At 35.7% G+C, this 543595-nt stretch overlaps 9 protein-coding genes and 1 long non-coding RNA gene across 13 annotated transcripts in view; 5 read left to right on the top strand and 5 right to left on the bottom strand.

Moving 5' to 3' along the window:
• The window catches only part of elmo1 (engulfment and cell motility 1 (ced-12 homolog, C. elegans)), a 125894-nt gene extending 98898 nt beyond the window's left edge, over positions 1-26996 (bottom strand). Inside the window, exon 1 of one of the 2 annotated variants that reach the window (XM_051136373.1) lies at positions 26878-26996. The gene's annotated coding sequence lies outside the window, so the exon portion shown is untranslated. The remainder of the gene's footprint in view (positions 1-26877) is intronic. The other variant, XM_051136374.1, reaches the window with a different exon arrangement.
• Positions 26997-29983: 2987 nt separating this feature from the next.
• Positions 29984-37933, bottom strand: rp9 (RP9 pre-mRNA splicing factor). Its single transcript, XM_051137631.1, has 6 exons — positions 37641-37933; positions 37479-37509; positions 37221-37350; positions 37023-37114; positions 33938-33999; positions 29984-31124 (listed from the first exon to the last, which is right to left on the bottom strand). Exons 1-6 carry the CDS (start codon positions 37787-37789, stop codon positions 30923-30925), a joined length of 666 nt encoding a protein of 221 aa, XP_050993588.1. The 5' UTR covers positions 37790-37933; the 3' UTR covers positions 29984-30922.
• Positions 37934-40079: 2146 nt separating this feature from the next.
• Positions 40080-61771, bottom strand: c19h18orf21 (chromosome 19 C18orf21 homolog). The gene is made up of 5 exons (XM_051137594.1): positions 61508-61771; positions 54360-54379; positions 53829-54028; positions 40970-41151; positions 40080-40871 (listed from the first exon to the last, which is right to left on the bottom strand). The coding sequence occupies exons 1-5, from the start codon at positions 61600-61602 to the stop codon at positions 40724-40726; spliced, it is 645 nt and encodes a 214-aa protein (XP_050993551.1). The 5' UTR covers positions 61603-61771; the 3' UTR covers positions 40080-40723.
• Positions 61772-64364: 2593 nt separating this feature from the next.
• LOC127182331 (uncharacterized) lies at positions 64365-74264 on the top strand. Of its 2 annotated transcripts, none has more exons than XR_007829873.1 (3): positions 64365-64750; positions 65260-65419; positions 71409-74264. It is a non-coding gene; the product is annotated as an uncharacterized LOC127182331 (long non-coding RNA). The 2 variants fall into 2 exon arrangements; XR_007829874.1 differs by having other exon boundaries at positions 65260-65339.
• Positions 74265-90074: 15810 nt separating this feature from the next.
• On the top strand, positions 90075-123786 carry poc1bl (POC1 centriolar protein homolog B (Chlamydomonas), like). The gene is made up of 11 exons (XM_051137184.1): positions 90075-90362; positions 98892-99277; positions 104205-104374; positions 108735-108924; positions 109036-109221; positions 112671-112788; positions 115353-115529; positions 116384-116515; positions 116621-116731; positions 122158-122310; positions 122466-123786. The coding sequence occupies exons 2-11, from the start codon at positions 98895-98897 to the stop codon at positions 122592-122594; spliced, it is 1749 nt and encodes a 582-aa protein (XP_050993141.1). The 5' UTR covers positions 90075-90362; positions 98892-98894; the 3' UTR covers positions 122595-123786.
• A 6091-nt stretch (positions 123787-129877) lies between these two features.
• galnt12 (UDP-N-acetyl-alpha-D-galactosamine:polypeptide N-acetylgalactosaminyltransferase 12) lies at positions 129878-154427 on the top strand. Its single transcript, XM_051136922.1, has 10 exons — positions 129878-130616; positions 131983-132152; positions 135016-135205; positions 135397-135582; positions 137869-137986; positions 140358-140534; positions 143403-143534; positions 145505-145618; positions 147400-147555; positions 149930-154427. The coding sequence occupies exons 1-10, from the start codon at positions 130258-130260 to the stop codon at positions 150065-150067; spliced, it is 1740 nt and encodes a 579-aa protein (XP_050992879.1). The 5' UTR covers positions 129878-130257; the 3' UTR covers positions 150068-154427.
• A 28290-nt stretch (positions 154428-182717) lies between these two features.
• Positions 182718-425211, top strand: gabbr2 (gamma-aminobutyric acid (GABA) B receptor, 2). Its single transcript, XM_051136519.1, has 19 exons — positions 182718-183842; positions 248246-248383; positions 324631-324801; positions 335529-335630; positions 340263-340328; positions 340534-340722; positions 342252-342494; positions 350110-350170; positions 356937-357017; positions 357856-358006; positions 360096-360228; positions 363376-363483; positions 371808-371930; positions 408205-408315; positions 412405-412629; positions 412912-413094; positions 413859-413988; positions 414264-414378; positions 418685-425211. Exons 1-19 carry the CDS (start codon positions 183531-183533, stop codon positions 418848-418850), a joined length of 2808 nt encoding a protein of 935 aa, XP_050992476.1. The 5' UTR covers positions 182718-183530; the 3' UTR covers positions 418851-425211.
• A 4123-nt stretch (positions 425212-429334) lies between these two features.
• elp2 (elongator acetyltransferase complex subunit 2) lies at positions 429335-463296 on the bottom strand. Its single transcript, XM_051136550.1, has 22 exons — positions 463136-463296; positions 462786-462864; positions 462529-462599; positions 461735-461876; positions 458547-458624; positions 458253-458317; positions 458096-458162; positions 455481-455624; positions 455147-455230; positions 454856-454956; positions 443036-443164; positions 442776-442925; positions 442499-442690; positions 441958-442027; positions 441752-441850; positions 440792-440849; positions 437381-437453; positions 436517-436706; positions 432388-432509; positions 431860-432002; positions 431646-431759; positions 429335-429744 (listed from the first exon to the last, which is right to left on the bottom strand). The coding sequence occupies exons 1-22, from the start codon at positions 463265-463267 to the stop codon at positions 429588-429590; spliced, it is 2460 nt and encodes an 819-aa protein (XP_050992507.1). The 5' UTR covers positions 463268-463296; the 3' UTR covers positions 429335-429587.
• Positions 463297-463513: 217 nt separating this feature from the next.
• On the top strand, positions 463514-466088 carry abitram (actin binding transcription modulator). Its single transcript, XM_051136553.1, has 6 exons — positions 463514-463686; positions 463836-463887; positions 464972-465101; positions 465179-465255; positions 465342-465411; positions 465519-466088. The coding sequence occupies exons 1-6, from the start codon at positions 463608-463610 to the stop codon at positions 465651-465653; spliced, it is 543 nt and encodes a 180-aa protein (XP_050992510.1). The 5' UTR covers positions 463514-463607; the 3' UTR covers positions 465654-466088.
• A 339-nt stretch (positions 466089-466427) lies between these two features.
• On the bottom strand, positions 466428-543164 carry ctnnal1 (catenin (cadherin-associated protein), alpha-like 1). 2 transcript variants are annotated; one of them, XM_051136552.1, is made up of 19 exons: positions 542827-543164; positions 502644-502833; positions 492513-492700; positions 490672-490791; positions 487527-487616; positions 485952-486122; positions 484553-484753; positions 480495-480581; positions 478934-479092; positions 478300-478392; positions 477124-477274; positions 476222-476259; positions 476079-476129; positions 474558-474712; positions 474254-474302; positions 472511-472567; positions 471751-471870; positions 470984-471067; positions 466428-469282 (listed from the first exon to the last, which is right to left on the bottom strand). In XM_051136552.1, exons 1-19 carry the CDS (start codon positions 542920-542922, stop codon positions 469118-469120), a joined length of 2265 nt encoding a protein of 754 aa, XP_050992509.1. In that variant the 5' UTR covers positions 542923-543164; the 3' UTR covers positions 466428-469117. The 2 variants fall into 2 exon arrangements, with proteins under 2 accessions (XP_050992509.1, XP_050992508.1); XM_051136551.1 differs by having other exon boundaries at positions 480495-480584.
• Between the last annotated feature and the right edge of the window lie 431 nt (positions 543165-543595).

The raw sequence follows: 543595 nt of genomic DNA on the forward strand, positions 1-543595 counted from the left end.
ACACAATGGTAGCCTCTGACCGTTTGACACCAGCCCTGACGGACAGACCCTGTTTGAGAAACCATGGGAACCATGGTGTTGATTTGTATAGTCTCTCACATGAAGATGGCCTCAGGCCGAGGAGATGGAAGAGGTGTGGGTCTCTCCAGGGATAAGCACAAAACCTTTATTTAGCAGCGGCACAGGCGAACTGTTACAACCGCTGATGAATGTTAAACGCAGGCGATGCGCAGCGCTGCCCTCAGGAGCACTTACCACAGAGTGGGATGGAGTGGGCAGCATTGTTCATAAACTGTTCTTTCAGAAATAGTCAGGGCTATATAAAGTACTGAATTACACAAACACGTGGGTTACGAAACACGCTCTTCAATGAAAAACAAGCATTAGATAATCAAAGGAAAGGAGAGCTCGTTGAACAATGCATCTCACCTTTCACTAACAATAAACTAAATACCAACATGTGCCACAGTACAACCATATTATATTAGATTATATTAGATCTGGTAAATAAATGTATTTGATTAAAATTAAAATTATGTTTTAATAAAAAATGCATTACTAATAGTAGTACTATCATTACATTAAGTAATGTATATCTGTCACAATTTCTTCAAGTTAAGCTGAAATTTTATTCGTGCTGTCAAACAATTAATCACGATTAATCGCATCCAAAATAGAAATGTTTGTTGGCATAGTATATGTGCATGTCCTGTGTCTATTTATTATGTATACATAAACAATCATGTATTTACATGTATATATTTATATTAATATAATTTATATTATATACAGGGCTCAATGCTAAGGATTTTTTCTACTGGCCCAGTGGTTAAAATTTTTACTTGGCCAGTCAAAATTTTCACTGGCCCTACCACAAAAAATAAAATAGTTGCTGTTATAATTTTTTTTGACTCATGTTATTTTTTATTTTACTAAATAAGCTTACATGACACCAAAATTTTACATACCAATTCAATTGTACAATTCTCGATCCCAATTTCGATACCACAGCAAAACCTATACTAACCTAACAAATATAAAGATCAAACATTATTTGTTTGTTCAAAAATCCTTTTATTATCATTAATATTTTATTATAAATTAAAAAATGCTTTAGGGGAAAACAGCAGACAGACTGAAAGAACGCAAAATTAGTCTCTGGCAGCAGGGGGCGCTTATGGAACGGTGATATTATGTTCCTTTGGTTACCGCTGTAAACAAAGCAATACTTAGGAAAATACTTCCAATATTTAGGATAACATTTCCAATATTTTGCGCATTGTGAACCGTATTACAGTATGCTACAGTATTTGTTTCCTATTTGCGTTCGTTTTCAGCGTCTTTGGCCTCTGTTAATGGATGTTTAAAGAGTTTGTAATATTTCCACACACATGACATTTTGAAAAACGATTCATGCAATGCAAGCCCAGAACAGTGAACGGTTGAAATATGTCCGGTCAATCATTGCATCTGTACTCCACTGTATAAATTAAATATAAATAAATCAATGTTAAACCTACAAAGTTAATAGTCAAGACAAATATTTTGACATACTTTTGTAGGCTATTTGTCCGTCAGAGACACATTTCTCTGTGATCATTTGAAATTTTTAATTAACAAAGCTTAAAAACACGTGCAAATGATAAACTTTCGTGACAATACAACCGTGGCCCGATCGGGCCAGTGATAAATTCGTCAACTGTCCCAAGCATCTTTCAAGCTGGCGCCGGGCCATCGGGCACTCCTTATTGTTGAGCCCTGTACATATAAATAAATGTAATATATAAACAATATATTATGCATTTATATATACATATAGGCTGCTGTGAAGATCTTTAAGTTTCTGTTCGTATATGATATTAGGATAGATTTTCCTCACAAGAAATAGTAAAATGCTCATGAATTGACTCTCAAAGTAGTTCTAGAGATTATGTTTATGTGTTCATGTACTCGTATATTGAGGCGGCAGAGGCTAAAAACACCACGAGTGTCACACACGCTTCAGTATGTGTGAAAACAAATGTTTGCATCCTTCATTTCACACAGAGACATGCAGAACATGCAAAATTCAAATTTAAATAGTATTTTTGTGGCTTATATAAAAATAGGAAAATGTTATTTTAAATTTTAATAATATATTTTACAATATTACTGTAATAAAATGTAGCATAAAAGACATCTTTAAAAACATTTTTAAAAAAATGTACTGACCCTAAACTTTTAAACAATACTGTATATTATTTTATATTATACTTATGGTATAAAATCATATTACTTTTATAAATATATTATTACTAATATAAAAACACCATTACCAAAGGTGTCATGGTTAAATTTTTAAGGTTTTTCTTTTACTGGGCTTATTTAAATGAGCCCACCCACAAATGTCTAGGAGGATGCAAGTGAGGAATCATTAATGTCTACAGTAAAAACAGTGTGGGATAATTACACAACAAAGTTTACTCCTCAGGGTTCAGAGTTAGAATTAATAACAGTAATAGTAATGCTTGATGTAGAAAATATACATATTAATATTTCCGCAAGAATTAACAGTCATTAGGAATCACATGAGAGGCATATCTCTCTATAATCTGCAACACATCTGGACAGTTCCCAAAACAGACAATATCTGAGATTAAACTATTGTGGAAGTAAAACAAAAGCCTTCTTTCCAAGTCGGTTTTATGTTAACTTACAAAAGAAAAGGGAAGTGGAAGAACTTGTTTCCCCTGGCATATAAATAAATGGGAGGATGGATCCACCATAAGTCAAGGCTCTATTCGTGTCTTTCGAGGTGGGTCATGACAACCCTCTCTATTCTTGTCTGTTTTAGATCATATATTCCCTTTTCCGAATTCACACTCATAAAATTGTCAGAAAATGATGCATCACGCCAGCAGTAAATAAACACAGCCGTTCTGCTCTCTTGGAAAGAATGAAACATTACAAAGAGTTTGGTCACGTGATTCTTTGATCATCTTGAGTTCACATGCACACAATGAGAGTGAGAGTTGAGGACAAACCTAGTCCATAGACTGGAGACAAGATAATATTAGGACAGGTTTCAACATGAATTTCATTCATTCACAACACATCTGATTGTAAAGTCCCTGTGTGTGGCTGGGTCTCGGAAAAGGACTGAGCTAACACAATGCTAGAGCTATACACCCTGCCTCACTTTTACAAGAAAAATATACTACCACAAACCAGACTAATCCAGTCTTCTCCAAAGAGAACTTGAAAGAAAAAAAAAAAAAAAAAAAAAAAAACACAAATGAGTTACTATGACTTTTCCAGACTTGAAATTTGCCAATGAATAATCAAAAGCATTTGTGAACTGGTTTCTTTGATTCTTTTGATTTTTATTTACTGATTCTTTGAAAAGAATCAAGAACCAATTATGATTTGCTCATAAATCAGCTATTATCACTTTGTATTGCAAGTTGTTCTCTACTTAAATGCAATATTTAGCTTAGGACCCTATGATTTCTGAAATGTGCAAAACGCAGACGGAATCCAGTCACAAAAATGGAATTTACTGTATAACGCGGAATGTTAATTTAAAGTAGGTCAGTACATTTAAATCAAAACATGATATGGACTAGTGTCTGTGAATATTAAGCTGCAAAATACTATTTAAATATGAATCCTGCATGAGTGTCTCTGTGTGAATGAATGGCGCAGACGCACAGTTTCATTTACGACACACATTTTGAAGCATGCATGAATTTTTTAAAAACCAGAAAACCAGTATTTTTAAAAAATAAAATAAATAAATAAAATAAAATAAAATACAATAAAAATAATAAAAAAATAACATATTTAAAAAAAAATCAATTGAAACTATTAAAATGGAATCTAGATCTAATGGAAAAACAGAATTTGGTAAAAATAAATAAATAAATAAATACATTTAATAAACTGAATTTGAGGGGGAAAAACATTTCATAGAGCCTTAAATGTAATTTTTGTTAAAGCTTTAATAAAATGCAGTTAAATTGTTTAAGTTTCGAGACTGTAATAAATTAGTCATGCTTTTTAATTAATAAAATGCAATTTAACCATTAAAACAGTCCCTTTTTTTTTTTTTTTTTTTAAAAAGTGGGATTTGGGAAAAAATAAAGCAGAATTTGGAATTAAAAAATGTTTTATAGGGCCTTATTAGCTGATATTTAGACTAGAAAAAGTTTATACTTTTTTAGTTATATACTAAAATCCAATGACTTTTCCATGACTTACAGTTAGCAGCAAATAGAAATTCACTTAATCTATTTTCTAAATGCATGCATTTTTTAAAACTATTCTTTTCATTTATCGGTTTCAATCAGGTTTACATTACAATACATAAGAAAAAATCTGTTGCAACTTTTCATTGTCACTTTGAAAAGTAAATTAGGTAGCACTTTATTTTAAGGAATCCTTGTTACACATGTTACATGTACTTACTACTGTATAACATTAATAATAATTAATTACGCATTAATTAACTCTAAACCAATCCCTAATCCTAACCATATAGTAAGTACATGCAGTTAATTAATATTACTCAGTACTTAACTGTATAACTACACTGTAACAAGGACACCTTAAAATAAAGTGTGACCATACGTTTCAATCCAATTACAATAATTCACTGATATTTACAGGTTTTTTATGAACATGGGAACCTTAAAAACACTGAAAAATAATACTCTTTCCAAACACTCTTAAACATTGTGTCTTCATTGGTTGAGTCAATGCAGTTCAATCAAAAAGAACAATGACATAAAATGATAACGACGGACCAATGATTACAAGAAATAATTTGTACAAAAATTGAAAAAATATGGAATTTATTGAAAGGGTTTATCTTCCATCACCCCGTTTTGTCAAAGCACTCTTCCTTTTCCACGAGTTTGAGGTTTTATTGAGCTCAGATGGGTCTACCAGAGCAGGGACGTAGTGATTCACACCTGAGTAGCATCTCTAAACGCCTCTAGATTGCTCTGCTCAAAAGATGATGAGAATTCTGCTTCAAGCAGTCAGCATATTGTACAGCCAGACTAGAGGTGATTTCAGGACACTGATAACAGCAGGAGTCACAGACAACATGAAAATAAACAGCAGTCAGACCAGCTCAATTTCACACGGGATCATACCATGAATAATCAGTCATGCGACGTAAAGATTAATGACACCCGTCTGTTAGCTAATGGTGATGTGGGGGTTCCCAGGCTCTTGGCTGGAGGGGTCTGTAAGTATGCATACTTGACATCTGCAGGCTGAACATACCGTCATGCGGTATGAACGGGTCCACTTACTTTGTTATTGTGATTCTACAGTCTGCTGACAACTAAAAACCTGAAGATCCGGATTAGTTTTAAGTCTTTGTGAGGCTGATACGGTTTTGTCTACAGATTCAAGCCTAATTACATTCAGGTGTCAGAGTTTTGTTTTCTATTCACGCAACACTAGTCATCTTCAGCTTAGGTAATGGAAACATGTTCCTGCAGCTACTGAATCAATTAAAAGATAAATAACATCTGAGGAATCATGCAGGGAGAGCTCCTCCAATCAAACAGGGACTTTATGACAGCAAATCTGAGAGAGCTTTGGTGAAAACTAAGCGAATATGACACCAAAAGTTGAAAAAGTTGAACAAAAAGCTACATTTACATACAAGCTGACCACCAAACGCAACTTCAAGATTCTATTTTTATCTTTACCTCAACTGTCACCGAAGTGAATGATGCTCAGATTCAGAGTGCGGGAGTATTAAAGGTTTTTTTTGCCGCTTTATAGGCCTTGAACCGTTAAATACACACACTTGTATTTGAGTCATTCTGTCTCAACCCAACCGGAGGTCCTCGGCTCAAATTTTTGGTTTTGCTCATATTTTTTCTTAAGAAAGACAGACACGTATAGTGATGAATGCCAAAATATTAATGTCATGGATGAATATTTACTGAGTAATCCACTATTTTGTAGAGGGGGAGTCAAACTTGCCATTTTTACCTGAGATTCTGAGTCAAGTTACAGGGGGTAAAACGACCTCAGAAAGATGGCAGCAAGATTATCTTATTTTTACACAGAGATTGATAGGTCTGTTAGTAAAATCTGTTGACTTTACCCATCTTTGTTGCATTACGTGCCAATGGTGACCACTCAAAAATGGGGAAACGGCATTTTTCAAGTTTTTCTCCAAAGTTTGTATGCCTGTAATATCATAATGTGTCGGCACCGATAGCCTTGTGGTTAGTGCACCAACATATACAGCGCAACTGTGCTCACGGCGACCCGAGTTCGATTCCCGTCTCGAGGTCCTTTGCCGATCCCGCTCCCCTCTCTCCACCTAATATTTTCCTGTCATCTCTCCACTGTCCTATCTGAATATTGGATCTTAAACTTTCACTTTGGCATCTTCATTTTAACGTCCCTGTATGGTTCCGTTCCAGAGATATTTAATTTTCAATATGGCTCCAGGATTAAATCATTAAGATGCACACATTTTCAGTGATCAAAAACCAAATGTGGGTCAGTTTGAAAAAATATGATACTTCTTTTCTTTTAAAGAGGAATTTCTGAAGAACAAATACCATTGGAACTAGAGGGTATCTAGTTTTTTTTCTGTCAAGACAACTGAATGAAACATACCAGAGCCATAAATATACCTGTAACTCAAGAAGTATTCTAGATGTTGCAATATGATTTTAGATTCTAGTGTTAATAAACTTTTCTTTTGGAATCTTACATTTCAAGGCCCTACATCATTCAGTTTCCAGGGATATGGGGATCTCAGTGAGGCTACATGTCCAGATTGTTGAATGTTACCCATTTTCAGTGGTCAGAAACCAAATGTTGGTCACTTTGCATACAGCTGATACTTACTTAATTTAAAGAACAATGTCCAAAGAAGAAATAATGTTAAAATTAGAACTGTATTTTGTTTCCCTTTATCAAAACAACTGTATAGAACATACTGAGAGTGTTATAATTATTAATCGTTACTGTATTGTTATTAATCATTTTTAATTAATTGAAATACAATTAAATTACTTAAAATTACTGCCTGAGAAATTAAAATTAAAGTACTAAATGACTGAAATAATAATAAAAGTTAATAAAAATGGCAAAATTAAAATAAAACGAAATATTAAAAAAACAAAAAAAAAACAGTAATAAATGTAATAGTGTATAAATTATACAAAATTAACAGTGGCTGCTGTGCAATGAAACCTACGGCATTTTGAGCAAGTTTTCAGCACATTGCTGTTAGTTTGTTTTTGAAAGTTTTTTTTTGCATGTTACTGGTCTGTTGCTGAATTTGCCGTTGTTTTTAGCGCATTCAAGTGTACTTACTAAGGTTTTTACAGTAGTATGTTGCTGTACTGTCACTAAGGTGTTGAGGGTGGTTCCTAGGTGGTTACTTGTTGGCCCGAATCTAAACAACCCCTATATACTGGGTCTCTTTTTTGCCTTTTCTCCAAAAGCCACACATTTTATATAATGTTCACATTTGCGGCACAAACACTGCATGACAAGTAATACCTAGAAATTCAATAGCAAGTCATAGGTTTGTTCAAAACACCAAACCTTCAAGAAAGCTCTAACAGTCATTTTTGCCTTAGCAAGCACCGCTAATAACACCCATGCAGATCTAACAGGGATAAGTCTGCAAACCCAACAGGGCCACTATGACAAAGCAAATTACATACTATAAACTCACAGTAAGGGGTTACGTTTCTACCCATTTAAGCTGGCAATTCTAGATCGTCAGTGCTGAAAATATAGAGCAACATGTCACCGCAATCCCTGATGGGTTAATTTATCCTGAATCGAGACCTGCACGAGTCTGGAACATTCTGTGATTGATTTGATGCTATTTTTACGCGTCCCACTTCAAGGAACTGGTTCAACTACACGGTCCAAGTACAGAAAAAGTCTTCTGGAGAAACGAGACTCGCTGTGTAAAACTACAAGGCTTACCTCGACAATTTGACAAATTTTCCGGTGGGATAGTGGAAAATATTCTCGAGAGCAATGAAAATAAACTCCCCGAGTTAAACAAACAAAGTGTTTCAGGGTCAAAAGCGATGCTTTAACCTGCACTGAGCCTTGACTGACTGGATCTCAGGCCTGAAGAACTATCATTCAGCGGCAGTAAAGTTTAAGCTTCCATACCACGCATTATAATATATATATACATAATTATCCCAAGCACTGTAATTTAGGCAATAATAGCGTGCTATGGAAAAACTGCGCGCTGTGGGAGTGCTGGCATAGACGATTGTCTGCTGGGCCTTCTAACCTTCAAAGCATCTTCCCTGTAGAGTGCAGCCGTTCTGTAGAGTCGCCAGGCTGTTCCTGAACCTGAGGTGCCAATGAACGGCTGTAGTCTTAAATGATCCGCTCTGTGCCAGGCGGAGGGGAGGGGAACAAAGAGACACTGTGCTTAACACACACACACAAAGCCAGCTGTCCCTTGCTCCTCCCAAATCCCCAGCTGTATCTGGTCTTTCACCAACCATCCCCCCCTGTCATCATGGGCTGAGACCAAACACAGCCCTTTCCACTGTCCATTTTCAGGATCTTCTCCACGGTCAAACCGCCTTCACTGGAAACGCCCATTGCAATGCCAGGCTTCATTATGTGTGTGTGCCCACACAAGCTTTCATCTCTGGGCCTCAGCCCTACTCTACCCATTCATTGGGGTTTACTTGGGCTGTTATACTTCATGGTGGTACTGTTTACATCTTTCAGGACGTCCTTTAATTGATGTAGGTCTATTACAGAAATTGGCATGGCTACCTTTTTTCCTCGTTTGATTTTAGGACCACAACAAATAAGAAAGCCCATGATAAAAAAAAAAAAGGAAAATATAGATTAAAACATGTCAAACTTCGGTGCCAATAGCTTCATGGGCATATATCGACATATATACTGCCGTTGCACTTCGGGCATCCCGAGTTCGAGTCCCGGCTCGAGAACCTTTCCCCATCTCATCCACTCTCTCTGTTTCCTGCCTAAAAACGGTTAACATTTTAATGTCTTCTTTTTTTACAAATATGAATTATAACAACAGTTTTTGGTCAGTTGCACCACATGACATTTTACTGCAACTCAAAAATGGTCTAATATCTGAAGAGACTTCACAAACAAGGTCTCTCTATTATATTATTTACTGATCTGTTTTTTTTTCAGCCTCGTTCTGTATGTTAGTTGCACCACATGACGCAAGTTTTTCAAATATTAAGTAATGAAGCAAAAAAAATTTTTTTTTTTTTTTTTTTTATTCTTTTAGTCTTTTAATGAGACTTTTTTATGATATGAGGACAGTTGTGTCCAGTGTTGTATATAAATTAATATTAATAGATGTAACTTAAAACACTATATATATATGTATATATATATATATATATTATATTATATTATATTATATTTATATAATATATACAATTTTTACATTAATTTTTGTTTTTATATTTTCCTTTAGGTTTTAATCAAGCGTTAGTTTTTAGTTTTAGTTTTTACTTTAAGCTTTCCATTGATATATGGTTTGTTATGATAAGACAATATTTGGCTAAGATACAACTATTTTGTTTCAACTATTTTTTCTATATTGAAAATCTGGAACCAAAATATTAAGAATATTAAGTTGTCTAACTGAAGTTCTTAGCAATGTATATTACTAATCAAAAATTAACTTTTGATACATTTACGGTTGGAAATTTACAAAATATCTTCATGGAACATGATCTTTACTTAATATCATAATCTTTTTTTGCATAAAAAAAAAAAGGTATAATTTTCACCCATACAATGTATTTTTGGCTATTTCTACCAATATACCCGTGCTACCTAAGACTGGTTTTGTGGTCCAGGGTCACATCAAAATGAATTTTAATCTAGAACTTAAAAACATGCTTCTCATAAAAGAGGTGTATCACAATCAAAGCACTGTAAGCATGTATTACATTTTTAATGTATTAACAAATTTACCTATCCAGCATCATGTTTTTAACACTGTACCAGAACGATTCAAATATGCATCAGGAAATGACTTTCCTCTGTCTGTCACTGTTCTCAAAATGCTGAAGATTCTCTTATTACACAATCGTTCACATTAAATCTATTACATCAGCGATAAAAGGCGAGTCTCAGAGTCCTGTTCTGGCCACGGAGAGAGTAATAACCCTCTTGAATGTCATTATGATGCGATCAAACATCAAACAGGAAAGAACATAATACTCATCTCTGGAAAAACATTCTACACGTCCGTTAGAGCAGGAAATAGATGAGCGCGCTGTAGGCGGCACAGGAAACAGCTCACCTGACTCTCTACTCAGATTTCCTCTCCGCTGAGGACGGATGTGCAGTTGCTTTTGTTTTAGGTTTTTCTTTTTGTTTTTTTTATTTCTTCAGAAACAGTGGCTCTAACATGACTCTAGCTCAATCATCAAACAAAAAACTGCAACAATAAAAAGCCAGAGGTGGCTGTTGAAATAAAATTTGGGCTGTATTGATAGATTTTATTTTATTTTATTTTATTTTATTTCGATTGCTGCAACAGTGTTCTCACAAACACACACACACACACCTTGCACAAACAAGCCTGTCAGGGGTCAGACACTGTGACAATGTCTACAGCAGGTGGTCAGCAGACAGATGCACCGTCTGCCAGAGTTCATAGCAGCCTGACAGACACTCAAACAAATGGATAGACAGAGACAAGTGAGAGGAAAAAAAGAGACAGCAGAACAGTAGTGAAGAAAACCACCTGCAGAACATTCCTAGCAGAACAGTAGCACAGGTCAACCATGTTTTCAGAGGAGACATTCCAGCACCTCAAAAAAAACAAGTCGATCTTCACAGGGTGCTTCTCTGAGCAGCCATTTGTGTCTGGAGCTTTGGGCCCTGCAGGGGGTTATATATGGCCAACATCCGCAAATGTGCATATCTTCCTCACAAGCTCAAGATTTTGATCAGTATGGCTGTGAATTCAGAGACACAACCTCACAAGCTACAGCGAATTTAGACAACAGTTGTTATCGCAAAACTGAAACTCTAGACATAATATGAAGAATTAAAGGGATAGTTCACCAGTAAGACCTTTGTTCATCTTTAGAACACAAATATTTTTGATGAAATCCGAGAGCTTTCTGTTCCTGCATAGACAGCAACACTACTACCACGTTAAAGGCCCTCAAAGGTAGTAAGGACATCGTTAAAATAGTCCATGTGACATCAGTGCTTCAACCGTAATGTTTTGAAGCTACAAGAATATGTTTTGCGTGCAAAGAAAACAAAAACAACAACTTTATTTAACCATTTCACCTCTTCACGAGAGTACCATAACACATACCTTTCTGGGCCTTAAATGTAGTAGTTGCATTGCTGTCAATACAAGGGCAGAATCTCTTGGATTTAATCAAAAATATCTTCATTTCTGTTTCAAAGATGAATGAAGGTCTAACAGGTTTGGAACGACATGAGGGTGAGTAATTAATGACAGAATTTTCATGTTTTGCGTGAACTATCCCTTTAAAAGGAGTGGTCTAGTACAGCTACCAGCTTTATACCCACATTCGGGCAGCACTAGACAGCAGGTTCACAGATGTATGCAGGTTAACCAAACAATCCTGGAAGTTTGGTAGCAGTCAAGATATAAGAGGCTTCTGCACCATGTAGAGCCAGGAACTAGCCAGCATGGTGGTTCCTAGAGAACTAATATTCCTGGTTACATTTGCACCGGAAGCAGGAACTCTGAAGCGGCCAACAGCGATGTCTTTATTCACAGCATTTTTTACAAACATCAACAAGCGGTGAATGGAGGATGCGTGATCAGTGTCATTTTTGTTATATGTTGTGGGTTTAATGATAACGGAGGTGGAATGTAAACATACAATTCATGTCATTGAAAGAGCATGAAAAAACTGACTAAATCTCCTATGACAGCTTGCAGTGTTATATATCATCGAAGCGGAGTAAAGAACACAACAGGTAGCTAACTGCCGTTATCTCTGTTTTCCATGTTCATGGAGTAAATATTTTTACGTTGCTTTTTAAAAATGATACACTTACTATATTGGTAGTTCCATGGAACTGTTTTAGACCCTACTCTGAAGTTGAAGCTAATTTAGTTCCCACAAACGGAGTGCCTAGAATTAAATATATTCCTAGTTCCTGTGGTGCGACGAGCCAAAAAGTGGGAACTTCTGTCAATAGTTCTAGGAATTATGAAAAGGTTCTTCTGGTGCGAAAGCCCCTGTAATGGGCTATGGTTGTTAGTTCCATTGAACTCTACTGGTAACTGCAGAACTTGTGACCTTAGTTATTTTTGGAAATCGCACCCCAGCATGGTGGTTCCCCTTCAGGCCATTTTCCTGGTTGCATTCGCACCGGCAGCAGAAACTCTGAAGCGGCCGACAGCGAGGTCTTTATTCACAGCGTTTATTTACAAACGTCAACAACCGGTGAATGAAGGACGCCGTAATCTGAGCTGTTTTTGTTGTGTGACGTGGGTTTTGTGATAACACAAGTGGAATGTAAACGCACAATTTATGCGTTTGAAAGAGCAGGAAAATCATCAAGGATGAGAAAAGATCACAAGTTTGCAGAAAACAGACAGCTAAACTCCATTAATCACGGTTTTCCATGTTTGTGGAGTAAATATTTTTTACACGCCTTTTTAAACAGGGTTCAACTTCAAATTCAAGGAACTTTCAAAGACTTTCCAGGTCCAAAACCCTCAAATTCAAGGGTAGGGCTTAATGTGGGGACACATTTCAAGTGAAAGCAAGGTTACGTTGACCTTGTAAGATACAGTGATACAATTTTTGGCCATATGACAGAGAGCTGATATTCTATTTGTCGTATTTCGGTTTAGCATAAAACTGAAGAATATTCTGTACATCCTATACTGTATTCTAAAATGATCTAATATTAACTTTTGCATGGATATTATCGAAAAGAGCTTAGGCTCATTTAGCGTCAAGTTAACGTGTAAATGCTTGTAACTAATGTTAATCAAGCAAGCTAGTACGCATAGGCCACAAAATGTTGTTGAAATGACACATTAGCGGACCGGAGGGAATAATATGGATTTTTTTCCAGACTTTTTTTGCACAAAATAAATTCAAGCACTTTCAATGACCAGTATCTATGCATTTTATTTTCAAAAACTTTCCAGGGCCTTGAAAATGTTCTTTTCAGATTCAGAATTTCAAAGGTTTCAAGGACCCATGGGAACCTTGTTTAAAAATGCCAGGTTGCATTTTCATAGGCGTTTGGCCAATCAGCATACACTTACATCAATGGTAGTTCCTATGGAACTGTTTTAGACCCTACTCTGAAGTAGAAGCTAATTTAGTTCCCACAAATGGAGCGTCTAGAACTAAATATGTTCCTAGTTCCTGCGGTGCGAACACGCCAAAAAGCTGGAACTTCTGCCAATAGTTCTAGGAACTATGAAAAGGTTCCTCTGGTGCAAAAGCCGCTATAGATGCCCAGCTGTATGCGGTTATTTTTGGCCTTCTTGTATGTTTTTTTTAACGGACAGGACAGTAGAGGATGACAGGAAAGCATGGGGGGGAGAGTTGGAAATGGGACCACGAGTCAGGACTCAAATGCGGGACTCTAACTATATGTCAGTGCTCTCAACGCTACGTTATCATCACCAACGCTGTCATTCTTTTCAAGGTCAAACCCTGTCAACCAATCAGATGTAAGACTTCAACAGTTTACTATTTTTATAGTATACTACTAAGTATACTACTTTTATAGTAGTATAAAAGTACTCTTAAATGTTTGAAACATTCTTAGATATTTTTAAATATTCTTAAATATTTTAAGTAAACTAAACGGGTCATTCCAGCTGGAATCATCAAATGGTCCCCACCTGACCCCCTCAGATTTGTCTGAAAAAAATCTATGTGATGGGTAATATGCCCAATAGATCATATACAAAATTTCAGATCTCTACTGTGCATACTTTTTTCACAAAAAATCTGTAAAAAAGTTTGTTTTTTACCCCGTTTTGGCATCACTGTCTGAGTGACCATGTTCAGACTGAAATATCTCCAGAACTATTTGTGCCAGGTCCATGAAATTTTCTGGGCTAAGAGTCTTAGTCCAGAACTGCATGAAATACAACTCACAGCATTGTTACTGAATTTACACCTGAATGCTGGACCTCTACTTTTCTTTGAAACTATTACTTTAAGGGTTTTCAGATGTCCATAGAAACCTCAATCTTCAATGTATAAGCATCAAACTTGGTAAATGGTCTGATATGTACCATGTCTTTCACATCCTTTGACATCAGACAATAGAGTCTGATGGATGTTGAGATATTAAGGTCCAAAAATGGAAAAAAAACTATTTACACCAATGTTCAGAGCAATATTTCCCATGAATGACACCAGGTGTGAACATGAAACTTTTTTTTTTGAAAGAGCATGTTCTTATTGATAAAATATAAAAAAAAAAATGGGATGGGGTTTTGCCTTATTTTTCTGTAATAATTTTTTAAAAAATCATTGTTGTGTGACATTCACAACTACTGTAGTACCAGCTATTTTGAACTCATATGCCTAAATTAATGCTATAATGCAGCATTCCATTGTGCTCGGGACTCGGGGAAATCCGACCTCCACCTCGGGAAAGTGCAAAGGAACGGCCACTTAAGTTGGGGTTCCGAAACACACACTCGGGCCAGTTCAGTGCAGACTGAGTCGGTTGGAATTATCCATAGGCATCCATATTTTTGCCAACTGTTACAATGGAATGCATTTACGACGGACATCGGGAGAACTAACATGGATTCACCGACTACCGACATTCAATGGAATGCAACATAAGTACCTAATCTTGATGTTCCACCCAATCCAGTGAATAATACATTCATTTTCATTGAGAAAGGAGGGCAATATTGATTAGAAAAAATAATATTCAGGTGGTATGAGATCTAGCATCAATCAATCAATCAGTCAATCAGTCAACAATGATCAATTCTGAGGTCAGTCGAGTATCAGGAACACCAGGATTCCATGTCAACTTTGAGGTTGACCCAGTTGAAAAAGGCCTTCACATCACAGATATGGCCCCAGGACAATATGTTACTTGTGCGTATGACCGACAATGGTGGGTTGGTATCATCAGAGACGTCTCTGACACAGAGCAAGACATTCAAGTGCTTTTTTTGCATCCCCATGGCCCAGCTAGAGGCTACTTTTGGCCAAAAAGGGAAGATGTCTGTTGGGTGCCTCTCCAGCACATAATGAAAATTGATGTGCCAGTTACTTCCACTGGACGATGCTATGTCATAAAAGAAAATGAAACTGTGGATTCAGACACTTTCATGAACAACTTTCAGTAACTGTTATGTCACACATTTATTTGTGTTGGTGGTATACATTATTAAAGTGACTCATGTCTGGAAGTACGTTTTTTGTATTTTGTATTTTTTGTATAAGTGGAACATTAATAAATTCTGTTGAAATGCCCATACCAAGTTGAATAGCAAAAGTGAACAATAGGATCAGTGACGAAACTCTGAGTTTTAAAAAAATCATTACAGAAAAATGAGGCAAAACCCCATCCCAATTTTTTTTATATTTTATCAATAACAATATGCTCTTTCAAAAAAACAAGTTTCATGTTCACACCTGGTGTCATTCATGGGAAATATTGCTCGGAACATTGGTGTAAATCAGTTTTTTTCCATATTTGGACCTTAATATCTCAACATCCATCAGACTCTATTGTCTGATGTCAAAGGATGTGAAAAACATGGTACATATCAGACCATTTACCAAGTTTGATGCTTATACATTGAAGATTGAGGTTTCTATGGACATCTGAAAACCCTTAAAGTAATAGTTTCAAAGAAAAGTAGAGGGCCAGCATTCAGGTGTAAATTCAGTAACAATGCTGTGAGTTGTAATTCATGCAGTTCTGGACTAAGACTCTTAGCCCAGAAAATTTCATGGACCTGGCACAAATAGTTCTGGAGATATTTCAGTCTGAACATGGTCACTCAGACTGTGATGCCAAAACGGGGTAAAAAACAAACTTTTTTACAGATTTTTTGTGAAAAAAGTATGCACAGTAGAGATCTGAAATTTTGTATATGATCTATTGGGCATATTACCCATCACATAGATTTTTTTCAGACAAATCTGAGGAGATCAGGTGGGGAACTTTTCCAAAATTTGATGATTCCAGCTGGAATGACCCAAACATTAAATGAAACTAAACATTTTTATTAAGTTTTTTTTTTTTTCCATATTTTAAATTAAATTAAATAATTCTTAAATTTGATTAAATGGGCAACGGGTCATCAAAGAGCCTGTGATCAACAGACAATAATAATATATACACTTATACTACCAGTGAAAAATTTTTGAACAGTAAGATTTTTAATGTTTTTTTTTTGTTGTTTTTTTTTTTTGTTAAGAAGTCTCTTTTGCTCAACAAGCCTGCATTTATTTGATCCAAAGTACAGCAGAAACAGTAAAATTGTGAAATAATTTTACTATTTAAAATAATGGTCTTCTATTTTCACATATTTTAAAATGTAATTTATTCCTCTGATTTCTATGCTGAATTTTTAGCATTATTATTCATCACATGACCCTTCAGAAATTATTCTAATATTCTGATTTGTACTCAACCATTTTAAATATTGATAATAATACAATAGTTATTATTATTATAATTATCATCATTATTATTATTATTATTATTATTATTATTACAACATTTTAAAAAATATTCTGATTAACTGACATGTTCTTGTTCAACAGATGCATAGACTTCATAATTCTTTAGATAAATAGCAGAACAAAGTCTTTTGTTTCATTGTATTACAAACCACACTGGAATAAACAGTGATTTAAAATATTACCACAGAAACCATCCCCAATGGCAACTGAAAACTGAACATTTATAAACAAAAGTTCTTCTATCTGTAAAACACTCTGCAAATTTGACTGTATTTATACTGTAGCCTGCACTCATCACTTTGTTCAGTGAGACTGCTTCATTTGTTTACACAGAGACACCCGCTGTTTACTGCTGCACATTCACAACTACACTGTAAAAGGGTCTCATCATCTCTGAAATGCACTCTAACGGTGAATAAAAGTCTTTGCTAGCTACATTACAATCTTCTGGATCTTTATCCACAAAAGCTTTTAAAGTCAAACCCAGACAGCGATGACAAATTCAGTCCCACTGTATGTGTCCACCCTCCTCAAATTGCAACCAAAGAGAGCCCAATGCTGTCACAAAAGGCACAGCCTGTGTGTCTTGTGACAGTATCAGGCTGCATTTGGTTTTGGTGAAACACAAACCTTTTTGATGAATCAGCCAGCTTTAAATGAAACCTTGTGAAGGATAAAAGAGCAACGTACAGTCTATCCGCTAGAGTCATATAACGCATGTCTGACACACCCAGCATAAACATCTCTACTGAGGCTTGATGTAATTAGTCGTAATGATGCTCATCAACAGGAAGTAAGCCAAAACCGGGGTGCAGTGTTTTCATCTTTATGCAAACAAACACTCCTGGAAAGGCATGCAACGCTGTTAGACCTCACTGAACCTGAGAGAGAAGCACGAGACAGACACAAAGACAAAGAAACAGAGCTTTCATGACAATAGCACTCCTAGCATCCTGTCCAGACTTTCACTTCCTCGTCCTTTTATCCCTTTGTCCCATCTTTTAAAAATCTAGCATTAAAAACACAGGTTCATATAAAATCAAAAAAAAAAAAAAAAAAACTTTTATAGCATTTTGAAGAAATGACCCTCAAGCCATCCAAGGTGACCATCCAAGACTTTCTTCTTTCAAAACAATACAATCAGAGTTATATATAAAAAATATAAAAAAAAAAATGTACTGGCTCTTGCAAGCTCTATAATGGCAGTGAATAGCTGTTGAGTTTTGTCCTATAAAGTGCATCCATCCATCATAAAAAGTACTCCACATGGCTCTGGGGGTTTAATAAAGGCCTTCTGAAGCAAATTGATGCTTTGGTGTATGAAAAATACACATATACCCATACTTTAAATGCTCGTCTTGTCTAGCTCTGCATTTGTCCTGGTTCATGACAGTTAGGGTATATCAAAAAACTCCCATCTCATTTTCTCCTCTCCTAACTTCAAAATTGTCCTACATCACTGCAGAAGTACCGACCCAGTGTTTACAAAGTGAATGTGCATGGAGGGTCAAGCACCCTTTTTTTACAAAAAAAAAAAAAATGTAAAAGAGTGACGTAGGACGTCGATTTTTGATATACCCTAACTGTCATGAACCGGAATGCACAGAGTTCACACAGAGCTAGACAAGCTGAGCATCTGAGGTTAAAAAGTATATAAATTGTACATTTTCTTTTTCGTTTCGCTAGATAAGACACTTTTTCCTCAGCTGGGATCATTTAGAGCCCTTTGAAGCTGCATTTAAACTGCATTTTGGATGTTCAAACTCGTGGGCACCATAGAAATCCATTATATGGAGAAAAATCCTGTAATGTTTTCCTCCAAAAACATAATTCTTTACGACTGAAGAAAGAAAGACATGACCATTTTGGTGGTGACTAAACTATCTGTACATTTTTGTTCTGGAAGTTGTACATGCTTTTACGAGAGAGTGGCATTCCAGCGGATGACGTAGGACGTAGGTGAACGCTGTGACGAACGCATAAGTGCTGAGGACAAAGCAAAACAAAACACCGGTCACGAATTAGAAGCACAAAACGAGGATTTGTAAAGAAAAATGTCGGAGGGCTTCAATATAAGCCAAGAGGAGACTGCTTTTCCTTTGCTGTAAACAAAACATATTCTCACCAGAGCTTACGCTACACCTACATCCTACATCATCCACTGGAACGCCACTCTCTCGTGAACACGTGTAGGACATTTATCAGAGGCAAGAGATTTGAGTTTATTAGGTTAACACATCGATTCACTTCAGAAGGTCTTTATTAAGACATCATAGTCGGGTGTAGTACTTTAAAAAATGTATGAATGTAGTTTTTCAGGCTTTAAAATCTCAACCCCCATTCACTGCCATTATAAAGCTTAAAAGAACCAGAGCATTTTTTTAATATAACTCCAACTGTATTCATCTGAAGAAGAAAGTCATATACACCTATGGATTGAGGGCACGTAAATCATGGGTAATTTTCATTTTAAATATTTAATTAAATATTTACTTTAAATTAAATTACCATTTTTATCTTATTTTTTAAAATCAATTAAAAACAAAAAACATTCTTGTATACACATCTTAATCATTATTTGCAAATAGATTTAAATATATTAATATTTATTAAAAAAAATTATTTATTTTATATCATGAATGTCATTAAGTTTCGGGGGTGTCACAGCACATAATATTTTACATCCTTAATTAATTCTGCATAGGAAAGGTTCAAGTCACCGTATTTTTGAACGGCATTTAAAGTGTTACTCCACCCCAAAATGAAAATTGTGTCATTAATCACTTACCTCCATGTCAAAACCCGAACACAAATTAAGATATTAATTTCGTCCAGAAACGTAGCATGGAGATTGGTAAAATAATCCTTGTGACATTAGGGGTTTAACAGTCATTTACAAAGCTACGAGAATACTTTTTGTGCACAAAGAAAACAGAAATAATTACTTCATTCAACAATTCGTCTTCTCCGCATCATTGTAGCGCCATTTTGGAGAGTAATCCCTGAACACGGATGTGTTGTTTTCATTTAATTCAAAGTGTAAATAAACGTAGAAAACGTATCCACGTGGTGCAGCTGACACAAAACAGCATACGCAGTTTGAACAGATGAACTTATATTTTATGTGATGTTGGTTTTTTACATGTCATTACAGTTCTGACTAATATGCGTTGCGTGGCGCTATAACTCTAATGCTCTGTGACGTTTTAAAAAAAAATGTACCATCTGCACTACACCTAAACCTACTCGATAGTATGAACTTGTTCTGTCCAGAAAGCGAAACATATGGAGCTATGTACGACAATGATTACAAGTGCTCGCTGTTTTACCGCCTCTAGTGTTCATTTTTGTTGGAAAAACTGCGGTGATAGGCACTTATTCATACTTACTTCACGTCTTGCGAAAAAGCTCCCACAGTCATGAGATCAGGAAGTTAAATACATTTAATTTCCATTTATCTCAACAACAGTTACTCAGCTAACTAATCCATTTTAAAAACATGTAGTTTGTCACATGACCTGCATCTCGCTTCTTCTACTCTCTCTGACTCATATTGAGCTCAAGGTCTGAAGCAAAACACCACAGATGATGGTGCAGGTCTGTATGTGTTTACACAGAGCCAGTGAATCAGCACGCTGGCATACACCACGAATCCAACGGCTCACAACAGGAAAAAGACAAATCTTAACCCAAGATGAAGTCCTAGAAAAGTGGATCAAGATGTGGGCCATTAGTGCCCAACTTTAAAACTGTAGCATCCACGTGGAGCGGATCAGAGCTGGATTTGTGTTGATCCCTACACATGCTCCAACACTGTTAATGTGGCCATCCCAGACCTCTTGCTCTTTTAACAGCCTAAGTCTTGGCTAAGTGACGAGATGGTGCGATAACAGCTTTAGGATGCAGTCTGACATGCTCGCCAGAGGGATAGAGAGTGAGCCACCACATGTGACGGCCTTCCAAGAGAGAAAGTTTTTACTGCGAGCGCACAGCTGGAGCGCACAGCTGGGACGATCGTAAGCGTGCAGCTGCGGTGACCTGAGGCTCACAAAGACTATCTGTGCCCGCTCGGAGACGACGGACTGTGCCAAATCAGTACCAGCAGGACCAGTTCAACCAAATGTTAGTACATACAAGCAACGCCGCAGGATCACTGGCTTCCCGAAAGCACAGGTGCGAGGAAAAGCTTCAGATCCCACCTAGTGTCGCTGGCACAGTCTAGAAATGATGCCCAACCCAGTCACAGAGGACGTTTGGACAAAAAAACTGTAAAACCATACTTGGAGCAAACACAAGAGACTGGACCCATTTTAAGATGGAATAATGCGGTCTAAACAAAGGTTTTGAATGACCTGGTTTTAGTCTCACATTGATATTCATCATCCAAAAGAAGGGAAATAACAGAACAGTTTCAACCCAATAAAACTATGACAGCATCACAGATTCTCTTTACGCTTCCACTGACACTTATTAAGCGACTTTAACACCTTCATTTAAACCTGTCTGCATCTGTAATTAATGTATTGCCAGAAGCAGTAATTACATGCGCTGCAACATTATCCACTAAACCAGGAAATTGATCTTGCCAGGCTTTGCTCATCAGATGATATCTGGAGCCATAAGAAACAATAGTAAAAGAGATCTGCTTTTATGCAGTGGGAGAGACATTCTAGTGCTGGAAATTATTTTCTTGAATTTTTTCAAGAATGCTGTACATATCTAAGTGAAAGGTCAACTTTTTCCAGAAAGAGAAATGCTCAATTATAAGCAAATTTTAAATGTTTACACAACTTTGGGGTTGGTTATTTTTTTTTAATGTTACAAATAAATACATTTTTTTTGTAACATTTAAATAAATACATTTTTTAAACTTTCTATTCATTAAAAGAATATTCCAACAGTGACACACTGATAATAAGAAGAAATATTTCTTGAGCATCAAATGAGAACGACTTCTGAAGAATCATATGACACTGAAGACTGGATTAATTGCATCTGATAATTCAGCTTTGCATCACAAGAATAAATTACATTTTATAATATGTTAAAATACAAAATTGTTATCCAAATTGTAATAATAGTTTACAACATTACAGTTTTTACTGTATTTTTATCAAATAAACGCAGCCTTTATAAGATACACTCTTAAAAATAAAGGTGCGTCACGATGCCATAGAAGAACACTTTTTGTTTAAATGGTTCCATAAAGAACCTTTAACTTCTGAAGAACATTTCTGTTTCACAAAGGTTCTTTGTGGTGAAAGAAAGTTCTTCAGATTATAAAAAGGTGAGAAAGAAGGTTCTTTAAAGAACCTTTGACTGAATGGTTCTTTGTGGAACCAAAAATGGTTCCTCTGTGGCATTGCTCTGAAGAACCTTTTACAGCACCTTTATTTTGAAACTGTAAAAATTCACCTAACGTTTGAACATAGCATATCTGCTAAAAATTAACTGACTTTTACACTAGCAAATAAACAGAAATGGACTAAAAGCCAATTAAAATTCCAATTAAAGCTGAAGTGTGTCATTTTTACACCACTTAGAAATGAATTGCAATGAATGTTTGTCATGGTAAAACAAGTTTCAAACGTTTGTTTGTTGCACAATTCTGGATAAATTGAGAATCAGAATTATATTTCAAATAAAGATCATGATTCTGAACTATGCAGAATAATTTGTAATTTTAGACACTGTGACAAAATATTAAATGCTGCAGTCTATTCAAAAAAAGTTTAAAATGGTTTGAATTAATGCTGTCATTAATTGCGATGAATCGCATCTAAAATAAAAGTTGTTTTTTTTTTTTTTTTACATAATTTGTGTGTGTACTGCATAGCAGTATTTATTATGTGTATATAAATACACACACGCATACGTTTATATATATGTATATATTTATATATATATATATATATATATATATATATATATATATTATATATATATATATATATATATTTATATATATATATATATATATATATATATATATATATTTAAGGAAAATGTTATGTTTATATATTAAATATATTCATATATACTATAAATTACATGAATATTAATATATACACATGTAAATATTTTCTAAATATATACTGTATGTATGTGTATTTATATATACATAATAAATATACAGTCCACACACATATATTATGCATACCAAAACTTTAATTTTGGATGCGATTAATCACGATTAATTGTTCAACAGCGCTAGTTGAATGAATGATTCAATGACTCACTCACAAATACTTCACTTGCTCCAATACTGAATGAATCAGTGTTTTTAAACTAATCTCTTGAATGATTCAATGACAAATACATATTTTAAAAGTCACTTGTTGCCACCTCGTGGCGAAACAATGTAATCAACAAGCATTATTTGAAGCACCAATATGAAGCAAAAATTACTTTCAAAAGGTGATTTTCATTGCTACGTTAGATATCAGTGTTTATATCCAAACTATAAACGTCTATCCCAGTGCTTCTGTGATAATATAAACGATTGTAAGACAGAAACAATACTGTGTGGTTGAAAAGACTGTTTGTGAAGCGGTTTCATATGTCTCAACAGCAGTGCGAACACAGATTTGAATGTTCCGATATGACTCTGTCAAAGGTTTAATAGACATAGAAAAATCGTTGTCATTTAGAAATAAGATCACAAATCTAGATCGCAATCTTTTAACAATTAATCATGCAACTCTAAGCATCAACTTCACCTAAAAATGCCCACAAATAGCTCTTAATGGTTTAGAAGTAGTATGGCGCTCATCAATGGGCAAAGAAATCCATGCAGGTTCTCTGAAAACGTGTGGCAGCACTTGTCCAGGTTAAACGTGTATGCAGGCATATTTTCAGTTACATTATTATCACAAAGCAGTTAAAATAATGCCCATTTGCACATATAATATATTAATTCATATTGTGACTTCTTAGTTATTTCTACATATTCATAAATGAGGTTGAATTATTTGAATTACTGGTATATGAGCATCAAAATGGTTGCAAGTACTCTTTAGATGGCGTATGCATAAACTCACTTTCTGCTTTTCTAAATACTGATTTGTTCCTCACTTTTGACACAGGCTAAAATCCACTGAATTTAGGACCAATCAAACCATATGTATGGTTTAATGTTCTTTAAATTACAGATCATTTTCATGTAGCAACGTCTGATACAAGTTTGTGACTACACTGGCGATGCACTGGAAAAAGACAAAACCAAAGATCCTCACTCTCATTCTGGTTGCAAGAAAGATAAGAGAAGACAACGACGAACACATCAGACAAGGAACAATTGAGAAACCCCCATTGAGTATGTGAGTTTAGATGTGAGATAAGGGGGCTGGGTGGTGAGAAAGATATAAAGCGAGGGAGAAGGGAGGAACGTGAAACCACAGAGAGAGAGAATCACTTGCAGTCAAGAACTCATCATAAATTGGCAAGGTTGCACTCAGAGGTGAGAGACTGAGAAACTGCTGAAAGTAATTTATATATACATGCCGCACATGTGCAGAATTTCAATGAGCCGACTCCTTAAACTTCTGACTCTTTTAGAAAACTCATCTGATCTCAGTTACTGCCTCCACCGCACACAGAGACAATGATAAACCCCCTGACTCCAACTCAAAACGGAAGACAATGAAAAGCAGAAGCATTTCTTACTTGACAAAAGATGCCTTCCCTTGTGAGTTTAGCATGATGCAAAAACGTTAAGGAGGGGAAAAGCTACTGAAAGTAGTGCAAGCTCTGATACACTGCGGTGCTCATTTGGGTTTTGTGGGTTCGAGTCCGGCTTCTGTCAATTCTGTCCTATCTTGTGCTTTCTTATACAACACAGTAGCACTCAACAGACAGCAAAACATGCATTTGACATTAATGTTGTGATGCGACTCAATTATTTCTGACCCAGAAAACATTCTACATTCGCTAACATGCACTGGACATGCTAACATCTCAAGACTAATAGCGCATGCATGTGATCTTAAGGACCAATAGGCTGAGACGTTGAGATCTTGCATCCCTCCAGACACAAAAGTGACTCAACAACATGAGGATAAGAGAAACAGACTGTCACTGCAACAAAACACATTCCCATCTGGAGTCCACGAGACCAGCATGCATCTGAACTACAAAGTCAAGGAAATATAAAAAAAAGATAAAGAGTTTGAGCTTCTGATAGTTTTTCAAATGAAAAGGAACTATTTCCTTCCCAGAGGGCATGGAAGTTTCTACTACTTACAGATGGCATTTCTTCCTCAATTTGAACACTTTTAAAGCTATTTTAAATATACCACAATATATAAATACAATATATTGGTGTAATAAGAATTCTGATAGTATTTTAACTAGTGTTTCAACTAAGGGTGCAACAAATTAGGAGTTAGCAACAAATGTCAGAAATTGTTTGGGCATGTCAGTGACATCAATAATTAAAATTAAACTGAAAAAAAAATGTAAATGATCAACAGTACATGAGCACCATCCTGAAATGACATCAGAATTACTTTAATTTAAAGATGATGCACATTATATGAAAATTTGACACAAATAATCCACTAAAGTTTGATATTACGGCATGATTTTACCTCAGCAATGTTAACTACACTGTAAAAAAAAAAAGACTTTTTCAAGTTGTTAATACAACAGAAATACTGAAGTATGTTTTACAGGAAAATATTAACCTATCTACTTCACAAATGTCACATTTAATTTAACATGTTACTCAGCGTTGCCAAGTCCGCAGTTTTCCTGCAGAGTTGGGCTACTTTAATATAGCTGCTGTGAGTTGTTTTTCATGTCTGTGGGTTAAAGCTACCCCAATAATGTGATATTTAGCCCATGAAATGCAAATTTTCCAGGGGAACCCCACCAAAAAACATGTATTTTACCCCACGGAACACGTTTTTTTTTACCAGGGACCCCCTTCGAAACACGACAGGGCTAGTTTTGAGTAGCAAGTGTGCGGGTTTTGTTGTGAAAACCTGGCAACCCTGATGTTACTTGACATTTCTTTGTAGATATTTGTGGTTTACTGAGTAAAATTATAGTAAATCCGCTAGTGAATGCTAAACACTGTCATTCAGTGTTTCTGAGTTCTTTATAACAGTCAATTTTTGTATGAATCATGTTAATACCAAGGCCATACATAACTTTCTTTCAAATGTCTACATTTTACAGTCCTAAGTGAGATAACGGTTATTTCATTTAAATGAAAAACACGCTATAGCTACATTTATTATATTAATTAAATCGAGTGTCAGTTATCAGCATTTAAAGGGACTGTTCATTAAAAATATATGTATATAACCTGCCATGGATTATTTAAAATTTACCCAATAATGTAAAATCGGTCATCGTTTACTCACGTTTGTTCGTCCGTTGAACACAAAAGAAGATGTTAGGCAAAAGACTGACAGCTTCAGTCACCGTTCACTTTAACGTCAAAATGAAAGTAAATAGTGACTGAGAGTGAGACTATTATTTTGTCTCACATCTCTTTTTTGTGTCGAACTAAAGAAAGTAACCCATTCGGGTTTGTAACAGCACGAGAGCGAGCGATATACATAATATTAAGGCTAAAGGAGTAAACGATGACAGAATTAGGGTGACTGCTCCTTTAACTGGACCTTTATTTCACGCAGTCACTTTTAATAAAAACCCAAGCGAAAGTCGTATTCTAAAATTCACGAGGGTCTTCCATTAAACAAAAATCGTATAATAAACACAATAAATGTTAAAGTACATAACAGATGTTCCTTTTCTATTTTTGTGTTCTTTCCTACAAAGACAATAGAGAAGTCATTGTCATTGTGCAGAACTCACACCATTCTCAGCTGAACACTGTTGAACACGATCAGTCGTAAAATGAAACTACTGATGTCTGTGACACTCTTTTGACCTCTCAGTCTTTATTGCAAGTTCGAGTGCGTGTGTGGAATAAAACACGCGTGAAGTAAAGCACAGTCAGTCATGCACCGAGCTCTGTCAAACTCTCCACCCGCTGCAATCTGTCCGCGCTCAATAGAGGGGCTATTCATGACTGTCTTTACTACTGCACACTAAACGTTTAAACTTCAACCAGCAAGAACGAAACAGCACGAACCGGCCTGTGGTCGCACCGACAACAGATCAACATCAGACGTGTCGGATACGCGAAATAAAACGTACGAACCTGAAGCGGCGAGACGACTTTTCCTCCTTCCAGGGACTGATGTTTGGGAGTTTGTTGCAGTCGCACGCTCCCTCCCTTTCTCTAGCGCACTAGATAGATAGTGCTGATGTTGTTTTCACTTCCTCTTTCCTCCTCCTCCCGGCTCATGATTGGCCCCGCTGCTTCAGACATCCACCAATCACAGCACCGTAAATCCTGGTCATTCAATAGACAGATAAAAGCGCATCAGGGTGTTTTCTCCGTCTAGTCTAGTTTATGTCTTGATTGTGAGGTTTTTGCTTCTTGATATAAAATATTTTTCAGCTATTATTTTAAATACATAGTGTATAAGACGTATAACGTCCATAAAATGTTAAAAAAATTCTCTGCAACACTTTGGTGTATTTTATTAAGAATATTAACTATCATTATTATATGTTAGGTTGGAGCAGATAATCAGAAAGACAGAAAATAAGTAATTGTTTGAATTAATACAATTGAATTTAAATAAATTTAAATAGAATAAATTTAAAAAATCTAATATTTACGTTTTAAATATCCCCGAATCAATGGCTTTTGATCATTTTTATTAAATAAAATTTTTTAAAAATTGCTTTTTGTAAAAAAAAAAAAAAAAAAAAAAAAAATGTCTGCTTAATTCCTGTAAATACTGCAAATAGTTCATTATTTTCTGTCACTGTGAATCTAATATCTAAACATGACTGGCATGTTTAAAATCATTTCTTAAATTCTTCTTGCTTTCTGTTTCCTTTAATTTTCATAAATAAATTAAGCTTCATGATTTATGCAGAATTTATCATCTGAGGATGAATGATTATAAATATTTAAAATATCTAATTAAATATTTTTCGAAGACTTTAATTAACACCAGCAAGTCTTTGTCTACAGAAAAGGAAGAAAATGGGATTAAACCGGAACATCACTGCCCGGCCATTAGTCTTCAGGGCATATTTGGCATTTTGTAAATATCTGTCCATCAGACTTTAACATCCTCACAATGTCCACCCACACAGGCAATAGATTATCTGTCCCACACAAGGTGATGTATTAACCATCCCATGCTGACATCATTTGCTTACTCCATTTTGATGATTAGAGAGGATGCAATTCTATAAAAGCCTTCAAAGAATGTCTAGAATTTAGCTAAGCGAAGCACATGGTGTGAAAGATTATGTAAACCAAAATCCAGTCTCAATGCAATGTCACAGCACTGAAGTCCATGACTGCAGAGGTGATGTTACCTTTAGTTTGTCTCTATATAAAAACCATTATGCAAATACACATCATGGGTCAGTCTCTGCCTCAGCTCCTCTCTGAATGCTGTGACATGCTTCGGATTTTTCTACAGACTGTGCGAAATGATGAACAACTCTAGTTCTGCAGGAAATGAAACTGCTGAAAAACAACTCCATGCCCTGCATTATAAAAACTGCGCTGATGATTAAATCAAATATGATTTCTGTGCACGATCCTTGTGCTTGATGCTTATTGAAAGTATATTTTTCTGAAATTTCACCTTAGAAGATGATGAACAAACCTATTTATGTGTAACCAAAAAGTTATTAGAAAAAAGGCAAAATGATATTATATTATTATATATGACAATGCTTTATAATAAACAAACTTGAAGTACTTAAAGTAAGCTTAAATTGACAATAAAAATGTTTTTAATATATATATATAGATATATATATATATATACACACATACATATATGCACACACACACAAAATAAAAAAGTTAACAATTAAACATAAATATATGACTGTTTTGTCATTTATTTTATAACATGTTTTATACTAACTAAAAAAATGTAAATTATATATATATATATATATGTGTGTGTGTGTGTGTGTATGTAACGTTTTTATACATATTTAAATAAATTTAAAAGGTAAAAATATATATTTAAAAATAAAAAGCTAAATTATTTATGTATAGCCTATACATAAATAATTTAGCTTTTTATTTTTAAATATATATTTTTTCTTTTTTAATACATATATATATATATATATATAAATTAAAAAAATTTATTTGAGAAAATTGTAATTTTGTTAATTACTAAGCATTGTCATATATATATATATATATATATATATATATATATATATATGTATATAAACACAAAATAAAAAGTCAAAAATTATATATAAATATATGACATTTTTGTCACTTGTTATAACGTTTTATAACAAGTGTACTAATAATATATATATAACCAGTCTAAAGTTTTTGAACAGTACGATTTCTCATGCTTTTTTTTAAAGAAATCTTTTCTGCTTACCAAGCCTGCATTTATTTGTACAGAAAAAACAGTACAATTCTGAAATATTTGTACTATTTAAATAAGAATTCTTTTTACTATTATAACTGTTTTCTATTTGAATATATTTTAAAAAGTAATTTATTTCTGTGATTGATGCTGAATTGTTTAGCATTTAACTCCAATCACTACCTTCAGAAATCATTCTAATATTCTGATTTTTACTCAGATTTAATTATTATTATTATTATTATTAAAAATTCCTTCTTGAACAGCAATTCAGCATATTATAATGATTTCTGAAGGATGATGTGACACTGAAGACTGGAGTAATGATGCTGAAAATGTAGATTTTATCACAGGAATAAATTCGATTTTAAAATATATTCAAACAGAAAATAGTTCATTTAAAAAGTAAAAATATTTAAAAAAACTGTTTTTGCTGCACTTTGGATCAAACGCAGGCTTGGTGAGCAAAAGAGACTTCTTTAAAAAACATAAAAAATCTTACAGTTCAAAAACTTTTGACTGGTAGTGTGTAAATAAATATACTTTATACATATTTAAACAAAAATAGTAGGCAGAACATCTATATGCTGGAATTTTCTCACAATTACGCTTTAAATTACACTCGTCTTGTTTGATTAAACATCTATAGCTAATCAAATTTTAAAACAGCGATTCAACAAAGCATAGAGCTGAACAATGGGGAACTCGTTTGTGAGATTCACAGTTTGTCAGATAAAAAGGGAACATGTCACATACACACACGTTTCTAATGGCCCTGGCCAGATCAGAACAAAGAGAGATACAATGAAAAGAGAAGAACTAAAAAGGAAATATGAGAATCCAGCTTTTATTACCAGTACAAACACATTCTAAAGATCAGAGCAAGCTAATGACTTCATCTGAGAGAAGAAAAAAAACAGCCCTGACAGTCAGTCATAGACTGCATTAAGCTGATTTAATATTTATATTATTAAAATGAATATTTACGAACAATTCATCGTTTTCTTGTCACACATTTAAATAGTCGCTAATTGAAGCAGCACTATACAGAGCTCCTTTGATGATGTGATGCACTATTTATCTTGGTACAAAATGGTACATGTACTCCAACGACAACCGCGGGACTCCGGATTTCAGCGACGAGTGACAAGATCAAAGCAAATGCATCTTCCCCCCTCTCGATCCGCCTCTCTCGTGATGTAAATGTGCAAACCATTGTCAGCCCTTCAAAAGGTGCTAATTGGCTGCGCTTACGTATCACGACCAGATGCAGATGTCCCAAACACGACGGAAATAGAGGACGTGAATTCACACATGTAATTTGAGATTTATAGGAAGAACCTATAAATGCCTAGACCTCTTTAGAAACATCAGATTACCATAAAAAAGAAGTTGTAAAGGCCAAAAAGCCATAGTCGTTGATTTATTCACATGACACTTATGGACGTCACTGTTCACGACAGCAGATGGCATGTATCATAAGCTCTCACAATGACACATTCTCAAAATGTTAATCAACATACATTCAGAAAGTCAAAGTGTTAACAGTCTGATAAGGACCAGCTATAGGAAATCTGATCGAGATGCACGTATCCTAAGCATTCCATGCGGCAGAGGGGATTAAATGCATCCATGCATTATTAAGCAGATCTGAAGATGGCCTGGGGAACTGATGGGAAGCTTCCTGTGTATACTGGATAGGGCTGACACACCACTGCAGACCTTATGAGATTCTATGAGCACTGAGACGCCCAGACCAATGGGCTTGTTTCAATCGGTGTCTGAGTCATCGCTAGCCTTGGCCTTGTGCTTCTTCTTTTTCTTCTTGTGTTTCTTCTTTTCTTTCTTCCTCTTCTCCTTTTTCTTCTTCTTCTTCTTCCGGGTGTGATCGGAGGAGGCAGAGGAAGATGAGGTGGAGTCAGAGTCAGAGTCAGAGGTGGTGTCTTGAAGCAGCTGTTTCAACTGCTGGATCCTACAGTGAAAACAAAAGACACATTAAAATAAACTTTGCATGCACAATACTGTAATACATTGACAATAAAGACACAATAAAACTATCAATCTAACAATCTCTTTATAGAAAACAACACTGAACATTAAAACTAAACACATCTCCTTTAAAATAGTACTATTCCAGATTAATAAGTAAAGACTGTAAATTTAAATTTTGGTAAAAGGAAAATGTTGTCAAAAAATATCTATCTATCTGTCTATCGATCTACACTAAATATCAACCAATTATATATGGTTTATACCAAATCATAAAAGCTTGCTAAATAAATATATTTATTTATTTATTTATTTAATATCTATTTTTATTTATTTATTTTATTAATACCAAATATAAACCAATTATATATGGTTTATACAAAATCATAAAAGACAATGCAAAAGAAAATTATATATTTTGTATTTACTTTTATTTATTTATTATATAATAAAAAAATATAATAAAATTTGTTTATTCATTCATTTATTTATTTATTTATTCATTCATTCATTCATTCATTTACCTATACTAAATTACATATGGTTTATACCAAATCATAAAAGGCAATGCAAAAAACAATTATATATTTGTTATTTAATATATAATATTAATATTATTTAATATAGAATTTTATTTATAAATAAATTATTTATTTATACCAAATATAAACCAATTATATATGGTTTATACCAAAACATAAAAAAGCAATGCTAAAATAATATACATTTTATTTTTTGTTTGTTTAAAATGTAATTTTATTTTTATATTTATTTATTTATTTTATTTACTTACACCAAATATAAACCAATTATATATGGTTTACACCAAATCATTAAAGGCAATGCTAAAAAATTACTTATTTATTTATATTTATTTATTCATTTCATTTGCTTATATCAAATATAAACCAATTATATATGGTTTATACAAAATCATAAAAGGTAATGCAAAAAAATATATATATATTGTATTTATTTGTATTTAATATATAATATTAATATTATTTAATATATAATTGTATTTTTATTTAATATATAACAAATATAACATATTACTTATTTATTTATACCAAATATAAACCAATTATATGTGGTTTATACCAAATCATAAAATCATCAATGCTAAACAATTATATTTATTTAATAATATTAATATTATTTAATATGTCTTTTTTAATATGTTTTTTTTTTTTATTTTGTTTATTTTATACCAAATATATGTGTGTGTGTGTGTGTGTGTGTGTGTGTGTGTATATATATAGAATTTTATTTCCTTTTACCAACTATAAACCACATGGTTTATACCAAATCATAAAAGGTAATGCTAAAAAATACATATATAATTTATATAATATAATATAATATAATATAATATAATATTAATAAATAAATATTAATATAATATAATCAGCTATAATATTATATAATATTATAGCTGATTATAATATTATAATATTAATACATTAATACATTAATAATATTTGTAATAATAATAATTTTTCTGTCTCATAAATGTGCTTACCACAAATTAAATACATTTTGGTCATAATCTGTGCAAATCCTTTTGGTGGCGCTAGTGTCACAGAAATTAGACACTCCACCTTTGAGCAACTGGATTCATTCAGCTTATTTCAAATAAGAGCTTTATTATCTTCAACTCAATTCAACTGCTATCAGTTTGAATAGAAAGCAGAAAACATAAGCACCTTCTGACAGCTTTTGCCACACTGACCTGAAACTATTAACAATTCATCAGATCACTGCTGTTCAGAGGGTTCACATCCTCTAACAGAGCTGTGTATCCTTGGGAACCGCACAGCCCCGCTTCAGATTTGCTTTCATTCACTACATGCTGTGAAGACTGCATCAGTGTTACAGCGACTGACTTCTGACTTTCAAGTGTTTTTTAACAAGCTACTCCTTGTTTTCCAGCATCCTGCTGAAAAATTCAAATCGCCAAACCCTGGGGAAATGTTTATTAACAGTGCTGTGGCATAAATGTGGAGCTCAGCAATGTATGAAAAAAAAATCACCCGTCAAAACGGCCCACAATGGGTTTACATCCCACATAACGGTTTCTAATTACTCCCATGTAGCAAGAGCTCTTGTCACCACACAGCAGAGGATAATCACAGTGGAGTTAAGAGTTACATAATCATTTGCAACAGCCTTCTTTTGTTGAAATGACACAATTCATCAACACTGGCCTCTGAGAGACCTCAACACGCCAAATATTTTATTAATAAGCAGATCTAGCAGAGGCTGAGCTTTATTAAAAGCTCTTCATCTCATATACAGACACAACCGTTCAAAAGTTTGGGGTCAGAACATTTTTTAAAAAGTAATGAATGTATTTATTTAACAAAGGCACATTAAATTGTTCAAAAATAAGTTATATTTCAAATGAATTCTGTTTTGCTAAACTATCAAAGCGTCCTGAAATAAATGTTTCAGGGTTTTCACAAAAATATATAGCAGCAATGTTTTCTACATTGATAATAATAAGAGATAATAATAAGAAAGAGTAATGATGCTGAAAAATTGAGCTTTGCATCACAGAAATAAACGACATTTCAAAATATATTAAAAAAGAAAACAGTTATTTCAAATTGCAATAATATTTCAGTTTTACCGTATTTTTGAGAAAATAAATGCAGTCTTGGTGAGCATAAACTTCTCTCAAATATACAAAAAAATTGTATTGCTTTCAAACTTTTGAACGATAGTGTAAATCAGGTCTGCCCTTATTGATTCTGAGTGTAATTTAAACGCAACATGGCAGAGAGCTTGACGTACCTTGTCTCTTTTTCATTGCGTTTGTTTTCACGGATGATATCGTACATTGGATCCTCGTGCGCCTATTAAAGAATCACAGAAATTGTATAAACCTTCACAAACAACTCAGGTTCAACATATTACTATTCTAACAAACTGGCAATGGAAGTCAAATATTTTATAGTTTTAAAGCTACAGTTAATTGTTTATGTTAACCTGTCTATATGGCAGTCATCTTGGAATTACACTGCCACCTAATGGCTTGGATACAATACCACACAAAAGTAAAAGTTTTTAGTTGTGTGCGAATGAAAGAGTCTGATAATAGGAGGGATACCAGTGCTCTATGGAAATAAATCAGCTTCTTTTTTTAGGCCACTGATATGATTGGAGTCATATTTTCCCAAAAGTACTGAACTTTCTTTGCAAAAAGGCTTAAAACTACCCTGGACAAAACATGTATGTACATACTTAAGTGTTGTGTTTTAAAAGTGCAGAAAGCAAAAAAATATACATGTTTTCATTTTAATGGTCAGATAAAGGAGAAAAAAAAATGTATGGAAACTGAATAACAAACAAAAAAGGTTGACTTCTAACATAATTCGGACTCTTTTTTTTCAGAACTGTGCAACAACCTCACAGTCGCAAGAAATCAAGTCAGAATTGCGAGATAAAAACTCACCATTCTGACTTTTTTTGCATCTGACAATTCTGACTTTTTCTCGCAATTTTGACTTTTTTCTCAGAATTGACAGATATAAACATTCAATTGCGAGTTGCAAAGCCAGAATTATGAGATATAAACTCTCAATTCTGACTTTTGTCTAAGAATTGCGTGATATAAACAATTCTAGTTATAAAGTCAGAACTGTGTGATATAAACTCACAATTGTGAGAAATATAAAAACTTCACAATTCTGACTTTTTCTCAGGATTGAGGGATATAAACTAGCACTTGCAAGTTATAAAGTCAGAACTGAGAGATATAAACTTGCAATTCTGAGAGATTAAGTCAGAATTGCGTGATACAAACTCACAATTCTGACTTTTTTTTCTCAGAAATGAGTGATATAAATTCACAGTTCTAGTTATAAAGTCAGAACTGCGTGAAAAAAACTTGTAAGTAATAAGGAATTGTGGAAATAAAACTCACAATCTGGACTTTTCTTCTTGCAAATGTGAGTTTATATCTTGGAATTCTGACTTTTTTTCTCTGAATTGAGAAATATAAACATTCAATTGCGATTTCCAAATCAGAATTATGAGATATAAACTCGCAATTCTGAGAAATTAAGCCAGAATTGCGAGATAACTCACAATTGACTTTTTTTCTAAGAATTGGGTGATATAAACAATTCTAGTTATAAAGTCAGAATTGAGAGATATAAACTTGCAATTCTGAGAGATGAAGTCAGAACTGCGTGATATAAACTTGCGAGAAATAAAGAATTGCAGTTAACTGCATGATATAAACTCACAATTGTGACTGTTCTTGCAAATGCGAATTTGATCTCGCAATTCTGACTTTTTTTTTAATCAGAATTGAGTTACACAGTCAGAATTGCTAGATATAAACTCGCAATTCTGAGAAATTAAGTCAGAATTGTAAGATGACACACAATTCTGATAAGAGCTGCGTGATAAAAACAATTCTAGTTATAAAGTCAGAATTGTGTAATATAAACTCACGATTTCGAGAAATATAAAAACGTACAATTGACTTTTTTTCCCTCTACTGCAATTGCAAGTTATACAGTCAGAATTGTGAGATATAAACTCGCAGCTGCAAGAAAAAAGCCAGAATTTTGAGATACAATCTCACATTTGTGAGAAAAAGTCACAATTGTGAGTTTATATCATGCAGTTAACTTTCAGAACTGTGTAATAAACTCACAATTGTGATTTTATATTTGTAATTTGACTTTTTACTTAGAATTGTGAGATATAAATTCACAATTCTGTCTTTTTTCAGAATTGCATGATATAAACTCTCAATTGCGAATTATAAAGTCTAAAATGCATGATATAAACGTACAATTTTGACTTTTTTTTCTGCAGAACTGCGTGATATAAACTCAGTTGTGAGAAAGTCAGAATTGTGACTTTTTCCTCTCACAATTCTTACTTTTTCTCGCAAATGTGAGTTTTTATCTTGAAATTCTGACTTTTCTTGCAATTGCGAGTTAATATCTTGCAGTTCTGAGTTTTTTCTCAGAGTTGAGGAATATAAACTCGCAATTGTGAGTTAAAAAGTCAGATTTGTAAGATAAAACAATTCTGACTATTTTAAAGTCAGAACTGCATGATATAAACTTAATTCTGGCAAGATAAAAACAGCAATTCTGACATTTTTCTTGCAATTGCAAGTTAATATCTCACAATTCTGACTTTTTTTCAGAATTGTGTTATATACACTCGCAAATGCAAGTTATAAAGTTCAATTTTGAGGGGGAAAAAAGACCTCACAATTCCAACTTAACTCGCAATCTGAGAAAGAAAAGTCAATTGTGAGTTCATATCTCACAATTCTGATGTTACTTCTCAGAACTGCGACTTTATTTATCAGAATTGAAAGTTTGTCTTGCAATTCTGACTTTATTACTTGCAATTGTGAGTTCATATCTCACAATTCTGAGAAAAAAAAATTAACTTGACACTGCAAGAAAAAAAATTCTGAATTGTGAGATAAACAGCTGCAATTACCTTTTTTATTTTTTATTCAGTGGCAGAAAATAACATATGTAAACCAGAAATAAAAAATAAAAAAATGCAAGAGTTCGGTTATGTATTAGAAATCTGAATATCAGCCACCTGCTACTTCACATCTCAATCTCAAATTCACAGTCCAAATCTTGTATATCCCTGGTCAAAAAAACAGCATATGCTGGTTAGGTATGTTTTGATGCTGGTTTAAGCTGGTCCTTTGCTGGTTATGTTGCTGGTCAAGGACCAGCATAAACCAGCACCAAAACATACCTAACCAGCATATGCTGTTTTTTTGACCAGGGATGTAAGGCCATTTGATAAAATCAGGGTACTGTGCATGCTTTTAAATAAATGACTTTTGACTGCAGCACTATAAAAGTAGGGCATCTGTGTTACTCACCACTCTGAACTGCTCCAGTTTCTGGTTGCCTTTGATAAAGAAAGGACACTCTTTGTCTCCTGTTCTGTGGCCGTACCTCTTACATCTCCAGCCTACACACAATGTTTGTGCACTTAAGATTTCTCAATGACCTTCATGGACACTGTAAATGCTAAAACATGACTAGAGTGAAGTGAAGGCATCTGAACGCTTGCTTACACTGCATGACCTTCACCTCTTTCCCCAGAGGCATCCACAGTCCTTTGGTAGGAGCATGAGCCAAAAAGTTCCTGGCGTCCTCATTACCAGGGGCATCAGGAATACAGTCTTCTGGTTTGTCATCCTCTTCCTGCAAAAGCAGTCCTGCATGTATTGCAAAATGCTCACCTGAAAGCTTATTTCTAAAGCATTTACACACTCTCGGATCACATATTGTAAAAGAGAATTTAATGACAACACTTCAAGCCACGTGCAAACCTTTATGAACCCAGGGGGAGGATTTTCATAGCTGAAAGGGAAAATGAAAAGAAAGTCATAAAATACACACAGGACAAACGAGCACCTTTTGTGATAGCATAAAACTCCAGATGTTCAGATTATGAAAACTCTCTTCAAAAGCATTATACAGAAAATACTCACAATGTCTCCACATGCTTGAGCTTCTGCACCTCGTGAATCAGTTTTTTGGTTTGGTGTTTGTATTTGTCTTCATCTTGTTTTGACTCCTTGTGTTTCTTTCGTTCATGTCTGTCCTCGTGGTGCTCTCGGCTTCGTTTGCGGTCTGACATTGTACATTCGTCAGGGATACTTTCTTCTAAATATTTAACCACACATTATGTCCAAAAAGTTAAGCTTTTAGGGTAATAACGACTGTAAAGGCACATATTAGCGTTTGACCACTTCCGGGTGAAAGAGCGCGATCAGTGGATTAGTACGAGATGTCAAAATAAAAGTCGCATTGACGTCAAAACTATTCAGTTCCTTTTGTTTGATGCTGATGAAACTGTGGAACACTTGTTTTGGTCATGTCACTATACTCAGGAGTTTTGGTGTGATGATATTGGTGCTTTTGTTAAGTTGAAGATTTTGCCAGAATTTTCTTTACAAATGAGAAATATTATATTTGGGTACTCTGACTCAGACCCCACTAAAGAAAGTATTTATTTTATTATTAAAGTATATTCTTAAGCAAATTTTACATTCACAAGTGCAAATTATCAAACTGTAAACCTGTCTTTGTGGTCTTTCTAAGAGATATGGACAATTATATTCATTTGATTTCATTATCTACTAATAAGAAAGCAATGGAGACTGTTAGAATTTGTTCTGCACTTAAAGTTTTTGTGTAGAGAACCTTATGTAAAACAATGGCCCTTACTTCATTTGTATTTCTTTTATTATTTATTGTATTTTTGGACTGTTTTATTATTGTTGTTGTTATTGTCTTTTACAAGTTTCATTTTTGTTGATGTTTTGTATTTTTGTATTGATTTGTATGTTCTTGTTTTCAGCAATAAAAAAAGTTTTATTGAGATTTATCTATCAGTGAAAATATTCATTTTAAAACCTCTCTCACTTTTATGGAAAAAAATGTACACATTCATAAATGCAAGTTTACTAATAAAAAACAACTTAATGTTTTTGTTGACTGAAGTTAGGCTACACACTGACTGCATAAGAGTTTTTGGAATTTTCCTCACATTTTTACCGCATTCTTTGACTAAGAAATTATTTATTTAATATATATATATATACATATATATAAATTAAGCATATATAAAAATACTATTACCTCCTGGCACTTTTGATTTGATTTATTTGTTTTTTCTCTATATATATCGGTGTTTCCCTTTTTTCTGTTTTAGTTTTTGTAAGCATAATTGTAAAATGTTCAACATTTGCAGTTAAAGGAAAACGTGTATATTGCATGTTAATGTTACTCAATAATAATAATAATAATAACAATAATAATAATAATAGATAAGCTAGAAAAGATTTTTAATGATTTTTAAAAAAGTCTCTTCTGCTCACCAAGCCTGCATTTATTATATTTATACAAGGTACAAAAAAAAAAAAAAAAAAAAAAAAAAAAAACGGTAAAATATTTTTACTATGTAAAACAACCATTTTCTATTTGAATATATTTTAAAATGTAATTTATTCCTGTGATTTCAAAGCTGAATTACCATCATTACTCCAGTCACATGATCCTTCAGAAATCATTCTAATATTCTGATTTGCTGCTCAAAAACATTTATTATTATTATAATGTTGAAAACAGCTGAGTAAAATTTTTTCAGGTTTCTTTGATGAATAGAAAGTTTAGCAGAACAGCATTTGAAATAGAAATCTTTTGTAGTATTACAAATGTCTTAAACATCCCTTTCGATCAATTTAAAGCGTCCTTGCTAAATAAAAGTATTAATTTCTATAATTTCTTTCCCAAAAAGAAAAAAAAAACAAAAAAACTGATACTGACTCCAAGCTTTTGAATGGTATAATGTTACAAAAGCTTATTTCAGATAAATGTTGATCTTTGTATCTTTCTATTCATCAAAAAATCCTGAAAGAAATTACTCAACTGTTTTAAATATTGATACTAATAATAATGATAATAATAATACATGTTTCTTGAACAGCAAATCAGCATGTTAGAATGATTTCTGAAGGATCACATGACACTGAAGACTGGAGTAATGATTCTGAAAATTTTGCTTTGATAAAAAGGAATAAATTATATTTTAAAATATATATAAATAGAAAACAGCTATTTTAAATAGTACAAATATTTTTCCTATTTTTTTAATAAATGCAGGCCTTGTGAGCAGAAGAGACTTCTTTAAAAAAACATTAAAAATCTTACTGTTCAAAAACTTTTGACTGGTAGTGTCTCTTCCGATGCTTATGCTATACATTTATAAATCAAGTTTTATTTTCTGATTCCAGCTTTATCATGTACTTTAACACACAACGTGTTTCTACATCAATATTTATTTTAAAAATCTATTATAATACAGTTTAAAGTCAGAAATTTTTTTTAATGTCTATTTGGACTAAATAAACAGACAAACTTTTTAATTTTACTTTTATTGAAAAGGAACTGTCAAAGATCAAACAAGACAAAAACATCACCTTTCTTTTGTAATTGTACTGAGAATAGTCAGTATGAAATATTTTTGGTCTTTGCTACATAGTTTGAAGGCAAATACGCCATCAAATGTAAACAACCAGCACAAATTTTGGATGAGTATTAAAAAAAAAAAAATCAGTGTAAAATGTAAAGACAATTCTTTTTATATCAGTGAACCAAATCCAAGTGTACAAAATGAACATTAAACACACAAACATATAAAAGTTATCTTTCTCGTACAAAAACGAACAATATATGTGATCATAAAATGAGAAATTAAAAAAAAAAAACAAATACAAAAGTCACAGCATGGTTCTGTAGCACAAGTTAACACTCCTCAACAAAAGGACATTTTTGATGCCACTCATCCACAAGGATTCAGAAACACATACTTGATAGAAGCAAAGGAGACGTTCTGTTTAAAACAACCCTGCCCTTCAACGTAACCAAGGTTATAATGACTCCTCCACTAGGTGGCACTGTATTAACACAAGGAGAAGCGATGGTCATCCTCATCAAGCTTCATGCTCTGAATTCCAGCAGCTCCACTTAAAGTGGGCTAGAGTCTTTCATTATAACGGCCCTGAGGTCTTCAGAGAGATGAGAGGAAGTCCTTCAGACCAACTTTCTTGCTCTGCTGTTTGTCTTCCAGCATAAGGATCTTCTTGAGGCGGGCGAAAGGTGAAGACTTTGCACTACCTGACTTTGATGACGACGAGCTAGGGTTTGACGATACTGACCTGAGGAAAGAAAGGATTGCATAAATAGTTTTAAAAGCTGAGCTAAAGGCTCATGCTATGCCGATATGTTATATATACGCGAACCAAGAGTAACTTACCTCGGTGTGCTACTTGGCGTTCTGTTTACCACAGATTTTGGAGTAGACCTTTTAACTGACTGTGGAGTTTTTTGTTTGCCGACACTTCCTGGGGTACTTCGGCTCTTCGACAAGGTGACCAAAAGCTCCCGATTCATTCCAGGTTGTCTGGACATCTTATTACAGGTGTGACACGTTGCCATCTAAGAGAAGAAAGCATCATGGTTAAATGGTGGTAAAATAATAAAATACGTCTTGACAGCATTCCTATGACTTTTCTGAGATTTAAAAATAATATTAAAATGATTTCTGAAGGATCATGTGACTGAAATTCAGCTTGAAATCACAGGAATAAATTACACTTTAAAATATATTCAAATAGAAAACAGTCATTTTGAATAGTAAAAATATTTTTTAAAATTTAACTGCTTTTGCAGTACTTTGGACCAAATATATACAGGCTTTGTGAGCAGAAGAGACTTCTTTAAAAACATTAAAAATCTTGCTGTTCAAAAACTTTTGACTGGTAGTGTACATGCTTAATTTTATAATGGAGATATGATATTTGCAGTTTTTCCCCTGATGACAAAGTTTGTACATAAAATTATAGATAGATTTTAAAAATTTATGTTAAAATAACAATACAAAAATAGAATAACTACTCTGGATCTTGAAAGTGAAATCATTATACTGGTATGAACAATATTTGGAATTTAATAGTGTGGACAGCCAAGTATTTCAGTCTCTCAGTTTACAAAAACAAAGTTGATTGCCCAATCCTTTCACGCTGACTAGAATCCCAGACAAAATTGCACAAATCAAACACAACAGCAATGAAATTCATTGATTAACACAAATAAAATGGTAAAACAAACACATTAAATATCTTGCTTTTTATGTTATACTGTTTTGCCAAGTTTATACCATGATGGCTGGCACTTAGGAACACTTATCTCTAGTATTTCACACATTGTGTATGAACGTGAGCTCTATATACAGCAAGGTACAGGCCACAAGTACACTGAACACATGCCAGCCATACAGCTAGAAGCTGCCAGAGACTAGCACTAAATTAAGCTGACCAACCACTGACACTTCCAAACTTCCCCTCTGACACATGACTATATACACGCACTATAATATTCTTTATACTCCTCTGACATACAATTTTAGCTTAAAGACATGAATACTTTCATTCTGCAAGAACGAAAAATTTATCAAAAGTGACACTAAAGACATTTATAATGTCTTTATAATTTCTATTTCAAATAAATGCAGTACTTTTAAAATGCATATTTAAAGAATCCTGAGAAACAAAAAAAATATATTTTAGAATACAAAAGTTACATTATAATTAGATTTCATAACATTACTGTTTTACTGAATTTCTTTTCAAACAAACACAGCTTTGGTAAGCAATAGAGACTTTTTAAAAACATTAAAATCTTATTGACCCCAATTTTAATAGTAGTTGTGCACAACAGTATAAACCTTTAAGTAGCTGATTTTAAAATGCTATACATATGGTTACTGTTGCATTACTTACTATGAGTTAGTTTTTCAGAGGGAACTGCACAAAGTTAAAACTACCTAATCTAGTATCATTCTGTGGAACTGAACTCACCGACACGAAGGCAGCCATTGCTTGTTGAGGTAACAGGTGGCTAAGTTGAAATGTAGATGATTTAAGATGATACAGGCATGTATGTGAGAGCAGCTATGTTTACTACAGCACCCTTCATGTCTGGAGATATAAAGAGGAGGAACAGCCAATCAGCTGCGGTGGGGGGCGGAGTCTGTCTGACTGGGAGTTGACTGAAAAAATGCTCTGTAACATCTGGGAAATTCTTTATGGAATTCCTCAGAAACTTGAACTGAGTCTTTAAAAAGTTACACAAATATTACCAAATATAAAGCAAACACGATTCTTTTTTTAAGTACAATTAGTTTACACTACCAATCAAAAGTTTTTGAACAGCAAGACTTCTAATGCTTTTTTTAAGGAAGTCTCTTCTGCTCACCAAGCCTTGATTCCAAGTACAGCAAAAACAGTACAATTTTGAAATAATTTTACTATTTAAAATAACAGTTTTCTATTTCAATATATTTAAAAATGTAATTTATTCCTGTCATGCAAAGCTACATTTTCAGCATCATTACTTCAGCCTTTAGTGTCACATGATCCTTCAGAAATCATTCTAATATGCAGATTTTATTATTATTACTATTATTTTTATTACTGTTTAAAACAGATAAATATGTTTTGTTTAGGATTTTTGGTGAATAGAAAGATGATCCAAAGATGAGCATTTTTCTGAAATAAAAAGCTTTGTAACATTACATTTGTAAAATTACCACCATTTATACCATTCAAAAGCTTGAAGTCAGTTTTTTTTTTTTTTTGGAAAGAAATAATAGAAATTAATACTTTTATTTAGCAAGCATGCTTTAAATCGATTAAAAGTGATGATAAAGTTATAATGTTACAAAAGATTTCTATTTCAGGTAAATGCTGTTCTGCTGAACTTTCTATACATCAAAGAAACCTGAAAAAAATTCTGATCAGCTGTTTTCAACATAATAATAAATGTTTTATGAGCAGTAAATCTTAATATTAGAATGATTTCTGAAGGATCGTGTCACTGGAGTAATGATGCTAACAATTCAGCTTTGAAATCACAGGAATAAATTGTATTTTAAAATATAGTCAAATAGAAAGTAGCTATTTTAAATAGTAAAAAATTAATTTTGGATCAAACAAATGCAAGCTTGGTGAGCAGAAGAGACTTCTTTAAAAAAAACTTACTGTTCAAAAACTTTTGACTGGTAGTGTATAACAGATCAAAACAAAGCTAAAAATCTGACATTTTAGGCAATTCTCAACTTTTAGGCCAGAACATGTCCAGAAAATTTAAGACATAAATCAAAAAAACTTAAACTGTAAAATGATCCACTCTGCTGGGTGCTTTTTACTGTTTTTGCTGTATACTCTGGATCAAACAGATGCAGGATTGGTGAGCAAAAGAGACTTCTTTAAAAAGCATTAAAAATCAAAAACGTTTGACTGGTAGTGTATACACACGGTGAAACATTGCTGCTCTGTTGTGAATATTTAACATGACTACAAATCAAACGTACCCCCTTAAAGTTTTCTATTTTCATCTTGTGAGGCTAAAAAAATATATCAAAGCTTTGGCATCTGACTAAAACGCTGACCACACTAACCGAAGAGCTTAAGAGAGAACATAATAGAGATTAAGCTAAAATAGCAAACAGCACATACTAGTTAACCACTGCTTTAAAAAGTTGAAAGGTTGTCCATATAAAGACTCTGACTCTGTCATATCCTTTAATCTCCATCACACAACTCAATCCCAAAATAGATCATTCCTCATGATCAAAATCTGCCCATTAAACAGGGTCATAAACACAATTCTCAAAGCAGAGATGTCCAACACATCCAACACATCCAACACATCCTTGGGATAAACATTGTGAAAGATAAGGAAGGATTTAGCTGGAGATGAGTGAGATAATAGAGATGTCATTCCTGACCAGTTTCTATCCCTTTGTTCCTATAAGGAAAGTTCTTAGTTGAATGACTTGCTGAAAAGGTCAGCGTAGGCCAGCTAAACTGAAATTCCATGCTGGTTCATATGGGTTTATGTTGGTGGATCAGCACAGTGGTGTTGTTCCCCAGCAAAACAAGCTGGTCCACCCAGTGGTCTTTCTTGTGAAGCCTGTTCATTAAAGAAGTAGTTCACCTCCAGAATAAAAGCATCTTGATAATTTACTCACCCCCATGTCATCCAAGATATTCATGTCTATCTTTCTTGTCGCATAGAAAATTCAGTTTTGTAGAGGAAAACATTCCAGGATTTTTCCATGTAGTGGATTTCAGTGGTGGCCAATGGGTTGAAGTTCCAAACTGCAGTTTCAGTGCAGCTTCAAAGGACTTAACATGATCCCAGCCGAGAAATAAGGGTCTTATCTAGTGAAACGATTGGTCATAAAAAAAAAAAAAGTACATTTATATACTTTTTAACCACAAATGCTCCTCTTGCACTAGCTCTGCAGTGCACATGCGTGTCTTCGCGCATTACGCAATCATGTTTGAAAGTTTACGCACAGTTAGTTCTTCGTCTTTGTACTTCAAAAAGGTAGGGTAGAGCAAAAAACTCCATCTCGTTTTCTCCTTCAACTATAAAATTGTACAACATCGTTGTTTTACCTTTTTTTGTAAAGCATCCCTCTACGGACACCTTGGCAACTGAATCGCCATTGGCTAGTAATTTTTTTTTGTTTACTCGCCAGACTGATACTATATTATACATATACATATATACATACACTGCCCTCCAAAAGTTTGGAAACGCCCTAGAAAAGTGTGGTTTTGGACAATAATAGCATGAATCCTTTTTGTGTGCTGACCAAAAATCTTTTAAAAACCTGGGCCAAGTTTAAACCAGTAACCAGGCATCACAGCTGGCAAGGGGGCATGTCTGACTTTGACATGTATATATTTCCATTATTATGTAATCAAAATGAAAATTATTATTGCTGGTCTTCAGTGATAATGTCAAGTTACTTTAATGTATTTGCACCAAAAAATGATAAGGATTTATGCTGATATTGTCCAAAACCACACTTTGCCAGGTGTGTTTCCAAACTTTTGGAGGGCAGTGTACGTACATACATATATAATGTTTGTTAAATTGCACAGCTTTTTAAATATCTGAAAGTACACTCTTAACATCTGTAATTAGAATTAAAACTTGGTATGAATGCATATTATTCATTTTAACTGAACTTACGAATGGTGGTGGTGCTGTTTTGGAAAAAAAAAAAAAGTGAAAAAACTAACAATAAAACTGATAATAATAATATTAATAATAATTATTATTTTTATTATTATCATACTACTATTCTACTATTAAGAACAAAATAAAACGCACTAAGGATTAATGAGCTGCTGGGTTCATAAATATTTACCAGATCAGGTTGTGTGTGTTCACTTGAACTGATTTGCTGAAATAAAAACAGGGACGATAATAGGTGAGCACCAACCAATTACATTGTCGTTTGCGCATTAGTCCCGCCCACTACCGAAGAAACCGGCAGTTCCTAAAAGCTGAATTTTGGCAGAAAAATACGTCAAAGAATAACGTTTACATGTAGCGTGTCAATTCAGCATGGTCGCCTCTCGCTCTCTCTTTGTGTGTGAGACAAAGCGACAGCGAGTCGTGCACCTTCACACTAGAGTTTACGGTACGTCAAATACAGGTGCGCTGCGCATCCATTGAAATGAACTGAAAAATAACAGATCGCTTGACAGAACGAAACTCTAAAGTGCTCAGTCAGTGTTCGGTGAGTGAAAATATATCTGTGCTAAACTTATACTTAGCGTCCAACTCACACACTGGCGAGTAAAATCTGAGAATTTATCTATCATTTATCGTTTAGTCACCCAGAGTAAAGAATTAGTCGCATATGCGAGTGATTTACTCGCAATGTAGAGGGTTGCAAAGGGCGTTTTTTTGCACGTTCGCTTTGTAAACACCTTGCCAATATTATCATGTAATGCACGAGGTCAGGCTAGTGCAAGATGAGAATTTGTGGTTTAAAAGTTTACTTTTTTTTGTTTTAAGAAAATGGGCAAACGTTACGCTAGATAAGACCCTTATTCCTCGACTGGGATCGTGTAAAGCCCTTTGAAGCTGCATTGAAACTGCAATTTGGACCTTCAACCCGTCGAGCACTACTGAAGTCCACTACATGGAGAAAAAACCTGGAATGTTTTCCTCAAAAACCTTAATTTCTTTGCAGCTGAAGAAAGAGACAAACATCTTGGATGGCATGAGGGTGAGTAAATTATCAGGAAATCTTTATTCTGGAATTGAACTAATCCTTTAAGGAATTCATGCTAGTTACGCCAGTTAAGAAGTCTGATGGGAACAACAACAAAACAACGTGTGATCACCAAAACTGAGATTTCCAACAGAAGTAACTTAAATTACCATGGAAATCATTTTGATTTATACCTCAGCTAATAAAAATGACCCAAAAATAGGACTCTTGGTTACCAGTGTTCTTGAAAATATCTTTTTTAGTGTTCCACAGAAGTCATCAACTTGTTTGTGAAAATGCTATTTATGCTGGCAAGACATCTTATAATGCCTCATATACTATAAATAAAGCTTCAATGACTTCCTTTCTTCTGTAAAACACTAAAAAAGAAATTTTTAAGAATGTTGGTAAACAAGAGTTCTATTGATATATGCAAGGCAGTGAGAATTCACAAGCCTTTATCAAGCATGTTTATGCTGGCGAAAACCCCATGGCTCCCTTGTGAGAGATTCATGCAGTCAGTTCACAGCAGCTGTCAAGAGAGCGGAAGCAAATAGAGAGTGCAAAACAAAGCTGGAATGACTGTATATAGATTAATCCAATGCAGGGTGAAAGGTCATGAATGGATACTTCTGATGAAATCCGAAAGCTTTCTGACCCCGCATAGACAGCAACATAACTGACACGGACCACAGCAGTGGTCCAACCTTAATTTTATGAAGAATCCTTTTTGTGCTTAAAGAAAACAAAAACAACTTTTTTTCAGCTATTTCTTCTCTTCCACGCATGGCAAAGACCGACACGGAAGGGAAGAAACTGTTGAATAAAGTCGTTATTTTTGTTTATCTATAACAGATACTTCGAAGGATGTGAGATACATAAGCTCTCAATTTCTAAACATTTTCTGACACGTTGCCTCTCTCTCTTACACACTCACACACACACACACACACATATATCAGTCCAGCAGATGGGCTTGTTGTGTTCTATTAATAGTCCAGGATCCTGAAATACCCTCAACCCAGCAGCCACAAGCCGTGCTAGACTGTCGTCTCTGACCTTGCTGCTGAGATTCTAGATGCCACAGCTGCCCTTGATATGCAAGCCTGATGCTCAGCTATTGATATGTGGAGACCCATCTGCTTTCCAGGACGATCGATCTGCGGAACGCCCATCCCCCTTGACCAAAGATGGAAAAGCTGCATCACTGATTCACTCCCTGAGGGAAAACAGGATGTCACACACATCAAGCATAACCTGCATCAAACGCATGCTGGAAAAAGCCAAGGCTGCCGGCGCATATGCTTCTCAAAATGTTGAAAGATGCACATGCAACATCTGAGCTTCCTGTTGGAGGTATGGAAGCTTTCCAATCCAAAGGTGACGATAACAAAGGAACTGGAAATGCACGTACAGCAGCAGAGGCTGCGCTGCATAAAATGTGCATAGTGTTTATCTTAAATAGGACATGAAATGTGATTAGTGCAACACAAATCATGTTTAATTTACTATGCCAAAGAATCTTTTGGCAACGATGCTCAGATGGTGCACCATTTTCATTAGATTTTTACAGTGGGTATCCATGCATCCGTGACCCACAAGCCCTTTTGCAACAGAAAAGGAGTTGAATAAAGTTGTTATTTTTGACGTCACATGGACTATTTTAATCAATGTCCATAATACCTTTTTGGGCTTTGAACGTGGTAGTTGCATTGCTGTCTATGCAGGGTCAGAAAGCCTATTCTATTTATTCCTCAGATACACAGTTATATTTAGTATCCATGAAGCATTACAAAAGAGCAAAATCACCTCGCCGTTCATGCTAAAAATGATACACTGGTGAACTCAGGTTTTACTCAAATCCATATACTACATGTGTTTGGGAAGATGAAACAGGCATTAATCCAACTCAGGCCAACAAGCATATAAAAGGATACTTCAAATAACCTGCTAAAGACCTGGCAGAGCTGTCACAAGCCACAGCATGTCAAGCATTTCACTGCTACAGACTGCGTGGCTCTGACTGATTTCAAAGTTCACGGCCAAGAGCTTCCACTCAACGACAAATACCACAATTTAACAGGCGCCATCACCTGGAATCAACTCATTTACACCCACCACAATGATTCACCCAATTAGCATTTTTTCAACAATAAACCTATTAACCTTGATGCTTCAAGTTTTACTTTGCAGAATTTTCTATGAGGTTTAATGATAAAATAAAAATCCATCAGTGTGATGCTGTGATGTAAGCATTTAGATTTGTACAGCAAACCATTTTAATGAAAAATAGAACAGGACATTTCAAAGGCCAGATTTAAAATGTTTAGGAACACTTCTAAATTTGTTTGCCAGCTACTAGACTTGATGGACAATAATCATTTAGAGATGATGGATGAGAACTTACATACAGGTTAAAACAAACAATGTACTGCAAATTAACTAAAAAAAAAATAGTAGTGTTATTATAAACTAAATATTTTGTCTATTGCTTGCACACTACTGTTCAACTGGGGTCAGTAAGATTTTACATTTTTGAAATAAGTCTTTAATGCTTATTAAGTGTATATTTATTTGATTAAAAATACAAAATAGTAATATTTTGATATACTATTACAGTTGTAATTTAACTTTATTGCAACTCTTTTCCATTTGAATATATTTTAAATGTAATTTATTCCTGTAAAGACAAAGCAGAATTTTCAGCAACATTATCCCAGTCTTAGTGTCACATGACCTGTCAGAAATCATTCTGATGTGCTGATTTGGTGCTCAAGAAACATTTACAGTTATTATTAATGTTGAAAAAAGTTGTACTTCATATTTTTCATGTGAGAATCTGCCAAAATCAAGTCTCAAGTTCACTAGAATGACAAATTGTTCTTCATCTCAAAATACAGTGGAGGTCAAAAGTTTACATACACCTTGCAGAATCTGCAAAATGTTAATTATTTTACCAAAATCTAGGCTCCAGAGGGAAACCCAATGCATTAAAAGCTTCTGTAGCTTCTGAAGGGCAGTACTAAATTAAGAAAAAAAAAAAAAAAAACTTTGGCAAAATAAGAAAAATGTACACGTCTTCCTTCTGTTCAAAAGTTTTCACCCCCAGCTCTTAATGCATCGTTTTTCCTTCTGTAATAGTTGTAATAGTTCCTTCTGTAATCAGTCCCTCAGTTGTCCGCAGTGTGAAAAGATGGATCTCAAAATCATACCTTTACATACCATTGTTAGAATAGGGTTCAAATACACAAAAATGCTGAAAAACCAAAGAATTTGTGGGACCTGAAGGATTTTTCTGAAGAACAGCAGGTAGTTTAACTGTTCAGGACAAACAAGGATGAACAACTATCACTAAACAAACAAACTAAAAAACACAACTGTGGAATATTCAGGTAACAACACAGTATTAAAAATCAAGCGTATGTAAAATTTTAAACAAGGTCATTTTTATAAATTCAACTATTTTCTCTTGTGGACTTTATGTAAGTGTCTAAATCCTTCATTCACATCAGTACTAGATAAATAATATGCATTTTGTATGATACCTCTTATTTGGGTAAAATAATAACCATTTTGCAGATTCTGCAAGGCGTATGTAAACTTTTAACCTCAACTGTAGATATGAGGCTATTTATGTTCAATTCAATTTGACAAATCATCTATTCAAAGCTGACAAACAGAGAAAGATGATCTTCCATGACCTCCATAAAAGAAATTATTCCCTTGAAAGTGGCCTTAAAGCTCTTTCCCTTACAGCTAACATTGTCTTGTTTACCATATTATGGAAAAAGAAGACACAGTTAATGAATATGAACTCTGCTGACATTGGCTGCTAATCAAGTGCATTATTGGTCTTGGCAAAATCTTCCTCTCCCGCAGACAAACACACGCCAACAATGCGTACAGAATCTAGCAGTCTAACGCCTACCACTACACCCCCAGAACCACGAGTCTCATACAGCGTGCAGCTATGCATCTGTGTGCATCAGCACGTACACCTCCGTAACGCTGCTTTTGAGGGTTAAATACTTCTACAAATAACAACATTTCAGTAAATTGATCCAGTCACACTTCAAAAGAGCCTCTGAAAATGGGAACTTTCCCACTCTAAATCATCTTAAGCGGATCTTCCTGGCTCTCAGATCAAAGTCATCTGAGGCTAAACGAATCACTATAAAAGGAGCGTTTCTGTGTCTGATTAATGTCTTTCTGTCAGATGAATGATAATGTGATAGTCTAAAACCATCTCTCTAAAAATGGAAATCATACTCCTAGATAAACGTCCAAACATTTTAAGTGTTTAATTGTGCTCTACCGTCTTCTAAGAGTGCATCGGTACTAAAGCGCATTCATATAGGCCATATAAGTGCAGTCAGTGAGAACTGCTTTTAGGGTCACATCAATGATTCTGTCTGTGTCTACTGAAAGCGCAGCAAACAAAGAGAAATATAGGTTTGTTTTCAAAGGAACATTTGATTACCACAGACTAAAGTTTCACCTTGTCCCTCAGTTTGTTAAAAGAAATACTTGAAATGTATTTATGGTGCTGCATTTTGCAATGCAAAAAACGGATGGAATTGTGGAATCCAGTCATAAAAATGGAATTTATTGTATAACGCATCATGGAATGTCACAGAATTTGCTAAATGTTGGATGAATTAATTAAAAGTAGGTTAGTATACTAAAATCAAAATGCGATATGGACTAGTGTCTGTCAATATTAACCCTTGTATGGTGTTCTCAGACTCTCTCTCTCACACATATTCACACATACACACACATAAACACACATACACACACTAATAGCAGGCCCAGACAATAGGGGGACAGAATAAAGTTACACAGGACCTAACATTTCCACTCTTTTATTGGCCCCGGGTCCAGTGGACCCGAACATCCTGTGTGTGTAATATAAGTGAGCGGTCATTGAAACTTTGTTCTGATATATGTTCTTCACAGAAAATGAGCCAAGGCCAATGAGTATGAGCTTTGGTGTATCTTTGGAAAACTGGTCCCACAGACCCGAACACCATACAAGTAGGGCTGTGAACGATTAATCGCGATTAATTGCATAAAATAAAAGTTTAAGTTTGCCTAATATATGTGTGTGTACTGTGTGCAATTATTATGTATATATAAATACACACAAATTAATGTGTATATATATGAGAAATATGTTATTAATATACAAAATGATTTTATTTATATATAATATAAATTATATAAAAATTATAATACATATGCTTGTAAATATTTCTTAAATGTATACATGAATGTGTTTGTATTTATATATACGTAATAATTATACACAGTACACACACATATATTAGGCAAACTCAAACTTTTATTTTGTATGCAATTAATCGCGATTAATCGTTCACAACCCTACATACAAGGGTTAAGCTGCAGAAATGCTATTTAAATATGAATCTTTCATGTTCTACATGTCTCTGCACTGTAAAAGAAGGGTGCATAAGCGCAGTTTTGTTTAGTACACACATACTGAAGCACATGTGATGCTTGTGGTGTTTTCAGCCTTTGCTGCCTCAATATATGAGTACATGAACACAAACATAATCTCTAGAACTGCTCTGAGAGTCACTTTATGAGCATTTTACCATTTCGTTTGAGAAATACTATCAACAAATCATACACAAACAGCAACCTGTCAAAATAAAAGTTTGGTTTAACTTGAAGAAACTGTGACAGAAACATATTACTTGACGTAATAACACTGCTTTTTTTTAAGGATTATTTACTAGAAAAATTATTTACCAGAATTTATTTACCAGAAAAATGTAAATACACAACACAGTATTTCTGAAGGAAATTACTAAATTTTATTATATATATATATATATATATATATATATATTTTTTTTTTTTTTTTTTTTTTTTTTAATCAAATAATAATTAAAATAATAAATCAATTAATTAGAGATGCTTGAGGGACTTTTTAATTTTGATTATTAAAAAGTAATGAAACTATTAAAATATTAAAATGGAATCCAGAAAATTAATGGAAAACACAGAATATGGAAAAAATAAATACGAAATTAAAAAAAGTAATTTTAAAAAGTATTTCCGGGCTTTACTAAATTGCTGTTAAACGGTGTAAGTTTCATGATTCCAATTAATTAGACATGCTTTTTGATTCATATTTTTTTTAAATGTAACAATTATAACATAGTCTAGAAAAATTAAAATGGAAAAAATGGAATCCAGAAAAAATGAAATGGGAAAAAAAAACAGAAATTGGGAAAAATCTTAATTCTTAATAGTCTTAATTTATGCCCACTTTTGAAAATGTATTACTATATACACACACTACTGTTCATATAATGAACTGTTTTAAAATATTTTAAACAAAATAATTTATGCTCAAATGATAATAAACAATGTATTACAAATGTGCAAAACAGTGTGGTGTTATTATAAATGGAATAGAATATTTTACATTTAAATAGAATATTTTTCAATATTTATTTTTACACTACTATTCAAGTTTGGGGTCAGTAAAATGTATCTGAAAGAAAGCTCTAATTATTTATTCAAAAATACAGTAAAAATAATGTATTATGAAAATTATTACAATTTTAAAAAGCTATTTCATATTTGAATATATTTTAAAATGCAATTCATTTCTGTGATGTCAAAGCTGAATATTCAGCATCATTACTCCAATCTTCAGTGTCACATGATACTTCAGGAATCATTCTAATATGCTGAAGATTTGAAGAAACATTTCTTCTTATTTTTGAATACTGAAAGCAGTACTGCTTCTTAATGTTTTTGTGGGAACCACAAAAGCTTTCACTATGAAAAAAAATGTTTACTGTCTCTTCTGACTATTTTAAATGGTAGAGACTAACATTTTGAACTTTTGAGCCGTAGTGTACATATATGGCAACACAGTGTTTGTTCCTCCTGGTTTAAATTCATCCACCTAATCTAATCTCAAGTCACTCAGGAATGGGCAGAATAGTTATTATGGCAGCATTAGAGGACATAAAACAGGTGGACGTGACCTCACCAGAGCATTGGAGGCCCTTTTAAACTTCTGAAGTTTTACAGTCTGTTCTGCGCTTAGTCTCCTTCCTGCCGCCTCCTTCCTCAGAAGTTTTCCAATCTTCGCCGTGGGCTTCCGCTTGGGCCGCAGACGCGTGTGATGATTGCCCAGTTGTCGCCACTGAAAGCAGAAGGGGCAGATCATAGACACCGGCAGGGCAGCGTCTGGAATGGAGAGAGAAATACAGTACAGGTTTTTGGCATGGCAACTGGTTAAAATAAAACAGGTGATGCTATGCTCTATTCTGAGGACGCTTTGGCATTTTGGACTTTGGAAAATAGCTTTTCCGATATGTGGTCATCCTACTCCGCTGTCGGGCTGACTTTGAGGTTTGTGAAGGCTGTAGAGATTATTCTAGTTTTACATTATGAAATGTGGTCAGACTTTCAAAACCAACTTTCTATTCTATTGCCTACAAGAACTTGGGAGTATATTAAAATAAGCAGTTTAAAATGCCATAGAGTCTATTAATATAATAACAAAGCTGAAACTTACCAGTGCTCTGATGCCTTTGCCTGTAATAAAAAAAAAGCAGTAAAAGAGTTAGTCTTTAAATCTCAGACTCAAATATCGCAGCTTATGAATCATTTATGGGCTTGCAAAAGGTCTTGCGCCCAACCTGATGAAGTAACACTGCGGTTTGTTTATATCTTATAGATTCCTACATGCAGGGTGAAAACTCTGCGAAAGACTATGAATAAAAAAAGATATTCTTCTCCAGTGTTGCTGTATGATACACTCAGTATTCTGTCAAATACTAAAACAAAAAATTCCCAGGAAGCCTCAGTAAGAAATTCAAAGACACTGAGGTCAAAGTGCTGTACACACAGCCTGTCTGTGGTCTGAACTCATGACCATGACTTCTCAGGGTCTTCGATTTCCCCGCGAGACTTTGTGTGTGTGCATCTTATTTTGGGACATGATGCCGTTCTGCCTATCTCCTTTATCTAAGCTTCATAATCCCGTCTAAAATTAGTTCACATTGCTAAAAGCTATGTGTTATTATTGTGTGGCACGTGCATGTTAAGGGGGGCAGGGGTTTTAATTCTAATCATCCACTGCCTCATCATCTGCAACTGTTTGTGATGCCACAGCGGATGTTTCACAGCATGCCACAGAGCCGGGACAGACCCTTTGTTTTCAATAAGAAGACATGGAGCTATTATCTGGGTAGTGATGAAGTGCAAATGAAATCATTCCTGCTCGCTATAAAGTCTAAAATAAATGTCAGGCAAACACATTACAAACAAAAACAAATTCATCTGTGCCACAAACATTCTCTTTATTGTGCCTAGGGCTGCACTCGACTCAATTCTTCTGGTTGACTAGTAGTCGTTCATTTTAAGCATTAGTCAACTAATTGCATGTTTATTAATAAACCATTTAAATCATAATAATGAGATTTGAATTGCCTACGTAGTCTAATAAACGCTCAAGCGTGCACTGGCAGAAGTAATGATTATGAATGTGTCAGAGAGAAACAGTAAGGAGGCTGCATTAACTTAAGTTATTGATAAACTAGTGTTTTTGGCTTAAGAGATGAAGTCAGTGACACTGACTCTTCATCTTTGCAGTAGTGATGCATCTGTATGCATGTTTCATGCAGATTACATGATCTGAGAATATTTTTCTATTTGAATTGGTTCATTTAAAAGTAGACATTTTGCTCTCTATAGATGTATTTTTTTCATGTCTGTAAGGCAAGTATACATGGAGTTTTGCCAGGGCGGCAGAAAGCACATTTTGTTTGCTTTCATTATTTTACAAAAGCGCAATGCTTTGTTGTTATTGTGAGCACACACAAATAGACATAAGTGAGTCTTAACAGATTTGAAATATGCATTACTCTTATCTGTATGACCAAAAATGGAGTATTTTAAATGAGAAGGCCACTTCCAGAGCAACAATTCACAAATAATTTACTCACCCCCTTGTCATCCAAGATGTTCATGTCTTTCTGGTTAAAATTATGGTTTTTGAGGAAACATTTTAGGATTTTTCTCCATTTAATAAACTTCATTGGTGCCCTGATTTTGAACTTCCAAAATGTAGTTTAAATGCAGCTTCAAAGGGCTCTAAACGATCCCAGCCCAGGAAGAAGGGTCTTATCTAGCAAAACAATTGGTCTTTTTTTTGTTTTTTCAGAAATCTTTTTTTTTACTTTTTAAGCACAAAAGCTAATGTAGCACAGGCTCTGGGATGCGCGTCCACGACGCTACGTACTATTGAATCACGTCGAAAGGTCACGTGGAACGTAGGCGGAACTACAGACCCAGTGTTTACAAAGCAAACGCACAAAGACTAAGAAAGTGCAAGTATGTTTGTAAACACTGTTTACAAACAAAAAGGTACAATGATGGCTTCCTCTCAAGTTGTAGGAGAAAATAAGATGGAGTTTTTCGGCATACTCAGTACATAGACGATGAACTTACAAGTGATTCGTAGTAGTGATGGAAAGTTCGGATCATTTTACCAACTCGGACCTTTGAGTCTCGTTCAGCAAAATGAACAAGTCTTTTTTCGAGTCATATCGTTCATTTTAGCAAAATATAATTAAAATGTTACGTGTTACTTCCCTAAAACATCTACTGCTTACACAAACGTTGATCACACTACAAACAAGACAAAACTATAATGCTACAAATACAGAAAAGATGAATTCATTGTTTACCTGGATCTTTAGTCTATGATTAGCTCTCACCTCTTATCTGACAAGTTTTCGGGTTTGAGTCGTTCATTCATCACGTGAACTAATTCCAGTACAAAACCTAATAGGATGTTGCGCATGCGTGACTGAACGAATCACTCCCCGAGACACTCGTTCTTCCCAAGTCACATTAAAGGTTTGTTCAAAATAAACGAATAGTTTGAGAACGACCCATTACTAATTCGTAGCACTGTGGACGCGCATCCCAGAGTCTGTGCTACACAAGTTTTTGTGCTTTAAAAGTATATACATTTTTATTTTTCTAAAAAAATTACCGATCGTTTCACTAGATAAGACCCTTCTTCCTCGACTGGGATCATTTAGAGCCCTTTGAAGCTGCATTTAAACTGCATTTGGAAGTTCAAAATCGGGGCACCAGTGAAGTCCATTATCTGGAGAAAAATCCTGAAATGTTTTCCTCAAAAACCATAATTTCTTTATGACTGAAGAAAGAAAGACATGAACATCTTGGATGACAAGGAGATGAGTAAATTATTTGTAAATTGTTGTTCTGGAAGTGAACTTCTCCTTTAAGAGCAAGTGAGTGCACCAGCACCTCCATCTGTCATGCAGGAAGAGCGCTACTATTCAGCTTCCACACTCCACTTCCACTAATAATTACACACAATACACACACATATATTAGGCAAAACTTTTATTTTGTATGCAAATAATCATGATTAAGCGTTTGACAGCCCTACCCAAAAATTTGTGATCATTTACTGACCCTCGTTCATCGAGTCGCTCCGAATCTGTATGAGTTTCTTTCTTATGTTGAACATAAAAGAAGATGCTTTTTTAACTGAAAGTTGTACATGTGCAGAATGGGAAATAAAGCTCTACTTTTATTTATTTGTTTATTTCATTCATCTGTTTTTATTATTTTGATTAATTTTAAAGCTTTTCTTAAACTTTCTGATAAGTATTTATTTGTTTATTTCATTAAGGTTTAATTGTATTAAAGATTTGTTTTCATTGTTTCATTCATTTTGTTTCACTGTTATTAGTTATTTGGCTTTGAAAGAAAAACACACAGAACCTCTTTTATTTTGTTTGTTTTGAAGAAAATGTATTTCTAATTTATTTTTATGGAACTGATTTGTTTAATTGCACTAAAGCTTGTTTAATTCTAAATGGGTGTTTTGTTTAATTTGATTTTTTCCCTTTTTAACTAAGAGAAAAATATACAAAAGGCACTTTTATTTATTTATTTATTTACTTATTGTTGTGGTAACACTTTACAATAAGGTGTCATTTGTTAACATTAGTTAATGTATTAACTAACAATGAACAATACATTTATTACTCTATTAATTAATCTTTGCTAATGTAAGTTAACAAAAATAAAGTCATTCATTGTTTGTTCATGTTAGTTCACAGTGCATTAATGTTAAACAATTTTAATAATGCATTAGAAAATGCTGAAATTAACTAAGATTAATAAATGCTGTAGAAGTAGTTCATTCTTAGTTCATGTTAACTAATGTAGTTAATAAATGTTAACTAATGAACCTTATTTTAAAGTGTTACCATTACTGTTATAATTTCAGGATTTTGTCTGCTTTTACTCTTTCGTTTTATTTATATATTTGCTTTTCTGGAAGAAGGAAAAAAAAGAAAGGAAACAACCACCCAGCACTGCCACTGCCTACTAAAGGCATGCAAAACCACCGCATGACTTCTTCCCTGTGGTAATCTAATTAAAATAATTGACCTAGTAATAATCCAGCTCCTTTTAAGTGCTCTCAGAACAAAGATAAAGAACATTTTAATTCAGTTTACAATGTGCTGCCGCAGCACGATAAAATCAACAAAGACTAAACTCTTTCTAAATCACCTGAGATAAAAATCAAGAAAAAGAATAATGCCCCTATTACAGTCCGCCAAATACTCCAGCGGACACAACAGCCTATCCCTATCGATGTGCCTGGTGGCAAAAGACAAAAGTCTTACACTGACAGCTGTGGAAGATATTAAGAGTGAGCTTATCACAAGTGGTTTATAAATCTTTGCACACTTCATCAAGAAGGGATCTCATGGCACGCATACTTTAGACAAAAGATTCCAGTAATTTATGTACATGTACGTCGTGAGTCACTGCATATGTACCATGTACTCGTCTCGCAGTGCACAACAAGCCAACTAACGCTCAAAGCATGCAGTGCACTGACCTAGAACATGTGGTTGGGAAATATCTAATCCAAGAAAAACATGCCAAGGCTAAGTGTCATTTATCTTCACTCACTCTGCTGCTAGCACTACCCAAAACACCATGCGATTCAGAACAGCCTGCATTTACTTGATCCAAAAATAAACAGAAAAAGCAGTAATAGTCTGAAATATTTGTACTATTTAAATTAACTTCTTTCTATTTGAATATATTTTAAATGATCATTTATTCCTGTGATCAAAGCTACATTTTCAGTATCATTACTCCAGTCTTCAGTGTCACACGATCCTTCAGAAATCATTATAATATGCTGATTTGCTGATTTTATTATTATAAATATTTAAAACAGTTAAGTACATTTTTTCAGAATTCTTTGATTAATAGAAAGATTCGAAGATCAGCATTTATCTGAAATAAAAAGCTTTAAATTGATCAAAAGTGAGGATAAAGACATTTAAAATGTTACAAATGATTTCCATTTCAGATAAATGCTGTTCTTCTGAACTTTTTATTCATCAAAGAAACTTAAAAAAAAAAAAAAAAAAAAAAAACATACTCAGCTGTTTTCAACATAGTAATAATAATAAATGTTTTTGAGCAGCAAATCAGAATATTAGAATGATTTCTGAAGAATCATGTGACTGGAGTAAAGATGCTAAAAATTCTTTGAAATCATAGGAATAAATTACATTTTAAAATATACTCACACAGAAAATTGTTATTTTAAACAGAAAAAATATTTCATAATTTTACCGTTTTTGCTGTACTTTGGATCAAATAAATGCAGGCTTGGTGGGCAGAAGAGACTTCTTTAAAAACATTATAAATCTTACTGACCAAAAACTTTTGACTGGTAGTAGTTGATTTAGTTGCTCTGGAAATGAACAGATGACACTTCTGATAAGTGTCTTATGATCTAGATACGAATAATTATTAAAAAATATCTTAAATGAAGCTGTAATGCTGTTAATTTGGATTCGTTGGAATTTATTGTTACACTAAAACACTGGTTTAAGCATTTCAAAACAGCATTTCCATTCAAATATGTTCTGGTTGATTAATATGGGATTTCAGCAGACATCAGACATTCTCCATCCACTTTCATTATTAAAAAAAAAAGTGTTTAATGATGATTAACAACAGTAAACAAAACCTGATAAAAATAAACAACACACTGTTTAGCTGATGAGATTTGGGCACACGTGTTTTTAATTTCATCATCTTGATGGTGCATTTCTGAAATTGATGCTATTATATCCACACATGCGTAAATATGATGACTGGAACTGCATCTGAAAATATCACTAAAACACTTTACACTATCTGGGATAACCACAAAGTTTACAGAAGATTTACTGAAGAAATGACATAGAAAGAAAGTATAATTCTCAGTATGGAGCCAGTATTTATTCTCTAAAGAACAGCAGCTAACAATGCCATTAATGCAGCTATTCAACAGGAAATAATAGATCACAGGTACTGCCATTTTTTTCCAAGCACTGTTTTGGAAAATTGCTCTTGAGTAGCCGCAATTTATTCTCAAGTGAGAAAAGTGCATAATTTTAGGTTTAAAAAAATATGACATAGCCCAAAACACAGATAGAAATAAATTTCAATGACCTGATTGCAAAACAATGTTGCACAAATATTAATATTATTAACAATAACAATAATCATTATTTTTTATTAACAATTATTATTGCTGATGATGTTGTTGTTGTTGTTGTTACTATAAAAAATAAGACTGGTTTTTATTGAACACTGGTTTTATTTTATTTTCATCAAGATGCTGACCAGGCATATAACATTTTCATTGTTGTAGCTTAGTAGCCTATATACACTACCAGTCAAAAGTTTTTGAACTGTAAGATTTTTTAATGTTTTGTAAAGAATTCTCTTTATTATTAAAAACAGTTGAGCACATTTTTTCAGGATTCTCTGATGAACAGAAAGATCAAAAGATTAGCATTTATCTGAAATAAAAAGCTTTTGTAAGATTACACTATACCATTCAAAAGCTTGGAGTCAGTACAACTGTTTTTTTTTATTATTATTATTATTATTTATTTTATTGTTTTTGAGGGGGGGAATTACAGGAATTAATACCTTTTTTAGCAAGGATGTTTTAAATTGATCAAAAGTGATGATAAAGACATTTATAATGATACAAAAGATTTATATTTCAGCAAGTCAGAACATTAGAATGATTTCTGAAGGAACATGTGTCTGGAGTAACGATGCTAAAAATTCAGCTTCGAAATCATAGAAAAATATTACATTTTAAAATATATTAAAATAGAAAATAGTTATTTTAAACAGTAAAAATATTTCAAAATTTTACTGTTTTTGCTGTACTTTGGATCAAATAAATATAGCAGAAGAGACTTTTCAAAAACTTCTGACTGGTAGTGTATTTATATCTAAAAGCAGAAAAAATAAAAAAACAAATAAAAAAATAATAATATTATATATATATATATATATATATATATATTTATTTATTTATTTATTTCAATTTTTTTTTTTTTTTTGCATACAATTTATCTGATCTAAATATACAAGGTATTGATCATATAAATAATATCTCTAAATGTAACACAACGTGCATTATAAAGTGTTACAGAAGAGTAGCCTGTCATCTACTGGTAACTTTATCGCATTACAGCAGAAACAGGCGTGGAGCATGAGGCGTACAGCAGCTTCAAAATCCACACTAATTATGATACGTATAATATGTACAGTTGATGAATACTGAAAAGTACTTACATGAGAAAGCGCGACTGTTCCGGGCAAATGTCTCTGTAAAGCAGAGAAGCGTTAAATAAGAATCTCTGAGTCATCGACTGTGCTTGAACAGCCATACTGCCAACAGCCTTTGGGCAAAAACCCCAGCGTTCAAACTTATAACAAATGCGGCCTTAGCAGATTATAGTGGTCAATAATAAAAGGTACTGGAAAAATAACGTGCGTTTTCTTGATCCGGCGTGACTATAGGAAATACCGGAGTCTTGACTTCAAAGTTACCCACAATACCTCAAATCGCGCGAGGAATTATGGGAGTGTGAGTTTTTTAACGACTCGTATTGTACGCGGGTCCTCAGAGATTGATTGCTCCAATAACGACATACAATATCCTTTATTTACACTGTAGCTATTGCTGAGGGAGTTTATCTCATCCAGCGCTATACACTGCATTTACATCCACAACAGCACTATCATTTTAGTCACATTTCGGGATGTTTCATTTTTTCCTACTGCACACCGTCATTTAATATACGTAGGCTACTACTAAATAGAACTGTAATATTACTGCATAATATTTTAATTCGCCTGATTTTTGCTAATGTACAGTGTTACAATAACCTTTAGTCTAAGGGCTTGATCAAATACTTGCGGCAAAACAATTAAGAATATAGTTTAAAGGGGGAAAAAAAAGAGTTATCTTAATCCACAGAGTTTACAGTTAAGGTCAAGATCTTTAATAATAATCATAATCACAAACATAACCATAATTATACATAAATAAATGAACAATAGCTACATAATATAATATACTATAATATATTGATAATATATCTAAATATTAGCTCGAATTATTTATTATTTGGTATTGTTATTATTATAATAATTCATTTTAACATTATTATTATTAAAACTTTCATTTATTTTGCCAAACAATAATATAATAATGGCAATAATAATCATTGTGTAATAATAATAATAGGCCTAATAAGAATAATCATCATCATCATCATCATAATCCTAGTCATTATCATAATTACAAACATAAGCATAACCATAATTAGAACCATAATTATAAGAACCATAATATTATACAATATTATAATATAATATATTGATAATTGTTTATTATTTTTATTGTTATTATAATAATAAATAATTTTATCATTATTATTATTAAAGATCTTCATTTATTTTGACAAATAATAATAATAATAATAAATAACAAAAAGTATTATTTTTTTCCAAATTTAACAAATAATTATTACCATATAATATATTAAATAATAATATTTAATTTTAACATTATTATTATTATTATTATTATTATTATTAAAGTTCTTTTTTTGACAAATAATAATAATAATGGCAATAATAATAATTGTGAAATAATAATATTAATAATAATAAAAATAATTATTATTATAAATTATCATAATGTAACAAATAATAATTAACATATAATATATAAAATAATAATAATTGTTTTTAACATTATTATTATTAAAGATCTTTATTTATTTGGACTAATAATAATAATATTAATAATGTCAATAATAATTGTGAAATAATAATTATTATAATTATTATACATTATCATAATTTAACGAATTATTATTCAAATACATAAAATACATTATAAAATATATTATATCATTAATAACAAGACAAATATATAAAAATAAATAACAATACTGTTAATAAAATAAATTAATTAGCTTATTATAATATTAGCATAATATGATGCAAAAGTAATAATTATTATTGTCATTATTGTATGTCATTATAATATGATTATTATTTGTCAAAAAAAATAAAGATAGGAATTTTTAAAAAATATGCAATATGTAGTGAAGTACATAATATATATTAGAATATATTGATAATATATCTAGATATTTGATTTGATTGTTTATTATTTAAACATTAATAATGGCAATAATAATCATTGTGTAATAATAATTATAACCAGTCATGATCACAAACATAATCATAACCATAATCATAATACATTATTTTAACCCCTGGTTTCACAGACAAGACTTAAGCCTAGTCCCAGACTAAAATGTAAGTCTGAGCTGTTTCAACTGAAAGAAATTTGCACTGACTGATCTTAAAATATATCAGCGCCTTTGTTTTGTCTCAAGATCAGTAATGCTTTTTTTCTAAGGCACATTTATAAAAATTACTTAAATGTCCTAATTGAACTATGGCCTAATCCTGCTTTAGTCTAAGCCCTGTCTGTGAAACCAGGCCTAATAGTATAGCTATATAATATATTGATAATATATGACAATATATCTAGATTTTAGATTGAATTGTTTATTATTTTTTATTGTTATAATAATAACAATAATAATTAATTTTAACATTATTAAAGCTCTTCATTTGGACAAATAATTATATTAATAATGGAAATAATAATAATTGTGAAATAATAATAATATTTATTATTATAATTATAATTACAATTGATTAATTTAACGAATTATTAACATATAATATATAAAATACATTATATAATTAATTACAAGACAAATAAATATATAAAATTAAATATTATAACAATACTGTTAATAATGTAAATTAATTAGCCTATTATAATATTAACATAATATGATGCAAAAGTATTAATTATCATTGTCATTATTGTATGTCATTATTACTATGATTATTATTTGTCAAAAAATAAGTATAGATTTTTTTTTTTTTTTTTTTTTTTTTTTTTTTAATCCGCGAAAGATTCAGTTATCTGGGTAGTGAAACAAGATTGATTGTTTCAGGGGATTGTTTTTCCCGCAATTACTGTCAGGGGACTTAATAACCCATTTAACATTACACGAGAACGGACTCCTCCTGGACCGTTTGCGGCGTCGCTTCTCTCAGATCACAGAGAGGAAATCATCATCATCATCATCACACGGACTCAGATGGCCCGAGGCGCTGCGTCGTTGAAATTGGATATTTAAGGCAGCGGAGAAAGCAGTTCACGTTCACTCTCAGCGGGCGAGCGGCCAGAGAGGCAGAGAGGGAGTAGACGCGCCGCGCGCTCTGGAACTGACTGACAAATAATATGAGACTACAGTGCTGTGAACGGCTCTTCTCATAACGTGACCGGGAAGAGAACAAGGTACAGACTGAAAGAGCACCCGTTCAACGCGGAGGCTTTCTGAGGAGGACGGTAGATGACCGCGAGCGTTCACTTCAGCGTGCGTTACCGGTGCGTCACCTTTCAGAAGAACGCGTGTCACTGAACTCCAGCCGCAGGTCGGTGCAAACAGCACTCGCACTACTTATCATTACTAAACGTTTATTTGTTTTACAAACTGATTGTTTTTAGCCCTTTATAGCCGTTTGTTATTATTATCACCAGCACCATTTCTTTCATTATTCTTTCTGCATGTTAAAATTAGACGATGGCTGTTATTTATGTACTGTAGATTGTAACGTTTTTCATTCACATGAAGCAAAATGGTTCTTTTTTTAGCTTAATTTCTTAAATTAGTTAGTGTATTCAGCAGATATCACTACAATCCATAATATATTTATTTTAGAATTATTTCATAATTACCCTGCTGTCCTTGAACATGTGGTATTTGCATATGATGCAGACATTTGGCAGGGACTTGCTTGACTTTGCTCATATGTCACTGACTGCGAAACTATATGCAGGAGGGTTTGCGCCCGCCTAAATGTTGTTCCGACTCGATCAACCGTGGCTTTTTAAGTGAAGGAACCCGCTTGTAGTGGCGAATAAAGCCTTTCCCCTTTCACAGGTCCGAAATCTTGAGCGGGATGAAGTGTGCTGTCAGCATACTGGAAACGCTAAACCGGCTTGTAGGAGGCAGAGAGCTGAGTGTCTCTCAACGAATATGTAATGCAACACCAACTCTGATTCTGCTGAGACCTGCGAACGAAGGCTTAGGAGGTGCAGAGGTCTGTGTGAGCCACTCTGTTAAAACTTGCAGTCCCTCTTGTAGTTCTGTCACTGTCTGCACCCAATGTAGATGTAAAGTGCACACATTTTTGGCAAAATGACAGGTGGATATGAGAGCAGGGAGTGAATTGGCAGCGTAATACGTCTCTGTTTTACTTGTCATATCATGCAGAAATAATTTTAAAAGCCTCTGGATAGCTGAATCTTTTTCGTAGTGATTTTGCTTTTTCGTTTACTTTTGACAATGAAGATATATAGTGGCTTTTCATCTGTACTGAAATCGAAAACATGTTCCCTCACTCTATTCAATCCTGCGATCTGTCAACAGGACAAGAATAGAAGTCAGCATTAAAGCTAAGTGTGGAAAGAACATTGCTTTCACTGAATAGTTGCTTTCCAAGATGAATTTCTGAAGAAAAAGATTACAGTAAAAAAAAAAAAAGAAGTAGAAGAAAAAAAAAGACAGACCAAGACAAACAGTTCATCAGATTAAGACACAAAAATGATTCAATAAACAGTAGCGAAATATTAAACAAAAATAGAAGATTTAATATTTAATTTACACTACCAGTCAAAAGTTTTTGAACAGTAAGATTTGTCATTTTTTAAACTCTCTTCTGCTCACCAAGCCTTCATTTATATGAAAGTGCAGCGAAAACAGTAGAATTTTGAAATATTTTTACTATTTAAAATAACTGTTTTCTATTTGAATATATTTTAAAATGTAATTTATTCCTGTGGTCAAATCTACATTTTCTTCAGTGTCGCATTATCCTTCGGAAATCATTCTAATATGCTGATTTGCTGTTCAAGGAACATTTGTTATTAATATTATCAATATTTAAAACAGTTAAGTTCATTTTTTCAGGATTCGATGAATAGAAAGATCCAAAGATCATTGTTTATCTGAAATAAAAAGCTTTTGCAACATTATACACTCTACCATTTAAAAGCTGTTTTTGTTTTAAATAAATTATAGAAATTAAAGTTTAGTTTAGCAAGGATGCTTTAAATTGTGACCCTGGACCACAAAACCAGTCATAAGTGTCAATTTTTCGAAATTGAGCTTTATATATCATCTGAAAGTTGAATAAATAAGCTTTCCATCAATGTATGGTTTCTTAGGATAGGACAATATTTGGCCGAGATACAGCTATTTCAGTATATGGAATCTGATGGTCCAAAAAAATCAAAATATTGAGAAAATAGCCTTTAAATTTTTCCAAATTAAGTTCTTTGCAATGCATATTACAAATCAAAAATTAAGTTTTGATATATTTACAGTAGGAAATTTACAAAATATCTTCATGGAACATGATCTTTACTTAATTTCCTAGTGATTTTTGGCATAAAAGAAAAATCTATAATTTTGACCCATACAATGTATTTTTGGCTATTGCTACAAATATACACCAACGACTTAAGACTGGTTTTGTGGTCCAGGGTCACAATTGATCAAAAGTGGTGATAAAGACATTTATAATGTTACAGTTTCTATTTCAGATTAATGGTGTTCTTCTGAACAATAAAAATATATATATATATATATATATATATATTTTTAGCAGTAAATCAGAATATTAGAATGATTTCTGAAGGATCATGTGACTGGAGTAAAAATTCAGCTTTGAAATCACAGAAATAAATTACATTTTTAAATATATTCAATCAGAAAACAGATATTTTAAACAGTAAAAATTGTACTGTTTTGCTGTACTTTGAATCAAATAAATGCAGGCTTGGTGAGCAGAAGAGACTTCTTTAAAAACATAAAAATCTTACTGTTCAAAAACTTTTGACTGGTAGTGTAATTAGCATTGCATTTTTACTGCAAACATTTAAGTATTATGTAAAGTATTTACAAAAATTCTTTTGAATAATATTTTAAATTTGAATAGTAAATTAAATTCTTAAGGGTTTTTTTTTTTTTTGCTTTATATGGCAAATTTATACTTATTAAATTAACACATTTTTACTATAACATAATATTTTTTTCTGTTAAAATAATGAAGATTTTTCACATAGGAAGCAAAGTGGGCGAGAAAGGTAAGGCAAGATCAAAAAGCATCGTCCCAAGTCTGAGCTCTACCTACAAAGCTTTTATTTCCACCATAACGAACATGTTTACAGTGATTTTCTAACATCCTGTCTTTAGAATTACCTTGATCTATGAGATGATTCATCCTTTAATCATGTTTTTTTTTAAACATCATCAATCTTTATTAGAGGTTTTTACTTTAAAAGAATTGTGCATGCTTAACTATTCACCAAACGGTTTGTAAAGAGGAAAAGAAGTTCTTGAAATGTCTAGTGTGCATCTCGAGGAACAACAGTACTGTGACAGTGAAGAGAAAACTGCAGTGAGTAACAGTCTAGAAGCTTTATAGATGTTATGAAGGATAGAATGGGCTTCTGAAAAAACAACAGCACTCGTGATACTGATGCTATTTTCCTCTTACTCAAGTAGACTTTTCAAAACCACTAGAACGTGCTGAGGAAGATAATTAATTGTACGGTGTAAGCCGCAGCTAGCGAACCTATTGAGCCTCATCGAGATCGATTTCAACCATTCTCGAACCGAGATGCCATGTCGCAGATTGGCCAGCATAATCAGTTTCTTTTTCAAAGAGATATTGAGGGTTGGCTCTACAGAGATAGTCAAGTGTAACACGATCTTCAAATACACTTCTACTCAAAGTTAAACTTTGATCATAATTCATAACAGCTGAACAAGCAAAGCAAGTTCTGACAAATCGCGGAGTTTCCGTGATCAAATTGATTTAATAAGGCCCTGTTTACTATGATTAAAACAGAATGTGTCCAGTTTGACCGCCCTGCAAATTAGTTCTCACCAGGCGGCCCTGCATTTCCCCTGGCGGATTGTTCATGGATCTGATTGAAGTACAGTTCCTGTCACTTGACGTTGCAGGATGGCTGAGCCTGGTACAGAAGAAGGATGTTTGTTGGCCTGCGGATTGCAGTGGGCTTGTCGAAGACTGGACGTCCATTGTTTTGCACACAGGAAGAACTGTAGGACCATTTGTTGTGGGAGCGAGAACAATGGACCCTCATACTGACCCCAAGGTCACTGCCCACAGCTCCACGTTGGCTTTATAATACAGGAAAGGGTTTTTAAAGTGCATCTCTGCACATTGATATCGTCCTAAACCCTTCTCTGTGGGATCTGGCTATTGTTTTGGCATGTACAGTACACCATTGTGGTCTTCGAAGGCACTTGTGAGGCCGAACACGTATGTGTTTCATTCTGTGCTGTCATTGTGTAAGTGGTTCTCATTAGCTTACGTCAATTCTTTAATTACAATTTTCATTAATCGCCAACAGCTCCCTCAGCAAGACTCGTTTAAATCCATTTCATTAAGACAGTGATAAGAAGCAATTCAGGTATAAATGCCTAAATAGATGCCCTACTTTTTTCTTAAAAATAACTCTGCTTTATTGTGTTGACAAAAGTATGATTTCCGTTCAGCTCCATTTTTTTGACATTTTCTTTTCCCCCGGGTGCCATAAGCTCGTATCAGCTGAAGATCCATCTCTGTTTTTTTGCATTAGATAGGGTAGTTTTTCATTTTAGAGTTCTTTTTCCTACAATGCCAGACCGTGTTCCATAGAACACATCCGGACTCTCTCAGGTCCGTATTATCTGATCGGGTCCAGACTGAATTTCACCATTTTGTCAGCACGTACGTTTTTCCTGCCAGCTCTTCTTTCAGTTCACCTTGCTGGGTCGTCCTTGGACTGACTGCTAAAGCGTCATGTAGTGCGTCTCCCGGCAGTTTCAGAAGTAGGTTGGACCCATTTTCACACTAGGAGCTGCGAGATTTCACTGATTGCCGTCTTTCACCTTAATGGGAGGGAGATGTAAGGATGTTGTAATAGGCAATGTAAAAGCGAGAGAGTTATAAAAGGATAGTTCAGCCAAAAATGAATGGTCTGTTGTTACTTACTCATTCTGATGGCATTAAATCCATCAAAGCTTTGTAGTCATTTTTTTTTTTTTTCACTAGAACACACACACACACAAATAAATTTCAAATAATGTTCAAGCATCTGTTTTCCATATAAAATCATATGACAGAATAGCAATTTTTGGGCGTGATGTTAATTAAGATTTTTTAAATTAATTTGAAAAATAAAAAGGCTGTAATATGTTAAATATTCTATCATTTTTATATAGTTTTACTTATAATTTGTATATCTAATAATAATACATTTTATAATATAATTTTTGGTAACACTTTACAATAGGGTTCATTAGTTAACATTAGTTAACCACATTAGTTAAAATGAACTAGGAATGAAAAATACTTCTACAGCATTTATTAATCTTAGTTCGTTTCAGCATTTACTAATGCATTATTAAAATCACAAGTTGTGTTTGTTAACATTAGTTAATGCACTGTGAACTAACATGAACAAGCAATAAATGACTCTATTTTTATTAACTAACATTAACAATTATTAATAAATAGTGTTATGTATTGTTCATTATTCGTTTGTGTTAGTTAATACATTAACTAATGACATCTTATTGTAAGGTGTTACCATTTTTTTTTATATTTTATTATATTATTTTATGTATTATGTATTATATGATTTGGGGGTTTGTAAGACATCTACACTATCAGTCAAAAGTTTTTGAACAGTAAGAATTTTAACATTTTTTGAAGAAGTATCTTCTGCTCACCAAGCCTGCAATTATTTGATCCAAAGTACTGCAAAAACAGTAACATTTTGAAGTATTTTTACTATTTAAAATAACTGTTTTCTATTTGAATGTTTTAAAATTTAATTTATTCCTGTGATTTCAAAGCTGAATTTTAGCATCATTAGAGTATACATTTTTCTGGTTTCTTTAAATAGAAAGTTTAGAAGAACAGCATTTTTCTGAAGTCTGAATTTGATCAATTTAAAGCATCCTTGCTAAATAAACGTATATATATAAGTATATAATTTCTATAGTGGGTAATTTTACAAAAGCTTTTTATTTTAGATAAATGCTGATCTTTGGATCTTTCTATTCATCAAAGAATCCTAAAAAAAAAAACCTGTTTTAAATTTTGATAATATGATTAATAATAATAAATGTTTCTCGAACAGCAAATCAGCATATTAGAATGATTTCTGAAGGATCATGTGACACTGAAGACTGGAGTAATGATGCTGAAAATGTAGCTTTGATCACAGGAATAAATTACATTTTAAAATATATTCAAATAGAAATCAGAAGTTTTTTTAAATAGTAAAATATTTCACAATATTACAGCTTTTGCTGTATTTAGGATCAAATAAATGCAGGCTTGGTGAGCAGAAGACAGTTCTTTAAAAAACAAAAAATCTTTTTGACTGGTAGTGTATGATGTTTCAAAATGTTTCAGTTTCAAACAAATGCTATGCATCTGAACATTTTCTTTCTCATTAAAGAATGTTTTCTTTATAACAGATATAAATGGCACTTTTTTATAAACCTAAAGACATGATACTTGGTACATCTAAAACGGGGCATTAACGTGGTACTTTGTATTTTTAACACTTTTTAAAAGCATTCTGATTATCTGTATGTTCTGAATTACAAATTTGTCACCAACCCGTTGGTTTCATACCTGTGGGATTTACATACCTGTGATAAAAATGGAAATGCTTTGCTCTGACTTTGTTCAATATCTGAGGAAGACTCTCGAGAGATTCTCTGTCTTTGCTGGAAGGTGCCTTACGATGTCATTAACCTCACTTTAAGCAATTTGGGCCAGAGTGGCTGCGTTCCCCTGGCGTGGTCATGCGTGAGGGGTAGGGCTACTCCGATACCAGATGAAACAGGAAGGCTATTTTCAGTGTTTGTGATGGATGTGGTGTTCAAGGCATGGAAGCATTCTTTCTCTCTTTCTCTCCTTCTCACATACACACCATTCCTAACCTATCCCCCTCATTTTCTCTTAACACTCAGTGTGTGCCTTTCTGTCTCTTTTGCAGCAAGGCAGCTGAAGTGGGAGAGCTGAAGGTGACCTGTGGCTGGGCCGGGGGCTGCAACACAGGACATGGGAGCTGCCTCTCACTCCCGCTCGTGTCTTGTGTTGCAGCCAGTGGAACTGCTGCACTGTCCACATCAGAGACGGAAGGAAGGATCACGCTCGGGGAACGTTACACCATCTTACAGCGGCTGCCTGTGAAATCATAACTCTTCTCATCTTCTTTTGAAAGGAAAACACAAAGCTGATAATGATGTGTAAGTTTCTGAATAAAATACATAATAGCTTTTCAAATGAATGTGATAAGTGCAAATGAATAGCAGTAAGTACTTCTTTGTAATAGGGTAAGTGATATAACACTCATTTTGTGATTGGATATATATTCTTTTATTCAAAGAAAGATTAAAAATGCAATGTGAAAAATAAAAAGGTTGTATTAATAGGCCAACATTCATTTAGTGAAAAATACTTTGGCGTGATGTTTTTTCTTGAATTAAAAAAAATACAGCTTTGTAAAATATTAGTAGTAATATGGTCATATTTTACATAATACTATAATATTTTAGATATTATACAGTACTCTTTAAAAGTTTGGGGACAGTAAGATTTTTTCCCTTTGAGAAAAATGTATACTTTTTTATTTATCAAGAATACATCAAATTGATCAAAAGTAAGTTTAAAAAAAGATCTGTTTGAAATATATTCTTTTCTATTAATGAAAGAATCCTGAAACAAGTACCAAGGTTTTCAAATAAATAAATAAAAAAAATGTTTATACAACAGTTCTTTCTGGTCCTTAAATCTGATTGGCTAAGAGGAGTGTGATATTCTAGTGAATTCAGAACGCCAACCGTTTCACCGTTTGTATCATTCCACTTGCAGTATTTTTAATGGCGGATGCCCAAAACCACTATAATTGTATAAATAATACAGCCCTACCTCAGCCAGATCTTTTGGAATTTGCTGCTGGCTCTGATGTCTCTGTAGTGGTCAAACATTAAAAATAATTAGTTGTGGGTGAATCTAACAGGTCTTTGGTCTCATTAATCTTCTCGTTAATTTAATTTATAATCACGTATTTTATGTAAATTTAATGCTGTATATCAGAGCACTACCTTTGTACTTTTGACTGTATTGCCTAGCAACTTTTATTTTTATTATACAAATAATAGTAGCCTTTATTAACAGTATTTAGTATTGAGAAACGGTGTGTTTTCATGATTTTAGTTACATTATTCCACCATTAGATGGTGACGAGAGGCTGTTTTAATGAGCCAGTCAGCAATAAAGACTTTTATATTGAAAGAGACTGAAACAGTGTTGTAAACAAGCAAGTTATTTTTACTTTCAACAAAAGCTTATAAGACGCAGCCAACAAATGCACTCAGCAGCAGGGTTGCCAGATTTTCACAACAAAATCCACCCAATTGCTACTCAAAACTAGCCCAATCGCGTTTCGAGGAAGTTCCCCTAGTAAAAATCGTATTGCGGGGGGTAAAATACACATCTTTTGGTGGGGTTCCCCTGGTACATTTCGCATACCTGGAGCTAAATATAACATTATTGGGGTTGCTTCAACCCGCGGACATGAATAACAAACTGTGAACTTGGCAACACTGCTGTGCAGTGCTGTCATTGGAAATTACCCTTAATAGATGAAAGAATAGCACAACAAAGATATCACACCTCAGTGGACATTCAAAACTAATGTTTTATTATGAATATGAGATTGAGCTGAAGAATGAATGCAGGTAATCACACTCATTCAGTCCGTCTCTTTCTCATAATACGCTACAGTGAGCTTTTAATGCAGTAATACAATAAGCTTTCAATGAAGCAACTTAATGTTTCTTTGTTACCATTTCTAAAATGACATTTTCAAATTAGTAACGGAGGCTTGGTCTCAGCTGTAAAACTGTCAAACTGAGATTTGAATTTGTGGCAGAAGAAAGTAGTTTGCACAAAAGAGTGTTTTTAAAGACACTCCATTATTGTTTCTTATGTATTTACACACTCCTGTCATCGAACTGTTGTATAAATCCAATATATCGCCTTCGTAGCCGTGCGACATTAACATTGCTATTAACATTGATAATAGTAAGAAATATTCCTTGAGCAGCAAATCAGCATATTGAACGATCATGTGACACTGAAGACTATTTACACCCCCAAGAAAACCATGTAAAATACTAATCCTTTAAAAAAAAGAGTTTATGAAACAACAACCCAAACCAAACAACCGTTTTAACTTTTTCAACTAACTCCTAACTAATTCCTTTTCATCATCTTAGACACTTTTATTTATCCCAAGTTAAACTAGCAATTTTGTCCCCTGTAGTAAGTGCAAACATTTCAGTGTGACAGAGCGAGAACATGTCAACACTGTCGCACCTGTGTTTAGTTTAGAAAAGCGTAAAATGCACACTCTGGCTGTCTGGTGTTTTATAATGGTCTTTTACCTCCCTCAAGGCTATGCATGAATAACACAGATGAAGAAGCTTGGCTTTACCTCACACACTTATATACAGATAGAAATACACAGAGAAAAAGAAAAAAGATGCCTCAGATGCAGCATGTGTAAATATTCGGATCATGTTGCCACTTTGCCAACTGAGACCCGCCAGAGCTGAAGAAAGGCAAGTGGCGCTGCCCATTTAAACTTGTGAAATGAAGTAGTTTTCTGTCAAGGATGTCACTTGATTGGAATTTAAATCCAACAGTAGCTCAAAGAGAATTGTTTGTGCCAAACACATTGTGATGGGCTGAATTCTGAATGCAACATGACAGGACTGACTGAGCTTTTATGTGGAAAAGGACAAAACTGCATTACTCAGTTACCTATACACTCTCTAACATGACATAAGAGCAAAAACCGAGAGAAAAATACATCTTTTCCTAATATATTGAATTATATTTCTATGTAAGGTTTACAGCATAGGTTAATACACAGTCAAATGATCATTATCGAAAAAATAAACACCAAGGTTAGTGCATTAGCTTATTACTTATTAATAAATAAGTAAAGGGATATGAAATTTGCTTTAAATTGACTTGATATGAAACTAGCAGCTGTTTAAGAAATCTATACAGTATTAATCAGATATATAGTCATTTTGACTGCATTTATTTATCTGTCTGTCTGTATCAGGCATTGCTTGGAGAATGTCAGATGTTTAGCACAAGACAAGCTGTCAGCCACAGCCGAGACAAAAGCCACATGTGACAAGCAAGTGATCTGCATATCAAAGACTTTTCTGCGGTGTGAATCGTGAATGTGCGGCTTTGCACCTGGCGGTTGACAGTACATCGAGTCAGAATGCTTTACTGTGACAGACCGTGTAAGTAATGGGTACATCGGTTGGTTCTGTCATGCCCGTTCTCTTGATTACCCTTGCAGCATGGACTAGAAAATGCAGCGCTCTCATTGGTAGAGTCAGGTAGCTGGATTGCCGCCATGCCCTTTAGATTCGTACTTAACCTGAGTCTGTAGCTGCATTTCATCAAACCGCGTCCAGGTGCTGGTGTGAATGCACAAAACGAAGTCTCTGCTCAGCAGATCTATAAATCAAGCTCTTTATCAGCGATATTCCTTCGTATCTATTTACACATTCAAGGTCAGCATTGCATATTAAGTTGGGAACCTTCAGAAGAAACTGCTTTCTCAGTATAACTTGACTTTGTAAGGTAACAGGTAATCTTAAAATGTGCTTTAGGTGTTAACATCTAAGCTGGTGAAAAATATTCACGACGACTGATTTAACCTGGCTATATTACTCTAATGAAAGTCATTTTGAAGGGATAGATTATGCAATAATTAAAATTCCTTCATCATTTGATTTTATGTCAAATACAACTTCAATACAACCAAGCACTGGGTGAAATATGAACAAACCCAGAGACTAAGTTGTTTTAACACAGCAGTTGGGTTAAATGTTTAATTTTATTTAACTCAACTATTGTTTAAAAATGACTATATGGCTGGCTTAAAAGGAAACCAAAACTGATTGAAAATAAAAAGACTAGAGGCATCAGCAATAATCAAAAGGTGAACATTTATTAATAAGGAATTCATTTATTATGTGTTTAACTTAAAATGTTCATTTATTGAGCATTTTAATAAATGTTAATTTCCAACCTATTTTGGGTTCATATTAAGTAAGAAATATAGATTTATTTTTAACAATAGCTGAGTTAAAATTAACCAGAAGGTTGGCTTAACATTTGTCTGTATTTCACCCAGCGCTGGGTTGTTTAAAGCCAGTATTTTTTTAGAGTGATGATTTACACAAAAGAATTTTAAAAATGTTAAAAAACAAACAAAAAAATTAAATATTAAAAAAAAAAAAAACGTCTGTGTGTTTTTTGTAATGGAAGTCAATAATAACCAAAATTGTTTGGTTACCAGCATAAATAGTAATAAACTAAAATAAAATAAAATAAAATACACATACAGGTTTGGAACAACATGAGGGTGTGAAGCTATAGCTATAACTATAGTTCCCGCCATGGAATAAAAGTGGAAAAAAATCTAATCGTGACTTTTATTCGCACAATTCTGACTTTATTTCTCACAATTCCAAGTGTATATCTCACAAATTTTAGGTAAAATCTCACAATTCTGACATTTTTTTTAGAATTGCGAGTTTCTATCTCTCAGTTCTATTTTTTTAATAAATTGTGTGTTTATATATAAGAGAATTAAAAATATAATAATATATAAAATTATATAATAATAATATAAAAATATATTATTTGATTTTTAATTCAGATTTTTTATCTCATTTAATTGTTATAAATTTACAACTTTTAGAAAAAAGTTGCAATTCCATTTTTGCTGTATGGCTGAAACAGGCTTTTAAATCAGGGTGATTAAACAATGACTGAATTTTCATTTTTGTATGATATATTTTTTTGAGGGTAGAAAACGCTTCTTAAAGGGACAGTTCACCAAAAAATGAAAATTCCCCTTTTTGCTCCATGGTTGAAACAAACTTTCATATCAGGGTGATTAAACAGTTACTGAATTTAACATTTTTGGATGATCTGTTGTTTTAAAGGCAGAAAATGCTTCTTAAAGGCACGGTTCACCAAAAAAAAATGAAAATTCTGTCATCATTTACTCACCCAAACTGAAAGACGACATTTTGTCGTACAGTCGAAATGAATGCAAGTGAAAAGTGAGCAGTCGGTGACAGAATTTTGAGTTGTGGTTGAACTGTTTCTTTAAGGCAATAACTGCGTGTTTATAGTAGTTTAACAGCCTGAAAAAATAATAGTTTCAAATAACAGCGAGGAGAGAGTGATGTAGGATATTAAAAAGAGATCTCTACTCCATTTGTTTCTATGATAGCTGTCTCTTGTCAGAGTGTTAAGACCTTCTGGTGCAGTAAAAAGACTAAAGCATGAGAGAAAATGGGAAGAATGACTGGATGTCCTTGACAAAGCGCTGAGCATTTCAGATGTGTGGGTGAGTCTCTGTTAAAGCATTGAGCTGTGACACAGCGCACAGACTGAGAGAGTTTTATTGCTACCTCTGCACGCCGAAGCAGAGCGCTTGAGTCAGCCTTTGATAACACAAACATTGCCCTGCGGTCGCCTCTGTAGGGCTTACGCCTATGATGGGAGACATAATGGCCATTGATTTAGCCAAACAACCCCCTATTGTACGGTATCACTTTGGCACACAAATTCTGTTATAAAACCCAGATGTGAGCTTATAAAGGACAGACGAGGACTGTCTCGCTCATAACAGCAAGGCCATTAACCTGGTCACCAACACAAAGAAATATACACAGTGTCTCTGTGAGAAAATTGCAATAAAGTATGTGCTGTTTATGTGAGGTGTAATGAAGTGACTGTTGTCCTAAATGTAGCAAACAGGCTTTATATCGACTGATCGTCCCAGTTGTCGTCGTAAAATATTAAACACGCTCGAAGTGGAAAGACGGTGGCGGGAGGTGCAGCGGAAACACGGGGAGGTGAAATGGAGGACAGGGAAACCAGACAAGGTGACTATCTGTGCCAGTCTCTTTCAGACTGCTGACTAGATCTCTCTCTCTCTTCTCCATCATGGTTTATTCATTTGTCACCCCAGGGCAGGGGAAGCTAACAGCCGTGTCAAGAAGTAAATATGCTTAGTGGCAAAAGTTATTTATTTTAATTGAGCCAAAGAACTCAGAGGTCAGTGGATTGTTGAATTTGTGGAATATTCTGCTTTTCTATAACTCATTCATATGCTACAGAAAGGATGAATACATCTGAATAAAAAATAAATAAAAAATGATGTTGATTTATGTCAGTGACTTTATTCATTTAACAAAAATGTTCCCCCAGATCTGATTGTGTAGAAATATCCATGCAAGTCCATGTAAAGCAGTATTAAATGTGTTCTGAGTTTGTCACATCTCAGAAAAATGTGTTATTAACCACACAGACATTTTTGAATGATAAAAAACGCTGAGTAAATAAAATAAGGTATGAAGTCTTGGTAAAATAAGCAGTATTCTCTGCTCTCAAACGCTGGGGCGTGTCTGCTGTCGGCACTGAAACCACGCCCACTCGCGGGAAAGCTACCGCCACTGTCAACTGACAAACACCGCTACAACCTGAATGGCTGATCAGAGCTGTTTTGTAAGTTATTGCAACTAGGTAATATGCATTTATGTGACAAATGCATAGCTAGCAAACTGCACGCTGTAGTAACTAACGCTAGTGACAGTAACTCGCGACTGAGTGGATGTACCACTGGGTTTGGGGTTAATGTTTTGACATAGAACTAATTTTTAACGTGATAGTTTTATTCTTGTATGTACTATAGCATTATTAGCCCCGAGATAATTCAATTCATGTGAGTGAATAAATACACAGATACGCATAAATTCCCAAACATGTTCCCAAACAGTCTAGTGGTCGAATTTTCGTAAGGCGGATCAGAGCTTTTGAGTTATAATCCGCCTTCGCATAAGTTTCCCCCGCTTATTAAAATCAAATATGTTCATCAGTGATCCCATATCAAGAGGAGGGACACGTTTGTGTCTATTTTGTTTTGCTTTTTAACCGGAATGAATAGATAGTCTCCGCAACATGATTAAGCGATAGATTGAACAGCTCGCGTGTAAACACTGAGAACGAGCCGCATTGAGAACGTTCCGTCACTAATAACATCGCAACGAACGTTCAGCATGATTTCAGAAGCAACATATTTGTGCCAAATCGCATCTTATTCAACAGAAACTAATGTTTTATCAGCATTAGTATGTCTGTGCCGTAAGATGTTCAAAAAGTGGTGGGGACAATATCGACCCTGGCAAAAAGTGGTGGGGACATGTCCAACCCGTCCCACCTGTAAATTACGCCTATAGTCATTTTACACATTTAGATTTAGGGTCTTCTTCAGGGTCTCGTTTAGACCAACCGGATCTCATGGAAAAATGTAACTGTTTCAAGAGGTAACATGTTTTTGTATGAATTCATATCCACCTTATTCTTCAACGCGAAAGGAAGACTATGGGCAAGACTTTCGGATGATTAGCCGCTATATGGAAATAATGAGAAGAATAACAACTTATATGCAATATCAAGCAGCAAATCGAGCTATTTTGAACAGCTAACAATAGCGGGACGCGGATGAGACCGGAAGCCAGGGACATAAAATTTACAAATGGCCATGCCGCCCATTCTTATGGTAAAAATAAGGTGGATGGTTAAAGATTAAGGATGGGCATTCATGGTTGCTTTTTTGAAGGTGGAAAATTTTTATGAATTTGTACAATGTGAAATTGCCACATCAAAAAATAGTTACACTTTTCTGTGAGATTGAGTTGTCTACACATAAGTGTGAATGGGACGCAAGCAAAAATGAAGGTGTACGAATGACATTGTATGATTTCATAGAAGGGTCATTCCATGAAATTGGTGCCTTTTCCACTTGGAAAATTTGAAAAATAATTTTAATTTCCTTTTTTTTATATATCCATTAAATGAAGACACCTTAAAATGCCAAGAAATTGTATTGTGCCATTTCAGGCTGTGTAATTTATTGTCTTATGACTATTTTTCTACCTCATGTTTTGGTATTTTTGTCAACCCTGTTACCAACACAAGCGTAACTAGTGACGCTCAACGGGTCCTGACCAAGTGTCAATATGTGACGAATTGGGAGTGAGAACCTGTTGTTAGGGTATGTCGAAAAACTCCAATCGTATTTTCTCCCTTAACTTCAAAAATCATTTAAAAATCATCCTACATCACAGCAGAAGTACCGACCCAGTCTTTGCAAAGTGAACATGCAAAGAAGATCAAACACCCTCAACAAAAAAAGTAGAACAGCGATATAAGACGATTTTGAAGTTGAGGGAGAACATGAGATGGGAGTTTTTCGACATACCCTAACTGTCATGAACCGGAACAAAAACTGTAGTGTTGGAATCCTGGTTGAGAGATGATGTAACCTCCTAGAAGTGATGTCACTTGAATGTACATTAATTTACAAGGGTTTTTTGATGAGGGTAACAGGGCTGACATGAAATTCTTAATTTTGCAAATTAAAAGTGAAAAAGAAAAATCATAGTGAGGGACAGGCCAAAAACATTAACCTTATCAGCATAAATGCCATTTAAATTATTTAAAATAATATTTAATTGACTTTATTATGTAATATTGATGAAAGAATACAACATATAGTTATGGTTTTAAATCACAAATTTATTTTTTGTTATATTAATTCTATGTCTGATTATTTCTTAGGGATGCAAAAGGAACCGATTTTGTGGAATGACTCAGAAATTAGTTCATTCACTAACAAAAAAAAAAAAAAAAAAAAAAAACACTTGTAGAGACCAGAATTTCTTCTCTGGATGTAGCAGCACGCTAATAAGCACTCAGAACACCTTAGCAACAGCACAGCAAAGCCATGATGACAAACGCTAAGATGAAAATGTGTTACAGTCATTTTGCTGGTGAAACAAGCGTTTAAGTCCAAATGTTGTTGTCTCATATAAACTCATAACATTTTCCAGACTGATATTTGCGCGAGCGCCGAGGATGTTCGTTTGATGGCCAACAGCCATGAAAGCACCTCAGCGTGCAGCAGCACTGAAGGATGTCATTGTGCTCGCTTTTGATAAATGTGAGGGGGAGTGAAGCAAGGAACAATTCCAGCAGTGTTATCAGGAGCAAACAGGCAGAGTCATGGGGCCCCATCTGCAGGAACGAGATCACAGCCGTGTTGCTTGCCTTCCTTCGCGAGCGTGGACAGGCCGTGACTCATTCAGCTGGCAGAGGGATGGCGATTCTCCAGAGCGTCTTCTAGACTGCCATCATATTTATTAATAAAGACAAGTGACACTATGTAATCAGTCAACATGCTCTTTCCTTATTATCACCCCATAAATCTAACAGATGTTTATGGCCATTTATACATTTTTTTTCATAAACAAATGTAAATATATATCTATAAATATTTTATAATATGGATTTATATTTTAATGTAATTGTAAACATATACAGGGGCAAATTCATGATCATGTCACGTGATCCTTAGGAAATAATTTTAATATGTTGATTTGCTGTTTAAGAACCATATTATTATTATTAATATTTAAAACAGTTGAGTACATTTTTTTTCAGGATTCTTTGATGAATAGAAAGATCCAAAGATCAGCATTTATCTAAAAATAAAAAGCTTTTGTAACATTATGCAAGATACCATTCAAAAGCTTGGAGTCAAAATTATAGAAATGATAGAAATTAATACTTTCATTTAGCATGGATGCTTTAAATTGATTAAAGTTATGATAAAGACATTTATATGCTGTTCTTCTGAACTTTCTATTCATCAAAGAAACCAGAAAAAAATCTGGTTAATTCTATTCTGTTTTCAACATAATAATAAATAAATGTTTTTTTTAAAGGCAAATCAGCATATTAGAATGATTTCTGAAGGACCATGTGACTTATTCAGCTTTGAAATCACAGTAATAAATTACATTTTAAAATATATTATTATAAATAACAGTTATTTTAAAGAGTAAAAATATTTCACAATTTTAAAGTTTTTGCTGTACTTTGAGTAAAAAAAAATGCAGGCTTAGAGAGCAGAAGAGTCTTTAAAAACATTAAAAATCATCTTACTGTTCAAAAACTTTTGACTTGCAGTGTATATATTTATATTAGTTTATGATGGTTTATTTTACAATGCTGTCACTGCTTCTGAACTACCTATTTCATCTCACATTGCTAGCACTTTTTTCACCTCACAGCCTTTTTTTGGATGAAAAAGGCTCATGATTGTTATTAATGAAATGAATGTGACAGCTCAGCTGAGCAACTCTTGAGCCTTTTATAGACTCTCAGCAGAACAAGATGGCCTCCTTCATTCACACAGGACACTAGCAAGGCTTCCTCTTAGCGTCATGCTTCACTCCATCTACATTTTCACCCTTTGTCTATAATTCAGCACAAACAAACAGTTCTGCCTGTTGCCAGGATGCCGAGTTCAAGTTTCTGGGGTATTTGATAGGGGTTTAGGGGGTCAGTGGTTGAGGCCAACACCCTGAGAAGACTGATTTTGTGCAGGCCTCTCTATTTGTTCCCATTTACGACCCATTGTGTGGTTTCAAGAATAAAGTAATAAATGAGGTAAACTTTGCTGGTCCTACATACAATTTCTACTCTGTTGAAACACAATAATCAGTGCAGACAGCTCTACACAAGCTGCTGCAGATGATGTTGTGCATTACTGCTTTCCTGGCCAAAAAATGACTGCATGGCATGCTGTTTTCTGTAACCCTGGAGCTGCTGTGCCTGCTTGAGATTAAGAACGCCACAGCGACCTCAACGACCCTTTCCTTCAGAAGCAGAACACAGAGCGCTCACTGCGATTAGCAAACGTTCTGTTTTCCTTAAAAAATACAAGTATTGTACAATGTGTGTTGACTATTAATATGCAAATACCTTACTATGTGAATATGTGCTCCCCTGGGAAATTCATATCGGAGACGTTCACCCTGACAGTGTCTTTCCCCAAATACCCGTGACGAGTCAAGTCGCCGGGACTTTCTTGAGTATGAATCTTTTCAGACACTGCAAAGTCACAACTTGTATTGTTATTCTTCGGAAGAACTCTGAGACAGTTCAAAAGAACAGAGTAAATCTTTAGCCGAAGACATTTTTGTGAAGTCTGGCTATGATTTATTACGCTTTTAAATGTTTGCGGCCTTACATTTCCCATCTGATGGTATGTCAGTGCCTGGCGGGAAAAGTGGAATATGCTCACAACAAACTTGATGCCTTTTTGCAGATCTATATGTAGCCCAAATGCACCACGGTGGGGTTTTTGAAGTAAAATTTTCCTTTTACCCTGTTTTGTTACAGAGGCGTCACATTCTCACAGTTCACCAAGAGATCAAATATGCTAATTACATGTTTAGTAAAATGCGAACGGCAATCTGTTAAACGTCATGAGTTTCGTACAATAACCACTAGGTGACAGCCTTCACTTCATCAAGATATTATGGGAGAGAGATGCTTTCTGTAGACAATATGTGACCCTGGACCACAAAACCAGTCATAAGGTTCAATTTTTTGAAATAGACATCTGGAAGTTGAACAAATGAGCTTTCCACTGATGTATGGTTTGTTAGGAGAGGACAATATCTGGCTGAGATACAGTTATTTGAAAATCTGGAATCTGAGGTGCAAAAAGATTCTAAATATTGATAAAAATCACCTTTAAAGTTGTTCTTAGCAATGCATATTACTAATCAGAAATTAAGTTTTTATATATTTACGGTAGGAGATTTACAAAATATCTTTGTGGAACATGATCTTTACTTAACATCCTAATGATTTTTGGTATAAAAGAAAAATTCATAATTTTGACTCATTCTGTATTGTTGGCTATTGCTACAAATATACCCGTGCTACTTATGACTGGTTTTTTGTGGTCCAGGCCAATATACAAATTGAAAAAATCGCTGATGCTTTATTGTAGTAAAGTTAGCTCTTTTTTTTTTTAGCCTACACTGCAAACATTATTTCTTATTTAGTATTTTTTCTTGTTTTCCTGAACATTCTTAAATTAAGATACTGAGAGAAGATACATTTAAGATACATTTACTTGTGAATTACTTTAAATCGATCAGAATAAGTGATTTAATGCTTAAAACAAGAAAAATATCCACCAACAGGCTAAGAAAAATACACAAAGTTAATGTTTTGTTTTTTTTGTTTTTTTTAATTCTAATGGCATATGTTTTTCTTGTTTTAAGCCAGAAATCTTTTTTTTTTAAAATACATATTTGGGATTGTTTAGATTTGTAATGGAAAACAAAACAAAATATTAAGAAAATGATTTTTTGCAGACTGCAGGTGTTTATTGTTAAAGATGCAATTAAGGTGGCGTGTAGCCCCACAGGGTTCGTACAGCCCTGGTGAAAAAAACAGCATATGCTGGTTAGGTAGGTTTTGATGCTGGTTGACCAGCAACATGACCAGCTAAGGACCAGCATAAACCAGCCGAAGACCAGCTTAGACCAGCATCAAAACCTACCTACCAGCATATGCTGTTTTTTCACCAGGAAGATGCTGTAAGAGTTACAGAAATAGTGAGTGTTTTTTTTTTTTTTTTTACTTCAGTGTGTGACGGTCTGTGAAGTTTGCCAGAGCAAGGAAATGCACACACAACATTAGATTACAGGTTTTAGTACAATGCTGTTGCCCTTTATATTCAGAAAACAGCACACCTCAAGGTCTAGCACAACTTCGCAAAGGCTTATTAAGTTTGTGCACTGAAGAAAAGCGGTAATGTAAGACACATACTGTACAATGTGTGCACCTATCTAGTAAAGGTTGCTGGAGATCTTATCATGGAAATAGAACTCCTTCTCTAGAAACAAGTTCCCCCGAGAGCAAAACAGAAAATCAATTGGTTTTGGCATGGAAAAGACAGCAACACAACTGGCAAAATATCAAGCTCTACAGGTTCTTGGCGAACATTAAAACTCAAGGTGCAATCCTAAAGTGAAAACTGAAAAGGGCTGGTACTGAACATGCAGACATATAGTATAGCTTTAACACCACAATAATTGTTATATATGCAGATATGGATTGGAATGGGTTAAATCAGATACTTTATGATTGTAAGAATGTTTAGAATGTGATATTTGACACTCACTTGACTGTTCAGCTGTGAATATGATTTTGGTACTTTTAAGCAAAAACCCACATGGCTCTATGACACAGCAGTTCTGAAATGAAGGGTTTTTGTTTTTAAAAGCTGTCATGCTTCACTAGCACCAGATGGAGTCCGGCACTAGCAGGACATGATGGGAAGGACACGCCAATCCTTTCCAAAGTAAACAAACTGGGTGTGGAACGTGTAGAGAAATGTCATGGCTCATTAAAGACAAGGATCTTACAACTGTATTTTTGTCACTGTGAGGGCATCGCCGTACAAGAGAGGCACCAAACTTCTCTTTACATACATCTTTTGATCTCGTACTGCAGCAAAAAATAAATAAAAAATAAATAAATAAATAAAAATAAAATAGTTATTTTTTATTGTTAAAATAAAAAATTAAAAATAAAATTAAAAATTAATTAAATTAAATTATTAAATTGTTCTAGTTGTCCATTAAAAATATAGCAATGGTAAAAAATATATTCTCATTACACACAGCTGTCAATCAATCAGTCAATCAATTAATAAATGTATAAATACATTTTCTACTAGTTACATTACATTTTCTACTAGTTTTCCAGTAAAATATTTTAAGATCCTCAAAAGAAAAAAATGCTCTTTGTACATTCTGTGAGAAAATAAAATAAAATAAAATAAAATAAAACAATAAAATAAAATAAAAATTGTTCTACTAGTTTTTCAGTAAAAATATAGTAATAGTAAAAATATACTCTCTTTACGCACAGCTCTCAATTCTTGCACTGCAAAGTAAAATAAAATAAAATAAAATAAAATAAAATAAAATAAAAATTGTTCTAGTTTCCCAGTAAAATTATAGTAATATTAAAAATATATTCTCTTTACAGACAGATCTCAGTTCTTACACTGCAAATAAAATAAAATAAAATAAAATAAATAAAAATTGCTCTACTAGTTTTCCAGTAAAAATATAGTAATAGTAAAAATGTATTCTCTTTATACACAGCGGTCAATAAATAAATAAATAAATAAATGCATATAAATAAATGAATAAATAATTAAAATTTTCTACAAGTTTTTCAGTAAAAATATCTTAAGATCCTCAAAAGAAAAAAAATGCTCTTTGTACATTCTGTGAGAAAATAAAATAAAATAAAATAAAACAATAAAATAAAATAAAAATTGTTCTACTAGTTTTTCAGTAAAAATATAGTAATAGTAAAAATATACTCTCTTTACACACAGCTCTCAATTCTTGCACTGCAAAATAAAATAAAAAAATAAAATAAAATAAAATAAAAATTGTTCTAGTTTTCCAGTAAAATTATAGTAATATTAAAAATATATTCTCTTTACACACAGATCTCAGTTCTTACACTGCAAAATAAAATAAAATAAATAAAAATTGTTCTACTAGTTTTCCAGTAAAAATATAGTAATAGTAAAAATGTATTTTTTCTTATTATACACAGCAATAAATAAATAAATAAATAAATGCATATAAATAAATGAATATAAATAAATAAATAAATAAAATTTTCTACAAGTTTTTCAGTAAAAATATTTTAAGATCCTCAAAAGAAAAACAATGCTCTTTGTACATTCTGTGAGAAAATAAAATAAAATAAAACAATAAAATAAAATAAAAATTGTTCTACTAGTTTTTCAGTAAAAATATAGTAATAGTAAAAATATACTCTCTTTACACACAGCTCTCAATTCTTGCACTGCAAAAAAAAAAAATAAAATAAAATAAAATAAAATAAAATAAAAATTGTTCTAGTTTTCCAGTAAAATTACAGTAATATTAAAAATATATTCTCTTTACACACAGATCTCAGTTCTTACACTGCAAAATAATATAAATAAAAATTGTTCTAGTAGTTTTCCAGTAAAAATATAGTATTCTCTTTATACACAGCGGTTAATAAATAAATAAATAAATCCATATAAATAAATGAATATAAATAAATAAATAAAATTTTCTACAAGTTTTTCAGTAAAAATATCTTAAGATCCTCAAAAGAAAAAAATGCTCTTTGTACACTTTGTGGGAACTTTTAAAATAAAAATAAAATAAAAATTGTTCTGATAGTTTTCCAGTAAAAAATATATTCTCTTCACACACAGTTGTCAATAAATAAATAAAAAAAGAAAGAAAGAAAGAAAGAAACAAATAAATAAATTAAATTTCTACTAGTTTTCCACTAAAAATATCTTAAAAATGATCTTCGTACATTTTGTGAGAAATTTAAAATAAAATAAAAATTGTTCTAGTTTTCCAGTAAAATATAGTAACAGTAAAAATATATTCTCTTTATAAACTTTAAAAACTTTATATTTTGTATTTTGATTGAAAACAAGACAACATACTAATTAAAAAATGATTTACAGTCTAATATTATGAAAACATTGTATATGGTTGCTTAAATTAATTCTATATTTTCTATGAAAACCTTATTTTCAAATTTTCATTAGAAACTTTTACTGGAAAACGAGACAAAATTCTAATTAAGAAGATGATTTTTACAGTGTCATATTATGAAAAACAGTGTACGTGGTTTTTTAACCCTCTGGGGTCTGAAGGTGTTTTGGGGCCCTGAAGAAGTTTTGACATGCCCTGACATTTGTGCTTTTTTCAGTATCTTCAAAACATATCAATAAAACACAATGGTAAGATCTTGGCTATAAATTTAGTGTCTCATTGTCCATTTGAATTATGTAGCATATAAAACTATCCGAGACATAGTTCTTAGTTTGATAGCTGCCTTGGGACAGATGAGAATGAGCATAAATGTTTTAGACAAGAGTCATGCAGTGCATAGGCAGGGCAGCACAGCTCAGCTTTCTGTTCAACATGCAGCTCTACCGGCCAGCATGCAGTTCATGTTCCATCCTTGTCAATAATTACTTTTGATCTAGATATTGCAGTAACAGTAGCGATCAAGTGCAAAGAAAGACTGCCATGCAGACTGAGGTTATTTCAAGATGCTGTGTCATAGAAATGAATGACTAAATGAAATAACTGCCTACATGAGTCTGCGTTGGGCTTAAGCTAATCAATATATTGTATTTTCTATATTTACATTCATTGGTAATAACAATAGTAATAGGATTGGCGGCTTGTGTGCAGAGCTAGGAATGATTTACACCAGGGCCCAGATATACCTGTTTCACCTGTACAACAGAAAGGTAATAGAGAAGCACACTTAACCCTATTGTATCCAGACACAGGGGGTCGTTTACAGTCTAACCTTGGATATAAAAGTCTTGCCACGTTGCAGAATGGGAGGTTCTCTGAAAGTTGAGGGCGTTGTTGAGTCAACATCTGAAGGATTACAACACACTTACGCATATTCTGAGCATCTTGCAATAACAAAACCTTCAATGCCAAGATTACAATAGATTATAGTTATTTAGACTTTTTCAATAATAAAAACCTGCAGTATTCCTTTGGAAATCGCTGGTTTTATTTGTAAATTCTCTTCCTAAAATGGTCTTTTTTTGTATTCTTTACAGAGATTGACATTTAATTAGAGCATTTTTATCTCTGGTTTTGATGATGTCAAATAAATAAAAATATTACCTGGTATTTAGAGGACAATCAATCAAATGATCCAGTGTGATTTTTGCTGAATCCACATGATTTCTTTAACAGGACTAAAATGAGTTTTCGTGCCATTTTTAATTAGTTCTCTAACTAATGATCTCCTGTATGTTTTATAATAAAAATGTTTGTAATTTAGAAAAAATTCTAGTAATTTAGTTGATACTCAAAAAAAAACCTACAGTTAGACAAACAAAAAAAACTAACACAAACAAACAAATAAAAAATGGTTGCTTTTCAAAAAATAATAATAATAAAATAAAATAAAATAAAATAAAATAAAATAAAATAAAATAAAATAAAATAATAAAATTGCACAATTAGACAAACATTCAAAGAAACACTTAAGGGTTGATTTCCAAAAAAAAAGGTTGATTCTTAAAAATTATAATATATAATGGATATAAAGGATTCTCAAAAAATATAATGTTGTAAAATATAAGTTACATAATTTGACCAAACAAAAACAAAGAAGTAATTAATGTGTGATTCTCAAAAAAAGTAAATAAATAAATAATGATTGGTCAAACAAACAAACAAACAAACAATCAAATAATGTTTGATTTCCCTCAAAACTATCAAAAACAAACAAACAAACAAGTTATTGCATAAATAAACAAACAAACAAAATTAAATAAGTTAACAATGGGTGATTCTCAAAAAATCAATAAATAATTTAATTTACAAACAAATAATGTTTGATATCCCCCAAAATTGCATGACTGGGCAAACAAAAACAAACAAGCAAACAAACAAACAAACAAACAATGTTTGATTTCACTAGAATTGCATGATTGGACAAACAAACAAATAATAGTTTATTCTTTTAAAATCATGTGATTGGACTAGCAAAAACAAACAAACAAACAAACAAACAAATAACTGGTTGTACAAAGAAACAAAAAATAACAAACAAATAATGGTTGATTTCCCTCAAAATTGCATAGGACAAATAAAGTAATAAATAAATAAATAAATAATTGTTTATTCTTTTTTTTGCATGAGTGGACTAGCAAAAACAAACAAACGAACAAGTAATTGCATGACTGGACAAACAAACAAACAATTGACTTCCCCAGAATTGTATGACTGGATAAATTTGTGCGAATGGACAAACAAACAAACAAACCAATAATGGTTGATTCTAAAAAAAATAAAAATAAAATAAAAATAAAAAATAAAAAATTAATTGACAAAAACAAACAAACAAACAAACAAAATGTTTGATTTCTCCCAAAACTGCATGATTGGACAAACAAACAAATAATTAATGGTTTATTCTAAAAACTAAAAAAAAAAGCATGATTGGACAGGCAAAATAAACAAACAAACAAAAAAACAAGTAATTGCATGATTGGACAAACAAACAAACAAGCAAACAAACAAATAACTAACTAAATAAATAAATTGCATGATCGGTCAAGAAAACAACCAAACAATGTTTGATTTCCCCAGTATTGCATGACTGGACAAACAAACACATGAATAATAGTTTATTCTTTAAAAAAAAATCATGCGATTGGACAAGCACACACAAACAAACAAACAAACAAACAAATAATTGCATGATTGGACAAACAAACAAATAAATAATGGTTGATTCTTTAAGAATTAAATAAATAATTTAATTTACAAACAAACAAATAATGTTTGATTTCTCAGAAAACTGCATGATTGGACAAACGAACAAATAAACAATGGTTTATTCTAAAAAAACAAGCAAAAATAAACAAGTAATTGCATGATTGGACAAACAAACAAAAACAAACAAACAAATAAATGAATAGTTTTACTAGCCAAATCTTTTAAATCCATTGGAATCACAGTGTGAATATTAAATGACACAGAGGCTCTAGAGTGTGCAGCTGTAATGCACGCACATTGAACTCCCAGACTTCCCATAATGCTCCAGTCACGTGGCTCACTTTATGAAGCCAGACTGTCAAATCTGAAACTTCCTGGGGTTGCGATGCAGTACATGCAAGTCCATGACATTTTCTCCAGCCATGTAACTCGTCAAAGGATCGCGTGTTTGTAAAGAGTCAAGCTACTTAAAGCGATTAGCGTGGGCAGTTGTGCGGAGCAGAGCGGGGTTTGTTTTTTGAGGAGGATGTGTGTGTGCTGACAGCGGCACAAGAGCGGCAAACAGCAGCTCCTTATATCTCTGGAAGAGCACGGCATGAAGAGATCAGGTAAGATCAGCAGGTATTTAGTTACACGACTGTCGTGTGTGTGCGTGCGCGCGCGAGATATAAAGTTGTTTTGCATGTTAACGAGCCGTCAGTTAAACCACTGATACATTCGGTGACTGTTGCTTTGTTGGCTCGTTATCCATTCACTCTCGTCTTGTTTTTACTCAGAAAGTCACTGTTGAGCTTTGTATTTGGATTATACGTGTTTATATGTTATGTACAGTTCGTATGTTTTGAGTTAGCCTACTTGTATTAATAGTTTGATGATGTCATTTGCTTCTGCTGCATCTTTACGAAAAGATCAAGATCTCAGATTACAGTGACTGTATGTCTTCTTAAAAAAAAGTAGTGTGGTGGTACCATGTTATAGTGATAGTAATGCCGTCTTGAGTTGTCATGCTTTTGAATGATTACCATACCTATACACAGTAATTCAAGCTTCAAAAGAGTGACATTTCACTATCGTGGTACTATCATAATACCATCATGTTTTCATTTCTACCACTGTACTTCTTGGTACTTCGCTATGTTTTTGCACGTGTCTGATTATGTCCCAATGATGTTTAGAGAGAGTCAAAATCCAGCACTTACTTGGCACATCTGCATATTATTTTGGGATTTTCCACTATTAATCTTCTGCTTTAACATTTTCTCACAAAATGCACTTTCTTGTAATCCAGCTAAACCAGTTGAGCACCAGTTCAGCCAGGTTGGGTAGACAGCTGCTAAGACTAGAGAACTATCCTTGACTGATTTAAGTAGGCTTTTAAAAATCCTACATAATAGATTGTACATTTTTAAATATTATTTAAACATATGGATGACGTATGGATGTGAAACATGCATAGAAAATATTTACAGAATTTCTTAAAATAGAAGAAACTAAATAGAACTATGAATATAGATACATATTTGTATTTTCTGTTTTTCTCAAGTTTAATATATTTGAATCTATATGTTAAGTCGATATGTACGTATGTTATGGTTTGAGGACAAGTGGTTTTACTGAGAATGAGCGAACACGTCGAACAAAACAGAAAATGAAAGGAATTACGACGTGTTAAGAACAAGCTAGTGATTATCACACATTTATTTCAAAGTGGAAGGAGGCAAGTAAAGTTGCGGGGCATGTTTTGAAAAAAATCAGACAAATTAAAGGAAACAAGCTGCAAATGGAAAGCACTTGTCAGACAAGTAAATCTGGATGTTTCAGACATTCTGGGCTGGTACTAACTCACCTAAATTAAGTCATTAAACTCCTTTGGAAATGTTCAGTATGAGCAATTATTGCTTTCAGCAGGAACCGTAACACAGCTGTAGTCTAATACACAGATGTTCTGACTGCTGATCCACATGTAGCAGCAACATCCATCTTACTGTAAACAGCATTATGACACTGTTCTGACTAGACTCTCCCTGGATGACTGTACACACTGTTCTCATTTTCTCCTGCTTATTAACACAGCACAAAAATTACTATTCTGTCATCATTTACTCAGCTTCATGTTGTGACTTCCCTGTTTAGCAGTCTCTTTTTCACACAATGAAAGTTTTTAAATTCACTTTTACATGGTGTTTACATATAAATGTGTCCACCCTACAGTAATAATTATCCATTCGCTCTTTTTAATCCCAAAAAACCTAAACAGTCTCAATTATCAAGGCGTTTTGATTTTCGGAGCAATATGACATCATACTGCTCAGGCCCCGCCCACAACCGCTGAAGGACTGTCTTGTATTAACATATTTCCACCTCAGCCAGTTGTACGCTGTCCGCCATTTTCTCCACACTTGAGAAGCTGTAGCGACAATGTCTCGTGAGCAGTGCAGGTGTTTTGTAGTTGGATATAAAAGTGAACTTATGAGTCTTCGTTTTCTCCCGACATCAGAGCCACTGAGGACGCAGTGGAATTGATTTGTTTTTGATGGTAATGTGACAAAAAAAACATTAATGCTTAAATACACAAAAAAAAACGGAAGAGAGGGGTGGAGTCAGCAGTAGCTCATTATCATTTAAAGACACGCGTACCGAAACTGGTCGCTGTGAGCAGAGCTGTTTTTGATAAGATAAAAAGGGTGTTGTTTTACATGGCCACTGAGGAATTTTAACCAAAGTATGTTGGAGACATTTCATTAAGACCCTAAAGAATCATGCCAATGTGGAATGTGGAAGATAGGCATCTGATATCCCCTTTATGTACAAAGTATGAAATTCAAATCATTATTCACTGAAAATCTTGTTTTGATAGCTGTGGCCACCATTTACTTTCATTAGCTATGTTTCCATCACCCTGTTTTTATGCGCATTTTGAAGTATCGCATCAGAAATGAGTGATGGAAACGCCACATTTCGCCTAAAAATCCCTTAAAGTGGTCATCGGATGCTAAGTTCACTTTTTCATGTTGTTTGAACATTAATGTGTGTTGGGAGTGTATGTACAAATCTACCCTATAATGATAAAAATCCATGCGGTGTTTTTTAATTAATCTGTAAAAATAATATTCCCTTTTTCAAATCGAGCCGTTCTCAGAAGACTGTCATTGTGGCGTCACACCGACAGAGGCCGCTCCCACGATAGTTGATTGACATGAGCTCTTACCTTAGACCAGCAAAAGTGAACTTAGCATCCGATGACCCCTTTAAGTATACTATAGACTTTTCATTAAGACCCTTCACAAAAACGTTTTTACGCTGGCTTGAGGTGGTTTTTGCCTTTTTTGACCCTTTGGCGAAAAAGGGTTAATGCGAATATTGGGAGATGAAATCGCATTTGCTGAATAAATTCCTCAATACGCATCAAAAAAAGTCATGTGACTTTGCGCTATGGGACCGCAAAACCCGTCTAACCAGTGGTCCGATCTCATTGCACAGCATCTGAAATGTTGATATGGTCATTCTGAAATGCCTGAGCAAAGTCTGTCGTCAAAGTATTTCTGTATAATTGCCTGCTAGAACTGTCTTACACGACTGCGTTCTAAAACAGCAGGCATCCACCTCCGAAAGAAATGATTACATTTATTGTGTTTCGTCTGCCTGCTCTAAGGTGCAAGTAATTTATTATACATATAAAAAAGTTATTATATTCAGTGGCTTCTCTCCTTTTCTTAGTAATATACAGTGTCAGTTTATCAGGAAGTGATGATTTAGTTCTCTTTGACTTGCTGGATGGAAACAGTGCTTATTCGCAAATGTTTTATGCAATATTCCAATTTTTGCACATAAGCTAAATTCTCAACTTTGGATGGAAACCAGGCTATTAAAAGAATTTCTCTTTTTATATATCGTAGGAGAGTTAAAATGAGTTTTAAAAGACACACCACTGTCGTTTTCAAAGGCTTTGTGCACAAAGCCAGTTTTTGAACCTTATAATTTACAGGTGATAATGCCACAAAAGTAATACTCAAGCTTCTCAACCCTGAAGTTCCTCAGCTTTCCCACATCCATCCAACCTATCAGGTTTAATACGGAAGTTTTTATGGGTGCCCAGTCAAAGGTTGCTTTCAAAGAGCTCGCCAATTTGTAAGCCCAGAAAGCTTTTGTCCCTTGGCTTGTGACCAGTCTTTTGGAAAGGGGCAGCTACATCTTCCAAAGATTTAAACAGCAGGAGAAAACATTCTAAATTTAATTTAAATTTAATTTAATTTAAATTTTATTTTAAAATTAAAGCTCTTTTCATAGTTTTGAAATGATGAAAAAATAAATTGAGGAAGCAGTCTTTAATATATAAACATTAATACACTACCAGTCAAAAGTTTTGAACAATAAGATTTTTTTATGTTTTTTTAAAGAAGTCTCTTCTGGTCACCAAGCCTGTATTTATTTAAACCAAAGTACAGCAAAAACAGTAAAATGTAGACGTATTTTTTATATTTAAATTAACTTTTCTATTTGAATATTTTTTAAAATGTAATTTATTCCTGTGATTTCAAAGCTGAACTTTTAGCGTCATTACTCCAGTCACGTGAATACATAATAGAAATCATTCTAATATTCTGATTTGCTGCAAAAACATTTAATAATAATAATAATAATAATAATAATATGCATCAAAAAGCTTTTTTAATATAATAGTAATAATAATAATAATAATAATTATTATTATTATTATTATTATTATTATTATTATTTTAAAAAAGCTGAGTATATATTTTTTTCAGGTTTTTGATGAATAGAAAGTTCAAAAGAACAGCATTTGTTCTAACATTATACATGTCTTTATCATAACTTCTGATCAATTTAAAGCATCTTTGCAAAATAAATGTATTACTTTCTATTCCCTCTTAATCTTTGGATCTTTCTATTCATCAAAGAATCCTAAAAAATGATGATGTTAATAATAATAATAATAATAATAATAGTAATAATAGTAATAATAGTAATAATAACAATAATAAAAATAATAAAAATAATAAAAATAATAATAAATGTTTCTTGAACAGCAAATCAACAAATTAGAATATTTTCTGAAGGATCATGTGACACTGAAGACTGGAGTAATGATGCTGAAAATGTAGTTTGATCACAGGAATAAACTGCATTTTAAAATATATTCAAATAGAAATCAGTTATTTCAAATAGTAAAAATACTGTACAATTTTTCTGTTGTGTAATGCAGGCTTGGTAAGCAGAGGAGACTTCTTTAAAACATTAAAAATCTTACTATTCAAAAACTTTTGACTGGTAGTGTAATTCTAAATAAAAAATTAATCTTATTTAAAATAAGTACACTTCTGTGTGCGTTGAAATACTTTTTGAGGCCACTTTAGTGTTTGTAAGAGTCAAAAATACAGAAAAATAGTTTTATATATAATTTCACTTATAATGATGCATAGAATTAATAGACTGAATAATCAACAGTTAAATTGTTATATTTCTGACAAAGGTTTGGAACTTTTTTTCTGAGTAGGTATTTCATACAAGGCATATGGTTTCAACATAAGGTGAACTGTTAAACCTATACGTGCGTTACTATTTTTAAAGAGCAGTGAAAGCATTTTAAAACAAGCCAGTAGATATATTAATAGCATCTGTTTGGATCTCAGAATGTTCTGAGTTTGTTTTCATAGATCTCTTCTCCTCTTTTTGCTTGCTCTCAATGTTCTTGCCCGTGTTCTGTACAGTTCAGTCATCCACTGTCATACTGCCAGACATATTAACCACAGACTTGCAAATATTTGAAGTGCATTGATGGTCCAATTAGATTATTTAGTGTACGGTTTTGTTGCATGTATATGTGTGCGTAAGCGACATTCATCATTCAATGGGGTTAAAAGGTTGAGGTGTTGTGATTGAGGAATGGGATTACTGTCTCAGACTGTCTGTCTGTCACGACCACTGTTCAGCTAAATCCCTGCCTGCTGAAATATTAATGCAGCTCAATTATGTGATTACTCCGTTACCCTCAGCTGATGATGGATTGTCTGTATTCAACCCCTCAAATGCAGCTTCAGTGATTGGAGGTGGCCGTAAGCATGAGACTTCAGCAAATAAAAAATAGAAAGGGCGCATCTGAATAATTCTGCCAATATTTTTGTTGTTGCTGTTCGTTTTAATGAGTATGAAATCATTGCTGCTTCACTCATCACTTTTCTCATTTTGGAGTTGTGTTTGTGATTGTTATTAGGCGTTTACTGAATAATATCCAGTACTGCATTATATACTGTATTAAGTGAACTGAACTGAGCTGGGTGTTGACACCACTGAATCAACAAACGGACTGTTTACAGTGGTCCTCCTGCATTTATCAACACTATTTTCCTGTTTAACACTGTAAAGCTGCTTTGACACATCTATATTGTATAAAGCGCTATATAAATAAAGGTGTCTTGACTTGATATACTGTATCCATTTCGACTGCTTTGTAGATCATTTCAGTCTTGGGTGTGCTAGGAAGATTAATGTTTGAAAATCTTAGAAATAAAGCCTAACCTAACTGTAAAGACAAATTCATTTGTTCACTATAAGTTGCATTAAATAAAGCAACTTACATTTTCAGCATCATTACTCCAGTCTTCAGTGTCACATGATGATTTGTTGGTCAAGAAATATTTCCTATTATGATCAATGTTGAAAACGCTGCTTAATGCTTTTCTGGAAATTGTTATACATTTTAATCTCACTTGATAAATTTAATGCAGGAGCCACAAGACTCCTGCAGAGTTTAGATCCAACCCTAATTAAACACACCTGAACCAGCTAATCAAGGTCTTACTGGGCATACTAGAAATTTCCAGGCAGGTGTGTTGAGGCAAGTTGGAGCTAAACTTTGCAGGACGCCGGCCCTCCAGGATCAAGTTTGGTGACCTCTGATTTAATGCGTCCTTGCTGAATAAAAGTCATTTCTTTAAAAGAAAAAAGGAAATCTGCGCCTGAGATACAGAAAGGTAAACTACATAATTAATTTGGCAGAAGAGCGAGAGCGAAATCATTTCCAAATACTATTTGGAACAGAAACACTTTTTTTTCCTTGTGAAATACTAATAACGGATTATGCTGTCTTTCAAGAATTTACTTCTTTAAAAGGAGAAGTCCACTTTCATGCCATTGTCATCCAAGATGTTAATGTCTTTCTTTCTTCAATCGTAAAGAAAATATGTTTTTTGAGGAAAGCATTTCAGCATTTTTCTTCATATAATGGACTGGTATGGTGCCCCGAGTTTGAACTTCCAAAAAACAGTTTAATTGCAGCTTCAAACGATCGCAAATGTGGTTGTAAATGATCCCAGCCGAGAAAGAAGGGTCTTATCTAGTGTAACGATTAGTTATTTTCGTAAAAATAATACAATTTGAATACTTTTTAATGTCAAACACTCGTCTTGTCTCACTCTGCCTAAACTGTTTTTGTTCCGGTTCATTACAGTTAGAGTATGCTGAAAAACTAGCATCTCATGTTCTCCCTCAATTTCAAAATCATCCTGTTTCGCCTTTTTACCTTTTTTGTTAAGGGTGTTTGATCTTCTTTGCATGTTTACTTTGCAAAGACTGGGTCAGTACTTCTGCAGCGATGTAGGATGATTTTGAAATGATTTTTGAAGTTGAGGGAGAAAATACGATTGGAGTTTTTCCACATACCCTAACTGTCTTGAGCCAAAATACACAGAGTTCAATGAGAGCAAGGCAAGATGAAAATAACCAATCGTTTCGCTAGATAAGACCCTTCTTCCTTGGCTGGGATCTACAACTGCATTTGGGATCATTTGAAGCCACATTTTGGAAGTTCAAAATCGGGGCACCATATCAGTCCATTATATGAAGAAAAATGCTGAAATGTTTTCCTCAAAAAACAATTTCTTTACAACTGAAAAAGAAAGACATGAACATCTTGGATGACAAGGGGGGTGAGTACATTATATGTTTTGGAAGTGGACTTCTCCTTTAAAGTGATAGTTTACACAGAAACATTTGTTGACATTTGTTCACCTTAGCATATTACAGGTTAGAGATCCAGTGAGTCAATGAATTGAAAAACTATGTAAATATAATGTGTGAACTACGTTTTCTGGAGTGATTTTTGTGAGAAAAACTGCAAAACTGCCTTTCTGGACCTTGAATGTGGTAGTTGTGTTGCTGTCTATGCAGGGGCAGAAAGCTCTTGGGTTTCATAAAAATATCTTAATTTTTGTTCTGAAGATGAACGAAGGTCTTACAGGTTTGGAACCACATAACGATGAGTAATTAATGACAGAATTTTCATTTTTGGTTGAACTATCACTTTAATAAAGCCAATAAATAAGCTTTAGTGACCCAGGAAGTTCTGCAAGGAATTGGCCCATTGCATAATCTGAACTGGTGGTATTATTTAGTTAAAGGAGAGGTTCACTTCCAGAACAAAAATGTACTGATAATTTACTCAACCCCTTGTCATCTAAGATGTTAATGTCTTTATTTCTTCAGTCGTAAAGACATGTTTTTTGAGTAAAACTTTTCAAGATTTCTCTCCATATAGTGGACTTCTGTGGTGACCAATTTAAATGCAGCTTCAAATGGCTCTAAACGATCCCAGCCGAAGAAGAAGGGTCTTATCTAGTGAAACGATCTGCCATTTTCTAAAAGAAATTACAATTTATATACTTTTTAACCTCAAATGCTTTGTTGGAGGAGAAAATGAGATGGGAGTTTTTCAACATACCTTAACTGTATTGACCCGGAATGCACAGAGTTCACGCAGAGCTAGACAAGACAAGCATTTGAGTTTAAAAAGTATATAAATTGTCAATTTTAAAAAAAAAAATAACCGATCATTTAGCTAGTTAAGACCCTTCTTTCTCTGTGTTTAGAGCCCTTTGAAGTTCAAACTCACGGCCACCATAGAAGTCCGCTATATGGAGAGATATCCAGTAATGTTTTCCTCAAATTCTTTACAATTCTTTACGACTGAAGAAAGAAAGACAAGAACATATTGGATGACAAGGGATTTTTTTTTTTTTTATTGACAATGCTGTCTGTAGATCAGTCTGGCCTGTGTGTCAGTTTGTCACTAATCTGCACTTCTCTTTCTTCTCTCATCTGTTATTGGTGCTGGCTGCCAGGTCATGAAGATCCGCTGGTCGAAGAAGGTGGCTCTCCTTGCCAAGGTCTGCTTCCTCTTTTCTCTGCTGTGGCTCTTCTACCTTCTTATAGTGCGTTCGTCCCCCTCGTCTCTTCCTGATAAAGATGGTCGACAGGACATCCTGATCCATGACCTTCCGTTCATTAAGGAGGTGGAGGAGGACTCCGAAAGCCTCCTGCGGCCCGTTTACGAGAAGCAACCGCCAGACTCCAGCGCTCCTGGAGAATATGGCCGAGCCACTCGATTGACCCTCAGCCCTGAGGAGAAGAAAGAGGAGGAGGCCAGCATTGAGCGCTATGCCATCAACATCTTCATCAGTGACAAGATATCCCTCCATCGGCATATTCAAGACAACAGGATGCATGAGTATGTCACACCTTACCTCACACTGATGAGCTCATTACACACCCTGCCATCTAGCAACGCCTTAACCACATAGTAACATACTAAAAACATTGTAGTAACTATATTTTAAAGCCCTGGCAATCACCTAGCAGGGATGGTCCAGAACATGAACCACCTAGCAGTGATTTAGTACAATCCAGAACATCCTAACAACCACACAGCAACATGCTTCATTGTAACTGTATATTAAAACCATGGTAACCACCTAGCAATGCCATAGGGACCACCTAGAAGACCTTAGACACTGTAACTGTACTGCATTCCTGGAAACCACTTTGCCTTAGCAACCATCCAGAACATCCCAGAAACTGCATAGCAATATGCTAAAAACATTCTGAATGACATAGTAACTGTAAAGAAAAGTACAACCATCCTGAACACCCTAGCAAGCGCACAACAACATGCATTTTAGTGACTGTATAGAAAAGCCCTGGGAACCACCTAACAAAGCCGTAGCAACTATCCTGAACACCCTAGCAACCACACAGCAACTTGCATCTTATTGACTGTATAGAAAAGCCCTGGCAACCACCTAACAAAACCGTTGCAACTATCCTGAACGCCCTAGCAACCACACAGCAACATGCACCTTAGTAACGCTATAAAAAAAAACCTGACAACCAAATAACAACACCTTAGCAACCATTCTGAACACCCTAGCAACTGCACAACAACCTGCATCCTAGTGACTGTATAGAAAAGCCCTGACAACCAGCTAACAAAGCCATAGCAACAATCCTGAATGCTCTAGCAACCACACAGCAACATGGTAACGCTATAGAAAAGCCCTGACAACCACCTAGCAACACCTTAGCAACCATCCTGAACACCCTAGCAACCGCATAGCAACATGCACCTTAATAACGCTATAGAAAAGCCCTGACAACCAAATAGCAACACCTTAGCAACCATCTTGAACACCCTAGCAACCGCATAGCAAAATGCACCTCAGTAACGCTATAGAAAAGCCCTGACAACCACCTAGCAACACCTTAGCAGCCTTCCTAAACACCCTAGCAACCGCATAGCAACATGCACCTTAGTAACATTATAGAAAAGCCCTGACAACCAAACTAGCAACACCTTAGCAACCATCCTGAACACCCTAGCAACTGCACACCATCATGCACCCTCGTGACTGGATAGAAAAGCTCTGACAACCACCAAACAAAGTCGTAGCAACTATCCTGAAAACCCTAGCAATCACACAGCAACATACACATTAGTAATGATATAGAAAGGCCCTGACAACCACCAAACAAAGCCATAGCAACTATCCTGAACACCCTAGCAACCGCATGGCAACATACACCTTAGTAACGCTATAGAAAAACCCTGACGACCACCTACTGTAGCATTGCTTTAGCAACCATCCAGAGCCCCCTAGCAAAAATAGCTGTATAACAACATTCAGAACACCTTAATAACTGTATAGCAACCATCTTGCAATGCCATAGCAACCACCCAGAATACCCTAGCAACCGCACAGCAACATGTGTCTGTATAGCAAAGCCTTAGGAACCAAGAACAATAACTCACATTTACTTGAGCAAATCCTCTGTTCTTATTATTGCAATGATGTTTATAGAAGCAAATAAATGTAAATGATTACAAATAAGCATGAAAAATAAATAGGAAAGGTTTCACTTTGTGAAGAATTGAAACGATGCTCTGAATAGTGTTTCCCTCAGGTGCTTTCTACATTTCAGTCCACCTCACCTGTTTACGAATGTTGTCTGAAATGAACTCATTGCCTGCAGCCAGACAACATGATTAAAAAAGCAACAACAATAGAAAACAGAGCTGGGAGAGTTTCTCCGAACAGCGGCGCTTTTGTATGAGAATAATTGTTTCATGGCTCTTGTCACACAATAACGAGTAGGGTTCAAGCTGCTGCTCTGAAAAGAGAAAGTGTCCCCTTGGAAGACAAGAAGTGAGACAAATTGGATGCGTTTTTTCCCCCCGCAGTTTTTCAACTGCGCTCCGGTTGCCACATCACAGGCTCTTCTGGAGATCACACATGGCAGTAGCACATTTCTTGGCATCAGCAGGGATTTTTATCTGTTGATGTGAAGTTCTTTTGCTTGCTTTCTGAAATAACTTTCAGGCAAGTTAGTTCTTGTCAAAGACTTAAGCATTACTGCCAGAAATGTTATGCTGAGGATTTTTTTGTAGGGATAATTATTGAACATTTGCTCATATGTAGTTGTTGTCAGTGAATGTAGAGTCTCTAAATATTTGTGGTGAGTTTAAAGAGAGTTCAAGAACCTTCTCAAGAACATAATGACTCACTTTATTCAGGATTCCTGTTAAATCTGTTTTTCAACACTGCATCTTTGTCCTGTCTCCCGTAAATGAAAAGTAACAACGCTACCAACATAACTGTATTTTTCAGTAAAATCAGTGTAGTTCAGCGGTTTTTAAACAAGTGTAGCTTTTCTAGTAAATCAAGCTGCTTTGTCCAAAATTTAGCGGTGTAGCGAGACTAAATGGTACGTTGTTGTTGTTTTGTCAAAATGCATTGCAGAGACAGCCTTAAAACTGAGCGAATCAATAATAGAACATGCTGAGTGGTCCGATTCATTTTAGTGAATATATTTGTTTAAATATTTTATTAATGATTTAATGATTTATGTGAGTCACTGGGTCTTCTTTTTGGTAGCAGAATATTTTGTTAAATTTTCATTAAAATTATTTTTTTAAATAATTTCTGTACCTTTTTTTTTTTTTATAATTGGTTGTATGTTGGTAAAATAGCTTTATTATAGTATAAATCATAAGTTTGTTTTGCTCTTAAGTACGGAAGCCTGTTTCTGCCACTGAATAAAAAATAAAAAATGGTAATTGTTACTTTTTTAATTTACAATTCTGACTTTTTTACATCTTGCAATTCTGACTTTTTTCTCTGAATTGTAATATAAACTTGCAGTTGCAAGATATATATAGTCAGAATTGCGAGATATAAACTCCCAATTGTGACTCTTTTTTTCTCAGAATTAAGTTTATATCTCACAGTTGTGACTCTTTTTTTTTTTTTTTTTTTTTTTCTCAAATTTTTTTCCTCTGAATTGTGAGTTTATATCGCACAATTTTGACTTTTGTCTCAGAATTGCAAGTTTATATCTCGCAATTGTGACTTTTTTTTTCTGAATTGAGTTTATATTACACAATTTTGACTTTTTTTTTTCTCAGAATTGCAAGTTAATATCGCTATTGTGACTTTTTTCCTCAGAATTGCAGTTGCAACCTTTTCTCAGAATTTTCTCAGAGTTTATATCGTGCAATTTTGACTTTTTTCTTAGAATAAAGTTTATGTCGCAGTTGTGACTTTTTTCTTAAATTGGACTTTTTTCTCAGAATTGCGAGTTTATGTCTTGCAGTTGTGAATTTTCTCAATATTGTGAGTTTATATCTCACAATTAAGACTTTTTCTCATAATTGCGAGCTATATCTTGCAATTGACTTTTTTTTTCTCAGAATTGCGAGTTAAGCTAGAATTGTGAGATATAAACTTGCAATTCTGAGGACATATCAGTCTTTTTTTCCTTCAAAGTTGGACTACATAACTTGCAGTTGCAAGTTTATGTCTCACAATTCAGATTTTTTTCCTCAGAATTGCAACTTTATTTCTCAATTACAGCTATATTCTGAAGTGTGAGTTTAAAAAAAAAAGTCACAATTTCCTTTTTTCATTTTATATTCAGTGGCAGAAACAGGCTTCCATATTTAATTTATTTGCATTTATTTGATTAAAAAAAAGGGGTAAAACCAGTAATTTTGTGAAATATTGTCATTTAAAGTAACTTTCTGTCTTAAAATATTTTATAGTATATTTTAACGTTTATTTGAAGAATAATTTGTTATTGTAAACTGAATTTTAGCAGCAATCACTCCAGTCTTCAGTGTCATGTGATCCTTCAGAAAAGATTCTAATATGTTGACTTGGTGCTAAAGAAGTTTTTCCAACATTTTCGTGGAAAATGCGAAACCTTTTTTCAAAATTTGTTGTTTAATATGAAGATCAAAAGAACAGTGTTTAGTTGAAATAGTAATATTAAGTAACATCATAAGCAATTTTATTGTCATATTTGATCAATTATATGCGTCCTTGCTGAATAAAAGTATCAGTGTCTTTCAATTTTGAATGGTAGTGTACATTAAATGATAATTACCTGCAATTTCAAATCCTTAGAGGGTCTAAAGCTGTTTCTCAGAATGCTGTAAAGACGTCACTGACATGTCTGTTCATCTCCCACCTCTTTTACAACTCAAACAATTTTTGTTTACAGAGAATCTGTCTATGAACCAGAAATGGTCCCTTACAAGTTTTGGATTTGAGGAATAAAGGCCAAAGAAAAGAGGACACAGCTGTTTTGTTTTATAAATTGAATGTGACTTTTATCAATAGGCTCCATTGCATGTGTATTTTTGAGTCAGATTCTTTCTTCACACCATAATGATTAAGAATTGTCATGTGAAACATTATAAGCAGTCATTTAGAATACTGTAGGTTGAGCATATGGTGTCAGGTTCACATTTTCGGGTTTCTCTATGTTTTAGATGTTCACATTTGCACATTGTCATGTAAAACCTAATTCACACCACACAGACAAAACATCAACAAACAAGTTGGCCATTGGATTTGGATTTTTATTAAAATAACTGCCATGTTCAGACTATTCCAACAAACATTAACAAATACTAATTGTACACGATGAGTCAAATGAAAACAAATCCCAACCAACATGTTTGTTGGTGTTTGCCTGTGTGGTGTGAATTGGCCTTGTAGTGTGCAACTGTCAAGAAACTCTTGTTTAAACCACATGTTTTGAATACATGCCATTTGCTTAACCATCTGCTTAGGTCTTTCCCTTGTTTTCAATGCCAGATGCAAAGCTAAGAAGTACAACATCCGTCATCTGCCTACAACATCGGTGGTAATAGCATTTTACAATGAGGCGTGGTCCACTTTACTCAGAACCATCCATAGTGTGCTGGAGACGACACCAGCCGTCCTACTGAAGGAAGTCATACTTGTGGATGACTTCAGCGACAGAGGTGAGAGGACACTTTCTAGCAGTTTTCGTGTTCGTAAATGTATAAAACCACACTGTAAAACCCAATAGTTTACCTTACTTAGTTACAATTAGTTATCTTTACTTAGTTACTATACTTACTAGGTTTTATTAAGTTACAGCTACTTTCAAGGCAAATAAAACAATTTACTTACTTGCTTTGAGTGATGTTTACTTAAAATATCCAAGTATCCACAAAGAAACCAATGACATTAATAAACCAGTGAGAGGCAGCAGTGCACTAATATGTTGCTAATGTGCAACATAACAACAGAAGAAGAAGAAAAAGTTTTTGAGATGGGGCAATTTTTAGTAGACTTTTCACTCACATCTTTCTTTCACTACTTGAATTCACTCATTTCCCAAAGTCATCTTGAATGTTGAATTTTCAATACAACTGAAATATTAGAGAGAACATCACATTTTTTTTTTTTTTTTAATACTCACCATTATAGTGAATAGTGTTACTTTTGGTTGGGCACTTGGAACTTTGTTTATGTTACTATAGTGTTCTTTCTATTGTTGCATCAATGCAACATAAAATCAGAGTTCTTTGATTTCAAAGAAAGTAAAGTAATAAATAGGTTGCTTTTTGAAGATGACCTATATTCTAATTAAATCATTAGGTTGCATACTTTTCATGTTGATTAATGATCTTTTACGATTTTACTGTTTTTCTATTTTTTATGAACACTACAAGAAGCTTGTATCTGTGTTGATACAATCTTTTAATATTTGGGGTAAAGTGCGTGAGTCACACACAGACTTCAACATTCAGCGTGTGAATCACAACAATGGTAACAACTCAATTTTATTTATTTTTATTAACTGTATCAATAACCATTTTATGAGCTTTTTGTTTGTTTGTTTTTTGTTGTGGTACTACTGACACAAGACAGCAAATGAAATTGACAAATACAAACAACAACAGTAAAGCAAAGCAATTGCATAATTTATTCATGTCGCAATGCACTCTGGGAGTCAGTGAGTACCTATTAGAGGAATGGAGTAATTACATAAATTAAAAGCATTAAGTAAATTCAACTTAAAATGGTTGTTAAAATGACTCTTATATTTAAGTAATGATTACTTCAAGTTTTCCAGTAAACGTTACTTAAATATTTTAGGGCAACCAGTTTCCTTAAGTTTTTTAAGTAAATTCAACTTAACCGGGTTTAGAGTGCACCAGACTCATTTAAAGAGGATCCTGATTGGTCAGCATTGACACAACTCCTATTATGCCATTTGAAAGGTTTCTAGTATTGTTTTAGGAGTCTGCTAAAACAGGTTTACGTGTATGCAAGGTCAAAAAACATTTTAGTTTTCTCCAAAAATAGATTTAATTTTACCTCATTTCTAAATGATTCCTAAACGACTCGTGCGAAGCAGTTTTAAGAATCAGTTTCTCTAAACTCCTCCTTTCCATGAGTCCTCACTGCTGTGATTGGTTGGATGGCACAGTCCTTTATGATTGGTTTACTGCGCACAGCGCGTGTCGGAAAACGAAACGCCCATTGCCGTAACTGCCTGAAAGCCCTGGAGACTTGTCAATACACAGAAAAGATGGCATCGATTTTACCTTACCAATTCGAGCCGGAGTTTGACGATGAAACGGCTGAAGTGGCTGATTGACAAGTTAGCACAGACTACCGTGGAAAGTGCTCGTAATTTGCTTAGGTAAACGAACCAGGCATACCACTGCGCTGTAAACTTTGTATAGTGTATTTTCCAAACGCGGAAAACCAAAAGTTCAACTCATTTGAACTTTGAGCGTGGTGTATACGCCTTGCATGCCAGTGGTGTGCTCCGCTGTGCGTACGCTTTGGTCGAGGCAGAAACAAGCTGTCCTGCATGGCGCAAGCAATTGAAATGAATGGGTTTCATAGCGCAGCGCTTTCTGCATTCGGTGTGAAAGCCACTTTGTGCCCATCCTTTATCATTACTCCAACTAATGAGACAGACATTCAAGCTGTATCAATCACAAATTTTTAGACTACAGTGGGCCCACAGCTGAACAACAGAAGTGTGATTTAGCCGGTTAGCAAGACATGTGCAGGGTTGTTACACAACATAACATACGCAACTACATATTTTGAATGATTGCTAGAAAATACAATCTTTGTAGATTCATCTTTTGGTAGTGAATATAAAACAAATTTACTCTTACAGCGTAGGATACAGCGTCTTCTCGACATGACGTAAGCCACATGAAAATTTTACTGTTTGTGGTTGGGCAGGTTGTTCACAACATAGAACGTGGACGGACATTGTGCAAATATGTTACTTCGTGACGTATAGCTGTAACAGAAAAAGATTTGAATTTCTGACAACTCGTTCAGGCGATTGTGAGCCGACTGTTAATAGAGCCGACTGTTGATAGACAGTAACTTTATTTATCATGTTGGCTTCACAACTTTGTGGACAGTTTATGTTCAGATACAGCTACAATACACACTGCATGAAAGGTCATATTTGAAAAGGCATAACAGGAGCACTTTCACATCCAAATATTTTTTTGGAAGCAAGATATTGAGTCTATTAGGTGCTACACTGATGATTTAATATTAATAAATAACAAAACTATATTACTTTTATATAATGTTGATTTAAATTTGAAAAGATTAACAATTTTAACAATTCGTCTGGCTTAGAATTACAAGGTTTTATCTGTATTCTGAACACTTTTGAGATATTGAGTTTTTGCGTTTCATAGACTTCTGTAGATGGAACCATTTTTGTTTTCTAATAAAAGGCCAAAAGTGTACACAGCTTACAAAAGAAACATCACATAATATAAATAAGTTGTTACCAAATAAGAATGTAAATAACTCAATTTCGACAAAAATGTCAGATAGAACCTTATAATTCTAAGACGATGAATAAAAAATTTAAATGACTAATTTTGTAAGATGGACCCAGAAAAATGTAGTACGTTTAAAGAATTTTTTTTTTAGAGTTTTACATGTAGACATGTTTGTAAGTGTTTGTAAGTGTTTGTTTTTTTTATGTAAATATTTATTTTATTTAAATATAACCAAATACAAACTTGTCAGTATTTGCATTGCAAAATGCTCACACGTTTGCCCGTGTTTGCATATTTTATGCTTTCTCCACAAAGCTCTGAATAGTAAGTTAGATATACACTGCCCTCCAAAAGTTTGGAAATGCCCTAGAAAAGTGGGGTTTTGGACAATATTGCCATGAATCCTTTTTAATTTGTGATAATTTTGCACTGATAAGGGACAACCCAAACTACGAAAACATTTTTTTATTACATAAACAGTTTATACATAGAAAAAACGTAAATTTTCGATTCATCAAAATTCCACCATTAGCAGCTGTTACAGCTCTGCATAATCTGGGCCTAAATTCATTGTATTCTTAACTTCTTAACTTAATTGGCAATCAATTGTTGAAGCTATTAAGGTGTGCTGACCCAAAAACCTTTTAAAAACCTGGGCCAAGTTTAAACCAGTAAGCAGGCATCTCAGCTGGGGGGCATGTCTGACTTTGACATGTATATATTGGCATTACTATGTAATCAAAATGAAAATTATTATTGCTGGTCATCAATGATAATGTCAAGGAACCAAAAAATGATAAGGATTTATGCTGATATCGTCCAATACCACACTTTGCCAGGGGTGTTTCCAAACTTTTAGAGGGCAGTGTAGATATTATTCCATATCGGATTTTGTTGAAATAATAAAACGCATTCTAGATGTCTCTAATAAACAGTGTTTGCTGGTTACATGTAATGGTGCTATGTAATTGAATTAAAAAAATTAATGCAATTAAATTAGTTACTTATATAAATGTTAACAATTACAAAGTGGGTTACATGAGAACATCCGAGTACTTCTTGTATTAATATTTACTATTTCTTGTTAAAATTTTAAATCCGTATTTAACCTCAGAACACTCTCAAAGTAATAAGAGGGGCTAAATTCTGATTTTGTGGTGGCTGTGGTTTAAAATAAATTTTTATAATTTTAATTCAAGTGATGAAGGATTGTGAAAGTCTGACAGTAATCAGTGTTGAGTATTACTGTAAGGTGCCTGCTTTAAATGTTTGAAAATAATGAAATGTTGAAAACATTTAGAGAAGTAATCACAAAGTAATCAGATGTAATCAGTTACATTGCTTTAGTAAAGTAATTGATATAGTTACACTACTTATTACATAGGGTAAAACAGGGTAACTTGTAATTTGTAACCTGTTATATTTCCATAGTTACCTTCTCCAATAACACTGCTAGTGAATCAGTTGTTTTCCTGTGATCTTGCCATTATCTGTTGGATTCTGATAAAAAGGTTTTGATTTTCTTTTGCATGAATTACAGCCTATCTGAAGTCACAGCTGGCTCAGTACATCAGTAACCTGGACCGCGTTCGTCTCATTCGCACCAAAAAAAGAGAAGGTCTGGTGCGGGCTCGGCTCATTGGCGCCACCTATGCTACAGGACACGTGCTCACCTTCCTTGACTGCCACTGTGAGTGTGTGCCTGGCTGGATCGAGCCACTGCTGGAAAGGTGTGACACTTTTTTTCAATTAAATTCAATTGTAACACAGAAACACTCCTATAATCCACAGCAATAAAATTGTAAAGTGTGATGTTTAATTTAACTGTCTTTTTCCCTTAGAATTGCTGAGAATGAGAGCACCATCATATGTCCAGTGATTGATACTATTGACTGGAACACATTTGAGTTCTACATGCAGACGGATGAGCCGATGGTGGGCGGCTTTGACTGGAGACTGACATTCCAGTGGCATGCCGTTCCTGAAATCGATCGCAAGATACGCAAATCCAGAATTGACCCTATTAGGTTCGTTTCTCTTTAACTTCTCTTTAACCAGGCTCAAAAATTAAAGTTCAAGAGAGAGCATTTTTCTTATTTTGCACGGCCCCAGCCTAAGGTTTTAAACATTTATTTAAATATGATGGCCATACAAAAAATAGGGTTGTCCATGGTTTCAGAATTTGTTGTGGGTGTATAGGATTGCCTGGATGAGTGAGATTTCCCGGGCTGAAATTTTGTCCCAGTCTGGTCCTGTTCTACATGGTGGTTGTTTAGCCTTGATACATTCATTAGCTAACTAACTTTAAAAGGAAGTTAATTTATATTAATGTGTCAGTATGATGTGAGGTTACCAGGTAGTTACCAGTGTGACACCAAAACGGGTAGTAGTAATGGGTACTTTTTACTTAAGTACATGTTTGAGCCCATACTTCTTTAATTTAACTTAAGTAAAAAAAAGTGTAGTCAGTACTTCTGCTTTTACCAGAGTTTTTTTAAACATGACTGTCTGCACTTCTACTTGAGTGAAGAGGGTGTTCACTTTTGCCATCTCTGATGTTGTTTAAATCCTGTTGTTTATTTAGTGGAACACAAAAGGAGAAATCAGACTGTTAAGATTTCTCTGAAATGACCAAACTCATTGTATAGGTTTGAAATTAAAATTTTATCATGATAGACACAGATTTAACTGCTGTGACATGCAACTTTTGACGTTATATTAAAAATCAAATGAAACCACTTCTCAAAAAGAAACAAGAACATGCTCTTTTCAATTAAATACCAATAGTTATATAGGCTAATTATGCCTGCTTTATATCAACTTGTTTCCCACATTCTTCTTTCTTTCAAGCAGACATATTTATTTATATAAATACATTTAGATTAATCTTTATTAAGGCTACTGAAGTGATTCAGTGAAGAGCAGTGAGTGACTTAATCACAAACTGCTGTCCCTTAAAAGGAGAACTCCACTTCCAGAACAAAAATTTACAGATTATGTACTCACCCCCTTGTCATCCAAGTTGTTCATGTCTTTCTTCAGTTGTAAAGAAATTATGTTTTTTGAGAAAAGCATTTCAGGATTTTTCTCCATATAGTGGACTGATATGGTGCCCCAATTTTGATCTTACAAAATGCAGTGTAAATGCGGCTTCAAATGATCCCAAATGTTGTAAACAATCCCAGTAAATCTTATTATTTTTATTAAAATAATAAGATTTATATACTTTTTAATGTATAACGCTCGCCTTCTCTTGCTCTGCCTGAACTTTTTTTCCGGTTCATGACGGTTAGGGTTGTCAAAAAACTCCCATCTTGTGTTCTCCCTCAACTATACTGTTTTACCTTTTTTTGTTAAGGGTGTTTGATCTTCTTTGCATGTTCACTTTGCAAAGACTGTCGGTACTGTCTGTCTGATTTTATAATGATTTTTGAAGTTGAGGGAGAAAATACGTTTGGAAAATACGTCTTGAGCCAGAATACACAGAGTTCAGGGAGAGCAAGGCAAGACAAGAGTTTGAGATTAAAAAGTATTTAAGTTGTAATTTTCTTTAAAGAAAATAAATGATAATTTTACTAGATAATTGTTTACAACCACATTTGGGATCGTTTGAAGCCGCATTTAAACTGCATTTTGGAAGTTCAAACTTGGGGCACCATACCAGTCTATAATATGGAGAAAAATCCTGAAATGTTTTTCTAAAAACATAATTTCTTTACGACTGAAGAAAGAAAGACATGAACATCTTGGATGACAAGGGGGAGAGTACATTATATGTAAACTTTTTTTGTTTAAAACCGGATACATGGATGCAATGTACTGACACATGTCTGATGTTCTCCCAACTGTTTACGTCCACATAAGACAAAACAGACAATTCAACGTAACTTTGTGTGTATTTCTCCGTACATGTGACGTTAAAGAGTACTCATGCGCTGTGAGAGAGGCGCTGCTGTGGTGTCTGTGCTCAGGAAACCGTACCAAATTGAGTTCTATTTTGCGTCGTCAAATGTATCCATATGTCTGCTCTTCTCTTACTCTGAGATATTGACGTTTTTGAACGTTTTATGAGAGCAGCAAATGTATGCCAGCTTATGTCCCGCAAAATAGATCAGCAGGCTATGATACAGTTCAAATGTATCATAGCATATCATTTTCTTCTCGTTTTTGTTCGTTGGCATAAGCGTCAATAGATTTTCGTCATAGTTTTTGTCATTCAAAATGAGTTTTTGTTTTCGTCAATGAAAAAATGTCGTTGATGAAAATTATGACACAAATTATTTGTCAATGAAATGAACACTGCAGCTAATGTTCACCTAAAAGTTCATATTTAATATACTATTTATTTAATAACACTGTTAAATGTAATATTTAGCAAATCTTGAAATTAATTGTTCTTACTGTACTACTGTGTGTACTGTTCTAATGTTGTAATGTCTAAATTTTATATTATTTTTTTTAAAGACAAAATCATAATTTAATACTGGTCATTTATCAGTTGTCATCCATAACTTAAAGGGATAGTTCACCCAAAAATTTAAATTCTGTCATTAATAACTCAAATTAAGATTTTTTTGATGAAATCCAAGAACTTTCTGACCCTGCATAGACAGTGACGTAACTGACACGTTCAAGGCCCAGAAAGGTAGCAAGGACAGCATTAAAATAGTCCATGTGACATCAGTGATTCAGCCTTATGAAAACAAAGATAAAGACTTTAGCACACACACGTGCTTAGTTATACTCTCTTAAACGTGCAGCGAAGACTGACATGGAAGAGAAGAAATTGTTGAGTCGTTATTTTTGTTTTCTTTGCACACAAAAAGATTTTCTCGTAGCTTCACAAAATTACAGTTGAACCACTGATGTCACATGGACTATTTTAACAATGTCCTTACTACCTTTCTGGGCCTTTAACGTGTCATTTTTTTTTTAGCTATGCGGGGTCAGAAAGCTCTTGGATTTCATCAGAAATATCTTAATTTGTGTTCCAAACAGATTTGGAACGACATGAGGGTGAGTAATTAATGACAGAATTTTCATTTTTGGGTGAACTTTCCCTTTAATCATAAAATTGTCAACTTAAATTTTAAATTTTGGAGCATTCCTAAATTAAATTCATAAGGGTTTGGAATGACATGAGTTAACTACCCCTTTTATGCATTTGGGTCTCTCTTTGTTCTAGTAAAAACTTTCAGAAAGTTCTTTTCATAAGGAAATGGACTGCAATACGATTGCAGTGATATTGTGTTGATTAAATTCAGATGCAGTGCAGTGAATAGATTATATTTCAATGCTCAGACCCAGGGGTACTTTCAAATACTGTCCAGTTCTGCGCTAGATTTCTCTCCAGGCTCGTCCGAGGGCAGACCCAGAGGCGCTTGGTGGAAACTAAGAAGCACTTTCCTGCTAGAAAATTGGTGTTAGGGAATATCTCTGATGAATTGCCAATGCTCTGCTGCTTTTCATTTCACAGGTCTCCCACAATGGCAGGGGGCCTATTTGCCGTCAGCAAGGCCTACTTTGAGTATCTGGGCACTTATGACATGGGCATGGAGGTCTGGGGAGGAGAGAATCTGGAACTTTCTTTCCGGGTAAGAGGCCTGTGTTCTGTATTCACATTACCTTTTGTACTGGTAATTTGCATAGGCTTCCCATCGGAGCGTGTCGACGGGCTCTTGGAGACTGAGAGCCACTGTTTATAATTAGACACATCTCTCATATTGGATTTCCTTTTTTTTAGCCTATACCTAGAAATGAAGATTGATAGTGTATACCATGGAGTAATATTTTATGCATATGGAAACGGAATACAATGCTGTATCTTCCAGGGCTGCGTGACGTTCATGTATAATTGATGTGCTGTGAATTGGTATACAAAAGCATGCGGGAAATAAAGCTGGGAAACGGATAAAAAAGGAATTTAGTTAGCGTCTCAATGGATCCAAAGCACCGTTGTCATGCCACGTTTAATTTCAGACTGACAGTACATTTCAATAAAATCAGACAATCTTACTCTGTACACTGAAAATGTTGGGTTTGTGTGCAAAAAAATTATGCAAGATGAGTCACATCTCATTAAATAAACGATGATGCTCTAGAACAATGCTGTGGGGTTATTAGCTGCAATTTTAAAGTAACTTTTTCAAAGTTAAAACACTTTTGTATTCTGTTTTAATATGGGGAAATATAAGTCAGCCATGCTGTAGGTTGATTTTCCCAAAAAAGCATTTGCATCCTGAATGGCCAGAAAATAATATTTATTGTTGTATTTTTTATTTAAAGTCATTATAATAATTAATTTAATTAATAAATGTGCATTAGGCCTATTTTTATTTATTAATAATTTATTTTTTAAATATTTATTTATTGTTGTGACAGTAGTGGTACAGAAGTGTATGGGTTGTTGACATGACATGACATTTTCACTGTCCCACAAGATAAAAATGAATATAATTAATATTGTCATTATTTAAAACGCAGTAAATGGTTAAACATTTTTTTTGTCTTGCATGGACCTGTTGCAGTGTTATTCACTTATTTAAAAAAAAAAAATTTAAGCCATGTCCCAAAATTGTCCTATGGTGTGACTGTCTCAAGCATGGTTCAATAAATTACAACTTTTATAAATTAAAAAGAAAATCATAAAAATGTTAATAAATACCTCTGGCATAATTGTGCAAGTGTCTATTTTAGTAAATGCCAATTATTTTTTCATCCATGTATTTCTGAAAGCGTAGGAACTTCATGAAAACCATGTCCTATGGTGTGACACCATATTCTGATTTTAGGTCAGCCAATTCCAGAGAAAATTAGTTGAAGGACCCCGTTAATGATCATGTTACTGAAGCCCCCTGTCAAGCCCATGACATGCAAACATGATAACATTTTTGTCTCAGAATAGTTCAAATATTTAACTTTTTTGGAACCGCTACAAAAGTGTTGTTTTGTTGTCCTTTGGTGTGACACCTCAAAATGATATTTTTAATTAAAAACTATGTTATACTACATAATCATGGAAAATTATGCAAATATGTCTTGTTAACTGCTAATGTCAGGTTTGCTCAGAATAGCAAGGTCATTAATGGACACACAAGGCTGAAATGTCCTTTGGTGTGACAGAAAATGTCATCTGGTGTGACACCTGTACTGTCACATCATAGGAGAAAGATGTCACACCAGAGGACAACTTAAAAAAAAAATTAAAAAAAAAGATGAATTCACGTCTTAATGAATATAGTTTCTATCATGTATCAATAATATTTAGCTGCATCATAAATATCAATCATATTTAGCTGTGCTGCACATTCAGCAGGGGGGGCTAGAAGAGCTTCAGAAATGTACGAATTGACTAAGAGATTGAATTTGATGAAAATGATTTTGATGTTGATATTGTTTGTATCAAAATTAAACATTTTTTCTCATTTGGTATGTTCAAAATTAAATAGAAATACTTTAATAACTACCATTTCTGTCCATTAGTGTGAGACAATGTCCTGTGGTGTGACACACATAAAAGAACCACAGATTTGTTTTTATCTCAGAGTTGAGTATTGCAATAGAGGAGATATAAATATCACTCATTTTAAAATGGTATAATCTTCAGTAGTTTTCAGCAACGGATGACAAAGTTTGTCTTAAAATTATCCAACAAGTGATGGGGAAAAATAATGTTAATTCTAATTTCATAATAAATAAATAACACTATATGAAAATAAGTGTCTAACAATGAAGATAAATCTCTCTCATCTATTTATATATTATTAAGAGTTTTTTTTCTGTCACACCATAGGACAAATTTATGGTACAGTTCAGTTAAAATTTAAAAAAAAAAAAGAAAGACAAAAACGGATGAAGTTAGGGACCCTTTATATTTTCTCAAAGATCAGACTTCACACTACATATATATATGCATTTCTTCTTTAAAAATGTTATTTTACAAAATAAGCCTATTTGTCAACTACCCGTTTGTATTCCACTTTTTATAATAATTATTAATAATGTATTATGTAATAAATGTAATATGAAACACCCATAATTTCTTATTTTTTACTTTGATCTCTTTTAGAATTTGATCAGCGATTTGAAAATAGAGTTTTATTGTGTGAGTCTTGCTTCATTTTAAACATTTTGGTCAATAAATATTTTTTTTGTGCAGGTGTGGCAGTGCGGAGGGTCTTTAGAAATTCACCCGTGCTCCCACGTGGGTCACGTGTTCCCCAAAAAAGCGCCGTACTCCCGATCCAACTTCCTTCAGAACACTGTCCGTGCTGCGGAGGTTTGGATGGACTCTTACAAGCAGCACTTCTACAACCGAAACCCTCCAGCACGCAAGGTACACCTTCATTAACCACAAACTGTCACTGGGTGGCACCTCTTTAATATCCTGTGCTGTTGCGTAATCTGAGGTGTACAGCCGTTGTATAATTTCCTAATTTAACCGCTTCAGCGTTTATCTAGAAAAACACTGTTCTTAAAATTGCTTACGCACACGTGAAGTGTGAAAACCTGTGAAAGAGATAAATGACGCTCTGGTTTTGCTTGAACGCTTTCCGTTCTATCGGTTTACAGTGTTTGTTCTTCCTTTGGCTGTCTTTGAAAAGCTTATTAGCTGGCAAAGATAATAAAACTAGGCCAAACATATATTATATCACCCTGGCTGACATGAATCTGGCATGTAACTTCATATTACTTTGCAGAGAATTTAAATTATTAATGATGCGGAGCTGTGATCAAATAATAAATCACTCACTAGTAGCCACGGCACAAGATGCCACGAGTAAGAATATTTGACCTCTTTGGCTGCAGTGAATTGTTCATGTACATAAGGTTTGTATGCAAACCCGCCCTCGAAAAGGCCAAGTTAATATTGTTTTGTTTACCTGGTGGAGTTTCTTTGACACTTGGAAGTGTGTCGTGGCAGTTCTTGTGTCAACATTACAGGATGCCTAACAGGACGTGTGTACGTGCCATTCTGTTTGATAGAAATGTAGTTTAGAGGACAGTGTGACAGACTTAATGTCAATAAAGTTGTCCAGAACAAACAGACACACATTAGCACTGATGGCATTCACAGACAGGACAATTAGAGAGCTAATTAATGCAGGAAAAATTTTGTCAGTGGCACCCTAAATATGTTCCAGTAAATAATCTTTGCCTTGAGGCCTGATTTTTGATTTGCTCCTGTAGGAGACTTATGGGGATATATCTGAAAGGATTGTGCTGCGACAGCGGCTTCAGTGTCAGAGTTTTGAATGGTACCTGAAGAACGTCTACCCCGGCCTGCATGTGCCAGAGGACAGGCCTGGCTGGCACGGAGCGGTAAGTGACTAATGTAATCTAATCTAATCTAATCTGATTTCCTCTGGAGTACTTTTTAATGTCATTCCTGCCAGGTTTTTACATATGTTCTGGTTCCTGGTGTAGGTGCGTAGTGCCGGAGTCCACTCTGAATGTCTGGACTATAATGCTCCAGACCACAACCCCACAGGAGCTCATCTGTCCCTGTTCGGTTGCCATGGTCAAGGTGGTAATCAGGTAACTAACATCAGTATTAAAGAGATAGTTCAATTAGATTAACTCACCCCCATGTCATTTCTTTCTTCAGTTGAAAAGAAAGAAAACATTCCAGGTTTTTTCTCCATATAGTGGACTTTAATGGGGATCAACGGGTTAAAGGTCCAAATTGCAGTTTTATTGCAGCTTCAAAGGGCTCCACGCTATCCCAGCCAAGGAATAAGGGTCTAAAAGTTGTCTAAAGTCTAAATTATTTACTTTTTAACCACAAATGCTTGTTTTGCACTGGCTCTGTGATATGCGTCTGTGACTTCACGCATTACGTAATCATGTTGGAAAGGTCACGTGTATATAAATTGTACTTTTTTTTTTTTTGTTTTTTTAAATTACTGATCATTACACTAGATGAGACCCTTATACCTCGGCTGGGATCGTGTAGAGCCCTTTTAAAGCTGCATTGAAACTGCAGTTTGGACCTTCAACCTGTTGATCCCCATTGACGTCCACTATATGGAGAAAAATCCTTTTCCTCAGAAACCTTAATTTCTTCTTGACTGAAGAAAAAAAGACATGAACTTCTTGGATGACATATGCTCTGAGTATGATGTGCATAATACAATTGAGGTCAAAAGTTTGCATCCCCCTTTTAAGAATCATTAAAAATGTTAATCATTTTACCAAAATAAGAGGGATTATACAAAATGCATGTTATTGTTTATTTATTACTGGCCTGAATAAGATATTTTACATAAAAGACATTTACATATAGTCCACAAGTGAAAATAATAGTTGAATGTATTAAATTGACCCAGTTCAAAAGTTTACATCCCCTTGATTCTTAATACTGTGTTGTTACCTGAATGATCCACAGCTGTGTTTTTTTTGTTTTTTTTTTTGTTTAGTGAAAAACAAATCCTTCAGGTCCCACAAATCCTTTAGTTTTCCAGCATTTTTATGTATTTGAACCCTTTCAGATAATGACAGAATGATTTTGAGATCTGCCTTTACACACTGAGGACAACTGAGGGACTATTACAGAAGGTTCAAACCCTCACTAATGTGCCAGAAGGAAAAGCGATGCATTAAGAGCTGGGGGGTGAAAACTTTTAAACAGAATGAAGATTTTTCTTATTTTCCTAAATATCATATTTTTTCATTTAGTACTGCCATTCAGAAGCTACAGAAGATAGTTACATGTTTCCCAGAAGACAAAATAAGTTTAATTTACCCTAATCTTCAATTCAAAAAGTTTTCACACCCCAGCTCCTAATGCATTGTGTTTCCTTCTGGAGCATCAGTGAGTGTTTGAATCTTCTATAATAGTTGCATATGAGTCTCTGAGTTGTCCTCAGTGTGAAAAGATGGATCTAAAAATTATACATTAGTTGGAAAGGGTTTAAACACACAAAAATGCTGAAACACCAAAGAATTTGTGGGACCTGAAGGATTTTTCTGAAGAACAGCAGAAAGTTTAACTGTTCAGGACAAACAAGGGACTCATGAACAACCGTCACTAAACAAAAAAACACAGCTGTGGATCATTCAGGTAACAACAGTATTAAGAATCAAGGGGATGTAAACTTTTGAACCGGGTCATTTTATAATTTTAACTATTATTTTCTCTTGTGAACTATATGTAAACATCCTTTATGTGAAATCTCTTATTCAGGTCAGTACTAAATAAAAAAAATAGCATGCATTTTGTATGATCCTCTCTTATTTTAGTAAAATAATTAACATTTTTAATGACTCTGAAAGGATGCAAAATTTTGACCTCAACTGTATGTGCATAATATTTTTTAAATGCATCATTCCACCTTGGTTTATTTTTTCATCTGAACGCTAAAGCAGATGGGTGAAAGATGAAAGGACTGTGAATGTGAATGTGACTGTGACTGTCAAGCTTTAAGAAGTATATAACAGCACCATCAAAGTGTTTCTCATGGCTTGTGTGCTATATTTCTAGTCTTCTGAAGGCATATAAATAGCTTTGTGTGACAAACAGACTGAAAATTAAATCAAATCTGACACTGTGGTACGTGCTTCTATCAGTGCAATGCATATGAGCAGAATATAGTGGAGGAGAATGAGTTAATTGGTTCTCATGCGTATCATTAATATAGCAAATTTGATTTGAGAAAGTGAATGAGATTTGAGAATAGCCTCCCACAGGGACTTCACTTCACACTTTAGAAGCTGCTGTGTTATCCCACAGCCTGACATCTCTAAAATGGATTAAAGGGGCCTTTCTATTAATGCCAGAGCTATCGGGTAACTTTAAAAAATGAGCATGAGGTGCATTTCACTTCTAGTTATATAACACCTACGACAGCAGATGCAGGAGATCCTTCAGACCCTGTTTGTTGCGTTTGCAGTGAAACAAAGCGAGCTTTATTTGTGCTGAAATATGATCCATCCTGAGATGTGCTGCCTTTCTGAGGGTTGTTATTAATCTAGTATCACAGTTGGAGAAATGAATGAGTTGCAGGGGATGTATATTTAATGGAAAGGAAAGCCTGCACATGTGTCTGGTGGCTTATGTCACCGCTGTGCATCAAGGGACTCTGAAGTAGCACTATCTGTGAGTGAAAATCAATGTTTCCACAGCCAAGGCTGAAAAGGAAACCTTAGCCACTTCAACTCAAAGATAGATGTGTGTATGAAATATACATGTGGCCACTGAGACTAATGATGACTGCAGTTTGAACCGGACAGGAGCTTTCTCTTCACCGAGGTCACATCTGTCCATCAGATAAACACTGGAGATGAGTTATTTAAATAGCTCTGAATAGCTACACTTTTTAGTTTCTTTCAGTCTGGTGTTTATTCTAGCTTTTGAACCTTTACCCTCGAAGGATCTCCTTCTGATCTTCTTCCTGGAGAAATTATTTGCTAATGAATTATTAACCCAGCTTTGATTATAACAACATCTGTGCAAACATCCGTATCTGTTGCTTATATGATGTTTGCTACAGAGCATGTGTTTTTTCTAGAGGTGTGTTAATTAATTCCACATGCAACACATACATTTCACTTCCAGAATAAAAATTTACAGATAGTTTACTCACCCCCTTCTCATCCAAGATATTTGTGTCTTTCTTTCTTCAGTCGATAAGAAATTATGTTTCTTGAATGGAATGTTCAGGAATGTTCTCCATATAGTGGACTTCTGAGTTTGAACTTCCAAACTTCCAAAATGGAGTTTAAATGAAGCTTCAAATGGCTCTAAACCATCCCAGCCGAGGAAGAAGGGTCTTATCTAGTGAAACGATCAGTCATTTTCGAAACAAACTGACAAATTATGTGCTTTTTAACATCAAATGCTTGTTTTGTCTCGTCTCTGCAATGCGCATGCGTATTCTGTGTGATCCGGGTCAATACAGTTAGGGTATATTAAAAAACTCCGATCTCGTTTTCTTCTTCAACGTCAAAATCGTCCTACATCGCTGTTTTACCTTTTTTTTTGTAAAGGGCGTTTGATCTTCTTTGCATGTTCACTTTATAAACATTGGGTCGGTACTTCTGCAGCAATGTAGAATGATTTTGAGGTTGGGGAAGAAAACGAAATGGGAGTTTTTCGTCATACGCTAACTGTCTTGACCGTATTGAACCAGAAAAAAACAGTTCATGCACACTTAGACAAGACGAGCGTTTGAGGTTAAAAAGTATATAAACTGTTAATTTGTTTCAAAAATGACAAATCATTTTGCTAGATAAGATCCTTCCTCGGCTGGGATCGTTTAGAGCCATTTGAAGCTGCATTTAAACTGCATTTTGGAAGTTCAAACTTGGGGGACACCATTGAAGTCCATTATATGGAGATAATTTCTGATTTTTTTTTTTCTTCAAGAAACATAATTTCTCAACGACTGAAGAAAGAAAGACACAAACATTTAGGATGACAAGGGGGTGAGGAAATTATCTGTACATTTTTGCTCTGGAAGTAAACTTCTTTATTATTTTTCAACCTTTTGTAGTTCAATATTTAGGCAATTGGAATGGCTTAATAAGATAATTTATTTTTAGTAATGTTGATTGAAAAATGTGTAGCCAAGTAGATTCAAATAATAAAATGGATGTATAAATATAAAAAAAAATTAAATCATAGATCCACTACTATTCAAACGTTTAAAGTCAGTATATATGGGTCATTCTACAGAATTTTTCCAAGTCAAACGTCTTGAAAAAACAATTTGTAGGTATGCAAATTGTATAATATTCAAGGTACACATTTCTAGTAATTGTGCAGTTTATTCTCATATTGTATTTTTAAAAAGTTTTGGAATATTTGTCCTCTCCCCAAATTTGTTACTACTGAAACACAGTAATGTATAATTCAGTAAGAAGGGTTATATTGACTTATTAAGATTTTGCTTACATCTTTGATGTAAATATATATATTTTTCTATTTCATTAAAAAGTTTTCAGAGGATAAATCAATAACAATTGTAATTTTAACAATATTTCAAGTGTGATTTATGAGATCTGTTATATTTTGAATCCAATTTTTCGTTGTAAAAGCCAAAAAGTTGATCATAATGATTTCAAACTTCGGGATTCATTAGTTTGAATATACATTGAACCAAACACTATCATAACATCTTAGTTGATAATTCAGTATTTTTTTTTTTATAAAACATCTGATAAAACAGTAATGTTTTGGTAGGGACCACATCACATTACTGAATTTTAACTTGAACTTATTAAAACACTACTAAAACATACTAAGATACAAAAAATTGGCATAACCATACTAAAATTGTTTATTTCCCCCTAAATAAAGGATTATGTGTTCGCTTTTGGTACCAAAACAGTGTTTCGGTTTTGAATGTTTCGTCAGTAACAATTTTAGATACTTTTGAAGCTAGCTCAAAGATGCTAATCAGCACATGGTTAGCTAGCACAGTTCTAAACAGTTGTATACATGAAAACTAAATGTTTTGGAATAACTCCCAAAAGAGTGTTTAATTACAGAAAAATGAGAGAGAGTGAAACAAATTTTTCCTGATCTTAAATGTAGGGGTGTAGTTAAAATCAGTCTCAGCCAGTGGACTAAAACATGCACTTTTGGTTTCGGCAGTGACATGAAAAATTTTTTTAAATCCCATTTTTTAAAACAGTTTTAAAACAACAATGGAATAAAAAGCAGAGATTATTTCAATATCATTTTTATAAGTTGGAATTTAGAGGCTAGGGTTCGGGACAGCCACCTCCCAATTGCAAGCCTACTGATATTTTAAACATTATTGTGGGTTTCAATAGATAATAGAAGGATCTTAGTAAACATCTAATATTTGAATACTTTAATGCTTTTTAAATGTGCTTTTGGTTGTGGGACAATTCTGTAAAATGGCCCATATATCCATCATCAAAATGCATGAAGCAACAGAAAAACAAATGTGCCAAATTTCATTTCAAACTAAATGTTATCTCTCCCCCTCTCTCAGTACTTCGAGTACACAACTCAAAAGGAGATTCGGTTTAACTCCGTCACCGAGCTGTGTGCTGAGGTTCAGGATGGAATGACATACATCGGGATGAAGCATTGTCCGCAAGACGGTGCTCCCAGACCCCCCGCCATCATCTGGGAGTTCAGAGACGTGAGTCTGCTCGCCTAGAGCACACACTATCACTGAAGTGCTATCAGCAACCAGGATGAGATAAGAAACTAACAAAGCTGTTGTATATCAGATCTGCTCTGTTGTTGCATCCCCATGCCAAAAAAATCCCTTATCCGGCATTTGTGTCTTTTCAGGATGGCAGCATATATCACCCTCACTCAAACATGTGTATCACCACCTACCGTACAGAAGACGGCCGTGCGGATATCCAGATGAGAAGCTGCTCTCCAGGAGACAAACAACAGCGCTGGAGCTTCGAGTGACTTTAAACCCCATGTGAACCTGGATGTAAGTGCAATTATGAAAAAGAACGACACTTCCGGCTTGGCATTAAAAAAAGAAAGGAGCGAAGAACAGGCATAAAAATGGGACCCATCCCTCCACATAGTGCCTTTGCAAACCAAAGTGGTTACATATAGTGCCAATTCTTAAGTCCGAAGTGCATGTTAGAGTTATTAATAACACATTGTAGCAAATACATCCATCCGGCGTGTTGGAGCAGCATTTTTGTTTACATTGATACACTATATGCTTTTAGTGAATCATTTTTAGACTCAGCAGTGACTAATCTTTAGATCTACTGCACTGCGATTTTATTTAATTGTACCAGAAGTGACTGATTTGAGGATGTTGTGAGTGGGTTTGTCTTGATTGTCGACTGTCGTTCTTCTTATGTTGTTTTGAGGCTGTTTTATGTATTACTAGGGTATTTAGGGACTTTCACCTTGTTTTGTGTAAGCTGCATGGACTGTTTTGGCACACTGGTGTTGATGGAACTGTACCAGCATTTTAAGTCTCACTCACACTAACATCAGTGTTCAAATAGTTTGTTAATAATGTATGTACAATTCAGTTTGAAGTAGATTGCAGAAATTGTATTTGTAAAGCAACTGTGGACCAAAATTTTCAAATCCTAATTCTGGTTTCTCTCTACTACACATTTGAGAATTATCCACTTTACCTGTGAATTGTTTTTCTAGTTCCTTGCAGGAACAGTATTGACTCACCAGAAAGTGCCTGACTTTTTAAAAAGGTGCATTTTCCTTCACAAATCAGAGTATTACAGTACTTTATCATGATATCGGCCAAAGTACAATTCAGAAAAGTGCTTTTATCGCAGGTCTTCCAGCTTTCACACATTCAAAACTGAATCATGTATCTACATTTTGGTAAATATCTTGAAAATACTATATCGTAAAATAACTATACACAGATAACACCTATTTTTGCACTAAATGCATTTTTTGTTAGATCTCATCCTTTGTAATTGTCGATGAATAAATGGTTTAAAGGGATTGTGGGAAAGTGAACATGAAATCTGAATTACTACTGATAAAGCACAGTTTGTGGTGATCATGTGTTTTGCTGATCGACTGTAATGAAGTATTTTTGGAACGTGGAAAAGAGTACAAAGTATTTTTGTCTCAATAAATTAAATTAAAGTTCTAAATGTTACATTTGCTGTGGTGGTTTGTTTATCTTGACAATGCAACCTTTCCTTGATTCTTTGTTGCTGTGCCATCTAGTGGTGGGAAAATAAGATGTGGGAGACTCAAAAATGTTATTTCCATGTTAAGCCCCAGGAATTTTTCCCCAGGAAATATGGACATTGGGCCGGTACTCGGTGTGTTTCCACCGCAGGAACCAGGATCTAAAAAAGGTTCCGGGTAGAAATTGGCTGTGATGTCTCTGTAGTGATTAAACGTGAGATAAATCACATCGTATCGTTTTGGCTGGCTTTCATAACTTATAACCTATATTTATGATGTATTCATAATTTTATTAAAATGAGAACAGGTAATGCTGTTTCATATATTGTTTTGTTTCATTGTTAATACGTTCCCTGAACTACATTTCTGCGGCTATTATATTTAAAGGAGAAGTCCACTTTCAGAACAACAATTTACAAATAATTTACTCACCACTTTCTCATGCAAGATGTTCATGTCTTTCTGTCTTCAGTCGTAAAGAAATTATGGTTTTTGAGGAAAATTTTTCAGAATTTTTCTTCATACATGGACTTCAGTTGTATCCCCGATTTTGATCTTCCAAAATGTAGTTTAAATGCAGCTTCAAAGGGCTCTAAACGATCCCAGCCGAGGAAGAAGGGTCTTATCTAGTGAAACGATCGTCATTTTTTTCGAGAAATAAACATTTGTATACTTTAAGTACAAAAGCTCGTGTAGCACAGGCTCTGGGATGCGCGTCCACTGGTCGTTCTTGAACGATTCGTTCATTTTGAACAAATCTTTAATGTGACTCGCCAAGAACGAGTCGTCTTGAGGAGTGATTCGTTCAGTCGCGCATGCTCAACATCCTATTAGGTTCTGTACTGGAATTAGTTCACCTGTTTCGAGTCTTCAGGTTTTTCAAGTCGTTCGTTCATCTTATGGGGCTGTCCCGTGATGCTGATTTTGCTAAAATTAACGAAATGACTCAAAAAGATTCGTTAACTTTGCTGAACGAGACTCGAAGGTCCGAGTCGGTAAAATGATCCGAACTTCCCATCACTACTACGAATCACGTCTAAGTTCATCGTCTGTGTACTCCGGCTAAAAAAGGTAGAGTATGGCGAAAAATTCAGAATCGTCCGACACGTTGTACCTTTTTGTTTGTAAAGAGCGTTTGACTGACTTGCACTTTCTTAGTCTTTGCACGTTCACTTTTTAAACACTTGGGTCTGTAGATCCGCCTACGTTCCGCGTGACCTTTCGACATGATTCAGTAGTATGTCGTGAACGCGCATGCCAGAACCTGTGCTACACGAGCTTTTGTGCTTAAAAAGTATACCCATTTTTATTTTCCGAAAAAAGTGACCGATCGTTTCGCTAGATAAGACCCTTCTTCCTCGGCTGGGATCGTTTAGAGCCCTTTGAAGTTGCATTTAAACTGCATTTTGGATGTTCAAAATCCTCAAAAACCATGATTTCTTTACGACTGAAGACAGAAAGACATGAACATCTTGGATGACAAGGGGGTGAGTAAATTATTTGTGAATTGTTGTTCTGGAAGTGGACTTCTCCTTTAAGTGAAAACGACAAGAGGCAGTGGTGTCCGTTACTGGGAGTTCACACTCCCAAGTTGAACGCAAAGTCCGAACTACCAAGGACGAGGAAAGTTGCTGGGACAAATTGTTCCTGGTAATTTAGGTGGAAAAACGGCTTTATTGTAGCACTGATTGGATTCAGTCGAGATTTGATCAGGTAAAGTTCCCTTTAAAATAAGGTGTTCCCTGCACAGTTTTACATTTGTGACCTGAGCCTCTTATATAAACCAGATCACGAGGAACCACATGAGGTTCTGCCAAGTCAGGCTCAAAAGTTTAATGGCACACTTTCCAGGTGTGCCACACAACTACATAAAGGTCACTGAACAAGCTGTATTTTCCCCTAAGACTTATGATTGGATTGTGGACAATAGGTGCGTGATGAATTCTCTTAAACTGATGCCAATTATGTTAGCTTTTTGTTGTTCCTCTGGGAATATCGCAGCAGTGAGAAAGATGGCAATTAGACATGAAGGACTCATCACATTTCCCTTGAGGTCATGCAGTTGTAGTCCAAACTATTTGATTTCCCGTGCTAAAAGCTGTTCTGTTCATTAGAAAGATGGTGGTTTGCTATTAAAGGGGCTGCCTGTTATACAACCCTCATTATGTGTGCAAAACCAGTAATCTCATAAAAACACAATGGAAATTATATAGTGGTGTTATTAAGTCTATTTTTTACACTGGTGTTTGATTGGACATGTTATAAAAGCAATTTCACACAGTTGTGTGTTCATACTGTATGTGGTAAATGACTGTGCAACATTGTGTTCAGTGTACCATAGATTATTACAACACACTTTGGATCTTTTACAATAAGAGTGTTCAATCAAAAAACTGCGGCACTCAAATTACCATCTCACCTCTCTGACAGCCTAATCAATAATTAAATACATTAATTTGGATAAACATACATTTTGCTTGCTGCTTGGATCATCTTACATATTTATTATAAAATATGGCTTGTCTGAAGTGAATGGGTGTTCACCATATTCATGGTCTGGGGAGGAAAATACAACATTTCTGTTGGTGTAGATTTGGGTATGGGTGTTAGGAAAGTTAAAGAAGCTACTGAATCATTCCTGCTAAGATTTATAGCAACTGCAGTGACTAAATATAAGTATAGTATCATATTTTAATTCATACATTATGTAAATCAAAAAAATGCATTTAGGTTCATACTGCATAAAATGAAGCTGTATAGGAACATGGATTTTAAAGAATAAAATGATTCATTTCGTAAGTCATGTTTTTTTTAACCTTTATCATCTTATGACATCAAGGGGAGCAGGCCAATCAAAATACCTTTCTTAAACAGGTTTTGAAATAGAAACTTTGGCATAATTTGCATACTTTCACTTTAGTACGTCTGATTTTAATTAACCCTCAAGAATGTTGAAAACAGTCTTACTTGGAACCAGTTTCTCTGCTTCAGCAGAACGCATCCAAATGTGCTGAGTAAATATGGCTAATATTTATCTTAATGCAACCCTACACTTTTTATTTAACATAGAGATCCTGTATATTCTAAGTTCTTTTAAAATATCATTTGTTTTTAATTTTGTTATTTAATTTTTATAGTATTTATTTCTTTATTCATTTATTTTGTGGTAAGCACAATGAACACTGGTTCTAAAACTAGTGACATTCAAGTAATTATATGAATTTAACATTATTTCAATAAAACTTTCAATAATTTAATGAAAATGTGCTCAAATCAATTCAAAAGAGTGAGAAAAGTGATGTCTACAGTAATTAACAAATATACAGTACACAGTATGACTGAATCATGTGATAGTACATCTACACAACTAAAGTACACAACAAATATTGGCTTTACAGAACTATATTTATACAACAGTTCTTTCTGGTCCTCAAATCTGATTGGCTGAGAGGAGTGTGATATTCTAGTGATAGCACAACTCCAACTGCTTCACCATTTGTATCACTTGTGGTATTTCTCACACCGAGTGCTATGGTGGATACCTAAATCCACAATAATTTAAAAAATAATACTGTTTTTTCACAGAATGTAGTTTTAAGATTTTTTTTGGCTGAGAATGTACTTGTTTAGATTTCAAATATGCAGTTTGTTAAAGGATTAGTCCACTTTCAGAACAAAAAATTACAGATAATGTACTCATCCCCTTGTCATCCAAGATGTTCATGTCTTTCTTTCTCCAGTTGTAAAAAAAAATTATGTTTTCTGAGGAAAACATTTCAGGAATTTTCTCCATATAGTGGACTTCTGTGGTGCCCGCGGGTTTGAACTTCCAAAATGTAGTTTAAACACAGCTTCAAAGGGCTCTAATCGATCCCTGCCAAGAAAGAAGGGTCTTATCTAGCGAAACGATAATTTTTTTTTAAGAAAGTTTACATTTTATATACTTTTTAACCTCAAATGCTTGTCTTGTCTAGCTCTGCGATGCGGGGTGGGAAAATTTGCTGCTGGCTCTGATGCCTCTATAGTGGTTAAACATGTAGAATTTGTTTGGGATAAATCTAACGGGCAGTCTTTGGTCTCATTAATCTGTTATTTGTTGCAGAGCAAATATTTTGGCAGAGGGCAAAATCTCATCACGTTATGTAAATTTATTGCTGTATATCAGAACGCTGTCCTTTGTAGTTGACATGATTTGAGCTTGTTGCGGAAAAGTAATTTACACAAAAGAGGGTTTTTAAAGACACTCTGTTGTTGTTGTTTCTTACGTTTTCACACACTCGTGCTGTTGTATAAACACAATATCACACTCGTAGCTGTGTGATATGGCTGTATATTGGCACACTGTGAGTGTGTCAGTATTACATAAATTATACATGGTTTCACATATTAGGTAAAAATGTATGTGAACTTTCACAGGCTTTTATATCTTGGCATAATGGTGTTTATAAAGCGGACATGCACTAAATGGAATTGGATTAGTGCTCTGTCACAGTGTGTAACCCCTAAGACTCTCTGTGATTTGACCTGGATTTCTTTCTTTATGCCTCTTCCAGTTCTGCTGGCCTTATCTGACAAACAAGCCTGCTAATCTGATCACGCAAATCCCTCTCTACATCAATCCACAGCCCTGCTCAGTGCTTAGACCTGTAGGACGTGCCATTGTATGGCTGTGGCTCAAAACCAGTAAATGTTGGGATAAATGTATTTTAAAAAGAATCACGTGTTCACTGAAACCAATACTACTTATTAAAAATGAAAATATGTATGAACCTGTAAAAAAAAACTGTAAATCCCTGACATCAGGGATAACACATTTCATAACATATGTGACCCTGGACCACAAAACCAAAGGTATATTTGTAGCAATAGCCAAAAATACATCGTATGGGTCAAAACTATCAATTTTTCTTTTATGCCAAAAATCATTAGGATATTAAGTAAAGATCATGTTCCATGGAGATATTTTGTATATTTCCTATTATAAATATATCAAAACTTAATTTTTGATTAGTAATATGCATGGCTAAGAACTTAATTTGGACAACTTTAAAGGCGATTTTCTCAATATTTTTTTGCACCCTCAAAGAGTTGCATCTCTATCCTAACCATACATCAGTGGAAAGCTTATTTATTCAGATTTCAGATGATGTATAAAAAGATGTTGTAAAAAATTGACCCTTATGACTGGTTTTGTGGTCAAAGTTCACAAATATTACGATTGTAACCAAGGAAAAATGTGTTTTTCCAATGTTTCTTTTTCTTTTTAAAGTGAAAGCATTAAAACCCATCTAATTGAGGTTAGATATTACTATACATAATATCAAATAGAGTCAAAGAAACACATTGCTTCACTTTATTAGCTAGTTCAGGGCAGACTTTTCCATTGTATTGTCAAAAATGAGTCAAGCACAATTTCATCATTTTGATCTCAAATATTATCCACTTCTTCTCAAGTTTTTCACGGGATTATTCAAATAACTAATGCAATGGTCTTGTTTATGGATTGTGATACCAGTTTATTGGAGGTTGATGTAAAATGCATATCCTAGATTATACATAGGCCTATATGGATGTAGGCTATATGTTTTGTAACTCCTAAAAACAGAATTTTGACCATAATAGATGCATATTTTTACGCACTGTTGTGGTTCTGAGTCACAGTGCCTTAGAGGTGCAAACCTCTAAGGCACTGTGACTCAGGACTACAACAATTGTGCAAAAATATCCGCTGTTGTGTTCCTCTTTATTATGATTACAGTTAAATATTGCATCAGATCACAATTAATACTAAGTGATTGATCATCTTCAGCCTTTAAATGACAAATTTTGACAGACACGTAATTTCTTACACAATCTGAATTGCAGTAAATCCCATTTAAATGAACATTTATGACCAAATGTATTATAATACCGTTTATTATAATATACATAGTTTACCTCGTTTTGCACAAACCTGCTTACTTTGGGCGTCTGTAAATATGAATTTTGTTCACTTCCACGTAGTTTCATGTAGTTTCTGTAAATATACGGAAGCAGAAAGTGTTCGGCTTTGACTGAACTCCTCCCCTGATTGCAACCGACTATTGTAACCGATCAGCAAAGTGACGCGTTTTTTATGTGGAACGCGCCGTAAACGCGTTCGCATTAACGGATGTGCTTTCAACTCCTCCCCCGACTGCAACCGGCTCTGCTTGCCGTTTATGTCGATCACACCTCAACAGTTGGTTTCAGCCACAGATTAAATGGCCAACTTTCGGTTTGCTTGGATAGTTTCCCCTTCACTCTAGGCGACTTTAAAATGAAATCTGGCACTCTGAAAAAGAGATCTCTTACCTCTTACCTTGGCGAACTTTTTTTGAACTTCAACTTTTCTTGAGATTGAACTTTGGATGACAAAACAGTTTGAGAGAACCAGAGCGGACGAGAAGGACACATTATGGCAATATGTGGCAGAAGGAGTCGGCCCAAGTTCATCCTCTACATTCTCGGGGCTTTTGTGCTGGGATATTTATTATTTCACAGGAACACGAGGAGTGATGTCGGACTGGCGAGTCGAAGAGAACTTCCAGTCGACCAGCACAAAAATGTGGACGAGGAATTTCTGAAGAAACCTGTTTACGAGAAGCCTCCTCTGGACGTACATGCTCTGGGAGAGATGGGGAGAGCTGTTAAACTGGACCTGACTGAAGAAGAGAAGCGAGAGGAGGAGGAGAGCATAAAAAAACATCAGATAAACACTTATGTGAGCGATAGGATATCACTTCACCGCAGGCTTCCTGAAAGATGGAACCCACTGTAAGTGCTGTACATGAAGGTTTGTGAGATAACCAGCCTTAAAACATCATTCACTATTTGGTATAAGAGTAATATATGGGTTTATTTCAATAGCATCCGAATGTAGAACAGGATTCACATAGTAGTTTATTACTTTTATTTCCTCCCAATTTATTGCAAGCCATTGAAGTTGTAAATGCTTTTGTAAACAGTCCCTATCTTGGCTCAGTGTCTTATATGCGATTAGATACAGGGACCGTCTACAAAGTTACAAAGCAAAAGAAAAACGTTTAATGTAGTGCTGTCACATTACTCAGTTTACTCATATAATTTGTGTACATAAACAAGGATGTATTATTTTTAGTGCTGGTGTCAAATCACGATTAATCGCATTCAAAACAAACGTTTTTGTTTACATAATGTGCGTGCTGTGTATATTCATTATGTATTTATAAATACATGCACGTACATATTTAAGAAAAATGTTATGTTTATATATTAAATATATGTGTGTATATATATATATATGTGTGTGTGTGTATATAATATATATATTATATATAACATAATTTTCAAAACATGTACTGTACGTGTGTGTATTTATATACAGAATAAATATACACAGTACACATGTATATTATGTAAACAAAAACTTTTATTTTGGATGCGATTAATCATGATTAATCGTTTGACAGCGATAGTTTTAACTGGTTATCTTACAAAATGCTGAAATTTTAAAATATTATTAAAATTAAAATTATTAAATTTTATATCAGTCATCTAGTCAGACCTCTTTGTCGACACACTGATAAAAAAAAATAATTTAAAGTCAAACAGTAGACCGATGGCCCATCCCAAATTCGAATGGTGTGCTTAGTTATAGTTAAATGAACATTTGCAATTGGTTTTACTGTGATAGGTTGATGGTAAAATAACAAGTCAAATATTACTGAACTGTTACTGGTAATAAGTATAAGTTGATTTTGTTTACTATTTATAAAATTTTACTGGTTTTTAATGTGTTGTATTTATTGTTTGTTTATTTTATAACCATTAGGGTTGAACAGATGCATTTGTGATGTTTATTTTATTTAGGCCTATGTATTTTTAAGTTGCAATCAATATTTATTTTACGTGATATTTATTTTATTTTTTACTGTGCAGCACTTTGGTGCAGTTTTGCTTTATAAACATTTGAATTTGAATTTTGATGTATGTTTTGTAATGTGCTGTTGCTGTTTGTGTTCCTTATTGCAAAATTGCCCTTTGGCTGTTAAGATCAAAGACACTGTGCATCTTTACTTAGTATAATGACACTGTAATGCACATGAATGCAGTCTGACAATGTAGCAAGCAAGGCATTCTCTAACAAGATCTGTCTATTCAGATGTAGAAACCTGAAATATGACTACCTGAACCTGCCCACGACATCAGTAGTGATTGCCTTCTACAATGAAGCCTGGTCCACACTACTGCGGACAGTGCACAGCGTCCTGGAGACCTCGCCGGACGTGCTACTGACTGAAGTCATACTAGTGGATGACTACAGTGACCGAGGTATCAGTCTGAATGAAAACTTCTCATGCTATCTTTGAGCACACGCTCATCATATGTATTATCGTATTAAAGTATAGCTGATAGTAGAAGTAAATGGTATCTGTAATTGTATGACATCTGTTTATGTGGAGAAAATCAAAATAAAGTAAGAGGGAAAGATTGTATGTATTAAAACTAAATCAAATTAAGTTAAGCTTAGGGCATTTTTTATTTGGGACACCTAGGAGCCACCCACAACACTAACAACCACAATAGCACCTAGCTATATGACTACTGCAACCATAGCTACATTTGTTACCATAAAGTTTTGCATGTGCAAACACCAATCCCTTTGTACTGCAAATACTGTACTGCTGTATGTTTTCTTAGTGAAATGTTTGCTAATTACTAACCAAACAATAACAAACAGATGCAAAGAGTTTTTTTTTTACCATAACATAACTGTTAACATCAGGGAAAAACATTAGTAACAACGGACAAAATGTGCTTCTTATACTTGTGTGTGTAAATCAGACAGACACTGATTTAAAGGAATATACAGCTATAGGAAATAAATTAAGAGACCGCTTGAAAATTCAAAGTTTCTCTGGATTTACGATTTGTAGTTTTGTGTTTGTATAAAACACAGTTTTAGTTTTATTCTGTAAACTGCTGATGACATTTTTTCCAAATGTTAAATAAAAATGTTATTTAGAACATTTTTTGCAGGAAATGACAATTGGTCTAAACAACAAAAAAGATGGCATGTTTTCAGACATGTTTGTATTCATTTTTTGACAATACAATACCAATGTTTTAACATCAGAAGAGTTAAGAAATGAATATTTGGCGGAAAACCCTCGTTTTTCAATCACAACAAGTGAAAACAGAAGATATATATATAAGATATATATATATATATATATATATACCACTTAAAAATTGTCAGTTTCACTGGAATTGCAAAAAATAATGTTGTTTAGGGCTTTATTTTATTTTTTGCAGAAAAAGACAATTGATCAAAAAAACAGTGTTTTCATTTGTTGTGATTTAAATATATTGATTTCTTAACTCTTCTGAAGTTTGATTGTGATGTTGAAAAATTAATAAAACATGTCTAAAATCGTGGCATCTTTTTTGTAATTTTTCCCAGTTGTCTTTTTCTGAAAAAGAAGAAGATGAAGAAGAAAAAAAAATTCCCTACATGACAATATTTTATTTCAAATTTGGAAGAAATGTTATCAGTTAAAAAAACAAAACAAACAAATTTTTTTTTTTTTTTTTATATATATATATATATATATACACACACACACACACACAGGTTTGTTTTTGTGAATTGTGGGGACTTTCCATATACTTCTATAGATTTTATACTGACCAAACGATATTGTCTATCCCCTAACCCAACCCTAACCCTAAACCTAGCCCTCACAGAAAACATGTTTGCACTGTTACACTTTCAGATAAACATCATTTACTATTTTTATTTGGTCCCCACAGTGTAGCAAAAACAAGTACACACACACACACACACTGCCGCTCAAAAGTTTGGGATCAGACTTTTTTTAAAAATGTTTTTAATGTTTTTTTTTTAAGAAGTCTCTTATGCTCATCAAGGCTGCATTTATTTGATCAAAGATACAGAAAAAACAGTAATATTGCAAAATGGTATTACAATATAAAATAATGTTTTTTATTTTAATATGCTTTAAAATATAATTTATTCCTGAATTTTCATCAGCTGTTACTCCAGTCTTCAGTGTCACATGGTCCTTTAGAAATCATTCTAATGTGCTGATTTATTATCAATGTTGAAAACAGTTGTGCTGCTTAATATTTTTTTGAAACCTGTAATACTTTTTTCAGGATTCTTTAAACAAAAAAAGTTTAAAAAGAACAGCATTTATTTAAAATAGACAGGTTTTATAACTATATACACTACTGTTCAAAAGTTTGGGGTCAGTACATTTTTATTCTTACTTTTTTTTTGAAAGTAATTAATACTTTTATCCACCAAGCATGTGTTAAATTAACAAAAACTCATTTACATTGTTAGAAAAGATTTATATGAGGAATAAATGCTTTTCTTTTTAACTTGTTATTCATCAAAAAACCCTTGAGAAAAAGCATCTCAGGTTCCAAAAACATATTTGGCAACACAACTGTTTCCAACATTGACAATTCTAATAATAAATCAGCATATTAGAATGATTTCTGAAGGATCATGTGACACTTACGACTGGGGTAACAGCTGATGAAAATTCAGATTTGCACCACAGGAATAAATTCTATTTTAAAGTATATTAAAATAATAAACATTATTTTATGTTGTAATAACATTTTACAACATTACTGTTTTTTTCTGCATTTTTGATCAAATGTATGCAGCCTTGATGAGCCTAAGAGACTTTATAAAAAAACATTACAAGTCTTACTAATCCTAAACTTTTGAGCAGCAGTGTATATATAAAAATATATTTAAAATTTGTACTTTCTTTCAGGGTAATATTTATTTTTCCTCTATAACTTTAAACATTAACAAAGAAGAAATGCAGAAAAGATCTTGAGTAAAATGACATATGGATGTTGACAGAATAGTGTACATTTTTACTTATTTAACAATCATTAGCTAAGTTAGGTCCAGTCAAAGCACAAAAACACACACATGCCTGATCACAAAAATCATTTATACAGCCATTAAGGTTTGCAAACGGATTGTCATCAATGAAATACCACAGCATTAACATCATCTCAGCTCCACCCTGTGGTGAAACAGGAAGTTGTCTCTTAATACAAAAGCCAATTAGCATACTTTATTTCTGACTTAAGTTCTAGTTCCTTCTAGCTGTTACTGAGCACTTCTCATGAATTTGACCCACAGATCATTTAAAGGAGCCTCTAGAGAACTACATCGCTGATCTTAAAAAGGTGCGTCTCATCCGTGCAAGGAAGAGAGAGGGTTTGGTGCGAGCACGACTCCTGGGAGCTTCCATTGCCACAGGAGAAGTGCTGACCTACCTTGATTGCCACTGTGAGTGCCATGAAGGCTGGTTGGAGCCTTTACTCCAGAGGTGAGACTGATAAACCCCTCTCTACAAACCCTCAAACATGCTTTATTTTCATAAGTTTGTATATCACTTTTTTTGCATTACAAAATGTGCATGCTTTTTTCAGGTCAAGCTTAAACTACATGCCACATCACTGTTTGTTTTATGAGAATTAATATTTATCTCTACTTTTTTAAATTCTCTAAATCGTGCAGAATAAAGGATGAGCCTTCGGCTGTGGTGTGTCCGGTGATAGATGTTATTGACTGGAACACCTTCCAGTACCTCGGCAACCCTGGAGAACCTCAGATCGGAGGATTTGATTGGCGATTGGTGTTCACGTGGCACACTGTCCCAGAGCATGAACAGAAACGCAGAAGTTCTGCCACTGATGTCATCAGGTCTGTGCTTTCTGGTTGCACCAAATAGAAGACAATTTGTAATACTAAGGGAAGTGTTTAATTTTTGGTCCTGTTCCGGTTTAAAAACAACGCAGCATGACATAGACATGTTCCCTTTAAGATGCTGTTGACATGTCAATAGGTTTTGAGCATTGACTAAATCAGGAGAGCACATTCTACGCTAAAAGACTTTAAAAGCACCCAGCAGAGTGGATAATTTTACAGTTGAAGTTTTTTATGATTTATGTCCTCAATTTTCTGGACATGTTCTGGCTGAGAATTGCTTAAAATGTCAGATTTTTGGCTTTGTTTTGATCTATTGTTTTCATACACTACCAGTCAAAAGTTTTTGAACAGTAAGATTTTTAATGCTTTTTAAAGAAGTTTCTTCTGCTCACCAAGCTTGCATTTATTTGATCCAAAATTAAATTTTTACAATTTAACTCTTTCCTATTTGATTATATTTTAAAATGTAATTTATTCCTGTTATTTCAAACCTGAATTTTTAGCGTCATTACTTCAGTCTAATGATCCTTCAGAAATCATTCTAATATTCTGATCTGCTGCTCAAAAAATGTATTATTATTAATTATTGTTATTATTATTATTATTATTATTATTATTATGTTGAAAACAGCTGAGTAGAATTTTTCATTTTTTTTTATGAATAGAAAGTTCAGAAGAACAGCATAATTCTAAAATAGAAATATTTTGTGACATTATAAATGTCTTCATTATCACTTTTGATCGATTTAAAGCATCCTTGCTAAATAAAAGTATTAATTTCTTTAATTTCTTTTCCAAAAAGAAAAATTATACTGACTCCAAGCTTTTGAAAGGTATAGTTTGTAATGTTAAAAAAGCTTTTTATTTCAGATAAATGCTGATCTTTGGATCTTTCTATTCATCAAAGAAACCTGAAAAAAAAATATTTAGCTGTTTTAGGTATTGATAATGATAATAATAAAAAATGTTTCTTGAACAGCAAATCAGCATATTAGAATGATTTCTGAAGGATCGTGTGACACTGGAGACTGTAGTAATGATGGTGAAAATGTAGCTTTGACCACAGGAATAAATTACATTTCAAAATATATTCAAACAGAAAGCAGTTATTTTAATTTGTAAAATATTTCGACTTTTTACTGCTTTTGCTGTATTTTAGATCAAATAAATCCAGGATTGGTGAGCAGAAGAGAAGTAAAAAAAAAAAAAAACATTGAAAACCTTGTTCAGAAATGTTTGACTGGTAGTGTGTTTGGTAAAGGTAATGACTGACAAGTAAGTTGGCCAATAGCATGCAGGCAGTGTACATAATTGTCCAGTCATGGCGTGCAAGAAGATGGGATCTACAGAGAATGATAAAAGCAAAAATACACATACATATAATGTATAATGCCAAAACAAAGCCAAAAGCTGGACATTTTACGTCTAGAAATTCTGGCCAGGACGTGTCTGGGAAAAACAGACATTTTCCAACTCCCCTAGAGTTAAACAGTTGAGTTTTACCATTTTCGAATCCATTTAGCCGATCTCCGGGTCTGGAGATCTTTTAACATAGCTTAGCATAGATCATTGAATACGATTAGAGACCGTTAGCATCTCGCTCAAAAATGACCAAAGACGGATGAAAAATGAAAAGTTGCGATTTTCTAGGCCAGGAGTGTCAAACTCAGTTCCTGGAGGGCTGCAGCCCTGCGGAGTTTTGTTCCAACCTTGCGCCAACACACATACTATGCAGTTTTCAATTAAGCCTGAAGGAGTTGATTAGTTGGATCAGTGTGTTTAATTAGGGTTGCATCTAAACTCTGCAGGGCCCTCCATGACCGGAGTTTGACACCCCTGTTCTAGGTCGATATGGCTAGGAACTATACTCATTCTGGCGTAATAATCAAGAAACTTTGCTGCAGTACCATGGATGTAGCAGGCGGATTGATATTACACAGGCGTCAACTCTGCCAGCTGCAACTCTGCATCTACACAAACTTAGTGCCAGTCACTTTCAAGTGATGCATAATATCATTGCACCTGCTGCACCCATGGTACGGCAGCAAAGTTCCTTGGTTATTACGCCGGAATGAGAGTATAGTTCCTAGCCATATCAGCCTAGAAAATCACAACTTTTCATTTTCCGTCAGTCTTAGTACACAATGTAACTGCAGAAGAGTTAAGTTTTAAATAGGAAAAACAAACTCGAGGGCAGTTGGACAATAAGCCTATTTTCAAAAAAAGTGGGTTGTTTCTTTAATTTATACAGAAATATCTTCTTCTGTTGCTTTGATCCAGGTCTCCTACAATGGCTGGGGGCTTGTTTGCAGTCAATAAGAAGTACTTCCATTACCTGGGCACATATGACACAGGAATGGAGGTGTGGGGTGGAGAGAACCTAGAGTTCTCATTCAGAGTAAGTGCTGTTGAACTTTTCTGTAAAAATGTTCCTTTCATTTCTCTCCAAGTTTCCTGAGGGGAGAAAGCCTCTGGCAGATGGTTACAATCCTAGTTTGAAAACTGTGCGATGAGTCACACAAGGTTAGGAGGTCAGTCAGCGCCTGTATTTAAGTGTCTGCCAGCTAGAATGATGACTAATGCGAGCTCCGCCGTTTATGCAGTATTTACTTGCTCATAATTTCTCTGATTACTTGGCTTATCCCCTGAAGGTTTCTAGCACTGTTACATAGACAGCAATGGTTCACTTGTTTTTAAGTGGCCTGAGTGCCAGGAACTGCGTTTTAACCAGATTTCAGCAAGGAACGTCACCAAGACCAGACAGCTGCTCGGTCAATGCAATATGACAGACCTGCCTATTTATTCTCTGTATCCTTCTATGAACTCTGTGATTTTACGGCTGTGAAACTTAGCATTGGATAGTTCACCCAACAAATGAAATGTAATTATTCTCCTTCTTGCCATTCCACACCCGAAAGACCTTTGTTCATCTTTGGAACACAAATCCCTGTATAGACAGCAACATAACTACCACGTTCAAGGTCCAGAAAAGTAGTAAGAACATCATTAAAGTAGTCCATGTGACATCAGTGGTTCAACCGTAATTTTTTTGAAGATATGAGATTACTTTTTGTGCACAAAAAAAAAAATTAAATTAGTGACTTTATTCAACAATTTCTTCTGTTCCACGTTAGACTCTGACGCATTCAAGGTATCAATTAAATAAGTTACTATTTAATATGTAAATTGAAATAATAAGCACAATAACCAAATTTTATATTTTTCTGTTTCAAATGTTAAAAACTGGTTGAATTAATCAAGATGTTTCATTGAAACCTGAAAACAAGAAATTGAAACTGCATATAGTGAAAAATCTTTTTATCTAGAGAGTTTTTTTTTTCTTAGCACTGACCATTAGCTTGCTTACTGAGGATATTATGGTAATTTTGTCTATAAAGCTGCTTTGGAGCAATATTTACTCTCATTATTTCAGTGCTATACAAATACATATTAAGCTTCTCTTCAGCTTTATGTCTAATTGTAATAATTAGAACTGACCTGAATAAGATATTTCACATAAAGACGTTTACATATAGTCCAAAAGAGAAAATAATAGTTGAATTTATAAAAATTACCCTGTTCAAAAGTTTACATCCCCTTGATTCTTAATACTGTGTTGTTACCTGAATGATCCACAGCTGTGTTTTTTTTTTTTTTGTTTGTTTAGTGATAGTTATTCATGAGACCTGTGTTTGTCCTGAACAGTTAAACTGCCTGATGTTCTTCAGATAAATCCTTCAGGTTCCACAAATTCAGCATTTTTATGTATGCTCTAGAAGGAAAAATTATGCATCAAGAGGTTGCAAACTTTTGAACAGAACGAAGATGGTTTCATTTTTCTTATTTTGCTTAAATATCATATTTCTTTTATTTAGTACTGCCCTTCAGCAGCTACAGAAGATACTTATGTGTTTCCCAGACAAAATAAGTCAAATTTACCCTGATCTTCAAATTCAAAACTTTTTACCCACTAGCTCTTAATGCACTGTGTTTTCTTCTGAAGCATCAGTGAGCGTTTGAACCTTCTGTAATAGTTGCATATGAATCTCTCAGTTGTTCTCAGTGTGAAAAGATGGATCACAAAATCATACAGTCATTGCTGGAATAGGTTCAAACACACAAACATGCTGAAAACCCAAATAATTTGTGGGACCTGAAGGATTTTCCTGAAGAACAGCAGGCAGTTTAACTGTTCAGGACAAACAAGGGACTAATGAACAACTATCGCTAAACACAAAAAAAAAAGCACAGCTGTGGATCATTCAGATAACAACACAGTATTAAGAATCAAGCGTATGTAAACTTTTGAAATGGGTAATTTTTATAAATTCAACTATTGTTTTCTCTTTATGTAAAATATCTTATTCAGGTCAGTACTACATAAAAATTATCATGCATTTTGTATGATCCCTCTTATTTTGGTAAAATAATTAACATTTTGCAGATTCTGCAAGGTGTATGTAAACTTTTGACTTCAACTGTATTTTACGAATAATTGGCTTTAGCTTTAGTTTAGAGACAATACAAAAGCTATTTATGTAACGGTTTAATTTCAATTATAATATCACAGAATATTTTTTTTCACACAGTAATAGGTCTGTGCAAGACAATATACACCTAGGAAACTTTAATATTCGGGGGGTCCGAATTAAAATGTTCAAAAACCTTAGAAGGCGCCATTTGAATTCCAGATGTGCCCATGATGCCTAAAATGCTGCCTATGTATTATTGCGGATTACTAATCTATTTCCTGTCTTGGTGCTTTTCAGATCTGGCAGTGTGGAGGGAGTCTGGAAATCCATCCTTGCTCTCACGTGGGTCACATCTTTCCGAAGAAAGCACCATACTCGAGAAACAAGGCATTGGCCAACAGCGTGCGGGCGGCAGAAGTCTGGATGGACGAATACAAAGAAGTGTATTACCATCGCAGCCCTCATGCTCGTCTGGTACGCCTACTTGTGCGGTCTGTTGCATAACTCTTGCTTTGCTTGCATGTCTGCTTGTTTTCAGAGAATACGTTTATCATGCTGTCTATCTTTGAGAGAAGTCTAGATCGACTCACATAGCTCTTGTGAAAGATGCAAATTTTCTTTGCACAAATCTAGATATTTCCTCACCCACTTTGACAGAATCTGTTGATAAGATCTAAAACTCGTTAGGTGACATTGGTGTGAAATTACTACAGTGAGAAGTGGAACCTCTTGCAGCCATGTTTGTCATTTAGTCGCCCTTGTGGCGGCTCCCCACCAAGCCCTGTAGTTAAAGAGAGAGGTGCTCTTGATGACAGATCGGGTAACCCTTTTCTCTCTGAACCTTGGAGATGTTGCCAGGTTGGCACCGCCAACTCGAAATCTATCTGATGTGATGCCAGCAGATAAGGCTCTCTCTCTCTTTGGGTATAAACCACAGGCAAACATTGGCCTTGCCAATGTGGATCAGGTTTGACAACCTTCATACTCTGCTTCCACGCAAATTCGTAAGAGGATCGCTCTCTCTTTCACCCTCTGAGTCTCACGGCATATTTTATTCATGGTCAAAATCTCTGTCGATTGTGCCACAGAGTCCTAAAGATCAACAAAACGGGGCTCTGTGATGGATCTCGATGATCAGAAAGCTTAATTTGACAGCCGCTTGATTGAGCGTGTAGCTGGACGGTATGTGCCGCCACAGGACTTTGTCGAGACTGAAGCCTGATCACAGACGGATCATCAACGGGTGTGATGTTGTGCCACCCGGCTGGCACTCACAGCGGGGCCGTACGTTATTGATGATTCGCTATCAAGTTGGTTAATTAGAAGTGCACTTCTTGTGATTTCATCAGCTTTACCTCCAACAGATGTTTCTCATAAGAGAGAATATCTCTGGTACTGTGTAAACCATCACTCGCCAGTCATTCTCGTCTGATGGGCGAGATACGACAGCCACATACACAGGAACTCGGCCTTTATCAGTCTTGTTTGTTAAGATGGGTTTGCAACATTATTTTGCGACAGGATGTTGCAGTTGTGGTGCACCACTGCAGGGTAATTGCAAGAGAGCTTAAAAAAACAAGATGACAAAATCAGATGTCTGGTTTTATGCGATCATTTTGTGAAAACAGTTGATGTAGTATAAAGAGAGAGTATTGTAAACGATCTGTTCATGTGGTATTTACTAAGACAAGAATTACCATTGCTTATTCCTGATGGATTTCCACAGGAAATTCACATTCTTTCCTGTTCACATTGGGAGTGACTATATGTCTGTCATATCAGACACAAAAATAAATGAATGCAGATGACTGAAGCAGCCAACTGTGTCTATGTAAAGTTAAATTTTAACTGTTAAAGGAAACAGTGGCCAAAGTTTCTCAGAAATTAATTTCTGCGCAGACCACACCTATATCATAGACCAGTGTGAAAATCAAACACTGTATGTGCTGCTGTCGCTGCACAATTCACATGTTTGTGATGCAGAAGCTGCTGTTAGTGTCTGTGGAAGTGTTGTTGTCTTTACAAACCTCTTAACCTCTTAGATAATTAAAAAAATTGCAGTTTATGAAAACAGATATTCTCTTTAAGAAATGTGCAAATAAGCTATTTGTGCATACGTGATAAATGTCGCAAAAAGTCAGTGACTTCGCTTATAAAACAGCATTTTTTTTTCGTGGTAACTCTAAAAATAGTTCAATCCAGTAGTATTGTTTAAAGTAAAACGTTGAAGGTTAGCAGCTGTTGATTCATTAAATGATAAGCCGTTTCCTCTAAAAAGCTGTTTATTCAGCATAGTAAAGCCTTTCCTCCATTGACATCCTTTAAAAAAAAAAAAGGCCTCTGGTTTCCTTTTTCAAGTACTGCCAGTCCGGAAGCATTAGCTTTAGCCGCTATGCTTTTTCAGTTAATAGTTGCAGGCTTGCCATCTAGTGACTTTGGCCTTTACAGCTCATACCTCAGATGCTCTGGTTTTGATTATGTCTATCATGCTGAAATCATGCGGTTTAAACCACATTAGCTTAAACTTCTGATAAAGACTGACTCTCTTTCATGTCTTATTGCGCTTAAACTGTCAAATACACACAAGTTTGTGTTAAAAGTCACCTGAGTTACAAAAACAGTTGGTAATGTCTGTGACGGTAAGCATCTGGAAAGAAATCGCATGTTTATATTAGATCTATGTGGCAGTAGAGTAATATATAGTAAAAATATCTTGTCTTCTCTGAGGCTGGGACTCTAAATAGTGTTCTGTGCTCGTCTGTGCAGACAAAGTCAGAACAGTTAACATGCTTAGCTCAAACTTTTGCCATGACGTTTGAACTGGTACACTGTTGTCGCTTGTGAAAACACAATGGCGGTGAAAACGTGCAGATTAAGGGGCGTTAATATTATAATAAGATCCATTTTCTACATTACAGGGGGAGTGAAATCTGAGAAGCTCATTTTTTCACATGCTTGCAGAGAAAGGTTTACCAAAGCAAAGTTACTGGGTTGTTCTTTTTCACGTTTTTTGGGTTGGTAGATGCACCAGGGACCCATTTACACCACTTAAACATGGAAAAAGTCATATTTTCATTATATGTCACCTTTATGGTTGGTTTATTTAGTTATACCTGGTGTTTTATCTTAATTTAGAGTTTTTTTTAATAATATGATGTATACTGTATGTATAATATTAATGGATATTGTCGTATCTCTGTACCTTATTCTGTTTTCTAACAATTATTAGCTTATTATATCTTATTTTATCAGTGCACATGAAGTATTTGTGAGGTTACATTAAAAAAATGAATGTAGTGAAATATCTCTAAAAGTACCCATAATTTTTAACTCTTGTTTCAGGAGGCATATGGTGATGTGACAGATAGACGGAAACTCCGAATGCGTCTTGACTGTAAAGATTTTAAATGGTTTTTGGAGAACATCTACCCTGACATTCAAGTCCCAGAGGACAGGCCTGGAATGTTTGGCATGGTAAGAAGAGACAAGCTTCTTATGTTTACACACACAGCTTTGTAGCAGCAGAAATCAAGAAGTAAATATGCTACTTTCACAGCAGCTGGCAGGTTGGTTTGGTTCAGAATTTACACGGCAAGCCTAGTGTGGCATGATAAAATGAGGTCAGTTGCTCTGTAATCAACAAACCACAAATGAGTGGCACAGTGTAGACAAACTCTGTGGCTGTTTTATTTAAAAGTTGAAATACACTCAACATTTTAAGGTCTTTAGAAATTCAGAACAAATATTATGGAAAGGAAATACTTACAAAAAAGAAATATTAAAGAAGTCCACTTCCAGAACAACAATTTACAAATAATATACTCACCCCCTTGTCATCCAAGATGTTCATGTCTTTCTGTCTTCAGTCGTAAAGAAATCATGGTTTTTGAGGAAAACATTTCAGGATTTTTCTTTATATATATGTCCATATACTTCATTGGTGCCCTGATTTTGAACTTCCAAAATGCAGTTTAAATGCAGCTTCAAAGGGCTCTAAACGATCCCAGCCGAGGAAGAAGGGTCTTATCTAGCGAAACGGTCATTTTCTTCAAAAAATAAAAATCCTATTAGGTTCTGTGCTGGAATTAGTTCACCTGTTTCGAGTCTTGGGGTTTTTCGAGTCGTTCGTTCATCTTATGGGGCTGTCACATGATGAACGAACGACTCGAACCTGAAAACTTGTCAGATAAGAGGTGAGGTGAGCTAATCATAGACTAAAGACCCAGGTAAACAATTAATTAATCTTTTCTGTTTCTTATAGCATTATAGTTTTGTCTTGTTTGTAGTGTGATCAACGTTTGTGTAAGCAGTAGATGTGTTAGGGAAGTAACGTAATATTTTAATTATATTTTGCTAAAAAATGAACGAATGAATGACTCGAAAAAAGATCTGTTCATTTTGCTGAACGAGACTCAAAGGTCTGAGTCGGTAAAATGATCTGAACTTCCCATCACTACTACGAATCACGTGTAAGTTTATTGTCTGCGTACTGAGTATGGCAAAAGTTTCTCCTACAACTTGAGAGGAGGACATCGTTGTACCTTTTTGTACGTTCCGCGTGACCTTTCGACGTGATTCAATAGTACGTAGCATCATGAACGCGCATCACAGAGCCTGTTCTACATGAGCTTTTGTGCTTAAAAAGTATACAATTTTTATTTTCTGAAAAAAATGACATTGTTTTGAGCCCTTTGAATCTGCATTTAAACTACATTTTGGAAGTTCAAAATCAGGGCACCAATGAAGTCCATTATATGGAGAAAAATCCTGAAATGTTTTCCTCAAAAACCATAATTTCTTCACAACTGAAGACAGAAAGACATGAACATCTTGGATGACAAGTGGAGTTCTCTTTAATTTCTATATAATTTTCTTATAAAAGTTTCATTCATATTATTCCGATAATGTTACTTCTGATTAAAAATGTTTTATTAAAGGGTTAGTTCATTCCAAAATGAAAATTCTGCCATTATTACCTCAACCTCATGTCGTTTTAAAACCACAGGAAATGTATTCATCTTCATAACATAAATTAAGATATTTTTAATGAAATCTGAGAGATTTCTGTCCCTCTATTGAAAGTGTGTTCACCCAAAACTCTGACATTTGAATCGGTTTAATCAAAGTCTTCTATAAAGGCACAAATTCTTCATATGATGAACATATGTAATATAACAGATTTAATAGATTGCATTTATTCACATATGAACATCAAAGAGAGTTTTGGGTGAACAGGCTTTAAGTGGAAGGACAGAAATTTCTCATATTTGAAAATGTCTTTAGAGCACAAATGAAGATGAACAAATTTCTTATGAGTTTGGAACAACATGAGGGTGAGTAATGATGACAGTTTTCATTTTGATCTGAACTATCTCTTAAAATAAGAAAAATAAGACATTTGGACCCCATTGTTCAAATATTCTTTTCTCTCTTCTCAATTGTAGCTGAAGAGTAAAGGAATGGCCAACTACTGCTTCGACTACAACCCACCTGATGATCATAATCTGGTTGGTCACCGGGTCATTCTTTACCCTTGTCATGGCATGGGACAAAACCAGGTAACTTTTATTTTCTCTCAACTGTAATGACAGACAGCCACACTGCTCCAGTTAGTGTTCACTGCCGCACAATACACAGAGACTTTAACATGTCCTCGGGAATATACATCAAAGTGTGTCTCACACTTCTGATGTATTATTAAGACAGCATCCTAATACGGCGCAGTAAATAGTGTGTTGTGTACTCCACAGCACGGTTGTTTTTAAAGCAACTCTGGTCGCTTGGCACAGCAGCGTGACTTTATTTGTCTCCTCCCTCTCTGTGGGGAAGCAGATGAGCCCTGGAGACTCATCAGTGCACAATATCAGCCATATGTACAGCACAACAACACTCTTCTAATGGATTCTCTCTGTGAATACAAGAGAAATGTTCTTGTGTTTCTTTCTGGTTTGGTACATTTTTGTCAATCCTGTTTGAGACTTTCAAAAAACGATCCCTATGATACCATAGAAATCACAAGTGTCAGTATAACAGAAAACCAAGAAAGAAATGATCATTTTTGAGGAAAACATTTCAGGAATTATCTCCATATAGTGGACTTCAATGGTGCCCGCGAGTATGAATGTTCAAAATGCAGTTTCAATGCAGCTTCAAAGGGCTCTAAATGAGGAATAAGGGTCTTATCTAGTGAAACGATCAGTCACTTTATATACTTTTTAACCTCATATTGTCTAGCCCTGTGATGTGCATGCGTACTCTGTGTAATCCGGGTCAATACAGTTAGGGTAGGTCAGAAAACTCCCATCTCATTTTCTCTTCCAACTTAAAAATTGTCCTACATCGGTGTTTTACTTTATTTTTATAAGGGTCTTTTGACCTTCTTTGCATTATTACTTTGTAAGCACTGGGTCGGAACTTCTGCAGCAATGTAGGACAATTTTAAAGTTGAAGGAGAAAATGAGATGTTGTTGCTTTAAGAGCTGCCTGGATCCAGTGTACTGTTACACATGTTTTCTTTCTTTCTTTAATTTTTTTGTTTTTTTGGTCTAAAATCTCTACCAGTCATGTCTACTGGTATATTGACCACCCCATATATGATTTATGACATACAATTTTCTGTAATTTTACAGAATTAAATGCCAACAACTAATATCACAGAATTCATCAAATCCATTATTAATATGCTTTGTGTTGTTGTTCTTTTGCCAAAAATCATGTTACTTGTTGAAGGATAATGTGTTTGAGACCCTAGATTTTACAAAAGACTAACAGAATGTTGGCAGAAAAAGGAAAAACAATGAATTTATTAGCAGTTATAGCCATATTGCGTATTAAATGTGTTGTCTTTTGACTGTAGTGACATTATTTGCAGTTCACTTTTTTTGTGATTAATAAAAAGAACAAAAATCTCAAATTGTGTAAATTCATATTTTAAACATTATATGAAGAGCAAGTAAATTTCCCTATAGTAAGACTACTGTAATATTTAAAGGGATAGTTCACCCAGAAATGAAAATTCTGTCATTAGGTACTCACCCTAATGGCGTTCCAAACCTTCGTTCATCTTTAGATCACAAATTAAGATATTTTTGATGAAATCTGAGAGCTTTCTGACCCTGCATAGACAGCAACGCAATTATGCCAGAAAGCTCTTATTTAATCAGGATTTAATAAAAAATACCTTAATTTGTGTTCAGAAGATGAACGAAGGTCTTACATGTTTGGAACGACATGAAGGTGAAAAATTAATGACAGAATTTTCATTTTTGGATGAACTGTCCCTTAAATATGATGTGTTGAGCTTCTTGTTTATATATCTTCCTTTCTCTTTTTGCGATAGTTTTTTGAGTACTCTACACTCCAAGAGATACGTTACAACACCAGGGAGCCTGCAGGCTGCATTGTGGCTGATCCTGTCTCCACATTCCTTACCATGCAACACTGCAGTAAACCCAGGCAACCTGTGCCTGACGAACAGAAGTTTCTACTCAGAGAGGTGAGATCATTGAGTATGTCAGTACAAACTGATTGTATGCAAATAGAATTTTATTCAAATTAATTGCATTAATTAATCTTGAACATATACACTACTGTTCAAACATTTGGGGTTCATAAGATTTTTCTTGAAAGAAATTAATGGTTATATTCAGCAATGACACATTAAATTGATCAAAAGTAACAGTAAAAGCAATTTATGTTACCAAAATGATTTCTGTTTGAAATAAATGCAGTTCTTTTTGAACTTCCTATTCATTACAGAATCCTAAAATATGCACAAAAATATTTCAAAAACACAAATGTTTTCAATATTGATAATGATAAGAAATGTTTCTAGAGCAGCAAAAAAAAAGCATATTAGAATGATTTCCGAAGACACTGAAGACTGGAGTAATGATGCTAAAAATTCAGCTTGCTATCACAGGAATAAATTACATTTTAAATTATATTAAAATATAAAATGGTTATTTTAAATTGTAATAATGTTTCACAATATTACAGTTTTTGCTGTATTATTAATCTAATAAATGCAGCTATATCTGCAGCATAAGAGACAAAAACTTTTTTTTTTTTTTTAATTACTGACCCCAGACCTTTGAACAGTATGTGCTAAGAAATGCCTGAACATTAAGATCATTTTGAATATATTTTTGTGGCATTTGATTAACTCATTATTTATATTCATATAATTAAACAAATGGCTATCACTGGCCTATAATCATCAAAAATTCACATATAGTCCCCTTTTATATTAAGTGGCCTTAACTACTGTGTTCTTACATTTAAATTAATCATTTGATACAGTGCACTTATTGTGTACATGTTTTTACGTTGTACTTATTTTAAAAACACCTGCATGTAATTACAAAATAAATTAATTTATGTAATTACATTAATAATTACACTGTTGACCCATCCCTTACACCTTAAAGGCACAATACGTAAGTTTCCGTCACTAGAGGGCGCATATTCAAAACAAACAAAAAACAAAGGCGTAGTTTGATGACGCCATTATTGAGTGAGGAATCATGGGAGTTGTTGTCTTCACCCTCATAGTCAATGCAATCCGACGGGACTTGAGCAGAAATCATGTTCCTTGATGAGCTGATGTATTAAAGCCTTATTAAGGTCACTGTAGTATGACGGGGCGCGGCAAGCGGTGAAATCGTTGCGCGGCTGCCGCCTTCTCTTGTAGTGGAAGCGTTTTGTGCCAAGAGGCGGTGTTCATGACGTGGTCTCAGGGTGGATGTTGTCATAGTTACAATTGTCAAAGTCACATTTGTATTTACTAAAAACTAAATAAAACGTAACGTAAATTTTTGTATCATCCTGTCATTAATTATTGTCATTATTATATTTTTCTTTTGGAACAAGTGGAGTTGTTTTTGAAGAATTGCTTTTGAAGAGCATAAAAAAGCATTCTTCTTCTTCTCCATTTCAGCTGTCCGTTATAAGTTTAGTTAGATGTTCTATGATTGGTTGTTAATAATCTGTCAATATAAATACATATTTCAGTCAACAAAACCATAAAATTAGTTTTTTTATTAGTAAATTTACACTTATGAATGTGAAACTTGGTCAATAGAATAGTAAGATCAAAAGTTTTCTATAAAATAAAACCTGAAAAATCTACAGTGTATGACGTCATTGGCAGGCGACGCAATGACACGCTCCTTTACACTAGTTAAAATTGCTTGCTTCTCTGGATGTAAACATTCTTCGAAACATTTGGGATAATGTAAGGACACAAGTCAGCAAAATATATAACACTGTTCTAGTGGTTTTCAGATATTTTAATAAAAAAATCTTACTTATTGTGCCTTTAACCCACCCTTAAACCTACCCATGCCGCCAAACCTGTCCCTAACCTTCCCTGTATCTCACCTCAATTGCAGCAAAAGTGTTTTGCAATACAGTATGAACATAATAAGTACATGCTTATTTTACTTAGTACATAGTAGTTAAGGCCACCTAATATAAAGTGGGACCATTTGTTAGGTCAAGAATTGTACACACTAACATGCACGCTTTGAAGCACACCAAGTGTTCTTGGAAGCAAACGACATTCCAAGAAAATGTCACATTAAAGCGTTACTTGAGAAAGTCACGCAGAACGGTAAGAGGTTTCAGTGTGGCTTGCAGTGAAATTTCAGAAGCGAGCCTTAGTGTGAACTCTTTGCCAGTACAGCGAGCACCTGAAGAGCAGCGTGACGTCAGTGAGATTCTGTGGGGTATTCGAGTAGGGAGGAGATTCTGGGAGCAAATGAAACGCTAGGGTTGATTGAGCTGCCTGTTCTAGTATTTGAACAAACCCTTGACCTTAAGTATTAAACTTGGATGTGTAACATTTCTCATAATCATTGCATTGGCAGGACGGCTCGCTTTACCATGTTCAGACACAGAAGTGTGTTGAGGCAATAGCCCGGACCGACACTGGGAACCCTGGCCCCGCTCTCCGGCCCTGCTCCGACTCAGCCTCCCAGAAGTGGTTCTTTGAAGAGAGAACATAGCAAAGGTTCTCTCTACACTCCTCACCTGCACTACAGTTCAAAGGGCATTTCATATCAGCTGCTCTGACTTGACACCAGCTTATTGCGCATTCCAGATCCTCCGCTTAGGATTGATAGTGCCTTCCTGTTACACGACGTGCACAGTACAGACTCTGTCTGTTTAATGACTTAACATGGTAGATTTGAACATTTTTGGATAGTGTATTAAAATTCATCACTCGTAATAGAGTTGTTCAGTTTGTAATCCTAAAACCCTAAAAAAATTGCCATTTTTGTGCCATTAGTGTTCTCTACGATTTTGAACGAGTTTTGGATTTTTGAGTAAAAAAAGCTATGTGTGCTACAACATACACTACTGTTAAAGAAATTATTAGTTTGATATAGCAAGGATGCTTTAAATTGTCCTTTAGTGATGGTTAAGATATTTATGATGTTTTAAAAAAATCTTGAAGAAAATGTTTCAAACATGTTTAGAATATTAGAATGATTTCTGAAGCATCATGTGACTGGAGTAATGATGCTGAAAATTCATCTTTGCTTCACAAGAATAAATTACATTTTAAAATATATTCAAATAGAAAACAGTTATTTTAAATTGTAGTATTATTTCACAATTTTACTGTTTTTATGCTGCGCATAAGTTCTTACTAGGTACAGATGTTTTAACAGTAGTGTATGTTGTATAATAAAAATGTGAACGTCTTGAAAATCATAAATCCAAAACTGCCATTCCAAAAGCCCGCAGGAAGTGGACCAGTGGTGAATTAGTCTTCCAGTAAGACGTCTTTACTAAACACCTCCATTCCTCTGCAAGATATAAACACTGTATTTAAGCGCTCATCATAACCTCTGGGTCTCTCTGTGGCAATTGACAATCATTACCATTTCACAAGATGGTAATTTGAGTTATTTTAATCAGTCAGTGCTACCAGCTCCATCTGCTGGTGTCTCATCCGCCCCTGCTATTCTACAAAGTACCTTCTATTTATTCAAATTCTTGATATATTTAACAATTTTTTTTTTCTAGTGACTAGCAATTCCTCCTCTGTATTCTGGTACCTGATGTAAGTCAGGTCTCGCTTGCACTTGGAGCCTCTTGGCAGTCTGGTTGTGTGTGTATTTTTGGCTGAGTATTGAGGTTAGGCTCAGATAAGCAGCAGTGCTGGCAATGGCGCTGCTGCCCTTCTTTTTCCAACCACTAGATGGTGCCAAATTCTCCGTTTTACTCCATGTCATACTGTATCCTCCATGTTGTAACATCAGCTCGTATTCACATGTGTGTAATTTCAGTAGCCCACGATGCAGTGATTGAGATGAAGGGTTACACTTTTAATACACAATTACAGTTATAAATGTACAGTGATTATTACTTGTGTCTGAAAGGGTATGGCAGCCTACCTCTAGTCATTTACCTGCTGTAGAGAACAGATGTCGGTCATTTGAAGGGGATGAAATGGAGATTGATGTCACAGCAAGTACTAGATTGTAGTGGCCAAATTGCTGTGATTTTTGCTTCAAAGTTGAAGAGAAACAGTGCTGGTTAGTTACTTTAGAGTATGTGGATAAAACCTTGTTGAATTCTGACCAACTGTGGGTCCGTTTTCTATGCTGAATGATGAATTTATTTGATTAACCTAGCTTTCTCGGTTATTTATTACTTCAGTAATGGCTGGTGTCCTTAAAAATGCTGGAATGTCGAAAATAGGAAGTCGATTTTTAGTCATAAATGAACTTTCTGACAACATTTACTCACTCTCATGTTGTTTCAAAACTGTATGATTTTTTCAGTGAAACACAAAAGATATTTGAAGAATGTTTATGCTGCTATTTTCCAAAAAGACACATTCAAAATATAAAGGTAGTCCATAAAAGTCATGAGCTATATTCTATATGGGCCATTCTACATAATTAGTGCAAACTGCTGTCCCACAGCCAACAATAAAACAATTAAAAAGCATTTAAATATTCAAATCTTAAATGTTTACTAAGATCCTTCTATTATCTATTGAAACCCACAATAATATTTAAATTATTAGTAAGCTTAATATATATAAAATCATCATTTGTAGGGTACTTTCAATTGGGAGGTGGCTGTCCCGAACCCTAACCCCTGCCATTCAACTTATGAAAATATTGAAATAAATCCAAAAATGTATGATCAGGAAATATTCCTGTGTTCCCATCTCTCATAGCTACAAGGTGTGACTAGATCCCATCATTTTGAGGTAAATGTGTTCAAAAGTCTGAAAAATCTGTGATTAAATTTAAGGAACGTCACTACCGAACACCTTTTTTGGGAGTTATTCCATAACATTTAGTTTTTATATGTGTACCACAGTTCAGAACTGTGCTAGTTAACCATGTGCTGATTAGCATCTTTGAGCTAGAAGCAAAATTATCTAAGATTGTCACAACCGAAACATTTGGTGGAGTTTCAGTATTGACATCTTTGCTTTTATGTGGTGTTATTCCATAAAATTGTCACTACCGAAACAGTCACAAGCGAAACTATGTCATAATTGTTTCGGTAGTCACAAAAGGGAACACATAATCCTCATATTTAGGGGAAAAAATTCAATTGTTGTACAGTTATGCTAATTTTTTTTTTCTTTTTTGTATTTTAGTATGTTTTAGTATGAGAATTTATTTGATATGGTCGCTACTAAAGCATTACTGTCACTATCAAAAACGTGCAGTCACTATTGAAACATGGGATGTTTTGTCAAAAATAAAGTATACTGAATTATCAACTAAGATGTTATGATAGTTTATGGTTCAATGTATATCCAAAGTAATAAATCCTTAACTTTGAAATCCATATGATCAACTTTTTGCCTTTTACAAAAGAAAATTGAATTCAAAATACAACAAATCTCTTAAATTACACTTGAAATATTATTAAAAATGTAGTTGTTATTGATTTACCTCTGGGCAATAAAACCCTTCTAATTAAATTCATATATTACTATGTTTCAGTACTGACAAATCTAGGAAGAGGGCAAATATTCCAAAACGTTCTGAAAATACAATATGAGAATTAACTGCACAATTACTAGAAATGTGTACCTTGGAAATTATACAGTATTATACGTTTCCAACTCTGACTTTGGACCAGTTCTGTCGAATGACTCATATAGCCATATAGAAATATAGTTCTAAAACTGTCTTTTACTTTCAATCTATAAAAAAAGCAGCTATGACATACTTCTGTAAATATCTCTTAATGTTAAATATCTCTAAAAATGTTTTTGAAAGACTTTAAGGTGAGTAAATAAAGACATTTTTTATTTTAAGACATTTAAAATGTTTTAAGTGCCTTACACAGTGTTCATAGGACATTTTTTTCCTAAAACATAGGTGAGAGGGAAATTTAATAAACATATGTATATTTTTTTGTATTAATCTATAAGGTGGCGGGCCAGCTAAACATTGTCATGGGGAGAATTGGTTTACTGATGTGATTCTCTGAGAGCATGTGACGTGAGCTCAATACTGGACAGATGTTTTCAGGGCCTCCATAGATAAGAAAGTGATTGAAATATTGATAATATTATGAGAACCCATTATGTTTGCACCGGTAGGGCTTTTCCTGTCTGTCAAAGCCACAGAAATGACAATGGGTTTCTTGAAGAAGTCAAAAAAAGGATATTTTGTATGGATGGCCTTAAGTCCTATTTAGACCACTATGTCTATATGATAATTTTATCCTAAGGACGATAGAAGCATAAAACACAAAGACCAATAAATGCGGTTTAAACATGCCCAGTACTGATGCGTAAGACCAACCTAGAAAAAAATGAATGGCCAAACGAGTTGTGTGGTTGGTTACAGCAGCAGCGAGTATGCACTTTTCTTGGAATAATGAATGATTTTTAATTTAATTTTATTTTGTGTTTAATTTTGCTAATGGTAGAATGTTGAAAACATGCATGTTTTGAAACGGTGTCAATGCTGGAAGAAAATTCAGGTAACTTAATATTATGTAAGTGACCTTAACATCAGAAATGAAGTTTTTTTTTTTTGAATAATAATGTCTTTTTATCTAACTTAAAGGTGCACTTAGTATTTTTATTCTTTGTTATGCTATATCATATGTTATTTGCAATCATCAGCTATTAATTTATTAAAACGCAAGGTTTTGAAAGAAGGTTAGTGGTATTTAACATGAGCCAACCCACTCCATGTAAAATAAAACTGCTTTTATTATTATTCTCTTTAACTTCTGTGCGAAACTTTTTAATTGGGAGAAAATGTATTGAGTGCACCTTTTAATTGTGATTCTACATCTAAAGAATGGAAGTTGCTTTAACTTAATTGATTTTATGTTTGACTTTTTACACATTAAAGCCATTGAATAACATCCCGATGTGTGTCTATCTTTCTTTACCAACAGCTGGCAATCTTATTACACACTCCCATCTTTCCAGCAAGCGCTCAAATTCGCATTCTGCCACTCGACTAGGGTGTCAGTGTGGAAGATAATAAATGGCAAACTTTTCCCATTTCCAAAGCACCTATCTCGTTCACCCTCTGAATGCGTGTTTGTTCCTTCCATCCATGTCGGAGTCGCAGTCGCAGCGAAACGATGGAGGTGTCGTTGGCAGCCTATCTGATTGGCTTGAAGATGTGCAGCTGAGCATGAGGAAGCGCTCATGCCAAGATGCTCCTCACTATGCGCTCTGCCCCGCAGTCATTCTCAATTACTCATTCATGATGTGCGTCTGTTTGATATTTCATACTGTTTGTGGGCTTCTTTTGTATGGTGTCATCTGCCTCGCTCTCCGGGTGCAGGATGGGATTAGTTTGGAACACTCCGGCAGGCTTTAGGAAAACAGGGTCATGGAATGAAGCTCTGGAAGCCGTCAGATCACACCGGCTCTGCTGCCAGAGAGGCGTTAGATGTGCCTTCTGCATGAATCACTGTGGAGAACCTTATTTTCGTCTCGCTGCATCCGCGCAACTTCTTTCTCTTCGGCAGCGGCGTCAGTGTCGGTGCGCCGTAGTCATCGGCAAATGGGATTACGACCACGTCACTTTTTAGCTTTAGAAAAGGGCATTAAATATTGAAATGATCTCTGTGGTGAAAACGGCTCTCACCTCCTTGCGATGCGTTTGGGATCTTGGATATGAAGGCAGCTTGCTCGCCTACATCCCATGTGTTGCTTGACAAGGTCTTTCTGTGTGCCGAGCTTCTCTTTTCAGAGATGAAAATAAGCTTGATTTGGCAAAGCGAGATGAGAGAGACACTGACAGATACACGCTATCGTTCTCGACACTGTCTGTTCAACTGGCTCGTGTTGTCGAAAAAATGGCTGCACTGCCTTCGACTGATTTCACCCCATTCTCATTACTCCAGGTTTCCAGGTCATTCCAAGAGATCCTGATACATTTTGCATTGTAAAGTCACTTGTTTAGCATTCGTCTTTCAAAATTTCTGGTGTGAAGTATCAACTATTCAGGGACATGCTCTTTTGTTTTGAAATAGCCAATAGCGTGTTGTTTATATCACAGCTTGGGCCGGAGCTGTTGAGCTCGGTAAAGCCGAATTTGACATTGTATGACAGCCACAATCTCATCCATGTCGCTATAAACTATAGCATTCTGTGTAGAATTCAAATGAGTCCGATACGTTTTGTGGTTTGCGCCGACTCGGACATATGATCCGCTCCGTGCTATGATGTCTCTGGGCCGAGCAGACGGTTTGTATGACAGAGCATGAAACCAGACTTCATTCGCCCCAATGGAAAGCATATTTACACTGTCTAAATCGTTCCCTATCCCCTATATAGTGCACTACATGCTATTCACTGTACAGATATACTAATTCTGTGAACAAGTGACTGATTTCAGTCGCAGCCTTAGTGTATGTTTATAGTGCAGGTGGTGGGACGCTTCATATTCTAGAGAGCATTTGATTGGTCAGAAAGTTTGACAAGAAGCTGAAGTGCTGGGTGATTGTCATCAAAACTGTTCAAAAGTTCACTTCCAGAACAAAAACTCACAGATAATTTACTCACCCTCTTGTCATCCAAGATGTTCATGTCTTCCTTTCTTCAGTCGTAAAGAAATTATGTTTCTTGAGGAAAACTTTTCAGGAATTATCTCCATAAAGTGGACTTCTATGGTGCTCCCGAGTTCGAACTTCCAAAATGCCGTTTAAATGCAGCTTTAAAGGGCTCTAAATGACCCCAGCTGAGGAAGAAGGGTCTTATCTAGCGAAACAATTGGTTATTTTCAAGAAAAAATTACAATTTATATACTTTTTAACCTCAAATGCTCGTCTTGTCTAGCTCTGCGATGCGCATGTGTACTCTGTGTAATCCGGGTCAATACAGTTAGGGTATGTTGAAAAACTGCTGTCTCTTTTTCTTCTTCAACGTCAAAATCGTACTACATCGCTGCAGAAGTACAAACCCAGTGTTTAGAAAGTAAAAGTACAAAGAATGTCAAACATCCTTTACAAAAAAGGTAAAACAGCGATGTAGGACAATTTTGAAGTTGGACGAGAAAATGAGATGGGAGTTTTTCAACACCCTAACTGTATTGACCCGGATTACACGGAGTACACATGCGCATCGCAGAGCTAGACAAGATGAGAATTTGAGGTTAAATTGTGCTTTGTTTCGCTAGATAAGACCCCTCTTCCTCGGCTGGGATTGTTTAGAGCCCTTTGAAGCTGAATTTAAACTGCATTTTGGAAGTTCAAACTCAGGGGCACCATTGACGTTCACTATATGGAGAGAAATACTGAAATGTTTTCTGAATTCTGAATTCTGAATTTCTTTACGACTGAAGAAAGACAGACATGAACATCTTGGATGACTAGAGGGTGAGTAAATTATCTGTAAATTTTTGTACTGGAAATGAATATATCCTTTAAGGCTAACATATTCATGCTAAAAGCCAAAAAACATCAATTTTGAAATCCTGGGGACTTTGATTTCACAATAAACGTAAGTATTGACAAATATATTCTATTGCAACATATATTCAAGTGTAACAGATTATCGAAGAAGAAAAAATATTGGTCAGGGAATTGGTTTTAATGTCGTTTGTTGATTGGATTTTTAAATGTGGGTGTCATTAAAATAGATAAGTCTGATGTTTTTCCCCACTTTCCTTACTTCAATGAATGGTTTACTTCCATATACACAACAACTGTGCCAGCCCACTTTTTCAGCACCCTTGCTTCTGAAACTATTCCCAAAGGGATTTTAAAAAAGCCTTTGTTAAATAGATAAAGCCATGAACCAAACCAACCATTAATTTAATGATGGAAAGATCTACAATCCCATGAAGCACTGTGAATGTCCTAATCACAAGAAGAATGGATAAATAAACTATTGATAGGGCAATTTTTTAAAAATTGAGATTTATACATCATCTGAAAGCTGAATAAATAAGCTTTGATGTATGGTTTGTTAGGATAGGACAATATTTGGTCAAGATACAACTATTTAAATATCAAAATTAAAAATCAAAATATTAAGAAAATCAGAGAAAAAGTTCAAATGAATTTCTTAGCAATGCATATTGCTACTCAAAAATTAAGTTTTGATATATTTATGGTAGGAAGTTAACAAAATGTCTTTGTGGAACATGATCTTTACTTAATATCCTAGTGATATTTGGCATAAAAAAAAAAAATTTTGAATTGATCATTTTGACCCATACAGTGTATTTTTGGCTATTGCTACAAATATACCCGTGCTGCTTATGACAGGTCCAGAGTCACATATACACTATTGAAGTAGTTTGAGAGTTTAGGGAGATTGACTATTATGCCATTTGCAGTGCTTCTTAGGAGTGAGTGGGTGGTTCATTTGGCATGATTTTTGTTTTGATTCTCTGGTTGGTGGACTTTTTTTTTTTGCTAAATCATGGGTAATGTATTTTTTTTTTTTTTTTTTTTTTTTTTAAAAAAAAGCTGATGGCTTCAAAAGCATATACCATCGCTTAACATCATAGCTCACAGCAAGTCTTTCTTTAAATGTGTATAATTTATTGCTAAAGGGGATATTGGATGCAAAATTTGCTTTTTAAAGGAAAGGATGTGACGTGAGGCCAAGTATGGTGACCCATACTCGGAATTTGTGATCTGCATTTAACCCATCCAAGTGCACACACACAGTAGTGAGTAGTGAACATACACGTACACACACACACACCCAGAGCAGTGGGCAGCCATATTGCTATCACTGCGGCACCCGGGGAGCAGTTGGGGGATCGGTGCCTTGCTCAAGGGACTCACCTCAGTCGTGGTAGTTGTGGTGGAGAGAGCGCTGGTTATTCACTCCCTCCACCTTCAATCCTTGCCAGACCTGGGACTCGAACCCGCAACTTTTTTGATTACAAGCCCGACTCCCTAACCATTAGGCCACGGCTGCCCCCGTTTTGTGGTTTTACATAGCAAACACTATGGTTTTACATAGTGTTTGCATATAAATGTGTTTTAAAAGTATGTGGATGCAACCACCCTACAATGATAAAAATCTATTTATCCTTTTTATTAATCCCCAAAAAACCTTATCAAGCTGTTTTGATTTTCTGAGCAGTATGATGTCAAAAAGTGAACATAGAGCCACTGAGGATGCAGTGGATTAATTTTGTTTTTGATTGTAACACCACCGAATAGTCAAAAAATGAAAGAGAGGGGCAGGATGAGCAGTAGCTCATTATCATTTAAAAAGACATGCACCGAAACAGGTGGCTGTGAACATAGCTGTTTTTGACATGGTACAGCTAGCAAGGAATTTTAACCAAAACACAGAATTACAGAATTGTAACAACTTGTGGAAAATAGGGCATCTAATGTCTGCTTTAAAGGTTTAGTTCACCCAAAAATAGTTCACCCATCGTTAAAATAGTACATGTGACATCAGTGGTTTAATCGTAATTCTATGACGCAAAGAAAACATAAATAACAACTTTATTTAACTGCGTCAGCTTAGCACCAGTATTGGAGAGTATCACGACGCAAGTCATTATTTTTGTTTTCTTTGCGCACAAAAAGTATTCTCGTAGCTTCATAAAATTATGATTGAACCACTGATGTCACATGAACTGTTTTAACGATGTCCTTACGACCTTTCTAGACCTTGACCGTGGTAGTACCCTTGCTATCTATGGAGGATCAGAAAGCTCTTGGATTTCATCAGAAATATCTTAATATGTGTTCTGAAGATGAACGAAGGTCTTATGGGTTTGAAATACATTAGGGTGAATAATTAATGACTGAATATGCATTTTTGGGTGAAATAACCCTTTAAAAACCAACTCCCCCTATGTAGAATATGAATGTGAATTTTACTATTATAATAAGTTATATAATATATATTTTTACTCCAATAGTAAGTTCATTCCTTTCAGATTTTTTATGTAATGTTACCCTCATAGAATATTTGTTTATAGTCACTTTATTACACAGATTGCTGTGTAGATCCATTCATGCACATTTGAGCAACTGGCTGTAAAAAAGACACTTAAATGCCACTTCAGAAGTGCTTTTGTGGTGTAAATTTGGCATTTGTGGTTATAAATGTTGTTATTTGTTACAAAACAGCACAAGAGCATTATCCAGTGACAAACTGTTCATTTATCCAAATTCTCAGTATCCTGCTACGTGAGGTGTCCTGGGAACATACAAAAATGATTGACAGACAAGTGCAACTCAATTTTTCATTTTCATTGACTCTACCAATTCTGACTGCAGCCTGCTGTTCAGTTTTGTTTTTGTTGTAGAGGAGACAGTTGTTACATTTTATGATGTATAATTCCTCAATCTTTGTCAAACACTGGGGATATTTCTGAGTGCTGTTTCATCACAAATCGCTTATATAGACCCTTTAAACCTCTAGTTAGAACCTTATACTGGTTTCCTTGGTAACACTAAACAGACATTTAAAAAGTAACAAATGAATACTGGTTGCTGTTGTGTAAAGAAGACGCTGTGACAGATTAACATGAAAAATATGATGCAGATGTTGTGAAGAACATTAAAGGTAAGAGTGTAGTTGTACTGCGGCTATTATGTGTTTAGATCCAGGTTTGCTTTGTTGTGGCCTGCAGTAAGAGGTTATGCCTCCAAGCTTTTTGAAAATGACTATTGGGCCTATTATGTATAATTTAACTCCCGGTGGAGTTGCATCCTGTACATTCGTGGCCCATTTTTCTTTTCTTTCTGCCTTTCCTGCCACTTTATTAAATAGATAACTTATTCTTTTCATTTGTTACACACTGTGTCCATTTAAAATCTTTTTGTACCTCATCTTTCTTTTCAAAATTTCCTAGAATTAGAATAATTTGTGTATAACACAATTTGTGTGTAAGCCGATGTTTTTATGTATTACGGTTGCAGTGGCATTTGTTTCTTAAACACCTGGGTAACACAAACAATTACCTCAATGGCATCATCATTTTGATTTATTCATGGACGGTTGCTTTTATCGTTCTCAGCTGTTTGTTTCTCCTCTCAAACTAGAGCTTGGCATCTTTGAAACACTGCCATTACGGACACTGACGCCAGACGATCTACAAGTGAAGGTAACTTTGAGGTGACAGAGAATGTTGCCCATTCTAGACACACAGACTCTTGGAGTGAATTGATTAGATTATTTGCACTAAAGCCTTGGGTGCATCTGTATGGAAGCTGCCTGCTGTTCCTCACAAAGTCACAGAAGCACAACGGAGAATCAAGCAGATTGAAAAAGTACTGTTTGTTTTGTCCTTTATTTATTGTTTGTCATTGAGGTATTCACTGAAGTCTTAAGGTTGAATAAGGGAACATATCAAGCGTGACCATTTTACACCCTATTTTTGATACTTGGAATTAAATGAATAAACTATATCTGTAAGACTTCAATCTAAACATCCTTGAGAACATAAGAACTTGGGTTCAGAAGTTTGGGGACAGTATATTTTAATTATACTACAGGGTCTATTTTTTAGGAAAACGCACAGCAAAAGTAGTTCAAAAGTAGTGTCCTAACTACATGCGACGCAATGCCATGACACCCAATAAAAGGTACCTTTTTCATGTGTTTAAATCAAGTTTTTGTCCTAACCAACTGCAACGGCAACATGCAAAGTTTCTATTTTAAAAACGTGTCTGTTATGTTGGCGCCGGTAGCCTCGTGGTTAGTGTTCATGCATATAGGGTAGAGTGGGGGAAGACACCCCCCCTTAAAGGAGAAGTCCACTTTCAGAACAACAATTTACAAAATAATTTACTCACCCCCTTGTCATCCAAGATGTTCATGTCTTTCTGTCTTCAGTCGTAAGGACGTTTTTTGAGGAAAGCATTTTTAGGATTTTTCTCCGTATAATGGACTTCATTGGTGCCCCGATTTTGAACTCAAGTCATTTTTTGCGAAAAATAAAAATTTGTATACTTCATAAGGACAAAAGCTCGTGAAGCACAGGCTCTGGGATGTGCTTCCACGATGCTACGCATTAGTAATGGGTCATTTTTGAACGATTCTTTCATTTTGAATGAGTCTTCAGAGTGACTCGGGAAGAACAAGTACGTTTGTGTAAGCAGTAGATGTGTTAGCGAAAGTAAGACTTAACATTTTAATTATATTTTGCTAAAATGAACGAAATGACTCGAAAAAACATTTGTTCATTTTGCTGAACGAAACTCAGAGGTCCGAGTTGGTAAAATGATCCGAACTTCCCATCACGACTATGAATCACGTGTAAGTTCATCGTCTGCGTACTGAGTATGCCGAAAAATTCCATCTTATTTTCTCCTACAACTTGAGAGGAGGACATCGTTTTACCTTTTTACGTGCACTTTCTTAGTCTTTGTGTGTTCGCTTTGTAAACACTGGGTCTGTAGTTCTGCCTACGTTTCGCATGACCTTTCGACTTGATTCAATAGTACGTAGCATCTTGAACGCACATCCCAGTATGCATTATTTTCTATTAATTCAACGGTCTGTTGTCAGTTATTACATAAATGCAGTTTTTAAACTTTCTTTCATCAAAGAATCTTGACTAGAGTACCACCTGATGTAAATTCAGCTTTGACATCACAAGAAATTATATTTTAACATGTATCAAAGTAGAAAACCATTGCACCCTTGGGTCCAATATAGTATCTGCTGCTCTATGCTTCAATAACAGCCTCTGTGCAGTTAATGTGGTGTTTAGGACTATTACTATTATGCTTCATCCTTATTACTTCACCTTAGCTCAGCAATTCAGAAAGAGCTGTTTTAGTATAGTTTTCAGTGTTAGTAAATGCTCTTTTTGGAGTGAGGAGAAAGTAAGTTCCTGAAGTTACAGTTTATTTCGAAAGTTGAGGAAAAATTGAATTTCTCAGTTTGACCTCTTTAATCAGGAGAAAAAAAGTTTGTTGGGGTGAAGCTTTATGGGATTTCCAGTTGATAGTTATGTTGTTGTTGGAGTCTTTCTTTGTATTTCATCAGATTTATTGATTTACAGTGCAACTCATATCCTTTCGTAGCATTTCAACATGTAGGAAGGAAATTGTGTATGGCATGTAATCACAGTGACTGAGGGGCAATCAGTCTTGGGAAAAGCATATATCTTAGATGTATCTACAGACTTGTTAAAGGTCAAAGAGAATTAAACCCATTTTTCACCATTTTTGTGTTCTTTCAAAAATGTTTGACCTTTCGGTTTAAATGCTGATCTTTTTTCTTTTGTCACAGATTATTTGTCAACGTCTGTTAGTGTTCAAGGACAACAATAAACCATAAAGTTTATTTGAAAACGGTTGAAGTCCGAAGAGCTGTGAAAACTCTGTGAGGTCACCGTCCAAAACCATGGAGAGACTTGGTGTGAAGCCCAGCTGCTCTAAGATCCTCCCAAGGCTTTGCAGTGTCAATCTCAGGTTCTGCACTGGAATCAACCACCTTTCCAGAGACCTTCAGAGTTTGGGACTAAACGCTTGTTTTATCCAAACTGTAACGGAGACGAAAGTGGTCTGTGGGATTAAAAGGTACAAGTGCTCAGGCTGTCTGTGCTACTACGATGAACTTGAGCAGCTGATGGCACACATAGAGCAGGGCTGGAGAGAGGGCTACAGCTGTAGAGCGTTCTACCGGAAGCTGAAGGACATGAAGGACTGCAGGGAGTTGCTGTCCGTATATGAAGAAGAAGAAGCCGCAGCTTCTGAAAGCAACCCTCAGCTCTGTACCTCCTCGACTAGGAAACACAGCAGTAGAGATGAGAAGCTGGACATGGTCCTCAGGTGGTTGCAGGAATGCATGTCAAGTAGCTGGCAATGATTTCATTAAAACATTTATGGCTGCATTTGTTGCACTTCAAATTCTCAGAAGAAATTTTGCGGAATGTCATGCTTTTTCAAGACAATGACAGTAAATAGGCTATGAAGCTGCAATCTTCAGTGTCACGTGATTCTTCATAAATCATTGTTATATGCATATTTGCTGCTCAAGAAACATTTCTTATTATCAGTGTTAAAAACAGTTGTGCTTCTGCAGGTCAGCAGCTGTAATTCTTATTTACTTTTATTGAAGGAAAAAAACTGACTGGATATTCCGCAAACCGTTTTATGTGGTTTACAGAAAAAAGAAAGTTGTGTAAGTTGAGTAAATTATGACAGATTTGACTTTTTTTTGGGTGAATTGTCCCTTTAATTGAACTATTCCCTTTATGGACTGTATAATAACATACTAAAAGGACTTTTCAGAAGAGCCATTTTAGACTTCTGATTGTCAATGACAATCAAGTTGCATGGTTGCATCAAAACCCCCAAATTTCCACCATCGCTTTATGTATTGTGATGCTGCATCAAAATGTAAAATTATTCAGAGACAATTACTTGCAGTGTAAACAATATTACAGTTTCCTATTTAGGATGAGTCTGAGAAGTGGAGAAAATCTGTCCATAATGACAGGGTGATGAGCAGAGTCAGAACACATATCACACTTGCATGGCAAAGTATGGAATCTGCTCGTCTTGCCATTCCAAAACGAATGTTCATGGCATTTCCTGTCAAGAATGTTTCATTCTGGGAGGGGGAAAAATCCAGTCGACACATTTGAAACCGCTGATGTCTGTTCATTACAGTCATCCAGACATCTATCTGTCTGTCTGTCTGTCTATCTATCTATCTATCTATCTACCTATCTACCTGTCTATCTATCCTAATTATCCCATTCATCCATCATTATATCCTATTTTTCATCCATCCATTTATCCATCATTTTATCTAAGTTCTTTTTTCATCCATCCATCATTTTATCTAACTTTCCTAACCATCCATCCATCCGTCCGTCCGTCCATCCATCCATCCCTCATTTTATATAATTTATATAATTTATTTTTCCATCTATCCTTATATCTGATTGTTCTATATATCCATCTGTCATTATATGTAATTTTTCCATCCATCCATCCAGCCAGCCAGCAATCGTTTTATATCATTTTCTCAACCAACCATCCATCATTATATCTGATTTTCTCATCCACCCACCCATTATTTTATCTAAATAACATCCATCCATCATTTAATCTAAATTTCCCATCCATCCATCCATCCATCCATCCATCCATCCATTTTATCTAATTTTCCCATCCATCAGTCCATTCTTATATCAATTGTTTCCATCCATCCGTCATTATATGTAATTTTCCATCAATCCATCCATCATTTTATCTAATTTTCTTAACATCCACCGATCCGTCATTATATGTAATTTTTACATCCACCCACCCATCCAGTCATCCATCCATCCAACTATCCATCCATCATTTTAGCTAATTTTCCCATCCATCCATCATTTTATTTAATTTTCCCATCTATCCATCATTAAATCTAATTTTCTCCATCCATCCATCCATCCATCATTATATCAATTTTTTTCCATCCATCCATCATTAAATCTAATTTTCTCCATCCACCCATTTATATCTGATTATCCAATTGTTCCAACCTTCCATCTACCATTTTATCTAATAATCTCATCCATCCACCCATCTATGCATCATTTTATCTAATTTTCCCATCTGTCCATCATTATATCAAATTTTCATCTATCCATCCATTATTTTATCTAATTTTCCCAACCATCCAACCATCATTATATCTAATTTTTTCAGCCATCCATCCATATTTTATCTAATTCTTCCATCCATCCATTATTATATCTATTTTTTTCCATCCATCGTCTATCCATTCATCCATCCATCCATCAGTAAATCTAAGTTTTCCATCCATTCATCCATTATACCTAATTTTTTTTATCTATCCATCATTTTATCTAATTTTCTCATCCATCCATCCAGCCATCCAGCCATCATTTTATCTAATCCTTCCATCCATTATTATTATATCTAATTTTCTCACTCATCCATCATTTTATCTAATTTTCCCATCCATCTATCCATCCATCCATTATTTTGTCTAATTTTCCCTTCTCTTCCATCCATCCATCCATCCATCCATCATATTTAATTTTTTCATCCATCCATCATTTTATCTAATTTTTCCATCAGTCCAACCATCATATCTAATTTTCTCATCCATCCATCCATTATTTTATCTAATTTTCCTGTCCATCCATCTATCCACTCATCCATCCATTATTTTCTCATCCATCCATCCATCCATCCTTTTTTATATCTAATTTTTCCATCCATCCATCCATCCATTCAACAAGCTTTATCTCCATTGATATAGTTAATGTCTTTAGACGTGTTTTGTAAGGGAGACATTTGCTTGCAGCAAGCAAGACACGCGAGATAAAAGATATTTGTGATGTGTCAGGCAAAGAAAGAGGAGTGTCCTTTGACAGTTTTTATTTTGTGGTGGGAGACTGAAGCGCAAGTGCTTTGAAAGCTGTTTTACAAAGAATTCATGTGTCACTCATAGCTCACACATGACAGCCACCTAAAAGATTTGAAGAGATCCACTGCTGACAGGCATGGTGGCATCACTGTAAAGCCCTCATCTATTTTTCCGTCAGGAGTACAATCTCTTTGTTGTCGGATAGCATAGATTACATATTCTCTCTTTTGAGAATGTCAAGGATTCCTCAAATTCCAGGGAAGATCCTGCTGAGACATTTGCATGTGCGCTAAAGCCAATGTTTAGGTATAGCTGCTGCAGGGCGTCCTGTCTTTCTCTGACAGGACGGCTGGTGTTTCCTGCCACAATAGATTGGTCGGCTGTCTGTGCAGCAGGCGAGTGGGCTGTGAAGAGATTGTGTGCGGGGGGTGCCGGTGTCTTGCCAAGACACCGACCTTTTCAAAGAGGCAATCGATGAGGCCCAGCACCGGGGCTCCGGAACATTCACGCCTGTCAGGTGGGTGGGAGGAAGTTCATACAGACAGCGGTGGCGTGCTAATTGCTCGGGGTTGCTGGCGCCCCCACTGTTTTGGTGCAGGTGGTGAGGGTCTGTGTCCCTGTGGTGTCCACACCAGCCTTAGGGGGCCTACGATTTCACACTGAAGTCCTGCCAAAGCATGCTTATCTCCATATGAGACCACACCTACAACCAACACTCTACTAGCAAAGTAGCAATATGCCACCACAAGAATAGACACTTAAACTGTAGATTGAATAAGAATTCTGAAGAAAATGTGTGGAACCGTTGCTGTTCTTGAGTGTTCTGGGTGGTTGCCAGGGTGTGCTGATGTGGTTGCTAGATTGGCTGCTAATCAGAAAAAAGCCACATCATAAAGTCTATAGCTGCATCCAAAATCACATACTGTCCTGTAGGTGCTACATTTGGTTTGATAGTTATTCGAAACTATTTAAAAAGTATGAATATGAAAATTCGGACATACTCACATGATATATGATTCACCGGCATCAGTAGCATCACTTCACTGCCAGTCACAAATCCTCTCCTGTGGTCTCATGGGATAGTAGAGTGTTCATCAGATGCACACTTCAGAATCTTGCTGGAAGTTGCTTGCATTTTCGGGCATATCTCACGTACTGTTTTTCACTTACTATATAGAAAGGAAGTAAGCATATTTGGGCAGGGTCTATGATATTTTGGTCTCTAGATATGGCTTGGGTCTCTCCTTCAGTGAAAGGCCTGTTCATACCAAGACAAATTTTGCTGTGAAATACATTTTTATTTTAATGAATACACAAACATTTGCATTCTATAAATGCAATAGATTTTTTTTTTCCCATACCACACTACAAAAACAACTATCCAGCCAAAAATTTGCACTGTTACTTACATAAAACTATGACTTGGTGGCTCTCACAGAGTATTTTGCTACACATATGTTTTCAGAAAAATCTAATTTTCGTTTTGACAGAAACATTTGTGGTGGTTTGAACAGGCTTCAGGTTCATGGAGTTTAATCATCCAGTTTATGATCTGCAATGAAAAAAGCATTAGTTACTATTCTAGCACATTTTTCCTCAACAATCATGATTTGAGGTATTATTTATGTCCTTAGCAAAAAAAATAATAAAATAATAATAATTAATACTTAGAGTTAAGGGCTTTTCAATGGAAGCTCGTTTTTGCCCCTGAATTAAAAAAACAACAAAACTTTTATTCTCACAATTCTGTATTTTTTTTTCTTGCAATTGCAATTTTACATCTCGCAATTCTGACATTTTTTGTCAGAGCTGTGAGATATATAGATATACTTGCATTTATGAGTTACAAAGTCAGAATTGTGACATACAAACTCACACTTCTGAGAAACAAAGTCACAATTGCGTGATAGACTCTCAGTTGCGAGTTGTAAAGTCCAATTTCTTTTTTTTGCAAATGCGAGTTTGTCTCACAATTCTGACTTTTTTCTCCAAGCTGTGAGATATAAACTTGCAATTGTGAGTTATAAAGGCAGAATATCAAGATACAAACTCACAATTCTTAGAAAGCAAGTCAGAATTCTGAGATATAAACTCGCAGTTGCTAGTTTTAAAGTCAGATTCTTGCAAATGTGAGTTTGTATCTCCCAATTCAGATTTTTTGTCAGAATTGCATGATATAAACTCTCAATTACGAGTTATAAAATCCAGCTTTTTCACAAATGCGAGTTTGTATCTTGCAATTCTGACTTTTTTCTCAGAGCTTTGATATAAACTTGTAATTGAGAGTTATAAAGGCAGAATTGGGAGATACAAACTCACAATTCTGAGAAATGAAGTCACAATTGTGTGATATAAACCGTCAGTTGTTTTTTTTATTTTTTTTGCAAAATGCAAGTGTGTATCTCACAATGCTGACTTTTTTGAGTTGTGAGATAAAAACCTGCACAACCTTGTGATTATAAAGGCAGAATTGTGAGAAACAAACTCAAAGAGAAACAATTGCAAGTTACAAAGACACAACTGTGAGACATAAACTCGCAATTCTGAGAAATTAAGTTTTTTTTTGTATCTCACAATTCTGACTTTTTTCTCAGAATTGTGGGATATAGACTCATTATAAAGTCCAATTTTCAGGGGGTAAAAAATTTATATGTTCTTAGAATTGTGAGATTATATCTCAGAATTCTGACTTAGTAACCCGCAGTTGCGAGCGAGAACTGCAACATATAAACTCACAATTCTAAGAAAAAAAATTCAGAATTGTGAGTTTACCTCACAATTCAGACTTTATATTGTGAGTTTATATGCAATCCTGACTCAGTTTCTCAGAATTGTGAGTTTTCATATTGCACTTTGGAAGAAATAGTCAGAATTCTGAGAAAAAAATAGTTTTTTATTCAGTGGTTGAAACAGACTTCCATACTTTTCCCTTCTTCTTAGAATGAGAATAGTGAAGTTTAGCAAGCACCACTAACTAGATTAAACTGTACTGTAGTTATTATTCATGACATCTTTTCATTCCTTCCAGGAAAATGTATAGATTTTACTTTGCAAAAATAAATAAATAAGTAATGTATGTCTGCAAATATATTGTAAAAAAGTTTCTTTAGATGAAAATTGACTTTTTTCTGTGCCAGTGGTCGATGCTCTCAGATCAAACACTGTACTGTTGCTCTTGTGCCGGGTCCTCTTTGGTATGTAAATGAATCTTCTGCGGCTTTCTTCATTCAAGCTGTAAGTGGTAAAGTGGGGTCTCCATTTGAGGGAGTCTCTGGAATCAATGCAGCCATTTTCTAAAGTCTGTAATATGCTTCCAATGAGAATTCATTGAAAATGTATTATATTGCATATGCATTCTAAGCTATACCGCTAGCTTCCCTTGGGCCAAAACATTCTTTATTAATTTTTTTTTTCTTTTTTAATATGCATTCAATATCCTTGCTTTGAAATAGCTACATAATTTATTCTTCCCGAATAACTCGGAGTGCCAACCACCACACACTTCTGTGATTCACAGATCTAAGCCATGTGAATACTAGACTCCATCTGTCAAGTTTTTCCATTTCACCATAGGCTTCTGGGCTTGTGCATGGTGCAGTCTGTATTACTGTATCTGTGATGAGGTGAGAAGGATAGTGGCAGGTTGCCTGGCAGTTGGGCTCCTTCTCCTAATGAGAGAAGTCTGCATCATTATCGATTGACCTGGTCACTGGATGCGTGTCTCAGACTCTTAATGGGATGATGGGGCGGCGTGCTGAGAGAAGGAAGAATGCGCCAGCAGCGGGCAAACGCTGAATTGTGTGTGGGCAACAAGAGAGTGGAAGTGAGTAAAATTATGTGGATGGGTCAGTGTTTTTAGGAGATTTTCTCTACAAATCTTGTTCTATTTCAGGGCAAGTAATCCTTTTGCAATTATGGATGTTCATTTGATTATTTTGCATATATATTTTATATACTGTATATAAATACACCACTTCTGATTACTCCATCTATAATGCATGCCATTAGGGGTATTCCAGTATTTCTATTAATGTACAACAGAAAAGGAGATCCTAATGCACTTTCTGTCTGGGTCTGCTTCACTCTCCTCAGAGCAAACACATCAGCACTCCATCACCAATCCATACTGCTAAGTGTTTCAAATTGTCATTAGCCTTGTCTGTCTATGAAATTTCATTCCAGCCATTTAAGTCAGACGCCCTTTCTGGAACAAACATGCCTTCTCCTTGGACTCAACTCATTCCATTATTAATGCTTCTGGTCGTGGAGCAAACTGTAAAAGGAAAGGACATCCATGGTGCATGTGTGGAAGACTTCATTAATGTGCAGGAAACGCATGTTCCTTGGAGAGGGAACTGCGTATAAGTGCCACACAGCTGGCCATAGAGCAGCAAATTAAGGAAACTAATTTCAGGAGCTAGAATAATGTGCTAATGCACAGAACTAAATATAAGCTGTAACGTAAATGTTTGGATATATGAGCCTTTCTACAAAATTGGTCCAAAGTCAGACTTGGAAACGTCTTGAAAAAATGTCTTTTTCCAAAAAAAATTGTATGTATGCAAATTGTATAATATCCATGGTACAGATTTCTAGTAATAGTGCAGTTAATTCTCATATTGTATTTTCAGAAAGTTTCGGAATATTTTGTCCTCTCCCCAAATTTGTCACTACCGAAACACAGTAATAATAATTTAATTAGAAGGGTTATATTGACCTCTATATTGAACTCAAAGAGGTAAATCCATAACAATTACATTTTTAACAACATGTCAAATACCATTTATGAGATTTGTTGTATTTTAATCCAATTTTTCTTTGCGAGGCAAAAAGTTGATCATACTAATTTCAAAGGTAAGGATTCATTAGTTTGAATATACTTTGAACCAAAAACTATCATAACTATCAAAACATCCCATGTTTCGGTAGTTACTGTAATGCTTTGGTGGCAACCACATCACATTACAGAATTTTAACTCACATACTAAAACACTAATAAAACATACTAAAATACAAAATATTGCATAATTGTACTAAAATTTAGTTTATTTCCCTCAAATATGAGGATTATGTGTTTTGTCACTACCGAAACAATGATGACATGTTTTGGTAGTGACTGTTCTACAGAACAACACCCAAAAAACAAAGATGTCACTATACCGAACTTCACCAAATGTTTTGGTAGTGACAATTTTAGATACTTTTGAAGCTAGCTTAAAGATGCTAATCAGCACATGGTAAGCTAGCACAGTTCTGAACAGCTATACACATATAAAAACTAAATGATATGGAACAGCTCCCAAAAAGGTGTGCTTAATTGCAGAAAAAAGGTACCAAGATAGCACACATACGTCTGCAAGATGTCTGTTAAAGATCTCTTGATCTGGAAAGCATCTGCTGTGTAGAAACGTCTGGCAGACGTCTGTAAGATGTCAGTTTTGCATACATTCTAAATCATAAACATCTTAAAGACATCTAATAGACATCTATTTGACATCTGATAGGAAACGTTCAATAGACGTATTGCAGATGAGCAAACTACGTCTTGCAGATGTCTTGCTGATACAAATGCAGACATCAAATAGATGTCTCCGAGATGTACGTGTGCTATCATGGTATTTGGTAGTGACGTTCTTTAAAGTTACACAGATTTTTCAGACTTCTGAACACATTTACCTCAAAATGATGAGATCTACTCACACCTTTTAGCTATGAGAAAGGGGGAAACAGGAATATTTCCTGATCAAAAACGTATGGGTTTAGTTAAAATCAGTTTCGGTAGTGACATGAAAAATGCGGCACACATTTAATTTTTTGTTTTTTACATAAAGTTTCATAATTTACAAAGAAAAAATAAAATAAATATATTTTTGAACTTCACTTTTTAAAAGAAACAAAAAGGTACTACAAAGGAAAAAAAAAAATACAAACAATATTTCAAAATCATTTTGAAATTTAGGGTTCATGACAGCCACCTCCTAATTGAAAGCACCCAACAAATTACGATGTTATATATATTAAACTTACCAATATTTAAATATTGTGGGTTTCAATAGATAATAGAAGAACCTTAATAAACATCTAAGATTTTAATACTTTTAATGCTTTTTAAAATGTGTTTTTGGTTGTGGGACAGCAGTTTGCACCAATTTTGTAGAATGGCCCATATACTGATATACTGACACCACCTAAAATGTAAAATCCACCTTTTTCCCGAACGAGGAAGTCCATCTGGAACTTTGCTGTACATTTCCGGTCTCTGGTGTTTCTAGTCAAATTAACGTATTTTCCCAGCTGATAATATACCGTTAAACCTATGAAAATGGTTTTAAAAAGCACATGACGCCATATTTTCATCACGTTACAATGTCTCCATGACAGCCTTTTTGCAGAAACTCACCTGTCATTAATGAGTAGGAAGATGACATAAGCGTCTCGTGATTAGCTGCACTGAAAACGGAGGGTTTTTCCACAAAATGATAAGAGCACTCATTATTTTAACACTTCATTTTATTATTTCACACAGTTTTTGCTCGTTTGACTGTATAATAGTACCTTACAGGAATTTCTTAAGCTTATTGCCGTTACTGTGACAGCCAACAACACCACAGTGTAACCCCTTATCACATTTTTAAATATTTATTTGTATTGAAAAAGTTTAATTAATTCAGACGATCTTTTCACCCCGTCTTACCACGGATTTCTATGGTGACCAGGAGACATCATGGCGGCGCTCATCACAGCTGTAAAGTAAACAAACAATTTGGTTGAAGGTCAAAAAAAAATCTTTTCTTAAAAAAATTTTTTTTTCTTAAAAAAAATTCTTTATTGAACATTTTATTCATGTGCTGTAAAAGTAACAGATATGATATTTGAATATGATCCAAGTCACAGTGGGTAGTACAGTATTCCAGACTATTATAATTTCATGCTCATACAATATGAATCTGGTGTCTATGCTGGTGTGGCCATGGCCCTGAAGGGATTTCAGCTCCTTTGTTTCAAGCCATCGTAGTTTTTTTTTTTCTCAGCACCAGCCTGACACCAGCCTGAATACAAAGAGCAAACAGCAGATCTGGAGACAGAGCCCATGATTTGCAGTGGGTTTTTGGAGTTTGTAGTTGGAGCAGGGAGATTTAAGGAGGATGACCTGAATGCCTGGAGGGCTGACAGAGATATGTGGCGTGGGTTGGATGGATACAGGGTTAATTGTCCAGAACCGACAGCCACCGTGAGTGACTGAAGACCACACGACTCACTCCGACATGCCATGTGAAGCTTTTGAGGCCTGTGACATCCATGGGGTATTTCAGGAGCCTTCGAGCCAGTCACGTCATGGCTGGATCTGAATCCCAACCAACCAGCTCAGACCTGTCATCATTCAGCTGGCTGGAAAAGTCTTGAAATCGAAGGGTGAGAAATATTCTGATTTCTTTTACTGGAATGGTTCATTATTTACTATTTATTTAAAGACATAAACATTTTGTGTAAGAGAAAGGTCAAGTTTGGTAATTGCTTAAAATCTCCCCAAAGTTCTCAATTCTCTTTTACACTCATATCGAAGGTGTCTTACGGTCACATCACAGAGTCTTTTATCACTGAGATGAACACTTATTTTAAACTAAAATTTAATACTTTAAAGCTCTCAAGATAATAATTTCCCAAGTGCTCCAATCAGTTTTGGTGAAAAGCAACCATATTTTAACAACTGCACAACACAGTTTTGCTGGCCCCCATAGAGTGCTAAAGGCATGATGTAGTTTGGTAGGCCAAAACCTGCAAAAAAGCATTTTAGCACTTCTAGATTCATCGTCCTAAAGTCAATGGGATTTTGGCTAAATGCCTGAAGGTCTGTGGTTAACACAATCTCAAGATAATTTCACACTTTATTCTACAACATAAAATAGATCAGTAATACTCCTTGTGAATTTTTTTTTTTTTTTTTTTAAAGCTTTTACTTGTCTTTAAAACAAGGCGGTTGCTAACAAGTGGCTAAATGGGACTACAGAGGTTGTCTGGGACATTAAACATAATCATGCTGAACAAGTAAACTCATCTACTCACTAATCTGCTTTCACAGCCTCATTGTGTTTATAATCATGCTCCTGCAAGCTATTTTAACTCAAACTTTGGTTTTTAAATAGAGACAGAAAGAGTTGTCGGAACTCACTTACATTTAGGCTTCAAAAGTAGTAAAATTATTGTTCATTTGTGAAGATCATGATAAACAAAACATGTTAGAATTAGCGATGTAACCAAATTATCAGCAAAACTATCGCAATATTATTAAGATATTATATTGTTATTCTAACATAAAAGGTCTTTAAAATGGTGTTTTGTTGAGGCTATCAGCTCGTGATCCGTTTTTTGCAAGCCTCAGAACGTCTCTGTTCACACTGAATGAATGCAGTGAACTTGTTTGTTGCATAGACTGTGAGTTTAGCGCGTTTGGAAACGCGACGGACACCAGTTATGCTTTATTTTATTAATTTTGCAGTGCAGCTGTTTTAAAATATATGGTTATTACTGTTGTTGTTGTTATTATTATATTCTAATTTATTTGGCATCCTAAAACACCAGTGTTAATGTAATTTAGACTAATTTAGACCCTATAAAGTTCAGGTACAAGTGACTTAAGTTTTCTTAGTTAAGAACATGGGTTGGAGCTCTTAATTTTGAACACTCTAAGTGCATTAGATAGAATAATTTAACTTCAAATATATAAGCTTTTCTTTTTTTTTTAAATATAAAATATCAATATTTTTTTAAATATCATATTGCGACATTATCGTATCGTGAGATTTTGATATCATTACATCCCTAGTAAGAATCATAAACTTTTGGTCACAGAGCTTATTTTTTGCAACAATCCAAAAGGCAGTGGAAAAATCCTGCTGGGGTTTTGTTGAGAGAACCAGGGTTACACAAACTTCTGGGTTGGCCTAAAAAAACACATCCTCACTCTATAGAGTGGGGAAACTATGACGTCACTTTGTAGGCCGCAGAGTGAGCGAGTTTTTGGATGTGGTAAAATGAAACTTATTTTAGTGTATATCCTTGCTTCTAAAAAATCCTCAATCTATATGCTTTCTAACAGTTTCACATGGCCGTAAACATTAAATTTTAACGTGGCTTTAAGCACCATGCATCATTAAAGTTTCACTTTCACCGTGACTAATCCGGTGGTGTTTGCATGGTACAAACCCAGAGTCTCTGTATCAGAAGGGAAGCGATTAAACGAGCATCTTGTAACTGGTGCGTTTTATGTTGTAGAATAAATCGTTAAAGTATCTTGAGCTTGTGTGACCCACGGACCTTATTTTAGGGGATTTAGTTAAGTTCCCATTCAAAAAACCCATTGACCTTGGGACCGGAACCGGAAGTGCTAAAATGCTAACTCGCCTCTGGGTTTTTACCTACAAAGTGACGTCATAGTTCCACCACTCTACTGCTGTCCTGCTCACTAGCTAGCGCTTCACACTCCAAACCAGTAGGTGGCAAAAGAGCACCTTTTATTTTGGTTTGCCAACCACCATTAAAGTGATAGTTCTCCCAAAAATGAAACTTCTGTCATTAATTACTCACCCTCATGCCATTCCAAACCCATAAGACCTTTGTTAGTCTTCGAAATAGAAATTAGGATATTTTTGCTAAAAGCTTTCTGACCCTGCACAGACAGCAATGCCCAGAGGTAGTAAGGACATTGTTAAAATAGTCCAGGTGACATCAGGGGTTCAACCTTATTTTGCAGCTACGAGAATACTTTTTGTGTGCAAAGAAAACAAAAATAACTTTATTCAACAATTCCTTATGTGTCAGCTGTAACGCATGCGTCGTTATACTGTCGAAAGAAGAAACCGTTTAATAAAGTCCTTATTTTGTTTCCTTTGTGCACAAAAAGAATTTTCATAGCCTCATAAAATTAAGGTTGAACCACTTTTGTCACATGGACTATTTTATTGATGTGCATACTACCTTTCTGGGCCTTGAACGTGTCAGTTGCATTGCTGTCTATGCAGGCTCAGAAAGCTCTCAGATTTCCTTGAAAATGCCTTTGTGTTCTGAAGATAAACACAGGTCTTATAGGTTTGGAACGACATGAGCGTGAGCAATTTTTGTTCTGTTTATTTATGTTTTTCTATAAATGTTATGCCTCTGGTCAGAACGTGCCTCTGGTGAGAACAAGTAAGATAGTATATCTATAAACAGAATATATCTATAAACAGCAGAATGGTAGTGTTGGCAGAGAAATGAGTGTTGTTCTCTTCTATTTTAGGCAGCACGAAACAGGGCGAGCCTTCAGCACATTCACTAATGAACAGAGCATCTGTTTGCCCAAACACATACAGGTCGAAGGCTCAGTATGCTGAAACAGCACTGAGACGCATTTACAACCTTCTCTGGCTCCCTCTGTGCATGAGTTGCTGGGAAAATGAGTTGTCTGCAAATTCATCAGCCTCAACCTGAAGTCTCATGTTTGGACAGGATATTGCTCACATTAAGGACAGCCAAGCATCTGTCTGAGCGCAGTGGAAGAGTGGAAGTTTCTTACTGATGTTGAACCTTGCAGGTGATGGATGTGACAGTGAGCTGGACTCTACTGGAACTCTCCACAGACACTTAACCATATTGATCACGGTGTTTGTTGGGGGTTGTTGCTGTACAGTCAGTGGGGAAGCAGGCCTCAGGAGGTAGTCAATCTCCTGCCGACAAGACGAAGGTGGGGCCAGAAATTTGAGAGCTTTTATTTTGCTTGACAGAAGAGCCAAAGAGGATGATATACAGACCGTGCTGACACTCACATCGCCATGTGTTTTAAAATATGATTTACAACTGTGTTGTAAATTGTGTTCTACTACAATTTATAAATTACAAAATAGATATATTTCTAAGTAAAGTAAAATGTATAACATCTGTTCAACAAAGAATCCTGAAAAAAAAAAAACTCTTCAGAGTTCATCTACATCTATCTGTCAATCCATCAGCAATAACTCAGCATATTAAAATGATTTATTAAAGCATTAGTTCACTTCCAGAATAAAAAAAATCCTGATAATTTACTCACCCACATGTCATCCAAGATGTTCATGTTTTTCTTTCTTCAGACAAAAAGAAATTAAGGTTTTTGAGGGAAACATTCCAAGAGTTTTTCTCCATTTAGTGGACTTCAATGGCGATCAACGGGGTGAAGGTCCAAATTGCAGTTTCAATGCAGCTTCAAAGATCCTAGACGAAATTGTCTAGCGAAACCATAGGTCATTTTCTAAAAAAATGTAAAATGTATAGATTGTTTAACCAGAAATGCTCATCTTGCGCTAGCTCGACCCTTAGCTCGACACATTACATAATCACGTTGGAAAGGTCACGTGTGGTTAGTTCTTTGTCTGTGTACTTTGGTTCAAAAATGTAGGGTAAGGCAAAAAACTCATCTCATTTTCTCTTCCAACTTCAACTTCAAAATCGTCCAACATCGTTGTTTCACCTTTTTTTGTAAAAGGCATTTAACTTTCTTTGCACGTTCGCTTTGTAAACACTGGTACTTCTGCCTATGTAGTGCGTGATCTTCCAACGTGATTACGTAATGCATGAATTCGAGCTAGTGCAAGATGAGCATTTGTGGTTAAAAAGTATGTAATTTTTAAAAAATTTTTTAGAAAATGACCGATCGTTTCGCTAGATAAGACCCTTATTTCTCGTCTGGGACCGTGTAGAGCCCTTTAAAGCTGCATTGAAACTGCAGTTTGGACCTTCAACCCATTGGCTCCCACACTATCCTGGAATGTTGTCCTCAAAAACTTTAATTTCTTTTCAGATGATGAAAGAAAGACATGAACATGTTGGATGACATAGGGATGACATTTTTCAGCAGTGAATCTTGGATTATTAACATGCTAGGAAATTGTTGCCTTTAAATTGTGGCTACAAATGCAGAGTGGTCTAAAAGAATTTGTCTAAATCTCAATGCTGAGATGTAGGCACCTCTCTCGTCTTTCTAACAATTTAATCCTTAATCTGTATATAATCTGGAGAACAGTAGGAAAAGAGTCTCGGAGTAGGATAAATGAAACCGCAAAGAAGGTCAGGAAGTGTCATTTTTCTAGGGTTAGTCCATCACAGTTTAGACACATGATTTCTGATTGAAAAATAGTCAATAGTCAAGTCCGTGCACCACATGTAATTTCCAAAATGTTTGCCTGAGACAACCAGAGTAAAGGTCTGTGCTTGGTCTATGCAATGGATCTATAATACACATAGTATATCCTAAATCTATTGACAAAATCTATTCAGCCTACCTCCACACGGAGTATGTGTTTTACACAGCCTGCTGTAAACGGGTTGAGAATCAATCACACCGAATCTAGTTGTTATGCATGGGATTCGCAAAACTGGGACTTCTGACTCACAAAGCAGAAGCAATTCTTCAACAGCCCTGAAACCTTCCCTACTACATATGCGTGCCAGAAACAAATAAGAACAATTGCACCTTTTCGCCGGCGGAAATACATCACAGCGCACGGCTCCTTTTTCAATAGAGCACTCTTAAGACTCAAGAAGCTGTTTATACTGTGATTAGACTTGTGCTGGTATTCTTCAAGGTCAACATTCTTCATATTCTGCTCTCTAATAAAGTGTTCCTAAAAGTGTATGTTATTTGTTCTCCTGAAAACACCTTCTCCTTTGGGCACAGGTCTGCTCTGGAAGCGCAAAAGCTGCAGTCTCAGAGCTCAAAAAGGGCTGAAAGCTCTGAGACCGGAGAAGTTAATCACTGCAATTTCATTTTCAATTTTGGTGAGAGACTTGAGGGACCTTCCCCAGAGACGGAAGCTGTCTTACCGGTGGAATCAGAGAGAAAAGGTATGAGGCCTTCAGAATAACTTCAGCAACTCATAGAGTATTCACCAGAGCACGACCATTGAAATTTGAGCTTGTGCTCAGCTGCCCTGACTTTGCCAGTTCTCCTCTTACAAGCAAAATTTCTGTTTTTCACCCAGAATGACAATGCTCAGGTGACACTTGAGAAGAATTACAGTGCTATAAAGGGGCATATTGTTGGTTTGTTCCTATACACAAACTTCAAGAAGTCAGTGTGTAACAAGAATACGTATCGTTCATAAGATCTAGGTTGTTTTTGACAGAAGCCTCTTCTGTTAACCAGTGCTGATTTTTTAAATTCAAAAATGTAAAATAGTAATACTGTGAAATATTATTACAAAAGCTGTTTGTATTTAAATATATTTTAAACATAATTTATTTCTGTGATGGCAAAGCTAAATTTTGAGCATCATCACTCCAGTCTTCAGTGTCACATGATCCTTCAGAAATTATTGTAATATGCTGATTTGCTGCTTAAGAAACATTTCTTATTATTATCAATGCTGCAAACAGTTGTGATGTTTTACAATGTGTGGAAAAAAATATATTTTTTGCAGGACCCATTAATGAGTGGAAAGTTCAAAAAATCTTTTGTAACATTATAAATGCCTTTACTGTTTTGATCAATTAAATGCATCGTAGAATAAAAGTATTAAAGAGATAGTTCACCAAAAAATGTAAATTCTGTCATTAATTACTCACCCTTATGTTGTTCCAAACCTGTAAGACTTTTGGAACGCAAATGAAGATATTTTTTTTTGAAATCCGAGAGCTTTCTGACCCTGCATAGACAGTAATGCAACTGAAATGTTCAAGGCCCAGAAAAGTAGTAAGGACATTGTTAAAATAGTCCATGTGACATCAGTGATTCAACTGTGCACAAAGAAAACAAAAATAACGACTTTATTTAACTATTTTATCTCTTCCATTTCAGTCTTCGACATGCATTCACAAGAGTACTATGATGCAGGTCAGAAAGCTCTCAGATTTCATCAAAAATATCTTAATTTGTGTTGCAAAGATGAACAAAGGTCTTACAGGTTTTGAACGACATGAGATTGAGTAATTAATGACAGAATTGTCATTTTGGGGTGAACGATCCTCTTAATTAAACACTGACCCCAAACTTTTATTATATATATAATTATTATATAATTTCTATAACAAACTTTACCTTTTTTATAATTCTGTAGGGGTGACATGCTCTAAATCACGTTTTAATTAATATTTGTTGAAATGACTTACATTTGATAACATTTTATAATACCATTTCCTTAATAAATAACTAGATCTTTGCATGGCTACTTCATGAGGCTTCATTTTTCATTCCCACTGTTTTGAATATATGACATTCAAAATTCAGGATGCATCCAGCAGGAATGCATTGTCAGTGCTGCACTGAAGAATGTCCTCAGGCTGTCCCATTAATCTCTATTAAGTGGAGACATGTCAGACAGGGCTGTGAGTGTGTGTGGCAAGTCGGCAGATAGCTGTGTGTTCACCTGCATCAAGTGTGGACTTCACAGGATCTTCAGGGCATTAATTCACCCAGGTTCTTTGAGATATTTCACCATAAATATACATATTCTGATGTACTAATTTAGTGTATAAGTTGATATAACAAAGGAATAATTGTGGGTCTGTATTGTTTTCCATCTATACAATATATGCTGACTACTGGCAAAAATATACATTCATTTTATCATATTTTATCATACCAACATATTTTTGACAGTATACTGTAGTTATCTCACAATATTTGTGAAAAGTTTGGGGTCGGTACAATTTCATTTTTTATTTTTTAAAGAAATTCATACTTTTTTCAAGTAAAAAATGTTAAACTAATTTCAATTTTAAATACTGTAAATGGTGTTCTTTCTATTCAACAAAGAATTATGAAAAATTGTAGCATTGTTTCCACAAAAATATTAAGCATCACAACTGTTTTCAACATTGATAATAATAAATGTTAATAGAAAAAAAAAAAAATCAGCATATTAGAATGATTTCTTAAAAATCATGTGATACTGAAGACTGGAGTTATGGCTGCTGCAAATTTAGCTTTGCCATCGCTGAAATAAATTAGCACATATAATATTCAAATAGAAAACAAATATGTGCAGTTGTAATAATATTTCACAATGTTATACTTTTACTGTATTTTCTTGCATATTTATTTTACATAAAATATATGTATTTTATGTGTATTTTGCAATCTTATGTGTATTTAAATAGAAACGAATATATGCAGTTGCAATAATATTACACAGTATTAGTCTGTATTTTTTTTTATATTTTATTTAGCAATCTTACCGACTTGCATAACTTTATTTTGGAGATTAAATATTATATTGCAATCTAAATTATTTGTAAAATGCACAGATGTGTAAGTGAATGTCTTGAGTTCATATATATCAGCTCACAGCTAATGAATGAAACGTAAAATTGTAAATTAATCAAATTCAATTTTGAATGATTTGATTTTAAAGACCAATACTGACTAAATTTCTATAATCGTTTGACTTCATCTTTCCGCTTTCTATTCTGAGCGTCCCTGTATTTTAATCCACCACATTCGTGCCTGATTCTTATCATATTCTCTAGCAGAAAGGAGGGAGGTGTCTTGCATAAAGCAAGCAGATGGGACAACAACTTGACCTATTTCTTCATCTGGAAATCACACAACAGAAAGCAATTCACAGACAGTGGTAAGAGACGTCAGCAAGGCTATGTATAGAGTCTCCGTATAGTGATCGAACCAGTAAGATAAGAGCCCTCAGTTTACCAATACGCTGATAGAGCACTTCTCTGCTGCACTGTTTTTATGATTTACTGTATTAGTATGGTACTCTTATTTATAAGTGCTCTTATTATTGGTATTATACTTGGTTAATGGTGTCAGGCCTCTACCATGACGCAGTGAATCTATCGGTCTATCAATGCTTAACAACATATGTTCATTCTATCTCACAAAATATATTTGACAATATACTATATATATGCCACAATAGTTGCCGTCAAAAGTTTGGGGTCAGTAAGTCAGTAAGTTTCAAATACTGTAAATGTTGTTCTTTCTATTCACCAAAGAATCCTGAAAAATTTTAGCATGGTTTCCACAAAAATATTAAGCAGCACAACTGTTTTCAACATTGATAATAAATGTTAATGGGGGGGTAGCATATTACCAGCATATTAGAATGATTTAAGATCATATGACAGTGAAGACTGGAGTTATGGCTACTGCAAATTTAGCTTTGCCACTGCTGTGTAAAACATATTTGTGACCCTGGACCACAAAATCAGTTGCAAGTAGCACCAGTATATTTGCAGCAATAGCCAAAAATACACTAAACTTTCTAAAAAAATCATTAGGATATTAAGTAAAGATCTTGTTCCATGAAGATATTTTGTAAATTTCCTACTGTAAATATATCAAAACTTCATTTAGACACTTTAAGGCCAATTTTCTCAACATTTAGATTTTTTTGCACCTTCAGATTTCAAATTTTCAAACAGTTGTATTTCAGCCAAATATTGTCCTGTCCTAACAAACCATACATCAATGGAAAGCTTATTATCAGCTTTCAGATACAATTAAAAAATACCCTTATGACTGGTTTTGTGGCCCAGGGTCACATTTAGATATTGTTGAAAATTATAATATTAATATATGTTAATACAAGCACCATTTCGAGTGTCTTCAGTCAGAGGTGACTTCCGGTGAGAAGCATATTATTACTGCTAAACTGTTGTGAAATTTGTTGCCTGTTATTATTTTCATATCAAAACAGATCTAGTTAAATCTCTATACGTCTGAATGGCGCATTAATTAGAAATGATGCGCAATAACTTGAGAGAAAAGTGAACTTTATCCACATACAGGGCTGTTATAGCTAGATGGCAGTGTTTATTTTGCTGTAATGTTGTATGTCGATGGCAAAAAAACCCCCCAAAAAACAATGTGCAGTATGATTTGACTTAATCGTAGAATGGAAAGTCCTTACTCACGACTGAATCTAGCTTTTAAAAAAGCTAACTAGCTTTTATAACACTCGACGCCGCTCGTTATATTTACGTTCTGAATACATATTTTAAAACGTAGTCTATTGGGCTCAGGTGGGCAATTTACCTCATGGATTTCCTCAGAGGAGACAGTATGTAGGTTATTGAACGCGTTACGAGTGAACAGCTCCCTTGTCGGTCTGTCGGTCGGTTGTTTTTTCGAAGCACATCTCTCGCTGTGAAGAATGTTTTCTGCCTGTGTCGCGCGCGCTCACACACGCGCGCACGCATACATGCACAGCGCGGCCAGCGCGCGAAAGAAGTGAAGCGCATCCGCCGAAGCAGCAGCATCGGAGTCGCACGGATATCCTCACTCGGATTGCTTTTACATACCACCGCCTCACCTATGCGCTTTTCACACGGGGATGCAACTCCTCAACTGCTTGGAATATATTCGGCTGTTACATTTGCATTCGCAGTAGCGGCTGACTCAAATCAGAGAGCGCGCACCTCTGCGTAACGCACAGGCGGTGGATTGTGATGTGCGCATTCGGTGGTGGATTGGAGGTGAAAGGAGGAATTGGATCGGACAAGATTTGATAAGGACCCGTAAGAGGAGAAGCAGCTTAGTTTATAACCTCTGTGACTGGACACCCTCTGGTTTTACGCATCGTTTCTACTCTCGAGATCGAGTGCGCAAGATTGCATGTCATGTCATTTCTCTTTGACTGATCGCAGCATCCAAGAGGAACCTGAAGACTGCGATGCCAGGACAGTGAGAAGGTGGATCTCAGTTGTTCGGTAGCATGGCTCCGTCCCGGAGGGACTGCAGATGTGACATGATCTTTCTGTCGGGATGCCTACTCCTGTCCGTCTTGGGATTTCAACCTGCACTGGCGAAGGTTTGCAACGATTACACAAGGCACGGCCTGGACAACAACTGGTACACGAGGGATGGTGAGAAGTTGCCCATCATGGTCCTGATGCCGATGAATGAATCAGCGCTGATGAGCAGCATCAGTCAAGGCATCGAGCCGGCCGTTCAGCTGGCCATCCAGCACATCCGCGAGTCCAGGCAGTACTCCTTCTCGCTCATCACCAAAATCTACGACACGGAGGTAAATGCGTGCGTTAACGTCTCCGTGCATGTTGCGGGGCTAAACTGCGGGCAGTGTGTGCGTTCGGCGTGCGCTCATGTGGAAAACGCGATTTTTCTGGGGTTTGTGCAGTGTCGAGCGATTGTGTCCTATCAGATGTTTGGAGGAGGCAAACCCAGCAAGTTTGTGCTAGTCAAGTGTACACAGGTGTTGCACAATCTTGATGAACATGCAGCACAGTCGTAAGTGCTGCATGTTTTGTCACATCAGTCACCTACAGAAAATCACTTGTCTTGCTTATTTGCATGAAAGGGTCAGCATTAATCCTTATTTTGTCAGTGGTTTGTGCAAGTATGAGTTCTGCATCTTTTCGCAATTCAGCTGTAAGCTGATACACAAGCCTGTTAGTTCATATAAACCGGTCTGTGAAACAGCTGTAATCATTTCCTTGCTATAATATTAGGGGTCAGTTGCTGAAAAACAGCTTAAACCAGCCTGAAATTTAGGTCTTACGTTTACAGGTCTTAGCCGGTTTCAGCTGGTCTCCCAGCCTGACCAATTGAAAAGTGCCCAGCAGCAAGAACACAGTCCTGGAGAGACCAACTAAAACCAGCAGTGTAAATAAGACTGGTTTAAGATGTTTTTTTTTTCTTCCAGCAGGGTAGTGTTGGTTTTCTTTACACCTGAAGATGGCAGTAATTATTTTACGTGTCTTTTTTTCTCTATATGACCCAAAGTCTTTGAGGATAAATACACATTTTGAGTACTTCATACTAATTTTAGGTCTCAGTAATTCCAGATGGAATGAATTTGTTGAATTTGATGAAGTTAACCCTTTGTTATTCATTGTCTTTGACAAACTCATATCAATGTCCAACCTACAGCACAGATAATTTAATATGGCACGATAGTTCATAGTTTGCAGCATTGATAACATATGTAACCCTGAATCACAAAACCAGTCATAAGTGTAAATTTTTTGAAATTTAGAAATCTGAAAGCTGAATAAATAAGCTTTCCATTGACGTAGGGTTTGTGGGGATAGGACGATATTTGGCCAAGATACAACTATTTGAAAATCTGAAATCTGAGGGTGCAAAAAAAATCAAAATATTGAGAAAATCACCTTTAAAGTTGTTCAAATGAAGTTCTTAGAAATGTATATTACTAATCAAAAATTACGTTTTGATATATTTATGGTAGAAAATGTACAAAATATCTTGATGTTCACTTCATATCCTAATGATTTTTGGCATAAAAGAAAAATCAATCATTTTGACTCATACAGTGAATTGTTGGCTATTGCTACAAATATACCTGTGCTACTTACGACTGGTTTTGTGGTCCAGGGTCACATATATTGAAATTTGGGCTTAGTTAATGAAAAGCTTAATAAATCTAAGCGACTGACTTGTTAATTGACTTACAAAGGTGCGACCCAATAAATAACACTGTAGGAAAAGTGTAGCCCCACAGGTGATTTTTTTTTTTAACAAAGTGTATATTCAATTTCAGGCTCTTATGGCTTATTTTTTAAACAGTAACGACTGAGAAAATGTGAAAATTACTCCTTCATGCACAAGGCACTTTTTGGCCTCTCACCATGTACTATTTGCGGTAGTGTGATAACCTGGGGAGACGAGAAGCTAATCAATCGGTATTTATCACCATACTTTCATATGTGTGACAACAGGGAAATGAGAAAGCGCGGGAAAATGGGTAGCTAGATGTTTGCGTAATTACCAAAGTGTAAATTACCAAGGCGTTAAAATATCTGTGGAAGCTAGATCTTGCTAGATTAAAACAGACTGCCGCTACGTGTGCTATACATGCTTTAAGTTGAAGTGTTTGAGATGAGCATGAAGATCCATGACCCCTGATGTCCGGTGGTGCCTTGGCAATCCATTGTGCATTGATTGTCGTATTGATTTACCGGCGTTTTGTTAAACAAAACTGTTTCTTCTTACAAACACACACTGTTGCTGCCTTTGCTTCTGTTTGGGCAGGGATGCACTCATGCATCTGAAATGCTTTTGAGTAATATTCCTCTACACTTTTTGTCACAGTCATAAGCTGAATATGTCAGTAGTTGGCACTTGGCAGCTATTTTTTTTTTTTACAGCAGCAATATGAACAGATTTTACATCAGGCATCTGTAGATATAACATATAAAGCGATAACCAATGATGCATGACATCATACATAAACATCATGCTAAATTTTGTAAAACCAGGTGCTTGGTATAAAGTTGAATGTTTATGTTTAAATGTTTAAATTAAATGTTTAATTGCAAATACACGTATATATACATACATACATACAGTGCCTAGTGAAAGTATTCAAACCCCATTTCAGTTTTTTAATTTTAATAAATTTGCAGTTGTCACAAATAACAGAAAAGTTACAGTGTATATATGGAGTGTAGATTGATGTGGGAAAAAATTATTTAAAGCAGTTTAACGTGAGATTGCAACATAAAACGTGAAAAAAAATGATGGGGTTTGAATGCTTTCGCAAGGCAGTGCCTCCTCAAAATGTTGGATGAGAAAAAAATAGTACAAAAATAAGTAATGCACATATTATAAAATCTAACATTAAGAAGTGTATAAATCACTTGTTTTTCTAAAGAAATATTGTCCAACTGCAACACCAGCAGGTAAAGTTACTGAGCCTATTGAGTCACATGAGAGGAGCACTGTAAAAAATAAAAAACACAATTTGTTGAGTCAGCTTAAAATAATTTGTTACCCTGCTGCCTTAAAATTTTAAGTTCAGTCAACTAAAATAAGATTATTCAACTTAAAATGTTAAGTTGTACTAAGTGATGGGTAAGTAACCCAGCTGCCTTAAAATTTTAAGTTCATTCAACTCAAATATCTAAGTTGTCACTTAGTATAATTTATCATTTCAAGTTGAATAAACTTGTTTTGAGTTGACTGAACTTAAAATTTTAAGGCAGCCAGGTTACAAATTATTTTAAGTTGACTCAACAAATTGTTGCAATATGATTGGATATGACTGGTTATGATCGGCTGTGATCGGTTAATGCGATAAATCCCACCACTTGTCAGTCTGAATTAACAATATAATCTTGTTAATAGGAAGACTAATTTAAAAAAGTAAGTAAACAACTCTACATTTACACTATAAAAAAACACAATTTGTTGAGTCAACTTAAAATAATTTGTTACCCCGCAGACTTACCCTGCAAATTTTAAGTTCAGTCAACTCAAATAAGTTTAGTCAGCTTGAAATGTTAAGTTGTACTAAGTGAAAACTTAGATATTTGAATTGACTAAACAAACAATTTGGTTTGTTAAACTTAAAAGCTGGGCTTGTTACCCAGCCAGCTTCAAATTTTAAGTTGAATGAACTCAAATATCTAAGTTGTCACTTAGTACAACTTAACATTTCAAGTTGACTAAACTTTTTTTTGAGTTGGCTGAACTTCAAATTTTAAGGCAGCCGGGTAACAAATTATTTTAAGTTGAATCAACAAATAGTTTTTTTTACAGTGTAGACAAAACCACTTTATGTCAAAATAAGATCTAAAATGTGAACCTGGACCACAAAACCAGTCTTGTTATTTCTAGCAATAGCCAAAAACACACTGGATGGGTCACATTTTTCTTTTATGCCAAAAATCATTAGGATACTAAGTAAAGATCATGTTCCATAAAGATATTTTGTACATTTCCTAATGTAAATTTATCAAAATGTAATTTTTGATTAATAATATGCATTGCTATGAACTTCATTTGGACAAGTTTAAAGGTGATTTTCTCAATATTTTGATTTTTTTTTTTGCACCCTCAGATTCCAGATTTTCAAATAGTTGTGTCTCGGCCAAATATTTTCCTTTCCTAACAAACCATACATCAACAGAAAGCAAATTTATTCAGGTTTCATATGATGTATAGATCATAATTTACACTTATGACTGGTTTTGTGGTCCAGGGTCACCAATGAGATAGAAACATGATCTGTGAGAGTTTTTATTATATTTGTTGTTACTAACGCTAACATAAAACTGTTGGTATCGAGAATTAAAGAGAAAAATTATATGACTAATTTACGAACATCTCAAATACCGATGACCTCTTGAGATGTCCTCATAAGATGTGTATGTCATGTTTCATTGTATTTCCAGCATTGTCTTTAAACATTTGGTCCTCGCAAGTAACGCCAAACCTGTTTGTACACACACGCACTGACACGACACTCGCAAACAGTAAACAAAGCAAACAGTAGTAGCTGTGCGTATGCATGCAAGGATTTAACAGGGCAGATGTAAGTAATCAGTCCCAGAGCAGAGGCTCTTTATCCCTTTATCCCCTCTCAACGCATCCCCAGGCAGGCAAAACCCATCCGTTCGCCTGCGCCTGGGTGCTGCCGGCCGTGCCCACAGCGCTTAGCCTTTCACAGATCCACTTGAAAGATCTGGAGAGAAATTAAAGAGAGAAGCCCACGTAACATTTGCACTGCGAAGGACCCCCTCAGTATCTTCAGTGGACTGGAGATCATTAGCTGTGCTAAAGGTCACGGTTTGGTCTTAGATCATTCCGACAGCAGGGATGCCCATCGTTTTTGTAGGGGTCCACTTTCATCTGCGGTAAATGATATTGTTTGCCTCGAGTAGTTTTCTTCCGCTAAAATAGTGAGTGAGGCACAAATAGAAATGGAAAAAGCATTGATGTACTTTCATTGTGCAATTATTTTGAAAAGGCCTCAACTCTTGTCATTGTAGTGCTTATTTACCTGCATACTGATATATCTTTCAGGTCTGCAGACGCAGTTTTTCATTTATGGAAATGTTTTTTCTTCTCTTTTGTGGTATGTAATTGATAATGTGGTTCAATACTTTACATTTAGAGAATTTAATTTGCTCCAAACTCAATCGCCATGTTCCCTATCGCTCTGGTGCCTCTCATAGAGTTTTAGCAAAGGGAAACAGCAAAAAAGACCCCAGACAAAGCATTTAGTGCTTATTTTAAAGCTTTGCGACTAGATCTCATGTTATGTTTTTTTATTTAATGCCCATGCCATCTACAAAGGATTTTATCTGTTATCTTTCTAACAGGCAAGATTGAGAGGCCTTATTTTTTTGTATGTAGAAAGCTCTTTCTCTTCATGAGGGGGTTTGACTCCACTGAAGTGATACTCTTGACCTCTTTGAGCCCAGCTCATGCTACCACCCTGGTGTCATGCGTACAGATATCACTGGAGCTTACGCCTCACGGAGGAGCAAATGCATCTTGTCAGATTTGCACACAGAGTGCAGGGACCCTTGCAGAGCTCTGAGCCCTTGCCATACATTTCTGTTATTCTCAAAAGACCGAAAGCCCCAAGCTTATGTAAAGCATCCTGTCGTGTTGTCGCAATGAGTTACGATTTCTCTAAAAAGCATTGCCATAATAGCTCACATTAAATTAAACTGTGATGTGTCTTAAGATGACAGGATATATGTGTGTTTGAACATATACATCTCAATTTTCTAGTAAAACAACATTGGCCAAAAGAAGGAATTGATTGAAATTTGTTGAAATTATGTATTTAGTAATAAAATTGATGTTTCAAGCTGCTGCTATTTTACCTCATGATACTGTAACAGTATTTGCATGGAAGAATCAATATTTTGCTGCAATTTCCCATGTTTCTAATTGATAGAAAAAATGATCCATTGCAACTGTAATAGTATTTCCCTGTGATTTAGTGATATTTTATTCTGTTCTATTATATTAATAGTATTAATAGTAATCGTAATAATTATACTAGTTTAACACAGTGCATATACGTAATATACATTACCAGTCAAAAGTTTTTGAACAGTAAAATTTTTAATTATTTTAAAGAAGTCTTTTCTGCTCACCAAGCCTGCATTTATAGCCTGCATTCAGTAATATTGTGAAATACTTTTACTATTAAAAATAACTGCTTTGTATTTGAATATATTTTAAAATGTAATTTATTCCTGTGATCAAAGCTAAATTTTCAGCAGTCATTACTCCAGTTTTCCTGTCTCATGATCCTTCAGAAATCAAGAATCATTTATTATTATTATTATGAATATTTAAAACAGTTAAGTACATTTTTTTTGTCAGGATTCTGATGAATAGAAAGATCCAAAAATCATTTATGCCATATCATAAGATCTATACCATTAAAAAGCTTGATGTCAGTATAATTTAAGAAATTATAGAAATTAATACTTTTATTTAGCAAGGATCCCTTAAATTAATCAAAAGTGTTGATAAAGACATTTATAATGTTACAAAACATTTCTATTTCGAATAAATACAGTTATTCTGAACTTTCTCTTCATCAAAGAAACCTGAAAAAATCTACTCAACATAATAATAATAACAGATGTTTTTGAGCAGCAAATCAGAATATTAGAAAGATTTCTGAAGGATCATATGAGACTGAAGACTGGAGTAATTATACTAAAAATTCAGCTTTGAAATCACAGGAATAAATTACATTTTAAAATATATTCAAATAAAAGACAGTTATTTTAAACAGTAAATTTTTTTCAAAATGTAATTGTTTTTGCAGTACTTTGGATCAAATAAATGCAGGCCTAGTGAGCAGAAGAGTCTTACTGTTCAAAAACTTTTGACTGATAGTGTATAATTATATTGCATCATATATTAAATTATTATTATTATTTTACTTTCTGTAAATATGGTATTGTTCAATTTCAAATATTGTTCAAATATTTTTGTTTTATTTTGATATTTTTTTCTTTTTTGTAGATTTTATTTTTTAACACCTAACAGACTTCAGTTGGATCTTCCTGTGATTTTACTCTGTCCGGGGACACACAGCTTTTATGCCCTATGTGGACATCGACTAGGTTCCTGCAACTGCTTTTCTTTCTTTTCTGAAATACAGTGGAGAAAATGAGCGCTAACAGCTGTAAAGTGTAAACTAATATCTCTACAGAGGTCTTCATTTATCACATAGTGAAGAAGAATAACAGTGTTTTGTTTTTTTTTAAGCTAATGTTGTGATTCAATGGGTTCAAACTTCTGCCACCCGTGTTTTTCGGTTCTGCATGCTGATAAACAAATACCCTGTCCTTCACAGAGGTCAGGAGGTCATGTGTCTAAATGATGAGTCTTGTAGGTTGAAGTGCTGTGTAATTTAATGTATTTCGGCTGATGTATTACTTTACTAAAACGTCGCTTTTTGTTATTTAACTAATAGTTGATGTTTGTTGTTGGACTGTGAAACAGGGCTCTAATTGCTGACCTTTTAGTGAGTCACACTCATAGCCAGCAGTTATTCTAGTCTTATTGTCTTCTGCTGCACGTTGACCTAGACGGTCACATCTCAAGGACTCAGGTCACCATGCAGTATGATGCCGAACAGGTTTTTAAGCACAATAACATGCTATTTGCTGTCAAAGTAGGCAGGTCAGGCAACCAGGTTCGCTTCAAGCTCAGAAACCACTCTTTTATTTGAAATGTACAAAAGAAACGTTACTATTAAGATGCATTAAGAATGCTTGTGTGAGTGAACTTGTCCTTCAGCCTCCACGTCCCAGTCAAAAAGCCTCCTCAAAAGTGATCCAGTCAATATCTGATGGATAAAATGAAGGCACAACCTACTTTTTTCTCAATGAATATCCTGTTTCACTCAGATGTGTCATATTACAAAAGTAAATGGCTTGTGAATGCAATTTCATGTTGCCTTCACACATATTAGCCGACTTTCTTTAAAGTAAATCTCTGCTTTTAACAGTGTTCTTTAAAAGCTCTAGTACGTTTAAATATGAATGGGTTTCCAAGCATAATTTATGTATTATGGATTATTTTAAAGGTGTAATCCTAGAATCATGGCAGTGTTTTTGCTAAGTGACATATTTTATTGATGGAGATTACTTAAGTTGTGTTGTGTTTGACAGGTGCTTTATTTTCGGGTAGAAAAGTACAAAATGCACCAGTGCCTTAATTTTAGTAACGGTACACATGGACTTGCTCATCCGACACATTCCGCAGCTGTTTTTAGAGGTGGCATTCGTTTCTTTGATTATCCGGCAGACTAAATTTGCAAATGTCCCAAAAAGTGTTGAATTGGTGTTTCGGGTTGTACCATAACTGCAAAACGAACGTCCAGCGATTGTTTCTGCTGCTGAGGGCAATGAGAAAAGGGACTGATTGGACGCCAGAAGAGGAGAAATGGGTGTGGGGACGTTTCCAAGCTGATTTCTCTCACTGCCCTCCAAAACGCTGTGGGAAAAATGGACACAGCTTGAGTCTGGCTTCTGGTTGAAACTAAACTGATGAACGTCAGACCTCGACCCTCCCACACAGTTATTTTGAGTGTGGCTTGTCTATGAGCGTGTCTGAATGCATGATATTCGTCTGAGGAAATCTGATAAGTGTGCTTTCTGTATTTTAGTCTTTGTAGACTATAAACTGTATACTAGTGTAAAATGCACTGTGTGCATTTTCATAATGAAATTGTATGCAAGTAAATGGACAATATAACACACGTATTTTAATTCGACACTCAATGTATGTTTTCTAACTGTAACCATACTGAAAGTTAAATGAAATGAGAGGATTTGGGTTTTGTCTTTAGAGATTGGCCGAATGCCATGTGAATGCTGTCTTTCTCCAGGGGCGAGCGCTGAGTAATAAGCGTAAAGTTTGCCCTTGTCAGTCCTCTAATTACATTAAATCCTGTGTAATTCCTGGACAGCAAAGAAGGAGCCACTGATGCACAGACAAAATGTGTGTGTGTGTCTGTGTATGTGCATAAATGGTGTAAGCAAGCCCATGGGATGTGTCTCTCTGGGGACGGACGGATGGTCTGGTCACAGCTGTGCAGTGTGGTGGTCCACAGGCAGATGCTTGCAAGTACCACTGCAAATCCACCATTCACACATGCATCCAGTCGCTCTCACACACTCAGTACATACTTAGTACTCTGAGAACTGGTTTTCACTGATTTTTAAAAAACAAAAAACAAAATCAGTCCTGAAACTATACAGCTTAATTTGATTTTTACCATGAAAACAACCCCTGCATCCTACAGTTAAAGGGATAATTCACCCTAAAATGAAAATTACCATTTGATTTACTTACCCTCACGCCATCCTAGGTTCATATGACTTTCTTCTTTCATGTTTAAAAATGTCCTGGCTATTCCAAGCTTTATAATGGCAGTGAATGGATGTTGATTGTGCATTCATCCATCATAAAAAGTGCTCCACGCAGCTCCGGGTGGTTGATAAAGGTCTTCTGAAGTGAACTGATGTGTTTGTGTTTGTGTCTGTGTCCTAATAATGTGTTGGAGTCCCCTACAATAATAACCTGGGCAATTAATAATATTAAATGCATCTAAGGTCAGAAAACATTGTAATTTTCTCAGAGTATTCATTTATACAGAGTCAATGATTTCGAAACGATTTATTCGATCAGTTCTGATAATGTCTGTAAACCTCTCCCTTCCCTAAGCCTACTCTGCTCTGATTGGTCAGCTGGCCAAGCCTGTTGTGATTAGCACAGAGAGGAGTACTCACAGGGGTCATCGGATGCTACGCACATTTTTTCATGTTATTTGAACATTAATGTGTGTTGGCAGTGTATGTACAAATCTACCCTATAATGATAAAAGTCCATGCAGTGGTTTTTAACTAATGTGTAAAAATAATATCCCCTTTTTCAAATTGAGCCGTTCTCAGATGCCTGTCAGTGTGGCGTCACACCGACAGAGGCCGCTCCCACGATAGTTGATTGACATGAGCTCTTACCTTAGATCAGCTGTCACAGTCCAACCTCCATTGCTTCGATGCCGGAGCAGGGATGTTAAGTTAGACAAGAATATCTCAGATTGAGCGATTGAGGTGTTGTGTTGCTGGATGTAATAATGAACATAGTGGTCGTCATTTACTCCCGACATCTGATCCACTGAAGATGCAGTGAATTAAGTCTGTTTGTGAAGGGAATGCGCCTCCCGATCTACATAAATGCGTCTTATGTTTGCGCAAATCATTCGTATTGCAGCTTCACCTACAGCAGAAGTGAGTATAAGGTTTTTTTATGAATCTCTGTAATCACCTTTCCTAATAACGAGCTAGTTAGCAAGTTTAGCGGCTAAATGTGGCTAAAGTAAACAGGCTCGTCACTCCACAGAGAGAAGAGAGGGGCGGAGTGAGCAGAGCTCATTAACATTTAAAGCAGCCTCGACCAGAACGGGATGATTTTCGCAGAGCTGATTTTGGCAAGGTAAAAAGGGTGTTGTTTTACACAACCATTGAGAATTTTTAACCAAAGTACATTATAGAACTTTCATTAAGACCCTAAAAAAATCCGATGGCATCCGATGACCCTTTTAGGCAAGTTAGAGAGTGCTACCATCTATGTTGTGTAAGTCTGTGGGTTGATGTCATATTTAGCTTCTGGAATGCAAATTTACCAGGGGAACGCCGGCAAAAAGCGTGTATTTTACACCCTGGAATGAAATTTTTACAGGGGACCCCCCTCGAAATGCATTTGGGCTAATTTTGAGTAGCAGTTGGGCAGGATTTGTTGTGAAAACCTGGCAACCCTCATTGACAAAGCATGCACTTTCATATAAAACAATAATATAGTGCTCCAATCCGTTCTTAAAATAATGACATAAAAACATTTTGTTTACACTTATGCAATGTATGCATGCCCACAGCTAAAGTTTAGCTGCTAAACTGTAAACGCTTAACAAAACAATAATGGTGGATACGTTAGCCGAGTGCTAACGTGATAACTGATGAAACAACACATCAGTCTAGACAAACCAAAATATGTCTTCTAATATTGTTTTGGACAATATTGGCATGAATCCTTTTTAATTTGTGATAATTTTGCACTGATAAGGCACAACACAAACTACCAAAACATATTTTATTACATAAACAGTTTATACATAGAAAAAACTTATCAAAATATCCACCATTAGCAGCTATTACAGCTCTGCATAATCTGGGCCTAAATTCATTGTATTCTAAACTTAATTGGCAATCAATTGTTGAAGCTATTAAGGTGTGCTGACCCGAAAATCTTTAAAAACCTGGGCAAAGTTTAAACCAGTAACCATTCATCACAGCTGGCAAAGGGGAATGTCTGACTTTGACATGTGTATATTGCCCTTAATATGTAATCAAAATGAAAATTATTATTGCTTCAACTTACTAATGTACTTAATTATTATTGCTTCAACTTACTAATGTATTTGCACCAAAAAATGATAAGGATTTATGCTGATATCATCCAAAACCACACTTTGCCAGTGGTGTTTCCAAACTTTTGGAGGGCAGTGTATGTACAACAGTAAGTGGAAGCTAGACATAATGTTTTATAAAGTTTTAAATATAGGTATTTTTTTTACATAAATGCATCGTTTTGCTTCAGAAACATCGTTTACTTACAGTGTCCAAACAAGTGCAGGGCTACTGGTTACTGACTTTTATAGATTAACCTGTGTTTTACGCATTTACCGTCATGACATCAACCTGTTAGATGCATTTGAATATATATTAAAGTCAAGTGCACAAATGAAATCTCTTTAACTGACACACTTTCATTATCACGTCCATTCACATTCTATTATTGCAAAGAAATGCAAAGCCTAAATGTTAGTCATCCCAGTCCCATTTCCAGCCATAGTATGTCTTTAGTGGGTTCATCCTTAAATGAACAATCTCATAGGCCATTGAGCACAGGGCGATATGTGGTGGCTGATGGATGGGGGTGGCTTGTAGAGAGAAAGAAGGCCAGTCTCTATCTAATGAAGTATTACCAGAAAGCTGCTATCCACAGGCCTCAGACTGCCTAGTGGTAGTGGTGTAGTTTGCTCATTTATTAAATCCAAAACTCTCTTTCCCAAAATGACACAAGGGCTTTACACTTCAACCCTTTGTACCCAGGTATGGCTGCATAGGATGGCTGAGCTGATTTAGTAACTTGCACTGTTCAGTTATAGGGCAAACTCAACTGGTAGAGTGACAAACGATTTTTATTTGCGCCTCTAAAATTTTGAGATTGAATCGTGTGGTGATGGTTCACGTACACTCTAAGGGCAACTTGAATCCCAAATTAGGTCCTCTACACTTTAGGTCTTCAGTGTTTCTTGCACTTCAGTTAGTGGTGCTCCACTGCTGCTGAATCTATAGCAGCACAGCAAGAAAAAAAAAAAAATTTTCTGAATTGTCTGAATTGAATGTAATGGGATAAAGAAATAATGATCAGAAAACACTTTTTTATTCAGTTGTCCTCATGAGCTGCATGTATATCCAAACATGTGAACAATATAACCTGAATTCCTAATGAATGACTCTTATGAGCGGTACTACGTTTTTAGTGAGTAGTGAGTTTGAGATCTATTTAGTCAGTCAAAAACCTATAGTGTGACTAATTTAGTTTGATTCATAAACAAGTAACTCTTTTGAGCTGAATCATTTTTGTGAATCAGAAACATACAGTGGAATCAGCATAGTGTAATTCATGAACAAATGACTCTTTTGAGCCAGATCGTTTTGTGAATCGGAAACATAAAGCTTAGGCAGTGTAGTCCGATTCATAAAGAAATGACTCTTTATGATAGATCTTTTCAGTCAGTCAGAAACCTACAGCATGACTAATTTAGTCCAATTCATGAACAAATGACTCTTTTGAGCCGGATCATTTTTGTGAATCAAAAACACAGAATGTGATCAGTGTAGTATAATTCATGAAAAAATGACTCTTTTGAGTTGGATAATTTTTGTGAATTGGAAACGCACAATGTCATCAGTGTAGTATAATTCATGAACAAATGACTCTTTTGAGCCGGATCATTTTTGTGAATCAAAAACACACAATGTGATCAGTTTAGTATAATTCATGAACAAATGACTCTTTTGAGTTGGATCATTTTTGTGAATTGGAAACGCACAATGTGATCAGTGTAGTATAATTCATGAAAAAATGACTCTTCTGAGTTGGATCATTTTTGTGAATTGGAAACGCACAATGTCATCAGTGTAGTATAATTCATGAACAAATGACTCTTTTGAGCCGGATCATTTTTGTGAATCAAAAACACACAATGTGATCAGTGTAGTATAATTCATGAACAAATGACTCTTTTGAGTTGGATCATTTTTGTGAATTGGAAACATACAGTGTGATCTGATTCATAAAGAAATGACTCTTTTGTGATGGATCTTTTTAGTCAGGCAAAAAAAACTTACAGCATGACTAATTTAGTCCAATTCATGAACAAGTGACTCTTTTGAGCCAAATTGTTTTCGTGTATCAAAAGCATTCAGTATGATCAGTGTAGTATAATTCATGAACAAATGACTCTTTTGAGCTGGATTTTTTTTTATGTGAATCGAAAACATACAGTTTAGCCAGTGTAGTCCAATTTATAAAGAAATTATTTTTTTGTGATATATCTTTTTATTCAGGCAAAAAAACCTACAACATGACTAATTTAGTCCAATTCATGAACAAATGACTCTTCTGAGTCAGATTGTTTTCATGAATCATAAGCATTCAGTATGAACAGTGTAGTATAATTCATTAACAAATGACTCTTTTAAGTTGGATCATTTTTGTGAAACAAAACAATACAGTGTGATCATTCTTGAACAAATGACACTTTAAATCTGATATTTTTTTTGTGAAACAAACAAACAAACAAACAAAACAACAACAAAATCCATACAGTTTAGCCAGTGAAGTCCAATTCATAAAGAAATGACTTTTTGAGCCAGATTTTTTTGTGAATGAAAATCATTCAGTGTGATCAGTGTAGTATAATTCATGAACAAACTACTTTTATATCTGATCTTTTTTTGTGATTAAAAATATATAGTTTAGCCAGAGTAGTCTGATTCATGAACAAATGACTCTTTTGAGCCAGATTGTTTTCGTGAATCATAAGCATTCAGTATGATCAGTGTAGTATAATTCATGAACAAGTGACTCTTTTCAGTTGGATCATTTTTGTGAAACAAAACCATACAGTGTGATCATTCTTGAACAAATGAAACAAAACAACAACAACAACAAAAAAAAAACATACAGTTTAGCTAGTGAAGCCCGATTCATAAAGAAATTACTTTTTAAGCCAGATTTTTTCGTGAATCAAAAGCATTCAGTGTGATCAGTGTAGTATAATTCATGAATAAATTATCTTGAGCTGGATCGTTTTTGTGAATCGAAAACATACAGTTTAGCCATTGTAGTCTGATTCATAAAGAAATGACTCTTTATGATAGATCTAATCTAATTTGACTAATTAAGTCCAATTCATGAACAAATGACTCTTTTGAGCCGGATCTGTTTTGTACAGCTTGACCAGCGTAGTCTGATTCACAAACAAATGAATCCTTTGAATCAGTTTTTTTTTAGTGAGAAATTATGTCAACTTATTCCGCTAACCTACACCTAACCCTAACCTAATGGACTAATAATACTCAAGTTAGTTGACATGTATTTGCAAAGTTTATTATAGTTAGAGGGGTGTCTAAAGTGGACTGTCAAAATAAAATGTAACCCAAATGACTTCTAAGAAGTGGATCTTTTGATGAATCATTCAAAAGTAATGACAAACTTGTGTAATTATTGACTTAATGAACTAACTGGATCAACATCTGTCTCACTTAATGAACTGCAAGTTATTTTCAGGTACATTTAGTACGTTTTGTGTATCGCAACAGAATTCTATAGGAAACACCCTCACATTACAAGTGGATTGGAGACCACTGGTATTGGAGTCAGATGAATTCTGATGTTAGCCTTAATGTCTGCCTTGAGGAATGGTCTGCCATTCAAATGCCCCCTCTGCTCATATTGATTTGATGACTACAGATAAAGTAATGGCAGGGTGCCTGCAGTTTCTTGGGCTTTGGCCAAGGACACAGAACACCAGCAGTTTTGGCAAGTTCATCATCACAAAGCTCTCGGCATACTGCGTCGCACAACTGGGAGGGAGAAGTTCTGAGCGCAAGCACTGAACCATAAGCTAAACATATCGCCTGTCTCGCAGTCTATAATTACACAAAATGGTGGGATGAATAATTGCAGAGACGCCGTATAGATGGGCTTCTGACAACGTTTAACAAAGTCCTGAAAAGGCGGACAGCCTGGTTCAGTGTAGTCCTTATGTTGAGCAGGGTGTATTAAACGGAGGAGTAAAGTCCTGAGGGTGTGTTTGAGGCTGAGAACCGCTTACCCTTTATTATTACTGACACAGATCAAGTTTTTGGCCATATTGTGGCCCAAACTAACAGATTTTCTTCAGTTTAGCATGATATCTGAAATGAAACAGGCTGTGGTTCTGCTGGTGGATTGAGCGAGAAGGTCGTCTGTTTTTGTAATCTAATAGAAGTGATTGTTATTTCATTACTGTATGTGTTCTGGATCATTCCAGACCATAAGATGCTTCACAAAGAAATTGGGTTCATTGTTCATATTAATTTTTTTTTATATTCCAGATGCCTGCATGACAATTATATGGTGTCATGGCTCACGTTGTTTTCTTCATCACAACACTTTAGATAAGATTAACTGTAATGGCTATTTCCTGGAGCCATCAGTGACCCATTAGACCTATTGTAGAGTATTTAAGGTTATAGCAGCAGCTAAAGAGGTTATAATATGATGTTGTAATCTTCATCAGACTAAAGAAGCAAAGTTTTACTTGGGCTGCGTCTGAAAGACTAGACAGCTGATTTGCTGCCTTGCTGACTTAGCAGGCAACGACTATGCAGGCAGCGTTTTTGCCTGATTTTGGACAGGCTCCTTAGGCCCTGTTTACACTAGTGCGTTTTGTTTTAAAACGGCGTTTTAAAATGAAAACGATCCTTGTCTACACTGGCGTTTTCACTGCGTTTCAGAAACGATCTCCGTCTGGACTACACAACTGAAAACGCATGTCACATGACCATTCATGCAGGTACAACCATAGATATGTATGGGTAGATGCCCTATTGTTTAGGTGCCGGATGTGCCTACGTACTTGAAGCGGTCAAATGAGCGTGATGTTATTGTTTGCACAGTCATCAAGGATACACAGAGCAAATGTAGGAAGCCACGGCATCGTCTCCATTTTGGTCCCTTTACCCTGAAACGCAACCCCGGAGTTTTCAAACTAAAAAAAGGGTCTGTAGCGTTTTTGTAGCGAGGGACGAAAATGCCGGAGTAGTCTAAACAATAGGCGTAACCGTAGCAAAAGTTATGCTAGTGTAAGAGTAGCCTGAGGCAGCGTAATGGTTTAATGATCTACAACAAAATAGAACGAGTTTTGATGATAACTAAACGAATATTTAATTCCTATAATATTGATTTCTCGCTAGAAATAACATCAAAAGTTAGTCCAAAATATACATTTACACACAAACGGACCACCAAACGCATCTTTCAGATGCCATCTTTATTTTTTTTTAGCTCAACCGTCATGGAATGGGACGCACAGGATTGTTGGAATTCCAAAAGCAGGTACCCCCGGAAATAGAAAGTGAAACAGAATTTATATTTAGACGTGCCTTGATGCCTTCCTGCCTTGGAATGCTGCCTCCGAAGGACGTATCCTTGGATAGTTATAGAGCTGTACAATCCCTTGTTAAAAAATGGCTATTTTTGATTTAAAAATCCACGCAATCATATTTTTAAACAACAACGAATCGTCTGTGCCTATTAAACCTTTGATAAATTCATGCCAGGACATTCAAATCTTTGTTCACGCTGCCACTGAGACAGAGAGAACAGTTAGCATGTTTACGTATGAAACAGCTTCACAAACAGTCTTTTCGACCAAACAGTGTTATTTCTACGTACATGGAATAACCGTTTTATAAAAGCAGTAAGCCATGTTAAGCCGTGGTTTACACTTAATTTATAATGGCTTAGCTGTTATAAATTCACTGTAAACCACGGCTTCTTGGGGCTCATCTTATAAAAGTCATTTTCGCTTCAAATTGGTGCTTCAAATAATATTTGTTGATTACATTGTTTAGACGGTGACTGTTTAAAAATGTATTTGTCATTGAATCATTCATTCAAGAGATTTGTTCAAAAAACGCTGATTCATTCTGTGAAGTATTGAGTGAGTCATTGAATCATTCATTCAAAAAAATTTTTTTTTAAATAATTAATTCAAATGACTTAAACATTTTAAATGGAAAAAGATGAAGCAAAGAGGAAACTGACAACACACCGACAGAAACAAAGTTTCAGCTTTAAAATGTCATTTTTTTAAGAAATTCAAACAATAAACATCGTCTTTTTATTTTCTTAAAGCACAAAACGAACATGAATGAACATGAGAATGTATTTTATTTAAACCGCGGAAAGACGTCAACACACACCACGTTTCAAGTTTAAGTCCACCGTCTGTTTTGTTTGTCGGACAGTATGGCGGATTTGGTGTTATGATTGGTCAGATCGTCTGTCAGTCAAGCTCTTTGCGAATGGTCAATTAAGATTTTGTCACAGCCTCTAGTAAATTACATGTTATTTTGCTTAATTCCGAGTCAAGGGAGAATCGTGATCTCCCAGATCAGTTTATCCAGAATCGTGCAGCTCTACTCTGTAGTTTCTCTCTCAGTTTCCAAAACGTATTCTGTGTCCTGTCAGGTAGACTGAAGACAATAGGTGCGAGAGCAGCAATTAGTCAGCTAGCATAATGCTGAACCTCTAACAAATGAGCTCAGTTTCTCCTCAGCATTATTACGCATTCTTGCCTTGTCCCACAGACACAAACAAACTGCTTTCAGAGCCCCAAACCTTTTTTCCCGCAAACGTCACAACAGTGCTTTTACGTTTAACCACGGTTATCACACAGATAAGGCTTAACAATAGCCAATGACGACCTGTTGCCCCTGAGCCTCTTCGTGTAAAATGAGCGAGTCTCACATTTACCAGATCATTGCTTCTCAGATGTATGAATCAGAATTATACATGCTCCCCTGTGGTTGTTTGGATCTGCCGTCTACATAAATATTATTTATGTGCTCGGGCACTGGACTCTTCTGCTCTGTTGACTCTCCCTCACGCAGGGGAGCTCTATTGATTTCTGCCTGTCCTTTCTGCTTGCATTTTGAACTGTATGAATTAGCATTTCTCCTCCACTCTCTGTTTTATCTGCACACACCGCTTTGAAGTGGAAATACCCCAAGGACGAGAAGTACCAATAAACGCGACATCAATAAACGGTCACGTTTTGTGTTGCTCCGTTAAGGTGCGCACAAAGAAAACAATTACGCAACGACAAAGAACGAAGGGAAGATGTGACGAGTGAAATGTAGAGTTCATTCAAACCGGTGCCGTGTCATTTCTTCCGCTGAGAATGGACAGTTTGGCCCATTGTGATGCTGACAACCTGGAAAATGGATTCTCTCGCTCTTACCACCGTGATTAAATAGCGCTTGATAAGATTGCTGTGAGGATGGTCATTTTTCTGCTGCCCTTTCGAGGGAGATTGTTATGGGAGTGGAGAGATCTAAACCCTTGTTTCTCTTTCTTTGATAGAGGGCAAATGTAAATGTCAGTTATGTCAGGCAGCGGAAAGGTCTAGAAGCCTGGGAGAAACTGCTAAATGAGTTCTGACAGCAGAGGAGGGCCTGAAAACTCAGCCGAGGAACGCAAATACACAAAAACAATATGTGCACCCCAAAAGTGTTTGCTGGGTCAGCGCTTATGCTCAGATGTTAGCTCTGCTCCAAAATCTACTGAGCTGTTGACATTTAAGACAATATAGACTAGTGTTCAAAAGTTTGGGGTCAGCAAGATTTTTTTGCTTGATAGAAATTAATACCTTTATTTAGCCAGGATGCATTGTAATGATCAAAAGTGACGGTAAGCAGGGTTCCCACGGGTCCTTGAAATCCTTGAAAGTTTGTGAATCTGAAAAAAAAAAATTCAAGGCCCTGGAAACTTTTTGAAAACAAACATACATAGATACAGGTCCTTGAAAGTGCTTAAATTTATTTTGTGCAAGAACTTTTCTGGAAAAATCCCATATTATTCCCTCTGGTCTGGTCTGTAAGACCTCTGTTATATGTGACCCTAGACCACAAAACAGTCGTAAGGGTTAATTTTTTAAAATTGAGATCTGAAAGTTGAATAAATAAGCTTTCTATTGATGTATGGTTTGTTAGGATAGGATAATATTTGGCCGAGATGCAACTATTTGAAAATCTGGATTCTGACAGTGCCAAAAAAATAAAAAAATTGAGAAAACCACTTTTAAAGTTGTCCAGATGAACTTCTTAGCAATGCATATTGCTAATCAAAAATTAAGTTTTGATATATTTACGGTAGGAAATTTACCAAATATCTTTATGGAACATGATCTTTACTATCCTAATGATTTTTGACACAAAAATAGATAATTTTGACCCATACAATGTATTTTTGTCTTTTGCTACTAATATACCCGTGCTACTTAAGACTGGTTTTGTGGTCCAGGGTCACATATGGCCAAAAATAAATGCAAAAAAAAAGCTTTTTTGCATAGTTGTATTTGACACATGAAAACTGAAACAACGTATCTTACAAGGTAACACGATGTAACCTTGCTCTTACTTAAAATGTGTCCCCACATTAAGTCCTTGAATTTGAGGGTATTGGACCTGGAAAGTCCTTGAAAGGTCCTTGAATTTGAAGTTAACCAAAGTGTGGAAACCCTGAGTAAGGATCTTTATAATGTTATAATTTCTACAAAAATAATAAGCAGCACAACTGTTTTCAACACTGAAATCAGCATATTAGAATGATTTCATGGCTTAATATAATGTAAATGATATCTAGCAGTAGAAAACCCATGAAAGATTTACATTATTTGTGACCCTTGACCACAAAACCAGTAATAAAGGGCAATTTATTGAAATTGAGATTTATACATATTCTAAAAGCAGAATAAATAAGCTTTCCATTTGTTAGAATAGGACAATATTTGGCAGAGATACAACTATTTGAAAATCTGGAATCTGAGGGTGCAAAAAAATGAAAATATTGAGAAAATCATCTTTAAAGTTGTCCAAATGAAGCTCTAATATAAGTTTTGATATATTTACGGTAGAATATGTACAAAATATCTTTGTGGAACATGCTTTTAACTTAATATCCTAATGATTTTTGGCATAAAAGAAGTATCAATAATTTCGACCCATACAGTGTATTGTTGGCTATTGCTACAAATATACCCGTACTACTTAAGACTGGTTTTGCAGTCCAAGGTCACATTTTAAATATCCAAGTTGTTGTATACACATTTTGGACTATGGGGGGGTGCCATTATTTCGATGACGTAAAATGGTTGCACCTGGTGAGCTTCTGGCGCTACCTGTTGCTATTTTTACCACAACGCAACTTGGAATAAGCAACTCTGAAAATAAAATATTGATACAATGCCACATTATTTGGCTTTTGGTTGTAATTTGAAGGGCAAAAGATAAGCTATGTAAGTATTCACTGATTTCCTAGTGATAAGAGGATGAGAAAATAATGGAAGGATGCCTGTGGACTAATAAAACTTCCTAAAGACCCGCGTCTTCGTTCTCTCCACTTTAGGACTGATGGCTTTGAGGCTTTAGCAGACCACGAAAAGCTTACAAACTTACAAACGACAGAGACAAGAAACGCTAGATGCCATCCTGGGAGGATGCAAACATGCCAACGCATGTCATGACACAGCAGCCAGTGAAGGAGTTTCTCAGCACAGATTTCACTCAATATCCGGGGGTGTTCAGACTCCTTGTAAGGAAGATCGAGGGTACGGCATCTGGTTTAAGCCTATGCTTATATCCATCGCCACCTGTAAGCTCTTTCAGTAGCTGTGGTCATCGTATCAGTATTTTATTTTCCGAGTTGTGTTGTGGTAAAGATAGCAACAGGTAATGCCAGGAGCACATCGAGTGCAACCATTTGACATCATCGAAATAATGGCATCCCCCATAGTTCAAAATATGTATAAAACAATATGGATTTTTTTTAAATAACGTAAACATTTTATGGGTTTTCTACTACATATTTTAGTAAGAGAGAGAGTTTATGCTGAAATTGATATAGATGGTGATTAGTTGTTGATTGGCTCTTTTAACTCAAAAGCAAGACTTGCCTACAGCTGCCATATTGAGTGGCGAAGATGTGATTTATAGCATACTCCATGTGTCAGTCAATGTGAAGAGCACCACTTGTTTCTAGATTTGCTATTGCAGAGTTCTATAATACACAACAATTATCATTAAAATAAGCAAAGGGATAACAGATTTGACAAATAAATAAATAAACATTCCTTTATTTTAGTCATTAGGCTTATTATGAACAAATACCAAGCTCATAGAGACAGTCAACAGTTTTGATGAAAACTAATTAGACTAGGTTGGACTAATTACTCAATTAAATTAACTGAATGGCTGAAGTGCTCTTGGAGGGATTCTGAGGATCACACACCTACTGTAAATAACGTTGCCGTATTTATCTTATTTAGCAATCGGCTGTTATATTTAATGAGAATATGTAAAGCTCAGCATAACGAATCATATGGTCATCGGACGTGTCATTAAACACCTCGACTGCTGCACCTGAGGTGCCATATGTGCGCTATTTTTCCGCCAGCGTGGCGGAAGATGTGCCTGAGAGAAAGATGTTTAACATGCTGCCTCTCTAACAGACCTTTGAGGCCAATCCAAAAAAAAAAAAAAACTACGCTATCACCACCGCCAGACTTATCTGCTACAATGCGGTAATTCCTGCAGAAAAGGAACAGGGACAATGTTAGGACCTATTTAATTCATTTATTCATGAGCGTAATTGAAATATTAACACCGGCGGCAGACGGCGAAGGCTTGGCGCTGGGACCCGAGTCTGTTCGCACGGCACTCCGCTCTGAATATTTTATTTAGATGCTCCGCTCGTGGCTTCACAGCACAGGTTAATCTATTCGCTGTTCCGACACGCATGGGACCCTTGTACCGCCGTCATTAAAGTCCCACACAAGATGTCTAATAATGACACTTATTAGCGCAATACAAGAAACGACTTCTCCGGAATTTACATTTTCTTCCTTGTTTTGCGTCTAATTGCAGAGAGGACTCATTTCCCTCCCTAATAACGATGGGAAAAAACTCTAAACGATTAATCTTCTGAATACAGAGTAGGAGGGCTTTTGGTTGGGAGGGATTTTTTTGGGTGCTGTATTATGAGCAAGCTCGTTGCAGTATGCGTGCCCACACATTCGGCTAATTTTACCCAAGTGTGCGTGAGGCTTAAAACACACGCGGCAGCCAAGTTTTTTTTTTTTCCATACGTAAATGACTGTCTTGGATCTTTGGTGAACGTCGATGTGTAGATGTCGGGAATAAGGGTAGGATCAAATGGAGATGCACAGGGGGAGTTTACCAAGACGCGCTCTCTTGCCATGTGCTCCTGCTGTCACATGTCGTTGCCACGGCAGCAGCGAGGAAAACACCACCCACTGGGACGCGAGGCCTGCGCCGAGGCGTCGGGCTGGCACTCTTTCTCTCTCCTCGGGCTTTATCAAAGGGAAATGCTGAAACACAGGGAGATGGAGCTGCCACTAAACATCAGAGTCGCAGCCGTGCCACATTAAAAAAGGGAGACTGCATAAATGTCTGCAGGAAAACTGGGGTTTGTGTAAGGGAGGAGGAGACGGGACGCCTTGTGTGTGTACACTAGGTTTGGTGTGTAATGCATCACCGTGGCCCATGTGACTCCTCAGGTCTGGTAGAATCCGTAGGGCCTTTGGACATGTTCCTGCAGGAGTCACGGTTCACACTTCTCACTGTTTTCCTGCCTCCCTCCCCCACTGAGCGTCACGGCTCTGCGTGCGTGTCCGTAACCATGTGTTTTACGCTGCGTGTGCTCTTTGACTTAGGTTGACATGGGCAGCTTCTGCCCGCAGCCTGATTTTTGCTATGTTTGTGTTGATTTAAAGTGGAATTCATTTGTTGTAAACTTGGGTTTATCATGTAAAGAAGATTTATAGACAATTCTGTCTATGTAAATCTTAGGCCTGCCGTTTGAAAGTATGTAAAAACAAATTATTCTATCTGTGCAAGCTTGATTTCATGCATTGTTGCATTTCAAAATGTCACAACCCAATTTATACTGTAGTACGATGCAAGTGTTTTATTGGTATCGCTGATCCAAGGGGCTTTATAGCGGGTATTAAGGTATTGTATTTTTTTGGGTGACTTTACTTTACTTTCAAAAAATGAACAATATGGCTTAAAAAGTTGAATTATGGAAAAAATCCCACATTTTTCACATCTGCTAATTACAAATTTGGAAAAGAAACACAAGCCTATTCAGTCTTTTATTGTTTTTAATAATATGATTTTTTTTTTTTAGGCTGCTGTAAATTTTTCTTTTTTTTTTTTTTGCATTTTCATTTAGCTATTTTCTTATTGTTTTAGATGATAATTACAAATTGAGAAAAAAACAGTCTACAATAATAAAGATTATGATTATTGTTGTTTCTAGTGTTATGTTTTTATATTTTTAAAATAATAAATTAAAATAATTTTTGACAAGTTTGTTTTTGGATTTTTGTTCAGATTAGTCTTTTTCTTATTCATTTAGCTGACAATTACAAATTGAGAAAGGAAACACAAGCCTATTTAATATATTTTTTTATTTTTATATGTTTTTATATAATTTTTTTGGCATTTTCATTCAGATTTTTCTTATTAATTTAGATTATTACGATTATTGTTGTTGTATTTGGTGTTATTTTTTATTTTAATAATATTAATTTTTCAAAAACAATTTTTTTTGTATTTTCATTCTTTTTTTTCTTATTAATTTAGATGATAATTACAAAATTGAGTGAAAAAAGTTTTCAGTAATAGAGATTATGAATGTTGTTGTTCTATTTGTTCTGTTGTTCTATTATGTAATATTTTTATTAATATGATTTTAAAAAAGGCTGCTGTAAAAAACATGGCAGTTTTTGTCATTTTCATTTAGGTTTTCTTTTTCGTAATAATTTTGGCTGATAATTACAATATATATATTGTACAGTAACAACAGCAGTAATATGCTTATGATTAGTAATGGTGTTTTTCTTTTAATATTTTTTTAATAATAAAAAATAAATTTTGACTGGTTTATTTTTGCATTTTTATTTGTGACCCTGGACCCTAAGTCTACGATAAAATAGCTTATGATTATTATTGTTGTTGTCTCTGGTGTTATTTTTAATAATACATTAAAATCATTTTTGACTGGTTTATTTTTGCATTTTTGTTCATATTAGTTTTTTTTCCTATTCATTTAGCGTTTCATTCTCAATTGAGAAAAGAAACAATTTTAAAATAAAAGAGATTATGATGTTGTTGTTTTTATTGTTTTTTTATTGTTATTTTTTAACCATTTTTAATAATAATAATAATAATAATAATTATTATTATTATTAATATTATTAATATTAATTATTAATCATTTTGGCTTGGCATTTTTCATTAAGTTTTTTTCTGTATGACTACAGAGAATCATTCTAAGAAAATTAGTTGTAAGTATGTTACTGACTCTACTCGAAAAATATTACACAAACTTGCTCCCCTTTATGAACGTTGAAGTAAAGGCTAAGTATAAAGAGTCTTAATGGCATATACAGACTGGGATCTTCATGGTCGGTGAGTGTATCTCTGGTAAAGGTTAGAGAGAATTAAGGACGCCACAGGAGCCTGCAAAGACCAGGCAATTATTCAGCATGCCCTTTTCACATCGGCAAAACAAGGTGAATTTACACCCAATGCAGCCGGTTTGTGTTATTGGGTGATGCTTAAGGCAGGGAATCTCTTAATGTTTCAAGTTGGGAGTTGACAGAAATTGTCAAACTGCATAACAAACAACAACACGACGATCAAAGACAACTCTGAACAGCATATATACAGTAGTATTAAATGATTTAATTTTCAAGATGGTGAGCCTTAGATGATTTTATTTATTATTTGTCACTGCAGAAGCTTTCTTACTGATGTAAAAGTGAGGAATAATGGAGAACATGAAACAGGCAGCAAGTTGTTGTTTATAGACATTTCATCATGAACTTGCATCATGAAGGTCAAATGCCCTCTGTACAGTACAGCATGTTTGAACTCTGCCAGTGACCTTTTAATACTAATATGGTGCTTCGATCTCAAGTGGTAAAACCTAGAAGAATTTTCGATTTGCTGCTATCTGAAGGACAAGAATTTATGCAACGGTAGTTTAAAGTACAGCTTGGTTTTAGTGCATAATGCTGTCTTTAATGTAGATTGGGATGCGTCAGCCTAGCAACTGCCTTTGAATGGGAATGCAAATGGAAAGCATCCAAAACACAACATATGCTGGCTTTCAGCAGGAGATATCTGGTCGTCACCCAAACTGGAACTGCAATGAAGTTGTGACCTTGAAGCATTCATTTAGACTCTCTTATAAAGCTTTATGGAATGACCATTGATCCCTGGTTCCTCTGCAGATGGTGACCCCCTCACAGATAGCAGCCACTGCAAGCCCCAAAAAGCCAGAAAACAACAACCCATGAAAGTCTGAAGATATGAAGCATTGTATCTGCTCAGATCAGATTCACTGTGATGTGGTTAAGTCTGTTTGTTCTGTTGAGCTAAATATCGTGCTCCTGGGTCTCCCCCAAAGGGCGAGTGATTAATGGCGCAGGAGAATGGGGAATGGGAGATGGGGGAGCAGTACCAGGCTGTTATCGTGCGGTCTTGATCGGATAGCTCCATTCATTTGGAGTCCTATTCTCTCTTGGTACTGTATGTTTATTTTTGGTCCAATTCGCAAATCTTCTGCCTTAGTTCTGCTGCTCGTGTGTGTTTTATACTACAGATACAGCATCCTTGTCCTGCCTGCAGCACTTTTCTTTCACAGGAAAGCCCTCTCTTTTGTAAATAACCCTGCTCTATGACAGTACCTCCAGTTCCGGTTTCATATTAGCTAATATGATCTTTCAGTCCTTTTGTCAGTATATTATTCTCGGTGGACTTTATTTTAAGAATGTGTACTCAGCACAAGCATAATACAATTAGTAAACTACCCTGTAAAAAGTGAATATGTGTAGGCCTAGTTGTTACATAAAGTCATTTTTAACCTTCGCTTTTTAATAATAATAATACAGCTATTAATATTATTGATATTGGTATTAATTTTAAAAAATAATAAATTATTTTATACAATCTATATACCTGAATAAGATATTTCACATAAAAGACGTTTACATATAGTCCACAAGAGAAAATAATAGTTGAATTTATTAAAATGACCCCGTTCAAAAGTTTACATACGTTTGATTCTTAATACTGTGTTGTTACTTGAATAATCCACAACTGTGTTTTTTTGTTTAGTGATAGTTGTTCATGAGTCCCTTGTTTGTCCTGAACAGTTAAACTGCCTGCTGTTCTTCAGGTCCCACAAATTATTCGGTTTTTCAGCATTTTTGTGTATTTGAACCCTTCTCAACAATGACTGTATGATTTTGAGATCCATCTTTTGACACTGAGGACAAATGAGGAACTCATATGCAACTATTACAGAAGGTTCAAATGCTCACTGGCGCTCCAGAAAGAAAAACGATGCATTAAGAGCCGAGGGTGAAAACTTTTGAGCAGAATGAAGATGTGTACATTTTTCTTATTTTGCCTAAATATCATCATTTTTTCATTTAGTACTGCCCTTCAGACGCTACAGAAGATACTTACATGTTTCCCAGAAGACAAAATAAGTAAAATTTATTTAAAATTTAAAATTCCAAAAGTTTTCACCCCTGGCTCTTAATGCATCCTGTTTCCTTCTGGTGCATCAATGAGCATTTGAACCTTCTGTAATAGTTGCATGAGTCCCTCAGTTGTCCCTCAGTTGTTTTAAGATGCATCTTAAAATCATACAGTCAATGACGGAAAGGGTTCAAATTCATGGAAATGCTGAAAAACCAAAGAATTTGTGGGATTTTTCTGAACAACAGTAAAAAAGAATCAAAACTGAAAACAAAATATATTGATTCGTTTTTAAAGTTGTATTTATTTTAAGTGATTTCTTGGATTTTTTAATCTTCATTGTACAATATATACAATAAAAACGTATTTGCATTGCATATATTTAATACATTTCTACACTTTGTGTCTTTCTGTGTAGCGTCTAGTCACTTTAATCACTGTGTCGTGTTGGATTTGCTGTGAATAACTTTGAGGTTAATTATTATCACAGCAAGCCGAGTCCAGTCAGACAGGACAGAGTCAGAATGATGTTAACCTACGTTAGCAATTCCCCAGCCCAGGACCCCTGACCCCTGCAGCGAAAAGTAGGACACAAACCCACCTGATCATATGCCAGCGTGTAGGGCAGAGCGGTTCCACACGAGTGCGTCATGAGACAGGAAGCTCTGATGACATTTGCGCAGAAAAGAGAGGGGCTCTGCGGCTGGAGCAGCTTTTAGATCCAAAGCTTGCTGCAGGACTTTAAGATTTCATAGTAAGCTGTTAATGCTGAAGGCCCGAGTGTCTTTCTCACTGACTTATTCATTACGGATAACCAACACGAGCACTAGGGAGTTCTCTTTTTGGAAACTAGTGACTTCTTCAAAGCTCAAGTGGAAAACTTTTCTTTCACCTATTGGGTTTTGCACACAAAGGAGTTGTGTGGCTCTGCTGACCTAGTAGTATTTGTCCAATATGAGTTGAGGCTAATATAAAGCTAGACAGCAAGTATTTCACAAAATCTTAAGGGAGTATTGAAAGTAGCAACTCTTTGCACCCTATTTCTGTTTTGAAATCTCTTTTGATTTCATCCCTCCCTCTCTCGCTCTAGCTCTCTCTGTTGTATCTGCAGATTTCTTGGCATTTTGTGCTGATTTTAGAGGAAAATGTGGGGAAGAAAGTGAAATTCTGCAGACTGGATTTAGTAAATTTGTGTTAGAGGAGACCTATTATGCCACTTTTTACAAGATTTAAATGTGTCTGTAAAGTTTCAGCTCAAAATACCCCACAGATCATTTATTTCATAATTTAGAAAATGCCTGTTTTGAATGAAAGCAGAAACACGCTTTTCTTTGTGTATGTCTCTTTAAATGCAAATGAGCTGCTGCTCCCCGCCCCCTTTTTCAGAATAAGGCTGTGCCTTTACAGCTCGTACCTCAGATTCTCTGCCAAATAACATCTGTTTGGTTTTGATTATCATGTCAATCGTGCTAAAATCATGCATTTTAAACTATATTAGTTTAAACTGTCACACGTCATGTGAGTACTAAACTAAGTTCTCTTTCATGTCCTATTGCGCTTAAACTGTAAAATACACACAAGTTTGTGATGATAACACAAGTTACAAAAACAGACAGTTATGTCTGTGAAGGTAAACAGCTGGGAAAGAAATCACGTTTGTATTAGATCTGTGTGGCAGCAGCGTAATATACAGTAAATAAATAAAAAAATCCACTATGGTGGGGTGATATGGGCAAAAAATTATCACTATAATTTTTTTTTACATATTAGTCGATATTGTTAATTATCATGATAAATGTCAAATTTTGATTTCTTTCGAGTTTAAAGGCAGATTTTTGCTACAGTGTGAAAATTGTAAAAACCAGACGGTTAAAAGTGGCTTTAAATTATTCTTTATGGTCAGAACATGACAAACACTTCATGTTTTTTGAAATCTTCACACTGTTTCCAGTCATTTTTCCTTAACAAAATAAATAACTTCAAAAAAAATCTTAGTTTTGCATGCTTTAATGAGTAATATTATCAAATCAAAAAACAGGTTTGTGTTTCATGATAAAATTAATAATAATAATAACATTTTTTTTTTGTCTCTTAGAAATACACATTTCATAGTAGCTTGAGTTAGGATGCAGATGTAGATTTATGTTCATTATCAAAATCAGTAACATCTGTAAAAATTGTAGCAACCTCATATTTATATGGTGAAATTTAATTATTCTGACTGTGAGTTTTTTTAATTAACCATTGCTCTTGTCATCCATAGATCATAATAACAGTTAAAACCACAAATACAGCCCTTCAATAGCATGGTAAAAATGTAATATGGTTCCTAGATATTTGTATGAAAAACAGTAGTCTGAATACATTTAGTATAAATGCTGTAGCTTAAACACAAAAAATACAGTACAGTAATTATATTCCATTACTCCTCCTTCAATACATTTAATACATGTCTACATTAATAATATAATAAAATTCAACACAAATATACCCACATTTCTGACCACTGTGCAGTTAGTAATACTACAGTAAATCTATGGTAAATGATGGCCATTTGTAGAGTAAAAAGCCTTCTGACTGTCTCATTGGGCACAGTGTTTCTCCTGTTTGTCAGTGCTGTTTCATCTGGTTTTAAACTGAGTCATCTGTGTTCTTCACTAAATTCAAGGGCTTCACACTGGCGTTGTTCAGTGACCGAGACTCTTGAGCGAATGAACGCATCTGTTCTAGTAAGTTCACCCTGTGCCACCATTTGAACTTTGGTCCGAGCGTATAAACGGTCCGAACTCTTGTTATCGTTTATCGAAGAAATTCATATCACGCGATAATTATCGTTATCGATTTATCGCCCAGCCCTGAAATCCACTGCTTGCTTGTCTCCTCTGAGATTGGGACTCTAAATAGTGTTCTGTCTGTGCAGCCAACGACAGAACAGTTAGCATGCTTCGCTCGAACTTTTGCCATGGGGTTAGAACTGGTACACCATTGCTGCTTGCGAAAACAAAATGATGGTGACGTGGGTGGAAATGTGCAGGTTAAGTCGCGGTAATATTATAATAAGATCCCCTTACCACGTCACGGGGGGAGCGAAATCTGACACGCTCATTTTTCACATGCTTGCAAAATAGTCTTAGCAAAACAGAGTTACTGGGTTTTCCTTTTTCACATTTTCTGGGTTGGTAGATGCACTGGGGACTCAATTATAGCCCGATTATAACACGGAAGAAGTCAGATTTTCATGATACGTCACCTTTAAATAAAACTAAGAGTGCTAGATATGTACATGTGTATGTATTAGATGAAAATGTATTCAGTAAACCACAATATTTAATAAAAGGACATGCAAGTGATGTGGGATATATACAATTTGTGTGGGACGGTTGTTCAAATTCGGTGAGTTTCTTTTAGAATTCCGCAGGCACAGATTCCATGAGGTCTGGTGATTAGTGATACTGCAGCTCTGTGTGGCGCAGCTCATCTGGGGAATTGTTTTTATTATGCAGAGAGAGTTTTGAGGACGGTATGACGCTCAAACAAATGTCCGTTAGAGCAGCAGCAGGCCTGTGAAGAAATCAATTATCAATTCCAAAAATTTGATTCAAATTAACAAGTAAACTGACATATTAAAAAATTAGTCATTGACTATTTAATTTTAGTTTATTAAATCTTTGTTCTGAATTCTTCTTTTTTAATTTTTGATTTTTTGGAAAGAGTACTGGTCCTTTTCTGCCAGGACATTTTCCATTAAAGAGATAAAAAGAAAAAAAATAGAAAATTCTATTATTAATTACTCACCCTCATGTCATTCCAAACCTGTAAGAGCTGTGTGCATCTTCAGAACACAAATTAAGATATTTTTGATAAAATCCAAAAGCTTTCTGATCCTGCATAGACAGTAATGCAACTGACACGTTCAAGGCCCAGAAAGGTAGTAAGGACATCATTAAAATAGCGCATGTGACATCATTGGTTCAATCGTAATGATATGAATCTATGAGAATACTTTTTGTATGCAAAGAAAACAAATATAATGACTTTATTCAACAATTCCTTCTCTTCCGTGTCAGTCTTTATTTCCGGGATGGTTCTTTGACCTCCGTTTTGTAAAACAAATGAGTTCCTGTCTAAGTAAGGTCAAATTAAGGATATGATTTAAACAGAATCTTGCACCTGATAAATATCAGTCAGTGTGATTCGTTTCTTGAGTAAAAGAGTGACTCCTGGATAAAAGACAGAGATTTTTTTGTCCTCTGTTCGACCTTTGTATACTGGAGCTCCAGATGAATGGAGCTTGTGGGGTTGTGCATTTGATGTTTTGTGCGTCTGGAGTCTTGCCTGCAACCATTTCCATTATGACGGTCACAAATGCAGGCAATTGTGGTTGCTGTGCTTGTGAAAAGCCTCTCATTGAAATGCAGAACTCTGTTGTGCTTAGGACTTTTAACAACATGGAACAAAAGACCATGCACACTTTACGACCACATAGAGATGGGTACTAAAGAAAACAAATTTTTACATTTCCTCAGTAGAATGTGAGTGATGTTTCCTCATGCAACAGTCTGTGTCTTAAAATATCACACCTCTCCTCAACAAGAGGTATTATTTGAAGCATCACTGATGACGTAGCATATTAGTGTGGATTGGAGATACGTGCCGTCGTTTAGGATGCGCTTACATTAGTAGGGCCCTATGATTTCCACAATGCAGAAAAAGCAGACGGAATCATGGAATCCAGTCATAAAAATGGAGTTTACTGTATAATGCAGAATGTCACGGAATTTGACAAATTTTGGATGAATAAATCAAATCAAAACATGAAATGGACTAGTGTCTGAATGTTAAAGGAGTCCACTTCCAGAACAAAAATTTACAGATAATGTGCTCACCCCCTTGTCATCCAAGATGTTCATGTCTTTCTTTCTTCAGTCGTAAAGAAATTATGTTTTTTTGAGGAAAACATTTTAGCATTTTTCTCCATATAGTGGACTGATATGATGCCCCGAGTTTGACTTTCCAAATGCAGTTTAAATGCGGTCGGTACTGGGTCGGTACTTCTGCAGTGATGTAGGATGATGATTTTTGAAGTTGAGGGAGAAAATACGATTGGAGTTTTGCGACATACCCTAACTGTCTTGAGCCAGAATACACAGAGTTCAGGGAGAGCAAGACAACACCAGCATTTGAGATTAAAAAGTATTTAAATTATATTTTTTAATGAAAATAACTGATCGTTTCGCTAGATAAGACCCTTCTTCCTCGGCTGGGATCATTTACAGCTGCATTTGGGATCATTTGAAGCCGCATTTAAACTGCATTTTGGAAGTTTAAACTTGGGGCACCATATCAGTCCATTATATGGAGAAAAATCCTGAAATGTTTTCCTCAAAAAAACATAATTTCTTTACCTTTTCTTTAACCTCAAACCTTGACTTAACATTGACGTCCACTATAAGGAGAACGTTTCCTGAAATGTTTTCCTGAGGAAACATAACTTCTTTAGAACTGAAGAAAGAAAGACATGAAGTGACATCAAGTGAACTTCTCTTTTAAATGTCTTCATACCAACATGTCAAAAAAAAAAATTGTTTTAACTTGAAGAAACTGTGACAGAAATACATAACTTAATGTAGGCCTAATAACAGTTATTCAATTATTATTAAAACATTATTTCTTAAAGGAATATTTACCAGAAAAAATTATTTACCAGAATTTATTTACCAAAAATACACAAAATAAAATCAAAATACACAACAGTATTTGTGGGAGAAAAAAAGAAATAAAATAAAAATAAAAATTATTTTTATAAAATCAGTTAATCAGAGAAAATTTAATGAAACCATTAAAATGGAATCCAGAAAATGAATAGAATACACAGAATTTGGTAAAAATAAACCTGAATTTGGGGGTGGGGGATTTTTCTTTGCAATTTTCCTTAAACTTTCAATAAATTGCAGTTAAATTGTGCAAGTTTCATGATGTCAATTAATTAGACATTTTTGATTCATATTTTTTAAATGTAACCATTAAAACAGAGTCTAGAATAATTTAAATGGAAAAAAAAAACAGATTTCATAAGGCCCCTACATTAGTGACATTTAAGAAAATAGCTAAAAACAGACAAAAACAAAAGTCATTTCTCAAGATCCCAACTCGAGGAAAACATGTTTTATCTCAAATCACAAAAAGTTCTGTCCTCATTTACTCCCTTCATGTTGTCTCAAACTTGTATGATTTACTTTCTTATGTGGGACACAAATAAAGATATTTTGAAGAATGCTGTTTTGAAGAATTTACTTACATTACATTTTTTCATCCATTCAGTGGAAGTCAATGGAAACCAGAACATTAAGCTCATTACACTCATCTGATTCTAGTCTTTTCAGTATCCCTTGGTATCGCCTTGCTTCAAGGGGCGTTAGATCATTCAGCGTTGCTGCACACAAACTTTGGAACTCTCTCCTACCATCTCTTCACTGTGTCAATAATACTCTTGAATTTAAATCACTTCTTAAAACACTTGTTCTCTGACAGGGCTTGACAATATCCTTATTGTCGAGCCCTGTCAGAGAACTAGTGTTTTAAGAAGTGATGGCCCGGGGTCAGCGTGAAAGACGCTCGGGACAGTTGATGAATCTGTCAGTGGCCCGATTGGGCCGCTGCTGCGTCGTCACGAAAGTTTATCATTTGCATGTGTTTTTAAGTCTTGTTCATTTTAAATTTCAAGCGATCACAGAGGGACGTGTCTCTGACGGACAGATAGCCTACAAAGTATGTCAAAACACCCCTCCTGACGAGTAATATTACGAACTCTTTAAACATCCGTTAACGGAGGCCAGAGACGCTGAAGACGAACGCAAAGAGGAAAAAATACTGTAGCAGACAGACCAAGATCCCGGTTCACAATGCGCAACATTTTGGACATTTTATCCTAACTATTGAAACGGGCTTTGTATTATTGTATCTCTGGGTTTTTTTTTCCATAAAGCATCTTTTCATTTGTAATAAAATATTAATAATATAATAATTTTTGAACAAACAAATAATGTTTGAACTTTATATTTGTTAGGCTAGTAGGTTTTGCTGTGATATTGAAATTGGAATCGAGAATTGTACAATTTAATTGGTATGTAAAATTTTGATGTCATATCAGCTTATTTGTTATGAAAGATAACATGGGTCAAAACAAGCCCTGTCTGAATTATATAATTTGATGTTATAGTTCTCTGAATAAGTTATGTCCTCCATCTGTTTGTTTTCTGAATATAACCATTCTTATATTGTGTTGTTTCCACATTGTGTAATATTTTGTTGGTCACTTGTGTTTATGTTTGTCATGTTTGTGTATGATACTGATGTTTTTCTTTTTTTAATTGTATTTTCACTGTAAAGCGACCTTGAGCACTGGAAAGGTAAAGATTTTAAGAAAACAACTACTGTTTTGTCAATCACAAGACCCTGAGAAAACAAGAAAATGACTTGCATTATGTTGAGAGCTAAAGAAAATTTGAGATGGCATCTCGAGAAAACAACTTTCGCTATGTAAAGAACACAACAAAACAATAACGCATAACCTCTTAGGGCTTCCGTGCCTTAACAAACACGATTTCAGGATGCGTCTCGCATCTCATGCAATTTGAAAGCACCACAGCTGTGTACAAGAGTGTTTGGTATACGCTTCTCCTGTTTAGTCTTTCCCGTCTGCTCTCGTCTGTCAGCGTTCGGAGGGTTTCATTGAGGCACCTGATTGTGAAAAACAGCATCGTAACAGTATGTCGAATGTGAGAATTGGCCGCTTACGGCGGCGTGTGTTTTGGCTTCCCGAGGTTTCCCACTGTCTGACACCGAGAGGCCAGAGGGAGAATCTCCCGTGGGAGAAGCACAACTACTGCAAGCACTTGCCTTCAATTTAAAACATTGTCATTTAAGAAAGCGCACCGTTTATGACTTTCAGCTGCGGCGTAACCATGGAAACAACTCAGACTTGAGCAGAAAAACCAGGGTTGTGTTTAAAACCACCGACACACACGCAAACATACAGGCATGTTTACATTCCCACATACAACCGTCGAGCTTTCTTTTGTCGTCTTATTTGTTTTGGCAACAAAATTGTGTGTTGCCGATGCGTGGCGCTTCTCTATTTTAACGCAGTTGGATCGTTTAACCCCACAACAGGTATACTGTTGCTATGGCAACAGCTCGAACGGGGATGCTGGCTAATTCCAACTCTCTCAAATTCCACAAATATGCCAAACATCAAGTAGTGCACGCTACATTCGTGACCCTTTCCTCCCCTACCGATGATGAAACGAGCTGTAAGTTGGCAGGGGTTGTTCCGATTTTTTGCGCACTTTGTTCTTCTGCAAGATAGGCAGATAGCGACCCTTCCTCTCTCTTTCCACATCAATCTGTGGCTCACGCCGGAGTGCTTTAATGATTACCGTCCTTATTAAAATGAGGTGGATGATGGATAGAGTGAGAGAGAGAGAGAGACAGAAGACGGATGAAAGACTGACAGCCCAAATCCCTGAGACGAGGCAGTGTGGAACTGGAAGAGAAGGAGGAAGTCATTCAAAAGGAGAGAAAGAAAGACAGAGAAACACAGAGATGCTTCGCTTCTCCGGGCGCCCGCTTTCTCCTGTGCCCACGCTCTTCCTCCCACATCATGCGCATGCAGTTCTAACCTCTCCCTGCGATTTCTCTCACTCTCTCAATCACCATCTCGCTCTCTCTCCTTATCTCGCGCTCCTCTCCTCCTCGCAGATCCTTCACTACAGCATGCTGGGTGCCCGCCATTACTGAAATGTACAAATGCGCTTATATTCCTTCACAGGAACCATTAAGGGTTCACGATTATGATGTTTTGTTGCTGCTGCACAGGAAAATCTCATAGAAGCTGTCAGGAACATGTCTGGCTCATATTTTAAGCCTAAAGCAAAAGAAAAACGACACAAAATTGTTTTGTTTTAAGAAAACAACAATTTTTGTTAGAACCATTTACCTTGACTGTTTTTTTCACAATAAATTAAAGGAGAAGTCCACTTCCAGAACAACAATTCACAAATAATTTACTCACCCCCTTGTCATCCAAGATGTTCATGTCTTCAGTTGTAAAGAAATTCTGTTTTTGGGGAAAATATTTCAGGATTTTTCTCCATATAATAGACTTCATTGGTTCCCCCAATTTTGAACTTCCAAAATGTAGTTTAAATGAAGCTTCAAAGGGCTCTAAACGATCCCAGCAGATGAAGAAGGGTCTTATCTAGTGAAATGATTGGTCATTTTTTCGGAAAATAATTTTTAAAATATTTTTTAAGCACAAAAGCTCATGTAGCACAGGCTCTGGGATGCACGTTCATGACGCTACGTACTATTGAATCACGTCAAAAGGTCACGCAGAACGTAGGCGGAACTACAGACCCAGTGTTTACAAAGCGAATATCCAAAGACTAAGAAAGTGCAAGTCCTCTCAAGTTGTAGGAGAAAATAAGATGTTTTTCGCCATTCTCAGTAGAAAGACGATAAACTTACACTACTTTCGTAGTCGTGATGGGAAGTTCGGATCATTTTACCCAGACTTTGAGTCTTGTTCAGCAAAATGAACGAATCTTTTTTAGAGTCATTTTGTTCATTTTAGCAAAATATAATTAAAATGTTACATGTTACTTCCCAAACACATCTACTGCTTACACAGACATTGATCACCCTACAAACCAGACAAAACTATAATGCTATAAGAAACAGAAAAGATTAATTCATTGTTTACCTGGGTCTTTAGTCCATGATTAGCTTACCTCACCTCTTATCCGACAAGTTTTCGGGTTTGAGTCGTTCGTTCATCACGTGACAGAACCATAAGATGAACGAATGACTTGAAAAACCTGAAGACTCGAAAGAGGTGAACTAATTCCAGTCCAGAACCTAATAGGATGTTGCGCATGTGCGACTGAATGAATCACTCCCCGAGACGACTCGGTCTTCGTGAGTCATATTGAAGATTCGTTCAAAACGACCCATTACTAATTTGTAGCATCATGGATGCGCATCCCAGAGCCTGTGTTACACAAGCTTTTGTGCTTAAAAAGTATATACATTTTTATTTTTAGAAAAAAATGACTGATCGTTTCGCTAGATAAGACCCTTCTTCCTCGGCTGGGATCGTTTAGAGCCCTTTAAAGCTGCATTTAAACTGCATTTTGGAAGTTCAAAATCGGGGCACCAGTGAAGTCCATTATATGGAGAAAAATTCTCAAATGCTTTCCTCAGAAAACATAATTTCTTTACGACTAAAGATAGAAAGACATGAACATCTTGGATGACAAGGGGGTGAGTACATTATTTGTAAATTGTTGTTCTGGAAGTGGACTTAAACATTAATTATAGAAATTTACTTAGAATGATTATTGATTTTGAAACATTTAGAAATTAGTTTGATTATTTAGACATTTATAATGAGAATAATAGAAATGTATTTTTAAAAAAAGCACCTCAGGTGTAAACATCTTGTGCATTATGATAATAAACAAAAATAAATAAATTAAATAAGTTCAACAATCTTTTAATAAAAAAATCATTTTAATAAAATAATTAATCATTTAAAAAATTTAATAAAAACTTTTAATAAAATACCATATGTTCATAAAATTGTTATTTATGCATCATGGAAGTGTTCGTTGAACTTTAATGCTTTAATGTTATAATAGTAGAAATGTAAGAAAAAGAACCTCACATATAAACATCTCGTGCATTATGATAAAAAGCAAAAATAAATTAGCATTCAGTAAAGTTCTGCGAACACCACCATGATCCATAAAAACAATTTTTATTACTTAATCACTTAATATTTTAACATAATATTTTAAACATTGTACAGTACTGAAAATGTAGAAATTTATTTATAATGATTGTTGATTATTTAGAAATTTGTTTGATTATTTAGACATTTATAATGAGAATAGAAGAAATTGAACAAAGAAAAAAACTCACGAATAAACATCTCGGTGCATTATGATAATACACGTTTTTGCTAAAATGTGCTGTCATCAAAATATAGCAATACCAATACCAATTTCTTAACAGTTCTAAAATGTATTTCATTACAAAATCCAATTAAGAAATTTACTTTTGTTTTGGTCTTTATACACTTCAGCTTAGCTGTTAACATACTGTTAGCTGAGTTTAGTTGTGTTGGTTTGTCAGGAATTTGCATAAATCTGTTATGCATTTTGTTGTTCTGTATCTGTATTATTAAAATAATAGGGCTGAATACATGTACTTGTGTTTTGCAGTGTAGGTATACTGCAGAGCTGTGTAAAAAGAGAAATCAAATATAAGGAATATCCTCTTCAGATCCCCAGGGGGAGACAGAAGGGCAGAAGAGCGAGTGAATGGAGGGAAAAAAAGGTGATGTAGAGAGTGAAAAAGAAATTGTGAGACTCCGTACAGAATGATGGAAGAGACACAAGATCCTGTTCCCATACTGTCACTGCAAATCTTCATCTAAAGGCCAGATACTTTCTGCACCCCCCTTTCTCTCTCTGTCACGCTCTCTTTCTCTCTCTTTTCTTTGTTTTAAAAACTAATTTCTTTGCCTCTCACTTATTAATTTTTTTCTAGCTACACAGACAGCTGGATGTTTCGGGTTGTATTCGCGCTCCTCTCGCCCCCTTATCCCGTGTTGCTCAGGGGAAGCCGCTGCGGTTTGCGATGCGTGCCGATGTGAGGTTAAACGAGGAGAGTGGTTGACATGTCCCAGAGTTCTTTGCTTCATTTCCAAATGTTCTCAGACTCCGCTGGTCTGTTCTGTGCACAGCAGGCTTCACCTGTCTAACCCAACCTAACTCTCTAACACTCTAACTGTCAAAACTAGGGAACTCTGTAGCAAATAGCAAGCTGGGATAAGTTTGCATGCCAAAAATATCAAAATAAAAATATGTTATCTTTCACATGTGATTAAAAGCATAAATTACAAATGTTTTACATGTTGCTCAGTACTTTATTAAAGGATTATATCAGTTCTAGAATGAAGATTCCTTGATAATTTACTTACCCCATGTCATCCAAGATGTTCATGTCTTTTTTTCTTCAGTCGAAAAGAAATTAAGGTTTCTGAGGGAAACATTTCAGGATTTTTCTCCATGTAGTATACTTCATTAGGGATCAACAAGTTGAAGGTCCAAATTGCAGTTTCAATGCATCTTCAAAGCCCTCTACACATCCCAATTGAGCAATAAGGGTCTTATCTAGCAAAATGATCGGTCATTTTCTAAAAAAATAACCACAACTTTTTAAGCGTCTGAACAGAAGGTAAAAAGAGCCAGGGGGTGAAAACTTTTGAACTGAATGAAGATGTATACATTTTTATTTTGCCTAAAAATCATATATTTTTTAAATGTAGTACTGCACTTTAGAAGCTACAAAAGATACTTACATGTTTCCCAGAAGACAAAATACTTTAAATTTACCCTGTTCTTCAAATTCCAAAAGTTTTCACCCCCTGGCTCTTAATGTATCGTTTCTACTTCTGGAGCATCAGTGAGCGTTTGAACCTTCTGTAATAGTTGCATATGAGTCTCTCAGTTGTCCTCAGTGTGAGAAGATGGATCTCAAAATCATAGAGTCATTGTTGGAAAGGGTTCAAATACACAAAAATGCTGAAAAATCAAAGAATTTGTGGAACCTGAACGATTTTCCTGAAGAACAGCAGGCAGTTTAACTGTTCAGGACAAACAAGGGACTCATGAACAACTATCAGTATACAGCTGTGGATCATTCAGGTAACAACGCAGTATTAAGAATCAAGTGTGTGTAAACGTTTTTATAAATTCGCTACTATTTTCTCTTGTGGACTATATGTAGACATCTTTTATGTGAAATATCTTATTCAGGTCTAAATAAAAAATAACATGCATTTTGTATGATCCCTCTTATTTTGGTAAAATAATTAACATTTTGTACATTCTGCAAGGTGTATGTAAACTTTTGACTTTAACTATATTTCTATTCGTCTTGAGTACTGTATACTTCTTGCAGCAAAGAGGACATTTCAGATGTCGACTTGTGCATTTTATATCTCGTCTACTTAATCCAACTGCAAACTGTGTGAATTATACATCTGCACATCTTCCCCCTGGGCTGCGGAGCCGCGCAAAACCTGGGCTTGTTTGGACTCAAAATGCGGAGGCTCATACGGACAGCCGTGCTATTTTAGTACTCATGAAGTGTGTAGGTTGTGTGTACGCTATCAGAAGAGAGAGATAGAGAAAGAGCAGGAGTATAAGACAACGTCACTATTTTTGTGTATATGTGATGTGTGTGTTTGGCTATGCTTGGCTGAATGACCAGTGGGTTCAGTCAGAGGAGATGCAGCATCTCTGTCCTGATATGTGCTGGCTGCTCACTAATGACACTCAAGAGCCCTCAAGTACATACTTCCTGCTCCAAAGTCATGTATTAGACTTTATTTTAGCTGTGGCTGTATATATACTTTTTTAAGTATGTCATCTTAGTACTCTAGTTAGATCACCTTCATATACAGCATAAAAGAGTGATTATGTAATCCAGTGAGGGACTGAGCTCAGAGAAGGGAGCGTTTCCCTTGTCAGATGCTCCTGTGAGAGACTGGCCTTTTTTTTCCCCTCCCTCAGCCTGTCAGTCTTAACAGGTGTGGGATCACTTGTGCTCTTTTGCGGGTGGTGGTCTGGCACTCAACATGGGGTCGGCCATCACTCCACTTCCACTTGAGGGTTCACTTCCTGTTTGGGTTAAAAGGTGCTGTTTTCATTAAATGGGAAAGACTGGCTTGCCTGTGGTTTTGCTGAAGCTCGGAGTAATGGAAGTTGAGTCTAGACAACCTGGAAGGCCATATGTGACCCTGGATCACAAAACCAGTCATAAGGGTACATTTTTTTTAAATTAACATTTATACATCATCTGAAAAGCTGAATAAATAAGCTTTTCATTGATGTATGGTTTGTTTGTTAGGATAGGACAATATATGGATGAGATACATCTATTTGAAAATCTAGAATCTAGAATCTCATATTGAGAAAATCGCCTTTAAAGTTGTCCAAATGAAGTTCTTAGCAGTGCATATTACTAATCAAAAATTAAGTTTTGAATTTACATAATATCTTCATGGAACATGATCTTTACTTAAGGTAAGACACTGCAGGTTAATAGGGTAAAAAAATTAACTAATAGTATTCACCTTACTTCAGTTGATAACTCAGTTGATTGATCACACTGATAAATGCAATCATTTTTTGTATTACAAGTTTTCTAAAATGTTAGATTTAAATATGCAATTTGCATAAATGTCTAGTACAAAAATCTAAACACTGGATGAAATCAGTTTCAAAATTCTTGTTCATGTTTTTGACATATTAGAGTCAAATGTTTTTACAGAGGGAATTTTGGGTATCTCATTTTGTCACTCCATAATTTAGAAAAAAAAAAACTGACAGAAAACAATATACTTTTTTTTTTTACAATTTTGGGGGGAATAAAATGTTATATATGAACAAATCTCTCTGTAATAGGACATAGACAGAAATAAAAATGTAAAATCTGGTGTGTGCAAGTGCTACTGAAGTGGATATTTATGTCTCAGTGTAGGGGAAAAAACTCATTTTGAAAAAACATCCTTTAAAAATATGTATTGTAATTTAAAGGGGTCATCAGATGCCCATTTTTCACAAGTTGATATTATTCTTTAGGGTCTTAATGAAAAGTCTATAATATACTTTGGTTAAAAATTCTCAATGGTAGTGTAAAACAACACCCTTTTGACCTTGTCAAAATTAGCTCTGCAAAAAGCATCCCATTCTGATGGATTGTTCCTTTAAATGCAAATGAGCTCTGCTCGCCCCGCCCCTCTCTACTCTCTGTGGAGTGATGAGCTGCTCTGAGAGATTGTTTACTTTAGCCGCATTTAGCGTGTTTAGCCACAAAACTTGCTACCTAGCACGTTGTTAGGAAAGGTGATTGCAGACATTCATAAAAAACTTATACTCACTTCTGCTGTACACTGTAAAAAATAAAAAACACAATTTGTTGAGTCAGCTTAAAATAATTTGTTACCCTGCTGCCTTAAAATTTTAAGTTCAGTCAACAAAAATAAGTTTAGCCAACTTGAAATGTTAAGTTGTACTAAGTAACAACTTATATATTTGTGTTTACTAAACTTATGTAAACACAATTAATTATGTAAACCACTTAACAGATGGGTAAGTAACCCAGCTGCCTTAAAATTGTAAGTTGATTCAACTCAAATATCTAAGTTGTCACTTAGTATAATTTAACATTTCGAGTTGAATACACTTTTTTTGAGTTGACTGAACTTAAAATTTTAAGGCAGCCAGGTTACAAATTATTTTAAGTTGACTCAACAAATTGTTTTTTACAGTGTAGGCAAAGCTGGATCTTGAATGATTTGCGCGAACATAGACGCATTTATGTAGATCGGGAGGTGCCTTCCCTTCACAAACAAACATAATCCACTGCATCTAAAGCGGCTCACATGTTGGGAGTAAATGACGACCACTATGTTCATTATTACATCCAGCAACACAACACCTCAATTGCTCAATGAGAGATATTTCTACCTTACATCCTTTGCACATTAATGTTCAAACAACATGTAAAAGTGAATGTTGCATTTGATGACCCCTTTAAATCTATTCACACAAGTAGATAAAGTGCTATAAAACAAACATTTAACAGTGTCTTTTGGATGTTTTCTTTCCACTAGTCTTAAAAATATAACTTTATGATAAAACCAAAAAGCCCAAAATCTCAAACTTGACAGGTGCATGAAAAAGCAGCGTTTTTGCCTGCAGTGTCTCCCCTTAATATCCTAATGATTTTTGGCATAAAAGAACAATTGATCATTTTGACTACTACGATGTATTGTTGGCTATTGCTACAAATATACCTGTGCTACTTACGACTGGTTTTGTGGTCCAGGGTCACATATTTGCTGGTAGATTTTATAACTACACCATCTGGACCTAAAGTTATCCATCTTTCCTTCACTGATAGCCATTCAGAAGTAACTGGCATGAATGGGAATGCTTGTATATTTTAGCTTCCTCCCAGTATTGTAGTCCAAAACTACTGATAAGTGACAGAATAAATGTAAACCTGTAAACTGAGTTGACATGAACTGACAGCATTGTAATCCGACAGTAACGTGTTGTGTTGTGTTGTGTGGCATCATATCACAACACCATATGTCGTCAGAACCCACCGATTAAATCCCTGATCCCTCACTGGGCAGCAGGACTACAACACTGAGAGGTCAGTTTCCAAGCTTTCCAAGGCCTGCTGTCAGAATATTTCCAGAAACCAGGGCCGTTGTCTCCATTTGCCATGCACGTAACCTCTGTGGTTCCCACAAGCTGAGTCTCGGACAACGGCATACGATAGTGGGCATTCAGTTTTGCGGTACTCAGGAAGAGATCGGTATAGCAGGAAATGAGGAAGTGGTTCTATGAAATTTCTCCAGTGAGATGAGAGGATTCTGGGTTGAATAACATGATGAAATCTGACCTGCTCCGGTATATACAAGGCCCCGTTCTCTCCAGGTTTGGCTCCTGCTGTAATCAAGACTCAAGCGGTTCACTTCGTCAAATATTAATCTGAAAGAGGAGAGTCGGTGGTTGCAGCTGTTATATACAGTACGCTTGAGAGCTGTTTGGAGTGTATGGAACTGAGATATTATTCTAATTTGGAAGGTGACCCTGAGACGGTGGCGGAAACACTTCAAAATGACTGAAGCAATTAGATACCAATGTTAATTCTGCATTTGAGTTAAAGCCATATCTGTTTTCCTGTGTGTTAATTCAGTAGAGCCTATGTGAGAAAAACAGCACATGAACAATTAAGCCATCAAGAAGTCAGTAGCCAAGCATACGTGTACTGTAGACTGATGCATGTTTGATGAAATATGTAAGAGATTCAATGAAAGCCTCCGTGACCTACTTAGGTTGTTGATTTCCACACATGCTTCTTGACATACTTCAGAAACACAAAGAATGAGTTAGGGATTCGAGCAGCAGTCAGCCATTTTGGCTCAGAAGCATGGTCCTGTGAAGATTTCTTACTAATCATCTCTCTTTCGTCTCACTGTCTTAACAGCTGACCTAGACTGCACAGAAGGTCTCGTATAATGAGGTGTTTCTATTTTCAAGCTGATTTCTTTTTTTAACTCGCAAAGTTTGTTCATTCCAGAAGGTAGGGAACAGACCACATGGTCTTGCTGCACACCACTGTACTCGCACTTTCCTTATTCTGTCTCACGTATTGTTCTTGAGGCGTAACCTGAATTTATTGGAATAGTTAACTTACTGTTGTCACTCCAAATTACAAACACAATCACAAAACACAAAAGATCATATAACATTTAATAACAGACCTAGATTTAATTTATTTTCTAAAAAATACTCTTTACTTCTCAGATCCCATTCATGTTTACACATTTACAGTACAACAAACTCAGTACATGTTATGTGAGACATATGATAACTTATTATATGTTCCCTGTTAGACTTTTACATCATAGTCTTTGTTTAGTAGTTTCCTGTGTTGGTTTTGTAGCTCTTTTGTAGTTTTTTTGATTGGTTCCCCATGATTGTATTGGCTCTGTTTTTAATTGGTCTGGTCTTCTGTAATGCTAAGAAGCTCTGAAATCCAAGGAACTGAGAGAGGATCTAAGTGCAGATGAATTTTGATAACAATAATGAAGATAAACAAGACACAAGAACCACAAAACATGGGAACCGAACCAAGTAACCTCAACAAAAACTACTGAAGGATAAGACCGGGAAACGAAAAGTCAAGAGCTTTAAACTGAGATATTATTCTAATTTGGAAGGTGACCCTGAGAAGGTGGCGGAAACACTTTAAAATGACTGAAGCAATTAGATACCCACGTTAATTTTGCATTTGAGTTAAAGCCATATCTGTTTTCCTTTGTGTTAATTCAGCAGAGATGAATTTTGATAACAATAATGAAGATAAACAAGACACAAGAACCACAAAACATGGGAACCGAACCAACCTCAAAAAAAAAAATATTGAAGGATAAGATCGGGAAACAAAAAGTCCAGAGCTTTGAAGGAGAAATCCACTTCCAGAACAAAAATGTACATATAATGTACTCACCCCCCTTTTCATCCAAGATGTTCATGTCTTTCTTTCTTCAGTCGTAAAGAAATTGTTTTTTGAGGGAAACATTTCAGCATTTTTCTCCATATAATGGACTGGTATGGTGCCCCGATTTTGAACTTCCAAAATGCAGTTTAAAGGCGGCTTCAAACAATCCCAAATGCGGTTGTAAACGATCCCAGCCGAGAAAGAAGGGTCTTATCTAGCGAAACGATCAGTTATTTTCATAAAAATAATGCAATTTATATACTTTTTAATGTCAAACGCTCGTCTTGTCTGACTTTGCCTGAACTGTTCATGACAGTTAGGGTATGTCAAAAAACTCTCATCTCATTTTCTCCCTCAACTTCAAAATCACCTGTTCGCTGTTTTACCTTTTTTGTTGAGAGTGTTTGATCTTCTTTGCATGTTCACTTTGCAAAGACTGAGTCAGAACTTCTGCAGTGATGTAGGATGATTTTGAAATGATTTTTGAAGTTGAGGGAGAAAATACGATTGGAGTTTTTCGACATACCCTAACTGTCTTGAGCCAGAATACACAGAGTTCAGGGAGAGCAAGACAAGACGAGCGTTTGAGATTAAAAAGTATTTACATTGTATTTTTTAATGAAAATTGTTTCACTAGATAAGACCCTTCTTCCTCGGCTGGGATCATTTACAACCGCATTTGGGATCGTTTGAAGCCGCATTTAAACTACATTTTGGAAGTTCAAACTTGGGGGCACCATATCAGTCCATTATATGGAGAAAAATCCTGAAATGTTTAACTCAAAAAACATAATTTCTTTACGGCTGAAGAAAAAAAGACATGAATATCTTGGATGACAAGGGGGTGAGTACATTATCTGTACATTTTTGTTCTGGAAGTGGACTTCTCCTTTAACATATTAGTTTAACACAAGACACAGAACGGTGAACATGTGGCATAACCAGTGACGTCTGATGTCTTTGGTGTCAAACTTGAAATTTGAATGAGTATTGGCCGATACCGATGCGATACTAGCACTGTTTTTTTTCTTTTTAAATCAATGTAGCATTTCTCTACTTCTGTGTGTTGAACTGATCACGCTCTTTTGTGTTAAAAACAATCTACTAAATCTAGACAACTTCATTATAAAGAAAAATAACAAATGATAAAAAATACTATCATAAACTAGGTTAGTGGATAATTCAGCAGCGAAAATCACTCTTTAAAATAAAAAAAAAAAATCTAAACATTCAGTGAAAAAAATCATTATTTAGTGGGGAACAACCAAAAGTAAATACTTGTAGGACTAAATCTGGTAAAATGGTACACATAGTCTTTGTATTGTAAAATACATTCATGAAAGACAAGTAAAAAAAATTCATTTATGTATAAATTCATGTACATATTTATATATAAATTAATTTATATGTGAATATATACTATCAAATGAGAAGACATATCTTTTAAAGGTATAGCACTGTTATGAGGCAGCAACATATGATAGAGCAAGAAAGACTATTAATGACCTTTCATCGTGCAAAAATATTATAATATGAAAGGCTACAATGGAGAGGGACACAAAGTGGTTATGCGCATCCTGTGTGCAGAATGATGTGCTTGAAGTAATATGGAGTCACATAGAATAGTTCAGATCACAAAGGGAAGAGATATTGATGCGTACTGTATTATATCTGAGCAATAGTTTACTGAGCCTTTTCTGTTAACAGTTTTAAATTTCAGTTACTGTGAAGAACAATTCATAGTACTCTTTACTTCAGTGTTGTGATCTAACAGACATCCGGAAGAAAGTAACATGATTTAGAAACAGCACTAAACACCAGCAAGATAAAGTCCTTTTATGCAAAACCATTGATCTTTATCTACAGATCAAGTATAATAGGAATATCTTGAAGAGAGAATTTCATCGTCTTGACTGACGTAACCAAGCATGGAGGATGACAGACAGCCGCTGTAGAGGAGATAAAAGTTTACGTTAACTTAAATTTAACGACTTAAGTATTCATCTGTACCTTACTATGGAACGGCTTCAGATCACTTGGAATGTAGTGCATGAAAACTTTATGGTGTTTAATAATATTTTTGTGTTTTTCGTGGGGCTTAAAGGATTAGTTTGCTTCCAGAATGAAAATTTCCTGATAAGTTACTCTGCCTTATGTCATCCAAGATGTTCATGTCTTTCTTTCTTCAGCTGAAAAGAAATAGAGGTTTTTAGGAAAACATTATAGGATTTTTCTCCTTATAGTAGACTTCTATCAGCGGGTTTAAAGTCCAAATTCAATGCAGCTTCAAAGGGCTCTACACGACTATCTTATCTAGTAAAACGATTGGTCATTTTCTAAAAAAAAATAAAGGTTTATATGGTTTTTAACCATAAATGCTCATTACGCACTAGCTCTGCAATGTGCATGTGCGTCTTTATGCATTACGTAATCATGTTGGAAAGGTCACGTGTGGTTAGTTCTTCATCTGCGTACTCCATACGAAAAACTCCATCTAATTCTCTTCTCCAACTTTAAAATCTTTTTAGTAAAGGCATTTGACTTTCTTTGGGTCGGTACTTTCTCCGGTACATCATGCATGACCTTTCCAATGTGAGTAGATGAGCATTTGTGGCTAAAAAGTATATGAATGTTTCTTTTTTTCAGAAAGACCCATCGTTTTGCTATATAAGACCCTTATTTCTCGGTTGGGATCGTGTAGAGCCCTTTGAAGCCACGCTGAAACTGCAATTTGGACCTTCAACCTGTTGATCCCCACTGAAGTCCACTATATGGAGAAAAATCCTGGAATGTTTTCCTCAAAAACCTTAATTTCTATTCGACTTGAGAAATAAAGACCACTTTTATAGCACGTTTTGGTCACAAAGAGCAGCATGAACATTTAGCAAAACGACAGAATGTTCATTTGTAAGTGAACTGACTGCTAAAAAAGAGATCGGACACATTTTTAAAATCATCTTTTCTACAAAACTTTTGAAACAAGACTGTGACCTAAATGAGCAACTGACTGGCAGCGTAAGAGAAGTAAAATGTTAAAACCGACTAACCTTCCCTTTAATTTCTCTAAAGATTCAGGCTCCCTGCTCATTCCCTGTAGTCATGGCAACGCTGTGTCTGACATCAGCTCTTCAAATGAGTATTTTCCGCCTGCTCCTGCCGCAGCATTTGTATGGTCACTTGTTTGGTGTACAATGGCTTCAATTGTACAGTCACCTTGATTAAATGCACCACCAAAAAGGGAGTAAGCCCTACTGTTTGAATGAATGTTTGAAACACAAGAGGGTTTAATGTTTTCCTGTTTATCCATTTTGTTTTGCAGTTCAACTTACGGTGCTTATGAGGTCAAAGGCTTTTGCTTATTATTTCCTTTGGAGAAACACATCAGTCTTTTCCTGCAGGTTTGTCAGCTACAGGCTACAGTAAAGAGCAATTAACTTTCTTTGACCTACGGAGGAAAAAATGCCACAGTGATTATTCTGCTTAAATTCATTTAAATGATTAGATATTTATTTTGTTAACTTCAAATTAGACTCCACACAAGTGACATGCAAGCATGCTCTATGTATATCTCCTCCGACAACCCCGAGGACACTAATTATTAAATGTGCTGAGATGTTTTCTTTGTGATAACATCAGTTCCTTGGTCTTCTGCAGTTCACACATGATCTGGCTTGGTGTTTCATTTACGGTTAACATCTCATATTAGCCGGCCACCTGGTCTGTGGATAAAGCTGTGCTCCTTTGTTAACCGATTGGTGATTGCCGAGGGTCATTGTCAGCTGTCTGTAAACACGCAGGTTAATGCATCTGTGTTCGTGGTGTCGGCTTTGTGCCACACAATCAGAGCTGGGCTGCAGCACTCAAAAGCTCTCCATTTGAACAGGCACTCCAGCACTGTGCATCACAATGCCGCTGCATAATTCTCCTTCAGAGCATCAGCAGGCTGCGCTTCATTTCCCTGCCCTCTGACTGAAGGCACGCCACCAGAAACACTTCTTACCACGAACACAGTGTGGAGGAGAAGCCATTTCCTCTCTCGTCTGTCGTGGGCACACGCAGTTTGGCTGCTGTCATGAAACACGGATCTTATTCGCCAAAAATAGCACGCGACATTGCATTCCTGATGCAGGTTTACCGCGACAGGATTGATGCCAGTGTCAGTCAGTGTTTATTTAGTTTTTTCTTTTTTAAATATTTGTTGTCAGTAACTAAGATGAAATAAATAATTATCTTATGATGATAATTCAACTATTTACAGCAGTAAACTGAACCACATTGCTAGTGGGTTTCATATCCAATCAACTGAAATTTTTGTTGTTTTTGTTAACATTTTATGCCATTTCAGGTTATATAAATATATTGTGATGAAACCGTAATTAAACTGACTTTAGTTTGCTCAACTATGCATTCGAGTTTTGTCAGCTTGTTATGTTGTTAAATTTGGTAAAGTTGGTAGCATCTGTACTTTTTAGTAGCCACACACGCTGGATTTCATTTTACAAAAAAAGTGTAGAAACCATTATATTACTAGGGGTGTGCGATATATGTGTCTATGAAAATATTGTAATTGATGTTTACACACCATGTGATTTGACAATATCGAATATATTGCAGAAATCAAACAAAAACACACCCATGCATGCATACACTACGGGATGTAGCTTAGACTACTACGTGAGCACTGCGTGATTTGGTCTATTAAAATTAGTGCTGGGCAGTGATTAATCATGATTAATCACATCCACAATACAAGTTTTTGTGTACATAATATATGTGTGTACTGTGTATATTTATAATGTATATATATATATATATATATATATATACACATGCATGTGTATATTTAAGAAAAATGTTTTTATAAATTAAATGTATTTTTATCTAAATAAATTATGTTACTATAAATATATACATGTAAATCTAAATATTTTTAAAATATATACTGTTTGTGTGTCTTTATATGTACATAATAAATATACACAGTACACACACATATATTATATACACAAAAACTTATTTTGGATGCGATTGGTTGTGATTCGTTGCCCGGCACTAATTAAAATACTTTCAGAATTCCCCCAAAATTCAAGAAAAGGGGGCAAAAATGTCCCAGTATGACTTTTATTTGTCTTTTATATTTATGTAATTTGATATAGTTAATATCACACGAAGAGTGATGTGATTCTCCAAATATCAGCACAATCGCAAATGTGATACAGATTTGATGAACAGCTCAATAAACAAGAAGTTTTAGACACATTTACTGTTTTTGCTGTATTTCAACTGTGAAAATATAAGTGTTTTGTGTCTCTGAGAAAAACACGACAGTTTCTTTACTGAATCAGCAGTTTAAATGAATCAGTTGAATTAATGACTCAATTATGCACTCATGCCGTGATTTGCCGCTACCTACTGTCAATTTTAGGTTTATATTTAAAGTATGTTTCCTTTTTCCCCCAAAATCATTTCAAATAACAGTATTCAATTTATTAAAAAAACATTTATGCATTGTAACTGCAGGTTAATTGCATTCATGTCCTGCATTAAACAGTCTGTGTGAATGCGTCTAAATGCCACTTCAGATGTAGATTCTGCACCACTTCTGCATTGCAAACTAATTTTATTGATACTGATTTTTTATTTAGTTGGTGGCAGCCCTACAGTGTCTTAGTATTTGAATTTATTGATTAAATTTAAGAATTTAACACACAAGATGATTCATACATTTATTTAGGTTGGGAACAAATGGTCTTAAGAAAGGTAAACAAGACCATAAAAGGTAAAAATCAGTTTAAACTTATTGGGAAAGTTAATTTTTGTTACTCCTGCAAACTAATCGCTACACAGAATATGAAGAATAACAGAAGCTTTGGGAGTTGCTGTCCACAGGAGTCCTAAACCTGTAAAAGTACCTGCACAATAACATGCTCAGCAAAATATTGTCTAATTATCGTTATCAGCAAAATTCCAGAAAATATCGGACATCATTTTTTGTCATTATCGCACACCCTATTTGTGAAACAGTATTTCAGTGAGTTAGTTCAGTGATGGATTCATCTTACCCAAACCAGTATCTTGTCTTTTTGAATGATTCATTAAAATATCTGTCTATAAGAATCATATGTTTGTGAATGAGACTACACTGGTTGCATCTTGTGAGAATCCCTGAATAGAAGCATGTCTTCCTGCTAGTATTTTGCCATACTTGTTTCTTAATATCATCTCATTAAATTCAAACTCATTAACAGTTCAGTTAAATGCGATGTCCTTTGCTGTGTTGTAGGAAGCACTGATCCTTGCCTTTGTGTGTGCCCTCTTTCTGTACATATATCTGTGCCTTTACAGTGTTTTAGTGTTTTCTAAGGATTGCCATGAGGATATTAACCGTACGAGTACAACAAGTGTCTAGACGTGGAGCGATCGTGCAGCTGATTAAATGGAGTTATGTTGGACATTGTTGTCACAAGACTCCAAATAGTGTAAATCTCAGAGCAGACTTTAATATGACCATGTCAGTCAGCTGTCCACCCTTTGCTCTGCTCCGTGTCCAAGAGCAGTCAGGTTGATGAATGGCACCCATTACTCTGAGCATTATGGGCTGGAGCAGATGGGTGGGTATTTAGGCCTTGAGCGAGAGAAGTATTTTACCCCGACCGTGACGGTGAGATCTCTTGTCTCACAGAATGACCAGCACACGCTCCACAGTCGCCATTTCCCCCATCGGAAGCCGCAGCATCATTAAGTCCCGCCGGAGAAACAAGGCTCCATCAGACATCTCGCTGATTTCATGCATGAGGATCTGCTGTATGTATATCGTCGCTCGCAAAACATTTTTCTCTTCTCGTTCGGGATGCTTAATGGCCTCAGCCATGGCACCAGGCGTAATGACAAATAAATGGAAGCGGTATGAGCGTTTAGGGTGAGGCTTAGGCTTGAAAATGGGATTTCTGTGCAGACAGGGAGTGGTAGTCTAAGTAATAACATGTCGCCAGCAGAGCCATGGATCAACGGCACGTTAGCTGTCAGCAAGCAGGGGGAACTTACAAGTTCTGGGTTACTCAGGGTCTCTGCAATGCATCTCTTTGTGGCAGCTGGGAAGATAATTCAGTTGTGTTCACAACTCTTGGCACCTTTAGCCCTAAAAGTGCTCTGGAAATCGTCTTCCTTGCAAAGAATTAATATATGAACGTACTGTATTAATCATGGAGTTCTCCACTGACTGGATTTAGTTTTATCCCATTTGTTTAAATTACTGCTTGGGAGGAAGAGATTTCTGTTTGAAGGGCAGTTTTTCAGGCCAGGGCACTGCTTTAGGGAAGCAGTGCGAAGAAAGGGCTTTTGGGAATGGGAACTAGATGGCGTTCCACTTAGAGGGCCGAACACAGCCTCGGAGCTGGCCCGTGTTCATCCCTGCCTTTTATCCCGGCCTGATGCTGCACCGAGCGCCACATCACCACAATTATCCAAAATGGCAGTAATTACCCCCGCCTCCCCTCCCTGGCTCTCCAGAGGAGACATCCTGGGGAGAATGGAGGACCTCAGGCCAAGAAATAATTAACTTGATAATGGCCTTCCTTTCCACAGCCATCCTTCTCGCTCTGTCTCTTTGCACATTTCCACCAATTACAAAGATATATTGTTTTAAAGCATCTTTGGAGCAGTATACTAATAGCTCTCTTTACTGTTTGTTTGTATACAGTGTCGTTCATCTTCGGGTGGGAACCTTTGATAATGTCAGAGTCTGGAAATACCTTGATGTCACAGTGATGCAACTTGCTTAACAGAGCCTCGAGCACAGCTTCCTCTGGAGGTGATGGATTGGGGAATTTTTTTAATGCATTTTGTCATTTTTCATCCCTCAACCACTAATAATGGTTCAGTGGACTCGAAACAATATGGCTTTTACAGTTCACGAGCAAAATGGGCTCATCCGGAGATGTTTAGTTTCCAGTCTTCTGGAAAAAAGGCAGTAATTCAACACTAGTCTTGGCATAGCCCCCTCAAGCACTACCATCACAGTTCACGGGTTTGTCATGTTCATGCTTAAGCTGCTACATTACACGTGCGGTGGTTGATTCACTCTGTAGTGCCAGGTTTTTGCCAACATGCAAAGAAAAAAACTAAAGTTAATATGTTTTTTTTAAATATCAGAATAAGCAAGATTAGTTCAAGGTTTGAAATGTCAGTTGGTGCAACTCCCCAGAAATGTATTGCATTAGGGGCTGGGTAAAAAATATATATATATTTTTTTAGATTTTAATCGATTCTCAATATTGTAGCTCACCTCCCATCCAATAAATCGCAAAAAGCTTTGTGCTTTGTTACTTTTAATATGAAACATAAAGTCTTAGAGTGACAGATCGCTGTAGCACCTCAGTTCAATGTCATGTAACATCACATACACCTCAGAAAAAACATATTCAGCGACCAAAAACTCATTAGTCAGAAAAATTACCTCTAGAGAGGAGCATTTCGCAAGACATATGCACCATATAACGTATTCATTATAACTTTTTACTGTTCTTCAATGTATCATTTATGTTTAAATAAACATCCACCATTTTTATTCATTTTATATTTCAAAAAATGAATTGGAGTAGAAATATAATGTAATTGTGACTTTATTATTATATTTTAATCGGTTCTCATTTTTCTGAAACAATATAAATTCTTAAAGCTCAGGAATCGATTAGTTTATCCTATTTTCAGTTGATGAACGCAACATTGTAGCGCACCTCCCACTGAATAAATCGCAATATTCTTTGTACTTTTTTACTTTTGATATGAAACAAAGTTTGAGATTTCAAATTCTGTCCGTTTCAAACAATAAGTACTGTTTTGATGCTGTTTAATGTGGAGTGACAGATTGCTGTAGGGTGTCAGTTCAATATAAGCAGCACATGAAATTATCATCTCTGCCGCTTTAATATCAGTTTCAGCATGAAATAGACATAAATAAACATCCAAAGATATATAACAGCTTGTTAAACAATGTCACGTAACGTCACATTTACCTCCGAAAAAAACGTATTCAGTGACCATAAATGAACCATAAAAAGGAGCATTTCGCTAAATATATGCACCATATAACATATTCAATAGAATTTTTACTGTTCTTCAATATTTAATTAAAGTTTGAATAAACAGCCACCATTTGAATGTTTGTACATTCAAAAAACTGAAAGGGAAATATAATTATGTCATTGTAACTTTATTATTATAAAAACTTCATTGAGTGTAACTTAGGCGTTTGTATACAAATCAGTTCATTTTAACCTTTTAACCTTTAGTATTATGGTAATGTAGTACCAGCTGACTTTCATGTATATTTTACAACATTAGTTGTAAAGATTTTTTTTTTTCATTGAGAAAATTTGGCATGTACTGTACCTCATATATATCCAAAATAATCAATATTGAATTGAATTGGAAATAGAAATGAATTGCAAGCTTGTGAATCAGAATCGAATTGTGAAATTTGTGTCAAACCCCAGCCCTAGTATTTATTAATTAGTAATTCATTCTATGGGTAAAAAAAAAAAAAAAAACCTTGAAAAGTGTATTTTAAAACATTTTTGAAAAAAAGGAGTGTGCAATCACATGTATTCAAGATATAAACAAATGTGTTATTCATTTTTAACTGATGGTTACATTACATTACATTTTAAATAATTATTGTATTAATAATTAAATTTAAACTTTAAAGTTCTTGAAAATTGCATGAATTGTTCTGTACAATCAAAACCATATGAAACCACCATGAATTCATGAGTACATCTGGCACGTGTTTTAAATGTTCCTTTTCTTAATCTTAGACACTCTTACTTGTCATTGCTCCGTTAACCAATTTCTGGATCATAGTTTTAGTCAGGCTGAAGGATGTGTGTTTGCACACCAACAAGACACAAAAAACATTCAGTGTTTGCAGAGTGACTAGCTTTGCTCTTGTGGTGTGCTTGGCAATCAATCAATGCACCCTCTCAGCTACTCCACCATGTTGCAAAACCAGGGTGCTTGGTTCAGTTTCATGCGACACAAAGGTGTTAACATCTCAAGCAAAAATTCCCACAGCAAGTACGCTGCTAGTTTGCAGTCACAAATGTCCAAAAGCCCAAGCCACTTGTCTTGGGGTCTTAAAAATCGAGGTGGATTTATGCGCGTGAGTGGAGCTCGATGGATCCCTGAGCCCAGTGAAGAGGAACAAATGCACAGGGCTGCTTTTGCCCTCATGCCTGTGTGCACTAGATGCAATGGGAAATTCAGCCCTTGGCTTTTGGACAGGAACACCGTACGTGACCCTGATTGTCAGCGCTTTGATCTCCCTACTGTACTTGCTGCAGCCAGAGATAAAGTAGTTTAGGACTCTTAAGGAATTATTGCTAGAATGGCCTTAACCACACTGCCTTATTTTACAATAAACATCAAAGATAAATTGCACAATATCTATGAACAAAGAATCCGTAATAGCAGTGCTATGAATAATAGCCTTATTTTGAAATTGCATCCATTTGAACCATGTTTCCTGTTTTAGAAGTCTTTCTACGAAAGGCATCTTGGCAGTAGTTTGATTTGGGTGATGATGCGGGTGGCGGGTGGGATTAGGCCGGTTCCTGCTTTGGAGGGAGCATAACAATCAACATCCGCACAAGTACCATACTGATCTCTTCCTGCTGTAGGCTTTTAAACAATGAAATTGGACGTAATGGCAGCATTGATTTGATTTCTCATGCTGAACTCTTGATGTGCAGTGCTGAGAGTTTAAAAAGGGCATCATTTTTCTTAAGGACAAACAGGAGGTACAAACATTTAGCGTTCTTGGGTAATCACTTTTAGCTCTGAGCATAACCTTATATTAAGTTGTATAAAGTAAACATATTAATTTATAATTCTCTTTTTTATAAGGCTGCCCCGTATAGTCGACTTAACCGTTAGTCAACAAAAATTTTAATAGATCGTTTCAGATCGCAAATGGCTGTTCTATGTTGAAATATAGTACATTGGCAGGACATCGACCTCAAATATGGTTTATCATCTAAAATATGCTCAGTCTAATGTTAACCTAGTAAAATGTGCGCTATTGAAGTGTCTTTGCGAATTGTGGAAGCTGAATAGTAGCGCGCCTAATGCCTGATGGATGGAGGTGCCGGTGTGGTCACTTGCTCTTAAAATACTCCGTCATTTTTGCTCATACAGATAATAGTAATGCATCCTTCAAATCTGTAAAGACTCTATGTTTATTTGTGTGCACTCACGATAACAACAAAACGTTGTGCTTTTGTACAATAATTAAAGCAAACACAATGCACTTTCTGCCGTCTTGAGCACGAAACTTTGAAACTCCATGTACACTTGCCTTACAGACATGATAAATATATCTATAGAAAGTGAAATGTCTACTTTCAAATGAACCAAATCAAAAGGAAAACAAATATTCCCAGATTATGTAATCAGTGTGAATGCATACAGGCGCACTACTGCGGCTCTTAAGCCAAACACGAAGAAAGCACTAGTTTATCAATAAATTATTAAAATGTTAATGCATTCGCCTTGCTGTTTTTCTCCTGACACATTCATAATTATTATATCTGGCGGTGCGCTGTGGCAAGCTTTTTTTTTGCATGCGCTTAAGCGCTTCTTAGTCTATGCAGGCAATTAAAGACTCATTATTATGATTTATATGGTTTATTAATAAATCTGTGACTAATAGTCGACTAATGCTTAAAATGAATGACTACTAGTCAACCAGAAAAATCTTTAGTTGAGGGCAGCCCTACTTTTTTATATATATTTATATCAGTGGCGTGAGTTTTTTACTTTTTTATTGGTCTTCCCATTAAAGGCATTATATTGTTCATTCAGACTAATGCACGAACACAAAAGGTGGGATTTATCGCATGAACCAATCACAGCTGAACATAACCAGTCATATCCAGTCATATCGCATTGCCTCCTCTCATGTGACTTTTGTTGTTTTATTCTTGTACTATGAATTTTTTTCTTCTCCAATTTTTTGAGGAGATGCTGCCTACCTTGCCTTATATATATTTATAATATATTTTATATATATATGTATGTATGTATACTGTATGGAGAGAGAGAGTGTGAAAGGGAATAGTTAACAAGTGAGTGGTTTTATAAACAGCAAATGTCCGCCCACCAGTCACATCTATTTATGTGTTTTAAGGAGAAATAAAACATTTAATGGAGCAATAAATGCCATTTATTGTTTATTCTGTTTTATTAGCTACCATTTACATACCTATGTAAATCACTCACCTACCACAAAATACAATATTTACGATCATCGCCTGAAAGATGCTGGCAACCCACATCACCTTTGTGTGTATAAAAAACCAACTATACATAAAGATAACTATTTATTATGTATTGTGTAACATTGATAAAATGCAGACTTTTATCTTTGTCTATTTTATTTTTCCAGGAAGTGGTTTTATTAACATTAGAAAATCTAAGACAGAAATCATGTTCAAATTGCACTCTGTAACTTGAGGTTTCAGATAAGTATTCAGTCACAAATGATTAGATAACAGGCCAATGAAAGCCCGTTACAGGGTAGAATCAGCAGAGGGACAAGGGGTTAGTGATTGATGAAGGAAAATTGAAAATTGGGGGTGTCATCGATATGCAGGCTGGTGAAAAAACTATTTTCAAATGAATTTTTTTATTTTTTCATGCACTTTTGGTCATGTTGTGCGTGTCATTAAGCCTCTTTATGAGGAGCAGACTCTAGGAGACATTCTGCTCCTCATTTGCTCTCTCTCTCTTTCTCTCTCCTAGTACTGAAGTCTTCAGGTTGCATACTTGGGTGCAGTAATTTGCCATTGACTGGCGACAGGTGCAGCTGCTGCCGTTGCCACTGTTAACAAGCCGTTTCATCATGGTTAGCTTGCCGTGATTATCCCTTGTTGTTGCCACAATACCACGGGTGGCCATTTTATGATGCTGAAGATGTCAGAGGAAATAGTTTCATTAATAATCCTTAGCCTACTGTCCTTTCCGAGTCATTTGCTTCTGCAATTGCAAATTTATGTGTCCTCTTCTATTTTATTTTCCATCAGACACATGCAGATTAATGAGCAAATCAAGCTAGCGAATGATCTGACTAAAACATGTTTGTTTACAGTTTTGTTCATAGAGATGCGGTTAAAGACGTAATATTCTACCAGTTGCCCTAATTACTAATGCTTCCATAAATAACAAGTTTGTTATAGTTGAGTATTTCCTCAGAGAGCTGGTTCCTTTTAACATGTTTTTCTAGAGGGATATATTTGGTGTATTCAGCAAACATCCTCTGAATCTGCATATAATCGGTGCTTCAGAGCTTGAGATTTGGCTTTATAGGTTTTCCTCCTCGATCGTCTACTGGAGGTCTAGAGTCCGGTCACAGGAGGGATGGTGTGTCAACAGCAGTAAGTCTTGTGGTCACTGTGCTGGGCTGACTTACCATGCTAATGGCTCGACTGACAGGACTTTGGGGCTCAGTCCTATAAACACAGACTTGCCCTCTGCCATACTCTCGTTGAGCAGCCGGCCCAAGAGGTTCGTTTGATTCAGGCTCCAAAATTGACCCAGACAGTTAAAGGAATGTTCTAGGCTCAGTCGTCAGCATTTGTGGTGTGCGTAGTAAACCCCCCCAAAATATTGTTACCCAGGCACTTATAATGAAAGTAAATTGGACGATGCAAGTAACAGATAATGTACAGTTACCACAGGCAAAATAAGCCTGTTTTGAGTGTTTGAGTGGGACTGTATAAATATTAATTGGTTTATTTTATGATAATTACTGACTGTAAATTTTGCCAACATAACACTTTTTTAACACTGCAAGAAATGCATAAATACATGAACATGAAATTTAGATCATAAGATGCACAAGTATATTTTGATGAGTTTACTTTTGATGAGTCAGAAACACAATCTTCCTAAATGAGTGCTAGTGTTGTTATTGTTAACTACAATGATTAAAAATCATTTACAGTAATTGAAATAAAACTAAAATAAAATGTAACTATTAGATGAAAAACTTGAAATGTTTAAGTTGAAGTATTAAAATGATTAAAACTGAAATAAATGAATGTTAAATATATAATATAATGTAATGTAATATGATATAATATAATTAGGGTTGTCAGTTTAATGTGTTAATTAATTAGTTATCAAAATTAAAATATTTTAACGCCATTAGTTGACTGTTGACAAATATGATGCAGGGCAACAACTTCATAAATGCAGTCATGCCCTAAAATTCAAGATATTGGTGCAAAAAATGCCTCGTATGTGTTTTGTCTCATATTTACGTATATTACTTATCACATGGGCAGCAAGAGCAATACGACACGAGTGCTGATTTTGTCTCGATCTATCATAAGCTTAAATGTGATTTCATACAATAGTTCAGTAAATAAAAAGTTGATATTGTGTTATATTTTAAAGATTATATTATGCATTTTTGCTCAATTTTGCAGAGAACATATTACCTTTGAAGCCATAGCAGAATTGTTGCGTGTCTCTGACCGACACAGCAGTGTTTAAACAATCGGTTATTTTCATAAAAATAATACAATTTATATACTTTTTAATGTCAAATGCTTGTCTTGTCTTACTCGGCCTGGACTGTTTTTGTTCCAGTTCATGACAGTTAGGGTATGTCGAAAAACTCTCATCTCATGTCCTCCCTCAACTTCAAAATCGTCCTATATCGCTGTTTTTGTTAAGGGTGTTTGATCTTCTTTGCATGTTCATTTTGCAAAGACTGGGTCGGTACTTCTGAAGTGATGTAGGATGATTTTGAAATGATTTTTGAAGTTGAGGGAGAAAATACGATTGGAGTTTTTCGACATACCCTAACTGTCTTGAGCCAGAATACACAGAGTTCAGGGAGACAAAGGGCAAGATGAGCATTTGCGATTAAAAAGTATTTTTAACTGTGTTTTTTTTAAATGAAAATAACCAATCGTTTCGCTAGATAAGACCCTTCTTCTTCGGCTGGGATTGTTTACAACCGCATTTGGGATCGCATTTAAACTGAGTTTTGAAAATTCAAAATCAGGCACCATAGCAGTCCATTATATGAAAAAAAATGTTGAAATGTTTTCCTCAAAAAACTTTCTTTATGACATGGACATTTTAAGAAAGACATGGACATCTTGGATGACAAGGGGGTGAGTACATTATATGTAAAAAAAAAGTGGACTTCTCCTTTAATACTGAGAATTGGTCCCTATACTGTTATTTTATCCAGTGTTTTTGCTGAAATCTGCTACATTATTTTATTTTTGTGATGATCAACATTATTCCATTATATGCTGTTGAAACCCAGAATATTCCTTACATATGTCAGTGACTATAAATCCAGTTTAATTTTTTAAGTTAAATGTGTTTTTAAACAAGTTTTGTTATAAGATAGATTCATTAAAAATTGTTTGCGATGATGTTGTGGTGGCCTATTGTTGTCAAGCCTCTCCGTCTGGCACCAGCTCAAGTGAAATCCAAAATTAAGTCCTCAAACGTCACCTCTGAATACTGATTAATAGCATCATGATTGTAGCAGCCAATCGGTGCTATATCTATCAATGCCGGCCTTGCTTTCTCCTTCACTTAGCGTATAAAGTGAGGAGTGCGTTCCCATGACAACATAGCCAAAGCCTGCTCTGCAGATCGTGGATGTGCGCCTTATAAGGCAAACGACCGACCACGTTGTGATTGTTGGTATTCAAAGGTGCCTTGATTTCAGCGCAGAATGTGTTTCAGTCACACGAGCAGCACAATTTCGTGGTCAATTACCTCACATTTCGTTCAGCGTGAATGTTCAGGAATGGTATTTGTAGCTGGAGCTTCATTACTGACTGAATGATCATGGGTATGGTTGAAGACAACAGCCTTGGTCAGTAGGTTGAAATGACGCTGAAATTGACTGTTGATGATGATGTGTCTAGTTAAATGTCGTCACCGTGTTTCATTTTCACAGTAGTCCTTAATTGGTCGAGGCGCTTATCCGTCCGTCACTTATTACAGCGTATTTCACTCCTGACAACTGTCATTTCTACACCTGCTGTAATCTAGCGTCTTGTTGGAGAACAGACGATTTTTTCATTAAACAAGAAGAAAGGGCTGTTTTGCACTCAGTGTTTTTGTGGTTACTGATGACCAGAATTAAGTGAATATGGAGGGAATATGCAAATGAGCTCTTTTAAAAGCCTGCTGTTTTATTCAGCATTATGAACAGCATCACTTCAATCGACTCGCCCTGCAGTGCCTCATCTCATATTCCTGCTCTTCATACGCCACAGTCTATTTTCAACGTTTCTATTTCTGACGCTGAAGCTCACTGGCTAGTGAGCACTAGCAAGTGTGATGGAGTGTCAGAAATAGAGATGTACTGCTTGTGTAAGAACGTCTGTTGTATCATTGGTCGTAGGCCAAAAATAGCTTTCACATAAATGCTCAAAGGCATACTCGAGAACAGAAACGTCTTGCTCGTTCAGCCTGAGCGGTCACATGACACCTTTGATTTTTGAACAGCAGATTTTGAGCACAACTTTTTGGGCTTTGATGATTAAGTTACATGATTATTTTAGGTAAAAACGTGTTTGTCTTAAGTTTCTAACTTTGGCAAGTCTAATTTTTTGTTTTTAGCTAAAAATTCAGTCATCAGTTATCTTATGCCACTTCAAATCTATTTTTTTTTTCTCTTGTGGAAACAAAAAGTAGTTCTCATCATATCAAAGCTGCTCATTTCCAGCTGTCAGATGATATTTAGCTTATTTTATTAAAAATAAATGTACAGTGTGCCATTGTGTATCTATCTATTTATTCATATAAGCACATACATAGACATTTCATTCACTGATGCACTTCACTTACATTCCTCAGGCAAGGCTTAAACCAGCAATGCTTATGCTGCATTCACGCAATGCCGTAAATCTGAGATGAAAACGTGTGACATTCAACTCTGAATTATGTGTTTCTATGGCAACATTATCAACGCCAAAGCCCTCACGTGTTCCTGAACTCGTAATTAGAACTTGTAAACTCTGAATGTTTTTAGAATTACGATTTAAAGCAGTTACAGATGTACCACTTGACTGCCATCAGGTTCGTTTTGGCCAAGCGGCAACCTCCAGGTCTCCCTCTTGAAGCCAACAGAAGTGACTAAAACTGCAATTCATCGACTGGCCGCTAGAGACTGACTGCACAAGGGAGTCAATCCCATAGACTCCCCATGTAAAAATTAAATGCTATGAGTAAAATATCACGTGTTGTCATCTCGGAATTACGGTAATTACGACATGGCTTGAAGGCAGCATAATACTGTACCTACTTGCAGGCCACCCACCAAAATAAAAGTGTGCTGATTTTAAGTCTAAAAATTATGAAAATTCATATATGTAATATTTGTAAATATTACCATTGTATTTTTAAGTGTGCTATAAAATAATTGTATTTTTTATTTTATACTCACTTTTTATTTTTAATACTTTATTTATTATATTTAATACTTTTATTTAATTCTAAGTGTGCTATATTATCATGATAAAAACTTGCTGATTTTAGGTTTTAAATGAAAATTCATATATAAAAAAAATTAAAATGTAAATATTACCAATGTATCTTTCAAAGTGTACTGTTAAATAATTGTATTATTATTTATTTAATACTCAATTTTTATTTTTATTTAATGCTCACTTTTTATTTTAAAACAATAGTATAATAAAAGCTTGCTGATTTGGTTTGAAATAATAATAAAAATAATAATAATAAAAGGAAAAAAGAATGAAAATGTAAATATTAGCACTGTATTTTTAAGTGTACTATTAAATAATTGTATTTTTTATTTAATACTCACTTTTTATATTTATTTAATACTTTATGTATTTTTAAATAAAATACAGATATTAGCATTGTTTTTAAGTGTGCTATAAAATAATTGTATTTTTTGTTTAATACTCACATTTTGTTTTAAAATATAATAGCCTAATAAAAGCTTTCTGACTTTAGGTTTGAAATGAAAAGTCATATAAAAAAGAAAAAAACGAAAATGTAAATATTAGAATTGTATTTTTAAGTGTATTATTAAATAATTGTATTTTTTATTTAATATTCAATTTTTATTTAATTCTTACTTTTTGTATTTCTATATAAAACAAATATTAGCATTGTATTTTTTAAGTGTACTATTAAATAATTGTATTTTTTATTTAATACTCACTTTTTATATTTATTTAATACTTTATGTATTTTTAAATAAAATACAGATATTAGCATTGTTTTTAAGTGTGCTATAAAATAATTGTATTTTTTGTTTAATACTCACGTTTTGTTTTAAATTATAATAGCCTAATAAAAGCTTGCTGACTTTAGGTTTGAAATGAAAAGTCATATAAAAAAGAAAAAAAACGAAAATGTAAATATTAGAATTGTATTTTTTAAGTGTGCTATAAAATAATTGTATTTTTTATTTAATACTTTTTTATTTTAAAACATAATAGTATAATAAAAGTTTGCTAATTTTAGGTTTGAAATTAAAATTCATATGAAAATTTAAAAAAATGTAATATTCACTAATATATACTCATTTATACTTATTTACTTACTTTTTCTTTTAAAATATAATGGTATTATCACACTCTATTTATTATTTGTTATTATTGTATTTAAAAATACAAAATATATAAAGTGCAATAATACTAGTATCACTATTATTGATTATTTTATTTTTTAAAGTTACATTTAACTGAGAATCAGATTTAATTTATTATTATTATTTTTGTTTATTTATTTATTTATATTTGGTAATAAATCCCCACACTTGCTAAAAAATGTCCCAAACCAAAATGCTTTGGGATTTTTCATTTATTTATTTATATAATAATAGCCATAAACTTCTACTGCCATTTTAAATCTCAAAACTGAATGTGTTCTTTGGTTTAAACAAGACAAGCAGGCACTTTAGCAAGCGAGGTCAAAAGCCAAGAGGAAATTCTTGACCGGGTCACCGTGTGCAGTGTTGAGACATTTCTGGTCACGACTAGGATTGAGTCGGGTCAAGCTGACTGCTGTTAATTGACCTTCGGAAGTGTTTACCAGGGACTGAAATATCATTACCAACATCAGAAAATCAAAGATAAAACAGTTAGAGGCTCACATCACAATCAATAGCCCAGCTACATCTTTTCTTTCCTTCAGCACTTCTACAGAGCCAAGAGCGTTGCCATAGTGATATGAAATGGGCGCATAGTGCCGCAGCAGTCGGCCCTTCCTGTACATCACACATGTTTTCACATTCAGAAATCCAAAGACCATGTATTTTTTTTCCCCATTTACACTCTTCCTTTACACCATATTATGAAAGAAAGTTGCATTGGATGTTTGGTAGTGCAATATGGTTGTACATGAGGAGTACAAATCAAGAAAAAGCTCTCAAGGTTGAAACCTGCTTTTTAAGAGCAAGTACACCTGCTGATGTCATTATGATTGACATGACCATTCTATGTATTCATAGACTTAATTTTCTTCCTTTTTGTCTCTTCAGTGTGACAACGCGAAGGGATTGCGGGCCTTCTTTGATGCGATCTGCTACGGTCCGAAACATTTGATGATCTTTGGAGGAGTGTGTCCGTCAGTGACTTCAATCATCGCTGAATCGTTGGAGGGGTGGAACCTCGTGCAGGTTTGTGCCATAGTCGATATCTGCTTCATGAAACCCGCAATGTGATTATTCATTTGCATAATCTTTAACAATTCTCTTTTCCCTGCCATGAGAGGGTTCCTATACTTGAAGAATTCATGCCACAGATTTGCGCTAATGACTTCCAGTGTGACGCAAATAAATACTAGTATCTTAAATCAAAAGGCTGGCAAAGCCAGGCTAGAAATGTAATCCCAATGCTGATAAAAACTGGAAAAACTGTAAAATTCCCAAAGACCTCTGTCTTAAGCAGACCCGAGGGGGTGTTTAGTGTGTTAACATTGTGATTTTAAGAGGAAGTCAGCGTTTGGTTATTCTAAGCCTATTTCTCCCCTCTTGTTTGCAAAATCCATTGATATCTCTAATCTGCGTATTAGCGCATCACCGACAAAAGTAGTACACTCAGGTTGCCATCGGCACACATGGCTCGAGGAAGTAATGTAGTTAAAATCTCTCTGATCTGAGGCATGGCGGACTATAAAGGAATTCCACTGAGGAATCTCCTCCGGGCTCCTACGCTTTCACTTTTGTGTTGGCAGATGTGTGGTCAGTCTCAAAGCCAGCTGACATTTCACCAAGAGAATCTGGCCATTTTCCAAAACTGTTCCGCTAAAGTGGCCGATTTCCATGAGAGGAATAGAAATTTGTGTATGTCGCTCCAATCGAAAATATGGGGAAAAAAAGCTGATACAAGGTTTAATGTGTGATTTTAATGTGAGGATATCCATTATTTTTTCCAATATTATTGTTTTCCCCTGAGGTCCACATAATTATAAGCTCTAAACGATAAAAATATGTCTCTTTATGACCATTTTTAACCTTCTCTTAGTATTAAACATGCAGTTTTTTTAGCTTTTGCTGACCCATGCTAACCAGCCAACAACCCTTGGTGTATTTGAATTTTTTTTTTTTTTTAAATACAGCTTAAATTTTAATTAATATCTCCAGGGTGAATTTTTGGGGTTTTACATTCTTATTTTTCATAGTATCATGAACTCATTTACAGTGGCATGAGAAATTATACAAACAATTTTAACAAAATAAGAGAGATCATACAAAATGCATGTTATTTTTTGTTCAGTACTGTCCTGAGTAAGATATTTTACATAAAAGATGTTTACATATAGTCCACATAACAAGAAATAGCTGAAATTATTAAAAGAACCTCCTTCAAAAGTTTGGGAACCCTTGGTTCTTAGTACTGTGTGTGGTTACCTGTATGATCTACGACTGTTGTTGCTGTTTTGTGATGGTTGTTCATGAGTCTCTTGTTTGTTCTGAACAGTTAAACTATGCACTGTTCTACAGAAAAATCCTCCAGGTCCTGCAGATTCTTCAGTTTTCCAGCATCTTTTGCATATTTGAACCCTTTCCAGCGGTGACTGTGATTTTGAGATCCATCTCTTCATACTGAGCACAACTGAGGGACTCAAACACAACTATTAAAAAAGGTTCAAACATTCACTGATGCATTAAGAGCCGGGGGGTGAAAACTTTTGAACAAGATGAGGATGTCTAAATTTTTCTTATTTTGTTGAAATATAATTTTTTTTTCCATTTAGTACTGCCCTTCGGAAGCAACAGAGGATACTTGCATGTTTCCTGGAAGACAAGTGCAATTTACCATAATCTACAAATTCAAAAAGTTTTCACCCCCCGGCTCTTAATGCATTGTGTTTCCTTCTGAAGCATCAGTAATGTTTTAACCTTTTTTAATAGTTACAAACACAAGCTCAAACACGAGTCCCTCAGCTGTCCTCAGTGTGAAAATATGGATCTCAAAATCATGCAGTCACTGCTGGAAAGGGTTCAAATATGCAAAAGATCCTGGAAAACTGAAGAATCTGCAGGACCTGGAGGATTTTTCTGAAGAACAGTGCTCAGTTTAACTGTTCAGAACAAACAAGGGACTCATGAACAACCATCACAAAACAAAAAATAGTCTCAGATCATCCAGGTAACCACACACAGTATTAAGAACCAAGGGTTCCCAAACTTTGAAGGGGGTTATTTTAATAATTTCAGATATTTTTTGTTTTGTCTTGTGGACTTGTAATGTAAACATCTTTTATGTAAAATATCTTACTCCGGACAGTAATAAATAAAAAATATATGCATTTTCTATGATCTCTCTTATTTTGTTAAATTACTCACATTTTCACAGATTCTGCAAGGGGTTCCCAAACTTTCGCATGCCACTGTCTTAAAAGATAAGAGAAAGTTTGATTACTCATGATATGACTCCTTAAATTCTCCTTAAAAAGTAACACATCAAAATAACACATTGAACAAAATTGAAAGACATCAATACACTTATGTTTTGATTTTCTGAGTATGATGTCATACTACTCAGGCCTAGCCCACGACTGTGGACTGTCTCATATTAGCAATTTTCGTCTATCAGCCAGTTTTCTCTCGCGCTCAAGCAGCTGTAGTGACAACAATGTCTCGTAAGCAATGCAGGTGTTTTGTAGTTGGATGTAAAAGTTACCATAAGAGTCTTTTAAGATACTTAGTACCTTTAGAAAGGGTATACCGCCTCTCTGCACTCTCAGAAAAAGTCCAAAATTTAAAGATACAACAGCTTGTTACTGGTTAAAGTTTCATAGTTATGCCTTACATGGGTACATAAGGTACTAACATACACATTTTAGGTGTAGATAAGGTACCTTTGAGGTACAAGGTGTATTACCCCTGAAGGTGCACTTTTTCCACATTGTTTATGACAGGGAATGAGTCAAGGAAATATCATAAATGGGAAAAAAATCTTGCCATTTCTCTAATATATTTGTGAACTTGGACTGGTCTTGGCTTCCTGAGGATAAGCTTACAGAATGCCTAATTTGTGGACTAATCTCCCATTAACCCCAGATGAGTAGATCTCTAATTAGCCAGGGTGATGGGAAGCGAACACATCCCACAATGGGATTAGCAGTGACATGCCTCAGAAAGGCTTTTAAACCTGTGACAAAATAATAAAACAAACAAAGGGAGGGGGGCCGGGCCCATCTAAGGGGTAATGAAAAAAAGGCTAAAAGATGAAACCGTGATGTAGGTTCCTCATTGTGTAGGAAATAGGGATCAGTACAGCAGGTCCAAGGCTGCTTGTACTGGTTATGTGTAAGTTACAGGTTAGCCTATTTTTAGTGCCCATAAAGGGGTGCTAAGTTACAACTTCCACACTATTAAATACTCTACTCTACATGTAAACAAAATATTTATGGAAGCCTCCGAGCAGGTTGACTGAATTCCATCAATAAGCTCAGACATATATGATAATTTTGACATTTACATTTTAACAGAAAAAACAAACATAATAAATACCCTGCTGAAAAAAAACAGCTTAAACTAGCCTAGGCTGGTTGGCTGGTCTTTAAGATGGAAGCAGCTGGCTTTAGCTGATCTCCCAGCCTGGCTAGGCTGGTTTAGCTGGTCGTTCCAGCTGGTCTCCCAGCCTGACCATCTAAGACTAGACTGGCCAGCCAAGGAAGTGGCCAAAACCCCTACAAAACCAGACATCATGTAATGCAACTTTGCGTTACAAAGAGCTTACAACCTACTAGCTATGTTTTGCTGGTGCAACTGCGACCAGATAAATTACAGAAAGTTAGTTACAAACTAGCTAGTAGTTGCTAAGCCTCTAGTGTGGACTTTTTCACATTTAAATGGATAGTTCAACCAAAAATGAAAATACTGTTATCATTTACTTATCCTCATCTTGTTCCAGACCTGTATGAGTTTCTTTTTTCTCTTGAACACGGAAGAAGGTATTTTGAAGAATGCTGGTAACCAAACAGTTTCTGGTAGCCATTGACTTCCATAGTATTTTTTCCTGCAACTGTTTATTGCTGATGACTGAATGTTCATTTTTGGGTCCACTGGTTTTTCAGTTCATCACATTAAAGGGATAGTTCATCCAAAAATGAAAATTTTGTCATTAATTACTTATCCTTATGTCGTTCCAAACTCGTAAGACCTTCGTTCATCTTTGAAATACAAATTAAGATATTTTTGATGAAATCTGAGAGCTTTCTGACCCTACATAGACAGCAACACAACTGACACGTTAAAGGCCCAGAAAGGTAGTAAGGACATCGATAAAGTAATCCACGTGATGAAGGTCTTACGGGTTTGGAACAACAATAGAGTGAGTAATGACAGGATTATCATTTTTGGATGAACTAACTCTTTGAGCATGAACTTACGAATGGCTGCTGCAACCCTGCCTAGGGGTCTAGGGTCACTTCATGCATTCACTACTAGAATCTCTTTCACATTGAAAAAAACAGTTTTATGGCAGCAGTGATGAGGCAGTAAGCACCAGGTGCACCTCATTACACTCGTCTAGCAGTGTTTCCATTTCCGCGCTCCTCCTCTTGGCCGCTCGGCGGTATTATGAGGCTGGATGGAGAACAGCAGAGGAGGGCCAGAGCACCGACGTCTGGAGATTCCCCAATCACACCTGCGGACGAAATGAACGTTGAGGCAACACATTCTCAAGCTTCATCAAAACCACACGTCAGCACTGAGATTCTGTATCCTTATTTTTAATTTAAGGCATGTGCTTAATGAGAATGGGAGATGGTTTTGAAATGGCGGCTGGTTGATGGATTGTGTAATTATATTTAATGAAAGCATCAGACGGTTCTGAGAGCCAAAAACGAGAGCGGTTGTGTTTTCACCGATGAAATTATATACACGTGTTGGAACCTCCAGAGATGTGCCAACATGCAAACAGCCCTAGAGCAAACTTTTGACCTCAAGAGCCATTGAAATCTGTTAGGATGTCAGTTTTCACAGGCATTCTGCTCCTGCGTACTGTGTAATTAAATAGTGCTGAGCTTCCTTTGTGCTTCTCAAATCATCACTTGGCATTCAGTGGCTCTGAATGGCTCCTCTGTTATGAAGTGGCTTACATCAGTGCTTGCAATGTGCAGAGATATTAACATGACTCGAGTGCTTTGAATCAAATTGAATGTCACCCAGACTGTGAGAGAATGATTATTTTGAGCTGAGACATTCCTTTCTCCCTAAGCGCTCGGGTGATATCGTGCCCTCGTGCGATAGGCATCTTCCGTATAGCGGGGAAAACGATAAACACGGGAGGAAGCCTTTTTTGTTACGCGACTAATAGGGAGACCTTATTGCGGGCCGGACTCGCAGGTGCTGTTTGTGAAGATATTATAATGTTGAAGTGGCCCCTGTTCTAGCTCTGATGAAGGTAACAATGCTCACAACATCGTAATAGAAGTGATTAGATGAGATTAAGCATAATGCATGTATTGATATGCAATGCCAAGATGCAATTAGACATTTTGATGCGCCAGTAACTACAAACCTCCCTTGACAGAGAAATGAGCATACCTGTAGGAAAGAACAATCACAAATGAGATCTTGTTAATTTCTCAGATGCTTCATCTCAAATGGAGAGCAAATGAATGCTTTAGCTGGAGTTTCAAAAGAGATAGCAACACTAAATGAGTTTCCATCCACGTATTTTTATGCAAATTTGGGAATATGTACTCTAAAAAATCTGTAAAAGTAGGGCACAGTGTTGTGTTTTACAATGCGTCATGTTTTAAAGTTAATGAAAATGTTAATGATAATGCCCCGGTAATGACCGGAAAAATTCCTCAAGAATGCTGGGTGCACTTCTTCTTTTAATTCCCAAAAAACCTAAACAGTCTCAATTATCAAGCTGTTTTGATTTTCTGAGCAGTATGATGTCATACTGCTCAGGCCCTGCCCACGATCGCTGACGTAATGTCTTGTATTAGCATATTTCTACCCTCAGCCATCGTTTTTTAATCGGATCATGACTCCCAGAATCGAAATCGGATCGTGAAGTGCCTGAAGGTTCCCACCTCTAACAATTTCTCCTAAGCAGTGCAGATGTTTTGTAGTTGGATGTGAAAGTAAACATAAGAGTCTTCATTTTCTTCCAACATCAGAGTCACTGAGGTTGCAGTGAAGTTTTGTTTTTGATGGTAACGCACCACCGAATACACAAAAAAGGAAGAGGGGGCGGAGTGAGCAGCAGCTTATTATCATTTAAAGAGACATACGCTGAAACGGTTCGCTGTGAACAGAGCTGTTTTTGACAAGGTAAAAAGGATGTTGTTTTACATGACCGTTGAGAAATTTGATGTTTGTTACAGACATTTCATGAATATCCTAAATAATCATACCAACTTGTGGAAACTGGGCATCCGATGTCCCCCTTAAGTCCTACTTAAATGGGTTAAAATCACTCTTTAAGTTCATCCAATTGCATTTAATACAAATGTAAAATATAGTTCAATTTACGTGTGTATAACGCGCAATTAAGAGTCTGAAAACATTACATTTAGTTTTCACTTAAAAGTCCACTTTGAAACACGCAGTCTTATTCTATGTGTTAATATAATTTCAACTGAAACAGGAAGAACAGGCGGGGCATATCCAGCAGCCCCACCCCTTTTTTAAATAGCTAATAGCATTTCGTTTATATCACAGTTTGGGCCAGAGCCTTCGAGCTCTGTAAAACTGCATTTGTCAGCGTATGACAGCTACAATCTCATCCACATCGCATTACCTATAAAATATATTCTGTGTGGAATTCAGATGTTTCAGATACGTTTTGTGGTCTGTGCCAACTCGCTGCAGCAGTTCGTGTGACGACGTGAAACCAGACTTCATTTGCCCCAATGGAAAGCTTATTTATACTGTCTGAATCGTTCCTTAGGCCCTTTGTAGTGTACCATTTAGCGTACAGAAAATACAATTTCGGCCACAGCTTTAACATCTATTTATAGTGTAGGGGGTGGGACTTGTCAGATTCTAGAGAGCTTTTGATTTGACAGAAAGTTTGATGAGAGGCTGAATTGCAGGGTGAAAAATCGTTCTTAAAAATTGTTGTTCAATATTGGCGGAAGTTTGAGACTAAGTTTTGAATGCTTAAATCTTCTAAATGTGAATTTTGACATTTTTTGGAAGCACACTAGGTTACAGATAACATTAAGGCTAATATATTCATACTAAAAGCCAAAAAAAACTTTTATGGGAACTTTAAGTGTGTTCATTTAAAGTATATTACTTCTGTAATCAGTGGTCAAAATAATGCTAAACCATACTTCTTTTTCACAAGGGAATTTTAGCGTTTTTCATTAAACTTAATAGATCTATATTCTTACTATATGTAAACGATTACCTTTTTTGTGACTATTTTTTATTTATTCCAAGGTATGAACATCTAAGACATTTGAGTTGACACATAATGGAAAACTCTTACAATAAATAAAAGTTTCTTTGGAGAGTAGTGCCATCTTTAATTAGTATCTGAGAAGTTGAGAAAAATAGAAAGCATCTGCAAGGATTATAGTAAAACCACACAACTCTGTTTGCTGCATTCTACTTTTCAACAGTGTCAAAATAGCTTGAGGTGCTTCTCATTTTTCACTGTAGTTTGAATTGGGGCAGCCATTTTGTCATAGCATGTTTCTCAGAAGATGTTTTGGTAAACAACATGGAGTAAGGTACTGCTTTCAAATGTCATTATGTAGAGTTGACGGAGCTGTGGTTAACATATGTTCTTTTACTTATTTATATATTGTATGGCACTAATTTGTAAGTTTGAATCTTTCTTGTGATTGCTGTCTCTTCTCCTCAAAATTTACTGTCCGCTGCTCTCTCTCTTATGAAATAATAATAAAGCTAAAAGTGAAGTATACTAATGGAGCTAATGTCTGTCAGTAGCACTTGATTTACTAGGCTGATATTCATCTTGATAGTCTGTGCCATCACAGTGAGCGTCACAGCCTCAAAATTAGGCCACGAGAAGTATAAATAGATAGCGTTTCTATGATTTAGAGATGTTTACAGGGGCGTTTCCTCTCGCGCTTGCATTATTCTTGGTATTGTTGAGATCCAAGCAGTAGGTCTTTGAGCCTGTCAGCCTCTCATCTGCTCCCAGCCGAGCATGTGCCAGAACCAGACTGCTGTCGACGTGCTTCAGCAGACGCCGTCTTCCTCTTTGACGTCAGCTACAGGAGTGAAAAGAACAGCCAACTCCCAAAGCTGTTTACATATGGCCGCTTCACAGACTGACAGAGAGAGGTTAGCACAAGCAGTTAATGTAAGGGTCTACAACTAGGGATGAGTGGATTGAAAATCGATCATTTGAAGTAGTGGTTTTTAATTTATGTAGCATGACAATAAATGCGTATCATAAACTTTCAGGTAAAATGAGATGAAATGTGTTAGCACGTGTATATGCATATTTATATTTATACAACAGTTCTTTCTGGTCCTTAAATCTGATTGGTTGAGAGGAGTGCGATATTCTAGTGATATCAGCACTCCAACCATTTGCATCACTCCGCTTGCAGCTCACAGCGAGTGTCATGGTGGACACCCAAATCCACTATAATTTTAGAAATAATATTGCTTTTGTGTCACAGAATGTAGTTTTAAAACTTTTTAGGTGAGAATGTACTTGTTAAGACGTCAAATATGCTGTTTGTTAATAAAAAATAACGTCTATTTGAAATTTTTTTAAAGAAATTAATACTTTTGTTCAGCAAAGATAGATTAAATTGATCAAAAGTGTAAAGACTTTTATGATGTTACAAAATATCTCTATTTCAGATAAATGCTCCTCTTTTAAACTTTCTATTAATCAAAGAATGCTGGAAAAAATGTATCACGGTTTCCATAAAAACATTAAGCAGCAGCATTAAGTTTGCAACGTTATTAAAAACGGCGCCAGTAGCTTTGCGGTTAGTGCGCTGACATACAGTGCATTTTCACTCATGGCGACTCGAGTTCGAATCCCAGCTCGTGGTCCTTTGCTGATCCCACTCCCCTCTCTCTCTTCACCCAATGCTTTCCTGTCTTATCTACACTGTCCTGTCCAAATAAAGGTATAAAAAGCCCAAAAATAAATCTTTAAAAAAAAAAAGAACATTAATAAAAAAAAAAGTCTTGAGCAGCAAATCAGCATATTAGAGTGATTTCTGAAGGATCACTGGACAGTTTTGTTGCTACAGGAATTAAATTTTCAAATATCAAAGCATCATTCTAATTAATTCTAATAATATTTCACAATAGTTCTATTTTTACTCTATTTTTGATTAAATATATGCAGCATAGGTAAGCTTAAGAGATTTCTTTCAAGAACATAAAAAAATGTCGCCATCCACAAACGTTTGAAAGGTAGCTTAAACACTCTTATCATCTGCGTTTATGCTTATTAAATGTTAAAAATAGCCTTAATTACCTGTTTTTATTTTCAGAAACTGAAGAAATATTGGATCCTACGTATTGGCCTTGATAGTACTTGGTATTGGATCATTTTTACAGTGAGTCAGGGAATATGCACAAATGACAGCTTTTTTGAGTATTAAAACTGGCAGGCCAGACAGACGTTGTGTCATTAAGCATTTAGATTCTCTCTCTGAGGAATATTTACAAAAATGTCACCTGCCTTTTCACATTTGCTGGGAGCGGGAAATAAAAGAAGCTGGCTGTTTTGTTGAATAACCTGACTCCAACCATAATTAATTTAACTTGAAACAATGCAGGCAATAATCATTAGTCCATGTCAAACATGATGCCGGCTCAGTCCCGAACCAGTGAGATTCTGCTCTGAGCACTGAGGAATTCAAATTGTGCATACGCACATATACCTCTCACATTTCGCTGTGGGTGTTGCCGTGATCGGTTTGTGGGTACCATCTGCCCTCAGATTTATGTAACAACTGATCCACAAGCAACTCTCACACATCCTGATTGTGACTCATGTCCCATGATGCCCCAGAATGGTATTAGTGAGAGGTTCACACTCTCCCTGCCCGCTCTCTTCTTAGAGGCCTAACCAAAATGTGAAGGAGGGAAACGGAAACTACCTGAAGGAAGATACAGGTGGGGAAAAAGTGCCAAAAAGGAGCTGAAATGAGTCTGTCATTCAGGAATTTCAGCTGTGGTTTCATACGTTGCTATTTAATCTTTACTTTGTACTTTTAGGTTTATTTCCTTAAAAAGTTCTGTTTAATTTGTCTATTAACATTATCCAACAGTGCATACTGAGTGGAGATTTCTGTCATTTTGTTACTCTTTCCAAATCATTTTCATTGTCAATTCCATCACTGATATTATGTATCAAAAAGAATTTAATTTTGGCCGATTCCCATAAAGGCTAGCATAGGTAAATTAGGTATTGTTTGATTCAGTATGGCTTTCCAGCATAACAAGACCTAATCTTAATTTTTGGCCAAACCGATCAGAAGATATGATCTTTTGACCTGTAGGTGGTACTGTGTTGAAATTTCTCATGTGCCCTCAGGTCACACATACCAAGTTTGGTCAGAATCTTCCCGATAAGAGGAAAAACTTGCATATACTAGCAATTAGATGGCATCAGCAGTGTGGCTCATTCTTAAAGCAAAGTTTTGCTTGAATAATGATTAAAGTCACTGTTTTGGATCGCTGCATTTAATCTGAGAATGCACCTACAGAATGATGAGTTCAGTGTTTGATAGAGTAAACAGTAAAAGCACTTGCAGTGGCAGCAGTGGCAGCGTCCACTGGTTCATAATACTCATTCGGTAAAGAGTTTTAATTCCGTAGGGGGTGCTGTTGGCCTACTTCTAATAAAATGAAAGTAAAATACACAACATTTAGACTGTGTTTCTGATTAAATAAAGCAGTAATTGATGATTTATTGTCATAAAATCATGAGTATGTTTTGATTTAAAGCTCAGAAGCTTACATGAATAAAAAAATCACAAACATGTAGAGTGATTAGTTTATTTATAGTTATTTTTAAAGCTTTAATGTTCTGTCATTATAAAAAAGAACTTAATTTTTGTTTATTTAATTCTAACAAATAAGTTCTTGTTAAAAATGTACCAAACTTAAAAATAATTTGCTTATTATTTCTGCACAGGAGAGGCTTGGTGTTGTTTCCAAACAAAAGGAAATCTATCGGCATCGGCATTGGCATCGGCTATCAGCCAAAATGAGTTGAAAAATATCGGCATAATCCAGTATTGTGCGTCCCTACTCATTTTCAATTTTTACTAATTTCCGCTTTGTCAAATTCATTAACAAGCTTTAAGAAAATGGTTTGGTATATCAAAAAACTGTTGATAACTTTTTACCAGAATGCTTTGTGAATGATCTGAGCTCATTTCTGTGAAAATTGGACAAAACTGTCTAGGACAAGTTTGAAAAAAGTCTTAACCTGTAGAAATGTAAATTTTGGTATGCGTTCGACTTGGTATGAGCCAAAGAAATCAGTTGAAAATAGAATTTAGAAAAATTTGCCCTGTTGTTGGTGCTAGAGAGTTTGAGTTAGAGACTCCAAATTTGCTGTGGTTAATAATGAGACTGTCCTCAATATATGTGCCAAATTTCATAACTTTCCCGCAATCGGTTCTATGGGTTGCCTTAGACTTCCCGAGCAGAAGAAGAAGAAGAAGAAGAAAAAGAAGAAAACTAATGGATACAATAAATGGATATAATAAAATACTTTCTAGATTGATAACTAATCATTTTTAATTGAAAGTCTGGAAAACAAAAAAAAAATCTTTTTTAGATTGATAATTCATAGCTTACAATTAAAAGTGTGCATCTGGGACAAGGGTAAAAAAAAAACCCCTATAAAAACTATACATAAAATAAATGCCTAGGGAAAAATAGCAAGATAAAATACTGATGGCATGGGAAAAGTGCCCGAGGTTGAAGAAACCTACATGTTGTACGGGTTGCTCTTCATTATTTAATGAATGGAGGATTTGGCATGGATTTCAAGATCATTGCCAACAAGTCTTGGAAGTGGTCTGCTCCAAAAGTGGACCGCCTTTGTCGATCAATTAGCTGTTAGTAGTGAATATTTCATTATCTGCAAGTTATATGCCCATTATAGATCGCGTGTGCCAGAAAGGTTTTTATAGCACCATAAACCTTTCAAAGCATAATGTGTTGGATCCCGCTTCCCTGTTTTTGAGAAGTAATGGCTTCTCTTATAATTTAGAGCAACTACCATCACAGATGTCGATTTCTCTGTTGAACTAAAACTAAATGCAGTTCTGAAAAACGGCTTCTGCTGGGTGAGAGAAAAAAAACTTTGACATATCTGAAAGCAAAACAACAGCCACTGTTGGAGGTCCCTCTCCCATCATTCCATTTGACATCTCTGTTACTTTAGTGTGGACATGATATACGACAACTGCTTTGTAATGCTTTAATCACAAGCCGCCTTGATGCAACTCCAAATGTGACCAAATGTAGCGCAGTTAGAATTATAAACAGCCCGGCAATTCATATTCATTTATGAACACTGTAAAGCATCAGTTGTTCTGTTCTGACTCGCATGATAAGCTCAGAACAAGAGATGGTTCCTGTCCTCTCTTTCTTCCTTTCTTTTGCAGCATCACTGTTTCATTCTTTTGGAAAAGTAAAGCTAGTTTTGCTGCAATTCCTCGGAGTGCCATAGTAAACTCCTAAATAAAACATGTGCTGCTGCTGTGTGCTGCTCAGCTAACGTCAAACCCTTTCTTGTTCACTATCCATATTTCATGCGCTCCAAGTTGAAGTTAAAAAAATAAAAAATCACAGGTTGGGCTGTTTGCAGGGCTGCTGGGGGCATTTGATGAGCATGACCTAAATGAGGAACTGCATCTGTTTGTGCGGCAGTAGAAATTACACCTAAAACAGACAGGCTAATCAACATTGAGTTGAGTCAAATCCACTTTATAGTTATTGTGCTTGTGAGACTTTCTATGAAGCCTGTATTTATAATGCATTAAAAGGGCATTTCCTAATGCATTATAATGTATGCATAATGCTTAATAAACATCCTTCTAATATGTTTTGTTAGCTGATAAAAAGTCATAACAACAGTTACATTATAGTACCTATTTGTGGTTTTAACTTTTAAGAGTATGACGCATTATAACTCTAGATGATGCTTGCATTTATAATGCATCAAAAATGATTTTTAATGCATTGTAGTGCATGCGTAATGCCTTAAAAAAAACTCATAATGTATTTTATCATCTCATGAATAATCATAACAACAGTAATAATACCTATTTGTGGATGAAACTATTAAGAGTATGATGATTTATAACACACAATGAACATAACTGTATCCACTTAAGTTATGATAGATTATATTACTTTCCCGAATCTCATCTTGATATTGTTTAAGATCACAGTATCATAAATCTTAAAGTGAAGTGACAACAACAAAGTCTTCTTTTAAAAAGCCATATGATATCATGAATGGGTTATGACACATTTGCTTTGTTGTATTGTTACCGTTGTTGCGATTATTCATGAAATAATACAACAGTTGGCCAAGAACAGCTTATGAGACTGTAATTTTATTTTTTTTTTTTTGTAAATGGGACAGTTTACCCAAAAATAAAAATGACCCTATGGTTTACTCACCCTCAAGCCATCCTAGGTGTGTATGACTTTTTTCTTTTAAACGAAGACAATCAAAGTTGTATTTAAAAATGTCCTGGCTTTTCCAAGCTCTGTAATGAGATTTTGAAGCACAAAAAACGGTGTCCATACATCATAAAAAGTGTTCCACACAGCTCCGGGGGGTAAATAAAGGCCTTCTGAAGTGAATCAATGAGTTTGTGTAAGAAAAATATCCATATTTAAAACTTTCTAATCATTTTATTTTTTTCTTTTCTGTCTTTTTTGTGTGAGTTTTGTGTGAGTTGTGCTTTTTACATTGCCAAAATATTCACAATGAACAGTAGTCCTCTTTTTGCCTGGGAACTTTTATTAAAATGCAACTACACCTTTAGTCTAAGGATGTTTTTACCAGGATGGTGCTTCTCTTAGGCTGTTAGAATCAGACCACAGGGACAGAAGAGATGTGCTGAAGAGAGCCAATTAGTGTGCGCTTTTACACTATGCACATCTCCTGTTCACAAACACAACAAGTTTTTCCTCAGAGCCACTGTACTGCTTTCATGAGCGGCTTCGCTTATTTTCTACTTCATGTTTTGTTATTTCTGCATGTTAAATGAAACGGCCTAACTGCTTAAACACTGTTGTTAAACTAACTTGCTGTTGTCTAACTAGCAATTTGTTGCTCACTAGTAAAAAGAGGACAGAGTGCATGTTTTTGTCAAACAGGTTAATCGAAAATACAGCATATATTTAGTCATAGTCATATGTTTTTTGTCGCAAACCTGAGTAAGAAGCATTGTAGACTACCAAATGTAGTGTGGAGCTGAAATTTGAGACTGGTTTGAATTTGAATTTGTTCTAGTCCCGGTGGTGTTTTGGACCCCATTGAGTTTCACTGAAGTCTTGCCCTGGATTTGTTTTTCGTTAAACATCTAATTTTCAGTTTTGTTGTCAAGACCAGCTCATTTGAGTCCAAGTCAAGACCAAGACTAAGTCCACATGTTCTCAAGTTTATGAGAAGAAAAAATAGTCACAGACTCAGACTCAGATGTGTTAACTAAAACTAGAATATAAAACGTAAATATAGTTTCTGTAAATTAAAAGAAAAGTTTAAAGCTAAAATAAAATATAAATATTCAATGAAAACTTTAAAAACCCAAACAAAAGAAAAATTTAATGTTGCCTTGCCTAACTGACATGAAATAAGCTGAAGTACTAAAATTGCTAGCATTAGAAAGAAAAAAAAAACAATTATAGCTAAATAAAAATGACGAAAGCACATAACAAAATTACTCAAATTAAAGTAAAAACCTGACATCTTAAAATAGAAGCTACTTCCAAATACTAATAAAAAAAATATTATACTCAAGAACCAGAACCAACACTAAGGCCATGAATCAAGCCTCAAGTCCATATTTTGGTTTTGTCAGGAACTCAGTCTGGACTAGGGTTGGGTTTTATTCAAATTAGGGTTCGATTCAGATTCTTAACAATTCCTAAGTTCTAATAAAGTTTTAAAATTCCAATTCACGTTCTACTTATTGATTCCAATACTTAATGATTCCTAGGCTCCAATAAGGTTTAAAATTTCGATTCTGATTCTGCTTATTGATTGAGATTTTTCACAATTCCTAATTTCCAATAAGGTTTAAAATTCTGATTCCAATTCTGCTTATCGATTCCGATTCTTAATGATTCCTAGTTTTCAATAACATTTAAAATTCCGATTCTGATTCTGCTTATCGATTCCGATTCTTAACAATTCCTAGTTTCCAATAAGATTTAAAATTCAGATTCTGATTCTGCTTATCGATTCAGATTCTTAATGATTCCTAAGTTCTAATAAAGTTTTAAAATTCCAATTCAGATTCTGCTTATTGATTCCGATCCTTGACGATTACTAGGCTCTAATAAGGTTTAAAATTTCGATTCTGATTCTGCTTATCGATTATGATTCTTAACGTTTCCTAGATTCCAATAAGGCTAAAAATTCAGATTCTGCTTATCAATTCCGATTCGCAACGTTTCCTAGTTTCCAGTAAGTTTTAAAATTCAGATTCTGCTTACTGATTCCAATTCTTAACGGTTCCTAGTTTTCAATAAGGTTTAAAATTCTGATTCTGCTTATTGATTCCGATTCTTAATGATTCCTAGTTTTCAATAAGGTTTAAAATTCAGATTCTGATTCTGCTTATCGATTCAGATTCTTAACGTTTCCTAGTTCCCAGTAAGGTTTAAAATTCTGATTCTGCTTATCGATTCTGATTCTTGATGATTCCTAGTTTCTACTAAGGTTTAAAATTCGATTCTGATTCTGCTTATTAATTCTGATTCTTAATAAATCCTAGATTCCACTTAGGTTTAAAATTCCAATTCTGCTTATTGATTCCGATTCTTAACGATTCCTAGTTTCCAATAAGGTTTAAAATTCAGATTCTGCTTATCAATTCCGATTCGCAACGTTTCCTAGTTTCCAGTAAGTTTTAAAATTCAGATTCTGCTTACTGATTCTAATTCTTAACGGTTCCTAGTTTTCAATAAGGTTTAAAATTCTGATTCTGCTTATTGATTCCGATTCTTAATGATTCCTAGTTTTCAATACGGTTTAAAATTCAGATTCAGATTCTGCTTATCGATTCAGATTCTTAACGTTTCCTAGTTCCCAGTAAGGTTTAAAATTCTGATTCTGCTTATCGATTCTGATTCTTGATGATTCCTAGTTTCTACTAAGGTTTAAAATTCGATTCTGATTCTGCTTATTAATTCTGATTCTTAATAAATCCTAGATTCCACTTAGGTTTAAAATTCCAATTCTGCTTATTGATTCCGATTCTTAACGATTCCTAGTTTCCAATAAGGTTTAAAATTCAGATTCTGCTTACCGATACCGATTCTTAACGGTTCCTAGTTTCCACTAAGATTCAAAATTCCGATTCCAATTCCGATTCTGCTTATCGATTCCGATTCTTAATAATTCCTAGTTCCCAATAAGGTTTAAAATTCTGATTCTGCTTATCGATTCTGATTCTTGATGATTCCTAGTTTCCACTAAGGATCAAAATTCCGATTCTGCTTATCGATTACGATTCTTAACAATTCCTAATTCCCAATAAGGTTTAAAATTCTGATTCTGATTCTGCTTATCGATTCCGTTTCTTAACAATTCCTACTTTCTAATAAGGTTTGAAAAAAAGTCTGACATTTAGGTGTCAAACATATTTATTCTATGTCTGTGCTTAAATGGTTTAAAATCAAATTAAAATGTGAGCACCTTATCGAATGCCCAGTTCTTGAAAATTTGGAAGTAGTTCCGAAATAGAACCCAACCATAGTCTGGACACAGTCTTGATCCTCTTCTGGTTTCGACCTTGACTTGGATTCAAATGAACTGGTGTTGTTAACTACAACACTCGAAAATGCATCACATTAAAGTAGTAACCTTGGTTGCTAATGCCATTCATTTGAACTGTACAGAACTAGGTTCCACTGCGGCAGTAGTAGCAGCAAAGAATCAGAATAGACAGGAATGAGAAAGTGCTTGTGGACTGTACATATGTGAGCTGCACTATTTCTGCAGGCGCTCCCAGCAGTGAGATCTCGCTGTGAGTTTGCACTCAGTCTGAGAGCAGTGTGTCCAGTTTACACTCATTAGCCACATTAGCAGCCTCCCTGCTGTGCCGCCCTGCGCTCTGTTCTCAATACGACAGCATTTACCCTAAACTACGGACATCGCTATCACACAAATGAGTATTATATACATGACTGGTTATTGTGATGATTACGTGCTCTGTGAAACAGAAGAAGTATGTACCACATGCATGAGACCTCATGACATCTAGTATCAAATCAAAAGCTATTCCATGTGAAAGCAATGGTTTTCACAGGCTTGAAAGCAGAAAACAGAAAAAAGAACTGATCATGTCTGACTGTATTTAGATAATGTATTATTAAAATGTAAGTGCAGTAGACATGGATGAAAGATCTGGTCTCATATTTTTTCAGCCTTGTTCTGGTATTTGATTTATTTATTTTTTTTATGGCTTTGGGATTTTTTATTTAGGTCACATTTTCTGCACCACTTTGAAGAGCTGGAGTATGAATTATTTAATGGTGGAAAAAGGGCTTTGAACAAGGAAATACCACGATGAATGGATCCTGTGATTATTGCCTTTCCAAAATAAATGTGCTTTAATTACACAAAATGTATCGTGTTTACTGTCATGTGATCTGTCAACACTTTCTGGGCACGGTGCTTGCAGGCACGTCAGTTGCAGTATGTGAATAGTTTATTTATCTGCGAGCATTTATTGCATGGTTTTTTTATTCAATTCAGTGGGAATTTAATTGAAAGAATAGTATAGGATGAAAAAAGCTGGGAGGATTTAGTAATCTATAGTTTAAAAATTCATTTTCTTTCCATTTTTCATCTGCACAAACATTAAAATAAAGTAAAAATATAAGTCTCTTTTTCTGAATCATGCAGAATACATATTCAAATGACCAAGCTGGTGATGTAAGACTAGACAGGAAGATGTACGAGTCACAGCTCACTGTCTCCATGCTGTGAATCAGAGAGAGAAAGAACTCTAGAGATAGAAAGCATTCTGTTTTAAAGCAACAGCATTAAGACTCCAGCGCACCAGCGAGACGTCAGAGATATAATTAATTTCACACTGCTGTGCAAATTAGGGGCTCGGTAAGCATCCACTGAGCAGACTTTCAGTGCTTTATTAGTGCTTTTTTTGGAAAAGAAACAGAAATATTTTCATTACAAATCAATCACTTTAGCTGTGTTCCAGTAGTGAGCTTCCTACAGCCCTGCATCCAAACAGAGCCTCATATATGAACGATTTGGAGCACTCTACATTGGTGTTAGCATGTTGCTAAGCTAACAGCACAACACTCTAAGGCCTGGTTTCACAGAAAAAAACCTTACTGGTGTGCATCTTGAGACAAAACAAAGAGTGAAGAGAGAAGAGATTTGTGCTTGCGCATTTTGCTGCATTACAATAATGCACTGCAGACGTTTGTCATTAAAGTAACGCCATAGAAATTTTCTTAATATGATCATTAAAAACCAACAGACTGTTGAAAATGCGGGACATTTTCTCAATATGCGACGTGCGGGACAAGGGGTGAAAATACTGTGCGGTAGAACGTAAAGGGACAGGTGGTCACCCTAACTAGCCTTAAGCCATGTCTGAAACCAGGGGTATGAAACTTAAACACACATACATATTTTTATTGCACTGAACTACTTTTATAAGTACTTTTTAGTACTGAATGAGATATATGGTTGTTTAAAATCAACATTTCTCTCACCTCATTCGCCATCTTTTATGTATTTTCAGTGAGCTTGTCGCAGTGCTTTCTGGAAGCGTCTTCTCTGCTAATGATACTTGTATTGCTACCTTAGAATGACTCTTCATAAGTTTTGGAGGGTGACTATAATGGCATAAGGATTAGTTCACTTCCGGAATAAAAATTTCCTGATAATTTACTCACCCCTACGTCATCCAAGATGTTCATGACTTTCTCTCCTCAGTTGAAAAGAAATTAAGGTTTTTAAGAAAAAGATTCAAGGATTGAGCTTTAAATGTCTCTACACAATCCCAACTGAGGAATAAGGGTCTTATCTAGCAAAACGATTGGTCATTTTCCAAAAAAAAAAAAAATATATATATTTATATAACATTTGTGGTTAAAAAAAAATATATATATATATATATATTTTTTTTAACCACAAATGCTCGTCTTGCACTAGCTCGACTTCACATATTATGTAATCACGTTGGCAAAGTCACGTGTGACATAGGTGAAAGTACCGCAAAGCAAATGTGCAAAGAAAGTCAAACGCCCTTTACAAAAATTGGAGGAGAAAATAAGGGTTTTCGCCACAGTACACAGATGAAGAACTAACCGCGTATGACCTTTCCAGCGTGATTATGTAATGTATGAAGCAAAGCTAGTGCATGATGAGCATTTGTGGTTAAAAAGTATATAAATTTGTATTTTTTTTAGAAAATGACCAATCGTTTCTCTAGATAAGACCCTGATTCCTCACCTTGGATTGTGTAGAGCCCCTTAAAGCTGCATTAAAACTGCAATTTCGACCTTCAACTTATCGACTCCCATTGAAGTCCACTATACGGAGAAAAATCCTGGAATATTTTCGTCAAAAACCTTAATTTCCTTTTTCTGAAGAAAGCAAGACATGAACATCTTGGATGACATACAGATGAGTAAATTACCAGGACATTTTTATTCTGAAAGTGAATGAATCCTTTAAAATGTCTGTTAGAAGTATTGGACCAGAACAAATTTTAGCTTGCCATCATGCACACTTTTTCATTTGTTTCTTTCAGTCTTTCTTACATATGTGTGTGCTGTTTCAGATAGTGGAGGTGCTGTTGCAACAGTTACACACTACGTTGTCTTGCAGCAAACAGATCCATTTTCACTCCCTGTGGCTACTGGGCTACTGTGTCAGTAGATCTTTGAGCCTGAGCCTGTTACAGTGCTGGACGTGCTTGTGAAAAGGGCCCCAGATGGGTTCGGGCATATGACAATGTGTTGACTCATGTCTGCTGGGGAAACAGCGACCTGTGGTCATTGGAATGCACTGGCCTCATTCATGCTGCGGGTACTGGTGTCATCATTCACCTCTGAATGCCAGAGCCACACAGTGCCAGGGCCGCCATCTGATGCAAGATTGGACTTTGAAGGTCAAAAGCTTCCCCAAATTTGTTCTCAACATGTCACATCCTCCAGTGAGTTTGAAGATGTCTACAAAACTGAGCTTTTTAAAGGGATAGTTCACCTAAAAATTCTGCCATAAATTACTTACCCTCATGTCGTTCTAAACCTATAAGACCTTCATTCATCTTTGGAACACAAATTAAGATATTTTTGATGAAATCCAAGAGCTTTCTGACCCTGCACACACAGCAACACGACCAACATTTTTAAAGCTCAGAAAGGTATTAAGGATATTGTTAAAAAAGTCCATGTGACATAAGTGGTGCAACCTTAATTTTATAAAGCTACTTTTTGTGTAGCTTTATAAAAGAACAAAAACGACCACTGTAAAGTTTTTTTTTACGCCAGGCGTTCACGAGAGTACCTCGACTGTGGTACGCTGTGACGCATGACATTAAGGTTGAACCACTGAAGTCACATGGACTGTATTATTGATGTCCTACACTGTCAAAACAAACAAAAAAAAAACACAAATTGTTGAGTCAACTTAAATAAGTTTAGTAAACTTTAAATGTTAAGTGACAACTTAGATATTCGAGTTGACTAAACTAAAAAATTGGTTTGTTAAACTTAAAAGCTGTGGCTGCCTTAAAATTGTAAGTTGAATCAACTCAAATATCTAAGTTGTCACTTAGTAAAACTTAACATTTTAAGTTGACAAAACTTTTTTTGAGTTGACTGAACAAATGTTTTTTTTTTTTTTACAGTGTAAATAACTTGAACGGTTCTGTATGTATATATTCTGTTGTCATTCTGAAGTCAAAATCCAATCCCCCTTGGGCCCATTTCATTGGCTAAGGCAGCTTTTTATTGGTAATCTATTCAGTGCCTGATTACAAATGATAGAAAATCATTGTGCCGTGCATTTAGCTCTAATTGTGAAAATATGTTAATTAATGTCTTTTAAATTACATATCATATTATAACAGTAGCTAAATAGGAAAATTAAACACTTGCCCTTTTCAGTTTCAGTCTTCGGTTGGCAAGCCAACACTGCTAACTGCTTAAAAATAGCTCGCTTGATTAGCTAAAAGGAGTGATTCATTCAGACATTGAAGAAGAGGACATGAACTTAGGCGTTCCAGCCAGTTTTTATAAGGAGAACAACTGATTCGTAAACATTTGTATGCTTAAGAAACTGAACAGTGATACCAAATGCCATAAGAATAATTACAATAGTAATAAGTTTGAGAGTTCAAATCTAAAGACCTGCCAAAGCAGATTGTGTCTGCTAAATATACATAAGTCTATACTCTGATGCAGAGCGACACAGCAGTGATGACCACAAGATACTTGCAATTACTAATGACTTTCAGCCCACACACTCAACAGACTAATTCTAGATCATTCTTTCTACCCATTAGACTCACAGTGGAGGAGATTAAAAGAATGGACTCTTGGGAAAACAGGCAAGGCAAACGCCTTGATTGCAATCAAAAAGACTCTTTAAACTCTCATGCAAAAAACATCTCCAAGAACGAGAGGAAAACAAGCTGAGATTTAGTGAAGGGATGGACTTCAAAGTGCAGATCCATTACAATCCATTAAAAAAGTGCTTTTGCTGGATCGAAACCGAGGATCAATAAAAGCCAGTTAAATGTCTGACACAGCTCACTAATATCTGTAACATAAACTCTTATTCGGAGGAGGCGTGCGAGTAAGAAAATACAAAATTGTATTATAATGGAAGAGTCCACTCCACACCCTGAGCACACACACACCGCCCACCTCTCAGCTGTATCTGAATGTAAAACACACACACGCGCGCACGCGTTCATAATTATCATGCTGGATTTTCATGCCGTAGCATCCGAGGCTAATTCCTGCATGCTTTCCTCCTTTTCCCCCTGAGGGAATCGGGGTAGGAAATGCCGTGATGGGTTATTACCAGACGAGATTTGCACTGTAAGACCTTGAATGGCACTATTTTCTCTTAATTTCATTGCTGTTCTTTTCTTTTGCTAGTTATTTGAGTCTGAGCAGATTTATTCTGCTTATCAGTGTGGTTCAAAGCCATAAATGGTGAATGAAGTTCTTAGCTATGCAAACTACTGCGTTTCTACTTTAATATTCTGTGCATATATTGCGTTGATGCTTTATGGCCCAAGAAAGTTCAAATAAACAGTGTTCAGTGAGCAGTACATGGAGAAATGGAAACATTACATGATATCTCATTTTGGAGAAAAACATGCAAGGTTGTGATATATTGACTTGTGTAGTTTATGTCTGTCTTAATGGTCCATTTAGACTATGTTTGGAGACTATTTACTGGACAATTTAGCTCACCTCTCTGCTGTGTCGCCTGGGCTAATGATATACGTTTAGATCTTTATATGCTGCACATTTGCACTTCAGTCGATAGCATGTGGAAATGTTATCATCCTTAACTGTCACAGGCAAATGTTTGGCCTGGAATGACATATTTGACACAGTGCATATGAAATCTTATTTGCAAGGGCAGAACGGGCCTGTCTCGACTCGGTGAAGTGCATTGGGTAACAGTGGGAAAAACAATGTTTTGTTGAATTGTCATGCAATTGCGTGAACAGTTTTTACTTGGTTTCTGGACGTTTTCAGGACGTTATACACCATTGTACAAACAGAAACTTACAGGCCTTCACAGCAACCCATCAAAATAAAAGTTAACTTGAAGAAACTGTGACAGAAATATATTACTGTAATTTAATGATAGTACTGCTATTAGTAATAAAATTTTTATCAACATTTACCAAAAAAATGTAAATACAAAACAGTATTTCTGAAAAATAAATAAATAATAAATTAGTTTATTTTATAAAAATCAATTATTTAGAGATGCCTTTAATTATTACAATTTTATGAAACCATTAAAATAAGAACAGAATTTCGTAAAAAACAAAACTAAATTTGAGAAAAAAATAAAACATATTTCGGAGGGATTTGTAATGCAATTTCTGTTAAACTTTTAATAAATTGCTGCTAAATTGTGTAAGTTGCATGATTTCATTTAATTAGACATGCTTTTTGATTAATACAGTTTAATTTAACCATTTAAACAGGGTGTAGAACAATTACAGATAAAACAGAAAAAGAATTTGAAAATAAAATAAAATAATGTAATTTGGGAAAAATAAATCAAATTTCATATGGCCCTAGTTGTTTTTCTTAGAGTGCAAAAAGAGTTTTTTTTTCTTTTTCTTTTATTCATGCCATACAGATTTATTATAGTTAACTTAAAACCAAAACCTAAAAAAAAAAAAATCTGGAAAAACTTAGGGAAAAAAGACATATATATTTATATATAACCTTTTACTTATTTTATTTTTTGCCCTAAAATAACAATAAAGCTAATGAAGGATCTGTTGCTGTAATAATGAAGCTAATGCTGAAATATAATAAAACTATATTGACATATTTAAAAATAAAAATCACAACTAAATATTACAATTTTAACTAAAATTAAAATAGTAACAAAATATAAAAGAAAAAGTATAATAGTAAATAACAGTGATTCTTGTGAAGACGTCCAGAGTTTCAGAAGGAAAGTCTCAAACTATGTTGGATTTGCTAAAATCTCACAATCTTAAATCAAAATTCAGAGACTGGCGTATACGCTCAAACATTTAATCAGATATTTCTAAACACAATCTATTCAGTGACGCTATTTTTGTAGCATTTTAGAATCAACAGTTGTCTCATTTGTTTGTTTTTATCTTTTTTTTTTTTAGGGTGATACTCCAAATAAAAATAACTGAGATGTATTTATTTATTTCTGTTTAAAACTAAATTACCTCAGTTTTTTCCTAGGGTTTATTTAATAGATCCATTTTAATATTAATAGCTCGCTGTCTTAATGAGAAAATGTGACTGTACCAGAAGGCATGTGACTCTCTCAGTCATCTGCCGCATATTTACACCTAAGTTTCAAGAAAACACAAAAGCGCTATGCCAAGAAAACACCAACTGTCAGAAAGAATTTGGATGAATTGCAGGAGCGAAGCTTAATGCTGTTGGAGGTATCACTATTCCACTGCCGTCCCACAGGAAAAGTGCTCAGGAAAGCAGTGTGACTGGAGAGAACACACAAGTGTCTCATATTACACTGCCTAAAATTAGGTTTCGACCGTTTTAGATCAAATGTGCCAGTTCTAGTACACCAGCAGCATGATTACACAGCTGTGTCGGTCCATGCGGTTTGAGCAGCCGTGATTGTGTTCACAGCAGCTGTCAGTCTAGTAGTGTTGACATAGTTGATGAAGATGAGATCTGATGGGAAGAGGCAATGAAGGCAACCCTCTTGTGGTCAACATGAAATCAAAATGGACTTTGTTTACCTCATTATATTGTAAACATCTTTATAATTATGCTTTAAAAACTCGCTCCAAAACAATGTTCCTGTCCTGTGTTTCCTAGCTGTATCCTGTTTCACTCTGAAATCACATTACGGAAGTGAAATGGATTGCAAACAACATAATGGCACTAGTAACACCGAGGTCATAGGTTTGATTCCCAGGGAAAGCAAAAAACGATCAAATGTGTACCTTGAATGCACTGGAAGTTGTCAAAATAAAAGTGGCAGCCAAGTGTTTTGTTTTATACATTGCACTATAACATTTTTAGACACTTTTTTTTTCTTAATTTGTATATTTTCAGTTTTTATTTTAGTAATAATAGTAATAATACTAACACTAATTTTATGTACTTTTGTCATTTTTATTGCTTTCATCAGTTTTTTAAACAAATTTTCATTTAGCCTTAATGTACACTACCAGTCAAAAGTTTTTAAACAGTATGATTTTTAATGTTTTTTAAAGAAGTCTCCTTTGCTCACCAACCATGCATTTATTTGATCCAAAATACAGCAAAAACTGTACAATTTTAAAATATTTTTACTATTTGAACAATTTTTTATTTGAATATGTTTTAAAATGCTAAATTTACAGCATCATTACTCCAGTCTTCAGTGTCACATGATCCTTTAGAAATCGTTCTAATATGCTGATTCATTGTTCAAGAAACATTTATTATTATTATTATCAATATTTAAAACAACTGAGTACATTTTTCTCAGGATTCTTTGATGAAAATGATCAAAAAATCAGCATTTATTTGAAATAAAGCTTTTGTAACATTATACACTATACCATTCAAAACCTTGGAGTCAGTATAATTTATAAAAATTATAGCAATTAATACTTTTATTTAGCAAGGATGCTTTAAATTGATCAAAAGTAATAATAAAAACATTTATAATGTTACAAAAGATTCTATTTCAGATAAATGCTGTTCTTCTGAACTTTCTATTTATCAAAGAAATTTGAAAAATTCTTACTCAGCTGTTTTCAATATAATAATAATAATAATAATGTTTTTTGAGCAGCAAATCAGAATATTAGAATAATTTCTGAAGGATCATGTGACTGGAGTAATGATGCTAAAAAATTCAGCTTTGAATTCACAGGAATAAATTACATTTTTAAATATAGTCAAATAGAAAACAGTTATTTTAAATAGTAAAAATATTTCTACATTGTACAGTTTTTGCTGTGCTTCAGATCGAATGAATGCAGGCTTGGTGAGCAGAAGAGACTTCTTCAAAAAACATTAAAAATCAAAAACTATTGACTGGTAGTGTATATCGGTTTTAGTTTTGGTAATTTTAGTACTTAAGCTTCTTTTATTTCAGTTATAGTAGTTGGCAAAGCAAAATTTCAAGTTTTTCATCAAATGTTCATAATTCAGCTTTATTTTAGTAAGCAAAAATAGCAGCTTTCATAATAATGGCTTTCAACACTGGATTGCAGAGGTTTTGAAGAATCAACAGAAATGTTAAAGCTCTTATTTGTTTTCTTTTTCATTTCATTTCTTATTTCTTTTCATTTGTTCTTTCTAAATCAAGACGTTCAAAACAATGAACACAACATCCAAACAAGACATGATTGGCAAAGAACAACAATAGACAGTAGATCTGTCGTAAGCTACAGTTTCGTAACATGTATTTGTCTGTGCACTTTGTGTTTTCAGCAGCAACTACTCTCTTATCTGTTGCCTTATTAGTGCTAATATGTTGCTACACTTTGTTAAACAGAAAATTACAGCAAATGTACCGTGATGGTTCAGGAAGATAATATAGTGTGTGCCGAGACACTAGATAAGATAAGTATTCCCATAGATATTGCGCACTTGTTAGCATATTAAAAAGTATTTTTTTCTCTATGTGTATTTTTTTGATTGAATTCTAATGTAGCGCAAGCAAGTCCAGTCATGCCACGGCTCTATGGGAAGTGCATGTGGTGTGGGCGATGTCATGGATGCATTTATTTTTCATGTTTGAAAAACTCCCCCGAGTCACATGAGGACAATCTGCTGCCAAATGTAAAATCAGAAGTTCCCAGGTTTTATCTGCATGATAGATATGTGGATTGAGAGTTCCAGAGAACTACACAAGTGGCCTCTTAAATGCAGTTTAAATATAAACAGGGAGATGCAGGGATGGTGCAGTCCCGTTTTAAATTTTAATCAAAACCTTTTAGCAGGATGAGGCAAGTGAAGCTAGTTCCAGAAAATGGCCTTGGAGACAAAAGAAAAGAGGCTCATTACAGAACTGGCTGCCGCACCATCCCAAACCGCACACGTAGACGTAAGGATGCACATGCATGCACAAATGCGCATCCCTGACCCCGACGGCTGGTGGAAAGTGGGACGGGATGTTTCAGGGATGACGTTTCTCTCAGTTAACTGTGGAAGTTGTGCTTCCTCTCTGGTCTTAAATCTAAGCACTCAAACCATTATGTACTTAAAATAGTCACATTAGGGAGACCATATGACGAGAAATATACATTTTAGGGCAGTAAATGGAAAAGCTTTTCCATGCCATACCTTGCTGGATGACTGAGTCTATTTTTGTGCACACTAAAGTGCTCTAGCCAGGTAGGTGCTGCACTCTTTGCATTCGGCTCCGGATGAGAGTTTTTAACATGTCCTGGCAGGATGTAGGAGTATAAATTTAATATGTTTTGGATTTCAGTAATATACAATATACAAATATTATTGTAAAAAGTATTGTTCGTTAATGCATTTGGTGAATCTGATGTGATGCTTGTATTACTCTCTTTTCACTTAGTCTCTGTTAATTAAAAGTGGCAAAAACAACAATGCATGTGTATTATACAGTCATGGCCAAAAATATCGGCACCCTTGCAATTCTGTCAGAAAATGCAACACTTCTCTCAGAAAATTGTTCCAACTGCAAATGTTTTGGTATTCACATGCTGGTTTTTGTTTACACTGCAACAATACCAAAAAACAGAGAAGAAAAGTCAAACTTGATAAAATTTCACACAGAACTCAAAACTGGACTGGACAAAATTATTGGCACCTGGTCAAAATTGTAAGAAATAATTGCTTTTCAAGCATGTGATGCTCCTGTAATTTGTATTTAGACACACCTGTGACAAGTAACAGGTGTTGGCAATATAGTAATCACACCTGTAAACGGTTAAAAAGGAGCAAAGTTGTCTGTGGATTTGAGAGAAAAAAATAGTGGAAAAACATGGACAGTCTCAAGGCTACAAGTCCATCTCCAGAAATCCTAATGTTCATGTGTCCACTGTGTGCAATATCATCAAGAGGTTTACAGCCCATGCCACTGTAGCTAACCTCCCTGGACGTGGATGGAAGAGCAAAATTAATGAAAAATTACAACGAAGGATTGTTTGAATGGTGGATAAAGCCTGATTAGCTTCCGAACAGATTCAAGCTGATCTGCAGACACAGGGTACAACAGTGTCAGCTCACTATGGTAGGAGACCCAGGAGGACACCACTACTGACACAAAGGCATAAAAAAGAAAGACAAAACTTATGTGACAAAACCACAATCCTTCTGGGAGAACGTACTGTGAACAGATGAGACAAAAGTAGAGCTTTTTGGTAAAGGACATCATGGCACTGTTTACAGAAAAAGAAATGAGGCCTTTAAAGAAAAGAACACAGTCCTTACAGTCAAATATGGTGAAGGTTCAAAGATGTTTTGGGGTTGCTTTGCTGCTTCTGGCACTGGATGCCTTGACTGTGTGAACGGTATCATGAAATCTGATTATTACCAAAGAATTTTGGGGCACAACGTAGTGGCCAGTGTCAGAAAGCTGCGTCTCCACCAGAGGTCATGGGTCTTCAAGCAGGACAATGACCCAAAACACACTTCAAAAAGCACTCAGAAATGGTTACAAAGAAAGCGCTGGAGAGTTCTGAAATGGCCAGCAATGAGTCCAGATCTGAATCCCATAGAACACCTGTGGAGAGATCTTAAAACAGCAGTTGGGAGGAGGCATCCTTCAAATCTGAATGACCTGGAGCAGTAGAGATGTATAAGAAACTCGTTCATGGTTACAGGAAGCGACTGATTTCAGTTATTTTTTCCAAAGGGGATGCTACCAAATATTAAGTTAAGGGTTCCAATAATTTTGGTCCAGTGCATTTTTTTGGGTTCTGTGTGGAATTGTATCAGATTTCACTTTTCTTCTCGTTTTTTTTTGCATTGTTCCAATGCAAACAAAAAAATAAAACATGCGAGTACCAAAGCATTTGCAACTGCAACAATTTTTTGAGAGAAGGGTTGCATTTTCTGACAGAATTGCAAGCATACCAATATTTTTGGCCATGACGGTATGTAGGTAAAATCAACCTTGCTATATTGGATGAGTAGTTGACCAGTGTGACCTTTTTTATCATGATCATCATTAAATTGACATTCATGTAAAGAGTGGACAGGGAATGCTTGAGGATAAGCCTGGACTTAAAGATTTATTGATTTGGTGATTGTTTTGGAATAATTAAAAGATTTAATATCTCCATTCAGTGTTTTTTCATGGATTTCTGCTGGCATTATCTGCTATTGCTTTGGCCAGGTCTTTGAGAGAAATCATTACACATGTTATTGATCCCGGATCAGTCCTTTGTAATAGTCCCATGGGTTTGTCTAGAGAAAATAAACATGAAAATGTTAGGAAGAAATGTATGATTTTGTTTTTTTTTGCTCTCAGTCATTGAAAGCGGTTCTTGCCGAAAGTCTCTTTAGATTAAATAAATCATAAGATCACATGTCTGATATCCACTGAGCTGCTCCAGAAACTGTTATTCATGCAGTTGTCAGGGCAGTCCGTTGCATTTATATCTCTTAAATGGTAGGAAAAATCAAGACGAGATAGACCCTTCAACATCAAGTCAGCATGCTGTGTTTTTGTAAAGATGTGTTTTCCTGATAATCTTTGGAAAACAAGCGCCTTGAAATTGCATGCTGTAAACAATTTGTACTTTTTGGGTTGAGGAAAACAGGATTTTTCTTCATATAGTGGACTTCTATGGGTATCAACAGGTTGAGGGTCCATTTGTGGTTAAAAAGTATATACTTTTTATATTTTTTTTAGAAAAATGACAGCTTGTTTCGCTAGATAAGACCCTTATTCCTCGGCTGGGATCGCGAAGAGCCCTTTGAAGCTGCTTTGAAACAGCAGTTTGGACCTTCAACCTATTCACTCTAAAAACTGCTGGGTTAAATACAACCCAGTGCTGGGTAAAATATGGATATACTCAGTGACTGGGTTGTTTTGACCCAGCTGTTGGGTTACTACCCAGAAGGTTGGGTTAAACATTTAACCCAACCACTGGGTCAAAATAACCCAGTCGCTGGGTATGCCCATATTTTACCCAGCGCTAGGTTGTTTTTAACCCAGCAGTTTTTAGAGTGTTGGGTCCAATTGAAGTCTTCTATATGGAGAAAAATCCTGTAATGTTTTCCTCAAAAACCTTAATTTCTTTTCAACTGAAGAAAGAAAGACATGAACTTGGGGGTGAGTAAATTATCAGGAAATTTTAATTCTGGAAGTGAACTAATTCTTTAAAGTTTCATTTAATCTTTCATTTCATATTTTCTTTTTTTAACTTTATGCAACTAAAACTGGACTGCTAATGTATTTATGCCACCTCTGAGCTGCATTAAGGAGTCTGTGAATATATCTAAATGCCATTTCAGATGCACTTCTGCAGTGCAAACATAGTTTTGTTGGTATTGATTTGTTCTATTTGGTAACACCAATATAATGTCATTATTCTAATTGATTTTATACCTTAAATGTAAGAATTTGACATAAAAGATGATGCACTTATTCAATAAAATTAAAAGCTTAAAAAAGTTGCAATTAATGTGGAATCAATTTAAGGAAAACTGTAGCATTTAAAGCTATTAAAACTTTTTGGTGTTTCTTTAAAGTAAATGCCACCGATTTGATATTTATTGCACTATATTTTATTGTATTTTATCACAAACTGTAAAAATAATTGTGATTTTAATGGTAAAAGACTGTAAAAATGCTACAGTAAAAATCTTGGTTAATGGTAAGTTCCCTTACAGTGAAAAACTGTAATGGACGTTTCATGTAATTTTACACTAAAATACCGTTTTTTTGGAAGTAAAAAAGAATGTATAATTTACAGTGAAAACCCGTAAATTGACATTCCCAGAATTCCCTGTGTTCCATTTTCCCTGTTTTTTCATTTAAATGTTTCTGCTTAGATTTTTTTTTTAATCAGTTAATGATGAACATTTATTGCATTATTTCAATATACCATCTGCTTTTGGTGGTTATCAGTGTATTACAAAGGTACTAAACAGATTTCAGTACTTCAATAGGTTGGTATGTTTACATTATATTAGTTAATGAAATACAGTTTTTAAATGTAAATTTAAGTTAAATCCGCAAAAACCTAAACCTGTTACTACCATGATTTTTATGGTAAAATTCTAGTAACCACAGCTACCAGTATTTTACTGTTAGTTTTATGGATTTAAATTTTTTTTTACAGTGATATATTAGCATATTTTTTAGCTTTAGTAAAATCCATGTATCGCAGCCTGTTAATATGCATTCATGTGAACGTCTGCTCGCATTTTCTTTTTGCCGTACCACTGAAGACGTGGAAATGCTTCAGGTCCATTATATCCTGAGACACATCCGCCCAGCGTGCCAGTGGGAGAGCAGCAATTTGATTGGCTGCGTTACCTGATATTTGTTGTTTGATAGGTTAGCAGTGGCAGGTCATGGCTTCCTGCGGTGGATCCTGTGCATTTTTAAAGAGACCCACTGATTTACCAGCAAGACTTCCTTTTCCTTGTGTTGGGAAATGCACACAAACAGCCAGGCTGACCTTTAGCAGCAATAAACACAATTAAAAATGAATAAGAAAATAATTGAAAGTAACCCACACTTTACTTGAAAGATTAAAACCCCGAGCCAACAAACCCAAGTTGAAAACTTGCAAGAAAGCTGTTGACATTTCCTTTAGCTTCTCGTTTAAAGATCACAATACAAATGTCCCCGATATGATGATGTCAGGAGCTCTACCCTTTAAGCCGTATTTAATTAGCATTCCCGTATAGCGCCTTCATCTCCCGCTACAGCCGATAAAACTAGTTGAAAAGAACTTCCTGAGACTCTCCATCCTTGCATAGTAATCTGCACCTTCTCATTACTCTGTTGGAGTGAAGTATTTATTTTTGCGATTGACTGCTCTGTATGAATTTCCTTCCATACAAACGCACCCCTCCCTCCACGTCCCATTAATCAAAGCGACTGAGCGCCAGTGTGATTTGAGGGTAATGCAGTGCAGACGCTCAGGCCCGTTTCTCAGCTCCTTTGGGCTCTCCACCAGCCCCGCTCTCTCCTTCATTCGGTCGGACTTCAGGGACGAGTAGCCAGCAGGCCGAGGTGAATAATGCAGTCGGTGGCAGTTGCTGCATAAGCAGAAGCCATTAGCTGGCCTTCTGCATTCCCTCACGTTGCTGATTCAAAAACAATTAGCTCCGTGATTCCAGTTTCTCAGTGTGTATCAGCAGAGCCCGCGGCCATCGATTGCGTCATTCGTTATGGGCACTCGGGGAGACGCTTCCTGGTTTTTGCTTAATTAATTACCTCGTCTGCGCGACTGCTCTTTCTCTACACTGGCGGTGAGGAAAAATTAGAGAAAACAGATTAAAAGTAAACAGGACACAATGTAGTTTTTCTGTAAAACATTTATCTCGTCTGTACACACCGCACTTGGCAGCTCTCTTTGGCCTCAACGGTCAGTGGTTTGATATAGTGCATGTCAGAATAAAGCCTGACCTCTTCAGCTCTCTTGGGCTTTGCCAAAGCTTCTCATCTTATCACACACCCTTTGCAGAGACTGCACTTTATCCGCTAACACCTCAGACGGCACGCTCAATGGGAAAGTGTTGGTGCTGCTAAGGGTCAAGTTCAAGGGCCCCTGCATGGCCGTTTCATTTTAATGACAAGATGTTTGGCTATGTTCAGGGCCAACACACCCCGCCAATGTTCACAATGAGTTTTTCAGTGGTTGATGGGTCAATAACAAAATAATATGAAAAGTCTTTCAAATAAATAAATAAACACCCATACCAAATTCCTTCTGTACATATGATCAAACCATCAAGTGATACATTTAAAAATAATAATATATATTTTTGAGATATACAAAGTATTTTTCATCATTTGATGTATGTCTGCATGTTATTTGACTGAGTTACTGGACAAAAGTTGTTCAAGCATGAATAATATTTTAACAAAACTGCTTAAATGCCTATTCTAAAATTACAAAATAGTAATAATATAAGATTGTACCTAAACACTTCACTATATCTGACACTTTTATCATTCTGTTTTTCAACTTAATGCCCCTAAAAATATTAAAAGGAATTATAAAATAAAACAAGTCATTGTATATGAGTCATTGAGGTATAAAGGTTTTCGACAGGCCAATTTTGAAATACAAAAAAAAAAAAAAAAAAAAAAAACTGTTGTAATTGTTCAAACATTAAAAATGTTGTGTACGCAAAATCATATTAAATTTTAAAATGATGAGATTTTAGTGTTTTTTCATCTTAATGAACTGGCCATACCCTTAAAAAATGTCATGTGGTGTGACTATGGTTTGTATTCAAATTATTAATTTCCTTAACATGCTTAACAGTTAAGTGTTTAGAAACAAAGTATTTACATTTAGCTTTTGTAAATAATCTCATATTTTTGTTTTATATTTTCAGAGTTGCCTTCTTAAATGTAGTTAGTAGGCTTATTTTTTCTGTAAATTTCATAAAACTGATAAAAATATTTTAAAAACATCATTCACTTAAGCATGCTGTAGCAGTGATTCATATTTCAACCACAGTAATTAGATATTTTATTTTTGTTTTAATACAGTTATTCCTATTATTGGTCGCACCACATGATGGGTGGTCGCTCCAAATGATGCAAAGGCCTTATCATTAAAAATCTATTTAAAGAGACATGTGTGAAAAGTGCAGCACGTGGCATTAACTAAAATAAAGTATTTTATGTATATAAACCATCAGTTGAATATAAAAGTACAAAAACTGCCAATCTGGGACATATATTTATAATGGAAAATACTCTGCAGTGGTCGCACCACATGATATTTCAAATTCAGTCAAAATGTACAAGCACAAAATTGGCCGCCTAAACAAAACAAGCTAGCTTCCCACAAAAGGTCACTATAAAATTTATAATAATAAATAAATACTTAAAGAAATAATTGAGGTCATACCACATGATATCCAAATGTGGTAACTACATACTAGCCGTTAAAAAGGTTATGTTTTTGTTCTATGGGTCAAAGGCAAATTGGCATTAAAGTCTCAAAATGGTAGTTTCTTGATGTTCGCAATACATAATATTTCATAAAATGGAAACCATCGGACAAAGTTTTTTTGTATATTATGATGAAAATATAAATACAAATGCTTTGCAATTTTATACAGGATTACAAAAAACTTTGGAAATCATGCCAAAAAGTGCAGAAAATTAACCAGAATAAATTAATGGTAATTTCAAAGACATTTTCAAAGCTACAGTTATGGCCGGATGGTCGCACCAAATTTCAAATTCAGTCAAAATGTACAAGCACAAAATTGGCCGCCTAAACATGTATTTTGACACAGAAAAATTACAAATAGCTAATCTTTTTTGAAAAATTAAAGTAGGTCTATACATAGGAGAGGTACTTCATATGTATATTTTTAATGCATTTAAATACATTTTTAACTGAAAAAATGCAATCAGATAGAAAATGTAGGCGGCACGTCATTGACCCATATATGCGTTTGTAATGTATTTTTGAATAAATTAATAGATCGAGTCAAAAGAGGAGACATTGTCTTTGACCCTTAAATTTGGTTCCTGCCAATTCTGTAATGGCTGTATTTATTGTTGGGCGACAATATGGGTCATTAACGCTCACTGTTTAGCGCTTTGGACTTTTATTGCTAAATAAATGATTACATTACAGCATAATAAATATACATGTGTTTGATGCTGGCAGACCCAAATGCCAATTTCACACAGTGTAGACACGAAGGCTGAAATACATTAAGCTCTCTTAATTTGATGTACAGGGTTGATTCTTGTGCAGTTAATCTAATAATCTTTTAATCACTTCCCCTTTATGTACAAGCATCTCTGGAGGGGTAAAGCGAAACATAACCCATTCAGACCTCATGGCGCTCACATGACCGGAATGGACAGACCTCTGACCCAGGCCATGTCCTGCTCCAGAGGAAGGGTGATGGGATTTTAAATATTTACGTCTTCTCTGTGAACTTGTGAGTGCCTGCCCCCTAAGGTCTGGGCAAATTAAAAAAGCAGCTCCAAGTCCACTGCTGCTTTGAAGCTTGAGTACCGTAGTAAAGGGTCCTTTGTTCAGATAGACTGCCTTCTGATACTATCAAAGACCCTTTTGTGAAAAGTTAAACTCGTAAGATCATTAGAGGGAAGGTAACATGATTGGTTCATCTGTTCAAGCAAATTCAGAAATGCCTTTGCTCACTTTCAATTAGGTGTGAATTTAAATTTATTTTTTGAATGTCTATCTATCTATCTATTAGGGGTGTGCAAAGCAGCCGGTATTTGTATCTGTATTTGTATTTGTTGAGGGGGGAAAAGTATTTGTATTTGTATTTGCATTCGAGTAAAATTCAAAATAGGCGTAAAAATCCATTTTTTTTTTTTTTTGCGTTACACTTCTACACACTTTTTTTGGCTGGTGGAGGACCAAGAGATCTCAGCAGCAGCCACACTCTTTTCTATTTGGTTGCCCAAATCCATGTGAGGAGTTTCAACTAAGTTAATGGGTGACGGGAAGCTATGCTAAGGTGAACTGGGGAGTCGCTCTCTAAACGAGGGCTATTAAAATTGCTTTTGAATGCGCGCGCGCGTTTTACTTTCGGTTTCGTTTTAACGATGGCGCGAAACTCTCTGCGGTGCTAAGCGTGCATTCCACAATACAAGACATTAATTTAACAAAACTATTCAAAAGTGGTGGGACACAAACGGGATTTTGAAAAGTGTGTCCCCAGTGGAAATTACGCCCCTGCGTGAGTGGAGTTATCATTTGATGTGAGTGTATGCCAGAATGTGCGCTGTAGCACAAAATATAGTATATTTCTTCAAAAGCAGATTGTGGAGACATTTTAATTGTCCACAATCAAAAATCGTCATATCACACACCCCTAATTGCAATGTAGTTTGTGCAAATCCGGAACAGAGGTTGGTTAAGAGAGAGAGAAAAAAACGGCCGGTTCCGAGTTTCAGCGGAGCAGTGTCAGTGACAGGGAGTGATTGACGACTAATATCTAAAATCTGTTAAGAATGTAAAGATCAAGTTTAGTTAGTTATGTAATGTTGGAGAAAACGGCGAAACTGTCACTGTATCAGCTCACAGCGGTCTGGGCAGTAGTTCGGCTAGCGGAAGTTTTGTAAAGAAATAAAAACAAGTCACACCGCAACGATTTCTCGCACTCGCACAAATGCTTCCAAATATATTTTGAGGTCGCGCAGATTAAATTTTGGGAGCATATGCCCTGCCCCCAACCCCTCCGACTCCTGAATGTCACTCACTCACTCGCTCATGCGGGCGTGCACTGCGGTCTCATGAGGAAACGCAGCTTTTTGATATAAAGTTTTTCTTGTTCCCGAATACAAATATTTTTTTAAGTATTTGTTCGAAATAAGTATTTGTAAAAACACGCTATTTGTGCCTTTCCGAATACCGTATTCGGGTTCGGCTCCACCCCTACTATCTATCTATCTATCTATCTATCTATCTATCTATCTATCTATCTATCTGTCTGTCTGTCTGTCTGTCTGTCATTTTATCTAACCACTGCCTATCCATCTGTCTGTCCATCCATCCGTCTGTTTGTCTGTCCATCCGTCCGTCTGTTTGTCTGTCTGTCTATCAGTGTGCCTGTCGTTCTGTCCTTTTATCTAACCACTATCTATCCGTCCTTCCATCCGTTCCATCCATCTGTCTTTCTGTTTTTCTATCATCTATCTATCTATCTATCTATCTATCTATCTATCTATCTGTCTCTCTGTCGTTCTGTCCTTTTATCTAACCGCTATCTATCTATCTGCCTATCCGTCCATCCGTCTATCTATCTATCTATCTATCTATCTATCTATCTATCTATCTATCTATCTATCTGTCTGTCTGTCTGTCTGTCATTTTATCTAACCACTGCCTATCCATCTGTCTGTCCATCCGTCTGTTTGTCTGTCCATCCGTCCTTCTGTTTGTCTGTCTCTGTCTGTCATTTTATCTAACCACTGCCTATCCATCTGTCTGTCCATCCGTCTGTTTGTCTGTCCATCCGTCCGTCTGTTTGTCTGTCTGTCTGTCTGTCTGTCTATCAGTGTGCCTGTCGTTCTGTCCTTTTATCTATCTAACCACTATCTATCTGTCCTTCCATCCATTCCATCCGTCTTTCTGTTTTTCTATCTATCTATCTATCTGTCTATCTATCTATCTATCTATCTATCTATCTATCTATCTATCTATCTGTCTGTCTGCCTGTCTCTCTGTCGTTCTGTCCTTTTATCTATCTAGCCGCTATCTATCTATCTACCTATCCGTCCATCCGTCTATCTATCTGTCTATCTATATATCTGTCTGTCTGTCATTTTATCTAACCACTGCCTATCCATCTGTCTGTCCATCCGTCTGTCCGTCTGTCTGTCTATCTATCTGTCTGCCTATCTGTCTATCTATCTGTCATGTATCTATCTATCTATCTATCTATCTATCTATCTATCTGTCTGTCTGTCTGTCTGTCTGTCTGTCTGTCTGTCTGTCTATCTATCTATCTGTCTGTCTGTCTGTCTATCTATCAGTGTGCCTGTCGTTCGGTCCTTTTATCTATCTAACCACTATCTATCCATCCTTCCATCCATCCGTCTTTCTGTTGTTCTATCTATCTATCTATCTATCTATCTATCTATCTATCGTTCTGTCCTTTTATCTATCTAACCGCTATCTATCTGCCTATCTGTCCATCCATCTATCTGTCTATCTATCTATCTATCTCTCTGTCTGTCTGTCTGTCTGTCCGTCCGTCCGTCCGTCCGTCTGTCTGTCTGTCCGTCTGTCTGTCTGTCCGTCTGTCTGTCCGTCTGTCCTTCCGTTCTTTTATCTATCTAACCACTATCTGTCCATCTGTCTATACGTCTGTTTGTCATTCTTTCCGTCTGTCCGTTTGGCCGTTGTTTTTGTTCACTTAAACATTATAGTAATATGAATTTGAATTTCAGTTAATTCTGTTTGTTGCATTTCTCAATCCTGTTTGCTACCTTAATTCAAATTCAGATCAAATTCAGGAATTCAAAAGGCATTCTTAATTCAATTCCGAATGGCACACAACCCCATGCCGCATGTCGCCGGCCTTTGATATGTACCGTTGGAAGGGAAATTGAGAAGTCATTATTGACTGAGCAGACTCGGGTTAATTAATTTCTATTCTGTGTTCTTCTCTCATCTATGCTCCCCATGCTGAGCCAATCAATCTCTTCATATCGCTCTATTATGAGCGTCCCATACACATGAGAGAGGAAGTGATGTTTATAGGTGACTGCTCATGGCCTCTGTGCACTGCGAGCAAATAACAGGAGAGGTGAGGAACGGACAATTGATGAGGAGGGAAAAGAAGATTATCTGTGGCGTGATTAGGGTTTGAATGATGGTTACTGTGCAGAACCTATATCACAGCTAGAGGACACTCTCACAGGCTCTGAATCCACAGGGCAAAAATCATTGTATTCAATGTCCTTTAATTCCAGACTGTCTAAAACAAACAGGCTGTTACAGACAGATGTGCGCTGGAGTGGGAGCCTGATGGCGCGTCTCACATTGAGAGTCCTTGGCGCCAGTGTGCCACAGATGAGCTCCGATACCCTGATAGGACAACAGGCTCCATTGGCAGCCCGGTCACGTCAGCGGCAAAGCAGGCTAACGCGACATAATCACGGACCACCGATGAGCCCCACGGATGAGAAAGTGCAGGTGTCTGCCTCAGCTGGGCTGGGTGTCAGCCTGTAAGATGTGTCATCTCTCTAAGCACACTTCACCCCCCACCATTTCCCCTTGAAAAACACACACAAGAGTGCTTGTGTCCACTCTTAGCCCATCATCTTAACCACATCATCCGCTTCAATCCGATGTCTAGAGAACGCCGGGAATTGGCCTAATTTTTGGAGGGCAGAAAGTGGAAAAGTGCTGAATCCGGATATAAAATCCACCAGTTTATGAAGTAAAAACACAGAGATACAAATGGTTTAGGATCGAGACGTCCCAGACTTCAGAGTCTTTTCAAAATGATCGTCTTTTTTCACCACACACCGTTCGTTGCTCGTGCCCATTGTGTCTGCCACGGGGCGAAACTTTCATGCCAGGCAGAATCACAGAAAACGCTCTTTTTCTTCTGAAGAAGAAAGCGAAACTATTTCGAGAATGTGTCTGGGCTTGGGGGGAACATTGGTTTCTCAGGTTGACAGGCAGAGTCATTTCCCTGGTGAGGAGATATTTCGAGAAGCTTGGCACACTGCGGTGTCTTCAGATGGCAGGCTGAGGCTCTGTTGAATAGGGAGCTGCTGAAGCAACTGGGCCATAAGCTCTGGAGACAGAATGGGGGTTGTAGTCCTAATGAAGTCTGTCTTTTACTGACATGCTCTTTGCACAGTGGTATTTCCTCTGTCAATTGCGGTTTTCCCCTCATCGTGACCTTAAAAGAGGACAGTCCATTGTTATGTAGCAAAGGTACTCGATTCTGACATCAACAGACTCTCACAGTACAAGAGCAAACAGTCTGGGGTGTGCGATTGTAGCAAATATTGAAATTATAAATGTGATTATTAGTTTAGGGGAAAAAAAAACAGTTTATCCACAAAATGTTAATGCATTCAAACACTGCAACAAAAATAAATTAAAATATATATAAAAGAAAAAATAATTAAATTAAAAATAAATGTCAATAGTTATTATATTATGTAATTATATATTTAATATAATATAATGATGAATGCTTTTCAGTGTTTGCGCATTCCAAACTGTGTTAGTGTTGGGTATTTTTCACTGAATGTTTCTGTAAGATACATAGATATAACAGTAGGTGGCGACAAGTGACTGGCTGTGTGAGTCACTAAATCATTCATTCCGAATCATTTGTGAGGGAGTCACAAGTGAGTCACTGAATCATTCATTCCGATTTGTTAAAAAATACTGTTTTATCCACAAAGCGACTGATTTGACAAGTGAGTCACTGAATCATTAATTTATCCAATTCACTCAAAACCACTCATTAATTCAGAAATGAAACACCACTTAGTTTTATTCATGTTTCATTCCTACCTTTATTGTCTGAAAAGTTCATTCAGGAAAAACGTGTTAGTATTGTCGATAGAATAGCGTCACAACAGAGTCACTGAATCATTAATTTATCCAGTTCACTCAAAAACACTGATTCATTCAGGAATGAAACACCACTTTGTTTTATCCCTGTTTTATTCCTACCTTTATTGTCTGAAAAGTCCATTCGGGAAAAACTTGTTTGTACCGTCGGTAGTATAGCGTTTGACTAGCTTCGTGAGGGAGTCACAGTGAGTCACTAAATTATTCATTCCGAATCATTTGAGAGTCATCACTGTTTTTGACTGATTTTACAAATGAGCCAAACATTCCAGGAACGAAACACCACTTTGTTTTATCCCTATTTTATTCCTAACTTTATTGTCTGAAAAGTTCATTCAGGAAAAACTTGTTAGTATCATTCACAGAATAGCGTTTGATTGACTTGAGTGAGTTACTGAATCATTAATTCCAAATCATTTGAGAGGGAGTCACAATTAAGTCACTGAATCATTCATTCCAAATCATTTGTGAGGGAGTCACAGCTGAGTCACTGAATCATTTATTACGATTTGTTCAAATATACTGTTTCATCCACAAAGTGATTGATTTGACAAGTGAGTCACTGAAACATTAATTTATCCAATTCACTCAAAAACACTGATTCATTTAGGAACGAAACACCACTTTGTTTTATTGACATTGTGAAGAATTTACAAGTGAGTTACTGAATCATTAATTCTGAATCATTTGAGAGGGAGTCACAATTGAGTCACTGAATAATTCATTCTGAATCATTTGTGAGGGAGTCATTCATTCCGATTCATTCAAAATGCTGTTTCATTCACAAAGTGATTGATGTCGCAAGTGATTCACGGAATCATTCATTTGTCCGATTCACTCAAAAACGCAGATTTATTAAGGATGGAAGCACCTTCGAAGCACTCTGCTTGTTTTGAACTATTTTGCTTTGCCAGAGCCTGTCAAAATATAAAATGTAGATTACTTAATATTAACTGTTTCTAACAACTGTATATAAGCAAAATTACACTCTTAATCAATGTTTTATTTTTTAATTATTATTATTCTTCATATTATTTAGTTGTTTCTGTGCAGGACAATACTCCACAATTGAAAATAAGCACTTCTGCTCATGTAATTATATTACGTATTTAAAATTAGGAATATATAATGTGTATTTATCAAACATAGTATAACAAAAGTGAATTCTCACAACATTGTATTTTCATTTATTGGATTATTTGTGCAACTCTGCTAAGCCTCTTAATGCGTGCTAGATTTTTTTCACCTTCTTCCTACTGTACAAATTCCCCAGTTTCTTCTCCATGTTAAACAAGCTATTTTACCTCATTCCATTCAAACAGCTCCCATCAGGCGATCTTTCTGCGAAATGGTCATCAGCAGGATTCCCACTGGTTTGACACGTGATGTGGAGTTTGATGCAAACGTAAAGTGAACGAACGAGTGTGGCTCTTAATGTTTCTCATTGCAGTGCCCAAGGGAATGAAGTTTAGACGTCAGCCACCATCACCTGCTCTATTTCAGTGATTCATCACCCAGTGTGGCGTACAGGAAGAACAAGCCTCCTACTGAGGGACAGAATGAGAGAAAGTGAACATGCCCCTAGCTTGGAAAGACAGATACGGTAGAGAAGAAGGAGAAGTAGATTGACTATTGCCTGAATACAATAGCTAGTCCTACTTGAATACTCCATTGAATCCTCTTAGCCATGCAAGCCTGTACTGCTGCTCTCAAGATGGGTCCCAGTGCCTTAGGGGATGCTGTGGCACATATGGGTACTTGAAGCCTGAAGTATCAAGAGGAAGTAAGGTTTGGGGTAATGTAGCCATCTGGTAGTGTAGGAATATGAGAACATCTCTCATCCAGCTGTAGACTGTGGTTTTTGTCTTTGAGCACTTTCGTAAGAGGTGCGAACGCTTAGGGAAGACATCACAGAGCTGTTGAAAGAACCAGGACACTTATGAAACCGTGACAGACAGATACAGTGACAAAAACTAAGACAGCTTTCACATCATGACTCTGAAATACGGGAGATTTCAGTGGTTAAATATAACTATTTTTTCATTTGTCATGCATCTCCTAACAGTAAGGTGCATGCTCGGTGAGATTAGGGATTTTATACTGTGCTTAACCCTGGGTTATTATCATCCTAAACTCCACTTTTAACCCTGGGTTACTTAGCCACTTGTACAGAAGTGAGGTTCCACCGCTTTTTAAGCGGTGCTATGAAAACCTGCTGTGGTTAACATCGCTTTTCCACTGTTAACCCCACATTGCAGTGCTAAATTTGTACAGTGTTAAATTATGCGATGTTATGGCTAAATAATTAGCGGACATCCAATCACATCCAATAATCAGTCATTCCAGCATTTAAGGGGAAAATGACAAATGATGGCAAATGTGAATTTAAGTGAAGAAGATACTGTTTTATTCCTACCTTTATTGTCTGAAAAGTCAATTCAGGAAAAACTTGTTAGTATCGTTGGCAATATAGTGTTTGTCATGGCACTGACTCCACTGTTATACCAATAAGAATGATTATAACAATTTTCTGATGTAGTAAACTTGCTTGGTAGCTCACCTGGTACAGGTATGATGATTCACAACAAATATACCAGTTCAGTTTACCCAGGCTTTAGAATGATCCAGGGTTAACTAGGTTAATTGTAAAAAGCCCTTTTGTGTTTTTATTCCAACTTTTAGTTTTTAGTATTTTGTCACCCAGTATTTATTCATTCAAAAACCCTCGATGTTTGGGTCAAGAAATACTGTTCTGGTTATAAATTATATAATATGACACATTTTGGAAAGCATAAATATGTTTATTGCTACTTTTTAGCATCATGTAGTCTAGAGTATCTATTTTAAGAGTATCTTGACTGGTTGAACTACTTTAAATCATAGACATCCCAACACTGATGACCTGTACTATAGATATATTTCTTTCTCCTTTTTTTTTTTTTTTTTTTTTAAAAAAAGATTTTTATTATTATAGGATAGTTAAGTATTGACAGGCGGTGAAGTGTGAGGGAGAGAAAGGGGCCGGGATGCACATTGTGTTGGCAGAAAAACACTGGTAACAAGCAGAGTGAAACGGCAAAAATCCACGGAATAAGAATAAAAGAGATAAAATGTGTTGTTTATATTATTATTATATTAGCCCTAAAGTTACAGCATGAAATACTATTTAAACTTAACATTTACATTTACCTATTTTATCTCACAATTCTGACTTTTTTCCTGAAAATGCAAGTTTATATCTCTTATTTTGGACTTTATAACTCAATTTAACTCAACAATAGTGAGTTTGTCTATTCTGAGGGGGGAAAAAGAAAAAAAGTGTGGAATATAAACTCAAAAGAGAGAATGATGAGTTGTTTTTTCTTATCAGAATTGTGAGATATAATCTCGGAATTGTGAGAATAAAGTCAGAATTTTAAAATATATAAACCCAAATTTACCTTCTTTAATACTTTTATTCAATGACTTCCATAGACTGCCAATTGAAAACCAGCCACCAGATCTACCCACAAAAAAATGTCATCACTGTGTGCAAACACTGAATTGGTCTATATGTCAGCACATTGCCCACTAGGCTATTGGCGCTGACATACTATAAATATATTCTAAAATCAATGGAAATGCATTAAGTTCTTGTTTTATTACTCGTTATTTGATCAAAAGATATATCTATTTGGGTAGCTGCTTAATCATTGATTTTTTTCTGTGTCTGAAGGGAAGGATGGTCAGATTAAGGGTGAAGATGGCAGAGAAATGACTACAACAAGTGATACTGAAAAGAGTAAGAAAAGAAATGGTGAAGTAGTGAGAGAGGGAGACGCATGCTAGGAGTTTGTGTGATGGCCCAGAGTTTAACACAAAGTCGATAACCCTGCAAAACCTAATCACAATGTGTCTGCAGATTCAGATCAGTGTGATCAATGCTGTAGGGGCCGCAGTCACAGCGGCCAGAGGAAAATCAAATGTTTTATGTGCGGAGAATCCTTGACGACCATAAGGTTGTTGTTTATTTTTTATCTCCTGTGCTGAACTCCCCTCACTCCTTTCTTTCTTTATCATTTTATTTTCTCTTTCTTGTCATATCTCTCTCACATCTTAGGGGTTGCACTGACTAGTTGATTAGTTCTGCCGCTAGTCACTGTGTTGGGTCTGTGTTCACAAAGTCATTGATCACATGACCCCAAACTTTTGAGTCCTAGTCCAAAATCTTCAATGCACAGTATTTTCATGCAATAGAAATGTTGAGAAGGATTTAGAATGTTGCCTGGAGAAGAATGTTTTGGTATTTCACTTCGTTTTAATGTCATCCATGTCCTCTGTCTTTCTAATGAACTGCGGTTTCCGGAACATCACACATGAGGTCTCGGGTCTGTTGGCTGACACTGTGTGAACGTCTGCAGCTTTGATATCAGTCGCCCTTCCACCCAGATTCAAGACGTCAGCATTGATTAGGCTAGATGGTAATTTTGAGGTTATAGCATAGTATTGTGTAAGGACGTGCATGAAAGTAAAGGTTTATTAATAGATAACCTGGCCTAGTAAGCATAATGGGCAATGGTACTCTGTTTTACCGAGTCATTTTAACTTGCTTCTGCACATCTGTAAGCACTTTTGTCATGTACCAGGTGAGCTACCAAGCAAGTTTACTTCATCAGAAAAGCCATTAAATACAGAGCTGGCTATGATAGTGTTAACAGAAGCAAAACTGAGATAAAAACACATTTTCTGAAGTTAATAAGTCCTTTTAACTTGCTTCTGCAGGTCTTTAAAGGGGTCATTGGATGCAAAGTTTACTTTTACATGTTGTTTGAACATTAATGTGTGTTGGCAGTGTATGTACAAATCTCAGATCAGCTGTAGCAGTCTGACCTCCATTGTTTCGATGCCGGAGCAGGGATGCAAGTTAGACAAGAATATCTCAGATTGATTGATTGAGGTGTTGTGTTGCTGGATGTAATAATAAACATAGTGGTCATCATTTACTCCTGACATTTGAGCCGCTGAAGATGCAGTGGATTATGTTTGTTTTTGAAGGGAACGTGCCTCCCGATCTACATATATCCGTCTATGTTCACGCAAATCATTTGTGATCCAGCTTCACACAGAAGTGAGTATAAGGTTTTTATATGAATCTTCGCGATCGCCTTTCCTAATAACGTGCTAGTTAGCAAGTTTAGCGGCTAAATGCGGCTAAAATAAACAGGCTCGTCACTTCACAGAGAGAAGAGGGGTGGGGTGAGCAGAGCTCATTAACATTTAAAGCAACCTTGACCAGAACAGCATGAAATTTGCAGAGCTGATTTTGGCAAGGTAAAAAGGGTATTGTTTTACACTACCATTGAGAATTTTTAACCAAAGTATATTATAGACTTTTCATGAAGACTCTAAAGAATCATATCAACTTGTGGAAAATGGGCATGTTTTTGGGCATGTTTTTGTACAAAATAGGTATGTTTTTGGGCTTTTGAGAGGCATGTATTGCTACAAATGGATAATCGAAAATGCTTTTGAGAAAAGAACCTAGAATGAAATTTCTCTACTGTGCTGTACAGTATGTTTTTGAACAGGCATTACAAGCGGTTGCATACATTTTGGGGTCCAAAATGTCTGGCAGACACCTGGGAGGTATTGATACTGCATATCTGTGTACCTACAGAGTGTACTTCATCAATATTTGAGAAGTAAGCTCTTTACTGAATTCATGAAGTTGGACACAACCACCTTCTTCTCGAAAACAGGAGGCGCCATTGATCAATACACAAAATCCACCTCTGTTTCGAAGCACATTGATGGAAATGTAGAGCAATGATGTGCAGAATGCTTCAGGTGCATCCAATCAAGTGCAGCCAGCCGTGCACTGCTTTGCTCACACACTCTTTTAGTGCTCCGTTTTAGCTGACTGGGAGGGACGATGGAGAAGTGGGTGGAGGTTTCACCATCACTCATGATTCATTGTTGAATATTTCATAAAAACGCTCTTGCGATCCCTGCGGTGAACCTCATCAGCTTCTCTCCGCCCTTTTCAGCTTGCGCTCACTGCCTCAGCAGCCATGCAAATTCCCGTCATCATCTCCTAAAATAAAGCTCTCCAGAGCCCCTCACTCAACCACGCAGCAGGTCTTACATAATTACTCAGGCTGTCAGTAGCACCGCACTGCCGGGCACTGTGTAAGGTTACATCACTAATGCAAGATATGAAGATCATTTGGGTGGCCCACCTCACATTTCCTAACAGAGTGTGCTTGGTCTTCAAACACTGATTCATCGGATGTGTTACTGAAAATGTTCTCGAAATCTGATTGGCTGAGAGTAGTGCGATATTCTAGTGTTATCGGAATTCCAACCATTTCACCGTTTGTATTACTCTGCTTGCAGTATTTCTCAGACGAGTGTCATGGCGGACGCCCAAATCCAATATAATTTTATAAATAATACTGTTTTGTGTCACAGAATGTAGTTTTAAGCATTTTTAGGCGAGAATGTACGTGTTAAGACTTCAAATATGCTGTTTGTTAATAAAGATAACTCAACGCTCCTTCGGTAGTAGCTCTAAAGTGATGTTTTAAATTTAGTAACAGAGGCACAGGCTCAGCTGTTAAACTGTCAACTCCATGAATCCATGGCGGAACGAAGTAGTTCACACAAAAGAGGGTTTTAAAAGACACTCTCATCAGCATATATATAATATACACTACCAGTCAAAAGTTTTTGAACAGTAAGATTTTTAATGTTTTTTTTTAAAGAAGTCTCTTTTGCTCACCAAGCCTGAATTTATTTGATCCAAAGGACAAAACAGTACAATTTTGAAATATTTGTACTGTTTAAAATAACAGTTTTCTATTTGAATATGTTTTAAAATGTATATTATTCCTGTGAGCAAAGCAAACTTTTCAGCATCATTACTACAGTCTTCAGTGTCACATGATCATTCAGAAATCATTCTAATATGCTGATTTGCTGTTCAAGAACCATTTTTTCTTCTTCTCCTTATTATTATCAATATTTAAGACAGTTGAGTAAATTTTCAATTTTCAGGTTTCTTTGATAAATAGAAAGATCTAAAGATCAGCATTTATCTGAAATAAAAAAGCTTTTGTAACATTCTACACTATACAATTCAAAAAAAATATATATATATATATATATATATATTTATATTATATTTGTTTTTTGTTTTTTTGAGGGGAAAGAAATTATAGAAATTAATACTTTCATTTAGCAACGATGCTTTAAATTGATCAAAAATAAAAAGACATTTATAATGTTACAGAATTTCTATTTCAGATAAATGCTGTTCTTCTGAACATTTTATTTATCAAAGAAACCTGAAAAAAAAAAATCTACTCATCTGTTTTCAGCCTAATAGTAATAATAAATGTTTTTTGAGCAGCAAATATTGAATGAATAAATGAATCAGAATGATTTCTGAAGGATTATGTGACTGGAGTAATGATGCTAAAAATTCAGCTTTAAAATATATTACACTTTAGTATATTAATATATTCAAATAGAAAGCAGTTATTCTAAATAGTAAACATTTTTCAAAATTATACTGTTTTTGCTGTCCTTTAGATCAAGTAAATACAGGCTTGGTGAGCAGAAGAGACTTCTTTAAAAATATTAAAAATCTTACTGCTCAAAAACTTTTGACTGGTAGTGTGTATGAATAAAAAATGTGCATGTGATGTCTGAAAAGTGATGTTTTTGGAGATACAATGGAAGCATTATGACTTTTAGTGTTTCCGTCAAAGCATATGTATGATGTGTACACTCTCAGAGGTGGAAAGTGTAAAGATCATGTGTCAGAAACAGTTAGTGATATCACTTCCTCCCCACAGCTCCTCACATTCTCCCCTCTGTATGCAAAACAAAAATCCAACTCTTGCTGCTGTCGTTAATGGCACAAATGTATTAAAATAAATTAATTATAAATGCAAGCACATGGGAAAAAGGTACATTTATTGAATTAATTCCTAACCATTCTTTGACTCTAATCATCACCTTCGTATGAGCACTCAAGCATATGTGCGTTTCACATCAGGGCTCAGGTTAAGCATCTGTCTGCATGCTGAGTGACACGTAACCAAAACGCAGACCTCCGTCGTGCTGTAATAATCCAACCGGCATAATCCACGGCGCCGAGGCCCAAGCACGTGGCTGGGAAGTGAAGGCAGCATAAGTGCCTGGGTTAGATATTAAATTCATACATTATTCATGTGGAAGCTGCTGCTCACAAGGATTTTGGCATGGCATTTCCTTTGAAGCCGTCTCCAACAAAGCTGATTAGTAATGTGTTGGGTTTTTTTAAATCATTTTTTTCCCGGGCAGTGTTCAAATGCCCACTGACGGTGTAATATCTGACTACAGGTTTGTGTGCTAGAGTACTATCGGAGTGGGTGGTATGACCGAAATCTCGCACCACTGTGTGAGTCATTTTTCACAGTAACAGTTTAGTTCACATTGTAGGTTTATTTATTTATTATGGCAATTTAATCCCAAAATGTTTTTTATATTTCATAAGCATGTAGTAATGTCTATTTTTGCAGCAAATCTCACTGTCATAGATGTGTATGTGTGTGAGCATGCCTAGTTAGTATTGCAGAATGCATCAGCACAACCCAGCTGTCCCATCAAGATAAGGACTTCCTCATTTGCTCACTTGTTTATTGATTTCCTCATATTCTTCCGTATGAATCGTGACCCAGCAGTGAGGCGCGAGTGTGTAAAACACAGCTGTTGATTGACGGAGTGTTTGTTGTCGGGATGTTTGTTTTCTTGACAGGACTGCTTAAAAACGTATTTGCTTTATCGACAGAATATATTTGCGGTTGTTGAAGTGAGAATACTGGCCTACTGCCCTCTATATTACGGCTAAATGACAATAAATTCTTATTCTCTGACTATGAGGAATAGTATAATGCAGAAAAAAGGAGTCATCTGATGCCTTCTACTAAGTGAAAATGACCCCTGACTTATTTAAGAAATTTGTATAAATATTTCAATATTTAAAGTCACCATAAAATCAAAAATGTAATTTTTTTACACTGTTAAATCATTTATTATGAATTTTTTTTTCCCGTGCACATCTTTTTTTTTTTTTTTTATTCATTTGCACTTGTAATTTTTAATCAAAAACATTAACCTACCCCTTTTAATGACTCTTCTCTTCATGATGTAAAACTCAAAAAAGGAGTTAGACTGTGCTGACTGTCCAATGACCGGGCTTTTAGCACCAGTCGTTGGGAGTTTGATTGACAGGTGACCTGAACAATCATAACACTGAAATATTTGTTTGACAAACAAACCAGACAGGAAAGTTAATAGATTAACGTCAATAGAGTCGAACTTGAAAATGATGTATTGACGTCTTTCTGCATCAATACCATCTGGTGTTCATTCATGCTATACCTAGCAGGAAGAGCTCGATTCACATTTGAACAAGTGATCTGTCACATTAAACAGCCCCAAAAATGATATTTATTAAAAACTACAAAGTTTGATTAGCACCCATAGCCTTGTAGTTAGTACTTCGTCATATAGAGCAACTGCACTCACGGCGACCCGAGTTCGAATGCCGCCTCAAGGTCTTTTGCCGGTCCTGCTCCCCTCTCTTCTCCCAATACTTTCCTCTCAGCTCTCCATTGCCCTCTCACAATAAAGATGTAAAAAGGCAATAAATGAGTGATGATGCGTGGTGTGCGAACACAATTCCCTCAGTTCAAGCAGCTTGTGAATCAATCATCTCTTTCTCTTTACTACTAGTTATAACACGAAAAACATGAATGAACATTAGAGTTACGTTGTCTCAACCACGGAAAGACAACAATACACCATAGTTCACTGAAGTGAATCTAACTCTTCTGTTTGGGGTGTTTGTCGGACAAAATGGCGGATTTGGCTTTATGATTAGTCAGATCACCTGTCAATCAAACACCTGGCAAAGGGTGTAATCCCACCCTACATTCAAGAAGCTGTTTCGCTCGGATATACGTCATAATAGGGAAGAAAAGATTTTTTGTCAACACAATAAAAGTCAGTGGGTACTAAAGTGTGTGAGTGTGTGAGTAATTGACCCCCAAAAAATAATTTTTCGGTGAACTATTTATTCATGCCTTGTTTCTCTGGTTCTCATTAGAAAAACACATCTCAACAGTGTCTCAAATTGTGTTCAGACTTGCAAATACATGAAGCAACCAATCAAAAATATCAGAATCAGAAATATTCTGATAAAATTCTTATCAAAAACACAATTTATTGCTGTGCAAAATGAATTTAAGCACAACATTTGATCAGCAATTGTATTTTACATTTTTCCTAAGGAACTTTAAGGGCAACATATGAGATAAACTTGATGCTTGAATGAAAACTACTATAAGTGACACTCTGAGGTATGAAAAAGAAACCTTTGAGTAATCAGATTTTCCTTAACGGAGTCTTAATGAGATTTTTGAGGTTTTCAGTACACCAAACATGAAAAAGCAAATACTTATGTCCAGAGCTTGTCAGATTGTAATGAATCTGAGACCTGGTTTGGTTAAGTGCCTCTTGTGACACGTCCAGATGAACTCAAGACTGATCGTTCCATCTTTCTGTGAGAATGCAACTGATGGACTGTAAATTTAATTACTACAGCTAAGAGGAAAGTGTAATGTGTCGTAAGGGCTGTCCCGATCTCCATGACATTAGAAATGAAAATGGAGGATTAGGTTTTTTTGTGAATGGAGGGAGGAAATGAGCCTGCCAGTTATATTGATTTCAAGGGAGCACTTCTACGGATGTATAACCAATTACTGTCTGAGCCTCCAAGACTTTGACAAGTCATTGTAACTTCTCAAGCACGCATTATATTCAATTGCCCACTAATGCAAAATCTTAGCACACTTCAGAGCTACCTAAGAAGAAAAGAGTGCTCAAGAGTCCACTGTACTTCCTGCATGATCAAATTGAGCCAGGAAATATCAGCCTTCGACCAGCGTGATTTCACATTACCTTCCTATCTTGAAAGTTACCTTGGTTACACTGAATCATAGTCTTGTCGATGCCTCTCCGATTAGATCAGACTTCTGTACTCAGGCTTTTTTTGGATTTCTATTTGGTTGTATTTACTCATTCCTTCTTTATTCTGCCTTCATCACCTATTTAAATGGAAGAGGGAAGAGCAGGCGTTCAAACAAACTGAGCCAAATAGCCTCAAGTGAAGATTCCCCTGTTTCTACCCCCTAATGTTTCTCTGGCAAATGAATTAAGAAAGAATGAGAGAAAGAAAAAGAGAAATCCATTTACAGCATAGTCCAAATGAACAACACATAGGCTACCTTCAAAACCTACTGCCTACACAAGCAGCTGCCTTCTTAGACAGCATCCATACTGAAAAAGAGCTTCAGAAGTGACTGGTTCTGAATATCCTACATAGGCAGAATCTCAATGTATCATACATATAGTTCTTGAATATACAAACAGACCTGACTTCACAGCAATACCATTCAGTCAAAGGTTCTTTGAAGAACCTTCTCTTTCTTACCTTTTTATAATCTGAGGAACCTTCTTTCGAAACAAAGAACCATTTGTGAAAGTTCTTCAGATGTTAAAGGTTCTTCATGGAACCATCTAGACAAAAAAGGTTTTTCTATGGCATCGTGAAGCACCTTTATTTTTAAGAGTGTACACACAAATTTTGTTTTCTGTCATCTATAATTTTGCATTTGTTTTCAAGATGCATCCCATTTTGCAGACTTCTGTACTGTTCTACACTATTCTGTAGCATAAGTAGCGCAATAAACCCTTGTGAAAAAAGTGTGCTTATTACATAAATAATATACTTTTAAAGAGTATATTTAATTGTCAACTGAGTGTAATGTTTTAAATACTTGATTGCATGTTATTTACAATTAAATGAGACTATATTAGCAATAGTTTACGTTTATATTAAAATCAGTACTTAAAAGTGAGCTTAAAAAGCTTTTTGACCAACATAGTACTTAAAGGGCACCTATTATGTCTCTTTTTACAAGATGTAATATGTCTCAGGATCCCCTGAATGTGTCTGTAAAGTTTCCGCTCAAAATTCGTCACTGATCGTTTATTGTATTATTCTGAAAATGCCTATTTTGCAGAAGCATAAACGCTCTGTTTTCGTGCATGTCTCTTTAAATGCAAATGAGCTGCTGCTCCCCGCCCCCTTTTCCAGAATAGGACTGTGCCTTTACAGCTCCTACCTCAGATACTCTGCCGAAAAACACCTGTTTGGTTTTGATTACCATGCTGAAATAATGTGTTTTAAAGTCATATCAGTTTAAACGTCTGATATACAGTTTTCTGAACAGAAACAATAGAAGCATGGACACAGTGAGTGAGTACTAAACTAAGTTCTCTTTCATGTCTTATTGCACTTAAATTGTCAAACACACATAAGTTATAAAACACAGTCCATTTTGTCTGTGAAAGTAATGGTGTTAGAACTGGCACACTGTTGACGCTTGCAAAATCTGAGTGGCTCATTTTACAACAAAGTTACTAGGTTGTCTTTTTTCACATTTTTTCACATAACTTAGGTTATTTGGCAACCCAGCGCTGGGTAAATATTGGACAGAACATATGCTGGGTTATTTTGACCCAGCTGGTTGGTTTAAATGATTTTACCAAACATGCTGGGTTATTTTATTTAAGTCAGCTATTGTTTAAAAATTATTATATTGCTGGCTTAAAATGGGCTGGAACTTATAAAAAACACACACAGAATTACTAGAAGCAACAGCAACAATCAAAAGATGAACATTTGAAGAGTTCAGATGCATTTAGAGGCTTTTGCATCTGAGCTCTTCATTTATTATAAAGCAAGAACATATGGACAAAATACAATACAAACTAAATTTTTTTGGGTGAATACAGCATAGTTTACAATATTACATATATTTAAACTCATTTAACAAGCATTTTAGATATAAAACATGACTCCAAAACCTGCCAAGTACTGACATTAGAGAACATATTTTTCGCTAGATCAGACCCTTCTTTCTCAGCTGGACTCGTTTACAACCGCATTTGGGATAGTTTGAAGCCGCATTTAAACTGCATTTCGGAAGTTCAAAATCGGGACACCATATCAGTCCATTATATGGAGAAAAAACCTGAAATGTTTTCCTCAAAAAACATAATTTCTTTACGACTGAAGAAAGGAAGGCACAAACATCTTAGATGACAAGGGGGTGAGTACATTATATGTGCATCTTTGTTTTGGAAGTGGACTTCTCCTTTAACGTCAAATTAAATTAAACTCAGTACTATGATGAATAAAATTAGTTTATTTTATGCAAGGCAAAAGGCGTTTCCATCATGTGTGACTGCTGCTGACGCAGCTGACTCACATCTCATCCTTATGTTGCATTGCTTAAAATGCAATTTTCAGCACAGTAAAGACACCCTAAATTACATAAAATGTATACAAACCTTTATTTAGCTGAAGAAGTGCATCAAATCGGCGGCGCTGAAAACTGGACTCAAAAAGCCTGTGCTCTGACTGTAACTCTGTAAGTTCCTTTGTTTTTTCATCAGAGACAGGCTTAACCCAGCGGTTGGGTAGAAAAAAATAACCCAGCAACTTAGTTACAGAAAAAACTACCCATCAACTGGGTAAAAACTATTAAAAATAACACAATAAAATGACCTAAAAGGCTGAACCCAGCATTTGGGCAAAAAAAAAAAAAAAAAAATAACCCAGCATTTTTTAGAGTGTAGATCCACCGGGGACCCAAATATAGCACTTCAGCATGGAAAAAGTCAGATTTTTATGAGATGTTTTCTAGTTTTCTTTTGAATATGGTTAAAAGGCACTACTAAATGTTCAGCTAAATGTGCTAATGCTAGAGGGCAAACCAGCACATGCTTTTGAAAGATCATTTCCTTTAAATCGTTTGCAAAAAAGAAAAAAAGTAGTTTATTTGAGATGACACTACCTTTCTAAAATTCATGCACAATGCATTCACAGTGCATTCTGGGATTTCCATCATCTATGTTTTGCTGTCTTCTGGAACATTATGGAGGGAAAACCATAAATTATAAATGATAAGAATGAACCTGTTGAAAATAAACATTGATGAATAGATTTTTACTCTCGTATGCCAGATCCATAAGACATGGAGATGAAAACATTACCCTCTCCTTTTTCTTCTTCTCTCTCGATAGGTGGGTGGGGGGCTGCAAGAGGGTTTTGCTCTGAAATATCCTGCTCAGCACAGAGAGATAGCAGCGCATGCATTGTAATCCTTTCCCTCCCTGTTGGAAGGAGTGACGAGGAGAAGAAAAAGAATAATAATGGTTTCTACAGTTCAGCATCTGCTCATTAATCTTTCATACAGACCGATCTGCCAGCAGCGGCAACGCAGTGAGATTTCGGGTTACGCTATCAAATCTCAATTTATAAATAGAGAGAGTTATAGAGAGTGTGATGGAACACAATCATTCATCTCTCTTTGAGTGCGCTGCTTTCATTTTTTACATCTGTTCAAGGGTCAGTGTTTCTGTTGCACTGATAACAGGTAATTTGATAAACTGCTGAAAACCACTGGCATGATCAATAGAGAAAACATGAATACACTTTGTGCTAATCCGGAGAGTTAGTCTTTGAAGAACAATTACAATTGAGCTCATTTTTTAAAACTTTGTGCCTAATTACAGCAAATTATTCAAACTCATGAAACATTTCCTTTTGCTTTCTAGCCCTTAGGGCGAATTCAGAGGGCTGTTGAATGGCTTCTTTATTGTATGCAGTGTCATTTCAACCAATATATTGTTTGTTGTAGTGACGTTTTGTAATATATAAAGTTAATATGTGTGAGAGTTTGAAGGGATAGTTCAAGCGAAAATGAAAATTACCAAATGGGAAAGCCATCCTAGGTGTATATGACTTTCTTCTTTCAGACGAATACAATCGGATTTAGTAAAAAATATCCTGGCTCTTCCGAACTTTATTAATGGCAGTGAATGGGTGTTGAGATTTTGAAGTCCGATAAAGTGCATCCATCCATCATAAAAGTACTCCACACAGCTCCGGTAGGTTAATAAAGGCCTTCTGAAGTGATTCGATACATTTGTGTAAGAAAAATATCCATATTTAAAACTTTATAAACTTTAATCTCTAGTTTTGTGAGGGAGGTATGAGGGAGTTATGAGATATCCTCTAGTTTAACCGAGTATAAAGATACTCTTAATAACTTCTGGTGAGAAATTGTGCAAACACTGGACGAAAAGTGCTATTAAAGGATAAGTTCACTTCCAGAACAACAATTTACAAATAATGTACTCAACCCCTTGTCATCCAAGATGTTCATGTCTTTCTTTCTTCAGTCGTAAAGAAATTATGTTTTTTGAGGAAAACAGTTTAAATGCGGCTTCAAACGATCCCAAATGCAGTTCAGACAGAGCACCAGTAGCACTTTAACAGATAAAAACACACAAAGTCCTAAATGACCGTAAAGAGTTTGGAGAAAATCGAATATGTGTCCGATCCATGTCATGTGCATCAGGCTTTAAAGAGACAGTTGTGATTTTAAAGTGAAACCTGCTGAAGTCTGTTATTGATGGAAAGAAAAAGAGAAATCATCACTCGACTGCTCTAGTCGCTGATTAACTTTTGTAGCTTGAATAAATCTATATACTTTATGCATATACAATTTATGGTTTATGTAAAGATTATTTTAAAATCACTTAAATTAAAAGTTGTTATATATTTCAGAGCATATTAAATGTTACAAATAATGACACTTATACTGTGATGTTGAAAGGCTATAATTAATAGGTAAAATGCATTTAACAGAGACACCAAGAGCAGTATTGGTATCAATACTTTATTAATAATAGGCTACTTGGTAAAAAGATGTCATTAAACACATATTTAAAATATACTATCTTTATGTTGTTTTTACATTCATGTGGAGGTTCCATGTGAAATTATGACAAAATAAATATATATAAATATGCGATTTATCATGATTAATTACAGAAAGTGATCATTTTTTAATGGATTGACAGCACTAATGTTAACCTTTCACAGATGTTGGTGTTGGTAGTTCATTTGACTGCTAAATCTGAATGTAGGCCCCCCCCCAAGAAAGAGATCGGGATGACCCCAGCTCCTTGGCCCCCTTCAGATTTTCAGTTCGATAATCCGGCCCTCAAATGAATCTAACTGAATAGCCCTGTCCTATGTCATCTGCTGGAACGCCACTCTCTCGTGAACACACGTACAACGGTTAGCGGAAGCTAGAGATTACAATTATATTTTTCTAAAACAAATGCATCAGTTTACTTTTTATTAACCCCTGGAGCCATGTAGAGCCCTTTTTATGATGTGTGAATGCACTTTTTTGAGCTTCAAAATCTCAGCACCCATTCACTGGCATTATAAGCTTGGAAGAGCCAGGACATTTTTTGATATAACTCGGTTTATATTCGTCTGATATAAGAAAGTCATATACACCAAGGATGGCTTAAACTCATCGCACACCATCTCAAATATTGTTTTAGTCATTCTGATATGCCTGAGCCAAAAGTCCATCATCAAAACGATTTTGTATAATTACCTCCCAGAACTGTCTCACAAGATTGGTTTCCCAAATATCACACGCCTTCGAATATAAGATGACATGACACAGTTTGTTATTGCATTTCGTCTGCGTGCTCTGAGGCGCAAGTAATTTATTATTTAGGAAAAAAGAACCGCATGCTACCCTGGTTACAAAAACTTTTACTTTTTGCGTTAGTTTCCCAGGAAGTAACAATTTTGTTCTCTTGAACACATGAGATGTAAACTTTATTCGTGAATGTTTTATGCAGTGTTCAAATTTTCACAACTTTGGATGGAAACATATCTACTGAGACTTCCTCCAAAATATCTTCTTTTATGTTTTGAAGAAAAAAGAAGGTCAAATGATGACACAGTTTTAATTTTAATTGATCTGTCCTTTTAAGTTCCTAATGGAAGTACTTGACAATGAATTATATAATCACACTAGGTGTTGAAGCCATGTGTTTATCAGACCTCTGAATTTCAAGCGTTCCTTCCTTTTCAATGGCAGCCAGATTCCCAGCATTCATGATCATTTAAAGGTGATTATAATGGGATTCAAGAGCATACGACCTGCAGGTCATGCAGCAGCTCTGCCGCACAGATCAATAAGCTGATGAAACGAGGGCTCCTTAGCCCCTCTCTCTGTGCGCAGGAGGAATACTATCCTCATCTTCCAGGAAACTTGGGAGGCTGAAGGACACCTGAGTCACATGATCAATAACCCGGGCTGTTTAACCAGGTCATACGCTTCTACACCCTCCCCTTCCTTTTCATCCAGAGGAGCGCTGGTGACAGCTAACTCTCCCTATTGATTAATGTTGCAGCTCGTCAAATCACCCATTCCAGACACGCACGGGAAAACACAATGCCACAGATGAATTACCCTGCTGAGAGAGGAGGCTAGGCTGGCCCGGCATATTTATGCCTCACTCTGAGCGCTGTGGATCATTGTGCAACATTTTGTCTCTCTCTCCAACTGTTGTATTGCAGATGCAGATTTTCTTTTTTGCTCCATTACAGTTGGCACTGAGTCTGTTGACTTTAACAGTATGGAATGGTTTCTGGGCCACAATTTAGCTGACTAAAAATGTAATTTACACAAACCTTAGGCATGAAGAGATGGATTTTTGCTGTAACGCTCTCAAAATTTGCGTAGTGTTTTAGAAAGACTCCCAATCTGATGTAGAAACCTTGAAAAAATTGTGGAATGGACACTGGAACTGGAACTATCAGGACTGGAGAGCTTTATGGACTGGACTGGGCTTGGGCCCTATGGCAGGACAGTTCTGCAGCGGTCAGAATTTGGAAAGTCTTTTAGATTACAATTAATAACTGAATTTGGATTGCAGAGATCTAATTCATAAAACAGGGCCCTGTGATTTCCACGATGCAGAAAACGCGGATGGAACTGCGGAATCCGGTCATAAAAACAGAATTTACAGTTTAACACGGAATATCACAAAATTTGAATCAAAAACAGGTCATTACACTTGAATCAAATTGAGATATGGACTAATATTTGTAAATATTAAGCCACAAAATGACTGTTTAAGTATGAATTCTGCATGTCTCTGTGTTAATGAATGGCACAGACACACAGTTTTATTTACTACTCGTACAGAAGTGCGCATGACCCTGATATTAGCATGTGCATAAATACATGAACAACATCTCCAGAACTGCTCTGAGAATCACTTCATGAGCATTTTACCATTTCATTTGAGTAAAACTATCATTATATCATATACACACAGAAATTTAAAGGTATTCATGGTAACCCGTCAAAATAGAAGTTTGACATTGCAGCAGAAATACTACTACTAAAATGAAAAACCTACTAAAAAACCTTATTTTTAAGGAATAATCATATATTTCTTCAAAGTTGTAATTGTAATAGTAAACCCCTTTATTTGCCAAAAAATACAATCAAAAGATTTTAATTTTCATTAATTAAAAGATAAAAGAAATGAATGCATTATGCCTATTTGATAATCAGAAAAATGCAAATACACAACACAGAATTTCTGAGAAAAATAAACATTTTACAAGGCTATTGTAGGATAAATGAAACTTGTTTTTATGCATTCAAATAATTAGACATGCTGGAACACAGAATTTGGTAAGAATAAAACATAAGGTGGGCAAAAATAAACATTTCATTGGGCCCTAAACATGTAATTTTTGTTATACTTTTAATAAACTGGTGTTCAATTATTTAAGATTTATGATTTTAATTAATTAGATATGCTTTTTGATTAATAACATTTAATTTAACCATTAAAAAGGAGTCCAGAAAAACCTAAATGGAAAAAAAACGGAATCCAGGAAAATGAAAACAGAAAAATCGGAATTTGGAAAAAAATAAAATGGAATTTTGGAAAAAATAAAACGGATTTCATAGGGCCCTAATATAACTTCTGTATCCATTAACATGTTACACACACTCTCATACTTTCATTCCGCAAGGATGCATTAAATTGATGTACAGAAAGTAACAGTAAGGGCATTTCCAATGTTACAAATGATTTTGTTTGAAATAAATTCTTTTGTTTTGAACTTTTTATTCATCAAAAAATCTAAAAAAAAAAATATGTAGCACGATTTCCACAAAAAGTAGTTTTCAATTGATTGATAATAATAATAATAATAATAATAATTATTATTATTATTAATGCTTCTTGAGCACCAAATATGCATATTAGAATGATTTCTGAAGAATCATGTGACACTGAAGACACTGAAATGCAGCTTTGGTGAGACTTAAAAAAAAAAGTTTAATCTTTCCGACCCCAAACCTTGGAATAGTAGTGTATATTTATATATATTTATACACTTGAAACGTATTTATATATTTTTATATATGAATATCTGATATAACCTATAATAGCAATAGCGATTTATATCACTGTCGGCCAAATCTGATCTCCAGCCTTTTAACCTAACACAGCATGATTGAGAGAGGGATTTGGGGCCGTGCGCTGCTGTTAGTTCACTATGAATGAATAATCAAGAACTCACTCAGTCTCTGACCTAGAATCGGCTACCAGCGAGTCCACAGATTCCATATACCATAACACAGCAACTTAAACATTTGTTTGCCTCTCATACAGCCTGTTGTTTTGTAAGAAAACAAGCACTTTTCTAATCCTGATATATTTGTGCCTCTTTGCATTGATATGCAGCAATGAATTATGGATGAACGGAAAGCTCTTGAACATGGCGCTGTGTTTCTTACCGACATAAAAAGCGGTGTGCCCTCTCACCCTGTCACATGCGCACAATGTCGGCGGGGAAATAACGGCGGCAAAATGCAGGGCAAGGGCTGGTCATTTCTGTTGTGACAGGCATCTAAACAACCTGCCGGATGGATCGCAGTAATTGGGGTTAAATGCCCTCAATTAGCAGTGCATTGGCAGAGTTGCTGCGCACGCTCCTCTGTTCTGTCTCTCCGTCGCCCCTGCGGGAGGGGAGGAGGGGGGCAGGTACAGGTGTGGGACTCGGCAGACTCACTCATGTGGCGCTAACGCTCGCAGCGGTGTGGAGAATGAAGCGGCGGCTCCCTTACAAAATCGATTGCCATATCATCATTGGGTCCACATGCTGGGTGGGAGGGGGTGATGTGGCTGCAGATGGTGGAAAGGGAGAGGCATCTTTTCAACGGTGTCCTCTAATGGGTTTTTCTCTCTGTGTGTTGAGTCTGCTACTTATGAGAGAGAGAGAGAGCTTTTATAATCATTGGCCACTATGATGGCTACAGATGCCAGCGTGAGATTGATTATGAGAGTGACTCACATCGACTTTGATAGTTTTACTGTAGTGTCGAACCAAAAGGTGTCGGTGAGTAACAGCTTCAATAACCTCCAAATGTGGGAGTAATTATGTTTTTGTTGCTTATTAAATGAATATTTTCCGGTCATCACGCAAGGTTCTGGGCAGGGATAAACATATATGATACTACAGTATGAGTATATTGGATGTGCACAATAACACACAGTAATTGTCAAACCAGTCAGTTCCATGTCAGTTCCTTTGTTCGTTATTTACCATTTAGCAGATGATATTAATGCAACTGGCACAAATGCATGGAATACATTGTTTCAGGATGTACTGCAAAGACTTTGGCACAATGATTATAGTGCAGAGTTAGAGGGAAGGTCATTGACTATGTTTAAATGGAATATTCCAATAATAACTGGTATTTCGTGATATTTATATTATGTAAGCATCATGTTAATGTGATTGCCACAGCCACATTAAGATATTCCGGTTTAAAAAAAGGTAATTAAAAAACATTGACATACTGTACATACTGCATTGCGAAAGTATTCATACCCCTTCATTTTTTCAAGTTTTGTTATGTTGCTGCTGTTAAACTGCTTTAAATTACTTTTGTCCCCACATCAGTCTACACTCCATACACCATAATGACAGAGCAAAAACAGAATTGTCACAACTTTGTAAATTTATAAAAAACATAAAAAACTGAAATAAGTACATGCATAAGTATTCAAACCCTTAACTCAGTACTTACCTGAAGCACCTTTACAGCCTCAAGTCTGTATGATGGGTGTGATGGCAATTATCTGCCATTCTTCTCCTCACATCTTCACCTCTAAAACTACACTGCCCTCTAAAAGTTTGGAAGCACCCTAGAAAAGTGGGGTTTTGGACAATATTGGCATGAATCCTTTTTAATTTGTGATAATTTTGCACTAATAAGGGACAACACAAACTACAAAAACATATTTTATTACATAAACAGTTTATACATAGAAAAAAATTAAATTTTCGATTCATCAAAATATCCACCATTATCAGCTATTACAGCTCTGCATAATCTGGGCCTAAATTCATTGTATTCTAAACATAAATTGGCAATCAATTGTTGAAGCTATTAAGGTGTGCTGACCCAAAAATCTTTTTAAAAACCTGGGCCAAGTTTAAACCAGTAACCAGGCATCACAGCTGACAAAGGGGGGATGTCTGACTTTGACATGTATATGTTGCCATTATTATGTAATCAAAATGAAAATTATCATTGCTGGTCTTCAATGATAATATCAAGTTACTTTAATGTATGATATCATCCAAAACCACACTTTGCCAGGGGTGTTTCCAAACTTTTGGAGGGCAGTGTATGTCAGCTTGGATGGGGGCAGACACACATTTTCGGGTTTCTTTAGAAATATTTGATTGGGTTCAAGCCCAGGCTCTTTCTGGGCCACGCAAGGACATTCACAGAGTTGTCTACAAGCCATTCTTGATGTGTGCTTAGGCTCGTTGCCCTGCTGGAAGGTGAACCTTCTTCCCAGTCTGAGATTCTGAATGCTCTGGACTAGATTTTCATTTACTGTAGGTTTTCTTAATTTTTTGGTGCATTGAGCAGTTCTTCTACTCTGACAAGTCCCTCAGTCCCTACCGCTAAAAAACAGCCCCACAGCATGAGGATGCTACCTCCATACTTTACTTTTGCGATGGTACTCTGCAGGTGATGAGTAGTGTCTGGTTTCCTTCAAACATGATGCTTGGAAATGAGGTTCATCAGACCAGAGAATCCTGTTTCTCACAGCCTGAGGGCCCTTTAGGCGCTTTAATGCAAATTCCAAGTGTGTTTTCATATGTCTTCACTGAGAAGAGGATTGAGTCTTGCCACAGTGCCATAAAGCCCAAATTGGTGGAGTGTTGCAGTGATGTTTGTCCTTCTGTAAGTTTCTCCTATCTCCACATATGATCATGGAGCTCAACTAGAGTGACCATCAGGTTCTTGGTCACCAGTCTAACCAAAGCCCTTCTCCATCAGTTGCTCAGTTTGGCCAGGAGGCCAGCTTTAGGAAGAGTCCTGGTTGTTTCAAACTTCTTTCATTATGGATAATAGAGGCTACATAGTTCTGTGAACCAGACTTTTTTCTGAACTCTTCACATATGTGTGACTTGATGCAGTTCTGTTTCTGAGCTCTACAGTCATTTTTAGTTTTACCTCAGAGTTTGGTTTTTGCTCTGATATGCATTTTCAGCTGTTAGACCTTTTATTAAGATGTGTGTGCCTTTCCAAATCATACCCATTCAATTGAATTTGCCACAGGTTAACTCCATTTGAAGTATAGTAACATCTGCAAGCAATATGAATGCTCCTAAGCTAAATTTTAACTGTCCCAGATAAGGGTATGAATACTTATGCAATGTAATCATTTAAGGTTTTATTCTTAATACATTTGCATAGATGTAAAAAAACTGTTTTTGGCTTTGTCATTATGGGGTGTGGAATGTAGATTGATGTTTAAAAAAAATTAAAGCACTTTAGCATAAGGCAACAACATAAAATGTGAAAAAAATGAAGGGGTCTGAATACTTTCGCAAGCCACTGTACCTAACATACCTACACTACCATTCAAATGTTTGGGGTTGCTAATAACTGAAAATTAATTTATATCTATATTAATTTATATTAATCATGTCCAGTTTATATTTATATTTATTTACGTCATATTAATTTATATGCCTATCTTAAGAAGATATGACAAAGGTTTTTTTGTGTGGTGTTAGCATCTGCAGTATTTCCAGAAGAAAAGGACAAAGTGCATGTAATAATATGCTTATTATATATATACAGCAATATTCCAAATAGCTGTAAAGCATTTACAGGGATAGTTTACCCAAAAATTAAAATTTTGTCATTAATTACCGACCCTCATGTCATTCTAAACCCGTAAGACCTTCATTCATCTTCAAAACACAAATGAAGATATTTTTGATGAAATCCAAGAGCTTTCTGACCCTACATAGACAGCAACGAAGGTCTTATGCGTTTGGAACGACATGACGTTGAGTAATTGTCATTTTTGGCTGATCTATCCTTTTAAACCTCTTTTTCAATACAAAGGCGTAAAAAATATGGACCTTAATCAAAAAAATTATGTGCATGAATGACTTAGAATGACCATTTATAGAAGCATCTCAGATGTTCCAGCCACTTGACAATAAAAGCATGTTATAAAGATGACAGTGCTCTGGAATAACAGGTAATAAGCCTGATATTTCCCAAATGTCTGTATGAATTAGACTCTTGAAACACAATTGGTGAGTCTTACCCTGTCTGGGGTGTATATTATGCTTTAATGAGCTGGGTTTGTGTGTGAAGCAGCCTAGCATTCCTCATGAGCTGCAGATCGTGCTGAGCTATCATGCCGAGTGCCAAATGCCTCTCTTGAATACTGAATATCAAAAGCATCCTTTGTGTGGACTTCATGATCCTCAGCAGCTGATTAAACCTCTTCCCCAGTGTGAATATCCCCACTATGAATATTAGATCTGTAATGACGTAAACAGGATTTATCCTCTTCGTGTTGACTTTGTCTTGCATGTCTATGTGCGATGACGCCTTGGACTGCCACCTGTCCTCATTATGGTACATATTGGGATGTGGAAAAGGATCAGTGCTGTTTAGGGAATTCTGTAGGGTCATTTATAAAATGGGCGGTCTCGCTAATCGTGTGTTATTGATGTCCCGTTGAAGTCCTGTTTTAATCTAACCAAGTCCCTTGACAAGGCCCAGATCGTTGAACATTGTAACAATGGAGGTGATCAACATTTAATATTTTGTAATGTTTTTAAAAGACGTCACTTAAGCTCACCAAGGCCGTGTTTATTTGATCAAAAAAAAAATCTTTTAAAACATCTGTTTTCTATTTGACTATATTGTAATTCATTCCTGTGATGCAAAGCTGAATTTTCAGCTTCATCACTCCAGTTTTCAGTGTCACATGATCCTTTAGAAATCATTCTAATAGGCTGATTTAATGATATGCATTTTAAAATATAGATTCCAATAGAAAAGTCATTTCAAGTCATTATTTTAGTCATTGCTGTATTTTGATCAAATAAGTTTAGCCTAGTGACAGTGAAAAATGGAATTGTTCCAAAGTTTTGACCAGTAGTGTATTTATCACTAATGTCATATTCTATAAATGTCTCTCTTCTTTTTGTTTGATTTTTCTAACTTTCATTTTCTATTAGGAAAGGTTACTGTGAAGGTTAATCTATAGTTGGAGTGGTCCAGGATAAATTGCTTCAGATTATGGGAACGGTAAATAATGAGCAAGGATCCATCATGCTCTCTGAGGAGCACTTTGTTTGTGATTCCTGTGTTATTGATGATTTGGTCTATGGTGAGGATGAGGGTTTCTTCCTGTAGGAAGGTCAGAAGGTGAGAACCTGAGTCTCCCCTGTTGCTGTCTGCTTTAAAAACCCCCTTTAACTAATTGGGCCTCCTTTGACCCTGAGATCCAGTTTACTTGCTGCTAGTTCCTCCCTGGAGATGCGTCCTGGCGTTAGCCGTTCATACTTTATAAAGTATTCTGGTCATGGTAAACACCATGCCTCATGTCTGAAGATGTCCTCTCATTTTTCCTCTATATTTCCTACTTGCTGTACTCTGTGGCTGTTAGTATGAGGGTATGTGAGCAATGCAGAGTTGCATGAGTTTGCCTGAAGCAAATGAGCGTCTTGTTTGAAAGTCTATCACCCTAAAATTGTTCCAATGCTGCTTCATTAAAAAAAAACACTGAATTAGTTGTTTTTAATAACTAAATGTCTATTGACTTCAACTGCTAAATTAGCTTTTAAAACAGATAGGAAGGAGATAGATAGATAGATAGTTAGATAGACAGATAGATAGCTACAATAAATATAAATATAATAAGTGATGAAAAAATTTCAGGAATTTTCTCCGTATAGTGGACGTCTATGGTGCCCGCGAGTTACAACTTCCAAAATGCAGTTTAAATGCAACTTCAAAGGGCTTGAAACGATCCCAGCCTAGGAAGAAACGATTGGTTATTTCTAAAAAAACTGACAATTTATATACTTTTTAACCTCAAATGTTCGTCTTGTCTAGCTCTGCGTGAACTCTGTGCATTCCAGTTCAATACAGTTAGGGTATGTCGAAAAACTACCATCTCAATTTCTCCTCCAACTTCAAAATCATTGTGAATCGCTGCAGAAGTACTGACCCAGTGTTTACAAAGTGAACACGCAAGGAGGGTAAAACAGCGATGTAAGCGAGGTAAAACAGCAATTTTGAAGTTGGAGGGGAAAAATAAATGAATAGAAATAAATAAAACATTTAATCCAGCTATATCTGTTACTGTTCTAATCTAGTTTTCTGTGTTTTTCTGAGAAGGCACTGTGCTTAGGGTACGAGCGAGTGTACGAGAAAAACCTGAAGAAAATCTTGAGGAAAAAAGCAATGGTGGGGCAGAGAATAAGGCATTTTGCATTCTGGGAGCGCAGCCTTACTGAGTGAGGTCTAGTGTAGCCGACTCTCTTGACACTCCAACTGCCTGAGTCAATAGACAGCATTTCATTCTCATTAAGGTTTTCTAGCCAATTCCAGAGACTGTGGCCTTGCAGAATGAAATATTGACAACACTGCACAACATTGTTCTCAGCAACGCAGTCATCGACTTGCAATGAGCTTAGCTTCGTTGCTCTTTGTAAGCTGACTGGAAATGGAAAAGATTAACGAAATGTAGCTGTGCTTGTCCACCTCACAGTATCTTTAATTAATGGTAAAATAACATTTCTGTTCACATGTTCATTCCTCCTGAAACACATGCTTTCCAGTAGTCTAACAGTTGGTTCTGGAAATGAAAATGCCATTCATTTTCTCCACAGAGAAAACATACAGACTAGACCTGCCATGAGGTTTTTAAAAAAACTTTTTGTTAAAGTCATTATGATTTCTACTTCATTGGGGAGAAAAAAAAAACAACAGTTAAAGAAGTTCACTTCCAACTTGGAGGAGAAAATGAGATGGGGAGTTTTTCGACATACCCCAACTGTATTGAACATTTGAGGTTAAAAAGTATATAAACTGTCATTTTTTTTAAATAACCAATCGTTTCGCTAGACAAGACCCTTCTTCCTCGGCTGGGATTGTTTAGAGCCATTTGAAGCTGCATTTAAACTGCATTTTGGAAGTTCAAACTCGTGGGCACCATAGACGTCCACTATATGGAGAAAATTCCTGAAATGTTTTCCTCACTTATTATATTTATATTTATTGTAGCTATCTATCTTTCTATCTATCTATCTATCTATCTATCTATCTATCTATCTATCTGTCATCTATTTATTTATTTTTTGCTGTATTAATGTACTTGTTACTTTTAAAGCAATGTAAATATTTAATATTAGTAAGATTTTATTAAAACTTTTATTTAGCATGGACACATTAACAAGAAAAAAGTGACAGTTAAGACATTTCTAATGTTACAAAATATGTCCATTATTATTTTTTACAGTTATTTAATATAACAGTTATTTAAATTTTACAATAAAATATATAAAATATAATTTTGAGCATTTAAAAAAAAAAAACATTTTAAAAATCTTACCAACCTCACACTCTTGAATTTATTTAAATAAAAATAATAAAAAATTATGTAATTGAAAAAAATAAAATGAATTAAAATAAAATATAAAATAAATTAATTAAAATAGAAATACTATAGAAATAGAAATACTACACCTTAATATATATATATATATATATATATATATATATATATAACAATAAACATGTTTTGCTTGGTGATAGTGTAAGGTAAACAGTGTCAACATACAACAAATGACATTCATTTTTTTAGCCATTTGGATTTTGCTTGTTTATCTGCAGTCCAATTCCATTGCACACAGCTGCCACACACATATCGTCCCTCAAACTCCATTTGTCCTGTTCACCTCCAGAGTATCAAAGTCGTCTGGTATTTTTCTAGAGTATAAATCCCTGGTCCCTTTTATTGGACTTATTAGGTGAGCACTGTGACCTTCCAGTCCCAGGGCTGTGGAGCTGAGAGGTGTGACAGGCAGTGGCTCTTCTGTGCAGTTTTAATTAACACTGGCACTGGGAGATTGATGGAAAGAAGACGCGGGTTGTCGGCACGGCTTTGCCTCTGGCAGGGGGTGGCAATTAAAACTCTGTGGCGGCACAAGCAACAGGATGAAGGGACAATGTGGGAGGAGAAGAGAGAGTGGTATTAGGAGACCAGTAGGATGTTACCTGCCTCAGACATTATGTATGTGTTTGTGAGCATGAAAGACATGTATCGCTGTATCTTTGAATGAAACAGACTTGTTGATCCAGTTGAAATAGCGTGGTTTAGCGAGAATGTTGAAATGAGAGCGAATGTGAATTACGTACATTCACTTTATACTGATGTAAAGAGACCTTGCATTGAAATAAGACGCTCTGGGTTGGATACCACCTGGAGAAGCCGGGCCTCCTGCTGCTATAGGATCTGTGTGGGAGTGAGAGCAGCTAATTTTGTGTGGTATGTTCTTTTCTTACTCTCTCATGGTGAGAACGCAAGTGCTGATCACATATTCTATAGGAAGTGAAGGGAATCTAATGCATTAGATGGCATTACACAGAGTTCACAGATCAGCTGGCTTGAATTCAGAGAGAAAGGTGCAGTTCAGACTATTTAAAGGTAATTTTTTGAATGCTAAAATCCTTTAATATGCAGAGACGGCTGTAAGTAAGGCATGCGTGGGCTGAGTCTCATGAAAGGTGCCCCTGGGTGATTCTCATTTCTTAATTGTGCATTCTTGTTTCTTGTCCTCGTGTTTTAGCTGTTCTTAAAAAGCAAGGAAAGTGTGCCAGGATAAAGTGCGAGGAGGGAGGGAATGAAACAAGATGTATTTGTAATATTAGAGGTGCAATGATATCCTGAAACATTAAAGGGATAGTTCACCCCAAAATGAAAATTCTGTCATTAATTACCTGTAAGAGCTTCATTCATCTTCGTAACTCAAATTAAGATTTTTTCGTGACATCCGAAAGCTTTCTGACCCTGCATAGACATGTTCAAGGCTCAGAAAGGTAATAAGAACATTGTTAAAATAGTTCATGTGCATCAGTGGTTCAGCTGAAGCTACAAGAATACTTTTTGTGCGCAAAGAAAACTAAAACTATAAATGTCTTCGACACATGCTTAACGTTTTTAGGTTTTAGGTTTTAGGTTCGATTATTATCTTAAAAGAGATTTTGAAAGCAAAATACAATGGCAGCCTCTTCCTCGTCTGGTTTCTTCAGTCCTTGTGGAGAGAACGTGTTTGTATCTGAGTGCATTATGCTCTGACTTTTCCCTCGTGAGGAGGAGCATTCAGCACGTAGGCTAGTCTCCGCTAAACAAAGATTAGAGCAACCTCCAAGAGACCCCTTAATGCTCAGCGAGTCCCGTAGGTGCATTTGGATTTAGTGGCACTAGCATGATAAAAATCCTTAATTGGCAGCACTAATCTGTGTGTTTTGAACAACAAGCACTTCATTGAGCTGAGATGAGTGACGGGGTGACGTGGCATGACTCTTATTTTGGATTTGGCCATTGATGTGAAAGCAGGATCACACTCTGATAAAGGCTGTAATATTCTGCACAAGAACAAATTGCTTATTAGGTTTGTTAGATATTAAAGTCTTTGATCTCACATTTTTTGTGTCTGTGTCTGTTTAAAGACCAGCGCATTCAAATTCACATTTCATTCACTTTGGATTATACAGTATATAGAAATGTCAAATATATAGAGGAGATTTTTCTCACCGCAGTCAAAAAAATATAAGTCACAATTTATTATATAAAAGATAATACTTAGTAAAAAAAAAAAAAAATACATGTATGACCCTGGACCACAAAACCAGTCGTAAGTAGCACAGGTATATTTGCAGCAGTAGTCAAAAATACATTGTATGGGTCAAAGTTATTGATTTTTCTTTTTTCTTTTATGCCATATTTTGTAAATATATCAAACTTAATTTTTGATTAGTAATATACATTGTTAGAACTTAATTTGGACAGATTTTCTCAGTATTTTTGTTCTTTTGCACCCTCAGGTTCAAGATTTTCAAATAATTGTATCTCAGCCAAATATTGTCCTATCCTAACAAACCATACATTACTGGAAAGCTTATTTAATTTATATTTATGATGTATAAATTTTGTAGTGTTTGTGTGCTCAAAAGTCTTTTGTGCTCACCAAGGCTGCATTTGTTTGATCAAAAATACATTAAAACAAATATTGTGAAATATTAAAGGTATTTGTTTATTTTATTTTAATATTTTAAAATGTAATTTATTAATGTGATGCAAAGCAGAATTTTCAGCATCATTACTCCAGTGTTCAGTGTCACATGATTCCTCAGAAATCATTCTAATATGCTGATTTGGTTCTCAAAAAAATATTTCTTACTATTATCAATCTTGAAAACAGTTGTGCTGCCTAACATTTGTGTAGAAACCATGCTATTTTTTTTTCTGAATTCCTTCAAAAGAACAGAATTTACCTGAAATGTAATTTTTTGTAACATCATAAATATCTTTTTCTCAGTTTAATGCATCCTTGCTGAATAAATGTTTTTTTTTTTCTTAAAAAAAATACTGACTTTAGACTTGATGAACAGACGTAGGGTGATTTCATTAGATTTATTTGACTTGTCAAATGTGGAACCATGTATATGTATTCACCCAGTATATCATACTTTTAGGGTAAAATAATAATTTTGTCATCCCTGATAAAAAAATCCAGCATATGCTGGTTAGGTATGTTTTGAAGCATGGCTGCTGGTTTGAGCTGGTTTAAGATGGTCCTAAGCAACTAGCTCCTGCTCAGAACCATCTTAGGACCAGCACATGACCATCTTAAGCCAGCTAGAGACCAGCTTAAACCAGCTCAAACCAGCAGCCATGCTTCAAAACATACCTAATCAGCATATGCTGGATTTTTCAACAGGGATTTAACACAATATATTTCTATTCTGTAGAATACAAAAGTTATTTAGCAGAATGACCAAGCTGTTTTCCATACAATGATAGTAAATAGGAACTTGGTCTGTCCAAGGTTTAAAAGGACAAAAAACAGTTTCTTTCTTCTGTGGAACACACACACACACAAACTATTATGAAGAACTGTTTAGGTCCATAAAATTAAAGTCATTTTTCATTTTATGGTGGAAAAAACATAAAAGACTTTTGTGTTCCACAGAAAACAAACCACATGAGAGTGAAATGATGATAGAATTTTAATTTTAATGTGAACTAGGGGTGCCACTAAAGATTATTTTGGTAATTGAGTAATCTGCTGATTATCCTGACGATTAATCGAGTAACTGGATAATTATAATTAATCTTTTTTGTAGTAATAAAAATAGACCCAAGTGAACAAAAGCCTTTAAAATGACTTAAAATACATATATAATAGCAATTAAGAAATAATAATTAGTTCAAATAAAGTGTCAAAAGCAAGTAATCATATGGTAATATCATTATTGAACAAAACTGTTAAAATACATAATGTATTATAAACAATGGAGTTAATGTAGATATGTATTATATCAACAGCCTGACGATTGTTTTTACCTTTTACTGTGCAATCTAATCAGTGTTTAATGTTGACTCAACAACATTTATTTCAAATGTCCACTTAATCTTTAATATTTGCCTATTTCTTTAGAACAGAAAACCTACAGCCACTGTAATGTCTTGAATATATGGACATAAAACGTGTAAACTCAGAGTGAGGGTTTAAACTTTTATTTTAAAATCAGTATAACTGAGAAAGATATTGACATATTCCTATGTGTTTGCATAGGTTTATAAATGATTTACCCTATAAATCTAATGAAATAGTGCACGTTGAATTCCCAGATGAACATTATAATAAACCCAAAATCACAACAACATGCATGAAAATAAAGTGCATTTATTAAACCTGTATCACATATATTTATTTAATTGAATCGTAGCGTTCATGAATTCTTAATAGCATTATGCTTTATTATGATTTTTAAATGGGTTTCACATGTGGAATGCGCCATTTCCGGTATTTTGGGAATTATGCAATCAAGGATTTTTTAAAAAATCGAATACTCGAATAGAATCGAGGAATCGTTGCAGCCCTAATGTGAACATCTGAAGTCTTTTTAATTGAATATACCAGCTTTGACACGTTCAACAGGCGTGACATCACTGTTCTGAGACTGGCTTCTTCTTTCAAGATTGTCAGTGAGGAAATGACTTTTTTGAGGCAGGTCTGAAAAGGCCAAAACCAGACCAATCTAGATAGTGTCTATCTAGATCTGTGAGTTAATGCACACTTGGCTTCAAAGAGAATCACAGACTACTAATCTGTGTCATTATCAGGAATCGTAATGTCTTATCTTTTCAGCACTGCAATTAACCCTACGTTGATTAACATCAATAACTCTCCTAGAGGACATAAAATCATTATATTAGATTACTTCAATCCCTCGCAATCCCCTTTCATTTGCTCACGCCCATGTTAGAAGGAAAAATGGATGTTCTGCGCACCCTCCTTCCTCTTGAAACGCAGAGCAGGTGGCGTGATTATGTCAGCTCTGATGTCTGCTGTCAGCTATAGCTTTAGTTCACACGTTTCCCATATAATATAACAGTGTAAATAAATCCTACCCAAATCTATCTGTTCCCTTGTCTAAATATTCACAGGTCTAAATGTTTCTAACAGGGCTTAATGGAATTCATCGAAATGTTAGGCTGTTGTTATTCACGAGTTCTCTGGCTGTCAGGGTGTGTACACACCAGTGCGCCATTGTGAGATCGGGTTAAGAATTAAGACAGAGTTTTTTTTCCCTCTGCATGATAAATTCATCTGGCTTGCATCCATAAGGGGTTCAGCCAGGGTAAATTTGTGAACATTTGTCAAATGATGTTCACTTCAAGGTGAAATTAATGCCTGGATTAATCCCTTTGTACATACACAATATTATTTACATTTTTGTAGAATTTTGAACATGCAGAATAAAGATATTCTAAACACTAACATCATGATTTTCTATAAAGCTGCTTTGAAACAAATTTGTGTATTGTGAAAAGCACTATACAAATAGATTTGACTTGACTAGGTTTTGGGATGGTGCCTGAATCTCCTCCCTGTATTAGAAAGTAGACCTAAAAAGCTGTATTCAGGCCATGTTCCATTCAGCAGTGTGTTTGTGATTACGTCGCCACTTCATTCACCAGAGGGGCAACAAATGAGACGAGATGAGAGGTCAGGGGTCACGGCCGCTGCACACTCCAGAGCAGAAGTCAATTCCATTTCACCCACAATTCTATTCACAAGAAAAGTAATTTAGTTGATTCAATCCCGAGCAACGGAAGGTCCTATTCCGAGTTCATTTTCAGGGAAAACCCATGTAGACCAGAGCTGAATAGAACTTGTCACCGTTTTTACATTGAGGTGCTTCCTTGTGCTCTGGAAAGGCGGTTTACTCTGTTAGTACTATATGTAAATTGCTGCTTAAATCACCTGTAAATTCAACAAGCCATCCATGTAAATTTTCACAAAAACATCAACATGCAGCTTTTGAAAGATTACATTTCCATTCACTATTCAGTTGAGATTTTTTGCCTCGCAATAAAAATTTCATTGAATTGAATGTGCAGCCACGTAGCCGACAGACATTTTATGACTGTAAGCAAAGAGTGTGCTCCTTTAACAAGTATAAGACGGCTTTTGCTATTTGAACTCAAAGCATTTCCATATGTTTATCTCTGAGAGACTAACAACCCTCAGGATGTATTATAACCGGAGGAACATTTGTTAATCTACTGACGGGAGCACTGGCATAAAAATCATACCATGATGTTCCAGGCTTGTTTTTCGCTCCAGCTGAGGCTTAAAATGCTCTGCCTGGTGTTTGACAACATTAAAGAGGGCATGTTTTGAGCGAAAAAGTCTTCAAAAGTGTGAAGGCTCTTTTAAACGGTCCCTTTTTAAAAGCCTAAAAAGATATAAACATGCTTAGCATGCAATATTTGAACAGTGCATAGACGCGTTTTTTAAAAGGATCTTATTAACATTTGTTTCTTGCGGCAAAGGAGAACTAGATGAAGCGGGACTCAACGATTAAGTAGCCTAAGAGAATTTCAGGCCATTCACTTGGTCACATGTTCCTGTTCTGTAATGATTTGCGGAAAATGTACATGATTTTATGCATTGCAAATGTAAACATTTGATTTTCTGTCATGTTTTAAACATTGGTTGTGAATTATACACATCACCAAGGTATTGGAAAGGTATTGGGTTTTTAAAAAATTATACATTGATAAGGTTTTGCATCCTATGCCAACATTTCCCAACAAAAGTGTTTAGAGTTGTCACAAAGTTACATTATATGTCTAAAATTCCCAGCAATTATTACTACAAAGTGCAACTATTTAGTTTTTTTTTTAAGCTATAAATATTTCCTTTTTTTTTTTCAGATTTTTTAATACTGTCAAAATATTGCAGATGTTTTCTAAAAATAAAATACACAGTAATATTATATAATAATATTTAATAATCTAATAATATTTGCTATTTAATATAATAATATTTTTGTATTATTTTAGGCAAATACAAATCTTATCTACAGTACAGGCTCAAATTATATTTGCAAATTTTAATGTTCCATAATCCATCCTAATACACGCATGCATCTACAAGCTGATATGCTGAGGTTGACGGTCAGTGCAAACGTTCATGGCTCCAATCAGCAGGGCACTCACCAAAGGTGTGAGAGCTGTCTTTTTATAGAGACGTGTTAGTATGTTGATTCATTCACACCTACACTGTAGAGTCTTGGCGTACTGGCTATGGATGGCCACTTGCCTTCGATCCAGCATGCTGCTCAAGTAGCAGAAAGTATCCACCTTTTTTTCCTGTAAAAGTAGGCACAGCCATTTGTAAATTTTATGGGTCTGGTTTCATTTGTAGCTGTACAAAACAGCTTGTTTGGCTGCTTGATATTGCAAATAGGTGTGTCTTACCATATTATTTTATTGTATTATCTTAATTATGAGCACACTGTTTTGTAGAGAGAGTTTTACCATTTACTGCACGTTGTTATTCTCCTCATTATTTCGCTATAGCAGATAATGAACCAGAATTGTCACCCATAGGCTTACTTCCGGGTTGAGGTGGATAGGTGAACACAATCTCAATCTAAGTGACCCTTCACAAAGACCCAACCTCCTTTTGTTACGTTTGCTACATCCGACAAGTTATTGCGCTCTTATGCCACACATCATGTTCTCACACAGTGAAAAATACATTGTGGAACAAAGAGAAAACTGACAACACACCAACAGACAAGACAGAGCAGGTTACTTTAGATGTAAAACAAAGTCTCAGCTTTGTTATTGTGTTAAATATATTTCTTTTTGTAATATATTTCTTTTTATAAGAAATATATTTACTACTTATAGCATGAAGTAAACATGAATGAACATCAGGCAGTATCTTGTTTCAACCACAGAAAGACGTCAATGCACAACATTTTTCAAGTTTAAGTCCACTGACGTTAATCTGCTCTCCTGTCTGATTTGTTTGTCAGACAAAATGACAGATTCGGCATTATGACTGGTCAGACTGCATGTCAAGCAAACTCCCTGTGAAGGGTCAGTTATGCCATAGTTCTGTATTATGTGATGTTAATATGACTTCACAACATCCTGCAATGTTGCATGCTATAGTCTGATTATTTTTTACGAGTTTTGGAGAATTTTAAGAGCTATATGTATACACAGTTGAAGTCAGAAGTTTACATACACCTTGTAGAATCTGCAAAATATTAACTATTTTACCTAAAAATGAGTGGGATCATACAAAATGCATGTTATTGTTTATTTAGTACTGTCCTGAATAAGATATTTCACATAAAAGATTTCACATAAATATATTTCACATGAAGTATAGTCCACAAGAGAAACTAATAGTTGAATATATAAAAATAACTCCATTCAATAATACTGATTCTTAATACTGTGTTGTTACCTGAATAATCCACAGCTGTTTTTTTGTTTAGTGATAGTTGTTCGTGAGTCCCTTGTTTGTCCTGAACAGTTAAACTGCCCACTGTTCTACAGTAAAATCCTTCAGGTCCCACAAATTCTTTGGTTTTTCAGCATTTCCGTGTATTTGAACCCTTTCCATCAATGACTGTATGGTTTTGAGATCCATCTTTTCATGCTGAGGACAACTGAGGGACTCATATGCAACTATTACAGAAGGTTCAAACGCTCATTGATGCCCCAGAAGGAGACATGATGCATTAAGAGCCCGGGGGTGAAAACTTTTGTAATTTGAAAATCAGGGTAAATTTCACTTATTTTGTCTTCTGGGATGTATGTAGCTTCTGAAGGACAGTACTAAATGAAAAAAATATGATATTTAGGCAAAATAAAAAAAATGTACACATTCTATTCAAAAGTTTTCACCCTTTGGCTCTTAATGCATAGTTTTTCCTTCTGGCGCATCAGTGAGACACAAAAAACAAAGCTGTGAATCATTTAGGTAACAACAGAGTATTAAGAATCAAGTGTATGTAAACTTTTGACCAGGGTCATTTTTATAAATTCAACAATTATTTTCTCTTGTGGACTATATGTAAACATCTTTTATGTGAAATATCTTATTCAGGTCAGTACTAAATAAACAATAACACGCATTTGGTATGATTCCTCTTATTTTGGTAAAACAATTAACATTTTGTAGATTCTGCAAGGTGTATGTAAACTTTTTACTTCAACCGTACCTGGTAACTATAGTACATAGAAAATAACCAAAATTGCCACTAAACTGATTTGTCTTAAAAGGACTTTGGCTAACTGTACTTTCTTCTTCCTTTACAGCTTTCTTTTGCAGCCACAACTCCTGTCCTGGCAGACAGGAAAAAGTATCCAAATTTCTTCAGGACTGTCCCATCAGACAATGCTGTGAACCCTGCTGTGGTGAAGTTTCTCAACTATTATAACTGGAGCAGAGTAGGAACCCTGACCCAAGATGTTCAACGCTTTTCTGAGGTATGCAGATTTTTTTAAATGTACTTTGAATCATGGTATTGTGGTTCAGTCCTTAAACTAATGTTAAGAAAATGTTTTTAGAAAGTATATATTATGTTTTTGGCCCTTATTTGTTTAAAGGAATATTTCAGAATATTAAAGCACTTGAAGTGACTAAACAAAAATGGAATTTAGTTAATTTAGCTCAATGGAAGTGAAGGGGGCCAATTTGTAAACACTGAAATACCCAAGAACAACTTTCTAGCTCAAATCATACACGTTTTAGCATAAGACATTATCTTGCTCTACATAATTAGCTTCACCTGCCTACAACTTTTTGGAAGAGTACTTCTCAGAAATATAAGGCCTATTGTTTTCTGCTGGAGTGTGGGTGTGTATCATTTTCCTTCTGTTTGTATTTCATGTGAAAAGACACAGATTCCCCTGTGGAGTTCCTTTTCGGCCTTATTTTAGTGACTGAGATAGGGGTAGATTGAATTGATTGGTTGAGATATATTTATATATAACATGGTCAGAAATCGTGTCGTGTGTGTTTGTGTTTATTGTAAGCTTCTGGAAATTCCTTCCTCCAATGGGACATGTAGCTGAAAGCCTCCAGGGGCAGGGAGATATTAGCGTCTCTTTCTCACATAAGCGCTCCATAGTAACCGTTTGCTGTCAGAGTTCAAAGTATTCCTCAGGTGATAGATCTAAAACCTGGATCATCATTACACATCTACCTAGCCATGGATCAGTGGGACTGCTAGTGCTAGCAAATCCTCCTGCTTCGAGATCTATAACGCTGACACTGCAGTTTTGTTGCTGATAGAAATGTGCAAAAAAAGTCTGTGGTGGGCTGTTTCAAGCTGAAATGAATTGTTCTGACTGGGTCAAAAACTGAATTGAATTTTGTCGTCAGTTCACACCAATATATTAGATTAAAAAAATGACTTATCTTAAAAAATAATAAAAATACAGTTTGTATATCAAAGCTGACATACTGTAGTTGACATGTAAATAGAAGGTGAATTATGAAAAGAGGTTGTTAAGCTGACTTTGATTTTGACAAATTTTTAAAATAGTTTTATAAGCATCTGATGCAAAAAGCAGGTACACAGATGTAAATTATTGACTGAATTGTTTTTTTTACAATATTTGGTATGGAAATGGAAAGATGCAAAATATACGGCTTCCAGGTGAATAAAAAATATAGTGATTTATAGCTCTATTGGAAGATGAATGTCTACTGAAGAATATGTTGTTTTGCAAATGCAAACAGCGCTTCTTCTGTTCTCTTTGACTCCCATTGCTTCCATAAGTTTAAAGCACTGCATGTTCTGAGTGATATTTATTTACAATTTTATTTGCTAAAATACTGAAATGCACAAGGAGTGACAGACAATATATATTCATACATGCTGCAAATAAATTGCATTTTTACATTTTTATTTCATTTTAGGGGGAAGCCAGGTTTCCCACGCTCTACAAAAGCAATTGTAACATGTGATACCTTATAAAATATATATTTTTTCGTTTTATTAATGTCTTTTTTTGTTTTAAAATTAATGGCAGAGTTGTGCTGTATATCTGAAGATTCAGTGAATGAATGATTGAATAAATAAATAACTCATTCACATAAACGCTCTGTATCTGAATGACTGAAGAGAGTTGTGCTCTTGCCTTTGGGGAGGTAAGGAGATCCAGTGAGAGTTGTGGAAGGTGTAAATCCCTTTATCTTTGCCTCTGGATGGAGTTGCTGAACAGACACAGAGGAAGAGCCTGATCCCGTCATCAGCCTGCCTGAGGAGGGCACTGGAAGCCTGATTAGCATGCCAGTGTCACGCTCTCTCACCCTCAGCGGTGCCGTACCGCAGGATAGCTGCCCGCGCTGTGTGATGTGACATTTCAGGAGGAGGTGCATCTGTTGTGTCACACAAATTAGGAGGTGTGGATCTAGAACCTCACTTGCTGGCCTTTTCTTGGAGACTTGGGTTGACTGGGGGTTGCTGGTTTCACTGAGAATTAATGTTTTTTCTCAGAAGTGCCTCGGCCTAATTGCATATATGGAAATCCTTCATTTAATACTTAGAATAAACAAAGAGGTTTTCATGTGTGTGTGTGTGTTCATGAATGCTCTGGGTTTCTATCTCAGCCCTCATTCTGCTTGTTCCAGTGAAGTAATTTAGCACCTGTCCTGTCTGCTGCTTGATATCTGACACGTTGCAGGAGGCTGTCGGTGTTTTGCCTGAGTGTCTATCAATAAGTGGATTAAGAGCTGTTCACACTCCAGCATGAATCACACTCCAGTATGCTGTTTTACAGATTAAGACCCAATCCCCTTTTTATGTGGTAAAAGATTAGATGACTTGGGCCTCGATGAGGAATTAAACCCATTTGTCAGGCCGCGCACTTTGAGTAGGATTGTGTGCGGTTGTGTGTTTGTATGTGTCTACACATAAATTGCTGTGCTTCTACAGTAATGTCTGTGAGATGTTGAGGCTACCGTTTTCCTCTCGCAGTCCAGCTCTCATGTCTATATACTCACTGTTGCTCAGTTTACACTGACATAAGGTTGGGTTTGAGCAGAATCAATAACGTGTGTAAATAGATTTTACAGATTTTAAATGTCCCACATGGAAGTGCATTAAATGCATTGCGTTTGGCATTGAGTGCAGTAAATTTATTTGGATCCATCTATCGTTCGTTCGTTCATTCTATCCATTGTTCTATCCATTGTTGTGTCATCTATCGTCTTATTGTTCTGTATTTCTATCGTTTATCTGTTGTTCTATTGTTATCGTTTGATCATTCTATCTATTATTCTTATGTTCTGTCATTCTACCATCCTATCATTGTATCTATCGTTCTGTCATTTTATCTATCTATCTATCTATCTATCTATCTATCTATCTATCTGTCCGTCTGTCTATCTATCTATCTATCTATCTATCTATCTATCTATCTATCTATCTATCATTCTATTGTTCTGTCATTCTGTTCTCTTTTGTTATATCGTTTTGTCGTTCTTTCGTTCCATCATGCTATCTATTATGTCTGTCACTTTATCTAACTATCTATTTATCTGTCATCGTTCTGTTGTTCTATTGTTCTATCAATCGTTCTATCCATCGTTTTATTGTTCTGTCGTTCTGTCTATTGTTCTATCTGTCGTTTTGTCATTCTGTCATTTTCTCTATCTATCTATCTATCTATCTATCTATCTATGTATCTATCTATCTATCTATCTGTCTGTCTGTCTGTCGTTTTATTGTTCTGTCATTCTGTCATTCTATCATTCTGTTCTATTGTTTATCTATTGTTATAGTGTTCTGTCGTTCACTCATTCTGTCGTTCTATTGTTTATCTGTTGTTCTAGCTTTCTGTCCTTCTCTCGTTCTATCTATCGTTCTATATATTGTTCTGTAATTCTATTGTTCTGTCATCTTTTGTTGTCTATTGTTCTATCTATCGTTCTATTGTTCTATTGTTTTGTCTTTCTGTTGTTCTATCGTTTTATCTATCGTTATTTCATTCTGTCATCCATCTATCTTTCTATCTGTCGTTCTATCTAATGTTTTAGCGTTTTATTGTTCTATCGTTCTATCTGTCGTTCTATCTATTGTTCTATCATTGTTCTATCATGCTATCTATCGTTCTGTCTGTCATTTTTTTCTATCTCTCTATTTGAATCTGTCATTCTATTGTTCTGTCTACCAGTCTGTTGTTCTGTCATCTATCATTCTATTGATTCTATCGTTCTGTTGTTTATCTATTGTTCTAGTGTTCTGTCGTTCTCTCGTTCTATCTATCGTTCTGTCTATTGTTCTGTTGTTCTATTGTTCTGTCATCTTTTGCTGTCTATTGTGCTATCTATCGTTCTATTGTTCTATCATTCTGTCACTCTATTGTTAGTCCTTCTATTGTTCTATGGTTCTATCTATCGTTATATCATTCTGTCATTATATCGTTCTATCATTCTATCTGTCATTCTATTTGCTCTAGTGTTCTATCGTTCTGTCCTGTCTATCTATCAATAATAATTTTGATTTATATACTTCTTCTTACTTATTTAAACTAAGAAAAAAGATTATAAAATTGTATTAATGTATATAAGTTACATGTAATCATATCCCTTTATTTGAATCTCTGAAAGCATCTAATCCTTTTCCCACATCCATCCAGAGTAGAGCAGTAATTAAATGCAAGTGTTTACACAGATATTTTGGTTTGTGTGACTGTCTCACTTGCGTCACCGACCAAAGGATCTTCATCTCTCTCACCCTCCTCTCTTCTTCTAAATGTGTGAAAATAAAGTGAGAAAGCGAGTGTTTAAAGCAGGTCACCATATGGTTTCTCTACTGTACATACACGGTCCTCTTTTACACCAAGGTGCTCCATTAGTGACCTATTGGACACTCTCCAGGAGTTTCAGTAATGGGGCTCTATTCAGGTGTACACGTGTGTGTGTGTGTGTGTATGTGTGTGTGTGTGTGTATAATGAAGTTTCTGCTTGTTTGATCACTGATTAAACATTCAGGCAACACAAGCACAATCGGCTGGCTCAGCCAAGCTAATTGCATTCCCTAAGGAGATGATCCAAGCACAAGTCATCCAATCCTCCCGGATCGGACCTCATGGGCAGTCCTATCTGTGAGCATCAGCTCGTGTGCGTGTGTTCGTTGGCCATTGTGTTGTGCTTTGTGCCTGTTCGCGTCTGTTTCAGTTTAAAGGCTCATTAAAACCTGTGCTATAAATAGATTCATATGTCCCCTCGGCTGCAGCGGTGCATTAAACGCGACGGCTTTCTCTCGCTCTTCGCCTGCGTCGTGCCTGACCTATCCCGATGCGTTCGCTGCTCCTGGAGGACGCGGGAATCCCGACGCTACTGCACGATCCAGTATAGACTTGTCCACAGTTGCATCAGGCAGAATGTGTCTTTCTCTCACATCTGTCCCCCAGAACACAGGTGCATGAGGCTGCTGGGAATATTTCAATACAAAAATAACACATGGACAAAGATTAGTACACATAGGATGTCTGTATTTAGGCCCCAAAAAGGCCTCTTTTCTTGTCTTTACTTGTTTCCAGGGTCCAGGGTTTCAGAGAAAAATGCGTATGCATGTTTACTTAGCTATACTTTGGGGACAAAACTGTCCCCAGAAGCTTCTCTTGGGAATGTCCTCAAAGGTAAAATTATAAATATTTATTGCAGTGAGGTGGGGTAGAGTTAACATAATAGTTAGGGTTATAAAATCAGACATGCCTAATAAAAAGTAAAACAGCTTAATTAAAAATGAATCTCTGAACAGCTCTTCTAATCTGAGCTGAAATAATATAAGCGTGTGCCCATATACAGATGAAATTTGTCAGTGGCGGGTCACATTATGAGGGCACTGTCCTCTGTCAGACCTCATTGTGCCGTCAGCATCAGAGAAAAGATCCCAGCTGACATTCACACACCTTCCTATATATCTCCAAACGCAGACAATCACAGATTCACTGAGCTCGGACGCACAGGGACCTGAGCAGCGCCGAATGTTGCTGATGATGGACTGCTGTGGGTTTAGAAAAAGAGGGAAAAATAAGGCAGTGACACAACAAGCTGTGACCTACGCTAGTCCTGTTAATTTATCATCTACAGGCCTGGCAGCTCTTAAGACACCGTATTACTTCTTGGTGTCATGATGACTACTGGATATACTGGATATGATGCAAACCAAATGATCACTTATGAAAAGTGGGGAGTTTAGGAAATGCTGAGACTGAAGCTAATGCCAGTTAATTAAAGAAGAAGTTCACTTGCAGAATGAAAATTTCCTGATAATTAATTCACCCCCATGTCATCCAAGATGTTCATGTCTTTCTTTCTTCAGTCGCGAAGAAATGAAGGTTGTGTGAGGAAAACATTCCAGGATTTTTCTCCATATAGTGGACTTGGATCAATGGGTTTAATGGGTTGAAGGTCCAAACTGCAGTTTCGATGCAGATTTAAAGGGCTCTACACAATCCCAGCCAAGGAAAAAGGGTCTTTTTTAGCAAAACGATCAGTCATTTTCAAAAAAAAAAAAAAATTATATACTTTTTAATCATAAATGCTCGTCTTGCACTGGGTCTGCAATGCGCACACACGCCTTCATGCATTAAGTAATCATGTTGGAAAAGTCACGCGTGGTTAGTTCTTCATCTGGATACTTCGGTTAAAAAAATTAGGGTAAGGCAGAAAACCTTTTTGTAAAGGATGTTTGACTTTCTTTGCATATTTGCTTTGTAAACACTGGGTTGTTACTTATGCCTACGTCATGCTTGCCAGATTATGTAATCCGTGAGGTCCAGCTAGTGCACAAGCATTTGTTGTTAAAAAGTATATATATATATATATATATATATATATATATATAATTTTTTTAATGACTGATTCTTTTGTAAGATAAGATCTTTATTCCTTGCCTGGGATTGTCCAGTCCTATAAATCTGCATTGAAACTGCAATTTGGACCTTCAGACAGTTAATCCCCATTAAAGTCCACTATATGAAGAGAAATTCTGGAAAGTTTTCCTCCAAAACCTTCATTTCTTTTCGACTGAAGAAAGAAAGACATAAATATCTTGGATGACATGGGGGTGAGCAAATTATCAGCAATGTTTTATTCTGGAAGTGAACAACTTCTTTAAATTTACTCAAAAAAGCATTATTAGTGTTAATTTAGTATTATTTCTATACTATTATAGTATTTATTAATATTTTGAATTATATATGTTTTTAGATTTTCAGTTTTCATTTTAGTCTTAGCTTCAGGTTTAGCAATTCTGCTGTGCTTTTGTTATTTTTTGTTAATTTTTAAAATGTTTAAAATGTTTAAATCTTAAATTTTTTTAAAGAAATGTCAACATTTCTCATTTTTATTTAAAATTTCGACCTTTTTTTAATGATTTTTTTATCGATGTACCAATGTATCAGCCAATACTGCACTTTTCTGCCATTGGCCGATTGTTTAAAAACAGCCAATGATCAGGGCTGATTATTTCCTGTCAATCAAAATGCAGGAAAAGCAAAAAAATGTTTCTGGTGTTAAATTAAGGGCTGTCCAGGATAATAATAATGGGTAACACTTTAATTTAAGGTGTCCTTGTTACACGTTATATGTACTTACTATTATAATAACATTAATTCTGCATAGTTACATGCAAGTAACCCTAAGCCAAACCCTAATCCTAACCTTAACCATATAGTAAGTGCATGTAGTTAATTAATATTACTTAAATGTATAATTACACTATAACAAGGACACCTTAAAATAAGGTGTAACCATAATAATGCATTACCGTTGCACTGTTAACACACTTTTTATTTGACCCTATGAACCACCTGCAGTTCAAGTCAGAGGTACCAGGTCTGCAGTTTTCCCTTCACAATTTAATTGTAATGCTCCTCCATTCCAATTATCTCAGTAAGCTTTGTGCTTTGTTACTTCTGATAAGAAACAAAGCCTAAGCTGAAAATCCTGTACATTTTATCAAAAGATTCCAACAATATATGTGACCCTGGACTACAAAGCCAGTCTTAAATCGCTGGGGTATATTTGTAGCAATAGCCAAAAATACATTGTATGGGTCAAAATTATTGATTTTTGTTTTATGCCAAAAATCATTAGGATATTAAGTGAAGATCATGTTCCATGAAGATATTTTTTCAAATAGTTGTATCTCGGCCAAATATTGTCCTATCCTAACAAGATTTAAGATTATATATTCAGCTTTCAGATTATGTATAAATTGACCCTTATGACTGGTTTTGTGGTCCAGGGTCACATATGATGTTTTGATTCTCTTACATGTATGTCAGATCAACTTCCACTTTAATACGAGTTATAGCCCAGAATAAACATGAATGAACATCACAATGTATGTTGAATTATACAGTACAACTTAACAAATTGTGTCATGTCTCATAATCGCTCAATCAGCGTTTCAACCGAAAAAAGGACATCAAAGTTTTATGAAAACTACCTTATGTTGCACAGTATACAGATGTTTTTATTTGAGGGTGATTATTATATTTGAAAATAAATAGCATCAAATATAATAGTGTACAAATAAGAGGATTCCCTGTATAGTTTACAGCATTAGTTGGGAGAGATTTTTTACTTAAGAAAACTAAACTATCGGTATCAAGAGAATCAAGAGAATCAGAGAAATTTTGTATTGGTGCATCTCTAATTTTTTATTGTTTTATATTTAGAGAACAATAACAACACTGCAAAAACCAACATATTATTTATTATCAAAATAATCAATCAATAGTCAATGCACACTGGGGGGGAGGGGGGGGATGGTGTAGAAGCTATTTTTACTCAGAAATTGCTAGTAAATTTCTAAAAAAAAAAAAGTTATAAAAAAGGTAAAAGATTTAATTAAATGTGAAATTTTGAGATATCTGAGATATTTATAATGAGTATTTTTTTAAAACGTACTCCAACCTTTTTTTTCACAATTTCAAAATATAATTTCAGTCTTTTCTTTACAGTGCAGTTGTCCTAAAATGTCTATTATCGCTAACATTTTGAGGTGCCTCTTTAAGTACAGCCTCTTGGGCTCTTTATTCAAATTAATTTAAAAAAATACATACAGTGTATAAGTAGGTCATGTTGAAAACTGGACAATGGTCTCCTTTTAAAACATGAAATTGTGGGCATTTAGCCAGCATGCCTATGGCTTTGCGTATCCAGGTGAGATGGAGAATAATGTCAGGTTTATGGTAAATTAGCCCTGCAGAGCTTTCTTGACACCCAGTATTGTGCTCTTGTGTCACTCTACCTGATTCATGCGGCTTCCTGTTTACCTTTTTTCTCTGGGTTCATTTGACAGGTCAGTGCATAAATGCATTATGCATTTCACATCACATCATGCTCATTTCTCCTCAGCTTTAGGACAGCTCTCAAATCCCATAATCCTTTGGAGCTCCTTTGCAGCACAGCACCCACCCATCCCTCTCTGTGTCTCTTTCTCTTTCTGTCTCTCTTTCCTCTTGCTTAAATCTTCCCATCAGGTGGTCTCTTGTGCTCACACACAAGCATACACTTGTGTATTGTGTATAGATGCTCATGAGATCCACACATACAGTCACACACACACTTGCTCATGTGGAACAGGGTTTCTAGGATCTGCCAGCATTAAGCTACAAATATGCTCACCGCATCAGTAATCAAGACAATGTGGATCAGCCAGGCTTTTCAGGTAATGTCTGGCAGAATGAGTTCAGGTTTCTGTCACAATCTGACATTGCCCTGTTTACTCCTGGTTTTACCATCAGTCTCGGGTGATTTGATCATAAGAGGCCAGCTGATAGAGATCGACGTCTTACAAAGCATCTGAATATGCATATTCACAGTATTTATCATGTTTAAATGTTATCACAAGTTTTGAATAAAATGTAATGAATATATACATGATCCATCAGAAATCATTCTAATATGCTGATTCGGTGCTCAAGAAACGTTTCTTATAATTTACACTGAAAGGAGTTTAATATTTTTTGGAAACTGGCATAACATTTTTTCAGGATTCTGGTAAAAAGTAAAAAAAAACAGCGTTTGTTTGAAATAGAAATCATTTGTAACATTATAAATGTCACTTTTGACAAAATGTAATGAATCACTGCTGAACAAAAAGTGTTAATTTATAATAAAGTATTAGTTTGATTGATGCTCTCCTCACGTTTGTACTTAGGATTTTGAAAATTTGGTTTTGTTTCCAAAGCAACAGTACAAAACAACACATGCATCTATTTGTAATGTAATGCAGAGGTTCAAAAGAATGCGGGAGTCCATTTTTGCTGAAGGCAAGTGGAAATGAGATACAAATTCTCTCTGCTTGCAGTGTGTCAGTCACATTTGTCAAGAAAATAAGTGAGAAAACATAAATACACAGTTTGGCCAATTCATACATCATCAATATGTATGTCAGTCTTAAAGGGATAGTTCACCCAAAAATCTGTCATTAATTACTCAACTTCATGTCATTCCAAACCTGTAAGACCTTTGCTCATCTTCAGAACAATTAATGACAGAATTTTCATTTTTGGGTGAACTTTCTCTTAATGTGTATGACTGCATTTGAAAGTATTAGTTTAAAGATGAAGCTTTTCTAAGAGTCTTTTACCATGTGATCTTCAACAGAACAGTATATTCTGATTTTGGCCCATATTCAAGAAAATTTTTGGGTGATATGTGTGACCCAAATGTCTTGTCAATGGGCTGGAATTTTTGGAGCGATTTATTTGAGTGTATGAAAAAAACGCTTTCTGAACACCCTTTGTGCTACACTATACACCAGAGCTCAATATAGTACATGCTTTAATTCTCACGCCATAAATCTTTGTAGAGGGCAGGAGGTATTGAGACTTTATTTGCAAAGAACTGGTCCATTTTTCAAAAGCATCCATGGACAAGGATGGATGAAGCCTGTGGGGAGCAGAGCTGGTTGGAGTTGTGTTTTTATCCGAAGCCCAGTGGGACTTCTGGAGCAAAGAGTTCCGTGGATGCTCCAGGCTGATTGGGATGCAGGGGGAACGTCAGATCGGCAGGAGATTAGAGTGAATTGAGACATGTATCAGAGCAAGGGAGTGCTGCCTTTGATTGGGTACTTTTCTGGGTGGTTCGCCATCCACAAACCCTGCTTTCATTGAGTTCTCTTTCATTTCTAGTTCCCTCTCTCTCTCACTCATTCTCTCTCTCTCTCTCTCTCTGACAGGTGCGGAATGATTTGACCAATGAGCTGGAGAAGGCAGACATCCAGATTGCAGACACTGAGAGTTTCTCTAATGATCCCTGTGTGAATGTGAAGAAACTAAAGGTAAGAGAGCTCATAGGCCCCAGCAACAAAATATAACTAGCTTACAGTGCACACTCAAATATAAATATATATTTTATTTGTGAACTTATGTTCAGCTATTATTTTTACAAGTTAACTTTTAACTATTTTTTTATTTTTCGGATCAGTCATCAAAGCTCATTAAATATTGGCCACAGACACAGATTTGTTAAAAATGTAAAATTTAAATTTTAAAGCAGATTACTCACTAAAAACTCCCCCAGATCATGTGTTCATGCCATTTTAAGTCTTGTTTTGTTGTAACAAAGTGGTTATATCTAAGTGTGTGAGTTGTTTACTTACTTTTTGTTAATTTGTCTTCCCATTAACGCCATTATATTGTTCATTCAGACTGATTCGCAAATGTGGAACGAGCATGAACACAAGGGGTGGGATTTATTGCATGAACCAATTACAGCTGATCATAACCAGTCATATCCAATCATACTGTTATGGAGGCATTGCCTCCTCTCATGTGACTTTCCCCCATTCATTCTCAAATACCCCCCACAAAACTCACTGCATGCTTTAGGGGGTCTGTTAAAACTAAAAACCCCCTGGAAGCAGTAAAGAAGGGGTACCCCTCAAAGAATGGGTAAAAAAATGTAATTCTAGATCTATTCTGTAAAAATGCATTTTAATAGCGCTTTTGTCTCTCATGTAAATTTGTCTAATTTTAGTGATGCTTGTGCTGAAAATAGACCAAAATATGACAAAAATCGAAATTTCATTAATATTGTAATTATATAATGCAAAAAATTAGTTTTGTTTAAAACTAAAATTGTACTTTTTTAACAGAACGTGTAGTCGACTAGTAGTCGTTCATTTTAAGGATTAGTCGACTCTTAATCGCACGTTTAATAAACCATATAAATCATAATAATGAGCCTTTAATTGACTACATACCCTAATAAGTGCTCAAGTGCACGCAAAAAAAGCTTGCCACAGCGCACCGGCAGATAGAATAATTATGAATGTGTCAGGGAAAAACAGCAAGGAGCTTGCATTAACGTTTTAATAATTTATTGATAAACTATTGCTTCCTTTGTTTTCGGCTTGAGTTGGCGACACTGACTCATCATCTCCGCTGTAGTGGATGCGCCTACATGTTTCATACGGATTATATAATCTGAGAATATTTGTTTTCTATTTGAATTGGTTCATTTAAGAGTAGACATTTCACTCTCTATAGATAGCCTATATTTTTAATGTTTTTAAGACAAGTATACACAGAGTTTCGAAGTTTTGAGCTCAAGACCGAGACTGCAGAAAGCGCATCCTGTTTGCTTTCATTATTTTACAAAAGCGCAACGTTTCGTTGTTATTCTGAGTGCACACAAATAAACAAAGAGGCTTGATTTGAAAGATGTATTACTTTTATCTGTATGATAAAAAATGACGGAGTATTTTAAGAGCAAGTGACCGCACCGGCACCTCCATCAGTCATACAGTAAGCGCGCTACTATTCAGCTTCCACACTCCACACAGACACTTTAATAGCGGACATTTTTCTAGGCTAACATTAGATTGAGCGGCAATGTAAAGTTGCTACTACTTGAGATTACTGTATTTGCCCGATGTGTGTAGTGATGTATCCATCTTTGGCAGTTCCTGTGGAATTAAGCAACTAATACAATTTTGATCGACCAAGCCTCTTCTCATCAACTAACGGTTAGGGGGAACCTTATAAAATATCATAATTAAAGATGTGGCAATTTTTACTTCATTTACATGTGTGAATAGTGAGAAGCTGACTCTGTAATCATGTGATATGCTAATGAGCTGTGATGTCATTGTTTAACCATTGCAGCTTTAACTTTGGATGACTCTTAAAGAGAATGCTTAAAAATTTCCTTAGTCATCCTCATAAACACCTAACGTGGCAGGAATGCCGTGATCAATTCATTCGGTGTGTTTATGATCTGAAAAGCCATTGTTCCATTGTTGTCTGCTGTTCCCTTACTTTGCAGTTTCCACATTCAGGTTTGTTCCCACCTTTTGCTGAGTCATTTTTTTTCCCCACCATGAAACTATTATGACTTCTATTACCTGCCTGACTTAGTACCCCCATTATCGCAATTCCCCAAATGGCGAGGAACTGCTGAAGAACAGTTTCTTCAAATTTTGCACGGTCAGATTTTTCACCAGTTGACAGCAACTCTTAGAGTTTGTAAATTCAACATTATATTTCGCACTGACATGGGTGTGTGGGGCGTCAGTCACCAGTTTTGCATTATATAAACAAAATGTTGACATTTTTGAATCTCAAATCCACTGTAGGTGGGTTACCATTTGCTGTGTATATGTGGGAGAGTCCAGCAACCATGGCCTTCATAAAAGCAAAGCGAGTGGTGACCGAGATCCTTGGGCAGTCTGGCCTGGATCCAGCCTCCATTTTGCCTGGTTGGAAGAAGCTTGTGTCTGCCAGGAGTCCAGGATAGCTGGAGCCACGTACACAGCTGGAGGGTTTCAGGTTAAGTGCCCACGCCGTCGGGAGCGGCAGCAGGCTTTGTAACGGCTGCTGATTGTGAAGCAAGAAGTGCCTGACCCAAGCGGTTGCTCCTGAAAAGGGAAGCGGGAGTATTTCACACAATAGCTCCAATATCTCAGCATGTTTTTTGGCATTGCTGAAGAGCAGAGGGTGGTATTGTGGCAAATGAGACAGTCTCTGAGAAACGTCTCAAGGAAACCGTTTACAACAGGCCACACATACACTTTCAAACAGCGTTTGAATGCAGCCCCATCACAAACAGCGTTTATGTCATTGTACCCGAGTTTAGAGCAGGTCTGCGATCAGATCTAATGCTTCCGCTGTGATCTTACCTGTAAACACTACTGTTTTCAGAGCTGTTGACAAAATGCTATCCCACCCACTGGAGTCATTATTTTCACTCCTGCTTGAACATGATAGTTTTCATCTTGAGCAGCTCATTAGCTGTGCATGTTAAATGCTCTTCCTGTAGCCTCATGCTTGAAGATGACATCCCAAGAGGAAAAAGTAAAAAATAGATTCAGAGATGATTTCTTAAAGTCGCTGGTGGGCATTTCAATATCCTGGCAGCTGTGACACCGCTTTTGATGGATTGGGCCTCGGCACCCCTTAAACGAGACTGTCTGACTTGAAATTTTCATTGGCATTTGCTGGAATCAAGAGCAATATCGTTAAGAGGGCGGAGAGGGATATTATTACATCCTGATACGCAGAATGAGAAAAAGAATACTTAATAACTTCCGAAGTATACGTAGGTCTCGTTGTGTTAGCATGGCCTTTAGCACATGACAGATGCGTTTATTCGTTTTCGTGGGCTCAGTCTTGGCTTCATTGTCTTGAAGGCCTTGTGTATAGAAATCCTGCTCCAGTGATGGATTGATTCTCAGTGATGCAGAACTGGACGAGGTGGAAACACAATGCTGAAGTGGGCTGAATTATTTACAGACTCAATCATGCAGCATGAACACTGGTTAAAGATGCAGATCTCTGTTTTTCTCTGGATATGAAGCAATTCACACTGCTGATACTGTTTCTCTGTAATACACTTGTGTTAATATGTCTCACCTAGGAAAGCAACACACCCTAGCTGCGAAGACGCTTACATATTTTTTGCAGTTTTTCTCATGAAAATTTGCTTACTTTTATTTTTGGCCATTTTATTAATAGAGGCGGTGAAAGAACAGACAAAAAATGATACGGAAGAGATGGATAACAAGACTGGGAATTGGCCCAAGCTGGATTTGAACTTGAATTACTTGGTGCTGGTAGTTTTGTGCCTCTAGTTGTGCAGAAATGAAACGTCTAACTTGTAATTCAGACATTTGCAAACATTTTGGGACAGATTTGACCATTTTTACCATTTAATTAAAGCAATAATGTCCGTTTTTTTATTATTATTAGCATTTTAACTTGTTTGTTTATTAATTTTTTATGTTAATTTTATTTCATGCGAGCATTTTAGAACAAAACCCTTTCTGCTCACCAGCCACCTTTCATCATATGTTTCATTTCTACCTGATCTCATGACAGAAATGAACACTAGAGGCGGTAAAACAGCGAGCACTTGTAATCGTTTTCATGGTTTGATGATTACAGTTCCACGTTTTTTGCTTTTTGGACATAACAAGCTTGTTTGGTAGCTCAGCCGGAATGGAACTGGACTTAGGATGCAGAATCCTTGGGTATGAATCCTGTGACAAATATAACTCATGATGAATGAGCTGGAAGATGAGAGATTGAAAAACAAGCTAAAATGGCATGCTTGCGATTTGCGTTTTTATGTCACTTTTGTTTATACCATCGGGTAGGTTTAGGTGTAGTGACGTTATTTTAAAACGTCATGGAGCATTAGAGTTATAGTACCACTAAATGGACATTTCAAGTCAGAAATGTGGTAACACGTACAAAACCAACGTCACATGAAATTTACCATATGTACGTTCATCTGTTTAGGGGGAAAAAACACTCTTTTAGCACCACTCAGTGGACATTTCACATAGAAAATGTCACAAAACGTACATGGTTCCCACAGGTACATTTTTGTCATGAGATCAAGTTGCTTTATTTAAACCTCTTTAGCCATTAACTACCTGTTTCATTTTGTTCTCTGCCCCTCTCTATAGGATAATGATGTTCGGATCATCATCGGTCAGTTTGATGAGAATCTGGCTGCTAAAGTTTTCTGCTGTGTAAGTTAGCCAGCTTCATACACAAATCATGTCTCAAATCATGCTTCAGACTGCGAAAGGTCTGTAGATTTCTTTAAAATACAGTACTTGTGCCTCAAAAACATTTAGCAGTGTCAGCTTTGAAAAAAAGACTGCAGTCGATATATTTTTCCTTTGGCTGAAATGATATGTCTGTTGAGTTTCTGATTTTGTGTGTGTGCTTCAGGCCTACAACCTGAACATGTATGGAAGTAAGTACCAATGGATCATCCCAGGATGGTACCAGGGGAACTGGTGGGAGCAGGCAAACTCTACAAACTGCACCACGAAGAAGCTGCTGACAGCCATGGAGGGCTACATCAGCGTGGACTTTGAGCCTCTCAGTGCCAAACAGATTAAAGGAATATCAGGAAGAGTGAGTGTCTGCAATGCGGTGGGATCTCAGGAGTTATGAATGACATTTTCGATTTCTGACAGAAAAAAAATGCACCATGTGGAATAGGAAAAAATGATGCATTGCAGTTTCACCTACTGAAATTCAGTTTCAACAGATATGCTGAGCTTTTCTTAGTTTTTTCTGTTGAAATGACCAGCTTGGATCAGCATATGTTGGTTAGTACTGGTTTGGCACTAGTCTAGATGTTTTACCAAACGTACTGATATTCATTTAATCATTCAGTTGATATTCAATAAGCTTTCAGTGATGTATGGTTCGTTAGGACAATATTTGGCTGAGATACAACTATTTGAAAATCTGGAATCTGTAGGTGAAAAAAATCTAATTTTGAGAAAATTGCCTTTAAAGTTGTCAAAATTAAGTTCTTACCAATGCATGTTACTAATCAAAAATTAGGTTTTGATATATTAATGGTAGGAAATTTACCAAATATCTTAATGGAACATGATCTTTACTTAATATCCTAATGATTTTTGGCATAAAAGTAAAATAACAACGTATTTTTGGCTATTGCTGCAAATATACCCATGCTATTTAAGACTGGTTTTGTGGTCCAGGGTCACAATTTTCATAACCTTGATTAGGCCTAATATTTTTAATAATTCAAGATGCAAGAAAGATTGCACTGTAATTACATTGTAATTACACTCCTTCTTTATTCATTTTAAAATTAAATGTTTTTTAACATTTTTAACATTAAATAGTATAAATGTTTTATATAACATAATAAATGCATGACCATTTTAATCATGGATAATAATAAAAAATCGTGTGACACTGAAGACTGGAGTAATGATGCTGAAAATTCAGCTTTGCATCACAGGAATAAATTACATTTTAAAGTATATATGAATACAAAACTGTTATTTTAAATTGTAATAATATTTCACAATATTACTGTTTTTACTGTATTATTAATCAAATAAATGCAGCCTTCTAAGCACAAGAGACTTTCACTTGAAAGTTACACTTTTACATTACATTTTTGTGATTAAAATAAAAAAATATGTAAAATAAAATAATAATACATTTCAATGTTAAATAGAATGGTTTTAAAAATATATAAAACCAAAATGGACACAAATATTATATGTTTAAGAACATGTGTTCCCTTTCAGTCAGTCACTTTCAGGGTTGTCACTTGGATGTCAGGGGTGTCACTTGGGAGCCACTTAACGTCAGTCGACATAACGTCTCCGTTCCCTCCTTCAGGGAATGAGGGTTACATACGGAACCGAGACGGTTACATACATAACGAGACGTTCCCTTTCAGTCAGTCACGTTCGACGTTACATCCCAAGTGAGACCCCTATCGTCAGTCGACATAATGTCAAACGTAACTGACTGAAAGGGAACATCTCGCTATGTACGTAACCGAGACTTTTCAAGCTGGATTTTAAAGATTTAAAATTTTTATCATCTTGTGCATCCTTTTTTGTGAATCACCCAAAATTTCAAACAGTGCTGCTTTATCTATCTGTCTTCAGACGCCGCAGGAGTACGAGCGGGAGTACAACCGCGAGCGAGAGCAGAAAGGAGTGGAGGCCAGCAAGTTCCACGGCTTTGCCTACGATGGCATCTGGGTGATTGCGAAGACCCTCACACGCGTCATGGAGCTCCTCAGACACAAGGAGAGGCACGACATGTACCACAACTTCACGGTAGATGACCGCGAGGTGGGCAAAATGGTCCTGGACGTGATGAACGAAACCAACTTCTTTGGAGTGACGGTACGTTTGTGTTGATTGATGATCTACAGCTCTTCTTAGGACCTCTTTACAATTCTCTAACATGTTTCACTGAAAAAAGCCACTGTGACAATCACGATTTTATTTTAGATTAAGCCGTCAAGCTGTTTCCTAAAGCTGAAAAGTCAAAAGAGGGCCATTTTTATTGCTGCAAACTGCCTGCGAGAGGCTGAGGGAGGGCAAACATTTCAGAATGCGACTTGAGATTGGAGGCTAGTAATGCTAAACATGCGATGTAGCTGACAGAATGAGAGCCAGATAAGAGGTAGGGAGATAGTTGGTATGCAGGGAGTGTCCCGTCTGCAGACATCACTGAATGTGTGTTTGTTTATGAGAACGCACTGCTGCAGGCTGCCAAAAGAGAGAATCACAGAGCGCAAAAAGAAGGCAAGTCAGCAAATCTGAAGGAACGCGCTGAAGCTGAACCGAACTATCTCTCTAACAAATACGGAAGGAGTTTCGATATTGCAGTAAATGCTGTTGGTTTGGGAAATGAATAGAGGGTTAATGGGCATTTTGGGTTTTAGTACAGTATGTCCTCCAGCCCTGCATTTTCAGCTTTTATCCAGCAGTTATCTCTCTTGTGTAGCAGAGTATGTTTTATATTTGCCCAGGCTGCTAACAAACAATGCGTGCGCCGCGAGACCTCAGAGTAGAAGCGTAATGGAGAGGAAGGAAAACAAACACATATAAAAAAGGAAAATACTGCTGGAAGACCAGTGGAAATATGAGCAGAAAGGTAAATAAGAGCATTTGGCCATTATTTTCCCTTTGTATATAAAGGGAGATATATCAGTATGGTTACTGTCCAAAATGAAAGAATTAATTTAATTGTCTCAGTCTGTATTGTATATTTAATTGATAATTTCCTCGAATTTTACATTTAAATGACTTTTGCTGTCATCTAACATTCACTTAAAGTGAATTTCATAACACTGTTAAATAAAATCTTTAGCAAATCTTTAGGTCTGAAAAAAAAAAAAACTCTTGGCCATTTATCTGTTATCCACCATAACAAAACAATAATTATCAGCATTTTAATATATATTATGTAAGTATAAGTGATCTTTTAATGGCTGATCTGATTCCCAATATTCGTGATCTCACATTCTGATTTAGAAATAGGACTTCTTCTCATCAGAGCTGAATGATTGCAGAGAAACTTCTGGAACATAGTCCCATAAAACTAGATTGCAATCTGACTACAACAGATTTAGTGGTCCCACAAGGATCAGGTTTGTCTCGTACCGATGGCTGGGTCTTTGTCCAACAGAACGGGCTGTTCTAGCTTCTCCATCAGACTTTGAGTCCTCTGAGAAGAGCTATCGATCGAGTGCCAGCATGCCTCAGGAAGTAAAACATTATCTTAGAGAAGTCTCTGTGGATCATTTTGAGTGAAGAGCAGTGCTGTGCTGCTTTCATTTGGTTAAGAGAGGTTTAGGGCAACTTTCTGATAGTACGTTCTAGAAGAAAACGTACTTTTCAATTCAAAAGTTTGGGGTAAGGAGTAGAAAATTAATACTTTCTTGAGCAGCAAACCCACATATTAGAATCATTTCTGAAGTATTATGGGACACTGAAGACTGGAGTAATGGCTGCTGAAAATTCAGCAACAACCAATTATATTTTTAATTATTATATTAAAATAGAAAACATTTTAAATTGTAATAATGGTTCCCAGTATTACTGCTTTTACATCACATAATCATCATGATCACATAAATGCAGTCTTAAAGGGATAATTAAACCAGTAATGAAAATTTTGTTATTAATTACTCACCCTCATGTCGTTCCAAACCCGTAAGACCTTTGTTTATCTTCTGAACACAAATTAGGATATTTCTGATGAAATTCGAGTGTTTTATGACCCTGTATAGACAGCAACACAACTGACACATTCAAGGCAAATTTTCATTATTAAAAGTCATTATTTTTGTTTTCATTGCACACAAAACGTGTTTTTTAGCTTCATAAAATTACATATGAACCATTGATGTCACATAGACTATTTTATCGATGTCCTTACTACCTTTCTGCTACCTTGAACATGGTAATTGTGTTGTTTTCTATGCAGTGTCAGAAAACTTTCGGATTTCATCAAAAATATCTTAATTTGTGTTGCAAAGATGAACGAAAGTCTTACAGGTTTGGAACGACTTGAGGGTGAGTAATTAATGACAGAATTTTCAGTTTCGGGTAAAATATCCCTTTAATAATCATAAGAGGAGTTCGATTTTTTGTTGCTTTCTTATATAAGCATCCTGAGTATATGGATCAAGACACAATACTGGTTGAAAGTGTTGAAAACCTAATTTGTTCAGTTTCCATTGAAATTTACACTGCTTCATGTACTTTGAAATTAAAGCAGAAAGTAGAAAATCAATATCTAATCTAAATTTCTAAATCAAAGCCTTTTTGCACATGTAACAGCTGATGAAAATCTAATATTATTTGCAAAGTTTCCAAAAATGTGTTGTACTTGTACTGTAGGTGTAGAATTGCTTTCACGCTTGTGTCCAGTTCAAAATGCTGTGGTAGTCTTTTTGGTTCAGGGTGACACTGTGTAAGTCACCAACTCTGGATCCAGCAAAAAAAGTCGGAGGCCATCACGCTTCCTTCTCCGCGTTTGACAGTTGGTGTCACAGAGAAACCATTCTTTCACCTACTCGATTCCATATACAGTTTTTATTACGTTTCAGTTTTTGTAACTTAAACATGTTTCTTGGCACCACTTACTTTTGTAACTTTTCAAGTTGTTCAGTGGACTTGAAATGCTTAAAGGATTAGTTAACTTTTTTCAGAATAAAAATTTCCTGATAATTTACTCACCCCCATGTCATCCAAGATGTTCATGTCTTTCTTTCTTCAGTCAAAAAGAAATTAAGGTTTTTAAAGAAAACATTCCAGGATTTTTCTCCATATAATGGACTTAAATGGAGATCAACAGGTTGAAGGTCCAAATTGCAGTTTCAATGCAGCTTCAAAGGCCTCTACATGATCCCAGGCGAGGAATAAGGGTATTATCTAGTGAAACAAAAAAAAATATATAGAAAATATATATATATACTTTTAACCACAAAAGCTTGTCTAGCTCTGCATCCGCGACTTGCATAACGCAATCATGTTGGAAAGGTCACACATGGTTAGTTCTTTGTTTGTGTACAAAGAGGTACAAAGAGGTACTCTAAAAAATGCTGGGTTAAAAACAACCCAACGTGGATTATTTGGCAACCCAGCGCTAGGTAAATATTGGACAGAACACAAGCTGGGTTATTTTGACCCAGCTGGTTAGGTTAAATGTTTTTACCAAACATTCTGGGTTATTTTATTTAAATCAACTTTTGTTTAAAAGTTATTATATTGCTGGCTTAAAATGGACTGAAACGTATTAAAAACAGAATTTCTAGAGACAACCGCAGTAATCAAAAGATGAACATTATTAAGCAAGAACACATGGACAAAATGCAAGACAAGTTGAATTTATTTGGGTGAATACAGCATAGTTTACAAAATTACATACATTTAAACTTGTTTAACAAGCATTTTAGACATTAAAATGTAACAATTTTTACCGAAATAGTGTTAATTCTCGTGTTGGTGTGTCCCTAAAGTCTGAAATTCCGGGGTAACTGTGAACTTCAGACCGTGGCCTCGCGTTCCACTCGTAACTGATGCCGTGACTGACTCCAAAACCTGCCCATTATCAAACATTACTGACATTAGAGAACATATTTTAACATCAAATTAAACTCAGTACTATAACAAATAAAATCCATTTATTTTATGCTAAGCAAAAGGCGTTTCCATCATGCAAAGTGACTGCTGCTGACACAGCTGACTGACATCTCATCCTTATGTTGCGTTGCATAAAAAAATACAATTTACAGCACAATGAAGACTTTGCTGAAGCTTTTATTTTGCTGAAGAAGTGCACCAAATCAGCAATGCTGAGAACCCACACTCTGACTATAACTCAGCAGCTGGGTTGGGTAAAAAAAAAACAACGTTAAAAATGACCCAGCAAAACTACCCAGCACCTGGGTAAAAATATTAAAAATAACATAATAAATTGACCCAATAAGTTGAATCCAGCATTTGGGTTAATAAATAAATAAATAAATAAAAAACGCATTTTAGGAAGAAGAAAAACTAGTGTAGGAAGAAAAACTCCATGTCATTTTCTTCACCTTCAAAATCGTCTGACATTGTCATTTTACCTTTTTTTTTTGACTTTCTTTGCACCTTTGGTTTGTAAGCACTGGGTAGGTACTTTCACCTACGTCACGCGTGACCTTTCAAACGTGACTATGTAATGTTAAGGTCAGGCTAGTGCAAGACTGGCATTTGTGGTTAAAAAGTATATAAATTTGCATTTTTCTTCAAAAATGACATATGAAAATGACATATTCCTCAGCTGGTATTGTGTAGAGCCCTTTGATGCTGCATTGAAACTGCAGTTTGGACCTTCAACCTGTTGTTTCCCATTGAAGTCCACTATATGGAGAAAAATCCTGGAATGTTTTCTTTAAAAACCTTAATTTCTTTTCAACTGAATAAAGAAAGACATGAACGTCTTGGATGACATGGGAGTGAGTCAATTATCAGGAATTTTTATTCAGGAAGTGAACTAATCCTTCATTTGGATTCACCCAGATTTTATATTACAAAAGTTGAAAATAGACTATTGCACTGCATATGTGGACTGTTGGGACTATAGTCAACATCTATATATATATGACTGTGTCAGCACAACCCTAGTTTTCAAAATCTCAGAGCATGGAGTCATTGCATGTTCAGTAGACTATTGATGTCATTTTGTATATGTGTGAGATATTTCAGGGCTGAACTAGCTGCTGTCTGCTATTTTAAGCAGCTGTTTCGTTGATTCGATAGCAACATCATCATTTGCTTCCATCACCTTCATCACCTCCACCCACAACCCCTTTTACAGGCCTGAGGGTGCTTTGCACACCTGTGTGACCTCCATAAGGCCTCCTGCCCGGCCTGTCCACACCTCTGCACAGACTCACACTCACACACGCTGATAAAATGTGCCATCAACATGTTTGACCCTTCAGCCCACACCTGCAGCGCAACACAGTCTATTTCCAGCTGTTCTAATGTTATGAAACCGGTCTAAAAAAAGAAACTGAGAAAGTCTTCATTGATTTAGAAAAACTCTCCAACTGCAGTTACAGCTTGAGTCTTAAAGGAACAGTTCGTCTTTCTTTCTTCAATCAAACACAAAAGGAGATGTTTGCAAAATTAATAATGAAACAACAAAATATGACCTACGTTTCTGCTCGCTGTCTCCACAATGTTACAAGAAGGACACACCGCTCGGCACATAAATCTTGGAAACTATGAAGGATATGTAAATTTCCACAGGTAGGGCTTTAGAGTCAGTAAATTTCATTTGACAAAGAGCACTGCCATTCACATTATATATTGTTTACGCACATAATTCTGAATTGCGGCTTTAATGTGTTTTGTGAGGGCAAGCATTTATCCAGAGCGCCCACGTCAGAGCCGCTAAATAAAAGAATTGTATTGCAGTGGGACCGGAGTCTGCTCTGCACTTCAAAGACAGCCATTTTTAGAGATACGATCGCTTCTGAGTTGCCTCCCATGGTTTTAATGGGCTTCTAATTATTGCCATGGTAATGCAGTATGCCTCTCACCTGTTATTTTATTGGGCCGAGTGATCCCAAATCCTTTTAAATGGCTCATTAGGCAGCTTCAGGGGCAGACAGACAGCAAACCGCATTTACACTTTTTCTTTTTTTTAAGACATAATGAGCAAACTAGATAATATTTTGATTCAGTGATGAAGCTTTTAAAAGCTATTTATGTAAAAATGCTATATACCTGTCTGCACTTTGATCAGATATCCCTGATTAACCTGCAACATCTGATGAGACTTAACGTCATATTTGAAGTCATGATTTTGCAGGAAATTCGTCTGTTAATGGTTGTGTTTTGTAACTGGGTGAAGTGATTTATTATTTATATGTACTTAATATTAATTGGTTTCTTACCCTTTAGAAGATGCATTTAATCGAAAGCTTCTTACTTTGTTATTGTTGTGATGATATCTCAAGGGCACAAGAAAGAACTTGCAAGTTCATAAGAGCCTTTTTTATATTTCCTGGACTGCTGTTATTCTTTCCTTCACCGTTGTGCTACTTCTTTCTTTTATTAGCAGTGCTTGCTGAAGTAAGAAGAAATTTACCTACATTCTTAACTTTAGGATACTGATACAAGATGTTTTATGTTGATAAATAATATACAGAATTTATTTTATTTTATTTTATTATTTATATTTAAATTTTATTTAATTTAATTACTATTTTATTTTATTTACATTTTCAGTTTTATTATACTGATACAGGATGTTTTATTTTGAAATATCTGATCAATAATATGCAGAACTGCAACAATGAAAATAAGAATGAATCATCATTTTTATTTTATTTTATCATTTTACTTTTATTTACATAATTTTTAAGTTTTATGATATTAATACAGGATGTTTTATTTTGAGTCTATCACATTATTTATCTAATAAATAATATGCATAATGCAACAATATATTTTTATTTTATTTTATTTATTTACATTTTCAATGTTATGATATTGATACAGGATGTTTTATTTTGAGTCTATCACATTATCTATCTAATAAATAATATGCATAACGACATCAATATATTTTTATTTTATTTTATTTATTTACATTTTAATTTTATGATATTGATACAGGATGTTTTATTTTGAAATATCATAAACAATATGCAGAATTTTAACAGTAAAAAATAATAATTAATGAAAATTTTATTTTATTTTATTTACATATATTTTCAGTTTTATTATACTGATACAGGATGTTTTATTTTGAAATATCCGATAAATAATATGCAGAATTTACCTATTTACATACATTTTCAATTTTATGATACTAATACAGATTGTTTTATTTTAAAATATCTGAAAAATAATATTCAGAACTGCAACAATATTTTATTTTATTTTATTTTATTCCAGTAAAGCATTCCAGTCCTCTTCAGCTGGCCTTCAATGTTATGATACTGATACAGGATGTTTTATTTTGAAATATCTGATAAATAATATGCAGAATTTACCCATTTACATAAATGTTTATGCAGACAATATTGTTGTAGAACTGCAACAATATTTTATTTTATTATATTTTATTCCAGTAAAGCATTCCAGTCCTCCTCAGCTGGCAACCTCTTAGACGTCTGTGTGCTCCATTAATTTAACAAATCAATTGTGCTGCAATTAATTATGTTTACTTCGAGAACGCGATCAATTCACAGATCTTTAATCTAATAAATGGGCTAAAAAACAAGCACTGTGCCAGACATCAACCTATACACTCCCAATTTGTTGATGTGCCAAGAGTGAAGGATATGGCAACAAGATGGAAAATCGATCCTGTAAGATATATCTGTCCAACTCAGATTATGTACCACGATATGAATCATCTCAACAGTGCAATCGAGACTTCTGCAAACTGTCCATTTACACGTGATAAGCAGCTCTTGTGAAAGTTCTTTGTTGTGTGTTTCTGCAGGGTCAGGTGATGTTCAGGAACGGGGAACGCATGGGAACCATCAAATTCACCCAGTTTCAAGGTAAGTCCATTAGAAGTCATTTTTCATGGTTAACAAGCCTTTTTATAGGAAATGCAGGATCAGATTCGGATCTTTCAGCCAATGTTGATCATCCACCATCTTAAACGAACATCTCACTCCGTGATAGTGTCATTTTGTAGAGTAGGTGCGACAAATATCTCAGCATGGCGATTGTGCCATACATCACGTAGACGATCGGCATGCTCAGCAGCAGCGTCGGCGCCGTCCTGTAGCTTAATGGGGTCAGAGAATTCCCCTGCTCGGCCCTCTGATGTGATTAATCCAGTGTGTGTGTGTGTGTGTGTGTGTGTTTCCTGAGGGCAGGGGAGATTAACTCTGGTTTGTGGGATTTAATCTCGGAGCAGGGATTCCCCCCTCGCACCCCACGGCAGCCGCAGGCCAGCGTTTCCCACCCTCTTCAGTCTTATCTGCTTCAGCGCAGAGGCTTCCCCCCCATAGTGTGTTACATCACCTCTTCAGACTGTATTTGTGAGCAGGCCGCAGGATCGGAGGGCTGTTTGGCTGAGGGGTGATTGAACTGTCTGTCAATATGAAGGCGAATGGCAGTCAGGGAAAAATGATGAAAAAAAGAAAGGAGACGCTGTTATCAGCAGTGCACTAGAGAGCGTCTCCTTCTACACCCAGAACAATCACCACTCACACTGGCTCAAAGCTCAAGCTTGCTTTGGGCTCCTTCTTTATTTGGAGTTCTCACTCTATTACTGTGCTTTCTGTCTTTCTTCATCACTCAAAATCATATTCTCTCAGTCGCCCTCTTTCTCAGTCATTATTTACTCACATTATGTGAGACTTAATGACTTAAAATACATATATAATAGCAATAAGGCAATAATAATTAGTTCAAATAAAGTGTCAAAAGCAAGTAATCATATGGTTTTATTGAACAAAACTGCTAAAATATATAATGTACTATAAACAATAGTGCTAGTGTACATTACGCATTATAACAAATGCCTACAGAGGGCGCCAACGGACTGACGATTGTTTTTACACTTTACTGCGCGATCTAATCTGTTTAAAGGGGTCATTGGATGCTAAGTTCACTTTTTCATGTTGTTTGAACATTAATGTGTGTTGGCAGTGTATGTACACATCTACCCTATAATGATAAAAATCCATGCAGTAGTTTTTAATTAATCTGTAAAACTAATATCCCCTATTTCAAATCGAGCCGTTCTCAGAAGCCTGTCGTTGTGGCGTCACACCGACAGAGGTCGCTCCCACGATAGTTAATTGACATGAGCGTCTTACCTCAGATCAGCTGTAACAGTCCAATAACTTTCCTTGTTTTGATGCCAGAGCAGGGATATAAGTTAGACAAGAATATCTCCGATTGAGCGATTGAGGTGTTGTGTTGCTGGATGTAATAATGAACATAGTGGTCTTCATTTACTCCCAACATCTGAGCCGCTGAAAATGCAGTAGATTCCGTTTGTTTGTGAAGGGAATGCGCCTCCCGATCTACATATATCCGTCTATGTTCGCGCAAATCATTTATGATCCAGCTTCACTTACAGCAGAAGTGAGTATAAGCGTTTTTTTATGAATCTTTGCAATCGCCTTTCTTTATAACGTGGTACTTAGGAAGTTTAGCGGCTAAATGCGGCTAATGTAAACAAGACCGTCTTTCCACAGAGAGAAGAGAGGGGCGGGGTGAGCAGAGCTCATTTACATTTAAAGGAACAACCCCTTAGAATGAGATGATTTTTGCAGAGCTCATTTTGACAAGGTAAAAAGGGTGCTGTTTTACAAAACCATTGAGAATTTTTAATCAAAGTATATTAGAGACTTTTCATTAAGACCCTAAAGAATCATATCAACTTGTGGAAAATGGGCATCCGATGACCCCTTTAAAGGTTCATGAAACCCCAGACTACTTTTTCTAAGATTTTAGCAGAGGTGTTTGTGTTGCACATCATATATGACAATGCTAGCATCCATTGATTTTAACTGTTGGAGAAAACTGGTTAATTTTGAGCTTTTTTGCTCTATTTTCATCTTCCGGGTTTAAAATCTACATTATGCTGACGTCACATTTTGTGACGTGGCAATGGACTATAGTACTTTGATGACGCGTAGGTGTCTCATAATTATTCATGAGGCTGCGCGTTCTTATCCTATGAGAAGATGCTTCGCCTAATTATTCACGACAGCGCGTGTTGATTTGCTATGACAGACGCTTCAGACTGTGAGATTGCGTACAATAACTGAGAGAAACCTTAATGGATTGAAGGAGACTGTTTTTGTTTGCTTTGTAAGTAGAGTTCGGCACAAACGCGATTCATTCATAAGGTGAGTGTAATAGCGGTTTTTACAACTAACTCAACCCATCAAAAGGATTATGAATGCTGCAGAATAAGCCTTAAGGTGCAACAGCACGTTCATATATATGTTTTCGATGTGGAGTGCAAATGGCTGTGCATTTATTTGTGTTGTTAACTCAATGGGAGCGAAATGAAACTGTCTGAACCCGAAATTGACTCTCTCCCCTCTTCCCCCTCCACTCCGCATCACGCCCACTTTTGCAACATTTTTCAAAACTATATTGAGAACTAACCAGTGCTGAAACAGGGGGGTTTCATGACCCTTTAATGTTGACTCAACAACATTTACTTCAAATGTCCACTTAATCTTTAATATTTGGCCATTTTTTATGATAGAAAAGCTACAGCCACTGTCATTTCTTGAATATGTGGACATCAAAACGTGTAAACTCAGAGTGAGGGTTTAAACTTTTATTTTGAAATCGCAAGTTAGCATTGACAAAGTTAGCATTGTAACAAGCATAATAACAAGTTAGCATTGATGAAGATAATGATGTATTTTCCTGTTTGCGGAGGTTTATAAATAATTTACCTTACAAATCTGATGAAATAGCGCAGGTTGCGTTTCCAGATTAACGTTATAATAAACCCAAACTCACAACAACATGCAGAGATGGAGTATGAGCCACGCATGGAAATGATAACAGTTTGTGTAGCAGCAGCATTTAGTACTGTGAAAGGAGCCACTCTGAGATGCACTTACGTAACCTATTCGCATGTGAATAATTAAACCACATATATTAAACTTGCATCCAATATATTTATTTAACCGTCGTAGCGTTTGTGCATTCTTAAAAACATTATGCTTTATTATGATTTCTAAACGAGGTATGGAATGCGCCACTTCCGGCATTTTGCCGATTACTCCACACAGGCAAAATACAATCGAGGATTTTTTATTATAATCGAATACTCAAATACAAACGAGAAATCGTTGCAGCCCTACTCAGAATATTAACTTGTTTGATATCCTGGATTGAATTATAGTCTGAATCTAGTCATGCCTATCATATGTTACATGATTCTGTAAAAATCCACAGACTTGCTGCAACTTTCACAAACAGATGGTAAACTGGGGCAAAAATCGGGGCAAAAGTTATGTAGCATATTTCAGCTTTGAGTCATTCACTCACTCACTTTCTCAGTTATTCACCCATTTTCTTTATTCATGAAATAACTGTATTTCAGTAGTCACCCAATGAATCACACACTGACTCAGCCTTTCTATCATTCACACAAAAATGACTTCTTAATGAGTTTTTAATTAGTATTTTTAACTTGTTTTCCAGAAAAAAACATCCTGAAACAAGATGTACAGTATTTACTGAAGAAGCAACACTGCATTCAAGATTTCATTCACTTGTTTTCATAGTGCATCATTAATGCAAGTGTGTTTTTTCTTACTGTACTTGGAGATTTTTTCACTGTTAAACGTCAGTGTAGACGAGGATCGTTTTCATTTTAAAACTCCATTTTAAAATTGACCTATGTACTATGTCAAAAGATCAGGGGAATTTTGGTTTCTCAGTTTATGACCCAGTTTATGACCCCTATGATATATATAGATTTTTTTTTTTTTTTTAGAAAATGATTTGCTGAGAGTTCCATTCATTTCCAACCTCTCTCTGCACTTTTCTCTCTCTCTCTCTTCATCTCTCACTGTTAAAGGATAGGAAGGGGTAGCCCAGGCTGAATATTTAAAGACGTTCTGATCCTCAATTGAGCCTGCCATCCATCTTTAGAGTCCCAGTCTGTCAGCTTCTATATCACACCCACTGCCAGCACACACCAGACCATCTGGACAAGACACTCAGAGCCGTGTCTTAACCTAGTTATTTGACAGTGACCTCCTGGCAAGATCGTGTTCTGGCCAAACTGTTTCTTTCTCACTGCCTTTTTGACAAAGACGTAAGCCTGACCAACATATAAGTCTTTGCAAGTCATTACAGTTGACAGCTAGTAACTGAACACTGTTTATTAGTTTACAGGCTTGTGGTCTTTGTAGTGTCCTATTGATCTCATGGTCAAAGTACCTGAACGATAACGTTCTCTACAGCAAAATCATGTAGACGGACAGCACAATTCAGGCAATGGTTGTCTGATCGTAGAGCGCAAAAACCACCATGTACTGTTTAAATTGTTATTTACATTTGACCTGGTTGAACCCACAGGACCAGGGAAAACCTAAAAACGTCAGATGAATTGCAATGAGCAGAATGTGGGTTGGCATGTAAATTCATATTCATACAGTTAACGTTTAGCATTATCAGTCTTGGAAACACATATGTTTCCAGAAGCTAAATGATAAATATCTTGTTTTCTATGTTCTCTGTTTTTAAGTGAGTTTTCTTCCCTGTGAGTGTGACAGTCAATACATAAGCAGTTGTGAAGCACACACCAGGGAGAAATATTGAGTTTTTGGAATAGACTTGCTTTGTATTTGGCCTCTGAGAGTAAGTCTTGTTCTGCTGGGAAGTTATTGACACTAAGCTTTATTTTATTGGATCTGTGGATACGTAACCTTAAATTTCACCTAACCATCCAGTTTTTGTCGTAGTTCTATGTTATTCGTGACAACAAGGCTTTTTATTTTGTCAGTGATAATAAAGACAAAGCAAAAAAGATGTATCATGATGATAATTAAATAAGAAAAAAGAAAAGAAAAATGTTAACAATGCACTTGCAATGTTTTTAGAAGAAGAAATGGGTATTTTTTGATAGCGGGTTAGTTAGCTCATTCAAAAGCATTCTTTTTATATGAGATAAAATGAGTAAATATTCATTTTTTGTTCGAATTTGGTAATTTACAGTTTGACATGTTTTCATCATTTCATTATCTGTTTATATTCATATTTTCATACACCACAGTTCTAAATTTAGGAAAAGTAGTAAAGCAGCATATCTTTTATTAACTTTGATATGAATAAGAAATGTTTCTTGAGCATCATAAAACATTTCTTATTTTTTAAAAAGAAAACTTCTGTTTTAAACAGTACATAGTATGACAGTTTTTACTGTATTTTTTTATCAAATAGATGCTGAATTTACACAATGGAGTGTTGTATTTTGCACTGAAATTATGTTTTTGTGGACTATATTACAGTATATAACATTTCGTTTGTAGTAAAATGAGCTAAAATTGAAAAATACACTACCAGTCAAAGGTTTTTGAACAGATTTAAGATTTTTAATGTTGTTTAAATAATTCTCCTCTGCTCACCAAGCTGCTCTCCTCTGCTCCAAAATACAGCAAAACCTGAAATATATTTACTGTTTAAAATAACTGCTTTCTTTTTTAATATATTTTCAAATGTAATTGATTTCTGTGATCAAAGAGAAATTTTCAGCATTGTTACTCCAGTTTTCAGTGTTGCATGATCCTTCAGAAATCATTTTAATGATTTGGCGTTCAAGAAACTTTTATTATTATTATTATTATTAAGGTTTAAACAGTTGAGTACATGTTTTGTGGATTCTTTGAGGAGTAGAAAGATCCAAAGATGCGCATTTTTCTGAAATAATAAGCCTTTGTAACATTGTACATTATACCATTCAAAAGCTTGGAGTTAGTATAATTTTTAATTTTATTTATTTTTTTGGTGGTTGGGATGATATAACTTAATACTTATATTTAGCAAGGATGCTTTAAATTGATCAAAAATGATGATAAAGACATTTATAATGTTACAAATGATTTCTATTTCACATACATATTATTCTTCTGAACCTTGTATTCATGCAAGAAACCTGCAAAAATTCTACTCAGGTGTTTTCGACATAATAATAATAATAATAATAATAATAATAATAATAACAAATGTTTTTGAGCAGCAAATCAGAATATTAGACTGATTTCTGAAAGATCATGTGACTGGAGTAATGATGTTAAAAGTTCAGCTTTGAAATCACAGAAATAAAGTACATTTTAAAATATATTCAAATAGAAAACAGGCATTTTAAATAGTAATAAAGTGTTTTAAAAATCTACTGTTTTAGCTGTATTTTGGATCAAATAAATGCAAATCAAAAATCTTTTGACTTGTATAGTGTATAAAAAGACAAAATTTTGACTTCATTTTAAAGGACATTTTTGTCAAAAACAAAGTGTGCAAAAATTCACTGGCTGTGTCCTTGTCAGTGAAGCTGTTTTTGAGACAGTGTTTGTTTCAAGTAATTGTTTGTGCAGATTCGCTAATCAGGTGCCTTTTAATTGATGTGCAAATTTGTAAGGTTGCAATTTCCATTGTTTTTCAGGTCAGCATCACCCTGAGCATTTTAGGACAATATGTTGGACTAGTTCTGCAGTGGAGTGCACAGAAACTAAATTTACTGTGTATTGTCTTGTTTCTCTCTGGGGGCCGTCGGCTTTGAACACACTGCTCTTATCGCCGCTGTCCTCTTGTTCTTGCTGTCTTTTACAGAGGGTCAAGAGGTGAAGGTTGGCGAGTACAACGCCATTGCAGATGTACTAGACCTTATCAACAACACCATCAGGTTCCAAGGTAGGAAAAGCCCCGATTTTGTGTGTTTGCAGGTCAGCGTTTGACTGAGTGAAAGAGAGAGAGAGACAGAAAGTTCACACGCCTGCCAGTGTTGTGTACTCGCTGTTCCATGTGTGGTCATCTGAATAATTCAAGAGTTATTTTCCTGTTTGCCCACATTGACATTCGTTTTCGTATAGTCCCTGGATATTTATTTTCTTTTCCAACTGCCTCTGTGGAAAACAGTGGTGGACAGGAAGTAAAACACTTTATTGTCTTTAATGGAACTTGTTAAGAGGATCTGAGGGAATCATTTGGCATACTTACCCTGTAAAGCCTTGACATATGAAATAATAGTGGAAAAAAAAGTTCAAAGACTGACCACAACTGAGCTTGTTTTCTAAATTCGACTGAAAAAGAGTCTAAACCATTTGCCTCACAGTGAATGAAGCCCTCACAGTTGTACAGTATATGAAAACACCCAGGTTGTCAAGACATCAAGTTTCTTCACGCAAACAACTCTTGACTCATTTTGGTGACTCATTTGGTTTAAGTGCTTGACTGCCTTCCAACTTCTCATTCTGATGTAAGATCTAATCGCATCTTACATCACGATCACCGCCACCGTTTTTAAACCCGTCCACAAACATTATTACATAACCTTGTGCAGAAATAGAGCTAATATGTCACATTAGTGACTAGATAACCCCATCAATTCTCTTTCTAGTTGGCATTTTAAAACCTGAGTCATTTAAATTACACAGGAGCGTCTTCCTAGATGTTGAAAGCTTTCTCAGAGGTGACGTTCATGGAGGTGACTCTGAGGCGAACTGACTGTGAACCATCATGACTCTTGTAGGTGTTGAACCGCCGAAGGATCGGACGTTTGTGCGTTTGCAGCGCCGGCAAATAAATGTCCCCCTCTACAGCATCCTGTCTACCATCACTGTTCTGGGCATGCTCATGGCAGGAGCCTTCCTCTTCTTTAACATCAAAAACCGCAACCACAGGTCAGTGCTGAGCAAGAATGTGAAAGGAAGTAGTTGAAAATCTGGAATCATTTGTTTCATATGGAAATCAGTTTTAGGATTTTGAAAAAATGTAAAAGAAAAGTTATGATAGAAACAGTGGTCTCATTTTATTTTAGGTGGCCTTAACTACTATCTACTTCCATCGCCACCAGATTTGTAATGTTTTTAAAGAAGTCTCTTCTGCCCACCAAGCCTGCATTTATTTGATTCAAAGTACAGCAAAAACAGTACAATTTTGAAATATTTTTACAATTTAAAATAACTGTTTCCTATTTGAAAATATTTTATAATGTAATTTATTCCTGTGATTTCAAAGCTGAATTTTTAGCATCATTACTCCAGTCACATGATCCTTTCGAAATCATTCTAATGTTCTGATTTGCTGCTCAAAAAACATTGTTATCATTTTTATGTTGAAAACAGCTGAGTGGAATTTTGTTCAGGGTTTTTTTTTTTTTTTTTTTTTTTTTTGATGAATAGAAAGTTGAAGAACAGCATTTGTCTGAAATAGAAATCTTTTGTAGATTATAAATGTCTTTATCATCACTTTTGATCAATTTAAAGTTTCCTTGCTAAATAAAAGTAATAATTTATATTATTTATTTGCCCCAAAAAATTTACTGACTCCAAGGTTTTGAATGGTGTATAATGTTACAAAGGCTTTTTATTTCAGATAAATGCTGATCTTTGGATCCTTCTGTTCATCACAGAATCCTGAAAAAATGTACTCAACTATTTTAAAAATTGATAAAAAATAATAATACAGCAAATCAGCATATTAGAATGATTGCTGAAGGATCATGTGACACTGAAGACTGGAGTAATGATGCTGAAAATTATATTTTTAAAATTACACAAAGGAATAAATTACATTTTAAAATATATTCAAATAGAAAAAGCATTTCTAATAGCAAAAATATTACAAAAATATGTTTTTGCTCTACTTTGGATCAAATAAATGCAGATTTGGTGAGGAGAAGAGACTTCTTAAAAAAAACATTAAAAATCTTACTGTTCAAAAACTTTTGACTGGTAGTGTATATTTTAAAAAATACCTACATGTAATTACATCTGTAATTAATTTCTGTAATTAAAATGTATAGGTACACTGTTGACCCATCCCTTACACCTTAACTCACCCTTAAACCTACCCATACCACCTAACCGTATCCCACCTCAATAGCAGCTAAAGTGTTTTGCAATACAATGTGAAAACAATAAGTACATTGTACTTATTGACTGATGAAAGTACATAGTAGTTAAGGCCACCTAATATAAAGCGGGACTGAAAAAGTTAATATTTAAGATTCTGCATTCATTTTAGTTCCCTATTGATAACAATACGGTTCACAAGTTTAGGGGCATGAAGATTTGAGGTTTTTTTAAAGAAATTAATAATTTTATTCATCAAGGATGCATGAAATTAATCAGCAGTGGCAGCAAATACATTTATAATGTCACAATTTAGTTTCAAATAAATGTGTTCATTTAAACTCTATTCATCAAAGAATCCTGAAAGAAAGTACGTTTGAAATGTTTCTCAAGCAGCAAATGAGGACATTAGAATGATTTTTAAAGGATCGTGTGACAGTGAAGACTAAAGTTATGATGCTGAAAATTCAGCTTTACCATCACAAGAATAAATTATGTTTTAATATATTTTTAAATAGAAAAATATATTTTAAATTGTAATAATATTTCCCATTTTGATGTTGTTACTGTATTTTTGGATTTACATCTATCTGTGTATCTATCTTCTATTTTTATTCTTTCTTTTTTTATTACTGTTCTGTTGTCCTGCACCTGAGCCCAATTTATTTATTTATTTTTTAAACATTCTTCATTCCCTGAAGACTTCTTTGATTTCAAACCTATTCTGATAATATTACTTACAATGGGAGAAATGTGTATAAATAGTGCAAAATAAAGGCACTTTTAGTAGTGGTTTCAGACTTTTATAACCTGCTATATATGACATAGGTGTAGATGCACATTTAATTGCAGTAGTTAATAATGAATGAAATGTGAATATTTAATGTATCAGATGTGTGCTTCCCTCCATCTGCAGGCTGATCAAAATGTCGAGTCCCTATATGAACAACCTGATCATTCTGGGGGGCATGCTGTCATACGCCTCCATTTTCCTCTTCGGTCTGGACGGGTCCTTTGTGTCAGACAAGGAATTTGAGACCCTCTGTACTGTAAGTAATAACTGATTTCTGTGAATCAAAAAGTGAACATGGGCAGACCATGTTGTCATACTTTTCAGTCCCATCAACATTCTCAGTGTGCTCAGTGTCATAAATAGTCACAATAATAAGGAAGCATGTAATGACTTTAGCGTGCAGGACGTTGATAATTATTATAATATACTGTAGGACTAATTGATGTTTTAAACATGCAAAACCAGTGCTGGAGAAAACAAACATTTGAGCGACTGGACATTTGACTTAAAACCTTTTAAAAGATTGAGACAACTTCCCCTGAGACAACCAGTCCTGGTCTGCTCTGTATTTGAATCTGAACACTTTTCACCTCTGATACTCAGACTGTGTCACCAAACTGAGTAAGCATGATTGGATGTGTCTCGTCACGCTTCCACTGCCTGTTTGCATGTGACCATAATCCACCTTTTAATTACGAGGCTTTGGCTACTGCAGTAGCTTGAGACTCAGGGGAAATAGCTCACAAATGTGTTGAGCGGGACACATGCTACCTGCCTGAAATGGGTCCATCTTTCCAGCCTGAGAAGATGAAGGCTTGCATTGCAATATTCAGGATAGGGTGAAACGGGGCAAATAATATTCATGCTTTTTTATTAAATAAAATAAATTATTTTATTTTGTTTGCTTGCTTGCTTTACCCTAGACAAAATGGGTTGACCTTTTCAGGGCTCAACAATAAAGACTGTTTCTGCTAACATTTTTTCAACATTAGCAACCTGTTTTTAGAAAAGAAGTCTGCGCCGATAGCCTCACGAGCAGTGTGCTGACATATAGCGCTGTTGCAGTTGTGGCGACCTGAGTTTGAGTCCCGGCTTGCAGTCCTTTACCAATCCTGTCCCCTTTCTCTCTCCCACTTTGTTTGCTGTCTATGTACTGTCCTATGCTAATAAAAAGCAAAAATGCTAAAAATAAATGTTAAAGGAAAGAAATTACTTATTCACAATTATTTTAAAATTATAGTACAGTACTAATTGATGTTTTAAACATGCAAAACCAGTACTGGAGAAAACAAACTTTTACTGGACATTTGACATTTGACTCAAAACCTTAAGTTCAAAAGTTTACATACACTTGATTCTTAATACTGTGTTGTTACCTGAATGATCCGCAGCTTTTTTTTTTTTTAGCGATAGTTGTTCATGAGTCCCTTGTTTGTCCTGAACAGTTAAACTGCCTGCTGTTCTTTATAAAAATCCTTAATTTCCCACAAATTCTTTGATTTTCAGCATTTTTGCATATTTGAACCCTTTCCAACAATGACTGTATGATTTAAAATAGTTCAAAAGTTTTCACCCCTGGGCTCTTAATGCATTGTTTTTCCTATCAGTGAGTGTTTGAACCTTCTGTAATAGTTGCATATGAGTCCCTCAGTTGTCCACAATGTGAAAAGATGGATCTCAAAACCATACAGTCGTTGGAAAGGGTACAAAAACACAAAAATGCTGATAAACCAAAGAATTTGTGGGACCTGAAAGATTTTTCTGAAGAAGCAGTTTAACTGTTCAGGACAAACAAGGGACTGTGACGAGTCAGCTGCCTCCCCCTTAATTATCATCATCATCCCGTCCGGTAATCGCTGCCCTTCACCAGGTCCCGACAGGAGTGGGTGTGCGAGAGAGGAGGGGCGCCGAAACAGCCAGGTCTGGCAGCGTGTGATGAGGCATACCTGACGTGAATGAAGCCTCATCACTGCCACTGTTGAAATGCCGAGCGCGCCTCTCCTCGGGAGACCGGTCTCTTCCCCATGCATGCACGCTGGTGTCCTTGTGGGTCCAGGAAGGGCGCGTCGAGGGATCGAGCGCTGCCGAGACGGCTGCGGGCCAGGATGCTGTTCCGTTTAATCTCCAGAAGTGCTGTGGTGCAAAAGCGCTAGACGAAGCCGCCGCCCCTCGCGCCGTGGACCTCAGAGGGGAGCGCGTGCGGCCGCCAGACTTCACCCCTTACCTGGACCCTTCCTTCTTGAACACTGCCCCTCCTTCACGGAACCCCCAGCACGACGAGGACACCAGATCCCCTGTTTATTTTGACACTTTTATTTACCCCTTTTTGGATACTTTTGGTTATTTTATGTTTAATAAAAGCCTCTCTGAGGCCCGACGTCACGCCCGCTGTGTCTGCCGTTTTGCTCCTCCCACCACAGGACTCATGAACAACTAGCACTAAACAAAAAAAAACACAGATAAGAACACAATATTAAGAATCAAGTGTGTGTAAACTTTTGAACAGGGTCATTTTTATAAATTCAACTATTACTTTCTCTTGTGGACTATATGTAAGCGTCTTTTATGTGAAATATCTTATTCAGGTCAGTACTAAATTAAAAAATATGCAGTTTGTATGATCCCTCATATCTTGGTAAAATAATTAACATTCTGCAGATTTTGCAAGGTGTATGTAAACTTTTGACAGCTGTATATTGTTATTCTAGCAAATAAATGAAAACAAATAGCACCAATTTAATTCAGATTTTTAAACAATATGTGGCAATTTTACAGCTGTAACTCTATAACAACTATGAATTCATAAACACATTTGGTGGAAATACTCACATATGATGATTTAATTATGATTTTCAACCCTTTTATGTGTCCGACTTAATCAAATTTTAGTGAGAGTTTTAACATGTATTTGATGACTTAATTTACTTCAAAGAATTCACAACTACATCACACATAAAACCACATCAAAACCTAAAATCTACATGATCGTCAAGCAAGATCTAGTGACAGCACTGCAGTTCCAAAAACTGGCCCCAAACTTTCCAACACTTATCTCCTTATCGTTGACTCCTGCCTTTTACATGCCGAGATTTTATTTCCCAGAGGAGCTCAGAATAAAGAATACTAGATCTGTGGGAGAGAGCGAAAGAGACAGAAGATGAAGGGAGGACAAAGAGAAAAAATTATGCCTCGGGAACTTCCACAGAATTCACTTCACACCCTGGCACCCAATTTGCTTTCCGATAGTGGATGTGGAATCATTAGATTTTATGGTTTTGTGGTCTCTGCTGCTTTGTATTCTATAGACTGGCCTTAGAGTCCAGTCTTAGCATTTCAGTGCCTAAATTATAAGAACTTTTGGTTTGTAGCAACCTTGATTTATTTTCACATTTAATGTTTTTAGGTCCGTACATGGATTCTCATTGTGGGTTACACAACAGCGTTTGGCGCCATGTTTGCAAAGACCTGGAGAGTGCATGCTATCTTCAAGAATGTAAAGATGAAGAAGAAGGTGAGAAATGGGTTTTCAAAGCATATCAGATACAACATTGCACACCATCTACATCTTGAAGTAAACCACATGGAGTGACACTGCATGCATAGCTGACTTGGTTAAAAACACTGGCTGAGTTCGAAAGCTCTAAATATATATTATATTATTATATTATTTTATGTTATTATATTATATTTTTATTATTATTTTCTTAATTTAATTTTTTTGTTAGATTTTAGTAATTTTTTATGGTCATTTTTAGTAGTTTTTTTAGTAAATATTTAAATATTTATTTTTATATTTAATATTTTTATATTTTAGTTTTTTATTTTATGTTTTTAGATTTTAGTAATTTTGTTATGGTCATTTTCATTAGTTTTAATTTTATTTGAATTTTAAATATTTCTTTTTACTTAGCTTTTATTTTATATTTTAATTTAATTTTATATACATATTATATTTTAATTTGTGTTAGTACTTTTATGGTTATTTTTAGTAGTTTTTATTTTGTTTTATTTTTCAAATATTTCTTTTTAGCTGTTTTTTACTTAGCTTTTATTTTATATTTTTATTTTTTTAATTTTATGTTTTTAGATTTTAGTCATTTTTTATGGTCATTTTCAATAGTTTTTATTTTATTTAAATTTTTAAATATTTCTTTTACCTGTTTTTTTTGTACTTCGCTTTTATTTTATATTTTAATTTACTATTTTATGTTTGAATTTTTGTTTAATTTTAGTAATTTTATAGTTATTTTTAGTAGTTTTTATTTTATTTTATTTTTTAATACTTTTTAGCTGTTTTTTTTTTACTTAGCTTTTATTTAATGTTTAATTAGCTTTTATTTTATATTTTAATTCAATATTATTTTATATTAAAAAAATTATTTTATGTTTTTAGATTTTAGTCATTCTGTTATGCTTATTTTCGGTAGTTTTCATTTTATTTAAATTTTACGTATTTCTTTTTAGCTGTTTTTGTAAAACTTATATTTTATTTTATATTTAAATAAAACATTTTAATTTTTGTTAGATTTTAGTGGTTTTTATGGTTATTTTTAGCAGTTTTTAGTTTATTTTTTGAATATTTTTAGCTGTTTTAACCTACCTTTTATTTTATATTTAATTAGCTTTTATTTTATATTTTAATTTATATATTAATATACTCTATTGCTTTGTTTTAAGCAACGGGGCTTGAAATTCATAGGGTAGGATGGGATAGTGACGCTGGATGTAACTAAAAAGGTCCAAATTTTCCAGTGAGGTCAGGTTGGGGAGTTACAGAACGGCCCGACGATCTCATATCACATTCAACTGTTATTAACTGTTATTAACTGTTTATCTGCCACGTTATTCAGCGCCAGTCCCACTGTGCAGTCAATTTCACTGGTTACGGTTAGGGTAAAGTGTGATATAAGCTCAACGAATCAACTGTCATGAATCTTGTATCATTTTTTTTTTAAATTTCGATATTTCCGTTTTTGAGAATCGATACAGTAACGGCAAACAAAATATCGCGAGACACACGTGTATCGATATTTTCTTACACCACTAGTCTTCGGTGTCACACGGTCCTTCAGAAATCATTATAATGTGTTGATGTGGTGCTCAAGAAGCATCTATTATTAATATCAATGTTTTTTTGAATAGTAAGTAGCATTGTAAATACTTTTACTGTCTCTTTTGGTCCATTTCAATGCATCCTTGTTGAATAAAAGTATTAATTTTCTTAATTAATTAAAAGTCTTTTCGACCCCAAACTTTTGAACAGCAGTGTATATCTAGTCATATGGCATAACTGACTGGGTTCCAGTGAGGCAGAACACACAGGAACTGGAATAATTTGTCATCTGACACATAATGGTCACACATCAGTGCATTTTAATGGTGGTCATTATATAGAAGAATTACAATACCAAAAACAGAACAATATTGCAGTTTATACATGGATGCTGGAATGAAAGAGAGGGATAATTAAAGAAAGAGAGACAAGTTCCATGCTTAAAACATCATGGAAAAGCAGCTTTGCCACTGGGCTGTCAGCTGTGTCATTTTTCGCCTGCCAAAAAGCTAAAATATAGAAATGCTGTCTCCACTGAAGGTCAGTTTGCTGTCTCCATGCACCGTTTCCTCACACAACCCGAATCAGCCAGCACTGCCAGTGCTAACCAAAGAATCTCTGATCTCTTCTAAAGAACAGTGTCTTCCTGCTCTGCTAGACACGATCTTCACAAGTCTATGTGTGAATTTCCTCCACAAGAAAAGCATCGCACTGCTGTGGGGAATAGTACAGTCGGTTTCTTTTGAACCGAAGCTACGCACACGTGCGTCCACGCGGCTCTTTAACACAACAGATTCGTGCACGCACGCTGACCTCCTTTCATACGCTCTTTCTCTCGCTGCTCTTGTTTTTCAATGCAGTGTAAGAATGTGGCGAGCGAAGCAGCTGATACTGTATGACAGTGCTGTAAAGGATGGCTAGCCACAGCTCCAGCACCCTGCTGGCCATCTTTATTTATAGAGTTTGCAGCCTACTTCCACTGCTGCAGTCAGAATCAGTGGGATGAGATCAAGAGAAACATCCACAGAAAGAGAAAGTAAGACAGAGGGTGGTAAACATTGCTGCAGAGAACTAGCCATAACTTCAAAGTAATATTTCAGGTTCAGTACAGTGTTATCATAGTATTACTGGTAACACTTTGCAGTAAGGTGTCATTTGTTAACATTAGTTAATGTATTACTAGCATGAATGAACAATGAACAATACAGTACATTTATTACACTGTTTATTAATCCACAGTCATTCTTTTGTTGGTCATGTTAGTTCACAGTTTAATAATACATTATTAAATGCTGAATTTAACATTAACTAAGACCAATAAACGCTGTAGAAGTATTGTTCATTCTTAGTTAATGTTAACTAATGTAGGTAACTAATATTAACTAATGAACCTAATTGTAAAGTGTTGCTGTATTATAGAATTTAATTTGTTTTTATTTTATATATGTTTGTTATGGTCATCTTTAGTAGTTTTATATTTTTTAAATATTTTTTAGCTGTGTTTTTTTATTAGTTTTTATTTTCTATTTAATTAGCTTTTAATATTTTAATGTAATCTTATTTTATATTTACATTTTTTATTTTCATTTTTGTTAGATTTTAGTAATTTTGCATTTTTAGGTAGTTTTTAGTTTAATTTATTTGTTAAATATTTTTTTTTAGCTGTTTTGTTACTTTGTTGCTTTTATATGTACTTAGCTTTTATTTTATGTTTTAGTCTAATAATATAGTTTATTTTTGTTATATTTTAGTATTTTTGTTATGGTAATTTTTAGTAGTTTTTATTTTATTTTTTAAATATTTCTTTAGCTTTTATTTTATATTTAATTACTATTTTTATATTTTAATGTAATATTATTTTATATTTACATTTTTTATCTAAATTTTTGTTAGATTTTTGTAATTTTGTTGTGGTAGTTTTTATTTTTATTTACTTGTTAAATATTTTTTAGCTGTTTTTTGCTTAGCCTTTATATTTACTTAGCTTTTATTTTATATTTTAATCTAATATTATAATATATTTTATTTTGTTATTTTTATTTTTGTTAGATTTTAGTAGTTTTGTTATGGTCATTTGTAGTATTTTTTATTTATTTTTTTTTTTAATATTTCTTTTAAGCAGTTTTGTTTTTATTAGCTTTTATTTTTATATTTAATTAGTTTTTTATATTTTAATGTAGTATTATTTTATATTTTATTTTTCAATTTTAATTTTTGTTATATTTTAGTAATTTTAAATATTTAATATTAAATATATAATATTATAATATAAAATATAATATTAAATATTTCTTTTTAGCTTTTTTTAGCTTAGCTTGTGTTTTTATATTTAAATAGATTTTATTTTATATTTTATTGTAAAATCATTTTACATTTTAATTTGTATATTTAATTTTTTGTTAGATTTTAGTAATTTGGTTATGATCATTTTAAGTACTTTTCATTTATTTTATTTTATATTTCTTTTAAGCTTTTTTACTGAGCTTTTATTTTATATTTAATGAGCTTTTATTTTATATTTTAATTTAATATTATTTTATATTTACATTTTTTTATTTTAATTTTTGCTAGATTTTAGTGTTTTTTTGTTATGGTCATTTTTAGTAGTTTTTATTTTATTTATTTTTAAAATATTTAATTTTAGCTTTTTTTTATCATTTAGTTGCCAGTCTTATTAAGTATAAAAGTTTTGAGGTAACTAAACTTTCCAAATGGTCATTAAGCGTTTCCATCACACATTCATCTCTTAAGACTTTAATTTTAAGACTGTGTACAGTAAATTTTAATGTTTACTGTGCTTCCATTGTAAGTTTAATAGTAGCCAAATTAATTTCCCAGATGATATCAGATTCATTGAACCCAGAAGATTATTTTTAAGTGTCCATATTCTGCACTTTCAGCATTTTTCCCCTTGGAAGTCCACGGATAATGTTTCATCATAATTTAGTTTTTAATTTAGTTAATATATAGTAGTGCAGTTTTTACCCTTCTTTTTGAAGTTTTAAAATGGAGAACCAAGCTTCTAAATAGAGTGCTGTCCAGTTATCATCTTAAAAATTTATATTTTGCATCTTTAATCTAATTCCGTGCAAATGTGTTAACATTTGACACTCTCAAATGGTAAGTAAATAAGGAATAAAGTTAAGAATTACTAATATTGTTCAGTATGACTCTGGAAATGCGCAGTCAACTTGAGTGCATTGAGTTCTATACAGAATATGTCAAAATCTTGTATTTCTATTTGTTTTAGAGTTAAGGAGCAACAAAACAACATCTTTTCCCTGATAATGGAGTTCCAAACAAAGGTTTATGTGATGCAATTCCAGCTTGATACATTGAGTGTCAGTTTTTTTCCCTAGTGTCTTCTCTTCAGTTGCACTTTCACACTCAATTAGCAGTTCTTAACTGGACCCACTACATATAAATAAATTCAGAGACAGGTAATGCCCAGGCTCAGGGCTTTAATTCCCTCCGGCACTTCAGTGTGCAGGAAGCTGGCAGTGAGCTGACTCCTGCTCCACGCAGTGATGGACTGCAGGGCTTTGGCACTCTAAAGCGATGGCTGCTGTCAGGACTGTGTTTTGTGAGTGTGCATGTGGGTGTGCCATCTCTTTATCAAGCTGAGAAGCAGTCTCACAGTATGTGACTCCATGGACAGCCCGTCGCAAATCAGCTGCCGTTCGATGCCGGTCCGACGGTCCGAGGGGTCCGTTACAGTCTCTCCCTGCCTCGGGGAGCAGCGAGGGCTATGTCAATCACCTCCGCGGATCTAAATCTAGCAGATCTGCCTCTGCTAGATTTAAATCTGAGACAGGAACAAAGGGAGATTGAGCAGATACACACTCAAATGCACAAATGCTTGTTTCTTGTTTAGTTCAGTTCTTGTTCAGATGTTTTTTGCAGATTATTAGTGTTAAACGGAGAGTTCAGTGAAAAACTAAAATGTTTTGATGCTTAAAAGCCTCATTTTTGGGTGAACTATCCCTTTAAGCCTTTAATTTTTTTGGTCTAGCAGATTTCTTCTTTTTTTAGTACATATGTCTTTTTTTGGTGGCAAATTATTGTTAAACCTGCACATGCATCCGCATACTGCATCATGCATCATTCAGAGACTCGGACTGCATTATGGAACACACTGTGTCACAAATAGATGGCATCAGAGATGTGTGCATCTGTAAATTCAATCAGACACAAGCACATGATGGCCTGCATAACTTACACTGAGCACAAACACAATCTGACACTAATGCACCACATGCTCTTGTAGACCTGCAGCAATGATCTTGTACAAATGGTGAGCAATTTGAACTGTGAATACAAAAGCTTAAACAGAGCTATTGGGTCTTCAAACTAAATGTTAGTGGTTTACAAACTCATTAGTGACGTTAAAGGGCGAAGTGTGTCATTCTTTTTATGTTAAAGCACTACCTCCCAGTTTAATGTGCACAGACGTCTATAATTAAGCCATTTGTGTGTTTGTTTAAAGGAATAGTTCAGCCAAAAATGAAAATTCTGTCATTGTTTACTTAACCTCTTGTCGTTCCGAACCTGTGTGATTTATTCTGAAAAACACAAAAAATATGAGGGACAAAAAACAACATTGGACCCCATTGACTTTCATTGAAAAAACACAGATATTTTTGAACGTGTCTTCTTTTGTGTTTGCAATACAAATTACGTCATTCAGGTTTAGAACCACATGAGGAGGATGAGAAAATGATGACTGAATTTACATTTTTAGTTGATCCATCCCTTTGGTCTGTTAACTATGTGAAAGTTTTGGAACCCCTTGCAGAATCTGTGGAAATGTGAATAATTTTAACAAAATAAGAGAGATCATACAAAATGGATGTTATTTTTTATTTAGTACTGTCCAGAATAAGATATTTTACATAAAATGTTTACATATAGACCACAAGGCCAAAAAATAGCTTAAATTATTAAATTAACCCCCTTTAAAAGTTTTAATACTGTGTGTGGTTACCTGGATGATCTATGACTGGTTGGTTGTTCATGAGTCCCTTGTTTGTTCTGAACAGTTAAACTGAGCACTGTTCGTCAGAAAAATCCTCCAGGTCCTGCTGATTTTCCAGTTTTGAACAGGATGAAGATGTCCAGATATATCTTATTTTGTTGAAATATCTTTTTTTCCCATTAAGTACTGCCCTGCGGAAGCAACATAAGGTACTTGCATGTTTCCCAGAAGACAAATTAAGTACAATTTACCTTCATCTTCGAATTCAAAAAGTTTTCACCCCCGGGTCTTAATGCATCGTGTTTCCTTGTGGAGCATCAGTGAATGTTTGAACTTTTTTTAATAGCTGTGTAAACACACACAGTATTAAGAACCAAGGATTCCCAAACTTTTGAAGGGGGTAATTTTAACAATTTTAGCAAATGTTTGGTCTTGTGGACTATATGGAAACATCTTTTATCTAAAATATCTTACTCAGGACAGTACTAAATAAAAAATAACATGCATTTTGTATGATCTCTCTTATTTTGTTAAACAATCACATTTTCACAGATTTTTCAAGGGGTTACCAAACTTTCGCATAAAACTGTATTGCCAATTGTAAGTACAAATGAAGAGTTTAGATGCAGAACCAGCTAAAAGCCATCTCGGTCAAAAATAAGATAATGGTACTGAGTGAATGCTCTTGACACATATTATACGTCCATCAAATACTTTTTCTTCAAACTCGCTAAAATACCAGCCTCAGCCCAATCAGAAGTACCAGTACTTACATAGAAACCTATACATCTGAGCCTGATAAAAATGCATTTTGTAAAGAAAGACGTCAGATGGATTTAGCTGGTTTTGCATCTGAACTCTTCAAATAGTTGGCACAAATCTTGTTGGCACAGGCTATTTACAAGAACTCCGCCCACCATTGCCTGGTTGGGCCAGACAGGCTGACAAAAAAAAAACACTCCATCTACCGGTAAAGTTTGAAGCGTAAGAAAATTTTATTTAGCATGAACAACCCAAATTCAGTAAGGTCCCAGTATGCTGAGGTGCAAAGTGTGTCTGTCACTATTTGCACAAATAGCATTTGTGCAAAGAAAATGCTGCTATTTTTTTCACTTTTTTAAGTTCAGGGACTATTTGTAGCTGTAAAGTGTAGAGGGGGATTTTAGGACCGCTATTTGTTTTTTGATCCATCATCGCCTTCCGTTTGCCGAGATGAAAGGAGATTTTGTGCAATAAAGTGAAGTTCAACGGTCATATGGACAAGTATTGCTTTTTAGTGATTGTGCTAATGCGTTCTGAAGTATCATGATCCTGTGTTATTTCAAATGTCTGGCCATTTGATGAAACCATCAACCTCTGTTTGATTGAAGATAAATAGCATCCATTATGATAGAATTCAGCATGATGCTCAATGATCACAGTAACTCACCACCTCCTTGTTTCCCATGGCGCAAGGTTTTGGCTATTGGTAAGCCATCAAAAGACATCAGATCAAAACAAGTTAGCGTTTCTATTCTGAATCACGGAAGAATTCGTCCGTCTGATTCCTCTAGAATACACGCAGGCCTCCTCGCGGTGACCTTTCCTTTGATTTGGGTTCTGTTCAGGTCAACCACTGTTAAATAGAAGAAAAGAGAAAAAGATCAGACAGGAGCAGGGCTTTCATCCACAAAGGTTCAGAATGCGAGAGAAGATCACGCGTTTGAATTGAGCGAACGGTCCATTGATGGTTCCTGCCCATCTCGGCCTCTTTCTCATCCCTTAATCACCTCATCCATTGCTTTTCTTTTTTTTCTCTCTCTTCCAGATTATCAAGGACCAGAAGCTCTTTATCATCGTGGGTGGGATGTTGCTGATTGATTTGTGCATCCTCATATGCTGGCAGATCGTGGATCCCCTGAAGAGAACTGTGGAAGAGTACAGCTTGGAGGCGAGTCTGATTGCTTATTATTAATGTTGTATGTAACGATTCAGCAGAATCCCTCGACCGGGTCGTAATGGTTAATCAATCCCAACTAAATCATAGTCACAGGGAGCTGGGATCGTTGGGGAGTACGTAGCGGCCAAGGTTTTATTACCATCTGCGTTATTTTTGGTTCAGGAAGTGAGACGTCCTGCCCCGCCCCCACATCCATGGCGGTTGGGGACGCAGGCCAGCTGGAATGTGGGACATTGGCACAATTGCTTGGAAAAAAAGACACTTGGACGAGGCCGTCCCATGCTGATACTCAGAGGGGGAAATGTGTGATTGAGCAGGGCTTCAAAATAGGCTGGACATTTTGACCGTCTGCTAGCTTTAGTCATGTGCATTTAGTCATGTGCTTTCATAGACTTTAGTCAGACGCTGTTGCAAATGATTGGACGTGTTTATCTGGAAGCAAAGGTAAAATGGATGATGTCACACCTGATTGTGTAGTGAATGGTTCTTAAAGTTACCTTTATTTGTGTTTATTAACGTCAAGGGATAGTTCACCCAAAAATTAGAATTCTGTCATCATTTACTCACCGTCATGTTGAAACACATGTAATTTTGGTTAATGTTTGAAAAAAATAAATAAAATGATAGTTCACCCAAGAATGAAAATTTGCTGTTAACTCTTTCCCGCCACTGACAGAATTGTCCGTCATTTATGAGACAACGCTTCCCACCATTGACGTAATTATCCGTAATTTATGGAACAACTCTTTCCTGCTATTGACAGGCAGGAAAACGCTTCCCTTCATTTTCAAGACAGCACTTCCAGACCATTGACGGTAAATTTTCCCCGTCATTTCTATGAGACAGCTTCCCCGCCCTTGATGGAAATTTCTGTCATTTATGAGACACTCCCCGCCATTGGAATTTTCAGTCATTTGTGAAACAATGAGATATCGATTTTCCACCATTGATGGAATTTTCCATCATTGACAGAATTTTCATTGTCATTTTGAGAAATCCAGTGACATAATTTTCCAGAATTTTATGTCATTTGATGGATTTTTCCGTCATTTTCAAGACAGCACTTCCAGACCATTGACAGAATTTTGAGTAATTTATGAGACAATGCTTCCCCGCCATCGACGGAATTTTTCGTCATCTATGAGACATCGCTTCCCCGCCCTTGATGGAAATTTCTGTCATTTATGAGACATCGCTTCCCCGCCATTGACAGAATTTTCTGTCATTTATGAGACATCCCTACTCCGCCCTTGACGGAATTTTCCGTCATTTATGAGATATCGATTTTCCACCATTGATGGAATTTTCCATCATATATGAGACAATGCTTCCCTGCCATTGACAATTTTCAGTAATTTATGAGACAGCGCATCCAGACAATTGACATAATTTTACATAATTTATGAGACAACTCTTTCCCACAATTGATGGAATTTTTCGTCATTTATGAGACATTGCTTCCGAACCATTGGAGGAATTTTCCATCATTTATGAGACAACTCTTCCAAGCCATTGACGGAATTTTCTGTTGTTTATATGAAAACTCTTCGTTGCCATTTACAAAATTTTACATAATTTATGAGACACTTGCAAGCCATTGACATAATTTTCCATCATTTATATGAGAACGCTTCACCACAATTGATTAAATTTTCCGTAATTTATGAGACAGTGCTTCCTTGCCATTGACAGAATTTTCCGTCATTTATGAGACAACAAGGTTTGTTTTAGTGTGTGGCGCATACACTCCTCTGTTTATCATATGTGATGCATTCTATGCATGTGCGTTAAGATGTGAATAAAAGCCTAAATTAAATCATCATACAGTATAAAGTGATCATATCTCTTCACAAGACCTGGATTAAACTACTTGATTCATAATTATTCATTTTATGATGCTTTTCTAATTTTTTTGGATCTACTAAGCATTTGTTAACAGTCAGGTTTCAAAGTATTATAGGTTTAAAATGACATGAGGGTGACTAAATGGTGACATTTGTTATTTTTGGGTGAACTGTTCCTTTAAAGTCATGTTTTCTATGACATTTAACTTTTCGTTTCATCTATCAGCCTATTCTTGAAGTGTATGATCCCTGTACTTAGTGTGTTAGAGAGTAAAAGGTCTGGCGACTAACAGGCGATGTGGCTGAGTGGACTTTGCCGTCACACCGATGGAATCATGGCCGCTGACTCTCTGGAGAACTCTTGGCAGGGAGATTAGCGCAGATTGATTGGTGCTAGGAAAGGGCCCATTAACTTTCCCATCACTCTGGGGTGTTTAGACGAGCTTCTTCTTCCTCCTCTTCTCAGTTCTCTACTGTATATGTAGTTTACTTCAGGCCATAAGCATTTCTCAGAAGTCAGTTGGTTGAGAATGGTTGCATTTGATCATGTATTTGGGCTTTAAAGCAAGCCATTTAATTGGCATTCATGGGGGATAGCAATTTTTGGCAATGAAGAGTTTAAAAATCATTATTTTTTATAAAATTTAGCTAGTATTTAGCAGTTACTGTTGGGGACAGTGAATCTCAAATGATTTGTGGCCTGATATTGTTGAGTAGGCACAACCGTTAGTAAACCAGCAGTATAGCAGTTTGGCGACCCGTTAACAGCTAAATCTGTCATTGTCAACGCAACTTTAAAGCTAATGTGATTTTGAAGAATTGCTGCATAACTTTTGGCTCTGGAATAAACCATTGTTCACTGCTGTAGGACACTAAGTATGTGTTTATTTAAAATTAAGTAATGTCTATGAGGCTGGAGACAATTACAGTGGACAATCTGTCAGGAACTTGAAACAGAAGAACGTAAACAGATCTGAGCGCAGCAGACAGCATTGATGTGAGCGGAAAACTTCTGTGTTTAGAGATTCACAAACAGCTCTGCTGAAAGCAGGCTCCATTTCAGCTTCCTCTGATCCAGATTAAGAACTCAATCTTTGGACACATTTGTAGAAAGTAAAAAAAACGTTGCATAGAGCACTGCCATTATGACAAAAAAGAACATGCAGATGACTTTTAAAGTTTTATACCTGTTCTTTATTTAAGTGTATAAGGGTGGTTGACATGTACAGGTATAGCAGTGCCCTGCAGTGTGAATGCTTTATTCTTCCAGAACTATTTTAAACAACTTTTTTCTAATTCATGTATAATTTTATAGTTTCTAGGACCTCATATTATTTAAAAGACTGCATGTAATATTTGAACTTTTAAAAGATTTCTCACACCATATTTCTCAAAACTATTTATGTGAACAGCCAGGTATCATTTTAAAAAATATATTTCTGTTTCAAATAAATGCTCTTCTTTTAAACTTCCTATTCATCAAATAATTTTGAAAAATTAAGCAGCACAGCTGTTTTTGTCATTGATAATAATGAATAATTTCTGAAGGATCTTATCACATTAAATATGCAGTAATATATAGAGATTGAGCGTGCAAGTATAATGTAGATCCTGAGTGTTCCTCTGGTCTGATGAAGGACAAACTGTGGAGGGGCTGATTAGCATTCAGCAGGTTTCTCCTGCAACATTCACCGTTCTCGCTCCTGTTCTCGTGTCGATGCTGCAGCAAGCACAGTCTGCCTGCACACACAGTATTGCAGTGTGGCATTGCCATGGCAACAGCCAAGGTTCCTGACACCCATAAACCAGCGCTGTCATTGCTGATCCCCAAGACAAAAATACAGGGAAAGGCTTTGGACAGGCGCTGTAATGATGGGTACCTAGAAATACACACACATGACATGTAAAGTATGTAGAATGTTGTATGTATGAAGATATTTAGTGTATCTTGAACAAACTAAATGCTACTATTCTTGTAATTTAAAACATAAATATTTTTACTCTGAGGCCGAAAACACACAAAACAGTTGACACTTTTGCATGCAATATTCCAGCACAAAAAACAAACTTCTTATTCAATTATCACCTACAGTACTGTTAAACCCATGCTGAAATATTGCTGCACTATGAATATTTAAATTAAGTCATTGTCATTTTTTTAGCACAAACATACCTGCTTTCTATGTAAATTAGGCTCATTATAGCATCTTATTCACAAAAGTCAGCTCTATTTACCTGCCGTAATTAATGGTGAGCCATTCCTGCCTGTAGAAAGCAGATGGTAAACTGAATACTGTTTAAAACAGACGTTTGTGTACATTTTCAATCAATCATGGCAACAGTAATCCATCAAAATATGATGATGGATGAAATGATGCAGATTTCTTCACAAAAGAACACAGGAAACCATAGAAACACATTTATATAAAATAAGGCACTCTCTCTTGTATTACTGCTCACTTGCTACTTAGTCTTCCTGAGTGAAAGTGAGCCGTCTGGTCTGTCAAATTGTCTGAAGTGTTCAAATCCCAGTTTTCTCACTCTCTGTGTCAGACTGAGGACAGGCAGACAGCCATGAGTCACCAGGTCTTTTCATGTGCAAATGCTTATTTTAAAAAGGAACCTTTAATACAGGAAATAATTGGTCTAAACATGTGCGCTTCTATTATGGAGTGACTTAGACACAGGTCTGGAGTGTGCTGGGGTCTGCTTTGACTGTACAGCTGAAAAGATCTACTTTGTTGGCAGGGGATCCATTGAATAAACAGACATATTCTAGCATTTTGGGGACATTTGATCAACTTCTGTTCATTTTATGCTGAGATAATGACCTTGTATTTACAAAATCAGTTCATCTCGGTGGTTGGTTTTGCTTTTTTGAACTGCATTTTACATGAGACATCAAGTGCCTCAAATACCAAAAATGTATCCACAAGTTTCCGGGGGCGCTACTGTAAAAAAGAATGTGGCGACGGACGTAGCATACCAATGGTATCTTGTGTGCTAATTAGCAAAGAGGCTAAGTGTTTTTTGGACTATTGTTTACTTTGTAAAGTTGCAAGCCTTTTTAAGAGATGTCACTACGGTTCTTAGGGACAACATATGCTGTTCGAATTTGAAAAAGACATTTGAACCGAGACATCAGCGTTTGTGTTAAAGGGCATGCCAGATGAAGCCTCGATTTGAGGCTTGTTAATGTAGAAATCACTTTCGTAAAAGCCTCACATTCTGTCCAGTCATGTGCGCAATCACTTTGCGTGTCGTAATGTTCGATCCTCAGATCTTACTTTGCCAGTACATTTTCATTGGGACTTATTGAATAATTACATTTTTAAATACCCAGTCATACAAGTAATATGAAGAACACAAATTATTTCAGGAAAATTAAATATTTGCCATATGCAATTAATATATGTGTACACTATTTTTCTATTACATCATATTGATATTCGTACTGGCATTTAATGGCACTGTTTAATGGGTAAATTAATTTAGAGTCAGAAATTCAACAAACAAACACACTCACGGTTAGGCTTTATTTATTTGTGCATATAACATGGACCGATCTATGGAAATTGTGGTGAATGCGTCTTCCGACGGAGCTTTACAGGCTTTTAGCTGCGTTATTTTTTACTAACCACCAGATCGCACTGTTTTCTAAACTCTTGAAGCTTTAAATCTTTTCCCGAAACAGTCAGAGAAAAGTCTCTGTGCTTCACAAGGCTTCATTTGCCCGTCACTCCTGTCAACTGTTGAATGAATGAGTGTCACGTCCCGCTTATTTACTTTGAACCGGAAGACGCTCCCACTTTTGACGCAAGGCCTTGTGGGGCATAGGAAACTTGTGGATAACATTCTCAATAAGACATTCAAAGGGATAGTTCACCCCAAGATGAAACTTCTATAATTAATTACTCACCCTCATATAATTTCAAACACTTAAAGGCACAATATGTACGATTTTTTGATTAAAATATCCAAAAACCAGTAGAACAGTGCTCTGTACTTTGCTGACTTGAGTTTTTTGCTGACTTACATTATCCCAAATGTTTCGAAAAACGTTTTAAATCAACAGAAATAAGCTATGTCATTGCATCGCCTGCCAATGACATCAAACACCCTCGATTTTTCAGTTTTTATTTTGTAGAAAACATGGAAACCCCAGAGACACTTAAATATCTTATGCATTTTATTAGACAGGTGACGAACGCACAGAGTATGCACTTAAATGTATCTAGTATGTTAAAACAAAGTAGCTTTTCCTACATTCGCATGACCGGAAGAAGTGGAAGTGGTTGAGTCCCGACAGAACAACAGCAAACAGTTGAAAACAACAACTCCAATGATTCCACACTCAAACACGGCATCATCATACTATACCTTTGTTTCTTGTTTGTTTTGAATATGCGCCCTGTAGTGGCGAAAACATACATATTGTGCCTTTAAGACTTTCATCTTTAGAACACAAATTGATGTTATTCTCCTGAACATGCATCGAAGACTGACACAAAAGGGAAGAAATTGTTGATTCAGGAGTTCAAGCTTACATATAATTAAACGGAGTATAGTAATGCATAATTGGCGTGCTGTCCGGGGAAGGGCTCTGAGCTCGGGAACCCAGATTTTTTCTTTGTGCAAAAAAACTATTCTCGTAGCTTCAATAAGTTACGGTCGAACCACTGATGTCTCATGGACTAATTTTTATGATGTCCTTACTACCTTTTTGATCCTTGAATATGTCAGTTGTGTTGCCGTTTACGCAGGGTCAGAAAGCGCTAGGATTTGATCATGAGGGTGAGTAATTAATGACAGAATTTTTATTTTTGGCCAAACTATACCTTTTAGAATATAATGACCCACACACACTCTGTTACATTCAACATCAGAAAAACAAAAGAATAGAAAATCAACTCAAAAATTGATGGAGTTTTTACTTGCATAGTCAGGACTCTCAGGCAGGTAGTTTTTTTTTTTTTTCTTTATTTATGTTTTCTCTGCTTTTTCGTAATGGGTTACCACATACATTATGCATCTGTGAAGTTAACAGCAGTGTGGGTGAGCCACTATATGTTTTATGTACCCTTCCTTTGAACAATATCCTTTTATTCACTTTAAGAATGTCTCAGTAGAGCTCATAATGCAGGGATGAAAAGCCATCTGCCCATTTGTGTCCTCCTCAGCCCATTTTGTGTATGATGTGTTTGGACGTTTGCAGAAGTGTGTGTGTGTGTGTGTGCGCGTGTGTGTGTTCAATAATCTGAAAAGCCTTGTAGGACTCTTTATGTTAAACGGCTGTGGTTTGTGCAGGAATCAATGGCTCAACAAAACAAACTGGGTCATTTGAGGCTGAAAAGCCACCCACCTCACTCCTCCATTGATCATGTGTGAGGAGCAGCAGGGAAAACCTCGCTTTCAGGAGCAACGGGATCATGTGGACATGGTTATTGTCTGTCATACCCATCAGTCATTTCAGCAGGAGCTGGTTGAAGCTCTGCTTACGGTGCCAGAGATGTATACAATAGTTGTAGCAGACAGGAGATGATTGATGGCAGTTTATTGAGTGTATATGTAACATAATCCTGAATGTGTCTTTGTTGAATGTTTAATGCGACAGGTCCTATTGAATGCATGTGTTTTGGGCCTTACCGCTAAGCTTTATGAAATCCAGTTTGCTCCTCGTGATCCAAGAAAGTGTCTCTCTCGCTCCATCTCCCTTAAATCATTCTTTATTCCCATTGTCTCTTGCATTCATGTGGTCTGGATAAGCAGACACTCACTGTTCACAGGCTCACTGTTGCTATGCGACTGCTGATTGAGCATGAGGGGGATGCAATTTACCAATTAGAGGCTTTCTAAATTAAAGACGGTGTCAAGGGTTCCTGTACTTAGAAAGGAGCGCTGTCCATCAGAGCCATCTGATGTACAGATTGTTAAGGGCCTGAGACCCCTGCCATTGAATATCACATTGTTTATGCAGCTATACTTCAAGAGATTTGAAGCTCTCTGAAGCCCATTTATTACACACTGACATGCCGACGGGGTGAATTCAGGTCAGTTTGACCACTCTTGATGTCTCAGTGGCAAAACGGAGCCAAGTTTTTCTCAGTTCACCCTAGAAGTTTTGGTATAAGTTAATGGATAACTGCATACTTTATTATGTTCACAAAGACTGCATTTAATTGATCAAAAATGGAGTAAAACAGTAATATTTTGAAATATTATTACAATTTAGACTATTTTCTATTTAAATATGTATTTTCAATTTTAATTTATTCCTTTTATGCAAAAGCTGAATATTCAGCGACCAGTGTCACACGATCCTTCAAAAATCATTGCGGTACTCAAGAAACATTTCTTCGAAACAAGAAAATTTATCTAACCGAATTGCAGAGAATTGTATTTGTTTTCTTACTCTAATGGCAATCTCTTGTTTATGCTAGACAAGACGCACAAGAAATTCTGTGAATATCCAAAGCAATTTTGCTTCTTGTTTTCTTGTTTTATGAATGTAGAAAATATTATGATCATTCTGACTGAGAAAGTGTTTTTTGAAAATCACGATACAGACATCTCAAGTACTCAGACAGGTACTCGTCACTCCCTATCATTTCCTGTCTTATTGCTACCATACTAAAAAATGTGAATATTATAATAATAATAAATTAAAAAAATCAGCACTCTTAAAGAGTATGGTGAACTCCTTACTCTTTCTGTCTCTCCTTATCTCACTCTTTTCTGGTCCTGAACAGACACTCTCAATCACGGCCTCAGACAGATCCATTACACTCAGCTCTACAGCTCCTCACAAAGAAGAAAATCCATTAGTGTGTGTGTGTGTGTGGGTTTGAGAGTGAGAGAGCGAACATCAGGGCATGTAATAGAAAGAAAGATGGAGAGAGAAACGCACAGCTGCAATATCTCTGTATCGTCTATGTGCCTCCACTACAGCTGTTTTTAAGCATTGTCATCATGCAGACGCATGTTTCTGTGTGTCTGGGCATGCACGCTGTTTAGCATTCTCTATGTGCCTCCACTACAGCTGTTTTTAAAACCATAGTATCCACAGATTAGACGCATGTTTCTTAATTTTCTTTAATAGTTTAATATAGCTTCTGGGGAGCTGAAACTATCCCAATCCCCCCACTAAATACTATTCACAAAAATAAAATTTTAGTAACAAGTTAAAACATTAAAGAATTAAGTTATAGATTTTAAATAATTTTGGAAAAAAACGCTTAATTATAAATCAGACATGGCTGAAAGACTTGCGGTTCAGTAAGTGAGTCAGATGGTAATTCAATAACTGTTCTGATGGATTCAGTCAGTTCATTCAGTGAAGGATTTGTTAGACTGCTTCAAACCAATAACTTAAGATGCTTTGTCTTGCCTATGATTGTTCATCTTTTGACAGATTCAGTTCATTCAGTAAAGGGTTCATCAGACTGATTCAAACCAATAACTTTGAGTTTGTGAGTTTTCTATGGTTTTTCAGTAACTATTCTGATGGATTCTGTTAGATCATTCAGTAAAGGGTTCATCACACTGACTCAAACCAATGACAAGTTTTTCTATTGTTATTCAGTTAGTTCATTTAATAAATGGTTCATCAGACTGATTCAAACCTAGGAGTTTGTGAGTCTTTTCTGTGGTTAGTCAGTTTTTTTTTTTAGCAAATACTCTGATAGATTCAGTTAGTTCATTCAGTAAAGGGTTTATCAGACTGATTCAAACTAATGACTTTGTGAGTTTGTGTGTCTTTTATGTTGTTTTTCAGTAACTGTTCTGATGGATTCAGTCAGTTGATTCAGTGAAGGATTTGTTAGACTGATTCAAACCAGTAACTTATGAGATGCTTTGACTTTTCTATGGTTATTCAGTAACCCTTTTGATAGATTCAGTCAGTTAAAGGGTTCATTAGACTGGTTCAAACCAATGACTTTGTGAGTTTGAGAGTCTTTTCAATGTTTATTCGGTAACTGTTCTGATGGATTCAGTCAGTTGATTCAGTGAAGGATTTGTTAGACTAATTCAAACCAGTACCTTATGAGATGCTTTGTTATTTCTATGGTTATTCAGTAACTGTTCTGATGGATTTAGTCAGTTCATTTAATGAAGGATTCGTTAGACTGATTCAGACCAGTAACTTATGAGATGCTTTGACTTTTTTCCATGGTTATTCAGTAACCCTCTTGATAGATTCAGTCAGTAAAGGGTTTATTAGACTTATTCAAACCAATGACTTTGTGGGTCTTTTTCTATTATTATTCAGTAACTATTCTGATGGATTTAGTCAGTTAATTCAGTAAAGGGTTCATCAGACTGATTCAAACCAATGACTTTGTGAGTTTGTGAGTCTTTTCTATGGTTGTTCAGTAAGTATTCTGATAGATTCAGTTAGTTTATTCAGTAAAGGGTTCATCAGTCTGATTCAGACCAATGGCTTGTGAGTTTGTCAGTCTTTTCTTTTGTTATTCAGTAACTATTCTGATGGATTCAGTTAGTTCATTCAGTAAAAGATTCATCAGACTGATTCAAACATATGACTCAAGTAATTTATTAGAGGAACTGACTCATCTATTCATGAATAATATTTCACTGCATTTTTTTTTTTGCAGCCAGCACATTACAAAAAGTCTGGCTTTACATTATATCATCACATTCAGACTACAATCTCACAACTTTGGGACAATACAGTTTATTTTGTTGTAGTGCAGAATGATGTGAAATTATGAAACTTTGCATAGGGGCCTGTTAAATATACAAATGCTTGTCTCAGGTGGGGCTTTCGGCACTACTGTTAAGTAAGTGTTAAGTAAATGTTTGTTTATAATTAAAAAAAAAATGTAAAAATGATGGAATGGGGTTTAGATAACATGCATGTGGGATGGATGGGCCGGCAGCTGCTGTTCATTAGCTTGTGGCAAAGCAAGGGCAGCAGTGTGAGCTGCATTCTGCTCCCTTGTGTGCACATCTTTCTTGCTGCATCAGCAGTGTGGTGGCAGAGTGCATACAGATGCCGAGTATACAGCAGCATTGACTCCTCGAGTCCTTGAGGAGATGCTTTTCTCTCCTTGTCCCGTGGGGAAAAGGCGATGCTCGAGGCAGATCTCATTCGTTAACTCACCTGCTACGGATATGCACTCTATTGAGCAAGATGGAATGGAGCGACGGTGTCATGGCTGGTCAACGTCACGCCGTTGCGTGTGACACAGATCACCCTCCCCTGTCCCCTGAGGCATCCGGGACTCCACAGCCTTGAGGCTCAGCTAATTAAACCCTCGGCGGTGGCAGGGGAGATGGCTGGGTGCCAACCCACCTGGGCATAATGACGCACACAGCTGGTGACACGAACCAGAGAGCAGTGCTCATACGATCTGCCCTCTCTGAGTCACAGCAGCTCTTATAAAGAAGTGTTTGCTCACGGTCGCCTTAGTTGCTGGCGGCCACCATCTCTTGAGGCCAATGCTGCAACGAGACACTTATGTATTCATCCATACATCATATGACTGTAAATAACAGTGGTAGTGTTGAAGTGTGGGTGTTGGTTTATTTGGCTACTATCAGGGTGATGAATGGGATGTCAGGTTGATTTGTGATCCTGTCTGCTGCATCGTCTGATTATATTTGCTTTGGATTTGGAAACAGTCCTCACTTCTTTGGAAATGGCAGTCTGGGTAAGAGGTTTTGTACAGCAGTTGGATGCAGACCTTGGGATTTTATTGCTCTGATTTGTGGCCGTAATCTGAGCTTCATAAATGGTAGCCTTGAAATGACGTGATATTCCTTGAAATGCCATTATTAGTGGTGCTTGCTAAGGCACACTATACTCTAACCCTAAGTATTAAACTTTGACTCGTAACTCATCCCGCCTCACGTTTGTGCAACAGACATAAATGATACCTCGAATCATGTGGTTTGTTGTGCCATTACTTTTCAAAGTGTTTGACCTTACGATTTTCACCTAACATATCATAAAACAGGCTGGACAGTGGCATTCTAGGACAGAAGTTGACGAGTCTTGTCATAAAGACTTTGGGCTACTTGAAACTGCATAGCAACACCCTAGCAACCATCTGGAACACCCTAGCAACACCATCTAAAACACCCTTATCAAGCATCATCTTACCAACACCCAGAACATTATAGAAACCAGCAATGTAACTCCATAAAATTGCTCAAGCAATCTTTAGCAACACTCCATAAACCATTCTGAGTAGCAACTGCATAACAACACCCTAACAACCATCTAGAACACCCTAGCATCCACCTTAAAACATGACTCCATAACAGTGCCGGAGCAACCATTTAGCAACACCCTTTAAACCATCTAGAGCACCCTAGCAAGTGCTTAGCAGCACCATAGCAACTATCCATGACATCCTAACAACCACCTAGCAATGTTTTAAAAACTATCTATAACACCCCACTAGCAACATCCAGAATATTATAGAAACCTTATAGAACAGTGTAGAAAATCCTATCATCCACCTAGCTCTAGAACCTATTTAGCAACGCCCCAGAAACCATTCAAAGTAATCTAGCAGCTGCATATCAACACCCTAGCAACCATTCAGCACAATCTTGCACCTGCATAGCAACCATCCAGAGCACCCTTGCATCCTTAGCAATGCTCTAGCAACCATATATACAGAACACAGCAACTATTCCAGCACCATGGTTACTGTATAACAACACCCTAGCAACCATCTAGAACATCCTAGCAACACTCCAGAAACCATTCTGTGTACCCTAGCAACTGCATAGCAACACCCTATCAACATCCAGAATATTATAGAAACCACCTAGCAATGTAACTCCATAACATTGCTCTAGCAACCTTTAGCAACACCCCAGAAACCATTCTGTGTACCTTAGTAACTGCATAGCAACACCCTAGCAGCACCATAGCAACCATCTAGAACAGCCTATTAACATAGCCACACTTTACCAACATCCAGAAAGTTATAGAAACCACCTAGCAATGTAACTCCATAACATTGCTTTTGCAACCTTTAGCAACATCCCAGCAACCATTCTGAGTACTCTAGCAACTGCATAGCAGCACCCTAGCAACCATCTAGAACATCCTAACTATCCAGAACACCCTGGCAACCACCTAGCAATGCTCTAGAAACCATCTAGAACACCCCACTCTAGCAACATCCAGAATATTATAGAAAAACACTATAGAACATTCCAGCATCCTCCTGGCAATGTAACTCCATAACATTGCCCTAGAAACCTTTTAGCAATGCCCCAGAAACCAGAGTAATCTAGCAATCTAAGTAATCAGAGTAATCTAATCTACTGCATATAAACACCCTAGCAACTATCCAGAACACCATTGCAATCATTTAGAGCAAACTTGCACCTGCATAGCAACTATCCAGCGCACGCTAGCATCCATTTGGAACAAATTAGCAATGCCTTAGCAACCACATAGAACACCATGTAAACTATTCCAAACACCCTAGCAACCATCTAGAACATCCTTACATCCAGCTCCATAACAGTGCCAGAGCAAACATTTAGCAACACCCTCTAGAGAACCCTAGCAACTGCATAGCAACACCCTAGCAACCACGGTGGCTTGGCAACTGCATTGTAAAAACCCTAGCAACTATCCATGATGCCCTAGCAACCATTCAGAACATCCTACCATCATGGTGGTGGGTTTTGCACATTTTTTACAGAAAATACTAAAATGTGGTTTAATTATACAACGCACAGTCCAAGAAACAGAAAATGTAAATTTGCTGCTCAGACACACTCATAATCTGTCGGCAGCTGTAAGGGGAACGTGTGTTTCTTTGTGCCCCACAGTTCATTACATTTAAGAGGCCTTAAGACTCAGATGTGTGCAGTGGCGGCTGGTGCTTATCCAGAGTGGAGAAGCACAGATGTCGCTTATCAGTTGAATTTAGTTGTTCCCAAAAGCCGCTTCACAAACTGCTACTAAACAGTTCTTATTGAAAATTATTGACCAGACTGTGAACGGCAGTATTCACAAATGCTGGCAGGCAAGAGACAAGATTACAAACGGCAGGAGAAATGTTGTGTTGCTAAAGGTGCTGTATGTAATTTTTTTGACTGCACTGAAGCATAAAAATACCATAATATGTTTGTAGATATTTAGGAAACATGCTAAGTTCACATACTTGTTTTTCCAAAAAGCAACGCTACAGCCAGTTATTCTACTTTGAAACGTGTTCCATGTCAGAATGTCAGTTTTTGTTTTGATCAACGTGATTCTGCCCACTTCCAATTTATTTAGTATGTTGACACCTGGGTTGCCAGTTCTTGGAAACACAGCGTATTGCATCCATGACAGCGGCGCTCATTTCTGTTGTGTTCTCAATCTGGCAACCTGAATGAGCACTGAGTCTAAGGAATAGAGTTTCATTTTTGTGATTTATTGTACTAAAACATAAAAATACCATAATATGTTTGCTGATATGATATTCACTTACTTGTTTTTTCTTAAAAAACAATGCTACAGCCAGTTCTTCTGCTTTGAAATGTGTGTTCCGTATCGGAATGTCAGTTTTGGTCAGTGTGATTTCATCGACTACCAATTTATCTAATAGTATTTTGACACCCTGGGTTGCCAGTTCCCGGAAAACACAGCTTAATGCAGCCGAGAAAACTGTGCTCGTTCCTGTTGCGTGTCAATCTGGCAACCTGAATGAGCATCAAGCCTGAGAAGGAGGGTGTTATTTCTGTTTTTTTAATCTTACTGAACCATAAAAATACCATAATATTTAGAAAAAACAATTCAGCAACTAGTTACTCTACTTTGATTTCGTCAGTGTGATTCCACCTACTGCCAATTCATTCAATAGAATTTCGACACCCTGGGTTGCCAGTTCCCAGAAAATAGAGTGTATTATAGCCATGACAACTGTGCTCAATCCTGTTGCATGTCCTCAATCTGGCAACCTGAAGTCAGTGGAGGAGGGTGTCATTTCTGTCATTTATTGTACTAAACCATAAAAATAACTTATGTTTGCAGATATACAGGAAAAAAGTTCACATACTTGTTTCTCCGAAAAACAATGCTACAGCCAGTTACTCTACTTTGAAATGTGCGTTTCATGTCAGAACGTCAGTTTTTGTTTTGGTCAGTATGATTCCGGTCACTGCCAATTTATCCAATAGTATTTCGACACTCTGGGTTGCCAGTTCCCGGAAAACACAGCGTATTGCAGCTCAGTGTCCTCAATCTGGCAACCTGAATGAGTGTCAAGCCTGAAGAGGAGGGTGTCATTTCTGCTTTTTATTCTTACTGAAGCATAAAAATACGATTCCACCCACTGCCAGTTTATCCAGTAGTATTTCAGCACACCCCGGGTTGCCAGTTCTCAGAAAACACTGCGTATTGCAGCTGTGACAGCTGCGCTTGTTCCTGTTGTGTCCTCAATCTGGCAACCTGAATGAGCATTGAGTCTGAGGAGGAGGGTGTAGGAGAAACAACACTCTCCAATATTTTCAATCACTGTCTATAATATGTACTGCCCCTTTAAATATTTGAACAGTCTCATTTTTTAATGAACCTGTCTAATCTTAAAGCAATCACTGCATGCCGTCAGCCTGGTTATTCCCTAAAAACAATCGAGTGAACTCATTGCACATCACAGATGGATATCTCAGTGCGGAGGGAACGTGGTCTACTGTCTCTGCCCAGAGCGCTTCTGCATCCTGCTCTTATCGGCATCAGTCTGCAGCGGAGGCCTCCATCCTCTCTGCGGTCCGGAAACCGAGAGATTTGAGAGCGAGAGTGAAGAGGAGGGGAAGCAAAGAGCCCTCAGGATCAATACGCACACGAGCACTGGAGGAAAGACATGGTGTGAGCGGAGATGTAAACCATATGGCACTATTAAACCCTACACCAGTCACTTAGTGCAGCGGGCCGTGGGAGTCCGTACACGAGTCTGCTCTCTCCCCCGCGTCCTCCTCGACACACTCATGCACGGCTGCCTTCCTAATCACCACTCCTCGCCCCGCCCTCCTGCCCTGTCCCGCACAGAGCCTCTGTCCTTCAGGACATGTTTAGCCTGAGATTTCATGCTTCCGCGATCCATGCCGCAGGTGCCCGCCGAACATATTTAACCCCGCCTTTGTCCCCAGTTACGGATCTCCTCTGCGTGAGGAGGCAGTAATAACGCTATTGTGATTGCCCTGCCGAATCCCTTGTTAGGAAAGCTGTGAAATCAAACGTGCTTTTTGCTCACAGGATGCACACACACTCACATGTGAAACGACGGTACGCAGCAGGTGATCGCAGAGTGAGCTGCGAAGCTGCACGGGGTGGGAATAAAGTAGATAAATGAGATGTTAAAGAAGGGAGAGACGTGAAGAATGAGAAAAGAGGGGAGATGGAGTAGAGGGAGGCACAGCCCCCCTACTGACCGCCATCTGCACATTCATTAACCTGCATGCCACAACACACCGCTGCGATGGTATGGGCCAATCAGGAGCCTGTGTGTGTGTCACAGTGTGTGTGTGTGTGTGTGTGAGAGAGAGAGAAAGTGTCTCTGCTCATCATCCAAATCTGTAATTAAGATTGTATCTCTAAATATTGCAGAATAACAAAGAAACACTGTGTTTTTAGGATTTTGCATGATGTGAGGAGGTGTTTGAAACTATTGTTATGCTTTGTTAAAGCACTAAATTATCTTTTCTTTCGTAATTCTTTTTGTGTTGAGGAAGATGTTGGTGTTAAGCAAGTGGGCAGGGCAAAGGAGACATCAGAGAGGTCTGTGGCCCCTGATGCCCTTCACATGCACAGCTCCACGGGGCCACAACAAGGCCACTTCAAAGGGCTTCAAAGGGCTTCTGAAGCAAACACCTATTAATAACATATTGTAACCCAGGCAACAGGTTTTTTATGAGACATCCGCTTACTTTTTATATGTGTCATGTATATGATTGTATTTACAAAATATTTGTCTTGTCAGTTTGATTCGCAGTCTTTCTAAAAAAAAATGTAAGCGAAAAAAAGCTGTTTCTTGTGAATTTGCAAGACTGAATACAATGTGCAAGGTAAATAAATACAAGACAAAAGGTGGATTGAACAGTAAAACAATTTGCACCTCAACTGTGTGTTTAAGATTATGATAATAAATTAAAATAATATGATAGCAAATGCCAGTTTGTGACCTCAAGAATCATAACAGACAGAAAGATGGTAAGGACATTGTTAAAGTAGTCCATGTGACATCAGTGGTTCAACCGTAATGTTATGAAACTACTTTTTGTCTGCAAAGAAAACAAAAATAATGACTTTATGCAACATTTCCTCCTCTTCCGTGTCAGTCTATCTGTCTTTACTCTACTTCACCACATTTTTGAATAAGCATCCATATTCTTTACTCCACTCCATTTGTAATGAGTGTTGCAATTACTCATTACATTTTGCATGGCTCCTAGCTTTTTTTTTTCAGCAATTTATGCTACAAAAGAGGTGATATCGCCAACTACAGGGCACTAAAGTACTATATCTTGTGCGTTTTGCCCCAGACTTGTCAGCAAGGCTACTTTATGTGAGTACGAGTTCCTTAGCAACTAGCTGTGGGAAGGCTTTGACTTTTTTGATTGCTCTCCTCATAAATCAACTCTTTCCTTTTTTTGTTTTTTGTTTTTTCCTTGCCTTGTCTTGGATTTTATGCCACTTCCTGTGTTGGTGTTTGTAGTCAGTTTGTAGTCCATTTGTTTATTGGTTCCCCTTGATTAGTCTCCCCAGGTGTGTCTTGTTATTTTGTTAAGCTTGTTAGCACCCTGTGTAGTCCTAGTGTTTCTTTAGCTCCTTGTGAATTGTTGAATATAATGAATGTAATAATGTCTGTTTGCCCGTCATTTTGTTTTTTGTTTCATGTAGTTTTTGGTTTGTTGTTTGTTCTAGTTTTTCCATTTAATACCTGTATATAGATCCTTGCCTCTGCCTGTTTCCCCAAGTTCTCCACATTACAGTTTTTCACTGGCATGTCTCCTTAGCTCAATAATATACTGAGGGCAACCTTTAAAATGTTTGACTTTTACACAGACAATCTTTAAAAACAGGATGAACTCAATGTCATCCCTGTTAGCCACATGTCAAAAACTGTTATTCTAAAAAGTAACAAATTAAAATGCTAGCTGATAGTCAAGTTCACAAAAGTGCATACTGTATACTTTAAAAGGATTTTACTTGTAGTTAAGAAATAATTGTTTAATTTTACATTTTAAAATAATAACAGGGTTGACATTGCATGATGGCCCCTCCTCAGTCAAGCCTCATAAATCATCAAAAATAGAACATTATAGAGGAGTGAGAGAAACATGCTTGTGTTTTAAGTGTTGGAAACCTGATTGAGAGAAGATGTAGAAGTGATGTCACCTCCTAGAAGTGATGTTAAATTGAATGTATCATTATTTTACAAGGGTTTTTTGATGAGGGATGACATGAAATCAGAGGACACTAATAAAATTATTGATATTTTTTAGAAAAAATGCATACTTATGCCAAAAACATTTCTTAACAATGAGACTATATTTAAAACAATATGCAAATGTGTATATAATTTTGTGTATAATTTTGCCGTCATTTTGCAAATTAAAAGTCCTGCTGAAAAAGAAAAATCATAGTGAGCGACAGGTCAAAAACCTTACATTACCAGCATAAATGCTATTTAAATGATTTAAAATAATATTTAATTTATTTTTTTGATGTAATATTGATGAAAGCATACATAGTATTATTATGTTAAATTGCACATTTATTTGTTGTTATATTAATCTATATTTGATTATTTCTTAGGGACGCAAAAGAAACCGATTTCATGGAATGACCATTATATTTAGTATAAGTAAAATACTTAAAGGGATCATCAGATGCCCTTTTCAGAGCAAGCTGTTTTTTTTTTTTACTGCATTTGCATTTGCTTTTAAATGCTAATGAGCTCTGCTCGCCCCGCCCTTCTCTTCTGTGGGGAGACGAGCAATACTGTTTACTTTAGCCGCATTTAGCTGCAAAACTTGCTAAGTAGCACATTATTAGAAATGGTGATTTGCAAAGATGCATAAAAAACCCTTACACTCACTTTGGCTGTAGGCAAAGCTGGATCACGAATGATTCGCGTGAACATAGACGCATTTATGTAAATCACCAGGCACATTTCCTTCAAAAATGAAACTAATGTTAATCCTCTGCGTCTTCAGCAGCTCAGATGTCAGGAGTAAATGACAGCGGCTATGTTCATTATTACATCCGACAACAGAACACCTCAATTGCTTAGGAGCAATCGCCTCGTCTTCTCCTGCGCCGGCATCGAGACAATGACGGTCCGACTGTTTACATCACACTTAGGGCAGGTCTAAGATAAGACGGCCTTGGCCAGTGTGACGTCACATAGACAAGATGCTGAGAATGGCTTGATTTGAAGGGGATATTATTTATGAAGATTAAAAAAATATCACTGTGTGGATTTTTATCATTATAGGGTGGTTGTGTACACACATTTATGTTCAAACAACATGTAAACATCATGAGTTTTGCATCCGATGACCCCTTTAAGCGCTTTTAAAATCAAATACTCTTTACATTTTCAAAGTTGTTTTGGAATTGGTTACTTGTAACTTGTCATGAAATAATTTGCATTGTAAGGTATCTGTACTTTGACTTAAGTATGGTTTTCAGGTACTCTTTACACCTGGTCATTTGGGACAGATCTTCCTGCTTATCTTATTTCTGTTGTAATGACCAGCTGCAAGTTTGAAGTGTCATATGTTTGAGTCTCGCCCTCTGCTAGTGTGAGATTCTTTAGCTCACCCAAAAAATTCAAATCAACCCATGATTTACTCACCCTCAAGCCATTCTAGGTGTATATGACTTTCTTCTTTCAGACGAATACAATAAAAGTTATATTAAAAACATCTTGGCTTTTCCAAACATTATAATGGCCGTGAATGGTTAGTGAGATTTTGAAGTCCAATAAACACCGGTCGTAAATTATAAATACAAAACATGGATTTATAAAGCAAAATTTCAGTGGATTTTGATATAAATTGCTGTAAACAAAGCTCACTGCAGCTTTTGCTATATCTACGTCATCTCGTGAACATGTACATTGGTTTTATCATGGGATAATTGTCATTTTTGGGTGAACTATCCCTTTAAATTTGCTACTTTCAGGGGAAACAGTTGGGCAATAAATGACTCATGGAAGGACAGATGTGTTAGGGAGAACCACACATTAGAGCAGGGAAAGACTAAACTATATTCTGATATATAGTCAGTTTTGGTAATCATGGACATGATCAGGAGCTGGATGGAGAGAATGGTCCCCTAGCACCCACACACACACTGTAATGATCACATCAGAGCTTGACAAGTATTGATTCTGACTGTAATTTGTTCCGCACTGCCATCTCGATATGGCCCGTCCTTATCTAGAGAGTGGCTGAATGGGCGATTTAAATTTGGTTGCTTTTGCGAAGATGATTGAAATCATATAATACATAGCCTAGAACGCTACAGGTTCAGCGTTAAAGAGTGTCTTTTCTCTTTATCAGTCTGCTCTCTTATGCAATCACACAGACTGTCTGCCCGTTCCTCCTCCCGCTCTCATCAGCTCTGAGATCTCGACAGACTTGGCCTGCAATCAGACCAGCTGTAATGAATTTATACTCCGCAATGGATTTCGTTCCTTTTGGGATCCAGATCTGATAGTGCCGCTCGGTGCACACGGTGCAGGTTTTCCGGTCCTTTGCGATTGTTGCTTGTCAGATTGTATGACCCCAATGTGATCTTGGGTAAAAGCCTTGGCAAACGGTGCAACATCAGCGACATTTATATCAGACTGTACCTTATGAGATGAAAAGTTTTGTCTTCTTTTGACCTTGTGTTGTTTTGGACCATACTGGGCAAAAAAAATGTCTTCCTTCGTGTTCTGCAGAAGAAAGAAAGTCAAACAGGTTTAGAACAGATGAAAAACTTTGTGCTACAATAAAAGAAATCTATTTAAAAATCCATTTTGGGTGACAGCAAGCATTATGGACGAGCTTCAGAGCTTTTCCTCTATTTGCTGATGCTACTTTGTGTGCGATGTCTGCTCTCGTTAAGATTTCATGATGAATTAGCTTGGAGAACGCATGTATTTTTAATCATCCTGACTGGCGCCAAGATCACTGCACCATTCAGATCCACTTTTACAGGAACGTTTTTTTGATTAACCTATTTGGGCTTGTTTTCCGACGTCGTCTTTTCGCTGGATGTGAGCACAAGCTATATTTGTGTTTTATTGGCCCTAAAAATGATTATACGGAACAAACTTCTTACACAACACGCTCACACTGAGTATTACACCCTGTAGCACAGTCTCTCTCTCTCTTTCTCTCCAGCCCTAATATGAAGCTGTGTGTTGAAGCTCACACCCCCAAAATGGTTCTGTGTGTGAAAGAGAGGCTGATTTGAAGCGTGGGTCGATAGCGCTGGCACCGCACAGACCTACCGAGCCAGATAACTCAGCCACAAACAGCTCTTCATTACTCTCATAAGACTTGAGTCTCCGTGAGAATGAAATGTGTCATTTGGCCGATATGAGAGGCAGGTGCTGCAGCCCGATCTGAGGGATTGGATCGATGTGACGGGCTGCAGGTGGTCCGTCATTACCGCACGACTCCAAATGAGCTGATTTTTTTTTAGATTCGTCTTTCAGAGAAATTGTTAGATAATTTATGCAATGCCGTAGGAGTGGAATACAGTGCCGTCTGAAAGTCTGAGACTATGTTGGAAATCATAGTCCTTTATTTGTAAAACCTTTATTTGTAAGGAAAAATATTAAAGAAAAGAAAAAAAAAAAAAATGGTATAAGAATATTTACCTCAAATTTCTGTTTTTATGTAGCACTGGAAATATTTTATACTGTATTTGAAAAATTAAAGAATGCAAAAAAATATATGGAGTAATAAAAAAATGATTAATAGTGCAGGCTTTTATTTAAATCTGAAAATAGCAAAGTTTATTTAGAGAAAGAATTTGGAGAAACAAAGAAAGACCAAAAGGCAATAAACCAAATACTAAGACTGAGTTTCATGTTATTTCCAACTCAGATCTTCACCTAAATTAGCATGCAAAAATAAATTAAAAGCAAAAATGGGATGCACCAGTTGTTAGGACAATTTGAATGTTTTACTAAATTAGTATGCAGATAATATTTTTTGTAATTAAAAATGTTTATTAAATACAAAAAAAGAAAAAGTCATTATTTTACTTGGAAGGAATTTGAAAAATTAAAGAATAAATATACATATTTGAAGTAAAAAAAATGATGGTTTATTAAAATAAAATAAAATAAAATAGTCTTGGAAAATACAACTTTTCAACTAAATTAAAATACAACTAAATTAGAATGAAAAATATATATGAAGTAAAAAATTGTAGGTTTTCTTTTGTTTAAACCTAAAAATAACGGTTTACTTAAAATAAAATAAAATAAAATGTAAAGTAAAAAATAAAATAAAATAAAATATCTTACTAAATTAGTATGCAGATAATATATTTTGCAGTGAAAAATGTTTATTAAATAAAAAATAGAAGCCACTGAAGTATTCTTCAGTTTTATTTGGAAGGAATTTTAAAAATCAAAGAATGAAAAATATTTATGGAGCAAAAAGTGAGTTTTTCTTTTGTTTAAAACTAAATAATGATTTATTTAAAAATAAATAAATAAATAAATAAGATAAAATATAAAATAAAATAAAACAAAAATGTCTTGGTAAATACAATTTTTCAGCTAAATTGGTATGCAGATTACATATCATGTAATGAAAAATGTTTTTATTATTATTATTATTTTATATATTATTATTATTTTATTATTAAATATTAAATAAAAAATAGAAGTAACTGAAGTATTTTACAATTTTAATTGGAAGGAGTTTGAACATTTAAAATATATAAGGTAAAAAAAATCATAGGATTTCTTTTGTTTAAACCTGAAAATAACAGTTTATTTAAAAAAATAAATAATTTAATAAAATAAAATATAAAATGAAATAATATAAAACCTTTTCAACTAAATTAGTGTGCAGATAACATATTTTGTAATGAAAAATGTTTATTAAAAAACAGAAGTCACTTAAGTGAAAATTAAAGAATAAAACATTTATATTGAAGTAAATATTATAGGTTTTCTTTTGTTTAAACCTGAAAATTATGGTTTATTTAAAAATATATATAAAATAAAAATGTCTTGGTAAATACAACTTTTTAACTAAATTATTATACAGGTAACATGTTTTGTAATGAAAAATGTTTATTAAATAAGAGAACAGAAGCAATAGAGTAATAGTGGTCTCAGACATTCACTGATGTATAGCCATGTGGCTTCATTACTAGATACAGAACATTTTCTGTGTATGTGAATGCTTCCAAACTGAACCTCTCTAGCGCCCCTGATGGCTGACGACCGCCTGCGGCGCGGGCCTGTGGCACCGGCCTGCCGACTGACACTGTTTCCAGTCTGAGCAGCTGAGACCCGATAACAAACCAGCTCTGACCATCTGACAGTAAGACAGGCTGCCTGGCAGCCGGATGGAGCCGAGCCCCCCTCTTTCGATTTCAACTGCACCCTCTGACACCCTGCCAGCCCACAGCCTGGAGAGCGTCCAGCAGAGAGTCAGGCAGACATCAGTACCCCTTCAAACACACACACAAACACCAATGCACACTCTTTCACACCTGCAAAAACCTGAGAGGTACATGCACAAATACACATTTAGTACATACTCCACAGATATGGAGTCACATAGTACGGGCGGCAGCGTGACTAACGTGAATGCAAATGAAGTGTGAGTGAAAGGAAAGAGTGTAAAACGAGAAGACATCTCGTCATATGCATAATTGCATGTGCGGAGCGTGACTGCGGGATTATTTCATTGGCTGGCTGTGTGGTTTGATGTATCATAAGAAGTGAGGCTAGGAGAGACCCGTTATCGCCGTCGAGCAGAATATTCCAACAGGCTCGGAACTGAGCTGCTCGTTTGTATCCATGGAAACAAATTAATAGAGTTCCATACTATTAATCATTAAGTCATTTGTCAGGCTAAGATCTCTCTTTGTCTGTATTTTTCTCTCATTCGCTCATTCTCTTTCTTGTGCACACACGCTGAGTAGATGAATTTAAAACTCAAGCGTCAAAATGTCCTGAAAAACTTGTTGTTTTTTTGATAGGTTGAGATGTTCACAACGTTCACGATCTGTCTAACTGCAAAAACACAGTCTGTTCCTCTTCATGATGTTCCACGACATCACATTTCTGTCTTCTTACTCTTACGTTTTCTCGATTCATCATAATGCAAAGGAATCGGTCCTTCCAAAAGCATTTCCCTTTGCCTGTTCCTCTTAGTTGAAGAGACAGATTGCTGGCCTCTCGGCTCGTCTAAAGTGGGCCGATGGGAGGGAGCGTGGCTGCCGCTCAGAGAAATGCGAATGGGCTGCTCCTATTTGAACATGCTTCCAAATGCAACAGAGCAGAAGCCAAGTGTGCATCCTCTTTTATTTTTTATCTTCCAGTCTCTCTGAACTCAGTGCAAAGTATTTGGCTCAAATGGCCACCTACAATCACGGTAATCCAATTTGGCAGTGAGATGAGCTAGGGAACAAAAACCAAGAGTCGTCCACATCCTGACAATGTGCAGTAGGCAGAAAAGAGCAGTTTGGTGTGGCAGTGCATCAATAGTCCTGAAGCCAGTGAATTTCACTGGCACATAATCCAGCCTACTGGGCTACAGGAGAATTTCAGAAGTATGTGCCATCCCCTGATGTCCGGGAACTGCTGTCGTTTGACTGTATTAACGAGTGTTGATAGCTTGTGTAATTTATAGTAAACAGTAATGGATTATTTTGTCATGTGTGGTTTTATTCAAACTTTGGTCATTCTTAGTCTGTTATACTCAGATCAGTCATGTTCCTTCCATCTACCATCTGTCTGTCTGTCTATCTATCCGTCCATCCGTCTGTCTGTCATCTGTCTGTCTGTCTGTCTATCACCTGTCTGTCTGTCCGTCCATCTATCTATCATCTGTCTGTCTGTCCGTCCGTCCGTCTTTTTCTCTGTCTGTCTATCATCTGTCTATCTATCTCTATCTATCTATCTATCTATCTATCAGACACACAGATGGACGGACAGATACAGATAGATCTGTCTGTCTGTCTGTCTGTCCGTCCATCTGTCTGTTTATCTGTCTATCTCTCCATCCGTCCATGTTTCATCTGTCTGTCCGTCCGGATGGACAGATCTATCTGTCTGTTGGTCTGTCTATCATCTGTCTATCTATCTATCTGATCTCATCTATCTATCTATCTATCTGTCTATCTATCTATTGGACAGACGGACGGATGGACTACGACAGATCTATCTGTCTGTCCGTTTATCATCTGCCTGTCTGTCCATCTATATATCTACCATCTGTCTGTCTGTCTATCTATCTATCTGTATCTATCTATCGATCTATCTATCTGTGTATCGGACAGATGGACAGAGACAGACCTATCTGTCTGTCCGTCTATCTATCTATCTATCTATCTATCGGACAGACGGACGGATGGACAGCGACAGATCTATCTGTCTGTCCGTCTATCATCTGTCTGTCTGTCCATCTATATATCTACCATCTGTCTGTCTGTCTGTCTGTCTATCTATCTATCTATCTATCTATCTGTCTGTCTGTCTGTCCATCCATCCGTCTGTTCATCTATCATCTGTCTGTCTTTTGTCTGTCATCCGTCTATCTATCTATCTGTCTGTCTGTCTATATATCTGTCTATCAATCTATCTATCTATCTGTCTGTCTATCTATCTATCTATCTGTCTATCTATCTATCTCGGACAGACTGACGGATGGACAGCGACAGATCTATCTGTCTGTCCGTCTGTCCATCTATATAGCTACCATCTGTCTGTCTGTCTATCTATCTATCTATCTATCTATCTATCTATCTGTCTATCTGTCTGTCTGTCCATACGTCTGTTCATCTATCATCTGTCTGTCTGTCTTCTGTCTGTCCATCTATCTATCTATCTATCTATCTATCTATCTATCTATCTATCAGACAGACAGATAGATCCATATGTCTGTCTGTCTATCATCTATTTGTGTCATCTATCTGCCTGTCTGTCAGTCTGTCTATCTATCGGACGGACAGACAGACAGACAGATAGATCCATATGTCTGTCTGTCTATCATCTATTTGTGTCATCTATCTATCTGTCTGTCTGTCTGTCTGTCTATCCGTCCATCCGTCTACCATTGTATCATTGTATCATTCTATCTAATAATTGTCAAAGTTTGTGCTTATTTACCGTGTTCTTGCTCTAACAGCAAGTTGTTAAGGTCCAAATAACCATGCATATCTGTATAATAACACTCTTCACAGCTGTCATGCAGCTCGTGGGTTTAGAGTTGCCTAGGAGAAAAGCCAAATGAAAGAGAGAGTCACATGATCACACTTAGCAGCGTTTACCAGCATGAGGGCCTGCATGTCAGGGTGGGGGGGGAGCAGAGCAACAAGATATTTATCATATATATCCATTTTAGTTCGTTAGGATATTTATGTGGGCAATAACAATGATATTTAAATGTAGGCTTACACTTTGTATAGTGTGTGTCTCTTTCGGCTAGGATCAAAAGCACTTAAAATATTCATAAAGCACATCGTGACTTGATTTAGCTGGTTCCATTTGCCCTAAAACAGTGTTTGAGAAATGTTATTTATTGACCAGTGACCTTATCAGTCTTACCCATGAATGCTGTAGAGCATAAGTCTCCTGCTATTACGCAGCCCATCTGTACTTTCTATAGTCTGCATAATACAGCCCAGTACACATCACAACACAGGCCTCTCATAGAAACCGAGCCTCCAAGGACTCAATTACTGCTCTCTCAGCTAGCAACGACAAGAAATATGATGTGTGTGTGCATGTTTGAGTCTGCCAAAGACAGAAAAGGAGAAAAAAGCGAGAGTTTTGTCTCACTGCTGGAAGTGGAGCTTTTTTAAATCACAAGTTTGAGCCTAACTTTTATAAAACTAAATTTTGTATCAAATTCAACTCCAGCAGGACCAGCCTAACAGATCTTGACAGCAGCCTATGCACATAATAATTGACAAATTTGTTATTACAACCAGGAACATTCTGTATCTTGTACAAAATTAGCACCATCAAAAGATATCACGTTCACTCAGAGCTTTATAATCATGTTTAATTAATGTTAACACAGGGGGTAATATCCTGGACAGGATGTGCACCTCAATGGAGTCAGTGGAGCCGAGGTAAACCGAGAACAAGAGAAAATGAGGTGCGGATGATCCCGGGAATGATAAAGTGAATGAGCCACAAGTGGGACTTTACCGTGAGGATTAGATCAGACAGTGTTTGAAGTGTGCTGGCAGTTTGTTTAATGTGAAGTGCACTGGGTCAGTTCAGACCTCAGATTCAGTGGATTACTGCCGCCCATTTTGAACTTACCGTTTCACCGATAGGTTCAAAGAGCACTTCAATAAATTTCACTGGAAGGGTGGTCGGGATATTTTTCTTAGTAAGTATATGGATGTTTCTGCAGCTACAGGCACTCTCAAGTCCCAGGGTCGATATCACTTTTTCTTTTCTTTTTGTTAAATGATGGTTATGTCAAAATCTCTGATCGTGACATCATCTCTTTCCCCTTCTACTTTTCAATGCACTTTATGTAGGAGTTGTCCCAATTTCAACCTGATCTCATGACAAAAACATACCTGTGGGAACTTTTTCACGAGACACGAAATATGTACCAATATGTACATATCCCTGCAGTTTCCAATAGAAATGAACACTAGAGGCGGTAAAACGGTGAGCACTTGTAATCGTTTTCGCACACAGCTATGATTACAGCTCCATACGTTTCACTCTCGCTTTCCATAACAAGCTTGCTCGGTAGCTTAGCTGGCACAGAACTGGACTTAGGATGTGGAATCCTTGGGTATGAATCTTGTGAAAAACAGGACTCGCAATAAAAGAGCTGAAAGATGATTCGCTTTTGTTCGTACTATCAGTAAGTTTAGGTGTCAGTGCAGATGGTAGGCTACATTATTTTAAAACGTCACAGAGCATTAGAGTTATAAGCGCCACTCAATGGACATTTCAAGTCAGAACTGCGGTGACACATACAAAACCAACGTCACATAAAATGTGGTTGATACAGCTGTGGCCGGAAACTAACAATAAAATTAATTTTCTACTTGTTAGATTGTGTTTTATTAACATCTATACCTACCCCAACCAAAAACCTACCCTTTACAATAATGCAACAGCCTTTAACCATAAAACGTACCATACTGTATGCACATACATCTGTTCAGTGGGGAAAAAGGGAAACACTCTTTTAGTGCCACTCAGTGGACGTTTTTGTTGAAAACTGCAGTGATATGTACTTACTGGTATGCATTTCACGTCTCACGAAAAGTTTTCACCATGAGACCATGTTGCCCTTTTTACCTGCACTCACTCTGTTTATAAATTTTATTGTTTTCCCTCAGCCCAGACCCAGCATTCAATATTAAAAATTCACAAAACATGAAATTATACATTTTTGAAAAAAATTATCTAAACAAGATTCAATTGATGGTTAAGCAGTTTCAAAATTATGTAATAATAACACACATGCATTTTACACAAATTTTCATGCTAGTAACATGCTAATCATGCCAGAAATATGTTAATCATGATAGTAGGGTGCTACTAACTTGCACATAATGCTAATAACATGCTAGTAACATGCTAATCATGCTATAATCATGCTAGCAACATGCTAGTAACTTGCTAGTCATGTTAAATTCATGCTAATCATGCTAGAAAGATGCTAGTACCATGCTAATCATTCTAGAAACATGTTAACAACATGGTAGTAACATGCTAAGCATGCTAGAATCATGCTAGCAATGTGCTAGTAACTTGCAAATCATGCTAGAATCATGCTAGCAACATGCTGATCATGCTAAAATCATGCTAGCAACATGGAAGTAACTTGTTAATCATGCTAGAATCATGCCAGCAACATGCAAGTAACTTGCTAATCATGTTAGAATAATGTTAACAACATGCTAGTAACATGCTAATAATGCTAGAAACATGCTTGTCATGGTAGAATGATGTTAGCAACATGTAGTAACTTGCAAATCAGGCTAGTACCATGCTAACAACATGTTAGTAACATGTTAATCAAGCTAGAATTCTGCTAGTAACTTGCTAATCATGTTAGCAACATGCTAGTAACATGTTAATCATGCTAGCAACATGCTAATTAAATGCTAGTAACTTGCTATCATCCTAGAAACATGTTAGCAACATGCTAGCAACTTGTTAATCATTACAACATCATGCTTGTTACACGTTAATCATGTTAGTAACATGCTAATAACATGCTATCTATCTATCTAAGTATTGACTACAAAACATTCAAACTTTAATAATTTAAAACTACTTTAAACTTCAAACTATTTCAGATTGAAAACCATCTAACTTAAAACTTATTAAAACTTTATAAACTTTTATAAAATTTTTCAAAGGTCCGGCTTTCTCAAGCCAACTTAAAGTTTGTCATGACAAACATTTTTTTTAATCTAGTTATTACTTTTTATTTATTTTTAGACATGCTGTGTTGTGTATTTTCATTTTTCTGGTAAATAATTTTTCTGGTAAATATTCCCTAAAAGTAATGTTTCAATAAAAATTTTATTAGAAGTAGTAGTAGCGTCATTACATTAAGTAACATATTTCTGTCAGAGTTTCTTATTTTAAACTGAACTTTTATTTTGATGGGTTGCTGTGAAGACCTTTAAGTTTCTGTTTGTATATAATATGACGATAGTTTTCTCACAAGAAACGATAAAGTGCTCATGAAGTCTCAGAGCAGTTCTAGAGATTATGTTTATGTGTTCATGTACTCGTATATTGAGGCAGCAGAGGCTGAAAAAACAGCGAGTGTCACGCATGCTTCAGTATGTGTGTAGTAAACGAAACCGCACATCTGCGCCATTCATTCACACAGAGACACGCAGAACAAGCAGGATTCATATTTAAATATTATTTTTGCCTAGTTTTGATTAATTCATCCAAAATTCCATGACATATGAATGGATTCTGCGATTCTGTCCGTGTTTTCCGCATTGTGCATATTTGAAATGCTGTAGAAGCAAGTCAGTCATTTTATTTCAAATATGATTTCCACTAGGAACAGAACAGAAACATGAGATGTGAGATGTGGTGGAAATATTCATGATTTCCATGACCTGTGGTGTATTTATAAGCTCGGTTGAACGTTTTTATACAAGTAAGAGTGTAAAGGTGTGTTTCAAGATTATTTTTCATTTTCTAACCAGTCCACAGTGGCAAAAGTGCCCACAGACGAACAAACACCCATCTACTCTTTTCCGTACCCTTCTGACCAGAGCACAGAAAGGTGCGTGTGGCTTCAGTAATCATGAGGGCAGCAGAGTGCACCATGATGGAGAGCAGCCGTCCTCCATCACTCACAGTTTGCCATGCCTGCCCTCGTAGAGCAAAAAAAACAGCGGTCCTAATGAGTTATCAGGACTGATGGCTTATCGTGTGCGGGACCTCTCTGTGTCCTTGACTCAACAAGGATGTATAGATGACCCGAGTCACAAATCTCGATTGTCCCTCAGAAAAGAAAACAAGCTGTAAGCATTATGGCAAATGTGTGCGAGCGCATGCGAGCGCTTGTGTGTCCGTGACTGTAATACTGAGAGCGCATCTGTGTGAATACCTCGGTATAATCCCAGTAGTCACCAGATTCAAATGTTTGCCCATGCGTGAGCTCTAATAACGTTTGACAGTGAGCACTCGAACCCCATTTATGAAGGTTGTTATTCGCAAATTAGCTGCATGTTCATAAGTGAGTGTGTTTGTGTAGGGCGAAGGGTGCGCGGTACAGCAGTCACATGACGGCAACATAGCGAAAGTCATTTGCATCGGAGATTCGCGGAGAGCGAGCAGATGGGAGTTGTGATTAAAACCGAGATATTCCGGAGCATTAGATTAAAGAATGATGTCAATAAAAAGCATTTTAGGCTGCAATAACAAAGGCAATCTGAAACACGGCGCTGCACGTTCTCATTTGCATATTTAAATGCGTGCGATGTTTGGGGTTAGATTCCTGGTCTAATGATGCATTTAGCCTGTAATGAATCAGTGATGGCAGCTCCCAGGCTCAGCCGCAGGGACTGCAGCAGGGCCACTTTGAAGTCGCCGCATTTGAAGTGGAGTTTAGAGCGGTGGGCTCCAAAAATAAGCACACACCAGAGGGAGACAGATCTGCAGAGTCTCAGCGTGCAGCTGCAGGTTCATCTTCAAACTGGAGCAGGTAGATGTAACCCTCGAGGAGCCATACAGAGATGCTCTTCCTTTCAGACAGTAAACAGGAAAATGCTAAACATGCTCCAACATTTACTTTTGCCAGTCATGGAAGTGTATTTTGCATCATTTTTATGTTATTTTAAAAATTGAACAAAATAGTTTTCTTAATATATATTTGTTCCGCAATAATTTATTAAATTGATCAATAAATCAAAAAAATATTAATCAAATATATTCTAAATATATTTTCAGCATTTATAATAACAGGAAATATTTCTTGCGCACACAATCAGTATATTGCACTGTAAATAATCTGTAAAAAATATAGGAAAAATATTAAATCGTATTGATTGTATTTTGAATTTTGCACTTCATTCTTTATTTTAGGGCTAACTGAAATGTCAGTAAAATTAATAAATAATGTCCCAGCAGAAAATGACCAGTACATTTTATTTATTTTATTTTTTTTTTTTTGGTAGAATGATTCTGAAGGATTGTGTGACAGAAATAAGTTACTTTTTTTATAATTATAAAAATGGAAACCCATTTCTGCCACTTAATTAAAAAAAGTAAAAGGTAATTAATGATTTTTTCTCTCATAATTCTTTTTTTCTCGCAATTGCAAGTTTATATCTCACAATTCTTTTTTCTCAGAATTGCTTGATACAAACTCGCAATTCAGATTTTTTTCTTAGAAGTGTGAGATATAAAATTGCGAGTAATAAAGTCAAAATTGTGAAATATAAAAACGCCTTTCTGAGAACATTTCAGTTTTTTTTTTTATCCCCTTAGTATTGGACTTTATAACTCACAACTGCGAATTTATATCTTACAATTCTGAGAAAAAAGTCAGAATTGCGAGATAAAAACTTGCATTTGTAAAAGAAAAGGTCACAAATTGTGAGTGTGTCTCGTAATTCTGACATTATAATTCACAATTGCAAGTTTATAGTCATGTAGTTCTGAGAAAAAAAAGACAGAATTGTGAGATAAAATATCGCAATAACCATTTTTTATTTTTTATTCAGCGGCAGAAACGGGCTTCAGTGGTATACACACACGTATATCAACCAGGATCATTTTTACGAGTTATTTACATTTTAAATATTATTAAAATATAAAACATTTATTTAAAATTATAATAATATTTCACAGTAGTACTGTTTTTATTGATTAAATAAAGTTAAAGTTAAAGATTAAATGCAGCTTTGCTAAGAAAAAGATGCTAAGAAAAATAAGAAATAGAAAACATAGTATGTCCATAATGTTACTTTTTTTTGCAGTGAATATTACACATTGAGCCACTATAGGCAGCCTAGATAAATTGTGTCTTGTTTTGAGCCTCTCAAAAGATACTAAGCAGGGCCATCTTGTCATTTTTTATTCTGTTTAAGTAATGTATTATGTTGCAGTTTGGCCAACTGGCAAGTAACTCACCAATTTTTACTTGCCGAGTGTTGGTTTTGAACCATGGTGCTAAACCTTGTTCCTTGATGTGTGTTATGGCTTTGCTGTAGGATTAGGTCAGTGAAATATCGCTCCAGTTGACCTTAAGATTAGATGGCTGAATAATTGACTTAACTTCTTGTTAAACAACTCTCGGCTCCACTGAACAATATCTGCCTCTCCGTCATACATTTAAGCAGTGGCATGCGGCCGCCAAGAGATCACAGGACGTAATGTAAAAGGATTACTACAGATAAGAGATTGTGGTCACAAGAAGCCATGTCAGAGAGAAACACATGTACAGGAGGGTGACTGACCCATCCAAATGAGTATTATAACTATCATTTCCCTTAAACAAGAGCTTAGTTCAAAATCAAAGGTCTTTGAGGCTGGATAATAGAAATTTCATTCATGCTGGACTAAACTCTCAATGGAATAAAATATATGCTCATAGAAGCAAACTACCCTGAGTCTCTGACTCTTTCGCTCTCTCTTTCTTTCTGTCACTCTCCCTGTCATTTTAGGTTGATTCTGCTCTCTTGTTAGAAAATAACAAGCATGGCTTTAGCCCCAGACAACCATTGAATTGGAGTTTATCCTCCACTTTGACTGACAGACTGCATATTGGCTTTTTTCTTATTTTTTCAAGCTCAGATCAAGATACATGGGACACTTCTGTTGCACTGTCAGAACTCAATCACATCATATACTTAAATGCATTAAACAAATAAGCAATGCAAAATCTGATCTTATGACAAAAACGTACCTATGGGTTTTTTCACAAGACGCAAAATATGTACTGCCATATACGTTTCGTGTTCAATGTGAAATGTCCAATAAGTGGCACTAAAAGAGTTTTCTGTGTTTTTCCCCAGAACAGATGAACACACATATGGTACGTTTGATGGTACGTTTTATGACTTGAAATGTGGTGCTATAACTCTAATGCTCCGTGACGTTTTAAAATAACGTACCATCTGCACTACACCTAAACCTACCCGATAGTATAAACAAAAGCGAATGTGACGTAAAAACGTAATCGCAAGCATGCCGTTTTAGCTTGTTTTTCAGCTCTTTCATCACAAATCATGTTTTTCACAGGATTCATACCCAAGGATTCCACATCCTAAGTCCAATTCCGTGCCGGCTGAGCAAGCTTATTACATCTGCAAAGCAAATCATATGGAGCTGTAATCATAACTGTACAAAAATGATTACAAGTGCTCGCTGTTTTACCGCCTCTAGTGTTCATTTCTGGAAACTGCATTGATATGTACTTATTGGTACATATTTTGTGTCTCGCAAAAAAGTTCCCACAGGTATGTTTTGGTCATGAGATCAGGTAGGTAATTCAGCACTGACGTATTACATTAATCAAAAATTACAGTAAAGACAGTTACAAAAGATTTCTGTTTCAAATAAATGCTGTTCTTTTGAACTTTCTGTTCATAAAAAATGGTTTTCTTTTTAAATGAGCAGTGCCTCCTTAAAATATTGGATGAGAAAAAAAACAGTACAAAAAGAAAACAACAGATATATTACAAAATATAACACGAAAAGTGTATAAATCACTTTTTCTAATGAAACATTGTCCACCAGCAGGTAAAGTTACAACAAGAGTCCACATCTCTCTCGCCTCCCCTGAGCCCACTGAGTTTTAACAGACCCCCCAAAGTGTGCACTGGGTTTGGTGGGGGGTAACTGAAAATGAATGGAGGAAAGTCAATGGAAAGGATATGACTGGTTATGTTCAGCTGTGATTGGTTCATGCAATAAATCCCGTCTCTTGTGTTTATGCTCCTGTGAATCAGTCTGAGTAAACAATATAATGATATTATTAGGAAGACGTATTAAAAAAGTAAGTAAACAACTCACACTTAGATATAACCTCTTTGTTACTTCAAAATCAGACTTAAAATGGAATGAAGACATGATCTGTGAGTAATCAGCTTGGTGAAATTTAATCTTCGTGTCTGTGAACAATATTTACCAAGCTTTGATGACTGATGATCCAAAAAAAATAGTTAAAAGTAGTTAAAAGCTATTAAAAATAATACTTCTTACTGAAAATCTTACTGACTGGTAGTGTATACACCCACGTATATCAACCAATCACCATTTAGGGCCATTTTTACAACGTATTATACATATATTTATATGTCTATGTTTATTTACGGTTATCCATATGCTCCTGTTCCCCCACCATGTGTGTAAACCTGCCGCTGTGTACTAATACACACCTAATGGCTGTCTGTTTCCAGTTGTCAGTGGCCATATGGTTCAATCCAGTCTATAAAATGTGATATAATTCTCTCTTGTCAGCTAACTGTGTCCCTCTTGTCTCCATCTCTCCACAGACACTCTGTCAGTCACACACCCTTCCAGCTTCCATCGAACAATTACATTAGACGCCTAATGCAGTGAGAAATAACAGAGCGCCCAGCACTCTCTTTAAGCCCAACCCACTGACTGTTGCCTGGCAACACCACACAGCTCGAACTAACTACAGCTCAAGCTATGATGAAAGCGGAGGTCTTGTTGTTGTGCAGTTGGAAATAAGCATTTTTTAAGCAAGTTTTAGCTTTTAGTTGTGGGTTTCTGAGGCCATATGGAACAATGTTTAACAGTAGTAAAAGCACTATTGTAGAAGCACCATTACATCCAACGTTTTCCCATAAACATCTTCAGTAAACTGCTTCTGAGACTTCAAGAGGTCTATCATCAGCTTTTCCTCTTTGATCTGTTTGAGTATAAAAATTGTCCGACAGCTTGACTTCTAGGATTCATCGCATCATGGAATATATCGTTTATAAATAGAGCTTCTTGCATTGGCTGGCCCAGTTTACTCGCACTGTCACTTTGTAAAGATGTCTTTTGAGCTGTGAACTCCTTAATGCCAAGCTCAAATCACGCAGATAGAGCCACACGAGAGGCGGATGAAAGCCGCTGGTGTTACACTCTGTGACTAAACTGGGAAGAATCAGCAAGACTTAGGGATGCGTTTGGAGGTTGGATCCCTGTCTATCTTTGTGTCCGGGTTGTTGCATGGCAAGCTTAAGGTTTTCCAAAGTGGGGCAGCTAGAAAGTGGGTTAGAGCTTGGCTACTTTTAGACCCAGCACTTTGAGGGGAACTCAGTCGAGGTCTTCTCTCGTTCACAGGCCTGCTTCAAGAGTCTTGACCTGCTTTGCATATCAGGACTGTAAATATCTCAACCAATATTAAGGAATCAATGCTTGTCCCATAAAGAGTTATTGTTAATCGTTAACACTCAAGTGGCATTTTGTAGAGGTGACTATATTATTTTTACTATCTCTTGGAAAGTCTATTAGAGTCGGTCTCCCATGGGAGATCAAATGATCCAAGTTCCCATAACGCCTTTAGCCTCAGTAGTGGTACTCAGTGCAAATTTACTTTTAAATCTAAATGCAAATTTACTTAATAAATTCCTAAAGTCAACCTTTGTATTAAAGCATTTAAAGTCGAGGCAAATAAACCCAGGCTCAGTGTTATTGTTGTTAGTGACAAAGGTGTTTTTAAAGCCAAGATTATTTCCACTCATTGGTTTCCTCTCTGCGTCTCCACAGGCGGATCCTCAGGGACGAGACATCGCAATCCGGCCCTTCCTGGAGCACTGCGAGAACACGCACATGACCATTTGGCTGGGGATTGTCTATGCCTACAAAGGCCTCCTTATGGTGAGTGAGAACATTCTAGAGAGCGTCAACATGATCGCCATCTGCTCCCGCCGACAACGGCGGCTGAATATTCAGCCACTTCCTTCTACATTTGGTAAATTATAATATATAATATCTCACTGTTACTGTCATGAAAATGCATTCTTAAAATTGGATTCTGAGTCTCTTGTGGTATATCAGAAAATACAAATTCCATATACAACAGGGATATATTACAGTGCTTGCACTGCAGCACTGTACTGATATTCCTCCTTCTTCTTTTTTTTCCAGTTATCTAATGTTCATCACCTACAGACGATATTATAACAGTTTTAATGAAATTAAACAAACAATTTAGAGTTCTTGGATATTTGGTGAACAATGACCTTAGATCTTGTTTTTCATATTGCAGTTGCCACTGTTGTATAAACGCCGTCTGCATTAGTATGATTTTTAACATGGTTAAAGGGATTTTGGGCTTAAGAATGAAGTTAAGATGAAATCACTGTAACACATCTCCTTGAGTGTCTTTAATATGTGTCTTCATGTCTTTTATGTTTACACTAAACCAAAGTCTACAACTGAGGCATAAATGACTCATTTATTTATTTATTATGTCCCATTTAATTAATTCTCTCAACAACTGTCATTTTTATTCTATACCACGTCTTCCTACAGAATTTTAAAAGTGTGATTTCTAGACCTGGTAAATTTACTTTCCAAGCATTTTAGATCATTTCATATTGTTTTGTCTAAAATATTCTTTGTCTAAAATATTGCATTGTGTAGAAATTATTATTTGTGAGTAATGAATGTTTACAAATGACTACAAAATTCATGCAGCTGGATGTACACCTGTTTGTACGACTAGGCCAGACAATTGCGTAGAATTAATACTTAAAGTTTTGCGCTGACATTATTTGTTTTTAGGATTCATGTCTGTGAATTAATTATTATCACAGACATGAACTGTAATGTTTATGGTCTTTTCGGGCAGGATAAACAGTATCAGTCGTGAAGCTCAATGTAGGTAGGCTATATCACATTGCTGGCAGTAACTGACCCTTTGCAAAGATCAGCCCTCTTTAGTTACTGTTGCTATGTCTGACAAACAGTGCCGCTATCAAACTACACATCATGTTCTCACGCAGTGAAAAACACATTGCGGAGCAAAGAGGAAACTGACAACACGCTTGACAGACAAGACAGAGCAGGTTACTTCTGGTACGAAACAGTGTCTCAGATTTAAAATGTTGTCATTAATTAAGAACCGTTTTGTGGCTGTTTAATGTGACACAATGACACGTAAACCGATTGTCTTTTCTTCCTACATAAGGCACGCTAAAACTGTTCCAACTGCCAATGTTTTGGTATTCATGTGCTTATTGTTTTTGTTTGCACTGCAACAGCATAAAAAACAGAGAAGAAAAGTCAAACTTGATACAATTTCACACAGAACTCAAAAATGGACTGGACAAAATGATTGGCACCTTGTTCAAAATTGTAAGAAATAATTGCTTTTCAAGCATGTGATGCTCCTGTAATTTGTATTTAGACATACCTGTGGCAAGTAACAGGTGTGGGCAATATAGTAATCACACTTGCAATCAGTTAAAATGGAGAAAAGTTGACTCAACCTTTGTGTTATGTGTCACACTGAACATGGAGAAAAGAAAGAAGTGTAAAGAGTTGTCTGTGGATTTGAGAGAAAAAAATTGTGGAAAATATGGACAAACTCAAGGCTACAAGTCCATCTCCAGAAATCTTAATGTTCCTGTGTCCACTGTGCACAATATCATCAAGAGTTTTACTGCCCATGGCACTGTAGCTAACCTCCCTGGACGTGGAGGAAGAGCAAAATTTATGAAAAATTACAAGAAATTAATGTTTGATTGGAGGATAAAGAACCCTGATTAACCTCCAAACAAATTCAAGCTGATCTGCAGACACAGTAGGTCACCATCTGAATGAAAAGCAAAGCTGACACAAAGGCATAAAAAAGCAAGACTGGAGTTTGCCAAAACCTATCTGACAAAACCTTCTGGGAGAACACACTGTGGATAGATGAGACTGAAGTAGAGCTTTTTGGTAAAGGACATCATGGCACTGTTTACAATGAGTCCAGATCTGTATCCCATAGAACACCTGTGGAGAGATCTTAAAACAGCAGTTGGGAGAGGGCATCCTTCAAATCTGAATGACCTGGAGCAGTTTGCAAAAGAAGAGTGGTCCAAAATTCCAGTAGAGAGCTGTAAGAAACTCATTCATAGTTACAGGAAGTGACTGATTTCAGTTATTTTTCCCAAAGGGGGTGTTACCAATTATAAAATTAAGGGTGCCAATAATTTTGTCCAGTGCATTTTTTAGGTTCTGTGTGGAATTGTATCAGATTTGTCTTTTCTTCTCTGTTTTTCGTGTTGTTCCAATGCAAACAAAAAAAATAAGCATGCAAGTACCAAAACATTTGCAACTGCAACAATTTTCTCAGAGAAGGGTTGTATTTTCTGAAAGAAATTGCAAGGGTGCCGATATTTTTGGCCATGACTGTATGTAATCAAAAAAAGATTACAAGTGCTTGCTGTTTTACTGCCTCTAGTGTTCGATTCTGTTGGAAACTGCAGTGATATGTACTTATTTGGTACGTATTTTGCATCTCGCCAAGAAGTTCCCACAGGTATGTTTTAGTCATGAGATCAGGTTGACTGTAAATGTGGATCTAATGCTCTTTAAGAGGTTCAAGAGGCATTTGAACTATTCATCTGTTCCTCTTAGCTACTAGTTATAGGAAAAATTAACATGAATGAACATCAGTGTTGTAAATGTATGATGTAATCACTCGATCTGTTTTTCAACCACAGAAAGATGTCAGTAAACCACGTGAACAATGTCACGTAAGGTCAAATTTACCAGATTTGTCATTATAGCATAAGTACCAGAAGTATATTGATGGGCCTTCAAATACTATGTTTGGGCCTTAGAGTCAGAAAAGCACTGCTATAAACTTTTACATTGTTCTTTTGCTGCCTTGCACACACTGTTATTTCCTACTGGAAATGCAAATCTAGCAAGCTCACTGACTGGATTTTGACACATTGTACCCATAGGAGGAGAGCGAGATTGCTCTTTCCAATTAACCTCACTTTAGATTACTGGTAAGGTGCCCCAGGAACCAAAATGCCTCCAGTCAGTTAATTGCCCATAGCACTGACCATTATCTCAGAGTCAATGGTGGCAACATCCTCCAATAAAAAGCTGCCCTTCGACTCACTTTGTGCTCTGTAGAAATGATTTGTCCGTTTGTTCTTGCTGCTGTAATAGCGGCAGGTGGTTCAGTTGACTGGCAGGCCATTACCTCCTCTTTTCCCCTGCCCTACTGTAGATGATCCGTGTCAAAGTTCAGCCTTGGGCCACAGAGTATCGCTTCCTGTTTCGTTCCTCCCTCGTCTTTTTTCTCGTCTGTGATAGATTTGGTGGGAAAGAAGTGATCAATGTTATATTAAAGCTTTAGTCAAATCATAACAGTGGACAAGTGAAAATGCCATCACACTCACATTCTCAGATATGTGACATTTCAGAACTTCCTCTATCCTCCTCTTGCCATGTTTGAAAACCTGCTGCTAAATCAGCACGGCTTCACTTACAGCTGACGTGTTCCTGGAGAACAAGAAAAGAAAGAGAGAATGAGAGGGTGAACGAGGAAAAAGAGTGAGACGGGCTGTGATTGGATTAGGATTGAATAGATTTGAGGCGAGTGGGTGCAGAATCAAATCTCAGAGTGTGCGTCATTGAGTTAGCTGAGTCATATTTCTCAGAGTTCACTCTAGTCTCACACAAAGGTGCTTTGATTGCTGCTCTGACTTCCCGAGAAAGTTGGACAGGTGTTGTTAGCTGCCTTTAGAGCCATTAGGGTGCTAAATAAGTCAGCCACAGTTCATTCTCACTGACTTTATGATTCATCAATGTAAACTGAGGGCTGCACCCGGTGATGAAGGTGAACATGAAAATGTCATATGACCAGTTATGTTATTCTTTCTTAGATCTTGTCTAAAAACTGCTCTTATACCTGTAATGATAAGTAATTCTTTGCATTTTTCTTTGCACTCTGTCTAGCTGTTTGGATGTTTCTTGGCCTGGGAGACTAGAAACGTGAGCATTCCAGCGCTGAACGACAGCAAGTACATCGGCATGAGTGTGTATAATGTGGGTATCATGTGTATCATTGGGGCAGCGGTGTCCTTCCTGACCCGGGATCAGCCTAATGTGCAGTTCTGCATCGTGGCACTGGTCATCATCTTCTGCAGCACCATCACGCTGTGCCTGGTTTTTGTGCCAAAAGTAAGTACTGCACCGCACGGCCTGCTTCAGCCCTATGGGGAACGAATTGTAGAGGTCAGCGAAAGGCACATTCTGGCATTTGATTTGTGCAAATCCCTAGCAAGTTCACCTGAATATAATTGAGAACAGTGCTTACTTTGCATCCCCAGGAGCTCTCTGGAAATAAACACACTGAAATTTGAAAGACTGCAAAGATTCGACTATCTCTCTAAACAAATACATCCTACACAGAATCAATGCTAGGATCTCAACAGCACGTCTTTGTCCTCTCTCTTTCGTTAGTTTATTACAATGCGAACAAACCCGGATGCGGCCACACAGAACCGGAGGTTAAAGTTCACCCAGAACCAGAAGAAGGAAGATTCCAAGACGTCCACCTCAGTAACCAGTGTTAACCAGGCCAACACTTCCCGTCTGGATGGATTACAGTCAGACAACCACCGCCTCCGAATGAGAATTACAGAGGTGAAGTCAATAATAAACGACAAAATGATTAAATTCTCAGAATGACAACAGCAATTAAATGATGGTAATCCAGTTGAAGTCAAAAGTTTACATCCCCCTTTCAGAATCATTAAAAATGTTAATTATTTTACCAAAATAAGATGGATCATACAAAATGCATGTTACTGTTTATTTAGAGGAATAGTTGAATTTATAAAACTTGATATTTTCATGATTTTCTTGATTTCTTGATACTGTGTTGTTACCTGAATGATCCAAAGCTGTTTTTTTGTTTTGTTTTGTTTAGTGATAGTTGTTCATGAGTCCCTTGTTTGTCCTGAACAGTTAATCTGCCTGCTGTTCCTTTTACCTGAAGAAAAATCCTTCAGGTCCCTCAAATTCTTTGGCTTTTTGTATATTTGAACCCTTTCCAACAATGACTGTACGAGATCCATCTTTTCACACTGAGGACAACTGAGGGACTCATATGCAACTATTACAGAAGGTTCAGACACTCACTGTTGCTCCAGAAGGAAACATAATCCATTAAGAGCCGGGGGGTGAAACTTTTTAAATTTGAATATCAGGGTAAATTTAACTTATTTTGTTTTCTGAGTAACATATAACTATCTTCTGTAGCTTCTGAAGGGTGGTACTAAATCAAAAAAAATAGATTTTTAGGCAAAATAAGAAAAATGTACACATCTCCATTCTGTTCGAATGTTTTCAGGAATTAAATTAGTATTAAATTAAACTATTAAATAATTTTGGACTTTGTGTTACAGCTGGATAAGGAACTGGAAGAGGTTACCATGCAACTCCAGGACACTCCAGAAAAGACTCCATACATTAAACAAAACCACTACCAGGATGTCAACAATATCCTGAGCATACGCAACTTCACTGACGGCAAAGGTAAGAGAAGTGGATATCAAACCTCGTGTTCCTCACCTGTCGATCACACACAGCTGTCAGTCGGTGACTCATTTTGGTATGTGACACTCTTTTCCTCCGTTGCTGTCATCCAGAGAAAAAGAACAATTTATTGGAGTGTTATACATTATTCACCCCCAAACATGTCAAGCTGAAGTGTCTTATAAGGTGCAAGTTCTGACTCAGTTTTCAGCTGAATCCACCACTGACATCTTGATGGAAAGGAAGCATTCTGAACACAATGTCTTTGTTTTCAGATGGAGAGAAATCTCTGAAGAACCACTTAGAGCAGAAACCCCAGGCTCAGTGGGGATCCATGGATCCTTCTAGGATAAGCAGAGGTCCACTAGAAGATATCAACTCACCAGAACAGTAAGTCCACACACTGGTATACACAGTGTGGCGATAACACATTTGGACACCTAAAAAAATGTATGAATGACCATTTGTTAAAAAAAACACCATGCCAAGTGGATTTTTTTTTTTTACCTAAAAATGAAAATTCTGTCATTAATTACTCAACCTCATGTCGTTCCAAACTTGTAAGACCTTTGTTCATCTTCAGAACACAAAGTAAGACATCTTGATGAAATCCATGAGCTTTCTGTCCCTGCATAGAAAACAACGCAACTGATACGTTCAAGACCCTAAAAGGTAGTAAGGACATCATTAAAATAGTCCATGTGACATCAGTGGTTCAACTGTAATACGATGAAGCCTTTTTGTGGGCAAGAATACTTTTTGTGTGCAAAGACAAAAAAATAACTTTTTCAGATGCATCATGGCACTTTCATGAACACGTGGCAGAGACTGACATGAAACAGAAGAAATTGTTGAATAAAGTTGCTTTTTTTTTTTTTCTTTGCATACATAAAGGCTTCATAACATTACGGTTGAACCTCTGATGTCACATGGACTATTGTAATGATGTACTTACTATCTTTCTGGGTCTTGAGTGTGGTAGCTGTGTTGCTGTCTATGCAGGGACAGAAAGCTCTTGGATTTCATTAAAATATCTTAATTTGTGTTCTGAAGATGAACGAAGGTCTTACAGGATTGGAATGGCATGAGGGTAAGTAATTAATGACAAAATTTTCAAAAAAAAAGCACAAGCACACTTTCCAAACAACATTTGACAAAAGACTTGCAAGCTTTTGCATTCTAAAACAGACATAATGTTCAAAATTAAGATAAAAGTATGAGCCTAAGAAAAGCTGTTTGTATATGCTACTATAACAAAATTCATTCATTCACACATTTTAGTGTCTCTGTGTTTGTTTAAAGGTCCTCTACATCCTAAAAGGTACATATGCATTTAAAATAAAATAATACTTTCTTATCTTCTTGGGGAAAACGGACTAAAAAATATTGTTGACTACTTTTGCATACCACATATTTTTATCCAGTCAATCTCTTTGCAAAACCACTTGCAATAATAAGTTGCAAATCATGATCATGGCTATGATGTAACTAAAATTCATGAGCTATTTAAAAACAGGGGAAATGTATTAACACAAGACTCATTGTAAATGTGAACTCATTAACAGGGCAGTGCAAAATAAAGATGAGAAAGAAAAGTAAATTAAAGCAAGTAAGAGAGATTCAGGGACAGAGAAAAAAGGAGAGGGAAAGGGGTGTGGGCGGGGGGGGCGAGCTGTGGTTACATAACATGTGATTTCTACTGAGAGCAGAAGGCACTGGACCCTGAAAATAGACAGGAGAGTAGAATTAGAGGACTACAGGCCGTCCCAGCACATGAATGTTTGATTGTACAGAGGAGCGATTCTGCAGTGTGTCACTGTTCATCGAACACACACACACTCACACACACATATACACTCACATACACTTACTCCAGCAGCTGATAGTCCTTTGACCCTGCTAAATAACACCATCTCTACCATGGGAATATGCAATGAGTAATTTATTGAGCTCGTTCTTCATGTCTGCAGTAGAGGATAAACAAATACATTTTTAGTTTAATGACATTCACATTTTCATTTTTGTTTTTGCAAGTGAACCTGTAACGTCTGACTAATCGATGATAATTATTTCTAAACACAGAAGACATTTTCCTTAATTGATATATGAAATTAATATTTAATTGAAAGTAATAACTCAAAGAGACTCCAATCGTAAAAACCAATCGTGAGAGGTGTGGTGTGTGCACTTTATATAACTGCCATTTGGCTTGTGTAATTGATTTTTAAAGGGCTTCGGCCTCTTGGGGTGCAGTGTGAATCTGACACAAGACAGGAATGAAATGGACTTTACTTCAGGTGATCCACACAGTCAGGTTCATACTGAACTGATGGCACCACAAGAACAAACACAGTCCCAAACCCTTCACAGATGACTGTTAATAATTTTCTTCAAACACTAAATCTGCATATTGAAAATATTTCTAAAGAATCACGTGACACTTAAAACTGGAGTAATGATGCTGAAAAACATTAAAAAACTTTCAACCCCAAACTTTTGAGCAGTAGTGTAGGTCCAGATGGTGTAGTTATGGCATCTGCCAGCAGGGACTAAAGGTCATGCTAACCAGCTAAACCTTGAACGCTTAATTGAGAAAGGAACAAATTGTACGTGGCAAAGTCACTGCTGGTTTAAATGTACCCTGTGACTAGGTGATATAATTATAGACGAACTTCTGTTAAAGGGGACATCAGATGCAAAATTCACTTTTACATGGTGTTTGCAAATAAATTTGTCTTAGCAGTATGTGGACACAACAACCCTACAATGATAAAAATCCATTCACTCCTTTTTTTAATCCTCAAAAAATTCAAACAGTCTCAATTAATAAGCTGTTTTGGTTTTCTGAGCAGTATGATGTCATATTGCTCAGGCCCCGCCCACTACCATTGACGAACTGTCCTGTATTAGCACATTTCTGTCCTTAGACAGTTGTACACTGTCTGCCTTTTTCTCTGCGCTCGAACAGCTGTAGCAACAAATATCACGATAAATGTCAAAATTTTATTTCTTTAGAGTTTAAAGGCTGATTTTTGCTACAATGTGAAAGTTGTAAAAACCAGTTAATTGTGGCTTTAAACTATTCTTTATGGTCAGAACATGACAAACACTTTTTTTTAACAAAATAAATATCTTAATAATATAAAAAATAATTTCTTAGTTCTGCAGTTTTAATGAGTAATATTGTTTCAAATCAAGAAACTGTGCTGCCTGATAACAATAATAAAACATTTTTTTTGTCTCTTAGAAATACACATTTGATAGTAGCTTGAGTTAGGATGCAGATGTAGATTTATGTTCATTATCAAAATCAGTAATATCTGTAAAAATTGTAGAAACCTAATTTTTAATTTTTATGTGGTAAAATTAAATTTTGACTGTTTGAGTTTTCGTTTTATTTAATTAACTATTGATCTTCCATAGTATCATTCATAGATCATGATAATATTTGATCTTTTGTGGTTAAAACCACAAATATAGCACCTCAATACCATGGTAAAAATGTAATATGGTTCCTAGGTGTTTGTATGAAAAACAGTAGTCTGAATACTTTTAGTATAATTGCATAAACGCTATAGCTTAATCACAAAAAATACTGTAATTATATCCCATTATTCCTCCTTTAATACATTTAGTACACTTTGGCGCATAAACATTATATTGAACATTCATCGAACTCTTGTTATCATTTATTGAGGGAATATATATATATATATATATATATACACTACCGTTCAAAAGTTTGGGGTCAGTACATTTTTATTGTTTCTTTTTTTTTTTTTTTTTTTTTTTTTCTTAAGAAATTAATACTTTTATTCACCAAGGATGTATTAAGTTAATAATTAAAAGTTTATTAAAAGTTAATAATAAATAATTTACATTGTTATAAAATATTTATATTTTGAATAAACACTGTACTTTTTAAACTTGTTATTCATGAAAGAATCCTGAAAAAAAAAAAAAAAAAAAAAAAAATCACAGGTTCCAAAAAATATTTGGCAGCACAACTGTTGATATTATCCAACATTGATCATTCTAATAATAAATCCGCATATTAGAATGATTTCTGAAGGATCATGTGACACTTAAGACTGGAGTAACAGCTGATAAAAATTCAGCTTTTCATCACAGGAATAAATTCTATTTTAAAGTATGTTAAAATAAAAAACATTTTATATTGTAAAAACATTTTGCAATATTACTGTTTTTTTTCTATATTTTTAATCAAATAAATGCAGCCTTGATGAGCATAAGAGACTTCTTTAAAGACTATTACAAGTCTTACTGACCCCAAACTTTTGAACAGTAGTGTATATATAGCGTGATAATTATCGTTATCGATTAATCGCCCAGTCCTAGCAACAACGTCTCGTAAGCAATGCAGGTGTTTTTTATTTGGATGTAAAAGTGAACATAAGAGTCCACATTTTCTCCTGACATTAGAGTCACTGAGGACGCAGTGGATTAGTTTTGTTTTTGATTGAAACATGCCACCGAATACCCAAAAAATTTATCAGATGGGCGGGGTGAGTCGTAGCTCATTATCAGTTAAAGTACCCAAAGTGTTGCAGACATTTCATGAAGACCTTCCTTGTGGAAAATGGGCATCCGATGTCCCCTAAAGAGCATTACAGAAATTAGGAATTGGTCTGGGAATTTTGTGTGTATAACAACTATTTGTGGTTTGTGTTCGCAGCATACAACGCAGACTGTCCCTGCAGCTGCCAATCCTGCATCATGCCTATCTGCCCTCCATAGGAGGGGTGGACGCGAGCTGCAGCAGTCCCACGAGCAGCCCAGCATCCAGCCCGCGCCACAGACACATGCCCCCCTCCTACAGGGTCATGGTGTCCGGCCTGTGAGGCCCACCGCCTGCCCTGCACTCCGAGGAAGCGATCAGCTTTTTTATTTTAAGACAGACTGAGCAATATCAGCGGTTAACAGAAGCGTGTGAGCAACCCAGGGGGGTCCAACTCTTCATGCATTCGTGACCCCCCTCCCACCATCCATGGCCACATCAGAACAGAACTGATCTTTCAGGCTAGGAGGGAGGTGACAGGAGGTCCTCACATGGCAACCCAACCCAGACTCCCATCCTCTCGGTCCCGTCACCTCCCGTTCCTAACTCGATGGACTCAACGCCCCCCCAAACACAATTGCGGAGGACAGGAGCTGTAGCCTTAGCTGGTAAAAAAAAGAGACGCTTCCTCCAGCAGCCTTTCCACGATATCTGTGTGCATCGGTTCTGCTGGAACTTGCGGGAAATGGGCAGCGTATGTGACCGAGGACTCCACCTCTTTATTCACCATGTCAACAGCCATGTAAATACCATATTCGAACATCAAAGTGAGCTTTGAATATGCTGTGAAATGAATTATTCCAATGAGGCCTGGTAATCGGAGAACTTTACAAACAGCCGACGAACCAGAAAGAGACACACGTACGCCGTCGCAACCGGTATGAATTTGTTGTATTGCTTCAGTGTCCCAATGGTGTGAAAAAGTGGTAAATAAGACTATTAGCGTCTCAATTTTTTTGCTAAAGACAACAAGGGAGTGTTTCAGGGTAACGCGGGCCAACTGTTCTCACCTGGATAGACGTGAACCGCACATTGTTTTTCTTCAAAAACAGCTAGCATCATGTAGGCCTATCCTGGTATCAGAGTATCAAAAGTACTACTTTGATTTATCGCAAGTAACGTCACGTTAGAGGTCGCGCAAGTGCGACCTCCAAGAGCCACAGGTCCAGGGACTTTAGAGGGTCAGTCTTCCATTACAGCCGAGCGAGTTGATCCTGCATATCAGGACTGAAACACGCAGATGCAGCCCTATGCTTCGGATGTACGATAGCCGTCACGTGACCGGCTGTTACAGAACAAGAAGACTCACAAATTGCGATAATAACAGGGAAGTGGTACGCCATGCAGAGCAAAACCAAAATATCCTCACAGAAAGCTGCGAGGTTACACAAAAGAAGCGGTCCACACAGCAAGACAGAAGAACGATATTGTATTAAACAGCGGGACTGAAAAATTAGCACAAGTGTAATTAACTTAATAAGAGCAAGTCATGTATGAACAAAGCCTCGTTTTGACTTTCCGGTTTACCCGCCCTCTGTTTATTTCTTGTTTTTTTTCTGTTTTCTTTCGGTTGATTAAAACCCCAACATGTGTGAATCCTCTACGGTTGTAGCTTGGGCTAAAAGGGCTCGGGTGGAGGGTGCGCGTTTGCCCGTTCCAGGGGAGAAATGGCAGAAAGGTCCGCCCCGCTATCAGAGTGACATTGTGAAAATACATCACCTAGCTCTTAGCAACAGTGAAATTACCTCATAGTTGCTATAGAAATGTAACTGTGTGCAGTGAACTTTGCACAACGTCTTGCAGAGATAGGGAGCATCAGCTAGAGCTGGTGTCGTGCTACTTTTGTAAATCTGGAAATGTACTCAAAATTATCGGAAATAAGCTACGTATCATTCATATCAAAGGCAAGAGTTCGTTTCAGCTGATATCTCACCGTCGGTGTCTTGGTTTTAGTTTCTGTCAGATTTGTTACTGTGATGTGTGTCTTACTGGAGCCTGATGGACCGTATTGTGTGTGACAAAACCAGTGACAGCACATATGATCCATATGAAGCCAATGCATTGAGAATTTCTTTAACTTGTGACTTCCTTCTGTATGGCTGTTATCTAGAGATAACGTAACATTCGTGGGTATCGTCTCAGCTTTTTGGGAAAGCAGGAGGAGATTGAAACAAAACAGAGGTGCGTTTGCTAACAGCAGTTGTCATAGTACCTCACGCTCACTAATGAGTCACAATGACAAAGACCTTTAAATACAACAACACAAACAGATACGCAAAAATCCCACAACGCCACGGGAGCTTGTCTTAGTATGACGGCCACGACCTAGACTGACGTTTCTAATGCACGATGAGTTTTTCAGTACACGGAGGCGATTGTCTACATTTTGACTTGACTTTTGCAGCTTATGACTGACTGAGTTTTCATTCTTACTACAATCAGCTCTTATTTCCAAGTTCATTTCAACATTTATTCTTCAATGTTGTGTCTTCAATGATATGTTGTTTGGCACGTTCAGCAGTCAGTATCCCACAATATGAAACGTCTTTGGCACATGTGAACACCACATCTGATGTTCAATATTAGAGAAAAAACTTAAACATCAACACTGCAGAAAATTATGTACATTTTACATTACAAATTGAGATTAGCATACTGGCTTTATTTGTTCATTGTTTCTTATTGCCCTTTAACCTCCTGTTAAAATGTTGGGGTAACACTACAAAAATGTTCATTAAAATGTCATTAACAAGGGGCCATTGTACAAAATTGGTGCAAACTGATGTCCCACAACCAAAAACATCTAAAAAGCATTTAAGTATTCAAATCTTAGATGGTTACTAAGATCTTTGTATTATCTATTGAAACCCACAATAATATTTAAAATATCAGTAAGCTTAGCTTACAATTGGGAGGTGGTTGTCCCGAACCCTAACTGCTAAATTTAAACGTGAATGAAAATGATATTGAGTAATTTTAGCATTTTATTTCATTGCTGTTTTTAAAAATATCTATTTGTAAAAAAGTCAAGTTCAAATTTTTTTTTTTTTTTTTTTTAAATTAGGAAAGTTTTTTGGTCATTTTTATGTCACTACTAAAACAGTGTATGTTTTAGTTCATTGCCTGAGACTGATTTTAACTACACCCCTACACTGTAAAAAACAATTTGTTGAGTCAACTTAAAATAATTTGTAACCTGGCTGCCTTAAAATTTTAAGTTCAGTCAACTCAAAAAAAGTTTATTCAACTTGAAATGTTAAATTATACTAAGTGACCACTTAGATATTTGAGTTGAATCAGCTTAAAATTTTAAGGCAGCTGGGTTACTTACCCATCTGTTAAGTTTAGCAAACACAAATATCTAAGTTGTTACTTAGTCCAATTTAACATTTCAAGTTGACTAAACTTATTTTAGTTGACTGAACTTAAAATTTTAAGGCAGCAGGGTAACAAATTATTTTAAGCTGACTTGACAAATTGTGTTTTTTATTTTTTACAGTGTACATGTATGATCAGGAAATATTAATGTGTCTCCCTCTCGTAACTACATGGTGATAAGATGAGGTAAATTTTTTCAAAAGTCTGAAAATTTGTGTGTAACTTTAAGGAGCGTCACTACCAAATACTTTTTAATGCAATTAAGCACACTTTTTTTGGGAGTCATAACATTTAGTTTTTATATCTGTACAACTGTTGAGAACTGTGGTAGCTAACCATGTGTTGATTAGCATCTTTGAGCTGGGCCCAAAAGTATCTAAAACTGTCACTACCGTAAGTCACAACCAAAACGTAGTTAGTTAGTAGTTAGTAACGGAAGGGAACACATAATCCTTTATTTGAGGGGAATAAACTAAATTTTAGTACAGTTGTGCAAGTTTTTAGTATTTTAGTATATTTTAGTAGTGTTTTAGCATGAGAGTTAAAATCATTACCGAAACCATCACAACCGAAACATGGGATGTTTTGTTAAAAATAAAGTATACTGAATTATCAGCTAAGATGTTATGATAGTTTTTGGTTCAGTGCATATCCAAACCAGTGAATCCTTAACTTTGAAATCAGTATGATCAGCTTTTTGCCTTTTACAGAGAAAAATTGGATTCAAAATACAACAAATCTCATAAATTACACTTGAAATATTGTTAAAATTGTAATTGTAAAATTGCAGCATCTTAACAGGTCAATATAACCTTTCTTATTAAATTATATATTACTGTGTTTCAGTAGTGACAAATTAGGGGGAAGGACAAATATTCTAAAACATTCTGAAAATATAGTATGAGAATTAACTGCATAATTACTAGAAATGTACCTTGGATATTATACAATTTGCATACATAGAAAATTTGTGGAAATATATGCTTTTTTTCTGACTTTGCACCAATTCTGTAGAATGGCCCATGTATGTACTGACATTAAGTGATGATCTGTTAAGTCTCATACAGTGTTCTGATAAGATTGTATTTTTATATTTTGAATTTTATATTTTATCATAGAGAGATTAAGGGTAATAAGCAACAATGAAAATGAAGTGTTAACAGTTCAGCTCAGAGAATCAGTAGAAATAAAAGGGCTAGCTCACATTTACATATTGTATTTCATTTAAAAATCTTACATACAGTATATGGCTTATCTGACATGTATAGTTACAGAATACTGTCATTAAATGAAAGAATAATTTCATACAACGTAATGTCATAAAATAGGTAGATACTGAATTCCACCGGTCCTATTTGATCTTCAAGCTGCTGGTTACTGAGGTTTTAAACAATGGTTTTAAACTTACAAACAGGAACTTTAGTATTCAAATGAAAAAAATAAAAAATAATCATCCAAAGGAACAACTCAAATATCTATTTTAAATAAATGTCTTTTAGACTGAGTTTGAGTGAATGGGATGTTTACAAGTTATCTGCTCAAGGAGAGGGCATGATTCATTACTCTACTTTGAAATCATAATGATGACCATATTATTAATTAGTCCAGGCTACAGCAGCCTGATGACATGTAATTATTCACAAGAGATTATTGAGAGATTATAAAAGTCTTATTCAGATTAATCATACGGTAAAGTATGTATACTTAAAGAATGTATGAGATTTATTAAAAAATAATTTATTTTTTAATCTTTCATGCATGGTATCCTATGCATACGTTATAGATTTAATTTTGCAAATACTTTTACTCAATCATTTCTGACAAATGCACAATATAATAATTATGAAAGTGGCAATAATAAGCTCATTCTAACTGTATAGATAAGTATATTTACAGTATGTTCTTGATGGTGCATTAAGCTGGAAGGCAGAATCATATCTTAAATATGTTTTACACTACCTGTACTTTTGGTGTATATTTATGACACTAATGTTGACATTGCACAGGAATTCATCAGTCATGGGGATCGTGCTTCTCGGTGCAATCCCAACTGCTGTCGTACACTCTGAAGTGTACCAAAAGCAAACATGAAGACATTCAGAGTGTGCCATGCACCACAAACTGTTCTTTTGAAACTGGAAAGGTAAACACTGGTCCGTCTGTGTATTCATGTCATTACCGTTATGGGAAAAGTGAACTTGTGATGTAGTCTCATTTTAAGGAAATCACTAGAAAAACACAAAAACTGAATAAAGACCAAGGTAGTGCTTTATATATATGATTTCTGTTCGGACATGTTCTATACTGTGGATTCAGATCACTGTGTGTGTGCATGTGTTTGTGAATCAAGCGAAACACAAGGTTAACCCGCTGACACGTTGCTTTTGAAAATGTATCATGGTCTGTGGAATGCACATCTGGTTGTTTAGGACCGTCTTGGCAATAACCTTGGAAATGAAGTCAAGAGCTGATTTGTTGGACACTTAAATCTGTGATGTTAACTATAAAACTGAAAACGATCTAAATGTTGTGTTCTTCTAAAGCAAGGAAACACTCATTTGTGCAAAGAGATTCATGAATTCAGTCTACAAGATTTGAGAAAATTGTTGGGCTGGACTCCATGCGTATTCTGGTGTGAACTGGTCTACCTTTGCATTATGTAACAAACGATAGCAAGGCCTTGTCATCACCCCAGAAGAATGAACAACCACTTCTAATGTATATAATGTAAACAACTTATTTTTTCTGTAGAGGTATAATACAATGATAGTGGGGGATGTTACAAATGACGTTAAAAAGACAGAATGTTAGCAGTGAGCGTGTATGTCTGTTTGCCACTGTGTGAAAACGTGCTGTCTACAAGTTTACACATCGCTATACAAACTATTTATTCTGTGCTGGAAGACTTACCGCTCTTTTGTTTTGGTCTTTTTGCTTTATTTTATTTTGTTTTTTATTCATTTGCCATCTCTTTTGAGTTCACAAAACTCATCACTGCCCATCAAAAACAAAAAAGAGGAACTCCACAACTATGTTGTTTTGTTTTTCTATACAGTGCTTTTTGGAAGTGTACACTTGTGTGCTCCACTGCTGTACCGTCCCGTGTGTTTGCACTGGCACACACACAGACACACAGGAGCTCCTGAACAAATCAAAGTGGATGTGTTCATTTCATATTTCTTGTACCCTTAAACTGCATGGAAATCATAACATTTTTAATAAATTATTGCAAAAAAATGTTTTATTAATAAAATAATTAAAAATTATTCTGTGTTCATTATTTATCAAGCACCTCATTTGGAAATTTACTGACATCTATATAAAGTTACACATAAAATAATATTTACTCACCTTCATGTTCAAACCTGTATGATGTTCGTTCTTCAGCTCACTTTATGAACTGTTGTATGGAAAAAGAAGTTTCACAAACTGTGTAAAGAACTTAGTTCAGAATAAACATTAAATGATAACACTAAACATTAAATGATGATGACATAAACTATTATCATTTGCATGTGCTGAGCGTCTCAAACTCCATCTCTGCATATTGTTGCGAGTTTGGATTAACCTTCATCTGGGACGCAACGTGCACCATTTCATCAAATTTACACAAACACAGGAGAAGTTCATTATCTTTCTGTTAACAAAATAAAAGCTCAAACCCCCACTTAAAACGTTTAAACTTTTTGATGTCCACATTTTCAAGAAATTACAATGGCTGTAGCATTTCTGTCATAAAGAGATGGCCAAATATTAAAGATTAAGTGGTCATTTGAATTACATATGTTGCTGAGTCAATATGGACCTTTCTCACATTTCTGGGTTTATCATAGCGGAAGTCGTCAAAGTTGGGTAAAATCAGAGAGCACTGAATGGGACAGTACCACAAATATATTTTTGGCATTCCTGATTGCTCAAATAACAAAAGAAAAACTACACGATAGTGTTTCCACGACTTTCACTCAAAGGAAAAAACAACTGAGAGAGATTGATATCGGCAGTGACAAGAGAGAAAAAAAATTACCGTCCCATAGCGTTAACTAGTTTTTTGGTAACTTGATGAAACGGTGGTATAATACAAAATATAGTGTTATAAATGCACATACATATTTTTAAAAATCAAAATATAAAAAAGTTTAAAGGATTTATGATGATGATGACCGTTAAAACGCGTCATCACAGGCTTGTGAAAAGGGTCCATTATTATTGCTATCATATATGGGTTGTAAGTAATTTTAAAGGCTACTGTTTGCTTGAGTCTATTTTTTTAACCTCAAACTAATTTATTATAATTATCTGATTCAATTATTTGACTTAAGTTGTCAGAATGATCGACCGATTACTCTACCAAAATAAATGTCAGCGACTATCCCTCACAGCCTCGTTTGCAATCCTGTAAAGATAAATAAATAAATATGACGCTATCGAGAAGGTATTTTATAATCTTACCTGTAATTATCTTAAAGCTTCCCGCTAAGTAAAATGGTTCATTATAATATTCTAGATATTCTTAAGTCATTTTCAGACAATCAACAAAGACGCAAAGGCGTCAGTTGCCATTAAATAAAACGTTACGAGTGTCAGTCCACTGTGCGGTGTGATACGAGATATGAAAGTAGCGCCGGTTGCATTTACCCGAATGCGCGGACTTATATAAAACCGCGAAATCAAGTAATCCAGAGGGCGATCCAGAACGACATGAGAGGTAAGTAAATAATGCCAAAACTTTCGTTTTTGAGTGAACTCTCTTTAATTCTGACCTTGGCTCTGTGAAAAACTCTACACTGCAATGTTATGATCTCTCTCACAAATTTTTAGGCAAGGCGGATGAATCCGTAACGACAGTTTCTGTACATTGAGGAGAATGAATTATTAAGCGTGCAGGGACTTGATGCCAAACTGGATGCTAGAGGATGAAGCCTTCATGTCACAGTCAGCTTTCCCATTCCATCAAGTGCTCAAATATTTAACATGTCAGTACTAGACAGGACACAGAAGACCTTTTCACATTTCACAACACAGATGGGTCAGAACTGGTGTCCTCAAATAGCGCACAACGACCTAGATTATCAAATTAAGTTTAAAAATGTTAAACTTGTTAAACCACACCATAGTTTTGTCGAGATGTTAGACATGGCTTGGTGATGGGAAGTCTGGCCTGGCTTGCAGTCCATGTTCCAAGGTGTTCATGTCTGTTAGTATGTGTAACAAAATCTGTTCATTACAAATACTTACATGTGTGTCCCTTTCTGGAATTCTCACATACAGGTGCTGGTCATATCATTAGAATATCTTCAAAAAGTTGATTTTTTTCACCAATTCCATTCAAGAAGTGAAACTTTGCATAATGTATACATTCATTCCACACAGACTGATATATTTCAAGAGTTTATTTCTTTTAATTTTGATGATTATAACTGACAACTAATGAAAACCCCAAATTCAGTATCTCAGAAAATTAGAATATTACTTAAGACCAATACTAAGAAAGGATTTTCAGAAATCTTGGCAGCAATGCGGCGTGGCATGGAGTCGATCAGTCTGTGGCACCGCTCAGGTGTTATGAGAGCCCAGGTTGCTATGATAGTGGCCTTCAGCTCTTCTGCATTGTTGGGTCTGGCATATCACATCTTCCTCTTCACAATGCCCCACAGATTTTCTATGGGGTTAAGGTCAGGCGAGTTTGCTGGCCAATTAAGAACAGGGATACCATGGTCCTTAAACCAGGTACTGGTAGCTTTGGCACTGTGTGCAGATGCCAAGTCCTGTTGGAAAATGAAATCTGCATCTCCATAAAGTTGGTCGGCAGCAGGAAGCATGAAGTGCTATAAAACGTCCTGGTATACAGCTGCGTTGACCTTGGACTTCAGAAAACACAGTGGACCAACACCAGCAGATGACATGGCACCCCAAACCATCACTGAGTATGGAAACTTTACACTGGACCGCAAGCAACGTGGATTCTGTGCCTTTCCTCTCTTCCTCCAGACTCTGGGACCCTGATTTCCAAAATTGACTTTCATCAGAGAACATAACTTTGGACCACTCAGCAGCAGTCCAGTCCTTTTTGTCTTTAGCTCAGGCGAGATGCTTCTGACGCTGTCTGTTGTTCAAGAGTGGCTTGACAAGGAATGCAACAGCTGAATCCCATGTCTTGCATACGTCTGTGCGTAGTGGTTCTTGAAGCACTGACTCCAGCTGGAGTCCACTCTTTGTGAATCTCCCCCCACATTTTTGAATGGGTTTTGTTTCACAATTCTCTCCAGGTTGCGGTTATCCCTATTGCTTATACACTTTTTTTCTACCACATCTTTTCCTTCTCTTCGCCTCTCTATTAATGTGTTTGGACACAAAGCTCTGTGAACAGCCAGCCTCTTTTGCAATGAACTTTTGTGTCTTGCTCTCCTTGTGCAAGGTGTCAATGGTCGTCTTTCGGACAACTGTCAAATCAGCAGTCTTCCCCACGATTGTGTAGCCTACAGAACCAGACTGATAGACCATTTAAAGGCCTTTGCAGGTGTTTTGAGTTAATTAGCTGATTAGAGTGTGGCACCAGGTGTCTTCAATACTGAACCTTTTCACAATATTCTAATTTTCTGAGATACTGAATTTGGGGTTTTCATTAGTTGTCAGTTATAATCATCAAAATTAAAAGAAATAAACTCTTGAAATATATCAGTCTGTGTGGAATGAATGTATACATTATGCAAAGTTTCACTTCTTGAATGGAATTGGTGAAAAAAATCAACTTTTTGAAGATATTCTAATGATATGACCAGCACCTGTATACTATATTTTACAGGGTTTACTGTTATGACAGGTTGACAAACTGCACATAAGTTAGAATATGATTGTATTACAGCATGTTAACAATGTCTTGCAGCAATACTTCCAAGACACCGAGTATTTGTATCATTTTATCAGAGCCGTGGTGTCTTGCCAAGTCTAAATTGTTTTCTGTGGTAATCGAAAGCATGTCACAGATGCTGTCGATACAACTTAAGTTGACTTGAATCCAGAAAACATTCCTTTAATGTCTCCCAAGGATGAATGTCATTGGTTTCAATAAAGGAAGCGCTCAATAAAAAGGGGCACTTTTCCTAAATGAAACACACTATTTCTCCTGTGAATGATTCACGCCTGGTGAGTCTATGGCCCTCACGGCTCATTGTACATCTTATCCGAATGCTCATCTGTCCTTCAGGCACTGGAAACGAGAGGATGTGAGCCGGATTTTCTATTCTCTTACTGTCACTTGCGGCTGTAGGTTATTACAAAAGGATTTGGCATTCATGGGATGTGGGGATGCTTTAAAACAGCCAATAAAAAGAATTATAGTTAGCTTGAAATAAATCACTCCAGTGACATTCCATTACTAGAAAACAGCTATTTATTACAATGTTTTTTTTATACATCATAAATAGTACATTAGTTTGTGTTTACAGGTCATAAGTAATAGTGCTGAAATTCGAAGAAGAGAAGATGATTTAAGGGAATGAGAAAACTGCTCCCAGAATCCCCCATGAAAAACGGCGAACGTTTTGCCGCACTCGCCAGCTGAAGACTGCACAGCAGTTCAGGCTACTGTAGTACTGAATATCAGCTGGACACACTGCAGATTATCATCAGAGGCGGCATGAAGTCACAAGGCTGATATTTTGATGTTGAAGATTTTGACGACGTGGTCGGCACCAGCGCTGGCTAGCTGAACCCAAGCTCGCTCTTCCTTTCCGCTATGGCCTGCACGGCCTGGCCTGGGCCTCCAGCGCAGCCTCTTTACCGTCAGCGTGTGACTCTGACTGTGATGGGTGGTCAAGGAAAGCCACAAGCATGATGTTGATTCAAGGCAACACAAATCTCCCCTCGCACACTGTCTGGATGTCTCTGCTGCGCCGTTTCACTTCAGCCCTGCCTGTCCAAACACTTCCAGGGGTGAATATATACTTGCCAATTTCAAAAATAATACAGGCAGACGAATAAACACATGAATCAATCTTGCTTTTCAGAACTTGCTGCAAATTTTCACTTCTTGTGCTTCTAAGGTGAATGACTTCTGGGTAAGAGATACGTGTAAGTGCCTACACAGACGGTTTATCAATTACACCTACAGAAGGAGAAAGTTTAGCCAGTCGGGACTCAATCTACTGTGGGGGAGAGAGAGATAGCTAGAGAGAGGGCTCGGTGCAAACAGAATGCACAACACGGCCTGGCCTCTCTCTGACACCTCATTCTCTCTCTTCACGGATCAATGCGAAACCTGCCCACGGGAGCCCCCGTATCAACCTGAAGCTTCTCCCGAGCAGCGTGGGCCAGCTCAGATGCATGCAGCCCTTTTGTTGTCAATTACACCACCAGCACTGGTCTCTAGGTGGAGGTATGACTGTCGTGTTTAACTTCAGATCATGTCACTTTTCTGAGATGCTAAGAGGACTACTGTGAAACTGTGAGATTATTTGTAGAGGTTTTTTAACAGTTCTTAATTACTTTTGACTAAGGCGCTTTGAAGAACCTGCTTGCTTCTGTCAACTTTTCTGTGCTGACGGTTAAAAAGGGGGGTATGTAAACACTGATGTCACATGGACTATTTTAAAGGAGAAGTTCACTTCCAGAAAAAATGTGCAGATAATGTACTCACCCCCCCTTGTCATCCAAGATGTTCATGTCTTTCTTTCTTCAGTCGATAAGAAATTATGTTTCTTGAGGAACATTTCAGGAATGATCTCCATATAGTGGACTTCAATGGTGCCCCCAATTTTGAACTTCCAAAATGTAGTTTAAATGCAGCTTCAAATGGCTCTAACGATCCCAGCCAAGGAAGAAGGGTCTTATTTAGCGAGACAACGTATCATTTACTAAACAAATTGACAATTTATATACTTTTTAACCTCAAATGCTCATCTCTGCAATGCACATGTGTAGTCTGTGTAACCCGGGTTAATACAGTTAAGGGTAGGTTGAAAAACTCCAGTCTCGTTTTCTTCTTTAACATCAAAATCATCATACATCGCTGTTTTACCTTTTTTGTAAAGGGTGTTTGATCTTCTTTGGATGTTCACTTTGTAAACACTGGTCTGTACTTCTGCAGGAATGTGGCCTAATTTTGAAGTTGGGGAAGAAAACGAGATGGGAGTTTTTTGACATACTCTAACTGTATTGACCGTATTGAACCGGAAAAAAAGTTCACTCAGACGAGTGTTTGAGGTTAAAAAGTAAATAATTGTCAGTTCGTTTCGAAAATTACAGATCAGTTTGCAAGATAAGAAAAATATTTGTTCTGGAAGTGAACTTTTCCTTTAACAATGTCCTTACCACCTTTCTGGGTCTTGAACGTGTCAGTTGCATTTCTGTCTATGCACGTTCAGAAAGCTCTCGGATTTCATCAAAGATCTTAATTTGTGTTCTGAAGACGAATGAAGGTCTTACATGTTTGAAACGAAATGAGGATGAGCATTTAATGACAAAATTTTCATTTTTCAGTAAACTATCCTTTTAAACATAGAACTGCACAGGCAGAAAAACCTTCTTTAAAGTAAAAAAGTCCATTTTGATTTCACAATTTCTTAGGTTTAGTTATGTGGGTGCAGATTCTCTGCAGGCCTATCAATCTCACCTCTGAGCTGGAGTATAATGATGTTTTCAAGCTCACCATTTGAAGACTATAAAAGAGTGGAGAGAAGAATACAAGTAGGAAAAAGGATACCAAGCATCAGTTTCTCCACATCTGCTCCAGTCTGATCCAGAAGACAAATCCTCTGATGGCCTCCATTTATACAGCACAATCTTCCCATTCTCTAGACCTACAGCCAGTAAATAACTACACATATACAAGTATAAATCAATATTTGTTGCAGATACATCACACTAATTTTAATGATGGTGTCACATAAAGATCACAGGTCACAGGATATCGTTACCTCTGGTCTGAACAGAGATATGGGCAGATAGACACGGCAGTAGCTGAATCTCCAACATCCAGAACAGAGGAGCAGGGGGTTACGCGTTCGCCCTCACATTCACCGACACTGACTCCAGAGTCACGATGACCCCAGATGATTATCTACAAAAACACAACAAGGTCAATGTCAAAGCTCAGACTGCAGGAAAGAGCTGCACTTAAAAATGCTGTGTGCAGACCTTTTTCCCTCATTAAAAATGTTTTACAAATAAAGAATTATCAGTAACAGTAGCTTAATAGCAAAGGTTTTATTTAGCATGAAGTGGGTCGCATCATAGAGGTAAACATGTTGAAGTCCCATGAACAGCTAAATACTACATTCTTTATTTTTGCGTTGCCCCAGTTATTGGAAATTTTAGCATTCTACAATGGTACTAATAACTGAAAACTTTTACGTGTTGCTGCGTTCACACCATTATGTGGACGTATAAGTTCAAACGACTGTCTTTGCAACCATTTTGCTAAATGTACATTAAACTGGACCCACCTTCTTGTCACGACTTGATGTCGCAAAGTACTTGCTGTCAGAGCTCCAGTCACATGACCAAATAATGCGCGTGTGAACCGCTGTCTCCTTACTAGTGTTTGCGTGGAGAGAAAAGCTTGCCTCTGAAAAATTAAACAAACAAAAAAAGGGTAAAACAAAAATACAAGACATCATATTCACAACCGTATTTAGCTTAATTTATTAGTAATTTCTATTAACAAATTCCATTTTAGTCTACTGAGATAATCTGCTTAAAATAGTGTAATACAAGCCAGTCTGTTTTCTATGGAAGCCTGTTTCCATCACTGAATAATAAATGTTTTAAAAAGGTTAATCTCCCAATTTTGACTGCATGATATAAACTCACAATTGCGAGGGTTTTTTTGCAATTGCGAGTTCCGCAATTCTGACATTTTTTCTCGCAATTCTAGTACCAAATATATAATATATTCTGTAAACTCGCAATCGTGAGTTATAAAGTCAGAACTGCAAGATATAAACTTATATAATCGTAATTCTGACTTTTTAATCCACAATGCAGTTGCAAAGATATAAATACCGTTTTAAAGTCAGAATTGCAAGACATTAAGTCAGAATTGTGGCATATAAACTCGTAATTATCAGACTTGCAATTGCGAGTTATAAAGTCAGAACTGCAAAATATTAAGTCAGAATTGTGGCACATAAACTCTGAATTCTGACATTTTCCCCCCTCAGAATTGTGAGATATAAACTTGCAACTGAGAGTTATAAAGTCCAGTTCCGAGGGGGAAAAAGACATATATTTTTTTCAGAATTCAGAAATAAAGTCAGAATAGCGGTATATAAACTTGCAATTATGACTTCCCTGCCCCCCCCCGCAATACATATATATATATATATATATATATATATATATATATATTCTGATATAAATTTGCAATTGCAAGTTTTAAAGTAAGAACTGCAAGACATAAACTCATAATTCCGACTTTTTTCTCAGAATTGCAATTGCAAGTTATAAAGTCAGAATTACGAGATACTGCTCAAATTTTAAGTTATAAAGTCAGATTCCGAAGGGGAAAAACTGATATTTTCTCAGAATTGAGACATAAAGTCAGAATTATAATTGCAGATTATAAAGTCCAATTCTAAGGGGGAAAAAAGACAGATATTTTTCAGAATTGTGAGTTTACAATCTCAAAATTCTCACTTATTAACTTTGTGCTATAATTTTTGCAATTGTGCTAATTTTTCATTTTAAAGTCAGAATTTTATATCACAATACTATGGGAAAAAAGTCAATTGTGAGATAAAAAGTTGCAATTACGTTTATTCAGTTTCCTTTTATTCAGAAATGGGCTTCCATAGTTTTCTTTCATGTAGTTGTTTGTGCTGCTAAATCTAAATGTGAGCAAATCAAACAAGTTTAAGTTCTCTTCATCTATGCTTATGTGGAAGTGCAAAATTTCTGATGAAATGTGCAAAAAATTACAATGGCGAAATAAATGCTTATTATTTGTTGTTTTATTTTTTTAGCAAAATATTCGCAATTAACCGTTTAACCATTATCGTGCAGCCCAACCTCAATGTTTGTTGTAATTGTTCTAGACTGAGTTTATGGTCACCCACAGTCCAGCTATCGAGGTCAACACAACCTGGTGACGCCACCTTGGCCAGTAACCCTCTCCACACGCGTGCCTCTGCTAATTAAAGCTCAAGCAACCACAGCTGGCCAGCCACAGACTGGATAGTCTTAACTCATTAGTCAGAAACACAGAAGAGAGAGAGTCCGACAAATGGAGAGAGGGTGGCAGAGGAGGCAACATGTCTTTGTGATAGAGATTTCTCCACGCATGACATCGTTCGACCGCCATACTGGGCTGTTCTCTGATCAGCTGTGACACTGACTAACCTCTCCATGTCTGCAGCACACAGGCTGTGAGTAATACCAGCCTCAACGAGAACGGACTGCGGCATGCCTCTGCCCTCAGCGGCCGGCGATGCCTCGGACACGTCAGAAAATGGAGAAAGAAAAACAGACGCTCCTGTGGTTACCTTGTGTCAACAGTGATTTAGCTGTGTATGCTCAGAATACACATGAATACTGCAACGCGGTCACTGGGAGGCGCTAGCTGACTCTTTGTAAATGCCAGAAGAATCTTACAGTGGGTGAACATCAGCAGTCCACAAACTTATATTGTTGACAAAGAGAAATGGAGGAAGGTAAAAGCTGTCTTGGAGTAAAGAGATCTATAAACCCTGGAGGAAGCTGTTAGCTTTCCCATTCATCTTATAGGATGGTACTTCTACAGGGGTTTTATGTAGGGCTGAACGATTAATCAAAATAAAAACAAAACTGCAATATGATTCACAATTGGTCTTAGTTTGCTTCATGAGCTGGTTTTAGCTGGATTTTAAAAGCTGTTTTCTTTTCTTTTTTTTTATAAATCAGATGGTTTTAGCAGTTTTTTTACTAAATCATCTAATTTTAGCTGGTTTTAAGCTGTTGTGTTTTACTAAATCAGCTGGTTTTACTTCGTTTTAGGCTGGATTTTTCATTCATGTCAAACCACACTAAAAACCTGTTAAAATACTAATGCTAGAAACATGCTAACAACATGGTAATCATGCTAAAAACATGGTAGCAACATGGTAATCATGCTTAGAACATTTTAAAAATATACTAGCAACATACTAATAACATGTTAATCATGCTAGAAATATGCTTGCAACATGCTAATAGCATGCTAGCGATGTGTTAATTATGCTTAAACATTCTAGCAACATGCCAATTTTGTTACAACATGCTAATCATGCTAGAAACATGCTAAAAACATGCTAATCGTGTTAGAAACATGTTAAAACATGGTAGTAACTTGTTTTTTACTAAGTCATCTGATTTTAGCTGGTTTTAACTGATTTTAGATTTACTGAATCAGCTGCTTTCAGCTGTTTAAGCTGGGGTTTTTTTTTTTACAAAATTAACTGGTTTTACTTGGTTTTTCATTCATGTTAGCAATGCTAAATCATGTTAAAATTGTTAACATGCTAATCATGTTAGAAACATGCTAGCAATATGTAAATCATCCTAGAAATATGTTAGCAACATGCTGGAAACATGGTAATCATGCTAGAAATATACTAACCATGTGCAAATCATGTTAAAACCTGTTAACAACATAATCATGCTTGAAACATGCTAACATGGTAATCATGCTAAAACATGCTAGCAACATGGTAATTATGCTTAGAATATGTTAACGTTATGCTAGCAATACGCTAATCTTCATAGAAATATGTAAACAACATGGTAATCATGCTAGAAAAACATGTTACCAAAATGTTAATCATGCTAGAAACATGCCAACAACATGATAACCACAATAAAACATGTTAACAACATCCTAATCATGCTTGAAACATGCAAACAACATGTTAATTACGCTAAAAACATACTAACAACATGGCAATCATGTTAGGACATGTTAACAATATACTAGCAATATGCTAATCATCCTAGAAATATGTTAACAACATGGTAACCATGCTAGAAACATGATAACAGCATGCTAGTACATGTTTGCAACATGTTAACAACATGCTAATTATGCTTAAAATCATGTTAGCAAAATGTTAATCATGCTAAAAACATGTTAACAACATGCCAAACATGTTAAAACATTCTAGCGACATGTTAATCATGCTTAAACGTTCTGTTAATCATGCTACCCTGGTGAAAAAAACAGCATATGCTGGTAGGTATGTTTTGATGCTGGGATGCTTGTTTGGTAGGTTTTGATGCTGGTTTAAGCTGGTCCTTTGCTGGTTTATGCTGGTCCTTTGCTGGTTTATGCTGGTCCTTTGCTGGTTCATGCTGGTCCTTGACCAGCAACATGACCAGCAAAAACCAGCAAAGGACCATCTTAAACCAGCATCAAAACCTACCTAACCAGCATCCCAGCATCAAAACATACCAACCAGCATGTGCAGGTTTTTTCACCAGGGTAGAAACATGCTAGCAACATGATAATCGTGTTAACATGTTAACAACATGCTAATCATGCTTAAACATTCTGTTAATAATGCTAATCTATGCTAATCTATGAGGGAACAAAGCTGAACAAGGACTGAGGGGAGGTGTGCTCACCTGTATCCGAGTCACCGTTTCCTCGTCTCCATAAGGACCAGGTGCGATCTCTAGAAACAGCGAGCAGGAGGCGTCCATTCGGGGAGAACGCCATCTGAGTAACGGTCAGGCTGTGGCAGGGCAGCGACTGAAGCTGTTTCCAGGAAGCTGCGCTCCACAGAAGAATGGCAGCATGTTCTGGTTTAGAGGCCTGTAACACAAGGTGTAGATCATGCAGATCTTTCACTCCAGCATCCAAAAGCTAGAAGTTTGTGCCCTTTCTCTGAACCTCAACCGTAGAGCCCCTTCTCCTACATACAGCGGTTGCAGCACAGCCAGCAGTGTTAGAGGACAAACCTCACGTCCACAGCAAAGTCATCTGAGCCTGCAGGACCCCAGCACCATCCCGCCATCAGCCCTACTGAATAAACCTCACAATCTCCGCTCGAGCGTGAACAATGGCAGGTGACATGCAGAATGTGCTTTCATTCGGAAGGGCTTTGTGCGCGATCAGCGTGGGTTTGGCAGAACCAGGGGGCCAGACCGGGACACAAACCAATGATCTCCCTTCAACTGTCTCAGAATGTGTGTCATAGCGGCCGGAGGGCACATAAGGCTGGTTACTAACTCCGGTCATGTAAGTTCAATGTGTTTTTAATATGACAGGCAGCGTATTAACATCCAAGAGAATCAAAATTAACTTGCACATGGATTTCACGGTCTAAATTGACATGAGCTTGTTAAAATGGCAAATGACTAAATATTTAAGACCACTTAAGGATTGGTGCAGATTCACGCTTGCATGCTTTTCTGTGTTCTGTTATTACAGTCCACGGCTACGTTTGTGTGACACTAATGACCATCTGGTCACCCATGTGATTGTACCTTACACGCCGAGGCCACCACCGTCTTCGCAGAATCCGACGCCAGACAAAACATCTCAAAGCCGTGCCCGTACCTGCGGAGAGAGCGACACGGAAAGAGGGTATGTTAATGAGGGCTCTGTCAGTACCTGCTCACAAATAAAGCCTGAGCACCGTGACAGGTTCAGAGAGACAGTCGGGGCGGTGATTCAAACACGACGGATGCTTTGTGTGTCAGGGCTGCCGTGCGTGCTCTCCTGTGCTTATGGGAGTGGAAGAAAGCCGTGCGCTCTGGCAGCCATTAGCAGATCTGCTTAGTAATTTCAAGCGCTGGATGAATAGCTCGGCAAGCCGGGTTGTCAAAGCCTTCAGCTGCTTACAGCTGTGTATGTAAATTATTATAGTTTATCCAGTGTCGCCTGTGTATTAAGGAACCTGACTTTGAATTCTTATGAGCAGGTCAAAAAAAAAAAATGCAAGTCTGTACATTTAATTGTAAATACCTTGGAGGGGACATATTTAATATTTAATTGCAAAAAATATTGTTAATGTGTAATAATTTCTTGTGAATAATACGCCTATTTTCCTACCAACCAGTGCAAAATGCCACTAAGCATCTAATTCTGTAATATATTGCCTACAGTTTCAGCAAATGTCAGAGTCGTATGTCATTTTAGTGCAACACAGGCATTATTCTGTGCTAACAAAAGCTCAGGAAACTTAGGCCAGAAAATACTTTATGTAAGTAAACAAACACAGGCACAAATGCTTCGTTAACGCAAACAACCCATTGCATTGCTGTGGCAGTAACAATCCTCAGTACGCAAGGGATCGATTGAGACTTCAAATATCTGAGCCATTAATCAGGATGCTATTCAGCTATAAACATTTAAATAGTTTAAGCAAATCTGCTTAAAACTGTGTTGTTTGCAGTGTTGTTTTTGTTAACTAAAACTAATATATTTATTTATTCTTTTTCTTTATTGAAGTAATGCTGAAATAACACAAAATGAAAATATTACATGAAAAACTTAAAACTTTGAAATCTGCCTTCTACAATTATTAAAACTGAAATAAAAAAGGGGTAACACTTTACAGTTAGGTGTCATTTGTCAACATTAATGTATTAACTAATATGAACGAACAATTAACAATACATTTATTACACTGTTTGTTAATCTTCGTTAATGTTCGTTAATAAAAAATACAGTTGTTTATTGTTAGTTCATGTTAGTTCACAGTGCATTTACTAATGTTTACAAACAATTGTGATTTTAATAATGCATTAGTAAATGCGAAAATGAACAATAAGGTTGGTAAATTGTTCATTCTTAGTTCATGTTAACTAATGTAGTTAACTAATGAAACCCTTATTGTAAAGTGTTACCAACAAAGCCAAACAGAAATATAAGAAAAAAAGATTATTCAAAATATTTATAAATACTCTAATAGTATATAAATTATATTAAAAAAAAGTCTTTTTTGGTGTAAAAATGTATAACATTGTGCATTATAATATAAAATTGATTATTATTAATGTATAATTCGGTGACTTTTTGTAGTCTAGTAATTATTTTACCATTTTTTAAAAACATGCATAAAACTACTGGTAAATATCAGTGCATATTGGTCAGAAGACAAAGTAACAAAATAATTGCTACTGGTTGTTAAATAAAAATTAGTATTATGGGTCCAAGCACTGAAGGAAATTTAAAGTCTCTCTCAAACTCTCTAATGCCACCAATAGGCCAAATTTGCACTTATATAGGCAAAATTCTTTTTTCCTCTGATTCCTTATGCAAAGTCTCGAACTCTCTAATGCCACCAATAGGCCAAATTTGCACTTATATAGGCAAAATTCTTTTTTCCTCTGATTCCTTATGCAAAGTCAAATGCATACCAAATTGTAAAATTCTACGGGTTTGCAATTTAGAACTTTCTGAACTCATCCTAGACGGTTTGTCTGATTTTCACCTATATTGCTTCAGATCATCTTCAGAGAATGCTGGCAAAAAGTTATCAAAAGCTTTTTGATATAACTGTTTTCATAAAGTGTGTTACAACTATTAAAAAAGGTTCAAATATTCACTGATGTTCCAAAAGGAAACATGGTGCATTAAAAGCCGGAGGGTGAAACTTTTGAACATGATGGAGATGTCCAAATTTGTCTTAATTTGTTGAAATATAATTTTTTTTCCATTTAGTACTGCCCTTCGGAAGCAACAGAAGATACTTGTATGTTTCCCGGAAGACAAATTAAGTACAATTTACCTTGATCTTCAAAAGTTTTCACCCCCTGGCTCTTAATGCATCGTGTTTCCTTCTGGAGCACGATCTCTCTAATTTAGTTCAAATTATTCACATTTTCACAGATTCTGCAAAGGGTTCCCAAACTTTGGCATAAAACTGTACAGACACAAGGCTATATCTTCACAACCATGATAGCACACGTACATCTCGGAGACATCTATTTTACGTCTGCATTTACATCTGCAAGACGTATTTTTTACGTAGTTTGCTCATCGGCAGTACATCTATAGGACGTTTCCTATCAGAAGTCAATTAGACATCTATTAGATGTCTTTAAGATATTTATTATTAGAATGTGTGTAAAACTGACATCTTACAGACGTCTGCCAGATGTTTGTACACAGCAAATGCTTTCCAGATCAAGAGATCTTTAACAGACATCTTGCAGACGTATGAGTGCTATCTGGGAACCCTTTAGCGGATTCAGACCAAACTTGGTACGTGTTATACTACGTGATATTTTTAGTTTGACCAAAAATCGTAAGATTAGTCTCGTTAAATTTGGAGCGACATACAAACTGAACGATATCTACTTCTCCTATGTCAGCCTTTTTGGGCATCAGCCATTTTGAGTTTTGTAGTAAAATTCCGTATCAACAAATGTCTTTAACAGGGGTCTCCAACCCTGCTCCTGGAAAGCTACCATACTGCAGAGTTCAGCTTCAACCCCAATCAAACACACCTGCAACAGCTAATCAAGGTTTTCAGGGCTTATTATTATCAGCCAATTTAAAGTTTATTCTAATACCTACTATTACACTCTTCACAGCAGTGTTGAGAACGCTGACACATTTCAGAGCGCAATGACACAACATTGAACTTGCATAACAAGAAGCATTAGCATTCACATACTTGCAAACAGTACTTCTATGCCTTAGTTTAGATGCAGAAAGCTAAGGAGGAAAATAAAAAAAGATGTTTAATGAACAATATTAGTCTTTTCTTGTTTAGCGTCAAAGCATACAGGATGAATGGTTCTTGTCATGAGCTCTAAATACCTATTACATTGCATTATTTATGCCACAGAAGCTGGTTGAGCAATAATGCGGAGCAGCATTAGTGCCTGCTGCACAACAGCCAGTGAGGGCAGACGAACACAAATGAGAATTGATGGGAAACTCACAGCTTCTGTACCTCTGGCCACAGTGTGTTCTGCAAGAGGTCGTCCTCTGTCGGAGGCTCTGACAATAGAGAGTCACAAAACATAAACATAGTTATTATGAGAAACGAGCCAGACGCCTATAGACTGTATTTTTCAATAGGCTCATCTTTTAATTTAGCAACAGATACACAGCCGAGCAATTTACTCAAAGCTGTTTGGAACAACGGCAGCTTTATCTACAATTTTCAATGGCCGTTAGCTTTACGACATGCTGTAAATCAAATTGAGCTCTCTTTGTGCAAGCCTGAAATAATATTGTCTCATTTAGATACACAGACACTTACGCAACACATGCTCCAATTGAAATGGAATGGAGACCAGACTTTTTTTTTTTAAATTCATCCCTGGTTTGCAGTTTTATTTTAATTATTTCCCTCTTTGCCCCTCCAGAAGAAGCGAGATGGAGGGAGTGGTATTATTCCATTAACAACTCTGTGTCCGCCTCATTGCGCTCCCCATCGCCCAGAGTCATCAATATTTTAACTTTGCAATTATATAAGCCTTCTTTCTAATTATGATTCCAGATTAAGGAGCTTTTTCAATCACATTGACAACGTTTGCCACTGTTCGCCTGGAGCAAGAGAGGCATAAACCCCCCTGCTTCAACACTCGCCCTCCACCCATCCCCCCTTACGCTGTAATAACATTTGTCTCCAGTATCTCTGATTCATGCCCCAGATACATTAATAAACTAGAGAAAACAGTCTTTAATAACTGCTTGTCACAAATGTAGAATACGTTGTGTTTTCGAGGAATAACTGAAAAACTGTCAACAGTGTCTACCTGGTGATGGTGAAGTTTTTGGCTATTGTTATAGAGTCTGGTGCATATTATATTTTCAATTTGACTGAAATGTAAAAATGACCAACCACAGGTTATTTTTAATGCAGTAGTTGAGGAAAAAAATGCATGCATAAATACCTGTGAGTTTGAGAGGCTGAAAGTAGGACTCTTTATATTGGTCGGACAGGCTATTGAAATCCTTACTGTCCTGTTGAGGGCTTTGAGATGCAAGGTCACCTGTAAACACATCAGATGTCACAGTAAAGGTTAGCAACTGCCTCACCGCTCTCAGGATCAGCACAATGCAAATTCTCCTGTGGCCAACGAATTCAAAGGGTTCATACCTTGAAACACGGCCTTGTTGGACAGGCCAAGGGCAGGAGTGCTGGCTCCCTCTGGGAGATCTGCTATATCCTGAACACCCAGGAAACAGAGACACACTAGAAACCTTCTCTATATTACCCCTTCTACCCTTCTATTATATTATTAACATGTCAAATTTTGTCTGAAATGCAAATTACTCTATAACAACTTTTCACTGAACTGTTGTATAAAAGCGAAAATGCTGGTCTAAATATGAGCTCGGCTGTGTTTGGCTCCACAAGCGTTCAAGTGATATTCGCTTAATTACACAGAATCAACCTGAATTGAGAATGCCATTTATGTCGTCTCATTTACCATGACCTCAAGTTACAGAAAATGAAACTCATTTAGCTATATATCTGAGAGCGTGTGCATAAACATTAGGATTAAGATAATGAAAAAATGTGAGACTCATCTTAAAATCTCTCACTGATCCAAGACAGCGCAAAGAGTAATTAAAACCCAGGTTTTATTTGATGTAACTAATTAAAGTTTAAAGATGAGATGATTCTAAGTACTTACATTACAGCCCAGCAATTTCTCCAGAGAGGTGCTTGATATGTTAGCAAAGTTCTCCACAAAATTCCTTGGAGCCTTGAACACCCGCAGGACCTTCTCGTCTGCGCCGGACACGAACTGAAAACGGCCAACCATGGTCAGACACTGCATGTCATAGCCGTGAATCTGCGGCCTTGAGATTTCGTGCCAGGTAATCTACAAACACAGAAAGGATTGATCAACCATAAAAGCCTTCAGTGTATGATAATTCAAAAATCAAATAGTTGAAATTTGTTCAAACCTCTGAGCATCCTTTTCTGGTCCAGGGTGTTAAGAGTCTGGTGGTTTGGTCTGATCCGACAGTGATGATAAACTCTCCCTCGGGGTCCCAGCTCAAGTCCTGCACTGCGTTAAAGTGACCCGAAATGACTACACTAGGCCTCCATTCTCCCTGTGCAAAACAGAAATCTCCATATTCATTTACTCCATTTAGTGTAAATCATAACATACTTGAATTAAACGGTTCTTCGTTACTAACGGATGTTGTCAGTTACGTCTGACCTGGTTGCTGTCGCAGTGCCAGAGGTGCAGTGCTCCATGAAAGGCATGAGCCAGAATCATACAGCCGTCTGGGCTCATCTGGCATCCATAGAATCCCAGGGTGTTTCCTCCAACTTCCCCAACACGAACCTTAATAAAGAGTCAACAAGAAATAATGAGAAACAATAAATATTCAAATTGTCCATATTATAGTGTACAACACCACACTTTAAATCTGAAACATTCTTGCAGGACTATGTAGAAGGACACAATGGTGGATTAGTAACTCAAAACTCCAATATTTTGGTTACCGACCCTGGGGTGTGTTTCCATTACATTGCATTTTTTTTATACGCATTTTTAAAGTATCACAACGAGTGATGGATACAACAAATTTGAAAAAAAACAAAAACAATTTTTAATCTGCAAAAAATAATGGGAATATGTGAATAATGGGAGATGGAAATGCATTTGACAAATAAATTCCTCCATGCGCATCAAAAAACTCACGTCTTTGCGCTATGGGATGGGATAACCTGACTAACCAGCAGACTAATTGCCTCCCAGAATTGTCTTACATGACTACATCCCAAACAGCAGGCATCCACTTCCAAAAGCAATGACCGCATTTATTGTTTTGTCTGCTCACTCTAAGGTGCAAGTAATTTGTTTTATATGAAAATCATTATATTTAGTGGCTTCTCCTACTTTTCTTAGTGATATTTTGTGCCACTTTGTTCTCTTTGACTTGTTGCATGGAAACTGTGCTTATTCGCAAATGTTTTATGCAGTATTAAAATTTTTTGGACTGACATCCAGCTTCATACAACAATGTCATTTGCTGGTTAACTACCATAGTGATGCATTGTTGGAGAAATTACCTAGCTAGTTATAACTATACAGTGGGGAACCATTAGGGCCCTCTAGGCCCTCAGAGAGGGCCTAAAAACAATATTTACCATTTTTAAATAAATGTTTTAAAATATAATATTTTCAAATACAAAAAATAATTAGAACTTATTTTATGCAATTTATATCTGACAAACATTATCTAAATAAACTAAATAAAATTTCTAAAGAAAAAAATCCTCTCCAAATCTGCGTATTTAGTGAATGTAACTGATCACCGCCCAATTTCTTCATATTTAAATGTTTTCGCCTAGCTTTTGCGGCTCTGTGATTGGTGGTCCAGCTATGAAATTACAGAGGGCCAAGCAATAGTAAATCAATGGGAGAGTTATTTCGAATGACATAAAAACTGACCAATCATATCTTTCCTCTAAATGGGTGAGCATTGTTATCACTAACTTTATGACAAGTTCCGCCCACTATGGGAATCTCTTGAAAAAAAAGAAATTATAATAATATATATATATATATATATATATATATATATATATATATATATATATATATATATATATATATATATATATATATATATATATATATATACACACAGTGTTGGGGGTAATGCATTACAAGTAACGCAAGTTACGTAATAATATTACTTTTTTCAAGTAACTAGTAAAGTAACACATTACTTTTGAATTTCTAAGAAAATATCTGAGTTACTTTTTCAAATAAGTAACGCCAGTTACTTTTTTCCCCATTTATTGATTGACAAGTCTCCTGTCTGAAAATTGGGAGTAAACATGATGTTACTGTATTCTAGACTTAATGTGAACATGCATTAATTCATCTCACTCAAAAAAAAAGAGATTCAGTATTCCTCAAAATAAATAAAAACAGTGAAATGCAAACTCAGAATATGACACAACCCTGCAATAATTAAAAATGTTAAATAAAACAAATATCCTTTATGTATTTAATCCCATTTTATTAACCAGTGTCTTTGCTGCTGACCTTTGATGATGCAGTTCAACCATATTAATAAGCAAAAATTACTATAGATAAAATAACATTTGTGCTTCATTTAGCTGAAGAGTGATCTCCTGCATAAATGTACTTTTCTTTGAAACTGAGGTGAATTCATTTCACCCGTGGTGTAAAAGGACTTTTACATTAGAATTGTTTTATATTAAATACAAAGAAGCAAGCCCTGCCCAGATTTAAATAGTAACACAAAAGTAATGTAACCCGTTACTTTTCATAAAATGTAACTAAGTAACGTAATTAGTTACTTTTTCAGGGAGTAACACAAAATTGTAATGCATTACTTTTAAAAGTAACTTTTTTTTATATGCTGATAAACTAACTAGCTATTATTCATGTCACGATGGAAGCCGCAAATAACGTAAGTGAGGATATTTACCAGGCCACTGTGCCAATAATAATATTATTTATTATAAACACTGCTTGTTTGTTATGAAGTGTCTGTCGCTAATTTGTTTTGGTGTGAGTGCTGTCATGATGTGTTGTCTTAAATGCATTACATTTGTTGGTTTTGTGAGATGGGAGGGAGTGTCTGTACGTTTTGCCCAGCATATATTGTGTAATGATGCATTTGTAATGAGGATCTGAAGTGAAGTGAAGTGACTTTAATTTGTTTTATTTGGTAATATCAGTCATTCTCACTGTGCACACCGGGTGTGAAGTGCAGTGCCCCAGTGCAACACATATCACAGAATTTATTAGAGCCACAAAAAGATGAACGTTTTACTGAAAAATGCATAATACACAATCTTTCAACCTAGGATGAAGTCATTATGTACATTACATGGATAGCCTCTTGTTTCAACGGTGGAATTGTCGAATTTGACTTTTAGAAGAGGACACCGTAAACTATAGGCTTGTAGTTAGTTTTAAACCCCCCGACAAAGGTACGGGGAGAGGGCCTAGGCTCAAGAGTCACAGTTCGCTACTGTGACTATATATCCAAAATTGTAGTAACTGTATCACATATCTTTCATTCGGTCCACCTTGGTTCAACATACACTCACTGTCCACTTTATTACGTACACATTTTCAAATGCTCATTAATGCAAGTATCTAATCAGCCAATCACATGGCAGCAACTCAATGCATGTGAGCATGTAGACATAGTCAAGACAATCTGCTGAAGTTCAAACTGAGCATCAGAATGGGAAAGAAATGATTTAAGTGAGTTTGAAAGTGGCATGATTGTCGGTGCCACACAGGCTAGTCTGAGTATTTCAGAAACTGCTGATCTACTGAGATTTTTACACACAACCACCTCTAGTGTTTACAGAGAATGGTCAGAAAAAGAGAAAATATCCAGTGAGCAGCAGCTCTGTGGGCGAAAATGCCTTGTTGATGCCAGAGGTCAGAGGAGAATGGCAAGACTGGTTCGAGCTGATAGAAAGTAACTCAACAGTAACTCAATCATTCAATACAACCAAGATGGGGTGGCCGATATACCAACAGACGTGATTCACTTTCAGAAATTTGTCCACTGGTAGTGATTTTGGATTATTGCCTCTATCACGGTTACATGCTCACGTGACGTTGCTGTGCTATGTGGTGACGAAAACTTTTAAGCATTTAAATTCAAACATAGCATTACGGTTTAAAAAAAAAAGTGATTTTAAGCTGCTGAAATGCACCGAAAGAGAACTCATTTCACTATATGCACACGCTGTCCGAGCAGTGTCAGCAAAGCACGCTCACATGAAAATGGTGCTCACGGTATCGAACCAACTTATTTTTTCCGCTTTATAGGACTTAAACGTTAAATACACACACATGTATGTGTCAAAATGCCCATCTTTACAAGTATCCTCATAAACACAGTAATGTAGGTCTTAAAGAAGTAGTTCATTTCTAAAACAACAATTTACAGATAATGTACTCATCCCCTTGTCATCCTAGATGTTCATGTCTGTCTTTCTTCAGTCGTAAAGAAATGATAATTTTTAAGGAAAACATTTCAGGATTTCTCTCCATATAGTGGACATCTATGGTGCTCTGGATTTGAACTTCCAAAATGCAGTTTTAAGGGCTCTAAACGATCCTAGCTGAGGAAGAAGGGTGTTATCTAGCGAAACGATCGGTTATTTTCTAAATAAATAAATAAACAAATAAAAATACAATTTACATGCTTTTTTTAACACTCATCTTGTCTAGCTCTGTGTGAACTCTGTTTTTTCCAGTTCAATACAGTTAGTATATGTCGAAAAACTCCCATCTCATTTTCTTCCCCAACTTCAAAATCGTACTACATCACTGTTTTAGCTCTTTTTGTAAAGGGTGTTTGACCTTCTTTGCATGTTCACTTTGTAAACACTGAGTTGGTACTTCTGCAGCAATTTAGGACAATTTTGAAGTTTGAAGAGAAAATGAGATGGGAGTTTTTCGACATATACTAACTGTTTTAAACCGGAAAAAACAGAGTTGATCTCATTAGGTCCACAAGTCATAAGAAACTACATTTCTAACCACAGAGTGAGAGCTGCAGTTCCAACCTCACAACTTCACAAAGCTGTTCACAAATGCTCGTTGGGAAACACTGAATTGTTAAAGTATGTTGGTGACAATAAAAGTTTCTTTGTAGCTAACAATACTTTTGGGAAAAACACCCCAGATCTTTAACAACAGGCCAGTACACTTTAGTATGGTGATATTGTAGACTGTCGTCAACTCTGAAATCCTGTCTGAAGTGATTATAAACTCTTTTAGGATTATTTCTTCATTTGATTATGCAGAGAGAATGACATTATGTTGTGGCTGTTATGAGTTAATTGCCTGGGGTGGTTAAAACCTGATCCTAAAGAGGACATTTATATGAAAACAAAAACCTGGGAACTACACTCTGCACTCTCCATCATTTTCTTGATGGTAAGTGTTTGATAAGAGAGGCCTTCGCTGGTGTCACTGCCCCTGATAAACCGCCTGGTCAAGCAGGCCGCTAATTAGTAGTCATGAATGCTGAGCAATCTGAGTTGAGAGTCTACAGCTGCGCTCCATCTCCGTTAAGTAACAGTCTGAGGACACCAATTAATCAGGCCGACAAGCGAAAGGCGCGATGTATGCAAAGAGGAGACTATTAAATGAGAAATAAATTGTGTTTGCTTCCTTTGAATGCATTAATGTGATGTTGAACGTAATCACGCACACATTAAATCAAATATGAGCCTTGGAAAGCTGGGAGACAAAATGGTCACATGAAGAATGAATCAGTGTAAACTCCCCTGACTGGGCTGGGCTATGAATACCAAAGCAATGTAATTGTTTTCCAGCAAACTGTAGTGCGGCTTGCCCTCCGTCTGGCCCGTGTCTAACATGCTTAATGCTGCTCGAGTGTCTCACGATAATGGGGGAAGTGAGTCGTGCTGCGGAGCAAGCGGTAACGTTGTATAAAACAAGATAATTAGTCATGATTATGCCATCAGCGATAACCTGCCTCTACTTTTATTTATGGTTGTGTGCAAGCAAAGACTGATGCTTCAGCCTCAACTAAGAAATATTTTTGTAATGTAATCGAATCACACTTTTAGCTGCGAAAAAAGGAGGTATGTTTCACTTGACAGCCATCGCAGTGGTGTTTCCTTTTGACCTTGAGCAGGACAAGACATTTCCAGCAGCCGTGTTAAAAGCAGCGGTGATTCCTCACGTTCAGGGGTGTCACCGCTCAATGATTCACAGTCTCTTCTCGTGCCCAACAGAGCATGTCTCAAAGATATTGCCAGATCAGGTGGCCATCTTAAGGTCTTCATCAAAACGACAACTCTGGACGGACAAATCAGCCAACAAGACATGCACGACAGTTCGGACAGAGCCACGTTGTCTGGAAAACACGGATTCAAAGTTAAATCCACAAACCTGAAACGGCAAGGGCTATCGACATTTTCACGCTCCTGTGTACGCCAATAGAGAGACATTTGAGATGCCCTTCACAGGCGTATCCTACGGAATGAATATGGCGGAACTAATGACTGCGATAAAGAGAGCCCTTCACTTTGAATGGCACGGATCTCTGCGAGCCATTCTGGAAAGAGTGATGCAACATTAACCAGATTGATTTTGAATTCCGTCCACATGGCTACTCGTATATCACGGCCAAATCTCATGGGTGAAATGTGCAATCACTCTTGTTTAGGGAAGGAACACCAATATGGATCTGTGGCACAATGTGTGTTGTAACATAAACCACAGTGTTTTGGATGGGACTGGTACGAAAGCAAACAATGAAGGGGAGAGACGAAACTCTGGAAGTTAGGGTCCTAGATGTGGTCTAGAAGTTACAGATCCAGGCCAGTAGCCATAAGACTGTAAGGACACCACACTTACAAAATGAGTATGGGTACATGTAGGTTTGAAGCCCAGTAGAAGCAATCCATGAACTATCAGCCTTATGCCCTTGAAAGGTACTTAGCGTCGGTTGCTCCAGAGTGATTCAATAAGTATACTGCAAGTCACTGTGGATAAAAGTGTTTGCTAAATGACTACTTGGATTATCTTGCACTTTATCTTCCAAGATAAAGGTAATCACTACCGGACAAACTAATGCTTTACTTATGGTTTCATTCCTGTGGAGATGAGAGATTCATGAGGCTGAAAGTGTGCAATCCAACAATGATGATGGATACTGTGAGTAGCTCAATAGTACGCCAATACTAGGTGATGTGGGTGTGGGTCATGAGGTCTGGAGGTTAAAGATTTTTCATGGTAACTCATCCGTTCTCTCTTCTGGTCTATCAGGGAGAATAAACCATTAGCACAACACTAATGGCTTGCAGAGTCTCAGAATGGTCCCTGCAGTCCCCCACACTGCTCATTGGCAACATGACTTATTAGGAGGGTGTACTTTACTCAGCGGTTTGCCTGGCCACTCTACTGCAAACCAGCTCTCCACTAAATCTAACCAATTAGGCTAATCATTATGGAGGAGACTCTTCTTTGTGGATGTGTTAATTAGCCAAAGTGATGCTGGTCATTTTCTGCTTAGTAGGACACTTGCAGTCAGTTCATAACTGAGCCATGAAGGCTAGTTTTAGACAAACTGCCATATTTATGAACAAGTAATTATTGCTGCTTCAATGGTTAAGGCCTTTTCACACCAAACGCAAGATAAAAATGAAAACTGAGATTAACAGAGATTAAACAGTATTCTTTTATGTATTATTTAGTTATTGGACAATTGCACAAACTTTTATGCTTTTATTTCCTTGTGCATTTTAATTTGAGAAATACAGAGTAAAGTGCATTGTTGTAGAAATCTACCTTTGCACTGTTGCAGAAATCTACCCATTATTGACATAATATATATAAAGTTGTCAAAAAAAGATCACAGTGATCAAAACGAGAGAACGGTAACCACCGTAGCATGAAAGAAGATTATAATTAAACTCTTGGAGGGTTACAGCTGTCAGAAATTAGTAGGAAGTGTTGAGGCCCTTGCTCTAAATGACTTCGGCACATCTGCGGCTGCAGGACATCACTAGTTTTTCCACACTACACTGGTGTGATCTTGGTCCACTCTCCTTTCACTCTCTTTCATAGTTTGGTAACTGTAGTGGGTTTCTTAGCCATAACTTTGTCACCAAGGATTTTCTAGAGATTTTCTATCAGTTTAGATCAGGACTCTGGCCCAGCCGTTTTATTATTCCAATGTTCTTAGCTTCAAGGAACTGCTTTACCTGTTTTGCAGTGTGAAGAGGGCATTGTCTTACATGAAAGGCTGATTAGGAGATTGCAGGGAAGGAACTGCATGTTGCTGAAGCAGGTTCTGGTAAATATTTGCATTAAACCTGCAATGCAGCTGTATAAGAGGCACAACTCCTGCTGCAGAAAACACCCCTCAAACCAGAAGACTTTCTCCTCCACCTTTCACTGATTCTTTATGCACTTGGGCTTCAGTATTCCCTAAGTTTGATGCCTCTGAACAAAATGTTTCCTATCTGACCTAAATAAATTAAACATGCTCTCATCACTCAAGTAAACTTCAGACCAGTTCTTCTCTCTCCACACAACATTCTTTGGTCACCTCTCATCAGCAGAAAGTCAGTGCGTTTTCAGTCCAATTTCTCTTAAACATGCCGAGACAGATCCGTACCCTGTTCGGTATGGAACTGACAAGCAATTCCAGCTGCAGTGTTGAACCGATTTCTTATTGAAAGTCTGTGCATAGTCCAGTCTTCCTGCGCATTTATCTTACATGGACGACCAGCCTTTTTGTAGGACTTGAATGAATTTGTGTTACTTTAAACCAGCAATATTTGAAAAATCACAGATTTGGAATGACCAACTTCTCTTGCAATGGCTGAAAGAATCATACCTTTGGCCTTCATCTGGACAAACTTCCGTCGCAGTAGGGCTGCATGATAAATCGAAATGAAATCGCAATCGCGATTAATCAAGAGCTGCGATTGTCATGCGAGTCTTTCAGTGAAGCACAGTTCTGTGGTCAGCAGTAAATCTGACTGCTATTGTGCTCCAAGTTTGAACTTCCAAAATGCAGTTTAAAAAAATGCGGCTTCAAACGATCCCAGCCGAGGAAGAAGGGTCTCATCTAGTGAAACGATCAGTTATTTTCATTAAAAAAAATACAATTTAAATACTTTTTAATCTCAAACACTCGTCTTGTCTTGCTCTCCCTGAACTCTGTGTATTCTGGCTCAAGACAGTTAGGGTATGTTGAAAAACTCCAATTGTATTTTCTCCCTCAACTTCAAAAATCATTTCAAAATCATCTTACATCACTGCAGAAGTTCCGACCCAGTCTTTGCAAAGTGAACATGCAAAGAAGATCAAATACCCTTAACAAAAAAGGGAAAATTGGATATAGGCCAATTTTGAAGTTGAGGGAGAAAATACAATCTGAGTTTTTCAACATACCCTAACTGTTGTTCTGGAAGTGGACTTCTCCTTTAACTACGTTCATTAATTCAACGTCACTAATAAACACACGACTATGACAATGTATGGTTGATCTGTGTTGTTCTTATTATAATTTTTCTAATAATACAGTATATAATAATTCAATGCCTTTATCAATGCTTGCTTTGCGTGCTTTATTCTGTGCAAATTAAAAAGCCACACCATCTAACAGAGTGATTTATTTCAAACACTCGACTGACGTTATGAAGTGAGTTTGGAGAAGAAACATGTTATTAAATGTGGTATTTTCATGTGCTTTCAGATGTAGCAGTATTTCTACACAGAGCTGTAGTTCCCTGAGAAGCTACGCAAATAACTGGGTTGCAGTCACCTTAGAGCGGCCTGCTATCTTGCAATCTCAGTGAAAATTGGATGAATGCTGCCAGGTAAGTAGAGTTTGTCATATAATTAAGTAAATGAGCACCAGGTGCTAGATTATCACCAATAACTTGGAGGTATCTGTAAGTGTCCTCTAATTTTAAACAGTTGTTTTTCAAATATCTCATTTTAGTTTTTTATACCGTGCTTCAGAATACAATCATTTATGAAATATGCTTAAAAACTACCCTTCTACTTCTGTTAGGATAACTTCAAGTGGGACTTGTCAGCAGCCAAATGTTCACTCCTGGTGTGAAATGCGCCACAGGATTCCATTGTGTTGTCAAAATCTAGTTTTTGACAAATATTTATGTTTAGTGTGAAAGGGCCTATATGCTTCAATTTTTTTTCTGCTATTTTATCAGTGTAGTGCACAGTTTAAAAGCCATTCATGTGTATGTATTATATCTGTTACTTATCTCTTAACCTGAGCTAAAGCTGTAGTGAAAGTAGGGGATCAGAAGGTGAAAATCAGAAAGGATGTATGATAAGCTATATTTATTTCCTTTGTATCCATGAATCTGCCAGTTCAAAGGCACTCAACCACATCTGATAACCTAGTTCACACCTACCTCATATCGTATGCCCTTTACGACTCCATACAGAAGACACATGCAGTGCTGAAAATAACGGATGCAGAACAACCCTACTGCAACCAGGTACAACACAAGACCTGAAATCAACCTCTTTTTCCTACAACTACAACTCACTGTCTTTCATTTTTAATTGGACATGCCAAAGCACGTGCGTCATCGTACTACAACACGCCAAGTGTCAGAATTAGGAGCCATTGATCTCAACCCAGAGACTTATGTCTGTGTGCCAAGATCAAAGTGAGCACCTCTTATTAATCAACCACGAAGTCAGGCCTGTTATCTGCTGCCGCAATGCCAATCAAAGCGTCCTATTATGACTAAAGTGAAAAAACATCGTTTTAAGGTTATCTGAGGTATCGCCATCCTATTTCTGAGAGGAACTCACCAATCATTCACAGTCCTTCACACAGATGGAAGAGAACAAGCTTATCTGTGCAATTCTCAGCGTGTGGGTTGAATTTGACGCAGTTAGCAGAGAATGGGCAGATGTTCCCTGCATGACCCAGAGAGCGGAACATAGCAGAGGAGCTTGCGCAGCACTTCCTGCCCCTGCTGTGGATTCTAGAAGTCCATGACTGGCAACCGGAGAGTTTATGAAAGACAGGAAGGAACTGACCTCAGGATGGGGTTATTTCTTTCCAGGAGATTGATCTGTACACTCAGGTTTAAAAAACAGAGAAGAGTGAAGCTACTGATGTAGAGTCTGCAGTGGGAGACATCTTGTGTCTAGAACTAGATCTTGTGCTTATTTCAATGTCTTTATGCTCGTTTTCATACTGATTTAAAAAATCTTGTGTTAGTTTATAAGGCAGTACATGGTCTTGCACCAGAGTAACTTTTAAAGGGTTGGTTCACCCAAAAATGAAAATTCTGCCATTATTCCTCACCCTCATGTTGTTAGAAACCTGTAAGACCTTTGTTCATCTTCAGAACACAAATTAAGATATTTGTGACCCAAAACCACAAAACGGGTATACTTCTATAAATAGCCAAAAATACATTGTATGGGTGAAAACTAGCGTTTTTTCTTTTATGCCAAAAATCATTAGAATATTAAGTAACAATCTGTTCCATGAAGATATTTTGTAAATTTCCTACTGTTAATATATCAAAACTTAATTTCTGATTAGTAATATGCATTGCTAAGAACTCATTTAGACAACTTTAAAGGTGATTTTCTCAATATTTAGATTTTTTTGCACCCTCAGATTCCTGATTGTCAAATAGTTGTATCTCAGTCAAATATTGTCATATCCTAACAAACCATACATCAGTGGAAAGCTTTTTTATTTATGATGTATGAATCTCAATTTCAAAAAATTGACCCTTATGACTGGTTTTGTGGTCCACGGTCACATTTTTTATGAAAACTGAGAGCTTTCTGACCCTGCATAGACAACAATGCAACTGACACATTCAAAGCCCAGATAGGTAGTAAGGACACTGATATTAGGAAGATTTCATTAAAAATATCTTAATTTGTGTTAAGATGAACAAAGGTCTTACATATAGAAACGATATGAGGGTGAGTAATTAATGACAGAATTTTCATTTTTGGGTGATCTATCCCTTTAAAAATGCTTTCTTATTTTATTATTTATCCTGAAACTTTATTAATATCATTATAATTTATATTCTATTTTTTATGAGTTTTATTTTATTGTATTCTATTATTCACTCTCTTTTATAAACTACTTTAACAGTCCGTTTTGTGTCAGTTACTTGTGGACGCTCGAGAAGCACTGTCAATAGCATTGGATTGGATTTGAAAGGTGCTTTCTGAATAAAAGTTTGATCGACTGTTTTTTGTTTTGACAGAAAAAAATTGAATCTAAGTCATGGCACAGTGGTAACACAAGTTCAGAGTTCAGAGTTCGTTGTCGAAATCTCATTTCGTCTTTCTCTATCCCATCATTTCCCGCCCTTCCTTTATGGTACTCACAGAGAAACTCTGAAAGGCTAAAACTGAAGTTAGATTCCTCAAGTCTCAAGTGCATTCTACTGCATTCTAATCCACCTACTAAATTTCTCCAATATCATTATTTAAGTAGTAAACAAGGTAACTTACCAGCTCCACCCACATCCCTGAATCCTCCTCCGGCCCCCATAAGATCATGGTCTTGTCCATTGAGGCAGAGAGCAGCTTCAGGGGCTGTTCCACTGAGTCACCTGCAGGGGGAGACATCAAGTAACAAAACAGAGGCAGAGACTAGGTAAATAGAAATAAAAAAACAATACAAACAATCTAAATGTTATTTCAACATGTAAATAACTTCTCAGCACATTACAGTGATATGAAGAAACAAAAGAAAATCAGCTCATGCTTACTGATCACAAAAATGACAGCATTTAGGAATACCTTTGACACATGGAGGTTGCCAGTGAATTCCATAAACCCAGTTTTCATGGCCAGCCAATACTGTTTCAAGAGTCACAGCAAACTCTAGAGCAGAAAGAAAATATGCAATGAGTAACATAATATTATCCTCACACATTTTTCATTACTTGAACTACTAGACAAACTCATTTTTCTGATTATAAAACATTCTACATGTAATTCTTGATTTTGTGTTTTTATAGGCCAAGACATGGTTTCAGAACAAATAATCAAGCAGCTAATCAACTCAACCATAACCAATTTAAACAAGTCATCACACAACTAAATTACAATCACACAAAACCTCCAGCCTCACCATCTCCAGACACTTGAAAAACACTCTCCTTCATTTTGATAACAGCGTCAGTCTGCTGGTCTGGTTCAGTGGCAGTCTTGGCAAACAGTCTCCACACTCTAATCAGACAGTCCTGGGAACAGCTGGCTAGCCAGAGCTCTCCATCTACACAAAAAAGTATGTGAGGCTTTCCCGCTTGTATATTTCAGTTACAGTGCCTTTAGTTGGCAGCAAGTGCCACATGTGTGAATGTGAGAGTGAAAACAACAATATTGGCTCCTTAGGGTGGTGCATTTTATATCCTTGGACTATTTCACTGATCATATGTATAAAATGGGTCTGTGACAAAAACTCTTATGCCAAAATGTACAAAAACATATTGACATCAAATTACACGCCACAGTTGCTTTGATGTTTTACATGAGTTAGTTGCAATTCTCATTATTTTTTAAGACAGCGTTCATTGCTGTAATACAGTAATGAGAATTGTGCTGTCAGACCAAATTAAAATCAGCTTAAAATGGGCATACACACAAATGTTTTAATTTATTGCATCACTGCTAGACCACATTCTACTTTTCTATGTGGCTTTATAAGTAATAAGTAATACTGCAAATTATTTAGTTTATTCCTACAAAGCCTTTTTGAGTCATTTATTATTATTATGAGTCATTCTTATTTATTTGTTTGTTCTTTTATTTTTTTCCCCACAGAAGGCTGTAAAATTTTAAATGTGTTTATTTGCTAATATATTTAAAATGTCTATTATGTGTATCAAGGGCGCATTTATTTGAATAAAAATACAGTAAAAATGGTAATATCACAAATTATTACAGTTTATTTATTCCAACAAAGCACTTTTCTCAGTCATTTATTCATTTATTTATATTTATTTTTTTCCCACAGAAGGCTGTACAGTTTTAAAAGTTTATTTGCTAATTTATTAAAAAGTCTTTTACCTGTACCAAGGCTGCATTTATTTCAATAAAATACAGTTAAAACAGTAATAATGCAAACTATTACAATTTATTTATTCCTACAAAGCACTTTGAGTTATTTATTTGGTTTTTTTTTTTCCCAAAGAAGTCTGTAAAATTAAATGTTCATCTGCTAATTCTATTATGTGTAGCAAGGCATTCAATCATTCATTCATTTATGTAGATTTATTTTTTTCCTACAGAAGAAAACTTTAAACTTAAAAAAAGTGTATTATGTATACCAAGGCTGCATTTATTTCAATAAAAAATATAGTAAATATAGTAACAGTAATATTGTGAATTATTGTGATTTATTTATTCCTACAAATCACTTTTTCAGCAATTTATTTATTTATTTGTATATTTATTTTTTCCCCCACAGTAGGCTGTAAAATTTTTAATATGTTTGTCTGTTAATTTATTTAAAAAGTCTGTGTACCAAGGCTGCATGTATTTGAATAAAAATACAGTAAAAACAGTAATACTGTGAATTATTTATTCAAAAAAAAAAAAAAAAAAACTTTTTAGGCATTTATTTATTTATTTATGTATATTTCTCCCTACAGAAGGCTGTAAAATTTTAAATGTTTATTTGCTAAAAAAAATCTATTACGTGTACCAAGGCTGCAGTTATTTAAATAAAAATAACTAAAAATAAAATAAAAATAAAAAATATAAAAATAAAAGTTATTTACAGTAAAAACAGTAATATTGTGAATTGCAATTTATTTATTTCTAAAAAGCACTTTTTTTAGGCATTTATTTATTTATTTATTTATTCATTTATTTATATTTCTCCCTACAGAAGGCTGTAAAATTTTTAATGTTTATTTTCTAATTTATTTTTAAAAAAAAATCTATTATGTGTACCAAGGCTGCAGTTATTTAAATAAAAATACAGTAAAAACAGTAATATTGTGAATTGCAATTTATTTATTCCTAAAAAGCACTTTAGGCATTTATGTATTCATTTATTTATTTATTTATTTTTATTTCTCCCTAAAGAAGGCTGTAAAATGTTAAATGTTTATCTATTACATATTTATCGAAAAAAAAAAAAAAAAGTCTATTACGTGTACCAAGACTGCAGGTATTTTAATAAAAATACAGTAAAAACTGTAATATTATGAATTACAATTTACTTATTCCTTCAAAGCACTTTTTAGTCAGTCAATTATTCATATATTTATTTAGGTATACATTTTTCCACCTGAAGGCTGTAAAATTTTAAATATGTTTATCTGCTAATGCATTAAAAAGTCTATTAAATGTATAACAATACAGTAAAACAAATTACTATAATTTATTTATTCCTGTGGTAACAAAGCTGAATTCTCAAATCAGTAATTCTGTGCTGCTTAATATTTTTGTTTCATTTTTTTCAGGATTCTTTAATTAATAGAAAGTTCAAAGTAACAGCATTTATTTAAAACAGAAATTTAGGTAACATTATAAATTTTGCTACAGACAAAACTTTTTTTTTTTTTTTTTACACCAAACTTTTAAATGGCAGTATAAATACTAAATGCAACAATAAAGACTAAAGACTACAAGGGTCACGTTTGGTTTTTCATGGGTCTTATGGTCCTAAAACATGCTTAATTCTACTTACTCTAAATAAAATATTTCCTAAGCACATTTATTCTATTCAGGTCCTACCTTTAGTGGCCCACTCCACACATCGGACCCAATCCTCATGTCCTGTCATAGTCAGAAGCCTCTGAAACTGAACACACCCCCAGTTAACATCCACACCCACATGACACACACAATACAAACACCATTAATATAAAGCAAAGACACCTGACAGTCTTACCTGTCCGTTGAGCTGCACATACAGGTGAACTCTGCTGTCATCTCCCCCACAGGCGAGTACTGGAACTGCAAAAGATGTAATTATCCTCCTCATTCACATGAACACACAACGCAGACAAGTCACTAAGTCTATTCACGGCATCTAGGAGCAAAATACAGCTACAGTCCAGACGTGAATAATGTAGGAGGCAGACCAACGTCGCCCCCAGGACATATTTAAAGCACAGAATGAGATTTTAACATGATAGGGCTGGACAATACAGCAAATCAACATGGAACAGCAGGCGCAGCTTACCTCTGCTGCCTGGCAACAGCGCCAAGGAGACATCCATCATGAACCCGCTCCCAAAAGATACGGTCTGGAGGCATTCAGCTAATGAAGAGAACAGAAACACCTCACATGAAAATGAACCTGTCCAACTCATGATGAATTCTTATAAAAAAAAATAACTTATTTTAAATTAGGCTATTATTAATCCGAAAAAATATATCGATATTAGACCAATTACCCGGAAAACCAGAAATCATCTCCTGTGCTAATTTAAAAAATAACGCACTCAAAAGAAGTTGGTTTCTGCGTGTTGGCAGACAGCTCATTAGATGACTGTCATTTGAATGTTAGCAGAATGATGCAACTCATCATCATCATCATCATCATCGTGTGACTTAGTTTGTCAAAACAATACAGAAACGCATTTACCCTACTGTATATTGCCTTCACACACCATTTTTAAAAGGTCACTGAAACATCACTCTCCTTCTGGACAGGAAGTATGGACACCAGAAAGATAGCAGTAGGAACGATCAAACAATCATACCCTGACTTTGAGTTTAAGTTTCTAATTGGTCTTTAGGGAGATACGTGAAATTAGAATTAGAGTTAAGACATATTTTGATCATGATGAGCCTCTTCTTATTACAAGTAAAGGTGACTTGTATAAAAAAAAAAAGTCAAAAAACACAAAGCATGTATACAGTACATATTTTAGATCTAGGGATTGAAGATGAAAAGGGGTTTTCAAGCATCAAAACAATGCGGCTTAAAACTTTTTTCATTTGAGGTTCAATTTAAGGTTCAGTGCAGCTCCCAAAATGAACAAATTGTAATTTTAAATCTTTGTGCGCAAGATGTTTTTAATCATTTAAACTATGATAAAATTCAGTACAATGAAGTGTTCTCTTATACATTTTTTTATTTTATGTTTTTCACTTTGGAAAAATATATGTGCTACACTGAATGACGATGGAACATTATTTCACCAATATTTTGACATCCTATGTATACAAAAGTTATTTGAATCATTGAATTAGGACACCAAACTGAACATCTCATCTTTGACCCATAGTCATACAGTGCCTTGCAAAAGTATTCATACCTCTTCATTTTTTTCTGGCTTATGTTAAACTGCTTTAAATTATTTTTTCCCCCACATCAATCTACACTCCATACAACATAATGGCAAAGCAAAAAATATCTTTGCCAATTTATTAAAAATAAAAAACTTAAGTGATTCCATTGCATAAGTATTCATACCCTTATCTGTGACAGTTGAAACTTAGCTCACAAGCATTTATATTGCTCGTAGATGTTACTACACTTTGAGTGGAGTTAACCTGTGGCAAATTCAACTGAATGGGTATTATTTGGAAAGGCACACATATCTTAAATGAGAAGTCCACTTCCAGAACAACAATTTACAAATAATTTACTCACGCTTTCGTCATCCAAGATGTTCATGCCTTTCTGTCTTCAGTCGTGAAGAAAATATGGTTTTTGAGGAAAACATTTCAGGATTTTTCTCCATATAATGGACTTCATTGGTGCCCTGATTTTGAACTTCCAAAATGTAGTTTAAATGCGGCTTCAAAGGGCTCTAAACAATCCCAGCTGAGGAAGAAGGGTCTTATCTAGTGAAATGATCGGTCTTTTTTTGTTTTGTTTTTTTTAATAAAATTTTTTTATACTTTTTAAGCACAAACGCTCCATTAGCACAGGCTCTGGGATGCGCGTCCACGATGCTACGAATTAGTGATGGGTCGTTCTTAAACGATTCTGTCATTTTGAACAAATCTTCAATGCGACTCGGGAAGAACGAGTCGTCTCGGGAAGTGATTCGTTCAGTCGCGCATGTGCAACATCCTATTAGGTTCTGTACTGGAATTAGTTCACCTGTTTCGAGTCTTCGGGTTTTTCGAGTCGTTCGTTAATCTTATAGGGCTGTCACGTGATGAACGAACGACTCCAACCCGTAAACTTGTCAGATAAGAGGTAAGATGAGCTAATCATATAGTTTTGTCTTGTTTGTAGTGTGATCAACGTCTGTGTACTAACATGTAACATTTTAATTATATTTTGCTAAAATGAACGAAATGACTTGAAAAAAGATTTGTTCATTTTGCTGAACGAGACTCAAAGGTCCGAGTCGGTAGAATGATCAAACTTCCCATCACTACTACGAATCACATTTAAGTTCATCATCTGTGTACTGAGTATGGCAAAAAACTCCATCTTATTTTGTCCTACAACTTGAGAGGAGGACATTGTTGTACCTTTTTGTTTGCACTTTCTTAGTCTTTGTGCATTCGCTTTGTAAACACTGGGTCCGTAGTTCCGCGTGACCTTTCGACGTGATACATAGCGTCTTAAACACACATCCCAGAGCCTGTGCTACACGAGCATTTGTGCTTAAAAAGTATTAAAAAAAAAAAAAAAGACCAAACTTTTCACAAGATAAGACTGCATTTAAGAGCTGCATTTAAACTACATTTTGGAAGTTCAAAATCGGGGCACCAATGAAGTCAATTATATGGAGAAAAATGCTGAAACACTTTCCTCAAAAACCATAATTTCTTCACGACCGAAGACAGAAAGACATGAACATCTTGGATGACAAGGGGGTGAGTAAATTATTTGTGAATTGTTGTTCTGGAAGTGGAGCTCTCCTTTAATAAATGGTCTAACAGCTCAAAATGCATATCAGAGCAAAAACCAAGCCCTGATGTAAAAAAAAAATTAAATAAAAATAAAAAATAAAAAAATGCCTGTAGAACTCAGAAACCAGATTGTGTCAAGCGACACATCTGAGGAAGAGTTCAAAAAAATTCTGCTGCAAAAAAAAAATAAAATAAATAAATAAATAAATCTTACTGATATACAAACTTTTGATACAGTAATGCATATTAAATATAGACAAATATTTAGAATATTTTTATTTCTTGTACTATTTGCTTTCTGTTGTTCTTGGTTACTGACATCCAAGGCAAATTCTACTGTGTCTCTGTGATGACATAAACTGATTTTGAACCTCTGTACATGTAATGAATTCAAATTGCATACGCTACTTTTCATTTACAAGAACCAACCAGCAGATGTCAGGCTTGGAGAATTTGAAAAGTCCTTATTTAAAAAAAAACAACAACATTGACTGTGTATTTTAAATGTAAACTTATATAATTTAGATGAAAGTTTGCTTCCTATCTTACCTGTATCAGAGCTGCAAGTCCAGAGTTTAACTGTGGAATCGGAGGATGCTGAAGCGACCAGTAATTGAGAAGAGGACAGAGATATGGCATCCACTGCACACACAGGCCCTGAGTGTCCCGAACACACTGCACATGCTGTGAACTGCAGCAGATGATGGACAACTCATTTTTTATTTCATTATTATAATTATTTAACTTTTGCAATTATCCATTTACAGACAAATATACCAGGAGATCACAAATTTGAAGTTTGTAACTGAAAAAGCAGGGTCATTTCTGTTCTGCAGTTCCTTTTGGGCTTTTACTGTGCTGATTTCTGTCATTTTATCGATCAGGATGGCTCAGAGTGTGACAAACAATCAGATAATTTTTCAAATCCATTGCTAAAACTGCTTGTGGTGTCGTTTTCCACTGGAAATAATGACATTACACCACTGAGGATCTGGCCAAATTGCACCAAACCTATTAAGTTAGGAAAACAGTTAGTTACAAAGTTTTAGGAGAGTTATCACTACTGAGTTTCTTAACATTAGGGATTTGTCACAACTGACTGCTATCAAAAAGATATTCCAAAGGTTGGAAAGAGATATTGAAACCCAGTGGAAAGTGATATTAAGATCTCTCTTTTAAAAAAAGCACCTTAAAATTTACCTTTATGGTTACGATAAAAACAAACGCATATTTTTAAAAGCTGTTGATTTATTATTTTATCCAGTGGATTGCATAACAGAAACGACCCAGTTATATTGTCAGCATAAGTGTTCATATGCACTGTTGTTTTTATATACACATACCTTCCCATCCTGCTTTTCCCAGACAATAACATTATTATCTGACCCACCAGATACCAGCTGGGTTTCCGGACCTGCAGAAAAAGACAGCTTATGTTTCTAGACGTTCCTTTGTTTTTATTATCTCTGACAGTGACAGACAATTAAATTTTATGCACAGACAAAATAAAAATGTCACACTTTTCCAAATCTCTGCATCTGAAATATCTGTCAACAGTCTATCTGACATTTATTAATGATGGTTAAAGTAAAAGACTTACTGCAGTCTTGTTTATGAACCCACTGGACAGCATTCACCCTTCCAGTATGTTTATTCAGCACCTCCACAATCCTTATTTCCTAATAACAATTAATAAACTAGGTAAAACAAACCTGTCACAATTTCACGTCCCCTGTCAGAGACCTTATTTGACAGTTCATCAAACACTAAAGACATTTACAATTAAACTGCTTTATCAGAACGTACACTCTAAACATAGGCTTGAGTTTCCAGTTTGCACATCACTGCATTAAAGAATCGGAAGATATGCAATTGTAATAATGTAATAGTATACTTAAAAGCATCAGCATCATCTCAATAAAATCAAGAGAATAATCGCACGGTCAGTACCTTTGGATTATAAATGGCAACTGAATTACATGTCCCAAATGCGATGAGACCCCCTCTGCCCCATGACACAACATTAGGAGTGCGATTAGCACAACAAGAAACATGACATGTGTCCATTACAGGCGCTGCCATCTTCGACGCTGCTATGTGTCACACTTAAAAAGAACCGAAAGAATATGCCACGATAGTAGTTCCTGAAAGAGTTCTTTAAATCATGTTTCTCTAAAAATATACTCGAATTAGATTGAATAACAACTGTTTTGTATTCATTATCAGATAAAGTAAATTATGCAAGACGCAGTTATACAAAACACCTTCATATAACACAATTTAGCGTAACCGGATGTATTCAGAGCGGATTTTTTTGTGCAACTTGATTTGTCGTCCGGCTTCAAACATCACTGTTTAGAAATAATCAGACTGTATCACCCTCTCTGATTTTTTCCTTTTGATTTAATTGCTGTTTTAAGTGATGGATGCTGACATGGATGACAGCGATAAGAAAGCCCCATCAGTGATCGATCGCTATTTCACCCGCTGGTATAGAACTGGTAATATGTTCTGTTTTGTCTACTCTTGTTGGTTGTTTTTACTGCAGCTATTACTGCATGATTAAATTAGCTTTCACACGCGTGTTTTTATATATACATCTAAAAGATGTTGAGATTAATTACTGTGTTGGTGTAAATGCTTAATGTAGATCTGAAAGGAAAAGCATGTGAGGATCACTGCATTCTACAGCACTCCAACAGGTAAACGTTATATTCTCTTTACTGTGCAATCAGTGTTTTTTTTTTAACTACGTACGCTTTTACAAAGTTATTTTGTATTTAAACTAACGTTAGCAGATTGCAACGTTTTTTATTGTTGTTGTTATATCGCGTTATATCTTACTTAGAAATGTTAATATTTTTCTACACTTCAGATGCATTTTATGTATTTTAATCTGTACATAAATCCGAGATCCATACTTTAAATTTTAAAAATTGTAGATATATTATTACATATTTTAAACAATGATCTAACCAACTAACGTTATAAGGGTTCGCACTTATGTCACGATTTGGTCAGTTACCCGTATGTGCGGTCATATTGGCGATACTCGGATGTAAACAACAGCATGGATTGCATGGTTAATGTACTACTGAATACGTTGTTCTGCTAATTTATGCTGTCTAAACCACGGAAAACCCATGTGGAAGCTGCTAAATCAAATAGAGAAGGACTTTGTAAGCAAGAGGGGAGCAATATTTTGATTAACTAAAGTTAATATGTGGTAAATATACATATGTGCAGTAATAATTAAGATATTAGCCTAATATTTCACCTACCTGACCGGAAATGATAACAAACACAAATGTTGTCAAGATTCTTGTCCTGGAAATCCCAAGTTTGGCCACGACAAACATATTTTGTTTCTTTTTTTTTTTTTTTTTGCACTCTTCTTTATTTGTTATACACTTTTTTGGCAGTCTATAGTACTCCAAATGTTTTTCCAATTAGTACATCCCAAAACAAGTCAATAATTGACCATTTTCAGCAGCAAAAATCAGCAAAATATGCTAGTTTTGTTCGGTTCAGTGCCGCCAATATGGCCGATTGATGGCGCATCGTATAAAACACTTTATTTTTACTGACATGGTTCATATACATTCTTCAGAAATTATGGCTACTACACAATCAACTCATATGATATAGATTGAAATGACACCGTGTTGGAAATGTTGAAAAAAAAAAATTTAAGCCCACAGGGTCATAAGTGTTAATAGTTAGAGAAACACATCTCTCTAAACGTACCTATGCTGTGAAAATGTAACTCTGTTTTCCTCTTATCAGGATATGCGTCATCACACTTGCAGAGTCTCATCCTATCCTTCAGAATGGGCGAAAAATCAAAAACATAAACTACCAGATCAGTGATGGATGCAGCCGTCTGAAGAACAAGGTGTCTGGAAAGTCAAAGCGAGTGAGTACCTTTGCCTTAATGATTATTACATTGACACCTTCCCTGAATGTTATCCCTAAGTATAATTTATTCTGCAGGGTGGTCAATTCCTGACAGATTTTGCGCCACTGTGTAGAATAACATGCACAGATGAACAGGAGTACACTATATTCAGGTCAGTTACACAGACTGCCTCTGATACGCATCACATTCAGTTTGTGTAACATTAAAGCTATATAAATTCAACCCATATTTCCCCAGCTGTATCAGAGGACGTCTCCTAGAAGTAAATGAAGCCATTCTGAACAAGCCAGATCTGTTATTGGAAAAGGTGACTTGCAGTACAGCTTAAAAAAATCAAAAGGAAAAGCTCCTTTCAATCTTTTCCAAATTTAAAACCACATGTGTGAACTGTGCCCTCTGTTCTTATTGCCACAGCCTTCCACAGAGGGATACATTGCAGTTATATTACCAAAATTCGAAGAAAGTAAGAGAGTCACTGAAGGCCTTCTGACCAGAGAACAATATGAGGAGGTTCTTGCAAAAAGAAACCAACAAGAAGAGCCTTGCTGAGATCAACTTACACTTCGAAGCTGCTGATTGACTGAGTCTCTTTTGAAGAATAATTGCTTCAAGCAGGTGAAAAAACATCAGTGGCATCATGGCTATGTGCCACTTACATTTCAAAAAATATATTGAGAAAATGACAACTTGGAATGAAGACTAGTCTGCTGGATCCAGAACAGTCTTGGATTTCACTGGAGTGCATTTAGTTGGACCACTATTCATGAGATGCGTAACGATGCCAGTGTCATGGGTATTGTTTAGTTTGTTTCATTAAGAAGTGTTTTAATTTGAGAAGTAACAGGTCTGTCCTCACAGACACGTTATTTCCCTTTTGGTTGCTATAAAACTGTTTATAGCTCTAACTTTTTGGAGATCATTATAGTTTGAGTAAATGCTAAATAAAGGAACGCCTCCCTTCTGAGCGTATTCAGATTCCTCTTATATGTTTGTTTATGTTTTTATTCAGTCAATTTATTTTACATAAACTAAAGTCAGTGTTCTCAAAACAATTAACAGCCATCTGAACATTTAGTCATTTTCCCCAAACAGATTGTACAGATAACAAATTACATACATTTACAAAATATTACATTAAAAAACCTTACATATACAGTGGTGTAGGTAAAATGTATTTTGCGATATAGTTGAACATATAAACTGTTGGAGAACATTTTAATTGTTCGCTTGGATGGTCTTAGTTTGGAGAAATGTGTACAGTTGAATAAGGAAAACTGCATATGTCCTGTTTTGTGCATAAATAAATCACTCAGACATCCGTAATTTAAGAAAAATAACGTATATTTAGATTTTTTTCTGATTTCACAATCATTCAATGGTCCAACACTAATACAACTCAAGGTCATAGCTGCACAATCATCTCTAAAGCTTATGGTTTTGACTGACTTAAGTATAAATCAGAGGAACATTTTAGTAAAGTGTCAACTAGAATTGGTGTGTGAATGAAAATCCAATTTTCTGAAGAGCCTTTTAATCTGTGCCATACTAAAAAGTTGCTCTTCAGTACACGACAGCCTAAACTATTGATTTATATACCGTCTCACTCTAACCTTTTAGGTTAAATGTACCAAAGCTCAACTTACATTGTTAGGACTGAAGTAAAAATACAAATCACAGTGACCTACAAGGCAGTCAATACTATTACAAGGTTGTCACGCCACGAAAGTACATTTAAAGGGACAGTTTGTCTGAAAATGAAAATTGTGTCATTATTTACTTGCTCTCATGTTGTTCCAAACCTGTATGATGATCTGTGAAACATAAAAGATGATGTCTTGAGATGCTTTTGTCCATACAATGAAAGCCAATGGGGTCTAAAACAACATAAGAGAATCAAATTCAAAATCACTTATTTTTGTGTTTCACAGAAGTCATGCAGGTTTGGAATGTATGAAAGCCTGTTTCTGTCACTGAATAAAAAATTTAAAAAAGATTATTGCGACTATTTATCTGAGATTTCTGAATTTTTTGTCAGAACTGCGTGATACAAACTTATAATTCTGACTTTTTCTCAGAATTGTGATATATACACTCGCAATTGCGAGTTATAAAGTCAGAATTGAAAGATTTAAACTTGCAATTCTGAGAAATAAAGTAAAATTTGTGAGATATAAACTTACAATTAAAATTTTTTTTCTCAGAATTTCATGATATAAACTCACAATTGTGAGAAATAAAGTCAGTATTGCTAGATAAATCCTCAATTCTGACTTTTTTTTTTCTCAGAATTGTATGATATAAACAATTGCAAGAAATAAAGTCAGAATTGCGAGAAGAAAACTCACAATTCTTTTTTTTTTTTTACAATTCTGACTTTTTTTTCACAGTTCTGACTTTCAGAATTGCATGATATAAACTCAAAATTGTGAAAAATAGTCATTGCGACATAACTCACAATTCTGACTTTTTTCTCAGAATTGTGATATATACACTTGCAATTGCAAGTTATAAAGTCAGAACTGAGATATAAACTTGCAATTCTGAGAAATAAAGTCAAATTTGTGAGATATAAACTCACAATTCAAAATCTTTTTCTCAGAATTTAATAAAATAAACTATAAAGTCAGTATTGCTATATAAATCCTCAATTCCGACTTTTTTTCTCAGAATTTCATGATACAAACACAATTGCAAGAAATAAAGTCAGAATTGTGAGAATAAAACTCACAATTCTGACTTTTTTTTCCACAGTTCTGACTTTCAGAATTGCATGATATAAACTCAAAATTGCGAAAAAATAAAGTCATTGCAATGTAACTCACAATTTTGACTTTTTCTCAGAATTGTGATATATACACTTGCAATTACGAGTTATAAAGTCAGAATTGCATGATATAAACTCACAATTGTGAGAAATAAAGTCAGAATTGCAATATAAACTCACATTTCTGACTTTCTCTCAGAATTGCATGCTATAAACTCACAATTGCGAGAAATAAAGTCAGAACTCTGAAAACTCACAATTCTCACAAGAATTAAGTGATATAAACTCACAATTCTGACTTTTTATTCTCCGACTTAAGTGATATAAACTCACAATTGCAAGAAATGAAGTCAGAATTGCACAATTCTGACTTTTCACTCGCAAATGTGAGTTTGTATTTTGCAATTCTGACTTTTCTCAGATTTAAATTCACAATTATGAGTTATAAAGTCAGAATTGCGAGGTATTAACTCAATTCTGGCTCTTTTTTTTTTTAAGAATTGTGAAATTTAAATTTGCAATCGCGAGTTATAAAGTCAGAATTGTGAGATGTAAAATTGCAATTGCGAGAAAAAAAAGTCGCAATTACCTTGATTTTTTTATTCAGTGGGGGAAACAGGCTTCCATAGGAATGACATGAGGGTAAGCAAATGATAACAGAATTTTCATTTTTGGGTGAACTATCCCTTTAAAAGAAACTGTCTTATTTATTATCGTCCTTCAGAAATTCCTCTTTGGAAAGTAACGTTCCCTGCTGTAAACTCTCGAAACAGAACATCTGACTTCTCATACTAATATCCAAAGTCACTGAATTTCCTTGAGCATTGAGTAGACTGCCCTGTGGCAAGACCAGTGTAGGAAGATGATTAAAACTGGATATATTTGGCATCAACTTGTACATGAGGCAGTTACGTTAAATACAGTGTGCAGAGTTTTTTTGCATCAAACCTTTTATCATGTACACCTCAATGTTGGCTAATCACAAGAAACGCAGCTGAATATTCGGTTAAAACCGTAGCTTATTTACCAGCCATTACACTTGAAAGATTCGCATAATGACTTGAACACATGCAACAAAGGGATTTTTCTTCAATATTTTTTTGGTATCTGGAATGAGGCTGGTAACGCTAACGGTATCGTACACCACAAAGCGAATGGGCAGAAGCACAAAGAATGGCACGTTGTGAGCGAGTGCATTGCCATGCACTGTGTGCGCGAGAACAGGCAAGAGCGCCTTTGGTTTTCAAAGCTATTTGCTCTCCAGGAATGTTAGATTGGCCATGTGCTGCTCCAGGGATTTGACCCCAAAGCCGTTGGAGCCTTTGCCATTCAGAGTTTCCTCGCTGACGGTCGTGCTCAGCTGCTTCTCCCTCCAGTGCTGAGGTGAAGCCACACAGCTGCGTTCTGATTTACACTGGAATTAAAGGTAGAAGATACAGTTTATACAAACATGCTCTAGGGTTTGATAATAAACATTTTTTTAAATTCATGGAACAGAATATTACTCACAGCAGAACATTAAATAATAAGTGAGGATGTACAACATATCACTTAAAAAGAAACATAATCTAAGACTCTTTAAACTTCATCTTTAATAAAACAATTGAATCAGCTAGAATTTTAATATCGGTTCATCTGTAACAATGACATATTAGTGTAACACTGTGTCCGAACTAGTGTTATTTTCGCATGAAGATACTATTATTTTTATTTTACTTAAGTTTTTATTAATATTTGAATTATTTATGAATTATTTATTAATTTTTAGATTTTCATTTTTTAATTTAATTCGGTTAAAAGTTTAGGAATTTTGCTATGTGTTTTTGTAAGCATGAAGATTGTATTATTTTTATTTTTTTATTATTATCTGAAATAGTTTTTATTTAGATTTTTTTTATTTTAATTTTGGTTAAAAGTTTAGAAATTTTGTTGTGTTTTTGTAAGCATGCAGGTAATATTATTTTTATTTTACATTATTTTACTTCATTTTTTATTATTATCTGAAGTAGTTTTTATTTTTTGTCAATTTAATTTGGTGAAAAGTTTAGGAATTTTGCTGTGTTTTTTGTGTAAGCATAAAGATAATATTATTTTTATTTTACTTCATTTTTTATTATTATCATCTGAAATTTTTTTATTTCTATTTTAATTTTGGTTAAAAGTTTAGGAATTTTGTTGTGTGTTTTTGTAAGCATGAAGATAGGATTATTTTTTTTTTACTTTATTTTACTTCATTTCTTATTGATATTTCAATTACTTTTTATTTTTAGATTTTCTTTTTTCAATTTAATTTGGTTAAAAGTTTAGGAATTTGTTATTGTTTTTTTGTAAGCATGAAGATAGTATTATTTTTATTTTACTTTATTTTACTTTTTTATTATTATCTGAATTAGCTTTTATTTTGAGAATTTTTTAGATTTATATGATATATTTTAGCATATCAAGTTAACCTAAATGAAAATAAGAAATATGACAACTAGCTGAAATTAAACAAGTTTAGTTTTTTATATTTTATTTTATTTCAAGTAACTAAAGTTTTTTATGGTTTAAGGGTAACACTTTCCAAAAAAAATGTAATTTGTTAACATTAGTTAATGTATTAACTAACATGAATGAACACTACATTTATTACATTATTTATTAATCTTTGTCAATGTTAGTTAATAAAAATACAGTTGTTCATTGTTTGTTCATGTTAGTTCACAGTGCATTAACTAATGTTAACAAACAACTTTTTTGATTTTAATAATGCATTAGTAAATGCTAAAATTAACATTAACTAATGTATTTAATTAATGTTAACTAATGAACCTTATTGTAAAGTGTTACCGGTTTAATTCACAACCAGTTTTTGTCCTAACTAGACACTACCAATATTAAAATTCAGTCTGATACTGATAAGATGAGAATTATTGTCTTATTATAATATATGGTATGTAAAATAAATATTCATATTGTGATTTGCTAACATTTAAATTTAAAAATGTTTTAAAAATTTTTTTTTTAATTAAGTAAGTGTTAGATGAGCTAAATGAGCAAAAACAATGAAATATATAATATCAACCTATATGGATAAAATTAAAAAATTAATCTAGATTTCCATTTTGCTACCTACCTTTCTGATGAGCTTATTACAGACGGGCAGCAAATAGACCACCACTGTCAAGATGCCTTTGGTATTCTGTATGGATGAGTCAACCTGAACAAGACGAGAAAAACAGATGCATCATTAGCTGACCAAACTACCCAAAATATAGTACACAACGGCTGCTTGTTTGTGCCCACATTTCAGTCAAGCTATTATTTTTGCAGCGACAACAATCTATACATTTCTGACAGGTGATTTGTGGAACAGACTGGTTCACATATAATTGGTTTTTGCGAAATAATATGCTTGGAAACCACACGAGGGCTCCTGAAGACATGCTGGGAAATCCTGATTGAGCTTGTTTTTCCAGAGATCGTTTTCTTGGCTCCACAGCACGACACGAAACACAGCCTCTATAAACCTATTTAAACCTGCCTCTGGCTGTGACCTTTGCTTTAGCAAAACAAAAGGATGACCCTGGACAGCATGCCATTTTATCAGGTTAAATGGAGTCAGGAAATAGAGTAAGGTCAGTGTCTTTGGAGGAGAAACAGATTTATTATCTAATCACGTGTGGCAGTGACCTGTGACTTTAAACTTCAGTTCATGTTGTTCTCCTTAAGTGTATAAATTAAAATGAAACCGTATCATTTGAATCCTCAGATACAAAATGATGAATTAAAGTGCATGAATGGACTAAACTGTACTGTCAAATCAAACAAAATCATACTCATGTTTCATCTGCTCTATTCACTGATGTACAAAAACAGTCTGAAGCTGTTATGCTGCAGTACCTTCTGAAAGATGGCGCTCTTGCCCTGAACCGGAGTCTTGGCGCAGACCTGCAGCTGTTGACATGCGGCTGACAGCTTCTCTGTCTCAGACAGAATAAGGATTCTGTCTTCATCCAGCAGCTATAACACAGACACAAAACGTGGCTTTAACATTTAAAGTAGTACATAGACTATTTTTTAAATATGCAAAAGTATGAAAATGAATAATGTAATGGACTACTTTACTAACTACATGTTTTGTCATGTAATTTGGAAACAGATTACAATTTGTAAGTAATCGACCCAGCACTGTGTGTGTGTTTTTGTATGCGTAAAGCATTGCTTTCCTTCTACGAACCTTTCAGGACTTCCTGCGGCAAGGACACATTTAACAATCTAATAGCCCTAATTGAAACTTTCACCCAAAACTGCATTACAGGTTTGCTAAAGTGAGGTAATTGCTGAATTTTAACTGATGGATAAAAAAACAGACCTAAGCGATTTGTATAAGCTGTGCTCTGCTTGCAGCTGGGGAGATGCATTGTGGGTCAGGTATGTTTGAGATTATTAATCAAACTGTGCAGTGCACCACAAGTGTCAGGCTCTGTGATTATGGATGAGTGGCCCCCCCTCGGCTCCAGCCGGAGTAGGGTTAACTAACACTGATAGCTACGTCTCTGTGGTCCCGATGAGATGGATGACAGTCATTACAGTCCTTTATTTACAGGCGTCTAATTAAACTGTGGTACGCAAGCGCCTTGTGGGCACACGGGTGCTTTACCTGTGTGGAGAGAGAGTGGAGGATGTGGCACAGCTGGAGACCTTGGTCTGACAACACCTGGAAAACAAACCATAATGTAAGGGCTTACTCTATACCAGAGTAAATGTTACAGAGTAGTTCGGATCCTCAAAAATTGTTTATTATGGCAATGCTCATAATGTTGAATTTGATCCATGTAAAAAAAAAATCGTGTTGCAAAATACTTGATCACTATATTAAATCACCTCTATATGTTCTTGCACAAATCAGGTAACACTGGCATAAAAAACAGCAAAACAAACTGAAATTTGTAAGGTATGAATTAACATACACTACTAGTCAAAAGTTTTTGAACAGGACGATTTTTAATGTTCTTAAAGAAGTCTCTTCTGCTCACCAACCCTGTATTTATTTGATCCAAAGTAGAGCAAAGACAGTAAAATTGTGAAATATTTGTACTATTTAAAATAACTGTTTTCTATTTGAGTATATCTTAAAATGTAATTTATTTCTGTGATCAAAGCTAAATTTCATTACTCCAGTCCTCATTGTCACATGATCATTCTAATATGCTGATTTGCTGTTTATTATTATCAATATTTAAAACAGCTGTACATTTTTTAGGATTCTTTCATGAATAGAAAGACAAAAAGTTCAGCGCTTATCTGAAATAAAACGCTTTTATAACAATATACACTATACCGTTCAAAAGCTTGGAGTGAGTATATTTTTTTATTTTATTATTATTATAGAATATAATATTATTATAGATTAATTTATAGATTTTATAATTCTATTAATTTATAGAAATTAATAATTTTATTTAGCAATGATGCTTTAAACATCAAAAGTGAGGATAAAGACATTTATAATGTTACAAAAGATTTCTGTTTCAGATAAATGCTGTTCTGCTGAACTTTCTATTCATCAAAGAAACCTGAAAAAACTCTGCTTGACTGTTTTCAGCATAATAATAATAATAAATGTTTTTTGAGCATACAATCAGAATATTAGAATGATTTCTGAAGGATCATGTGACTGCTAAAAATTCACCTTTGAAATCACAGGAATAAATTACATTTTAAAATATTCAAATAGAAAGCAGTTATTTTAAATAGTAAAAATATTTCAACATTTTACTGTTTTTGCTGTACATTTGACCAAATAAATGTATGGTTGGTGAGCAGAAGAGACTTCTTTAAAAAAAAACATTAAAAATCTTACTGTTCAAAAACTTTTGACTGATAGTGTATGGCCACGTTCTTTTGGTTATTTTTACAACGATCAAGTGAGATAACTTGGAGACTTCATGTTACTTCAAATTATGAGTTTCCAAGTTGTAATTGTGAGTTTGACGTGAACTGTTTACTAGCAGGAAACTCGGAATTATGTGAACTGCAACATGACGTCAATGCAATGAAGTCAAAAAAGGCCATAAAAAAAAGGTACACAGACATACTAAAGAAACTTTGCAGTTCTCTTCAGCTGTGACGTTGAGCAGGTACGCTTGCTCAGTCAGATAAGAGGTTGTGTTTGGGTGGAGGCCAGTGTGCCCTACTAATAGAACGACACTGCCTAATCAGCATTTCCTCCCTATTCACAGCACACATCCTGCTCTGGATCACAGTATCTCACAGACAAATGACAGCTGGCCCTTTTAATAATATATTGATCCATCTTTTCCAGGGGATTCATTGCTCTTAATGGCACCTCAAAGAGATTCAATTAAAAAAAACCTATGAGAGAAAGCGAATGCTGGCGTACCTCAGCTTGGTGGAATAGATCCAATGTTGTCTTCAGCAGGCCTTCCCCCCTTAATCACAGATGGCAAAACAGCAGAGAGTTAATGAAACATCCTTAGAAGATCCATAAAACCGATTGTGTAGGTTGACAGAAAGTCAGATTAACAACAACATGGTTTTCTATTTCTGAACAGACATTTTTCATAAAGTTCAAACTTTCCAGCACGCTGTACTTAATTTCCTGTGTAATATAACACTACTCGAACCAATCTGATCATCTGATAAACGGACTATGAAGTTTATGAAAAGGTTTTTCTGTGGGTTACCTGGTGAAGAGGTACATGGAATACGCCATGCTGGATATGATCTGACACAATCGAACCATCTCGTGGTCCTGCTCGTCCCAGCGCTCCACCTCTGAGTCCACATCTGAGGTGAGGAGACACAGTTCCAGCCCAAGTTTGGCGATGGTGGTTTGCTCCTAAATAGATCAACATTTCAGATCATGACTCTTCAGACTCTTTAGATCATGACCACAAGGATACTTTCAAGCAGAACTAAATACTGACAAATTACAACATTTTAATTTAAAGGAACAGTACGTAATTTTCGCTGCTAGAGGGTGCATATTCAAAACAAACAAAGAAACAAATGCGTAGTTTGATGACACCCTGATGTGAGTGTGGAATCATGGGAGTAGTCATCTTCATCCCCACAGCCAATGCAATCCGACATATGCAACTATTACAGAAGGTTCAAACGCTCACTAATGATCCAGAAGGAAACAATACATTAAGAGCCAGGGGTGAAAACTTTTGAATGAAAACGTGTACATTTTTCTAATTTTGCCTAAATGTCATAATTTTCCATTTAGTACTGTCCTTCAGAAGATACAGAAGATACTTACATGTTTCCCAGAAGACAAAATAAGTAAAATTTACCCTGATTATCAAATTCCAGAAGTTTTCACCCCCCTGGCACTTAATGGATTGTTTCCTTCTGAAGCAGCAGTGAGCGTTTGAACCTTCTGTAATAGTTGCATATGAGTCCCTCAGTTGTCCTCAGTGTGAAAAGATGGATCTCAAAATCATACAGTCATTGTTGGAAAGGGTTAAAATACACAACAATGCTGAAAAAAAACAAAGAATTTGTGGGACCTGAAGGATTTTTATGAAGAACAGCAGGCAGTTTAACTGTTCAGGACAAACAAGGAGGAACAACTATCACTGAACAAAAAAAAAACGCTGTGGATCATTCAGGTAACAACACAGTATTAAGAAACTCTTAAACGGGGTCATTTTTATAAATTTAACTATTATTTTCTCTTGTAGACTACATGTAAACATCTTTTATGTGAAATACCTTATTCAAGTCAATACTAAATAAAAAATAACATCTTTTACATTGGTAAAACAATAAACATTTTGCAGATTCTGCAAGGTGTATGTAAACTTTTGACCTCAACTGTACATAATACTAAAATAACACTGCATATCACTTGGTAAGACTAAAATTACATAGGTGCAATGACTTGAGGTTCAGACTTTCAAATGAATTTTTTTTTTGTGACCGAACTAACACATAAAAATAAATAAGTTTCATCACACTTAGGCTTATCAGTTGTCCATTTTATTTCTTTAAATCTTAACTAACTTCAAATGTAGCCAATGTTTTGTGAAGTCCAGGTCATTACAACATTTATTTCAAAAATGAGGTTTTGTGGGACGTGGACTACATCTACATTTAGAAATGGAATGGAATGTAAAATTTCAGTCAAACTGACAGATAAAAATGATCATTACTTCAACTTTGGGTCGTACGTAATGTTCTATTAAGAGAAATTGTACCTCAGCGTCAAGTTTGGCAGCCTTGACTGTCTTCAGGTTGACAGAGTGTTTCTAGAAAATAGATGAATCAGTAAATATATAACGAAGTATGTGATATGGTAAGCGAAATTTGTGATAAAATCATAACTGCTTGTAAGACTCACCCCTGGTCTGGGTAGAGACAGATATGTTTTCTTATCACCTAAAATGAAGACAACATTTTAAGTATTAAAACCAAATATATCTACATTACAACATTAGAATTTCCATGCCAAGAACCTATAAAACTTGGTTCAAAAAGATGTCTAGCCTGAAAATGGCTGTGTATAATGATGTGGATGAACAGATACAAAGGCAGGATCTTGGGGGATGACAGTTTGTTTTGGGAAATATGCTCGGCTGGCACTGATGATGACTGGGAGCCTCTCATCTGGAACAAAAACATCTCCCCAGGCACCGGGTTTCTGTCATGTTACTGATGCCTTCCTTCAGACTCTAACAAATGTCGTCGCCACATAAAGCTCTTTATGCGCTGCCGTGAGAAAACCACAGTTTCACTTGGAAGAGCCGCCATCGCTCAAACACATCCTTGAGCGCTATGTCCAATACAGATGAGCGAAAGGACTTTCACAGAGCTGTAATCTCAGTGCGGCCGCAACAACGCGCCCTTAACCTTGCCTACAGAGATTTATCCAGCCTCTATTCAATTACCTTATGTGAGGGATGTGGATGCAGTGTAAATGTCAAAGCCGCACATCTTTAGCGGCTGGAAAAGATAGCAATCTGGCCACGAGGAAAAAGACCTTTAAAAACTGTCATCACTGCCCTGCCTATAGGCATGAACAAATGCATTTTGTGCAGCTGAAAATAACTGCTACTGATGCATTCAAAGCACCCGTGAAATGCAGATTACAATATTGTGGTATGTACTATGGTAAAAGTAGATATCATAAAATACATGCCATTTTGTTCATATCTTGGGCTGGAAAAAGAAGCTGTTTGAGTTTGTATTCTTAAAAGTCGGCCTACGAATTGTTGTCATGACTTAACAGCTCGTTTAACGCACCTCTGCGGCCCTCAAACACATCGTTGATCTCCTTCAGTAGGATGGCCATGTCACACAGCTGGGACTCCCAGGCCTCGCAAAACACATCCAGGTTTTCTTTGGCAATCTTGCTGGTGGGGTGCAAAGCAAGGGTCTGTGCCGCTGAGATGATCTGAGAGGATAAATTGAGAGGAAATACTTTTTTGGCGCATAGGTAAAAAAAACAAGTCTAAAGTAATGGCTGCCAAAAATCCCAAACAGTTTAAATTGTAATTAGAATTGTATTTTTGATCAAATGCAGTCTTGGTGACCGTAAGAGACTTTCAAAAACCTTAGTGAAAGTCTTTTGATGCGACTGCATAATTTGACTCCTGTGCAACATCTGAATATCAATATTCATCGCTGGTTTCCTTCCAGTGTCCCACAGCATAAATGCACCATCTAACTCTGTCGGCAACTGCATAATTATGATTTACAGCTTACTGGGAGGATGTTTCAAAAAACAAACACAGCGAAGCAGAGCTCGTCTCCGCTGAGGGTGTGGATTCAGCTGGTAATTACCTGTGGATTTTGGAATTACTGATAAAGCAACTCATTATCATGCACCCCTGAAGCTGCCGCTCACCCGCTGTGCTCTTATTGGCTGCCTGATCTTTAGGCCTCATCATTATTGGCTGGTGAGGTGAGGTTGCCCTCTCTAAGAATTCTCATTCCTGCATGCAATCAGATATGCTAATTAAGCTGATGAAATGCACTGCAAAAATACTCGGTCAAATATTACAATCTGCGTATTGGCCCAATCTTACGTTTTATTTTTCATTTCATATGTTAACTACTGTTTGTATTGAAAAGGAAAACAAGCAAAAACCGCAAAGATGATTTTGATGCATGATTTGTTTTTCTCATCCAGCTGAAAATGCATTTTAATTGCAATTTCTTGCTATTTTATGCCTGGGTGTGTAAGTGTGTTTCCCTCTGCTGTGTTTTTCTGCAATCAGAGCTGCAAAGTCAACAACAACAGTGCAAAATGTGTCTATTAAGCATTGGTGATTTTTGAAAAATAAGCACTATGTAAGGCGAATAACAATCTTCTTCAGTTTTTCTATTAACAAAATCTATATTGTCTCTGAAAGTAAGGACTCACGCTATAAGACGCCAGATTCCTACTCTAATAGCAGACAACTTCTCTCTGTTTACCTGTGGACCAATGACACGGAAAGTTTCCTCAGCGTGAACGCAGGTGATCTCCAGCGGCTCGGTCCCCGAAATGTGGCAGAGCAAACGACAAGTCTGAAATCAGAATAAATGACACACATTGAAGTATAGTACAATTCAAACGCTTTTTTTGAGATTATACGATATAGTCATTGTTAAACACACTGCAATGCATAAATCTGACAATAAGTACTGAATGCACATATTATGAAATATAATAAGTATAATAATACCCATAATTATTTATTAAATAATATTGAGCTCATTAGATACTAAATGAATTTTAACAGATTAGTTCACTTCCAGAAAAAAAAAAAATCCTGATAATTAATTTTGATAATTAACCCCATGTCATCCAAGATGATCATGTCTATCTTTCTTCAGTCAAAAAGAAATGAAGGTTTTTGAGGAAAACTTTCCAGGGTTTTTCTCCATATAGTGGACTTCAATCGGGATCAACATGTTAAAGGTACAATTTGAAGTTTTCAGTGCTCTACATGATCATCAGTATTCAACAATAGTGTAAATTGGCCCTCCTGTTACATTGGTGTCTTCAGAATATTTTTGAAGATAAAAATCTTTGTCGGAACAAATAATATTAAACCAAACTGCTCACCTCCACCAGTTGCTCTTTGTGTTCGGTCAGTGTGCCAGCATAATCAGCTACGGCCTCCAGGTTTCCATCCCCGCCGGAGGCCTTCAGGGCCTGCAGCACCAGATGATCTGAATGCAGCTTCAGCAGCTCAGTGGCTCTTCCCACCGCTACCCTATGAAGCTGAATGGGAAAAGTGCAATAATGTAGACTGACCAGTTTTTCCTAAAAAAATCCGTAAGTATTGTTATGAATTACATGTAAAACAAGACAACATTGTTTTAGCAACATGCTTCAGTGTTTTCATTTGATATGATCAATATGTGCAATACAGTTTTATGCAAAAGTTTGGAAACCCCTTGCAGAATCTGTGAAAATGTGAATAATTGTAACAAAATAAGAGAGATCATACAAAATGCATGTTTTTTTTATGTAATACTGTCCTGAGTAATATATTTTCCATAAAATATGTTTACATATAGTCCACAAGACCAAAAAATAGCTGAAATTATTAAAATAATCCCCTGCATGAGTCCCTTGTTTGTTCTGAACAGTTAAACTGATCACTGTTCTTCAGAAAAATCCTCCAGGACCTGCAGATTCTTCATTTTTCCAGCATCTTTTGCATATTTGAACCCTTTCCAACAGTGACTGCATGATTTTGAGATCCATATTTTCGCACTGAGGACAATTGAGGGACTCAAACACAACTATTAAAAAAAGGTTCAAACATTCACTGATGCTCCAGACAGAAAAACACGACGCATTAAGAGCCAGGGGGTAAAAACTTTTGAACATGATGATGTCGTCCAAATTTTTCTTATTTTGTTAAAATATCGGGTTTTTTTTTGTTTGTTTTTTTTTTAAATTTAGTACTGTCTTTTGGAAGCGTGTTTCCCGGAAGACAAAATAAGTACAATTTACCCTGATCTTCAAATTTAAAAAGTTTTCACCCCCGGCTCTTAATGCATTGTGCTTCCTTCTGGATCATCAGTGAACGTTTGAACCTTTTTTAATAGTTGTGTTTGAAAGATGGATCTCATACAGTCACTCCTGGAAAAGGTTTAAATATGTAAAAGATGCTAGAAAAACTGAAGAATCTGCAGGACCTGGAGGATTTTTCTGAAGAACAGTGCTCAGTTTAACTGTTCAAAACCATCACAAAACAAAAAAACAGTCGTAGATCATCCAGGTAACCACACACAATATTAAGAACCAAAGGTTCCCAAACTTTTGCAGAGGGTTATTCATGAAACAGATTCAGTACCCTCTCTAATAATTCATTACAAATTGATAACTCATGACTTTCTGAATCTTTTTGAGCCATTCATTGAAAAAAAGAGCTTATAAGAGTCATTTGTTCATTTGTTTAGACAATGGAAGAGAAAGGTATGTTGTCTGTTTTATTCATCATCTTCATCACCTCATGACTTTCAATTCAAATGCAAATTCACACCATGAGTAAATATGTCATGGCACTATAAATTCAGTGTGAGTGATACAGGATGGATGCCTCTGATTTTGTTTTAGATGCTTTGGCTCATGGGATTCAATCCCTGGGCAGAGCTTGTCACAAGAATCTCACCTCTCGCCTGAGATCACTGACACTCTGACAAGTCTTCAAAATAGAGAGCTCCACCTCGTCCGTGGCCTCTTTGGCTTTAAGCGATTGCTGCTGGAGGGGAAAAGAAACGGAAACAAAGATAGAAAGGGAATTTAACACACTGCAAACAGGATGATTTTCAACCAGCTGAACGTGCACCATTCATGTTGAAAAGCCGTCAAGTTTCAACACAAGTGTCAGTGGCCTAAGTAACCTGAAAGATGGACTCTGTTAGACATGACAGCCTTTATCCGCAGTTTTCTCTTCAGAGGACAGACAGACAGGTGGGTGGGATTGCTTTCAGACGGGATTACGATGGGGTGTCAACACAAACACGCCACAGAAGCCGTGTGAATGTTTGAAGCGCTCTCATCCTCCGTGGTTTACCCTGAGGCATCACACTGTGACTTAAACAGACATTGCACTTCAGTGAACACACTCCAAATGTTTCTGCCACTGAAATTGTGGACAGGTAAAGTGGGGAACAACCCAGATATTACCATGTAAAAACAACAGTGTCTTTAAATAAGTTTTGGCTGATGACAGCACAGACACGTACATAGTCGTAAACATTCAAAGACTGGTAGACAAAGAAGAAATAACTGCAGTGCTTGAAGGAGGAAAATTCATGCCCATGTTCTGTTTATTGACAGCCACACTCAAAAATGTCAAGAGCTTGTTTAAAGTAGAAATTAAATTATCAAGAAATTTTCATTCTGGAAGTGACTCACCCCCATGTCATCCAAGATGTTTGTCTTTCTTTCTTCATTCGCAAAGAAATTAAGTTATTTGAGGAAAATATTCCAGATTTTTCTCCATATATTTGAGGAAAACATTTCAGATTTTTCTCCATATAGTGGACTTGAATGGTCGCCAGTGGTTTGAAGGTGCAAATTGCAGTTTTAATGCAGCAACGTGCTCTACATGATCCCAGGCAAGGAATAAGGGTCTTATCTACACTCTAAAAAACGCTGGACTATTTTTAACCCAAATGCTGGGTTCAGCCTGTTGGGTCATTTTATTGGGTTGTTTTTAATAGTTCTTCTGAAACTACCGCTTCTACCCAACCACTAGGTTAAGCCTGTCTTTGATGAAACAACCCAGCTGCTGAGTTACAGTCAGAGCGCAGGCTTTTTGTGTCCTAGATTTGCACATTTTAATGTACATTTTAATGTCTTTCTGTATTTTGTCCATGTGTTCTTGCTTAATAATGTTCATCTTTTGATTATTGCTGTTGCCTCTAGTAATTCTGTGTGTGTTTTTAGTTCCAGTCCATTTTAAGCCAGCAATATAATAATTTTTAAACAATAGTTGACTTATACTTTTAAAATAACCCAGCATGTTTGGTAAAAACATTTAACCCAACCAGCTGGGTCAAAATAACCCAGCATGTGTTCTGTCCAATATTTACCCAACGTTGGGTTGCCAAATAACCCAAAAAGTTGGGTTGTTTTTAACCCAGCATTTTGTAGAGCGTAAAAAAGTATATAAAATTGTTGTTTTTTTAAGAAAATTACTGATTGTTTTGCTAAATAAGATCCTTATTTCTTGGCTGGGATCGTGAAGAGCCCTTTGCAGCTGCAATTTGGACCTTCAACCCGTTGGCCACCACTGAAGTCCATTATATGGAGAAAAATCCTGGAATGTTTTCCTCAAAAAACGTAATTGAAGAAAGAAAGACATAAACATCTTGGATGACAGGAACTTTTCATTCGGAAGTGTACTTCTTTAAATTAACAGTTCCAACCCAATTGGCTGGTTTTATGGAGTGATGTAGTGAGGTTACAAAGGTGTTGGATAGACATAATGAGTGCTCTTGAGAATAAACAAACCCACTGGATTTAAATTTAGTTAGATCGGCATCAGCGGATTGTCTGAAAATTAATGAACTAGTATTTTACAAGCAGAAGTGTCTATTTCACTTCACGTATTCCGAGTTATTTGTGGGGGGAAAACTATTTATTACTTTTTAGAGAATAGGTATTATAATAATGTATATAATTTAAAAAAAGACTTTCAAGATTCCACACTAAACTATTATTTTGGTTTAACCCCTTTCAGAAAAATCCTCCCCTAAATAGCCAGTAAAACAAAACAAACTGTCACTTTAGATGTTGGTCTCTTCCTGTGTAAGTGGGCAATTCTTGGGCAGAATCAGCTGCAGTGAGGACCACACATAAAACATCCGGCTACGTGAGATTAACGAAAACTTGCACAATACGTTTCCATGACCTTTTCAGTCAGTTGTGATTTTGGTATTTTTAAAAACTCAGACCAATTCCCCTATCAACTTGTAAATGTGGTGGCATATCAGAGAAACTGGCTTGTGAGAAAGTTTTACTACATACCCAAGTGCAATTTCTAGCCAACAAAATAGTTTACAGAACAACTAGAAAAGTTTATATTAACAGGAATTCCAGGATTTTTAAAGATTTTGTTTATGTCCATGACTTTTCTAGGCCTGGAAAATAATAATTTTAAATCCTCTGAAGCAGGGGTTCTCAAAGTGGGAACACACTAGCAAGACACATAGCAAGGGGGCCCCATGAAATAATTTTAGGTCTGTGTTTTGAGATGTGCAAAATGCATAGGGAATTTGTGGAATCTAGTTAAAAATAAATAAATAAATAAATTAATTTTAAAAAATGGAATTTACTGTACAATGTGGAATGTCACAGAATTTGGCATCTCTAAGTGAATGAATGTTGTGGTTTTATTTACTATGTACATACTGAAGCACGCATTGTGCTAGAGATGTTTCTTGTGCAAACAAAGTTTGACCCCAAGTTTCAGCAATGACAACCACATTTAAATGCGAAAGTGAGTTCCGTACATTATCGTTCCATGTGTGACCGGAACAGCAGTCACGCCCACATTTGTAACCATAGCAACATTTTGGCGTCTTGCAGGAGTGAACAAGAATTTAGCCTTTTGGTATGAGCCATTTTTTGGCTAAAGAGTCTTTTTGTCTGTCAATTTTAACTGAACTACCACTGTGCTGTAGATGTGGCCCTGGCCCCAAAATGTTTGTGAACCACTGCACTAATTTTTAGGTTTTTCCATGACTGTGGGAACCCTTCATTTAATACATTCTTATCTACTTTTTTTTTGCTACTATTCATATTCGCAATGTTTTCTTGTGAGATCACAGTACTACTGTAGTAATGCAGAGGTCAGGGCTTTGGTCCCCAGGAAACAAATTTAAAGCAGTTACTTCGGACAAATGTGTAAGCATAAAAGTTAACATTTCAACTTTCCATTTTGAAAAACTGTGAATATGCTGACATTTTCCTGTATATGTAAAATGAAAGAAAAAGTCAAAACTGCAGTGACTCAATCTTTTTCCTTGAACAGCATTTTTCATTTCTCTAGCAATGAATACCATGTCAGTTAGTATCAACCTTCAAATTAATGCTGTTATTAAACTATGTAATTTATTTTTTCTCCATGTTTTCTTTCTTTGTGACTTTTTCCTTTCTTTTCCTCCCTCTGTGGTTTAAAGACATTAGAAGGTTTAGAGTCAACTCTTTCTATGCACAAAGTCCTTATTTGATGTCAAGGAACATGTATACACAGTATACAGTATCACACACAAAAAAAATCATGTAAGTGTCAATAAAATTTGTCTGAAAAGTATGCTGCTGCACAATAAAAGAAACCATGGCACAATGTCAGCAAATGAATAGCTTTTTCAAGAAACCGAAGGCAGGAAGGAGGAAAGAATAAACACCTATAGATCTGCACTGTAAGACTTATTTTCCCAATGTATGAGGCACAGTGAGGGTGTGAGGTTCATGGACAGTTACTCCACAGGAAGAGAGACATGCAGAACATCCTCACATACTGCACAGCAAAGACATAAAGGACGGATATACAAGCCAAGTGAAAAGTTTGTGTTAAGATATGAACTTAAGGACACAAAATCAATGTCATACAGCTACACCTCAGCTACCTCCTGCTGTTACTATCAAGTGAGATTTAAGTCATATGGTAAAGGTCTAGTCGGTGCAATCCCTAATGTGTGAACGTGTCCATCTTACCGCGTGTCTCCATGTGTTTATGAGCTGTTTGGTCTCCTGACGCGTAATCTGGCAGAGTTGTATGATTGTCTCTCTCTGCTCGTGGCTGGTGTAAGCGGAGTCTGTAAAGTCTTCAGTTTTCTCCACCAGAGCTTCCAGCTGAGCCGCCACAGCCTCACAGGACACACAGTACAGAGAGTCTCTCAGACCTTCCACTTTAACCTGAAAGACAAACATACAAGCATCTGGTGAGATACTAAGGTAAGTGATTCATGATATACCATCTATTGGCTAATGTCTGCATTTTTGATATTATATTGGATATTTAATTGTTTCAACCAATTCATAACAATAAAAAAAATAATCACTGTCAGTCAAAATTTCTCCTGCATCTGCAAAATTGCATAGAGCACCTTAATGGGTAAAGTGTGTAATCTCAGTACCGAAAATAATTAGTATTCAGAAGTTCCTGGATGGTAAGATTTTGGGTCCCACTTTATATCAGGTGGCCTTAACTACTATATACTTACATTTAAATTAATAATTTGATACAGTGCATTTATTGTGTACATGTGTTTACATTGTACTTTATATTTTTAAAATACCTATATGTAATTACAACTGTAATTCATTTTTGTAATTACATTTATAGTTACAGTGTTGACCCATCCCTTACACCTTAACCCACCCTTAAACCTACCCATACCACCAAACCTGTCCTTAACCTTACCCATATCCCACCTTAATAGCACCAAAAGTGTTTTGCAATACAATATGAACACAATAATTACATTGTACTTATTTTTTATGTAAGTACATAGTAGTTAAGGTCACCTAATATAAAGTGGGACCAGATTTTGTAATGTTTTTGAGAGAAGTCTCTTATGCTCACCAGCGCTGCTTTTATTTGTTAAAGAATACAGTAATATTGTGAAATATTATTACAATTTCAAGTAACTCTTTTCTGCTGTAATATATTTTAAAATGTAATTTACTCTTGTGATGGCGAAACTGTATTTTCAGCAGTCATTACTCTTTAAAAATCATTCTAATATGCTGATTTTCTGCTCAAGCATTTTTTGATTAAAACAGTTTTCACAGATTAATGTTTTTGTGGAAACCTTGAAACTTTTTTGTCAGGATTCTTTGATGAATAGAAAGTTTTAAAAACAGAATTTATTTGAAATCGAAATCTTTTGTAAAATGACACATTCTTTTATTGTAACAACTGATCAACTGAATGTGTCTATGCTGAAGACAGTTTCAATTTCTTTATTTCTTTCACACAAAAAAATGACCCCCAAACTTTTGAACTGTAGCATATATTTTTTGGACTGGTTAAGCAATGCTTTTTTTTAAAGAAGTCTTTAAAAAGAAACTTTATCCATTGAGACATCCATCTAAGAGCCTACACCTGCACCTTAAAGTCTTTAATTCCAGCGTAGATGCTAACAGGAAGTGCTTTGGCCTCCCCACAGCTCCTTGTGTCAGTCACAATCTCAATGACTTGCTCCAGGGCCAGACGCATACGCTGGAAGACTGCTTCTTTGTTGATCCGTGCCGACTCGCAGTCTGGATGTCTCAGACAAGTCTGAGAGGCAAAGAGGAACAAAAGTTATCTTCAAAATGCAGAGAAACAACAGAAGTGCAGTAACAGGCTTTTATTACAGTTCACTACATTTTTCAGAGTGAGAAAGGAAAACACATTTTAGAGAAACAAACAAGCTCAGTTATGGAAAAGTCCTTTATGAAAAAGTATCAGTGATGGTATGAGATGCTAATATCATGGTGCTTCCATAAACAATAGACTTGGTTACCACATAGCATACCATACTCCAAGGGTTGTTGAGGAATACCATGATATATTTAGGTACGGTTAAAAACTATGATATTACCATGGTACAAACCATGGCACGTCTTAAATAGTATAATAATACCATTGTCCTTTTTCATAAGTGATAAAACATCAAAAATGCTTTGACCTCGTAGCATTAATGTGATTCATGTGGTGCTTCAATAGTCCCTGTTCCTTCTACAAAAACAGACAGCAAACATTTGAGAGGTTGCTGAAGTCAAGGCCTTATTTCCTTTTTTCACATAATTACTTATAATACCTTTCTTCTCTTATTAAATCTAAATGAAACAGCCCTAATATCTGAAAATAGAGCCACTGCCTGATGTTGGACTCCCAGATGAATATATGAGTGCAATTCAGGTGAACATATATAATGGCTCTCATTCAAAAATAATTGTGTACAATAATTGTGTGCAGAAAAATTCATGGAAAAATTTTAATATAGAATTTAAAAATGTATATTTACATAACTTTTTATATATAAATATTGTGTTTTAGTTGATCAAACAAACAATAAAAACAGTAATACTGTGAAATATTATTACAATACGCTTTCCATTTTAATGTGTTTTAAAATGTAATTTATTCCTGTGATGGCAAAGCTGAATTTTCAGCATCGTTACTCCAGTCTTCAGTGTCCCACGATTCTTCAGAAATCATTTTAATATGCTGAATAGCTGCTCAAGAAACATTTATTATCATTATCAATGTTGAAAACAGTTGTACTGCTTAATATTTTTTGTAAAAAAAACTTTTACAAAAATACTTTTTTCAAGATTCTTTGATGTTCAAAAGAACATTAATTGAAAAAGTTCACTAGAACCATTTATTTGAAATGGAAATATTTTGTAACATTATAAATGTCTTTACTGTCACTTTTGATCTATTTAATCCATCATTGATCAATAAAACTATTCATTTCTTTAAAAAAATACACTAAAATATATGGCTACCATAAATGATTTGCTCATTTAAGTTATTCCTAAATTTGTATCTAAAGTTGGAACTTTTGATGCACTGCATGAAAATATACACACAGGTTTTTATGCACAAATACATGCGTATGCATGATTCATGCATGAACACCATTGATATTAACATTGTTTAGACAGCAGATGGTAGTCTCTTCCACAGTCCTACCTTTGAGGCTGTGAGGAGCATCATGGTGCATTTCTCCAGCACAGCACGTGCGGCGGCCATCCGAGCTCTTTTCTTTTCATCCTTCAGATCCTGAGGAACACAAGAATCCACAAGACAAATATGAGAAAACACGAAATGCCTCGAGTGCTTTCAAGTGTTCTGAAATCTCAGCTTAGGTTTAACCTCAGACGACTTTATAGGGAAACTAAATAATTCCCTCGCAACAGATAAGACTGGAATTTTTGTATTATCAATTTGGTTTAGTTAAGATTTCCACAAAATGCTTACGAAAGTAATTTGACTGAATCTTCAACAAATCAAGTGCACTTGACTTGAATCTTAACCATCTGACGCAGGCCGTCAGGAGATCTACAGAACTGAATTCATTCTAAGTGTTCATTTTTCAAGGTCTTGCTTAGAATGAAGGGTAAATTTGGTCCTTGGAAAAGATAGCACTGACATAATGCCTTCCACCGACACTGAGCGAGCTGGAATATAACTCAATAGAGCTGCGCTCACTCGACGCGCCGTAAGGCATTAGGGATTTGTGACTGACAGACTGTGTGTGTGCATGACGGAGAGAATGAGAGGAACCTGATCTCTCTCACCCCGGCTGGGAGCCATGGTTCACAAAAGGCGAAGTGATTATCTGTTATTATGTTCTTCTGAATAAAACTGAAAAGATGGAGGCCGCAGATTGGCAGGAAAGCTCTGCAGAGATAGAACGTGATGTGTTTGTGAAACATTATCAAACACATACAGAAGCTTCCTGTCTGAAATGAGACAGCCTTTCCTATCAGTTCTCCGTGTCATTCATATTCATATTACTACTCTCCTAATCATGATGGGACTCCAGAGGAGGCCTTAGGAGGAAAAACGGCCATGCACTGCTGGAAAAATTAGGTGAAGCCAGTTTCTGATGGTGGCTGGATTAATATGGCTTCACTGGGTGACAGAACAATCATGAAGGCCAATATACTGCCACAGTGAGATTGACAGTAGTGTTTGCAGACATTTGGACCCCAACGTAAATCAGAACTACACTACATATCAGGGGCATTTCCCCATCTTCTCAAAATATTGGATGAAAAAAAAAAATTCTTAGTACAAAAACAAAACAGTGCCAATATTACAAAATATATCATTCAAAAGTGTATAAATGACTAGTTTTTCTAAAGAAACACTGTCCAACAGTGACACCAGCAGGTAAAGTCTGCATCTCTCTTGCCTCCCCTGAGCCCACTGAGTTTTAACAGACGCCCGAAAGCATCTTTGAGTTTGCTGGGGGGTAATTGAGAATGAATGAGGGAAAAAAGTCACATGAGAGGAAGCAATGCCTCCATAGCGATATGGTTGGATATGACTGGTTATGTTCAGCTGTGACTGGTTCATGCAATAAATCCCGCCTCTTGAGTGCATTCACATTTCGCGTTTCGTGAATCAGTCGGCAAAAGTAAATAAACAAATCACACATCAAAATAAGACTTAAAATGGCATGAAAACATGATCTGTGGCAGTTTTTAGTGAGTAATCAGCATGGTGAAATTTAAAGTAAATGTCAATGTCTGTTACCAATATTTATAGAGCTTTGATGAATGAAAAATTCAAAAATAAAACAAATTGTTGCTGCCTTGAGTTATTATTTGAATATACTGTATATAAAATGCTTAAAAAAAGGATTCAGACATGGCCTTAATAAATATAATATTGATTACATTGTTAATGCAAAAATATAAAATTGTAAGTAATGGTTAATTAACCAAGAAAATGTGACTGAGACATGAAATTATATTTGATAATAAAATATATAATTAAAAAAAAAAACTTTGAGGCCTTTGCTTCCTCGTTTTAGAACACCACCGCACACCACTATATATATATATATATATATATATATATAGATAGATAGATAGATAGATAGATAGATAGATATATATAGATATATAGATATAGATAGATAGATAGATCCATTCACATTCTGTGAGACAAAAATAAGTGTAATATTATAAAGACAATATGTTGTTTGCAAAATAAAATAACTGGGGTTTATATTGTCATTTCACTAAAGCATAACATAAAGTATACTATTTACTAAATAAATATTTTCAGAAAAATATTTGTATTAAATTGACTTCTTTTTACCCACTGTAAGAGTGTATTACTGTACACGTATAAATCTGAAGAGAAATATTTTGAATTCCATTAAAATTTATTTGTATAAATTTATAGTATACAAGTATATACTACAGGGCAATGAAGAAATAAACACTTCTAAACATTTCTAAAAATATTTGTAAAAATCTGTAAAACTATACAATCTGTTTTCATTTTTTACTTAAAATCTAAAACTATTACACATTTTTCTCTTGCACTGAGCTGCTTTTCCATTGTTTTTCTATGTAAATGCACTTGATAACTGTTTCTGGCCTTTGCATCTTTTGCAGCATTTTGCATATAACACATTGTTCTAACCCTCGATGAAAACTGTGTTCTTTGTAAATAGCTTTTAAAACAGTAAAACCTTTCTACTTTTTTTCTCTCAAATTTTCAGCAGATCCATTAGAAGCCCCACGCAGACACCAGTTTAAAAACCCTTGCTGTAGATATCAACATAAGTACCAGCTTTTGACAAACCCATATCTTATCTCCACCCAGCAGCAAAACCAGCTTGACCATATATAGGTATTATCAGAGCACTGATAATGAAAAAATTCTAGCATTAATTTATAAACACAGTTCAACTCCCTAATCTCGCATATGTTTTTGCATTGCAAACACATGCTGATATGAGCCTCGAAAGTTTGAATTCCTGTTAATAAGCAGTACTTGCGTTTCGCTCCATCCATCTGTTCTGCACTGCGGTCGAGTGTTTCTTACCCCAAAGGTTTTTATCAGTGGGGTTTGAGAGCTGCTGATTGAAATTGCAGTGTGCAGCACAGTTCAGTTCTTACAACTAAAATCTCTCCATTATCTTCTTCTCCCCTTAGCCGACATATAAATCTACACGGGCTATACACACCTGCCATAGGAAATGTCCTTATCAGTGTTTGATTATCTGTAAAGTGAACTGAGGGAATGATGGAGGGTGAACAGGGGAATTTGTGTGTGTATGTGTATGTGTGTGTATGTGTGTGAGGACACTTACATTCTGTCTGTCTCCTGTGAGATGGGCAAACTCTACCATCTCGTTCCCAAATTGGCTGAAGATTTGGACAAATTCCTGAAAAGTGCTGACTCTCTCCAGCTGCTCCAGGGTAACCAGCACCTGCACACATACACAAAGCCCACGTATTTCTCAGCTACAGCCCTGAGAAAAAATATGTATTGCATAAAAGGTTGCTTTCATAATGTGTTTTATTTAGGAATAAGCTTTATCTCAGATGTCTGTCCTAAGAAATAAAAATAAACTAAGCAGCAGATTGACACAGAAGAGAAGAAATGGTTGAATAAAGTCCTTATTTTTGTTTTCTTCACGCACAAAAATGTATTCTCATAGCTTTATAAAATTATGGTTGAACCACTGATGTCACATGGACTATTTTAACAATGTCCTTACTACCTTTTTGGACCTTGAATGTGTCAGTTGCGTCGCTGTCTATGCAGGGTCAGAAATCTCTCGGATTTCTTACAAAATTTCTTTGTGTTCCACAGATGAACGAAGGTCTTACAGGTTTGGAATGACATGAGGGTGAGTACTTAATGACAGAATTTTCATTTTTGGGTGATTCTTAAAACCACCATGTTAGTGTTGGTCATACATACAGTCCACTTCCAAAACAAAGATTTACATATAATGTACGCACCCCTTTGTCATCCAAGATGTTCATGTCTTTCTTTCTTCAGTCGTAAAGAAATTATGTTTTTTGAGGAAAACATTTCAGCATTTTTCTCCATATAATGGACTGATATGGTGCCCCGATTTTGAACTTCCAAAATGCAGTTTAAATGCGGCTTCAAACGATCTCAAATGCGGTTGTAAACAATCCCAGCCGAGAAAGAAGGGTCTTATTTAGCATAACGATCAGTCATTAATAAAAATAATACAATTTATATACTTTTTAATGCCAAACACTTGTCTTGTCTTACTCTGCCTGGACTGTTTTTGTTCCGGTTCATGACAGTTAGGGTATGTCGAAAAACTCCCATCACATGTTCTCCCTCAACTTCAAAATCGTCATATATCGCTGTTTTACCTTTTTTGTTAAGGGTGTTTGATCTTTGCATGTTCACTTTGCAAAGACAGGGTCGGTACTTCTGCAGCGATTGTAGGATGATTTTGAAATGATTTTTGAAGTTGAGAGAGAAAATACGATTGGAGTTTTCCGACATACCCTAACTGTCTTGAGCCAGAATACACAGAGTTCAGGAAGAGAAGGGCAAGACAAGCATTTGAGATCTTGGATGACAAGGGGGTGAGTACATTATATGTGAATCTTTGTTTTGGAAGTGGACTTCTCCTTTAAAGAACAAAGTGTAAGCATGTGTAGGAAAGCAAACTCTTACATGTACCGATAGGCTCAGCGGAAGCAGTCCGAGACACTCACATTGGATAAAATTGATAAGGGAAGCCTCTATTTGAGGTTAGCTAGCTAGGAGTGGGCGTTATCAGGCATGGTCAGGGACAAATTCAATTGTGTTTCTCTCTAATGGAGAGCTGTTCTGCTGCCTGGCCATCCAAACATCACTAACTGGACATGATTAGCTCCAGATCTGAGAGCACAAACAGGCACACACACATAGACACTGTCCACTTCCTCATCTCACCGACAAAGATGTTAAGACAGGACCCCTACTTTATCCTGTGCCATGTCTCTTCAATTATCTCCAGAGCAGAAGGACTCTAAATATGTGGCCATGCAGCGATAGCATCTGAGAGCCTATGTGTGCGCCTGTGTACTCTTGTACTTGACAGGAAAAGATGAGTGCTGTTCTGAGTGCTTGTAAAGGCCAGTGCACAAGTACTTGGACCCAGCAGACAATACGTACTTTGTTGCGAGAGCTTATGATCTGTTTGATAACGATGCAGTCTGCAAGCACCAGGACTTTGGTAACAGAGGAGAGCAGCATGCGAGCAGCTTTCACCATGCCAGTCTTGTCACTAAACACCGTGCTGCGCCCATCACCCTCACACTGCTCCAGACTGGACACATCCGTCAGCTGAGCTATGGCAGTGCCTGCAGAAGAGAAACAGAAGAATGTAAGAGAAGTGCACTCACAAGTGTAGATGCAGTAACAAGATATTGTTGTTGAAATGTTCAAACCCCTACACTTTAGAATGTAACTCGTCCCATTATAGACTGAATGATGTTGCAAATCATGTGGATTGTTGAGAAGAGGTGTGCTTTTACTTCTCTAAGTGATCAGATGAGGATAAGATAAAATCCTTATCCGAACCATATCTAGATGATATTATACATTCTCTATATTATAGAGACTTGAGTGTGGCTAACTGACTTGAGCAAGTTAACAACCATATGGGAACCACCCAGGTCTTTTAAGTACTTACAACAAAACACTAAGAAACACAATGATCTAAAATCAAAATTTTGATTAATTGAACATTTTACCTTGATTATGATTAATGAATGACCATTTTTATTTTTTGTATGTAATTATTATTTATGTATTTATTTTTATTTTTTATTTTCCCCCCTCACAGATGTGAATGCCTCTTGTACAGTTGAGGTCAAAAGTTTACATACACCTTGCAGAATCTGCAAAATGTTAATTATTTTACCAAAATAAGAGGGATTTTTTTTTATTTAGTACTGACCTGAATAAGATATTTTACATATTTCACATATAGTCCACAAGAGAAAATAATAGTAGATATTGTATGATTTTGAGATCCATCTTTTCACACTGAGGACAACTGAGGGACTCATATGCAACTATTACAGAAGGTGCAAATGCTCAGTGATGCTTCAGAAGGAAACACAATGCATTAAGAGCTGGGGGTAAAAACTTTTTAAATTTGAAGATCAGGGTAAGTTTAAATTATTTTGTCTTCTGGGAAGCTTGTAAGTATTTTCTGTAGCTTCTGAAGGGCAATAATAAATAAAAATGGCATTTAGGCAAAATAAGAAAAATGTACACACATCTTCATTCTGTTCAAAAGTTTACACCCCCGGCTCTTAATGCATCGTTTTTTTCCTTCTGAAGCATCAGTGAGCGTTTGAACCGTCTGTAATAGTTTCATATGAGTCCCTCAGTTGTCCTCAGTGTGAAAAGATGGACCTCAAAATCATACAGTCATTGTTGGAAAGGGTTAAAATACACAACAAAGAATTTGTGTGACCTGAAGGATTTTTCTGAAGAACAGCGGGTAGTTTAACTGTTCAGGACAAACTAGGGATTCATGAACAACTATTACTAAACAAAAAAACACAGCTGTGGATCATTCAAGTAACAACACAGTATTAAGAATCAAGCGTATGTAAACTTTTGAACGGGATCATTTTTATGAATTCAAGCATTATTTTCTCTATTTTCTCTAATGAAAAGTATTAATGGGAAAATTACAACAGTTAGAGGCTCCGAATTTGGGTTTTGATTACTCTCGATTAATCGTCTAGCCCTAAAATGAGTACATTACAAATAAAAACAAATAAATAAATAAAAAAGTATATATATATATATATATATATATATATATATATATATATATATATATATATATATATATATATATAGATAGATAGATAGATAGATAGATAGATAGATAAAAATTATATATATTTTTAAATAATTTCTAAAATACTTTTTGTATTATATATATTTATTTGTAATATACTCATTTTAGATTCAAAATCTTACTGTTCAAAAATATATAAAAAATGAGTACATTACAAATAAAAATAATAAGAATATATTTTTATACTTTTTAAAATATTTTTTGTATATATATATATATATATATATATATATATATATATATATATATATATATATATATATATAATATTAAAAAAGTATTTTAAAAATTATATGTTTTTATATTTATATTTGTAATGTACTCATTTTAGATTAAAAACCTTACTGTTAAAAAACTTCTGGCTGTGTGTGTATGTGTGTGTGTATATATATATATATATATATATATATAATTTATTCCTGATCAAAGCTAAATTTTCTACATCATTAATAAGAAACATTTATTATTATTAGCAATGTTGAATACTTATTTTTATGACTCTTCGATAAAAAGAAAGTTCAAGTTATAATTACTATACTACCCCAAACCACAGTTTAAAAAACTATAAATGTTTTAGAATTTAAAAAAATCATTTTTATGAAGCATTTTCCTTTTGAGAACATTCAAAATTTGTTTCTGTCAGATTTAGCCAACTTCTTGGGAATTTTTTTTTATTCGTCCCAATATACAGCTAGAATAGGCCACGAAAACTATTTGGACACTTTTGGGACACTTTAAAATTTATGAATGTCATTGAGGCAACTCTATATAAATCCTCACTAGCACTGAAGCTGCCCTGTGAGAAACACTTCAGGTCATGCAAAGCAAAAACACATACAAAACATGTCTTCTCCTCCCTCAAAAACAAACACTTACAGATAAACCAACAAGCATTCATAAAACTGCCACTGCTTTGAAACAAAAATAAGCAATTTCAATAAGTTCATTCAAGCTCAGAGCTTATTAAGACATTAAGTCACACACCATTTGATTATTTACAAAGCAATCCATCACTCCGGGTGGTCACTTTTGAAAACATCAATAAACATCTCACTTTCCTCAGTGGGCGTCTACTAGAACACAACCCTGTCTAGACACAAATACTATATGCTGGCTTATTTTTGGGCAGGGTGGCAGGGCTGGCGTGTCATGTCCCAGTTGAAACGTGCTGAAAGGATGCCTGATGTGTGCTGTTCCCTGCCTCGTGCCTCAATAAAGCAGTGTTATTCTGAAAGATGGAAAGACTGCTACATTCAAAAGTGAAAGGAGAAAGAGGGTGAGAATTACAGACGTTTTAGACATGAGAAATGAGAGTATTTCTGAAGGAAAACAGCTCTGTTCTATGTTCAATGACACATTTGTCCATCTGAAGACACCGTCCTGATTGTATCCGACAGCTTTTCTTTTGTTAAATCTCAAAGTGGTTTTAACAATCAAGGTGCCTTGTGTAGAACGCTGCATTGTGGGCCAAATTACTCTGCCAGTTTGTGCACACCTATCCATAGTCATCTGACTAGGCACAATGCCCACATTTCCTGCTTTGTTGGTTTTCGTCTCTTGTTTAGCAGCAGCCATACTGAAACATCCTTGTTTCTGGAGGGGATTGTTTGCTGTCTCTGTGTTTTTCCTGCGCTTTGATGCGGAGTCTTTGTGGAAGCTTACAGTCGAATCCCTTGAGTGGCACCAGAGACGAGGCACTGTCCTGAGTGGCTGGCATTTTCAGCCAGCTCCTTTCAGAGAGTTTCCTGCTTTAAAGAGACACGGCCTCAGGCATTCGGCTTGGATAGAGGGTGAAACATTGAGATCTCTGCACTGATGCCCTTTAAAGACAACATCTCAACATGCATCTGCTGCTTCTGAATGCACTTCACTAATTTGAAGCACTACAGTATCGAATCGTAACTCAAAAGCAGGTGTCTATCTGTCAATATAAAGCTGAGAGATCCCTAAGAAGAAAGGCAAAGATAAAATAATGCATTCTCAGCAAAACTTCATCTAGACGTTCTAACTTTTAGGTTAAATAAACATTTAACTAGGTTTCTACAAATACTTTTATTTCCCAAGGACTGACTTTAATTTAAACTAACAGATTTTCATTTCTTTTTGTTATTTTAGGATCACATTAAAAAGTCTTAATCATTTGTTTTTGCTTTTCAAATGTCTTCTATGCATAGATTTTGTTTTTGGCCCAGGCGTTCAGTCTTAAAAGTCCATCAGAAAAATATATTTTTAAAACCATAATCATTTAAAAGGATGAAATGCACATGAAGCATTTTGATGTTAATTTTGTCAGAATTAATTATAGTAATTTTCACACAAATTAGTTAATTTAATAAAACAAGCCAATTAATTGATGTTTGTTGGTGTACTATATTACCAAGGACAACATTATCAGAGCATGCTTGAGAAAAATCAAGGTAAATATTATTTGGCAGATGAAAAGAATATCAATTCTAATCAAGCTATTTTTTTCCCCAACTGTGCAGAAGTAAGAAAACATTACTTAATTGTATCAAATTAGAATACATACTGCTAGTTGTGATAAGACAAAGAAGCCTATGGAAGCCCATTTCCACTACTGAATTAAAAAATAAATAAATAAATAAAATCGCAACGCTTTATCTCAAAATTCGGAATTTCGAGATACCAACTCACAGTTCTGACTTTTTTTCTCAGTATTGCTGAATATAAACTTGCAGTTGTGATAAATAAAGTCAGTATTGCATGATAAATACGTAATTGCGAGAAGAAGAAAAAAAGAATCATGAGATTTAACTCACAATTTTGAGAAATTAAGTCTGAGAAATAAAGTCGCAATTCTGAGGAAAAAGTCAGAATTGCTAGATATAAACTTACAATTCTTTAAAATAAACTTGCAATTCTGAGAAATAAAGTCGCAATTCTAAGAAAAAAAGTCACAATTCTGAGAAAAAAAGTCAGAAGTGCGAGATATAAACTCACAATTCTTAGAAATAAAGTCGCATTTCTGAGAAATAAATTCAGAATTCCTAGATAAAAACTCGCAATTCTCAGAAATAAAGTTGGGTAACACTTTACAGTAAGGTGTCATTTGTTAGCATGAGTTAATGTCTTAACGAACATGAATGAACAATGAACAATACATTTATCAAACAATTTATTCATCTTTATTAATGTTAGTTAATATGCAGTTGTTTATCGTTTGTTCATGTTCACACTGCATTAACTAATGTTAACAAACACAACTTGTGATTTTAATAATGCATCAGTAAATGCTGAAATTAACATTAGCTAAGATTAATAAATGTTGTAGACAAATTTTTTTGTAGTTCATGTTAACTAATAAACCTTATTGTAAAGTGTTACCTAAAGTTGCATTTTGAGGGAAAAAGTCAGAAGTGAGAGATATAAAGTTGCAATTCTGAGAAATAAAGTCAAAATTGCTAGATATAAACTCACAATTCTCAGAAATAAAGTTGCAAATCTGAGGAAAAGGTCAGAACTGCAAGATATAAAGTCGCAATTCTGGGAAATAGTCGCAAATCTGAGAGAAAGTCAGAAATGTAAGATATAAACTTGCAATTATGAGAAATAAGGTCACAATTCTGAGAACTAAAGTCAGAATTGCTAGATATAAACTCATAATTCTAAGAAATAAAGTCAGAATTCCTAAACAAAAACTCTCAATTCTCAGATGTAAAGTCGAAATTCGGACAAATAAAGTTGTAATTCTGAGAAATAAAGTCACAATTCTCAGGGAAAAAGTCAGAAGTGTGAGATATAAAGTCGCAATTCTGAGAAAAACTCTATATTTCTATAAAATTCTATAAAAAGTCAGAATTGCAAGATATAAACTTGCAAATGTGAGAAATAAAGTCAGAATTAAGAGATATAAACTCAGAATTTTGACTTTTTCAGAATTGCGAGTTTATAGCTCGTAATTCTAACTTTATAGCACGCAACTGCAAGTTATGAAGTCATAGAATTGTGAGATATAAACTTGCAATTCTGAGAACATACCAGTATTTTTTCCCCTTAGAACTGGACTTCATAACTTGCAATTGTAATTTTATATTTTTTTGCAATTGATGAGAAAAAAAAAGTCAAAATTGTGATTGTTTTTATCTCGCACTTCTGAAAAAACTTGCAATTACCCTTTTTTATTCAGTGGTGGAAATGGGCTTCCATAGGACTCTGCTGATTTATTAAAAAAAAAAAATAAAAGTGACAGAAACAACTGTTGGAAATAAACAAAAAAATTGTATGTAATTACATAATATAAAAAAAAACACACAGGGCCTAAGTGCCCAGAGTTGGAGAAACAGCCACATATGCAGTGCACTTTAAAACTACACAGAGTTGTACTCAAAACACATCCTCCTCCATCCTTCCTGATGTTGAGAAGATGAAAGCAAATCATAGCAATGTAATCTCTACATCATTCAAAATACTTCTGGATTTAAAGAGGTGCAGGCAGGCCACTGTGTCACATCTGCGGTTACACACAAAGTCACAGGTCATTTCCCAAATCAGGACTTCCCCTTTTCAAAGAAAGCTCTCTTTCATCTCCTTCAGACGACGTGCTCTCATACCTCAGCTGAACTAGTTTAGCTATGCTATAAACAAAAGAAAATTTTGCCACTCTTTAACATCTGACTTATTCTCCTGAGATGAGTCTGTTACTTTTTCCCCACCTGCCTAAATGTGTTTTGGGCTAAACTTTTGCCCGTCACACATGGGCGGCCCGTGTAATAATCAGGAGGATTAAATGCGTGGGTGAGCGTTCAAACACTGTGGGGAGTCTGATAACTAACTTGAAGCCAGTCTAATTCCGGTGTTGTTGCCCTGGGAGGTATGGGAAGGGAGGTGCGAGAGACCACCAGCTATCTGTATTTATAGATACAGAACAGAGCTCCTATTATTTCAGACCGGAGGGACAAATGTAAACCGCAACACGCTTTGAGACTTTGAGATGTCGCATTTGATTGACACAGCACTTGTTTTGCTACTAAATATACAGTCGTGCACAAAATTATTTGAAATCTAACCCACACTTCAAAGTGTATCAATTCATGACATTATATGATAGAATATCAGACTAAGGGGCATTTATTTCAAAGAAATATAGCACGTTTTTTAGGTTAGACAAAAAAAAAAAAAAACATTGTTGAAATTAAGACATTATACACAATGAAAACACTGTAGAATATTCACTCAGTTATTTCACATGAAACATTCACATTAAACATGAAATTCTGAAGTAGACAGACTGAAATAATATTTTCTTGTAAATCATATTCCAATAATCTTCAAAAAAAAAAATTATAGTGAATTAATTTCAAGGGTAGGAGTCTATTAAAAAAGTTAATGCACACATAAGTAATTCTCTGAATCATTTAGCTTTTATACAAAGCCTCACAGATGTCATCTCATATCAAATTTATTTATTTTATAACTGCAGCTGCTTGCCTTTGTAAACCTCTTTAAACCATCAGAACAAATCACATCTCTTTGTGCTCGTGTTGGTTATTCTAAGAGCAAGCATAGCAACACTTCATCACAAACGGGAGATATGGAAATGCACATTTGTGGGGTATTTTTAGGCAAACTCTTCAGAGACAGATGGGACATGGAGAGTTTAATAGAAGAGAAACTGCAGCACTCTCCCTTTCACATACCCCAACAGATTCAGGCATCGTACAAAGAAAAAAAAAAGCCTAGGAAATGCTGCTCTTCCATCCATCTCAAACCAGCTGCATCCATATGGATGTGAAAACCCCATTTTAATCAAATTATAGGCTCTAAATATATTATATTGTGGATATTCATTTAAACCATGTATATTAATTTCAGCGTATAATAAAACTTGATAGACTAACTTTATCACGTTTGGCAGTTGATTTTTCAATTGGCTACATCCCACAGATTGATAAACTGATTTGGATAGACTGGAATTTAATTAGTCCAGTTTTAATTATAACACTGTTTTATATGAAACATAAAATTACATTAAGGTTTAAGCTTGCTCACAGGCTTGTTTAATATTTTTTAAACAAGCCTGTTAACAAAAGTTTGAGGTCAGTACATTCTTTTATACCTTTTTTTCAGCAAGCGTGCATTAAATTCATCAAAAGTTCAGTAAAGACATTTATACTGTTATGAAATATTTCCATTTCAAAGAATACAGAAAAAGAAAATCTGTATCACGGTTTCCACAACAATATTAAAAGACCGGTTTTTAACATTTTTTGAAGGATCATTGGACACTGAAAACAATAATTATATGACAGATAATTCTGTCATTAATTACTCACCCTCATGTCATTTCAAACCAGTAAGAACGTCATTTATCTTCGGAACACAAATTAAGATATTTTGATGAAATCCAAGAGCTTTCTGACCCTGCATAGACAGCAACGCAACTTCCACGTTCAAGATCCAGAAAGGTAGAAAGGAGATCATTAAAATAGTCCATGCGACATCAGTGGTTCAACCTTAATTTTATGAAGCTACAAGAATACTTTTTGTGCACAATGAAAACAAAACGACTTTATGCTTGTAACTTTATAAGGGCTGCCCCCTAATAGTCGACTAACTGTTAGTTGGCGAGAAAAGGCAAGGTCAACCAAAATTTTATTAGTCGCTTATTCGCAGAAAAAAAAATCCATAGGAAGTGGCGAAGTCATACAGTCTGTGACATCGGGCAGGACATCTAAACGCTCACCTATCATTCATCGACCTCAAATATGGATTTTCATCTTTTCAGCAACTTTACATGGCAGCTCAATCATAATGTTAGAAAAATATGCGCTATTCAAGTGTCTGTGCAGCGTGTGGAACCTGAATAGTAGCACACTCACTGCATGACATATGGAGGCACCGATGTGGTCACTTGCTCTTAAAATACTCCGTCATTTTTGGTCATACGGATAAAATGAATACATCTTTCGAATCTGTAAAGACTCTACGTTCATTTGTGTGCACTCAGAATAACAACGAAATGTTGTGCTTTTGTAAAATAAGCAAACAGGATGCGCTTTCTGCCATCTCGGTGTCTGTGAACTTGGGCGTGAAACTCCGAAACTCACATACTTGTCTTACAGACAAGAAAAATATATCTAGTGGGGTGTATTTTTTAAATGTTTTTGAAAATTTTGTAATACTTGAAAATGTATAAATAAAGTAAGGAAAAAAAAAAAATATATATATATATATATAGAGAGAGAGAGAGAGAGAGAGAGAGAGAGAGAGAGAGAGAGAGAAAGAGAGAGAGAGAGAAAGAGAGAGAGAGAGAGAAAGAGAGCAAAATGTCCACTTTTAAATGAACCAATTCAAATGGAAAACTAATATGCTCAGATTATGTAATCCGTATGAAACATGCATACAGGCACATCCACTACTTCAGAGATGACGAGTCAGTGTCGCCGACTTCATCTCTTAAGCCGAAAACAAAGAAAGCACTAGTTTATCAATTAATTTTTAAAATGTTAATGCAGTCTCTTTGCTGTTTTTCCCTGACACGTTCATAATTATTATATCTGCTGGTGCTCTGTGGCAAGCTTTTTTTATGCTTAAAATAAACGACTACTAGTCGACCAGAAAAATCTTCAGTCAAGGATAGCCCTAAACTTTATAAGATTAAGATTGAACAACTAATGTCACATGGACTATTTTAATGATGTCCTTACTACCTTTCTAGGCCTTGAACATTTCAGTAGCGTTGCTGTCTATGCAGGGTCAGAAAGCTCTCAGATTTCATCAAAAATATCTTAATTTGTTTTCCAAAGAACAACAAAGGTCATACGGGTTTGGAACGACATGAGGGTTGAGTACTTAATGACAGAATTTAAATTTTTGAGTGAACTACGCCTTTAAGTAATGGCTGCTGAAAATTGTGAAACATATTAAAATAAAAACATCTTATTTTAAATATTTCATAATATTGTTAATAATATCAGTTTTTACTGTATTTATATAACAAATAAATGCTGCTAAGTGAGCATTAAAGTAGTGCGCATTTCTTTCAAAAAAAAAAAATATATATATATATATATATACTGTGCCCAAACAATTTTTTGAACTGTAGTGTATATAAATGGAATACTCATTTTTGTAGGTGGCATTTCAATAATTGATTATTAATTTGATCTAATGTTTCTTAAAATACCTCATATGTATGTATGATATCATGTTTATGGTTATACTTTCTTAAACTCAACTTGGAAATGCAATTCCTGTATGCTCCATCAATTAAATTAGATTTGAAGAGAATTTAAAATCAATTTTGCATGGTGTACAACCCTGACAGACAGTCCAGAGCTTGTTGACACATTACACTATGTTTAACCCAGCTGTCCATTTCCTGTTCCTCGTTGCCTGGTAACTCCACCCGGGAAAACTGCTTATGTGTCACTGCTCTTCCAGTTGAGTAGTGTCAGACTAACCTGCTCTCCGGGCCTCAAAGCAAGCCAGTCCCATCTCGTCCTTCAAGTCTTCATTCTCTGCTGCAATGGCTTCACCCACCGCCACGAAGCGGCCAACTGCGACGCTGACCGCCTGCCCCACTCTCTGGATGGCCCGTAAGGTCTTCTCCGTCTTCTTGAGCTTGTCTTTGTGATTGATCAGTGTGGTAATCTGGAATGAGACAAATAAGGTTCTGTTTACCAAAATAATGTTTAAAGGAATAGTTCAACCAAAAATGAAAATTGTGTCATTAATTGCTCACCCTCATGTCATTCCAAACCTGTAAAACCTTTGTTCATCTTCACAACACAAAATAAGATATTTTTGATGAAATGTTCATTTGTGTTCCAAAGACAAACAAAGGTCCTATGGGTTTGGACCAAAATGAGGTGAACTATCCCTTTAATCATGTCAATTTTGATCAATCTAATGTGTACTTGCTTAATATTTTCTTCAAGAAAATAAATGTGCACTGATCCCAAACTTTTAAACAGTAGTATACAATGTCTGTACAACATAGAGACAACAGAATAACAGAGTACACGAATGAAAGTGAGTGGCCAAGAGAGAGGTGAGAACGACATCCTATCCTCTTCATCAACATATGTTTAACGCCACAAGCTCTCACACATTCAGACACAATCACAGCTACGCTCTTCTGTCTGTGTCGGGATTGACTTCATCAATCATTTACTCGAAGCCCTTTACAATTTCCGCTCTCAAGAGCTGAAATCCCTCACCTCCTGCTGATGGGTAATGGCAGGTGGCCTCCTAAAGGAAACGTTTAATTGGAGTGCAACAGCAGGGAGCATGGACAAGTGCCTGAGAATAATACTCTAAAACAGGCCGCATGGAGCAAACAGAAGCCTACATGTGCTACTGCCAACCAGTCAACAACATGACAGGTAAAAAAACAAAAAAACAAATCACAGATAAGAATGATTTTTAGAAGAAGCATGCTAATAATGTCCTTCCCAATATTTCTTAGAGCTACACATAGTCAGTGACGGATTTCTCCTTCTCAGCAGCGTGGCGTTTGCAGCATGGATAGTGAATGATGAATGAATCTCGTAAGCTTCATATTTACATTTCTCACGAGTGAGTCATCTGGCGTTTGACGTTTGGCATCTTCCATCTATCTTTCCTGAAATCACTTAAAGGGGCCATTTCCCAACTAACAGGAAACTTTCTCGGTACTTTGGCTAAAGTTCTGGCAAGGTTCTTTCAAAAACAACCTGAAAGTCTTAAGTCTTAAAGTGATAGTTCAACCAAAAATTAAAAATCTGTCATTAATTACTCACCCTCATGCCATTCCAAACCCGTAAGACCTACGTTCATCTTCGGAATACAAATTAAGATATTTTTGATGAAATCTAAGAGCTTTCTGACGCTTCAACTCTTACGGGAATGAAGGTCTTACAGGTTTGGAATGACATGAGGGTGAGTAATCAGTGACAGTATTTTCATTTTTGGGTGAACTATACTTTTAAAGGTGCAGTAGCAAAAACAGCCTGTTAAATTCTTAGGGTCAAAGATAATGGATCAAAACATTCATTAAAACTAACTTTTGACAAGAAGTACTGACTGTCACCACATATGGATTTCAGGGAAAGTAATATAATGGCACACATGTAAAACATGGCCCCTTTAAGCTGTGAAGACTTCACACTCTGTTCATTTGACTTTGTGTTGTTATAATTTGTCATTCTGAGGGAGTTCTTTGAATCATTCCTATGCAGTCTTATGTTAACACCCACATACAAAAGGGGAGAGTGATAAATCGAGGGGGAGGCGTTTTTACGTCATCCTGTGGTCCAGCGCTCGCTCTGTGTCCGACACATCTCCCTGAAGATGGCTGTAATCAGACGCTCGGGTGAGAGATAAAGGGCCCTGTCCCTGCCTCACCACTCCTGCGACCGATATTAGGCGGCTACGAACCATCCTGCCAACAAAACGAGGGCCATCCATGAGTCATAGATAGAGAAAAATGAAACATTCCCTGAGGAGGGGAAAAAATCCAGACGGAGGATAAGGGTGTGAGGGGGCCGTGAACAATAGAGGGTTGAATGGTTCAGTGTTGACATTACGTCAACAGTTTTGGAAAAGCACCACGTATGATGTTTATTCAGAGTTCAAGATGCTTATCTCAAAATCTTCGGCTCAGGCGGTATGATGGTACAATCTAAAAAATGCTGGGTGAAGTATGGACAAACTCAACGACTGGGTTGTTGGGTTAAGTGTTTAGTTTTACTGAACTCAACTATTGTTTAAAAATCTCTATATGGCTGGCTTAAAATGAACCTAAAATAGGTTGTAAATTAAAAATCAGACACGTAATTATTAGAGACATCAGTAATAGCCAAAAGGTGAACATTTATTAATAAGCAATTTAAAAAAAATGTTATTTAATTATTTATTCAACTTATTAATAAATGGTCATTCGTTAAACATATTAATAAATGTTCATTTCCAACCTATTTTGGGTTCATTTTAAGCAATAAATATACTAATTCTTAAGAAACAGTTGAGTTAAATAAAACTATGCAGAAATTTGGCTTAAACATTTAACCCAACCGCTGGGTCAAAACAACCCAATCGCTGGGTTTGTCCATATTTCAGCCAGCACTGGGTTGTATTTAACTCAGCGTTTTTTAGAGTGCACACTCTAACAAATGCTGTTTTTTTTGTTTTAACCCAATTGCTGGGTTCAGCTTGTATCATTTTATAGAGTTGTTTTAATATTTTTACCCAGGTGCTGGGTAGTTTTTCTGTAACTAAGCTGCTGGGTCATTTTTAATGCCAGGTTATTTTTCTACCCAACCATTGTGTTGAGCCTGTCTCAGATGAAACAACCCAGCTGCTGAGTTACAGTCAGAGCATGGGCTTTTTTTGTCCTTTACAGGAGAGAGCGTTTGTATACAGGTTTGTATATATTTTACTTCATTTATAAAGACTTTACTGTGCTGTAAATTATATTATTTTGCGCAATGCAACATACAAAGACAAGATGTCAGTCAGCTGCGTCAGTCAGCTGCGTCAGCAGCGGTCGTTTTGCATGATGGAAACGTCTTTTGCTTTGCATAACAAATAGATTTTATTTGTTATAATACTGAATTTAATTTAATTTGATGATATATGTGTTCTCTAATCTCAGTACTGTTTATTTATGGGCAGGTTATGGAGTCAGTCACGGCATCTTTCAGCTATTTGTGAAACGCGAGGAGGCGGTCTGAGGTTCGTAGTACCTCCAGCGAACAGCAGCCCTTTATCAGCTCAGATTTCAGCAACACATCGGCACAAGAATTATTGCTATTTCAGTGAAAAGTGATTACAGAGAATATCTGAATACACTTAAATTAAAATGCTAATTTTAAATGTAACATTTTTTATTTCAAAAATGCTTGTTAAACAAGTTTAAATGTATGTAATATTGTAAACTACGCTGTATTCACCCAAATGTCTTATATTTTGGTTCATGGGTGTTCCTGCATAATAATAAGTGTTCATCTTTTGATTATTGCTGTTGCCTTTATAATTCTTTGTGTGATTTTTAATTTCCAGCCTATTTTAAGTCAGCAATATAATCATTTTTAAACAATAGCTGACTTAAATAAAACAACCCATAATAGAGTAAAAACTGTAATATTGTGAAATATTACATTTTTCAAATTTGAAGTTTTCCCATTTTATTATAGTTTAAAATCTGAATTTTCAGCATCATTACTCCAGTCGTCAGGGTCACATGATCCTTCAGGATGTTTTTTTAGGATTCGTTGATGAACAGAAAGCACAAAAGAATGTTTATCTGAAATGTCTTTACTGTCACTTTTGATCAATTTAATGCACCCTCACTGAATATTAATCTAATTCCAAAAATTCTCAAAAACTTTTGAACAGTAGTGTATATATCACAATAAAAAATTACTCATATCGCCTACATATTTGGTCATACCCTTAATTCTGCTGATGGAAATGCTGGCAGGCCACTGCAGTGTGAGTAAATGAGTGAGGGAGTGTTTGAGTCAGTGTGTGAAAGTGTATGTGAATCCAGCATGGCCTCAGTAAAGGTAATGTTGTGGTGACACTCACATGTCCTTCAGCAGTGGCAGTGCTCCAGAGCGAGACACCGACCTGAGACCGGCTCTAGTCTTACTCACTAAAGTCGGCCCACAGAAACATGAGAAAGGTCTTAAGATCTATGCACACAGACTGTTTAAAGCATTGGCACATGTGTCTGTAAGCAAGAAGCACAGGCTGAGTGAAAGTGAGAAAGCACCTTGTGTATTTTTATGTGTCAGAGGGAGAGGGTGGTGGCACTCATAACTTCCTGTTGCTGGATTAGCACATGGCCCACTCTGGCTATGTCAACAAAAAAGAGGCTGCATGAAAAACACATTGATTCAACACAGCGATCGCTTCTGTCTAAACGCCGCTGGCAGTGCCGACTGAGCCAAAGCCCAGGAGGCTATTTTTAACTTGTGCAAAGACAAAGCTCAAAACTCGCTTGTTGAAATTCTTTTCTAAACTTGAACGAGTTTGCTGAACAAACACTGTATTACTTTTGGTTTGTTCAAATAAAGTCTTATGTGAACTGCCTTTCAAAGACATTGTACAACGTGTGCGTATAAATTACACAATGTGCGAAACAAACCCAAAACAGGAAGCTGTAAATCAATTCAGTGTGATTTTTACCTGACAACAATGTAGAGCCAGCTGAAGTGATGCTAGACAATAATACATTTTATCATTACATGCACACTATGGTCTGCCTAGCTCTCAATTGCTCCAACAAAGAAATATATTTCTCTAAGGGCCAGCATTTGACTACAGATCAAGCTACTGGACAAAAGCTGGAAATGCCTGCATAACCCTCCCATGGTTCCTGTTGGATTAGGTTGGACAGAAACGGAAAAGTAAAGAGATGTCTCAAAAATGAGGCTCTATATTGATTTGTAAGACTGAATGCTTACAAAAATAGCAATGTCTTTTTTGTGTCTAGGCTGTAATAATAACAACATACTGTATTTGTCAGGCTAACTGACCGGTTGATATTTCACCAATTTGAAATGATCTGCTTTGGGCAATAACCATTCCCACGTAGTCAATTAACAGTTTGAAATTGATATTTTGAATAATATTTATACATAACCTTAACCTACATATATGGGGCCTAGAGCTTTAAAGGGATAGTTCACCCGAAAATAAAAATTACCCCATGATTTACTCACCCTCAAGCCATCCTGGGTGTATATGACTTTCTTCTCTCAGACGAATACAACTGGAGTTATATTAAAAAAATGTTCTGGCTCTTTAAGCTTTATAATGGCAGTGAATGGGTGTTGAGATTTTGAACCAAAATAAAGTGCGTCCATCCATCATAAAAACTACTCTACATGGCTCTGGGGGTTTAATATAGACCAATTATCGGTTTGTAAACATTTGGGATGCGCACGCATTACGGTTGCAGAAAACCCGGAGAGATAGCCTTTATGGCTAGAGAATTACACAGATACGGTACAGATTACGGTTAGATTTAAAAAGTTTATAGATTATATTGATTAGATGTCATTTTCAAAATGTTCTCTGCATATTACAAGGGTTTGTCACCCAGTGATAAGCACTGTTATTCAACAAAATTGACGTTAGATAGTGGGATAGTCTTACAGATCTGAAACAGCGATGACGTTTCTTGTGGGCAGTTTTCAAGTAGCAGTCTATGGATTCATGGAATAAAAGAATAAAATTTGATTAGATGTTTTAAAATTCTGACTTTATCTCACAATTCTAATAAGGAAAAACAGCCATTCTCTCTTTTCCCCTCAGCTTAGAATAGGAGCTTATATCCCACACTTCTGGCTTTTTCCCCTCAGAATTGCCAAATTCACTGTTTTTGAGTTAAATCGAGTTATAAAGTCCAAATTAGGAGATATAAACTTGCTTGCATTTGCGAGAAAAAAAGTCAAAATTGTGAGATAAAATAAATGTTAAGAAAAATGTGAATAGTAATAAGTTTAAATAATATTTCATGCTGTAACTGTAGGGCTAATCAGGGTTCCCACTCTTTGAACACCAGATTCAAGGACTTTCAAGGACTTTTTAAAGCACCATTTATTTTATATCAAGTACCTATCAAATTCACACACCAGCACACGTAGTATCATGAAAGACCTCATACAGTACTTAACATTTCACTTACACTTAACCCTTCATTTACATTAAAAATTTCAGAGTAACAAGGCTTTGAATGCGTAGGTTTCATAAATTTAGACCATTTTGAGCAGTCCTGTTCAAAGGAATTTTGAATTTCTCAAATATTGACCAAAAAAAAAAAAAAAAAAAAAAACACATTCTTGCATCAAACTGTTTTTTGCTGTAATTCTTGTAAAAGATTTAAATTTGAAAGAATTTCTCAATTTTTTAATTAAAAAATGGTTAAACAGGGCTCTACACTTACGTTTCTTTTCAGGAGCACTTGTGCTCCTAATTCTAAAAAAAAAAAAATTAGGAGCACAGTCAAAAATTTCTAAACCTTCTAAATCAATAATCAAATTCTGATCAAATATTAGCCTTCCTATTACGAGATGCTATTTGACTCAAAGTGATTTACAGGAGATTTTGTTTTTACCTTGTTTATTTGTAATGGCATTTTTCTAACTTTATTCAAAGTATGTCATCTTTTGTCATATTCAAAAAATTATATTTATAAGGCTTTTTTTTAAATTTCTAATTAAAACAACAGAATAAAAACAAGTAAAATAAGAATAAGTTACCAATCAAGTGGCTTGTAGGTGTATTTTCAAATGGTTTAATGAGGCTCAGCAGTCGCATGAGTGCAATGAAATTCATAAGTTCATGTTGAGGTTAATGTTTTATATATAAAATTTTGAATATAGAAATATTAAATGATTTAAATAACAGAAAAGACATTTTAAAATGAAAGCAAAACTGTAGGTGGTGGCAAGTCACTGATTTTATCACTGAATCATTCATTGAATTGATTCGTTCAAACGGCTGATTCACTCAGGAATGAAGCAAGTGACTGTCTTTATGAATGGGTAATTGAATCAGGTTCGTTTAAAAATGCCCATTCATGCATAAACAAAGCAACGCTGTGTTTGAACGGAGATGCGCAGCAGCTCAGCTGTTACTTTGTTTGAAACTATTTTCGTTGACGAAAGAGAACAAAATCAGGCAATAGTGTTCAGACAATGCAAGTCACTTAATATTAACTTCTTGTTTAGTGAACTGTTGTATTAAATCAATATCATTTGCAAACTCCCATAATCTATAAATCTTTGTTTCTCTTTCGTTCATTGCGGTCTTCCATTATAATCAATGCAGCTCATCCACAGACGACTGGTTATAGGTGCGGGTAGTGGGATTTTTTACTGCGTGATTAATATAAGCAGCACGACACAGCAGTTTATATGTAATATTTATCCAGAAATGGATAAATATTAATTCTGCTGTTAAAAATAAATAAAGAAACAGTACGTCAATACGTCCCCTATGAACAGCATATGTGAATATTATGTAGACAAATTGTTAAAGAAAAATCTCTGAGCATTTCGATATAAGCCAAGAGGAGAAGCCTACACCACTGTCTCGTAAATGTGCCTATGATTGTTAGAAGAAGCTAGAGATTATGGTTTATAAAGTTTTAAATATGGATATTTTTTGTACACAAATGCATTGCTTCGCTTCAGAAGGCCTTTATTAACCACATGGAGAAGTGTGGAGCACTTTTTATGATGGATGGACGCACTTTCTTAGGCTTCAAAATCTCGACCCCACATTCACTGCCATCATAAAGCTTGGAAGCGGCAGGATATTTTTAATACAGCTCCGATTGTACGCATCTGAAAGAATAAAGTCATTTACAACTAGGATGGCTTTTGGGTGAACGATCCCTTTAAGACTATCGGTGAAAATGCTTTGCATTTTTCCTTGTTTTTCTCATGCACAAATGCACTTACCTCATTCGTAACCTAGAAATAATGCAGAAGCTTCATTTTATATCATAACGCTTCATTAATTTAAACAAAAAATATATATAGAATGCCCTGTGGGCAGTGCTCTGATATATCACATAACACAGTTTTGGGTCACCTCAGTTTAAGCCTTGACTTGAGGTCTTTTCCTGATCCTACTTCCCTCTCCATTCGCTTCCTATCTCTACTCAACTGTCCAATGAAGGCTGAAAAATGTCCCAAATTTCAAAAATCTTATTTTTGGTCTCAGATTTTGAGCCCCATTACATTAGCCATCGTCCACATTGCTTTCTAGATATTGGCATTGCGATGTCCATTTCCATAAACTATTACTGAGGAGACAAAAAGCCACACCATTATGAAAGGAGACATGAAGGACAATCAGAATGTATTTATATTGACATCAGCTGCATATGACAGCTGCTCTCAAGCACTCATACATCTATCACATTTCATTTCTTTACAGAGACAATTCTATTTTCTGTTGGATGTTTGCTAGCTAATATTTCATATGCATCTTATCACCCTCATAAAACAAATCACTCTGGAAAGACATCTTGTGCAAAACAAGATTTAGTTACTATGAAAAGCATTCAAGTTGATAAGTACAACAAGATGACTAAACCCTGAATGAAAAACAGCCCTGATAATTCACCGCACAACATGAATTGTAGGCCAAACAGTGGCAGATGGATTGTGGGCTCGACAAGCTTTATATTAAATTACAGTTTGAAATAGACAATAAAACAAATACAAAGTGCATTTAAAGTTCAATAATAGTGATTTTTTTAACATGGAAAGAAAACACATTCTTAACTGGTTCAGTCTTGCATGTCTTTTTGCGTCCAGTCTACCTGCACTAAAATATGAATGACTGCCTTTGGAAAAAGTGGAGCTCAACCTCAATTTAATGGTCATGAATACTGTTTAAAAAAAACGACTGAAAGGGATATCGCAATGGCATGACATGAAACAATGTTATTGCACTTTGCCGCAAATTACGCAATTCTGCTGCCAAAAAACATTTACCGGAAAAAAACGCAATACATTCCATTTTATCACAGTCCATCAGAGTGAAAGATGAAAGAGATTCTTTTAATTTCAAGAGCCGCACCTGTGGAGAACGAAAGCTACATCACACTCTTTTTCAATCTCACGCTAGGTTAAAGGACAGAAAAAAGATAAAAGATTAAAAAATTGATTTACAAAAAAATTAAGAAATGATCACAGAAGTTGGCATGCTCTGAAAGCATCCATGTGACTCTTTCAGCGGGTATAAGGAGATATTTGTACCAAAAACACAACAAGACATTATGACAGCGCACTCAATCATGCCACAGGGCAATAGCTGTTTAAACTAACAGTAATTAAACATTTGTCTGACACTGTATGAAAATTAAGTCATGATCATCCATCATCTTGATGCATCCCAAAGATGGTCTGCATTTTCCAAGTTAAGAGACTACTAACTAATTTCTGCTAGCACAGGATAGTTCCTAGAGTTAAATTCAAATCTATAGCATTAAATCATCCAGGTTGATTATTATCAGGTTTTTCATTTTTACCAACAACTCTATTATTGTGCAAATAGCAGCACTGGTATATAATTATGCTTTTGGAAATTTAATCAGAACTGAATGTCCTTCAGCTTTTAGAGACTACCTGATGCAAAGATGTGAGTTTTACACAAGGGAGTAGGGGAGGTCATGATGAAATGGGCACAATAGAGTCTGCATTGCTATTGGCTAGGTGAAGGTACATTGGGTTCTCTGGCTGAAATCCAATAAGACAGAGACAAAGATAATTAAGACCAGAGAGTAAAACATGTAGCTAGTGCCAGGTCTGAATAGGAAACTGGCACATTGGCACTTCGCTTGTTTAATGTGACTAAAACTGGACTGGATGAGCTCATCCTATTGTATAAAGCAATATTTTATACATTTTAATTTAAACATTAATCAAAAAGTCAAGTCAAGTGAAGTCAAGTCACTTTTATTTATATAGCACTTTTAACAATACAGATTGTGGATTGTGTCAAAGTAATTTTATAATATTAAATAGGAAAATAGTGTGTCAATAATTCAAAAGCAACTCTCAATTTTTAGTTAAAGGCAGTTCATCATTGAATTCAGTAATGTCATCATCCAGCTCAGTTAAATTCAAACAGTATCTGTGCAATCAAGTCAACAATATCACAGGAAATTAAATGTCCCTAACTAAGCAAACCAGAGGCGACAGTGGCAAGGAACCAAAAGCTCATTGATGACAGAAATGGAGAAAAAAAACCTTGGGAGAAACCAGGCTCAGTCGTGGGAGTCAGTTCTCTTCTGGCCAAAAGTATGTCTAATTAATCAAAATCATGAAACTTTAACAGCAATTTATCAAAAGTTTAACAAAAATTGCATTTTTAAGGCTCTATTAAATGCTTCATTTTTTTTCTCAAATTCAGTTTTATGTTTACCAAATCCTGTATTTTTCAGTAATTTTCTAAATTCCATTTTAATGGTTTTATTAAATTTAATATTCAAAAGCATCTCTTAATTAATTTTTTTAAAAATATATATTTTTTAATAAATAATTTGTAAATAAAATTTTCAGGTAAATATTCTTTAAAAAATAATGTTTTAATAATTTTATTAGAAGTAGTACTATAATTACATTAAGTAATATATTTCTGTCACCATTTCTTCATGTTAAACTGAACTTTTATTTTGAAGGGTTGCTGTGAAGACCTGTACGTTTCTGTTTGTATATGATATCACAATAGTTTTTCTCTAAAGAAACTGTGAAATGCTCAAGAAGTGACCCTCAGAAAAGTAGAGATTATGTTTGTGTGTTCATGTACTCATATATTGAGGTGGCAGAGCCTGAAAGGTTAAAAAGTATATAAATTGTCAATTTGTTTAAAAAATAACCAATCATTTCACTAGATAAGACCCTTTTTCCTCAGCTGGGATCATTTAGAGCCCTTTAAAACTGCATTTAAACTACATTTTGGAAGTTCAAACTTGGGGGCACCATAGAAGTCCACTATATGAAGAAAAACTTGTGAATATTTTTCTCAAGAAACATAATTTCTTATCGACTGAAGAAAGAAAGACATGAACATCTTGGATGACAAGGGGGTGAGTAAATTATCTGTAAATTTTTGTTCTAGAAGTGGACTTCTCCTTTAAAGTCTTAAAGAAATTGTTGAATGAAGTTGTTATTTTTTTCTTTGCACACAAAAAGTTACATCACTTCATAACATTAAGGTTGAACCACTGATGTCACATAGAGTATTTTAACAAAGTCCTTACTACCTTTCTGGGCCTTGAACGTAGTGGTTGTATTGCTGCGTATATGCAGGGTCAGAAAGCTTAATCTTAATTTGTGTTCCAAAGATGAACAAAGGTCTTATGGGTTTGGATCGACATGAGGGTGAGTAATTAAAGACAGATTTTTCATTTTTTTGGGCGAACTATCCCTTTAATTGCTCAAAGGACCACAGGGATCTCCTTACAATAACATACAACACAGGCCCAACTAAGGAATTGTTTCGCTGCTCCCACAAAGACTCTCTTCATGGTGATTACAGCACAGTCTACACCTAAATCAAACCAGAAGGGCTTGTGATAAGGTACTACGGGTCATCGATGTACAAAGACTCACTGATCTATTCCCGTACACTTATTACAGCACAATGCTTGGCTAAAACTGTACAGGCAGAGAGCCAAAATTAAAGCCAGAGCACATGTGCACTGTACATCACAGCTTTTGAACTTCCTACATAAACAAAAGATAATGAGAAAAGGGTGGTTTTTCTATCTAGGGATGCAAGAGTAAGCATACTGCCCATTGTGGGGATATCTTCAGGCTCAACATGAAGGCTACAGACCACCACATTTGTTTTGCATGCATTCCTGGTGTTTTATCCCTTTAACACGCTTGATAGCTTATATGACGGTGGTCGTCTTTTTATTAGATTAGGTGAAACCACAATTTCCCAGGCTTGGAAAATTTGCTCATCGTGTGCAAAAAGACATCAAGACCGTGAAAATGTATGTGCAGATCTAGCAGATCTATAAACTCAATAGGCATTCAAGTTCACGCCGACTAGAAATGAATCATAGTTTTCTTTTATACCTTCAGGTTGTGTGGTGCGGTTCTGAGTTTAATACAGTTAGGCTAACTCATAATACAGTTCCGACTTCCTATCACAGACCTGTATTATTTGAAAAAGTCAGCACAATGTGGAAAGTTCTCTTTTATCTGTGTTTGCAGACTACATCTGTGCTGATATGACAGGGATGGCAGGAAAGCGTGGTCTGCTGTACCTGCGAGCTCAGATATTCAGGGCTGCTTTTCACTGTGATTTAACGCAGATGTGCCCTAGCAGAGAGATGAATGGCGGGATGGGGAGGGAAATGGGAAGACGAAGTACATAGTGCTGTTGGAATGCTGGGGCTAATAATACCCAGTGATTGGTGAGCTTTGTGCCCTGCCAAGAATCACTGGCTGCACAACAGCAAGGATGTCAAACTGTTCGGCCATTTAATCACTCTTTATACGGCCAGCGTTTAACTCTATTTTACCCACACTTGCTCTGCATTAACGCCTTCTGTTAAAACAAGATGTACGGTTTTGGAGTGGCACAACCTAAAATACAGTAGTGAGCATCCAGTATCAAGACTTGCTATCATTTACAGTACACTAAACACAGAACACTAAAGGGACTTGAAGGGAAGTGCTTGAGGGTACAAAGGTGTTACATCAGGCTTGTGACCTTAGTTGCTCTTCACTTCCCAGACAATGCATATTTGGATGTGGCACTTTAGTGTTTTCAGCCCAGATCCTTGAAGACAGCAATCACAACAAATTTGAGAGCGAAGCAGGACATTCTATAATATAGAGAATTTTACAGGGCAGGACTTGACTGGGCATACTAGACTGATTAAAACGATATTAGTAGAATATAAAGTCAAAAATGACTATATTTATTTCTTAACATACACATTTTCCTGGTCTTATTGTGTACAACACATAATAGGTTTTAAAAGTATTTTTAAAATATGTTTTTTAACATTTACCAAATTTTATAGCATTACAATATTAACCTCTTTATCATGATATCACGGTTAGCACAATTAGTACATTAGTACAGTTGCAAAAGCTTCTAAAAACAATAAAAAAATGAATATAATAATAATAATAAAAAAGAAGATAATAATAATAATAATAATAATAATAATTAATATAGAGACACTGTCTTAATATGTTTTGAACAGTATAAAAGCATCTAAAAATATAATAAATGTATAATATTCTTTATATTATATTTATGCATCAGAACATATAGCCATCTTTATATTTTAAAAAGGGGTTCATTACTAGGGGTCGACCGATTATTAAAAATACAAAAAAAATTAACATAATTAAAAATAATTATAATAATTAATATAGAAACATACTGTGTTAATATTTTCTTAAATAGTATAAAATAATCTAAAAATATATTAAATTTGTAATATTCTTTATATTATATTTATGCATGAAAATATATAGCCACCATTATATTTTTAAAAAGAGGGTTCATTACTAGGGGTTGACCAATTATCAGCATGGCCAATTATTGACACCGATATTGAGCATTTTTATGGTTATCTGTATCGATAATTTTCAAGACAGATTTGCCGTTAACAATTTAAAAGTATTTAATTAATTTTATGTTAGAGGCCTTGTTATTCTTAATTTTGACATTAATGTTCATTTTTACACCAGACATATATATTGGAAAAGCTTCTAAAAATACTAAAAAAAATTTATATAATTTTAAAACATAATAATAATTAATATAGAGACATGCTGTCTTAATATTTTGTTAAACAGTATAAACAAAAATTAAAAAATTTATAATATTCTTTATATTATATTTATGTATGAAAATATAAAGCCACCATTATATTTTTTAAAAGGGGGTTCATTACTAGGGCTTGACCGATTATGGGCACCGATATTAAGTATTTTTATGGTTATCGTTATTGGTAATTTTTTTAAAACTGATTTGCTGATAACAATTGAAAAGTATTTAATGAATTTTTTTTGTCAGAGCCCTTGTTATTCTTAATTTTGACATACATTTTCATTGTTACACCAGACATACATATCAGTTCAAAATATTGGTTATCTGTATACTTAATCTGTAATAATCAGTATCGGCATCGGCCCTGAAAAACACATATCGGTCAGTTGCAAAACCTTCTAAAAATAATTACAAAAATGTATACCATTTAAAAAATAATAATATAGAGACATCCTGTCTTAATATTTTCTTAAACAGCATAAAAGCATCTAAAAAAAATATAGCATTTATAATTTTTATTACATTTATGTATGAAAATATACCCAACACTATATTTTAAAACAGGGGGTTCAATACTAGGTGTCAACCAATTATCGGCCTGGCTAATTACAGCACTGATATTAAGCATTTTTATGATTATTGATTATATATGATTGATTATATATATGTATAGGTTCAAAATAACCTTATTGGTATACTTGATAAAATAACCTATTGGTATACTTGATCTGTAATAATCAATAGCGGCATCGGTCGACCCCTATTAGTAACAAAGGATCATGTTATATTTAATACAAAATACCAATCAATTCCTACATATTTCTACTAAAGTCTTACATATTCTACAATTTTTTAAATCACACATTTTTCTTCTTGAATACCATGTTTCACTTTCATAAACACCACATTAAAAAATGTGCTGCAGATTTTGATATTATTTTTCCCACTAATGCAGCATCTGTTACATCAAAAACATGCCCTAATAAATTATGTAAGTAAGACCAAGGGCATTATTAAGAAATGTTTATGTTTCACAAGTGAGGTGAACACGTTCTTAAAAAGGTCTGCTAGTTTAAATATACGGTCATCTGAAATTTATGTGTCCCAGGGCAGACTGATAAAATGCTTCCAGATCTTTTTGCAGTACATGTTCTCCTCACTGCTCCATGCTCATTCAGCGGATTCAGCGGAGCACAATAAAGCCCTTTCATTCTGCAGCTCTGATGTAAGCGTGATTACCGACTCGAGAGGAAAGGGGGGAGCTGGCAACGTGACCGCTCACTGAAACTTCTCTCACAAATACCAAAAGCACACAGCCACTCTGACCTTGTCATTAATGTAAGAGTACACCATTAAATAGAGGGCAAAGGTGAGGTACATTAAGGTGGAGAGAGCGCAGAACAAGTATCCTGAGGTGCACTAGGGGTTTGGAGATCTGGTCAAACACTCCACACCAATCTTAAGGGTTGGAGCTATGAGATTTTTGATCCTCAAGTTCATTCTTTAACATCAAAACGGTAAAACTGATTTTTCATTTTCTAATGCTGCCCTTTTTTGCCTTTTACACTGCAAAGGTGGCACAAAAGCACTTCTGAATTGGCATGTAAGTGATTTTACACAGACACGAACTACCCAAAACACCCTTTAAAATTATATAGCAATGAGCTAAAAATTCTTAAAAACACCTCTGAACTCCAAAGCACCGCCCTTGAAAGTATTGCACAGGAAAATCTTGTTTGGGAATAAATATCTCACTATTGTGGACCAGAGGATCACATCTTACCACTATTGCAAAGCTTTCCTTGGTGTGATTGTCATGAGAAATATCTTTCTCACCCTCTAATGGCTTGGCCAAAAGTGAGAGGTCGCATACGGTACACATAAACCCATTTTCGCCTCCAGCTTTGACAAAGATGATAGTCGAGTCCTTAGAGTTCATGCACCAGGTGTCCCAATAGAGGGTGAAAATGAGTATACATTTCCAGTTCATCGCACACCAGCCATGCAGCACTTTCACTGAGCTGTAATCCTCATGTGTTCATAAAACCACATTCAGATTTACATAAGAGAGGATGTAGGCTAATACTATATAAATGTTTATAGCATTCTATTAAATCTGTTTTATTTTTTCTCAAAAACGGTTTTATTTTTTTCCACATTTTGTTTTTTCACTTTTAATTTTTCTGGATTATGTTTATTCCATTTTAATTTATTCTAGACTTTAATAATTAAATTTAAAAATGTTAGTCAAAATGAATGTCTAATTAATTGAAACCAAGAAACTAACACAATTTAACAGAAATGTATTAAAAGTTTAACAAAAATTAAGTTTTTAAGACCCTATAAAAAGGTTTTTCTTTTTTTAATTCAGTTTTATTATTACTAAATTCTGTGTTTTCCATTAATTTGCTGGATTCCATTTTAATGGTTTCATTAAATTTGAATAATCAAAAGAATCTCTAATTAAGTTATTTTATTTTTTCATGCATTACTATTGTTCTGTATTTACATTTTTCTGCTAAATAAACTCTGGTAAATAATTTTTCTGTTAAATATTAAATATAGTATTTTAATAATAATTTTATTAGTAGCAGTAGTAGTAGTACTATCATTACATTAAGTAATATATTTATATTTTGATGGGTTGCTGTGAAGACCTTTAAGTTTCTGTTTGTATATGATATGAAGATAAGACCCTAAATGAACACTTGGATACTATAGATACACTAAATATTAAAGTTTCCATCATACTCACCCCCATGTTGTTGCCATGTCAAAACTTGTTTGACTTTCCGTAAAATGCAAATTGATAAAAAAAAAAAAAAGAAGAAAATTGCGCTGGTAGCTTATTTGTCATGTATTTACAATGAATGAGGATGGAAGCATTTCAATTTCAATTTCAAAAAGGATAAAAAAGTAACAAAAAGTAGTCCATATGACATGTTTTCTGTTCTATATTTAAGTACAATGGCAAAGCTATCCCACTGATATGAAAAAACTTAAAATATAGTCATGTAAACACTTTTATGGTATTCATATGGTGGCTCAAGGAGATATGCTGAGGATCCGGTAACAATACGTCTTTTTCAGATTTCAAAGTGTAACAGTGTAAATTATGAATGTTACTCTACCCTAGGAATGAACTTCATGCCAGCAATTCAGAAATTCAGAGATGTCAGTCAAGAGAAACACACGCAGAGGAAAAACAGGTTCCACATTAAAGGGGACATCACATGAATTTTTCACATTTTTAGCTTTTTTGCATTTAGTTAGGTATCTGGCGTGTCTGCCAGCTCAGAAAAGCTGAAAAGTAAACACACAGCCAGTTCGTTATGGGCTGTCTGAGTCTAAAACTCTGTCATCCAACGATTTGTTCTCATTTGCAGCCAGTTTCTACAAAGTCTCACATAGCCAGACCTTCAGACTGATGGCAGAAGCTCTGGGAACCTTGGCTGCTTTGAATGGCCAAGGACCACCCGGGAGGTCATGACTGATAGGTAAAGCAACCAATCACGCTTTGTTTTGTTCCGCATTATGCTTATGAGCATGGAAATGTCACCACAATAACAGACTTGTGTGTAAAACTCTTGGACGTATTTTAAATAGTCTATGCCACGAACTGTACATATTTCACATACTTTTGAAAATCCAGTGTTTAGCTCAGAGGTGCTCAAACTTGGTTCTGGAGGGCCGGTGTCCTGCAGAGTTTAGCTCCAACTTGCCTCAACACGCCTGCCAGGAAGTTTCTAGTACGCCTAGTAAAAGCTTGATTAGCTACACTGTAAAAAATAAAAAACACAATTTGTTGAGTGAGCTTAAAATAATTTGTTACCCTGCTGCCTTAAAATTTTAAGTTCAGTCAACTAAAATAAGTTTAGTCAACTTGAAATGGAAAGTTGTACTAAGTAACAACTTATATTTGTGTTTGCTAAACTTAACAGATGGGTAAGTAACCCAGCTGCCTTAAAATTTTAAGTTGATTCAACTCAAATATCCAAGTTGTCACTTAGTATAATTTAACATTTCAAGTTGAATAAACTTTTTTTTGAGTTGACTGAACTTAAAATTTTAAGGCAGCCAGGTTACAAATTATTTTAAGTTGACTCAACAAATTGTTTTTTACAGTGTAGTTCAGGTGTGTATAATTGGGGTTGGAGCTAAACTCTACAGGACACCGGCCGTCCGGGAGCGAGTTTGGGCACTCCTGGTTTAGTTGATCCTGAAGAGCGTTCATCGTCACAGCTGTAAACACGATGGCTTTTTTCTTCCATGCGGGGGTTTGGAGTCACGACATCTTTGTTTCCAGGCAGAACGTTAAAGAGCAGGACACACGTCTCCTGGAAATACTGTATAATACTGTATAATTCAACCAATAAAGCGTTTCCAGTTGTGTTTCATATCTGACGTTCAGTCAATGGTCCTAGGTCTGTAATGTTTCTATGTAAATATCTAGCTATTTAAATAAGACCACCTTCTAAGCCTTTTATGGATATATATTCACATGTCTTGTGTCAACACAATGCAAGGAAGAGAGGGGTGTGCAGTAGCTCATTATCATTTAACGAGACATGCACTGAAACAATTCACTGTGAAGAGAGCCGTTTTTGACAGTGTTTTACACGGCCATTGAGAGATTTTAAAAAAAGTATATTACAGACATTTCTTAAAGACCCTAAAGAATCATATCAACTTGTGGAAAATGGACACCCAATATCCTCTTTAAAGGAGAAGTCCACTACCAGAACAAAAATTCACAGATAATTTACTCACCCCCTTTGTCATCCAAGATGTTCATGTCTTTCTTTCTTCAGTCAACAAAAAATTATGTTTCTTGAGAAAAACATTAACAAATTTTTCTCCATATAGTGGACTTCAATGGTGCCCCCAAGTTTGAACTTCCAAAATGCAGTTTAAATGCAGGTTCAAATCGCTCTAAACGATCCCAGCCAAAAAAGAAGGGTCTTACCTAGCAAAACGATTGGTCATTTTTTTAAACAAATTGACAATTTATATACTTTTTTCCGGTTCAATACGGTCAATACAGTTAGGGACGAGCATTTGAGGTTAAAAAGTAAATAAACTGTCAATTTGTTTCAAAAATGACTTATCATTTTGCTAGATAAGACCCTTCTTCCTCGGCTGGGATCGTTTAGAGCCATTTGAAGCTGCATTTAAACTGCATTGTGGAAGTTCAAATTAGGGGGCACCATTGAAGTTCACTATATGGAGAAAAATTTGGGAATGTTTTCTAATCAAGCAATAAATTAGAAATTATGAGACAAAGGATACAACCTCTAACTGGTTTAATAAATAAATTAAAAATAAAACACCAAAATCTAAAGTCAACCTTTTAAAACACCAAAATTCAGTATGAAGAAATAGATATTAATTCAGAGATTTATTAGTAACTTAATGTTTTTAAAAATTAATATTAAAGTAAGTGATAGACGACATCACTTCCTTTTCCAGTTCTGTACCATCTTTCCCCCGACACTTCATTTTTCCCTTTTTAATATTTTATGTTAGACCTTTTGTTTCAGTCTTCACCAACCTTGTCACAAATGCTTAAACAGACGCAAGATACAATCGCTACTTCCTAAGACAAAGTTTCCCTAAAGAATGAAGTTTTCTTATCTGTTTAATTTGCAGCCAGCTATATTCCATCTTGTCAAGCCTCCAGGCTAAGAAGACAACTTAAAATTACAATGCTTCACGGGGTAAGACACTTAACCTCACAGAATGTTCCTGCAATAAGGCTAACATAAATTGATTTGGATAAAAGCCTCAGCTAAACGACAAATTAACCATTAGGCTGAGAATTTCACAATGAGGCCCAGAGAGGTGCCCAAGAGCACAAAGAAAAGACGACTCAACTACACTACCATTTAAAAGTTTGGGGTAAGTATGATGAAAGAAATCTCTCCAATGCTAACCAAGGCTGCTTTTATTTGATCAAAAATGCTGAAATATTGTGAAAATAACTGTTTTCAATTTCCATATTTTAAATTTTAAAAAAGCTAAATTTTCAGCATCATTACTCCAGTCTTCAGTGTCACACAGTCCTTCAGAAATCATTCCAATATGTTGATTTGCTGACCTGTTGAAAAGAGTTGTGCTGCTTTGACTCTCTGATGAGTAGAAAGTTCAAAAGAGCAGCATTTATTAGAAATAGAAATCTTGCTTAATAAAAAGTACTGACCCTAAAGTTTCGAGCAGTAGTGCATGTTGGGAACAATTGCTGGTCTCTCCTTAAGAGAGATAACACAATGTCACGCTGGCGTGTTTTCGCTGGTGACTCACTGCAGAGTGTGGGAAGAGCACAGGCTATTTCTGTTTAAAGAGTATTAGCGGGCGGAGGGGACCTTAAGGACTCGAGCTTCGCCCATTCTCTTCGCCTGTCATGCCCCATCATCTGCCCGGACTGATGAGCCGTGAAGAGAGAAAGAAACTCTTGCTCACCCTCTTATTTGATGGAAGGGGAGATCCTTAAGCAACCGATCTGCTTAAGGTAATACAGACAAGCTGTACCAAGAATGGAGACAAAGTATAACAAGTATAACTAAAACTTCAGTTCAGACAAATTTGCAGAAGTTGAACAAAGTCCTGGGGGGGTCTTTCAAGGATTCTGTTCTTATTTTTCAGATGTGCAATGGCTGACTGCATCGAAATTGTGTGAAATGCACAGGGCTGCCCAGCTGCTCAGTTACTGATAAGTGGATACTCATATAGCTAGCATCACATTCATCTTTAATGCCAGCAATTAATTATTGAAAAGAGCTTAACTTGTGCCCACAAGTCAGATGGGAGCGGCAGAAACTACAGTATAAAATGAATCAACAGCATTTTAGTGATGTAAATGGGGGATATGGAGATGTTTAATGAGCATATAGTGTTACACAAGCAGAAACTTGCTTGTGTGACACTATACCTGGGCAAAAACATTGAAATTTTAATTAGTCATTAAAAACAATGAGACCAGGTCAAAAATACCAGTACTTTAGTACCATGCCAACATCAAAATGCCCATCTTGCTGAGGCATTAATTTAAACAGTAAGTTTTGCAGTGTAAATGCGTAATTTGTGTCAGTTATATTAATCAAAAAACAAGAAAAACAGAAAACTCACTTACTGCTCTCTCAATTATTTCAATTTCTTTCATTCTTTCTGATAGTTTACTTGAATAATTACTTTTTTTAACTAGTAATTTTTTTATTTAAGAAATTCTTGATGGATTTTGTTGGTTAATGGGATAGTTCACCCAAAAATGAAAATTCTGTCATTAATTACTCACCCTTGTGAGTAATATGACCATGAACCACAAAATCAGTTATAAGGATCAATTTTTTTTAATTGAGATTTATACATCTGAAAGCTGAATAAATACAAAATTCAACTATCTAAATATCTGGAAACTGAGGGTGCAAAAAAAATCTCGCAAAAAAGAAAATCGCCTTTAAAGTTGTCCAAATGAAGTTTTTAGCAATGCATATTACTAATAAAAAAAATTAAGTTTTGATATATTTACAGTAGGAAATTTACAAAATATTTTCATGGAACATGATCTTTACTTAATATCCCAATGATTTTTGGCATAAAAGAAAAATCGTTCATTTTGACCCACACAATGTATTGTTGGCTATTGCTAAAAAATATATCCGTTCTACTTATGACTGGTCTTGTGGTCCAGGGTCACAAATTAAGATATTTTTAATGAAATCCTAGAGCATTCTGACCTTTCAACCACCACATTCAAGGCAAGAAAGGTAGTAAGGACATTGTTAAAATAGTCCATGTGACATCAGTGCTTCAACCATAATGTTATAAAGCTACGAAAATAATTTTCATGCGCAAAGAAAACAAAAATAACAACTTTATTCAACAATGTCTTCTGTTCCGTGCATCGTGGTACTCTTGTGAACGACATGAATGGGGAATGACAAGAGGGTGAGTAATTATTGACAGAATTTTCATTTTTTTGGGGTGAACTATCCCCTTTGAGAGTTGTTAAATTTTCTTATCACATTTTGAAATTTTGACAATCCTAAATGAAATGCATACAAAAAGTACCACGGTGTTGTCACGTATTCAACATAGCCTTACCATGGAATTCTTTGTCAGTCAAGAAGTACCACATAAATACCATGGTATATGCATACAATCATTTGCAGTGTTGGGTAAAGTTACTTTTAAAATGAAAAAAGTAACTCAGATATTTTCTTGTCAATTAAAAAGTAATGCGTTACTTTACTAGTTACTTTGAAAAAGTAATAATATTACGTAACTTGCGTTACTTGTAATGCGTTACCCCCAACACTGATCATTTATATGCACCATTTGATAGTGATACCATTGCACCACTTCAAATAAAAAGGTTTCATAGCTAATGTATTATAAAACAACAGCTCACATCAAAGAACTACCTTTAACCGAACAAAATGCATTTATTGTGGTCTTACAGCTTTTCCACAAACAATGAGCCCTTTATTCTCTTTGTCTTTGCTTTACTGCTGCTATAAACACTCTGTAAAAGCATTCATTCAAAGCTCATGTGCACATTGTTCCAATACCACCATCATCCAAACTCTCACTATACCACATCCATATGTGTCTGAGTAGATCTTTGGAATGAAATACGCCGTGTCTTTGAATTCACGAGGGGTTGTGGGTTTGTTTTATTATGTGAGAGGGTGTGTCTTGGCTATAGATTCCACCTTCTCCCTGGCATACTGTTACCTAAGATGTATGCCTGGTTTTAATGTGGCCTGAATTTTAAAAACAACTCCAGAGCCATAATAAAAAAAAGGAAAGCTGATCTCTTTGCAGCATGTGTGGTCTCAAAGGTACATCAATAAATAGAGGAAAGCTTTAAAGGAGTATACCTTTTAAAATAAGCTGGAATCATTTCAAACATGAAGGTACTGTAACATCACATAAAGGAAAATAAACAGGGTGACCTTGATTTGCCAAGTTGGACGTGCTCCTGGATCAACATCTTTTGTTAGTCCTGGAACAGCGTTCTTGTCAGTCAAACATAGTCCTTAATGAGGTAGATATGAATGTTGTTCAAGCGCCAAACCTAGCACTAAGCGTAATCTTAAAATCCAATCCGGTTAATAGGAATGTTGCTAAAAAGATTCACATAAGATGATGCTGGTCCTGGAACCAACTACATTACACTAGGGTTAGCCTACTTTAAGGATTGCCTGCTAAGAGTGAAAATCAATACCGACCTCTTTCTGTCTAATTCATTATCACCCCCAGAGTGTCTAGATGAAGACAACACCAAATTGCAATTATCACCTCGTTTTCTTTTTTATCACGTCTTTGGAAATAGACAGCAGAAGTCTACTTCAAAACGTTCATCCCTGGTGAATAAGGTGTCTCTCTAAAGCCCCATCAAGAAGGCAGCTCTGGTGCCTGATGACAGAAAGGCAGTGTCTTCGAAAAGGCCCCAAACCATCAATCAGATTTTCATTCCAATCCAATGTTTTTAATCTGCTAATCTCTTAGGAAATCAATTAAGATAGGCCTGAACTGGAAATGTAAAATTGATATGATGTCAGTGCTGAATGAGACAGGTGGTACTGCAATTTGATGGAGAAAAGAAAAGATTAATCATTGCACGTCACATTTCTGAAACCATACGTGAGACCAAGTCAAAGACGTCTTCTTAATGTGAACATGCTTGGACAGGGCTTGATTTTATCTATCTGGAATTGACTGGACTGTGAAAAGTAGATGTTCCATCACAGAATGAAGACCAGAAATGTGCATTAAAAAGTAAATAAAGTCAATTTTCATGTCATACTGGGTTTCAATTCAAGTTAATAGTCATAATTATTAGAAATAAAGGTGCAGCTGTGAGATTATGTTTTTTTAGGTTTATTACTCTAAGAAGGAAACATGCTTCCAAAAAGGATTAACAAAGTTTAAAATTGACACAGATTCAAAAAAGTTAATGTTCCTACATTGGGAAACCAGACTAACCTCAGAAAACAAGTATTAGTTGTGGGTAGACCACAGGCAATCCACGTAGCCTTCCAATGTCAACACATCCCTCATTATAACCAAGTGTGTATCCAGGCCTAGTCATGGAGAGGTCGACCTACAGCCCTGTTTTCCTTCCTAACACTAAGTGAGGCACCCACTGGCCACACATAAACATTCTCGCTCATCCAGTGAGAGTGATGAAACATAAGCCTAATTGAGGAATGTAGTGACCACACCAGTGTTTGCACAGTGAAATGTACCTTACCCCACACACAGACACAGAGGGGGCTGAAATATGGACGTATTTGTACCAGTCCTAACAATGACTGAGATCCATCTTTTCACACTGAGGACAACTGAGAGACTCATATGAAACTATTACAGAAAAAAAAAAAAACGCTGCATTAAGAGCCGGGGGTGAAAACTTTTGAACAGAATGAAGATGTGTACATTTTTCTTATTTTGCCTAAATATCATATTTTCTCATTTAGTACTGCCCTTCAGAAGCTACAGAAGATACTTACATGTTTCCCGGAAGACAAAATAAGTTAAATTTACCCTAATCTTCAAATTCCAAAAGTTTTTACCCCCGGCTTTAATGCATTGTGTTTCTGTCTGAAACAGTGTTTGATCCTTCTGTAATAGTTCCATGAGTCCCTCAGTTGTCCTCAGTGTGAAAAGATGCATCTCAAAATCCTACAGTCATTGTTAGAAAGGGTTCAAATACACAAAAAAATTGTGGAACATGAAGGATTTTTCTGAAGAACAGGGGGCAGTTTGACTCATGAACAACTATCACTAAACAAAAATAGTTCGGGATCATTCAGGTAACAACACAGTATTAAGAATCAAGTGTACGTAAACGTTTAAATGGGGTCATTTTTATAAATTCAACTATTATTTTCTCTTGTGGACTATATGTGAACGTCTTTGATGTAAAGTATCTTGTTCAGGTCAGTACTAAATAAAAAATAACATGCATTTTGTATGACCCCTCATATGTTGGTAAAATAATTAACATTCTGCAGATTCTGCAGGGTGTATGTAAACTTCATCAACTGTACATCAACATCAACTGTAAATATAGACCATTACAGGACTAACAATATTTGAGTGATCCAACTTATTTTTTCAATTAAAAATTCACCAATCGAGAGCATAATAGCAAAACAGTTTGGAATGATATGAGGGTGACCAAATGTTCTTAAACTTTTCAGCTGAAGAGTAACTGTATCAGACCTGTATCATGAACTGGTTTTGAGTGAAAATCAGTGTCTGCTGTCACTTTAATGTGGCCACCTGTCAACAGTTGTAGTTTCTGTCACCCTGAGAGGCCATAAAGATATAAAAGTATCCTCCTGGACCAACCAGATCTCAGTAAATATAAGTGTCCTGTGACCGTAGCCAGATTGCCATGGAGTCAGTCTGGTTACGGGAAAACACATTGCCACTCCTCTTAGTGAAGCATGAGAGATGGAAAAAGATTCCCAACCACGAAGGACTTGACAACAAAGTCAACATAAAAACAAAACTGCCTCAAAGTACTTAGCATACATTCCTCGTCTTATTGTAAACGATTAATTGGTGCACTTTATCCCAAAGAAAATAAAATGTTATAACTGGCTCCATCTCTAAAGGCCGATGTCACAAAGTCCTCTTATTTCTCAACTATTTTCAGACTTTGATGGTTAACTTTGGCAGTCAAAGTGCTGTCACTTTTACAGTTGTTTGGTGAATTTTTCATTTCAGCAGGAATCCAAACGATTGGGAATTTGACATTAGGGCGAAAGATTTCCACACTCAGATTTTGCAACAGGATCAAACTGGTCATGTGGATTCGTCCAGTTGGCCATCAGAAGCCTGCTTGGTTTGAAAGTGACTTGTTTGAGCTGTGTTTCATACATTTCTACACTACTAACAATAGACTTTGTCCACAAAATTTTGGTAATGTGTCCACACATTAGAGTGAACAATATATAGGGCCGTATGAAATATTATTCTTTCCCAAATTCCGTTTTTCCGTTTCAGTTGTTCTGGATTCCGTTTTTTCTATATTAATTTTAACTAGACTCTGTTTTACTTGTTAAATTAGTAATGAAAAAGCATGTCTAATTAATTGAGATCGCAAAACATAATTTAACAGCAATTTATTACAAGGTTAACAACAATTACATTTTTAAGGCCCTATGAAATACTTTTTTTTTTTTCTAAAATGTAGTTTTATTTTTACCAAACTCTGTGTTTTCATAAATTTTCTGGATTCAATTTTATTGGTTTCGTTATATTTTAATAATCAAAGGCATTTAAAAAAAATAGTAAAAAAAGTAATATATATATATATATATATATATATATATATATATATTTTTTTTTTTTTTTTTTTTTTTTTTAATTTAATTTTTTTTTTGTGAATTTATGTTCTTTTCGTAAATAATTTTTTGGTAAATATTCCAAATTATTTATTATTTATTTGGTAAATAATGTTTTAATAATAATTTTATTAGCAGTAGTACTATCATTACATTAAGTAGTATTTTTTGTCACAGTTTTTTCAAGTTAAACCAAACTTTTATTTTGATGGGTTGCTGTAAAGACCTTTAAGGTTCTGTTTGTAAATGATATGATGGTAGTTTTGTTTTTTCTCACAAGAAATAGTAAAAGGCTCATGAAGTGACTCTCATTATGTGAGATCTCTTCAGTATGTGTTTAGTCAATGAAGCCGCGTATCTGCGCCATTCATTTGCACAGAGACACACAGAACATGCAGGATTCACACTTAAATAATATTTCTGCGGCTTAATATTCACAGACACTAGTCCATATTGCATTTTGATTTGTGTACAAGTGTACTGACCTACTTTTTTTATTTATCCAAAATTTGGCAAATTACGTGACATTCCACATTATACAGTCAATTTCATTTTCATGACTGGATTCCGTGAGTCTGTCTGCATTTTCCACATCACAGAAATCATAGGGCCCTAAATATAACAAATTTCCTAATGATAGACACTTTATACCATCATCACCATATATATCATTACACTGCCAAGCCCCACTGCACATTTAGCTGCTGGTAGCTGCAATAACTACACCATTAGGTGGCAAAAAGCATATTTTTTCATTGACAATTCAATGACCATTATATTATAGAGGTTTTACCACCTGTGTTTACTGTCAACTTTTTGATGCTTTTCAATGGAGATAATCTTGCTCAAGCCATGTCAGGAAAATAAAACACCAGCTGAGGTAAATGGGCCAAAATAAAAACAAATATATCCAAAACTGTGTGACTACGCAGCAATTCCAAAGTCAAATATGTCAGCCACTTCCCAGGTATATCAGACTTTTTTAAATACTACAAAGTGTAAGTAACATTCAGGGAAATCAGTCAGAGTATAATGAGAAGAAAGCTGCAATGGCTAACTGTAGCATCATTAACATAGCATTATCAGGATTTATCTAGCCAACAGTAAGGATGTGAGGCACGAATCCCTTTAGCTCAACGTTGACGTGACTGATGGAAGTAATTACCACAAGGAGTTGCATTTAGCTCTTCCTAATGGAGGGAGTGTTGAGGGATACACCATCTGAGAGAATCAAAGGGATAAGCACTCTCCTCCTTACACTCATGTCAAAAGATTCGCTTCTCTTGCTTGGTTTCACACTGCCTTTTATGTCAGCCGTGCACAAAAACAAACTTTTATTTGTGAGCTCTGGCAACAGTCAACATGCCCGAGACAGTTACAATGCACCGTCTAATTTCAAAAACATTCTCAGTTTTGACCAGGTGACGTATCTGTGCTTTTAAAGTCAACATACCCATGACAGGCCATGATTAAGAGTGCCGCTCTAATTCGGTCTTCTAAAAAGCTACTTAGGATAGCTCTGATCTAATTATTGTCTGGATGCTCCAAAACACTTCTATTGCAATAATGAACTCCTTTCTGTAGTTTAGAAAGCTTCTTTTAACATTTAGAGAAACGTGGCAGAATGGTCCACTGAGCAGATTTGCTTTTTACTGGTGTCTTTTCAGGCCTATGCATTTAAATGACAGCCGTTTTACCAAGGACTGTCTGGAGTTTTAGTGCTTCAACAGCCAGTGGAAAGGTAAATGCTTTCAAAAAAGACTCTAGCACATTGTGCTAGGATCAGGTGATTTTTTAAAGCCAAACAATGAGATCATGAGCCTCCTAGAAGAACAAAGAGCTCAACAGGTGAAAGAATCACTGGTTTGAGAGCAGAGCACGGAGATCTAGAATAACTGGATAAAGCCATCCGTTAGCATTCCCATTAATCTCAGTTGAGCAGTTGCTGAGCTAGTGCGAGTCACCCAGAAGTATGCTAATGCAGTAAAATGATGTGCAAAATCTACCAGCAGGAGCTAATGAGGCCATGCTAACCAGATAAATCTTGACCCTTTAATGCAGAGGAGGACACTGTCTGTTGGGCTAAGCAAAGTACTAACGAGTTAATCTCAGAGTTTACAGTGCACAGCATAAATACAGAGTACACACCCTCTGAATAAATATAAAAGATGTATTTTCTTAATGATTAATGGAAAGACTGTAAAACTGAAATGTATGAAACATGTACGTAATGAAAACAACAAAATACATGCCAATATTTTCTGTAAATTAAGTAAATTAGCCAATTTTGTTTAAATGAAGGACTGCTGAAATGAGTACACCCTAGATTTAATTCAGCAAATGTATAATATTCTAGTACTTATATGTCCTCCAGAACTTTAAGTATACTGCTCTGACCCTTCTTGGCACTGTGTGTACAAGTTCATGACAAATTTTCACTTCTCTTCTGTTTAACTCTTGGAAGACAACCTCCTTAAATGCCCTGGTCTTTAATGGGGAATGTTGTTCAGCTCAAGAATGTCCCACAGCTGTTTAAGAGTGTTAAGATTGAGTGAAATACATGTCCACTGAAGGATTTTCACCTTGGGAGAATAAATCTTTTTATTGTCATGCTGAAAAAAATGCCCAAAAATGCAGGGAATGTGGGGAAGGTAGCATCTTCTGTTTCAAGTTTTTGTATTACATCACACAGTGGTGTGTGAATTCATGAGAGCATTAATAAAGCATGACTCCCTCACACCTTCAGCACTCATACATCCCTATAGAAGAGCTTTACTACCACTGAACGTCACTGTAGGAACCAGGCACTTCTCACTGTACTCCTCCTCTAGCAACACCAGAACATTTTGGATGCTTTTGGATCCACAGTGATTGGCTTGGTGTCTTGAGACCAGAGTATGGATTCCCAGATGTCTATATTTTGTAAATAAGGGCCTTGGAAGAGGTTAAATGAATTTATTGTGATTTGGCTACAGTAGGTAATTCTAGTGGTGACAACAACCATGCATGTCACTTCTGCAGGCTGCGTCGTACTCTGCAAGATAAAGTGTCAAAGAAGTCTCTTTTCATAGCTTTTGCCAGCTCCGAGACACTTGCATGGTACTTCTCCTGCTTTTTTTCTAGCAAAAATTCACTCATTACTAAATGAAAACTTAAAGAAGTCCAAAACAAGGATTCACATATAATGTACTCACCCTCTTGTTATCCAAGATGAATGCCTTTCTTTCTTCAGTCGTAAAGAAATTATGTTTTTTGAGGAAAACATTTCTGCATTTTTCTCCATATAATGGACTGGTATGGTGCCCCGATTTTGAACTTCCAAAATGCAGTTTAAATGCAGCTCCAAATGATCTCAAATGCGACTGTAAACGATCCCAGCCAAGGAAGAAGGGTCTTATCTAGAGAAACGATCAGTTATTTTCATTAAAAAAAAAATACAATTTAAATACTTTTTAATCTCAAACGCTCGTCTTGCTTTTCTCTCTCTGAACTCTGTGTATTATGACTCAAGATAGTTAGGGTATGTCGAAAAACTCCAATCGTATTTCTCCCTCAACCTCAAAAATCATTTCAAAATCATCCTACATCGCTGCAGAAATACTAACCCAATCTTTGCAAAGTGAACATGCAAAGAAGATCAAACACCCCTAACAAAAAAGGTAAAACAGCGATATAGGGCAATTTCAAAGTTGAGGGAGAACATGAGATGGAAATTTTTTCGACATACCCTAACTGTCATGAACCGGAACAAAAACAGTCCAAGCAGAGTAAGACAAGTTGGCATTAAGAAGTAAATAAATTGTATTATTTTTAATAAAATAACTGATCGTTACGCATGATAAGACCCTTCTTTCTCAGCTGGGATTGTTTACAACCGCATCTGTGATCATTTAAAGCCACATTTAAACTGCATTTTGGAAGTTCAAAATCGGGGCACCATATCAGTCCATTATATGGAGAAAAATGCTGAAATGTTTTCCTCAAAAAAACAATTTCTTTACGACTTAAAGAAAGACATTACATTTGGATAACAAGGGGGTGAGTACATTATATGTGAATCTTTTTTTTGAAGTGGACTTCACCTTTAAAGTGAAGACCTGAGTATTTCAGGAACCTTGTCACAAGTCCATTGTTTCTGAATGTCGGTGCTACTTCTGCTCTATTTTTACACTTAAAACAATAATATGGTATTACTCTTGTACCATTGTCCTCTATTATGCTGAGAAATAAGTCACCTGGCAGTTTTCTCCCAAGTGGTTCCATTGTTTCCAGCATTAAGTCAAGTAATTGTCAGGAAATTACTTGTCTTTAAAAGTTTTGGTTCATTGTACTTACATGTTGATCACAAGCCTTAAACCTAAACTTGTTTTTTTTTGGTTTTTTGTTTTTTTGGTTTTGTTTAGTTACTTTCATGAGGGTGTACTCATTTTTGCAACACAACATTTTTTCACTTTGATAAGAAAATCTTATTTTTGCTGAATAATTTTGACATTCTTCTTTGGTAATTAATCAAGCAGGTTTGTTGGAACACTATATTCTCCAAAGAACCCTAGCATGTCACCTAAGTAAAGAGTAATAGCTGAATTTGTTAAATTTTTAGAGGGGGTGTACTCATTTATACAGTGCACTGTACATGCAAATTAAGCACATCTCCTTCCATATTCTCATTACTGCAAACCATAAAGAAAACAACATTTTTCATCAATGCAATACAGAAAAATATCTGTTCCACACAGCTATTTTTTAAAAGAAAGGGATAGTTCACACAAAAAAAATTAAAATTCTGTCATTAATTACCCTTGTGTCTTTCCAACCCCGTAAGAGCTTTGTTCATCTTCAGGACATATATTACAAAAAAAATATATTTTTGATGAAATTCGAGAGCTTTCTGACCCTGCATAGACAGCGATGCAACTACAACATTCAGGGTAGGCATTCACGATATTATCGAACCAATATCGGAATCTGCCAACAACGGCTTTAAATGTATATCGGCATTGGCCCAATATGAAAAATTTTGCTGATGTGTCTTGCCGATAAGAGTAATAACTCACATGTGCTCAGGGTGTGCTAGCGATTAGATCACGTCAGCAGTGTGGCTCATTCTTGAAGCAAAGTTTTGCCTCAGTGATGATTAGACTCATTGTTTTGGATCGCTGCATTTAATCTGAGAATGCACATACAGAATAAGGCATTCGGTGTGTGACAGAGTAAACAGTAATAGCAGGTGCAGTGGCAGCAGCAACAGCAGCAGCTTCCCCCCATAATGCCTGTTCGGTAATTAGCTTTAATTCCGTAGAGGGCGCTGTTGGCCTACTCCTAATAAAATTTAAATAAAATACACAAATAACATTTAGACCAAACAAAAGGAAATATATCGGTATCGGCATCAACTATTGGCCAAAATGAGTCGAAAAATATCGGCATATCAGATATTGGCGAAAATCCAATATTGTGCATCCCTACTTCAAGGCCCAGAAAAGTAGTAAGGACATCGACAAAATATTCCATGTAACATAAGTGGTTCAACCTCAATTTTATGAAGCTACAAGAACACTTTTTGTGCGCAAAGAAAACAAAAATAACGACTTCAATTAAAACATTTTTTGTCTTCCATGTCAGTTTTTGAAACCCTCCTGAATCAGCAGCACCACAGGCATACGTCATGATACTGTTGTGAATGTGCGAAACTGCTGAATAAGGTCGTTAGTTTTGTTTTCTTTGCACACAAAAAGTATTATCATAGCTTTGTAACATTAAGGTTGAACCACTGATGTCACATGGACTATTTTAACAACGTCCTTACTACCTTTCTGTGCCTTGAATGTGGTAGCTGCATTGCTGTCTATGCAAGGACAGAGAACTATCGAATTTTATCAGAATTTATGTTCCGAAGATGATCAAAGGTTTTACGGATCTGGAACGACATGAGGGTGAGGGCGAGTGCTTGTGGCGACCCGAGTTCGAATCCAATCTCAAGGTGCCCATCCCGTTCCCATCTCTCCGCCCAGTACTTTCCTGTCATCTCTCTACTGTCCTGTCCATTAAAGGCCCAAAAAAGCCCAAAAATATAACTTAAAAAATGTATTTAAAAAAAAAGCAATCGGGGGAAATAATTGCTTGATTAATTGAAATAACTGTCTTGAAAATAGTGTTAAAAACAGGCCAAATGACAGGAAAATATATAGGGGAGTGAAATATGACCTAGGCATTCCTTACTGTTTTCCCCCTCAAGGTTTTCGATCCTTTTCAGGTGATGGATGTCACAGGTCAGGTGATGGGTGACTGAAAAAGAAGACGTCTTACAACATTTGGGCTCCTCCAGGCTGAAACCTTAGAAATATCCCAAACTGACCATGTGAAATTCTTGAGGTCATTAAAATCTCTGTCCAAACTGAGAGAGGCCACTTACGGGGACTTGGCTCTGCTCATTCAGCTGCGAGAGAAGTCCCTGCGCGGTTTTGTTATAAAATCATTATACTGAGGTACCACATCAATACCGTTGCTTGTGTCGATTTGTTGTTGTCTAGGGAGGCTGAGTACTTGCTCTAGTTTCGCTGTTGTCTCGGGAGAGAACACAAGCCACTGTACAGTACAGAAGAATAATGAGCCTTTTGTAATTACTGTTAAGGTAAGTGGGTATTTTGTCACGAGCCCCTCACATTCCATAAGCACAGCAACTTGAGCCAGCACTGTCTGTGTGCCAATGAACATGGCGGAAGATACAAATGAATGCTCAACCTCACGAACAGAGAGATTCATTATCTCCATGTGTTGTCTGGTCTTATTTAAAGACTGAAGAGAGATACATTGTTCGTATGGCAATTCAGCAACCCAGCCAGAATAGAAAAACAACAGGAAACACTAAACGTAGCTGACCTGTTCTTCGAACTGACAGTTTCTTTGTCTGTGAGTATTACCCGTGAGCCCTAAGATCAGTGGTGACAGCGAGACAGCGGGGGGCTGAGGGAGTGCACCTCTTTCCCAGAATTTTCCCTGAACCTAGTGTGAGCTTAGGGAAGAAGAATGCCATCAAACTTATGCAGTGATTAAGATCTCTTCCTGCTCAATGACAGGTCCCGTAGCCATGAAACGTAAATACAGCCTGGAGCAGAGCCAAGCTGTCAGTGATGCAGAAACTCAAACTGAGGGGTATGCTGCACCCCTGATCAGATGGGCAACTTCTAAGAGCCGCCTCAAAAAGGTTATGCCCACAGGCTATGAATTACCAAATGCTGTGAAAACCAGACGAAACTCAGAATGATCATGAAAAGAACAGAGTTACTGAGTCAAAAAAGAGTGATCAACCAGAAACCTTTTCAACATAAGACCTCATGTGCTTTCAACCAAAATCTGTTTGGGCAGTTCAGGCACATTTGGATTGACAATATATTCAATTAATTACCCACAATTATTTTATGCTTCCTCAAGTTTTAAGAAATACATGCTCTTTAATGAAACTCTAGATGGAATTTTTTTTTAAATAAATATTTTGTTTGTTCAGATCTTTGTGTTTTTTTAGCATTTTTATTAGGTTTGATCTGAGCTTTTAATTAGTGCTGTCAAATCGATTAATCGTAATTAATCACATCCAAAATGAAAGTTTGTGTTTAAAAAAAAATACTATAATACATAATATAATAATAATAAGAAGAAGAAAAATATATACAGTACACAAACGTATATTATGTAAACACAAACTTTTATTTTGGATGCGATTAATCGTGATTCATAGATTTGACAGCACTACTTTTACAACATAATTGAAATAATTTAAAGCATTCCTGTAGCCCCTTATACAGTTGAGGTCAAAAGTTTACACACGCCTTGCAGAATCTGCAAAATGTTAATTATTTTACCAAAATAAAAATGATCATACAAAATGCATGTTATTTTTTATTTAGTACTGACCTGAATAAGATAATTCACATAAAAGACATTTACATATATAGTCCACAAGAGAAAATATTAGTTGAATTTATAAAAATGATCCCGTTCAAAAGTTTACATATGCTTGATTCTTAATCTCTTCTTAATGATTCTTAATTTTTTTTTTCAGTGAAAGTTGTTCATGAGTCCTGAACAGTTAAACTGCCTGCTGTTCTGTAGAAAAATCATTCAGGTCCCACCAATTCTTTTGTTTTTCAGCATTTTTGTGTATTTGAACACTTTCCAACAATGACTGTATGATTTTGAGATCCATCTTTTCACACTGAGGACAACTGAGGGACTCAAATGCAACTATTACAGAAGGTTCAAATTAGGTATGTGCGCAACGACTCATTTGACTTCGTTTAAACAAAAGTGTTGTATCCAACTAGTCGACTAGGCTAAACTAACGCCTACTATGTGCCCGTGATGCATCAGTCCAGTAGAGTTATTGTCAGCCAATTTAATATTTAATAATATTACACCACAAAACTTTTCCAATTCCTTCTAATTCAAAATAATCCCTAACCTTTGTCTTTTGCCTGGTCATGAGGTCTCTATAAGGGCATGCGAAGTCTGAGGTACAAAAGTTTTCGCCCGATACACTTTTAAAAATAAGGTATTATTTTTCAAACGTTTAATTTTAACTTCTTATTTAAAATGTTTTAAATGTAACGTTAAAATTATGGCAATTTTAATGATAAAATCATGTTTTTTCTGTCATGTAGCCGACTATTGTTTTCAGTGTCGACTAGTAGGAGCTGTACCATTTAGTCGACTAGTCAACCAGACCCACAGATCCCTAGTTCAAACACTCACTGATGCTCCAGAAGAAAAAAAAAAATTATGCATTAAGAGCCGGGGGGTGTAAACTTTTGAACAGAATAAAGATGTGTACATTTTTCTTATTTTGCCTAAATATCTTTTTTTTTTCCATTTAGTACTGCACTTCAGAAGCATCAGTGAGCGTTTGATAGCCTTCTATATTGAAAAGATGGATCACTTACACTTGTCATGGTATGAACGGTATGTTAGATCAATTACAGCTACAGAAGATTCTGGATGGGGGTTGTAGTTCACAGTCCGGTTCTTATCAGTTCTGGCTTCCTTTTTTTACACCTTCACTGGTTAAACAAACACATGGAACACAAAGGACTACATGCAGCCAAGTAAACACACAGAACATGCCTTCACACATACATAAGTTCACGCATACTGAACATGAAGCTTGCTTTGTTCTGGCACTGAAGGGTATTTGGCCATGTAATCCTAAGCAGTTTACACTGAGCAGTGAGCACACATTCATCTATCCTTCTTGTCACCTTCTCTACAGGAAGGTCTCACCAGGTTTACCCTTTCTGCTCGTGGTTGATCTATTATCTTAACAGTGCTCCATGTGATGTAATTTCCTCCAACAGACGTTCGCTTGTAAATACATGTAACTCACTGTCTCAGTTTTGATGTTTTCCATGCAGGGCACATGTGATATGTTTTTACAGTGCAGTTTTGTAGCCCTGACAAAAATCCTTTACAAGGTCATGAGGGGAGCGGAGGCTTTGCATATGGAATGTAACTTTGGCTCAGTTGTGTACTTAACTGAATAGCAAAAATACCCTCTCACTTCCACCACCTTTCAGAGGTTCAGAAAAGTGCAGATGGCACAGAGCTTACAAAAACACAAGGGCTCAATCTAATGAACTAAAGCAGAGAAAGTACTTTCAGCCAATTATTGCTTAAATCTTTTCTGGAAAACAACCCTTAGTCCTGCAAAATCAGGACACCGCTAGCACAAATATGTAATAATAAGCCTTCTTGTCACAGGAGTTTAAAAGCATTCTAATCAGATCAAAGACCGTAATTTCATAAATCCTGTCCTGGCTTTGGCTCAAAATCCAAGACCATTGGACATACAGTGAAACTGAAAATATTATGAATGACATATAAGCCAGTGTTTTCAAAAGGTTTCAAGTGTTAGCCTAAACAGAAAAGCAAAAACTTTTGAAAAACATTTTTAAGGTAAAAACATTTCAAATAATAACCCTTTAAAAAAAGTTGCATTTCATTAAAATTAGTTGTACAGAAACTAAAATCGTATATGTCTTTGTATGCATGAATAGCATTTTAATCAATATATCCAGAAAAAAAAAAGACCTTGACCATCAGTGACATATATCAATGGCAATATAGAAACTGCAGCTTAATAAAAAGAGAGGAAGCTTCTCAGCAATTGTCAAGATCTCAAAAATGACGCCTGGCTTGAGTGGGCCAACAGGCAAAAAATGCAGACAGACTGATCTTGGCCTGAGAGGATAACAGCAGTAATTACACAGTTGTGAAAGTAAGATTGATAACAGAGAGGATAGAGAAGATCAGGCCACTGTATGTGTGCTTGTGCATGAGGATGCTCAATCCCACAATTGTGAAAATGAGTCACTAAATAAGCTTTGAAAACCCTTTCTTGCCAACATGAAGCTTTTACTTCCTCCCCATTATCATGCTCAGCTCCCCAGAGAGGACACACAGGATCTGACCTTTGCACTCAACCTCCTGTCCTTCAAACAGTCTTACAGCCTCAAATGTTAATGACACTTTCACGTCCCAAACATCATGCAACACAATGTATGTTGCTTATTCTGTAGTTTTTGATTTAGCTCAAATCCTCATGGAACAAATCAAACAACCACCTCATTTTTTGAAACAATTTCAAAATGATCTCCAACTAGTTTACTACATTTCAAATATACTAGACTTGTGCATCAGGCAGCTGAAGGCAAGACAACATCTTTTACATGTATATCTGGTCTTTTTTATTTACAGAGAAAGCATTAAGATGCTTGACAAAACTAGTTGGGGGAAGGGTTCTGACCAAGGCCACTTTGACCATCTATTGTCCAGAATCCGTAAAGCACTGAAAGAAGTCCCATTACCCAAAGGTCCACTGAATGGGTGATTAGCATGTCTTCTAACACTGACCTTTCAGCCTCATTACCATCAGCCGTCCTAGAGAGCACCACTAACTAGCAAACTTTCAAAAAGACTCTCAAAAGACATTTCAGCAGTCATCTCCCATCACAACACTGAACTAACCAGCAATTCAATTAGAATGGCACATCCATTCTCCAAACCACTTATCCCCACTAAGGTTGTGGGGTAGAACGGCGAAATGAAAAGGAATTTTAATAATGTCAAATCTAAAGGTTTGTCTAACCAAGTGCACTGGAAGGGTTTTTAAAGTGTAACAGTTATGCTTGTGAAAATTACATGGAAACAGATTTCTCCCAGACGATTCTGAACAAAAACACTCTGTTTTTCAGAACAGCACACATATGGTATGTGAAGATGTCACCATCACCTAGGTGAATCTTGCTATTTAATGAGGAATGAAAATCAGCAGCTGTGAGCTGTGAATAACTATAGATCGCAAGTCACGATTAGACTAGAGCAGCAACTATAGTGTTTGAGAGCACTGGAATATTTCACTGCTTCTATCAATCCAGCATTTTCAAAAGTCGACAGAGCCTGTTTTCTCTCCAGCGTTGCTGGAGTGTTTCCAAGCCAGTTTCATTAGAAATGTAACTATTTTACAAGAAGGCATTTCTATACTTTATAGAAAGAAAGAAAAAAAAAACAATGGTCTACCCCTAAATAGCAATGGGACATGAGCAGATACAAAAATGTAAGAATGAGAACTATTTAAAATGTTAAATAATTAAGTGTCGCAGTTGCTCATATAACAACGGAATCTGCTGCTCAACTACTATAGAATAATGCATAATTGGAGAAATTAACTAACTACCCACGACTGTTCCCGAAACTGTAGTAACTCTGTCGCACATCTGTTGTTCAAACCATAACACGTAACTGCCATTTAAAGGATTAGTTCACTTCCAGAATAAAAATGTCCTTATAATTTACTCATCCTGGTCATCCAAGACGTTCATGTCTTCTTTTCTTCAGTCGAAAAGAAAAAGGTTTTTGAGGAAAACATTCCAGGATTTTTCTCCAAATAGTGGACTTTAATGGTGCCCAATGGGATGAAGGTTCAAATTGCAATTTCAATGCAGCTTCAAAAAACTCTAAACAATCCAAGCCGAGGAATAAGTGTCTTATCTAGCAAAAAAATCAGTCATTTTCTAAAAAAAAAAAAAAAAAATTTAATTTGTATACTTTTCAACCACAAATGCTCATCTTGCACTACCTCTGTGATATGCATGTGTGTCTTCAGGCATTACATAATCACATTGGAAAAGTCATGTGCTAAAAATGTAGGGTAGAGATAAAAAAGGCCATCTTATTTTCGTCTCCAACTTCAAAATCATCTGACGTTGTTTACCCTTTACCTTTTTTTGAAAAGGGCGTTTGATTTTCTTTGCACGTTCACTTTGTAAACACTGGATTGGTACTTCTGTCTACGTCACGTGTGACCAGAGCTAGTGCAAGATGAGCATTTGTGGTTAAAAAGTATAGCTTCTTTTTTTTTCAGAAATTACCAATCATTTCACAAGATAATACCGTTATTCCTCAGCTGGGATCGTGTTGAGCCCTTTGCAGCTGCATTGAAACTGCGATTTGGACCTTCAACCCGCTGGGCACCTTTTAAGTCCACTACATGAAGAAAAATCCTGGAATGTTTTCCTCAAAAAAATTCATTTCTTTTGGACTGAAGAAAGAAAGACATGAATATCTTGGATGACATGGGGGTGAGTAAATTATCAGGAAATTTTCATTCTGGAAGTAAGCTAATCCTTTAATGACGTGATGTCACATGGTGTAGCAATAACTTCAGCTCATTTATCGGTTCCAAATCAAATTCCTGTTAGATTACTGCTCCAAATAACAAACATAGCATCGAAGGACTACTACTATTTTTATTCTCTTTTCTTTTGCTTTATTTACAATCTCAGCTTCCCTCTAACGTCATGTCATACTAACAAGAAACTTCTAACCACAGGCTGAAGGCTGTAGTTCCAATCATACAACTTTGCAAAGCTGTTTGTGAATGTGCCACATGCCTACAACCAACTCAGAGCCATGCAATACTCATCACCACAGAACTCTAGCTTGTGTATGAAATTGCTTAATTTTACCTGCAGGTAGAAATCAATCAGAAGTAAATAAGACACAAAATTCCTGCCAAAGGAAACAATAATCAGCCTGAACTAATGAGAAAATAATTATTTTATGAGGTGTCAGTATGAAAATGAAATATGCAGATGTGATTCACATGTGATTCATACATAAACATGATTTTTAAGGAAAAAACAAGCATAGTAAGCATAAAGGTCCACCCCTAACTCTAACCATCAATATGGCATAAGCAGATTGTAAGGACATTCTTACAAATTAGCCACCAATTTGCCAAAAAACGTATGAACTGCCATGGAATTGTGTTATAAGCACCATAATCACGGTGTCATATCAAACTGTTAACACTTTTATCAACACAAGTGAGATACAAACTTTCTTTTGTTAAGAGAAAATGTCACAGCCTGCACTGAATCCATTAAAAATGTAATTTATTATAACACATTACTGTTTAATTTAGTAAAACCCTTACACTTTTTGACAGTATACTGTCAAAAAAACTGAAAAAAGCTTCACTTCTTACTCATTCAGACCCTGTAGAATACAAACAACAAACTTCCCTGACATTAAATTACCATGGTAACAACAGTTTCCAGCAAAATGCCACAATTATTAAAAGGATACCTAATTAAACTGAAGCAACTTAATAAATGCCACCGCATTCAAAGAAATGTACCAGAATAACAGACATACGACGTTTCTTACACCGTTTAAACTTTAAAAGAGTCGCCATAATCATTTCTTGTTTTACTTTAATATCTGTAGCAGCTGTGGCATTTTGGCGGAAACTCTGGTTACCATGGTGAAGTGTTGCAGTTGAGGGTACAGACAGCGTTCACAGTTTACGCATGACACGGAAAAGTTGTGTTTTTAAATCCCACGTTCGTCCATTAAGCGCTCGCTGTGGGTTTTAAAGGTTTAATGACCCCGCCGAGAAGTTTCTCTGATCCGGACTCACCTGAGACACCAGCGGGATGAGTGTTTGCTCCACCGAGCGAGTTTGGATCTCCAGCCCGGAATCAAAGTTCCCACCGCCGCACGGAGACGAAGCCATTCCCGCCGATCCGACCCCCACGAGTGCTCACGACAACACTGAGTTTGCTGAGAGTCTCTCAATGCTGCAAGCGCGTGTTTGATTTAGTTTTAAAGCACGCGATGCGAGTGATATCTCCGTGTGTTCTCCACTGTAATCCAAGCACGCTCGCTTCTGAGTGAAGGACTGTTCATGTACATGCAATATACCAAACTACAAGCACAGGACTGACTGCTGCAGCCACTGGCGAGTCAGTATCCGAGAGCGAGAGACACAGACAGAGAGAGAGAGAGAGAGTGAGAGAGAGAGAACGCGCGCGCGTGATCAGAAGCAGACTGCGCGCAAGCGGCATAATATGTCTTTGCCTACCATTTTATGACGGACAGTGTCTCTGTCCCACTATACTGTCTATTTTCACTTTCTGTTCATGACTGTTTTTGACCTTTTTACTTTTACCGTCACATTTAGTATTTCTTTTTCAATTATTCTTGTTATTAGGCATTAGCTGAACACATCTGTTCTTATCTTATCTAGTGTACTCAAAAGTGGACAGTTAATAATAATATTACATCTTTATTAATGTCAAAATAATAGTATTTTTAAAATGATTACATGACAAAACTTAAATGTGACCCTGAACCTAGTCATAAGGGATTCATACGTTATGAATAAATAAGCTTTCAATTGATGTTTG

Source organism: Labeo rohita, chromosome 19 (assembly GCF_022985175.1).
Source record: "Labeo rohita strain BAU-BD-2019 chromosome 19, IGBB_LRoh.1.0, whole genome shotgun sequence".
Taxonomy (NCBI): Eukaryota; Metazoa; Chordata; class Actinopteri; order Cypriniformes; family Cyprinidae; genus Labeo; species Labeo rohita.

Bases quoted from the DNA above. Each gene is read 5' to 3' on its own strand.
- ctnnal1 (XM_051136551.1), bottom strand. From the start codon at position 542,922: ATGGCTTCGTCTCCGTGCGGCGGTGGGAACTTTGATTCCGGGCTGGAG. The intron at 480,585-484,552 runs GTAAGATGGACA...TTTCCCCTCCAG, and splicing joins TAAACACATGGAGACACGCG to CAGCAATCGCTTAAAGCCAA. The intron at 474,303-474,557 runs GTAACCCACAGA...TCTGTGATTAAG, and splicing joins TCCATGTACCTCTTCACCAG to GGGGGAAGGCCTGCTGAAGA.
- c19h18orf21 (XM_051137594.1), bottom strand. From the start codon at position 61,602: ATGGCTGTTCAAGCACAGTCGATGACTCAGAGATTCTTATTTAACGCT. The intron at 41,152-53,828 runs GTGAGGTCACGT...TTCTTCTCTTAG, and splicing joins AAAGGGCCTCCAATGCTCTG to ATGGCAACGTGTCACACCTG. The intron at 40,872-40,969 runs GTAAGTTACTCT...TTCTTTCCTCAG, and splicing joins ACGCCAAGTAGCACACCGAG to GTCAGTATCGTCAAACCCTA.
- poc1bl (XM_051137184.1), top strand. From the start codon at position 98,895: ATGAAGATCCGCTGGTCGAAGAAGGTGGCTCTCCTTGCCAAGGTCTGC. The intron at 104,375-108,734 runs GTGAGAGGACAC...CATGAATTACAG, and splicing joins GGATGACTTCAGCGACAGAG to CCTATCTGAAGTCACAGCTG. The intron at 109,222-112,670 runs GTTCGTTTCTCT...TTCATTTCACAG, and splicing joins TCCAGAATTGACCCTATTAG to GTCTCCCACAATGGCAGGGG.
- elp2 (XM_051136550.1), bottom strand. From the start codon at position 463,267: ATGGCAGCGCCTGTAATGGACACATGTCATGTTTCTTGTTGTGCTAAT. The intron at 462,600-462,785 runs GTAAGTCTTTTA...CTTTTTCTGCAG, and splicing joins GGTTCATAAACAAGACTGCA to GTCCGGAAACCCAGCTGGTA. The intron at 432,003-432,387 runs GTGGGTCCAGTT...GTGTTTTTGTAG, and splicing joins CATCAAGTCGTGACAAGAAG to ATAATCATCTGGGGTCATCG.
- galnt12 (XM_051136922.1), top strand. From the start codon at position 130,258: ATGGCAATATGTGGCAGAAGGAGTCGGCCCAAGTTCATCCTCTACATT. The intron at 135,206-135,396 runs GTGAGACTGATA...TAAATCGTGCAG, and splicing joins TTGGAGCCTTTACTCCAGAG to AATAAAGGATGAGCCTTCGG. The intron at 137,987-140,357 runs GTAAGTGCTGTT...GGTGCTTTTCAG, and splicing joins ACCTAGAGTTCTCATTCAGA to ATCTGGCAGTGTGGAGGGAG.
- gabbr2 (XM_051136519.1), top strand. From the start codon at position 183,531: ATGGCTCCGTCCCGGAGGGACTGCAGATGTGACATGATCTTTCTGTCG. The intron at 357,018-357,855 runs GTAGGAAAAGCC...TGACTCTTGTAG, and splicing joins CAACACCATCAGGTTCCAAG to GTGTTGAACCGCCGAAGGAT. The intron at 363,484-371,807 runs GTGAGAAATGGG...TCTCTCTTCCAG, and splicing joins ATGTAAAGATGAAGAAGAAG to ATTATCAAGGACCAGAAGCT.
- rp9 (XM_051137631.1), bottom strand. From the start codon at position 37,789: ATGTCAGACCGCAAACGAAGCCGAGAGCACCACGAGGACAGACATGAA. The intron at 37,115-37,220 runs GTAAGCAAGCGT...CATTGTGTGTAG, and splicing joins AGAGGTGAAGGTCATGCAGT to GCTGGAGATGTAAGAGGTAC. The intron at 34,000-37,022 runs GTGAGTAACACA...ATTCTTTAATAG, and splicing joins AACTGGAGCAGTTCAGAGTG to GCGCACGAGGATCCAATGTA.
- abitram (XM_051136553.1), top strand. From the start codon at position 463,608: ATGGATGCTGACATGGATGACAGCGATAAGAAAGCCCCATCAGTGATC. The intron at 463,687-463,835 runs GTAATATGTTCT...TGCTTAATGTAG, and splicing joins CACCCGCTGGTATAGAACTG to ATCTGAAAGGAAAAGCATGT. The intron at 465,102-465,178 runs GTGAGTACCTTT...TTTATTCTGCAG, and splicing joins TGTCTGGAAAGTCAAAGCGA to GGTGGTCAATTCCTGACAGA.